At 45.7% G+C, this 576,716-nt stretch overlaps 6 protein-coding genes and 1 non-coding gene across 32 annotated transcripts in view; 2 read left to right on the forward strand and 5 right to left on the reverse strand.

The window, feature by feature from the left end:
• The window catches only part of MYL4 (myosin light chain 4), a 13,288-nt gene extending 2,852 nt beyond the window's left edge, over positions 1–10,436 (reverse strand). Inside the window, exons 1-4 of one of the 2 annotated variants that reach the window (XM_036268779.1) lie at positions 10,307–10,436; positions 9,901–10,063; positions 6,582–6,609; positions 870–1,019 (exon numbers count right to left, since the gene is read on the reverse strand). In XM_036268779.1, coding sequence (XP_036124672.1) covers positions 870–1,019; positions 6,582–6,609; positions 9,901–10,029 — 307 coding nt within the window. In that variant the 5' untranslated portion in view covers positions 10,030–10,063; positions 10,307–10,436. Of the gene's footprint in view, positions 1–869; positions 1,020–6,581; positions 6,610–9,059; positions 9,113–9,900; positions 10,064–10,306 lie in introns of those variants that run through there. The other variant, XM_036268780.1, reaches the window with a different exon arrangement.
• A 16,882-nt stretch (positions 10,437–27,318) lies between these two features.
• On the forward strand, positions 27,319–101,276 carry CDC27 (cell division cycle 27). 11 transcript variants are annotated; one of them, XM_036268249.1, is made up of 19 exons: positions 27,319–27,434; positions 44,032–44,107; positions 50,738–50,885; positions 52,965–53,090; positions 55,602–55,699; positions 57,017–57,171; positions 57,277–57,488; positions 58,742–58,856; positions 62,208–62,323; positions 74,250–74,349; positions 75,312–75,519; positions 75,726–75,898; positions 79,133–79,285; positions 81,930–82,138; positions 90,304–90,421; positions 93,104–93,232; positions 97,628–97,702; positions 98,299–98,455; positions 100,304–101,276. In XM_036268249.1, the coding sequence occupies exons 1-19, from the start codon at positions 27,408–27,410 to the stop codon at positions 100,384–100,386; spliced, it is 2,478 nt and encodes an 825-aa protein (XP_036124142.1). In that variant the 5' UTR covers positions 27,319–27,407; the 3' UTR covers positions 100,387–101,276. The 11 variants fall into 11 exon arrangements, with proteins under 11 accessions (XP_036124142.1, XP_036124143.1, XP_036124140.1 ...); XM_036268250.1 differs by having other exon boundaries at positions 27,361–27,434; positions 75,729–75,898; positions 100,304–100,532; XM_036268247.1 differs by having other exon boundaries at positions 27,381–27,434; positions 62,190–62,323; positions 100,304–101,056.
• LOC118635200 lies at positions 38,960–39,066 on the reverse strand. The gene has a single exon (XR_004960523.1). It is a non-coding gene; the product is annotated as a U6 spliceosomal RNA (small nuclear RNA).
• Positions 101,277–117,099: 15,823 nt separating the features above from the next.
• On the forward strand, positions 117,100–313,268 carry KANSL1 (KAT8 regulatory NSL complex subunit 1). 2 transcript variants are annotated; one of them, XM_036268959.1, is made up of 16 exons: positions 117,100–117,126; positions 118,710–118,849; positions 172,692–174,054; positions 252,184–252,325; positions 262,349–262,453; positions 269,744–269,856; positions 270,911–271,106; positions 292,158–292,329; positions 302,793–302,975; positions 303,451–303,639; positions 303,939–304,087; positions 308,976–309,097; positions 309,712–309,769; positions 309,971–310,083; positions 310,966–311,218; positions 311,492–313,268. In XM_036268959.1, the coding sequence occupies exons 3-16, from the start codon at positions 172,775–172,777 to the stop codon at positions 311,717–311,719; spliced, it is 3,303 nt and encodes a 1,100-aa protein (XP_036124852.1). In that variant the 5' UTR covers positions 117,100–117,126; positions 118,710–118,849; positions 172,692–172,774; the 3' UTR covers positions 311,720–313,268. The 2 variants fall into 2 exon arrangements, with proteins under 2 accessions (XP_036124852.1, XP_036124853.1); XM_036268960.1 differs by lacking the exons at positions 117,100–117,126; positions 118,710–118,849 and adding an exon at positions 150,661–150,679 and having other exon boundaries at positions 311,492–311,734.
• Positions 313,269–317,740: 4,472 nt separating this feature from the next.
• On the reverse strand, positions 317,741–417,653 carry MAPT (microtubule associated protein tau). Of its 12 annotated transcripts, none has more exons than XM_036268406.1 (15): positions 417,552–417,653; positions 371,776–371,934; positions 368,613–368,699; positions 365,970–366,056; positions 362,243–362,308; positions 357,443–357,748; positions 354,862–354,917; positions 352,156–352,353; positions 350,981–351,107; positions 349,680–349,733; positions 346,850–347,115; positions 328,163–328,255; positions 324,932–325,013; positions 322,482–322,594; positions 317,741–318,380 (listed from the first exon to the last, which is right to left on the reverse strand). In XM_036268406.1, the coding sequence occupies exons 2-15, from the start codon at positions 371,915–371,917 to the stop codon at positions 318,165–318,167; spliced, it is 1,893 nt and encodes a 630-aa protein (XP_036124299.1). In that variant the 5' UTR covers positions 371,918–371,934; positions 417,552–417,653; the 3' UTR covers positions 317,741–318,164. The 12 variants fall into 12 exon arrangements, with proteins under 12 accessions (XP_036124299.1, XP_036124294.1, XP_036124300.1 ...); XM_036268401.1 differs by having other exon boundaries at positions 357,443–358,537; XM_036268407.1 differs by lacking the exon at positions 357,443–357,748.
• A 24,998-nt stretch (positions 417,654–442,651) lies between these two features.
• SPPL2C (signal peptide peptidase like 2C) lies at positions 442,652–444,670 on the reverse strand. The gene has a single exon (XM_036269976.1). The coding sequence runs from the start codon at positions 444,668–444,670 to the stop codon at positions 442,652–442,654; it is 2,019 nt and encodes a 672-aa protein (XP_036125869.1).
• An 8,315-nt stretch (positions 444,671–452,985) lies between these two features.
• Positions 452,986–493,345, reverse strand: CRHR1 (corticotropin releasing hormone receptor 1). 3 transcript variants are annotated; one of them, XM_036268365.1, is made up of 13 exons: positions 493,194–493,345; positions 473,768–473,855; positions 468,158–468,277; positions 463,649–463,734; positions 458,570–458,676; positions 457,978–458,098; positions 457,610–457,763; positions 457,253–457,313; positions 455,022–455,094; positions 454,718–454,803; positions 454,397–454,532; positions 454,183–454,224; positions 452,986–453,159 (listed from the first exon to the last, which is right to left on the reverse strand). In XM_036268365.1, the coding sequence occupies exons 1-13, from the start codon at positions 493,224–493,226 to the stop codon at positions 453,019–453,021; spliced, it is 1,248 nt and encodes a 415-aa protein (XP_036124258.1). In that variant the 5' UTR covers positions 493,227–493,345; the 3' UTR covers positions 452,986–453,018. The 3 variants fall into 3 exon arrangements, with proteins under 3 accessions (XP_036124258.1, XP_036124260.1, XP_036124259.1); XM_036268367.1 differs by lacking the exon at positions 468,158–468,277; XM_036268366.1 differs by lacking the exon at positions 454,183–454,224.
• Between the last annotated feature and the right edge of the window lie 83,371 nt (positions 493,346–576,716).

Consider the following 576,716-nt stretch of genomic DNA (forward strand, 5'->3'; position numbering starts at 1 on the left):
AATGTTGGCAATTGTTTCTTTTATAACAACACAGAAACCCCTCTGAAATGGAAGTGCCCAGGTATCTTTTGACCTGCAAGAAGCCCTGCTGACAGGAGCAAGCTCCTGGTCCTCTGGCCCTTTCCTGCCACATCCTTCACCCCGCCTGGTGTCTTCACCCGCTAGAGGAGGAGGGGAAGGGGTCAGAACAAGGAGGGGGGAGGGGACCAATATGAGGCTCAGGAAGCCTCCAGAGATGGCTCACTCTAGGTGGGGTGCTCCTGCCCAGGTCTGCCTGGCCCCACCTGGTGCCCACACTTCTGAGGAGTAGGACCTGGGTTAACAGGCAGCCGTTAAATTTACTGCCTCACATGAGGGATGGCATTCACCAGCACACTCCTTGCACCACTTTCTAAACTCCCATTGGTCGAGTGCAAATGAGTGCAAGAGGCATCATTCTAGAGCTTATCTTGAATCTGCTCTAAAATTATGAGTCATTGCAATCCTTGGTGCTTTAACCATTATCAGAAACAAATTGTTTGTGACAAAACTCACAAGGGTCACAGGATATCTCAATGCTGTGACACATGGACTAAGGGCTCCTGGGTGGGGAATGGGGGCGGGTGGTTAGTTATCAGATTCCCACCAAGCCTCCCTGCCCCAGTGTCCCTGGCACCCTTGCGTGTCAGAGGAAGATAGAATGTCGCTCCTACCCTCCAGGAGCAAACCCAGGTCACATTCTTCAAGGGTCAGCTAAGTGCTTTGGGATAGACTGTCCACATAAGAGGCATGTAACTTGGGGAGGGGAGGCTGGTCGTAAAGGGCTGAAGGGGGAGAGGGAGAGAGCGGCCGCCAGGAGGCAGATCTGGGCGAGAGCCCCAGAGGCTGACCTTCAGGCTTGGGCTTGCCCAGGACGCGCAGCACCTCGGCGTTGGTGGGGTTCTGGCCCAGCGCCCGCAGCACGTCCCCACACTGCCCGTAGGTGATCTTCATGTCTCCAGTCGGGGTCCGATCAAACAGCGAAAAAGCCTCTTTGAACTCTGCAGAGAGAAGACGCAGCTGCAACCCCCACCCCCGCCCCCCACCCTCCCCGCCGATGGCTGGGGACTGATCAGTCTCCATCCACCGGGGCTGAAGAGCAGGTCAATATGGCTTATAAAATATTTCAATATTTCCCTCCCAGGCTCTTCCTGGCGCCACACCCACCTTGTTTTCTGACAATTAAAGAGGCAGCCTAGTGCCTCCGTGGCTTGTTCTAATGCTGGGCCCAGGATCTCTGCTATCAGTTGGTTGTCACATAGTGAATGTCTCTCACCCACCCATCCTTCCCTGGTCTAGGTGAGAATCCTGACTATTGAAAATGGCAGGGAGGTGAAAACAGCACTTCAGGAGTCGGGATTCTCGGCTTCTCTTTTGGCTTTGCACAGTTTTGCAAGATAAAGCCTGCTATTCTGTTTTCTTGCGCACCCCGGGGAGCAACAGCGCCACCCATCGGGCCACCACTCTCAGTTACTGGGAGTGTCAAAGGAAGTAGCTAGCGTATGTGGAAGCAATCTACAAAGTGATACGACCTGTTAAAAAGTCAGTTAATTAATATCCTGTTCCAGGGTGAAAGGGGACTCGCAGGCCAGACAAGGTGACATGGTGGAAACGGTCAAACCACCCAGCTCTGCCGCTGACCAGCCGGTGGCCTTGGGCAAACTACTGACCTAGGAAGGCCCTCCTTTTCTTCGCTCTGAGTGGGGATACAATGTCCACCTGAGTGGGTTGCTGGGTGCCGGGAGGGGTTACAAATGGTGGTCACTACCGTATTTCCTGGTTCTCAAACCAGCTTAGACCTACATGGACTATACTCCCTGAAGGGACCAGGGCAGGTGTTCAGGGGGCAAGGCTGAATTAAGGCACTCGCAAAGAACTTTAATTCCTCACTAATTTGGTTCACGCAGTTTATTACTGGGGATGATTTGGACTGGGAATGGCATTGAAGTTACCTTATGCTATCTGCCAAGAAATGGTTTACTAAACAGATTAACTATATAAAGCAAAGAAGAATGTGTCAACAGCTTAGGAGAAAAGCCATGTTTAATCCTCTCTAAGTACTTTAGAAACAATTATTTACTTAGAGGCTGCATATGGATTATTTACAAATCATTCCACACATCAAAGCAGGTTCCCCAAAACTTCTACTTGCAACTCTTCATTAGGCTTCGGATGAGTTTAACAGATGTAAAACCGCATGTCTGTCACATTACTGAATAATTGAGTTCAAATCCCATTTCCATAGCTTACTAGCTGTGTGACTTTGGATAAGTAAATATTTAACCTCTATAAATCCTCTTCTATAGATGGCACCTATCTCACAGGGTTTTTTAATTATGTCCAAATTAAACACAATAATTTATGTAAAAAATCTTAACACAGCCCTGGCAGGTTTGGCTCAGCGGTTAGAGCGTCAGCCTGCAGTCCAGAGAGACCCAGGTTCGGTTCCCACTAGGGGCGCGTACCTCGGTTGCAGTTTGTCCCTGGCCCTGGTTGGTCATGCGGGTGGCAGCCACTCGATGTGTCCCTTTCACGTCGATGTTTCTCTCTCTCTCTCTCTCTTTTCCTCTCTCTCCCTCCCACTCTATCTGAACAAAAAATGGGAAAGTGTCCTTGGGTGAGGATAAAAAAAAAATCTTAACACGATGTACATAGTAAATTCTCAAACAATGCTATTAGTATTATTTTACTGAATTTAATCCCAATTTTACCACTTAACTACGTGACCTTGGCCAAGTCACTTAACCTCAATAAACCTTGGTTTTCCCGCAGTGATAAGGAAATAACATCGATCTCACAGCTTTGTTAGACGGTTTAATTTTTTTTTTTTTTTTTTTTACTTCTGAAGCAATTAGCTTGCCTCTGGCACAAATTCAGTGCTCAATAAATGCATATTTGTTCATTGAATCTGAACTCAGACTTTTCTATCTTATCCTGATTCATTCAAAAGAGTGAAGTCAGAGTTAATGAAAGAAGGAGTATCCTCATAAAAGAAGAATAGAATGATACCTAATAGGAGAATGGAACATAAGGAGGAAAAGAATACGAGCAACCTATGATTTGAGCTAATAATTTTGCATGGTTTACCTCATTAATTTTTATAAAAACCTAATGCGATAGGTATTATTATCCTCATGTTAGACCAATACAGATGTGACTTCTGACCAGCTATTAAGGAAACCAAGGAAATAGTGAGGAAGAAGGAGAAGGAGAAGACCTGCAGTACCTGCTAATGCTCCAGCCTGCTGGGAAACCTGGTACACACATAAAAACCGAACACTGGAGTTTAGGATTGCTACCAGAAAAAAACAAAGCCAGGGTGATCATCAGGTGTCTGAGAGGTGATACTAATGGGCTCAAAAGAAATCTTTTCTCAATAATCTGTAGTAGTCAGCTGTTTTCTGGAGCAATGAGCAATGGTAACCCTTTTCTAGAAGGACATGGAAATCTGGAGAGGGGCCAGAGAAGGAGGTCAAGGATTAAAAGCTAGTTTCCAGGAGAAAAAACAAAACAAAACATGCCTGGCCAGTGTGGCTCAGTGGATTGAGCATTGTCCCATGGAATGAGAGGTCCTGGTTTGATTCCCGTTCAGGGCACATGCCCAGGTTGTGGGCTTGATCCCCAGTGGGGGTCATGCAGGAGGCAGATCGATGTATCTCTCACATTGATGTTTCTATCTCTCTCTCCCTTCCTCTCTCTCTCTAAAAAATCAATAAAAACATATAAAAAAAATAAAAGAAATTTGGGCCATATCACTTGGAGAATATAAAGCTACAAAGAGATTTGATAACTATCTTCAAATAGATGGCGGGTATCTAGAGGAAGCTGAACAGAGTCACAGAATTTCTGAGTCAAAAAGCACCTTACTCTGAAGATAAGAAAATTATGGTTTAGAAAATGTCTTGCTCAAAGTTTCATGGTCATAGTGGCAGAATTTGGGCTAATACCAAAGTCTCCTAATTTCAAATAATGTTCTTTCCAGCATGAGAAAACCATCTTCAGCTTCATCAATAAGCAAATAAAGAGATAGCAGGGGTAATTAAAGCAGAAACAATTCTGACCCAACATAAGGAAGAATATCTTTTTTTTTTTTTTTTTTTTATCCTCACCCGAGGATATTTTTCCATTTTTTGTACAGATAGAGTGGGCGGGAGAGAGAGGAAGGGAGAGAGAGAGAGAAACATCGATGTGAAGGGACACATCGAGTGGCTGCCACCCACATGACCAACCAGGGCCAGGGACAAACTGCAACCGAAGTACGTGCCCTTAGCGGGAACCGAACCCGGGTCTCTCCGAACCGCAGGCCGACGCTCTAACCGCTGAGCCAAACTGGCCAGGGCAAGGAAGAATATCTTTAAAGTCAGAGTTAGGGCCCCAGCCCTGAAAATCTTCATGGAGAAAAGAAGCAACTGGCTGTCCAGTTGGCTTTGACCATGATTCCTATTTGAAAAATGAAATATTCTTATCATTACTTGATTTTCTAGTCCTCCTGAGTTGGATATACACAAAAGTATACATTTAACTAAAATGCATTAATATTCATCTTAAGAATTTTACAGCACCCCAAACTACTGACTGGAAGCAAGTGTCCACAGGGTATTGCAAAAACAGAGTCAGAGTCAATTCACTAGTTTCAAAATGCATCTGCCAGCTGTCATGCCCTATCCGTAGGCAAAAAGGGCATTAGGCAGTAACAATTACAGTTTAAAATGCACATATCCTTTGACCCACTGCTAGGAAGGTCCCTGGAGAAAGCAAGTTGATATTCCCCAACTGAAAACAACCTAGAGGTCTCTCAACATAGGCCTGATTAAATTAAAAGGGACATGAATGCCCTGGCCAATTTTGCTCAGTGGTTAGAGCATTGGCCTGTGGACCAAAGGGTCACAGGTTCAATTCCAGGTCAAGAGCATGTACCTGGGTTGCAGGTTCGATCCCAGGCCCTGGTCAGGGTTGTGCAGAAGGCAACCAATCGATGTGTCTGTCTCACATCAATGTTGCTCTCTCTCTCTCCCTCACTGCCTTCCACTCTATCTAGATAATCAATGAAAAAATATCCTCGGGTCAGGATTTTTAAAAAAAGGATGTGCATGAGTGAGAATCTATATAATTGCTTAAACAAATTAAAAAGTAGAACTGATTGTGTTAGCTATAAAATATATATCTAAATATATTATTAAATAATGTATTATATATTATTAAATCCAAGTACATATTAAATAAAAGATATGGAACAGTATGTATCATGTGATTTGATTTGTGTAAGCTTTATACATACGTACATACTGGTATATCACTATATATTTTTCTCAGAGAATGAGCATGAAAGGAAAGTAAGGACAAATATTTTTATTTTTCATTATTTACATTTAAGTGGTATATAATTTTTTTTACCATGTGCATATATTAGTTTAATTTTTAAAATATAGTATGTGCTTAAAATCAAGGGGTTGGATCAGGTGAACCTTCAAGGTCCTTTTCAAATCCTATGATTTTATGCCTGAAGGGCATTTGGTGGGGAAATGGAGATAAGTTGCAATGACAGTGAGCCCCAGCTGTGAAGTAGATACATATTATTAAACATTTAATTCTTAAAACACCAGAAGATGGGTTAAGGGACAACCATCAAGTTGAAGGGTGAATGGAGATCTTAAGCTTGTCTTGAAGCTACACTAAATAACACTTTATATAACACTGAGAAAAATAAATTGCTTTCATCAAAGATGGAGAAGCGTGGACTAGGGCGTCTCCAAGTCACTGTTGGCCCTGCCACCATTATTGAGTGACCATCCTGGCAGACTTCAGGAGGAGAGAAGAGGAAGCTGGTAATCTGAAGGAGGGCTTCCCATGAACAGGAACAGAAATGAGGGCTTCTAAATATGTTGAAAAGTAGACTTGGAGGAGTGGAGGGAATAAGAGGCATTTTTGCTGGGCATCTATTATGTTCCAGGTGGTCTGGCAGAGCAGCTGAGAACTCAGGTCTGGAATCAGACTGCCTGAGTTTGAATCTAGGCTACACCACCTACTGCCTGTGTGAGACTGGGCAAGCCACCCAACTTCTCTGTGCCTCAGTTTTGTCACCTGTAAAATGGGGTGGTAATAGTTCCTACCTCACAGGGTTGTTGTGAGAATTAAATGAGCTAATGCATGCTTAAGTAATAACATGTAGTAGGCAAAAGTGAGCAAATAGTAAATCTATAGCAAATATAAGTTTGCCATACGATGATGATGATTACTATTATGATGATGACAACTCCTCCTCCTCTTCCCTCTCCTTCTCCTCCTCCTCCTCCTCCCTGTCCTCCTTCTCCTCCTCCTCCTCCCCTTCCTCCTTCTCCTCCTCCTCCTACTCCTCCTCCAGGAAGTACAACAGAGAGGGTGTGGTAGGCCCTAGCCAGTTTGGCTCAGCGGTTGGAGCGTTGGCCTTTGAACCAGAGAGTCCGGGATTCGGTTCCCGCTAGGGGCACATACCAAAAAAAACTCCACAAAACTTCAGCTTGAAAAATAAAGAGCAGAAAATAAAAAAGAGAGGGTGTGGTGGAGTGGTGGGGTGTTACACTCACCTTCAATCTGGTCAGCAGTGAAGTCTATCTGTGGGGAGAGAAACACAGAGGGATGAGACTGCCAAAGACTTCCAAAGGGAAGCAGAATTGGCTTCCACCACAGTCAGGTCACCTCCAACAGCCCTGGCGAGGAGGGAAGGAGACTACGGGGTAAGAGTAAAACACCAGGCTCCTGACGAATGAGACACAACTGACAGGGTATAAAATAATTCAGCCTCCAAATCTTTCCCAATACTATTTGTTAAGTGATGACTCCCCCAAGTGAAATACCCTGGATAACTCCAGAACCCACACTCACTTCCTATTATAATACCTTTGGGTCAAGTGTACATTCCTTGTCCTCACTTTCATTCCTTCAGACTCTCCCTGCTCCACAAGCCACACTTCGTCTCCTTTTGGGTGTCCCCCACTCCTCATTCTTGGCCTCTCTTTTCTACCTTGTGTTGACTTTAAGTCACCTCGTTCAATGAAACCTTCCCTCACCCATTCCATCCAGCCTCTCCTTAGCACACTCCCTCTTAGGCACTCTGGGACAGCAAGAGTAGTTTGGGTGGACCCTCGATACTTTGTAACTGTTTTCCAGTCATGCCTGTGTGTGTATCCTGGCTCCATGAAGCCAGGGTTCCTGCAGGGCAGGAATATTTGTTATTGTTCATGGAAATTCCTGGCATGGAGTAGGCACTCAAAAAAAATATTTGTTGAGCAAAGGAATAAACTTTGGATCCCCCTTCCCAATGCATAATAATTTAAATCTGAGTGCAGAAGAGGAAGGTAGGAGGCTCTGAAAAGAATGACTGTGACTAAGCATGAGTCATCATTTCCATTTGGGATCTTGTATGTTTCTTCATTGTTCTTATGTACCACCACCACCCTGCTAAAATGCCTTCTCCGCTGTAACCAGTGGAGGTAACCAATCCTGGAGCACTTTCTTTATTTACCACCATTCCTAAGTCCTAATTTGAGCTGTGCTGTGCCCACCCCAGGCTGACCTCTGTTAATGAGGTCAGCAGGTGGCTGAAGTGAGCTGGGAGAGCAGAAGAGGGGTTACACTGAGTTGGGAAGGGAACTGGCTGGGAACAGGAAGGGACTCTGCCAAAGATGGGGGGTCAGGAAGTTAAAGGAACCCCCTAAATGGGCTAAAGGATGTTTTGCATGAACTCTCTGAGAAAAAGGTACAGTTTGCCTTACTTTGCAATTCTTTAAGTTTCAAGAGCATACCTGTAAGAAAAATTAGTAGAAAGACATAGCATTAGAATATATGATCAGAACCACACACTTTGGAGTTGTTACTTTTGCTCTTTCTTTGAGCAAAGAATCTGCTAAGCAAAGGAACTGAGAAGTACAAATAATAGACAAAATAGCCTTCATGAAAGACTCCTACTTTTTTTCCTGCTTTAAAGAAACTTTATAAACCTGCAGGAGTGGAAGATCCAGACATGGAAAAGAGGACTGAAACCAGGGGAAAGCAGGAGAGCTGGGTGGATGGAGGGAAGTGACAGGCCGAGGGGAAGCATTCATCTGATACCACCAGGCAGCTGTTGCCAGACACCAGGGACCGGGCCTGGCAGTGAGTACCCTGCAGGAGTGGTGTATTATCAGAACAAATCAGAAATAAAGCGTCTTGCCGCGAGATAGCTTTTCTTGCCAGGCTCTGCCAATAGAGGGACTGATGCTTGACCTACAATACCTGCAGATATTTTTAAGATCTTACACTATGCCTCGGTTTCCCCAGAGTGTGCCATAACCAAGTTCAGGGATGGGGCAACTGCCTCCAACTCCTGGTCAAGCCAGCTCTGTTTAACTCCTACCCCTTGGAGGCATTACCACAGGTCAATCCCAGAGTCCTTGGCATAATCGCAGGGTCTCTGGGACTGTGGGAGCTAGGGGGAATCCTGAGAGGGCCAGTGAAGGTCATCCAGTGAAAGCCCAGGGTTATAGTTTCAAACCTGCTTGTCACAGAACCTTCTCCTGAGCTCTTATTTTGCTCTGACTCCTCGCCACCCCCAGCCCTGACCTCATGCTGATATTCCCAGGGACCCACCACGCCCAACCTGCTATTAATAGCTCTTCATACCAGTGGCCACTTGCCCTCTTACATTCTGGTGCCAAGGCTTGAAACTGCTTCGCTCTCCAGAGGCCTCTGACCTGTTCCTTCCTAGGCCCATCCCCTCCCAGTTCCATTCCTTCCGCAGCTGGGACAGAGAGCTGGGAGGCCTGAAATGACTGAGTCAGCAGTAGGGCCTACACCAACTCCAGAAAGAGGAACCTTCCAGGGTCAGGGGAGCAGGGCAGGGCAGAGAGGGAGTAGGGCTAGGACAGCAGAGGAAACCAAGCCCAGCAGACTCGCCAGGTTGGAGAGAGGGTCTCAGCTGGGATGGGCCAATGCTCTGCATACGCCAGACAGGAGCCCAGGCTGAGGCCACAGAAGGAGAGGCCCACCTGGGTAGGGAAAAGAAGAGGAAACCAGGCTTTTCTCACCTTATCTAGAGCCTCGCTGCTCATGCCCACCCACTGCAAGAGTCTTTGGGAGTGAAACCTTCTCCTCACTACTGACATCACTGACTGCCAGTTCCACTGGCAGTTATCATTATGCGTCTTTTCTCCTATAGAAATCAGACCACCGCCCTGGCCGGTTTGGCTCAGCAGTTAGAGCGTCGGCCTGCGGTCCAGAGAGACCCGGGTTTGGTTCCCACTAAGGGCACATGCCTCGGTTGCAATTTGTCCCCGGCCCTGGTTGGGTCGTGCGGGTGGCAACCACTCGATGTATCCCTTTCACGTCGATGTTTCTCTCTCTCTCTCTCCCTCCCACTCTATCTGAACAAAAAAAAATGGAAAAATGTCCTCGGGTGGGGAGAAAGAAAGGAAGAAAGGAAGAAAGGAAGAAAGGAAGAAAGGAAGAAAGGAAGAAAGGAAGAAAGGAAGAAAGAAAGAAAGAAAGAAAGAAAGAAAGAAAGAAAGAAAGAAATCAGACCACCTCTGAGGAAAGGGTCAGTTTTTACTTCATTATGGTGGCCCCCAAAATGCCTTTAAAAAGTTTGAATGGTTGTACCTCCCTGCCATTCCCAACTCTGCTGGGCAAATCAGGGTGGCAGAGCAGCGCTTCCTCAGACAGAGCAGAAACCTGCTCTCAAGGGGCAAGGCTGACAACCAGAAACGCCCTTCACCAGCCCCAACACCTGCTCGCCCAGGACTGTGATCTGGGGCATGGACACCACAGCCTCACCCCAGTCCAGCCTCCTTGAAGTAGATCTTTAAGCTTCGGGCAAATAAGATCCTGAATGTCATCCCACCCCTATCCCAGTGGCCGAGGCTCACTCACCTTTACACTCTTGGGGTCAAAGGCAGGCTCCTTGGGAGGCTCAGGAGCTGGGGCAGGGGCAGGGGCTGGGGCAGGGGCTGGGGCTGCCTTGGCCGCTTCTTTCTTAGGCTCAGGCTTCTTCGGAGGCATGTTGCCTTGTTGGGATCTTCGGTGGAGGTGGTGCCTAGGAAGGAATCAAGAGATGCAGTGCCTCGGCAATGGGACAGGAGACTGGGCCGCCTCCCTCCCCTTTTATCCTGGGCAGGAGCCCCCACAGAGGGGCTGGGTGAGAGCAGGAGCAGCTGCTACTGACTATAAAAGGAAGAAACACCAGCAGGGGACAGCTGACAACTGTGTATTGTCACCAGGTTTGGTGCTACCAGCCCCCCTCCTTCTCCCCACACCTCACACCCCTCACTGCCTCTACCTCTGGAACAGGCTGACCCCTTCCTGCCAATGGGTGCAAACCCAGAGGGGCTGGGAAAACAGGCCCTCTCAAAAATGCCAGCATCCAGCCAGAGAGATGAGCTGCCTTGAGCAGTTGATAACCCTCACACAAAGCCCAGGGGAGGGTCAGGCTTTTTTTAGCCCCTCCTGAGCAGAGGCAGCCCACTGCACATTCCTTTTAAGTCAAGATCCTTTAAGCTGAGAGCCACTCTGGGGCCTCAGCTCTGTCCTGAGGCTCAACTCTCAGGCCCAGAGCCCTGCAGCAACAGCTGGTACGGCCAGTGCACACTGTCCCAGCCCCTCCCAACCCGCAGGGTGAACCCTCCATCTTCCAGAGCAGGCATCCTAGGAACTCCACAGACCTCAGATCCTTAGGTCCACCCCTACCAACCTTATTCATTCATTCGTTCAACAAGTATTGAGCACTTAACATGTGCCCAGGGAAACAGGATGAGAGGCAGAGAGGTGTGGCTGAAAGTTGATGAGACTGGAGGTCAGAAAACTCAGGTTGTATTTATGTATGTATGTATGTATGTTTTATTTATTTATTTATTTACTTACTTATTTATTTTGTTAATCCTCACTGGAGGATATTTTTCCAATGATTTTTTTTTAGATAGAGTGGAAGGGAGGGAAAGAGGGAGAGAAAGAAACATCGATGAGAGAGAGAGACACATGGATCGGTTGCCTCCCACATGACCCCAACCAAGGCCAGGGATTGAACCTGCAACCCAGGTACATGCCCTTGACCAAGAATTGAACCTCGGACCCTTCGGTCTGTGGGTCAACACTCTAACCACAGAGCCAAACCTGCGAGGTTTCAGGTCGGAGGTCTCATTTTTACTATACCTCTAACTTATTCTGTGCCCCTGAGATGTGTGTGTGTAGCGCTTACTGTGTACCAGACACTATTAAGTGCTGTTCATATAAAATCTCATTAAATCTTCATCGTAATCCTATAAAGCAGATATTATTATTGCTCCCTTATTACACATGGGGAAATTGAGACTAAAAGTGGTAACAACTAGCAAGATTACTCAGCTAATGAGCTGCATTAGAAGCCAGGAGTGTCTGATTCTAAAGCTTACGTTGAACGCTCCATAGTATAATCCAATTATGGGCATATGTTGTGTGTTCATCAGAAAGGTCAGGATGAATACACACTAAACTGTTAACAGGAGACATCCCTGGGGGCCTACGGGGTGAGGGTGGGAGAATGAAAGCAATTGGCAGTTTTTCACTTCCTGTATTCACAGAAATTTTTATAACGAGCGTATGCTGTTTTTGTAAAAAAAAAAAAAAAAATGTTGAAAGTCAATAAATGTTCAGAAAAACAACACAACAAAGCCTATCCACTGCACAGAATAGTTTTGAGCTGAATCTTGAGACTCTATAGTTCAGAGAATACTGAGAAATAACTCCAAGAAAGGCAGAAAAATCATTTTGCCTTTCTAGGCCCAGTTTCCTCACCTATAAAACCAGATTGCTAGACTACATAACACCTGGTCCCTGGAAGCTCCTAAACCTGCAATTACAGGTGACCTGGGACCCACATCTGCCCATCCCCAGTCTCTCAAAGCACAGGCTCCAAGTCTCAGATCTTTCGGAGCCCAAAGGGCACTTAGAGATCATCCCATTCCCACCTGGTTTTATAGGTGAGGAATCTAAGCTCGGGGAGACTTCTGAGCTACCTCAAGATGTACAGGCAGAGCTGACATCTAATCCTGGCCCTTTGTAAGGCTCTCTGACACCACCCTGCCCCTCCAGTAGCCTATACCTGCTCTCACTGCTGGTGGGCGGGAAAGCCTTCAAAAAACTGAGGCAGGGGCGGGGGTGGGGGTGGAGGCAGAGGGAGGGACCAGGATTTGCCCAAGGAGATACTAGAACAAGATCAGGGTGAAAACCATAGGCTAGTCCTGGTCCTGGGCTGGGGTAGAAGCTCATTTGCTCTTTTCCCCTCACATCTTTTCTTCTGCCTCCCCTTCTTTCTTCCTTCTGATTCTGTCACCTGCTCCTGGGTGTCTCTGCTTGGATCCTTCCCATTTCCCTGACCACTCACTGACTACCCTATTTCCCAGGAGGGCTGGGCACTCAGGTTGTTGATGAAGAAGGAAGAAAGAGGAAGCCTGGCCTCTCCCTCGTCTCTTCTCCCACTAGCATCCCTTCCTGGACCAGGTGTCCTGCAAGGCTTACAGAGATACACAAACTGAGGGGTCAGCAGGCCAGAAGCTGGACAACGCAGACACTAGTCCTGACTTTGCCAGGACTCCTCTCTGGACCTCAGCTTGCTTGTGTCTTCATTGAGAGATGATCAGGAGCTTTCAAATGGTGTTCAACAGACACCTAAGGCTCCCTGACTTGCTCCCATGGCAAGGGACACAGAGAGGCCAGGTTTTGGAGCCCCGCCCCCCGCTACTTCAACCAGCATCATTCCTGTGTGCTTTAAAGACTGGGAGGCGCCCTGGCCAGTTTGGCTCAGCGGTTGGAGCGACGGCCTGCGGTCCAGAGAGACCGGGGTTCGGTTCCCGCTAAGGGCACGTACCTCGGTTGCAGTTTGTCCCCGGCCCTGGTTGGGTCGTGAGGGTGGCAATTGCTCAATGTGTCCCTTTCACATTGATGTTTCTCTCTCTCTCTCTCTCTCTCTCTCTCTCTCTCTCTCTCTCCACTCTATCTGAACAAAATATCAAATAAATAAATAAAAAATAAAGACTGAGCGGCCCACAATCCTTTTCTAAGAAATGGTTCCATGGTTTAAAAGTTTTAAAATAACCACTGAATGAGATGCTCTCATATGTCCCCTTCCAGTTAAAAAACAAGTTATTCTAATCATTCTAGAAAGAAGTATGATCTTCAAAAGACATAGAGCTGGGAGGTGGTCCTTTCCTTTTCTTTATCTTCCTCTTCCCCTCCCTTTCCTTCCTTCCTCTCTCCCTCCTTCCCTCCCTTCCTCCCTTCTTTTTTCTTTCAATTCTAAGGCGAAGAAAAATCTCCAGTCTGCTTGGGAACAGAGCAATGAGGTTAGAAGGCTGGGAAGGCTGGATGGGGTGGGAGGGGCATCGGGAACACAGAAAGGATGTGGCCTTTAGCGCAGACAAGTATAGGTCTGAATCCTGGTTTTACCATCATTTCCTTGGGCCTGGTCCCCTCAGGACCTTTCATAGTAAACATTTCCTTCTTGAGTAGTTGTGAGAACCGTATGAAATAATGTCAGCAAGGCACCACAAACCATCTCTGGCACATAGAAAATATTCGTAGCTGTCATTTCTTCTCGCTTTCCCAGGCAGATGAAGCCGGAGGTATCCGATTTCCTGGAAAAAATTCCAGGAGAGGCGCCCACATGAGGGAGGAACAAGGTGTGGATTTAGGAATGAGGAAGGAGTGGAACGGAATGGAGGAGAGAGGAGGGCAGCAGCTGGGTACCCATGGTGCGAAATTTTTGTGGCTCAGAAAGCATGTAGCAGGCCCTGGCCGGTTTGGCTCAGCAGTTAGAGCATCGGCCTGCGGTCCACAGAGACCTGGATTTGGTTCCCGCTAAGGGCACGCACCTCGGTTGCAGTTTGTCCCTGGTCCTGGTTGGGTCATGCGGGAGGCAGCCACTCAATGTGTCCCTTTCACGTCGATGTTTCTCTCTCTCTCTCTCTCTCTCTCTCTCTCTCTCTCTTCCCACTCTATCTGAATAAAAAGTGGAAAAATGTCCTCGGGTGAGGATAAAAAAAAAAAAAGAAAGAAAGCATGTAGCAGGTCCCTGGGGCCAGGCAGACAAGGAGTCTGTCTGCCTGAAACCTTAGGTCACAGGCACTCCAGTGGGGGAGGATATGCTCCTCAAACCAGTTTCTAATTCTCTTTAAGGAAGCCCCGCTAAAAAATGTGGCACTTCAGAAGTGACCAGAGGAGAGCTGTGGTTTCCCAGAAAGAGCCACGTGGCAATAATCAAGACACCCGACACGAGCCTTGTTATTGCTAAAACGCATAATGCCCACAGTTCCTAAGAGCCCAGTAACCGGAGTCAGAGGTTTCACTTTCTCATGATCCTCATTCTGCTTCACGATCACTGACTTTCACCTTTAAATCTTATCCATCCAGAGTATCCTTCCCAGGGCTTATGACAGGGTCTTACCATCCATTGTATATTGACCAACCCAGAGCAAAGAAAAGGAAGAGAGAAGAAAGAGGCAGAAGTGTGGAGAGGCCAGTATGGTAGCAGGTACTGGCAGCCTAACAACTGCCCAGAGAGGCATCTACTGGTTCCCCAGCCAGAGTCAGTCCTGCCCACTCAAATGTTCCCACTGGCCTTGGCACGTGTGGCTCAGGTGGTTGAGCAAGTGTCTCATACACCAAAAGGTCACCTGTTCAATTCCCGGTCGGGGCACATGCCCAGGTTTTGAGTTTGGTTCCCGGTTAGGGTATATATAGGAGAAAATCGATCGATATTTCTCACATTGATGTTTCTCTCTCTCTCTCTCCCTCTCTCTCTTTCTGTCTCCCTTCCTCTCTCTCTAAAAATCAATAAAAAACATATTTTTAAAAATTTTCCCACCGGAAGGACTTCAAACTCAATGCATGGAAAACGCAAGCAGAATTTCACACCAACCAGTTTACACCTCATGCCAAATTCAGAGACAAATGCATAGAGGAGAAATGACATCAACCCTCACTTGGGCGGGGCTTGTGCACACTCACTCATCCCCCTCCCTTCACCTCTAACCATGTGGAGCCTGTGTTCTGCCCTGAGAGACATCCGTTAGAGTCTCCAGCCTGGGATCAAATGCTGCTGACAGCAGGTCTGGCCATTAATGCCTTGTCCTTGTCACCCTCCCTCCTCTCTTCTGACCAATGTCTCATTAGACACCACAGGGCAATGCCCTGGGCAATATAACATTAATCTGTCCATAGACGGTGCTGGGAAAATCAGACTCTGCTGCAAGGCAGGGGTTAAGAGGGCCCACTCAGGAGCCAGGCTGCCTGGGTTAGAGTCCTGACTAGGTTAGTTTGCTAGGCAAGCTAGTTAATTTCTTTATGTCTCAGTTTTCCCTTCTATCAAATGGGGCTGCTAATATAACCTCATAGGGCAGTTGTGAGAATTAAATGAGTTCATATTGGTGACATGCTTACAACAGTGTCTAGCACAGACCAAATGCTCAAAATCCTTAAGCTTGAGTCCCGATTGAACGAGTGTGACTGCTGCTCCCTCTTCCAAGATCAACCATGGAAGAACTATACAGAGAAAATACCAAGATATACCTATTTTGAACTGGTGTGTGTGGTAGAGGTTTGGCTTTGATTTCAGGCAGGAGGGGGCCAGGTATGGCTGTGGAAAAATAAATAAAAAAAAAAAGAAAAGGATCTCTGGGGATTCTGATCTCTCTTTTCATCCACCACTAATCTTAAAACAAACAGAGATGCCCCTTCACCTGCGTGACTCAAACCTGTGATCCAGGTGCTGGTGAGGGTAACATCAGGGCACTGAAGATGAGCTGTCTTGGTGAAAAGCTGATTAAAAAAAAAGTAGGGTGTGCCTGGCTGGTGTGGCTCAGTGGACTGAGCATCCTCCCATGGACTGAGAGGTCCCAGCTTGACTCCTGGTCAGGGCACATGCCCGGGTTGCTGGCTTGATCCCCAGTAGGGGGCGTGCAGGAGACAGCTGATGGATGTTTCTCACATCAATGTTTGTATCTCTCTCTCCCTTCCTCTATCTAAAAAGATCAATAAAAACACATTAAAAAACAACAACAAAAACAGGTAGAGGGCAACCACACTTTACCAGTTGTTTCCCCTCCCATCCCCTAAACTCTCAGGGCAAGTGAGTTGCAATCTAAGAAGTGCCTCCCACTAAGGCTAAAATTGAAGCTCCGAGGAAAGAAAATGCTTATTTCTGACTTAGCAAGATAGGTACAAGAATTTATGCTCGAATAGAAACTTCTCGTGATGCATGTTTCCTAATATAAATATGCAGAAGATTTTAATTTTAATAAACAGCATTACATAAATTGGCTACAAAAATGACAAGAAAAGTTTAAATATTTTGCTGATATGCCCAGCCGGTGTGGCTCAATGGCTGAGCATCAGCCCATGCACCAAGAGGTCGCCAGTTCGATTCCAGGTCAGGGCACATGCCCGGGTTGTTGGCCCAAACTTCAGTGGGGGGCATGCAGGAGGCAGCCAATCAATGGTCTTTCTCTCTCATCTATGTTTCTACCTCTCTTTCCCTCTCCTTTCCTCTCTCTCTAAAAATCAATAAAGAAAAAAAAAACTTTTAAATAAATAAATAAATGTTTTGCTGATAATAAATTTAAAGTTGCTTTTCCATTTGTGCGATATCATCTTGAATTTCATGTTGTTTCAAAGTCAAGTCAATTATTCTAAAATAGATGAAACAATTTTGTCAGTTTGGATGAGAATATTAAAGGAAAATAATTTTTGGTACTTGATATAATTATTGAACAGTTTTAAAGTATTTGAAACAACTTAGGTATGTGAATCTACTTTTTCAAATGTGAACTGTATAAACTCTAAATAAAGATCAAGTATTTCTGATAAAAATTTGACATCCAAATTGAGATATATTGTAAGAGCACAACACACAGATTTTGAAGGCAAAAAAAGAATGTAATACCTCATTAGTAAATGTTATACTGATTACATGTTGAAATGATAACATTTTGGATGTTCTGGGTTAAATAAAATATATTATTTAAAATTTTAAATACATGCATACTAGAAGCATTACCCATTATTGAAGAACACACACCAATAAAAATACACATTAAAAAGTATATATATGTATATATATACATATATATACACACACATATATATATTTGCATTTATCTTCAGATGGAGCAGGAGGGAGAGAGGGAGGAAGCGAGAGAGAGAGAAAGAAATATCGATGTGAGAGAGACACATCAAGTGGCTGCCACCCATACAACCCCAACTGGGGCCGGGGACAAGCTGCAGCTGAGGTACGTGCCCTTAGTGGGAACCGAACCCGGGACTCTGGTCCATGGGCCGACTCTCTAACTGCTGAGCCAAGACGACCAAGACAAAAATATTTGACGGTTGCCCAACATGAATGTAATTTGGATGGGATGAGGCAATGAGATCAAAACAAACAAACAAACAAACAAACAAACAAGAGAGGGCTTGCAATGACCATTGATGAAAGAAGGCTAGGAATCAAGAAGAATGATTAACCTGATATTCTATATCTAAGATTCTTTACTATCAAGGAAGAAGGGAAAAAGTAATAATCACCTGAAGTGTCATTGACCCCTAAGGCCCACAGCACCCAAGGTAAAGACAGAAAAAGAGTGGAAAGGTGTAAAATTTCAAGGACCGTGGTAGCACTGGCTCTCACTGCACTTTAATCACCGCTTAACTTTATTCCCACAGCTGCTTTAGCACAGGTGGAGGATGCTACAGGATGTTTGGCCTAATCACTTGTCAGCCAAAATGGTTGAAGTTAATTTCTGTGTTGCTATCAGGACAGTGCCACCTACTGACATATCTGTGAAATGAACCATTGGAGGAGGACACTGGGAGGGGTGCAACAACAGCAGTGGGGTTACAGTGGGCCTGAGGATGTAAAGCAGAGGGCAGGGCAGCTGGTGATTGGCAAAGAGATTTATAGTTGAAAAGCAGCAGAGAGCAAGTTGTAATCCACACCAATCATCCAAACTGTTCTCCCAGACATCCTGACAGCTGCAAGGGACTTTAGAGGCCCAGAGAGAAAGAGATGACTTGCCCAAGGTCACGCTACTCTAAGGCAACAGTGGGAGCTGGTATGTTGTAGACCAACGAGACAGACCAGACTCAGACTCCGAACTGGGTTCAAATTAAGAGAGCCTTATTAGCTGCGCGGCGACTGTCCCATCCAACGCAGAGGAGAGAGCAGCCCCGAGCTCAGGGGGAGGGTTGCTTATATAGTTGTCTTAGCCCCTGTTAAGGAATTTGGGCTTAAGGTGTGCGAGCAAGCAAGCATGTAGAGAAGCAGATATCTGCAATTAGCCTTTACGCCCGAGGGATGAATTAACTATACAATGGGTTAACTCTGGCTGATATATATCTCCTTCCTTGCTTAATGGAAAAATTTTTACTGTATGTTCACATAGCATGTGTTTGTCCTTCACAGGTGGAGCTGAGAAAGGTTCCCTCAGAGAGAGGGCAGACCCCCAGTGGGCATGGAAGCAAGAAGGCATCAATGACAGAGATGGCCTGGCACCCTCAGAGTAAACAGCTCTCAGTAAGGGAAAAGAAACTCAAGCCCTTTGCAGGAACTTTTTCTCAGCATTGGAGGATACACTTTTAATGCTAAAGATGATTCTCTTGTTGGTTTCCCTCTCCACCAACTTCTTCTTTTACTTCTTGAATTCTGACTTCCTCTCCATTGCTCCACCAGTGACTTGTCTGTGGCTAGCTATTGTAGTCTTCTCTCTAGGCCTTCTCTGCTATACTTATAACACCAAAGTTTTGCCACTAACCTTCCTCTCTTTTATCCAAATTACTCTCATTCATTTCACTCAACTAACACTTAGAGCACCTACAGTATGGAGGTACTTTTACTAAAGTGAATAGGAGGCCATCCCTGGCCCAAATGAGCCTACTGTCTCATGTGGAAGATGCATATATATAAATAGTTTTAATATAATGATAAATACTCTCACAGAAATATTTAAAAATATTACATAACCTAAAATAATGCATTTGGTTCTACCTAAAAAAATCTATATATCCAGTCCCAACCTCTTTCCTAAATTGTTCAAACCTCAAATTTTCCATCGACATTTGGACATTTCTCACCTGAGGCACTTCAAACTCAGTATATTTTAAACCCAGCTCATCACCTATCTCCCAAATTACATATTTGTGATACACAAAATAAAAAATAACAAAGTCTATTCAAGCCAACTACAGTGTATACTCAAGACTGGAATATAATCAAGTCTGTGTTTGATCCATTACTGTGCAACTTATTTAGAGAAAAACAAAAGTCTACCTAGAAAATGGAGAAACAATCTATTATTTGGTGGGCATTCTCTCCAGATGATATAGATCATTTTTATTTAGCAGTCATGCAGATATGTCCCTTCTGAGGAAAAAGAGATAACAGCCAGTAATATCATTCAACTTATTCTTTTTGTTTTGAGTATGTACTCACCAAGAGACCTTCTGGTTAGAATTCAAATGCTGCAAGGAGAAGGAATTGGATAAGAATATTTGTCATTGTAAATGAGTAACTTAAAACTATTTTCACTGTCCATCATTTTTCAGATTCAACCATCTAGGATCCTTGAATAAGAAAATGTAGGGCTGCCTAGACTCCCTAGCAGTCTCTTTGCTGCATTCCAGGCCCCTGCTTTGACTTCTAATTCACATAATCCTCAGCTGTCAACATAATCTTCCTCAAATTCCATTCTCATGAGGTCACTCCCTACCTCAATCACCACCATCAGCTCCCTAGGTCTATTTTATCAAATCTAAAGTCATCAGCCTGGAACCCAAAGGTTATCAACTGTCCTCAATACCATATTTCAACCAAGCTTATATAGCCTCCACCCCGGCAAGCTAATTTGCTTATAGTTTATCTTTTTCCCTGTGCTTTTGAAGGCAGCCTGCCCCTCCTAGTAACAGGCCATGTAGCACACTTCATAACTCACCTCAACCAAGATGCATTTTCTGATTAGTCTCAACACTGCAGATACTACCTTCACTTTAATTCCCTAAGGACTCATGTTCAAGGCCAGCATGTCCTCTAGATCCAGAAAGGGGTAGTCATAAAAGTATAATAGATAAAATTAAGTAGTCAAGTCATTTAATAATCAGATATATTTATAGTATTTTAATATTGCATATATTTGTGCAGGGCACTATGCGAGGTGATGAGGACATCATGGTGAGCTTTGCCTTTGTGGAACTTATATTAAACAAATATAATTAAAACTACCATACGTATCATGAAGGAAAAGAACAAAGAAGTGAGAGAGAATAATAGGGCTAATGATTTAGACCAGGTAGGACAGGGCATAGTCTGAGGGTATGATATTAAGGTTGAGGCCTGAAGGGTGAGTAAAACTTAGCTAGTTAAAAAGTAAGGGGAGCCCTGGCCAGTTTGGCTCAGCGGTTAGAGTGTCGGCCTGCGGTCCGGAGAGACCCGGGTTTGGTTCCCGCTAAGGGCATGTACTTCGGTTGCAGTTTGTCCCCGGCCCTGGTTGGTCGTGCGGGTGGCAGCCACTCGATGTGTCCCTTCACGTCGATGTTTCTCTCCCTTCCTCTCTCTCCCTCCCTCTCTGTCTGTACAAAAAATGGAAAAATATCCTCGGGTGAGGATAAAAAAAAAAAGTAAGGGGAATGTCGTCTGGCTGGTGTGGTTCAGTGGTTGAGTGTCTACCCATGCACCAAGAGGTCACAGGTTTAATTCCCGGTCAGGACACATGCCCAGGTTATGGGCTCGATCCCCAGTGGGGGGCTTGCAGGAAGTGGCCAAATGATGTATGTTTCTATCTCTCTCTCCCTCTCACTTCCTCTCTTTCTAAAATCAATAAGGGAAAAGAAAAATTAAAAAAAAAAAAGAGTAAGGGCAAAGCATTTTATTTTATTATTATTTTTTATCCTTACCTGAGGACATTTTTCCATTTTTTGTTCAGATAGAGGGGGAGGGAGAGAGGGAGAGAGAGAAACATCGACGTGAAAGGGACACATCAAGTGGCTGCCACCCACACGACCCAACCAGGGCCAGGGACAAACTGCAACAGAGTTACGTGCCCCTAGCGGGAGCCGAACCCAGGTCTCTCTGGACCGCAGGCCGACACTCTAACCACTTGAGCCAAACCGGCCAGGTCAGGGCAAAGTATTTTATGAAAAACTATTATGTGTAAAAACTTCCACTTTAATCACTCAGTCAATTTTTTAAAGCAGCTACCAAAAGTAATGTTTTTCAAAGAGCAATAAGAGAAATATGACTTGGCCTTCTCTTAAAAAGACAATACATAAATAGAATAATCAATTGTATCAGTCTGCTACAACAAAATACCACAGACTGGGTAGATTAAACAACAGAAATTTGTTTTCTCACAGTTTTGGACACTAGAAATCCAAGGTCAAGATGCTAGCAAATTTGGTTTCTGGTGAGAGCTCTCTTTCTGGCTTGTAGATGACCACTTTCTCACTATCTCTTCATATGACCCTTTCCTCAGGGCATGTGCATAGGGGAGGGTGGTAGATAAAGAGAGTGAGCTCTCTTGCCCTGGCCAGTTTGGCTCAGAGGTTGAGTGTCGGCCTGTGGACCAGAGAATCCTGGGTTTGGTTCCCGGTAGGGGCACGTACCACAAAAAAAAAAAAAAAAAGAGAGAGAGAGAGAGAGAGAGTAAGCTCTCTGGTGTCTCTTCTTATAAGAACACTAATCCTGTTGGATCAGGGCCCCACCCTTCTGACCTCATTAACTTTAATTATTTCCCTAGAAGATCCATATCCAAATACATCCACAATAGGGGTTAGGGCTTCAACATAAGATTTTTGAAGGGATACAAACATTGAGTATGTAATAGCAATGAATAAACAAAATATAGTTACAGGAACAGGAGGAATTTATTCCATTCATTCATTAAACAGTAAGAATACATCCTGGAACAAGCAAACGGGGCTTCTGTCCTCATGGAGCTTATGGGCTACATAGGAAGTGCACAATTAAGCAAGTAACTGCAGTGAAGAGTGATGAAAATAATGACAAATATGGTAGCTCTGGATCAATAGCAGGGATAGCCAACCTAACCTTGTATCCTAGTGGGTCAGAAAAAGTCTGAAGAAGTATATTTGGAGGATGGGCAGAGGTAGTCAGATGAAGAGTGGAATTAAGAGTGTTCTGGACAGAGAAAGTAGTACATACAAAGCTTCTGAGGCAAGAAAGGTGGGTCAAGAAGTTCCATGTCGCTAGTATAGGAAAGAGAAAAAACAAAACTTTTCCCTCCATACTCTTAGCTTCAGCATCTGGGACAAAAGACAGATTAACAGAATTTTAAAAATAAGAGTTTATTTATATATGCAACATAGACACACACAGCAAAATTCAGTGATAAGTAACTCAAACAGGTAGTTAGAATTTGGGGCAATAAACTTGTGGGCAAGTGATAAAACAAAGGGAAATGGGCTTGGGCTTCTTGGGGTAGTAAATTGTGAAAAGGTAAATAAATGGAGAAACTTTGAAAGATAAAGGTTATTTTAGTAAGGTTTGTTTGTGCAGACCCAATTTAGTGTCTCTGGTGATAATGGTTGTTTTCCTCCTTCTGGTGTAGGAGAGGGGAGAGAAACACCTTCACAAAGGTAAATTTATGACCTGCTTTTGGGCAGATAGGGGAGGGCAAGGATTTCTATGCTTGCTGTTTCTTAACTGCTTTCAGCTCAAAATAATCCTTACTCCAAAGTAGCATGTTCTGATCCCTTCATTGGAATATAGAGTATGAGAGGGAGACAGGTGAGATAAAGCTGAATAAGGAGGCAGGGACTAGATCTTGGAGGGCCTTATAAGACAAGTTAAAAGATTTGGACTATATCCTCAGAGCTGGGGGTGGGGATTTAGGGAGAGGAGTCCTGAGGCGATCAGACTTGTTTTTGGAGATAGGTAAAACTAGAGGCAGAAAGGGACATAAAGGTATATTTAGGAAGAAAAATTAGTAGGGCTTTGTGACTACCTGTTAAAGAGAGCAGTCTCAGATTTGGGCATTGGAAAAGATGACAATGCCTTCAACTGGGATAGGAAATATTGCAAGTGTGAAAAATGAGAAATGAGGAGTTCCATTCTGAACAAAGTACCTGTGAGACACCCAGACAGAGATGTCCAGTTGACAGCTAGGCATTTGGGTCTAGAGTTCTAACAGGCAGTCTGACTGGAGATACAGATTTGGGAACAATTTTAGATGAAACACTCAAGCCATGAGATTGGATGAGTTTGCCTGTGTTTTATGTAGGATAACAAGAAGGCCTCGAACAGACCCACAAAGCATTCTACTGTTAGAGGGGCTGCAAAGATAAAGAACAGAACGCTAGGAGGAAAACCAGGAGACTGTGTGCTCACACACAGAGATGCTGAAGAACAGGGATAATTTCACCAAGAGAGAAGAGCAAACATGGGGAGGAAAGAGCCTCAAGGTCAGGTAATATAAAAGGGATAAAAGGCATCATCCAACAGAGACAAATGAAGGGCACAGATAGAGAGGACTGAAAGAATTCAGAAGAGGAGTAAGCTTACTCTAGGTTGTGTTTCAGTGGTAACTGCATCTTGCCAAAGACACCTTGTCTAGCTTCTTGAATAGCTTCCTAATGCTGGCCTCCAAATCTGATTGAACATGAAACTGGCCAAGAGACAGGCTAAACAGAAGAGATAATTTACCATATTTGGAATAATGCTTATTGAAACACAACTGCACATCAAGCTAAACATATGTGGATAATGGATGGCAGCAGGATGCCCAAGTGCTTGCTGGATGATGTGTTTAAGTAGGTCAATCAGGAATAAAGAAGTAAAAATTCTCTAAATGATTGCATCAAAGCACAACTTCCAACAATGTGGCCTTGCTGTGGCTGAATAGAAAACTACAACAGATGTATTGACCCAGTGAACAACAGTCAGAAAAGAGATGCCTCTTTTTGGAGAAAAAAACTTTAGGCAAATTCTAAGCTTAAGAGCCAGAATGCCAAGCATCACAGACTCTTTACATGCTGACTCTAGATACATGTTTTCACACAAAAAAATATTGTCTTTATGTACCCTGTGTTGTAAGTTCCTACATTTAAGTTTATAAGAATCCATTGCACAAGTACAAGACTTGGCCTGGCAGCATGTTGTGTGGAAAAGAGCTGTGTTTGTAAAGTGAACAAAAGCTTAGCATGAGCAAAGTGCCATGTGACTGCTAAAAAATGCAAATACAATTTTAGTCTACTTTAACAGAAGCGGCCAGATAATAAAAGCAATAGCCCTACTGCATGCTGAATTAATTAGAATAAATCTGGAGTGTTGTGTTCAATTAAATGCATCAAATTTTAAGAGTAATATCTCTTATCCATCCATCCCTTCCTTTCTTTCTTTTTTCTTTTTTCCCCATATTTTGTTCAGACAGAGTGGGAGGGGGGGAGAGAGAGAAACATCGATATGAAAGGGACACATCGAGTGGCTGCCACCGCACGACCCAACCAGGGCCGGGGACAAACTGCAACCAAGGTACGTGCCCTTAGCGGGAACTGAACCCGGGTCTCTCTTGACCGCAGGCCGATGCTCTAAGCGCTGAGCCAAACCGGCCAGGGCCCATCCCTTCCTTTCCATTTCCAAACCCTACCAGATTCTCTCATCTCATACCTGGTAGATTATTTCCAAAGATGACCCAATGATCAATCTCTCCCTTTGTCAATGCCTTTTGCAGTGACATTTCACCACGCCTTCTATCAAGAGGTGCAGTCAATTTCTCTTCCTGTTGAATGCAGGCAGCCCCTGTGTCTTACTTTGACCAACAAGAAGTGATGGAGTTTGACTTATAGGCCTAGGCTTTAACAGGCCCCGCAGCTCTGTTTTCATCTAGTTGGTTGTCAGCCACCAAGTCAAGAAGATAGAGCTAAACTGCGGACCGATGAGAGGCCAAGAATGAAAGGGAGGTATGAAGAACTGAGGGGCTCAGTCAACAGCTAGCACCAAGTCCTCAAACATGTGAGTGAAGCTATCTGGGATATTCCAAGCCCTAGTCAGGCCAATGATGGTATTATTCTATATCTGCACTATTCAGTGTGGAAATCACTAGCCACACATGTCTATTGAGTCCTTGGAATGTGGTTAGGGCATCTGAAGAACTTCATTTTTTATTTCACTTGATTTTAACTAAACTTTAAATAGCTAATGGAGCCCGGCTGCTGTGGCTCAGTGGTTGAGCATTATCCTGTGCACTGAGAGGTCCCGGTTCAATTCCTGGTCAGGGCAGATGCCCAGGTTGCGGCTGACCCTCAGTGGGGGTTGTGCAGGAGGCAACCAATCCATGTTCTCTCCCATCAATGTTCTCTATCTCTCTCTCCCTCTTCCTTCCTCTATCTCTAAAATCAATAAAGAAAAAAAAAAAAAGACCTCTCTCTAACATCACCCAAAGGAAGGGAGTGACACTTCTAACTTGATTTCTTTTTTTTTTTAATTCTCACCTGAGGACATTTTTTGCATTTATCTTCAGATAGAGCAGGAGGGAGAGAGGGAGGAAGAGAGAGAGAGACACATTGACTGGTTGCCACCCACACGACCCCAACCAGGGCAGGGGACAAACCGAAACCGAGGTACGTGCCCTTAGCAGAAACTGAACCTGGGACTCTGGTCTGCGGGCCGACACTCTAACCACTGAGTCAAACCGGCCAGGGCATCTAACTTGATTTTATTTGCATAAAACATGTGAACCAGAAAGGGAAATTTCCACACAGTGAAATATACCATGAGTCTAGCCTATACCATCTAGTCTAGCGATGTTCTGACTAGAAAATTAACCTACAAAAACTGTTTGCCTCACTTATTGAAAAACAAAGTGTAATATGTGTCTTGTTCACACATTTTGGAGAAAAGGGAGCAGGAAGTAAATTTGAGAGAGCCTACTTACTATGTGAGTTAGATACAGCCACATACATTATGCACTTAATTCTCTTAATCATTTTTTCAGACTAAGGAAATAGAAATTCAGAAGCACTGTAAATTGTCTGAGAACCCAAAACTAGTTAGTGCCAGAGATTAAATTAAAAATCAAGCCTCTGGATTTCCTATACTCTTTCCAATACACCAGAATGCTTCTCCTATCAAGAATAAAAATTTCTGCTCTGGCTGGTTTGGCTCAGTAGTTAGAGCATCAGCCCACGGACCAAAGAGTCATGGGTTTGATTCTGGTCAAGGGCATGTATTTGGTTTCAGTTTGGTCCCCAGCCCCCCTGGTCCAGCTCACATGGGAGGCAACCAATCGATGTGTCTCTCTCACATTGATGTTTCTCTCCCTCTCTCTCTCTCTCTCTCTCTCTTTTCCCTCCCTCCCTCCCTCCCTCCTTCCGTCCCTTCCTTCCACTCTGTCTGAAAATAAATGAAAAAATATCCTCTGGTGAGGATTTTTAAAAAAGAATACAAATTTCTGCCTGCCACTGAGATTTTCCAAGATCTGGTCACCTAAGTAAATATTTCCAGTTAATGCCTTAACCCCTACCAGACTGATCTCATTTCTGCTCCCCTTCATGTACACTCTCTTTTCGCCTAATTTTAACCATCCTTCAAAGCCCAATTTGCCTCCCTCTTTCCTGCCATGGAACATTTCTCATCTTAAGCCCAATTAATTTCCCTTTTCTCTGAATTTTTACATTACTTATAATGGGTACCACGGAATGTAGCACTTTATTACACTGCTCTTCCCTAAACAGACTGTAATCTCTGAGGACAGGTGCCACACTAAATTTTTGGAGGGTGGCAATCCTTATTTCCTATTTCCCTCTGAGCCATGAATAACTACTTCCGGAATGAATGAATGAATGACCTAAACTCAACAGGCGAATACTTCGTGATTAATTAAAGTCAGCCCCAAACTCTCGAGTTTTACCCTTTGCTTAATCGACCGCGCACCAATTAAGACAGGTTGAGTGGTGAATCGAGACGGCAGTAAGGCCACGTAAGGCTCCCCGCCCGCTCCCGCACGTCACGCCCAGCCTGCTGGTTGCCGTTTGGGCGTGGCCCAGCCTAGGGTGGCCGATTGGGCGTGGCGTGCTTGAGTAAAGGCGTGGCCGACAAGAAGAACCTACGCTCTGGATCAGACTCGGTAGTCTCCGGTGATCCTCGACAATTTCCGGCAACGGTCTCCTCCTCCGCCGATTCACGTCGGGCATTTCCGGCCTCTTTCGGGCTTTTACGTCTGGCTCCCGCGCGGATCTCTCCACTTCGGGTATTTCCGTGTCCCGCTCGGAGGTGCTCGGCAATCGCTCGGCCGCCCCCATCCCCCGGTAACGGTCGCTGGTGAGTTTAAATGAGCCGGGGCTGGCCGGGCCGGAGCCGCTGCGGGGGGGGCCTGAGGCACTGCAGAAAGTGGGCCTGAGCCTCAAGGATGACGGTGCTGCAGGAACCCGTCCAGGTAATGATAACCCTCTTCTCTAAGGCTTGGCTCACAGCCCCAGTCGGGAAGCCGCGTATGGCCACTCCGCGGCCTGGTGCGGCCTAGGCCGGGCTGCTTCTCCCGCCTCCCCTTATGCCGGGTCCTGCCTGTCTTCTCGTCAGTTCAGAGGCCTTGCCCGCAACCTAAGCCAAGTTGCCTCTGGCCCTATGTTACTTCGGTCCCTAGTATGAGCGGCGTTCGGCGATAATACCTCCCTTCTCCTCGGAGCCGACGTCCGGCTACTAGCCCCTCCTGTCAGTCTAGGGGCCTGGCCCGGCCCGGGTGAGAGATTGGGGCGTGGGGGCCAGAGCTCGCCCCAGGTGCTCTGCTACCTAAAGGATGACTGAGAAACACATTTGATCAGAGCCTGTACGATCTTCATAATGGTGGGGCAAGTTTGCGGGGGGCGGGGGGGTTGGTTTTGTTTTTGTTTTACGTGAGAGGGTAGAGCGGTGGTAGGATCGGTATTTTAAATACGAATTTCTCATTTGGTGACAGACTTACTGGCCCATGTTGCTTTTCTCGCTCAGTGAATTTGCCACTGAACAATGATCTAAGAGAACTCCAAGGCCCAATGCTGAGGTGCAAGCACCTATACACGGGGAGGGGTTGGAAATGGCAAATCTGAGTTTTTTTCCATGGTCTCTGATGGAGATCGGGAGTGTTTTAGTGTATGTTTATACGGCGTTCAGGAAATGAAAGACAAAAAATGTCTTTTCCATGATTTCACTCTGCTTAGCACACCAAGGTAGGCTTTGACGCACAGTGCTCCGAGGGCATGGAAGAAACCCTACAGATTTTAAGTGTGAGATGCAATGCCAAGTCATTTCCCCCTGCCGTCTGGAGAAATGGGATCTTAGTCCCTTAGTGATGGACCAGGTCTGGGAGACTTTGAACCCACCACTTGATCTTTGACTTGATCAGACGAGTTGACCTCTATCAACTGCTGTCATTGAGTCATGGACTTTATTTATTTTCGGGTTATAAAGCAAACTGATTTTAGAAGTTAATTCTTATTACCCTTGATAGGCCTTTGATAGTAAATATTTTAATACATCACTATTTTCGTATTTCCTTTGTTTTTCTTCAAAGGATAAAATACCCATTTCTTCTAGTTGACTTCTTCTCCAGCTCTTTACATGTATCAGCTGGTATTGTTAGAATTAGTATAATGTGGTATTTTATCTTAGGAAATTTCTCTGTTTGTAAGTTGTACCAGTGTTTCCAAAACTATTTCTTTTTCTTTCCTTTTTTTTCTTAGTCCTCACCCAAGTATGTGTTTATTGATTTAAAATTTTTTTTGTATAGGAAGGGGGAGAGAGAGAGAGAGAGAGAGAGAGAGAGAGAGAGAATCAATCAGTTGCCTCTGGTATGCACCCTCACCAGTGATTGAACCTGCGACCTAGGTATGTGCCCTGACTGGGAATAGAACCAGCAACCTTTTTGGTGTACAAGATTGATGCTCCAACCAACTGAGCCACCCAGCCAGGGCCCAAAGCTATTTCTTTTCTTTTTTTTTTTTTAATCCTCACTCAAGGACATTTTTTCATATTTTGTTCAGATAGAGTGGTAGGGGGAAAGAGGAAGAGAGAGCGAGAGAAACATCTACATGAAAGGGACACGTCGAGTGGCTGCCTCCCACACGACCCCAACCAGGGCCGGGGACAAACTGCAACCGAGGTACGTGCCCTTAGTGGGAACCGAACCCGGGTCTCTCTGGACCGCAGGCCAACACTCTAACAGCTGAGCCAAACCAGCCAGGGCCCAAAGCTATTTCTTAACATCCAAATTCCTCTTACTAGTGAAAAGTCCCATTTAAGATTTTGTTAGGGGGGGCCTAACATGAAATTAGAAGTTGTTATCTGTACTTTAAATGGATAAGTAGAGCACTCAAGTTTAATATGTTTCATATTCGGGTAATTTTGTCTTAATAATTGATACATTTGACTCCCCTAACACCCAAAGTCTTCTAAAATGATAAAGTAGTTGTATTGCTAGCCTATAACAACTACTTAATAATTTCAACTTGTATAAAAGCATGGAGAATAAAAGAAATATGTAGCCTATTATTAGATAGTACCCCTCAGGTTTCCTCTTTTTCCTTAAAATACTCTTGGAAGAGAGAGGAGGAGAGAGAGAGAAACATTGATTGGTTGCCTCCTGCACTCCCCCCACACTGGCGACACTTTGGTGCACAAGACCACGCTCAACTAACTGAGCCATACTGGCCAGGGTTTTTTTTCTTTAAAGTTTTAACGTGGACTAGCCAGTCTGACAAACCCGAAAGCCTAAATAAAAGCTCCTCTTCCAAATTATTTCTCATACAAAAGTGTTAGTTGTGTTTTGGGCACAAAAAAAACAACATTGCCTCCACCTTTTAAATTCTTCTAGCTGGGCTAATAGTCAAATTAACATGAGGCAGATGAACAAGAAAATGTCCAAGATTGATTATGGATATATGTGGGGTAGTACCATCAGACTATGACCCAAAGTGCATTGGACAGTTGAGGTGTATATGCCATTTTGGTCAGAGATGAAGGGGGACAAGGGTCTGAGATTTCAAAAGAAAACCTGGCAATTAACAGATAGACAAGAAAGAGCAAACATGTGGGAAACATTCTTGCTGGCCCACCCAGAAACAATGGGTCACAGAAGGAAGCTCAACAGCCCTGGCCGGTTTGGCTCAGCGGTTAGAGCGTCGGCCTGCGGTCCAGAGAGACCCGGGTTCGGTTCCCGCTAGGGGTGCGTATCTTCGTTGCAGTTTGTCCCCGGCCCTGGTTGGCTGTGCGGGTGGCAGCCACTCGATGTGTCCCTTTCACGTCGATATTTCTCTCTCTCTCTCTCTCCCACTCTGTCTGAACAAAAAATGGAAAAATGTCCTCGGGTGAGGATAAAAAAAAAAAAAGAAGAAGAAGAAGGAAGCTCAACAAACAGGCTTTGCTGGGTTCCTCACTTTCTGCCACATTTAGTTTATATTGTAATGATAAGGTGAAGCTCCCTTTCTTTTTCTATCTTAATTCCTTTTGGAGGTAAGGAGGAGAGTTAAAGGCTCTGAGTCTTGTTTCTTTCTTTCTTTTTTCTTTTTTATCCTCACCTGAGGACATTTATTTATTTACTTATTTTTGTATTTATCTTCAGATAGAGCGGGAGGGAGAGAGGGAGGAACCAGGGCTGGGGATAAACTGCAACTGAAGTACATGCCCTTAGTGAGAACCAAACCTGGGCCTCTCTGGTCCACAGGCCAACACTCTAACCACTAAGCCAAACTGGCCAGGGCTGAGTCTTGTTTCTTAATAACCAGTTTAAAATCAATATCCCTAAAAGGCATATTTTGTGGTGGCAAAATTTTGGTCCTCCACAAGTCTTTACAAAAATCTCTCCTTGCCCTTGCTGGTTTGGCTCAGCAGTTAGAGTGTCAGCCCGCAGACCAGAGAATTCTGGGTTTGATTCCGGCCAAGGGCACGTACCTGGGTTATGGTTCGTCCCCAACCCCGGTCGGGGTCATGCAGGTGGCAACCAATCGATGTCCCTCTCTCACATCAATGTTTCTCTCTCTCTCTCTCCCCCTCCCACTCTGTCTGAAGATAAATGTAAAAATATTCTCAGTGAGGATTAAAAAAAAATCTCTCCTATTAATAAATTCTGTCATAATTTTTTTTTTAAATCCTCACCCGAGGACATTTTTCCATTTTTTGTTCAGATAGAGTGGGAGGAAGAGAGAGAGAGAGAGAGAGAGAGAGAGAGAGAGAGAAACATCGACATGAAAGGGACACGTTGAGTGGCTGCCACCCGCACGACCAACAAGGGTTGTGGACAAACTGCAACCGAGGTACACGCCCCTAGCAGGAACCGAACCTGGGTCTCTCTGAACTGTAGGCCTACGCTCCAATCGCTGAGCCAAACCGGCCAGGGCCATATTTTTTTTTTTTTTTCCTTGTATTTTTTTTTTATTATTAATTAATTTTTGTTACAGAAGTTTCTCCTTTTTCCCCCACTGATTCCCCCTCCTCCTCCCTCCCCAGGGCCATAATTTTTTAATATAACTTTGGGAAAGACACAGTAGCCTAAATCATTTCAATTGGTGCTAATTTGGATATTTATAAAATTTACCTGATGAAATTGATAAAAAAACAAAGACATTTTAATAGATTTATCAATTCACAGTTAGAAATATTGGATGAAGTTGTAAAAAAAAAAGCCTTTTAGCCTGGCTGGTTTGGCTCAGTGGACTGAGTGTCATCCCATGGACTGAGAGGTCCCAGTTTGATTCCCGGTCAGGGCACATGCTCAGGTTGCAGGCTCGGTCCCTGGCCCTGGTTGGTGTCATGCAGGAGGCAACTAATTGATGTGTCTCTCTCACATTGATGTTTTTCTCTCTCTCCCTTCCTCCCTTTCACTCAATGGGAAGATATCCTTGGGTGAGGACTAACAACAACAACAACTAAATAATGACAGCCTGGATGGTGTGGCTAGTGGATTGAGAATTGTCCAGTGGACTGAGGGGTCTCGGTTCAATTCCTGGTCAGGGCACATGCCTCAGTTGCAGGCTTGATCCCCAGTGGAAGACATGCAGGAGGCAGTGGTTAATGTTTTTCTCTCACATCGATGTTTCTCTCTTCCTTCCTCTCTCTCTAAAAAATAATAAAAATACATTAAAAAAAAAAAAAGCCTTGTAAAAATCTCCTTAATAAGCAGTTTAGTAAGTGGGTACTATATACCTAATACCATTTTATTTTATTTTATTTTTTTTAATCCTCATCCAAGGACATTTTTCCATTTTTTGTACAGACAGAGTGGGAGGGAGAGAGAGAGGGAAACATCGATGTGAAAGGGACACATCGAGTGGCTGCCACCCGCACGACCAACCAGGGCCGGGGACAAACTGCAACCGAGGTACATGCCCTTAGCAGGAACCAAACCCGGGTCTCTCTGGACCGCAGGCAGACGCTCTAACCGCTGAGCCAAACCGGCCAGGTCCCTAATACCATTTTAGAGGTCATTAGATAGTGAAGGAGTACTTTTGGCTTAATATAAGATGTAAAGAGACAGCAGCTAACATGGATTCAAAGAGTACTGTATTTCAAATAACTTAACATTGAAGATGGTGTATTCAGAAAAATTGTGTTAGATTTTAAAAGTATATATTTGTAACTAAATTGATAAATCAACTGACATTGCACTATTTGATCTTATTTCAAAAATTTTACATATTCAGGTTAGCTGAAATACATTTGTTTATGAATTTTTCTTTTGGAAAATAGATTACCTTATATTTAGGTATGTTGACGAAGAAACATTCAGACTTGTAGAGAATTTTTGAGTTTTTTTGAGCCAAACTGATAATTGCCTGAAAGCAAAATCTCAACAGATTGAGAAAATGTTCCAGAGAATGGCAGTTTTAAAGCTTATTTTATATGTTAGATTCAAAGGAAGAGCTGTGCCCTGGCCAGTTTGGCTCAGCGGTTGAGCGTCGGCCTGCGGACCAGAGAGTTCCGGGTTCAGTTCCCACTAGGGGCACATACCACCACCAAAAAAAAGAGAAGGAGTTGTATTGAGGGGGAGAGTTACATGAAATTAATTGGTGGTAGATTAAGGGGAAGGGAGAAAGCGAAGCAGGGAAATCTCTCAGATTGGGTAAAGAGTAAAACAGACAAACATACTTCTTTTATACTGGTGGGTATAGGAAAGTTAACAGTGAACATTTACAGCACATAGAGATGGTATTTGAGCAACAAAATAACGGTAAATGGGTTCTGTGGTCTCATGCTCTGGTGGGAGGTTGTAACCTGAAGGGTCTGGGAAAAGGGATTACTCTGACATTCATTCCAAGGGTATGTTATCTTAGATGCAAAAAGACAATAGACAGGCTTAATTAAGGTAAAGATTGACCTTTGTCAAGGAAGCAATAGGCCTAGGATGTGACTACCTGCCATGACTCACTTTTAGTTAGGAATTTTTATGTTCAGACCATCCTGTGTGGTTACTTTCAGTCTCTTGAGTTTGTAAGGCCTGCCATGCAAGTCTTCCCTGAGCCTGTCAGATTTCCTATGTGGCCCCTTATTTCTCCACAGGTACAACACTATCCTGAAGACAATGCTACATAGTACCTGGTTTGAGAGATTAAGCTTTGGAGACTGGGGGTGGAGGAAGAAGTTATTGTAAATACATCATAATTTAATTCCTTTATGAACTAGTGTCTTGATACAGTCCTTGTGCTTATGGTCTATTAAGAGAAAGCATTAGACAAGTAATCACAAATTAATAATTACAAACTGTGATAGAAGGACATTGAAAATAGGATGTTACGCCCAGCCGATGTGGCTCACTGGTTGAGCATCAATCCATTCACCAAGCAGTTGCTGGTTTTATTCCCAGTCAGGGCACATGCCCAGGTTGTAGGCCCAATCCCCAGTTGGGGGCATGCAGGAGGTGACCAATCAGTGTTCTCTCTCATCAATGTTTCTGTTTCTCCCTCTCCCTCTTCTCTCTCTAAAATCAATAAAGAAAAAAAAATGAAAATAGGATGTTAGGAGAAAGATCTAATAGCAGGGCCCTGACCCAAGTTCAAGGTGCCAGGTTTGCTATTGGACCACAAAAAGAAGTAATGAAAAAAAGTTAAGAAGCCGCCTCAATGAAAAATCATATTGGAGAGAATGTTGTGTACCTGCTATGTGTCAAACACAGAAGAATATAAAAGACATTTTAAAACCATCTTACAAAGGCTGTCAGGAAAGACCTTTTTGAGCAAATAACTGAAACTGAGATCTGAAGATTGAGAAGAAAAACAGTAATTTGAAGAGCATCAAGAGAAAACAGAGTGTGTAGGGTCCCTAAGACATAGCATAACTTGGCATTAGAAGACCTGAAAGAAGGCTGATGTGGCTGGAATTGCATAGTAATGGAAGGCCATTTTCATTGCGAGGATAATGGGAAATCATTGAAGGATTTTCAGCAGAGGGTTGATGTGATCTTATGTAGATGTTAAGACTTCTCGCCCTGGCCGGTTTGGCTCAGCGGTTAGAGCGTCGGCCTGCGGTCCGGAGAGACCCGGGTTCGGTTCCCGCTAAGGGCATGTACCTCGGTTGCAGTTTGTCCCCGGCCCTGGTTGGTCGTGCGGGTGGCAGCCACTCGATGTGTCCCTTTCACGTCGATGTTTCTCTCTCTCTCTCTTCCTCTCTCTCCCTCCCACTCTATCTGTACAAAAAATGGAAAAATGTCCTCGGGTGAGGATAAAAAAAAAAAAAAAAAAAAAAAAAAGACTTCTCTGACTACTATAAAAAATGTAATGGGAGGAGGGAGGCAAAAGTGAAAACAGTCTTAGGATGAAGGTAATGTAGAGTAAAATGGTGATAGTGCGGTAGGTAAGAGGTTGATGAATTCAAGAAATGTTTTGGAATTAGAACCAATTAGACATGGATATTGATTGGCTGGGGAAGGTTTAATGATGGCTGCCTGGATTTCATTTTGGTGGTGCCAGTTATAAATGGAGAATCCTTTGAGGAAGGGGACACATTTAAAGGAGGACATTTAAGAATTCTGTCTTGTACAAATTAAGTTGGAGATTTGTAAAACCAGCCAGTAGAAATGTGGAGATATAACCTCTGATTTTTTGGAGGGTTTAGTCTTGTTGGGAAGATAAGAATGCTTAGCAGGAACAATTGGATAATGTTGTAAGTCAGTATGTATTTGGTTGTACAGATAATAAAGAAATTCAGAAAAGAGATAACTTGCACACTGAAAAACGGGTAAGATTTCTCCAAGGAGTAGAACTTAAAGCTTTAAAGGATGGGAAAGGTTTGAATTGGTAGAGAAGAGGAAGAACATTCTTGGCATGGAATGGCATGAGCAAAAGCCCAAAGTTGAGAGTGATATTTAAGAACAAGTAAAATATAGCCTTGGCTAGAATGGAAATTGAGAGCAGCAAGAGATAAGATTTTGCTAGCCTGGTTGAATCAGGTTATAGGGGACTTAAAATCTAGGCTGAGGAGTTTAGATTTTAATTAATTAATTAATTAATTTTTGTTAATCCTTGCCCAAGGGTATTTTTCCATTGATTTTTTTTTTAGAGAGAGTGTGAGGAGGGAGGGAGAGAGAGAGGAAGAGAGAGAAACATTGATGTAAGAGAGACACATCAATTGGTTGCCTCCTGCATGACCCTGACAGGCAAGGATCAAACATGCAACTGAAATATGTGCCCTTGACCAGAATCAAACCCTCGACCCTTTGGTCCTTGCTCTAACTGCTGAGTCAAACTGGCCAGCACTGAGGAGTTTAGATATAATTTATTGTAATAAATAGCCATTGTAGGTTTTTGAACCGGAGATTTCTGTAATAAAAGCACTGCTTTGGGAGGATCAATCTGGTGCTATTGGGAAGGAGTGATGAGACAAGAGTTAGGAAGACATATAGGCTAGTAGAAACATCCAGTTACATGGTAATATACACCAGGGTTTCACATACTTGGCACTATTGATGTTTCGGGCAAGCTAATTCTTTGTTGTAGGGCACACTGTCTTGTGTATTATGGAGTGTTTCCGGCATCCCTGGCACTCACCAGATGCCCCCTCCATTTGTGACAACTAAAAATCTCCCTACCCCCACCCACATTGCTAAATGTCCTTTGGGGAGCAAAATTGCCCAGATTAAGAACCGCTGATGTAGACCTAAACTAAGGCAGAGTTCTAGAAATTAGATTGTAACATATAATAGGAAAATTCCACAGTGATTTTTCCCCCCCTTATACCTTCTTACATTGTCTAAAGCTTTTATTATCCATTTTGTTATGGTCTATAAAAGGCAGCTATTTTCTTTTTTGACAAGAACAAAACAAAACAATTTATGTGGTCACATTTAAGTCTGAGTTAATTGTATAGCTTATAGAGGCTTATTTATATTTTAAGTAATAAGGCATGCTTAAAAAGAGCAAGCAAGGAAGGAGCTTTGCCATTTAATTTTTTTTTTTTAATCCTCACTCGAGGTTATTTTTACATTTATCTTTAGACAGAGTGGGAGGGAGAGAGAGAGAGAAACATCGATGTGAGAGAGACACATTGATTGGTTGCCACCTGCACAATCCCAACCAAGGTTAGGGATGAACCACAACCAAGGTACATGCCCTTGGCTGAATTGAACCCAGGACTCTGGTCCACAGGCCAACGCTCTAACCACTGAGCAACTGACCAGCAACCGGCCAGGGCTGCCATTTAATTTTTATGTTGTTGATTTATCTTTTAAATTAATGCAACCTAGGACTGACCTATTAATTTAATCAGTAGGATTTCTCTTAAACTTTCTCTGTTTGGCTTCATAACTTTTTTTTTTTTTTTTTAATCCTCAAGGACATTTTTCCATTTTTTGTACAGACAGAGTGGGAGGGAGAGAGAGGAAGAGAGAGAGGGAAACATCGATGTGAAAGGGACACATCGAGTGGCTGCCACCCGCACGACCAACCAGGGCCGGGGACAAACTGCAACTGAGGTACATGCCCTTAGCGGGAACCGAACCCGGGTCTCTCCGGACCGCAGTCGGACGCTCTAATCGCTGGGCCAAACCGGCCAGGGCTGGCTTCATAACTTTTAGCAGCATTTTATCCATGTGGCTTTAATTTGTAGAGCTCCTGAGGTGATGTACTAAGTGATATTCTTTTCCTTTTTTTTATTTTTTTTATTTTTAATCCTCACCGGAGGACATTTTTTCCATTTTTTATTCAGATAGAGCGGGAGGGAGAGAGAGAGAAACATCAACGTGAAAGGGACACATTGAGTAGCCGCCACCCGCACAACCCAACCAGGGCTGGGGACAAACTGCAACCGAAGTACATGCCCTTAGCAGGAACCGAACCCGGGTCTCTCCAGACCACAGGCCGATGCTCTAACCACTGAGCAAAACCTGGCCAGGGCCTAAGTGATATTCTTTTAGGGGCAGACCAGTTGGGCAGAAGTAGATGAGTAACTAACTAGGGGACTAATCTTAGCCCTGCTCGTTATCAGCTACCAATTTGTATTGTGTTAGAGAATAATCCATTCCCCAAAAGAGACAACATTACTCAGGAACTGAGAAGTGCTTGAGCAGAGTGGTGAAGGAAACTGTATGTGGTGTTCTCTTAAGCGACAGGTTTTGCAACTAGGATATATGGGAGCTTGAGTCGGCTGTCCTAACTGTCTCTTTCTGACCCTCTTAAGAATTGGTGATAAAGAAATGTTGTTCTGCCCTGGCCGGTTTGGCTCAGCGGTTAAAGCGTCAGCCTGTGGTCCTGAGAGACCCGGGTTCGGTTCCCGCTAAGGGCGCGTACCTCGGTTGCAGTTTGTCCCCGGCCCTGGTTGGTCATGCGGGTGGCAGCCACTCGATGTGTCCCTTCACATCAATGTTTCTCTCTCTCTCTCTCTTCCTCTCTCTCCCTCCCGCTCTATCTGAACAAAAAATGGAAAAATGTCCTCGGGTGAGGATAAAAAAAAAAAAAAGAAATGTTGTTCTGAGCAAAGCTTGATTTTTACATCAGAAATGGGTAGAACTCTTGAATATGGTACTTTATTTCTCTTTCATTTCTTTAATTTTATTTATTCTTTTTATCCTCACCCGAGGACATTTTTGCTTTTATCTTCAAATAGAGAGAGAGAGAGAGAGAGAGAGAGAGAGAGAGAGAGCCATGGATGCGAGAGAGACACATCGACTGGTTGCCACCCGCACGACCCCAACTGGGGCCCAGGTCTGTCTGGCCCGCGGGCCAATGTTCTAACCGCTGAGCCAAACCGGCCAGGGCTCATTTCTTTAATTTTAAAATGAAAAAAATGTAAAGTTCTAGGACTTTGTGGCCATAGTATCAGTAGTACTAAGGTAGCTGGTAAATCATTTGTGTCTTTTGTGGCTTATGTGTCACAAAATAATTGTGGTAGATATGCTAGGAGATGTTATATAATAGAAAATATAAATTACATGTATGGATTTATTTATATTAAGACATGGGAAGCAAAACAGTTTTAAGTGCCTAATGTGTACTGCTCAGTATACTAGGAGCATTATATATGTATTATTTTATTTCACCCACACAAGTCTGAGAAATAGAGTTCCATTTTTCAGATGAGGAAATTGAGGCTGAGAAAAGTTAAATGATTCCCCCAAAGTCACACTACTGGAACTACTGGCACACAACTTTGAACAAAAGTCTCCAACATCAAATCCTGGGTATATTCTTTCCACTTACCATGTTCTTTCATTTACAACAAAATTAAACAAGTTCTTAAGAAATCCTCATATTTTATAAAGGAATAATTAGGTGGTGATTATTTGCATTACAAAATAATTCTTCTCTGTGCCACCAAGTTTCTTCTAATAGATATTTCCAGAGGACCTTAACAAATTGAATATTCGATAATACTGGAGAAACTGTAAGCTAAGACTAACATGTAAGACACTAACAATGGAAGGACTGCCTGTAGTCAAAGATCATTTGTTTATTAATTCAACTTACATTAGTTAAGCACTTGCTTTATTTATTTATTTATTTTTAAAATATGGAACGCTTCACGAATTTGCGTGTCATTCTTGCGCAGGGGCCATGCTAATCTTCTCTGTATCGTTCCAATTTTAGTATATGTGCTGCCAAAGCGAGCACAAGCACTTGCTTTAAAAATACATAATAGATGCTGGGATTATAATAATAAGCAAAAACAGATATCCCTACCTTTTTAGAGTTTGTATTATAGTGAGGAAGATGTTACTCAGTACTCTCCTAAATAAATGTAAATTACAACAGTGAGAATTATTATAAAGGAAAGGTGCTTGGTGCTATTAGACTATATAATATGGAAGCCTAACCTCATCCGGGGGTCCCTAAAAAGCCTTCCCTGAGAAAGAAGTCCTAAGAATGACTAGAATTTGCATGGTTTGGAGGAAAGGAGGAACATGACAGGTAAAGTGAATTGTATGTTTAATGGGCCTGCGGCTCCGGCAGGAGGGTAACATGACAGGTTTGAGGAGCTGAAAGAAAATCATTGTGCTAGCATCGAGAGCATAAGAAAACATGATACAAGATGAACTGGAGAGATAAGCGTGTACTGTACCACACTGCCTAATTTGGTGGCTTTGGTTTGGTGGATAGTTAGAAGCCACTGAAGGATTTTAGCAAAGGGGTAATATGATCAAATCTGATTTGTGAAAAGCTCACCGGGAGATAATGGATCATAGGGTAGAACAGAATTCAGATGCCAAATAAAGCATTATTAAAGTGCCCGGCTGGTGTGGCTCAGCGGTTGAGCGTTGACCCATGCACGAGGAGGTTGCTGGTTTGTTTCCTGGTCAGGGCACATGCCCAGGTTGTGGGCCAAATCCCCAGTGGAGGGCATGCAGGAGGCAGCCAATCGATGTTCTCTCTCTCCCTTACCCTCTCACTAAAATTCAATGAAGAAAAAAAAGTACTATTAAAGTAATCTAGGGAGCCCAAACCGGTTTGGCTCAGCGGTTAGAATGTCGGCTTGTGGACCAAAGAGTCCCAGGTTCGATTCCAGTGAAGGGCACATACCTCAGTTGTAGTTCAGTCCCCGGCCCTGGTCAGGGTGGTGCAGGAAGCAACCTGTCGATATGTCTCTCTCACATCGATGTTTTTCTCTCTCTGTATCTCTCCCTCCCACTCTGTTTGAAAATAAATGGAAAAATATCCTCAGGTAAGGATTTAAAAAAGAAAAAGTAATCTAGGAAGCCCTGGCCTGGTAGCTGGCTCAGTTGGTTGGTGCATCATCCAGTATACCAAAAGGTTCGGGTTCGATCCCTGGTCGGAGCACATATGGGATCATTCTCTCCCCTCTACCTCTTTCTGGAAAAAAAAAAAAAAAATCAATAAAAAATATAATCCAGGCAAAAAATGATCTGCCTTAAAAAGTAAATGTTTTTGAGTTTCTTCCTCAGTTGCATAATTTAAATGAATAACATTTTTTTTTTTTTTTTTTGTACAGATAGAATGGGAGGGAGAGAGAGGAAGAGAGAGAGAGAGAGAAACATCGACGTGAAGGGACACATCGAGTGGCTGCCACCCGCACGACCAACCAGGGCCGGGGACAAACTGCAACCGAAGTACGTGCCCTTAGCGGGAACCGAACCCGGGTCTCTCCGGACCGCAGGCCGACGCTCTAACCGCTGAGCCAAACTGGCCAGGGCTAAATGAATAACATTTTTAAAAATTATTTTTTAATTGATTATTTTGAGAGAGAGAAAGAGAGGAAGGGAGAGAGAATCATCAGTGTGAGAGGGAAACATCGGCTGCCTCCTGCACACCCCTTACCAGGATTGAGACCACAACTAGGGCATATGCCCTGACCAGGAATTGAACTGACAATCTTATAGTGCACAGACGATGCCCAGCAGCCAGGGCAAATGAGTATCATTTTGAAAAATACCTTTATGCATGGTTGCAGAACCCTAGGTTGTATATGGTCTGGTAGAACACCAGAAGGCCAGATCAATTCTTACGGGGTTTAAGAGACAGCCAAGCACTGTATTAGACTTATGTCGGAGGTAAGTGTTTTTATGCTTATTTTTTAGTTGATTAAAAATAAAGCTCAGAGAAGTGTCTTGGTCATTTTGATTAGTAAGTGTCAGAGGGATTGTTATTATGGAGTCCAAATGTTGAAATTCTCTGAAGAGAACACTGGTAGCTTATCACATTACCTTTTATCTGTCTCTTTGCTGTGTTGTAACATAGAGGAGATATAGGTTAGATAGCAGTGGTTCTGTAGTATATATAAAACCTGCTCTTAAATTCACCCCTTACTGCCCAGCCAGTGTGGCTCTGGATTGAGTGTTGTCCCATGTACCAAGAGGTCACCAGTTCAATTCTAGGTCAGGGCACATGCATTGGTTGTAGGCTCCATCCCTGGTAGGGGGTATGCGGGAGGCAGCTGACTCTCATATTGATGTTTCTATCTCTTTTTCCTTTCCTCTCTAAAAAATCAATAAAAACACATAGTTTTTAAAATTCACCCCTTACCAACACCACATATTTTTGTTCTGAGGTTCAGCTTCCCAATTGCTTAATTTAAAAAAAACAAAAGCAGCCCTGGCTGGTTTGGCTCAGTGAGTAGAGCATAGGCCCAAGGATGAAAGGATTGTGAGTTTGTTTCCCGGCTCCTATCAAGATTGTGTAGGAAGCAACCAATCGATTTGTCTCTCTTGAATTGAAGCTTGTCTCTCTCTCTCACTCTGTCTCCCTCCCTTCCACTCTATCTAAAAATCAATGGAAAAATATCCTTGGGTAAGGATTAACAACAAAAAAAAGCAGTGACCACAATGGCAGTGATCAAATAAGTGCCTATGGAATAATGATTACCTGGCTTATTCATAATTTCTTATTGTCAGTGATGATTTGAAAATACAAAAGGTTATGGCTTTGTACAGTCCATCTACAGAATTTGATTTTCTCAAGTTGGTTAAGTTTTTTACTGAAATCAGGAAAATAGCAAACAAAGTTGATGCTCAGTATATGTTTACTGAATGGAAGAATGATGTGTTTCAAAAGTGGTAGGCATATCAAGTAAGATGATAAGGCAAATGATCTGAGTAGAATGGAGGGAAGTATATGACATTATCTAGGCTGCTGTTAACCAGAAATATCTGGATATCTTCCAGGTATTTATAGATTATACCACTAAGAGATTTTATTACCCCCAAATCTGATCTGTTCCAACCCTTCTGTCAGACTGACCCATATCTCCTTACCAGATTCTTGCTTCTTTAGCCTTTTAATGTTTTGCTTATTGTGTCAAGAAGAAACAACTAGACGTTATTTTGTATTTTATGTTGTCAACATTAATACTCCCTTTTATTCATATTAGTACAAGTTAATTATAGTAGGAATGTCTTAACTTGTGTTTTACATCCAGATTGGGTTTCTAAAAGTTTGTAGATCAGTAATGAGAATGGATTCAGAGTTCCAAAACTCAACATTTATTGAACATTCATTATGTTTAAGGGCATTTATCTAGGATAACTAGGGAAATAACTTGTTAACCAGGGAATTCTAGAGAAAAATAGAATCTAGTTTTTGCCTTCAAGAAATTGCAACCTAATTAACCAAATAATATAACCAAATCTAATAAGCAACCTGATGTTTATTTGCTATTTCAGGCTTCCCCTGGGAGGTCTTAGAATATACCCTCCACAGATAAGTGGGAACTACTCTATCTAACTTTAATTGCATAAATATTTACTGAACACTTATTATATATCAGACTCTCATACTGTCTCCTATCACCTGGACCAGTGATTCTTAATGAACTAGGATATCTGTGAACCCCTAACACTGTATACAGATTTTTTGTATATATGTGTTTGTGCTTTTTTCTAGGGAGCCCTACTGCTTTCATAAGTTTTTCAAAAGAGTATGCTATAAAAGGAGGAGGAACGTTTTATCTAGAAATGGAGAATGGTTCTGAACCAATAAAAAGGTTTAAAAATAAGGCTATCTAAACTAAATTCCAACTTCCAGGGATTGTGATTCAGTGGATTTGAGGTAGAGCGCCATCAAGCAAGGGTTGATAGCCATTGATCTATACAGGCGTAACACTAAAATATACTTCATGAGAACAGGAACTATTTGTTATTTATTGTACTTCTGGGGTCTAGAAAGTGCCTGGCACTCAGTGAATATTTATCGAATGAATGAGCATTAGAACCTTCCAGTTCAGAAAAATTAAAAAAAGACACTCACCCCAACTGCTTTATCATTCATGGTAAGTCATGATGGAATCACTAAAAACATTTCCTTGGGTGGGTGAGAACAGGGAGGCATTAAAGATATTTGATGGGTCCTAGCTGGTTTGGCTCAGCGGTTGGAGTATCGGCCCGCAGACCAGAGAGACCCGGGTTCGTTTCCCGCTAAGGGCACACACCTCGGTTGCGGTTTGTCTCCAGTCGTGGTTGGGGTTGTGTGGGTGGCATCCAGTCGATGTTTCTCTCTCACATCGATGTTTCTCTCTTCCTCCCTCTCTCCCTCCCGCTCTGTCTGAAGATAAATACAAAAATGTCCTCAGGTGAGGATTTAAAAAAAAAAAAAGATATTTGATGGAGAAGTTTTGTTGGAGGAGGATGATATACATTTAAATGTCTCCCTTATGTGTATCATGAAAAATGGTTGGAAACCACTGCTTTAAGTTTGGAGCAATACAGTTTAGTGGGGTAGGCTGACCTACAAACAATAACTCTAATATAATATAAGTGCTCATACTAGAAAAGGTATATTTACCAAAAAAAATTGCTAGAGATCAGCCAGGAAAACTGTATGAAGTAGATGTTATTTAAGCTGGGTCTTTAGGAATGAGGGAGCTCACATTCCCTAGTGAAGGAAAAGGGTGTACAAAGACACAGAGGCCTAAAAGCCCATGGAGAATCCAGTGAGTGAATTCAGGTATGTTAGGAGCCATATTGTGAAAAACTTTATATAACACACTTTGGAGTTTGCACTGTGGGCATTGAGGTTTTGTCACTTAAATTAAGGATGTTGATTTGAGGATTACATGCAAGACTCTGTGCTAGGAGTTTCCTTGAAACTCTATGTTTATATACTTATGTTCTTTTCTTCTACTTGCAGGCTGCTATATGGCAAGCACTAAACCATTATGCTTATCGAGATGCAGTTTTCCTTGCAGAAAGACTGTATGCAGAAGGTTTGTAACATATTTATTTCTGTAAAATCATAACTAAACAAAATATATGAATGCCATCACTCTTTATGACTGTAACAAGATTCTAAGTATCGCTTTTGTTTTTCCTTTATGATAAACATTAGTTCATAAAAATGTTTCCCTGTATTTGTGTATCTCCCTTATATGCTACTTTTTTTTTATTTTTTTTATCCTCACCCGAGGACATTTTTCCATTTTTGGTTCAGGTAGAGTGGGAGGGAGAGAGAGGAACAGAGAGAGAGGGAAACATCGACGTGAAAGGGACACATTGAGTGGCTGCCACCCACACGACCAACCAGGGCCGGGGACAAACTGCAACCGAAGTACGTGCCCTTAGCGGGAACCGAACCCGGGTCTCTCCAGACCGCAGGCCGACGCTCTAACCACTGAGCCAAACCGGCCAGGGCCCTTATATGCTACTTTTAATAACTGTAGAGTTGCTTCAGGTTTCACACTATGGTTTACTTAATCTTTCCCAATCTTCAAGGCATTTTTCAGGTTTTGGATTAGAGTCTACTGCCTCTGTGCAAACCCTACCTCTGTCCCTTAAATATGAAGTTGTATATGTGGGCATGTTACTTAATGTCTGAGTATTACAGATTTCTCAGCTATAAACTAAAAAGAATAATAATAACCTTATAAAATTGAAGAATTAAATGTAATAAAATTAAATGAAATAATGTCACAGCCTTCTGACATGGTAATAAATGTTCAGTAAACATCTAGTAATGTATGTTTTGTTTCTGTCATTGATTATTGTAATTGTCTTTCTAATATGCTAATTTAGATAATTGGGTACAGCTTTTTTTTTTTTTAAGTCATTTCCTTGGATTATATACTCTAAAATGGAATTTACAAGTCATAGGGTCACTTCTACAACCAATTACTTTTTGCCCAGTTGATAACCCAACAGAGAGAGGTGTAATGATCTGGAGTGTCACCAACAGTGTAAAACTTCCTTCATAGGTCTATCAGTATTACATTTGACTATTTACGTGTGTGTGTGTGTGTGTGTGTATTTTTTTTCTCCTAATCCTCACCCAAGGACACTTTTGCATTTAGCTTCAGATAGAGCAGGAGGGAGAGAGGGAGGAAGAGAGAAATAGAGAAATATTGATGTGAGAGAGACACATTGACTGGTGGCCACCGGCAAAACCCCAGCCGGGGCCAGGGACCAACCGTAACTGAGGTGCGTGCCCTTAGTGAGAACTGAACCCAGGACTCTCTGGTCCACAAGCTGACGCTCTAACCGCTGAGCCCAACTGGCCAGGGCTCAATATATCTTTGCCTACTTGAAAATTATGAGGCATTTTGTCTTACTTTTTTTTTTCTTTATTGATTTTTAGAGAGAGGGGAAGGAAGAGGGAGAGAGAGAGAGAGAAACATCAATGAGAGAGAACACCGATTGGCCACCTCCTGCATGTCCCCCACTGGGGATCTGGCCTACAACCTGGGCATGTGCCCTGACCGGGAATCAAACCAACGAGCTCTTGGTACATGAGTCAGTGCTCAACCACTGAGCCATACTGGCCGGACTGTCTTACATTTGTTTAAAACTTATGTTTTCAATGATTTTTTAGAGAGAGGGGAAGGGAGAGAGAGATAGAAACATCGATGTGAGAGAGAAACATCCATCGGCTGCCTTCTGCACACTCCCTACTGGGGATTGAGCACGCAACTCAGGTATGTGTCCTGACCAGGAATCAAACCGGGACCTCTCAGTGCATGGGACAATGCTCAGTCCACTGAGCCACACTGGCTGGGCTTTTCTTACATTTTTAAAACTGAAGGATTGATGGGTATTTTCTCAAGTGTTTGTTTTAAATTTGTTCTTATTTTGTGATCTATATCTTTATTTATTACATATTTGCCCCAGATTGTTGCTTTTTAATCTTAATTCTGTTTATTTACATTATTCTAATATTTTAATTTTTTTGTAGTTGAACTCCATCAGCTTTGTCATTTATATTTTCTCCTATTGCTACAGTAGCTGGAAAATTGTCATCTTTCTATAACTACAATAAATATATGGTTCATGGTAGTTAAAAAAAATTCAAGAATGGGGACTCTGGTCAAGATGGCGGTGTAGGTAAATGCGGTATCACGTCCTCCCACAACCACCTCAAAGTTACAACTAAACTACAGAACAACCATCATTCAAACCAACCTGAGATCAAGCTGAATGGAAGTCCTACAACTATGGAATTAAAGAAGCAGCCACATTGAGACTGGTAGGATAGGCGGTGGTGGCGGGCTGGTCCCAAACCCACGTGTGGCGGATAAAATTCAGGAGGACACCTTGACTGGGAAGGTCCTCCCTGAGGACTGAGGGGTCCCTGTCCAACACCAGACGCCCCGCTCAGGGTTCTAGTGCCAGGAAGAGAAGTTCCCATAATTCTGGCTGGAAAAACCAGCAGGAACTTAGGCTCAGGGAGGCTGACACGGCTGGAGCCCCAGGTAGCTCCTTAAAGGGCCTGTGCATGGACTTATCAGACTCACTCCCTCTAAGCTTGGAAGGGAGGCAGCTCGAGGGGCGCCAGAGACATACAGGGAAGAACTGAGCTATTTGGTACTGGAGCGAGGGCTGGAGAGGGGGCTTTCTCCAGTACAAATGTGCTGTCGGAGGCCTTTATTCCTTTGGTGAGTCCTTTTCTGAAGCAGCAGACAGTCTCCATATCTGGGACTCCAGCAACCTGGCTCACACTGGTAGCTCCGCCCTGGTGATTCCCTGAGGCCCCGCCCCACCCAACTTTCAGGCCCACCCAGCTGTTGCCAGTTGCTTAACCATAGGATTGGCCTGTCTTGGATCTTGCTTCAAGTTTTCCTAAATTCTTTCAAACAAGCAGCATCTGGTCTCAGATAGCCCCATACCTCTCGTTAAGTAATACATAGAAACAAACACAGAGAGGCAGCCAAAATGAGACAAAGAAACAGGTCCCAAATGAAAGAACAGAACAAAACCCCAGGAAAAGAACTAAGTGAAATGGAGATAAGCAACCTAACAGATGCTGAGTTTAAAATATTGCTTATAAGGATGCTCAATGAACTTAGTGAGGGCCTGGAGAGCATTAAAAAGGACCAGTCAGAAATGAAGGATGCACAGTTAGAAATGAAGGAGGCACTAAATGAAATAAAGAATAATTTACACATATTCAATAGTAGAGTAGGTAAAACCAAGAAGCAAACCATCGATTTGGAATATAAGGAAGCAAAAAACACCCAATCAGAACAGCAAAAAGAAAAAAGAATCCAAAAAAATGAGGATAGTGTAAGGAGCCTCTGGGACAACTTCAAGCATGCCAACATTCGCATCTTGGGGGTGCCAGAAGGAGAAGAGAGAGAACAAGAAATCGAAAACCTATTTCAAACAATAATGGCAGAAAACTTCCCTAACTTGGTGAAGGAAACAGACATACAAATCCAGGAAGCACAGAGAGTTCCAAACAAGATGAACCCCAAAAGGCCCACACCAAGACACATCATCATCAAAATGCAAAAGATTCGAGACAAAGAAAGAATCTTAAAAGCAGCAAGACAAAAGCAGTTAGTTAGCTAAAAGCAGTTAGTCAAGGGAGTTCCCATAAGACTGTCAGCTGATTTCTCAAAAGAAACTTTACAGGCCAGAAGGGAATGGCAAGAAATATTCAGAGTGATGAAAAGCAAGAACCTACAACCAAGATTACTCTATCCTGCAAAGCTGTCATTTAGAATCGATGGCCATATAAAGACTTTTCCAGACAAGAAAAAGTTAAAGGAGTTCATCACCACCAAACCGTTATTATATGAAGGGTCTTTTTGAAGAAAAAGATAAAATATATGAACAAATAAAATGGCAATGAATACACATCTATCGGCAATGGAATCTACAAACAAAATGAACAGGCACAACAGAAACATTCTCATAGATACAGAGAACATTTTGTTGGTTGCCAGATGGGAGGGGGCCTGGGGAAATGGGTGAAAAAGGTGAAGGGATTAAGAAGAACAAACTGGTTGCTAGACTGACAAACCTCAAAGAGAAGGGGATTGGGGGGTGGGAAGAAATAAACCAAAGAACTTATATGCATAACCAATGGTCACAGACAACAAACAGTGTGGGAAAACACAGGAGGGAGGGCGGGAATGGGGACGAGGGGGTCAGTGGAGGAAAAATGAGGAACATCTGTAATACATTCAACAATAAAGATAAAAATAAAAAAAATTCAAGAATGGCCCTGGCTGGTTTGGCTCTGCGGTTAGAGCGTTGGCCTGCGGACCAGAAAGTCTGGGGTTCGGTTCCTGCTAAAGGCTTGTACCTCGGTTGCAGTTTATCCCTGGCCCCTGATGGTTGTGTGGGTGGCAGCCAGTCGATGTGTCTCTCTCATATCGATGTTTCTCTCTCTCTCTTCCTCCCTCTCTCCCTCCCACTCCATTCTATCTGAAGATAAATGCAAAAATGTCCTCGGGTGAGAATTAAAAAAAAAAAAAAAATTCAAGAATGTATCAGTATTATTACTTAATTTATTCAATATTATTTATTTGTTTATTTTCAATCTGGTTCATTTTAAAGAAATTTTATTTTTCAATTATAGTTTACAATCAATATTATTTTGTATTAGTTTCAGGTGTACAGCATAATGGTTAGATAATCACATACTTTGCAAATCGTTTCACCCAATATTTCTAGTACCCTCCTGGCATCATACATAGTTATTGCATTACTGACTATATTCCCTATGCTGTACTTTACATCCTCATGACTGTTTTGTAACTACCAATTTGTACATCTTAATCCCTTCACCTTTTTCATCTACCCCTTCTTCTCTGGCAACCATCTATCTATTCTCTGAATATTTGAATCTGTTTTGTTTGTTCATTTATTTTATTCTTTAGCTTCCACATATAAGTGGAATCATATGGTATTTGTCTGACTTAACATAATATCCTCTAGGTTCATCCATGCTGTCTCATGATAAGACTTACTCTTTTTTTATGGCCAAGTAATGTTCCATTGTGCATATGTACCACAACTTTTTAATCCACTCACCTGTTGATGGGCACTTGGGTTGCTTTGATATCTTGACTATTGTAAATAACACTGTAATGAACATAGGGGTGCATATATTCTTTCGATTAGTGTTTTGGATTTCTTCAGATATATACCCAGAAGCGGAATCGCTGGGTCATAAGGCAGTTTCATTTTTAATTTTTTGAGGAACCTCCATAATGTTTTCCATAGTGACTGTACCAATCTGCATTCCCACCCACAGAGGATTCCCTTTTCTCCACATCCTTGCCAACACTTGTTTATTGATTTGATGACAACCATTCTGACAGGTGTGAAGTGATATCTCATTTTGGTTTTAATTTTCATCTCTCTGATAATTAGTGATGCTGTACATTTTCTTGTATGTCTGTTGGCTGTTTGTATGTCCTCTTTAGAGAAGTATCTATTCAGGTCTTCTGCCCACTTTTTAATTGGATTGCTTTTTTTTTTTTTGGTGCTGAGTTGTATGAGCTCTTCTAAATTTTTGGTGTTAATGCCATATCATTGGTGAATATGTTCTTCCATTCATTGGGTTGTCTTTTTGTTTTGTTGGTTTCCTTTGTTGTGCAAAACTTTTTAGTTTTATGTAGTCTTGTTTGTTCATTTTTTCTTCTGTTTCTTTTGCCTAAGGAGTTATGACAGAAAAAATATTCCTAAGAGAAATATCACAGATTTTACTATGAGCATTATGGTTTCAAGTCTTACATTTAAGTTTTTAATCCATTTTCAATTTATTCTTATATATAGTGTAAGAAGGTGGTCTAAGTTTTTTTTTTTTTTTGCATGTTTCTGTCCAGTTTTCCCAATACTATTTATTGAAAAGACTGTCCATACTCCATTGTATGTTCTTGCCTCCTTTGCCATATATTAATTGAATCTTGCCCTTTTTGAATTTAGAAATCATTTCAGATTGGTAATGTATAACCCTGAGTTTTCCTCTGTAATGAAATTTGACTTCTATACTCTCAAAAGATCTATTAGGAAAAATATTACATAAAAACAAGATGCGTCTGGCTGGTGTGGCTCAATGGTTGAGTGTTGACCCATGCACCAGGAGGTTGCTGGTTTGATTACCAGTTGGGACACATGCCCAGGTTGTGGGCCCGATCCCGGGTGGGGGACGTGCAGGAGGTGGCCAATCGATGTTCTTGCTCATCGATGTTTCTGTCTCTCTCTAAAATCAATAAAGGAAAAAACAATTCAAAACAAAAAACAAGATGCTTTACTGGTGGTCTGTTTAAAGACAGAGAGGTGTGTGTGTGTGTGTGTGTGTGTGTGTGTGTGTGTGTGCGCGCGCGCGCGCACGCGTGCTTTTCTTAAGGATTTACAGAGAATACCATGGTTGTCTTCATTGTATTATCTCCTTGGTTCACTGTAGGAAGACAGTAATTAGGACTTGGGGAACTAACTTTTCTATCAGTAAAGTATTTCTCCTTAATTGGAATTTTGATTTATAAATTATTGTTTTATACTAAATGACATGCTTATGTTTTTTGTTGCTAAACTAGTTTATTGCCAGATAAGCAATGATTACCGTTTAACCTACTGAATAATGCCCCCCCCTTTTTTTGCATATGTGTTCTTAGTACACTCAGAAGAAGCCTTGTTTTTACTGGCAACCTGTTATTACCGCTCAGGAAAGGCATATAAAGCATATAGACTCTTGAAAGGACACAGTTGTACTACACCGCAATGTAAATACCTGCTTGCAAAATGTTGTGTTGATCTCAGCAAGTAAGTTTAAAAAATTTTTTTTCTATCTAATTTTGTTCCTACTTATACCGTAGAATTTGGGATAAAATTCTTTTGATGGATTAAACTATGATTGATTACCTTCTCCCCTCTTTTTTGGTAGTAGAGATTTGCCATTTCAGTAACTTTTCAAAATGTTTATACAATTTTCTGTAACATTATTATTTTTGTTATGGAAAGACTTCATTGTTATGGTAATAAGTAATTGAATTTAACTTTGGAGAAACTTAAGTTATAACTAATTTATATCATTGTCTAAAATCCCGAGTGCTCTTTCCTTTCCTTTGCTTTCATTGTTAGGCTAATTGGGATAAGCCTGAAACCTACTTACCACTTCATTTGCGATTAATGCTCTCTTGTGTCTAGGTAGTTGTGTAATTATTGGCCTTTCAAGATCATTCTGTTTGTGAACCACTACTCCTATCCCTTTGAAGCAATGGGGCAGATTCAGGAGAGTACTTCTTTTGCACATTACTGTTAAACCAAGTCAGTGTCCCAGTTCTGAATTTGGAAACAGCTAGGGGTATAGGTAGTTATGTCCTCTAAGAGATGGAATAAAAGTGACTAGACGTATAATTGTAAAAGCCTGTGTATATATTTTGTTTGTAGGTTTACAGATTTTATTTGATGGCTTTTAAATTAAAGCTAGCTACAATATGTATAACTTTCTGAGAAATTTGTTACTGAATTATTTTTACTCCAAGGATTCTAAATGTTAAATTCTTAAAGATCTATTTACTTAATTTACCAGTTTCTTAAGCCAGTTCTTATGTTAGACATTCTTACTCCATTTACAAATCATTATAGTTTTTTAAAAAAATTCACTGACAGTAAAAAAACTTTAGATATTACCTTTTTTTTTTTTTTTTTTTTTTAATCCTCACCCGAGGACATTTTTCCATTTTTTGCACAGATAGAGTGGGAGGGAGAGAGAGGAAGAGAGAGAGAGAGAGAGAAACATCGACGTGAAAGGGACACATCGAGTGGCTGCCACCCACACGACCAACCAGGGCCGGGGACAAACTGCAACCAAGGTACATGCCCTTAGCGGGAACCGAACCCGGGTCTCTCCAGACCGCAGGCCGATGCTCTAACCGCTGAGCCAAACCGGCCAGGGCTAGATATTACCTTTTATATGTAAACTTACTTGAGAGTTTTCTACATGATGATTTGGAAAAAACTTTAAAATACAAACCATTATAAACTCTGATATGCTGAAAATATATATACTGAAATCAGGCAAAAATTTTTCCTTTGGTTAAAGTTTATGATTTTCTATATCAAGAAAAGTTAATTGAAAAATAGAGTTGACGTGCTATTCAAGTTCCATTTATAAACCTAAAAATGACTGAGGCCATTAAGTATGCAATTTTTAATAAAGTATGTTAGTCTTATTTAATTTGCTTGCAAATTTCTGTTTCAAGTAATTATAGAATTAAGAAGGGTCACCATGTTTGTTAATGAAAAACCATGTATATTTTACCCCCTGTATAATGGTCTTTTCTTTTTTCTTTTTTTTAATCCTCACCCGAGGATATTTTTCTATTTATCTTCAGATAGAGTGGGAGGGAGGGAGAGAGAGGAAGAAAGGGAGAGAGAGAGAGAAACATCGATGTGAGAGAGACATATTGACCCTTTGCCTCCCTGGGGACTGCGACCAGGGCTGGGGACGCACTACAACCAAGGTTCGTGCCCTTGGCGGAACCAAACTTGAGACTCAATGGTCTGTGGGCCAATGCTCTAACCGCTAAGCCAAATTGGCCAGGGCCAGTCTTTTATTTCTTTTGACATGAGTATTGTATATGTTGTTCAGATGAGATTTGAACATACAAAGACTAAATTTAACTGGTTCTGTTTTTAAAGGCAAGATGGGAATTTTAAAATCACAAATTCTTAGTCTCCCAAATGACTCTAAATAAAAATTTATTGGAATTCTGAAAGTACCATGAGCTTTTTATTTTACCTATTTTTATATTAAGAGAGAACATTAGTAATGAAGAATGTATTTACACTGAGGACTTTTTATATTGACTTTTTAATATCTGTAAATTTGTTTTAAAGGCTTGCTGAAGGGGAACAGATCTTATCTGGTGGAGTGTTTAATAAACAGAAAAGCCATGATGATATTGTTACTGAGTTTGGTGATTCAGCTTGCTTTACTCTTTCATTGCTGGGACATGTATATTGGTAAGAATCTTTCGAATTATCAAAAAATTGTCTCCAATACTAGAATGCTCTGTGGTTTTAAATACCTGTGCTGATCTGAGTAGTACACAGTATTCTAGTTCCATGACCTAGATATCATCACCTGAGGATATGTTTTTATTGATTTGAGAGAGGGAGAGAAACATCCATGTGTGAGAGAAACATTGGTTGTCTCCTATATGCACTAGGACTGGGGATTGAACCCACAACCTTTTGGTGTACAGGACAGTGCTCCAACCAACTGAGCCACCCAGCCAGGGCTTGTTATCTTTTATCTCCAGTATTTTGATAGATACTTTATTAGTCTTTTTGTCTACAGTAGCACATGAGGCTTCTATGTTTAGGATACAACTGATAGTAAGGCTGGTTCTTAGATTAATCTGTTTCTTCCCAATACCATTTAAATAATTATTTTTACCCCAATTAGGGAAACTCCTTTCTGGGGTTTAGTAAAAAGTCCATCTAAAGTTTGAATACTCCAAGTTGTTTAATTTTCTTAAATCTTTTTTTCCTTTTTATCTCTCTATTGAATGAATAATTAGAGATTTATCTCCCAGATCGAATCATTATAGTTCCATATCTGTCTTCTTCCCCAGTTAGCTCTTCTATTATTTATACATCTATCTGTATCACTCTCTGTGTGTATATATACGTGGATCTAATCTCTTCTTAGCAGACACTAATTTTGTTTTAAATTTCTTCCATTTTATGATCTGGTAATCAGATCATGGCTTATAAAAATTAGCCTTGCCAACTTATTAAAAGTTTAAAAGAATTTTTCTTTTGCTAAAGTAAAAATAAATAAATAAATAATATTAGAGAAGAGGATTTTCATTACAAAGGATCACCTCTTACATTTCTAGAATATTTTTTCTCAACTAGATTATTCAATCTGTTCTTGAATTAGTTTGTCCACCACTTTTCTGGGCAATAAATAATTCTTACAAATAAAAACATCTGTTTTATGTTACATTGTACAAGCAAACAGGAAAGAGATAATATAAAAATGTGTTTATTGAATCAAATTAAGAAAGTATGGGAAGCTAGATATCCTTCAAATAGTGGTATTTATGTTTATTACTTGCAAAATTTGGAAGTAAGGCAAACTAATATTCTAGTTTCCCAAGGGGGCCTTCTTCACAGTTCTCTGAGATTATACTGACAGACAGCACTTATAACAAATTATATATTTTAGCTTATAGTTTTATTTGAAGACTCTCTTGAAAATCTTGGTTTGATGCCACTTGGCCCTTTATAGAGTTTTGGAAGAATTGCTGTATCTTAATTTTTTTCCCATTATATGTATAATGAAGAATTTCCACCTCAGACCAGGTAATTGTATTCTTTACTTGAAAGCTTCAATGAGTCTCACTAACCCTCAACCCCATCCACCCTCCCATTTAAAAGCTAGGGAGATAACAATACTAGTCTAGTAATTTCTAGATTGTTACAAGTATATTGTTTCAGGGATGTTGTTTACATTCTAAATGTAAGCCTTTATACACCTGACTTAGAAACATAAAATTTTCTTTTAAGAGCTATCACCTCTACATTGTTAGAAAATCTGATCACTTAGATATGCTATATTTAAAGCATTTAAGTCACTAACAAATTACCACAAGAATATTATTATTTTTTTTTTTATTCTCACCCGAGGACACTTTCCCATATTTTGTTCAGATAGAGTGGGAGGGAGAGAGAGAGAGAGAGAAACATCCACGTGAAAGGGACATCGAGTGGTTGCCACCCACACGACCCAACCAGGGCCGGGGACAGACTGCAACCGAGGTACGTGCCCTTAGTGGGAACTGAACCCTGGTCTTTCTGGACCACAGGCTGATGCTCTAACCGCTGAACAAAACTGGCCAGGGCTACCACAAGAATATTATATTAAAAATTAAGAAAATGAGACTGAAACATTTGGGTGTTTGTTTGTTTTTTATCCTCACCCGAGGACAGTTTATCATTTTTTATTTAGATAGAGTAGGAAGGAGAGAGAGGAAGAGAGAAACATCGACATGAAAGGGACATATTGAGTGGCTGCCACCCGCACGACCCAACCAGGGCCGGGGACAAACTGCAACCAAGTTACATGCCCTAGCGGGAACTGAACCCAGGTCTCTCTGGACCGCAGGCCAATGCTCTAACCACTGAGCAAAACCGGCCAGGGCTGGATGTTTTTTATATCTCCTTCAGTAATTCTAGTATCTGACAATAAATTTAAAGCATTATAATATTCAAGATGGCACTGATAGTTTATTTTGTTAGCATTCCTTTCCATTCATGTTCTGTTTGTTTTAGCTGACTTTTGGCTTGATCTGCCTAAATAATAGAGATTGGAGGATGATAATAAGAGGAAATTAGTGATTTAGGGAAGCATCAAGAAGAGTGTTCTCAGAACTTTTTATAGGATTTACCTAATTCCTGTACCAGAAATTTCTTTATAATATATGTTTCGGTTTTGTAATTTGTCTAATCTATTTGTCTTTACAGCAAAACAGATCGGCTTGCCAAAGGATCAGAATGTTACCAAAAGAGCCTTAGTTTAAATCCTTTCCTCTGGTCCCCCTTTGAATCATTATGTGAAATAGGTAGGTTTATAGAAGTGACTGTGGTTGGGTGGGAGGGGCGGTCCCCATTTCCTCTTCTTTATTTTTTTTCCTGCTTAATTTTTGGAATATGATACAAATTATCCAGAAAAACATATTTTTCAAAGTCTTAAGGGTTGTTAAAATTGAGAACAAGAAATAAGATAGAATTATATGTTTTTAGGAATAATGTGGCCTTTCTTTTGTCCTCTAGCATGAATTGTATTATGAGTATAGCACTCTCCAAAACAGCCTTCTGGATAAGAAAAGAAATAAATAGAATGTCCAGTGCAGAAACTGTAATATAAATAAGACGTGGAAAATATGTGGAGAGAGTGTCTAAATATATATATATATATATATGTATATATATATATATATAAAATTATATATATAATTTCACGCATATATATATGCGCTCTAGGATGCATGAAGGATCATTTTCTTTTTTATTATTTTTTTAAATGTTTTATTGATTGTAGAGAGGAAGGGAGAGAGGGATAGAAACATGGATGTGAGAGAGAAATATCGATGGGCTGTCTCCTATATGCCCCCTACTGGGGATTGAGTCCACAACCTGGGCATATGCCCTGACCTGGAATTGAACTGGTGATCTCTTGGTGCATGGGACAATGTTCAACCCACTGAGCCACACTGGCCAGGAATGAAGGATCATTTTAAAACATTGTGTTTATGCCCTGGCCGGTTTGGCTCCGCGGTTAGAGTGTTGACCCGCAGACCAGAGAGTCCCAGGTTCAGTTCCCACTAAGGGCACATACCTCTCGGTTGCAGTTTGTCCCTGGCCCTGGTTGGGGTTGTGTGTATGGCAGCCGGTCAATGTGTCTCTCTCCCATCGATGCCCCCCCCCCACCCGCTCTGTCTGAAGATAAATGGAAAAATTGTCTTCAGGTGAGGATAAAAAAAAAACATTGTGTTTATATACATGAAAGTGCTTAAAACTTTACTGTGATATCTAGTGGGTTTCAACTCTCCTCACTCCTTACCTTGAGCAAAATGAGAGATCTAGATCTTTCTGCTTTACAACAAACACAGAAACCTACATCTTCCTGTGGTTTATTATATTTAAAATCAACGTCATTGCTGTTTAGTTTATTTCCTAAATTTACAGCTTTATGTTAGGGGTAACTTTTGCAATAAATTGATGAATGGGCTTTTGGGAGGTTAATTTGAACAGCTGAAACAGACAGGAGAACTTTAAAACTCTGGAAAGGGGCCATTTCCACTGATTTATACATACCTGAAAAAAAAAAAATTAACCTTCATTTCTTCAGAGGCAAACTTTTTCTTTTTTTCCCACAGGTGAAAAGCCAGATCCTGACCAAACATTTAAATTAACCTCTTTACAGAACTTTAGCAACTGTCTGCCCAACTCTTGCACAACAGTAGTATCTAATCATAATTTATCTCACAGACAGCCTGAGACGGTTCTTACGGAAACACCCCAGGACACAATTGTAAGTGTATCATATTCTACTGTTCAAAATATTATGAAAATGAAAAATAATGTTCTGAACTAAATGATATATTGTAAATGACATGATAGAAATTTTCTGTTTCAGGAATTAAACAGACTGAATTTAGAATCTTCCAATTCAAAGTATTCCTTGAATACAGATTCCTCAGTGTCTTATATTGATTCAGCTGTAATTTCACCAGATACTGTCCCTCTTGGAACAGGAACTTCCATATTATCTAAACAGGTTCAAAATAAACCAAAAACTGGTCGAAGCTTATTAGGAGGACCAACTGCTCTTAGTCCATTAACCCCCAGGTAAGACAAACAAAAGATAGTTTTAAATATGCTGTAATATTAAATATTGTAATAATTCATATTATTAGTAATAGGAATTATTATGAACAACAACTTATAAATCATTATGGAAATAGAGGCATTTAATAAGTCAGTAATGGATTTATTCTGTTTTCAGAAAATGAAGTAAAAAAATAAAGTACCTGTGATAAAAATGTAATATTAAATATTGGAAAAAATTTTAAACTCTAAGTATGCCCTGTTGAGCTAGTGTATGCATTAATAGATGTTGTCTTGTCCTGGCCAGTCTGGCTCAGTGGTTAGTGCGTTGGCCTGCAGACCAAAGTTGCGGGTGAGATTCCTAGTCAAGGGCATGTACCTAGGTTCCAGGTTCCATCCCTGGCCCCCATCAGGGTCATGTGGGAGGCATCTAATCAATGTGTCTCTCTCACATTGATGTTTCTCTCACTCTCTCTCTCTCTCCCCCTCCCTCCCTCTCTCCCTCCTTTCCACTCTCTAAAAATCAGTGGAAAAAATATCCACGGGTGAGGATTAACAACAAAAAAAGACGTTGTCTTTAAGGTTGTACATCAGTGAATAGTAATGCACCTCTTGAAATATTGGAATGTTTATTATATAATCAGACAGTGGTTGTTGTTAAAGTGCTGTTTTCCAGAGATGGAGGAAGGAATGACACCTATTAATACGAAATATTTTTGTCAAAATTATTAGAAGTATATATGTATAAATACAGGAACCCAACCCAGTAGATACATATCCAAAAGTATCAAAATAAAAAATTATATGCTAGAATGGACTGTGAGTTGGATCCCAGGGCCAGGAAGCTATTAAAATAGTATAACCATGAGATGATAACTACTCATCCAATCCATAAATGGATTCATAAATGGATTCAATGATCTCTACAAACATTTTCTCTGTAATGGTGTCTAAATCCCATAAATTCCAAGAATTTGAAATAATTTGATCATTTGGAACTTAGCTTTTATAAAGCCACTCTTATTTCTAATAAATCTCCTGAGATCAATAGTTGCTGCTCAATTTAGTCTTGTTGGATTGGTTTTTTAAAATTTTAGTTATGGTGGGTGGAATAGTCTACATTCATAGCTTATTTTTAATCTGCCCCTTAGATCCTCACTGCCCCCAAGACTGATTTGCCATTCTCTTCCTTTTAGACCTTCTAATTTAAGTATACTGCTGCTTTATATATGCCTTGATGACTTTTTGACACCTTGATTTCAACCTCTTCTCAGTTTTGGGATTTTGCCATTAGAAACCCCAAGTCCTGGAGATGGATCCTATTTACAAAACTACACTAATACATCTTCTGTAATTGACGTGCCACCCACCGGAGCCCCTTCAAAAAAGGTATTTTCCACGTAAAATATCATTTTGGTACTGATGAAAGAAATTCATTTAAAATCCAGCCTGTTAAAAGCAATTTCATAGAGAATCTAACTTTATGTATTTGTTGTTGCCTTGGAGTTGTTGAACCAATTGTAAAAGTTGTCACTGTCATAGTCTCCTAGTTATAGTCGGAGACACAAAGCTGGTTTTTGTTTTTTACCACATTTGATTAAAACAAGTATAGTTTATTTCAACATTCAGCTAAATAAACATTTAGATTCTTTTAAATTCCTGGTTTTTATGAAATTAAGATTGTTTCTGTCACTTTAAATATAAATAAGAAATATATTTGCCGTAGTTTTTATTTGTCTCCACCACCATGTTGGTTTTTTAATTATACTAATATTAAAATGAAAAAAAAGATTGACTTAGTAAAGCCAGCTGCTTCTGATAATAAAATTGCTATAGTGGATCCTCATAGATGTATAGTAAAATTTATAATAAATTTGTAATAAAATGAAAAATATTTGACAGTATTCTTTTTTTTCCCTTGATATTTTGTTCAGATAGAGTGGGAGGGAAAGAGAGAGAGAGAGAAACATCGACGTGAAAGGGACACATTGAGTGGTTGCCACCCACATGACCCAACCAGGGCTGGGGACAAACTGCAACCAAGGTACGTGCCTTTAGCAGGAACCGAACCCGGTCTCTCCAGACCGCAGGCCAGTGCTCTAACTGCTTAGCCAAACTGGCCAGGGCGACGGTATTTTTATAGTAAATGCATACTGGAACAAGTTTTGAGACTCTCTTTATATTCTTTTATGAAGAGCTATAGTAGTAGAAGCCAAAGTGTCATTTGTTTAAAAGATATCTGTGGTGCAGGGTATCTTATGATAATTAAATTGGTTTATATGTGTGAAATGCCTATTTGCCGTGCTTAGTAGATGTTTAAGAAATGGAAGCAGCCCAGCCTGTGTTCAGTTGATTGAGCATAGTTGTCCCACGCACCAAGGAGGTCACTGGTTCGGTTCCTGGTCAGGGCACATACCCAGGTTGCCAGCTTGATCCCCAGAAGGGAGCGTGCAACAGGCAGCCAATTGATGATTCTCTCTCGTCAATGTTTCTATCTCTCTCTCCTTTCCCCTTCCTTTCCATAAAATCAATAAAAACATATTTTTTTTAAAAAGTAAAGAAATGGAACCTAATTGAGTAATACTACTATGTGAACTACCAATATAGCCCCCTTACCCTTCCAGAAACATGTTTTTTTTTATTGTTTTTACTCTTTCACTCCTGAACTTCCTGAGTCTAACAAAAACAAAACAAAACAAAATTTCTATATTAGCTCTAAGAGTGCTGAAAAGAGACTGCAAAGTAGTTGAAGTGTGGATTATTTTAAACGTGATCTCTAAAAGTTGGCAACTACCTGATATTGCATTGTTACGAGAGTGAAATATAATTGTGGAAATTAGTTTATTACAGTTATGAAAAGGCAGAGTAGCATGGTAGTTAGCATACCAGGTGAAATAGGCCAAAACCAGTCAAGCCACTGCAGTCAGGACAAGTTAAGCAGTGAAAGGTACATGATTTCAGTACCCAAATAATAAAAGCTACTTATTGTCTCATCCTCTTCTGCCTCTGTCCTCTTCTTACCCTATTACAAGATGTTCTTAGAAAAGCTGTACTTGTAGGTCTACATTTCAGTATCAACTAAAAATATCAAACTGAGTGCCTGACCAGTGTGGCTCAGTTAGTTGGTTGAGCATTGTCCTATAAACCAAGAGGTCTTTGTTTCGATTTCCTGTCAGGGCACATGCCCGGATTTGGGGCTCTATCCCCAATAGGGGGCATGCAGGGGACAGTCAATTGATGTTTTTCTCTCATCAATGTTTCTGTCTCTCCCTCTCCCTTCTGTCTCTCTAAAATCAATACAGACATTTAAAAAATAAAAATATTAAACCAAGTAGTGAGTGTAGTACATAGTTCTTAGTTAAATAAGGAAGGGCCAGAATTGACTTTAAGTTTTGCCCCTTGAGTGAATGTAGAAGGAAGAGGAGGAAGGAGTATAAAGTTTTATTTTGAAGTGGTGGCAGATTATGTGAAAACATTCAGTGGATAGTTAGTCATACAGGAAAGAATATGAGCTGGTGATATAAATAATAATTAAAGCTGTTAAGATGGCCAACCTTATCTAGGGAAAGAGAGTAGCTAAGGAGCACAGTTAGTGGTAGAAAGAGGGGCCAGCAAAATTAAGTGCTAAGAGAAATAATAAAGATTTTATACTATTTTGGAAATTATACAAAGTTTCACATAATCAGTGATGATGAGTGCAGGAAAGGCCAAAATAAGGCTTTCATATCTGATGAAAAAGTGGCTAAATTTAAAGTGCAGTTAGAGAATTATGTATAGTGACCATCAAAGAAACATAAGTTTTGAAGAAAATTATTTGGTAGTAAAAAAAATTGTACATATTCATTGACACAATAGTCATTGATCACTTTATAATGAAGCTAAGAGAGAAAATGAATAGAAATAAGGTGATAAATTAGAGAAGACAAAAGGGGGCAAGCAAAGGGTTTTATTCCACCCTCCAGGGAGCAGAGACTAATTAACGAAAGATTGAATTCACTAAAAAGAAATATTAATTCTAAGAGTGATATAATTAGATTATTTATTTTTTAATCTGCTTCTCTCACTGCTGTAGGTATCCCCCACTGTCCAAAAGTAGAGCATTCATGAAACCTTTTATAAGCTGGAATAGTTTAAAGCAAAGGTAGTCCATTACCATTAATTTATATGGAAAAATTTTGAGCATTCCCAGACCCCAAATTCAATGCATGCACACATTTATTTTGTTCACCAAAATTGAACCACTTAATTACATCCAGTTTTTCACTAAGCATAACATCCCTGTGAGCCCTCTTAAGCATTTCTGATACTTTAGGACATATCTTGCTAACGAGTGCACAAAATAAAGCACAGATGCTCACAGACATAGTTCCATACTCTGGCAGCTTGATGCTGAGATACTAAGTATAGTTGCCAGGAAAGGAGCTTAGTAGTGCCACTAACACTTAGACCCAACTGAAAAAGATATATAATAAATGGGTTCCAGGAATTTTGAGCTTTTCCTTAGCAACTAAAGTGAAAGATGACAGGATAGTATAAACATAAAAATACTAGGGTTTAAAATGTGGAAATAGGGTGATGTTCATTCTAATATGTCATTAGTAATGACAAATAATGACATTAATAGTTTTCAAATGACAGTAATATAAGATCTTTGGGAAAATGAAAATGAGAGCATCATGTCTTTCATTATTTACAATGCAATTTATAATTCACAAACCTTAGACTTTTTGTGTTTTACAGTCTGTTGCCAGAATCGGCCAAACTGGAACAAAGTCTGTCTTCTCACAGAGTGGAAATAGTCGAGAGGTAACTCCAGTTCTTGTTGCACAAACACAAAGTTCTGGCCCACAAACAAGGTATTTATTATAGTGTCATTATTTGATATTGTTCAGCTTTTCTTGCTATATTTCAATAGAGGCAAGTTTTGACTCACCCAAGAATTCTAGAATGACTGTTAATAAATTTTGAATATGTCAAATTTGAAATGTCTAACTTACCAAAAAGAATAGTGTATTTTCAGTTGAATACCATAATGCAAATCAAGACAAGAATTAGCTAAAATGTCATTTTAGTTTATTTTAATTGCCTCATGAATTTATTTAAACTAGATATTCCAAACATTCCTCGAAAGTAATTTTCCTCTTATTTACATGACCTTCTCTACTGGTCAAGTACAGATACGTTTCATTTTCCCCTTCTCCCTCTATTATGCATTTCTATAAACAGATAAATACAACCCTTTCTCCTCCTAAAATAGTAAACATGTACCATAAGTCTTAAAAGTCAACAAGTGCAGCCCTGACCAGTTTGGCTCAGCGGTTAGAGCGTCAGCCTGCAGTCCAGAGAGACCCGGGTTCGGTTCCTGCTAAGGGCATGTACCGCAGTTGCAGTTTGTCCCCGGCCCTGGTTGGGTCGTGCAGGTGGCAACCACTCGATGTGTCCCTTTCACGCCGATGTTTCTCTCTCTCTCTCTCTCTCCCTCCCACTCGATCTGAACAAAAAATGGAAAAATGTCCTCGGATGAGGATTAAAAAAAAAGTCAACAAGTGCATATACCTTGACTATATAAAAGGCCTCAATATTTCTTTTTTTTTTTTATTTAAACTTATCTTTATTGTTGAATGTATAAAAGATGTCCCTCCTTTTTCCCCTATTGACCCCCTCCTCCTGCTCCCACCCCGCTCCTGCCTTCCTCACACTATTGTCTGTGTCCATTGGTTATGCATATAAGTTCTTTGGTTTATCTCTTCCCAACCCCCCTGACCTCCTTCCCGTTGAGGTTTGTCAGTCTAACAACCAATTTGTACTTCTTAATCCCTTCACCTGTTTCACCCATTCCCACAACACACCTGGCAACTAACAAAAAGTTCTCTGTATGTTTCTGTTCTGCTTGCTCATTCTGTTTATAAATTCAATTGTTGATAGATAGGTATTTTTTGCCATTTTTTTGTTCATATTTTTTATCTTTTTTTCCTTCAAGAAGACCCTTCAACATTTTATATAATACTTGTTTGGTGATGAAGAACTCCTTTAGCTTTTTCTTGTCTGGGAAACTCTTTATATGTCCATTGATTCTAAATAATAGCTTTGCAGGACTGAGTAATCTTGGTTGTAGGTTCTTGCTTTTCATCACTCTGAATATTTATTGCCACTCCCTTCTGGCCTGCAAAGTTTCTTTGGGAAAATCAGCTGATAGTAGCTCCCTTGTAGGTAACTAACGGCTTTTTTCTTGCTGTTAAGATTCTCTTTGGCCCAGCCAGTGTGGCTTAGTGGTTGAGTGTTGACTCATGCACCAAGAAGTTGCCAGTTCAATTCCTGGTCAAGACACATGCCCAGGTTGTGGGCCAAATCCCCAGTGGGGGCATGCAGGAGGCGGCCAATTGATGTTCTCTCTCATCGATGTTTCTATCTCTCTCTCCCTCTCCCTTTCTCTCTCTCTAAAATCAATAAAGAAAAAAAGATTATCTCTTTGTCTTTAACCTTTTACATTTTGATGATGATGTGTCTTAGTGTGGGCCTCTTGGGGTTTATCTTGTTTGGAACTGTCTGTGCTTCCTGATCTTGTATGTCTGTTTCCTTCACCAAGTTAGGGATGTTTTCTGTCATTATTTTTTCAAATAGGTTTACATTGTCCTGCTCTCTCTCTTCTCCTTCTGGCACGCCCATGGTGCAAATGTTGGTACTCTTGAAGTTGTCCCAGAGGTTCCTTACACTGTACTTATTTTTTTTGGATTCTTTTTTCTTTTTCTTTTTGCTGTGATATTTTTATTTTTGCAATTTTAGAAGTTTGACATTACTCCCAAATAAAAAGTTTAAGTGTTCTGTGTTCTTTTTTTTTAAACTTTATTGTTGAATGTATTACAGATGTTCATTTTCCCCCCATTGACCCCCTCCACCCCATTCTTGCCCCCCTCTTTCCTTTCCCCACACTGTTGTCTGTATCCATTGGTTATGCATATATACATATAAGTTCTTTGGTTTATTTCTTCTCATCCCCCAACCCCCCTTCTCTTTGAGGTTTGTCAGTCTAACAACCAATTTGTACTTCTTAATCCCTTCACCTTTTTCCCATTCCCCCAACCCCCCTCCCATCTGACAACCAACAAAATTTCTCTGTATCTATGAGAATGTTTCTGTTCTGCTTGTTCATTTGGTTTGTAGATTCAATTGTCAATAGACATGTATTCATTGCCATTTTATTTGTTCATATTTTTTATCTTTTTCTTCAAGAAGACCCTTCAACATTTCATATAATAATGGTTTGGTGGTGAACTCCTTTAGCTTTTCCTTGTCTGGGAAACTCTTTATCTGGCCATTGATTCTAAATGACAGCTTTGCAGGATAGAGTAATCTTGGTTGTAGGTTCTTGCTTTTCATCACTCTGAATATTTCTTTCTACTCCCTTCTGGCCTGCAAATATTCTTTTGAGAAATCAGCTGACAGTCTTATGGGAACTCCCTTGACTAACTGCTTTTAGCTAACTAACTGCTTTTGTCTTGCTGCTTTTAAGATTCTCTCTTTGTCTTGAACCTTTTGCATTTTCATGATGATATATCTTGGTGTGGGCCTCTTGGAGTTTATCTTCTTTGGGACTCTCTATGTTTCCTGGACTTGTATGTCTGTTTCCTTCACTAAATTAGGGAAGTTTCCTGCCATTATTGTTTGAAATAGGTTTTCGATTTCTTGTTCTCTCTCTTCTCCTTCCGACACCCCCAAGATGTGAATGTTGATGCACTTGAAGTTTCCCACAGGCTCCTTACACTATCCTCATTTTTTTGGTTTCTTTTTTCTTTTTGCTGTTCTGATTGGGTGTTTTTTGCTTCCTTATATTCCAAATCGATGGTTTGCTTCTTGGTTTTACCTACTCTACTATTGAATCTGTATAAATTATTTTTTATTTTAGTTAGTGCCTCCTTCATTTCTGACTGGTCCTTTTTTATTCTCTTGAGGCCCTCACTAAGTTCGCCGAGGTTCTCACTAAGTTCATTGAGCATCCTTATAAGCAGTGTTTTGAACTCAGCATCTGTTAGGTTGCTTATCTCCATTTCACTTAGTTCTTTTTCTGAAGTTTTGTTCTGTTCTTTCATTTGGGACCTGTTTGTCTCCTCATTTTGGCTGCTTCCCTGTGTTTGTTTCTATGTATTACTTGATGAGAGATATGTGGCTATCTGAGACCAGATGCTGCTTGTTTGAAAGAATTTATGAAAACCTGAAGCAGGATCCAAGACAGGCCAATCCTATGGTAAAGCAACTGGCAACAGCTTGGGTGGGCCTGAAAGTTGGGTGGGGCGGGGCCTCAGGGAATCACCAGGGCGGGGCTACCAGTGTGAGCCAGGTTGCTGGAGTCCCAGATATATGGGGACTGTCTGCTGCCCCAGGGCAGAGCTCACCAAAGGAACAAAGGCCTCTGACAGCACATGTGTCCAGGAGAAAGCTGCCTCTCCAGCCCTCGCTCCAATGCCAAACAACTCAGTTCTTCCCCATATGACTCTGGTACCTTTCAAGCTGCCTCTTCCACACTGGAGCCTGGAGGGTGTGGATCTGACCAAGTAAGTCCGTGCGCAGGCCCAATAAGAGGAGCTGCCTGGGGCTCCAGCCGCGTCAGCCTCCCTGAGCCTCAGTTCCCACTGGTTTTTCCAGCCAGAAGTTATGGGGACTTCTCTTCCTGGCACTGGAACCCTGAGCTGGGCGCCTGGTGTGGGACGGGGACCGCCTTAGTCCTCAGAGAGGACCCTCCCAGCTGAAGTATCCTAATTTTTTTCTTTATCCTCACCTGAGGACATTTTTTTTTTTCCATTTTTTGTTCACATAGAGTGGGAGGGAGAGAGAGGAAGAGAGAGAGAAAAACATCGATGTGAAAGGGACACATCCTGTGGCTGCCACCCGCATGACCAACCAGTGCCGGGGACAAACTGCAACTGAGGTACGCACCCTTAGCGGAAACCGAACCCGGGTGTCTCTGGACCACAGGCTGACGCTCTAATCACTGAGCCAAACTGGCCAGGGCATATCCTCCTAATTTTTATCCACCATACGTGGGTATAGGGCCAGCCCCACCACCTTCGCCCCTTCTACCAGTCTTGATGTGGCTGCTTCTTTAATTTTGTAGTTGTAGGACTTCCATTCAGGTAGATTTCAGGCGGTTTTGTATGATGGTTGTTCTGTAGTTTAGTTGTAACTTTGATGTGGTTGTGGGAAGACGGGATACCACGTTTACCAACCCCGCCATCTTGACCATAAGTCCCGGATTCTTTTTTTTTTTTTGCAGTTCTGATTGGGTGTTTTTCTGCTTTCTTATATACCAAATTGATGGTTTGCTTCTTGGCTTTACCTCCTCTTCTATTGATTCTCTCTAAATTATTATTTATTTCAGTTAGTGCCTCTTTCATTTCTGCTTGTGCATCCTTCATTTCTGACTGGTCTTTTTTATGTTCTTGAGGCCCTCACTAAATTCTTTGAGCATCCTTATAAGCATTGTTTTCAACTCTGTATCTATTAGATTGCTTATCTCCATTTAATTTAGTTATTTTCCTTGAGTTTTGGGACTCTGTCTCCTCATTTTAGCTGCCTCCCTGTGTTTGTTTCTATGTATTATGTAGAATTGCTATGTGTCCTGGGCTTCCTAGGGTGGCCCATTGTTGTAGGTGCCCTGTAGGGTCCAGTGGCATAGCCTCCATTGTCACTCCAGCTGGGCCCTCGAGGTGCACCCCTCGTGTGGACTCTGTATCTTTCTGTTGTAATTGAGTCTTGATTCCTGTTGGCACATCAGTGGGAGGGATTTACTCAGGCTGATCAGCTGCAAGGACTGGCTGTGTCCACTGACAACTGACCTCTGACTACCTTAAAGAACCAGCGGTGCAGGGGCCCACCACACAGCAAGACTTACTTCAGCAGGGCTCTATTACCCACTGAGTCCACTCCTTGAGTTTGTTGCTTGTGGAGGAGGTTGGGTGGTGGTGCTTCAGCGTGGTCTGAAGCTGTCCACTAGGTGTACTGGCCTTGGGGCAAGATCAGCCACTGCCTATGTTCTACCCGAGGCCACCAGGCATAAGCTACAAAGTGATCTGCAAATGACTGCTTGTGCTGGGCTTGGGGGTGCCCAGGCAAAGCCAAGTTGTGAACCAAAGCTGGTTGCTCCTAGTGCCGGGCCTGAGGCCACTTAGTGAGAGGTATGGGGTTTGCTGAGACCAGATGCTGCTTTTTTTTTTTTTTTTCTCTTTATTGAATTTAGAGAGAGAGGAAGTGAGAGGGAGAGAGAGACAGAAACATTGATGAGAGAGAGCATCGATTGGCTACCTCCTACATGCCTTGCACTGGGGATCAGGCCTACAACCTGGGCATGTGCCCTGACCGGGAATCGAACCGGCAGCCTCTTGGTGAATGGGTTGACACTCAACCACTGAGCCATACTGGCCAGACCAGATGCTGCTTTTTTGAGAGAATTTAGGAAAATCTGAAACAGGAGCCACGACAGGCCATTTCTATGGTAAAGCCACTGGAAACGGCTTGGGTGGGCCTGAAAGTTGTGTGTGGCAGGACCTCAGAGAATTACCAGAGTGGGGCAAACAGTGTGAGCCAAGTTGCTGGAGTTCCAGAAATGGGACCCATCTGCTTGCCCAGTGGGAGAAGGGCTCACCAAAGGAACAACCACTTCCGCCAGCCAGCACGTCTGTCTGGGAGAAAGCTGCCTCTCTAGCTCTCGCCTGGATGCCAAACAACTCAGTTCTTCCCCTTATGTCTATGGTGCCTTTCAAGCTGCCTCACCCATGCTGGAGTCTAGAGGGTACAAGTCCGAATAAGTCTGTGCACAGGCCCTTTAAAAGGAACTGCCTGAGGCTCCAGCAGCCTCAGCCTAAATCCCCACTGGTTTTTACAGCCAGAAGTTTTGGGGACTTCTCTTCCTGGCACTGGAACCCTGAGCTTGGATCCTGGTGTGGGGCAGGAACCCCTCACTCCTCAGGGAGGACCTTCACAGCCGAGGTGTCCTTCCTGATTTTTATCCACCACATGTGGGTGTGGAACTAGCCCATCCACGCCTCCACCCTTCTTACCAGTCGATGTGGCTTTAATTTCATAGTTGTAGGACTTCCATTCAGCTTGATTTCAGGCTGTTTTGAATGATGGTTGTTCTGTAGTTTAGTTGTAATATTGATGTGGTTGTGGAATGAGGTGATATCATGTTTGCCTACACCATCATCTTGACCAGAATTCAAGGCCTCAACAATTTTTTTTTTTATCCTCACCCTAGGACATTTTTTCATTTTTGTTCAGATAGAGTTTCAGGGAGAGAGAGAGAGAGAACCATCAATGTGAAAGGGACACATCCAGTGGCTCTCCCTCCCCTCCCTTTCACTTTGCCTTAAAAAAATAGCCCTAGCCAGTTTCGCTCAGTGGTTAGAGCATTGGCCTGCGGTCCAGAGAGACCCGGGTTCGGTTCCTGCTAAGGGCACGTACCTCGGTTGCAGATTGTCGTGCAGGTGGCAGCCCCTCGATGTGTCCCTTTCATATCGATGTTTATCTTTCTCTCTCTCTCTCCCTTCTCTCTCTCTCCCTTCTCTCCCCTCTCTCTCCCTCCCACTGTATCTGAACAAAAAATGGGAAAATGTCCTCGGGTGAGGATAAAAAAATAAAATAAATAAATAAAAATACATATCCTTGTGAGAGGATTAACAACAACAACAAAAATGAGTGCCAGCTTGAAGACAGGTGACAGATTGCCTGGGGCTCAGTTCTGAGAAGGAGCCTGAGGTCTCCTGCAGAGTAACATTATATAGACTGAATATATGCTAATAATAAGATTATTTGAACAATTTTTTTAATCCTTGCCTGAGGACATTTTTCTGCATTTATTTTCAGATAGAGCGGGAGGGAGAGGGGGGTACACACACACATATCTACTGGCTGCCACTCACACGACCCCATCCGCGACCTGGGCCAAACTGCAACCGAGGTACAAGCCCTTAGCAGAAAATGAACCCAGGACTCTGGTCTATGGGCCGACGCTCTAACCATTGAGCTAAACTGGCCAGGGCAACAATTTATTGAATTATACATTTCACTTAAAACTAAACAAATAAATATACTAACTAATAAGCATCAACTATTAATAATTTTGTGTTTTTTGTATTATCTCATTTGTTGCCTATATTAATTTCCTACAGCTGCTGTAACGAAGTACCACAAACTGGATAGCCTTAAAACAACAGAAATTTATTCACTCACAGTTCTAGACACTGTAATCCAAAATTAAAGTGTTGACAGGACCATACAACCTCTGAAGCCTCTAGAATAGGATCCTTCCTTAACTCTTTCAGCTTCTGGTAGCCCCAGGCACTCCTTAGTTTGTGGGAGCCTAACTCAGTATCCGCGTCCATCCACCTCCATCGTCTCCACGTGGCCATCTTCCCTATATCTCTTTATCCAGATTTCCCTTTTCTTTTAAGGACATCAGTAATATGGACCCTAATGGCCTCATCTTAACGTGACTATAGCTACACCTACAAAGGTCCTTTTTTTTAATCCTCACCCAAGGACATCTTTGCATTTCAGATAGAGCAGGGGGGAGAAAGGGAGGAAGAGACAAAGAAACATCAATGTGAGAGAAACACATCCACTGGTTGCCACCCACACAACCCTAACCGGGGCCGAGGACAGACTGCAATTGCGTGCCCTTAGTGGGAACTGAACCCGGGTCTCTCTGGTCCGCAGGCCGAAGCTCTAACCGCTGAGACAAACCGGCCAGGGCAAATATCCTATTTTTAAGTAAGGTCACATTCATAGGTACTGGTGGTTAGGGGTTCAATATATCTTTTTAGGAGATACATTTCAGTCCATAGCATTGCTTTATTAATATTAGTCTTGTCTAGCTGGTGTGGCTCAGTGGTTGAGCATCGACCCATGCACCAAAAGGTCGCTGTGCCTGGTTGTGGGCCCGATCCCCAGTAGGAGGCATGCAGGTGGCAGCCAGTTGATGTTCTTTCTCATCGATAGTTCTATCTCTCTCTCTCCCTCTCCCTTGCTCTCTCTCTAAAATCAATAAAGGGAAAAAAATAGTATTTATTTTGTCTTTTTAGAGGTTGTGTAGAGTTTATAGTATGTATTTTAACTTATAAAAGGCTACCTTCAAGTAATAATATAGACCTTGTCACATATAGCATAAAACCTTATTACAGTATCTTTTTATGCTCCTCTCCTAGTCTTTATGCTGTTGTCATTGTTGTAGTTTCTGCCTTAGTTATCTTTATAGAAATTTTGTAAAAAATAAAAAGGAATCTATTTTATTTTTACTCACATATTTATAATTTCTGGTGCTCTTCATTTCTTTCTGTATATCCAAATTTCAATTTGGTATTCTTTTCCTTCATTTTGAAGGAATCCTTTTAACATTTCTTGTGGTTCAGGTCTACTGATCATGAATTTTTTCAGCTTTTGTATGTCAGAAGGAAATTTTTATTTCACCTTTGTTTTTGTATTTGAAAGAACTGTTCATGCCCTGGCTGATTTGGCTTAGCGGTTAGAGCATCGGCCTGTGGACCAAAGAGTTGCAGGTTCAATTCCGGTCAAGGGCACATACCTTGGTTGCGGTTCGGTCCCAGGCCCTGGTTGGAGTTATGAGGGAGACAACCAGTCGATAATGTTTCTTTCACTCTCCCTCCCCCCGACCCTACTTAATCTGAAAATGAATGGGAAAATATCCTCCGGTGAAGATTTTTTAAAAAGCCCTGGACGATTTGGCTCAGTGGTTAGATTGTCGGCCTGCGGTCCAGAGAGACCCGGGTTCAGTTCCCACTAAGGCATGTACCTTGGTTGCAGTTTGTCCCCGGCCCTGGTTGGGTTGTGTGGGTGGCCGCCACTCGATGTGTCCCTTTCACGTCGATGTTTCTCTCTCTCTCTCTCCCTCCCACTCTGTCTGAACAGAAAATGGGAAAATGTCGTCGGGCGAGGATTAAAAAAAAAAAAAAGAACTGGTTACTGCCCAGCCTGTGTGGCTCAGTGAACTGAGTGTTGTCCCATGGACTGAGGTATAGCTGAGAGGTGCTGGTTTAATTGCCAGTCAGGGCACATGTCCAGGTTTCGGGCTCAATCCCCTGTGGGGGGCATGCAGGAGGCAGCCAATTGATGTTTCTCTCTCACATCAATGTTTCTATCTGTCTCTCCCTTCTTCTCTCTCTAAAAAAACTCAATAAAAATATATTTTATAAAAAGAAAAAGAAAGAAATGTTCACTGTCAGATATTTAGTTTCTTTTTTTGTTTTCTTTTGTCAAATGACAAAAGAGCTTATAGAACCATAATAATCATTATAATATGGGAGGAGTTTGTCTTCTTTAACCCCCCAACTCCAGAACCCTCTTATTATTTTTACTTCTATCCCCACAAGATTTATGTTGCCTTCATGCAGGCTTCTGTCCATTTAAAGCAATCTTAGCATATTTCTCAGGCTTATTCTCCATATAAACTGCTCCATGCTGTGAAATTCCTTCCCACTTCTCAGACAAAACTTTTTCCTATAATTAGGCAATATTGACAAAATTTAATTTACATTTGTAGTATAAATTACACATAGTTGTTACTACCAAATAAAGGCAAATGAATTGGTTTCTAGGAAAGGCAAAATATAGAGACAGTAAAAATCAATGGTTGCAGGAGGGGAAGGAATGAATAGACAGAGCACAGAGGGTTTTTAGGGCAGTGAAAATATACTATGATACCATAATTACCTGTAATTATACATTTGCCCAAATTCATAGTATGTGCCAAACCAAGAATGAACTCTAATGTGAACTATGGACTTTGGATGGTTATGATGTGTTGATATAGGTTCATCAACTATAACAATTATACCACTCTGGTAGCAGATGTTGATTCATGGGAAAGGTATGCATGTGGGAAGTAAGAGAGTATATGGGAAATCTCTACTTTCCCCCTCAATATAGCTGTGAACCTTACACTACTGTTAAAAAATATATTAGTTAAACTTTTTATTTAAAAAAGTAATTGGTCAACACAAATGACCTTTCTTGCTGAAATCCCTACATTGAGATTATGTATTTTGAAAGGATTAAGGACAACCTGGATATTCTTACTCACTGGTCAACATCTCTTTCCAAAAACCTCTTTGACCCAAACTTATGTAACTAGTAGGATTTCTAATAAACTGAATAAATTTTAAACAGTTTACTTTCAATTAGATAATTTTAGGTCTTAAGGTTACTTTCTAAGAATGGAATTCTTATATTGTAGGGTTTGCTTTTAAAGTAAAAAATGTAGCCCTGGCTGGTTTTGCTCAGTGGTTAGAGCATTGGCTCTCAGACAGTTGAGTCATGGGGTCGATTCTGGTAAAGGGCATGTACCTTGGTTGCGGTTCATCCCCAGCCCTGGATTGGGTCATGCGGAACCCAGCCAGTTGATGTGGCTCTATCACATCGATGTTTCTCTGTCTCTCTCTCTCTCCCTCCCTCCCACTCTGTCTGATGATAAATAGAAAAGTATCCTTGGGTGAGGGATAAAAAATAATAATAAAAAATAAATAAAGTAAAAAATGTATCCAAAGGATTATTTGATTTCTTTCGCTCTATAAACCTTGATGTGATATTTGGATTTACAGGGAACTAACTTCTCAAATATCAGTTGTTCTGGTGGTATTTGTTGGCAAATATCACTACATTTAGCCTATTCATGTTCAACTATCTTTTTCTTTTTCTCTAATTTGCTATAGTTACAAATGAGGGCTAGAGATCGTCAGTTATAGATGTGTTTACCTTTTATTGACCCGTTTTTGTGTGTGTGTGTGTGTTTTTACATTTATCTTCAGGCAGAGTGGGGGAGAGAGAGAGAGAGAGAAACATCAATGTGAGGGAGACACTGGTTGCTACCCACACAACCCCAACTGGGGCCGGGCCAAACCACAACCAAAGTATGTGCCCTTGATTGGAATCGAACCCGGGACTCTTTGGTCGGTGGGCCGACGCTCTAACTGCTGAGCCACACAGGCCAGGGCCTGACCCAGAATCTTTATGTGGATTGTTTTAAGTTCAAATTAGCAATTTCAAATAGAGCAAAGATTGTGGTATAATCATTATTTTTTATGGTAACACAAATAGTATTTAAATCTGAGGGGTTTTTTGTTTTGTTTTTAATCCACATGGGAGGATATTTTTCTTTTCTTTTTTTTTTTTTATCCCCCCCCGAGGACATTTTCCCATATTTTGTTCAGATAGAGTGGGAGGGGGAGAGAGAGAGAGAAACATCAACATGAAAGGGACACATCGAGTGGTTGCCACCGGCACAACTCAACCTGGGCCGAGGTCAAGCTGCAACCGAAGTACATGCTCTTAGCAGGAACCGAACCCGGGTCTCTCTGGACCGCAGGCTGACGCTCTAACCGCTGAACCAAACAGGCCAGGGCGGAGGATATTTTTCTATTTATCTTCAGATAGAGTGGTGGGAGGGGGAACATTGATGAGAGAGGGATACATCAACAGGTTGCCTCTCACACGACCCTGACCAGGGCTGGGGATGAACCGCAATCGAGGTACGTGCTCTTGACTGGAATTGAACCTGCAACTCATTGGTCCACGGGCCTACGCTCTAACCGTGGAGCCAAACTGGCTAGGGCTAAATCTGAGTTTTCATAGAGGGATGAGAAAAAGACTGACCAAACCTATCAACTTTAGAGTGCAAATATGTTGAATGATTATTTTTTAGTATACCTGAATTGAAGCAATAGTTAATAGTCATAAACTGAGTTTTTTAAAATGTCTACTTTTATAAATTTTTTTTAGTACAACACCTCAGGTATTGAGCCCCACTATCACATCTCCCCCAAATGCACTGCCTCGAAGAAGTTCACGACTTTTTACTAGTGATAGCTCTACAACCAAGGTAAATGCTTTCCCCTCTATAATTTCTGTTCATTGATAGCTCAATCTCTAATAAATAAATTAGGTGACTATTTAAATTTTTTAATATGTTTTTTGGGGGGGCATCTATAATATTTGTAAATTTTCTTGGTCCTTTAATATTTTATAACATTGTTGAAATAACAAAATGGTAGTGGAGTACACATCAGTGGTTTTTAGGAGTAAGGACTGAGGGAGGTGTGACTATTAAAGCATAGCCCAAGGGAATTCCTTTGTGTTTGGTAGAACAGTTCTGTTTGTGTCTTTTTTTTTGTGGCAGTTGATTATACAAATCCATACATGTAGTAAATTCATAGAACTATGCACACCAAAAAAGGTGCATGTAAAAAACTGATGAAATTCAAATAAGATCTGTAGTTTAGTTGATAGTGTTATACCAACTCCAGTTTCCTGGATTTGATGATGTACTATGGTTATGTCAGATGTTATCATTGGTGAAAATTTGGGGAAGAGTAAATGGAAATTTCTGTTTTCTTTGCACATTTCTTTACACAACTTGGAGGATCTCATTATGCCTTCAGTAAATTTTCCTGGTCCACTGACAGATATTATGGGCAGTCTTTAACCTCGACATAGGCAGATCAACAGTTTTATGACATTAATTATGCTCTGAGATAACTAAGTAGTGTTACATCTACTTATTTTCTTATTTTTAAATAATAAATGAAAACTATACTTTTAGAAAAGAGCGACATTTAATGCTAATTTACCTTGAACACTAGTTAATACAAATGATTTACATTATCATTTAAAATTAAATGACTTTGAAGACTTTGTCTTTATAAAATTTCTTCTAAGAAATTTACATCAATCAGGATTGTACAAAAGATTGTACACTTACTTATATCTAATATTTAGAAAGGGTTGGGAGAATGTCTAAAATACATGAGTGTAACAAGTGTGGGGCTTCTCTCCTTTTTACAGGAGAATAGCAAAAAACTAAAAATGAAGTTTCCACCTAAAATCCCAAACAGAAAAACAAAAAGTAAAACTAATAAAGGAGGAATAACTCAACCTAACATAAATGATAGCCTGGAAATTACAAAATTGGACTCTTCCATCATTTCAGAAGGGAAAATCTCCACAATCACACCTCAGATCCAGGCATTTAATCTACAGAAGGCAGCAGCAGGTCTGTTTTAAATGCAAAATAATCTTCTTTGTATTTTATTTTACTCACTTATTTTTAAGTAAGTTTCTTTATGTTCGTTAAATGTCTTTCATATTTTCTAAGTAGATATTGGAATTTTTACTGAATTATTTTATAATTAGCCTTTCTAGAAAATCAAATTGTTTTATTGTCTTTTCTCCTTTGTTTACTACATTGTTTTCTCCTAGAAGGTTTGATGAGCCTTCTTCGTGAAATGGGGAAAGGTTATTTAGCTTTGTGTTCATACAACTGCAAAGAAGCTATAAATATCTTGAGCCACCTACCTTCTCATCACTACAATACTGGTTGGGTACTGTGCCAAATTGGAAGGGCCTATTTTGAACTTTCAGAGTACATGCAAGTAAGTATAGAAGACAGTTATATATGCCTTTCTATCCATAATTGAAATTTAATTAATACCTATGCTTGGCAAAGCTAGATCTAAAAGGTCAATATTTATTATGTAATGTCTATATTTATTTTCTTAGTATTTATAATTTATAAATACAGTTCTTGTGTTAAGGGGTGAGTGATTTAAATTCTTTAGGGTTACTTGAAATAGATTTGTAGAAAACCCAAATCATTCACACATTATTTTTTTTAATCCTCACCCAAGGATATGTTTATTGACTTAAGAGAGAGAGAGAGAAGCATGGATTGCTTGCTTCCCGTATGGTCCCTGACCGGGCCCTGAACAAACAACCTTGGTATACGCCGTGACCAGGAATTGGACCTGCAGCCTTTAGGTGTAGGAGACAATGCTCCTACCAACCAGGGCCTATATAGTCTTATGTGGAACTTTTATACTCTACTCAGTTGGATCTGAAAATATATTTATCATGTAATAGATTTTTTTGTAGCTTATTTATTTCTACTATAATCAGAGTTCTTATTGAGATGAACACTTGGCATTTAATACATTTTAAAAACTTGAGGGATGCTATGAAGAAAATTGTATGTAATTGAAGACACGGTGTCCTTATCACAAGGCTTTTATCCTTTTAATTGTAATTATAAATTAAACTTAAAGAAAAAAACTTAAGAAACCATTATATTAATACAATGTCTCTAATATAAATTGTTTAAGATAAACAATGTTACTTTTTCGCCTTATTTACTTTCAGTTGATTTTTCAGTATATATTTGAGTTCATGTTATGTCCTGGACTCTCTTCTAGACTGTAGTACAGGTAGACAGATTTACTTGCCTTCATAGAGCTTATATTCTAATTCTAATAAAAGAGACAGATTGTAAGCCAATAAATGTATAAGACAGAGACAATAAGTCATATGAAGAACAAAATGAAGCATGGTAAGGAAATTGGAAGACAGTAAAGTATGATGCTATTTTTTTTTTAAGTGTGCTCAGAGAAGGAAGTTTACTCCTCCCTTAATGAGCTGTATAAAGATCTAGGGGTGGAATGTTCTTCCAGATAGAGAATAAATGAAGAAGATGCATGTTCACGTAATTTTGTGACGTAAAGAGAAAAAAAACTGTAGATAGCCTTATTTCATTGCTAGAAAACCCATTTTGGATTATGGTCCTTTACTGGTACACAGGCAAAATCTGTGTTTGGCAAGCCCCTTTCAAAATTATTTCTAATTTCTTGTTTCACAGGTACTTTAAAATACATGAATTTTGTTGTTTCCCCTAATTATAGAGCAGATAATAGACCCAGATATTTAGCTGAAGAAAGCCTCTGTTTCACTTAATTTTATGATTTAAAAAAAAAATTGAACTGGAGAAACTAATTCCACATGATAATAGAACATTTGGAAGACAAATATTTTGAACATTACAACAGTTGGTTGCATTATTTCAAAAGTTACCATAATACACTAATAACTGTAAGAAAACACCTGTAAAAATAAATGGGCACTCTAAATATAAAAATTTTACATGTGAATTATTAGTTACTAAATATGTATTCAAACTATATTTAGAGTGTTGAATCAACACCCATCACTCTTATATTCACTCAAAATGATTTGGATTCTTTTGGGAGCTGAAAGAAATTTCTTAAAGAACAAAAGAGCTTTATAGAGATGTTGGTTTGCTACAGCTTTTATTACAGGCAAAACGTTGGAAATAGTTTAGATGAACAACATCTAAACTGTGGTATACCTATACAATAAACATTGTGCAGCTAGAAAAATATAAAGAGTTTGTAGTAGCATGGGAAAATACGTATATTAATTATATTATACAGAGTGTGATAGGTAGGAAAAAAAAGAAAAACATTTTTTCTTGTCTATGCCACAATTGTTTTCAGAAGTAATAGTAGATTCTGAAAAATTTGAAAATGAACATTTCCAAACCCTGTATTTGACTGGTGGTTAGGTCTGTCTGCTTGTAACCAATGCCTGTTTGAAAAACGTATCTGTATAACTTTTATTTTTAATCCTTTCCTGAGGATATTTTTTTCATTGATTTATTTTTATTTTTATTTTTTTTATTTTTATAGAGTGGAAGGAGAAGGGGGTGGAGAGAGAGAGAAACATTGATGTGGGAGAGACACATTGATTGGTTGCCTCCCACACAGCTCCTAACCAAGGCCGGGATTGAACCTGCCCTTGATTGGGAACCGAATCCTCAACCTTCCGGTGCATGGGCTCTGTATGAATTTTAAGGAATTTCAGGGAAGTTACAAGTTATTTAGCTATCCTACATAGTATATGTCCATTTTTTAGAATTAAGTTCCTGGTTTTATACTTACTATTTTCTTATTCTGTCATCTTCTTTTCATTTATTTATTTATTTTTTATCCTCACCCAAGGACATTTTTTCCATTTTTTTGTTCAGATAGAGTGGGAGGGAGAGAGAGAGAAACATCGACGTGAAAGGGACACTTCGAGTGGTTGCCACCCACACGACCCAACCAGGGCCGGGGACAAACTGCAACTGAGGTACGTGCCCTTAGCGGGAACCGAATCCGGGTCTCTCTGGACCACAGGCCAACACTCTAACCATTGAGTCAAACCGGCCAGTGCTGTCATCTTCATTTCATTAAGAACAGACCAGATATTCCTTAATTCTAAACTAAACTTGACGTTCAGAATTTTGAACTTACTGAATTGATAAATGAGGGAACTAATTGGTTTTATATAACCCAATATCTCAAACTTCATGGGGGAGAGAAGCATAGCTCTGGGAGCTATGAGCGTGGTGAGGAAATAATTTGATCTGATAGGTTTTGTGTTACAGAAGTCATTCTTCTCTCGCCTTTCCTAAAGCAATTATTCTGTAAAGCTATTATTGAAAATTTGAAATGTGATTTTATAGAATAAAATAATTGACTTGTCCTTTTTAAACTTAACTTTGAATAGATCTTTTGTGTATGTGTATGAACTTAAATTTTTTTCAGAATCATGTTTCTACTATGACTTATATATGAAAACTAAGTATGATTTTGATTACGTCAACATTTGACTTTCCATGAAAGGTTGTTCAATTTGGCCTTGTGTTATTACTAACTCATATACACATCATGAAACAAGGCAGCATTTAAGTCCTATGAGAAGAGTGCCCAGCACTCTCTCTCTATATATGTAAATTGTGTCAATTTGTTTTCCCCTCACTAGTTTTTGTATTTCAGGCTGAAAGAATATTCTCAGAGGTTAGAAGAATTGAAAATTACAGAGTTGAAGGCATGGAGATATACTCTACAACACTTTGGCATCTTCAAAAGGATGTTGCTCTTTCAGTTCTTTCAAAAGACTTAACAGACATGGATAAAAATTCACCAGAGGTATGTTAACTGAAACACTTTGCTTATGTAGCTATTTTTTTTTTATTACCCTTAACAAATTGAGATGAACCAAATAATTCAAATGCCATTTAATATCATCCACACCCTTCTCTATAGGCAGGACTCAGAAAAGAAGAGAGTCCTAAAGTAGATGGTGCAGATTCCCAAATAGAAAAGTCACAAAGTAGGTATTTCATTCAGGATTAATAGAGATTGGCTATGTTAAAATGATATAGAATAGAGTTCATTAAGCAGAAATTACATAGATTGAAAAATTGCTCATTTTAAATTGAAATAAAATAGTAAAGTTAATTGTCATTTTAAGACATAGGCACAATTCACCCTGGCTGGTTTGGCTCAGCGGTTAGAATGTCAGCCTGCGGTCCAGAGAGACGCGGGTTCAGTTCCCACTAACAGCATGTACCTCGGTTGCAGTTTGTCCCCGGCCCTGGTCGGGTCGTGAGGGTGGTAGCCACTTGATGTGTCCCTTTCACGTTGATGTTTCTCTCTCTCTCTCTCTTCCTCTCTGTCCTTCCCACTCTATCTGAACAAAAAATGGAAAAATGTCCTCAGGTGAGGGTTAAAAAAAAAAAAAAGACATAAGCACAATTCATTTATATGCTGCAATCCTGTAAGAATTGTATTTCAGTCCAGCCAGTGTTGCTCAGTGGATTGAGCATCATCCCATGGACTGAGAGGTCCTGGTTCCATTTTCAGTCCGGGCACATGCCCAGGTTTTGGGCTTGATCCCCAGTAGGGGGCGTGTAGGAGGCTGTAGATCAATGTATCTCTCATATTCATGGTTCTATCTCTCTCTCCCTAAAAAGTTTTTTAGAAACATATTTTTTTAAAAAAGAGACCTGGCCTGTTTGGCTTAGCAATTAGAGCATTGGCCCACAGACCAATGAGTTGCAGGTTCGATTCTGGTCAGGGGCACATACCTCGGTTTCGGTTCATCCCTGGCCCTGGTCAGGGTCATGCAGGAGGCAGCCAATGTGCCCTCTCACATCGATGTTTCTCTGTCTCCTTCCCTCCCTCCCTCCCTCTCTTCCTCTCCCACTCTGTCTGATGATAAATAGAAAAATATACTCAGGTGAGGATTAAAAAAAAAAGAATTACATTTCAGTGCATCTCAAGAATATTTAGTGGTAATTTTATAACATATTTAAAAGTCACCCCCGGATGGTTTGGCTCAGCGGTTGAAGCGCTGACCTGTGGACCAGAGAGTCCCGGGTTTGGTTTCCACTAGGGGCACGTACCAAAAGTGAATGAATGAATAAAATAAAAGTCAGTTCCTATTATACTTGGGAGTTATGTTCTGTAGTCTCCGATGAATTAGCATATACTGAATCATGGCTCCTTGGAGAAATAAACACAACACACACACACATCCTCATTATAGATTATCATCTTTTATCCTAAAAACAACTTGGCCTGGTACATTCTATTTATTTTACAAAAAAGAAAATGAGCTGCAGAAGGGTTAAGGTGTCTTCCTGAGGCCACCATACAAGCAGGTGCCAGAGATGGGATTCAAACTGTCCATCTGGCCCCAGAACCCAAGCACTCCATGCACTGGCCCCCTACAGTGTCTATCTTTTGGTCACTGACCTGCTAAAACAAGAAGGCCATTCTTTTTTTAAAAATCCTCACCTGAGGATATTTTTCCATTGACTTTCAGATAGAGTGGGAGGGGGGAAGGGAGAGAGACATAGATTGGTTGACTTAGGCATCAAACTTACAACCAAGGTGCCCTTGACTAGGAATGAAACCCAAGACTCCTGGGTGCAGGCAGATGCTCTAATTACTGAGCCACACCGTCCAGGGCATGAATTGTCCTTTTTTTAACTCAACTGATAATATTGAGGCAACCCATATTTTGGGTCCACTAAAGCACTGCAAGTATTGATTTGGGTTTTATTTTTATTTATTCTTACCCGAAGATATTTTTCCATTTTTTGTTCAGATAGAGTGGGAGGGAGAGAGAAGAAGAGACAGAGAGAGAGAAACATCAACGTGAAAGGGACACATCGAGTGGTTGCCGCCCGCATGACCCAACCAGGGCTGGGGACAAACTGCAACTGAAGTACGTGCCCTTAGCGGGAACCGAACCCAGGTCTCTCTGGACCGCAGGCTGACACTCTAACTGCTGAGCAAAACTGGTCAGGGCTAATTTGGGTTTTAAAATAAATTTTAGGAAGTAGGCAGTTTTGCAGATATGGAATCTGTGAATAATAAAGATTGACTATATCTATTAAAACTGTTCAGTTTTGCTCTGGCTGGTTTTGCTCAGTGGTTAGAGCATTGTCCCACAAACCAGAGAGTCATGGCTTTGATTCTGGTCAAGGGCACATACCTTAGTTCAGTCCCAGGCTCTGGTTGGGTTCTCGTGGTAGGCAACCAGTCCATGTTTCTCTCTCTCTCTCTCTCTTTCTCTCTCTCTCTCCCTCCCTCCCTCCCTCCCTCCCTCTCATTCTATCAAATGGGAAAATATCCTTGGGTGAGGATTAAAAAACAAAACAAAACAAAAAAAACTGTTCAGATTTTCTCTTTCTGTTTTAATTTTAGCCATAGATTTGTTGTTAGGAAAAAAATAAAACAAAAATTTAATTGTGCATTTGTTTTTTGTTTCCATTTTTTTAAGGCCTGGTGTGCTGCAGGGAACTGTTTCAGTTTGCAACGGGAACATGATATTGCAATTAAATTCTTCCAGAGAGCTATCCAGGTTGATCCAAATTATGCTTATGCCTATACTCTGTTAGGGCACGAGTTTGTCTTAACTGAAGAATTAGACAAAGCATTAGCTTGTTTTCGAAATGCTATCAGAGTCAATCCTAGACATTATAATGCATGGTAAGTGCTATTGCTGTGCAAAGACAGTGTCTTATTGATGGGGCCGATACTTAGTAATATTTCTTGTTAAATATCTCTTTATTGTCATGAATTTGATTACTAATACTTAAGATTGGTACATACTAGTTGATAACATCCAACCAAAATGTTTTTTATGTGAGGTTTATACCGTTAACAAACTCTTCAATTAACTAATGATAATAGAATACTAGATCATAGAATACCAGATCCTTATACTCAACAGTTTCAACCTTTTCTCCTACCAGACTTTTGCAAATAATTGGTTTTATAACTTTGATTTCTTTCTCTTAGAACACTAAAATGGTGATTATGATGGAAAGTGGAGAGAAGTAGTATGATTCACCATTGGATAATAGAATATAAACATTGAAAACCATCTACTAGTTGTTCTTTGACACTGTTCTAGTTTATAAGTACTGATTCTAGTTAATTAAGTTTATTAAGAACTCAGGTTTTACTTTTTGTACTTGTGCACAAGTAGACAGATAAGAAGGTACAACCTGGCTCATATTGTCATCAACTGAAGAAGACATGGGAAAGTTTGTTCTTATTCTGCCTCAACACTATATTTACTGCTGATGTTTTACTATATTTTTCTTGACTGGCTTAATAGTTAAAATATAAAGAGGTGTTATTTTGCCCTGGCCTATGTGGCTCAGTTGCTTGAGCATCATCCCATGCACCGGGAGGTCACTGATAGATGCCCAGGTTTCAGGCTCAATCCCCAGTAGGGGGTGTGCAAGAGGCGGTCAATCTGTGTTTTTCTCTCCCTTTCCCTTTCTCTCTCACCTTAAAATCATTAAAAACATTTTTTTTAAGTATTATTTTGGTATTTTGGGTAGTTTTTATGTCAGACTTTGTTTTTTTTGTTTTTGTTTTATCTTTTGAGTTAATCATTAAAGCAGTTGAATTTTATTCTGTTTCTCACTAAATCTGAGGCACTAGATTCCTAAAATAGTTTTTTTTCTTTTTTTTTTATTCTCTTCCCTCCCCCCACACTCCCTCTTCGGAGGGTTGTCACTCTGTACTCTACTTCCATGTCTCTGGGTCTACCCTATTCCTCAGACTGTTATGATCATTATATTACACAAGTAAGATCATGTGGTATTTGTCTTGTTCTGCTTGGCTTGTTTCGCTTAGAATAATACTTTCCAGGTTCCTCCACGTCGTCTCAAAGGATAAGAGATCTTTCTTTCTTACAGTTGCATAGTGCTCCATTTTGTATATGTACCATAACCACAGCTTTTTTATCCATTCGTCTACTGATGGACACTTGGGCTGTTTCCAGATCTTAGCTATTGTAAATAGTGCTGCTATGAACATGGGGGTACATATATTCTTTCTGATTGGTGTTTCAGACTTCTTAGGGTATATTCCTAGAAGTGGGGTCACTGAGTCAAATGGTAATTTAATTTTTAATGTTTTGAGTTAACACCATAGTGTTTTCCATAATGGCTACACCAGTCTGCATTCCCACCAGCAGTGTACTAGAGGCCCCTTTTCTCCACACTTTTGCCAACACTTGTTTGATGATTTGTTGATGGCAGCCATTCTGACAGGTGTGAGGTGATACCTCATTGTTGTTTTAATTTGCATCTCTCTGATGATTAGTGATGTTGAGCATTTCTTCATATGTCTATTGGCCATTTGTATGCCCTGTTTGGAGAGGTGTCTATCCAACTCCTTTGCTCATTTTTTAATTGGGTTCTTTGTCTTCCTTTTGTTGAGTTGTATGAGCACTCTATATATTTTGGAAATTAAACCCTTATCTGATGTATCATTGGCAATGATGCTCTCCCGTACAGTGGGTTGCCTTTCCATTGTGATGGTTATTTCTTTTGCTGTGCAGAAGCTTCTTAGTTTGATGTAGTCCCATGTGTTCATTTTTTCCTTTGTTTCTTTTGCCTTAGGTGATCTATCAGTGAAAATTCTGCTGTGTATGATGTCCGAAATTTTGTTGCCTACATTTTCTTCTAGGATTTTTATGGATTCACGGATCACATTTAAGTCTTTTATCCATTTTGAGGTTATTTTAGTGTATGGTGTAAGGTGATGGTCTAGTTTCATTTTTTTGCATGTAGCTGTCCAATTTTCCCAGCACCATTTATTAAAGAGGCTATCTTTACCCCATTGTATGCTCTTGCCTCCTTTGTCAAATATTAATTGTGCATAATGTCTTGGGTCCATTTCTGAGTTCTCTGTTCTGTTCCACTGGTCTGTATGCCTGTTCTTGTGCCAGTACCAGGCTGTTTTGATTACAGTAGCTCTGTAGTATAACCTGATATCCGGTATTGTGATCCCACCTACTTTGTCCTTCTTTTTCAAGATTGCTGTGGCTATTCGGGGTCTTTTTTGGTTCCATATGAACTTTTGAAGTATATGTTCTAGTTTTGTGAAATATGTCGTTGGTATTTTGATGGAGATTGCATTGAATCTATAGATTGCTTCGGGTAATATGGACATTTTAAGATGTTAATTCTTCCAATCCATGAACAAGGTGTGTGCTTCCACATTTTTATATCTTCCTCTATTTCTTTTTCCAATGTCCTGTAGTTTTCTGCAAATAGGTCCTTACTTCTTCTTTTTTTTTTTTTTTAATCCTCACCCGAGGATATTTTTCCATTTTTTTGTACAGATAGAGTGGGAGGGAGAGAGAGGAAGGGAGAGAGAGAGAGAAACATCGACGTGAAGGGACACATCGAGTGGCTGCCACCCGCACGACCAACCAGGGCCGGGGACAAACTGCAACCAAAGTATGTGCCCTTAGCAGGAACCGAACCCGGGTCTCTCCGGACCGCAGGCCGACGCTCTTACCGCTGAGCCAAACTGGCCAGGGCAGGTCCTTACTTCTTTGGTTAAGTTTATTCCTAGGTATCTTAATTTTTTTTGCCATGATGGTAAATGGGATTGTTTTTTCAGTTTCTCTTTCTGAAAATTCATCATTGGTATATAAGAATGCCGTTGATTTCTTGATGTTAATTTTGTATCCTGCTACTTTGCCAAATTCATTTATTAAGTCTAGTAGATTTTTGATGGAGTCTTTAGGGTTTTCTATGTATAATATCATGTCATCTGCAAATAATGACAGTTTCACTTCCTCCTTTGCAATTTGGATCCCTTTTATTTTTTCTGATTGCTGTGGCTAAGACTTCCAGTACTATGTTAAATAAGAGTGGTGAGCCCTGGCCAGTTTGGCTCAGAGGTTATTGCATTGGCCTGCGGTCTGGAGAGGTCCGGGTTCGGTTCCCACTAAGGGCACGTACCTCCGTTGCAGTTTGTCCCCGGCCCTGATTGGGTCCTATGGGTGGTGACCACTCGATGTGTCCCTTTCACATCGATGTTTCTCTCTCCCTCCCTCCCTCCCACTTTATCTGAACAAAATATCAAAAAATGTCCTCGAGTGAGGATAAAAAAAAAAGAGTGGTGAAAGTGGGCATCCCTGTCTTCTTCCTGTTCTTAAGGGAAATGCTTTTAGTTTCTGTCCATTGAGTATGATGTTGGCTGTAGGTCTTCGTATATGGCCTTTATTATGTCAAGATATGATCCCTCTATTCCCACATTGCTGAGCGTTTTTATCAGAAATGGATGCTGGATTTTGTCGAATGCTTTTTCAGCATGTATTGATATGATCGTGTGGTTTTTATTCTTCATTTTATTTATGTGGTGTATCACATTTATTGATTTGCAAATATTTTACCAGTCTTGCATTTCTGGGATGACTCCCACTTGGTCATGGTGAATAATTTTTTTGATGTATTGCTGGATTCGATTTGCTAGTATTTTGTTCAGGATTTTGGCGCCTATGTTCATCAGGGATATTGGCCTGTAGTTTTCTTTTTTTGGTAGTGTCTTTTTTTGGTTTTGGAATTAGAATTATGCTGGCCTCATAAAACAAGTTTGGAAGTCTTCCTTCTTCTTGAATTTTTTGAAATAGTTTGAGGAGAATGGGTGTTAGTTCTTTTTTGAATGTTCGATAAAACTCCCCCGTGAAGCCATCCAGGCCTAGGCTTTCATTTGCTGGGAATGTCTTGATTACCTCTTCAGTTTCCTTAGTTGTTATTGGTCTGTTCAAGTTTTCTATCTCTCCCCTGTCCAGTTTTGGGAGACTATGTGTTTCTAGAAATTTGTCCACTTTGCTTAGATTGTCGAATTTGTTGCCATATAATTGTTCATAATAGTTGTTAACGATCTTTTGTATTTCTGTGGTGTCAGTTGTTACTTCTCCTCTTTCATTTCTGATTTTGTGTATTTGGGTTCTCTTCTTTGTTTCTTGATGAGTCTAGCTAAGGGTCCATCAATATTGTTTATCTTTTCGAAAAACCAGGTCTTTGTTTCATTGATCCTTTGATTTGTTTTTTTGGTCTCTATGTCATTTATTTTTGCTCTGATCTTTACTATTTACTTCCTTCTACTTGCTCTGGGTTTTCTTTTTGCTTTCTAGTTCTTTAAGTTGTGAGGTTAGATAGTTTATTAGAAATTTTTCTTGTTTCTTGAGGTAGGCCTGTAGTGCTATGAACTTCCCTCTCAGAACTGCTTTTGCTGCATCCCATACATTTTGTGCTGTTGTGTGTTCATATTCATTGGTTTCCAGGAAGTTTTTAATTTCTTTCTTGATCTCCTCGATAACCCATTCATTGTTTAATAACATGCTATTTAGCCTCCATGTGTTCCAATGTCTTTGCATGTTCTTGTTGCAATTGATTTCTAGTTTCATGCCATTGTGATCTGAGAAGTTGCTTATTATGATTTCAATCTTCTTGAACTTGTAGAGATTTAGTTTGTGTCCTAACATGTGGTCTATCTTTGAGAATATCCCACGTGCACTTGAGAAGAATGTTAATTCTGTAGTTTTGGGGCATAATTCTCTGTAGATATCTATTAAATCCATTTGGCCTAGTGCTTCATTTAGAGTCTCTGTTTCCTTGCTAATTTTTTGTCTAGAGGATCTATCCATTGATGTCAGCAGGGTGTTGAAGTCCCATGCTATGATTGTATTGCTGTCAACTTCTCCTTTGAAGTCCTCCAGAAGATTTTTAATATATTTTGGTGCCCTTATATTGAGTGCATATATGTTTATCAAGGTTATATCTTCCTGTTGGATAGATCCTTTCAATATCATGTAGTGGCCTTCTTTGTCTCTAGTTATGGCCTTCATTTTGAAGTCTATTTCATCAGATATAAGTATTGCTAGCCAAGCTTTTTTTTCCTTTTCATTTGCTTGGAAGATTTTTTTTTCATCCCTTCTCTTCACTTTCAACCTATGTGAGTCTTTTGTTGTCAGGTGGGTCTCTTGTAAACAACATATAGATGAGTCATGCTTTCTTATCCAATCAGCTACTCTGTGTCTTTTTATGGGAGCATTCAATCCATTTACATTTAAGGTGATTACTGATATGTACTTATTTATTGCCATTTTTGTTTAGTGTGGTTATATTTTTCTTCCTATTTCCTCTACTAATTACAGCAGTCCTTTTAACATTTCTTGCAGTGCTTGTTTGGTGCTAATGTATTCCCTTAGCCTTTTTTTTGTCTGGGAAGCTTTTTATTTGACCGTCTATTTTGAATGATAGCCTTGCTGGGTAGAGTAGTCTTGGATTCAGATCTTTGTTTTTCATCACCTTGATTACTTCATGCCATTCCCTTCTGGCCTGTAGTGTTTCTGTTGAGAAGGAGAGCCTTGTGGGGGTTCCTTTGTAGGTAACCTGTTGCTTATCTCTTGCTGCTTGTAGGATTCTCTCTTTGTCTTTAACTTTTGACATTTTAATTACTAATGTGTCTTGGTGTGGGCCTGTTTGGGTTCTTCTTATTTGGGGCTCTCTATGCTTCTTGAACTTGAATGCCTTCTTCCTTCCCAAATTAGGGAAGTTTTCTGTCTCTATTTCTTCAAATATATTCTCTAACCCTTGCTTATTTTCTTCTTCTTCGGGGACTCCTATGATGTGAATATTATTATGTTTCCAGTTGTCCCACAGTTCTCTTAAACTGTCTTCCTGTTTTTTTCCTTTTGTTTTTCTGATTGGTTTATTTTTTTTCTAGCCTTTCTTCTAATTCACTGATCGGGTCCTCAGCTTCCTCTACTCTGCTGTTTAGACCTTCCAATGTGTTCTTTATTTCTGCTATGTCATTCTTCATTTCTTCTTGGTGGTTTTTCATTTCCAATTGGTTGATTTTCAACATTTCTTTGTCTTTACTCATGGTGTTGATGTCCGTACTCATGCTGTTGAACTTCCTCAAGATCATGGCTCTGAATTCTAGCTCTGTTAACTTGCTTAACTGCTCCTCATTTACCTCATCTTCAGTAGAGGTCTCTTGTTCTTTCATTTAGCATTTGTTTCTTTGTTTCACCATTTTGGCTATCACAACGGGCTTTGGAGCCTGCCAAATTTTCCCTGTGGGCATTGGTGTTCTGTTGTTTGTGGCTCCCTCTCCTGGGTTTGGATGAGCGAGGGAGGACCCACGTTAAACACCACTGTCGAGTCTTCCTAAAATAGTTTTTGATTTATGTATATTTTTAATGAATTTTATCTCATTTCTAAGTAGTTAACATTGCTTGTAAAATGGCCTGATGAGTGCTAGCTTCTGCTGTACATTAAACAGTCAGGCCGCCCTGGCCGGTTTGTTTCAGCGGTTGGAGCATCGGCCTGCAGACCAGAGAGTCCCGGGTTCAGTTTCCGCTAGGGGCACGCACCAAAAATTTTTTTAAAAATAAATAAATAAATAAAATAAATAAAAAGCAGCCAGGCCTTGTCAACACTGACTTCTCTTCACATAAATATAAAGTTCTCTGTAATATTTTAAGAATTCAGTTTGTAGCCCGGCTGGTGTGGCTCAGTGGTTGAGAGTCAACCCATACATGAAGAGGTCCTCAGTTTGATTCCAGTTCAGGGCACATGCTCAGGTGGCAGGCCATTCCCCAGTGGGGGCGCACAGGAGGCGATCGAGGTTCTCTCTCGTCGATGTTTCTCTCTCTCTGTCTCCCTCTCCCTTTCTCTCTCAAATCAATAAAGAAAAAAATGTTTTTTAAAAAATTCAGTCTATAATAGGACTTGTTTTCCTAGATGTGTAGTGTCTATTCTGTCTTTCATTCTTAAAAACTTTACTGTGTCAAAAATTATGTTGTAAAAATTATTGTTTCATTTGGGAAAAAGGAATATTCAGAGTGGCAGGCTTTTACTAGGAAGAATTTAAATATTAAGGTATTTAGTTAACTATAAGTATCTAACTAAACATTAAGTAAAGTTATTATTCCAGCTCCAAAGTAAATAGTCTTTCTTTTGTTAGCCCCACCTTCACCATCATTAGTAGAGCGTTTTATACCCTTTCTTCACCTCTGATACCATTATAATGATAAACAAAGCCACTCAAAGCAGATACAGTGTGTGTGTTTTTTCTTATTCATTTAGTGCTTATTTGATCATCATTATCTAGTTATAATCAAGAGAGGTCTCCTTAATGCAAGTCAGTCACACTGTATTCATTTGATGTTTTAAAAATTCAGGAGAAATACCTGTATATCAACCTAATATGCTATTATACAGCCTTTAAAATTTATAATTTTGAAGTCTATAGGAGCATGTTTTTGATATAGTAAGTGAGGAGAGGGGAAGAGGAACATGACACTTTGTGTATTGTAATTACATAAAATAGGTACACATTTGGACAAAGAATATGGAAATAGCATTGTTAGGAGTTTAGGGTTTTGGAATCATAAAGGAAGGATCTGGTTAGAGTGCTTATTAGCTATTAACTTTGGGCAAGTTAATTTAACTTCTCTAAGCCTCAGTTTTCTTATTTGAAAATGTGAATAATAACAGTACAATCTCCTTGGTTTCTCCTAGGATTAAATTAGGTAATTTATGTAAAGAATTTAACAAAGTTGTTAGCACATACATAACCACCACACAGTAAAAAGTAGCTGTTAAATCTTGATTGTAGTAGTGGGTTTAAGGATGTGGTTTCTTTTTTTCCACATTGTCAGTTTTATCTGATGGATTGATTTGACTTACTGTTTTTACATGTAAAAGTGACTTGTCTAAAATGCTTTGATGATTTTTCTACTGGTTTATTAGGTTCCACATATAATTCTTTTATTAGTTGAACAAATTAGCCACCATATCTCTAAAACTATACGTTTATACTTTCAGGTATGGTTTAGGAATGATTTATTACAAGCAAGAAAAATTCAGCCTTGCAGAAATGCATTTCCAGAAAGCACTTGATATTAACCCTCAAAGTTCAGTTTTACTTTGCCACATTGGAGTAGTAAGTAGCTTTGTAAACGTTCTATCTCCCATTTGAAATGTGTTTGTTATTGGCTTCATTGCTAGAATAAGAATTAGGGACTTTTTGTTACCATTGTTATTCTTGAAACAGTATCCTGGGTTCTTTTACAGCCAAAAACACCACCTTTTTTTGGCATAAAGAGAAATAACTGATGTAGCCTCATCTCTTGGGCAAGTCACTTAGTTTCTCTGAGCTTCTATTTTATGAATGACAAATAATACCACCTTGCCTACCTCATAGGGTTCTTATAAGACTCACATGAGATACTTTATTTTTTTTAAAAGTATTTTTCCACATTACTATTTAGCTCCTATATTAAGCAATTAATATTTTAAGGCAAGTGGTTTCCTGTGTTGTAGCCTCTTAAGTGATATAGGTATATTAGTGTTAATTATAATTATTATAAGGCAATGTAGATCACTAATTTTATGTTTAAAATTTTTTTTTTTTATCTTCTCCCGAGGATATTGTTTTTCATTTTTTTTCAGATAGAGTGTGGGAGGGGGAGAGAGAGAGAGAAAGAGAGAAACATCGATGTGAAAGGGACACATCGAGTGACTGCCACCTGCACGACCAACCAGGGCCGGGGACAAACTGCAACCAAGGTACGCGCCCTTAGCGGGAACCGAACCCAGGTCTCTCTGATCCTCAGGTCGACGCTCTAACCACTGGGCAAAACTGGCCAGGGCTTATGTTTAAAAATTTTTATATATCTGATAATAAGTTGTACTTTGATAGGAGGAAGGTATGTTTGCTTATTAAAATCTTATTTATTCGTTTATTTGTAAGCTCAGTAGCTTAAGTTTTTGTTCTTGCTCTCTCTCCTCTTTCTCTCCCCCACCCCTTTATCTTTCTCTCAACAAGTTTGTTTTATGGGAATCAGCATACAATATGGGGAAATGATGTTTTTTTTTAATTTTACTATTCATTTGGGGGGAAGAATTATAGTTCTTTATAATTTTTCTTAAAATTGACATGGTAAATTTTATGGTTAGATACTATGCAAAAAATAGAGAAAGCCCTGGCTGGTTTGCTTAGTGGTTAGAGCATCAGCCCATAGACCAAAAGAGTCACGGGTTCAATTCCAGTCAAGAATGCATGCTTCAGTTGTGGTTCGATCCCAGCCCTCGTTGGGGTTGAGCGGGAGGCAACTGATTGTGTCTCTCTCACATTGATGTTTCTCTCTCTCTCTGTCTCCCTCCCAGTCTGTCTGAAAATAAATGGAAAAATATCCTCGAGTGAGGATTTAAAAAAAAATATATATATATATAGAGAGAGAGAGAGAGAGAACATATGTTGACTTAAAAATTATTTTCATCACTTAAGATGAGGAAATCAAACGAGTATCTCTTGATAATTTTTAGGAAAGTTGGACATTTTTAAAAAATAAGCTTTCTTTTGAAGTTATTGTGGAAGAGATTGTTTTTAACATTTTGAGTGGTTTATTGGAGGACGTTGTCAGATAAGAGAGTATGCTTTTGCCCTGGCCGGTTTGGCTCAGTGGTTAGAGCGTCGGCCTGTGGTCCAGATAGACCCAGGTTCGGTTCCCGCTAAGGGCATGTACCTTGGTTGCAGTTTGTCCCCAGCCCTGGTTGGGTCATGCGGGTGGCAACCACTGAATGTGTCCCTTTCACATCGATATTTCTCTCTCTCTCCCTCCCACTCTATCTGAATAAAAAATGAAGAAATGTCTTCGGCTGAGGATAAAAAAAAAAAAAGAGTGTGCTTTTCTCTGTTAAGGAACCTAGAATTTAGGATTTCAGCCTTGTGGGCAGAGTATTTGGCCACATGTAGTAATAACCTTCTGCAAAGATCATTGCATAGATTAATTTAGCAACCAGATGTTGGCAGTACCAACTTTCACAGTGACATTGGTTAAAGTTCCACAGCCACATCCATCACTTTATTTCTAACATGTAACTCATCCAAGGAGGAACATAGCAGAATATAAGTATATACATATGAATGAATAGTGAGGCTTGGGTCTTTTTTAAAGTTACTTAAAATAAATAATTTATTTTCTGGTATTACATATTAATGGTTTTTGAATATGCAAGACAGAATAATTATTTTTATAATAAATTTCTAAAATAGGTAAAAGTGTAATAGTTCTTAGTGAAACAAGGTTTGTAACGTTTAGAGCCAAATCTAGGGGATTTTTAACACACTTTTAAAAAGCCTGTTACTTAAAGGACCATAATAGACCTTTTGAAATTTGAGTATTATCTAAGCTAAATAGTGCAGATTTTCTTGTGAAGGGAAAACCAAGGTTTTACTTGCCTTTTAGACTTAAAGGTAACCTAATGTCTTTTCTAAAGATAGGATCTTAATTATTATGGATACATAATGGTGAATTGGACACTAGAGGACCTAGGATCTGATCCCAGAGCAAGTTATTTAACATCTTTGGACTTAAGTATTGTTTTCTTTAAAGTGAAGCAGTTTAACTAGAGTAGGAAGAGATTTTAGAGATACTCTGTTAACAGTTTGGTAATCAGTTACTAAATTCACTTAACCTAGTGGACAATCCAGTGAGACCATACAACCTTATCTCTAGTAGTTTTATTATCTTTCTATTGGTTTTGAGTCACATTATTTGGTTCTCACCTTTCTTCAAAAATATTAAAAGGAAACATTAATAGAATCTTTTATTTTTTACAGGTTCAGCATGCACTGAAAAAATCTGAGAAGGCTTTGGATACCCTAAACAAAGCCATTGTTATTGATCCTAAGAACCCTCTATGCAAATTTCACAGAGCCTCAGTTTTATTTGCAAATGAAAAATATAAGGTAAGAGATATATGTCTTAATGGTCTTCAGGTTTGTATTGCTTAGGAAGTTTTGCCCCTTTTTGTAATAAACCAAAAGTTATTTGTACTTTAATTTTTATCTTGTTTATTTCATTTTCCCCATTTTTAAAAGCTATTAATTTCATTGTCTTTGTAATTTCATTCATGAAATATTCATAGGAAGGATGGTTGTGTAGATATTTAGGAATATGTGGTTATTCCCTGTAAAGATTTTGTAGAGAGAAAGGCAGTTTTCCATCAGGAAGTTACCTTAAATATAAGGCCTAGCCCAGCCTGTGTGGTTCAGTGGATTGAGCGGCCTCCCATGGACTGAGAGGTCTGGGTTCAATTCCCAGTCAGGGAACATGCCTAGGTTGCAGGCTTGATCCCCAGTGGGGGGCATGCAGGAGGCAGCTGATCGATGTTTCTTACATTGATGTTTTTGTCTCTCTCTCCGTTCCTCTCTCTAAAAAATCAATAAAACATATTTTTTTTTAAAAAGTAAGATTGGCCCTGGCCAGTTTGGCTCAGCGGTTAGAGTGTCGACCTGCGGTCCGGAGAGACCCGGGTTCGGTTCCCGCTAAGGGCACGTACTTCGGTTGCAGTTTGTCCCCGGCCCTGGTTGGTCGTGCGGGTGGCAGCCACTCGATGTGTCCCTTCACGTCGATGTTTCTCACTTTCTCTCCCTTCCTCTCTCTCCCTCCCACTCTATCTGTACAAAAAATGGAAAAATATCCTCGGGTGAGGATAAAAAAAAAACTAAAAAAGTAAGATTGCCCAGCCAGTGTGGCTCAGTGGTTGAGCATCAACCCACGCACCAAGAGGTCACCAATTTGATTCCCGGTCAGGGCACATCCCAGGTTGTGGGCTTGATCCCCAGTAAGGGTCATGCAGGAGGCAGCCAATCGATGTTTCTCTCTCTCTCTAAAAATCAATAAGGAGCCCTGGCCGGTTTGACTCAGCAGTTAGAGCATCGGTCTGCGGTCCAGAGAGAGCCAGGTTCGGTTCCCACTAAGGGCACGTACCTCGGTTGCAGTTTGTCCCCGGCCCTGGTTGGGTCATGCAGTTGGCAACCACTCAGTATGTCCCTTTCACATTGATCTCTCTCTCTCTCTCTCTCTCTCTCTCTCTCTCTCTCTCTTCCTCCCACTCTATCTGAACAAAAAATAGAAAAATGTCCTCGGGTGAGGATAAAAAAAAAAATCAATAAGGAAAAATATTTTTTAGCAAAATACACGGTGTACCCCCCCAAAAAAATATATACATGCTTAGAATAATTATAAAGGCAGTGTTTATTAAAATACATTTCATTTTGAAAATGTAATAGAATCTGCAATAGTGTATGTATATATTTTGGGGGGACAACCTGTATAAAAGGAATCAAATGTAGAATTTATTCTATGTCATTTATTCAATAATTCTAGTCTTAACTCTGTTTTTCTTTTTGAAGAAGTGAATATCTAGTCCTACTGTTTTTGCCCTTTTTTATTTATTTATTTATTTTTATTTTTTATCCTCACCCGAGGACTTTTTTTTGCATTCATCTTCAGATAGAGCAGGAGGGAGAAAAGGGGGAAAAGAGAGAGAAAAACATCAATGTGAGAGAGACACATCAACTTGTCGCCACCCACATGACCCCAACCAGGGCCGGGGACAAACTGCAACCGAGGTACGTGCCCTTAGCAGGAACCATACCTGAGAATGTCTGGTCTGCAGGCCAATGCTCTAACCGCTAAGCCAAACTGGCCAGGGTGTAGTTTTTATTTTATTTTTATTTTTTTAATCCTCACTCGAGGATACTTTTCCATTTATCTTCAGATAAAGTGGGAGTGAGCAGGGAGAGAGAGAGAGAGAGAGAGAAAGAGAAACATCGAGTGAGAAAGACACATTGACAAGTTGCTCCCGGCACGATCCTTACCAGGGCCGTGGACAATCCTGACCAGGGCCGTGGACGAACCACAACCAAGGTACCTGCCCTTGAACCCGCAACTAATTGAACCCGCAACTAATTGGTCCACAGGCCAACACTCTTAACAGCTGCACAGGCCAACACTCTTAACAGCTGAACCAAACCGGTCAGGGCTTTATTTATTTATTCATTCATTCATTCATTCATTCATTCATTTTTCTTTATTTATTTGAGATAGAGAGGAAGGAAGAGAGAGAGAGAGAAACATTGATGAGAGAGAGCATCGATTGGCCGCCTCCAGCATGCCCCCTACTGGGGATTCGGCCCACAACCTGGACATGTGCCCTGACTGGGAATTGAACCAATGACCTCTTGGTGCATGGGTTGATGTTCAACCACTGAGCCACACTGACCAGACCTTTTTTATTTTTTTAAATATTTTCATTTATTTTATTTTTATTTTATTTTTTTTTCATTTTTATCCTCACCTGAGGACATTTTTGCATTTATCTTCAGATAGAGCAGGAAGGAGAGAGGAAGAGAGCGAGCGAGAGAAACATCGATGTTAAAGGGACACATCGAGTGGCTGCCTCCCAACCAGGGCTGGGGACAAACTGCAACCGAGGTAGATGCCCTTAGCGGGAACCGAACCTGGGCCTCTCTGGTCAGCGGGCCGACGCTCTAACCGTTGAGCCAAACCTGCCAGGGCTGATTTTATTTTTTATTGTATTTTTTAAATTTGTTTCTATTGATTTTTTGTTTTGTTTTTAGGGAAAGAGAGATAGAAATATCTATCTGAGCCCCGCCAGTGTAGCTCAGTGGATTGAGTGTCCTCCAGTGGACTAATGGACTGAGAAGTCCTGGTTCCATTCCTGGTCAGGGCACATGCCAGGGTTGTGGGCTTGATCCCTAGTACGGGGTATGCAGGAGGCAGCCAGTTGATGTATTTCTCTCATCTGTCTCTCTAAAAAATCAATAAAAACGTATTTAAAAAGAAAAAGAAATATTGATGTGAGAAACATTGATTGGATGCTTCTTGCATGCCCCCTACTGAGGATCGAGCCTGCAATTGGGAGATGGAGCCCACAACCTGGGCACGTGCCCTGAATGGGAATTGAAACAGTGACATTTTGGTGCGTAGGATGACGTTCAATTAACTGAGCCACACTAGCTAGGGCTCATTATATAATTTCTTTAAATACAAATTTTATTTCTTCTTTTTCTCCTCAATCTCCCCAAGTCTCTAGCAATGGTCAAAAGATTATTAGACAGCCCTGGCTGGTTTGGCTCAGTGGTTAGAGTGTTGGCCCGAGGACCAAAGGGTCGCAAGTTTGAATCCCAGTCAAGGGCACCTACCTGGGTTGCAGGTTCAACCTTTAGCCCCATTCAGGGTTGTGCAAGAGGCATCCAATTGATGTCTCCCCTCTCCCTCTCCCTCTCCCCCTCTCTCCCCCTCTCCTTCTCCCTCTCCCTTTCTCTCCCTTCTACTCTTTTTTTTTTTTTTATCCCCACTCAAGGATATTTTTCTATTTATCATCAGAGTAAGAGGAAGGGAGAGAGAAAGAGAGAGAGGGAGAGATAGAAACATCAATGTGAGAGAGACACATCGATTGGTTGCCTCTCCCGTGACCCAACCAGGGCCAGGGATGAACTGCAGTCAAGGTATGTGCCCTTGACCAGAATTGAACCCACAACTCATTGGTCCACGGGCTGACACTCTTAACTGCTAAGCTGACTGGCCAGGGCCCTTCTACTCTATCTAAAAAAACAATGGCCCTGGCCAGTTTGGCTCAGCAGTTAGAGCGTCGGCCTGCAGTCCAGAGAGATCCGGGTTCAGTTCCCACTAGGGGGCACGTACCTCGGTTGCAGTTTGTCCTCGGCCCTGGTTGGTGGTGCAGGTGGCAGCCACTCAATGTGTCCCTTCACGTCGATGTTTCTCTCTCTCTCTCCCTCTCTCTCCCTCCCGCTCTACCTGAACAAAAAATGGAAAAGTGTCCTCTGGTGAGGATAAAAAAATAAAAATAAAAAAACAATGGAAAAATATCCTCGGGTGAGGATTAACAAAATAAAATGGAAGGAAGGAAGGGAGGGAGGGAGGGAGGGAAGGAAGAAAGATTACTAGACAGCTTTAATTCAATTCAGAGTGTTAAATTTGAGCCTCTTCATCATTAGTTAAAATGCAACATGATGCTTAGTGCTTATGTCAGGGAGGTCTATTAATGGAACTTTGGAATTGATTTTTTCTGCAACTATGTGATGGAGTATTGTTATTTTTAATAAAATAGTGACAAAAGCAAGGGTTGTCACTACCTGAATGAATGTGTGTTTTCAGTATACTCTGGTAAATTGCTGTCATTTCTTAGTTCCTGTTGTCATTCATTAAGATCTAGTAAGCTTTAGTTAAGATGATTTGGGAAATCAAATAATACCTGCTTAGTCGAAACTTTGTAAAAATTTGCTACTGTTGTTTTTCTCTGCTTCTTGCAGTCTGCTTTACAAGAACTTGAAGAATTGAAACAAATTGTTCCCAAAGAATCCCTCGTGTACTTCTTAATAGGAAAGGTAAAGATTGGGGCCATAGTCCTAAACTGTGGCTTTCATAACAAATGTAAACTTTTGGAGAATAAGTATAATGCTTATTGTGTAACACTTAGGGAGCAAATTCAACTAGAGTTCTGAACTAAATGCTCTGGGAATAAAGAATGGATTTAGTTTTAACATTTAAGAAAATACCAAAAGAAGAAAATGAATAGCAGTGCAGACTGGGCTTCCAGATGTCAGTTGGTTAAGGTAGTTGGTAACAGTGGACAGATGTTAAGAGTTTAAATAATTCCATTTAAGAACCATTGTAAATGAATGCTAAACAAGCAGTTTATAATCCATTTCTTTTCCATTGTCATTGTTCCATTCAGAGTGATATTTTATTGGAATCTCACTACCTGAGAGATGAAGGCAAGGAATTCTAAAAATAACATCTGAATATATTAAAAGGAACTCAAAAGTTGGCATGAGTTCTTCTATAGGATGAAAATGTCCTAGTCATCAGAATGGGTCTATAGCACATACATCAGGAGCCTAATTTAAATGATAAATGTTTAGGATTTTATAGTTGAAGCTCACAACTTAATGAAAAATGTAGTGCTGCTGTTTATTTTTAGGTTTACAAGAAGTTAGGTCAGACGCATCTCGCCCTGATGAATTTCTCTTGGGCTATGGATTTAGATCCTAAAGGAGCCAATAACCAGATTAAAGAGGCAATTGATAAGCGTTACCTTCCAGATGATGAGGAGCCAATAACCCAAGAAGAACAGATCAGTGAGTATTGTCAGTATGAATTAGGTTTTTTGTGGTTACTCAAACCTGAGAGCTGTGAAAAACCACATCAGAGTTAAGATGGACTAGATTTTTTAAAATTTTATTTCTCTAATCATGGTATATTCTTTATGCCAAATGGAATTTTAGGGAAATCGAATAGGGTGATAAAATAAGAAAGTACATATGGAGTCAGGTAATTAGTTTCAGTTCTGGTTCAAGTTTGCTATATGAGTCTGACAAACTCATTGCTGATTTTTACCTGGGCCTCAGTTTATATTTGAATATGTAACTGATGCCTGCTTTATCTGCTTTTTAGGAATTCAATGGGGGGAAAATTTGATAGATGTGATGGTATGTTAAAAACATTATAAGTGCTATGTGAATGAATAATAAATGTGTGCACATTTTAAGTTATTGACAGATATGCAATAGTTGCTAATTCAAAGAATTCAAAATCCAAATATATGTGCATATATATGTGTATACACACACACACACACACACACACACACACACACTCTAGCAGGGACCATATACGTATCTCAATTTCTAGGGGCCTGGCTGGTATGGCTCAGTGGATTGAGCGTCATTCCATGGACTAAGAGGTCCCTGTTTGATTCCTGGTCAGGGCACGTGCCTGGGTTGCAGATTCGATCCCCGGTGGGGGGCATGCAGGAGACAGCCAATCAATGTTTCTCTCAGACATCGATGTTTCTGTCTGTCTGTCCTTTCCTCTTTCTGAAGAATCAATAAAAACATGTTTTTTTTTAAAAAAGAATTATAGTTTAAGGCAATAAATACTCTATCCCTAAATTGAGTGTATATCTTAAAATAACTGGTGAGAACCAAGACTTAATGTGTCAGTATTTTTTTTAATCCTCACCTGAGGATACTCTTTCCATTTATCTTTTTTTTTTAATCCTCGAGGACATTTTTCCATTTTTGTTCAGATAGAGTGGGAGGGAGAGATAGAAACATCGATGTGAACATCAAGTGACTGCCTCCCACACAACCCCAACCATGGCGGGGGATAAACTGCAACCTAGGTACATGCCCTTAACAGGAACTGGACCCAGGTCTCTGGACCACGGGCCAACACTCTTACTGCTAAACCAAACCAACCAGGGCTCCATTTATCTTCCGATAGAGTGAGAGGGAAGAATGGAGAGAGAGAGAGAGAGAAGCATCGATGTGAGAGAAACATCGATTGATTGCCTCCTGCATGACTCCAACCAGGGCCAGGACTGAACCACAACCGAGGTACATACCCTTGATCAGAATCAAACTCACAACTTTGGTGTGCGGGCCGACACTGTAACCACTGAGCCAAACCAGCCAGGGCATTATTTTTTAATAAGAGATTTGAATAACTTCTGGTGAGATAAACTGAGATGCCTTCATTCCAGAAAACTTAGTTAAAGGCTTTAATTAAAATGATCATTTCCATAATCTCAATAACCCTTTCTAAACTGAATGTTAAATTCTATATTTCTGTGGACTAGCAGGGACTATCCCGAAAGTGGAGGAAATGTTCATCTTTTTTTTAATGCCTCAGAAAACTAGTTCTAATTCCTAGGGTAGAAATGAGGAATTCATTAGAGAGAGTCAGTTTTAGTAGTTAAAACTCTAATTAAAGGTTAAATACAGTAAATGAATATCAGACCTTGCTATAAAATAAAGAACTTGAATTGCATTTTATTAAAGGATATCAGAATTTTTTAAGGACCTTTATTTAAGGTCTCATTTCTTAAAGTACAGTAGTTGTCCTTACTTGTTTTCATGAACGGAAAAGAAATATTTGTCATACATCTTACTGTAGACTTTTTGATTTTTGTTTTTTTTTTCCAGTGGGAACAGATGAATCCCAGGAGAGCAGCATGACAGATGCAGACGACACACAACTTCATGCAGCTGAAAGTGATGAATTTTAACTTCTGCAAATCAGACTTTTACAACTGGATGTGTGACTAGTGCTGACATGTTTCTTGTCCTTCCATATACTGAGTCTTCACTCTTGAGCCGGCAGTGTCATCATCCATTACTTATACCATGAGTGTGCCACTTTCATTGGACCCTGACTGTACACAGAATGAAAGGCAGTGCAATATTTAGCTGCTAACAAGACTGGCTCTTTCACCAGTATGAATGACAATTTAGGGGGGTAGGGTGGGGTACTTTCTTTTTTCTTTAATCTCCCTTTGCTGGAAAACTATCATGGAAGGAAGAGTTATGTTTTATCTGAAGGAACCATTAGACATGGAAAATAGTGATGAACCAGAATTTCTTGGTCATTTTTTCAGAATTTTGTTTTTATTTGGTTCTGTTCCTGATAAACAGAGTGACTGACCTTCATTTCTAGGTTCTTCAAGAATGGTGTTAGCAAGTGCCAGATGGAACAATAAAAGACATTGCCTATAACAGAATAACTTGATTGCCAAGGAATGTAAATTACCTTTAAACTTGCAGTGTCTCTCATAAACAAATGTAATGGGCATATTGGGACTCATGTTTAGGAATCAAATATCCTCCATACAGTGTACACTTATTCTTGGCAAGAATGCTTTCATGTCTAACCAAGAATTTTAATTTATTCATCTTGCTTCAAAGTGTTGATCATTGTTGTCTTGGTATCCCAAGTTTTAAAGTTGGTCCTTACCATACTGCCCCTTCTCTGAGCTCTTTGGGATCACCTTTACTATTCAGAGATGATAGAGTGGTTGCCCACTGAGAAGCCAAAACAAGACCCTTAATAACCATTAAGTTCCCCATAGGAATCAAAATGAGAACACTAGAGAGACTTTAAGAGATCATAATAGTGAAAGCCTTAATACAATCAGAATTGTACCATGACCTTGAATCTATATTTGTTCAAGACAGTATCCCTTTTACTTTTCTAAGTGTTTAAGCAGGGTGCAAGAATGTGTACTCACCTTTGCTTGAGGTCATTTCCATTCTTTTCGGCTCTCTCTGCTTCAAATTATTTTCAGTAATGTGAATCGCTAAACATTTACTGAGAGTGATTGGTTTAGGATATTGGAAATTTTTAGCTGGGGGAAGGGAAAGTTCTTATGAAGAGATGTGTTCTCTCCTGAGTTTGTCATAACATAGGTTGGTGTATTTGGGCAATGGCCACAGTTTTAAAGATCTAATTATGTGTAATAAAATGGGAATTATTGGAATTTCACAGTAACAGATTTCAAGTCTTAAATTGTGTATCTCCTTTATTGTGATATATTGCAATTTTTAGAGAAACTTTAGTTGTTAACATTTTATTAAGTGCCAATGTCAGAATATAACAAATTATAGTTTCTTATGAATGACAGGTCTACAGTTATTATTTTGGATTATTTGATGAAGTACAAACTTATCTTCTGGTTATCTGTATTAGTCAAGCTGTGAAAATGAGGTGGATTACAGAAGATGTGAAAAAAATTTAGCCTGTAGACTCAGTAATTTCCTATCATTTACTATCAATCTACTCATTTAAATGTGGATTAGATACTATTATAAATTAATTCAAGTTAGAGTCTCAGATTAGGTATTAGGTGCCAGAGAGGTATTTAACAAAATTCCTTACCTAAATCTATGTATGTGTGCTGCCTAAAAAAACAATTTATAAGAAAAAGGAAAGGTTGGGAGTAAAAAATATCATTAAAAATTCCCAAAGGCCAGCACATGGATTCTAACAAATGTTCCATTTTATTATCCATTAGTTCTGTAATATTTAATTCTGTTATTTTATTTTTTAATTGGCAAATCATAAGCCAGCTATATAACAGAATCAAATATAGAGTTTCATAGAAAGTTTCAACCTGCTCCATGTTACACAGCCTAGAGAAAGGTAAGTTCAGAAAATAATTTGATGATATATAATTAGTTATCTTTTTGTAATAGGAATGTATGTCTTGTGCCAGAGGTGACTGAGAGACTCTGGTACTAATTTTGAGACCAAGGATAAAAGGATAGTTGTGGAAGGCACACCATGGTAATGGTGGACTGAGGGACACTCAGCCCAAGCTTGGCCTGATTTTATTTTTCCTCACACTTTCTTTCAAAGTCATTTAGGTATTTGAAGCCTTATTACCCATCTAGTAACTGTTTCTGGCTTTCTCTCTCTCTCTTTTTTTTAACCCCCGTGTGGAATGGGGATCAAACAACAGAAGAGGGCATACGTTTTGATCAAGCAAAATGTTTGCTTCAAATTTCAGAAGTTACTTTCAAGGAAATTAAAAATACTAAGTACTTTGACATATTTTTTATCTAAGCTTTTCACACACACACACACACACACACTTTTGTTCAGAAGTTAGGTTATGGCATTCAATATTTTTCATCCTTGGAAATGGTTCTTAACTCTGGGAGTTTAAAAGGTGGAAATATTTTTTCAAGAGAACAATGGTACTCAAAATAATGAAAGGTGGTCCCTACATTTTCTGTATTTCATTACTTTAAAATTTTTATTCTTTCCAAGAACTGCAAGTAACATTTGAACCATGCTGCTGTTGTACCTTAAACAAAAACTCAGTGATAACAGTATTTAGTCTATTAAAAATGCTCTTTTTGAAGAAAAAAGTTTGGAAGTCTCTGATTAGCCGGAGGATAGTGTGGGTCTTCACTGAGAAATATAGTGACCCATTTTCTTTGTGAAAACCTGGGAAAATGCAAGTGTGGGTGTGATGTGTGTGTTCTATTTGCATTGAAACAATGTAATTTTGTGTCTTTTTGCTTTTCCTGACTTATTTCAGAAATTGTACAGTCTTGGGGGGGAGTCTTTTGTTAATATATTTGCAATTCATTAAAGGATATGGAAAATCCAAATAAATTACTTTTGAAAGCAATTTATAATCAAGTTGTTAAGCTATATCAGAGCTGTGCCATCTGTATTTTTATAGTAAGGCACAGTAAAATAATGAAAGATCATAGTTTTATGTTCCACAAAAGTCTAGGGCAACATATATATATATATTTTTTTTTTTTACTTACGCCCTATTTTATATATATATTTTAAAATACACATTATTTTTTAGTATTATTTGGAATTTCAAAATAAATATTGTGACAAAAAATGGTAAGTTTTGGAATATATATTTTTCAAATTTTAGAAGCTTTTTGACAGCAGATGCTACTTTGCAAGTCACCTGCTTATTCTTTAATCATGTGATTTCTGAAATTCCTTTAAAAGGGACACAAAGCTTTTTTGTTCCAACTAGAAGCTATTTTAAAAATCCAGATCTGAAAGAATTAGAATATAGAAACTAAATCTTACTCTAGTCTGATGTCTTGGAGAAACTGGAGAGAGCTGTTCAGACTTGAAGAAAGGGTTAGCAACAGAGAGAAACACATGAAATGGGATGAGCTAGGCAGATCAAACGGAACCAGAGTTCATGACCTTCCACCTGCCATTTACTGTCAAGTGGACGGGTAACCGGAAGTGTAGACAGGAATTAATCTTTGGCTCATTTAGCTACTAATTAATTATTCATGAAGGTTTGGTATAGGTTTTCTTTGTAAGTGCAAATTTTGCTAAGTAGCTATGTTTAATGAGATTATGATGTGTGATTTGCTTTTGTGCAATATTTTCAATCCTCAACTCTATAAGGTAGATATTTCCCTTTTACAAAAGAGAAAACAGAGGCTCAGCTATTAGATATAGAGCTGAGCACTTGGCAGAGTATGTTCAAACCCTTTTATTAGTTTAGGACTTACTCTGAAAGTTTCAAATCATCTCTAATATTAACTGTTAGGTATTCTTTCTGTCATTTTGAAATTGTCTACTACAGAATATCATAGAAGTTAAGGTTTTACAAAGAAAACTATTATTATTTTTAATTGATTTTTAGAGAGAGAAAAACATCCATGTGAAAGCAAAACATCAGTTGGCTGCCTCCTGCACGCCCCCTACTGGGGATCGAGCTCACAACCTGGGCATGTGCCCTGACCCAGAATTGAAAATCATAGATTCAGATTTATCATATGCATAGTCCATTGATGAGGCTTTGATCTGTATCCTTCCTCTGTTATAAAAAAAAATATATTTTTAATTGATTTTTTTAGAGAGAGAGGGAGAAAGAGATAGAAACATGCGTGTGATAAAGAAATATCGATCAGCCCTGGCCAGTTTGGCTCAGCTGTTAGAGCTTTGGCCTGCGGTTCGGAGAGATCCGGGTTTGGTTCCCGCTAAGAGCGCGTACCTCAGTTGCAGTTTGTCCCTGGCCCTGGTTGGGTTGTGTGGGTGGCAGCCACTCATCGTGTCCCTTTCATGTTGATGTTTCTCTCTCTCTCTTCCTCTCCCTCCCTCCCACTCTGTCTGAGCAAAAAAAAGGAAAAATGCCCTCAGGTGAGGATAAAAAAAAAAAAAAAGAAATATTGATCAGCTGTCTCCTGCACGCCCCCTCTGGGGATCAAGCCCACAACCCCGGGCATGTGCCCTGTCATGGAATTGAACCAGGACCTCTCAGTCCATGGGATGACGCTCAGTCCACTGAGCCACACTGGCTGGGCATGTATCCTGCCTCTTTACTTCTCACATTGAAATTGAAAGTATATTATCCCCTCCTTAAGTGACTAAAGTTTGCTTTGAAAAAGACAAATTTAAATCTTCAGTATTCTTTTAGTTCTTATGTTTTTTATTACCAATTTCCCCTATCATAAACATTCTTTTTATATTCAACACCCCCCAAAATAGAATTTGCAATCTGGGGCTAAGAGATGTATTTGAGAAAATTCAAATTCTTGAAAATGCATACATAATATTTCACTGGACTTCAAATAAGGAAAGGAGTAACACGCTAAGAACAACAACGAAGTAAAATTAAGGTTTCTGATCATGTATTTTTTTACAAAACAGGAAATGTAGATTTTGCCCCTTAGTATCTGTGTGGCCCTGAACAGTTTACTGAAACCTTTTTCTCATCAATACAAAAAAGATTAGATGGATCCTTATTAGCTGACGGGACTGAGGATCAAATGTGTTAAATCATCATGGAAGTTCTTTGTAAAACTAAAGCACTGTACAAATGTACAGTGGTATAAATAGGGTGATGAGGTTTTGGAAAACTGATAGGGTTGATCCCAAAACATGATCCTGAGAGAGGTATTTCCTGTAGAACAGTAAGCTTTTAATGTGGAACAGGGATTATTTATGGCCTACAGGCCAAATCAGCCCATTGCCTGTTTTATTTTATTGGGACACAGCCACATCAGTTTGTTTATATATGTCTATGGTTGCTTTCTTCAGTTACAGTTGAGTAGTTGCACAAAGACTATATTGGCCTACAAAGCTTTAATATTTACTATCTGATATTTGAATATATATTTATTTGAATATATGTATATACATATATATGCACACCACATATAATATAGGTTATATTATACATATAATCTGACATTTATATTTTGCAACCCTTGATCTAGAAATTATAGCTGTATTGGTATAACCATCTGAGCCACCCAAATAATATGTTGTCTGAGGTGCTAGGTTGTTCTCAATACTTTGTGAGTTATATCACTGAACAAGGTGCTAAACAAGAAAAATCTGTCAGTAGTTCTTAGTTTCTTAATGAAAAGATTTGATTGGGTAAAGGGATTTTCCGATATATATAATGGCACTCCTTAAACTTATTGCCATTTTGTAGTACTTAAAGCAATTCATGCTACATCTGTGCCCATAATCATTTGCATATCTTGAATAATAATAGCATTTATTTGTGTGTTTTTTTACCTAGCATTTATGGATCACTTTGATATGAGAATAATCTCATTTCATCTTTACAATCTTATAAGGTAGGGCATGTATTACCTGCTTTATACAAGAGGAAACTAAGGCTTAGTGAAACCAAAGCATTTGCAAAAAGTGGAAAATCCCAGAAACAACTTGGCAGACTTTTGCTAACATATCAGCCAGGACTGGGTCATATAATCATTCCTAGCCACCAGGGATGCTAGTAAATTTAGAATCTGGTAAAAGAGAGTGGGTTTGCCATGACTGATTTAGGTAAATCATGACTTATCTCTGCAGTGGGACACAAGGAAACAGATTTTGTTAGCAAAGACAAAGAGGAGAATGGCTGTTATTTCAGCAGCCAACAGCACCTACCACACTGCTGTAGAGGAGTTATTGCTTTTTGTCAGTTGACCTTGTATTCAACTTAGTGAACTTTCTTATTCTAAGAGTTTGTAGGGTTTCTATTTAAGATTATATTATCTGCAAATAATACCATTAATTCCTTTTTAATCCTTGTATAAAATACTTCATTTTTTCTCTTTAAATTGCTGTGGCTGAGATCACCAATTGAGAGCAGTAGCAGCTATAATAGCAAGCACTCATTGCCTTATTTCCAATCTTAAAATGCTTATTTTTCTCAAGCTTTTAACTCAATGATACAATCTAAAACCACTAATATGCTGTATGTTCCCTTTGCTAGTCTCGTCAATCCCAACACTTAACTCCCACTTCAACTACCATTTATAACACTGATACTCAGTTAAGATACCTCATTTCTATTGCCACTTTTCAATGGCTTTTATGATCATTAGGTGCTGCTGAAATGTATCTGTCTGTCTACTTATTTGTTTGTTTATTTATTTATTTTTAATACGTGCCCCTACAGGAACCGAACCCGGGACTCTGGTCCGCAGGCCGATGCTCCAACCACTGAGCCAAACTGGCCAGGGCTGTATCTGTCTATTTTAAAAAGCATACATTATTGAGACTTCTGGGGCTGGGAAACTATGGCAGTAGCTTGAGTACAAATGTGCCCCTCACTCTCCCAAAACAACCATAAAATCAAGTAGAAAAAATGAAAACTACACAGGATCCACCTGGCCAGTGTGGCTCAGTGAATGGAGTGTCCTCCCATGGACTGGAGACCTGGTTCGATTCCTGGTCAGGGCACATGCCAAGTTGCAGGCTCAATCCCCAGTAGGGGGCGTGCAGGAGGCAGCCAATTGAAGTTTCTCTCATTGATGTTTCTATCTCTTACTTCCTTTCTCAAAATCAATAAAAACATTTAAAAGAACTACACAGGATTCATGCCTTCATTACTAGAATACTAAGTAGAAAACAGCATTTCTAGTAGGGACCTTGTTACCACCGTAGGCCTGTGGAATGTGGAACAAGGTTAAATCACTACATGGGACAACAGAATGGAGTAGAAGACTTAGAGGGAGCACAGGCAGAATCTTCAGGAAAGAAAAAGTGAAGTAAATGCAAACTACTAATCACAGGTTGGGACTTGGTAGATCATAGCCCTCACTTCAGGAAAAGGTTTGAAAATGTGTGGGACCTATAACAGCAGTCTCATAGAAGCAGTGTTTCTGAGGGAGAATCAGGAGTGTCAGATATGAAGAAGAGTTGGTGAAAGGAAAAGGGAGGAATGTAAGACTGGTAGAAAAGAAAAACAAGATATATCAGCCTTCCCATCCTCACCAACGAATGCTTAAACTGCACAGAAGAGATGAAACAAAGACTCTAAAACAGAATTCTTGTTTATGAAATTATTTAGAATAGCGTATAGCAGTCCATATACATTCAAAACTATTGCAAAAAATCAAAATGTAAATTAAAGCCTCTCTGATAAAATGTCACCCCAAAAAACAACCACAAAGCTAGAGAAAAATAATTACTTTAAAAGAATGAGATGCCCTAGCTGGTTTGGTTTAGCAGTTAGAGTGTCGGCCCATGGACTGAAGGGTCTCAGGTTTGAATCCCAGTGAAGGGCATGTACCTGGGTTGCAGGTTCGATCCCCAGCCCTGGTTGTCATGAGGAAAGCAACCAATCAATGTTTCTCTCTCCCTCTCTCCCTCCCTTCCACTCTATCTAAAAATCAATGGAAAAATATCCTTGAGTGAGGATTAACAACAACAAAAAACTTGAATGAGAAAGTGAAAAACTACCTTAAATTAGTAAAAAGAAAAGCACTGATAAATTAGACTACACTAAAAACCCTTTACATGGCTAAATAAATAAATAAAGACAAATGACAACCTGGGAGGAAATGTTTGCCCATATAACAGATAAAGGGCTAATACTCCTAAGATAGACCTTTTTATTTTTTTATTTTTTTGAGAAAAAAGACATGAACAGACAATTCGCAGAAAGATGTATAAATGGCCCTTAAACATGAAAAGTTGTTCAACTTCATTCAATAAGAGATGCAAATAAAAACTACATTGAGATACAATTCCTCACCAACAGATTAGCAAAAATTCAAAACTTGAGTCTATACTCAGTTCGCAAAGCTGTGAAAAACAGGCACTCTCCTACACTGGTGGTGGGAATGCAAACTGGTACAACCCTGTGAAACAATTTGGCAGTATACAGCAAAACACCATATGTATCTACTCTTTACCAGCAATCCCATCTCTAGGAATTTACCTAGAAGATATACCTCAAAAATACACTTGCTTAAGTTTATTCATTATAGTATTATTTGTCATTGCAAAAACATTAGAAACTAAATGCCCAAGCATAGAAAATTGGTTGGATAAACTGATACACAATAGAATACTATGCAGCTGAAAAAAAAAATGACAATCTCTACGAACTATTATAAAATGATTTTCAGGAGATGTTAAGTGAAAAGTAAAGTGTAAAAGATCATACATTTTTTTTGTGTGTAAGAAAAAAAGGGAAGTAAAAACATGTATCTGCTTCTCAAAAACGAAACACTGGAAAGATAAACCAGTAAATAGTGACATTGGTTACCTATAACAGGTGAGGAGGAATGGAGTGGAAGGGATTTGGGGAGGAAGTGACATGTCTCTGATTATACTTTTAAAAAAAATTAATTTATTTATATTTTTATTTTATTTTTTTGTGGTACATGCCCCTAGTGGGAACCGAACCCGGGACTCTCTGGTCCACAGACCGATGCTCAACCGCTGAGCCAAACTGGCCAGGGTTCTGATTATACTTTTTAAATAATATTTTTACTTTGGAGAACATATTAATGTGCTACATATTTTTTAAAACAATAAGAATTGAAAAGGGAAAAAACTAAAATGGAAACAAAGCTGAAACAAATGAACCTAATTGTAGCATTTCAAATGGATAAGCATCCTGGAGAAAGGGGAGTGGAGGGGAGGGCTAAGAAGAACAAACTAAAGTAACTTCAGAACATATTTCACTATGTACACTCAGTCTTGGGCAGTATAAAAGGTGTGTGCTGGGGCAGTGATGGGAGATAGAAGTGCAAACAAACTCTGAACTCTTTAGTAGGTTTGCTTATTTTAGTAGTATAAATGAAGCAACGGAAAACTAAAATATATCACAGGATTGAGCAAATGACTAAATATTTTGATATCATTGAGGATGGAGTTCTTACTGTGGAAGAAGGTACATGGAAATACGGAGAGGAAAAAACAAGCAAGCAAGAAACAACCCTGTGGGGATTAATTGGAATTGAAATTATTTTGAATCCAAGATTTCTAAAATATGTATATGTGTATATACATACATGATGCATGTATGTTATGTGCAAAGGCATATGCCTATCATACATTACATACAGGTGTATTTATGTATTACATGTACATTTGTAGGTATGTACCTGTATTTGTATATATACATGCATGTATTTTCAACTCTGTCCACTGAAAGGACTCAGAAGCAAAGACATCCCAGTAGCAATGAACAACTTAGTGCCCAAATATTGGGCTGGAACAGGGAAAGGACACATCTTGCTATGCCAGAAAGTAAGGAAGTGCTTTAAAAAAAAAAAAAAAGAAAAAAAGATGGTGTCAGGCTGGTGTGGCTCAGTGGCTGAGCATTGACCCATGCACTAAGAGGTCGCAGGTTCGATTCCCGGTCAGGGCACATGCCCAGGTTGTGGGCCAAATCCCTAATGTGGGGCATGCAGGAGGCGGCCAATCTATATTTCTCTCTCTCTCTCTCTCTCTCCCCACCCCCCTTCTTTCCTCTCTAAAATCAATACAGGAAAAAATTTTTTTTAAGAAATAAATAAGACAGATGTATGTTACAGGGACACAGGAGCTAACTTAAAGGGGTTCCCACTGCCCAAACCTGAGACATTTGATCAATAAGTACAATAACAAATTATAAGCAATTGGAGAAAAATAGGAATTCATGAGCCTGTACTAACAGTAAATAAATGAATGGAGAAAGAAGGGAAGAAGAAAAAAGGAAAGATTTTCAAGTTGCTGTAATGAAAGTGCCGTAGACTGGATGGAACAGCATTCTCACAGTTCAGGGGCTATAAGATCAAGGTGCCAGCAGATTCGGCATCTGATGAGAGTCTCCTTCCTTGTTCATGTCCTCATGTGGTGGAAGTGGGAAGGAAGCTCTCTGGGGTTTCTTTTATATGGACACTAATCCCATTCACGAGGGCTCCACTCTCATGATCCAATCACCCCCAAGGCCCCACCTCCTAATACCACCATACTGGGGGGTTCGGATTTCAACATATGAATTTGGGGAGGAGCTAAGTATTCTGTCCATTGCATTCTCCCTCTGCACCCCCCAAATTCATGTCCTTTGTACATGCAAACAACATTTATCCCATCCCAACAGCCCAAAAGTCTTATCTCATTCCTACATCAACTCAAAAGTGCTTTTTTTTTTTTTCATCTTTTGCTATTAGAATGTTTGTTAAAAAAACAAACCAAGCCCTGGCCAGTTTGGCTCAGCGGTTAGAGCGTCGGCCTGCGGTCCGGAGAGACCCGGGTTCGGTTCCCGCTAAGGGCACGTACTTCGGTTGCAGTTTGTCCCCGGCCCTGGTTGGTCGTGCGGGTGGCAGCCACTCGATGTGTCCCTTCACGTCGATGTTTTGCTCTCTCTCTCCCTTCCTCTCTATCTGTACAAAAAATGGAAACATATCCTCGGGTGAGGATAAAAAACAAACAAACAAACAAACAAAAACAAACAAAAACAAACCAATAACCGTGTATATACAGATTATCTCAAAATTTGGAAGTAGTGGAATATTTATTATATATATTTTTTTGTTGTTAATACTTACTCAAGGATATTTTTCCATTGATTTTTAGATAGAATAGAAGAGAGGGAGGGCAGGAGAGAGAAACATTGATTGGTTGCCTCCTGGCACAACCCTGACCGGGGTCGGGGATCAAACCTGCAACCCAGGTATGTGCCCTTGACAGGGAGTCAAACCTGAGACCTTTCAGTCTGCAGGCTAACGCTCTAACCACTGAGCAAAATTGGCCAGGGCTATTATGCTTTTTTCATTTTATTTAATGTGCTCTGATAGAATCTTACTTATATTCTTAGGTTGAGATTCAAGGTTTCTTCCTCATTAGCAACTCTATGATGATAATGAAATAAACAACCTCATATCTCCAGACTTTTCAGAGAATATATCAATAAGATAAATTCTAGAGCATAAAATACTGCCTGCCACATAGTAAGGTGCTCAATAAATATTTAGGGAATTAATTAATAAATTTCTAGAATTTGAATTGCTGAATTAAAGAGTATTTGCATTTGTAATTTTGATGGCGATCGCCTAAGTACTCTCCATATATCTCTATGGATATTGAAACAACTTATATTTTCACCAGTGATGTAAAAAAATGATTTCCCCCTCTCCACTGGCAACACAATGTGTTAGCAAATGTTTATCTTCATGACTTGTTAGATGAAAATAGTATCTCAGTGGAGCTTTCAATGCGTGTCTTTCAGTGAAGTTGAGCATCTTTTCATTTGTTTAAGAGCCATTTCTATTTCCATACTTGTAAATTTCTGTCATAGCTTTTGTTCCTTTTTCTAGAGATACTGTTTTAAAATAGTTTCATTGTGAAATACATCATACACATAGAAAAATATCTAAAAAAGTAGAACACTGCTTGTCCCTAAGAACAACCTCCACCCCAATCAAACAAAACTCACTCTACCCCATTAGTTTGCCTTTCATTTATTTATTTATTTATTTATTTATTTATTTATTTTTATTATTTTAATCCTCACCCGAGGACATTTTTCCATATTTTGTTCAAATAGAGTGGAGGGAGAGTGAGAGAGAGAGAAAGAAAGAGAGAGAGAGAGAGAGAGAGAAACATCAATGTGAAAGGGACACATCGAGTGGTTGCCACCCACACAACCCAACCAGGGCCGGGGACAAACTGCAACTGAGGTACGTACCCTTAGTGGGAACTGAATCTGGGTCTCTCTGGACTGCAGGCCGACGCTCTAACCCTGAGCCAAACCGGCCAGGGCTAGTTTGCCTTTTAAAAAAATTGTTTTAATAATTTTTTTTATTGATTTTAGAGAGGAAGGGAGAGGGAAAGAGAGATAGAAACATCAATGAGAGAGAACATCGATTGGCCACCTCCTGCATGCCCCCAACTGGGGATTGGGCCCACAACCTGGGCATGTGCTCTGACCAGGAATCCAACTGGCGACCTCTTGGTGCATGGGTCAATGCTCAACCACTGAGCCATACGAGCTAGGCTAGTTTGCCTCTTATTGTGTTCATTTTCTTTCCAATCCTACCACCTATCTATGCATCCCTAAGCAATATAATTCAGTTTTGCCTACTTTCAAATTTTAAATAAATGGAATCATACTATATATGTTTTATGCATCTTGCTTTTGTGTGTGTGTTCAATATTACCTTTGTAAAAATTTATATGTTGTTGAATATAACCATAGTTTATTAGTTTTCATGGTATGAATATACCACAATTTAAACATTTTATTCTTGGTAAACATTTGGGATGTTTCCAGTCTGGGGCACTGAGGAACAGTGCTGTTATGACTATTCTTGTACAGTAATACTGATGCTTAAAATTCTGCATTTCCTTATAATATATATCCAGTAGTGGAACTGCTAGGACATAGAGTATGCATATCATCAATTTTATTAGATTATATCAGTCTTTTCCAAAGTGGCTGTGCCAGTTTACACTCCCACCCGCAGTGTATGAGGATTGCTAATCTTCACTGATTTGTAGGTCTTCGTATACAGCATTATGGAAACTGCCCCTTTGTAATAGGAGTAGCAACATTTTCTTTCCAAGTTGATAATCTCTTTATTTACAATCTCTTTATTTATTTATCCTCACCCCAGGACATTTTTGCATTTATCTTCAGATAGAGCAGGAGGGAGGGAGGGAGGTAAGGAGGGGGAGAGAGAGAGAGAGAGAGAGAGAGAGAGAGAGAGAGAGAGACATTGAGTGGTCACCACCCACACGACTTCAACCGGGGGCACTGGGGACAAACTGCAACCGAGGTACATGCCCTTAGTGGAAACCGAATCCTGGACTCTCTGGTCCGCAGGTAGATGCTGTAACCGCTGAGCCAAACTGGCCAGGGCGCAAGTTTACAATCTCTTTAAAGAGTCTCTGATATTCTTCTAACTACCCCTAGAGGAATGAAAATGTAAGTGGAAGAATTGGAGTACAGTATTCTAGTTTTGAAGAATTAAATGAAAAGTTAATGCTTGGGGTTAATCACCTTATCACTCTTAATTTGTTATTATTTGTGTCATTAATACAAATATTTATTTATTTTTTATTTATTTTTATCCTCACTCGAGGACATTTTTCCATCTTTTGTTTAGACAGAATGGGAGGGAGAGAGAGGAAGAGAGAGAGAGAGACAGAGAGAAACATCGACTCGAAAGAGACACATGGAGTGACTGTCTCCTGCACAACCCCAACCAGGGCTGGGGATGAACTGCAACCAAGGTATGTGCCCTGGCTGGAATCGAACCCGCGATTCACTGGTCCACAGGCCAACGCTGTAACCGCTGAGCAAAACCGGCCAGGGCATTACAAATATTTATACCAGAAATTTTCTTGGAATGCTCTGGAATACAAGATGCCAAATATAATAATAATGGTAGTTTAAAAATCCAGTGTTAAATCTCTTATATGTATTAACTAATTTAATCCTCACCAAAACTCTAGGAGGTAGGGTTTTTTGTTTTTTGCCCCATTTTACAGATATATGAAATAAAAAGCTAGATTAAAGTTGTTTTCTAGGGCTGATTTAAGTAAAATTAAACTCAGAAAAGATTCCTTTTCTCTTTCTCTCTCTGTCTCTCTTCTTCTTCTTTCTCCTCATCTGAGGACACTTTTGCATTTATCTTCAGATAGAGCAGGAGGGAGAGAAGGAGGAAGGGAGAAACATCGATGTGAGAGACACATCTACTGGTTGCCAGTCGCACAACCCCAACCAGGGCCAGAGAGGAACTGCAACTGAGGTATGTGCCCTTTGTGGGAACAGAATTCGGGACTCTCTAGTCTAGGGGCTGACACGCTAACTGTTGAGCCAAACTGGCCAGGGGCCTTTCTTCTTTCTTTTTCTTTTTCTTTTTCTTTTTCTTTTTCTTTTCTTTTCTTTTCTTTTCTTTTCTTTTCTTTTCTTTTCTTTTCTTTTCTTTTCTTTTCTTTTCTTTTCTTTTCTTTTCTTTTCTTTTCTTCTTTCTTTTTTTATCCTCACCTGAGGATATTTTTCCATTCATCCTTAGACAGATTAGGAGTGAAAGAGAGAGGGTGAGAGAGAGACAGAGATAAAAACATTGATGTGGGAGACTGGCTGCCTCTCCCACGACCCTGACCAGGGCCGGGGATGAATCACAACCGAGGTACGCGCCCTTGGCTGGAATCGAACTCGGGTGTCATTGGCCTGCGCGCCAATGCTCTAACTGCTGAATCAAACCAGTGAGGGCAGGAAAGATTCTTTCTTAACTGATAAAGATTTCTTTTTATTATTTGTTTTTCCTCTTGGGAATTAATACCTCATCCTGGGTTCCTTTTCCCCATCTTCTCAGATCTGCTATATACTGCCTAGCTTTCTCTTTTTCCTTTGAAGACAAAAATGTATATATCTTTCTTCCAACTGTCACTCATAGTCCCTTGTTCTTTTAGTCACAGGGACATCAGAAATCTGCAGGTAAAGAGTGCTTGGAGCAAATGGGGAAGGGGTAGAGAGAGCCAGAGATAGGGAATGCAGGGAAGGGTCACAACCTGGCATGGGTATGTGGAAAGTGGAAAGGATGCTATCTTAAAGATATGATTTCTTAACCTGTGGTCCACAGATTAGGAAATCTATGAACTTAGATCAGGAAAAGAAATATGCCTTTATTTTTGCTAAAGTGTAACCAAAAATTTGTATTTCCTTCCAGTACAAGTAGAGACAACACACCAAGTAGTACTAGCAGTACCTGTGATCTTGTCACCAATAGAAATCAGATATTTTTCAAATATATTACAGTTGTTGCAGAAATCTTGAAATACTTATGCTCATTTACTGCCTCAAAATTATGGTGGTTATTAGACCTGTTATTAGATCTTATTATTTCATACATTAATATAATTGAAAATTGTAGTTTAATATCATTGCTTTTTTTTTGAATTCCTATGTATGTTTGTTATGGATTTGAAAACATTCTGAGAAGAAGACCATATGATTCACCAGACTGCCAAAGGGTCTGTGGTATGAAAAAAGTAAGAACTTGGATTTATGGATATTATCTTGGCTTTTATTCTTATTGAATGAGCCTAAAGAGGGTCCCTGAAGTGAATCTTAAGACAGGTGAGGCTCTTAGAGTTTTATTATTCTGTTTTTGCAGACACTCTTTCCCCCTTAACTTTCATGCTTCTTCAACATTGTTTTACTTACCTTACTGGCCCTCTTTCTGTTTCTTTTCATCCTCCTATGTGGGTTTTTTTTTTTTTTTTTTACTCTTCTAAGTGGAGTTTATCCTTTAGCATGTCATCATTCACCATATTTAGGTGGAGACCCCCAGATCTCCCCCAGTCCAGATTGTCTACTCTCTCCCAAGTTTCATAACTCCAGCTGCCTTTGAGACACATCCACTTGGTTTTATCACTTGTATTTGGATCTGAGAATATTAAAAACTAAAATTCCTCCCTAAATTTGCACATTGTCCCACTTTGCCTGGACGACCATCTTGTCTGTCCCCTTGGTTTTCCAACCTTAGAATTATTTTTAAATGTAAGTCAATTACTTAAACACAACAACAGCCAGGAATCTTTGTGAGTGGTACAAAAGATACAAAAGGATGTTCGGTGAAATGTTAAGTCTTCCTCCCACCTGGTCCCCTAGGCACTCAGTTGTCCTACTCAGGAGAAAACCACTGTTATTAGCATTTTGAGTAATTTTGATTCCTTCTTATATTGGCTATATCTTCCCTGTTTGTGAGATGTGTGCCCTTTCCTCCCAGGCTCTGGTGACCTTCTATCTGGTTGACTTCATATATAAGTATTTGTGTGTGTATATTTCATATACATATATAAAATCTCCCTATGGCCTTCCGGCCTCGAGTTGCTTCCTGGATGAAGAACCTACAAGGGTGAGGGGCCGGGGCTGGGGGTGATGGAGAAGAGGCTCTAAAGGGGACTTAGGTAGAGGGTTAGGAGTGGCCGACTGGCGGGAAGCTCTGTCAGGATGCCTATTTCTGTCTTTCCCACCTATGGCCTCCTTTCAGTCCTCTCATTCAAATGTCTCTCGTTTCCAAACGCCGAGACAGAGACAGAGAGATACACAGAGACAGAGACGCCGGGGCACCAGCATCCCTCTCCCCCTTCTGTCCCGCCCCACCACTCTGACGGACATCCAACATCAGCCAATGCCATTCACGATATGCCCCGGAAGGGCCAATGAGAGACAGAGGAGGGCGGAAGATTCCCCGCCCCCACTTCTAGGCTTGGTTGATCCGTGCAGGTAGGTCCGGGGCCCGGGGAGCCGCCGTTGGCACTGGTGCCCCGGGGGGTGGGTGCACGAGTCGGTAGGGGTGATGGTGGGGAAGGGGAGACAGTCCTGTCCGCGGGAGTCCGAGGGGGCGGCCCGGCCGGGAGGCTGGGGACCGACGGACCTGGGGAGCGGGCGCCGCCGAGGGCCCTGGAAGCGGCTGGGTTGGGGGAGCGGGGACGCGTGTGGGGCACTGGGACCCCCGCCCCGCTCCCACTCGCAGGCCTGGGCCGCAGGCTGCTGGCTGAGCGGTCCGGGGCCTGGTGCCTGGGGGCGGGCCGGGGCCAGGCCTGGGGCCAGGGGCGCCGAGCAGAGCCCGGGGCGCAAGGCCGAGCCGAGGTGGGACGGACCGACGCGGAGAGGAAGGGAAGCTGCATCCCGCGGGCCGCCCCTCCTGAAGCGAGCCGGGGCAACGGCCGCGGGCGCCCCTGCCCTGAACCCACTTCCCCATTCGCCCCCTCTCTAACAATGGGGATGGGGCAGAAGGAGTCACCTCATTGCGGGAAGGTGAGGCGGATAGGTTTGGGACCAGGGTCCAAGGTGGGGGGAGGGGTGGGAACTCGGGCTGCCCCCTTTCTCTTCTCTTCTTGCCTTTTGCAGTCGGGATCCTGGAGGGGCTCCCAAATCCTCCTTGAGACTTGGGTCAAGAGAGTCAAACTCCTTCCTCCCCACCCTCACCCCCTCAAAAAAAATCCGATGAGCGTTAAGGAAAGTGATGCCAAGTATTCTAAGCCAAAGTGACATGCATAGAAGGAACAAATGTGTATCAGAGGATTTTGTTTTTAATTTTTCTTTTAAAAAAATGAATGTATTGTAGTTTTTGATTTTTCAAAATGTATTTTACAGAGGTGGGTGCTGTTATTTTTGTCCCTACTCGGGCAAGCCTCCATTTTAAGCAAAGCAGTAACTGGTTAAGCTGGAATTTTCATTCAGGCCTAGGACTTGAACAAGGATTCTACGAGAGAGGTCATTTAATCCATCCTCCTGCCTCCAAGCAAACTTGCATCCCTCCTGGTCCTCAAAATTAAGTTGTTTGGTTTGCTTTTAAAGATCTCTAGTAAAGAAGCGTCTTTTATTTGCTTGTAACACTTTAGTCAAGAATAGATTTTTATGTAGAATGGGTTCTGAAACTTAATAAAATTTAGGACAGTGAGAATGATCAGGGAGGTTTTTCATTAAATAAAATTAAACATGGTAAGGGTCTTTTTTAGATAATCAGTTAACAAATCACTTTCCAGTAGTGTTCATGAAGTACTCTGGATGGTTAATCATTTTTCTATCTGGGGTTTTAGTTTTCTAACTATTTGATAGGCAGTTTATATTATCTAAAATAAAATATGTATTTCACATTTAATATACTTTTTAATATAAAATATGTTTCTGCCTACATATGGATATACACATGCCCACAGTTTCCCTTTTTCAAAGAGGACTGTGTTTTGTACTTCTTTTTAGAATGGTGAGGCAATAGTACTTTAAATCTTTGTCCAGATAGCTTAAACTATTTGCTTATTCTTGATTTTTTTTTAAGGCTAAATGTAAGTCTTCTCTTTCAGATACCTTCTTGAAACAAAAAAATTTTCCTACCTGCTCATACTTGGTGACTGAGGAATTACTAGGACTCTCTTCTTGCTCATTTTTGAGTATTGTCTGAACTATTCCTGACACTATGAATGCTGTTTGGATGCCTCTTAAGGTAAGATGCATTATTTTTAAAATTAAAGGCCTCATTTTATTTTTTAGAATTGAAAATATTCTAATTCTCAGATTTGCAATTCTTTAACCCTCTTACCTGACACTCCTTTCCCCTCGAAAACTACTATTGTGTTTGCTTCTTAGGACTGATTGGTTATTCCCTACATTGTATTGCTATTTTTCTTGATTGTTGGAGTTAAAATATTAACGTTCTCTAACTTGCATTACATACATGTGTGTTAATTTTTTTTTTATCCTCACCTGAGGACATTTTTCCATTTTTTGTTCAGATAGAGTGGGAGGGAGAGAGAGGAAGAGAAAGGGAGAGAGAAACATCGACATGAAAGGGACACATCGAGTGGCTGCCACCCACACAACCCAACTAGGCTGAGGACAAACTGCAACTGAGGTATGTGCCCTTAGCGGGAACTGAACCCGGGTCTCTCCGGACCGCAGGCCGACGCTCTAACCGCTGAGCCAAACCGGTCAGGGCCATGTGTGTTAATTTTTTAACTTAAAATTTTTTTTTCTTTATTGATTTTTAGAGAGAAAGGAAGGGAGAGGGAGAGAGACATAGAAACATCTGTGAGAGAGAACATCGATTGACCGCCTCCTTTATGCCCCACCACTGGGGATTGGGCCCACAACTTGGGCATGTGCCCTAACCAGGAACTGAACCTCTTGGTACATGGGTTGACACTCAACCACTGAGCTACAATTTTTTGTTTTTTTTTTAATATTTTTCTATTGATTTTAAAGAGAGAGGAAGTGAGAGGGAGATAGAAACATCGATGAGAGAGAACATTGATTGGCCGCCTCCTGCATGCCCCCCTATGAGGATCTGGCCCACAACCTGGGCATGTGTCCCGACTGGGAATTGAACCGGCGACCTCTTGGTGCATGGGTCGACACTCAACCACTGAGCCACACCAACCGGACTGAGCAACAATTTTTTAACTTTAAAGTACAACAACCCACATAGTTGTAAAATTCTGTTCCTATCTCAGTAGGATGGATTGGCAATTCAGACATCCAGGTCCACTTTCAAACAAGTATTTTAGAGTCATGGGTACTAGGGTGTGTCCCATTCTTGCAAATCTGTAGCTGATTCATGTGTTACAAAAGATGTGTCATTAACCATTTGTTTACTCTGAAACTTCACATGGGTCAAAGTGTCACAGTTTTTCCAGCCATTCTTCCTGTAGAATTGGAGGGGTTGCATGGAGAACCCAGCCAGAACTCCTGAACCCTTAGGAATTGGAGGATCTTGTGCAAGAATATTTCTCTTTGGTACTGAGTATTTAGCACCAGGACCTTGTGGCCTTTGTTATTTTTTGGAAGCAGGCAAAGGAACATCAACAGGTACTAGTTCCCTAGAAACCCAAGAAAATTGGGATCAATATATTGGGTTTTATTTGACAGTCACCTTGCTTTTAACTAATGTATATATGCTGTTTAAGATTTTACCTCTAAAACTCTGAACCTGGGGTGTTAAACAGTTGATCCTTTAACAACTCAGAGGGTTGGGGTACTGACCCCCCCATTCGAAAAACAAACAACTTTTGACTCTTCCGAAACTTAACTACTCGTAGCCTGCTGTTGACAATCTTACTGATAACAGTAGATTAGCACATTTTTTTGCGTTATATGTATTATATACTTACAGTAAAGTAAGTCAGAGAAAAGAAAATTTATTAAGAAATCATATGGAAGAGAAAATATATTTATAGTATTTATGGAAAAAAACTGCACAGTTCCAGCTCATATTGTTCAGGGGTCAACTGTAGTTTCACAGTAACCCCTGAAGTTGTACCAAAAACCTCTGGCTTGGCAGGAATAAAGAATGGAAGCCAGAGCTCCAATACTGTATGACTTACCACCTGTTAAACTACTTAAGAATGTAGTTATGTGGCTGCCTTAATTTTATGTTTCCTGCTAGTGGAAAACCTCTTCTAAATTTAAACAAAATTTTTATTTGCTAATGTTTTCCTCTTTTTATCACTAAAAAATAAAAAAATAAAAAAATATTATAGTGTTTGATCTAGGCAGGGGAAAAAAGACACTTTTTATGGAGACGAGGATAGTACTGAATTTGCAGGATGGAAAATAAAATGCGAGAGAGAACTTTATTCTCTTTTTTAGTTGTAAATATCCTTAAAATGTTTCTGAAATGTATTTTCAGGTTATAGCTATTTATTTTTTAAGTAAAAAAAAAGGTATTCTAATGAAAATATATACTTTGGAGACAAAATGTTCATTTTCTATAGTTATTTTGCTTTGTTTTTGATTATCTTATTTCAGAATGAACTCCAGTTTTTAATCAAGCATTTCTTAAATGTTAGGCCTGAGTATGTGCTTGTTTCCATGCTTCTAGAAAGTAATGCCAATGCTCACCCTTTTCTTTTTCTTTCTTTTTTTTTTTGGTTAATCCTCACCTGAGGATATTTTCCATTGATTGATTTTTTTAGAGTGGAAGGGAGGGAGGGAGAGAGAGAGAGAGAGAGAGAAAGACATCTATGTGAAGAGAGACACATTGAATGGCTGCCTCCCACATGACCCTGACCAGGGCCAGGGATCCAACCTGCAGCCTGGGTATGTGCCCTTGATTGGGAATCACACTCAGGACCCTGTCGTCTGAGAGCCGACACTCTAACCACTGAGCCAAACTAGCCAGGGCAATACTCACCCATTTCACAAACTAAAGTACCAAAGGAAATGTATGTAACAAAGGAAAAATAACTCCAAACAGAAACTCCTCAATTGAAGGCACTCTTGTTAATTAGAAGTTCCCATGGGAATTATTTACCACTTTCTGTCTATAACAGGGGTCTCCAGCTTTTTTATTGGTAGCTGTGACTAAGCAATATAAAAAATGTTTGCTGTTTCTAGTTCCCGTTGTCAATGATAGGGTATGGGTGAGATGGGAGAGGAACATGGAGAAGGAGAAGAATTGGATGAGTTGGAGAAAAGAGCAAGTGAAGATGAGGTAGAGAGAAGAGATGGATGGTCTTTGGTGTGTGATATGGTGCCACCATCAGTTGTCTCAGATAGCTCTTAGGGACTGCTGGTTGCTTGGTGTGTTAGACTGAATTGTGATGATAGCAAGTAAAAAGTATTCTTGAAAAATGAAAGGAAATAATTAAAATACAATTCTATATGATATGGAAAGGTCCCCAAGATATACAGTTAGGTGATAAAAGCAAGATGCAGAACAGTGTATATTATGTGTTACCTTTTGTGTGTTTTTTTAATCCTCACCTGAGGACATTTTTCCATTTTTTGTTCAGATAGAGTGGGAGGGAGGGAGAGAGAGAAACATTGACGTGAAAGGGATACATCGAGTGGCTGCTACCCGCACAACCCAACCAGGGCCAGGGACAAACTGCAACCGAGGTACGCGCCCTTAGCGGGAACCGAACCTGGGTCTCTCTGGACCGCAGACCGACGCTCTAACCGCTGAGCCAAACTGGCCAGGGCACCTTTTGTGTTTTTTGAAAAAAGAAATGGAGAAAAGAAAATTTGTATTGGCTTGTTTTATATGAATTAAAAAAACTTTAGAAGAATAAACAAGTGGTGACACTGGTTACCTGTTAAGGGTAGCAACTGCACAGGCAGAGGACATTGTGGGAAGGAGATGTCTCACTGCATTATATTTTTTATACTTTTTTGTGTGTATCAAAATAAAAAAATACAAAATTAAAAAAAAAACTTAAAAAGACAGTATCTCAATCCTTACATCTTTTCTTCTGTGTCTGGAAGTCAAAGAAACAGTAAGGGGCCACAAGTGAGCACAAACATCTCTTGAACAATGGCTGAAGAGATACATACACATACTCTCCTGGGATCTTGAAGAATTTTGAATTTATAGATGTATATTTCTAGTATTGAATTATAGGGTCAAACATTTAAAAATTTCACTTGCTCTTCAAGTTTTAGTATAAAAAGATTTTATTGTTTATTTCTTCAAGTTGGCAATTAGATACACTATCATGGTTCTTGGTTGTGAGAATTTGGGCAATTTCTTTAAATTTTTTTTTTCTTCTTTATTGATTTTTAGAGAGAGAGGAAGGGAGAGGGAGAGAGAGACAGAACATTGATGAGAGAGAACATCAACTGGCCACCTCCTGCATGCCCCCCAGTGGGGATTGAGCCCACAACCTAGGCATGTGCCCTGACTGGGAATCGAACTGGCGACCTCTTGGTGCATGGATTGACACTCAACCGCTGAGACACTCTGGCTGGGCAATTTGGGCAATTTCTTAATCTCTCTGACAGGGCTCTCCTTTGTATTGCTAATAATATGAACATTATTTCAGAGGATTGTTGTGTTATACCTGTAAAGGACCTAGTGTCTGGCTTAGTGACTATTATTAATAATAGTCCCTTATGCCTAGTGGTAAGAGTGGGGGCTCTGGCCGATTTGGGGCAAGTTCCTTAACCTCTTAGAGCCTTGGTGTCCTCATCTGTAAAAAGGGTATATTTATAGTACCTAGATCCTAGGGTAAACTTTGAAAGGACTAAGTGAGTTTCTTGATGCCCAGTACGTAGATTAACACTTGGTACGTGCTCAATAAACACGAGCTGCTGATTTGCTTTATGACACCTGTTTGCTAGGGCTCTTATAACAAAGTGCCACAAACTGAGTGGCTTATACAACAGAAATTTATTGTCCTTCAGATCTGGAGACAGAATTCTAAGGGCAGTGGCATGTCCCCTCTTGAAGGTGCTAGGGAAGGATCAGTTCCAGGCCTCTCGTCTAGCCTCTGGCAGTTTCTTGCAGCATAACTCCAGTCTTTACATAGAGTTCTCCTTGTGTGTGTCTTTGTATTAAAAAATTATCCTTTTTAAAATGATAGCAGTCATATTGGATCAGTGCCCACCCTAATGACTTCATTTTAACTTGATTACCTCTGTAAAAACACTATCTCCAGCTAAGATCACATTCTGAGGTACTGGATATTAGGAGTCCAAACTAACTTTTCTTTTGCAGGGGGGAAATACAATTTAACCCATAATAACAACATCCAGTAGCTTTGTCAGCCCCACCTGGGTGGCAGACCCTCAACACCTATACATAGAAAATGAAAATTTTGTGCAAATTGGTAACATGATTTAAAGGAGATCATTTCTTTACGTTTCTCATGCATTTATGTTTAATTGTATATAGATTTTTGTTATTGAAACTATAGATTTATATAAAATTGAAACTTCAGAAGGTAAGGTTATTCTCTTTTTTGATATTAGTAAAATTCTGATTTGAAAAATTGGGATCAAGATTATAGTCTTGCTCTCTATGTCTCATCCTTTGTAGAAATTAATGGAACCTTAGGATTATCTTAGTCTGTAAGAATTAGGTCGAGGTATCTGTCTCTTGGGGATTGGGAGTTAAGGATATCAATAATGTGGAATTAACACCTCCTTCCCTGTATGAATAAAAAGACAAATCAGATGCCGTATTTCAAAAAGCTCAGCATGGTGATCTTCAAACATTTGGTTTCAAACTGACATTGGGGTAGGCAGTATGGGTCACCCAGAAATAATGAGGCCTTAAGGAAGTTCCTTTGTCCTGACTGATTTGCCAGTCCTCTGTTTCTGTTCCCCTCCTATTTGTGTTTAGGATAAAACTCAAACTTTTAAACATAGAACATAGACTCCTGATTTGGCTGCTGATGACCTTTCTGTTCTGTTTGAAATATGTTTTCATTGATTTTTTAAAGAGAGAGGAAGAGAGAGATAGAAACATTGATGATAGGGAAACATCGATCAGCTTCTGCACATCCCCCACCAGGAATGGAATCCTCAACCTGAGCGTATGCCCTGACTAGGAATTGAACCGGTGACCTCTTGGTCCATGGAGTGACTCTCCACCACTGAGCCACATTGGGTGGGCTCTGTTCTGTTTTTAAACCATACCTTTTACCACTGACCTGTATGCACCTCTGTTTGATGGCTTTCTCTCCTGAAACTTCTAGTGTTAAGACTTTAAAAAGTTATTATTTAGGAGAAAATCTTTTCCAGAGGTATCACATGCTTATCTGCCTTAAAGAAAGCACCTTGAACAAAATTTTATCTTTCAGTAGTAATTCAGAATTATTGAAGATCCTCACTATGTCCATCAGTTACTGTACTGTGCGGAAATATAATGTCTTTGGAGACGATAGAATATGCTGTATTAGTGGACTAGTATGTACATATTATATACTCTTGGGCTATTGTTTATTATTTAAAAAAATTTTTTTTTCTTTATTGATTTTAGAGAGAGAAGAAGGGAGAGGGACAAAGAGATAGAAACATCGATGAGAGAGAACATCGACTGGCCGCCTCCTGCATGCCCCCCACTGGGGATTCCACCCACAACCTGGGCATGTGCCCTGACTGGGAATTGAACTGGTGACCTCTTGGCACATGGGTTGACGCCCAACCACTGAACCACACTGGCTGGGCTCTTGGGCTATTCTTTATATTATTTTGTCTGTTATTATCTATTTTCATTATCTCCTACCTTTTTGTATCAGGCTGTTACTGTCCTTGTTCCAGTCTCCAGCAGCTCTTCCCTCTTTTTTTTTTTTTTTATCCTCCCCTGAGGATACTTTTTCCATTGGTTTTTTTCAGATAGAGTGGGAGGAAGAGAGGGGGGAGAGAGAGACATCAATGTGAGAGAGACACATCAATTGGCTGCCTCCCACACGACTCCCGCTGGTGATCGAACATGCAACTGAGGAGTGTGCCCGTGACTGGGAATCGAACCCAAGACTCTTTGGTCTGAGGGTTGACACTCCAACCACTGAGCCAGATCAGCCAGGGCTCTTCCCTCTATTTTAATGCTTTTTTTCTGTGGTAGGCTAGGATATCAGCAAACTAAGCTTGTATAAATTATTTGCCAAGGAAGAGTAAATAGATCCTATTTATTTATTTATTTTTTTGTTAATCCTTACTGGAGGATATTTTTTTCCATCGATATTTATTTATTTTTTAAATCCTCACCTGAGCATATTTTTTCCATTGATTTTTTTTTTTTTTAGAGAGAGTGGAAGAGAGGGGGAATGAGGGGGAAGAGAGAGAGAGAGAGAGAGAGAGAGAGGAACATCGATGTGAGAGAAACACCTAGATTGGTTGCTTCCTGTATGTGCCCTGACCAGGGCTGGGAATAGAACCTGCAATCCAGTTCGATGCTCTTGATCAGGAATCGAACCTGAGACCCTTTGGTGCGTGAGCTGACTCTCTAACCACTGACCCACACTAGCAGGGGTGAGTAAATAGATCTTTAGTGATGGTGAAAGTGACTTTTTTATGGATAAAATTCATGAAGAATGACAGGTTTTTGGCAGCTTTATGCAAAATGATGTGGTTTTACCTATGTGCATTTTATGGAGAGGAAGAGTTCGTTACTCTCATCAGATTTTTCCAGTGGTCTGGGACTGCTCTAGATAAATACTTTATAAAATTGTTTTGTCAGTTGTCATCAGAGATTCCCAAATTTTTCTCCTATTTTTCAATCCCAGAGTGAAGGAGTTTATAGTATTAGGTAATTGTTTGGACTGTGTGAAGAAGGGCCATTTGACCATTTCTGAGACAGTGCTGACCAGGCTGAGGCAGAGTATAGTTGGTAGGGGCTGGAGTGAGGAAGGGAGGTTAGGTAGTTGGCAGGAGAGCAGCTCTGGGCATTGTTGGCTGGTTTGCTCCAGAAGACAAAGGGAATAGCCATAGTAAGTTCTGGAAGCTCAGAGAATATATATTCAGGTACTTGATTTGTAGAAATTAAAAATATTATCTTATTTATTTTTGATACGTGCCCCTAGCAGGAACTGAACCCAGGACTCTTTGGTCCATAGGCTGATGCTCCAATTGCTGAGCCAAACAGGCCAGGGCTAAAAATACTATCTTTTTTTATAAATCATCTTTTTATTTTGAACAGCATAGTGATTTTAGTTCTTGCTAGATTTTTTTTTTTTTAGAAATCATCTTGTGAAATGTTTGCAACCTAGATCATACGGTAGTAAATGAGAGCCAGATCAGAGTGAAAACAAGAGTAAAAGAATCAAATAAAAAGTATAAATTGCACTGGCTGGTTTGCTTCGTAGTTAGAGTGTTGGACTGCAGATTCAAGAGTCGTGGGTTCAATTCCAGTCAAAGGCACATACCTCGGTTGTAGTTCAGTCCCTGGCCCTGGTTGAGATTGTGTGAGAGACAACCAATCGATGTTTCTCTCCTTCCCCTCTCCCTCCCTTCTTCCCTCCCACTGTAACTGAAGATACATGTAAAAATATTCTTGGGTGAGGATTTAAAAAATATATCTATATCTATATCTATATCTATATCTATATCTATATCTATATCTATATATCTCTATCTATCTATCTATCTATCTATCTATCTATCTATCTATCTATCTATCTATCTATCTATCATCTATCTATCTATCAATGTTATAATTCTAAAAGCATCTTACTGTGAGGGCTTCTTCAGAAGTTAAACACTTGCCCTGGCTGGTTTGGCTCAGCGGTTAGAGCGTCCGCCTGCGGTACAGAGAAACCCGGGTTCGGTTCCCGCTAAGGGCATGTACCTCGGTTGCAGTTTGTCCCCGGCCCTGGTTGGTCGTGTGGGTGGCAGCCACTTGATGTGTCCCTTCACGTCGATGTTTCTCTCTCTCTCTTCCTCTCTCTCCCTCCTGCTCTATCTGAACAAAAAATGGAAAAGTGTCCTCGGGTGAGGATTAAAAAAACAACAACAATTGCCTTGATTATAAAGGACCTGCCCTCCCCCCATTGTCTCTCTGTTCATAGAGCACACAAAACCTTATCGGAAAGATTATCTTCTTGGGCCTCTCCCTGCCCCTGTTTTTGTCTATTCCCATACTAGGCCCACCCTGGTCTCTTGAGCTATTTTCTTCCTCCTTGTAGAGACGTTTGGCAGACAATTGTCTTTTCCCAACAAATTTTCAACCTCCCATTCCCTGTTGGCTCTTGTTCCTTAGCTTATAAACACACTGTAGTCTTTTTCCCTTTTTTAAAAATATGTTTTTATTAATTTTAGAGAAAGGAAGGAAGAGAGAGAGAAACATCGATTTTCTGCCTCTTGCATGCCCCCTACTGGGGATTGAGCCTGCAATCCGGGAACCCCGGGCACGTGCCCTCATTGGGAATCCAGCCAGGGACCTTCTGGTGCATAAGTCCATGCTCAACCCCTGAGCTACACTGGCTGGGCCTTTTTTACTTTTTAAGTATACAAAACCCTTAAACCATATCCCCTTGTCCCTGTCTAGCTTCTGCCTATGTGTTCTGTTGAAACTGCCCTTACAGATTCATCCCTGTTGCTCAAATTCAGAGGATCTTTTTTTGTTCTTATCTTCTGAGGCCTCCTTATATTTCTCACACTGTGGACCATTCCCTCTGGCCGTGGTGGTGGTGGCCCCTCCTGGCCTCTTGTCTTCATTTCTGGGAGGCATTGTAGTACAGTGATATAGAACATGGAATCTGAAGCCAGGCTCCTAGATTCAAATTTCAGCTCTTCTACTTACTGTATGACCTTGCAGAAGTAATTTAACATGTCTGTGCCTCAGTTACCTCATCTGAAAACTGGGAAAAATAATGAAATAAGACTAATAACACCTACCTCACAGGACTGTTATGAGGAGGAAATGAGTTAATACATGAAAAGCATATGGGCCTGGCCGGTGTTGCTCAGTGGTTGAACGTCAACTCATGCACCAAGAGGTCGCTGGTTTGATTCCCGGTCAGGGCACATGCCCAGGTTGTGGGCCCAACCCCCAGTGGGGGGCATGCAGGAGGTGGCCCATCAGTGTCCTCTCTCATCTATGTTTCTCTCCCTCTCCCTTCCTCTCTCTCAAAAATCAATAAAGAAAAAAAAAAGAAAAAAGCACATGGAAGAGTGCCTGGCACACAGTAAAGTACAAATGATGTGAATGCTGGCTCTTTCTATCATTATTATCATTTCTGGCTTCTCTTTCTCATTTTCTTTGCAGACTTTTTTCTCTTTCACATCAGTGTCTTACTTTGGCACTCTGTCTACCCTGTTCAGTTCCTCGGGGACATCTTAGATATGTTTGTGTCTTCTTGCCATCCATATACTGAAGATTTGCAAATGTGTTTTTTCCAGCTCTAATCCCATACACACAGCTGCTTCCTGGACATCTCCACTTGGATAGCCTTTGTTCATTTTAAAATGACCTCATTAGCTACTTCCCCAAGTTCAACCTCTTCCTATCTTCCTATCTTCAAGTAAGTGGTACCATCACCCATCCAGTCACTTAATTCTTTCTTATGGCATATTAGTCACCACGTTCTTGAGATCCTACCTTGTAATGTTTCCTTTGTTACCTCCACTTCTCCCTTCTGAGTTCAGACCTTCGTCACCCTTTGCCTGCATGACCTTCAGTCATCTTTTGATCATTCTCCTTGACTGCCTTCCAAGTTGCTGTCATTGTAAAATGTAGATCTTATCATAAGATTTTTTTTTTTATCCTCACCCGAGGACATTTTTCCATTTTTTGTTCAGATAGAGTGGGAGGGAGAGAGAGAGAAACATTGACGTGAAAGGGATACATCGAGTGGCTGCTACCCACACAACCCAACCAGGGCCGGGGACAAACTGCAACCGAGGTACGCGCCCTTAGCGGGAACCGAACCTGGGTCTCTCTGGACCGCAGGCCGATGCTCTAACTGCTGAGCAAAACCAGTCAGGGTTTATCAAATGATTATGTGCCTCCTCCCCCATGGCTTACCTGGCTTTCAAGATAAAGGTTAAATGCTTTTGCCAAGCACCCAGGCCCTGCCAGATCACCTGCCTTTACTCCTGCCGGAGCAATCTGCACTTACTGCTGAATTGCTTGAAGTTCTTCTGTGCACCTTGTTGCTCCTTCTCTCTGGGCCTTTACACAAGCAATTGCCTCTGTTAAAATGGCCTCGGCCCTGTTCTAGAAAGTAGCAGTGATGATCATAACAGTAGCAACAACAGTAGCTGACACAGAACTTCGTATGTTCCCAGGCATGGCCTTTGAGTGTGAGTGCATTTTAGCATTTCTCTTAAACAGTGATTGCAGTTTTTCTTCTCTCACCCAGCTAGCTAGTCTTTTTAGTTCCTTGAGAGGAAGGGCTGTGTCTTGTCTTTTATCATCATTGCTTGCTGTGTGATAGCATTTAGTAAATGTGTGTTTAATGAATAGTCTGAGGACTGCATTGCCCAACCTGTGGAGTCCATCTTTAGGAGGGTTTCATTGGAAGAGCTGAGTTAGTCACCCATTCATCAATCCTAGCTTTACCCTTTGAAACTATAGGATTCAGTCTGTTGAGTGTGAGCAGCTTTGTAGCTTTGACACAAGACAAAGAAGTGTTTGTATTTTACTAATCTTCCATTGAATAGTGAAAGGGCATAGGTGTTTTTGTTTTCTTAGTGAGAACCTGCTTGCTGACAACCCAGTGTCATCTGTTAGCTAGAATGTTTTCACATTAGTTAGAATAAAGTATAGGGAAATGGATATTATTTAGGCTTATGATGTTTCAACCAGGTAGTATATTTGGCAGTAAACTGATGGTAGTTTTAGAATTCCTTGTGAAATTAGTTTTTACACATTAATGATCATGTGTTCTCTCTCTCCTTCTCCATCACAGATCTGTTAAGTATGAGTTTAGACACATAACATTTTATCTTTTATCACTGTGTCTAAATTGTGTTTGTAGCAACAGCCCAGAAAATGGACAAGCTTGTAATTATAGGCATTTTTTTTTTTCAGTCTAGGTCTTGCTCATGGTAGCAAGTTATTGGCCAGCAGGGGGAGCTGAAGTCATTAATATGAGACTGTATTTCAACTGGTTTTCAGTTTGTCAGCCCAAAGAAAGAAAAGCCTTACTGACAAAGAATATGATCAGAGTTCACAAAGAAGAAATACAGTCTTTTCCTTATTGTTGCTAATAGAATTTGCAATCCCCTCCTTTTTATATATATATATATATATATATATATATATATGTTTTTTTTTTAATAAATGTTTAAAAAATAAATTCTCCTGTTAATCTGTCTCATGTCGATTTGATTATTAGACCAGTTAGAACTAAGAGGGAAATTTGCCCCTCCCTTTTATTTTATTTTATTTTTTTGAAATTTTTTTTTCTTTATTGATTCTGAAGCCCACAACCCAGGTATGTGCCCTGACCGGGAATCGAACCAAGACCTCTCAGTCCATGGGACAATGCTCAATCCACTGAGCCACACCAGTCCTACCCCCCCCCCCCTTTTTTTTTTTGCATAGAACATCACATTGTCTTTAGGGAACATTCTATAATTATTCAAAAATTCTTTTTTGCCTGGAAGCTATAAACCCTTTAGGTACAATTTAGATTTTTTTCCCCTGTAAATGCTTACTTTTCATTTGTCCATGCTGTAACACCTATTTTCCTGCCTGCAGTATTTTAGCTTCTTGTATCTCAGTGTGTCTTCAAGGTAATATAGGGTAAGAATCACCTTTTTAGTTAGGAATGATGGTTAGAAAGCTCGACCTTATGTTGGGTTGAAATGTACCCCTCTGCATTTTCCACTTTGGGCCTAATTTGTCTACACAGGAACTGCTTAGAGCAACTGCTCTAGTTTCTCTTTTGCTCAACAGCCCTTCAGCTATTTAGACAACTGTCATACTTGCCAAAGTATTCTATTTTTTTTTTTTTTTTTTGCATTTATCTTCAGATAGAGTGGGAGAGAGGGAGGGAGGAAGAGGGAGAGAAACATCGATGTGAGAGAGACACACTGATTGGCCACACCCACACAACCCCAACTGTGGCTGGGGACAAACTGCAACCGTGGTATGTGCCCCTAGTGGGAACCGAACCCAGGACTCTCTGATCTGCCGGCCGACGCTCTAACTGCTGAGCCAAACTGGCCAGGGCGCCAAAGTATTCTTTAAACTGAAAATAAATCCTGGTTTTTGCAAATATTTTTCATTTGATACACTTAACAATTCTTTTCACATGATTTCTCTTATTTTTCACTATCAGGAAGCTCATTATTCTATCTGAAAAATGGGGAATTCTCTATATCTCTCTCATGTAATTTATTGAATTTTTAAATACAGCATTTCCAAAATATTACCTAAGATCAATCTTCTGCTTATAGTTCTTTATTTGGGGAAATGCCTATTAATTTTCTGTGTCTAAATCATGCCTTATCTATGGTAAATGTTTTCAATTTTGTGGTCACTCAAGTTTTTTTAAAAAAAAGTCTTATTTATTTATTATTTTTTTTAATCCTCACCTGAGGACATTATTTCATATTCTGTTCAGATAGACTGGGAGGGGGAGAGAGAGAGAGAAACATCGACGTGTAAGGGACACATTGAGTGGTTGCCACCCGCATGACCCAACCAGGGCCGGGGACAAACCGCAACTGAGGTACATGCCCTCAGCGGGAACTGAACCCGGGTCTCTCTGGACCGCAGGCCGATGTTCTAACCGCTGAGCCAAACCGGCCAGGGCAAAAAGTCTTTTATTTAGAATCTTATCAAGACTTTTATAAAAGCCCACATAAATTATATGCATATACTTTCTCCTCAGATAATTTGGGTATACTGCTGTGGTGGGATTTCCTCTTTTAGAGGCCACATTGTCTTTTCCTCAGAAGATTATTCATGCTGCTATGTCTTCTGATCCCATTTTCTACTAGAAATTTGCCAGTTTGGCCAATTTGAAGCTTGCAGCTAGAGCCCTTCTCTTGAATTGGTGGGAGTTATATTGATGATATGTTTTTGTTCCTTTTTACCAGCAGATACTTATTGAGTGCCTAGGTATGCCAGGAGTAAAGCAAGGAGTTGGGTAAATGTTGATAAAGGACACAGATCCTGATTCCATCCTCCTAGGGCTTATAGGAGGTCACTCCCCATATGACTGTCAGCCTGTAGGTTCTTCCCTGTGATTTTATAATGTTATACTTAAATTCTTTAAAAATGCATAGAATGCTTTGGGACTCCATGACTACCTATCATCTAATATATTAGTTTGGAAGTATCTTCTTTGTTGAATGATGAATTTGATTCACGGTCCCAGATTTGTATACTTTATTTATTTATTTATTATTTCCTCACCTGAGGACATTTTTCCATTTTTGCTCAGATAAAGTGGGAGGGAGAGAGAGGAAGAGAGAGAGAGAGAGAGAGAGAGAGAGAGAGAGAGAGAGAGAGAGAGAGAAACATTGATGTGAAAGGGGCACATCGAGTGGTTGCCACCCGCACAACCCACGCAGGGGACAAACTGCAACCGTGGTACATGTTCTTAGCAGGAACCTAACCTGGGTCTCTCTGGACCTCCAGCCAAGACTCTAACTGCTGAGCCAAACCGGCCAGGGCTGATTTGTATACTTTAATGAGTAATTTAGAAATAGGTTTTTCTTCCTATTGTCTTCCTCAATAAATATTCAAGCAAATTAAAGTTAAGCCTATCAGCTGTCTTACTTTTATTTCTGTTTATACCCTACTTATCAAGTGACTCATCCAGTCATTACTTAGCATCTGGCTTTTTTTTTTGGTGCTGAAACGGGAGCTTCTGGCTTTTTATATATTGAAGCCACCTCTTTGTGGCTTTGCATTTTCTTGCAATATTTTAATTGTTTTGCCTATATAAGTCTTAGTGCTCTTGATCAGCTATTTATGATCTTTTATTACTTTTCCTAATTTTATTTTATTTTTATTGTTGAAAGTATTATAGATGTTCCCCCCTTTTCCCCAATTGACCCCCTCCTCCTCGCTCCAACCCCTTCTTGCTTTCCCCAAATTAATGTCTGTTCCCATTGGTTATGCATATATGCAAATAAGTTATTTGTTTTATCTCTTTCCATCCTCCCACTCCCCATCCCTCTGAGGTTTGTACTTCTTTTTATTTTTTATTTTTTTTTTTGGTACGTGCCCCTAGTGGTAACCGAACCTGGGACTCTGGTCCGCAGGCCAATGCTTCAACCGCTGAGCCAAACTGTCTAGGGCCACTTTTCCTTATTTTTGTTATCTATTTGGAGAAAAGTTATTTTCCTCCTACTCTCCTGACCAACCCCCCCCACCTGCCTCCCCTACCCCCACACTATTTAGCAATTCAAAATTTATGGTTCAGTACCTGATTTTTTTTAATCTTTTGCATGGAGTCCGTCTCTAGGCTTTCTATTTACACATTTGCTTTTTAAACATAGTTTTAATTTCATCTAACTAAAGTCTAGATTTTCTTTCCTAAAATTGGGTAACCATGTAATACATATTTAGCTTAACCTAACTTACAGAATGTTGGTTGTGTTTTCTTATATCTATTACTAGTGGGTCATATATGTCAGTTTCTGATTATAATTTAGAACCAAGTTCTGTTATATGTGTATGTCTTAGTAGGTTCTAATTTTTTTTTTTTAGAAAGCATTTATTATGTTATTTAAAATTTTATATCAACTCCTTCCCAAAAATGTTTTGGGTTATTAAATACATAGGTTGTAGAACCGTTCGTTATTGTGATTGTGGTTTTCAGGTTTCTGAATTGATGAGCTTTAGAGTCGAAAAGAAACCTTGATTTAAGTTAATCAAGCTCTCTTGGGTTCTAATGAAGAAACTAAGAGCAGTAAGGTCATTTGCCCAAAGTCACATAGCTACTTAGTGATAGACAATACTTGAATGCAGGTCCAGCATTATTTTATCAGTCTGATGATTACTGGGTGATAGACTTATATGCTAATCACATTTATATGGAACCATATACAAGTAAGAATTATTGATTTATGGGGGAGAAATAAAATGAACAATCTGGCTTGGAAATGAGTTGATTGATCATCATATTCTTTCTGTTCAGCACATATTCTTCCTCTCAGATCCTGTATTTGTGGATCAGGGTGCCATCTTTATGCTCCGGATAGTACTGGGGATGACAATGCCAAATTCTTCCTCTTTGAACTATCCTTTTATAGAAGGCTTGCCAACCATCTGTTATAATATTCTTCAGGGAGAGTATCATATTATTGCTTTTGTTGAAGATAACCCTTCCAGTAATAGGATTTTGTGTTCCTTAAACTCTTCATTTACTGATGTCGTAGTTTGTATTATTTCTATAGATGATTGATTGTATCAATGACATGTTGGGTCTTCCTCATTTCATTCTCACTGTGTAATCTAGAGTAACTCGAGTTTGATGGAAATGTAATAATTTTTTTTTAAGTTAGAAAATATTTTTTTTCTTTTCTTTTCTCTATTGATTTTAGAAAGAGAAGAAGGGAGAGGGAGAGAAATAGAAACATCTATGAGAGAGAACATCAGTCAATTGGCCACCTCCTGCAGGCCCCCCCACTGGGGATTCAGCCCACAACCTGGGCATGTGCCCTGACTGGGAATTGAACTGGCGACCTCTTGGTGCATGGGTCAGCGTTCAACCAGTGAGCAACACCGGCCGGGCTCAAGTTTATCCATTTAAAATATATATGTTTTTAGTATATTCACAGAGTTGTGCATTCATCACCACAATCTAATTTTAGAACATTTTTAACATCCAAAAAGAAACCTTATATATATTAGCAGTCACTCCCTATTCCCTTTTGTCTCCCAGCTTCTGGCAACCAATAACCTACTTTCTGTCTATGATTTGCCTATGCTGGACGTTTCAAATAAATGGAGCCATACAATATGTGCTCCCTCATGACTGGCTTCTTAGCATGTATTCAAGGTTCATCTGTGTTGTAGCATATATATCAGTACTTCATTCCTTTTTATGCCAGATAATATTCCATTGTATGGATATACCTCATTTTTGCTTATCCATTAATCAGTTGGTGGACATTTGGGTTGTTTCCATTCTTTGGCTATTATGAATAATGTTGCTGTAAATATTCTTGTACAAGTTTTTGTTTGGACACCTTTTAAAAAAATAAATTAAAAAAATTGATTTTAGAAAGGGAAGAAGGGAAAGAGACAGAGACAGAGAGAAACATTGACGTGAGAGAGATACATCGATAGGTTGCCTCCTGTATGCACCCCAACCTGGGATCAAAACCTTCAACTTAGGTATTGAACCCACGACCTTCTGAATGACGCTCCAACCAATTGAGCTACACTGGCCAGGGCTGGAAGCTTTTTTTCTGTTCTCTTGAGGTATAGAATTGCTAGTAACCCTGTTTAACTTTTTTATTTTTTAATATGTTTCTATTGATTTTTTTTTTTTTTTTAGAGAGAGAGAAAGGGAGAGAGAGATAGAAACATCAATGTGAGAGAAAAACATCGATTGGCTGCCTCCTGCATACCCCCCACTGGGGATTGAGCCTGAAACCTGGGCATGTTCCCTGACTGGGAATTGAACCAGGACTTCTCAGTCCATGGGACAATGGTCCATCCACTGAGCCACATCAGCCGACTATTTAACTTTTTTAGAAACCACCAAACTGTTTCCTAAAGCAGCTACACCATTTTACCTTCCCACCATCGGTGTATGAGGATTCTCATTTTTCCACATTCTTGCTGACACTTGTGATTGTCCATCATTTTGATTATAGCCATGCTAGTGGAGGTATGGAGTGGTATCTCATTGTGGTTTGGAATTAATTTTCCTGTTAACTAATGATGATGAGATCTTTCCATATGTTTATTAGCCATTTGTATATCTTTGGAGAAATTTCTATTTCTGTCAAATTCTTTGCCCACTTTTTTTAACTGGATTGTCTCTCTTTTTTTTATTAATTTATTTTTGTTACAGATGTTTCTCCTTTTCCCCCCACTGATTCCCCCCTTTCCCTCCCTCCCCGCCCTGTCCCCAGCTTTGTTGTCCATATCCATTGTTCATACATACATGCATATAAGTTCTGTGGTTTATCTCTCCCCCAACACCTCCTCTGGATTGTCTTTTTATTATTGAGTTATAAGAGTTATTTAGATATTCTGGATAAAAGTCCTTCATCACATATGATTTTCAAATATTTTCTCCCATACTGTGGGTTAGGTTTTCACTTTCTTAATGGAGCACTTTAATGCATACAATTTTATCCCCGGCCGTTTGGCTCAGCAGTTGGAGCGTTGGCCTGCGGACCAGAGAATCCCAGGTTCGGTTCCTGCTAGGGGCACGTACCAAAAAAAAAATAATAATAATAATGCGTACAATTTTATTTTGATGATGTGTTTTTTTTTTAATCCTCACCCGAGGACATTTTTCCATTTTTTGTACAGACAGAGTGGGAGGGAGAGAGAGGAAGAGAGAGAGAGAGAAACATTGATGTGAAAGGAACACATCGAGTGGCTGCCACCCGCACGACCAACCAGGGCCGGGGACAAACTGCAACCAAGGTACATGCCCTTAGCGGGAACCGAACCCAGGTCTCTCCGGACTGCAGGCGGACGCTCTAACCGCTGAGCCAAACCAGCCAGGGCTATTTTGATGATGTTTAATCTACCTATTTTTTTCCTTGTCACTTGTGCTCTTAGTGCCATAGCTAAAAACTATCGCCTAACCTGAGATTTACTTTGTTTTCTTCTAGGAATTTTATGGTTTCAGGTTATACATTTAGGTTTGTGATCTGTTTGGATTAATTTTTATGTTTGGCCCTGGCCAGTTTGGCTCAGCGGATAGAACATTGGGGTCAAAGGGTCTTGGGTTTGATTCCCTGTCAAGGACACCTACCTGGGTTGCAGTTTTGATCCCCAGCCCCAGTCAGGGTCATGGGGGAGGCAACCAATTGATGTGTCTCTCTCATATCGATGTTTCTCTTTCTCTCTCCCTCTCCCTCCCTTCCACTCTATCAAAAAAAAATTAATAGAAAAATACCCTTGGGTGAGGATTAACCACAGGAAAGAATTTTTGTGTATGGTGTGACATAGGAATCCAACTTCATTCTACTGCATGTGAAAAATCAATTGTCCCAGTATCCTTTGCTGAAAAGACTACCCCCACCCCACATCCTCATTGAATTGTTTTGGCAACCTTGTCAAAATTAAATTGACTATAAATGTGACAGTTCATTTATTTCTGGACTCTCAACTATATTCCATTCACATAATGTGTATCCTGATGCCAGTACCATAGTATCTTTTTAAAATTTTATTTTTTATTGCCTGGCCCATGTGGCTGAGTGGTTGAGCATCAACCCATGTACTAGGAGGTCACTGATTTGATTCCCAGTCAGGGCACATGCCCAGGTTGTGGGCCAAATCCCCAGTCTGGGGGCATGCTGGAGGCCACCAATCAATATTCTCTCTCATCGTTGTTTCTATTTCTCTCTCCCTCTTAGTTCCTCTCTCTCTAAAAATCAATAAAGAAAAAAAAATTATTTTTCATTGATTTTTAGAGTGCGAGAAAGGGAGGAGAGAGAGAGAGAAACATCAATAAGAGAGAAACATCAGTATTGATCAGCTGCCTCCTGCATGCCTCCTGCTGGTTATCAAGCCTGAAATCCAGGCATGTGTCCTGTCTGGGAACTGAACCAGTAACCTTTTGGTGCGTGGGATGATGCTTAACCACTGACCCACACGGCCAGGCTTGAATAATTTTTTATAATGTCTTGATTTCTGTAGCTTGGAATTAGGTTTTGAACTCAGGAAGTTTGAGTCCTTCAACTTTGTTCGTCATTTCTAAGATTGTTTTGGATATTCTGGGATTGAATTGAATCTTTAGATTAATTTAGGGAATATTCTTATCTTAATGTTACATCTTCTAATCTATGAATATGAGATGTCTTTCCTCTTTTTTTTTATCCTCACACGAGGACATTTCTCTATTTTTTGTTCAGATAGAGTGGGAGGTAGAGAGAGGAAGAGGGAGAGAGAGAGAGACATCAACGTGAAAGGGACACATTGAGTAACTGCTACCCGCCCGACCAACCAGGGCTGGGGACAAACTGCAACCAAGGTACACGCCCTTAGAGGGAACTGAACCCGGGTCTCTCTGGACCGCAGGCCGACGTGCTAACCGCTGAACCAAACTGGCCAGGGCTGTCTTTCCTCTTAATTGGGACTTCCTTAACTTCTATTTTAAAACTATGTTTTTATTGATTTTAGAGAGAGGAAGGGAGAAGGAAAGAGATACAGGAACATGAATTTGCTGCCTCCCACACACCCCCTACTGGGAATTGTGCCGGAAATCCAGCCATGTCCCCTGATTAGGAATAGAACTGGTGACCTCTTGATGCTTGGGATGATGCTCATTTAGCTGAGCCACACCAGCCAGGCACTTCCTTAATTTCTTTTGACAATTTTTGTAGTTTTATTTATTTATCTATTTATTTATTTATTTAAATCTTCACTGAGGATAATTTCCCCATTGATTTTTATTAAAAAATTTGTTTTCTTTATTGATTTTAGAGAGAGAGGAAGGGAGAGGAAGAGAGAGAAACATTGATGAGAGAGAACATCGATTGGCTGCCTCCTGTATGCCCCTCACTGGGGATTGGGCCCACAATCTGGGCATGTGCCCTGACTGGGAATTGAACCAGCAACCTCCTGGTGCATGGGTTGGCGCTCAACCAGTGAGCCACACTGGCTGGGCTGCTTTTTTATATTTACATGATTATGTAGTTTTTTGTTTGTTTTTTGTTTTTGTTTTTGCTTTTTAAATATGTTTTTATTGCCCTGGACGGTTTGGCTCAGCGGTTAGAGCGTCGGCCTGCGGTCCAGAGAGACCCAGGTTCGGTTCCCGCTAAGGGCACGTACCTCGGTTGCAGTTTGTCCCCGGCCCTGGTTGGGTTGTGCGGGTGGCAACCACTCGATGTGTGCCTTTCACGTCGCTGTTTCTCTCTCTCTCTCTCTTCTTCCCTCCCTCCCTCCCTCCCTCCCTCTGACTCTATCTGAAGAAAATAATGGAAAAATGTCCTCGGGTGAGGATTAAAAAAAATAAATAAAACATGTTTTTATTGATTTTTTTCTTAGGGAGAGAGAGATAGAAATATTGATGTGAGAGAGAAACATCGATTGGCTACCTCCTGCACACTCCCTACCAGGGATCGAGCCTGCAACCTGGGCATGTACACTGACTGGGAATCAAACTGGGACCTCTCAGTCCATGGGATGATGATCAGTCCACTGAGCCACACTGGTTGGGCTGATTATGTCGTATTTATCCTTTGTTAATATAATGTCTTACATTAATTGGCTTTCAGATATTAAAACAACCTTGAATTCCTAGGATTATGAACCACTTACCAAAGGTGTACAATCCTTTTTATATATGGCTGGATTCATTTGTTGGTGTTTTGTTGAGGTTTTATATCTGTATCCATAAAGCATATTGGTCTGTAGTTTTCTCGTGATATCTTTGTCTGGTTTTGCTATCAGGGTAATAATGTGATCTTGCCACCATATTCTGTGAAGTGTGAGTAGTTTTTCCCCTCTCCTACATAGAAGAATTTTTTTCTTCTTTATACCACAGAGGATACAGTTTTATTTAGCAATTTTATTATTTTTTTGTTCTGCTAGTTGAAATTAAATTAATTCATTTGCATCTACATTTGATTGTGGGACTTAATCTGGAAACTAGTTGAAAGTACTGAATATTGTGTTCCATTATTTTTGTCATTGTCATTCAGAAGTGAAAAAAGATTGGTGTTAAGAAAATTTTATATGATTTCTTAGTAAATGAGTGACAGAGATAACACAGGGACTTTAGCATTTCCTGAATTCCATCATGTTCTCAGTACCTTGTGGTCTCATTTATAAAATACCCATGACAATTTTTACATTAAATCTTTTCAGATTTCATTATCTGTATAAAGGTACTTGGTTCAGGGTTTTTTGGCATACATATTTATCTATAAATGATCTAAAGCAGCGCTTCTCCACCTTTTCCTTTAACATACTCTCGAGGTCTGGGATTGGCCAGAGCAGTTTGTCACAAAAAGGACATTTCTCTGAAGACTCCCTATTGATCTTGAAAAAATTAGAATTTTGCATTTTGCTCTGTAATATATTTGTGTTTATTTTAACAAAAGTATATCTGATTTTACTATCATCTTTAAATTGACATCCCAGCAAGATCTCTCCTATTTATTGAATGGCTTCAGTTATTCCCTAGTCCATAGCTGTATGCTCCAGAGTGTACCTGAGAACCCAATTCAAGAATACAGGAATTAGTGGGTTAAACTGTAAGTTCCTTTCCAGGAATGGTTTGCCTTGCCCTTGGATGGAACAGATGTGGTCGCTCCAAAATGCCTAGGTTTGCTTTGCCATCAGAGCAAGATTTTAGAACTTGCAACTTCCTTTGGACTCAGCAACTGACTTAAGAAACATTTTTTAAAGTGCTTTTTGCCTTGCCCAGCCAGTGTTGCTCAGTGGTTAAGCGTTGACCCATGCACCAAGAGGTTGCCGGTTCGATTCCCGGTCAGGGCACATTCTCAGGTTGTGGGCCCAATTCCCAGTGGGGGGCATGGCAGGAGGCGGCCAATCAGTGTTCTCTCTCATCAATGTTTCTCTCTCTCCCTCTTCCTTCCTCTCTCTCTAAAAATCAATACAGAAAAAAAAATGCTTTTTGCCTTATGCACCTGTTGCCTTCTTTTCTTTTTGAATGTTTTTTTCCCCCTCTGACTCTTCTTTTTTTTTATCCTCACCGAGGACATTTTTCCATTTTTTATTCAGATAGAGTGGGAGGGAGAGAGAGGAATATCAACGTGAAAGGGACACATCCAGTGGCTGCCTCCTGCACGACCCAACCAGAGCTGGGGACAAACTGCAACCGAGGTATGTGCCCTTAGCGGAAACTGAACCCGGGTCTCTCTGGACTGCAGGCTGATGCTCTAACCGCTGAGCCAAACCGGCCAGGGCTCACCTCTGACTCTCTTTATGAGGCCCTCCTCAACTTGGCTGCTTATAGCTGTCTTAAAATTCTTCTGCATGTTTACCTTTACATTTCATTTGGAAAAGAAGTCAGGTAGTTTTTTTGGTAAATTTTGGGCAAATTCTGACATTCAAGTTTATTATCTGATACGGTGTTTAGGTCCTAGGCAGACTGCTTCATTTGATACTGCCTCATCTGCAAAATCAGTATATTAAAGCACTTCTTTTATGTTTGGTCAGTAACTTTTTTTTTTTTCCTTTGGTTCATCTTCACCCAAGGATATTTTTCTCTTGGTTTTTATTTATTTATTATTTATTTTTATTAACTTTTTAATTTATCCTCACCCAAGGACATTTTTCCATTTTTTGTTCAGATAGAGTGGGAGGGAGAGAGAGGAAGAGAGAGAGAGAAACATCGATGTGAAAGGGACACATCGAGTGGCTGCCACCTGCACGACCAACCAGGGCCAGGGGACAAACTGCAACCGAGGTACATGCCCCTAGTGGGAACCGAACCTGGGTCTCTCTGGACCGCAGGCTGATGCTCTAACTGCTGAGCCAAACCAGCCAGGGCCAACACTCTAACCACTGAGCAAAACTGTCCAGGCCAAGGGTTTTCTTCCCTTGGTTTTTAAATAAAGTTGAAAGAAGAGAGGAAGAGAGAGAGAGACATCAGTCGGTTGCCCCTGAACGGCCCTGACCTATAACCCAGGTATGTCCCCTTTACTCAAAATTGAACTCAAGACCCTTCGGTCTTTGGGCCGATGCTCTAACTGCTGAGCCAAGTTGGCCAGGGCCAAATTAATAACTTTTTAAAAAATTAATTCTGATTATTTGAGAATTTTAAAATGTTCTATACTATGGTCCAAAGCTTTAGAAATAAAGTCTACATAATCACTGTAGGTTTTCTTTTCTTTGTTTAACTCCTTGAGAAACTTAAAATATTCATATAAAGTACTGGCTAAACTGCATGCATTTGAAGTCATTGATGTGTAGCTACTTTGAAATCTGGGACTACAGAGGAGAAAATCATCAATCTTGGATATTAGATCTTAACATAGCTGATACCTCAGAGAACCTGACTTGTTTAAGTGATATAGTTATGTTCAGTTGAATTTCCGTGCTATCTTTTGAATTATCCCAAAATAATTACTAGATTTAGGAGTGTTTTCAGGGTTAACCTTAAGTTATTCTCATAACTAACACGTTAAATCATGAGGCTGTCTTAGTTTTTCTTCTTATTGAGTTATTGGACTACTTCTATGGCGAGATAGTAAGATAGTATCTTTATGTAAATTCTTAAGTCTGTATGTCTAGTACGTGGAAGAAAATCATTTAGGCGGGATTGAAACTAAGGAATATCATGCATTCTTTTTTTTTCTTTTCATTTTTCTATATTTTATTTCTACATATATTATAAACCCCACTTCTACACAATTAGTTTTAAGGAATTATGAAATTAGGGAACAAAATTCTTATATTTACCCACATATGTATATGATTCTCTTTGTGAATGCAATTTGCCTTCAGCTTGAAGGACTTCCTTTAACATTTCTTACAGTGCAGGTCTGGTAGTAATAAATTAGCTCAGCCCTGGCTGGTTTTGCTCAATGGGTAGAGTGTCGGCCTGTGGACTGAAGGGTCTTGGGTTCGATTGCTGGTCAGGGGCATGTACCTGGTTGCAGGTTTGATCCCTGGCCCTGGTCAGAGTGTGGGTGGTGGCTGGCTGATGTGTCTCTCTCACATTGATGTTTCTCTCTCTCTCTCCCTCTTTGCCTTCCGCTCTATTTAAAACTCAGTGGGAAAATATCCTTGGGTGAAGATTATCAGCAACAACAAAATTAGCCTAGCTTTTGTTGTCATGCATTCTTATAATAGTTTGCTTTTTACAGAAATTTTTCAAATGACTTAAACTTTAATCTTACTAAAAGTTTGTTGCTAGTGGACTGAGTACATAAGAATATATATTTTAGCCTGGCCCGTGTTGCTCAGTGGATTGAGCATCATCCCATGAACTGAGAGGTCCTGGCTCGATTCCTGGTCAGGGCAAATGCCTGAGTTGTGGGCTGATCCCCAGTGAGGGGCGTGCAGGAGGCAGCTGATCAATGTTTCTATCTCACATCTATGTATCTATCTCTCTCTAAAAGGTCAATAAAAAATAAAAACATTTTTAAAAAAGAATTATATTTTGAATCAGTTGAGACCTCCATTTAGTGACAAAAACTAATTTCTGAGCTTTGTAGTCATTGTAATCAGTTTGAGGTTTTTTGTGTTTTTTTTATCCTCACCTGAGGACATTTTTCCATTTTTAATTCAGATGGAGCAGGAGGGAGAGAGAGGAAGAGAGAGAGAGAGAAACATCGATGTGAAAGAAACACATCGAATGGTTGCCACCCGCACAACCCAACCAGGGCCGGGGACTAACTGCAACCGAGGTACATGCCCTTAGCGGGAACCGAACCCGGGTCTCTCTGAACTGCAGGCCAACATTCTAACCACTGAGCAAAACTGTCCAGGCCAAGGGTTTTCTTTTTTTAATCCTCACCTGAGGATATTTTTCCATTGATTTTTTAGAGAGTGGAGGGGGTGGGGAGAGAGAAACATCAATTTGAGAGATAACATTGATTAGTCGCCTCCTACACATGCCCCAACCAGTTCCAGAGATGAGCCTGCAACTCAGGTACATGCCCTTGCCCAGCAATTGAACCCGCGACCCTTTGGTCCTTGGGCTAACGTTCTAACCGCTGAGCCAAACTGGCCAGGACAGTGTGAGGGTTTTCTTTTATTTATATTTTGCTAAATCTTGATATTTGTGAAACTGTGAAATAGTACTGTTTGGGTTTAATACCTTTATCAAGTTTGTACTTATTTGCCATGTAACATGTTTCTTTTTGGAGGATATAACTCAGAAAGGTAGGCGATGCATTTGGAAAAGTGAGAATTGGAGACTGCACTCTGATCCCAGTGTGTGTTTCAGCTTTGAGGCTTTGGGCAGTCTCCTAACTGTCCTCTCTTCGCCTCATTTTCTCACTAATAAAATTTTGGGGATTGAACTGGATGGCCTTTCATATTCCTTGTACATCTAAATTTCTTTGATTTAAATTTTTTAACTTTGATTCAGTTTTTTCTGGCTATTTAATATTTAGCTGGTTAAATATTAACAAAAGAACATGTATCAACTTCAGTTTAAAGATGTTTCTTTCATGATACAAGTTTAATATTGTCTTAAATAGGTTGATGTGTTTATTCTGTGATACCTGGAACAGTCTTGAGCTTAACAGGTGCTCACTAAATTTTTTTGAATAAATGCATTTTAACTTTTGTTTTGTTTTGTTTTGTTTATCCTCACCTGAGGACATTTTTCGATATTTTGTTCAGATAGAGTGGGAGGGAGAGAGAGAGAAACATCACGTGAAAGTGACACATCGAGTGGTTGCCACCCAGATGACCCAACCAGGGCTGGGGACAAACTGCAACCAAGGTACGTGCCCTTAGCGGGAACCGAACCCGGGTCTCTCCGGACCGCAGGCCGACGCTCTAACCGCTGAGCAAAACCGGCCAGGGCTTAACTTTTTTTTATGTGGCTTTTGAGTTATGATTGTAAACAATCCTCTCAGAATTCGAATGTTTTTAGGGAACTCAAAGTTTATGTATAGTGCTATCTGAGTTTATGAATGAACACATTGCTGGAGTCTAGTGTAGGATTTGAAGTTTGAGTTAGGAAAGATGTACTGACCTTTACTTAAACTAATTTATTTTTTTTTTTATTTTTTATTTTATTTTTTTTTTTATTTTTTTTTTATCCTCACCCGAGAACATTTTTCCATTGTTTTGTTCAGATAGAGTAGGAGAGAGAGAGAGGAAGGGGGAGAGAGAAAAAAACATCAATGTGAAAGGGACACATCGAGTGGCTGCCTCCCGCATGACCCAACCAGGGCCGGGAACAAACTGCAACCGAGGTACACGCCCTTAGTGGGAACCGAACCCAGATCTCTCCAGACTGCAGGCTGACGCTCTGCCAAACCGGCCAGGGCTAAACTAATTTAGTTTTAACCTTTCAATTATTAAACTTTGGAAAATAGGTTCATTTATTTTTATTTATTTATTAATCTTCACCTCAGGATATGTCTTTTATTGATTTGTTTTTTAGAGAGAGAGAGAAACATTAATTGGCTGCCTCCTGCACATGCCTCGACTGGGGGATTGATCCCGTAACCTGGGCATGTGCCCTGACCCAGAATCGAACTGGGACCTCTCAGTCCATGGGATGCTGCTTAGTCCACTGAGCTACACTGGCTGGGCAATAATTGCTTATTTAAAAAGTGCAAAACAGAATAATCCCTTATTCTTGTAAGATTAGTTTGGACGTGTGAAGTACTGAATGTGTCATAAAATATTATGCTCAGGAATTTCTTCCTGGCTTGTTAGAAGATATATGGTGGGGAAGTTAGAGTGCCTTTTTGAAATATGTTTATTGTATAGATGAGAATAATAAATCTGAAATTGGAATATCCATAGTTACTGCCTTTAAGGGCTTTCAGACCAGTGCCAGGAGGTGAAAATGATATATGAAAACATCCTCAGAGGAATTACAGAGAGCATTTAATCAACAGCAGGGTAATGTAGTACCAGTTACCTACATGATTGTTAAGTGAAGTGAGTAAATGATAATGGTTGTGTAGTGGAACATATCTTGAAAGAAAAATAAGTTGGAGGTGGATTGGGGAGAGGAATAAACAAGGAATGGTGGTGAGGAGTGGATGGTCCTCTTCTAGACAGAAAGACCACAGATAAAGACATGGATGGGCCCTGGCCGGTTTGGCTCAGCGGTTAAAGCGTCGGCATGCAGTTCAGAGAGACCTGGGTTCGGTTCCTGCTAAGGGCACGTACCTCGGTTGCTGTTTGTCCCCGGCCCTGGTTGGGTTGTAAAGGTGGCAACAACTTGATGTGTCCCTTTCACATCGATGTTTCTCTCTCCTCCTCCCACTCTATCTGATCAAAAGGTAAAAAATGTCCTCGGGTGAGGATTAAAAAAAAAAAAGACATGGATGGGCTTGGTGTGGCTCAGTGGTTGAGCATCAACCCATGCACCAAGAGGTCGTGGGTTCAATTCCCAGTCAGGGCACATGTCCAGGTTGTTGGCCCGATCCCCAGTGGGGGGCATGTAGGAGGGGGCCAATTGATGTTCTCTCTCATAGATGTTTCTCTCTCTCCCTTTCCCTTTCTCTCTCTCTCTCTAAAATCAACAAAGAAAAAAAAAAAGAGAGACATAGATGGGTGTAGAGTTGTGTACAGGAAAGAAATATAAAATAAATGTTATATAAAATAAATGTTGGTTGTTACCTTGTTCTTATGTAGCTGCAAGTCCAGAAGTCTTGCAGATATCAGGATTGTTTGATATAAAGGCTTAATATTGTAATCACAGACCAAGGTTCTTGCCAACTCTCTGCCATCTTTAGATGTTGGTGGCATCTTCACGCTTGCTGTAAGGTAAAGGTAACTAGTGGTTTGAGGTGTCATGTTTAGCACTGTTTGAGGAAGAGGGAGTGTTTCTTCTTCTTTAGGATTGAAGAAGCTTTTCTCACAATTCTCTTTTGGAGATCTTCCAGTGGGCTTCTACTCATGTCTCATTGGTCAGGATTAGGTTCCAATCCCATGCCCAACCAATCACTGGCGAAGAGAATGGGTTAAAATTAATCCATTAGGATAGAGTGGATATTGGAGAGTCAATCACAAAACTATGTCTGTTTCAACAGTGATTTGAAAAGTGAGTCCTATGTGAGTGTGTTTGTAATCAGTCTTGACATGCACTGTATTTCTGGGGAAATTTTTAAGAAATGTATTTCTCTCCCTAAGATTTTTATGTCTATACTGGCTCACCTTTGAATGTCCTTATTTGTAAAAATCGGTGCCTTAGCAGAATGACAACTGATTTGAGACGAGTATAAAACAGGCTGACTGTTTTAAGTGCCATAAACACTGTGAACTCCTGACTCTTGAGTTAAGCAATGAGAGAAAGGGAAAGTTGGAATTTATTTTTTCCTAAATGCATGATTTGAAATGAGCATTTCTACCTTTTTTTCTAATCCACTGAAGAAATGAATTTCATAACCTTGGCTATTTGGTGCCTAATTAATTCTGGTAGTTGAATTTTAATGGTTGAAGCAGTAGTAAGATTATTTTGTGGTGAGTGTCTTTGAACATAATATTTAAGTATACACTGCAAACTGCTTTGCCTTATTTGGTGTTTTTCATTCTGCTCATTTAGATTTCAGAAGCCTCAGATTAGGGCTCTAGTTCGCCATCTATTGGTCTTGGGATTGTATGTTTAACACCCTTATGCTATACTGGGTGTAATTACTATTATATGGAATATGTTTGTGTACATTTTTTAACCAACCTAATATTCTTCCTCAGGATTATACATTAAAAAGCCAAGACTAGGATCTCTTTTACACGTGTATACAAATAGTGTATACATATATTAGTTTATTCTTTGTGTAATTTGTGACTTTCTTAGCTGGCTGCTTTTGATATTTGAGAACCACGACTATGATTGAGAGAGTGATTTTAAGAGTACATATGGAAACTCATGGAAATATAGGTGCAGATACTGTAGGAACTGTTGAGTTAGTGTAACTTCGTGGGAGGATTAAAACTTTTTTATTTTTTAAAGTAGAAGTGAGGCATACCACCGGATATTGGTTCTGGTAAGCCACACAACAGAATTGAGTATTTGTCATCTTCCTTTTTGGTAGCAGAGTATACTCTTCTCTTCTGCTGAATTTGATGATTGAACCGTTGGAAACATTTTTCTTTCTTTTTTTTTTTATCCTCACCTGAGGACATTTTCCCATTTTTTGTTCAGGTAGAGTGGGAGGGAGAGAGAGGAACAGAGAGAGAGAGAGAGAGAAACATCGATGCGAAAGGAACACATCGAGTGGCTGCCACCCGCACAACCGACCAGGGCCGGGGACAAACTGCAACCGAGGTACTTGCTCTTAGCGGGAACCGAACGCGGGTCTCTCCGGACCGCAGGCCGACGCTCTAACCGCTGAGCCAAACCGGCCAGGGCGGAAACATTTTTTATTCAGTCATTTTTTTTTTCTTTCTCCTCACCCGAGGACATTCTTCCATTTTTTGTTCAGGTAGAGTGGGAGGATGAGAGAGAAAGAGAAACATCTAAGTGAGACACATCTACTGGTTGCCTCCCACAGACCCTGACCAGGGCCAGGGACCAAACCGCAACCAAGGTACCTGCCCTGGACTGGAATCGAACCCCAAGAGTCTTTGGTCCTCCCGCCCAGCTCTAACCGCTAAGCCGAACGGGCCAGGGTTGTGTTACTGATTTTTTTTAATCTAAAAAAATGTTCCATTATTTTAAGATCCTATTTTGGGAAATGAATAAAATACTGTACTGACAGACTGGTCATGAAAAATGATAAGGTGCCACTACTTTAAACTAATTCCGGTATGAAGGTGGGAAGTTTGCTTTTTGTTGTGAGATTTGGGTTTCTCTATGGAGTTCTTTGTTAAACTTTTAGCATAGCAGTGAACTTCCTTTTGGGGGCGACAGGAAGCATAAATAACTCATTGTGTAATGCCATTTACTTGTTTTGGCGGATCTGCCAAGCCATGACACCCAAAACAAGACGCGTGCTTCTCAACGAAAACTACAGTTCCCAGCGGGCCCGGCGCTGGTGGGCCATCACTTCCCCTCTCGCTCCAGCTTCTTCCCGGGCTGGCCCGGCGCGGGCCGTAGCCCGCGCCTGCGCGATGAGGACGTGCGCCTCATTTATTTATTTATTTATTTATTTATTTTTTACCCTGGCGGCTGCGGAGCGCGGCGCTGGGGCTAGTGCCCCGGCGTGCTGCAGTGAACGGAGGAAGGCTGCTAGGACAAAGGGCGGCAGGAAGCGCTTCACTGGGCAAGGAGCGTCCTACCCACTCGGCGCACGTTAGCCCTGGAATAGTGTGGCAACGTCGGCATTAGCCTACGTGCATTACTACACAGTGCAAACAGTTCCTTGCTCACGTCCTCTCGCTCCGCCGCGCCAGCCTGCCCTGCCCCTCATAGCCGGCGCGCGGCCCCACCAGCCCCAGCGCGGAGGGAATGTGACCGCGTCAGTGCCTCAGGTTAGCCTCACCTTGGAGCAAGGGCCCGCTCCCGACTGCCGCAGTGCCGCGTGCCGCCGCCGCCGCCGCACGTCTGAAAGCATATGAGCCCTGCGCCGCGGCCTCCACAGATGGAGGTGCAGAAACAGCGGCCGTGGCGAGGAGCCATGACTGAGGCGGCGGCGGCGGCGGCCGCGCCTCCTGGCGGCCCGTGGGGGCGGCGCGGCGGGCGCCCCCTGGCGGCGCGCCGGGGCGGAGCGGCCCTTCGCCGCCGCAGCCGCAGCCGGCGGAGGCGCTGCTGTCCCTCCTCCCCGTGTCCCCGGCGCTCGCCCGCTCGCTCGCTCGCTCCATTCTCCCTCCGCTTCAGATTAAAGGGGGGGAGGGAAAAGGAGCTCGGCCGCCATTTTCCCAGTGCCGCCGCCACCGCCGCCACCGCTCGCCGAACCGGCGGGAGAACCCAGCACGGTAGCGAAGCCGACTCGTCTCGCCGCGGAGGCGCGGGGGCGGCCGGAGCGCGCTCCCCGGCCAGGAAGAGACGTCCGGGAGTGGCGGCCGGGGTGCGGGTTCGGGCTGCAGACGGCGGCGCTTGTTTGTGCGGGGCGGGGGGGGGCGGCTTCACCCTCTGCCCCCGCCCGCCCGTCCTCCCGGCCGGGCTGCGGTCCTCGGTCGTGCCCAGGCTCCGCCGGAGCCGAGGAAGGCCGGAGAAAGGGCCCTAAAGAGAAGAAAAAGCGGCCGCTCCCCGCCGCCTTCCCCTCCCCCTCTGCCTCGCCCCCCCGCCCGGAAAGTCAGGGCGGCTCCGGGCGCCGGGGGGGAGGAGAGCGGGGGCCCGGGCCGGAGCTGCCGCCGCGCGCCCCCGCCCGCCGCCGGCCCTCGGCGCCCAGGCCGGGGGCTGTTTGCAAACTGCGCCCATTTTGTGGGGCCGAATCCGCCCGGGCTACGCTCCTCCATCACGTGGTAGGTGCTGCTGCTGCTGCTCCTTTCCTCCACCTCCTCCCGCTGCCCTTTCTCCTTCTCCTCGCTCTCCCTATGGCTCCCATTTCTCCCTCTCTTTGTTAGTTGTAACTAGAAAGGCAGGGCAGGGCAGGAAAAATCCCCGGAACTTTAAATGGCCTCTCCGGGCTTCCCCGCTGCGGGTCTGGGGCTGGGAGTCGCCCCAAGGGCGGGGGTGTGCGGGGGCCCTTTTCCACCAGCTGCCGCCTCGTTCGCCAGCTTTTCCTTTGGCGTTCTATTTAAAAATGAGGCCTTAAGAGCACGATTTATTCCCGTAAAAATATTAAAAAACCCAAACAAACTCTGGCTGGCTTTGAACTTCTCGACTGCAAAAGGCCTTTCTCTGCTTTAAACACACATTGCGCGTTTCACGGTGTATATCACAACTCTTGATTGTTTAGTGAGATGGTTATTTGTTTCATTTATTTATTGTTTTTGTTGCCTGTAAATTGAGGTCACTTAGGCTTTCAGATCTAGTTTCCCTCAGGCGGACGTGTTTTTTTTTTTTTTTTGGTTTTTTTTTTTTTTTTAACTGAAGAGGAAGAGGCATTTATTTGCTTTTAAGTGAGTTTGGGGGGCCTGTTTTCCGGCTGACGGTCTTTTGATTCTCAGAATATAGTTTGGATGTCCTTCCATACGATAAACAGTACCCTGATGTTTTTCATAAAAATCCTTTTGTTTTCCATTTTTGGGATCCCAGTGTGATATTTTTGAGAAACACATTACTTAACTATTGCTTATTGGATTGCCTTAGGGGAGAAGGGGTGACATGATGGCGCCACTTTAAATTGCTCTTTCCTCCTCCGTTTTTCCCCTTTATTCTAGAGGTCACTGGGGTATTTTTCGTGACCTATTAATAAAACTGTACTTGAGAATATTAACAGTACGACTCGTAGGGCTAGAGTTTGGTCCCTTAAGGATCGGGAGACTCGAATCCCGAGGTCCCCAAAGTTCCGAGAAATCTCCCTAGTCCTGCCTCGCCTCTCTCCCCTCCATTCACAATCCTGGTGTTGCCATCTCCTTTGTCACGTGGCTAGCAATCATTGTGTTTTTTTGTTTGTTTTGGGATGTGTTTATATTTTTAAATTGTAACCCAGAAGAACCTACCTCCTCTTCACTGAAGAGAGCAAGACGTTTTAGTTGTTTTAGTTTTAGAGTTGGAGAACATTTGTAAAAAGATAAAATTACATAATCTTTGCCTTGCATAATCATGATATAGTTATGGATTGTTACTGAACTTCGTTTCTAAAGCACTTGCAAGTATGAAAAAGTAGTACATGGGAATATGTTTTTCATATTTCAGAATAGTATAGTTTCTATTTTTTCTACTTTTGGAGTCATTTAAAGTACTACTATTTACAAAGGCTTAAGTGGGTGTGTTTTCCCTTCCCCCTTTCTGTAGGATATACTTGGTTCCTTTTCTAACAAACTGACCAATTTAGAAATTTTCAATTGTCTGCAGGTTTGTCAGATGAAACTATTTTTCTTATCTCCTAACAACAGTAAATACTTTTGAGTAATAATTGTGCTTTACCTATTTCACTTTAGGTATTTCATTACGTTTCTGTTGCGCTTTTGATCTGGAGATTTTTTGCTTTTAATCCTAAAGGTTTCAATGAATATTTGGTTGTCTGTTTCTTCATATCAGTTTTCCTAATAATTGGGTAAATTCCTATTTTGTAAAATACCAAATATTTCTCTGTTTTCCTACATAGGGTAGTAGCCACTTTTACAGTTTAAAAAAATATTGTGATTTAAGAAACTTTTTGAAGTAAAGATGAAATGTAGTGATTCTTAAGGATGCATTGATTCTTGTCCTCTTACTATGTATATTTTCAGTGGTTTGGGCCATTTTTGTTGCTAACAGTTACATCACATCATGTGATATGTGCAGTGTGATGTGTAGTTCTAAAAATAAGGCAAGGTAAAAATGCTCATCCCTTGAGGAATTTAAAAAATGTATTATGAATGTGGGGTAACTGATTTATATTTCTGATTTTGGTCATGGCATTCTGATTTCAATTTATTTACACTAGGTTTCTCCAACAAAGTATGCAATTCCTTTTACTTTTAGCATATTTAATATATTTGTTAGTGATCTCATGTTTGGAGGTGTTTAATTTTTTATTTATCCAGTGTGCACTAGTTGGAGAGAAACATTAGGTGTAACAAAGATTCTTAACATCTGAATTATGGTTGATCTCTGATGACTTGCCTCATTGAAGTGTATGTAAGATAAGAATTTATTTGTGTCTGTAGAGAGTTAAAAGAGTGATCAGTTAAATATTGATGGAACCTTGAAGCGGGGTGGGATTTTGGGTCCTTTTACCTATATGAATCTATTGAAGTGAAGTATGTATTTAGAAGTGTTCCTGCATCTTTTCTGAAAGCCTCATTTGAACATTAGTATATGACTTTCGTACTTTACCAAAGCCAGGTGTTAACTTTTGTCTGATTTTCTTTTTTCTTGCCTATGCATGTAATTTCTATGGCTAAATCTGCAGAGCATTCTTTGATTGTTGACACTTATCATTATCTTGTTGAGGAAATTTTTGGAAGCTAGAAAATGAGTAAGCCTTAGTTCACTTTTGAACTTTTATCAAGGTGAGAAGAAAGGAAAATAACTGTAGTACTCCATTTTTTTTCTTCAAACCCTGCCAATACTCTTCCATTCCTAGTAATGTTACATTGTAACCTACATCCTCTGAATTTTATTGGATTGGCCACAGATTTTAATTGTATTTTAAAGTGAAAACAAGTTTTAGATTTGTTCTGGTGATAAAACTTGACTCATGTAACCTGTAAATATAGGGTCATGTGGTTGATGATGTTGGTTTGAGAAAGTCTTTTAATATTTGGTTCTAGTTAGGAACTTTTGTGACTAAAGCCTAGTTACATTGTTATATTAGAAATACAATTTTTAAATATTGTAAAAACATCATACTAATCCATGTTGTATTTTCTAAACAATAGCCATTGAAAATCCTGTGTTTAAAGAGTAATGCTTATTCCTCTTATATTTAGTCAGGTTGCTTGGGGGGCTTCGTAGGGGTTATTTTTTTTTCTTCTTGGTGAGAACATTAAGACAAATTTATTTAAGTAATTTCCTTCCTGGAGAGAAAGAGAGAGAGAAAGATTGATTTTTAAAATCAAATGTAACCCTCGCCCTCCCTCCCCCAAGATCTCTCTCTATTTCCTTGAATTTGGAAAGGAGCGAATAGTGCAGACTAAGTATGTGGTCTTCAGTTGATTGCCCCAGAGCAAATTTCATCACTGAGTGGTTTATTTAGAGGTTTTAAAGCACCTTTTCTTTGTCCTTTTTCTCTATTTTAAGTAGGTTTCTGCCTTTATTGGTTAGGCTGTTTTAGGACTCAGGAAGTCTCTCTTACATTAGTGTACCCTTTTGCTTGATCACTTTATGAAGAAGTACAGTGCAGGTGTCTTAAATAAAAATGGTCCCAAACACCTGGCCTGCCTACTGTCTCAGTGCAAAGAGTATTTGGACCATGTTCTTTACCTAAAATAGGACTTAATTTCTTGGAAATTTATCTTTTTTTTTAATCCTCACCTGAGGACATTTTTCTATTTTTTGTTCAGAGAGAGTGGAAGGGAGAGAGAGGAAGAGAGAGAGATAGAAACATCGACGTGAAAGGGACACATCGAGTGGCTGCCACCTGCACAACCAACCAGGGCCGGGGACAAACTGCAACCGATGTATGTGCCCTTAGCGGGAACCAAACCCCGGTCTCTCTGGACCACAGGCCGACGCTTTAACCGCTGAGCCAAACCAACCAGGGCCATTTCTTGGAAATTTATATTAAGACTGGTTTTCCAGTCTTCATGTTGATTCTGAAGATGTATGTTTAAATTATAATTTCTAGCCAAATAAATTGTATATTAGCCTCTAGGCGTACTAAAAGTTTTGTAAAAATATTCTTATCAGCCCTGGTTGGTTTGGCTCAGCAATTAGCGTGTTGGCCCATGGACTAAAGGGTCGAGGGTTCGATTCCCAGGGCACGTACCTGGGTTGCAGGTTTGATTCCCGGCCCCAGTTGGGGTCATTCAGGAGGCAACTGATCGATGTGTCTCTCTCACATTGATGTTTCTCTCCTTCTCTCCCTCCCTCCCTTCTACTCTATCTAAAAAATCAATGGAAAAATATCTTTGGGAGAAAAATCAATGGAAAAATATCTTTGGGTGAGGATTAACAACAGCAACAAAAATATACACACACACTTTTTTTTTTTTTTTTTGCCAGAGTGTAATAATTTATGACACAAAGTTAAGACTCTTTCAGCAATACTTCCCATTCTCTAAAATGTAAAATCAAAAACCAGTGAATCACAGTAATGGTTAGGAAAGACTATGAATTGGAAAAGACACCTCACTATACTAGAGGTCTCCAACATTTGATGGCCACAAGAAGAGGTATAGGAGGTAAGTGGTATCTGTGTGTGTCACTTGCAGATGGTGGGGAGAATTGTGGGTCATAGGAAAAGATCAGTTGGGAGGGTCACTATTAATTACTGTTACCATTTGTTTCTACATTATGCCATGTGCCTGTCTTTTAGGATGTAGGGTAAAATGTATAGGAGAAAATAAGCCAGTAGGTATAATTTACCAAAAAGTATGGACTCAAAACAAGAGTGAAATTGACATTTTTTTCTGTCACTGTTAAGCTTTTTCTTGTCTTTGCTTACAGTAGTGGTAAAGCTAAAATGCAGGGTATGAGGAAACTGACTTCAAAGTTTAAAGCACAGCTCATATTTACGAATGAAAAGCAAACAAACTTGGATAATCTGAAAGAAAAACTTAAAGATTTGTACATGAAGGTTTATTTATTTATTTATTTATTTTTAAAATTTTTTTATTACTATTTTTTTTTATCCTCACCCGAGGACATTTTTCCATTTTCTGTTCAGGTAGAGTGGGAGGGAGAGAGAGGAACAGAGAGAGAGAGAGAAACATCGACGTGAAAGGGACACATCGAGTGGGTGCCACCCGCACAACCGACCAGGGCCGGGGACAAACTGCAACCGAGGTACGTGCCCTTAGCGGGAACCGAACGCAGGTCTCTCCGGACCGCAGGCGGACGCTCTAACCGCTGAACCAAACAGGCCAGGGCTGTACATGAAGGTTTTAAACCTTTATGCCAAAGAGGTCCTCATGCTGGAGAACTTTTGTTTTTAAGTACTTTTTAAAAAAATATTTTTTCTTTATTGATTTTAGAGAGGGAGAGTGGGATAGAGACATCCATGAGAGAGAACATCGATTGGCCGCCTCCTGCATGCTCCCCCACTGGGGATTGGGCCCACAACCTGGGCATGTGCCCTGACTGGGAATCGAACTTGCGACCTCTTGGTGCATGGGTTGATGCTCAACCACTGAGCCACACCCGCCAGATCCTATTTCTAATTTTTTAAGAATTACAGTTTCTTCCACAAGCTTTGTAGAATCAGGAAATGTAAGGTGGAGGTAAATTCAGTGCAGTTTTATCTCTCAATGTTATCAAAAACTCAAGTTCTTGTTACTTGAACCAGGAATCCCAAATGAGATCTCACTCTGAATTTTAAGTACAGCAGATTCTGCCCTTGTTTGGGAAAAGGTGCGTAAGTGGCATCAAACTTCATAATGAAGTCCTTCACCTTTTAATTTCTTTTTTAAAAAGATCAACGTAAGATCAGACCTGGTTAATCTCAGTTGGAGGGGAAACATTGGGGAATAAAAAAGATGAATAACAATTTTGTTGTTAGAACGTTAAACCAAAAATTGCTAAAAACTTATATCTAGGCTTCCTTTTGCTATTTGTTATTTGGCCTTTGTGACTACTTATTAGCACCTCCGCCAGAGGGTGTGAAGGGATAGAGGTGAAAAGCTAATTGGTTTACTTTCTGATGTTTGCTACTGTAGAGGCTTTGTAGAAATACTAGTTTGATAAGTTGAACTGTTGGGAAAGTTTCATTAAGGTGTTCATACATTACCATGGAGAACTGAGGATTTTTTTTTATTCTATTTTTTAATCCTCATCCGAGGACATTTTTTGCATTTATCTTCAGATAGAGCGGGGGGGGTGTGGGGGGGGGCGGGCGGGCATTGATATGAGAGACACACCCCAACTGGGGCCAGGAACAAACTGCAACCTAGGTACGTGCCCTTAGCGGGAACCGACCTGGAACTCTTTGGTTCATGTGCCGACGCTCTAACTGTTAAGCCAAACTGGCCAGGGCAGAACTGAGGATTTTGAAGACCTTAAACACATAAAAAAAAACCTGGGCATCCCTGGCTGGCCGTTGCTTAGTGGTTAGTGCGTTGGCCTGAGCATCTGAGGATCTTGGGTTTGATTTCCAGTCAAGGGCATGTACCTGGGTTGCACATTCGATCCCCGGCCCTGGTCAGGGTAGGCGTGTGCAGGAGGCAACCAGTCAATGCTTCTCTCCTCTCCCCCATTTTCCACTCTCTAAAAAATCAATGGAAAAAATATCCTCTGGTGAGGATTAACAACAACAACAACAAAATCAGGCAGCTGTTTTTGCAGTTACTGGTTTACTGCATATCTCCTAGTTTTCCCTTTGGCCTCCCAAGGGAATGAAAGAAGGATGTTATTATTATAATTTAACATTTCCCTGGCATTGGAAAATTAGCTTTTATTTATCATGAATTCAGTACTCTAAAGGGATAAGGTAGGTTTCAGTGAGATCCCTGCAGTTTGATCAAGGATCCCCACCAAGAATAATCTTTTTGCTTTTGAATTGCTTGGACCCTTCAAGAAGTCTCTGATTTTAGGATTGTTCAAACACTTGTATTTTTAGAGTTTGTTAGAAAGAGACAAGATTCAAAAGTACATTTTTTCTTTTGTCTTTTTGTGAACTAGCCTGGTAGGAAATTTGAATTTAGTGGTAGTATAGAAATAGGATAAATACTAATAAATATTTTAATAGGTAGTCATCCTTTTCTTCAAACATTTTTTTCTGTTTTTATATATATATATTTTTTTTAATTTTTTTTTCTTTATTGATTCCAGAGAGAACGGAAGGGAGAGGGAAAGATAGAAACATCGACGAGAGAGAACATTGCCTGGTTGCCTCCTGCATGCCCCCCACTAGGGATTAGGCCCACAACCTGGGCATGTGCCCCAACCGGGAACTGAACCGGCGACCTCTTGGCGCATGGGTCGATGCTAAACCACTGAGCCATACCAGCCTGGCTCTGTTTATACATACATATTTTTTTATCCTCATCCGAGGACATTTTCTTGCATTTATCTTCAAATAGAGTGGGAGGGAGAGAGGGGGGAAGAGAGAGAGAGAAACACCGATGTGAGAGAGATAAATCGACTGTTTGCCACCCACACAATCCCAACCAGGGCCAGGACGAACTGCAACCAAGGTCCGTGCGCTTAGTGGGAACCGAACCCAGGACTCTTCGGTCCGCAGGCCGACACTCTTAACTGCTGAGCCAAACTGGCCAGGGCTCTGTTTATATATTTTTAAACACACGTGGGATCATACTTATGTGGCTTGATATTTTCCCCTTCATTTAGCTATATATCAGAGGTTTTTCACTGAAAACATACACAGTTTTCTTTTAAATAGCTGCCTAATTTTTTATTGTGTCTTTTTTAAAATTTAGGGCTTTTTGTATTATAGTTCTTCAGTGAAAGAATTGTGCATACATCTTTATGTATCTATAATAATACTTCTCTTGGATAGGTTCCTAGAACTACTGGGTAAAAGTTTGGCTAATTGCATTTAAGTTTTTGATAGATTTTGCCTTCAAAAGGCTTATGTAACCAAATTTAATAGTTTAAAAGGTACAATTAAAAAATTTGTAGTCTGAGTGCAGGTTCTTGGCAGTATAAATGACTGGAACTTGAATTGAGGTAGATGAAGTTTCCTGTCCTAGATTTAGGTGGTGCCAGCTTCTTGTTAGGTCCTTATAACTTTATGATCAGACATCCCCTTTAACTTTATAATGGATCTCCAGCTGATGTATTCAATATTGAATCCTCAGTTTAACTAACATATATTGGTCCACTGTCTACCAGGCCCAGTGCTACCTGTAGGGGATAAAGATAAAACAAACCATAACCCCTTTTTAAGGAAGTATACAGTCTAGGGAAGGAAGAGAAAAACAAAATTGAGAGTTGACATTACATTATGAGCTGTTGCCCAAGGTGTCATGGGGGTGCAGGTAAGAACCTGGAGAGAGAGGGACCCCTAACTCAACTTGGAATGAATGAGGAATACTAGAAAGATGTGATCTTGGAGAAGAAAGAGTAGCATGAGCAAAGGTGCAAGGGCATAGAAGAGCTTGGAACTATATGATTCGGGAAGCTTCGAGTGGGGACAGGTTGGAAATGAAGTTGAGTATAAAAAAGGGGTCTATATGCTGTATGGGGAGCATGGATTCATCCTTACCCTAAGTGTCACTGAAGAATTTTAAGCAGGAGGAGAATATGGTCAGATTTATGTTCCCTCCCTGCTCCCCTCTTTCCCTCCCCCTCCTTTTTTTCTAATAGTCATTTTGTTAGTGAATGCTAGACTGAAAGCTTGCCGAGATAGGAAGAAAGAAAGGTTAGCAGATCATTACTGCCTGGATTACTGTAGTACATAATTAGGTTCTGAATTAAGGCAGTGGCATTAAGGATGGAGTGAATGTGCCTATCCTACTTATTTTGAACTCTCCCTACTCAGCCTTAAAAATTAAGCCAGAATGTCATCTTTCTGGAAGCCTTCCTTGATCTCTTCAGGCAAAACACAGTGCTTTATTATCTGAGTTTTCCTTTGCACCTATTTTCTATCTTTGCATTAATGAAACTGTTATACTTCTTAGTGCCTTCACATTAGATCAAGAACTGCAGTCTTTCTGTTATTTGTGTCTGGCATTAGTCTATGTTTAAATGAGGTATCTGTGATTAGGACATCAATGATTGGGATTAGGAATCATTCACATAGGGATTGAAATCACATAGGGCAGGGATTGGTTTTGAATTTGGTGTTGGGGGCATGGAATGGGTTTTGGATATGGGATAGTTGAAGTAGCAGTATGGATGATGCTGGACCTTACATCTTCTTTAGGTTTCAACTTAGGTGTTGTTCCCTCTGGGAAGCCTTCTATGACTTCACCCACTCTCAACCTGTTCACCCTAAAATGGCCCCCAGGATTTCCTGATCACATAATAGTATCTGTCTTTATTGGTCTTTGTCATCATTGTAGACACTTAGTTGGGTGCTTTTATTGTTATAGGCATTTTAGCCCAGCTGGTGTGGCTCAGTGGTTTAGCGTCAACCCATGCACCAAGAGGTCGCTGGTTCGATTCCCAGTCAGGGCACATGCCCTGGTTGTGGGCCAAATCCCCAGTTGTGGGGGGCATGCAGGAGGCGGCCAGTCGATGTTCCCTCTCATCGATGTTTCTCTCTCTCCCTTTCTCTCTCTCTCTAACAAATCAATAAAGAAAAAAATGTTATAGGCATTTTAATAAAATCTTTATTGGAGATAATCAGTTGGTATTCTCTCATCAACTTTCCTCTAAAGACTAAAATTTGGAATCTAGTGTCTAGCAGTTAAGGCCCTTTCAATTTAAACCTAGCCTTAAATTACTTAGTATAATTCTTAAATTACTTAGAATTAGGGATTTAAATTGGAATCCTGCTTCCACAGCTTAGGAGTGATGTGATCTTGGACACATCACTTCTGAATGTCAAGTTTCCTCACCTATAAAATGAGAATAAGAGTACTTGCCTACAGTGTTATTGTGAAGATAAATGAGAACACGTGTAAAACACTTAGCATAGTAACTGACATAGTGAAAGGTCAGTTAGTGTTAGTGAGCAGCAATTACAATAATAATCTCCAGTCAGAGCTATGATTTCCTTATTAATTATAAAACTTTTTCAGTTAAGCCCTGTTGGCATAGGGAAGTGTTAGGGACTGGAGTGGTGAGGTCTACATTATTTCTTTGTTTTGTAATAAAAATTATGCCTCCCATTCCCAATTATATTTCATAACATACCTACATTTGTCTCCATGTAAAAGAAATGCTTTCCCCGCCATCAACAAATCATCAAACAACAAGTGTTGGTGAGGGTGTGGAGAAAAGGGGACTCTAGTACACTGCTGGTAGGAATGCAGACTGGTGCATCCACTATGGAAAACACTACGGTGTTATCTCAGAAAATTAAAAATTGAATTGCCTTTTGACCCAGTGATCCCACTTCTAGGAATATACCCTAAGAAGCCTGAAACATTAATCAGAAAGAATATATGTACCCCCATGTTCATAGCAGCACTATTTACAATAGCTAAGATCTGGAAACAGCCCAAGTGTCCATCAGTAGACGAATAGATAAGAAAGCTGTGGTACATACACACAATAGAGTACTATACAGCTGTAAGAAAGAAAGATCTCTTATCCTTTGAGACGATATGGAGGGACCTGGAAAGTATTGTCCTAAGCGAAACAAGCCAAGCAGTAAAAGACAAATACCACGTGATCTCACTTATTTGTGGAATATAATGAACATAACAGTCTGAGGAATAGGGTAGACCCAGAGACGTGGAAGTAGGGTACAGACTGACAACCCTCAGAAGAGGGGGTAGAGGGGGAAGGGAAGAGATAAACCACAGAATTTATATGCATGTATGAATAACCAATGGACGTGGGCAACAAAGCCGGGGACAGGGTTGGGGAATGGGGAGGAGGGTGTCAATGGGGTAAAAAAGGAGAAACATCTGCAACAAAAACACAAAACAAAAAAATACTTTCCAGCCCTGGCCGGTTTGGCTCAGCGGTTAGAGCGTCGGCCTGCGGTCCTGAGAGACCCGGGTTCGGTTCCCGCTAAGGGCGTGTACCTCGGTTGCAGTTTGTCCCCGGCCCTGGTCTGTTGTGCGGGTGGCAGCCACTCGATGTGTTTCTTTCACATCGATGTTTCTCTCTCTCTCTCTGTTCCTCTCTCTCCCTCCCACTCTACCTGAACAAAAAATGGAAAAATGTCCTCGGGTGAGGATAAAAATAAATAAATAAATATAATAAAATAAAATTTAAAAACTATCACCCAATATTTAAAAAAAAAAAAATACTTTCCAGTGTGTCCCGTAATGTAGTTTTTAGTGCTTTATCACAAATCACTGTAAACATAGCTGCTTTCCTCCTTTCTCTTGAGAAGCTGTACATTTTACCTTTTGGCTCATCCAAATTGTTCTGTGGATCATCTCTCATTTCCTTTCCCATTATTTTGATTGTTGGTTTCTTGATTGGACTTCCCTTATCTTTCTCTGCTTAGCAAAATTTTTAAAATTTGAAGTCCTGCCTCACCAAGAGTGTTTTGACTACTTCAGTTCAGTCAATAAGTGGCTACAGTGCTTAGAGTGTACTAAGCTCTAGATAGTTAGTGAGCATTCAAGAGAAGGATGCTAAAGAACACTGCCTATTTTGGAAATAGAATTAATAAATTGACAATTAGGGAACATTCAAATAATTTGAATTGAGTGATGGTGACTTGAAGTCCATTGTACAATTTAAGCAGGAAGAAAACAATGTGAATCTGAATAGTATGGAAAGGTTTCTGTGGAGATGTTATGTACTGAAAGATTAATTAAGTTCTGGGCCTAAATGGTAGAAGGGCCTTCCAGGTAGAAGCAGTACCCTAGGCAGAGATTGTGGTGCTTGAATTTGGAGGAAGTTCTAGGTCCATGCTACCTGACGAACTTGCTCTGATAATTGTTTTCAGTTTCGTCTTGGAGAATTTTGGCTTGTGAAAAAGGCACTAGAAGCTGTTCTGGAGTAGAGAGGTGAGGTGATAAAAAGATACGGAATGGATTGGAGGACTGAACTATCAGCCAGGAAGCTGCTATGATTTAGGTGTGAGCTGATGAGCTCCTGGCTGTGTTTGGGTTGTAGTGTTAAGAATGGAGAGGATAGCCCTGGCCGGTTTGGCTCAGCGATTAGAGCATCGGCCTGTGGTCCAGAGAGACCTGGGTTCGGTTCCCGTTAGGGACATGTACCTTGGTTGCAGTTTGTCCCCGGCCCTGGTTGGGTCCTGTGGGTGGCAGCCACTCGATGTGTCCCTTTCACGTCCATGTTTCTCTCTCTCTCTCCCTCCCTCCCTCCCTCCCTCTCTCCCCCTCCCTCCCGCTCTATCTGAACAAAAAATGGAAAAATGTCCTCGGGTGAGGATAAAAAAAATAAATAAAATTAAAAAAAAAGAAAAAAGAATAGAGAGGATATACCACACCCGAACAGCTTTATATGAGCAGTAAATGGAAGGATTTCATCATAAAAAAGACAAAGTTATGAAGAAAAAGAACGCTTTTTCTCCTGTCCTTAAGAGCCTTTAAGTTAATGTTTGTGTCAATTATTTGGCCCTTATGCAAACTCTAGCCCCTTCCAATTTCTCGATTGAAACTTGGAGGAGACTTTGACCATACTACTGTGGTGACCACTTTAGTTGAAGTTCCTGTTGCATCCTGTTTGGATTATTGCAGTAGCTTCTTCATTGCATTCCTCTTTCCCTTTTTAAGTATTTATTTTTAAATATGGTTTTACTGATTTTTTTTTTTTAAGAGAGATAGAAACATTTCTGTGAGAGAGAAGCATCAATTGGCACAACCCCCTACTGGGGATTGAGCCCGCAACCCTGGCATGTTCCCCTAAGGGGAATTGAACTGGGATCTCTCAGTCCATGGATGGTGCTCGATCCACTGAGCCACGATTGAGCCACGATTGAGCCACACCAGCTGGACTCTTCTTTGCCTTTTTTTGTTTATCCTCACCTGAGGATATTTTCTCAAATATCTTCAGATAGAGTGGGGATTGCGGGGAGAGAAACATTGATGTGAAAGGAGCACATCAATTGGTTGCCTCCCGCACGACCCCGATCAGGGCCGAGGTACGTGCCCTTGACAGAAATCAAAACTGCGCTCTTTAGTCCACCAGCTGATGCTCCAAACTGGCCAGGACTCTTCTTTGCCTTTTTATTTTCTTTGAATACATCCTACCCAAGTGGTCTGGGTAAAGCACAGTTATGGGGTGTCACTCCCCATTTGAAAAACCTGTAATGACATTCTGCTGCCTTTAAGTCTGAGTAAAGGCTGACTATTTAAGGTTATCTGTTAATGATCTGGCTTCAAACTGCTTTTCCACCTTTTTGTGTACTGTTTCCTATGTTAACTTTATATTTCAAGCAAATTAATCATTTCTTTTAACCTCCAGGATGTCCTGTTTTCCCATAGCCTTGCCTTTTCCCATACTATTTCCTCTCACTAGAATGTCATGTTACCATTCTCTTGCCCTAGACTTTTACATAATGACATTTTAGCTAATTTTCAAATTTTAGCTGACATTTGACAACTTCATGGATACTTCCCTAACCATCCTTCCTCCTTCTCTTTTGTTCCTTTGTGCAGAGTAGTGAGGTAATGGGGAAAGAGGTTAGTAGAAGCCACATTATGGACACACTTTTCTTCCCCATCTGATTTTTGCTTCTGTTTCCAGTGAAAGTGTGGTGATTGGCCAGCCAACTGACCAAACCCTTCCCCTTGGGTTTCTGCAGCTTATCAACATTTTTACAAGGTGGACGCTGCCAGTTTATTTTTGTGTAATTGGGAGTCCTGTCTTGGAAACTAATGAGGAATAAGGCAAAGTTTTCATTTGTAGGTGTGGAATTAGTTCTGTCTTGCAGTATTTGAAACAGCCAGGTGTTTTGCTTTCTGGAAAGAAGATATCTTTATGTTTATCTATAGAGATAGACATAAAGATATAGATATAGACACTGTGTCTCTAGGCAGTACTTTTCAATTGGGAGGTGTGATATTTTCCCCCTGTGGAACATTTGACATGTTTGGAGGCATTTTTGGTTGTCATAATTTGTAGAAGGGTGTTAACTGGCATCTAGTGGATGGAAACCAGGGATCCTGCTAAACGTCCTACAGTGCACAGGAGAGACCTTCCTCCCCTACAGCAGAAGGTTATTAAGCACAAGATGTCAATAGTGCTGAAGTTGACAAACTCTGCCCTAGGGTTATGTTTTTGCTTCCCAAGTGCTACTTGTGTTAGGTAGATGTTTGTCCTTGAACCTATACTGTAATTTAAAATAATAGAATCATAAACCTAGAAGTCACATATTTGATTTCATTCCAACTTGTATCCCTCAAAACAGTGTTCTGCAAGATATTATTAATAGGTGTAATGGGAAAAAAGTGTTTATTTGTTAAATAAGTTTGGTAAAGGCAAATATTTGCGTATTCAGTATGGTGGAGTACATTGTGGATCTCCATCTCCATCAGGGAAGTTTTTCCCAAATGTGTTTGCCTGCTGAACCCATTTGACATTTTCCAGTCCCCAAAAATACTTCCTTGGAAATGGTAGGGAAACCATTAATTACCTAGCCCAACCTTTTTATAGCAGATAGATCCTTTCTTTCGTCTCTTTAAATTTACTGGAGAATTTTAACTTATATCAGTGACAGCAACTATATTAGTTTCATCTGCATTTGTCAGATTGTAGTATATTAGATGAACTAAAAATTGGGATATTTTAGGTTTCTAATTTTGAGTGTACACTATAACTTTATTGTCTGTCCCCACCAGTAAATTGGAAATTATAATCCCAGCCTGAAACCTACTGCTCAGATTGCTATCTGGATTAACAAACTAATTATAGTTTTTAATACTTTGTATTCTTTGGAGAAAGGTGATTTATTATAAGCCATTGTGTTGTTTTTGTAAAACTGCTTAAGTTTGACAGTCTTTCTTTGCTTTAAATTGTTGGAGAGTGAAGCTTTTGGGATTCAAGTGGTATGGGAATAATTGTTTTAATCAACATTTTTGCTGAGTATGTTAAATTTTAACAGTTACTATGACATTTTGCCTTACTCAGATTTTTGGCTATTTAAAAATTTGCATTATTTTCTTTTTGTTTCCTTCTCTTTTATTATATAAGTAATAACATGTTTATGGTAGCGACATTACATAAGCCAGAAAACACAAGACAGAGAATCTTACCACCTACTTTTTAAATAAAAATGGGGTCATAGTTCTTATTTTGTTGTGACACCTTTGTTTTTTTTGTTTTAGTCCTCACCCGAGGATACTTCTCCATTTATCTCAGACAGAGTGGGAGAGAGGAAGAGAAGGAGAGAGAAACATCGATGTGAGAGAGACACATCGACTGGTTGTATCCAGCAGGACCCTGACCAGGGCCTGGGTTGAACCACTATTGAAGTACATGCCCTTGACTGGAATCGAACTTGCGACTCATTGGTCCGCAGGCTGACGCTTTAAATGCTGAGCCAAATGGGCCAGGGCTTGTTTTAAAAAAATTAACAGTGAAGCACAGGAGCTTTTTCATGTCAGTAGATGTAGCTCTGCATTGTTATTTATGGTTGCATAATATTCCATTGTATGGATATTTCATAATTTAAATTGTTGGGCATTTGGTTTGCTCTCTTTATCACAAACGTGAAATATTAAAAGTAAATCTAGCCCTGGCCGGTTTGGCTCAGCGGTTAGAGCGTCGGCCTGCGGTCCGGAGAGACCCGGGTTCGGTTCCCGCTAAGGGCATGTACCTCGGTTGCAGTTTGTCCCCGGCCCTGGTTGGGTCGTGTGGGTGGCAACCACTCGATGTGTCCCTTGATGTGTCCCTTTCGCGTCGATGTTTCTCTCTCTCTCTCTCCCTCTCCCTCTATCTGAACAAAATATCGAAAAATGTCCTCAGGTGAGGATAAAAAAAAAAAAAAAAAGTAAATCTAGACATACAGCAAAAATATATATACATATACATATGTATATATATTTTTATTCTCACCTGAGGACATTTTTCCATATTTTGTTCAGATAGCGTGGGAGGGGAGGAGAGAGAGAGAGAGAGAGAAACTTTGACGTGAAAGGGACACATTGAGTGTTTGCCGCCCGCACAACCCAACCAGGGCCAGGGACAAACTGCAACTGAGGTACGTGCCCTTAGCGGGAACCAAACCTGGGTCTCTCTGGACCGCAGACCGATGCTCTTAACTGCTGAGCCAGACTGGCCGGGGCCAGCAAAAATACTTTTAAAATTCCTAAGCTTAGGTGATGATTTATGGCAATTAAAACTAATATTGAGCCCTGGCCAGTTAGAGCATCTGCCTGCGGTTCGGAGAGACCCGGGTTCAGTTCCCGCTGGGGACATGTACCTCGGTTGCAGTTTGTCCCTGGCCCTGGTTGGTTGTGCGGGTGGCAGTCACTCGATGTGTCCCTTTCACGTCGATGTTTCTCTCTGTTCCTCTCTCTCCCTCCCACTCTACCTGAACAAAAAAATGGGGGAAAAAACCCCAAAAACAACTAATATTGAGTGCTAGCTAACTAGATTTGACACGTCATTTATGTGCTTTTTTCCCCTAAGTGAAAAGTCTTCAAGTACAGTGACATTTTATAGAAATATTTACTTTATATTTCACTTGTGCATTGAGAAGTCTCATAGAAATTTATTTTTATATTTGCTTTTAGTCTAAAGGTTATTATAATAGTGCAAATAATGGGTGTTTGTGTCAGGCACTAGATGAGGAAATGGAGGGAACAGAATAGTTAATTTAAATGAGTATGGACCTCTGGACCTGTTCCTCTAGTCTGTGAATGCCTTTGGTGGTAATACTGAATCTTAGCGTGGCATTACAAGTCAACTAAGGAAGATGATTTAAAAAAGATTTAGGAGTAAGGGATGGAATTCCTTCTGAAGAGGTTGCTTTTACCCCTCTCTACATATTTAGATGATTGTTTTAGTAACTACTCTTTGCAGTGCATCCTGTGGGGATATTGAGAGCACGGAGAGAATGTGTAAACAAAATAAACTCATTGCCTTTGAGATATGTGTGATTAATGTCTAGTTCACAGATGTACTTTCACAGGGTAAGCGAAATCTTGAAAGATATGGGATTTGAGCCAGCAAATTTTCCTTTAAGTTGTGAACTTGAAAGAATTGAATAATTCTAAAATAGTGATGGAATATTTACTGCTTAAGTATTTCTGTAGTGTGATATTAATTATGACCCTCTTTTATGTGTGCTGGGTGAGCCTGGGTTTTCCTGAGTAAGTTTTGTGTAAGCTGTGTAACATCTGTGTCCTTGCTTGGGTCCCCAGAGTGAGACTGTTTCCTGCCATTGCTGCGACTTACTATATAGTGCTTTTGAGTAGTAGGCTACAACTACTCTTCTCACATCTTGTATTATTCATCTGGCACTGATAATGTTCCTCCTTGCATTGCTAGTATCAATAATGTATTGCTATCAGTTCAAAAGAGGAGAGATTGGATTGATGGGAAAGATCTGATAATGATTTTTGTTTATGGGAGAAAATGCTTTGTACTATAAAACTGACAACATATTTTGCATTGGTTGATCTCTCTATTGGTCTATAGCACTGCCATTTATACTACATTAGGAATTATTTATATTTAAATTTATTTATTTATTTTTTGGTTACCTAGATATTGTATTAAGTGTTAGAAAAGAATTATACTATACTTCTATATTTTCTTCATTAATTAGCTGGAATTACATTAGGAATTATTATTAACTTTAAAATCAGAAATAGAAAAAGCGGACATAGAACAGTTCATATTATATAGAATGCCATATGCCAGAAAGTCGATAAGGATAAAACTCATAAGCTCCTGCCCTGGCCAGTTTGGTTCAGCAGTTAGAGCTTTAGCCCGTGGACCAATGAGTCATGGGTTCAGTTCCGGTCAAGGGCCACGTACCTTGGTTGCTGTTGGTCCCCAGCCCTGGTCGGGGTCACGCAGGAGGCAACTGATTGATGTCTCTCTCTCACATCGATGCCCCTCCTACCCCAATCTGAAAATAAACGGAAAAAAGACATCCTATGTTGGTATTAATCTAAAGATTAAAAAGTTCGACGAAATTGGAAGTTGTCCTCTTTTTTTTTAAAGGAGGGAAGAGGTTGCTTTTAGTTCCTTGGTTTACAAGTTTTTTGGTCTTAAGGCCCCCTTTCACTCTTAGAACGTGTTGAGACAACCACAAAGAGCTTTTATAGGGTATGGGAGATTATCAATAATTGATGTATTAGAAACTTAAAGAATTTAAAAAATATTTACTAATTCATTCTGAAATAAACCCATTACATATTATGAAAAATAACTTTTTTTTTGAGTAACAATTGTTTTACATTTTTGCAAATCTTTTTAATGTTTGGCTTAACAGAGAACACCTGGGTTCTCATGTGCTTTTGTATTCATTCTCTTGTGTTATGTTTTGGTTGTTGTATATAAAGAAAATCTGGCTTTACACAGCTACATAGTTGTAAAAGAGGAGTGTTTTAATAGTTTTTTCAGAAAAAGTGTGGTATTTTTTGACATTGCACCCAAACTTGACAAGTAGTAGTTTCATTAAGGTTAGCTGCAATATAGAATCTAAAAACATATCAATGAACTTTTTGTACTCTGTTAGAGCAGCGATTTTCAACTGGTGTTCTGCGGCACACTGGTGTGCCATCAAAATTTTAAAACATGAATACCTGACTATTTAGTCAGAAGCACTGACTGTTTTTCTCTTTGATTGCCCCCCCCAAAAGAAACAACAGCCAACAATAGCTGTCCAGTGTCACTGAATCAAAATTATACCTGTTGTGTGTGTGTGTTTGAGCGTGTACATGCGCGTACACGTGTGAGAGAGAGAGATTGGCACAAAATATATTTTCCAATGTACTGTAGAATTTTAGTGCTAATTAGCTTGTGTGTGCCATGAGAGGAAAAGGGTTGAAAATGGCTGTTGGATTAAAATCTGTTGGTCTGTCTTGAGCTTGCTTTTACCTGTGCATAAGTTTCTCACATGCATCAGTCATTTGGTCATTTACTGAGTTACACAGATCTTCCAAATGTTGACATTTCATGATATGGTATCAAAAAATCACATTCATTAATATCAGCAGTAGTATATTTAATTAGAAATGACATTTTTAAGGAAGGGGAAAATGTTAAGTTCATGATAATGGATACAAGTTACCAAAATACTTACTTTTGCTTGAAATTTCAGATTTTATAATTGGCAATAAACATTGTCAGTGGTTTTTCTTGAAGTGACAGGTTCACTTTGTTCATTTTCAAGAAAATGTCTGCTAACTATTTAAGTCTGAATAACCATAGTTATGCCCAGTAAAAAATAGTGTTAGATGAGAAGAGCTGGTAGTTCATCTTGCAACACAGTCGTATAGGTGTTTTTTCTCAGATGTAATGCAGTAGATGTACTTAATGCATACTTTCCCTTTCATCACAGAATATTTTTTAAAAAGTAGAGATTTAATAAAATTCATAACTTAATCAAGGACTTTATTAAATGGAACTTTAAAAAATCCTTACCCAAGGACATGTTTATTGATTTTAGAGAGAAGGGAAGGTGGGGAGAGAAAAAGAAAAACAGCGATGTGAGAAAGAAACATCAATCAGTTGCCTCCCATACACACCCCTATCAGGGATCCAACCTGTAACCTAGGTATATGCCCTGACTGGGAATTGAACCCATGACCTTTCTGGTGCACTGATGCTCAGCTTTGTTTTTGTACCCTCTTTGCCAATGTCAACACAGTTAAAAAAAAAACATACAAATTAAAACAGGCAGATACTTTTTAGTATTACTATGAAAATGACTTTGATCTTGTGGACTCCTGAAAATGGTCTTTGAGCTCTCAAGAAGTCTATAGACCACACTTTTATTTTTAATTTTTTTTTTTTCTTATTCTTACCCGAGGACATTTTTGCATTCATCTTTAGATTGAGCGGGAGGGAGAGGAGGGAGAGAGAAACATCAGTGTGAGAGAGACATATCGACTGGCTGCCACCCACAAGACCCCAACTGGGGTCAAGGATGAACCGCAACCGAGGTACGTGCCCTTAGCGGGAACCAAACCCGGGACTCTCTGGTCTTCGGGCCAACGCTCTAACCACTGAGCAAGACGGGCCAGGGCTAGACTACACTTTTAAGAACAACTGGCTTAGTTTTTTACAGATTTCCTTTTACTCTCAAACCAAATAAAGGGGATGAAGAGGCAAATGACTGAGTCTTTTAGCTTAGGTTACTAAATGAAAACCAATACCATTATCAGAGATAATAAATCTGGGTGAGGAGTAAGTGTATTGGAAGAAGAAAGTGCATCTTGAGTTGTAGGGAGCTTGAGGAACATAGAGGTGGGAATGTTGATTAGTGCAGCTCAGCAAGTTTTTCTGAGTGGTAAGAGGCCTCACCATACATAACTAGTGGTTGTGGCCAAGGAGGTGAGCTCAGAGAGGAGAGGACAGAATAAGGAACCTTGGTATCAAGGACATCGGGAAAGGAGAATTTCAAGAATGGATTGGTCAGTACTACCTAATACTTCAGAGAAGTCAAATAGATTGGGGACTGAGACCTGACTATTGGGTTTTGATTAAGAGATTACTGGTGACTTTTGCCAGAGCAGTAGGAGTCAGATTAGAGAAAAGTGCAAGGCAGCTGTTTATATTATTTTATTTTATATAAAAAATAATTTTTTTCTTTATTGATTTTAGAGAAAGAGGAAGGGAGAGGGAGAGAGAGCTATAGAAACCTCAATGAGAGAGAACATCGATTGGCCATCTCCTGCATGCCCTTCACTTGGGATTTGGCCCACAACCTGAGCATGTGCCTTGACCGGGAATCAAACCAGCAAGCCACCTCTCGGTGCATGGGTCGGTGCTGAACCATTGAGTCACACTGGCCAGGCTATGTAATTTTTTTTTTAGTTGTTAATCCTCACCTGAGGATATTTTTCCATTGATCTTTTTTAGATAGAGTGGAAGGAGAGCTGACACTCTAACTGCTGAGCCAAACTGGCCAGGGCTAAAGCTTACTAGTCTTTTATTTTTTATTTATTTATTTATTTATTTTTTTATCCTCACCCGAGGACACTTTTCCATTTTTGGTTCAGGTAGAGTGGGAGGGAGAGAGAGGAACAGAGAGAGAGAGAGAAACATCGATGTGAAAGGAACACATCGAGTGGCTGCCACCCGCACAACCGACCAGGGCCGGGGACAAACTGCAACCGAGGTACGCGCCCTTAGCGGGAACCGAACCCGGGTCTCTCAGGACCGCAGGCCGACGCTCTAACCGCTGAACCAAACAGGCCAGGGCTTTACTAGTCTTTTAAAGCCTGAATGGTCTGCTGTGGGCCCCAGGGGTGGCTAGACCTGCGTTGTTGCTTATGGAGAAAACTCACTAATGAATAGGGCCAATGTGGGTCTTGGGTAGTAGAAAGAGAAAGAGAGAGAGAGACACTATAGTATACTTTTTTTTTTAATCCTCACCTGAGTTTCTGTTTATCTTCAGATAGAGTGGGAGGGAGGGAGAGAGAGGGAAAGAGAAACTCTCTATTCTTTTAGGGAGTATTGGGGTAGCAATTAATTTGGGAGATGGGCTGTACTGAAGACAGTGAAAGGAAGTTGATTATAGGTATGATACCTATAAGTTAAGCTTGTAGTATGAGCTATCTTGCAGAGAAATGAGAAGCTGCTAAACACTGACTTTGGTCAGAAAAATACACAGACTTAAGACATTTGGCATACTAACTTTTTGGTAGGAATGGGGAGTTCCTTACTAATTATTTTCCATTTAATTGCCAGGTGTTTAGTTTGCTTCATTTGCTTTAAATCCACCAATTTTAAGAAATTTAAAGAGATTTTTTTTTTTTAAATGCAGGTGATTTGACTTTAATAATTTGTGATTCTCTCAGAATGGAACTTCTGTTTTAGCTACTTTTCAGTCTGTGGTAACAAGTGACAAAAAAGGGTGGAATTCTTTCTTTTGTGCCAGAGAGTGTGTGCATGTGTGCTCCCCTTTCCCCCAAAGGATATTCAAGTCTCCAGAAAATGACTTGGGAAGCAGAGTTTGGATTATAGCCTCAAGTAGTATTTGTATTAAAAATGTGTGTTGTTTCCTAATGTACTTGTATTTCTAACTTCCTTTTCTTCTTTTTCTTTTAGTCTGTTCTCTGGGGAGGCAGTAAGGGGCCGTGGAACTGGCCTCGGCACAGGGAGAGGCTGGACTTCCTGTCTCTCTGTGCTGAATGGCTGCGATGGCGCCCGCTCTCACTGACGCAGCAGCTGAAGCACACCATATCCGATTCAAACTGGCTCCCCCGTCCTCCACTTTGTCTCCTGGCAGTGCCGAAAATAACGGCAACGCCAACATCCTTATTGCTGCCAACGGAACCAAAAGAAAAGCCATTGCTGCAGAGGATCCCAGTCTAGACTTCCGGAATAATCCTAAGGAAGACTTGGGAAAGCTGCAACCACTGGTGGCGTCTTATCTCTGCTCCGATGTAACACCTGTTTCCTCGAAGGAGTCGTTGAAATTGCAAGGTGTCTTCAGCAAGCAGACAGTCCTTAAATCTCATCCTTTCTTATCTCAGTCCTATGAACTCCGAGCTGAGCTGTTGGGGAGACAGCCAGTTTTGGAGTTTTCTTTAGAAAATCTTAGAACCATGAATACGAGTGGTCAGACAGCTCTGCCACAAGCACCTGTAAATGGGTTGGCTAAGAAATTGACTAAAAGTTCAACACATTCTGATCATGACAATTCCAGTCCCCTCAATGGTGGAAAACGAACTCTCACTTCATCTTCTCAAGGGGGTGAAGTGGTGGCATCTGAATCTGGGGACTTGAAGGGGGGTATGACCAATTGCACTCTTCCACATAGAAGCCTTGATGTAGAACACACGACTATATTTAGCAATAATAGCACTGCAAACAAATCTTCTGTAAATTCCATGGAACAGCCAGCACTTCAAGGAAGTTGTAGGTTATCATCTGGCACAGACTCCAGTTCTAACTTGGGTGTCAAGTTAGAGGGTAAAAAGTCTCCCCTGTCTTCCATTCTTTTCAGTGCTTTAGATTCTGACACAAGGATAACAGCTTTACTGCGGCGACAGGCTGATATTGAGAATCGTGCCCGCAGGTTACAGAAGCGCTTACAGGTTGTGCAAGCCAAGCAGGTGGAAAGACATATACAGCATCAGCTGGGTGGATTTTTAGAGAAAACTTGGAGTAAACTGCCAAACTTGGAATCCTTGAGGCCCCGAAGCCAGTTGATGCTAACTCGAAAGGCTGAAGCTGCACTGAGGAAAGCTGCCAGTGAGACCACCACTTCAGAAGGACTTAGCAACTTCCTGAAAAGCGATTCAATTTCAGAAGAATTGGAGAGATTTACAGCTAGTGGTATAGCCAACTTGAGGTGCAGTGAACAAGCATTTGATTCAGATGTCACTGACAGTAGTTCAGGAGGAGAGTCTGATATTGAAGAGGAAGAACTGACCAGAGCTGATCCTGAGCAGCGCCATGTATCCCTGTGAGTAGAACCCCTTGCATAATGTCACTCTTGAGAAATAGGACAAGGGAGAAAGACTTGGTGAATTCCCAACATATGAGAATGGGGTTTTTTGTATATAAGTACCTAGGTTCCACTTGTCTTTTTTCTGATTTTAGGTAGGTAGGTGCATATACCTGTTTGTGAAGAAATGGAAGATATTTCTGGTATATTGTGTTGCTGTAGGCTAAAAGCTGCTAATTTCTTTTAAAAATCTAATTTAAGAAAAAATAGAAGACATCCTATTTGTAAAACTGTACCTGTACTGTGAGTGAATAGATTTTTTTTTTTTGAAACTACGTAAGATATTTTTGTAAGTTTTTTACTTGACTTCAGAGTTTGTTGTTTCTAATGGGTGGGGACAAAAATTTAGTTGACCTAGTTAACTTTGCTGGAGTTTGTAGTTGGTTTAATTGAGCTTTCAGCGAGAATGTATCCAGTCTTCACTTTTAACACTTGAGATTTCCTTGCCTTTTTAGGGACTAATAATCAGAGAATGTCTCTGTGTATTTTATAGGTTACCTCTAAATGTCATCTAGTTTTTCACAACTTGATTCCTTGCCAAAAAGAGCCCACCTTTATCAGATCTGGGCTTTATTTTCTCTCAGCTAAGTTAAATGTATTGACTAGTTTGGAATAAATTCTCACTGACTTTTCCAAATCTGTTGGTTTGAGGATAATTCTGTATAGGCTTTGGGTGGCACTCAATGGGTAGAACCAGAGGTTCTTTTTTTGGTTTGATTTTTGTTTTTGTTAATCCTTACTTGAGGATATTTTTCCATTGGTATTTTTTTGAAAGGGAGAGAGAGAGGAACATTGATGTGAGAGAGACACATCAATTGGTTACCTCTTACATGACTACAACTAGGGGTTGGGCATCGAACCTGCAACCCAGGTATGTGCCCTTGAATGGGAATTGAACCCACAACCCTTCTGTCTAAGAGTTGATGCTCTCTCTAACTGCTAAGCCAAACTGGCTAGGTCACCAGATTGACTCCTAATACAAGAATTTAATTTAGCCAGGTGTTTTTTTGTTTTTGTTGTTGTTTTTATTTGGAAGAGAGATCAATTTGTTGTTCCACTTATTTATGCATTGTTTGGTTGGTCCTTGTATGTGTCTTGACTGGGACTTGAACCCACAACCTTCGTGTATTGGGACGACGCTCTAACCAACTGAGCTACCCAGCCAGGGCAGCAGGCAGATGTTTGTTGACCTTCTGAATATTTTAAAGAGTTTTTGGCAGTTGGCCAGACAATATTAGTGGAGGCATTGCTTTGATTAAAAAAAATGATAAAAGGAAAATTGTTTTTTGGATGCTTAGAAGTCTTTTCTTTGTGTTTTAATAGTCCCTTCCAAATCTCATAACCACGTTTAGAATTCTTGAGTCGTAGAATAAGTAATTAACTCTCTATTAGCTTGACGCAGTGGTGAGTGTCAGCTTGTTTTTTCCCCTTCCAGTAGCTTGTTTAATGTTTTACTCCTTTGCTGAAGTACTTCTGCCAGAGATAAAGTCACTAGATTTTTTCTGGGCTTCCATGATGAAAATATTTAGTACAAGTGACTTAAAATGAATTGTTTTGAAATGAAGTTGCTTAAATTATAAGTGGATGATTCTGTAAAAATTTCAAGCCTTCACTAAGAACTCATTTGTTTTTTCTTTTCTAATTCTAAGAGGAAAAACATTGTAAGTCCTAGGCACACACTATCAGTAGCAGAATGATTGGTTTTTATATGTTGAGTTTTGGCAAATTGTTTACATTGTATTGTACTTTACAAATAGTAAATTACATATCATTTGACATCACATGTTAGAAAAGTTCTTTTTTTGTTTTTCTTGATTAATGTTTTTGGTTAACTGATTTTATGTTTAGTTGAAAATCCTCTTTTTATATTAAGCTCTTTTTGGAAAATCTTTCTAAAATGTTCTGTGTATTTTCCTGTCTTGGTACATGTTATTACTAGTTTGAAACTTCTGTACTATATTGAGTCTTATGTATATCATTGTTTCTCTTTAGAAGATCACTGGAAGGAGCAGGAATTTAAACATCTCCTTGGTCAAGGGACTAGCAAGAAAGCTGTGTTTCAATAAATACCTTAATGTTTAACTCTTTTTTCTTTAATCCTCACCTGAGGATATGTTTATTGATTTTAGAGAGAGGGGGAGGGAGAGACAGAAAGACAAGAGACAGACATCGTCTGGTGGCCTCCCATACATTCCCCGATCATGGATTGAACTCACAACCTGTGTCCCCTGAACAGGAATCGAACCTGCAACCTTTTGGTGTACGGTACAATGCTCCAACCAACGGAGCCACCCAGCCAGGGCTAATGTTTAATTATTTTTTTAAAAAATTTTTCTTTATTGATGTTAGAGAAAGAGACAGAGAAAGGGAGAGATAGAAACATTGATTTGAGAGAACATGTATTGGCCGCCTCCTCCATCCCCCCTACTGGAGATCCAGGCCCACAACCTGGGCATGTGCCCTGACCTGGAATTGAACCTGTGACCTCTTGGTGCATGGGGTGATGCTCAACCACTGAGCCACACTGGCTGGGCTAATGTTTAATTCTTAATTGTAGAAATAGAAATAAAAGTGTTTATTTATCTCATATGTATGTAATACAACTCTTGAATGTGTGCTTGTGCGTGCGCTCTCTTCTAAATTTTATTTAATCTTATGTTCTTCCTTTTTTTTCCTTCTAATAGTTTTGTTCTGTTTTGTTATGAATTTCTGAATTTGGTTTTTATTTTCTTGGTTCTTGTGCTTATAAACTTCTATACTAAGTACTTGCTGTTAAGAAAATATTTTTTCCAGGTATTTTCTTAAATGTGCTCTGAGGTCAGCAGTATTCTGGGTATCTGGACATTAATGTAGATCTCTCTTCCCTAAAAAAATATTTTTCTTACTGAAATGTTACAATAGGCTTATCTTGGTGGTTAGTATAAAAATAATCCCACAAAACATTTTATTGTGACTATTGAAATGTGTTTTATATATTAAATACATACTATACAATGCTTTCTTTATAAGGACTGCAGGGAGAAAGATATGCAACCAAGAGTTTTCCCTAAGCTTTTAAGTCTGTTTTTATTACTTGGATGCTGTGATTTGTGTTCATAAAGTTTCTATTTTCCTGTTGGCTTTTAGAAGTTTAGAGTCAAGCTTATAAGGTGTTATTTTTGTACTTTTTAAAAAAATCTTCACCCGAGGATATTTTTCCATTTATCTTCCATAGAGGGGGGTGGGGTGGGGAGAGAGAGGTAGAGAGGGAGAGGGAGAAGAAGAGGGAAACACATCATTTGGTTGCCTCCTGCAAGACCCTGACCAGGGCCGGTAGGTAGACTGAACCACAAACTGGGTACATGTCTTTGATCGGAATTGAGCCCACGACTTATTGGTCCTCGGGCCTACGCTCTAACTGATGAGTCAAACCAGCCAGGGCCATACTTTTTTTTTTTTTATCCTCGCTCGAGGACATTTTTCCATTTTTTGTTCAGATAGAGGGGAAGAGAGATAGAAACATCGACATGAAAGGGACACATCGAGTGGCTGCCACCCGCACGACCAACCAGGGCCAGGGACAAACTGCAACCGAGGGACGCACCCTTAGTGGGAACCGAACCCGGGTCTCTTCTGGACCGCAGGCCGACGCTCTAACCACTGAGGCAAACCAGCCAGGGCTGTGCTTTTTTTTTTAAGCCTCATTCTTGGCTCTGTTCTCCCAGTTCTTGTTTTATTTTCATGTTTTTATTTCTGCTTTAATTCTGTCCTGTGTTTTATTTGTCAGGTACCCTTCTGAAGTCTGTTCCACATCAGGGTTGGGTAAAAATAAACTAAATGCTCAGTTTAGTGACACAAAATAAGTTAATTTGAATTTTGGGTTGTCTTGATTGCAGTGACTCTCCTTTACTTTTGAGAAATTTCACACCCTTGGAGTTGTTAATGAAGACTTCCCGATACAATGAATTACTAGTATGTTTGTAGATGTTGCATTTTAGGTACTCTGGAATGTGTTGAGTTGTAGTTCCTACTTGAATTTATTAAGTATATACACAGATGATATTGCCGAAGGCAAGTTGATTTGTGCTTATTTTCATATTACTTTTACAGAATGATCGAGTGAGAGGAATATTAGCCAGAGACCTAAGAGCTAACCTTTTTCTGCTACACACTGGCTGTAGGGCTAACTATATAACATTTAGCTATAAAAATGAGGGAAATGACATAGATGATCTCTAGAGTCAAACTACTTTGAATTGTGCTACTCTCTCTTTAAATAACATCGATGGCAAAAGTCTCTAAGTCATTGGTGTAACGAAACAAAATAGCTTTCTTGACTTGTGACTTAGAACTTTGATTCTTTTCATGCCTTAGGTTTTTGTTGTTGTCCATTAAAGTGATTATTCTATTTCTTAGTGTGTGGGATACATATGTGGGAATAATTCCACTGTGTTCTGATAGAAGTTACTTCAGAGCTGAGTAAACTTTCATTTTGTGAAAACCTTTGACTTAATGCCCTTTGTTTTTCTGTTAGCCTACCTATGACATCCAGTGGCAGAAATAGGAACTTTTGTATATACTCTCTTTTCCCTGTCTCCTTTTTTTCATGAGACTATATCAGTAGTAAGAATTATTCTTAGTGCTGCTTTTGTGATTCGGAAGGAAGGAAGTCAGGCAACAGGAATTTGGGTTACCCATTTGCTGCAGATCTAGTTGCTACAAATGTTTTCTGTTGTCTTGTGACTGGTGTTTTTATTCTCTAAAGTTGAGTTTAAGTATTCTTTTATTATAGTGTTTAAGTGATAATGTAAGTACTTGCCGAATGAGCAAATGTGTGAGACAAGAGATGCCATAGGTAAATAAACTGAGTTCCTGTCCTCAAGAATTTTTAAGTTTTGATGTGGAGTGGAGATATGATAAAACAAAAGTGAATACTTAGTGCCCGGCACATAGTAATATGAAGTAAATGCTGGGTAATACAAATGAAATAGGAAGAGATCACAACTGGTTGGTGGCATTTGAAAGAAAGGATATTAGAAATGAGCTTTGAAGAGTGGCTATATTTGTCCTGGCCGGTTTGGCTCAGCGGTTAGAGCGTCCGTCCGCCTGCGGTCTGGAGAGACCCGGGTTCGGTTCCCGCTAAGGGCATGTACCTTGGTTGCAGTTTGTCCCCGGCCCTGGTTGGTCGTGCGGGTGGCAGCCACTCGATGTGTCCCTTTCACATCGATGTTTCCCTCTCTCTCTCTTCCTCTCTCTCCCTCCCACTCTGTCTGTACAAAAAAAAAGGAAAAATGTCCTCGGATGAGGATTAAAAAAAAAAAAAAAGAGTGGCTATATTTTCAATAGAAAGTTTTCTTTTGGTTGTGGCCTACTGAGATAGGTCAGTACAGGTATGAGGCACAGCATAAATAGAGGACAGAGGCTAAAAGGCTTCTGGTGGCTAAAGTGGGGCTATTTTAGAGACCTAGAATAAGGGTGATAAATCTAGTGTAAAAAGGAAAAGAGAAAATTCCAAAGATGATGCAGAAGTAGATTTAATAGGACTTAACAGTAGATATATGGGGGCAGTGACAGAGGGATCATCATAGATGATTGAAGTTTCAGTCTTGGGTGACTATAAGAATACAGTTTATAAAATCATCCTAATGGCTCATGAGGGTCTGGGTTCTTTACTAGTGTCTTAAAAATGAAGGTTTCTGTATTCCTTACAAGTTCCAACAAGTTAAAAATCAGGAAATTGACTTCCAAGTAATCCTTTCTAAACAGAGGGAGGAGTCAGTCGACTTGTACAGAGGCCTCAAAGACACACAGTGGATACTTTGGAATTAATTCATTTATTAGATGTATTGAGTGTTTACAATGAGCTGAGGTGCTGGGGATATACAGTGGTGAAGAGAGACAATCTCTGCCCTGCCCTCATGGGAGAATATAGGGTAGAAAGAAATTATTTAAGCAAGTAATCACATAATTAATGATATATTTACGAAGGCTGTAGGTACCAGAGTGCTACGCGAATGCATATAGGGAACATCTAATTAAAATGGGTGGGGATATCATAGCAAGTATCCTGAAGAAGTAACGTGTAAACTGAGACCTGAATGATGAGAAGGAATTGGTGATGAAGAAGAGTGTATTACAGATTGAAGAAACAGCCCTGGCTGGTTTGGCTCAACAGTTATAACATAGGCCCAAGGTTCGAAGGTTGGCAGGTTCAATTCCCAGTCAGGGGCCTGTACTGGGTTACAGGTTTGATCCTAGACCCAGGTTGGGCTGGTGCAGGAGGCAACCAAATTGATGTGTCTCTGCATGGATATTTCTCTCTATCCCCTCCTCCCTTCCACTCTATCTAAAAAATCAATGGAAAAATATCTTCAGGTAAAGATTAACAATAACAACAAAGAAAAGCCAGCATGTGCTCAGGGCTTGGGAATGGGAGGTGCTTGATACTTTTGAGAACAGAGCAAAGTGTAAGAAGAGTGGTAAGAAATAAGGCCAGGGAGGGGGCTTGAGGAACCAGGTCATATGGGTGGCTTTGTAGATCATCTCAGGTTAAAAAATTTTTTTAAATCTTCACTAGAGGATATGCTTACTGATTTTTAGAGAAGAAGGGAGAGACAGAAACTGAGACATAAAGCAGTTGCCTTTGGTTTGTGCCCCAACCTGGGATGGAACCTGCAACCTTTTGGAGTACTGGATGATGCTCCAACCAACTGACCTACCCTGCCAGGGTTCAGGTTTACATTTTTATTGTGAAGCTATTGACAGGGTTTATACATCATTGGATTTTTAAAAGACTCCTCTCATTGTATGAAGAAAGGAATGGATGTAGGCTTTTGGGAGACCAGGTAGGCTGTTGCGGTAAGCCAGGTAAGAGAGAATAGTGGACTCAGCCTTTGGGAGGGAAGTGAGAGAATTGGACATTGGAGGTGGGGTCAATAGGACCTGTGATTGATTTGATGCAGTGAGAAAGAAGGAAAGAGATATTATGTGTGATTCCCAGATTTTTGGCAGGAGTAACTGGATTGGATGGACATATTGAGATGGAGAAGGAGCAGATGGGGGAGGTTATTGAATGCAGTGAGAGAGAATTCACTAATTTTCATTTACATATTCTTGGCTGTTTGGTATACCCAGAGATTTCAGTGTCATTTGCAGAGCACCCTGTTAGATTCTATCAGCATTGTAAAATAAATTGTTTTACTAGGAAAGGAAAAGCATGGGGCCACATTCTATTTCAAGTGAATAACACTTGCATTAGTTTCTCTTTTCTCTCCCTAAACAAAGGCCAAAATGGACTAGATTATTTGCAAGCTAGGCAGAAATGTATGTCTAAGGTTATGTCCTTTCATTGTCTTTATTTCCCATTTTGTATTAGGAAAATTATATGCATATATTCAATGCAAAGAGAGCATTTAGTTTCTATAACAAAGGGACTCAGTATATAATAAATATAAATAATAAATCTTACTAATTCTGATTCCCATTAATTAAGGCTTTGTGACAACTTTAACTTGTTTGATTTGTATCTTCGTAATTATGAAGAAAGGTTTTTGCACCATAGTAGTAAACAAAATTGCTTTGGAATCACTTTCAGTCTGATAAAAGTATCTGGAGAGTCTGTTCCTCAAACAGACTATAGTGAAAAGTTGTTAAATTGTAAATGTTTGTATGTTGCTTTGGCAATCTACTTGATAGCATTGTAGCAACTATATAGATTATATTCAGAACTCAGGAGAATTTGTAGAGAAAATTATTTTCAGGGGAATGTGGAGATTGAAGAATGGCAACCAGGAGGAGGGGTTATATTTTGTTCTAAATGATTCTCTTATATGTTGTTTTTCTTTTGCCTAACAGAATACAGAAAGTGCAGTGACCATTTTCTTGCTCACCCTTTAATTGCTGTTTCCTATTTGTGCTTCTGGTACTTGAGCGATACATCCTGAGGAAATAGAAATTGAGGGAGACAGAGCTTAGGACCTTTGGAACTAAATGAGTCTGAAACATGGGAGATGAGAGTCCTAGGAGAATTTTGATTGAACTGATTTGGTTGAGGTAGGAAACAACATTTTAACCAACTTTGCCTAATCAGACAATAGAGTTGAGACATATTGATAGGGTAAAAATAATATCTTGCATTTATTGAATATTTTGAGGTAGGCAGTGTTATGAATGCTTTACACACATTATCTTATTCTCACAATACAGAGAGGTAGATGTTATATTAGTTTTCCGGACTCAGACTGAAGAATGAAAGTTTAACTTGCTAAATGTCACACAGCTAATAATAAATCAAAATATTAATCTTTACCTAGGCATAGACACTAGCTATATTAGTGGAAACAATGAAATTATCCTTTATACTTGGTTGATGAAAAGAAACCTAAACGTGAAATATGTTATTTCACTTCATATTCAAGAGACTTTATAATAATATTAGGCAATCTGGTAATGTATTTTGAGGAAAGGTACATGGTCTGTATCCTTTAGCCTGCAGTACCCTGCTACTTGTTTCTTTAATGAAATAGAACTTAGGTTGGGAAGGGGCTAAAGTGATTTTTATAAAAGAGAAGAAAACAAGGGAATTTTTATGTATTGATCAAACCTTCTATGTTAGGTAATTTACATTATTTAATCTTTAAAGTATGAAGAAGGCCCTGACTGGTTTGGCTCAGCTGTTAGAGCATCAGCCTGAGGACTGAAGAGTCTCGGGTTCGATTTCCGGTCAAGGGCATGTACCTCGGTTGCAGGTTTGATCCCTCGTTCTGGTTGGGGTGCTTCTAGAGACAACCAGTCTATCTCCTCCCTCCCACCCCCTTTGTTTCCAGTGTCTAAAAGTCAGTGGAAAAGTATCCTTGGGTGAGGATTAACAGGAACAACAAAAATATGATGAAGTGCTATCCAAGACTGTAGGTATGTTAAAAAATTTGCTTGAGGTCAAGGTGAAAATAAAAACTACTACTTTCTTCTTGCTCTTCCTGTTTTACTTTGGGAACTTTTTGGGACAGAGCCAGAAGGTTGGTTCTGTTTTGAGAAATGGAGCACCATGAACATATATAGCTCTTCAGAAACCTCTTTGACAGCATTTTACACTGATGGACATGGCATTGACCATGAAAGATACTGGGAAGGTTAAACAGATTTTCTCTACTTTAATCTAGAGAAGTGACCTATTTTGTAATTTTTCCCCCATCAAATGGGTGAAATAAACATTTGACAGTCTAAAAGGATGATTTATATTTTAACTTATGTGGAAAAGTTCTTTTATTTCCCCAGTTGCTGGCAAAAGAAATATTTTAAGATGTGGAAGTATTTATGTTCTTACTTTTTAAAAATTTTTTTTATCCTCACCCAAGGATATTTTTCCATTTTTTATTCAGATAGAGCTGGAGGGAGAGAGAGGAAGAGAGAGAGAAACATCGACGTGAAAGGGACACATCGAGTGGCTGCCACCTGCATAACCCAATCAGGGCTGGGGACAAGCTGCAACCGAGATACATGCCCTTAGTGGGAACCGAACCTGGGTCTCTCTGGACCGCAGGCCGATGCTCTAACTGCTGAGCCAAACTGGCCAGGGCTATGATCTTATCTTCTTTAGTCTTCCCTTGTGCTTTTAGCTCATACATGAATTGTAAGCATGTACTGAGCTTTTTTCTTTTAAATTCATTTTATTGTTTTTTATTTGTTTTTTTTTAGAGAGAGAGAGAGAGAGAGGAAGGGAGAGGGAGAGAGATAGAAATATCAATGAGATACATCAGTTGGCTGCCTCCTGCATACCCCCTATTGGGGATGGAGCCTACAACCTTGGCATGTGCCCTGATGGGGAATCTGAACTGGTGAACTCTTGGTCCATGGGTCTATGCTCAACCACTGGGCCACACTGGCTGGGCCTGAGTGTTTATTAAATTTTCATTAAGAAATCTCTTTCTGGTAAATGTAGTTACTGTAAAAACTTAAAAGGTATGAAATAGCAATTAAAGACTATCCTGAGTGGTTTTCCACCCACTTAAATGAATTTGTGTCATTTCAGTGTCTGAGTAGTATGAGGTTCACAATTAACATTAGGTTATCTTATTTTTATTGATTTGATCATCACTAGACAAACTTGAAGGATGAACTCGAGATGATTTTTTTTTTAGCATTTGTGTGATGAGTACTAATTGAGAGCAACAAATTCTGGACTACTATTGAATTGTTAATTTTAGTTTTGTTTTTTAATTTTCCTAGGCTTAAAGTTCTCATTTAAAAAACCTGGTTTATACATTTTTGAATAATGATGAGACTCAGGTCAGAATGGAAAAGGCTTTTGTCACTGTTAGGCATACTGTCTGTTTTGCTGAGGTATGCGGAGTGGCCAGGTGACTGGAGCTCACACTACCTGGATACTGGGTCCCTCAGGGAGTTAGTGGCAGAACTGCCGCAGTGTGCTTGCTTGTTTCTTTCTTGAGGCAGCTTGGTGCCAGTGTGTGAGCCTCTATGTGGTAACTGTTGTTTTATTTTTTTAATTGTGTTACACTTATGGGAATGAAGAAATCTGAAAGTAAGATTACAGAGTATATAGGCCCTGAGGCTGGGGTGTAGTGAGAGAATGAAGACAAAGGCCTTTACCAGATCTGTGTCTTATTCTGTTAATGAAGCTCTTGTTAGAATGTTATGCTTTGAAAAGATATCTGCAATGAAAAACAATTATCTAACCTCTCTCCTCCCTCTAAATAAGCAAAACAATACAAAATTTCATTAAAATAAAAGGCTTTTTCTTAATACTGTTTCTCAGAAACAACTGAGTAAAAACTATTATAGATTGTAAAGTTCATTTACAAAGAACAAATAAGGGACCAGCTGCTTTTTGACACTGACAGATATCAAAGCAGAATTTCAGTCATTGCTTTTTAGATATATAAAGTTGTCATAGTTTAGTTCTTCACTGATTCATTTAGTTGCCTTTTATGGGATTTTACTCAGAACGAAAAGACCTGGAGTTTTTCTTTAATAATTTTCTTCAGATCTTGAGTTTCCTTAAGTAAGTTGTTTCAGCCACTATTTCTGCATTTCCAACTGGGTGAAAATGTTTTTCTTTTGGAACTGGCACTCCCCCAGCAGATTTTTTTTTTTTTTTTTTTAAATCCTCACCCGAGGACATTTCTCCATTTTTTTTGTACAGATAGAGTGGGAGGGAGAGAGAGGGAGAGAAACATCGATGTGAAAGGGACACATCGAGTGGCTGCCACCCGCACGACCAACCAGGGCCGGGGACAAACTGCAACCGAAGTACGTGCCCTTAGCGGGAACCGAACCCGGGTCTCTCCGGACCGCAGGCCAACGCTCTAACCGCTGAGCCAAACCGGCCAGGGCCCCCAGCAGATTTTTTTCTGCAAGTATTCTTTGGGCATACCCTATGCATAGTAGATGAAAACAGAGTGAGGCTTGCTTAAGACTCGTTTTGCTTTTACCCAGCTGTATTTGAAATTTATCTCTTACGCAAATACATTCAAGCATTCACAGAAGTAAGTGGAAAGGCTAATTTTGTATTTACAAGAAGTTTGCTTTGTACAATGATTGTCTTCCCAGTTTGTTCTTAATGATAACTTGATATAATAAGTAAGTAGGTCTTAGACCGACCCAAGAGTTGAAACTGAAATGACTTTGATATTGCTAGTGTATATGTGGTTTTAGTTTTACATTTTATTAGGCATGGGAGGTTATTATTTTTATTGCTCTCCAAAGCAATGCTAGATTATTTACATTTCTATAGTTTAAACACACAGTATTACTTGATTAATTAAATTTCCTTAATTTCATCCATGAACATTAAGATTGGCTGACAAATTTGGGTGTTTCCTAGTAGGGCAGCATTCAGAGAGCTTACATTCCTTTAATAGTCTTTCAACAGTGATCATGTTGTAAGGTGTCAGTGACATAACCAGAGACGCACAGCTGAATTGTAAAGGAGCACTGTATTACACTAGTGGGCTGAAGGGGCTCTCCCCAAATCGACAGCCCTAAGCCTTCTTTGTTGCCCGCTTTTATTTATTTTTTTTTATTTTTAGTTTTTTATCCTCACCCGAGGACATTTTTCCATTTTTTGTTCAGGTAGAGTGGGAGGGAGAGAGAGGAACAGAGAGAGAGAGAGAAACATCGACGTGAAAGGGACACATCAAGTGGCTGCCACCCGCACAACCGACCAGGGCCGGGAACAAACTGCAACCGAAGCACGCGCCCTTAGCGGAACCGAACCCGGGTCTCTCAGGACCGCAGGCCGACACTCTAACCGCTGAGCCAAACCGGCCAGGGCGTTTGTTGCCTGCTTTTAAAGGCACAAACTACAGAAAAAAAAAACCTACATTCTCTTGGCGCCGCTTTTGGTACCGTTAAGGGGGGGAACTGTTAGAAGGGGGCGAGAGGAGCTGTTAGGTCAGGGCAATCGTTAATCTCTTTTTTTCTCAGGGTTCCTCTGAGTTTCCCGAGGCCTTCATTAACCCCTTATCTTTATAGTTTTCTTTGGGTTTCTCAAGGCCCTTTTGTCTACAAAAAAGAAACTTCCAGGGTGTGTACATGCAGTAACTGGGGGTCAGAATGGAGTTATTACAATCAGAGGAGATACGATAGTTGATAATCTGAGTAGAAGCTAAGATATGTCATCATTGAGGGTAGTCAAAAGTGCTCCTGTGGAAGTTCCAGAAAATGAGATCCAGAATTCTCTTGAGCAAAGAATAATAAATATAAATATAAAAAGTGTCAGGGTAGTCCGGCCACTGTGGCTCAGTGATTGAGCTTCGACCCATGCACCAAGAGGTTGTTGGTTTGATATCTGGTCAGGGCACATGCCAGGGTTGTGGGCCTGATCCCCAGTGGGGGGGCATGGAGGAGGCTCCCCAGAGGGGGGCATGCAAGAGGCAGCCAATCCATGTTCTCTCTCATTGATATTTCTATCTTTCTCTCCCTGCCACTTCTTCTCTAAAATCAATAAAGGAAAAATAAAATAAAGTTTCTTTTTTTTTTTTATCCTCACCCGAGGACATTTTTTGATATTTTGTTTAGATAGAGTGGGAGGGAGGGAGAGAGGGAGAGAGAGAGAGAGAGAGAGAGAAACATCGACGTGAAAGCGACACATCGAGTGGTTGCCACCCACACGACCCAACCAGGGCTGGGGACAAACTGCAACCAAGGTACGTGCCCTTAGCGGGAACCGAACCCGGGTCTCTCCAGACCGCAGGCTGATGCTCTAACCGCTGAGCCAAACCGGCCAGGGCAATAAAGTTTCAAGGTAACTCCTAATTATTTGGATTCTAGCCTTTCAGGATCATCTACGGTCAAGATTAACCTTGCCCCCAAAGGGCAAGGAAATACTTCTGAAAAGTAAAATAAGAAATGATGAAAACAAATAAAAAGAATTGAGAACTTGGTTCTTGCATTCAAGGAATAATTTATGTGACTGATCTCTCTCCACTACCATGTTCAAGAAGAAAAAGAAGCAGTGTAATCTTAGTACATAGTAGAGGCATTAATTGCTGACATTTAGGAGGATGGAGTGATTACTATGGGCTACGGTGATCCTAAGACCTGAGAAGAGATGGAACTTTAGTTTGGATCACTGATGACACTTTTCTAAAAGGAAATAGGATGTTTCAGGTCCGAGGATGAAGGACCTCAGGTGAGGATGTTGTGTTGGTAACAGAAGAGAGCTATCTACCAGAGAGAAAACTTTCAATTAGGTGGAAGAAGAGATTGGAGAATGGTAAGTTGGGGTCACAATTGTTTTTGAATGCCATTTGGTGCATTTGGATTTTATCCTGAGAATAGTAGACAATCATTAACACAGAAAGCATGATTAAAGTGCCCATAAGAGTCTTTGATAGTGATGTGGGTTGGATGATCTGGAGGTTTAAGATTGTTTAGAGCAGGGCAAGACTTAAGAGCAATAGTCTAGCTGTAAGTAAAAATCTTGAATCATGGTGATGGACATGGAATGGAAAGAAAGGTTCAGATACAAGATTGATGTAATAGAGAATTTTAGAGTTCACTTATGGACATAAGGGCACATTTGTCATTTACAGATGAGAAATGTAGGGACAGAGGTCAAGCAACTGCTAAAGCTTATTAGGATAAGAGTAAAGGTTGTACTAGATTTTTTATTCCAAATCTAACATATTTCATTGATAACGCACTTTACGAAACATTGATGGGACTGGATTTTGATCCTAGAAAATTGGTGGAATACTGATGGAACTAGGAGACGTAAGAAGAGATGTCAGTGTATAGGAAGGGGAAAAATGGAATGAAAGTATTTGGGAGTTAAAAGCTTTTTGTTGGGCCCTGGCCGGTTTGGTTCAGTGGTTGGAGTGTAGGCCTGCTGTCTGGAGAGACCCGGGTTCAGTTCCCGCTAAGGGCACGTACCTCGTTTGCAGTTTGTCCCCGGCCCTGATTGGGTAGTGTGGGTGGCGACCACTCGATGTGTCCCTTTCACATCGATGTTTCTCTCTCTCTCTCTCTCTCTCTCTCTCTCTCTCCATCTGAGCAAAATATCAAAAACAATGTCCTCAGGTGAGGATAAAAAAAAAAAAAAAAAAAAGCTTTTTGTTGGAGAAGAGTTTCCCTAAGAGGAGTGACTATGCTTAGCAATTATGTTTAGCTCTTAAAGATTTAAACTTTTTTTTTTTTTTTTCAGATTGAAGTATAATTGACATATATTAGTTTTAGGTGCACAACATAATGTGTTGATATTTGGTATATACTGCTAAATGAGCTAGCACAATAAGTCTAATTATCATCTATCACCATAAATAGAGAATTTTATTTTCTTGTGATGAGAACTTTTAAGATTTACTTTGTTTACAACTCTTACATATGTAGCACAGTTTTATTAACTATAATTACTGTGTTGTATGTTACATTCCCAGGACTTATGTATTCTATAACTGGAAGTTTGTACCTTTTTACTTGCTTCACCTGTTTTGTCCACCCCCTAATTTCTGCCTCTGGCAACTACCAATCTGTTCTGTGTAGTTCTTAAAGTTTTTGTGTGTGTGTGTGTGGTTTAAGGTAAGGTTTTTTTGTTGTTGTTGTTGTTTTTTATCCTCACCCGAGGACATTTTTCCATTTTTTGTTCAGATAAAGTGGGAGGGAGAGAGAGGAACAGAGAGAGAGAGAGAGAGAGAAACATCGATGTGAAAGGAACACATCGAGTGGCTGCCACCCGCACGACCAACCAGGGCCGGAGACAAACTGCAACCGAGGTACGTGCCCTTAGCGGGAACCGAACCCGGGTCTCTCAGGACCGCAGGCCGTCACTCTAACCGCTGAGCCAAACCGGCCAGGGCAAGGTAAGGTTTTTAACTCCACTCCCCGCATCCCACCCATGGATAACCAGTTGTGCCTAAACAATAAATTGAGTAGACCATTCTAAACTATGATGAGAAATGCCACTTTGATTGTAAACTGAATCCATGTACATGCCTATTAATGTGTCTTCTGTTTTGTTTATCAGATGTCAATTTCTGTATCAATATTATACTGTTTGAAAGCTTTAGATGATATATATTATACATACTATCTATAATATATGCTGTTTGTCATAGCTTTAAATATCTAATAGAGTAACAGCACTCTCCTTTTACTTAAAATTATATAGGCGCGCGCGCACATGTGTTTGTGAGGGTATTATTCTTGCTCATTATCTCCTTCCATATGAATTTTAGAGTCGGTTTATAACAGCTTCCATTAAATCATGTTGGGATTGGGATTGTTTTGTGACTGTGCATTGGGATATATGACATCTTGACAACATTAGGTCTTCCAAAGTGGTGATGTTTCTCTCTGTTGAGGTACTTTATATCTAGAGTAAAATTTATATTTCTCTTTTCTATATAGGCCTTGTACATTTTCAGTTAGGGTTATTTCTGTATATTTTACAGAATTTCCTGCTATTAAGAATGAGGTCATTTCTTGTTGGTCTGTGGGAAAATTACTGGTTTTTAGCTCTTGATTTTGTTTGTTTGTTTGTGGAGGCGGCACAGCCCCTCCACCAGCAAGCAACTACCAGCTCTACGGCCACCCTTATTATTTTCTTAAAATAACTTTGAGTTAAATCTTTGGCCAGACTCTAAGAATTTGGTGTCATATCTTCATTTGTTGTTCATTTCTAAATAGGAGAGCAAGTTTAGTTTCTCTTCAGCATAATTATTTAGAAAGAGGTTTTAAATTTTCCAGTCTAATTTTTTATTCTGTTACCCTTTTTAAAAATTGTTGATTTCTAGGCTGGCTGGTATGGCTCAGTGGATTGAGCGTCGTCCCATGGACTGAGAAAGCCCCTCCCCCCCCCATTTGATTCTTGGTCAGGGCACACGCCTGGGTTGTGGGCTGGTCCACAGTAGGGGGCATGCAGAAGGCAGCCCATCAATGTTTCTCCCTCAGGTCATTGTTTCTCTTTCTCTCCCCCTTCCTCTCTAAAAAACATCAATAAAAATATGTATTAAAAAATAAAAATTGTTGGTTTCTATATTTTTTAAAATCCTCACCCAGGGACATTTTTGCATTTATCTTCAGATAGAGCAGGAAGGAGAGAGGGGGGAAGAGAGAGACATCGATGTGAGAGAGACACATCAAGTGGTTACCACCCACACAACCCCAACTGGGGCTGGGGGGAAAATGCAACTGAGGTATGTGCCCTTAGCGGGAACCAAACCCAGTCTGTGGACCGACACTCTAACCACTGAGCAAGACTGTTTTTAGTTTTGGTTTTGTTTTTTTTCTTTATTGATTTTAAAGAGAGAGAACGTGAGAAGGAGAGAGAGAGAAACTTTGATAAGAGAGAACATCGATTGGCCGCCTCCTGCATGCTCCCCACTGGGGATCTGGCCCACAACCTGGGCATGTGTCCTGACTGGGAATCAAACCGGTGACATCTTGGTGCATGGGTCGATGCTCAACCACTGAGCCACACCGGCCGGACGGTTTCTATTAAAAAATTTTTTTTTCCTTTATTGATTTTAGAGGGAGAGGAAAAGAGAGGTAGAAACATCAATGAGAGAGAATCGATTGGCTGCCTCCTGCATGCGCCCCGCTGAGGATCCGGTCCACAACCTGGGCATGTGCCCTGACTGAGAATCAAATCAGCGACCTCTTGATGCTGGTTCGATGGGTTGACGCTCAGCCATTGAGCCACACTGGTTGGTCATGTTGGTTTCTAGTTTTGTTGCATTGTGTTAAAAGAACGTGGCCTAGCCCTGGCCAGTTGGGTTCTGCAGTTAGAGCATCAGCCTGCGGCCAGATGAGTCACGATTTCGATTCTGGTCAAGGGGCATGTACTTTGGTTGCAGTTCGTCCCTGGCCCTATCTGGGGTCATGTGGGAGGCAACCAGTCAATGTCCCTCTCACGTTAATGTTTCTTTCTCTTTCTCCCTCCCTCCTCCTCTATCTGAAGATAAATAGAAAAATATCCTCGGGTGAGGATTGAAGAAAAAATAGATTGTGGCCTATATACTTTCTAATGTTTGGAATTTGAGTTATGTCCTTGACCCATTACATGGACATTTGTTAAACCTTCTGTGAGTGTTTGAAAAGTTTATGTTCTCAGTTTACATATAAAATTCTATATGTATATAATAAATAGTTATGTTATTTTTACTAGATTTATAATATTCCGAAGTTTTTATTTACTTCCGTTACTAATTGCATTAATTTGAAGCAAGCTTTAGGAGTCTGGTCCATCTGGATTTGAATCTAGGTTCTCTGACTTGCTAGCTCTATGATTTTTGCACTTTCCTTTTTTCTGTAACATGGGACTTAAAACATTTGCCTTACGGGGTTTTGTTAGGGTAGAGGAGATAATATATGTAAAATGCCAATATCCTATTTCAGCGTCTATCACGTTAATAGTAATGATATTTAGAGTTTGAGTGTATATCCATTGTTGAACATTATTGTCAGTTTTTCATAAATGTACCTTAGTGAGTACTACTGTACATTGTGTTCTTTTAAATTGAGTTCTGAGGTCAAAGGAGGATATCATTTTGATGGCTATTTTTATCCCCATATTGCTTTCTGAACCAGTTGTGTAATTCTTTATTCTGCTTTCAATGACAATAGGAGTGTAACTTGCAAGTTTGAATGTTACTACTGTTATTTAGAAAAAGAGTTTAATAGGTTCTCAGTGATCCTTTATATGTATTTGTTTTAATATTGTTTGGGAGGACAAACTACGTTTCTAACATTTACAAACTTTTCTGACATTTGTAATATATTTGTCATTTGAGTAATAAATAGCTACCATAAGATAGAATTGTTGCTTTTAGACTACCTTTTAAAAAGGTTTTTTATAGGCTGTAGGAACTATGTATACTGTTTTTCTGCTCTTCCATGTTTGTGTGGTTTTTTCAGACATGAATTGGTTTAGGCAAGGTTTCCCAACATAGGTACTATTGACGTTTGGGGGACAGATAGCCTTTGTGGGGGATGTCCTGTGCATTGTAGGATGTTGAAGAGCATTTAAGTGCTTTTCACAATTTGGTCTCATAATCATGAGTGCTTACTGAGGGGTTATATTTTTAGCTATCTAGAATGGAGAAAAAGGGGCTTTAGAGAAGCTAAAATGAACGTAGTACCTCCATGCTCATCATTTCACTTGAAGCTTTTATGTTATTTTAGAGACACTTTAGGTAAGTTTTATAGTTTGACTTCTTAGTTCATAATAGGGTTTTGTGACATGTACTAGCTTGACAGTTTATGTCTTTTTAATTAAAAAAAAAAATTATGGAGCTATTTATTTCATGCACATTCTGACCTAAGTATTTGCTTAGTCCTGAGGATAAGGCTTGTGTTTCATCATAGCACAGTAGTGTTCTTTAGGAAGATAACTTTTCTGGATAGCTATTATCTTTTCAAAATTCCTAATGGAGGTTTAGGGAATTTAGACCTATTTGCAGATACTACATTATCTAATTGATTAAGTAGGAATAGAAAATTTGTTGGCAGATTTATCTTTGCAAGAGTCTTAGGAGATAGGAAAGGCCAGGTGGTGGTGTCTATACTTGAAATAAGGGATGGGCCTATAGAGGGTGAGTTGGAACATGACATTAAGTGAAAGTGGACTCTTGAGTTTACAAGAGTCATATTAAGAAAAGACCTTTAGCCCTGGCCGGTTTGGCTCAGCGGTTAGAGCGTCCGCCTGCGGTCCGGAGAGACCCGGGTTCAGTTCCCGCTAAGGGCATGTACCTCAGTTGCAGTTTGTCCCCGGCCCTGGTTGGTCGTGCGCGTGGCAGCCACTCGATGTGTCCCTTTCACATCGATGTTTCCCTCTCTCTCTCTCTTCCTCTCTCTCCCTCCCACTCTGTCTGTACAAAAAATGGAAAAATGTCCTCGAATGAGGATAGAAAGAAAGAAAGAAAGAAAGAAAGAAAGAAAGAAAGAAAAGACCTTTACTTTCCGTCAAAACCACTCCACCATGGCTTTTCATTGTGTAGAATGGATTTAAAGCAGATTATAAGAAGCAGGTTTGTGGATGGGGTGATGGAATTTGTGTAGTACCTGTCAGTCCTAAAAGATTTAACCAGATTCTCTCTTTTGATCACCTTATAGGTGTTCCCACTGTTAAGATTTGGAAATGCAGTTGAGAATATCCAGCTCCTAGTGAACTTTTAAACCAATTAGTATATATTTCAATACTTTACTTATTTATTATTATGTGCCATACATGTATACTGTAATTTTAAATAATTTGGGGAGTTAGAAGTGCCATGTATCCTATATGGAAAACAACACAAGTTTGCAGTAAATTTGGCCTCGGAGGATTTATATTCTCTTTTCAGATAGAAAGTTAAGCACAGTGTCGTTATCATTTCTTCGTTGGAGAGAGGGGGTCTGAAGAAACCAAATTATCATTACCAGCTACTCTAAAGGGTATTAATTCCATTCTTGGGATTTATTTTTTTGCTGTGCTATGTCCCGCTGGCTATATTATTGGGGGCAGGGACTCTTGCTTTCTAGATGGTGTTCCCAATAAAACAAATTGTGGTATATGTGTTATGTACCTGCAAATCAGGACTTTTTATAAAGGCTCATGAGAGCATGCCCCTATGTGATTTTATTTTCATAAATGATTAGAAAGAATGCTGAGTCTACATAAGTATTTTTATATTAGTTCATTTAGAGAACCACAGGAATTGGGAGACTTGGTTCCACTTGTCTTTGGTTTAAATTTGAACATACAGTTAGTATACTGACATTTCAGAAGTTGTTATAAGTCTCTTGTACAGAGGTGGAAACCTGGGATTTCTTGTTCTGTTTTAAATTACTGTTTGTTCGTTCATTCATTCATTCAGCAAACATTTCCTAATTATCCCTAGTTTTGACACACCATGGGAACTCTAGAATTGTACAGTCTGTACCTGGTATTGTAAATAATAGGGATTTTGAAAGGACTTTGAAAGTAAGTGAGTCTTTCCTTCAAAATGATAGTTCTATAATTTCATCCTTCCTTGGGCTAATTTTTTTTTTTCTTTATTGATTTAGAGAGAGAAAGGAAGGGAGAGAGAGATAGAAACATTGAAGAGTTAGAGAACATCAATTGGCCACCTCCTGCATGCCCCCTACGTGGGATCGGGCCCACAACCTGGGCACGTGGCCTGACTGGAACTCGAACCAGTGACTTTTTGGTGCATGGGTCGAAGCTCGACCATTGAGCCACATGAGCCGGGCATTTGGGCTAGTTTTTTAAAAAGTATTGCCTTTTCCCCTGATGACAAAGTAATAAAATTTCTTATAAAAAACAATCTATGGATATGTAAAACACATTTCTAATGTTACTTGGTCTGTTGTGATGTCTTTGTAAAAACATTCCTTTTTTAGGGGTTAGTGGAGAGGGCACATGATTTGGAATCTGATAGACTTCCAGGTTCCAGGTTCAAGTCCCAACTTATGGTCCTCAGGACATCACTCACCTATTCTGAACCTTAAGTATTCCCATCTCTTCTGGGAAGATAACATATCTCACAGAATTACTGTGAAAATATTAATGTATGATCACATAATATGATATTTGACTCATGCGAATATTCTCACCCTACTTTTACTTGTCACCTCATTTTATCTTAAGGTCCCATAATTTTAATTTGTCTCATGGCCTTTGAGGACTTTTTAGTTTAGGTATGTTATAGCTGTATGCACATGTTTGTCTTTGTGTAGCGTACTTAATGCAGATGGATTTTTATAAGCTTGTGATTTTAGGTATCTATTGAATTGAACATAGTATGAAAAAGGAAGGTGTAAAAGATTTCCTTTACTACATACTTGTTTTACTATTGTATTGATGGACTTTTCTAATGTTTGCTGTTTCTGCGAAGCTCTTTCTTTTTGGCCCTGACCCGTTTTGCTCAGTGGTTAGAGCGTTGGCCCGTGGCCCAAAGAGTCACGGGTTTGATTCCAGTCAAGGGCACTTGACTCTCGTGGTTAGATCCCCCGCCCTGGTTGGGGTTGTGCAGGAGGCAACCAATCGATGTCTGTCTCTCACTTCGATGTCCCCCCCCCAAAGAAAAAGCTCTTGCTTTTGTTGTTACTCAAGTTCTCAAAACTGATAAGAGAGTGTTTGAACAGTTCAAAAGATGGAAAGTATATCTTATTTGGCTGCTTAACAAAAAGATTCTCTCAGTTGTATTCATTTATACCAGCAGTGCAATCATTGTTGTTTGTTTAACCATACTCCAATTAGCATTCTTCTTCTTCTTTTTTTTTTATCCTCACCCAAAGACACTTTTCCATTTTTTTGTTCAGACAGAGTGGGAGGGAGGGAGGGAGGGAGGGAGGGAGAAAGAGAGAGAGAGAGAGAGAAAGAGAAACATCAACATGAAAGGGACACATTGAGTGGCTGCCACGCGCATGACCCAACCAGGGTCGGGGACTAACTGCAACCGAGGTACGTGCCCTTAGCGGGAACCGAACCCAGGTCTCTCTGGACCACAGGCCGATGCTCTAACCGCTGAGCCAAACTGGCCAGGTCCAATTAGCATTCTTAATCCAACAATTCTTTAATGTTTTCAAAAGTCTTGCCCTGGCCGATTTGGCTCAGCGGTTGGAGCGTTGGCCTGCGGTCCAGAGAGACCCGGGTTCGCTTTTTTCGCTAAGGGCGCGTACCTTGGTTGCAGTTAGTCCCCGGCCCTGGTTGGTTGTGCAGGTGGCGGCCACTCGATGTGTCCCTTTCACGTCGATGTCTCTCTCTCTCTCTCTCTCTCCCACTCTATCTGAACAAAAAATGGAAAAATGTCCTCGGGTGAGGATAAAAAAAAAAGTCTTTTATACCTGGGTGGTGTGGTTCAGTGGTTGAGCGTCAACTCATGCACCCAGAAGTCACTGGTTTGATTCCTAGTCAGAGCACGTGCCCAAGTTGTGGGCCAAATCCCCAATGTGGGGCATGCAGGAGGCGGCCAGTCGATGTTCTCTCTCATTCATGTTTCTCTCTTTCTCCTCTCTCTGTCTCTCTGTCTCCCTCTTCCTTCCTCTTTCTCTCAAAATCAATAAAGAAAAAAACATTTTTTGAAGTCTTTTTTAAATCCTTTTTTTAATGATTCTTTAATATAGTAGAGATATTAACCCTTTGTTGAAAATATTGAAAATCACACTTGGATAAGATACAGATTATAGTTTACATTTTTGTCTATTGACTTTTTCCCCCCCAACCTGAAATAGTGGAAATCCTTCATTTTTCCAGATGTTGATAAAATTTTTTCCTAGCTATTTTTTATTGGTTTTGTTTTTAGAAATTAGCCCTTTAATGCATCAAAGCTTTTTTTTTTTTTCTGTTACATGCTGAGGATCTAAGTAAGTTCTCTTCACCTTGTTTCCCAAATAGCTAACTAATATCTCAAAACCACTTATTTATTTTTATTTTTAAATTGATTTTAGAGAGGTGAGGAGAGAGAGAGAACATCGATTGGCCACCTCCTGCATGCCCCCACTGGGGATTGGGCCCACAACTTGGGTATGTGCTCTGACCAGGAATTGAACCGGCGACCTCTTGGTGCATGGGTCGACGCTCAACCAGTGAGCCACACTGGCTGGGCAAAACCACTTATTTTTATATATTACTTCCCTTTGGGACTTTTGAAGTTGAATTAAACCTACATGTTAATTTGAAAATGTCTCCATTCAAAATAAGGGTTGTCCATTTTTCTTTATATTCTTTTTTAAAAAATTGATTTGAGAGAGAGAGAGAGCGAGAAACATCAATTCCACTTATTCATTCATTGGTTGATTCTTGTATGTGCCCTCACCGGGGATCAAACCCTCAACCTTGGTGAATCAGGATGACACTTGAACCAACTGAGCTACCTGGCCAAGGCCTCTTTAAATTCATTTAGTCTGTTTTATAAGGGTATTGAGCATCAACCAGGAAAATGGAATGTGACGAGAAAGTGCAAGATTTCTCTCTTTCATACCTAATAACCCACCTATTTGACTTAGCTTCGTTTTAGCCAGGAAATAAAAATATTCTTACAGTGTAGAACTATAGCTTGATTTTTGCTGGCCCAAGTATGTGCTGTTGGTGATCAGTGGCATTGACCCTTGGTATGGCACACTAATGTTAATGGCTGGATTACAGAGTCACCATGACCATTATTTTATTGTGGTTAGGGCAGTAGGAAGGTTACTTGAAACACTAGAGTTGGAACAATTGTGGAGCGTCTGAAAGGCTTGGGAGAAGTTTAGAATGCTTTCATTGACGCGACAACAGGAACACTTTTGCTTGGGGCTGTGACATAAGGATGCTTTTAAGTTGAATACTCTGCATTTATTAAAACAAAAAAAGAGGTAGAAGACAAGCAGTTAAAAACAATTTTGTAAATATGGTAACATGCAAAACAATAGCTTAACTCCAGGACTATCTGAAATTACCAGTGTCCCTTGACGTTTGGGCGCCCTTATTTTCCTCTTTGCTTTTCTGTGAAATACTTGTATAATGAGGAGTGTTTGTATCACTTGCTAATTTCATCCACAACTTTAAATTTGCCTTTAGCCTCGACTTTATTTATTTTATTTATTTTTTTTTATTTTTATTTTTTATCCTCACCCGAGGACATTTTTCCATTTTTTGTACAGATAGAGTGGGAGGGAGAGAGAGAAACAGAGAAACATCGACGTGAAGGGACACATAGAGTGGCTGCCACCCGCACGACCAACCAGGGCCGGGGACAAACTGCAACCGAAGTACGTGCCCTTAGCGGGAACCGAACCCGGGTCTCTCTGGACCGCAGGCCGACGCTCTAACCGCTGAGCCAAACCGGCTTTAACAGTGGTTCTGATTCTCAGACTAGAATAGTGAACATGACCCAGGAACTTAAGTTCCTGGTTAGGAATTCTTGACTTGGGTTAGGAATGCAAATTCTCAAGCCCATATCCTAGACCTACTTACCAGGAACTCTGGGGATGCTGTCTAACAATCTCTTTTAACAAGCAGCCCCTCCAGGTGATTCTGATGCAAGACCAAGTGTTGAGAATCAAAGAAAGGATGTCATTTATTTTATTGGAATTACTTAATCTGAAATTCACAAGGAAAGGGATGAGATGTAGGATAATTTAATTAATGGAAAATCATGACTTTTGTGGATCTCTTCCATTGCTAATGTAAAGGCTGCGATTGTCTTTATTTCTCTTGAACTACAAAAATAGGTCACGAAAAACAATTTACTGTTAGTATTAATGAAGGAAGATGAAGTTTTGGGTGATTTTTGTCACCTCAGTGGCCCTTCCTTACTTAATGGAATCTCTAGCTAGATCATTTGTTAAAAGATTTTTATTCCTAATCCAGTTCAGAATACAGTAAATCTTCACTTAATGGGATAGGTTCTTGGAAACCAGGACTGTAAGTGAAACAACATGTACTGAAACCAATTTTATCATAGGCTAACTGATATAAAGAAGAGTTAAATTCCTAAGCATATTTCTGGTCACAAAATATCACCAAACTTATAAATAAAGGCCCCAAACATTCTAGTATTAAGCACTGAAATAAATGTGAGCTTTACATACATTTAAGAAAGAGTAATTAAAAACGAGTAAGATCATTATTTTCTAACCTGCTTATTCCAGTTCCAGGTTACAGGTGGATGGTGTCCATCCCAGCAGCTCTGGACAGGACATCCTTCTGTTGCAGGGTACACTCACACATACCCACACACTCACTCACTCAGACTGGGGCAGTTTAGACAAGCACATTGAACCTAATGTAAACATCTTTGAGATGTGAAAGAAAACCCACACAGACATCACAGACATGGGGAGAATGTGCCAACTCCACACAGACAGTGACCGCCAAGTGGGAATAATTTTTTCCCCCTCATCAATGTTATAGCAAACCAACCTTCAATGAAAAGGTGTTATTTGGACCTGCTCTACTGGTAAGGGGAAGTGCATAGAAAATATTTCTAGTGTTTTGGCAATGGAAATATTTCACACTGATTATGTGGGTAGGGAAATAGCACTTTTCATATAAAGTGCAGTTCTTTGGCTTTTAGTGTATACACAGAGTCATGTAAATATTAGCACAAGTTATCTTTTTCCTAATAAATTGATTTAATCCAAATTTTTATTGATTACAAAAATTAAGGCAGTGGAAGCAACGCAAGTGTCCTTTAACAGATGAATAGATAAAATGTGGCATAAACATAAAATGGAATGTTATTCAGCCTTAGAAAAGGAAGGCAGTTATGACACATGCTACAACATAAATGAACTTTGACATTTTGCTAGGTGAAATAAACCAATCACAAAAAGGTAAATATGGTATGATTCTGCTTATGAGGTATGTAGAATAGTTAAATTCATACATACAGAAAGTAGCTTGGTGTTTGCCAGGGGTGAAGAGAGGAGAGGAGTCAGGAATTACTGGTTAATAGGTATAGAGTTTTGATTTTGCAAGATGAAAGGAATTCTGGAAGATGGATGGTGGTGATGGTTGCACAACAAGGCCAGTGTACTTAACACCACTGAATTGTACACTAAAAATTAGTTTATGTAGTAAATTTTATGTTTATTTTACCACAGTTAAAATCTGGAAAAGAAAAAGTCACAAAACATGCTACATTTTCAGTTACTTTAAATGTCTTACTAGATTCTTATTTTTTATAAACCCGAAGATTTCAGTGTTAAAGCATTTTATAAATAGTCAGGTAACAATTCACATTTAGTGTGACACATTGTGGAGTCAGTAAATTTTTGAAGAATTATTTAATTCCATATACCATAAAATTCATCTTTTAACAGTATACAGTTAAGTGTGTTTTTAGTATATTAACAGAATGTTCAGTATCACCACTGTCTTAATTCTGGAACATTTTCATTATCTCGTAAAGAAGCGCTGTATGCTGTAGCAATCATTACCCTCATCCCTTTGTTCCCTGAAGCCCCTAGGAACTATTAATCTTTCTGTCTATGGATTTGCCTCTGCTGGACATTTCATAGAAATGAATCATACAGTATGTGGCCTTTAGCATCCAGCTTTTTCATTCAGCACAATATTTTCAAGGTTTATACATGATACAGCATCTGTCAGCACTTGTCTCTTTTTAATCCTCACCTGAGGATTTTTTTCTCTATTTTCAGATAGAGTTGGTAGGAGGGGGGAGAGGGAGAGAGTGACACCCCGACTGGAGAGAGAGACACCGACTGGTTGCCTCCAGCATGACCGCAACCAGGGCCGGGGATGAACCGCAACCGAGGTATGTGCCCTTGACTGGAATCAAACCTGCAACTCACTGGTCCATGGGCTGACGCTCCATCCACTGAGCCAAACTGGCCAGGGCAACACTTTACTCTTTTTTATGGTCAAATAATATTACATTGTATGGCTGTACCACATTTTGTTTATTTATTCATCCAGTGATGGGCTTTGGGTTGTTTCTACCTTACCTGTTTTTTGAATGTAGTCATGTTAGTGGGAGTGAGGTAGTATCTCATTGTGTTTTGATGTACATTTCTCTAGTAACTAATGATGTTGATTATATTAGTATGTTAATTTGTATATCTCTGGTGCTTAACAAAAGTTTGAAATTTTTGATGTAGTCCATTTTATCTTTGTGTAGATGTGTTCCTTTTGCTTTTTGTGGCATAGCATAAGACACTGTTGCCTAATCCAAGGTCATGAAGAACTCACTCCTATGCTTCCCTCTAGGAGTTTTATAGTTTTAGCTCTTAGGTTAATCCTCAGTCAAGGATATTTTTCTATTGATTTTTAGAGAGAGAGGGAGGAAGAGGGGTGAGGGGAGAAAGAAAGAGAAACATTGCTGTGAGAGAGGCATTATCTATTGGTGTCAGGGATTGAACCTGCAACTCTTTGATCTGTGGGCCAGTGTTCCAACCATTGTGCAACACCACCCAGGGCTCTTAGGTCCTTTTTGAGTATTTTTATATATGGTGTGAAGTAGGGGTCAAAATTCATTCTTTTGTATATTATCCCAGCATCATTAATTGAAACTACTATTTTACCCCCTTATGTCTTTTAAAATGGAAATGAATATAATTATAAAATGGAAATGTACCTGTTTTAGAATTTTTATGGTGGTTGTATAGGTGATACTTTCTTTGTGCTATTTTTTTTTTTCAAATATCTATACTAGAACTTTGTTACTTACACACCAGAGAATTACAGTGATTAGAGAAAGGGGAAGTGATAATGTTCATTCATTACTTTGATACCTTAAAACTTTATTATGAGGATGCCCTGGCTGATTTTGCTCAATGGTTAGAGCATCGGCCTACGGACCAGTGAATTGCAGGTTCAATTCAAGGGGGGGGGGGTGGTGGCATGTACCTTGGTTGTGGTTTGTCCCTGGCCCTGGTTGGGTTGTGTGGGAGGCAACTGGTCGATGTGGCTCTATCACATTGATGTTGCTCTCTGTCTCTTGTCTCTGTCCTTCCCTTCCACTCTATCTGATGATAAATGGAAAAATGCCCTTGGATGAGGAATTTAAAAAAAAAAAAAAATTTATTATGAGGGTTTTTTAGTAATTAAAACAAGTAGAGCCCGACTGGAGTGGTTCAGTTGGTTGAGTGTTGTTCTGTGCTCCAAAAGGTTGTGGGTTTGATTCCCAGAGTTGCAGGTTACTGATCAATGTTTTTTTTCTCTCTCTGCCCCCACTGCCCTTTCTCTCTTTAAGCATGCCCTTGGGTGAGGGTTAAAAAAAAGAGAGAAAAAAATAAAACAAGTAGAAAATCATTGTTGTGTCTCTCTCTTTTTTTTTTTTATCCTCATCCGAGGACATTTTTCCATTTTTTGTACAGACAGAGAGGAAGAGAGAGAGAGGGAAACATTGATGTGAAAGGGACACATCGAGTGGCTGCCACCCGCACGACCAACCAGGGCTGGGGACAAACTGCAACCGAGGTACGTGCCCTTAGTGGGAACCGAACCCGGGTCTCTCCGGACCGCAGGCGGACGCTCTAACCGCTGAGCCAAACCAGCCAGGGCTTGTCACTCTTGATTATGCTGATTTACTTAAATTATGTCAGCTTTTAGACCAGGGCCAAAAGTACTTGTTTCATTTTAGGACAGTGTTTTCTAAGAATGTTTTCTGTTCCTGGAGTGATAGTTTTCAAAGTCAGAGTGTGCTATATTATAGGAGAGGGAAGAAGAAAGGAAACACTCACTGAGTGCCTATTATGCTGTATGTATATTATTAATCCCTGACGTTTTTGCAGATAGGAAAAAATGAGTTCTAGACACAGGTGATTTACCACCATTCACATAGCTTAGTAATTGGTTAAAAGCAAGAGGTAGAATCAGGGTTGTATTACTCCAATGCTTGGTATTCTCTGTGCTAACTAGTGCATAATAAGCAATTCATTGAATTTGTGGATGGGTATGTGTTTTTATATAGATGGATGAATGATATTGTGGGTGGGGGAATCCTGATGAAGATATAGATGTTGCCCTGGCTGGTTTAGCTCAGTGGTTAGAGTGTCAGCCCATGGACCGAAGGATTTTGGGTTCGATTTTGGTCAAGGCACGAGCCTGGGTTGCAGGTTCAATCCTCAGCCCTGGTAGGGGTCATTTGGGAGGCAACCAATTGAGATGTCTCTCTCACATCAATGTTTCTGTCCCTCCCTTCCTCCCTCCTTTCCACTCTATCTAAAAACCAATGGAAAAATATCCTTGGGTGAAGATTAAAAAAAAAAGAAAAGAAAGAAATGTTAAAAAGTAAAGGTTAATATTGTAAGTTGTAAAATTACTTGAAGGAACTTTTGAACTTGATGAAAACAAGTATTTCATTGTATTTTTCATGGTATCCAAAGCATGTTAGGTATTATACATTTCTTTGCCTATGAAAGAGTTAAAACTTGTTTCCATAAATTTGGCCAAGTGTGGTAAGAAGACAAAATAATAGGAATACTGTGACTTTACTTCATAAAGATGACGAGGTTTTCTTTCATTTATTTATTAAGTAGAAATTGCATTTTTTTTGATGTTTGAAGTTTTATTGCTCTAGGTTTGGGGATAGAGCAGTAAAGAAAGCCTTCTAGCCCGGCTGGTGTGGCTCAGTGTTTGAGCATTGACCCATGCGCCAAGAGATCGCTGATTCGATTCTTGTTCAGGGCACATGTCCAGGTTGTAGGCCAGATCCCTGTTGGGGGTTGTGCAGGAGGCGGCCAATTGATGTATCTCTCTCTCATTGATGTTTCTGTCTCTCTCTCCCTTCCTATCTCTCTACAATCAATAAAGAGTTTTTAAAGAAAAAAAAAGGAAAGAAAGATTTCTTGTTTTCCTTTTTACTGAATTGACACTAGTCCTTACTCAAAATTTAAGACTTCATAGCAAATTAGAAATTTTTAATAGTAATACTGTGTCTGGTACCTTTAGGATTAATTTTAACCCACTGGGGGCAGTTGAGTGTGAATAGGTTAAATGAATTTTATCACAGGATTCCTAATTAGAGTTAAGATTTGTGTGGGTCCTGTAATTGTGTTATTTATTGAATTCTAACCTTATGAGTTGTTATGATGATCCTTTGACTCCAGTCCTTGCTGTCAGGTGAATTCTTTGGAACAGGTCAAAAATACTACCTCATCCTTGTATTTGACTTAATATTTTAAAAGATATTTGAACCTTTAGACAAATCTATATTCAAACAGCCAGGCTTGCTCTTGATTTAGGGACTTTAAGGTCAGTGTTTTCTTTGCAGTGTGGGAGCAGTGTTCTTCTGAAGTCAAATCTCAGGAGTCAGGAAATGTGAATTCTATTCCTGGATAGCTTGCTATACCTAGGGCAGATCACTTAACTAACTTTAGCAGCATTTAGCCACTGTTCATGTCCAAGGGTAGCTAGAGAGGCTTGGGAGCTGATTGTAACACACTTTAGCCACTTTTACATCTGGATTTTTCCACTGAAGGATGAGTCATTCTTGTGAAACAGTTTTCAAAACAGGAAGATGGAAGATACATTGTTATATTACGTGCACACTGAAAACTGTTATGACAGATGTTTGCATCTAGAGGGGGGAATTCATCTTCTTTTCCAATAAATATTGTCTGCTATATTATAAGGAATTGGAGGAGGGGACTCTGAGAATAACATGCTATAGTTAGAATTTGAGAATGCAAAGTGAGATGTATAAATACAGTTGACCCTTGAACAACACAAGTTTGAACAGCGTGGGTCCACTTACACATGGGTTTTATTTTTCAATAAATACTGTAAATACATCTTACTTTTTTTTTTTTTTAAATCCTTACCCGAGGACATTTTTTGTTGTTGTTGTTGTTCAGATAGAGTGATAGGGAGAGAAAGGAGGGGAGAGAGAGAGAAACATCAACGTGAAAGGGACACATCGAATGGCTGCCACCTGCACGACCCAACCAGTGCCAGGGACAAACTGCATCTGAGGTACATGCCATTAACGGGAACCCAACCTGGGCCTTTCTGGACCGCAGGTCGACGCTTCAACCGCTGAGCTAAACCGGCCAGGGCTCTTATGATTTTCTTAATAACATTCTCCTTTCTCTAGTTTATTTTGTTATACAAATACAGTATAATTCATATAACAAAATATATATTGCCCTGGCTGGTTTGTCTCAGTGGTTAGAGCGTCGGCCTGTGGTCCAGAGACCCGGGTTCGGTTCCCACTAAGGGCGCATACATCAGTTGCCGTTTGTCCCCGGCCCTGGTTGGTTGTGCAGGTGGCAGCCACTCGATGTGTCCCTGTCACGTCCATGTCTCTGTCTCTGTCTCTGTCTCTGTCTCTCTCTCTCTCTTCCTCTCTCTCCCTCACACTGTCTGAACAAAAAATGGAAGAATGTCCTCGGGTGAAGATAAAATAAATAAATAAATAAAAATATGTATTAATTGACTTTATGTTATCAGTAAAACTATGTTATTGGTCATCAATAGACTATTAAGTTTTTGAGGAGTTATAAGTTATATGTGGGGTATAGATATGCAACTCTAAAAATGTAATAAGTTTCTAAGGTTTGTAGAAAGGAGGAGGTGATATCTGGTTGTAATATCTGGCAGTATTTCAGAGAATGCTTTAGCATGAAATATTATTTTAAGTATCAGATATTAGAGAGAATGGGGCTGGGTAGAAAATAAGTAACTAAAGGAAAAGAGGGATGAAGAAGGGCCAGGGGACAGAAGTGAGCCAAGTGTAAATCATGAATAGAAATTCAGAAGAAGAGATTAGCTCAGTGTTTTGGGAGAAGGGTTGAACAGTCTACTGTGTAGCATCTGCTTTCTGTTCTTGCTGTACTCCACCTCTGCTGTACTCCACAATCCAAATAACAAAACCAAGTGTTCAGGAGAAGTATTTTAATGTGGAAATAGTTGAAGAATTATGATTTTTTTCTTTATACTTAAGGTTTCTACTGTTAGTGAGACTTGACTCCTAGCCCAGAAAATAAAAGTAACCTTGACAAACTAAACCTTGAACATTTTGCTTTGTTTTTAATTTACACAGGTTTAGGAAATACTGTGTTTTGGCATAATTTGGTCCATAATGGTAGTTAAATTGCACTTGTGTTTTGCCTTCTAGGTCATTAATGCTTTGACCTTCTGGTTTTCTTCTCTTGGTTTTATTAATTTTGAAGCCTGAGAGGACAGGTACTATATGTAAGTTTAATAACAGATTCCCCCCCTTCCTTTTTTGGTTCTTTCTGAATCTTCTTGGAACTTTCTCGGAACAGAGAACCCAAGTCAGCTGGGCAATAGGAAGGGCCTTTGGATTTGGTTGATAAATGCCAAGAAGAAATGATGATTGACCTTTGGGCAACCAGTCTATTTAGTACATTTATGTCATGCATTTTACCATTGAAGATTTCAATATAAATCTGATGTTGATGCTGCCAAAGTTTTACTTTTTGTGAATCATTTCAGTCCTCAGCATTTCTAGGGGGAAATTTTTTATTTTAGTAGAAGAGGGTAGAGAGACTTGGTTTGTCTCTATTCACTCTACTAAGAAGGATGATTATGAGTATGTGAATATGTACATGTATATGTAATATAAGACTTACTCTAAACTTTATGTTGAATTCATAATAACTGTCAGGTTTTAGGAAAGAAAACTTTGATCAAGAAGTACATTAGCCTTGGTTGAATGGCTCATTTGGTTGGAGCATCATACACCAAAAGGTTGCGGGTCTGATCCCTGGTGGAGGTGCTTACAGGAGGCAACCCATCAATGTTTCTCTCTTACCTTTCCCTCTCTCCCTCTCTCCCCATCTCCTCATTTTCCTGCTCTGTCCCCTTTTCTCTCAAATCAATTAAAAAGGAAAAGGTGTACATTAACTTATATAATGTTTAGAGGAAAGTAATATTTTATTGAAATAATATGTAGATTAGAAATTCTCATCTTGAAATTGAGGTCTTTTATGTGAAGATTACTGTTGGTTAAATACAGTGTCCTAATTGACTAATGTATAGGGTTACGACCCAGAGAGAGCATGCAGTGCCCAACTTCTCACTTGTTAACAGCTGTAGAGGCTAGTGTATCTCACAGAACGTATGTGATGAGTGGTTTTTTAACTAGTGTAGGAACACTGGATGCCTACTCAGTTATGTGTGACTGTTTTTGTAGCCTCCCAAGCTTCAAGTAAGAAATTCTCAAAATTATGAAATTTTTTCAACTCAAATATATATCTTAAGAAATGAAAGCACTGCCCAGCCAGTGTGGCTCAGTGGATTGAGTGTTGTCCTATGGACTGAGAAGTCCCGGTTTGATTCCCAGTCAGGGCACATGCCCAGGTTTCGGGCTTAATCCCCGATAAGGAACATGCAAGAAACCGCTAATAGATGTTTTTCTCTCACATTGATGTTTCTCTCTCTATCTGCCTCTCCCTTCCTCTCTTTCTGAAAGGCAATAAAAACATATTAAAAAAAAAAAGAAAGAAAAGAAATGAAAGCATCGAGTAGAGCTTAGTTTGCCATGGCCCTGTGGAATTGTGAATTATTTTTTAAAAATAATATGTAGTTTAGGAAAAAAATATTTTCACCCTTAAAGTGCTTTGGTGTGCCTTTAAACTTCTAGAATGTCTGGGTCAACCCTGTAAATCCTTGGTTGTATCTCATTATTCTGGGTAAAATTGAGAGGTTACGCTTGTGCTGGTGTCAACTCTCCTTTTCCTTTTATGTTTTATTGTAGGAAAATTCAAGCTTACATACAAGTGGAGAGAACAGTGCAGTTAAACCCCCATGTGTGTATCATCCAGCTATAGAAGGCATCAATTCATAGCTATTCTGGTTTTATCTAGACACTTCATAACACCACTACCATGACACACACGCATACGCTTTGATTATTCTGAAGCCAAGTCTATACAACATATTTTTCATATGTAAATATTTCTGAATCTGTCTCTAAAAGATAAAAGCCTCATCTTTTTCTTTTTAAAAAGCATTCCTTGCCCTGGCCAGTTTCGCTCAGTGGTTAGAACGTTGGCCTGTGGTCTAGAGAGACTCGGGTTCGGTTCCCACTAAGGGCATGTACCTCGGTTGCAGTTTGTCCCTGGCCCTGTTTGGGTCATGCAGGAGGCAGCCACTCAATGTGTCCCTTTCATATCAATGTTTCTCTTTCTCTCTCTCTCCCCATCCCTCTCTCCCTCCCTCCCTCTCTATCGGAACAAAAGATGGAAAAATGTCCTCGGATGAGGATTAAAAAAAAATACGTTCCTTTGTTTGTTGAAAAAGATGTGAAGGAATGAGGTATACACTATATAGATGGGGCAGAAAGTAGAAGTTAGGTCCAACTAGATATTAGACTTTCTGAAGAAGAGGATTGGGTAGAGTAGTTGCTCTAAAGGGGCTATCAACTGGAATTTAAGTATCATTCATGCACTAATAATTCCAAATTTATATATTTAGCCCAGCTATATATACTTTCTGAAGTTCAGATTTACATCCCATTGCCTGTCTTGTAGGTATTTCAAATTCAGTATGTTTAAAATGGAATTCTTGACTCCCCTTCCTAAAATCCAGTTTATTTCATTGTGCGCCCCCCCCCCCCCAACACTTCCTCCACATCCCCACCTCACCCTCATTACAGTATGTAATAAAGGTTGGGAGTCGACCTTTGTCTTAGTTTAGGCTGCTGTAACAAAGTACCATAGACTGGGTGGCTTATAAACAATAGAAATTTATTTCTCACAGTTCTGGAGGCTGGACATCAGAGATCAGGATGCCATTATGGTCAGCTTCTGTATAGGCTCCATTCTGGGTTGCACACTTCATACTTATTATAGGAAAGAAGAGAGAGCTCCATGAGGTCTCTTATAAGGACACTAATCCCCTTCATAAGAGCTCCACCCTCATTCCATGAGGACCTTGATTCCTGTTTGATCACTCCTAGTACCAGTCTTCTGTAAGACTTTCTGGTTCTCTCTCTAAAATATATCTTAATCGCCTGGCTGGTGTGGCTCAGTGGATTGAGCATCGTCCCATGGACTGAGAGGCCCTGGTTCAATTCCTGGTCAGGGCACATGCCCTGGTTGCAGGCTTGATCCCCAGTGGGAGGCCTGCAGGAGGCAGCTGATTTATGTTTCTCTCACATCTATGTGCCTATCTCTCCCTTCCTCTCTCTCTAAAAAAATCAATAAAAAACATTTTAAAAATTAAAAAATACATATATGTCTTCATCTGTTGACATCTCCACAACTATCATTATCTCTCTTTGAACCACTGCAATAATCTCCTAACTGGTTTCCTTGTATTTACTTTTTCTTCCCAAGTCTGTTCTTCATATTGCAGCAAAGTAGTCATTTTAAATTTAATGTTGCTTCTTTAAAAAACCTTTCATGAGTTTCTAGTTGCTTTCAGAATAAAACCTTAACTTTCCTTCTTAAGTTAGAGCTCTTGTACTTACTGTACTGTTCCCCTCTAACATCTTTTCCTTACCTCTTATTTAGCATGGCTAGCTTAGTCTCTTTCTCATAAAACAGTTTAAAGTATGCCAATGCTGCCCGCCCAGCCGGTGTGGCTCAGTGGATTGTGCTTTGTCTCATGGACTGAGAGGTTTCGGTTTGATTCCTGGTCAGGGCACATGCCCAGGTTGCAGGCTCCATCTCCTGTAAAGTGCATATAGGAGGCAGCCGATCAAGGTCTCTCTCTCACATCGATGTTTCTTTCTCCCGTCCTCTCTGTCTAAAATAAATAAAATACGCCACCACTGCCTTTTTTTTTTTTAACTACCTTTTCCAAGATGGCTTTCTTCAATTATTTTGTCCCATCACCCAGTTTCCATCAGAGCACTAATCATAAGCTGTAGTTTATTATTTATATATTAGTTTTACTTTTTTTTCTCTTACCTATACAGTGTAAGCTATATTGTGGTTCTTACTCTGTAGCCCGCTGACTAACACAAGGTTGCCAAACAGTATGTATTGTATGAATGAAGATAATAGAGAAGGTAGAAATTAAATAATAAATTTTGGTTGATCTGTTTTGTTTCTTTTTACCACTGGCAGTGGAGTATGCAGAAGAAGGAATACTGTTCAATTTAGGTAAATGAGTTTAGGATTGAAGGGTGAAGAAGAGAATTACCTGATATGTTTACTTAAAATTTTTAGAATTCAGACATTTCTAACAGTTATTTTAGAATAACAGCACCTTTTTATTGTCGTTGGGCTTTTCTAAATCTGTAGCCACTTTAATGAGTTGATGACTCACTGTCTTAAAATACTAGGCACTTAGGAATAGGGAGAACAGGAAGATTGAATAGCAATTTTTTTTCTTATGCTTTTCTTCTGTTTACGCTGCAAAATTATGCCGTATTCATTTCTCCATGCCCTGACTTCTGCTTCTTTCTATCTCATAATTTGTTTTTGTAGTATGTCTTTGGAGTGAAGAACAAATTATCACCCCTCTTCTGAGAGTGCTTAAAGTAGTGGTAATTTCTAGTATATGTTTCATAGTGAAATTGCAGCTAAAATGCTGTTACAGAGTGAAAAAACCAGTGTCCTTGAGTGAAGTCTTAGGGTGTTATCAATATTACTCTCTCACACCAGTCTATAGTCATAGTTCCACTAAGGATTTGGGGATCAAATACTTGGGTTTAAATGTTGACTTCAATTTACCCTCTGAGCCTCTGTTTTTATTCTGTTTAATGGGGACCTGACTGTGTTATGAGGACCTGAGATAACAAATGCAAAGTAGCCAGCATAGTATCTGGCATATAATGGACCCTAAACATATGGTCTCCATTGCTGTTATTTTGGCCAAGTCACTAAATCCCTTTAGGTTTCTGTTTATGTGTGAAATTAGGAGATTTGACTAGAATCTCCAACTTTAAAGTTCTCCAACTTTAGTGCTCATCAGAATCACTTGGTGAGCCCAAAATTCAATTTATTATTTGGTTTCTAAAATGTTACCAGGTGGGGTGCAAGCCACATATTGAGAACCACTAGACTTGACAATCAAATAATCCTGCCAGCACTAGCATTAATAGCCGGTATTTGAGACTAGGCTTGTACTGTATTGACTTGACCCGTCCCGCAGGTCGAGCAATGACTCTAGAGGGGGAGTGAGGATGAGGAGGCACAAGAGACACGAGAAATGGAGACAAGACAGGGCTCTGATCAAGTCTCGTTTATTCTGGGGAGATCCACACAATATATAGGCCAAGAAGCACCTGTTGCCAAGCACCAGGCTTGCCCGAAGCAATTTCAGGAAATACCACAAAAGGAACAAAAGGTCAGCAAAGACTGGCTTGTTGAGTAAATGGTTACTTAAAGAAATGCAAAATGCAGAGATAAAGAAATGCAGAATGCAGAGATATCCTGCCTTGGTGCAAGCGGTGGCAGAGCAGATTCTAACAAAATTGATGCCATGCAAAAAGTCTCCCACACTGTATTGTTTGGTTCTTGTTGTGACTGGTAGGTATTATCCTTTTGGTGGTGGTTGTTAATTCTTACCCAAGGATGTTTTTTCAATTGATGATGATGATTATTATAAACATTGTTACTTCTCGACCAAAGCTATTTTTCCATTTATCTTCTGATAGAGTGGGATGAAGTGGGGAGGGGAATCAATGAGAGAGAGACGACACATCGCCTGGTTGCCTCTTTCACCACTCCTAGGTCTGTGGGCTGATGCTCTAACCGCTGAACCAAATCGGCCAGGGCTCCATTGATTTTTAGATAGAGTGGGAAGAAGGGAGTGAAACATTGATGTGAGAGAGAGACATCGATTGGTTGTCTCCCACATCACCCTGACCCAGGCCAGGGCTTGAACCCACAACCCAGGTGCGTGCCCTTGACCAGAAATCGAACCCATAACCCTTCAGTCTGTAGGCTAATGCTCTAACTGCTGAGCCAAAGTGATCAGGGCAATATCCTCATTTATTTATTTATTTATTTATTTATTTATTTATTTATTTTATTTTTTATCCTCACCCGAGGACATTTTTTGTTCAGATAGAGCGGGAGGGAGAGAGAGGAAGAGAGAGAGAGAGAAACATCGATGTGAAGGGACACATCGAGTGGCTGCCACCCGCACGACCAACCAGGGCCGGGGACAAACTGCAACCGAGGTACGTACCCTTAGCGGGAACCGAACCCAGGTCTCTCTGTACCGCAGGCCGACGCTCCAACCGCTGAGCCAAACCTGCCAGGGCGCAATATCCTCTTTTAAAGGGTTAAGTAAGCCCTGGCCGGTTTGGTTCAGTGGTTAGAGCTTCGGCCTGCGGTCCAGAGAGACCCGGGTTCGGTTTCCGCTAAGGGCACGTACCTCGGTTGCAGTTTGTCCCCGGCCCCGGTTGGGTTGTGCGGGTGGCAACCACTCGATGCGTCCCTTTCACGTTGATGTTTCTCTCTCTCTCCCTCCCACTCTGTCTGAACAAAATATGGAAAAGTGTCCTCAGGTGAGGATTAAAAAAAAAATAAAGGATTAAGTAAATTGTTGAAGTTCACACAACTAGCAAATGGCAAAGTTGAAATTGCCCTGGTGTGCATGCATAGAAACAAACCACCTTTTTCTTGACCAAATAAGTGGCTTCCAACCTTGGCTTCTCCAGTGTTTAGGACTACCACATAAGTTTAGCTTCTTAATTATTTGCCTTATCAACAACACATTTTTGTTGTTGTTGGCGGTCTCTGAAACTCCAGGCTAGGAACTGCTACTCAAAACTTAGTTTCTACTGCCTGATTTAAGCCCTTACTGTTTTATACTATCTTGCTTATTGGCTTTATCTCCTAGTCAAATTTATAAACTTTTTGACGATATGGACACATTGTAATGATTCATATGGTGAAGATGGTGGATTGTCATTATAATGTTGTCAGGTATCTATTAGGCATTTAGGTATAATGCACAGGGTGGGGTGGGGAGGCACCAGTTAATTTTGAATATTCATGTAATGGTGTTCAGCTTCCTTACAACTTTGCTAATTAAAATAAGACAACATTGAATAATTTTATAGAGGATAATATTTAATTGGTTAGCTGATTTTAAATATAAATCTGAAAGGAAAGAGCCTATGCTTTGATTTTCTATTTCCAGAAACTGGATGTTTAAGGAAAATTATTTAGATTCTTTTAGCCTAATACTATGTCTTAAAATGCTTTCTATATTTTCTTTGTATTCCTGTCCACCTGTCAATATGAATAGTTAATTCATTGTGGAAGGGTCTAAATCAGTGTAAAAACAGACTAAATTTTCCTTCTCTTTTATCATTGACCATAGGTGGGTATTTTGTCACTTCTCTGACATTTAAAAATAACACAATTTGAACATCTATAATGAGGTAAAGATCAACTTGTGATTTAAAATGAGGACTGAGGGTTTTAGAGTGTAATTAAGAAACTATGACAGCCTTCCTGTGTTCAAGAAGCTGGGAAGGTTGTGTCAGTTTGCTAAGGTTTCTCTTTACTTTTGTGCTCTGTAGAATTTCTTCAAGAAATGTGTTTATTTTGCAGCTGAGGACTGGGAATTTTACTGTACTCCTGTAATGCTATGATGAATTTATAGACTTCATTCAAAGTTAACTGTTGATGAATGGTAAGGGAGGGATAAATTGGGGTTTTGCATTCTATATTCTAGGTAAAGATTTATTTGGCTAAAGACATATCTCTTTCTCCTCCCTTCCTCTCTCTCTCAAAATCAGTAAAAAAATAATTTTAGAAAAAAGGCAAGCCTTGCCTGTTCAGGTGTCTTGGTTGGTTGGAGTGTCGTCCCATTTACCAAAAATGTTGTGGGTTCCATTCCCAGTCAGAGCATATACTTAGGTTGCAGGTTTGATTCTTGATCAGGGCATGTACATGTATGGGAGGCAACCAATTAAAGTCTGTCTCACATGGATGTGTCTCTCTCTCCCGCTTCAACCCCCTCCCAATCAATAAGCATATCCTCGGGTGAGGATTTAAAAAACAAAAACAAAAATTAAGACAAGCCCTGGAAAGAATGTGGGTGGGGTTAACCAGGGTTTTAAAATATTTTTATTTTTAATGTGTTTTTATTGATTTCAGTGAGAGAGAAGAGGGGGAGAGGGAGTGTGAGAGAGTAACATCAATTGGCCGCCTCCTGCATGCCTCTTACTGGGGGTTGAACTCAAAACCTGGGCATGTGCCCTGATGGGAAATTGAACCCGTAACCTCTCCATGCATGGGAAGTTGCTCAACCAACCACACTGGCCAGCACAGCCAGAGCTTTTAAAAAAAATTTGCTCTGTTTATACCTGAGCCATTTGACTATGTATGAAACAGAACCTTTTACCATTCCAAGCCAAGTCCTTTTATCTCTTCCAAAATGCCCATTATGAGCCACATGTTACTATGAGGGCCTACCTTTGTTGACTTAGAAAAAGTTGAGTTTCTTTTAAGTTTTTTTCTTAAATTTTTCTATTTGAATCTTTATTGCTATAGGTTGGTGACTTGCAATCTGGGCTGCTAAATGGAATCACCTGGGAAGCATTTAGGGAAAAATTTCAAGTCATAGCCCCAATTAGATTTTTATTAATTGATCTGAGTTTGGTCTCCAGTACATGTTTTTAAAACCTTTGCAGATTATTTTAATGTATGACTAGTGTTAAGGAATACTGTCCTAAGTTCTGTTTTTAGAGATGCCAATAAGTTGGTGTTTTTTGCAAAATATATCCTCACATACAATCCTCTATAGCTCCTACAGATGAGTTAAGAATGTCAAATCTGAATCTTACTTAAAAGCATAGAAATTTAGTCCTATAGGCTTTGAGTTATTTAAAAAATAACTTCCAATCTCCCCTTTAACCGACTTTGCTTGCTAGCTATACTTACTTTAAATCTTGTTATTAAAACATTTGATATTTTGATTTATGACTAATTTGCCAGATTTCTGATAAAACAGAATTCCAAGGACCTCTAGCTCTACTCACTGCATGAAGCAAGTCTGTTAATTTAAGTAATCCAGTCTTATAACTTTCTCTTTCTCTCTCACACACACACACACACACCCCCAAACCTGTTGCTCAGATACTATGATTTATTTTCCTAAATGAGCCGTTTTTATATATATTCCATTTCCAGAGAGGTGGTGCTTTGAAGTGAATTTGCAGTTCAGTGAAACATGGGTCTCTGATATCTTTTATTTGGGAATCTTCTTAACTCTCCTTTCTTTTCCTAAGGTGCTGAATTTTCATGCTTGACACTAGTCTTTGTCAGAGAAAGTAAATGCTTATATTTTAATTCTTTTGAGACATATAAGAGGCCATTCATTAATTTATTCAACTAGCACATAGTACACTGTTGCTGTAATCAAGGTCCTGAATAAATCAAAGATAGCTCTGCTTAAGTAACGGTTTGTTATATTCTCATAGGGGAGACATTGATACCAGATTTTTCTCTGTCATCTCCACATTCTGTTTCGTTGGTAAATCTCATTGGATCCACCTTTATATTATACCCTGAATATAAATAACCACTTCCCATTTCAAATGCTATCACCCTAGTTCAAGCTATTACTACATTTTGCCTGAACAACCTCAGCGGCCTTCTAATGTGCCTCTCTGCTTTTGTTATTGAGTACCTGCAATGTGCTCACACAGCCAGAGTGAGCTTTAAAATGTAAATGATAGCACATTGTGTCTCTCCTCTACTTTCTTCAAAGGCTTTATGTCATACTTAAACTACAAGTCAACTCCTTATCCTGAGCTACAAGGCCCTATAAGGATCCAGATTCTGTCTGCTTTTGTTTACCTCTTTGGTATCATCTTACTACTTTTCCCTTGGCTCACTGTGCTCCAACCACACTGGTCTTACTCTATAAGCCAAGTACATTCCTGTTTGTACACTTACTAGTCCTTCTACCTGGAGAGCTTTTCTGCTGATCTCCTGTCAGCTCAGTTTGGTTTTTCATTCTGCCGTGTGTCTGCCACTTTTAAAGATATGTTCTTGACCACCAACTGTAGAAAGATAACTTAAACATCACAAATGACATTAACATTTTTAAAAATTGATTTTGGAGAGAGGGGAGAGGGAGAGGGAATCAACCTGCTGTTCCATCCATCTATGCATTCATTGGTTGATTCTTGTACGTGCCTTGACCAGGGATTGAGCCTGCAACCTTGGTACATATGGACAATGCTCAAACCACTTGAGCTGTACCCAGCAAGGGCACAAATGACATTTTTTCCCCCCTCCAATTTGTATTCATTTTTGTTACAGATGTTTCTCCTTTTTCTCTCCTAAACTCCCTCCTCCCCACAAATGACATTTTTATACACACACAAAAATAAAGAATTCTCTGTAATTAGTTCTTAAGACTGAGTGGTTATTTCAACTACTAACTGGCTTGGGAAATGCCTTACTATATGGAAAATTGACAGAGGTGTGTTCAGTCATCAGCATTTTACTTTTTCTTATTATTTTGTGTTGTTTTGAAGATGAGCATGATTTTCCAGCTCATTTTGTATTTTCTTTTTTCTCAATTTGATTCATACATGAAATCTAGTATCCCTATTATTGGGAAAAGAAGATTCTGAAGAGAACACAGAATTGAATGGCTTTTCAGGAAATCTGGTTACACTATGTCATTATTGGCCCTTTGATCCTTGGTATGACTGAGGAGTGAAAATAATCTTTTGAACTCTCTTATAAGGAAAGTGGTGGTGGTCTTCTGTAAACGACGTTTTATTAGATACGATTGTTGCTGACTTCCTTAATCCTACCATGTCACCAAACTTCTGATTAGACCTAGTCTATGAGTCAAAGCCAGTTATAAATTACCTCTTAGGTTTCCTGTGGCTTTCCTCTTCTTCTTTTTCTTAAATCCTTACCCAAGGATATTTTTCCATTTATCTTCAGATAGAGTGTGAGAGGGAGAGAGAGAGAGAGAAACATCGACGTGAGAGAGACACCTCAGTTGGTTACCTCCTGCACAACCCTGACCAGGACCAGGGACTGGGACGGGGACTGGGACTGAACTGCAACAGAGGTACGTAACCTTGACTGGAATTGAACCCACAACTCTTTGGTTCGAGGGCTGATGCTCCAACCACTGAGCCAGACTGGCCAGGGCTCTTCTTCTTCTTTTTTTTTTTTTATCCTCACCCGAGGATATTTTTCCATTTTTTTGTACAGATAGAGAGGGAGGGAGAGAGAGGAAGGGAGAGAGAGAGAAACATCGAAGGGACACGATGTGAAGGGACACATCGAGTGGCTGCCACCCACACGACCAACCAGGGCCGGGGACAAACTGCAACTGAAGTACGTGCCCTTAGCGGGAACCGAACCCGGGTGTCTCCGGACCGCAGGCTGACGCTCTAACCACTGAGCCAAACCGGCCAGGGCGGGCTCCTCTTCTTTATTAGCATAATATATTGGATATATTGCTTAGAGGTTGGGTAATAACCGTGACCAGTTTTTGAAGGAAAAATTCCATATTGGTGGGCAATTTTTGTTGAGTACTAGAGCCAGAAACATTTTCACGTTATTTTTTTCTACTTACCAAAGGAGATAAATATCCAAGCTATTTATGTATTTGTTTTTAGGCTACTCGAATGTCTTGGAGGAAGGGACTTTGGAAAACTGAGACCTAAAACTCATTTAATTTGAAGTTGAAGAAAAGTTATTACAGTTCTTATTAGGTAAACATTTTCAGATTTTAAGTCCCCTTTTCTTTAATTTATTTAGCTAAAATTTTCTACTGATAGGAGGACTTCTTGATATTGTCCAGAACCCAATATGCTGTTTATATCAGTCATAAGAATTTCAGTTGTTGACTAAGAAAGGCAGTGTGGTCTAGTGGAAAGAATGCAGACGACTTCTTTTTAAAACAGCTTTATTGAGGTATATTTTAGAATGCAGACTTTTGAGTCAGACCTGAGTTTGAATTCCTACTGGTACTGATCAGCTCTGTGACTTTGTCCAAATTGCTCAGTCTGAATAGCCTTAGAATGCAATATTTACTTTGTTAGGTTGTTACTGAGATTAGAAAACTATGTATGTTAAGTACCAGGCCCTTCAGGTTTCAGAAAGTGTCAGATATTTTTAATATTACTAGTACTAGCATGTAGTAGACTTATCTCTTCTCTGTCCTTTGGGATTTTAAAGCCTGGGAACTGAAATGAAATGGACAATAGTGATGGTAAAACATGATATTACTGAACATAACCACACAAACTGGTCTGAGAGGTTGAAGTTGTTGGTTCAACTACATTGTTCTTTAACTCATCCTTTCCTAGTTAGGGCACCCTTACATAAGAGTTAGTTTTATTGCATTAATGAGCACGGTTTTCTTATTCCTCTCATTTTATAAGACGTTTCCACTGAATGTAGCTATCTTGCAGAGAATAAAGAGTAACCAGATGTGTTACTTTATATATGGTATTGTATAGCTTTGCTTTCCCCACTCTTACCTATCCCTACCCCAACACTTGCTTTGGGTTGGTGGTACCTCTATATAGGCAGATGTATTTGAGATGTGGAATTCTGTATATTCTAAATAAGTACTTTCATTCACGTTAAAGCTTGATACTTAGTATAAATTGTTTGAGCAGGATGGATTAATTCACTGTGGTTTTTTTTGTTGTTTTAATCCTCACCTGAAGATATTTTTTCCATTGATTTTTAGAGAGAGTAGAAGGGGAAGGAGATGGAGAGAGAGAAACATCAATGAGGGAGAGACACATTGATTGGTTGCCTCCTGCATGAGACCCAACCAGGGCCAAGGATTGAAACTGCAACACAGGTACATGCCCTCGACCAGGAATCAAACCCAAGACCCTTCAGTCCTCTTGCCAATGTTCTAACCACTTAGCAACACTGACCAGGACTAATTCACTGTTTCTAATCATCCTTATAATTGATCTAACCATCCTTATAGTTGATAGAAGATCCCTCCTCCCATTTTGTAAAAAAAATTCTCACCTGAGGATATGTTTTTCATTAATTCGAGATTGGGGGGGGGGGGGTAGGACAAGAGAGGGAGAGGGAGGAGAAGCATTGATCCATCGTCTCCATATGCATCCTGACTGGGGATTGAATCTGCAACTTGGGTATATGCCTTGACTGGGAATTGAACCCATGAGCCTTGGGTGCATGGGATGACAATGCTTTAACCAGCTGAACCACACCATCCAGGGCACTCCTCCCCATTTTAATTTTTTATTATTTTTTAATTTTTTATAAATTAATTTTTGTTACAGATGGGCTCCCCTCCCAGCCCCCATTTTTTTAGAAATGTTCTGTATTTTACAATGAGAATACTTGTTTATCTTTAAACACTATGGCTAAATTCATCTCTCTCCCCTCTTTGTTTTTTTTTAATCTTCACCCGAGGACATTTTTCGATATTTTGTTCAGATAGAGTGGGAGGATGAGAGAGAGAGAGACATTGATGTGAAAAGGACACATCAAGTGGTTGCCACCCGCACGACCCAACCAGGGCCGGGGAGAAACTGCAACCGAGGTGTGCGCCCCTAGCAGGAACTGAACCCGAGTATCTCTGGACTGCAGGCCGACGCTGTAACCACTGTGCCAAACCAGCCAGGGCTCTCCCCTCTTGTTTAAAAATACATTTTTACTGATTTTAAAGAGGAGAGTGCAGAGGTAAGAAGGAGAGAGAGAGAGACAGACATTGATGTGAAAGAGAAACATCAGTTGGTTGCCTTTCATACATGCCCTGACTTGGGACTGAACCTGCAAATTCAACATATGCCCTAACTGGGAATTGAACCAGCAACCTTTTGGTGCACAGGACAACACTCAACCCAACTGAGCCACTCTGGCCGGGCTTATCTTTGTCTTTATGATAGCAGCCTAAATATGTTTGTGTCCATTATCCATGAATCTTTTCTTGTCTTGGTATACTTAGTGGCTATGGATGAGACTAGAAAATAGATGGGAAGTGCCATGAGGGCAGAAGCCTATCCTCTCAGATCAGACCAGGACATTTTTTCTAATAGAGGAACTTGAAGTCTTTAAGAGAATAAAGAAACTGTTGTTTCCAGAATGAGTCACTGCATTGTTGAGAATTGGGACTTTGTTCAGACTGTAGGTGCTAGCAGCTATATTTTGGTTTTAATTTCCTACCAGTATTTAGTTATATCACCTTCAGCACCCATTACTTGTTGTTGAGAGCCAGGTGCATTGTAGTTGCTGCAGAAAACAGAATTCATCTGGATTCCTGCCCCAATTTTCTAGTTGGAGGTCAGGACAGTAAATAAATAGAATATGTATTATTTTGAATAGTGATAAATGCTGTGGAGAAAAAATAAAGCAGGTGAAGGATAAGGAATGTATAGAAGGAGAGAATGCAACATTAAATAGCGTAGTTACGCATATCTGTGGGGAAGACATTTTGGGCGGGGTGGGGGGTGACAGCAGGTGCAAAAAACCCACAAACAAAAGGACAAACCTGCCTGGAGTATTAATAGTGAAGATGCCAGTGTAACTTCATCAGGGAGAGGGAACTAGTAGGAGGTAAAGTCAGAGGGGTAAAGGGAGGCTGGAGTAAGTAGGTGGAGATAATAGGTCATGTAGTAGATTATTATAAGGATTGTAATTTTTACTCTGAGGTGAAAAGCCTCATTTGAGCAGAGGAATGATATAATCTGACCTAGTTTGAATGAAACATTGACTGCTATATGGACAGAAGCAGGGTAATAAGATAAACTTGGGGCTGTTGTAATATCCTAGTGAATGAGGATGGTAGCTTTTGTCAGGGTGGTGGTGGTAGAGTTTGTGAGAAGTAATGTGTGATTCTGGATATCGATGTATTTTTCCCCCCACCAATTTTTTAAAATTTTATTTATTTTTTGTTGATAGTATTACCGATGTCCCCCAGTACTCCCGCACCCTTCCACCTAGCCTCTGCCCCACCCCAGGCCTTCACCATGATATTGTCTGTAACCATGGGCTATGCATATATGTATATAAGTTCTTTGGTTAATCTCTTTCTGTCCCACCCCTGTCTGTCATTCTGTTCCATGAATCTGGGCCCATTGTTCATTAGAGTCCACATATAAGTGAGATTGTATGATATTTATCTTTTTCTGATTAGTTTATGTCGCTTAGCATAATAGTCTCTAGGTCAATCCATGCTGTTGCAAAGGGTAAGAGATCCTCTTTTATTACAGCCACATAATATTTTATTGTGTAAATGCACCACAACTTTTTTATCCACTCATCTACTTAACGGGCATTTGGGCTGTTTCCAGATGTTAGCTGTTGTAAATAACACACCAGATCTCATCTGGATATATTTTTTAAGTAAAATAGGTAGGATTTGCTGATGAGCTAGATGTGTGGGTTGTAAAAGGACCTTCTTTGGTCTTAGCCAATAGAAGGAAGTTGTTGTTTTGTACTGAGATGGGAGTGTGTGGGAAAAGTAGGTGAAGAACAGGGAAGAGAGGAATTCAGTTTATGTTACTATGATAAAGATGCTAGAACATCTCTGAATTGGTATTACATATCGAAAATGTAATAGTGGTAGTGGTGAATACATGGTATTGTACATTTGTCAAAACGCAAAATGAAGAGTGAACTCTAATATGTAAACTATGAACTTTAATAATAATGTATCAATTGGCTCATCAATTATAACAAATGTACTACACGAATGCAATATGTTAATTCTAGAGGAAACTAGCAGGGGGTGTGTTATGTGGGAACTCTGTACTTTCTGCTCCAGTTATCTTAAACCTAAAACTACTCTAAAAAAATAAAGCCTATTAATTTTTAAAAAACAATCATGCCAATATGTTATGTTTTCTCTGATTTGGTCTTTGGTTCCTTGTCAAGAACTGTCTTTTTTTTTTTCTTTTGCATTAGCTTATCAAATTACCTTTCCCCCAAATTCAGACTTGTTTCTAACATATTTTCATGCCAGATGCTCAGAGTAGGCCTCTTTTTTTTCTTAGTTGTTCAGTTACTTTTGAATTATTTCCTTAAGCAAAGTAAATAGTCTTTTCATAGCATTCTTGCCATAATTTTTTGTCTTGGACATTGCCAGTATATTGTAGCTCAGTGAGTGGTTTTGTTTTGTTTTTTTATCCTCACCCGAGGACATTTTTCCATTTTTTGTTCAGGTAGAGTGGGAGGGAGAGAGAGGAACAGAGAGAGAGAGAGAAAAACATCGATGTGAAAGGAACACATCGAGTGGCTGCCACCCGCACAACCGACCAGGGCCGGGGACAAACTGCAACCGAGGTACATGCCCTTAGCGAGGTACATGCCCTTAGCGGGAACCAAACCCTGGTCTCTCAGGACCGCAGGCCGACGCTCTAACTGCTGAACCAAACCGGCCAGGGCAGTAAGTGGTTTTTAATAGTAAATAACATATATAGGAAATAGCAGAATCATAGGTGGTAACTGGCATAAAAACATGATTTCTGTTCTTTAGTTGGTTATCTGCTCCTTCCTTTTGCATTGCAGTGTCTATTGATTACACATTGATTGCTAGGATCTCTACTGGGTTGTTTCTATGATCCCTTCAAGGAATTATAGCCAGGAGGTTCTTTAATTTTGCATCTTAGTCCTTTTTCGGTGGACATTGAGTTGAGAGTGAATCGAACATTTGTTTTGAAAGCTGTATCTTTTTGTTTGTTTTTGTTTTTAACTCATCTTTATTGTTGAATGTATTACAGATGTTCCCCTCTTTTTCCCCCATTGACCCTCTCCTCCCCTATCCCACCCTGCTTCTGCCTTCCCCACACTATTGTTGGTGTCCATTGGTTATGCATATATGCATAGAAGTTCATTGGTTTATCTCATCCCGCCCTCCTTCCCCCCTTCCCTTTGCGGTTCATCAGTCTAACAGCCAATTTGTACTTCTTGATTCCTTCATCTTTTCACCCATCCCCCCCAACCCCCACCCATCTGACAAGCAACAAAAAGTGCTCTGTGTCTATGAGTCTGTTTCTGTTCTGCTTGCTCATTTTGTTTCTAGATTCAGTTGTCGATACATATATATTAATTGCTATTTGATTGTTCATATTTTTGTTGTTCTCCTTTAAGAAGGCCCTTCAACGTTTCATATAATACTGGTTTGGTGGTGATGAATCTTAAGGGCAGGAAATAATGAATGTGTTTTTATTTTGTCTGTCTCACACAAAGTCGCACAGTGTTATTTATGCTATTATAGTGGTTCCTTCTCCAATCGAGAAATAGCATGCTCCAAGAATTTCAGGATTTCTTATATTAAATGTGTTGCTTTCAGAAAAGTGATTTTTAGCTTTGGGGACAGTGTGTTGGGAGTAGAAAAAGTGGCAGTATTGGGAATATATAGTTTGTCTGTAATTGAAAGTTGTTTTTTTGTGATGAGAGATTTAAGTCGTGAGTTAATTATGTGTGTGCATGTTGCAGAGGCATGAAAAATGTTACGAAACAAAACCCTAGCCCTGGCCGGTTTGGTTCAGCGGTTAGAGCGTCGGCCTGCGGTCCTGAGAGACCTGGGTTCGGTTCCCGCTAAGGGCACGTACCTCGGTTGCAGTTTGTCCCCGGCCCTGGTCGGTTGTGCGGGTGGCAGCCACTTGATGTGTCCCTTCACGTTGATGTTTCTCTCTCTCTCTGTTCCTCTCTCTCCCTCCCACTCTACCTGAACAAAAAATGGAAAAATGTCCTCAGATGAGGATTAAAAAAAAAAAAAAAAATGTTACGAAACAAAACCCTAGATCATTTTGGGTTGTCTTTTCCCCCCCCAATACATTTTTTTAAATAAATTTTTGTTTACAAAATATTATTAAATAATTTTTTAAAACACAGGAAACAAAACAATAAATCACTGGTGATCCCATTACCCATTTGACACTGACACATCAGAGGAGGGTGTTAATGCTCTTAGAGTTAGTTGCCTCTATTCTTATGCTAAGGGCATTAAACACATGATGTTATTAAATCACCATAACAGCCTTGGCCAGTTTGGCTCAGTGGTTAGAGCATCTGCCTGCGGACCAGAGAGACCTGGTTCGGTTCCCACTAAGGGCTCGTACCTCAGTTGCAGTTTGTCCCCGGCCTCAGTTGGGGTTGTATGGGTGGCAACCAGTCTATGTGTCTCTCTCACATCGATGTTTCTCTCTCTCTCTGCCTCCCACTCTGTCTCTGTCTGAAATGCCAAAATGTCCTCAGGTGAGGATTAAAAACACAAAACAAAACAAAAATCACCATAACAACTTTTTGAAGTTAAGTAGTTTCTTGTATATTGAAGGAACTGAGGCTGAGGAGGTGGGGTTTTGCCCAGGGTCACAGGTAAGTATTAGAGCAGAGATTCAAATCTAGTTGTTTAGTTTCATCTCTGCTTTTTCTTCTTTCTCTCACATTTTATCTGTGTAAGATGCACACAGCCAGCCCCACCAGTGTGGCTCAGTGGATTGAGCATTGTCCCATGGACTGAGAGGTCCTGGTTTGATTCCCAGTCAGGGCACATGCCTGGATTGCTGGCTCGTTCCCCAGTAGAGGGTGTGTAGAAGGCAGCCCATTGATATTTCTCTCTCACATCTATGTTTCTCTCTCTCTCTCTCTCTTTAAAATCCAATAATATGCCCTGGCCAGTTTGGCTCAGCGGTTGGAGCATCGGCTTGCGGTCCGGAGAGACCCGGGTTTGGTTCCCACTAAGGGCATGTACTTCGGTTGCAGTTTGTTCCCGGCCCTGGTTGGTCGTGCGGGTGGCAGCCACTCGATGTGTCCCTTCACGTCGATGTTTCTCTCACTCTCTCCCTTCCTCTCTCTCCCTCCCACTCTGTCTGTACAAAAAATGGAAAAATATCCTCGGGTGAGGATATAAAAAAACAAAAAAAAACAAAAAAAAACCAAAGCAAAACCAATAATATGAACCAATAATATGCCCTGGCTGGTTTGACTTCGCGGTAGAGCATCAGCCTGCGGTCCAGAGAGACCCGGGTTCAGTTTCCGCTAAGGGCATGTACCTTGGTTGCAGTTTGTCCCCGGCCCTGTTTGGGTCGTGCGGGTGGCAACCACTCGATGTGTCCCTTTCACGTCGATGTTTGTCTCTCTCTCTCTCTCTCTCTCCCCCCCTCCCCACTCTATCTGGACAAAAAATGGGAAAATGTCCTCGGGTGAAGATAACAAAAAACAACAACAAACAAACAAAAGAACCCCAATAATATTAATAATAAAGATATACACCTCTGTTACCCTTAAAGACAGCTATGGGTGGGGGAGATAAACCACAGAACTTATATGCAAGTATGCATGGACAACAAAGCTGGGGACAGGGCAGGGAGGGAGGGGGAGGGGGGAATCAGTGGGGGGAAAAGATCTGTAACAAAAATAAATAAATTAAATTAAAAAATAAATTAAAAAAAAAAAAAAAAGACAGCTGTTGGGGCCTGGCCAGTGTGACTCGGTTGAGTGTGTCCTTCCATACACCAAGAGGTCACGGATTCAAGTCCTGGTCAGGGCACATGCTCAGGTTTCTAGCTCAATCCCCAGTAAGGGGGTATATAGGAGACAGCTGATTGATGTACTCTAACTTTGATGTTTCTCTCTCTCCTTCTCTCTAAAAATCAATAAACAATAAAAACATTATTTTTAAAAGATAGCTGTTGATATCTGACTAGTCAGATGTGAGTCCTGAAAATCATTATGGTGTAGACTATTATATTCTGAGAAACTATGTGGCTTGCTTATTTGTCTGTCTGTCTGTCTGTGTCTGTCTATCCATCCTCACCCAAGGACATTTTTCCATTTTTTGTTCAGATAGAGTGGGAGGGAGAGAGAGGAAGAGAGAGAGAGAGAAACATCGATGAGAGAGAGACACATTGAGTGGCTGCCTCCTGCACAACCCCAACCAGGGCCGGGGACAGACTGCAACTGAGGTACGTGCCCTTAGCGGGAACCAAACCCAGGTCTTTCTGGACCGCAGGCTGAGGTACTAACCGCTGAACCAAACCGGCCAGGGCTACGTGGCTTATTTAAATATACTTTAGAAAATTGTGCTGCCTTCATTCAGGCTAAAATATTCCCCTAGCAAACAGTTTGAAGTTCTTTAATTTCAAACAGGAGGTTTGTAGAGAGTCTCTAAAACTTGGTTCTGTTTCAACAGCTGCAGCTCATACCTGACCCTAGTGTGAAACTTGCTTGTGGTATTCATATTTTGTTAGACCTCAACTAAGTGTTCCTCTCCCCCTCCTCCAGCTTTATTGAAATATAATTGGCATATAACACTGTATAAGTTTAAGGTATACTTTAAGATGATGATGTTTTTGTTAATCCTCACCTGAGGATATTTTTCCATTGATTTTTAGAGAGAATGGAAGGGGGTGGGGGTGGGGGCATGGATGTGAAAGAGATGTTGGATTGGTTGCCTCCCAAACGCAGGATTGAACCTGGAACCCAGATACTTGCCTTTGACCTGGAGTATAACCAGAAACCCTTTGGTGTTCCAGTCAAATCTTTAACCACTGCTCAGGGCTTACAATTCTTTTTAAAACTTGAGTGGCTCCATGAAAGAGATCTGATGTTTGAATGTTCTGATTTTAAAGCTTGTAGCTTTACATTTAGAAATGATACTTTTTTTTAGGCTGAACATTGTTTCTTCTTGTTTTTTTTTTGTCTTCCCATCTCTTCTTTTCGTCTCTCAGAAATAAGGCAAGTTCTGCCTGTGTGTTGGTGTGTTTTAAGTATTCTTCCTATATGCGCAAACAGTGAGAGAAATTGGTTCAAAAGGTAGGTAAAGACCTTGAATTGAATTCTCTGATAACTAAGCTGGTCTTTGACCCAAAGGCAATGAGGGAGGATCACAGTAGCCTTAGTTGGGGAAAAACTACGATTAGAAAGACTAGTTAGCCCTCACCGGTTTGGCTCAGTGGTTGGAGCGTCGGCCTGCGGACCAGAAAGTCCCGGATTCGGTTCCTGCTAGGGGCATGTACCAAAAAAAAAAAAAGACTAGTTATTTTGGAGACCAAATAAGTGAAGGATGACTAAAGGACGTTTAGGTCAATTGAAATAAAAGGAAACAAAAAAGAGAGATATGAAATGTAATAGCACTTATAATTACTGCAGGAACTTTATGATTTTTAGCCTGAAAACCTGAGTAGGAAGGTGAGATATCAACAGTAAACAAGTTTAAAGGAAGACCTTGGGTTTGGATGAAAGTTGAAATTTGGGTGTTGAAGGCAGGAATAGTGTGCAGTGGTTAAAATTAAGGACTCTGGAGCCAGATTGCCTGGGTCCAGGTGTAGACCTTTTGTATTCTTTGGTGCTACAGATCCTCCATCTGCAATATGGGGATAAGTAGGCACTGCCTCATTGGGTTGTTATGGTGATAAAATGATGACATTCATGTAAAGTGTGTAGCAATACTCAGAGCACAAAGGAAACATTCAACAAATGTTAATTTCTATATGTATTTTCTAACTGCAGAAAGAAATCAAAATTCAGTAGGAAATATTAGGACTGGTAATACACATTTGTTGGCCCTGGAATATTGGAGGTATAAAGTATCTTTTGCAACAGTGTTTATTTGTAAACCCTATTATTTTATACCTCAAGTGTAGAAGAGATATGGTTAAAACTGAGATCCGATAAAAACCCACTAGGAAAAATGTACAATTAAATAAATGTACAATTAAATAAATAGGACTGCCCTGGCCGGTTTGGCTCAGCGGTTAGAGCGTCGGCCTGCGGTCCTGAGAGACCCGGGTTCGGTTCCCGCTAAGGGCATGTACCTCGGTTGCAGTTTGTCCCCGGCCCTGGTCGGTTGTGCAGGTGGCAGCCACTCGATGTGTCCCTTTCACATCGATGTTTCTCTCTCTCTCTCTCTGTTCCTCTCCCCCCCACTCTACCTGAACAAAAAGTGGAAAAATATCCTCGGGTGAGGATTAAAAAAAAAAAAAAAAGGACTAAATTTAATTTAGGATTATTACAAAATTTAGTATAGGGCAATGGTTTTCTACCTCTGATAATAAGGGGAGGCAGTGCTGTGAGATCTGCAGTGACTGTTGGTTGTTTATCCTTCTACTTTGCTACACACAGACACGTACACATCCCGCCTTGTTAATGGAATTCCCAATATTGTGCAAGTATCTCATAATTGTGTAATTCATGGGAGGCTAAACCCTTTTCTGGCTTCAGTGAGGAAGCTTCATCAGTCTAAGGCAGCAATTTTCAACCATGTTCATCTCGTGGTATATATAAACTAATTACTAAAATTCTGCAGCATACCAAAAAATATATATTTTGCTGATCTGACAAAAAATAGATATAATTTGATTCATTCACACCAGATGTCTTGTGTTGGCTGTTGCCATTTTTTTATTTGACAGGGAAAATAGGTCAGTGCCCCTGACTAAATAGTAATAGTCAGATATTTCATGGTTTAAAATTTTTTTGAGGCTCACTGGTTGAAAATCCCTGGTCAAAGGTTCCTCTGTGTGGTCCCTGGACCAGCATTATTAACATCTCCTAGGAACTTGTTAGAAATGTAAATTCTGGGACTCTACTTCAAACTTCCTGAATCAGAAAACTTGGCAGGAGATCAGGCATACATTATAAATAAATTAAGCCTTTTCAGGATGGGGATGATTTTGAACTGTGGGCCATGTGCCACACATTTACTGTTTAGTCATTGAGAGACTTGCTGGCCCACCATTGGCAGATCTTGTCTTTGTATATAATAGATTTTAAAGTGCCAACAACAAATTGAAAAAATGTTGATACCCTTATGGAGGCCAGAGAAAATTCAACTACAACTTCAGGAATGCTACCTGAGTTTGTGATCTTTTATGTAGGAGTTTAAAAAACATTATCGTGATTAAACCTTGCTTCATTTCATAGATTGTTATCATAGGTTAAATTTCTAGGTGTGGACATTTTTTTTGGTCATGGGATAAGGACAGTTTTACAGTTTTTTGACAAATCCTGTTATATTGTTCTCCAGAAAAACTGCTGTTTTGTCTGCAGTGTTTCCCTGAAACCCAGCAGATATTAGATAAAATCTTAAGACTTCTTCAGTTTGATAGGCAAAAAGGTATCCTGTAAATTGTTTATTGCTTTGAATTACTAATGTAGTTTATTTAACCCTTGCTTTGTATTTATTGGCCATCTATTTTTTGTATAAATCTATGATCATTTGCTTAAATGTCTCTTTGAATTGATTTGTAAGTACAAATTTATTTTTTTAATTTTAATTTTTTTTTGTATTTATCTTGAGACAGAGCGGGAGGGAGAGAGGGAAGAAGAGAGAGAGAGAAACATTGATGTGAGAGAGACACATCGAGTGGTCGCCACCCACACAACCCCAACCCGGCCAGGGACAAACTGCAACTGAGGTTCATGCCCTTAGTGGGAACTGAACCCAGGACTCTCTGGTCCACAGGCTGAAGCTCCAACCACTGAGCCAAACCAGCCAGGGCAGTACAAATTGTTTTTACTTCACTTTTTATTTGCCTTCTAATTTGTATGTTTTTAAAAATTATAGCAGTTTTAAATTTGTGTAGTCAAATCTATTTGTCTTTGTCCCTCAAAAAATCCCACTGGGATTTTAATTGGAATTAGATCGAATAACTAATAACCCTCAAGAAAGATTTTTGGCTGACTTCCCAGGCATGCACATCATTGCTGTTATGAACCAGTCCCCTTTTCATCTGCACCATCATCAATATTCATTCATTTAATGTACATTTATTGAATGCTTTCTTCATATGAAAAGATTGTTTGTGGGGATACATTAGTGAGTAAAATAAGAATTCCTGCTCTCTTGGAACTTAAACTGCTTGAGGAACAGGCAATAAACAAATATGTCAAGTGGTAAGTGTTGTGGGAAACAAAGTGAGGATGGTAAGGTCAGGGAAGGATGGTGGCAACAATAGCAGCAACTTTACTTTTTGTTGTTGTTAGCCCTCACCCGAGGATATTTTTTTCCATTAATTTTTAGAGAGATTGGGGGTGGGGGATGGAGATCAATGTGAGAGAGACACATTGATTGGTTGCCTCCCACACATGCCTCAACCAGGGTCGGGAATTGAACCTGCAACTACAGGTATCCTTGACTGGGAATTGAACCCAAGACCCTTTGGACTGTGGGCTAACACACCAGTGAGCCATACCAGCCAGGGCAGCAGCTTTACTATTTTGTGTTGGTCAAAGAAGATTTCTTTGTAAGGTGTGACCTCAAGGAAATAAACATTGCCCATGGATATCTGGAAGAAGAAAGTGTTCCAAGATAAATCAGTTTGTGTCAAGAGAGGAGATGAGAAATGGCCAGAAACCTTATAGAAACTTCTCTTATACTCTGGGTTCGATGGGAACATTGAGGAATGACAAGTAGGTCTGAGGCAGGAGGACCACAAGAGGCTAATGCCATTTCCAGGTGAGAAATGATGGTTGCTTGGTTGAAGTGGTCAGGAGTGGTCTGAGATGTTTTTTTTTTTTTTTTAATCCTCACCCGAGGACATTTTTTCATGTTTTGTTCAGATAGAGTGGGAGGGAGAGAGAGAGAGAAAAAGAAAGAGAGAGAGAAACATAGACATGAAAGAGACACAACGAGTGGCCGCATGACCCAACTAGGGCCGGGGACAAACTGCAACCGAGGTACATGCCCTTAGCGGGAACCGAGCCCGGGTCTCTCTGGACCCACAGGCTGACGCTCTAACCGCTGAGCCAAACCGGCCAGGGCTGAGATGTATTTTGAAGGTAGAGCCCAAAGAGTGTCTGGGGAATTAAATATGGTTGTGAGAGAAAGAAAGGAGTTGAAGATAAGTTTTTTATCTTAGAGAAAGAGGAAAGGAGAAAAGAGAGAAGCATCAATTTGTTGTTCCACTTATTTATGCATTTATTGGTTGATTCTTGTATGTTCCCTGACCGGATTGAACCCACAACCTTGGTATATAGAGGCGACCCTCTAACCAACTGAGCCACCTGGCCAGGGCTTAAATAACAAGTTGTTAGCTTGAGGGCACTGGAAGACTTTTGTGGGTGTGTTTTGTTTTTTATAAAGGAGGGGAGACTATCAAAAACAGATTTTTGGAAGGGTGTAAGAATTTTACTTTCAAAATGTTTATATTTTTATCTGGCCACTTTTGTAGCCTCTAGTGTTAACTCTACCCCTATTTTTTTCCTCTTGGGATTTTTAGACAACTACATTGCCTGGGAGGAAAGGGGCTTGGTGTTTGCAGGTAATCGCTTAAGGGATGATTCTTTTCAGTGTCCTTATTGACTTTAAATGCCTACTTTTAGCTTTTTAAGTATTACCGAGTGCAACCCCTGACCAGCTTGCTGATACCTAATGGTGTTCAGATGTGCTGGTCTGAGAAGGGTTCTTCTGCCTGATTATCGCCCTCCTATTATGAGTAATGTTGCTTCTTGGATAACCTAATGCAGTCTGTCGTTCTTTTCCTTTCAAGAAACCGTCAGTGAACACCACTTCCAGTCATTTTTTCAGCTTGAGCCTCTTCTCATTGCCAACTAAATATCCTTAGATATCAAATACAATTCTCTATCTTTTTTTTTTAGAGAGAGAGAGGAAAGGGAGAGATCAAAACATCGATCTGCCACCTCCTACACACCCCCTCTGGGGACTGAGCCCATGTCCCAGGCACATGCCCTGACCAAGAATCGAACCAGGACCTCTCAGTCCATGGTGCAATGCTCAATCCACTGAACCACACTGGCTGTGTTCTATTTTTGTCTTGGTTTCTTTACCTACTTTTGTCTCGCTTTTATTTAATTGAAATTTATTGAAGGAAAGAAATGAGCATCATTTTTTAAAAAATTGTTTGCTGCAGGAGTTCTCAGTAAATGCCCTCACTGTCTTTAGCCTTTGAAGGTTCTGTATGTGATATAGTAGTTGAAACTCACTTTCCTCATATGTCCCTATGTTTTTTGTTGTTGTTACTTTGGACTTAATGCTTACTTCTAAGTTTTGGTTATTGGAAATATCTTTGGGTAATCAGAGATTAACCAGTATTCTTAGTTTCTAGCTCTGTGAAAACTTAAAATTCTTATTTTCTTGAATATTTAAAGAGAAGTTGGTGGAGTGCAAAGTTGATTTCAGTAACTGTCTGCTATCTTAAACTAAGAACAGCAGCAGCAGCAGCACCCCACCAGTACCCCGTCATAGCTTATCCTTCCATTTTATTTAGTCCCATGTGTATTTTTTTTAATCCTCACCCGAGGACACTTTTTGTTCAGATAGAGTAGGAGGGAGAGAGAGAGAGAGAGAGAAACATCTTTGTGAAAGGGACACATCTAGTGGCTGCCACCCGCACGACCAACCAGGGCCGGGGACAAACTGCAACCAAGGTACATGCCCTTAGCGGGAACCGAACCCGGGTCTCTCGGGACCGCAGGCTGATGCTCTAACCGCTGAGCCAAACCGGCCAGGGCCCATATGTATTTTTTTCTTTTTTACAGTTGACCCTTGAACAACTTGGAGGTTAGGAGCTTGATTCACATACAGTTGAAAATCCACAAATAACTTTAAACTCCTTTAAAGCTTAACTTTTAATAGTCTTACCAATAACATAAGCAGTGGATTAATAGGTTTTGTATGTTGTATGTCCAGATGACTCTTGAACAACACAGGAGTTAGGGGTGCTGACCTCCCTCCTGTGCAGTAGACAAATTTGAGTAAAACCCTTTGTGTATGCAGGTTCCCAAGAGGAAATACACTTACGGTATTTATTGGGGGGAAAATCAGCATGAGTGGACCCACACAGTTTGTGAAACCATGTTGTTCAGGGGTCAACTGTAATTGGACTTCTGGGCTCACACCACTATTGTTATTGATCCATGCGTGGCTTTATTTTTAAAATAGTATGTATCTATGACAGTACTGACAACTCAACTGCTATTACCAAAAACTTATCTATAAGATATACTTCTATTTTCTATTCTAAATTCTCTCTTCTTTCTTTTTCTTTTTTCATTGTATTATGTACCTGTGTTCGCCTAACAAATTAGAGGGAAACCAACAGATAAAATGTTTGTTGGAGGTGCAGAAATGCTAAATTATAAAATATACAGGCACAGATTTTAAAGTTTCCCTTGGGTTACTCTTGCTTATTTTTATAAAGGAGTGTTGCTACATTATTCCCAAAATTCATCTGTGTTTTTTTATGTAGCTGTAGTTCATTTTTTGCTGCCTCATTGAGCAAATATACCATAATTTAGTCTTCTCTTGGTGTACATTTGGATTTTCCATCAGGTTATTTCCCCTCAGGTTATTTTATAAATAATGTCCAGTGCTGCTATTCTGAACATTCTTGAACATGCCTCCTTTTTTTCTCTCCTTTTTTTTTTTTTTTGGTATGTGCCACTGGCAGGAACCAAACCCGGGACTCTCTGGTCTGCAGGCCAATACTCCAACTGCTGAGCCAAACCAGCCAGGGCTTGAACATGCCTCTTGTTTATAGGTGTGCTAAAGAGTTTTTTGGGTCTGTATCCATGAATAGAATTGCTGGGTGGTAAAGGATGCAAATTTCAAATTTATTGGATAATGACTTTTCCTGTTAGGTATTGCAGCTTATCAAGCCACCTCAGACTGAATGGCATAAGACAAAATTAATTTTTTCATAGATTTTGTGGGTTAGAATTCAGTATAGAGTTGGAGTGGCTTATCTCTGTTTCAGGATGTCTAGGACCTCAGCTTGGGAAAATGCAAATACTGGGGCCAGAACAGTTGGGACTAGAGGGTCACTTCTAAAATGGCTTCTTCCCTTATGTGTGTGGCACCTTGTTGGGGATGCCTAGAAGACTTTGCTCAGCTGGGTAACCTTGGCAAAGTGTGCCTACACCTGGCCTCTTCAGCATAACAGCCTCAGGGCTATCAGACTGTGTATTTAGCAAAACAAGGGTAGAAGCTGTTCATTTATAAACTGGGAAGTCACCTAGTGTCACTTCCACCATATTCCATTGACTGAAGTGGTCACAAAGCTCTCTCAGATTCAAGGGGGAAGAGACAGAGAACACCACCTTTCAGTGGGAGGAGTGTCAAGGAATTTGCAGCCATCTTTTATATTATTTTTTTAAATACCTTGCTTTTGTTATGTATTTATTAATTTATTGATTTTTTTGAGAGAGAGGAAGACGGGGGGGGGGGGGGAGAGAGAGAGAGAGACATCGTGATCAGTTGCCTCCTGTATGTGTCCCAACCAGAGATTGAACCCACAACCTGGGCATGTACCTTGTTTGGGACAATGCTCCAACCATCTGAGTCACACTGGCCAGGGCTACAGCATCTTTTTTTTTTTAATTAATTAATTTGATTTTTTCTTTTATTGATTTTAGGGAGAGAGGGATAGAAACATTATTGCTACTTCCTGCACAACCTCCTCTGGGAATTTGGCCCACAAGGTGGGCTGTAGCCATCTTCTAAAACCACCATAATACAGCTCAGCTGGTGTGGCTCAGTGGTTGAGCATTGATCCATGCACCAAGAGGTTGCCAGTTCGATTACCGGTCAGGTCACATGCCCAAGTTATGGGCCCAATCCTCAGTGGGGAACGTGCAGGAGGCGGCCAGTCCATGTTCTTTCTCATCAATGTTTCTATCTCTCCCTCTCCAATCATCTCTCTCTAAAATCAGTAAAGAAAAAAAATATTTAAAGTCTTTAAGAAAATAAAATAAATGCAAATAAAATAAAACCACCACAATGCATTTTTTTTCACAGTTGGATGTACCTGTTTACATTTTTTTAAAATGTAATTTGAAACATTGCAGCATTACTTTTGGTTAGAGTATTTTGCCATTTAAAAAATACTTTCAAGCACTCTTAGGCTCTCTGATAGGCCTATTTTTGTTTTGTGTATAAAATAATTTCCTGATACCAAGCTGTAAAAGAGAAAAATGATGGAACTTTTACTTGCTGTTTGAAAAAATTTTGGGCTCTATTAGAGAATACAAGTTGTTGGAGGGCTATTAATGAAGAATTTTAAATGGTAAAGTTGAGATTGCATTATATTTAGGTGTGAAGAAAGCCATAAATAGAGGCAGAACAGAGGAATCACAAGATGAAAATTGAGTTACTGTTCCTTCTTGATCTACTTTTAATGTTTTGTGTCTTAATAGAAAAGATCCTAGTACAGTAGTTGAATAGGTTATTCGACTTTATCTGTGTTTCCTTTGACAAATATGTATAACCTGACTATTTCTAACAAAATCTAAATTACTAAATATTTAATTTTTCTGTGGTAAAAAGTTTTGGTTGGAATTTGGGTCTAGTTCTCACTCTGCTGTAAGTTGCCTTATCTGTAAGAGACTTGGTTCCTGGGGTCCTGTCTTTTCTTTTATGATTCTGTAATTAGTATTGTGAGCTCTAAAAGTAATCAGAAATCTGAAGTGAACCAAACTGTTCCTGTAATGTTTTTCTTCTTTAAAAAATATATTTTTTTTCTTTATTGATTTTTAGAGTGAGAGGAAGGGAGAGGGAGAGAGAGAGAGAGAGATGGAAACATCCATGAGAGAGAACATTGATCTCCTGCATGCCCCTACTGGGGATTGGGCCCACAACCTGGGCGTGTGCCCTGACTGGGAATCGAATTGGTGACTTCTTGATACATGGGTTGACACTAAACCACTGAGCCACACTGGCCAGGCAGTGGTCTAGTTTTACATGTTGAGTTGCTTAGGGTCAGAGCTCTTTGCAGAAAACAAATTGTTAATTATGTAGTTTGTAGTTCAGGAAATTCTTGACTTAAATGTAAGTAACTTCATAAAAGTTAACTAGAGAGACAAAGCGTACTTTGACACACCAGTTGTCTTTGTGCTTTATTAATTAGTAGGCACCTTGTTTGCAGGAACATACCTTATAAACTTTTGTTTCCTGTTTATAATGTGACACTTAGGTGCAAAGATAGATAGAATTTTAGACCGGGAAGGATCCTAGCAACTAATTTTGCAAGTGAAGAAACTTGAGGGCCATGTAAGTATAGAATAAATTGGGGCCTTGATTTCCTTTAATGGTGAAACTCTTTATTAGTTCAGTATAGTTGTTGCTATTGGATGATCCATGTATGTTTTTCTATTTATATGGTTCCTGCTTATTTCTAAGAATAGATCATAGGCTTAATTTTCTATATTAGGGAATTGTCAAACGTAGTACTGATCAAGCAGTCTTATTTCTGAGTCAGTAAAATAGTTAAATTTTTAAAAGACATTTAAGTCACAGTTACCTGTGCCAGTTAGTTAAAGAAATCAAAGTAATTTTTAAAATTTGAATGTAAATTTTAGCTGATATCACCAGGCCAGACTCTCAAATCTTTTTCTGATGTTTTCTTTTAAGAGCTTGGCTACTGAACTGACTTAGGACTCTGGGAAAGTAATTTATTCTTGGGTCCCCTTTTGATCTCTTAAAAATTGAGATGCTTAGAGAAAATCTCAGATGTTTCTTCTGGTTTTAAAAGTTTTTGGCATGTTTTGGGAGGGTGATTTGGATTTAGATTTGGCATCAAGATCCTAGTTTATGTGAGTCTAATAACTAAGGGGAAGAATTTTATTGAAGCATCTGGCGTGAATTGAATCTTGCAGGTATCTGTCTAGTTAGTCCTCATACCCCAGTATAAGGTATAGCTGAACATATAGGACGTATTTCATGCTGATGGTTATAGGTTCATCATATCTTATAAAGAAAGAGCCTTGTAGATTTTTTTAGTCCAACTTACTAATTTTGTAGATGAGAGAACTGAGCAGTGGCTTTAAGGTCTGTCTTAAGCATGATTTACAGTAATTTACACAGTTTATGTGACTCCTTGTACTTGCAAGTGAATCTGAAGATCCACTGGCTTACATATGCCTAACTGAAAGATTACTTACCCTTACTACATATATACTTACCCTAATATTTTCTACTGTGTTTTATTTTTTAAATATTTTATTGATTTTTTTTTAAGAGAGAGAGGAAGGAAGAGAGATAGTAACATTGATGCGAGAAACATATATACCTTGCTGGCAGTTTTCATTTTATAATACAGCTTTATTTTTCCCTAGTTAATGTACATTTGCACTAAGTGTAGAATATAATTTTGTGTATCCCTCTTTGGGCAAAAGAGGCCAGAGTGGTTTATGAGATCAGTTGACACTAAATGACAAAGGGGTTAGCTTCACTGTAGGATTACCTTGGTGTTTATCTATTGCAAGAAAGAGTTAGGATCATAGTTATAACTTCTATCCTCCCCTTTTTCTCTTCCTTTCAACAAATATTTGAGCACCTACCACATGCCAGGCATTGTTCACAACACCAGAAATGGGATAATAACAAGACAAAAATCCCTGCCACTCTCATAAGAGAGTTCTAGTGTGGGAAACAGAATAAGTAAGATAGATAATTGAAATATTTTACATGTAAGTTTTAATTATAAAACCAGGAGGAGGGAGAAAGAGGAAGGGGGGGGAATGAATGAATGTGTATGTGTTTGGGGGAGGGAGAGGCTTGCAATTTTAAGAAGGGTAGTCAAGGGAAGTCCTCATCGAAATTACTTTTTTAAAATGTTGTTTATTTTTAGAGAAGGAGGAAGGGAGAGGGAGAGATGGAAACATAGATGAGAGAGAAACATTGGTTGCCTCCTGCACGCCCCTCACTGGGGATTGAGCCTGCAACCTGGGCATGTGCCCTGACCGGGAATTGAACTGATGACCTATTGGTGCATGGGTTGTTACTCAGCCAGTGAGCCACACCAGCCAGGCTGAAAATACTTTTGAGGAAAAGACCTGAAGAAAGTGAGGATGTCCATCTTGGGAATACCAAGTAAAAGGCCTGTGGACAATAGCTGGCCTGGCATATCAGTGAAAGCAGTGACTAAATGGAATGAGCCAGGAAGAGAATAGAAGATACAACTTGGATTTTAGAGGTAACGGAAGGAGAGAGAATAAGATATAGAGTATTTGTTATAAAAAGGAAAGTGAAAAATGGGGTAAGAGTTTTTCCCCTGGCCTCTTATTTCTAATGGTTAGCTGACACCCCCCCTCCCACCCTACACCCCACCCCACCCCCCACCCCAATCCATCTCCTTTGCTGTTGCTGCAGGGCTTGCCTGTTATTGTAGGAGCCATGTGCCTGTCCTGGCCACTTTCTGTTGCTAGGTTGGATATCAGGAAATGCCAGGCCCCGGGTTACCTTCTGTTTCATGGGATTAAAAAACAAAAAATTCGGTCCCTATCATGTTTGCCTTCCTCTTTTCACCTTTCAGAGTTTTTATTTGATTGCCTCTTGCAATATTTCTAGGATTTATAGTTGTGTTTCACTGGTATGAGCTGGGAGAAAGGAGTCTACACTATCTTGCCTGGACCAGAAGTTCCTATTTTTATTTTTATGGAGTAATAAATTAACTAACATTGATTTTTTTTTATTAGACTTCATTTTCTCAAGATGTGTCCTTTGTATTTAAACTTCAGTAGTTCTGAGTAATATTTTAGGTATAGTCTTACATATTTCTTACATAAGAACTATCTAAGAGGCTTATGTATGCAGGTCCCCAGGACTCTAATTCTCTGATATTTCATATACACACTAAAGTTGGAACATCACTCCTGGAGGTTGAGCATTGATAAGAACTTTTGTTCTTTAATCTTTCACTAGCTGCCTAAGTGATAGGTCGTAACTAAGTGGCAGGCCAGGATTTGGAGTTTATTGGTTACTGACTCCAAACACTATACTCTTTACAGCAACCTATATTTTATTTTTAAAGTGAGGAGAAAATGTTTCTTTATAGGAATTCTATTAATAAACAGTTAATCTATTGAGTTAAATACAAAGATTTCTTTGTTCTAGAGATAACCAGGAACAAGTTCTCATGGAATAAGATGAGCTGACATCCTCCCTCCCCCTTCGTCCTCCCTGTGAATACTATACATTGTACTTTTCTATTCTTTCATTCTCCTTTAAGGAGCCCAGAGCTGGGAGTTGGGGAACAGTGACGAGAGGAGGATTGTTTTTCTTTCAATCTAAGTTGTGATATTTGTGAGAAGCTTTAAGTTACAAGATGTATTCCTTGTCAGTCTCTTGCTTAGGTGAGTGAGCTAGATCAAATAATAGGTACTCTTTAATGTATGTCTATTTAGTGAATGGGATTGTTTAAGTATTTAGGATTTGCAAAGGAGAAATTAGTGTCACATACCGAATTTCAGTGTTCTAGCCTCAGTTTGTTTGTTTGTTTTAAGGTTCTAGAGTGGAATCCACTCTAAAAAGATGAACTCTCCAGGCAGAAAGGTAGACAGAAAACTCTGGAGGAGCCACTCTGGAGTATCAGTTCTTTGAATAACAGAGAGCCTTTCAGTATTAACTTTGTCATTTTACTTTATTCTTGAAACATAACAGAGTCCTATTCTCTAAAAAAAAAAACAAAAAAACGACACAGTAACTAGGCCAGTTTTTGTTCTAAATCTTCATGCTCAGATTCCACGTCCAGTCCTGTAGACAACCAAGAAGAACTAGAAGCCACTTCCATCTTTTTTGTCATACTGTGTTTTTCTCCAGCAGAACACTTCAGTGTGTTTTCTTAACAGTTTTAAATTTTAAGCAGAACAAGCAGCTAAATACATCTTAGATTTTTTTCATATTTCTTGGGAATTACATCTTTAAGATACCATGGAAAATTGCTTTACAGTTAAAACACATGGCAGATAGTGTCAATAAGAAGGCATGGGTAATTTAAAGACCAGTCAGATGTGTATGGCCTGACTTGGAAATATACAACATGTAAATAATAAAATAAGAGGATCACATTAAGCTTGAAAAATACAAAGGAATTGTGAAGTACAATTAACCAGGAGAGACTTTCCCAGAGGGAGATGGGTTTTAGGGATAAAATTGCTTCTGAATATTTTCAAGTTAGAAGCTTGCATAGTGTATGACAAACAGATTGGCCTGAGTATTGCTGAGGGGCCCTGTTGGATAATTATTACATTTCTCACTTTTATTGTGCTTGGTAGATTATATATTATGTATATATTACTATGTTTAATAAAAAAGTGACAGGTGGTCATTAAGAAGAGTTTTGAATTGAAGTACCTTAAATAATTCTTAAAAAGTTGGGTGTGTTTTAGTACATACATCAGTCTTAAACATGTAAAAATTGAGTGTACAAAAGTACAAGTAATGCAACCAGCTGGTGTGGCTCCATGTCGATCCATGCACCAAGGTCACCAGTTTGATTTCCATTCAGGGCACATACCCAATTCACAGGCCAATCCCCAGTGGGGGCATGCAGGAAGCAGCCGATGAATGTTCTCTCTCATCAATGTTTCTCTCTCTCTCTCTCTCTCTCTCTCTAAAGTCAGTAAAGAAAAAAATTTTTTTAAGTACAATGTATCAGCTGATACACAGAACACTAAATAACAAACTAAGGGTAATTTATAAGTGTCTTTTTATAAAGTTCAAATGTGTGGACTTTGTGACAAAGCTTCAGTTGGCAAAATCCACAATGTGAGGAATTCTAAAGGACAGATTGCTCTGTTTTCTTACACAAATAAATTGCAAGGGAAAAGGGGGGAAATCTGTTACAAATTTGAGATGTTATTAACCAAATGCAGTGTGTGGATCTTACTTAACTCTAATTTGGACAAACCAGTTGAGATAGTCAGGACATTTGACCAGTATTTGACATTAAGGGATTAGTGGTTTTTGTTTTTTATTTTTATTTTTTTTATCCTCACCCGAGGACATTTTTGCATTTATCTTCAGAAGGGGGGGGGGGCATCGATGTGAGAGAGAGACATCAACTGGTTGCCACCCACACGACCCCAACTGGGGCTGGGGCAAACTGCAACCGAGGTACGTGGCTGTAGGGAAAACGAACCCAGGACTCTCTGGTCCGCAGGCCAATGCTCTAACCGCTGAGCAAAACCGGCCAGGGCAGGGATTAGTGTTTTTTAAATTATGAAAGTATGTTGATGGACAACAAAGCTGAGGACAGGGCGGGGAGGGAGAGGAAGGGGGAGTCAGTGGGGAAAAAGGAGAAACATCTGTAAGAAAAATTAATTAATTTAAAAAAAGATTTAAAAAGTTAAAAGAATTGGAAAATGGTATAGAGAATAGGACAAGAGTTCTGAAAAATGTCTTCATGGCACAAGTGTCCTCAGAATTTTTTCAAAAAGCAAAAGGAAAAAAACCAATGTAGTGGCACAAGAGGAATAGTGACAGAAAAAGGATGTGTTGAATATAATGGTTCCAATGCAATAAATTTAAATACATAAAAAAAAGTATGTCGACGTTTCCAGTGAACTTACTTTTCAGAGATACATAGGGAAATATGTATAGATGTAATGATCTGGTGATAGGGATTGGCTTCAAAATTAATTCATGGGGATAGGGGATAGATGTTATAGATGAGATTTGATTGGTGAAGAGTTGATAGTTGTTGAAGTTAGTTGATGGCTATGTGAGAGTTTGTTATCCTTTAATGTGTATCTGAATTTTTTATTTATAAAGAGTCCAAGATAATGGAAAGAATATAGGCCAAGACCAGGACAGTTTATATTGTTTCATAAAGTTAACCTGTATTACAGATTCTATATGATCTGGCCCTGTCTACCTATATCCAGTGTCAAATTCAGTGTATTCTTTACCTTGTTTATTGTCTGAACTTCAGCTATATAACTGTATATGTATCACTTCTTTTTCCTAAAACACACCACAATCCCCCATATTTTCTACGCCGTTCCATATTCCCTACCCCTCATCCCAGGCAAGTTTGCCTATCCGAGTCCTAATTTATTCCTTGGGGCTCAGATTAAATGTTTATACCTCAGAGAAGTCTTCCAGATTCTTCCTTCTAAATCTGATGTCATAGTTATAATCTCTTACCTCACATTTTGCATGATTATTTATTAACTGTTGCCTTCCGCATTAAACTCTAAGATTAATGAGTCACAGTTCTTGTTTGTTGGTATTGTATCCCCAACACTTAATACAGTTTCTGATAAGTAATAGGTACTTAAATATTTGTTGAATGGGTCTCCTCACCACCCACTAGTCACAGAATTATCTCACCTGGATATCACAGTAATTTCCTGGTTTGGGGCCTCCCTTAATATTCTTTTTTTTTTTTTATCCTCACCTGAGGACTTTTTTCCATTTTTTTGTTCAGGTAGAGTGGGAGGGAGAGAGAGGAACAGAGAGAGAGAGATACATCGATGTGAAAGGAACACATCGAGTGGCTGCCACCTGCACGACCGACCAGGGCCGGGGACAAACCGCAACCAAGGTATGTGCCCTTAGCGGGAAACGAACTCGGGTCTCGCTGGACCACAGGCCGACGACGCTCTAACCGCTGAGCCAAACCGGCCAGGGCTCCCTTAATATTCTTAAACACCCTCCCCCCCATGTTTTTATCATAACTAATAAGATCATGCTACTCTCTTGCTTAAAAATTTCACAGTGCCATTTACTTGTTCCCAGAATCCAGTTAAACATATTTTATGTGATAAGAGATCACAAATGATAAGGCCTCTACCTACCTACCTCTTGGGTCTTTTGTGAGACTCTGGCTTTCTCTTAGTCCCTAGAATTGACAAGCGTCTTTCTGGTCAGCACTTTCATAGATTGTGTTTCTTCTGCTTGAACTACTCATTTTTAACTTCTTTGCCTGGTATACTTCTTTTAAAAATATTTTATTGATTTTTTAGAGAGAGAGAGTGCGAGCGAGAGAAACGTCAATCAGCTACCGCCTGCATGCCATCTACCAGGGGTTAAGCCCTCAACACATAACAGACATGTGCCCTGACCATGTAGCTTACTGCTGAATTCACAGATCTCAGCTCAGTGACTTTTTTTTTTTTAATGAATAAAAAAAAGTGATTGGAAAAAAATATATTTGTTAAATGGAAGGGAGAGGGGGGAGAGTTCATGAGTTCATGGTAGAATGAAAGCCTGGCTGGAATAATCTGCCAAAATGCACAAATCTTATTTCAATTTCATAGATAATCTGGTTTAAGTAGTAACTCAAAAAGGGTTAAGTGTTCAACCCCCAGAGTCTTTATTGGAATGAATTGGCAGCTTAGAATTGGCTCTTGTACGTTTGTTTCCTGTTACTACAAACCTCTAAAAAGCTGATGTAACCTAGTTAGAGTGGCAAGTACAAACTGTTTCTTAACCCATTCTTATCTGAGTTTTGTTTTGCAGTTGAAACATATGGGATATATAATGCTAAACAACTTGTTTTCCCCCTGTACTTTATATTTCCGCCATCTCTGTAAATTTTGGGGGAGGGGAGACAATGTCATTGAGGTTGTGGCTGAACACAATATCTATTCTAATGTAACTACTTTGGTTTTAATGTTTAGAGTGGAACTTCCTTTCAGTTGACTATGAAACCCAATGCTCAAGAAACTCAGGGTTCTGTTGCTAACTAAAAACACCTATTTCCTGAATTTGTTTGCCTCGTAGAGATTTTTATCTCTTTATTTCTCTTTTTTCATCCCCTTTATATCTTTTATGATACGGAATTGAAACCCAAGGTTATATTTATTTAATAGTTGTTCCTTTCTGATACACAGATTATACTTTGCAGTTAGGATTACATCATTTTATGAATATCATAGTCTTGTGGGCAGACGTTGCTGTCATTTCCAGAAGTCAGTTTATACTTAATCCAGGATCATAATACTTTTTTAAAAAAGTGAGAACTTGGTTTCAGCCTGTCTTCCTGTTCTTTCATGTATTTATATCACACTGCTCTTGAGCTAGGTAGTGAATATCTGTATATGTATTTTTTTAATGTGACTTTCAGTAATGTCAAGATTCTCTATTCCTGTTCCATAGTGACCCTAACTCTTACCCTGGATGCTGTGAATCTAGCAAGTGTGTGCTCTGGATGTTCAGGATGATCTCAGTTTTACTGACTTTATTTGTTTTATAAGTCATCTAAAGAACCTGGAAATTTCAGAATTTAGGTGCTTCTGATTTTTGCACACTTGGAAGAAGTAGTACATAGCTCTGTCATATAATTTATCAGTTTTTGGTTGAATATAGTAATGTGTAACTTGCCATGGACAGTTATTTCAGTTTGTTAACAGACTCTTTGTTTTAATTAAAGGAAAGAACTGTATAGGAATGAAATAAGAATCAAAGATGGAACTACCACCATTAATGTCTTTCCAGCATATTTGTTGTTACTTTAATGAGATCTTTAAAAAATTTCTGGATCAGGGAAAAGTATAACCCACCAGCATTGTTCTAGTGGATTTACAGATTATCTATCTTGGAATAGAACTAAGTAGACTTAAAGGTAGTGTTAGGTCAGGTGTGTGATGTGGTCCAATGCCTATCTTTAGTGCTACTTTTAGGTAAACTTCAACTATTGAAGTTTTTTTCTTTGAGAAAAAGGAAGGTACCTATCATTGCTATCTGTTGCTCTGCTCTATGTGGCAGTGTTTTAGGCACTGCAGATACTATTTATCATAATCTCTTTTGTTGAGCTCATTGATAAGAGGTTGGCACTAAGGGGTATAGTGTTGCAAATCTTCTCTCTGATAACAGAAATTATTGTTGCTTTTATTTTTGCAAAATTATTGGTACCACCTCTGAATTAAGTGGTTCATATCATTACCTCATATGGTGCAATAGAAAAGGTTTTATTACCCTGGCCTATTTGGCTCAGCGGTTGGAGCGTTGGCCTGTGGACCAGAGGTCCCTGGTTCGGTTCCCGCTAGGGGCACGTACCAAAAAAGAAAGAAAGGAAAGGTTTTATCAATGACATCTTTGAAGAGTCAGTATATAATTTGTAATAAAAACAGAAGGAGCTTGCTCAGCTGGTGTGGCTCAGTGGTTGAGCAGCAATCCATGCACCAAGAGGTCGAGGGTTCAATTCCCAGTCAGGGCATATGCCCAGGTTGTGGGCCCGATCCCTGGTGGGGGGCATGCAGGAGGTAGCCAATCGATGTTTCTATCTCTCTCTCTCTCCCCCTTTCCCTTCCTCTCTAAAATCAGTAAAGGAAAAAAAATAAAGGGACCTTGGTCTCTACATTTATAAGAGCTTAAATCTTTTCATATAAAAGTCCCTGTATTGATCTGTTTGTCCTCTTCTAATGAAACATTCTGTTAACAAAATCATTCAAGATGATTTTTTTTGTTGTTGTTGTTTTTATCCTCACCGAGGACATTTTTCCACTTTTTGTTCAGGTAGAGTGGGAGGGAGAGAGAGGAAGAGAGAGAGAGAGAAACATCGATGTGAAGGGACACATCGAGTGGCTGCCACCCACACGACCAACCAGGACCGGGGACAAACTGCAACCGAGGTACGTGCCCTTAGCGGGAACCGAACCCAGGTCTCTCTGTACCACAGGCCGACGCTCCAACCGCTGAGCCAAACCGGCCAGGGCTCAAGATGATTTTTAAGAATTAAAAGCAAAAATTCTTTTTATCCTTTTTTTTCTACGTTGGCCAACATGTAAGCTGAACCCTAAATTTTCTAGTACTTTTCACTACATAGTTTCAAAGTGTTTATAAGAGTTGGTTTTTTTGTGTGTGTGTGTGTGGAGGAATACTTGTCTGTTCAAGTAAATACAATAGATTTTCTATATTCTTGGATTCCGTGGAACATCCTAAATTCTAGGTATGTGGTAATACTCTAGTAACACTGTAAAGAGAGTTGTTAAAGTTCACATAACTAAAAGAGAAATCTATACAACATACACTGTTTTATACAAATGAACATTTGTGCATGGCTGGCAACATAAAAATTTGCCTTTTATGTGATATTATCAAAGCAGATATTGGTACTGTATCTTCCTGCATTTAGGTAATCAGAAAGCAATTTATAGTGTAAGATTTTAATGGATTTTTATATAACAGATGCAGACAAAGCAAATACACCAATAAAGTGTTTATAAAAGCAAAATATGAGTTAAAATGAATTCCCTGCTCAGTCAGTAGCCCGGTATATGTAAACAACTAGTTTGGCACAAACTGGGATCAAGTATATAGGAGAATTAATTACCTTGGAATTTATTCTAGTGTCCTGCACAGACACACAGTTAAAGCAATTATTTCACTACTTATTAGCAAACAGTAAGTAACATGAAAGAGGTGAAAGACTCATCACTGTTGGAGTCCACATCTCTTTCTTCACCATTGATAATGACTGTGACTGAATTAGAAACCAGTTCATCATTATATTTATGTATCACTGCAACCTTAGTCATGTGTTCCTTTTTAAAGTCTATATTTAAGCATGACCCTAATGTTAAATCAGTGTCTCTTGTTTTTGAGCTGGAAGTTATATGTAATAAATTTACATTTTGAAAATTAGGGGGGCAATCCTCCCCTGCCTCTATCTAGGTAAACTGAGTTTCTGTGGCATGTTGGGGTTTTAGTTGTTATACTGTTGTTAAGGAAAAACAAACTAAGATATGAAGCTCTTATTATTCATACAACAATGATTTGTGGTGGTGTTCTCTGCCATTGGAGTATGGTAACATTGTCACAGTTCATTTCAGACTTGCTAACTATATACCTAGCTTTTGCTGACAGTTAAGTTTTTTTGCCCATATTGCTACTGTTTTGAACACATTGTACTTTTTGGACAGTTGGGGGGGTACCCTCCATTAATTATATTACAATGTTGTGGCAACTTGACTGAAACTCAATTTCAGTTCTAAACTGTCATATGACACATGTATTTGTAGAATAAAACCTGTTCATGAGTTAGGGATTGCTAGTATTCTCTTAATGCTGCCTTTAATTAGTTTATTTGCCAATCTCGAAAAAATATCTAGAGCTCAGTTTTATATTTAGTAGATTATCTTTATTTAGTGTTGCAAATCTTCTCTCTGTTAACAGAAATTGCGTTCCTGGTGCATTTATTTTAATATTTGGGCCTGCTAGTTTTGACTAGGAAAATTGAAAAGAGCTGTTCCTTAATATCAAAGAGAAAAGATATTTATTCATCAAAGTTCTTGTAGACTGAAATGTTTTAAGTAATTATTTTGGTTCCCTTTTTTTGACATCATTCAAGAAAGGAAAAGGAAAAAATTATTTTGGTTAGGATGTGTCTAAATTCAGAGATAACATAGGTTTCATCATTCCCACCAATTTAGAGTGGTTGGTGTCTGGGAACATTGAGAAGACTTATGAGCTAGGTTCAGAATCATTGGGACAGACTGCCAGGATTCATTGTCCACAAAAGGTGACTAAAGGAGGAAGTGTGGTAATTTTCCAAGAAATCATCTTACCCTTGCTTTGCTTTGGTTTTCAACATTAGGGTTTTATTTTGGCTAGCCACTGTTGGTTGTTACAGCAAACTTGTCTGTGAATAAACTGTTAAATGGGTATTTCCTTAATTTTATTAGTCACTATTTGGCTACAAATTGCTGTCTTTTACAATATTTGATTTCCCTTATACTTGACCATTTCCTTGAAGACTTAGGATTTGAAAAGAACCAGAGGAGCCTGTGTAGTTCCTTATGCATAAGAGTGATAGGAAGAAATAAGGTTTGAAGGGAGTTTATGTAGGAAAAGTAATGACTTATGCTAGGAGTAGTAACTAGGAGGTTATGGGAATTCCCCTAGTGGTAATAGATGGGGACTTGATATTGTGGTAGCTTCAGAAATGAAATGAACTTGCAGGAAGGGAAGATGGTGAACCTTGAAGAGTAATGACAGTTGGAAATAGGATATGAGGGTTAACTAACTTTCCTCTTGTAGAAAAAAAGGTCATTTTTATAAATGATATTCAGAGTTTATACTTGAGTTTTTGAGGTTTTTTTCCTGAATTTGGACTAAAACTAGACCTGTAGCCAACATTGAAACAGATAATTGTACTTAAAAATGAAAGTATAAAAGGAGAAACATCTATAACAAAAAAAAAAAAAAATTAAAAAAAAAAAAAGAAACTAGTATAGCCTGGCTGGTATGGCTCAGCAATTGAGCATCACTCCATGCACCAAGTGGTCACTGGTTTGATTCCCAGTCAGGGCACATGCCCAGGTTGTGGGCTTGATCCCCAGTGGGAGGCATGCAGGAGACAGCCAGTCGATGTTCTCTCTCATTGGTGTTTCTCTCTCTCTCTCACTCTCCTTCCTCTCTTTCTGAAATCAATAAAGAAAAAAAATTTTTTAAATGAAAGTTTTTAAAAGTATTTTTATGTCTTATGCTGATTCCATCAAGATTATCGAACTGTAAAATGCCTTGTTTCTAAAAGAGAAATAATTGAATAATACTTTATCACAATGGTTGACTTGATTGGCTTATATTTGGACCATATAAAAGTTAGTAAAATACGATTTTTACTCTTGGTCTTAATTATAATGTTATGATTAAGTTTTAAGTCACTTCTAACCCTACTGTGGTTGGATTTGTTTTCCTTTATTGACAATGTAACACCTTATCGGTGGACTATGTTAAAGTTTACTTATAGTCACTTAAATTTTTAGGAGTGAGTATGTATATCTTTTTTATCCTCACTCGAGGATATTTTTCCATTTTTTGTACAGATAGAGTGGGAGGGAGAGAGAGAGAGAAACATCAACGTGAAAGGACACATCGAGTGGCTGCCACCCGCACGACCAACCAGGGCCGGGGACAAACTGCAACCGAAGCACGTGCCCTTAGCAGGAACCGAACCTGGGTCTCTCCGGACCGCAGGCTGAAGCTCTAACCGCTGAGCCAAACTGGCCAGGGCAGTATGTATATCTTGATTGGAGGTGGGCTAAGGACAGTGTGACTGTTGCTTCTTTCTTGAAAAAGAATTTTGTGGAAAAATATGAAATAACATTGATTACAGAATACACCTTATGCCACACTACCCCTCTAATATTTAAGAAATTTAAAGATGCTGCCATGTTTCTATTTGTTATTTATTTTTAACCCTCACCCAAAGATATTTTTCTATTTATTTTCAGATAGAGTGGGAGGGAGAGAGAGTGGGGGATGAAAGAAACATTGACGTGAAAGAGACACATCAGTTGGTTTGCCTCGTGCATGACCCCAACCAGGGCCAGGGACTGAACTGCAACCGAGGTACATGCCCTTGACCAGAATCAAACCCGTGACTTTTTGGTTTGCAGGCTGATGCTCTAACCACTGAGCAAAACCAGGCAGGGTTCTTTTTGTTATTTAAAGAGAAGTCATCTTGCTTGCTTCAGCAGCACAGACATTAAAGAGAAGTCAAGCATATAAGCGGTAGAGCTAAAATCCAATTTATCCATTCCCAGAGGTAATGAGGACCCTTATCCTGAATTTGTTGTATATCAGTTCTGTGCATGTTTTTATAATACATTTACTATTTATGTATTGGTAACAATCTTTATTATTGTGTGTTTATTTTTTTCTTAGTTTTTATATAAAGTTTTCTCATTTCATGTTGCTGAGATTTAGTCATGTTGATACATGTAGTAGTAATTAAATTATATAAACAATATATTTCAGCAAATCAGGTTAACTGATTTTTTACTGTAGCAAATTCTGTTGCAATGAACCTGTTTGTTCATACAGATATGCAGGTTATGTTCTCTGAAATAAAATTTCATGATGGATGGGGATGCAATTTTTTCACCTACCCAAGTATTTCCAAATTAGTCTTCAAACATGCTCATGCCACTTTTTGTTGTTACCAGCAATGCATGAATTGCTGTTCTCCACATCTTGCCGACACTTGATTTTTCCAATCTGAGTTTGAAACAACTTTTTAATATTTGACCTAATACTAATATTTTAACCAAAATCTAACGAAACGTGGCATATTTTTATGTATTTATTAGCTGTTTGGTATTCTCTTATGTGAATTTTCTCTTTGTTCATCTTATATTAGATTGTCTTTTTTTAAAAAACTATTGTAGCTATATATTTTGATATTTAATCTTTAGTTATGTGTGTTGTTTTATTTAAATATTTTCTGGCTTTGTGAAATTCCAAAGATACTCTTTTTTTTGTTTTAAGTTTGGCTTTTCAGATTGAGGAATTCTAAAATTGTGTAATTATATCACAAAGAAGGGATCTAATTTTACTTTTTTTCATCTAAAGAACTGGCTGATTTCAGACTATTTGTTGAATAGTTAGTTCAGTATTCCCCCACTGATATGAATGCCATTTTTGTCTATCCAGTTTTAAGTTTTTGGCCCTGTATTTTATCTGGTTGTTGGTTTAGTGTTTTTTGTTTTTTTTTTGTCTTTTTAGACTGCCTTACTTATTGTAGTTTTACACTAAGTCTCTAAGATTTTTTTCTTTTCATCACACTTTATTTAGCATTTTTCTACTCTTGGTCCTTTTTTCCATGTAGGGTTTTTGGTTCTGTTTGTCAACTTCCATTAAAAAACCCTGTAGGGGCCCTGGCCAGGTAGCTCAGTTGGTTTGAGCATCATCCTGATACACCAAGATTGCAGCAGGTTCAATCTCCAGTCAGGAAACATACAAATATATTCCTCCCTGGCCATTGTGGCACATGGGAGTTGCCAGTTCAATTCTCTGTCAGGACACAGGCTGGGGTTGTGAACTCAGTCCTCGGTGGGGGGCATGCAGGAGGTAGCTGATCGGTGTGTGTGTGTGTGTGTGTGTGTCTCTCTCAAAAATCAATAAAAATATAAAAAAATTATTCAGTGAATGCATAAATAAATAGAACAACAAATTGATGTTTCTCTTTCTCCCCTCCCTCCCTCTCTCTAAAATCAATAAATAATATTTATTTTTAAAAAACCCTGTAGGGATGCCCTGGCCGGTTTTGCTCAGTGGTTAGAGCATTGGCCCACAGACCAGTGAGTCACGGGTTTGATTCTGGCCAAGGGCACATACCTCGGTTGCTATTCATCCTTGGCCCTGGTTGGGGTCGTGCCAGAGGCAGCCACTCCCTTTCACATGGAAGATTCTTTCAATCTGTCTTTTCCTCTCTCTCCCTCCCACTCTATCTGAACAATAAATGGAAAAGTCCTTGGGTGAGCATTAAAAAAAAAAATTCTGTAGGGAATTGGAACTTACTAGAATTTATGTATACATGTGAAATTGCCATCTTTAAAAAACTCACTATTTATGTGGGCCTTACATAATTTTTAGGTTTTATTGTTTTCTCTGAAGATCTTTTGTGTATAATATTAGCATTTGTTGGTGTTGTGAATAGTTCTGTTTTGTTGTTTTTTTAAATAAGTATTTTATACTTGTTAGCACATACAAACACAATTTTAATATGTTAATCTTTACTTGGCAACCTTGCTGGATTCTTGATTATATGTCTTATGTTGAAGCAGAAAATATTTCTATTTCCTGAGAAATTAAAGCAATTTCAGAGAAATTGTTTGCCACAAGATTGGCATATTAGAAGGCAGTTTCAATTAGTTAATTTGGGGAGTATCTATATGTGAAGAGTTTTTTTCCATGTGTATCCTGTGACAGACAGGGAGGCAGACAGACAAAAGCTTTGATTTTTCTTGGCAGTAGAGTTTGTCTATGTAAGGGCCTTTAGATGTGAAAAACTTTGCATCCCCATTTAGTATAAATGTTGTTACTGCTATACGCACGCACACACACAAGCATGGAAGACAATGTGAAGCCACAGAGGGAGAACCCCCATGTGACCACAGAGGCAGACACTGGGGTGGTGCATCTATAAGCTAAGAAACACCAACGATTGCCAACCACACCATAAGCTGAGAGAAAGGCATGGAACAGGTCCTCCAGAGGGAGAATGGCATTGCTGACACCTGAATTTAAATCTTCTAGCTTCTACAACTGTGAGAAAAAATGCATTTGTTGTTTTAAGTCACCCAGTTAGGGTTACCTTGTTGTGGCAACCCTGGGAAAATAATACAGACTCCATAAAAATGAAAACATTAGCTCAGAAAAAAAAATGAACTCAAGTAAAAATGAAATGATCAAGGTCTAGTGATGGGTGAAAACACTGGCAAATCCTCTTCCCCCCAAAACAACTATAAAACTATACAAAATTCTTACGCAAAATAATTATTTCAGGGCTTTGGAATAGACGGAAGGCATACAACAAATTGAGAAGCATTTATTTAGTAAAAATTGCTGAACTTTGAGTAAGAATAGTTGGATCTAGTTTTACTTTAACATGATGGCCTACAGTTATTATCATTCTAAAAGTTCTCATTTCAAAAATTTAAACAAACAAATGATACAAGAGGATAGTATTTTCATTGCAGAAGAGCAAAACAAGTCAAATAAAACTGCATTGATTCTCTTATCCTGCAGTTTCATCTCTCTCCTTTGGCATTACTGTAGCTATATAAAAACAAATAATTTGGTTTTGTGATTGTTTTGGTATTTAAATAAAGTCATACTGCACTATTTAAAAAATGTTGCTGCTGCTGCTCTTGAATTTCACTCAGTTTATTTCCTTTTAGGAGACGCAGGTCAGAGTGGAGATGGGCTGCAGACCGAGCATCTATTGTCAGCCGCTGGAACTGGCTTCAGGCACATGTTTCAGACTTGGAATATCGAATTCGGCAGCAAACAGATATTTACAAACAGATACGTGCTAATAAGGTAAGGGATAAGTGTCTGGTCTTTTTCAACCTAGCTAAAAACTACCATTATCTGTTTTTTTCTATCCCTCAATAACTCTTAACTATGTCAAAGTGATTGGTTTAATATGATCTGATAATAGTGGTTTAATTTGTTTAAGAGCCTGATGTTGCTTAGTGGAATACAGACAACACTGCTAGGATATAATAAATTGTACATCTGTTTAGAACAAAACAGTTTGTATACCTGGGCTAACAGGAAACATAAGAAAAAGACTGAATAATGTATGTCATTGACTATAACTGTCATTTGTTATATTTATGGAAAAGTGGTGATGAGTAAGGATTTTCATCTTGCCTTTTTACATAGACGCATTGTTTTACCTGGTAACTAAGCTTCCCTTGCTTTCTTGAGGCAAAATAGGGTTTTCTTGAAAGGTTGTTCAGGCAAAATTAAGACATTGATGATTGTCCGGCTGGTGTGGCTCAGTGGTTGAGCATCGACACATGCACCAAGAGGTCGCCCGATCGATTCCCAGTGGGGGCATGCAGGAGGCAACCAGTCGATGTTCTCTCTCATCAATGTTTCTATCTCTCTCTCCCTTCCTCTCTCTCTCAAATCAATAAAGGAAAAAAAAATTGATGATTAAGATTTTTCTTTTTCTGTGTCCTATCTGCAGAGGTCTGATTCTTAGTACATAGCTTTTATCTTTGACAGTGACGCTTTGTATAGGTTTTCTTCTTAAAAATCAACGTAGAGTCCTCTGCTTAGTTTGGGTTTGACTGAGGGATAAACGTGCATGGAAAAGAAATTCATTCAGCAAATATGTTGAATGCCTACTGTGTGCCAAGCACTGTTCTCCTTAAAGGATGACCAATTGAGAAGATGAGCAAAATGGTGAGAGTTTGAAGTAAAACTTTTGTAGCCCCCCTCCCCCAAGCTTTTATTCCAAAAATTCCACTGCTTCCAGCTTCTTTTCAAAATGGTGTATGTATAATTCTCCAAAAGTTCAGTAGAGTGTGTGGTAATTGAGGAGAAAGTCCAAAGGATTTACTTTTTTTTTTTTTCCAAAAAATTGTTCCCTTAGAATAAAGAACAAATTAAATCCTGACAAACTACTTTAAAAATTAGCTAGAGCAAATGAGAAGTTAAAACTAAAAATATTCACCAACGGTGGCGAATATTTTGTTTTCTTTTGCTCTTTTCCACAAGGGGAATTTGGTGAGATTTGTAGAGCGAGAGTTGGAATGGTGATAGGAATAGGTAGGAGATAACTGGATATGCCTATTCTGGGTGAATAAAAAGTCTTGTTCTGTCAGGGACACCTCTTCAGTGTCTGTTTCTAGGTTATTATAGCCAGTAGTTAAGTGGGAATTTTCATATTTGAGAACAAGAGTCTCTTAGTAACAACTGAGATTAGTACAGTGGTCGTCCTATTTGTTACTTTTTTTATATATTCATAAACGTGTGTTTATATGTGTGTATATGTTTTTTTAGTTCCCCATTATAAAATTACTTCATAGATTTGAAGATGCTTTCGTTTGTAAGATGCACCATTTTTTTATGTGCCACTAAGAAATGATTTCCGTTAAACTGAGATGTCATCAGTTGTTAAGATGCATTCTGAGTTAAAAGATGTTGAGATGTGAAGTATGCCTTAGAATTGATGAAAAACTGTGTTATCAATTCTTAGGGAACTCGGAAAATACAGGGAATTATAAAAGAAAATACAAGGAATTATAAAAGGAAAAATAAAAAAATATCCAGTTTGGCTCAGTGGTTGGAGCATTGGCCTGCAGACCAGAGAGTCCCCGGTTCGATTCCCGCTAGGGGCACATACACAAACAAAGAAAAAAAGAATATTCTTATAAAAGGAAAAATACCTTTCTCTTTACATTTTTATTTTTATTTTATTTTTATTTTTTTTATCCTCACCCGAGGACATTTTTCTATTTTTTGTTCAGGTAGAGTGGGAGGGAGGGAGAGGAACAGAGAGAGAGAGAAACATCGATGTGAAAGGAACACATTGAGTGGCTGCCACCCGCACGACCGACCAGGGCCGGGGACAAACTGCAACCGAGGTACACACCCTTAGCGGGAACCCAACCCGGGTATCTCAGGACTGCAGGCTGACGCTCTAACTGCTGAGCCAAACCGGCCAGGGCTCTCTTTACATTTTTAAAGCCAGAATTTGTTTCTTTTTAAAAATGCTTGAGACTTGAAAAAGGCCCAAAGGCATCCAGATACAATATAAGATCATACTGAGGTGGTGTCTATTGGTTTCTCCATTATTAAGGTACCAATTTGATTCTTGTTAATGAAACACCCTGCTAATTCTTCTAGTTGGGTCGTGGTGATTTCCTCTGACTCTCAGTATCTTTCATTAATGGTCATCAGCTCACAAATGATGAAATAACCACGAACTTCTGCAGATTTTACTTGCATGTCCTTTCTGCATTACTCTTCAAAACCAGGTCCAATGATTGTCAGTTTGAGTAGCGGAGATCATGATGAGTATCACCTGAAATGACTGGTATTAAATACAGCTCTTTCAAAACAGAAACCAGTGAACATCCTTCAAGATGAAACACTCCTTTCTCTCAGTTTTGCTGTGAACCTAAAACTACTCTTAAAAAAACAAAAAACAAAACCCAGCCCTGGCCAGTTTGGCTCAGCGGTTAGAGCGTCGACCTGCAGTCCCGAGAGGCCCAGGTTCGGTTCCTGCTAAGGGCGCGTACCTCGGTTGCAGTTTGTCCCCGGCCCTGGTTGGTCGTGCGGGTGGCAGCCACACGATGTGTCCCTTTCACATCGGTGTTTCTCTCTCTCTCTGATCCTGTCTGTCCCTCCCACTCTACCTGAACAAAAAAGGAAAAATGTCCTCGGGTGAGGATTTAAAAAAAAAAAAAAACCCAAACTCAACATTTGGGCATACTTTCTTCCAGTATTTTCTTTTTTTTTTATCCTCACCTGAGGACATTTTTCCATTTTTGTTCAGATAGAGTGGGAGGAAGAGGGAGAGAGAAACATCGATATGAAAGGGACACACTGAATGGCTGCCTCCCATGTGACCCCGACCAGGGCCAGGGATGAACTGCAACCAAGGTATGTACCCTTGACTGGAATCGAACCCACGACTCATTGGTCCACAAGCTGATGCTCTAACCGCTGAGCCAAATGGGCCAGGGCGGGCCTTGGTTGATTTTTTTAATTGTGCTTTATTAAAATGATACAGGCATGCGTTAGAGATATTGCAGGTTCGGTTCACCACAGTCAAGTTGGAGGGTCTTCTTGCCTTCGCTTTTTAAAAGCATGCTATAATAAACATTCTTACCTAAATCACAGCATGAATACTTTATGTTCTTGATGCATACTTGAAACAAGTTTTTTGACAGTATGCCTCAGTTTACAGCCTCACTAGCTGTGTGAGAAGATAGTCTTATTTTATTTTTGGTTCCTGATTTATTCTTTAGTTTATAACTCAGCAGTGATGACAGAGCAGTTTTGGAAACTTTCAAAAATCTTAGGTATTTCTAAATATCTGGAAAATAGTCATTCTGGAAATTTATGTATATATTGATTATCCAGGAGTTCTATCATGTAGGGCATAATGCATTAAAGAAGCACTACACTTGAACTTGGTAATCTCTGGTTCTAGTTCTGGCTTTGCTGCCATATAGCTATATATTTTTGGGAAAAAAGTTACTGAACATTGCTGATTCTCATTTTCATGGTCTCTAAAATAAGGCATTCTAGATTTTAATATTTTTTTCTTTGTCTGTAGTCTGAATTTACAATATGTTATAAAATTCTGACAGGAAGAGTGAAAGTAGAATGATAATCTTAATAAATAATATATCAAGAAAACTCACAACTTTATTGAATACATGCATTTATACAATGTCTATGTATACAAATATATTAGTTACCTGGGGCTGCCATAATGACATTGCACACATTGGGTGGTAAACATTACACAACAGAAATTTATTTTCTCATAGTTATGGAGGCTAGAATTCTGAAATGAAGGTGTAGGCAGGACCATGCTACTTTGGAAGATTATGGGGAGGAATCCTTCCTTGTCTTTTCCTAAGCTTCTGGTGGTGCTGGTAATCCTTGGTGTTCCTTGGTTTATAGCTCCATCACTCCAGTTTCTGCTTACATCTTCACATGACCATCTTCTCTCTCACTGTGTCTATGTCCAAATTTCCCTCTTATGAGGACAATTGGTCATGTTGGGATTTAGATCCCCCACTAAAGGGTTCTTAAATTGATTACATCCGCAAAGACCTTGCTTCCAAATAAAGTCACATAGGTTCTGGGTGACATAAGTTTTGGGGAGATATATACTGTTCCACCCAATATAACATAAACAATGGGCTTTCCCCCAAAGATATATTTATGCATTTTGTTTTTATGTATCACTACAATAATAACAGTCTGAGCATAACTGTATTAAACATTTTACTGTTATTCTCAAATTTAAAGATAAACAAATGGAGAGTCAAAGAGGTCAAGTAGTTTGTTCATGGTCATAAAGCCAAGTGAGTGCAGACCTGAGATTTGAGTATCTGACTCTTGTTATGCAAGTTTGTTGCTTTAAGTGCTTGACTATTTGAATTGTAGAAACAGGAGGTTTTTTACTACTTGTATTTTAGAAAAGTGGATTGGTGTTCCCAATTCCCATTCTGCTCCAAGATTTTCTAGAGTTGCCTCGGTTGTGCATTTCTTTCATGAGATGAATTTAGGTTTGGCTATAAATGATTTGTCTTTGGATAGGGAATTGGAGGGTAAGGCTTTCTTTTTTTTTTTTTTTAAGGATTATTCTCTTGAATATTAAGGTTAATTTTCTTGAAGGGATGTATTCCAAAAAAGAAAGTATTTAAGAACTGCTAAGTCATTACCAATTTTTGTTGTGGCAAGTTTGGTATTACCTCCCAGGCTAAGTGAGTCCTTTGAGTACTTTTGGGAATGATAATTCCTGTTGCTCTTAGAGAAGGAATGCATTTTCTAGGAGTTCCTCTGTACTCTTCTCCATACTATTGTGATATTTTCACAATATTTTGATATTTTTACAATTTTATATTTAGCCTATTTTTTTTAAAAAAAGATTCCCCTTGCTTTAGAATGAGAAAGGAAAACCTTTTTTTGTATGTGTACTGTTATACAGGTACATTCATGCAATTTGATGCACAGAGCAAATCTGACAAGTCAAAAGGTTTGTTAGAGGCAGAGCTAAATTGGAACTCAGGGATGATTATCTGACTCCAAAGCATTTTTTGTCTGATACACTGTGCTGTTATATCCTTTTCATCATTTCTCTTAAGCATATTTTTTTCTTTATTTTTATGGTCTTTTTTTTTTTTTTTTAATCCTCACCCAAGGACATTTTTTGATATTTTGTTCAGATAGAGTGGGAGGGAGAGAGAGGAAGAGAGAGATAGAAACATCGATGTGAAAGGGACACATTGAATGGTCGCCACCCACACGACCCTGACCAGGGCCGGGGACAAACTGCAACCGAGGTAACCGAACCCGGGTCTCTCCAGACCACAGGCCAACACTCTAACTGCTGAGCCAAACCGGCCAGGGCTCTTTATTTATTTTTAGAGAGGAAGGGAGAGGGTGAGAGATAGAAACATCAATGAGAGAGAACATCAAGTGCATACCCCCCACTAGGGGTTTGGCCTACAACTTGGGCATGTGCTCTGACCAGGAATTGAACCAGCTACCTCTTGGTGCATGGGTTGACACTCAATCACTGAGCCACACCAGCCAGGCTCTCTTAAGCATAGTTATTGAAATTTTACAGCTGGTAAATAAAATTGAGGGTGAAAGCACAAGGGACCAAGTGAATCCTGTTACTTGAGACTCCTTTCTCTTAACACACAGTCTTTATCCGTGTCTAGTACAAAGCATATCCCCCCCCCCCTTTTTTTTTTTTGGTTAACCCTCACCTGAGGATATTTTTCCATTGGTTTTTAGATAAAGTAGAAGGGAGGAGAGGGAGAGAAAGGGAAACATTGATGTGAGACACATTGATTGGTTGTCTTCCTGGTGACCTTGACCAGGGTTGGGGATTACACTTGCAACCCAGGTACATGCCCTTGACCAGGAATCGAACTGGTGACCCTCCAGCCTGTGGGACTCTCTAACTGCTGAACCAAACCAGCCAGGGCTGTATCTCCTTTTTTAATCCATGTTTTTTATCCCTCCTTCTGACTGATCTATGAAATGACAACAATTATAAACTAAGGATGGAAATATTAGGAATGAGAGGTGAAAGAGCATTGGAACTTCCGGGTAGAAAAGGAGCAGAATGGGAATAGCAAAAGTCTGGAACACCTTTGTCTTCAGAATTGATGCAGAATTCCCATCTTGATAGAGTTATAAGGCATGGTGGACAACTATATTTTTTCTAGGTAGACCAGGATGATGGTCTACTGTGAGGTCACTGACATCATCATTAAAATGAGTAGGGAAGATTGACCAATGAAATAGGGGTGTGAATATGTGAAATTTTATTTTAATTCTATTTCACAAATTAAGAGGTGCTTTTTTTTTTTAAATCTTGTACTTCGACTCCATATAGTATCTGAAATTGGTTAAGGGGGAAGCAGTAAACTCATGTATACAACTTAGTTTTTTCTTTTGTTTCTCTTTTGGTTGGTTTGGCACTGTTTTTGTAATCAAGCTTATTATAATTCTCTCTTCCATTTCTTTTGTTTTCAGTTTTGTCTCCCCCTTCCCCCCGCCTTTTTTTTTTTACTTAATGTAGAACAGCTTTGTGTTTTCATAAGAATAATTTATTAAGGATATATTATAACACATGTAACTGTGAAACCCAGCTTGGGGTTGACATATCAGGTGTGGAGCAGAACTTTATGAAGTTTTCTTTGCTAATAGTAACCTTTGCTTTCATGTCTATTAAATACATTAAGTATAAGGGATCTTAAGTAATCATATAGACCTCTTCTGTAAAGCCCTTCTTCCATCAGCCTCTTCACTTAGGTTCTACGTCTTTTGTGCTCTTACATCATCCTCTCTAAACTTTTGCTATAGTACTATCATTGTACTACTTTGCCTACCTGTCTGTCCAAGGTAGATGAAGATAAACTCCTTATGAGTGGAATGTAATTTATTTTCTTAAGGTTTCACATCATGAAGCACATGGTAGACACTCAGTAAATGTCCCCTGAATTAATGAAATTTGGTTATTTGGATGCTTTTTATTTGCTCATCCTCTTTTTAGTGCTTCCATCCTTTTTGATATGAGGTACAATATAAGGAATTTATTGGTTGGTTTTGTGTGCTATAGTGAACTTACAAATTTGAGCAGGGTGGGGGGCTGGGGGGCATCAAAGTATAGAACAGTGTTAGCTGCATCAGTGTAGCACTTGAGCACATATTTGCAAAAATATATTTGATTAAAACTAATGGGCATTGAAAAGACCTCTGAACAGATCAATGGGAGCTCCATTCTTGTTGCAGAGGCCAGAAACCTTGGCTAGTTCTGACTTCCTTCCCTCACATCCCAAGAAGCACACTTGCATAGCTGATTGATTCTGTCTGCAAACATATATATACAGAATGAAATCACTTTGGTCCAGGCAAGTACAGGGTGTTACAAAAGTAGGTTTACAGTTGTGAGCATGTAAAACACAGTTTATTCATATTATTTATTAAGTATTGTATTTCCATACAAACAACTATAAACTTGCTGTTGCCCCACCTTGTATTTTCTGCTTTTCTGTTTACCACTCACTCATGTGTTTTTACTTTTATCTTCAGACACAGTGGTGGTGGGGGGCATTGATGTGAGAGAGATACATCTATTGGTTGCCACCCTCACGACCCCAATCAAGGCTAGGGACAAACTACAGCCAAGGTAAGTGCCCTTGGCCGGAATTGAACCTGGGACTCCCTGCTCCGCAGGCCAATGCTCTAACCCTCTAACCACTGAGCCAAACCCGCCAGGGCTGGGTTTTTTTTGTTTTGTTTTTTTGTTTTGTTTTGTTTTTTAACTTTTAAAGTTTATTATCGCCGTTGTTCACCCAAGGATATTTTTCCATTGATATTTAGATAGAGTGGAAGGGGCGGGGAGGGGAGGGGGGATATCATTGTGAGGAGACACATCAATTGGTTGCCTCCCGCATGACCCAGACCAGGGTTGAGTATTGAACCTGCAACCCAGGTATGGTCTCTTGACCAGAAATTGAACCCAAGACCCTTTAGTGTGAGGGCTGTCACTGTTAATGCTAAGCCAAACCAGCCAGGTTGAGAAACCTCATTTTGAAGGCTAGGCCAAATGTTTCTTGCTTAATTAATGACAGAGGAGTCTGTACATCATTTTCTGTGCAGGTTAAGTACGATCTTATTCCAAATTAGTTAAGTGTTGTTTCTCTTGCTTTCAGGGGGCAGGACATTTTCTTTAAAAACAAACAAACAAACAAAAAACAGGTATATTTCATTGTCCTTTCTTAATGCTGACTCCCGCCATTTCAACCCTTTTCATCTCTTTGCATGCCCTATTTCAGAGATTTTTGAGTTAGAAAAGATCGCAGGAGTGGATCATTTTGTTCATTGGTTCATAAGAGCCTAGGGAGCCCAAACAGATGGTCAAAATCTCTAGTCCCTGAAATCTTTATTTTAAGATGTTATCTGGAGGATTCTGATATTGCATCAAGACTGATTGAGTTATTTTTTCAGTTTAGACCTTATGTTACTCCCCCTAGGTATTCTGAGTAAACTTGGTGTTGGACCTGGGTAGATATCATTTGATAAGTTTCCCCAGGTGATTCTAATACAAAATTTCTGTTAAGAGCGTCTTATCAATCAGATTTTAAATTTTTTCTAGACCAGAGATAGAGAACCAAAGACAAAAAGCCCTGGTCACTTGCAAACCAGTCTTTCTTTTACACAACATTGTAACCTGATTTTGGTCACCTTTACTTGGGATTCATGTGTGTGGTTTTTTGTGTTTTATTTGTTTGTTTTTCATAGTAAGCTAACTTCTGCCTTTACCAAGCTGGTAAATAAAACTGAGGGTGAAGGCACAAGGGACCAAGTGAATTCTGTTACATGAGACTTCTTTCTCTTAACACACAGTCTTCATCCGTGTCTAGTACAAAACTCAGCAAGTTGGGCCCATGCTGATAATAGAGCGGATTTGTGGAGTCACATAAATTTCTTTTCACGCTGTTTAAATTTCCTGGATTGGATATAAGATCTAAATATGAATTGTCAAGCAGGAAACGAATCTGGGGTAATATTAGTGAGTATGAGAAACAGGTACCTTTGGAACACTTTTTTAAAAATATATATGGTTCTTGGTTTCTTATATATTATAGGACCTGTTTCACCTTTGTTTCCACCCAGTAATTTTGGTTGTTCATCATTTTAGCGCATCATTTATCATTGTAGCATTTCCCGTTTGGTAATCCTTAAGCCACATTTTTGGTCAAGTAAGCTAAAAAGGCTACATTGCTGTTGTTATTATAGTATAGTCTGGTTGGTAACATAGTGTAAAATACCATATACTGTGATAAAGATTCCAGATATAAAAGAAGCTAAATGGTAATAAGCCGTGTAGGTCAAAACATTCAATGGAAGAAAGTGGAAGCTTGGATCTGAGTCTTAGACTTTACTCATGGCCATTTTTGTTGAAGTAATTCTTGGGAAAAGCATAGCATGAGGGAAAATGCCTCTGGTAAGCCACTCCCCTTCCCCTAACCCTGTTTTAAAAAGTCCTCACCTGAGGATATTTTTCCATTTATCTTCAGATAGAGTGGGTGGGAGGGAGGGAGGGACAGACACAGCAATTGGTTGCCTCCTGCATGACCCCAACCAGAGCTGGGGACCAAACCGCAACTGAGGTACATGCCCTTGACCTGAATTGAACCTGAGACTCTAAGGTCCGCGTAACGACCCTATAACCGCTGAGCCTAACAGGCCAGGGCTCCCCTAACCCTTTTGGTATTAACTTCTAATTTAAATTTGTAACTTATAATATCACTCACTTGTGCTGTTTTTCTCTGTGTCTTGTAGGGGTTGATAGTTCTTGGAGAGGCGCCTCCTCCAGAGCATACAACAACAGACTTATTTCTTCCACTTAGTTCCGAGGTGAAGACAGATCATGGGAATGATAAATTGGTAAGTATAAACACCAGTAAGGATATGAGTGCAAATTCAGGGTTTAGGAGCACACAGTTTATTCTCTGTTAGAAGGGTCCTTACATTGGCTGGAAGAAGGGCGCTCTATCCCTTTTTATTACTTTTGGCATTTAAAGATCTGAATTCCTGAGGAGGGGCAGTATACAACTCCTAATTTTCAAGACAACGCAGCTAGAGCATTGTGACATTATGGAGTGTTAATGGGAATCAGGAGAACCCAGGGCTCTGGTACCTCTGACAAGTAAGGTAACCTTTCTGGGCCACTGTAAAATCAAAAGGTTGAACTAGAGCCCTGGCCAGTTTGGCTCAGCGGTTAGAGCGTCGGCCTGCGGTCCGGAGAGACCTGGGTTCGGTTCCCGCTAAGGGCACGTACTTCGGTTGCAGTTTGTCCCCGGCCCTGGTTGGTCGTGTGGGTGGCAGCCACTCGATGTGTCCCTTCACGTCGATGTTTCTCTCTCTCTCTCTCTCTCCCTTCCGCTCTCTCCCTCCCACTCTATCTGTACAAAAAATGGAAAAATATCCTCGGGTGAGGATAAAAAAATAAAAAAAAAGGTTGAACTAGAGGTTTAACTCACAGAGATGCTGAAAATACTCTCTGTGAGTTATCCCCTTTAATTTTATAATGAGGGTGACGCTGTCATTTTCTGTAATCTTCTGAAACCTATTTCTCTCAAAACCAATGTTAATTTCTTTTCCTTCTGATATCCAAGAGCACTTTTTGTTTCTTTTACTTTTTTTTCCCCCAGAAGGCCACTAGTTTTTACGAATATTTGCATTTCTAGATTTAAGTAGTTTGTTAGAAGTTTCAAAGTCCCATGACAGTTGTTCAGGAGGCTAGTAAGTAGTGCTAATTCTTTAAATTATAGCTTGTCTCCTTTGCATCTGCAAATCAGCAAAGTTTATTATTCTTTTTCATTACCATTGTTAGCAGGAACTCATATGATATAGAAACTAACTTTCCTAATGAGACTGCTTAAAGAAAGCCAGCCACTGCTGCTAGGAGTAAATGCAAAGACATTAAGAGACTGATGGTTTTAACTGGAAAGTAATTTTAAATAAATTAAAGAGCAGAATGACGAATTTTGCCACTATTCAATCTATAGAATTGTTTTTAAGTCATTTGTGCAACTGTTCTAGTGATTGCTCTAGCCAGGATAAAATTTGTTTAAAATGAGAGACAACAGCCGGGACCTGTGTGGCTCAATGGTGAGCATCAACCTATGCACCAGTCAACCATTTGATTCCCGATCCTGGCATATGGGCATATCCCCAGTGGGGGGCATGCAGGAGGTGGCCAGTCGATGTTCTCATTGATGTTTCTATTGCTCTCTCTCTTCCTCTCTCTAAAATTTTTTAAAAAATGAGAGACAACACATTATTAGAAAGTTGGAAGGTCAGTTGGTGGTATGATAATTATAGGAAACATGAGACTTGAAGCATATGTGATTGGGAGTGAGTTTTCTAGACATTTATATATTTGTGTACAGTATTTAAGGATTCCAAAATTTTTCTGGTAATCTCCTATACTCAGCACTTGTGGAGGATAGGACATAACAGTCTCATTGTATTATTCATTCTCATCGTTATATTTGTACACATTCACATATGTGTGCATGCATAATCCACCTATGGACTTTCCCTTTTCCACACCCACCATTCACTTGCATATGTATAACCCATATTCGATTGTAAGATTGATTTTTGAAGATCAAGACCATCTTCTTGCCCTGGCCGGTTTGGCTCAGCGGTTATAGCATCTGCCCTCAGACAAAGGGCCTTGGGTTTGATTCCACGTCCACCAAGTGACTTGGTGGTTTAGGTAAAAATGAGACTATGTGCCTCACTTTCCTATGTCTGTTATGTTGAGGTTAAACAAAAAAATCTATAAATTTATATAAAAACAATTTTGATTTTTCATTTTAAAATATTTCAGTCTGACCAGTGTGGCTCAGTAGTTGAGCATCGACCCATGCACTAGGAGGTCGCTGGTTCATTTACTAGTCAGGAATTTTCAGAGCACTCCCAATTTAGCAAGATTTCCTGGCCATGGTCATGGCCAGTGACTGGTATACCGTTCGTGGGCCAGCAGTATTTTGGTGATTTTATTTATTTTTCTATTTTTCTTCAGATGATGGTGGGGGGGATCTCTACTGCTTGCCTCTGGCACAACTGAACCACAACTGAGGTACACGCCCTTGACCAGAATCAAACCCGAGATTCTCTGGTCCGTGGGCCAACAGTGCTGAGCCAAACCAGCCAGGGCTATTTTGGTGATTTTAAACAGAACTATGTATGCTGAGTATTATTGACCTGGGGAGCTTTTATATAAAGTTTAAAACTAGTTTATTTTGATACAGGAATAAAAGTTTAATTTTTTACATCCAGTTAGCCTTTCCTTCCATTTTAATGTTTATCAGAAAGGCAGTAATTAAATGAAATGGAACTGTTAATTTTTCTAGACTGACAAATCTGTGGTGCATTTAAGAAAATGATAAGCACTGGATGGGTAGCTCAGTTGGTTAGAACATCTTCCTGAATTGTCAATGTGTGGGTTTATCCCTGGTCAGTGCACATACAAGAATCAACCAGTGAATGCGTAAATAAGTAGAACAACGAAGGGATTGCCCCCCCCCACTCCCTCTCTTCCTCTCTCTAAAAATCAATAAATAAAGTAAAATGATATTTCAAACATTGAATGACTTAAGTAAAGATACATACATATCTTGTAGGTAGAGTTAATTTTATTGTGTGCTTTTAAGTATGTACCTTTGGGTTTTTACCTTATGATTTTCTCTCTTTTTAATCCTCACTCGAGGACATTTTTCCATTTTTTTTGTTCAGATAGAGTGGGAGGGAGGGGGAGAGAGAGAGAGAGTGAGAGAGACATCGACGTGAAAGGGGACACACAGAGTGGTCGCTACCCACTCGACCCAACCAGGGCCGGGAACAAATTGCATTTGAGGTTATGTGCCTTTAGCGGGAACTGAACCCAGGTCCCTCTGGACCGCAGGTCAACTAACCACTGAGCCAAACTAGCCCGGGCTATTTTCCCTATTTTTTGCTAAAATAAATCTAGTGGACATTGGTTCTTAGACCCCAGAAAAATTTACCCCATAAAACCTTAATTTATTATCTAGCTTTTCTTTAAGGGCTCTTTGTCACACTTAATTTGTCTGGCCAAGAGGGTGGAGTAATGAGTCAGATGCCTGCCCTACATGAAGAACAAAGTTGAATCTCAGTGCTGCGTTAAACCATTTTAATTCCGTACATCAGCACCTTCCAAATTGGGGGGAAAAATCACTTCAGTAACTTTCTGGGGATCGGGGGTGTGTGTGTGTGCGCACGTGTGCGTGCGGGCAGGGTACCAAAGCACTCTGTACTATCACTTCAGCTTTTTTGCTCTTTTCTTGGGGTGCTTGTACCCTCATTCATGTATCTGAACATCATATAAAATTAAAGAGAAGCTCTGTATAACTCTTTCTAGATGGGAGAGTCTTAAATTTTTTCATCCTTTTACATTTTCCATTATGGCAAATATCTGAGTCATACTTTAGTTTTCTGAAAATACTCATGCTTTAAAACACTGCAGTAGTAGTGATTCAGCTTAAATTAGTGTGTGGATTAAATATTTGTTAATGTTTCTCTGCTCTCTGTCTTTGCAGCCTTTTGGACTGAGAAGGGAGTGTTGTTCACTTTGTTTTAAGGCAGTGTGATTGCATTTAAGAGCTCTAAGTAAACTTACATGTGTTTGTGAGTTGTATTTTTCTTTTCTCTATCAAACACTATTGGAAGATTGGGGTTAATATTTTAAGCTCTTTGTATTTGAGAATGAGTGATGAATGCAGGTGCCCCAGTGCCTTGCTTTTGGACCTCTTGTGATAACAGGATATCCCAAGGTCTCTGAGCAGATAGATTCCTCCTGAATATTCAGTGCTTCCATTTGTGGTAGGAACTGGAATTTAGGCACATTCCCTCTCTGACGTTCATGCTCTTGATTGCTGTGTGCTTCTGCTAAACAGTGTTTTACCTTTTGACTTTAATTTTAATTTGGAGGCTGAATTACCCCCAGAAAAGTTTGAATTTCTCTAAGAAAATCCACAGAATTCATATTGAAGATCGGTGGCATTTAAATATATCTATATATTGGCATGAAAAACAGGATAGGTTCTTAGTAGTAGTTATCTGTAGATGGTGAGATTACTGGTGATTTGTGTTCTTTTTTCTCTTCAGACTTTCTATAAGAAAGACAAATTTGTTTAGAAATACAACTTTATTAAAGAATGGCAACATTTTTGTCTTGGCAGGTGTCTTTACAGTTAATTGCCCCATCATTCTTACAAAATAAATCTCAAATAGAGTCAATCTGTTACTTAAACAGGGGCCCATGTAGACAGTGTAAATCAGATCTGCCACAATTTAGTGCTAAAAGCTGTTAAGTGAATGTAAAATTGATAGAAGTTCTTAAGATTCATATACCAGCAAAAATTTCATAGTTGTAGCATTTTCATGTTCAAAGAAAATTTTTCATCTTAACCAGAACTTCTGAAATCTAGGAAAGCTGTAAAATGCCTGGAATCATACATCCGCTACTTATTGCCAACCTGAATCTTAAATCCTTCAGATTTTCCAGTCCTTTGTCATATTATAATAATTGTGCTTTTTGGGGTTCCCCCTGAATAGTAAATTCTCATTAACATTATTTGGGTTTATCTTTTTTTTCTTTTTTTTTTTCCTTAAACAATTTTTTTTTTTCAAAGACAAAGGAAGGGAGAGAGAAACATTGATGTGAGAAACATGTATCAGCTGCCTCCTATACACCCTCTACTGGGGATCAAGCCCACAACCCAGGCATGTGCCCTGACCGGGAATCTAACTGGAACCTATCAGTCCATGAGACAACGCCCAATGCACTGAGTCACAATGACCAGGCTATCTGGTTTTTTTGTTTGTTTTTTAATGTAAAAAATATTATCTAAATATAAAGAAAATTTCAGCCCTGGCCTGTTTGGCTCAGCAGTTAGAGCATCGGCCTGCGGTCCCGAGAGACCTGGTTTCGGTTCCTGCTAAGGGCATGTACCTTGGTTGCAGTTTGTCCCCGGCCCTGGTTGGTCGTGCAGGTGGCAGCCACTCGATGTGTCCCTTTCATATCGATGTTTCTTTCTCTCTCTCTCTCTCTCTCTCTCTCTCTCTCCTCTTTTCCTCTCTTTCTCTCCCACTCTACCTGAACAAAAAAAAATGGAAAAAATGTCCTCGGGTGAGGATAAAAAAAAATTTTTTTTAAAGAAAATTTTAGAATAGTTTTACCTCTATAACACTATTTTTGTCTTGTCATTATCTATGTGTGTATATTTTTAGTCACCACAAGTTATGTTTAAAATATTTGAATTTAGCTCTTTTCCAAAATCATTAGAGTACTATTTTTTAAAAAATATTTAGATATTTTTCTGGCACAAAGAAGCAAATGTCCTTTATGATTATTTTTAATATTTTGATTTGGTCACAACTTATAACTATGCCTCAGATGTTGAACATTTGGGATATTAATATCAATTGCAGTGACTACCTTTGTGCATAAGATTCTAGGGGATGTGTTGGTTGAGTTATTTATTTATTTATTTATTTATTATTAATTTATTATTAGAGATTGGGGAAGGAAGAGGGAGAGAGTGATAGAAACATTGATGAGAGAGAACACTGATTGGCTGCCTTCTGCATGCCCCCCACTGGGGATTGGGTCCACAACCTGGGCATGTGCCCTGTCTAGTAATTGAACCAGTGAAGTGACCTCTTGGTGCATGGGTCAACGATCAACCACTGAGCCACACTGGCCAGGCTGGTTGAGTTGTTTCTTTAAGATAGATTTTTACTATCGAGTAAAATACTTTATCATTGGATATCAACATCTTTATAACTCTTGCTATTTAATATCATATTACTTTCCAAGAGGAAATCTGTATAGCATTTAAGGTAATGAATATGTGGGCCAGTTTATCATAATTTTGGCATTATTAACTAATGTAATTGTTCAAAATGTGTGTGATACCTTAATGTACAGAGTATCCGAGAAATAAGACAGGACTGTTTCTCAGTGTTCACTCATTGTAATATACTGGTATGTCTCACCTGTGTATACACTACTTTGAGCTAATGTTTTGGATTATTTGTATTAAAACTTTTGAATTAGCTTCCCAATCCTCTTTTCTTTTCTTGATACTTGTTTGTGACTGCTCTCAGGAATACAGAGCCTGTTTTTGTTTTTATTTTTTTCCTCCTTTGGGTGAAAGGATCAAAAAGAAATTGAGCAATATCTAATAGAATTTTAGCATCAGGATATTGGCTTTGATGTGCGTTGGTAGCAGGAAGAAGAACTTCAGAACATCCCCCAAGTCATTCTGAGTGAAAGGTGACAAGGACCACAGCCTTTGTGTGGTATTTCAACAACTCCCAGAGCTGAGGGATAACTGCATCTGTGGCTTTAGTGACTATACAGTGACTCCATATGATTGACATCTCATGGCTGACCCTATTCCTTCTGAGCCTAGTAAATATATAATTTGTTTTGAAATGTTGAATGAAAACTTTCCAGATTCTTTCCATCTTCCTTTTTTCATGTTACTGTATTCTAAGCATATATTTGTTTTGTATAGTCCAAAGACAATAGTTACTACCTGATAGCATTAGGTAATTAGTTATTAATTGAGATTTTATTAAACTTTTTCTATTTTTTAAAAATTATTTTTATTTTTGTTGCAGATGTTTCTTCTTTTTTCCCCCATTGACACCCTCCTCCCGATCCCCTCCAAACTTTTTCTACTTTTAACACAGAAGTATAAGTGTATTTTTGAACAAATTATGATTTCCTGGAAACAGACTTCCAGCAAACTCTGTGAAGTTAAGCCAAATTAAGTACGTTTAAATTTCCTCTTATTTGTCTTGAATACTGAACCTTATATATTCTTCGTGACCCTTGGTTGAAGATTATGTAATTGTTTTACTAAGCTTCTGTTCCATTGAATCATTTAGATCATTTCTCTCTCAGTAGGCACTTAATTACTTTTAGTCTGCTTGGTATTTTGGTTCCACACACCCCCTTTTCCCCAAAGCAAAAGCTAATTAATTTTTTTTTTCTTCAGTCATACAAATTTTGTTTTTCAAGTTGGTCATCAGAAATTTTAGGGTTTTATTTAAATGAAATGATGCTGTTTTTCAGTCTGGGCGATATTGGTTAAATAATGATAGTGTATTTTTATCTTTCTTCTCCTTATTCAGACCGAGTCTATTTCTCAGCCACTGGAAAACCATGGTGCCTCTGGTCATCCTTCAGAGTCATTATCTACCAAATCGTATGGAGCATTGAGACCTGTCAATGGAGTTATTAACACGTAGGTTTTCTCTTGTACTTCTTACATTCAATATGCTTGTAAAAGAACTCTTAGTTAGCCCTAGCCGGTTTGGCTCAGCGGTTAGAGCATCTACCTGCGGTCCGGAGAGACCCGGGTTCGGTTCCCGCTAAGGGCATGTACATCGGTTGCAGTTTGTCCCCGGCCCTGGTTGGTCGTGCGGGTGGCAGCCACTCGATGTGTCCCTTTCACATCGATGTTTCCCTCTCTCTCTCTTCCTCTCTCTCTCTTCCCACTCTATCTGTACAAAAAATGGAAAAATGTCCTCAGGCGAGGATAAAAAAAAAAAAGAACTCTTAGTTATTCCTAGCCAGGACTAGCCCTGGTTTAAAGAAGCAGAAACCTCATCACTTAATAATATTATGCATGTCTCCTACTATAGCAAGTATGTTTTAATTAGCATGCTAATGTAGTTCCCTTTTACTTACTGGGGCCTAAAATTGACTCATCATGGAGAAACATGAAAGGTTCTCCAATTATTGTGAATCATTGTGATTGGTCATAGTGTTGGTAGAATTCCTCAGTAGTGTTTACATAAATCTTTCACTCTAGAACAAATTAAATCCTTAATGGCTGTGTTTGGAGATCTGTATTTATGAAAGTTCAAGGAATCAGTCTACAAGTGAAAAACATGTACATATCCCTAAAAGTAGAGTTTCATAGGAGAACTGATTCTTAATTAGGCAGTCGTTAACATTTGCAAAAGTCTTTTTTCTTTAACAGTTGCAATTTTCTAGACTATTCATGTTTTCTGTTGTGAATAAAATTTGATCAGCTAGAGTCTGAGTTCCTTACTGACTTTTGCACTTTTCAGATATGACAGAGGTAATGTCCACCAAGAGCCTTACAAATAAGTACAGGCACTGCACACACAATTAGATCAGCAGACATTAACATCAGGAGACGTACTCCTTCTGCTCCAGAATACTTATTTGTGTTTGTGGACATTTGCAAGTACAGGAGGTTGAACCAGTATTAGAGGTTTTGTTTCCTTCCTTGAGTCTTCTGAAAAGTGAATATTATTTCTTTTGTGTAGTCTTCAGCCTGCCTTGGCAGACCACATTCCAGTTGACAACTCTGATGCTGAGGAACAATTACATAAAAAACAACGACTGAATCTAGTGTCTTCATCAACTGATGGCACCTGTGTGGCAGCCCGAACACGTCCTGTGCTGAGCTGTAAGAAACGGAGGCTTGTTCGACCCAACAGCATCGTTCCTCTTTCCAAGAAGGTCAGTGCTAGTGAGACTTGTTCATTGTTAAACCATGAGCCAGATGCTCAGATTAGAGGTATTAGTTTTTTTGCCAACTTTGGTTCATTTAACTAGTGTTTTCCAAACTTGGTGAACCACCAAGGTTTCCTGGGGCATTTTTAAAAATACTAGGCTTCTTAACCCTGTTTCCCAGAGATTCTGATTTACTTGGTTTGGGGTCAGGCCTGAAAATCTTATTTTAAAAAAACAAAAAACTCCTAGGTGACTCTTCAGCCAGGTTTGGAAACCGTTGGCTTGAGCTTTTTAATAGAAATGGTATTGAGGAAGTGGAAATGCTGCCATCAACATTTTGAAGTCTTCTCAGTGGTGTGCCTTCTCATTTGTACTGTTACTACTAAAAGTGGCTGAGTGCAGTGCTTTTCTTTTAAATAAGAATCTCCATTAAAATTTCTAAATTGATGTTGCTAAATGAATGTCTTCACAGAGAAAACGGAGATTAATTCACAACTACGGGAAACTTGATTGCTGACTTTTCAAATAGTAGAGTTGGATTTATTCCAAAACTAATGAAATAATACTCCAGTAAAATTAATGTCATGTAATGATTAAGAGCATTAACTTTGAAGAGGATAAACTCGGGTTTGCATCATGGCACTGCCACTTAGTAGTTTTGTGATTTAAAGCAAATTAACCCCTCCAACACTCCCAGATCTCATAGGGTTGTTTGAGGGTTAAGTGAAATGTATATTACTTGCTTATTAAGGTATATGGTTCATAAGTTACTAGTACAAAGTGTCTGTTACAGTTATCACATGTTTTTGTTCGTTCATTCACTCATCCAAAAATATTTGTGGAGGTCCTGCGATGAGCTAGTAGATCTGTTCTGTGTAGGGGGAATACGCTAAACAAAAACAGGCAAAAATCTTTAATCTCATGAAAAAACAATAAATGACGTTTACATCATGTTCTGTAATGTTAAGTGCTGGGGAGAAAATATGCACCAGAAGAAAGGAATGAAGAACATCTGGTTGTTCAGATAGAATTAAGCCTTGAGCATTCCAAGGCTTTTAGATAAGAAAGATAAGGAAGAGACTAGGACGAAGGAGTGGAGTGACTAGTGACATGGAAGGAAAACGTGTGTGGTATGTGGAAAGCAAGTGAAGAAAGTTTTTCAGAGAGGAAGGAATGATAACCTGTTAGATGCTGCAGACAGATCAAGTTAGATAAAGATTGAGAATTGGCTTTTGGAGACCATTATGAACAGTTCTGTTCGAGGGAGAAGACTGAAATTCCTATTGGAGTAGGTTCAGGAGAGAATGAGAGAAGGAACTGAGAAACCATTATAGATAACACTATCAAAGAATGTTTCTGAAAAGGTGAGCAGAGAAATAACCTGTTTGAAGGGGAATCTTTCTTAAGATAGAGCTATTACAATATATTTGCTGATGAGAAAAACTAATGACAAAGGAGAGAGAGGGGAGAGGAGAGAATTGTTGGAGCCATTAATATTTGGACAGTGAATTTTCAGTGCTTGGCTTATTTTGTTATAGTAAGCATTTAGACTATATAGTGATGTTGCCATGGTTTTTGTTTTTTTTTTTTTTAAGGAAAAGTATTATAAGTGAAAATTAACTGTTAGGCTATACCATTTCTTTCTTGTTTATTCCTTAGACTGCTTGAACTACCAAAATACCAGGTGATGGGGATATTTGGCGAGTTTCTCATTGATATTTGATGGTACATATATATTTTTAAAAGATAATTGAGGCAAGGAGGAGACATAAAGAGCATACTAAGACCTTTTGATTTCAATACCAGTTTCTAAACAATCATCCTGCCTTGGCCAGGTAGCTCAGTTAGTTGGAGCATCATCCTGTACACCAAAAGGTTCTGGGTTTAATTTCTGGTTAGGACACATACGTAGATTGTGGGTTCGTACTGGAGACAACCAATTGATGTTTGTCTTTCACATTGATGTTTCTCTCTCCTTCCCTTCCTCCCATCCTCCTTCCCTCCTCTCTTTAAAATCAATATAAACATCCCTGGCTGGTTTGGCTCAGCAGTTAGAGCGTCGGCCCGTGGACTGATGAGTCGCAGGTTTGATTCTGGTCAAGGGCACGTACCTCTGTTGTGGTTCGTCCCCGGCCCTGGTTGGGGTCATGCTGGAGGCAGCCGGTTGATGTGTCTCTCTCACATTGATGTTTCTCTCTCTTCCTCTCCTTCTCTCCCTTTCACTCTATCTGAATTAAAAAAAGAAAACAAAGTCAATAAAAACATAACCCAATTTTTAAAAATAAATAAAATAAAATCAATATAAACATATCCTCATATGAAGATTAAAAAAAATAATCATTCTAACATATGCAAAAGCAAACTGCATGTAAAGTAAGACAAAGAAATAAATTGAGTTTGGGAAATAAACCATTTGCCAGTTATAGCAGCAATACTGGACCTCTGCCAAAGTTGGAGACAAAGACCATTCTCTCTATCTTGTTTATGAATATCAGTGATATTTGCTATTGAGCAAAAGCATCTTGCTTTCTATCATCATTTATTATGTATTTCATCACTTTAAGGGTCTAGTATGTTAGATGTTAGTAATTAACTAAGCCAGTAAAGAAACACTCAAGTGGGAAGTTTTTAAATATATGTTATGTTTATTTCATGCCCTCCTGCTTCTGTAAAGTAGATGTTTATGACTTAATTTAAAACATTAACTTCTAGATAGTGAGATTTTAGATCAATGGAATTTTTTAAATAAATTTGGGACCACTATCAGGTTGCTTTTTATTCTGTCAAGTGAAGTTCTTTTAGGAATTAGATAAATCATAGTATAGATGGTATTTTAAAAAGAAAAAAATAATATGTCTTGAAATTTGGGGATTGGATTTATGAGCACCTCTTTTTTATTTTTTTAAAATAGCATTTCTTTTTTTTTAATTCTCACCCGAGGATATTATTTCATTTTTATCTTCAGATAGCATGGGAGGGGGAGAGTAAGAGAAAAATCGATGTGAGAGAGACACATCGACTAGTTGCCTTCCACAGGACCCCAACCAGGGCCGAGGACCAAACCACAACCAAGGTACGTTCCCTTGATTGGAATCAAACCTGAGACTCTTTGGTCCGCAGGCCAACACTCTAACCACTGAGCCAAACAAATCAGGGCTAAAATCAAATTTCTTATCGAATAGTTTGTCAGTATTCTGGCATGGTTTTCGAATTTTACAGTCTGTTGGAGGAATATAATTATATAGGAGGATTGCTTTGGGTTAAATTTTAGTTAGCTTTTAATAGAATTCCCAGTGGTCCTCCACTTTTTCCTCTTGTATCACACTTGAGGACATATAGGACATTCTCTTAATGCCTTATTGCCATATCTGTGCTTGAAGCCTAAAGAACCAAAATGATTATGAGTTAGTATTAAAATGAATAATTTGATATCAAGTGGGACATGTTCTTTGTTGATGGGGGATTCTTGTGATAGACTTTGGAGGCCCAACTTTTCAGTACTAGTCTTTTGGGAATGAGCAAGAGTAGCACATGGAGAATTGTAGTTCCTTAGGAATTAAAGCTACTAAGAACACTCAGAAATCTCCCAGTACTTAGAACACTGATGTCTAAAGTTTTATGAGAGGGTTTTATATATGCACTATAAACCACATACTATTTGAAAGGCTGAGATTAAATAAATAGAAGTAGAAGCTCTAATGAACTATCCTCAAGCCAAAATAAATTTTTTTTAAATATATTTTATTCAGATAGAGTGGGAGGGGGAGAGAGAGAGAGAGAGAAACATCGATGTGAAAGGGACACATCGAGAGGTTGCCACCCACACGACCCAACCAGGGCCGGGGACAAACTGCAACCAAAGTACGTGCCCCTAGCGGGAGCAGAACCCAGGTCTCTCTGGACCGCAAACCAACGCTCTAACCGCTGAGCCAAACCGGCCAGGGCAAGCCAAAATAATTTTTAATGTGCCCTAGCCGGTTTGACTCTGCGGTTGGAGGATCAGTCCATGAACCAGTGGACCAAAGGGTTGTGGGTTCAATTCTCGGTCAAGGGCACGTACTTGGGTTGCAGGTTTGGTCCCCAGCCCTGGTGAGGGTCGTTTAGGAGGCAGCCAGTCGATGGGTCTCTCTTACATCGATGTTTCTTTCTCTCTCTTCCTCTCTCCTTTCCACTCTATCTAAAAAGCAATAGAAGAATATCCTTAGGTGGAGATTAAAAACGTAATAATAGTAATAATTTTTAATGTTTTGAACTAACATTTTGTGATTAGCAGAGAATGAAGATGAATAGAGAGCCTTACTTTGATAGAATTTTTGTATAAAGCATTGCATTGGATTTTTTTTTTTTTAATACTGACCCAAAGATATTTTTCCATTTATCTTCAGATAGAGCAGGAGGGAGGGGGACAGAGAAAGAGAAACATCATGTGAGACACATCGATTGGTTGCCACCCACACGACCCCAACCAGAGCCTGGATGAACTGCAACCAAGGTACATGCCCTTGGCTGGAATCAAACCTGGGACTCCTTGGTCCTTGGGCCAATGTTCTAACTGCTGGACCAAACCAGCCAGGGCTGCACTGGATTTTTAACGGGAATTCCTTCAGAGAGAATGAATGTCATTATAATATTAAGTAAGGGAACATAGAATTTCTCCATGTATCCAAGTATTTTATATTTTTATTCTTACGTTTTCTTTTTAATTCTCACCCGAGGACATTTTTCCATTTTTTTTGTTCAGATAGAGTGGGAGGGAGAGAGAGAGAAACATCGATGTGAAAGGGACACATCGAGTGGTTGCCACCTGCACAACCCAACCAAGGCTGGGGACAAACTACAACTGAGATAGCGGGAACCAAACCCAGGTCTCTCTGGACTGCAGGTCGACGCTCTAACTGCTGAGCCAAACCGGCCAGGGCCATTCTTACATGTTTTCTACATTCTTGATATTTTTGTGATGTGAAGGAGATTTTTTTCTGTTAGTGTTATACGTACTGTTGATTTTCAGATTTTGTAATTTTGAACACTTTTCTGAAATCTTAAAAGTATTTGGTTGATGTTGATGATGATGATGATGATGATGATTATTGTTGTTGTTATTTTTTTAATCCTCACCCAAAGATATTTTTTCATTTATCTTCAGATAGAGTGGGAGGGAGGGAGCAAGAGGGGGAGAGAGAGATTTGGATGTAAAGAGACACACACATCAACTGGCTACCTCCCACACGACTCTGACCAGGGCCTCTGACCAGGGCCGGGGAAGAACTGCAACCGAGGTAGGTGCCCTTGACTAGAATCAAACTTGCGACTCATTGGTTCACGGGCCAGTGATCTAACCACCATGCAAAACCGTCCAGAGCTGGTTGATTATTTTTAATATTCTAGGTATGCCATCTGTCATTACCAAACAATTTGATACCTTGTTCCTTTTCTTTATAGATTCACTTTCAGTACAGTGATATGTAGAATAACTTATAAAAATGAATTGGGACACTATTTATCACTTGCTGTGGTCCGGAAAAGTTGAAAGATTTTTGAGGAAGTAATCAGTTTTTAAAATTTATTGGAACTTTAAGTAAGGTCAAGCCATCTGAGACCATCATTTATTATATAGAAAACTGACCATTGGTTAGATATTTTCAAATTTACTCATACAGAATTACAGAAAGCATTCTTAATAGTTAAATTCCTGTATTAGTAGTTATATCCATGTCTTTTTTTTCCCCTTAAATATATTTTTATTGATTTTAGAGAGAGGAAGGGAGAGAGAAACATTGATTGGCCACAGGCAGTTGGGGATTGAACCCAAAACCTGGGTATGTGCCCTGACTAAGAATTGAACCAGTGACTCTATGGTACACAGGATGATACTCAACCAACTGAGCCACACTGGCCAGGGCTGTATCCATTTCTTAGTCTTAATTATATTTGTCTTTTCTTTGTTGGTTAATTTTGTCAGTAGTTTTTCTATTTTAGTGGTCATTTGAAAGATCAGTTCTTTGCTGTTAATTTCTTCCTGTGGTCTTGCCCCCTGCGCCATCCCACCCCCACCCCCGCCTTTATTCAGATGGCTTAATTTTTCTGTTATTTCTTTTATAATAATAAAAGCATTTAACTTTAAAATTTTTCTTCTGAATGTAGTTTTGGATGGCATTCCACAGCCTCTGGTGTATGAAGTGTTCCTTTTGCTATTTGTAGATTGCCTTTGATTTGAGTTCTTTTCTTAAGAGTTAAGAATAGAGTTTCCAAATTCTAAATAGTAAGTTTTTCTTTTTAACCCTTTGTTATTACTAATTTTTATAGCACTTTGGTCAATTACTTCTCAGCCTTTTGGCTAAGATCAAGTGTATAGCATTTTGGTCAAAATTATGCCTTAGTAGTTTTTGCTAATAATAGTTCATTATGTGTGTGGGGTTTTTTTTGTTTTTGTTTTTTTTTAATCCTCACCCGAGGACATTTTTCCATTTTTTGTTCAGATGGGGGGGGGGCGGGGGGGGGGACAGGCAGACAGACAGACATCGACATGAGAGGGACACATCGAGTGGCAGCCACCCACACAACCTAACCAGGGCCGGGGACAAACTGCAACCAAGGTACATGCCCTTAGCGGGAACTGAACCCAGGTCTCTCTGGACCGCAGGCCGACGCTCTAACCGCTGAGCCAAACTGGCCAGGGCAGTGTGTGTGTGTGTGTGTGTGTGTGTATGTTTTTAACATTTTAATTGTCTGGTATAGAGTTCTATATAATTACATACTCATAGTAATTTCAGCTCCTTTTCCCAGTAGTTGTTTTTGTCTTAACACTCAACTTTTCTTAATACTATTATTACATAGTGTATAAGCATTTCCTCATTAATTTACTTTTAGGATTTTGTTTTCTACGTGGGTTTTGAAACATTATCAAAGCATATTTAGGGTTTTTATTTTTATTTAAAAATTTTTTTTCTTGATGGATTTTAGAGACAGAGGAAGGGAGAGGGAGAGAAAGATAGAAACATCAATGAGAGAGAACATTGATTGTCTGCCTCCTGCATGCTCCTCACTAGGGATTGGGCCCACAACCTGGGCATATGCCCTGACCAGGAATAGAACTAGAAACCTCTTGGTGCTTGAAGGGTCGACCCTCAACCACTGAGCCACACCAGCCAGGCAGATTTAGGTTTTTTATTTAAAAATCACTTAAGATAACCTGTTTTATTAAATAGAGAGTAGTTTTTAATTTTGTATTCACTTTTGAAACTAAACTTAAAGGCTTTTTTTGATTGTAATATTTTATTGTTTATTGACAGTCCTTTTTTTTTTTAAGATTTTTAAAAAATTGATATTTAGAGAGAGAGGAAGGAAGAGGGAGAGAAAGAGCTAGAAACATGGATGTGAGAGTGAAACATCCATCAGCTGCCTCCTGCACATTCCATGTCCTGGTGATTGAACCTGAAACCTGGGCATGTGCCCTAATGGGAATCGAACTGGCAACTTTATGGTGCAAGGGATGATGCCCAGCCAACTGATGCACATAGGCCAGAGCCTCAAGTACTTTTTATACCTTCATTTGCCCATTTATTGAGTTCCTAATTTGGATTTTTAATTTTTCAGTGATTAGAGCAACATTTTGATTATGTTTCAAGTTCTCAGACCATAACCTTTGTCCCTGAAAACTTGGTTCCACTGTCTTTTAGTGAGGGAAGAGTGCGATTGTTTAAGTCTGACATAGAATTAGAATGATGCCAATCTTACCTTCATTCCTTTATATTGGTAATTGATTCTACTCTGTGCTGTCCAGCATGATGGCCACTATCCACATTGTAGCTATTTAAAATTAAGATTAAAAATTCAGTACCTTATCCTACCCAGACACATTTCCAGGGTTCAGTTAGTAGTCATAGAAGCTACTATATTTAGTCACACAAATATAGATCATTTCCATCATTGCAAACTATAGCTCTATCCAGTTTTCTTCTGCAGTAACTTTTGGGGTTTTTGTGGTTTTTTATTTTATTTTTTTATAACTTTGGTTTTTGATTCCCTTAAGTTTGTAGTTATCTCTCTAAGTATACCAGTTATGTACGTAATTTTTCTGTTCTTTTTATCTAGCTCTTACTACCTGCTCCACATTACTGTGATCTTTAAATTAGATATGGCACAATTTGGCCTCGCATAATAAGTATTCAGAATGTTAGCTGTTAACTTTTATCATTGTTTCTATTTCTTTGTTTCTCACATAATGTAAAGGAAAAAGACAAGTTTGTTGCCTGCATCCTATTTTAATTTTCTGTATCATCAGTTCTGATTTATAGTTGCTCTTAGGTAAGTTTTAATTCTGCTACTGGGGGTTAAGTTTTTTTTTTTTCTTTTCAGATTTTCTATTTCCTTTTTATGTCATTTATTGCCCTTTCATCTTGCCCTGTTACTTTATAATAGAGGCTATGTTATCTCTTATCTTACTCTGTTGAAGTTGCCAAAAGTTTCATTGATAGAGGTATATTCTTTTTGAATTTCTCAGATTTGCATTCTTTTTCTTTTTTCTGCAGTGTTCTACCATGAGGATTTTTTCCTTTGACCTTTCTTTAAAAATAACTTAATCTATCCAGACTTTGTGTTTATCACTAGAAAAATTGAGTAACTGACTATATTAGTTTCCTATCACAGTTTTGGAAGCTAGAAGTCTGAAATCAAGTTGTCAGTCCTTGCTGCCTCTGACGACTCTAGAGAAGAATTTTTTCTTGCCACTTCCTGCTTCTAGTGGTCCCTGGCAATTCTTAGCATTTCTTGGCTTGTGGTAGCATAACTCTTATCTCTGCCTCTGTCTTCACATGATCATCTTCCTGTGTGTCTGTGTCTCTGCTTCTCGGCATTTTCACATGGTCTTATAAGGACACCATTCCTCAGATTCAAGGCCCACCTGAATCCAATGTTATTTCCTAGTTAATTACATCTGCAGAGACCCTATCGACAAATAAGGCCACATTCTGTGAGCTTGAATTTTGGGGCAGGGTCTTGAGAAGGAACACTCACTATTCTACTCGGTATACTGGCTTTTGGCCTGGCCGGTGTGGTTCAATGGTTGAGTATCAACCCATGCACTAGTAGGTCACTGGTTTGATTCCCGGTCAGGGCACATGCCTTAGGTTATAGGCCAAATCCCCAGTGGGGAGCATATAGGAGGCAGCCCATCGATGTTCTCTCTCATCAATGTTTCTTTCTCTCTCCCCCCCCATCCTTCTCCCTCTCCCTCCACCTCATATCAATAAGGAAAACATTTTAAATACATACACTGGCCTTTGTACATTGTTTATTCTCTCTCCTATATGATAGTTGAATCATTTTCTCAATTCTAAATCTGAAAGACGGATTGAGAGGTACTATTCCCAATATAATTCTTGGGTTTACTCTAAAATAGTTGGGCTCCCTTTACTCCCACTGCCAGTTTCCTGGGGCTCTTGTGCACCATTGAATTTGTCATGTGAAGAACTTTAGGTTCCTATGTATAAGAAAACTTAACCAAGTTTACCTGCCTCCTTCACTAATTAATTTTAATTCTGTAAAGTATAAAGAATGAAGTAACAAATATCTGTGTATATACCACCTTAAATGTTAATACCTTCACTTTTTTTTAACTTCATGTATTTTTTTAATATTTAAAAGGAAATTACAGAGAGTATTTCTTTTATTTTCTATCTCCTTTACCTGCTTTCTTCCCCATAGGCAACCACTATCATGAATTTGATATGTATACTACCAGTTTGGGTTCTTACTTGTACTACATACATGTATCCATGAGCAGAATGCAGTATTGTTTTGTTTGAAGTTTATATAGAAGAGTGTGTGTGTGTGAGTGTGTGTGAGTGTTTGTGATAATGGTGTATATACTCTGCTACTCACTTGGTGGATTTTTGTTGTTGTTGTTTTAATTCACTGTTTTCGGTATTTCTGTGTTGATACATGTAGTTTTCATTCAGTTTCTTCTTTTTTTTAATCCTCACCCAAGGATACGTTTCCATTGATTTGAGAGAGACATCGGTCGGTTGCCTCCTATACATGTCCCAACTGGGGATTGAACCCACAACCTAGGTCTGTATGTGCCCTGACCAGGAATTGAACCCGTAGCCCTTTCGTGGATGGGATGATGCTACAACCAGTTGATCCACCTGGCCAGGGCTAGTTCAGCTTTTGTATGTAGTCCACATTTCCCTAAAAAAAGACACTATGTGGGTGTGAGTATATCTATATCCTGTTTGTTGACTTCAAGGTTCTAAATTTAACTCATATCTTGGGCTTATTAATTGTATTCCTATCTTCTGGTCCTTTGGTCTGCTTTCTGTTTTTGAAATAGATTTGATATGTAGATTTGATGTGTAAGTTTAAGGTATACAACATGTTGATTTGATATCTGGATTATAATATGATTGCCATTGTAGTCTTAGTTAACATCTCTATCATGTCACATAATTATTTCTTTTTTGTGATGAAACAATGAAAAGAGAATAATTAAGATCTAGTTTTTTTTTTTTAATCACATGTGATGTTTATAATACAGTTGTATTGTCTATAATCACTATACTGTGTATTAGATCTCCAGGACGTATATATCCAGTAGTTGCAAGTTTGTACCTTTATTCAACATTTCTCTTCCTCAGAACTCCTCCATTTTTTTTTTTTAATTCATACATATTCATATAATTCCATATGACTGTTGGATACACACAAGTCTATGATTGTTATTTCCTTTTTTTTATCCTCACCCGAGGACATTTTTCCATATTTTGTTCAGATAGAGTGGGAGGGGGAGAGAGAGAGAGAGAAACATCAACGTGAAAGGGACACATTGATTGGTTGCCACCCGCACGACCCAACCAGGGCCGGGGACAAACTGCAACTGAGGTATGAGTCCTTACGGGAACCGAACCCAGGTCTCTCTGGACTGCAGGCCGACGCTCTAACCACTGAGCCAAACCTGCCAGGGTAATTATTTCTTTTTCTTTGTTGTTTGAAACAACATCATTGTATTGTTTCCCTTTAGATATCTATTAATGCTTTTTTACTTTAAACAGATTTCTTTGGTAAGTAACTTGCTAAATAAATCTTTAGTTTTTTGCATCAGTTTGTTTTAGGTGTGTTTTTAAGGGGTGAGTTAAATCTATTATTTACTTATTTTTACTTTTGTTAATCTTCACTCAAAGATATTTTTTCTTTTCTTTTTTTTTTTTAAGAGAGACTTCGTAGGAGCCATCGATGTGCGAGAGACACATCAATTGTTTGTCTCCCATACAACCCCAACTGGGGTCAGGGATCAAACCCACAACCCTTCAGTCCACTGGCCAACGCTCTAACCACAGAGCAAAATGGACCAGGGCTTTAATTTTTTTTTTAAGTTAAATCTATTTACATTTACTCTGATTACTATTATATTTGGAATCATTTCTACCATAAGTTTTTAAACCTTGCCTTTACTTTGTTTTTTATTCCTTTTCTGATGTCTGTTGGGTTAGTTGAATGTTCTTTTCAAAGCAGTTAGCTGCTTTGGGAACAATAGGATTTTGGAATGCCCCTTTTAAGAACTCTGGTCTTTCCTTCCTGTTATGTATAATTTATCTTTATTTTTCAGTTAACCTTGTTTTTAAATCCCTCCCAGTTAATCATTTTTAGGTTCATACTTAATATTTACTGACACTTTTGCCATTTTTGTTCACGGTTGCTTCTTGCATTCTACTCCATCCTTCTCGCCCAATGTATTCTTTAATAGCCCTCCAGCAATGGACATAGAGTTATATTTTGTGTGTGAATGTGTATATATGTATATTTTTTAATATGACAACAGTTATAGATTAACTTTATTCTTGAATGATGGCTTAACTAGCATGTAAAATTTTATATTCAGGACTTGGACGGTATTTCATTGCCTCTGGTATTTGTTATTATTGATGAAAATTCTGATGTTCCATTAAATGTTTCTTTGTAGATTCTCTATATCTTCTCTCTGATAACTTAAATGCTCAAACCCATACTTTTGTTGTGGGTTTTGTTTGTTTGTTTGTTTGTTTTTTAATGTTTTGCTATATCAAGGGACATAGAGAATGAACTGATTTTTAGCCACGTGGTGTGCACCTTCATTCTGACAGTTCTTGTCTGTCTTGAGGTTTGAAATTTTTCCTCTCTTTCATTCTCTCTTTTAAAATGTAGAATATCTAGCCCTGACCGGTTTAGCTCAGCAGTTAGAGCATCTGCCTGTGGACCAGAGAGTCCCGGGTTCGGTTGCCGCTAAGGGCATGTACCTTGGTTGCAGTTTGTCCCCGCCCAGGTTGGGGTTGTGTGGGTGGCGACCACTCAATGTGTCTCTTTCACATTGATGTTTTTCTCTCTCTCTCTTCCCCCCTTCTCTCCTGCTCTATCTGGAGATAAATGCAAAATGTCCTCAGGTGAGGATTTTTTAAAAAAAAGTAGAATATCTATTAGATTATTATGGATCTTCTCATTCTCCCATATGTCTTAATTTTAAAAAATATTTTTCAATTTTATCTGTCGTGTGCCTTATGTACTCTTCTGACTGTTCTGTTCCTCCTATTTATCAGATTTTTCTCCAGCCATGTTTACTGTTAAACTTGTCAGTTGAGTTTTTTACTTCATGTGCTTTTTAAAAATATATATCTATATAAATTTTTTTTCTTTATTGATTTTAGAGAGGAAGGGAGAGAGATAGAAACATCAGTGAGAAAGAACATTGATTGGCTGTCTCCTGCATGTCCCCCACTGGGGATTTGGCCCACAACCTGGGCATGCGTCAGCACTCAAACCACTGAGCTACACCAGCCAGACACTTCGTGTGCTTTTAATTCAGAATTTGTTCATGGTTAGTTTTAGAAACATCCTTTTTTCATCCTTTCCTGTTCTTGTTTTATTACTTCCATTCTTTCCTTTACCTCTTTGAACAATTTAATATAATTATTTTCAAATTGTTCTATTTCTAGCTTGTTGGGGCCAAATTCTTCCCATTTTTGTATCTTCTGACTGCCTTATATCAGTCTGTGTTCTTGTGTAATCTTTCACAGTGATCTCATCTGGGGCAGGGGTGAGGGAGTCATGTTTTCTGTAGGAGTCTTATGATCTCTGGGCTGTGGAAGTGTCCTTACAGCACAGTTTTCTATCAGATCTTCTGAAAAAGCCTCAGGAATGTAGGTGGGATTTGAATGTCAGATTTTTTAGCTTGAGGTCTCTGCATATACACAGGTAATATGAATTTGGATCTCCTACCTGAAATTGAGTTGGGACAGGGCTTTCTCTCCTATAACTTATTCCACTAAAGTTCTGGGGTAGGTGTTCAACTTTCTTGCCACTTCCCTTCATAATTGACTAAGACTTTTTCATCACTGCCGTCACTTTAAGAATTCTTCTTCTGTTTCTTGCACCTTGGAATCTCCTACTGTGATTCAAGCTATAGATGCTTTGGTGTTGTGATAAAGTATGTGGACTTTTCAGAATAAATTTTTAAAGCATAAAATAAAATATGGATTATTGGGAAACTAAGTATGTTGAAATGGTCATTAGAATATAAATTTGTGGTATAGTGACATGTATTTCTTTAGTAATACATTAAATAATAAGATTTAGCTGCAGGTACAATAACTATCGTGATTTCAAAGTACAGTTCGCCCTTGAACAACGTGGGGGTTAGGGACACTGACCCCCTACACAGTTGAAATCCATGGATAACATTGACTCCCCCAAAACTTAATCACTAATAGTGGACTGTTGACCAGAAGCCTTACCAATAACATAAACAGTTGATTAGCACATATTTCATATGTTATATGTATTTTATATTTTTACAATAAGCTAAGCTAGAGAAAAGAAAATCATAAGGAAGAGGAAATACATTTACTGTATTTATTGAAAGAAAATGTGTATAAATGAACCCTCGTGGTTCAAACTCGTGTTGTTCAAAGTTAAACTGTGGTGACAAGCATGAAGATACTTCAGGATCTCTGCCACCACCACAGTGTGATGTGGGTGAATCAATTTGGAGAGCACTTCATGCCATATCCTCTGCTCAAAGATTCATAAAAAGATGTTAAAATCTTTTGTTAAAAGAAGAAATGCTTTCATTTGTTTCCCTAACTTATTTGACAAGGGAACCTTTGTAAAGTAATACTGATTAAATATGCTCATGAATTACTTTGATTCCAAGAGAAACATTTCAGGACATCTTTCTGCTCTGTAATCTCTTTGTAGATGATTATTGTACACGTGGCAGTACTGAAATAAAAAGTTTAAAAATGAAACCTTTACCTACCAACGTTTTTCATTTCTTAAAATCTTTCTTAAATTATGACCTGACGCAGATGTTTTAAAATATCCTAAAGTAGCCCTGGCTGTTTTCTCAGTGGTTAGAGCATTGGCCCGTGGAACAAAAGAGTCACGGGTTTGATTCCCAGTCAAGAGCACATACCTTGGTTGGGGGTTCGATCCTAGTCGGGGTTATGCTGGAGGCAACCAATCTATCTCTCTCACATTGATGTTTCTCTCCCTCCCACTCTAAAAACAATCAATGGAAAAATACCATTTGGTGAGGATTTTAAAAAAATAATAAAAAATTAAAATAAAATATCCTAAAGTAAATATAAAATACAGAAACTTTATTTGCAATATTAACTTAGTTATTGTGATCCCATTTTATTTTCTAATATAATCTAAGTTTGTAGAAAAACTAATAAGATCAAGTGATTGCACATTTTCTATCAGTATTTGATACACTTATGTTTGTTTTTTGTTTCTTTTTGTTGTGGTTTTATCCTCAACTGCGGACATTTTCCATTGATTTTCAGATAGAGAGGGAGAAAGAGAGAGAGAGAGATGTGAGAGGAATACATTGATTGGTTGGTTGCCTCCTGCATGACCCTGACTGGAGCCAGAGATCAAACCTGCAACATACCCTTGAGTGGGAATCAAACCTTTCCCTCTGGTCCGCGGTCTGACGCTCCAACCACTGAGCCAAATTGGCCAGGGCCACTTATATTTGTTTTAATTGCTGTGTGTGTGTACTTTAGATTTTTGAGTTGCATATACATATTTTTTAATATCAGTAGTACTTGGCATTTTAGATGCCATACATGAGGTGATGCCATGGTTTGTTTAACCATTCCACAGTTTATTTTTCACTATTGTATACCAGGTGAGCCATGAGCATGTTGGCACGAATTTCAAAATCTTTCCTATTTCATTGTCATCTTGGTTCTTTGGTTGCATCATCATCTAGTTCCTTGGGAATCTAGTTTCTAAGAAATAGTTACCAAAGTAAAAGAGTCTACTACTGTTATTACTTCTGTATTTTGCAAATTTAGGCTGTAATAAGATTGAATCAGGCAGTGTCATTTCCAGCATTATTGGTGATTACTGCCACCAGTAACACTTAAATTTTAACAGTGTTTTTTGTTTTTGTTTTTTTTACACACTGTTATCAGAGACTGTTTTGTTCTACCAAGATTCTCTAAAAATGATTTTTAAAGTTTGTTTGAATCAAGATTCAGATAAGGTCTATATATTGCAGTGAGTCTTTTAACTCTAACTTTACAGGTTTCCTCTTTATCTATTTTCCCCTGGCAATTTAAATAGTTTTATGATATGCTTAGATGTGATTTTCTTTGGGTTTTGCGGTTTTAAGTCTGTGGATTGGTGTCTTGAATAAGTTTTAGCACAAACTGGGCCATTCTTTCTTCAAATACTGCTTTTTCCCCATTCTGTCTTCTCCACCTGGGCCACCAACAATAAGTATATTGGGCTTTGTCACAGTGCCCTGCATGGCCTTTATTCTCTTATGTATTTTCCCTTTTCCCTCTGTTTCTTAATTTATCTAGTTCCTATTAACCTGTCTGCCATTTCTCTTATTCTTTCTTCCATTATGTCTCATGTGAAATTTATCTATTGTGTTCTTAAGTTTCCATCTGGTTGTGTGTGTACACACACACACACACACACACGGTCTTTCTTGATCTTTTCCTTATTTTCCATATTTTCCTGAACATGTTAATCATTTATATTTAAATCTGAATCACTGGGCACTCTGTTTCTGTTGTTTTTAAAGATTTTGGCTATTCTGATGCTCTCTTCAGAGCAGATTCACCTTTTTTTTTCTAGGCATATAGAATGGGGGCTTAAAACTTTAGTGTGCAAATTGGGACTGAGCTGAGTTGCAGCTGGGTTACAGTTTTGGTAAGGCTTTGTCCCTCTCTGATTCATTCTTAGGGTATGGCCTTATTTCTTAATCCCCTCTGAGAAAGCTTGGTATGTTACCCAGAGCCCTGCTCCCTGTACTCTAATTCTAGTTTCCTCATCAAAGTGAAATCATCCCAAACCTCTTCTATTTTTCAGAGGCTTTCTGCTTTGTTTCTTAGCCTCCTAACCCTCACAGCTTCAGAATTTGCTAAATGCCTGGGAAGGGTGAGTACCTGACACATGCCATCCTGGGAATTTTGACAGTTCAAATATCTATGTTGTCTCTTCCTCCCTATAAAACCATCAAAAGCTCTGCTCGTTTCTTTCCCTCAGAAGTGTCCCTCTATTAAGCAACCAAATTCTAAGCATCTTTTCCAAAATCACCCATTGTCCTCAAGAAGTACCTCCACACTTCCATGGTTCTTTCCTCTCTGAATCTTGGCTCCTCAGTATTGTCATTGTTTTAGCATTTTTCTTAATAGCTTAAAGTTTGTTTTTTTTTTTTTTTTTTTTTTTTCATCCTCACCCGAGGACATTTTTCCATTTTTTGTTCAGGTAGAGTGGCGGGGAGAGAGAGGAACAGAGAGAGAGAGAAACATCGATGTGAAAGGGACACATCGAGTGGCTGCCACCCGCACAACCGACCAGGGCCGGGGACAAACTGCAACCGAGGTACGTGCCCCTAGCGGGAACCGAACCCGGGTCTCTCAGGACCGCAGGCCGACGCTCTAACCGCTGAGCCAAACCGGCCAGGGCTAAAGTTTGTTTTTTTAATCTGGCCTTTCTTGTTCTCAGAGTTCTGACTTGCTGTAAGCTACCCCTTTTCCTTATAATTTATTTGTTGTGAAAACTCAATTATTTATCCCTTCATATCTGTGGCTTGCTTTTTTCTTGATTGTCTCCCTGTCGTGTAACTTTCTTGCCTCTTGGTACATCTACAGTATTTTATTGGATGCTGGACATTTATTTATTTATTGTGTATTGATTTTAGAGAGAGAAGCGGGGAGAGGGAGAGAGATAGAAACACTGATGAGAGAGAGCATCAGTTGGCTGCCTCCTGCATGCCCCCCACTGGGGATCAGGCCCACAACCTGGGCATGTGCCCTGATAGGGAATGGAACCAACAACCTCTTGGTGCATGGGTCTATGCTCAACCACTGAGCCACACTGGCCAGGCAGGATGCTGGACATTTAATGTTATGTTTTTGAAGTATGTGGCTGGTATTGTCTTTCTTTAAAGAGGAGGCTTATTTTGTTGGCAAGTAAGTTACTTGAGATTCGGTTTTTCCTTTATTATGGGGGATGTAAAGTAGCTTATTTAATAGTTAACTCCACTAATAAATAGGGATGTTTTGGGCTCTTGAATGCTCCATGCTACTTTGCTGGTCACAGTTTAAAAGCCTCTCACCTGTGTGAACTCCGGAAATCATTTAGTTCACAGCTCCTCGTTTGTTCCTTGCCTTACCTGATGGAGTTTTACCCTGTTTGGGGCTTTGAATTGAGCAAACACTTAAGAGGATGTCATGAAGATTTCTGCAGTGTGTCTCCATGCAGAAAGCTGGGGCCATCACAGAGCCTGCCTCATGCGTTTCTCAGTCGTTAGTTACGTGTTGTCCATTTTTCTAGTTTATGCATCAAAGATAAATCTGATCACTGTTATTCCTTAATGGCTTGAAGTAGTCCTATGATGTAATAATTTTCTTTTCCAAAATTTTATTATGAATTTATTCAAACATGGTAAAGTTGAATGATTTTACAGTGAACAGCTATGAGCTGTATATTTACCTGCTAGAGTCTACCATTAATATTTCATTACATATCCATTAATTAATTTTATGATTTTTAGTTCATTAAAAGTCAGTGAAGTTCCTCTGCTACATTTCCTGAAAACTGGTAGTTGAACATAGAGACTTGAACACATTTAATTTTGAGCTTTGTCAAGGGAGGGCGTAGGTGTCTTGGGAACTTGCATCAGAAGACACATAATGTCTTGTCTCTTTCTTTGTGTTATTAGCCACTGGTGGTCATTGCCTGGGCATACTATTTCATGAGGAATTAAAGAATAGGGGTATTCTACTTGTATCATTTCCATTTTATTTCTTAGCTGGGCTATATCTATAAAGAGAAAATTGCCTTTTTCAATTATTGGTTTATCCAGAGTTATAGTTTATACAGAAAGAAAGCATGATTAGTGTTTATTTTCTTTTTTCTACTAGTTTTCAAAATAATAAGTTGGTTTCCTACTATCTTCCACGGACAATCAATGAAGTAAGTGGAGGAGGGAGTATGTATAGATTATGAGTTATTGGTTTAAACATATTTGGGTTATTCAAACCACTGAAACATTTTTGATGTTCATACTGTAATTTTTTATTAGTAGATAGAATTTGAGGGTTGCTCTTGACTCCTTTTGCCTTAGCTGCAGTAGTCTTGAGAGCTTTCTTATTTCTTACTGCTAATATTTAATGGAACCTTTGCTTTGAGATTTTCTAGGCAGCCTGAACATAATTTGAGCCCCATGGTTCTCAGCGATTTTGCTCTCCCAGGAAATATTTGTTAGTGTTTATAGTCATTTTTGATTGTCACAAAGGGGGAAGAAGGTGGGTGCTACTTGCACAATGGGCAGAGGCCAGGGATGCTGCTACTTATCTGCAGTGCACAGGGACAGCCCTCACAACAAAGAATTATTCAGCCCAAAATGTCAGTAGGTGCTGTTTTTTGTTTGTTTTTTAATCCTCATCCAAGGACATTTTTCCATTTTTGTTCAGATAGAGTGGGAGGGAGAGAGAGAGAAAAACATCGATGTGAAAGGGACACATTGAGTGGTTGCCACTCACACAACCCAAACTGCAACCGAGGCACGTGCCCTTAGCGGGAACCAAACCCAGGTTTCTCTGGACCGCAGGCCGACGCTCCAACCACTGAGCCAAACCGGCCAGGGCTTGTGTGGCTTTTTAACAGTTTATAAAATCATATTACCTTTCCCACAATCCATGAAAATGGCATTGCCAGGCCTTTATTAACAGATGAGTAAATTTGAGGAGGTCATATGACTTACCAAAGATCAAACCTTCACAGGACCTTCTTTTTTTTTTTTTTTAATCCTTACCCGAGGACATTTTTTCCATTTTTTTGTACAGACAGAGTGAGAGAGAGAGAGAGGGAAACATCGATGTGAAAGGGACACATCGAGTGGCTGCCACCCGCACGACCAACCAGGGCCGGGGACAAACTGTAACCGAGGTACATGCCCTTAGTGGGAACCGAACCCGGGTCTCTCTGGACCTCAGGCTGACGCTCTAACCGCTGAGCCAAACCAGCCAGGGCTTTTTTTTCTTCGTCTTTTTTTTTCCTCACCCGAGGATATTTTTCCATTTTTTTTGTACAGATAGAGTGGGAGGGGGAGAGAGAGAGAAACATCGACGTGAAGGGACACATCGAGTGGCTGCCACCCGCACGACCAACCAGGGCCGGGGACAAACTGCAACCGAAGTACATGCCCTTAGCGGGAACCGAACCCGGGTCTCTCCAGACCGCAGGCTGACGCTCTAACCGCTGAGCCAAACTGGCCAGGCACAGGACCTTCTTTACATGCCACCCATCTATGTGGTTGCAAGAAGTAGGCAGTTGAGGAATGTTAGAAAAAGACCACATTGTTCTCATATGTATCTTTCTTTTCCTATACATGACCAAAAGGCAAACAGCTTTAAAGAGATGTCTGTACTAAAACTAAATGTAGCTCTTGCAGTTGTACAGTTTTTGCTAGCAGTTTTGATGCTCTCCTTCTGTCTTTGTTATGATGTTACCCTTACTCCTAGCATCCCTTCTCATAGTGCCCTTCCACATGCAAATTTTTCCTTCTAGGACTATATGCTACCCAGTTAATTTTGGGGATCATGATTTGGCAAATGTTAGACTTGTTCTAAAGAGTAGCTGATGAGTTAGTAGTCCAGGAAAACTTGCCACCTTATTTGAAATCACCTGAAAGTCTTTTTAGGAGATGTCAGGTGTGTTGTTTATTAAGGTTCTTAGTGGATGAAGTTGCCGGAGAGAGCTAGTCGTGTCCCACCAGGGAATCAGGAAGCCAACTAACTATTCACCTTAGCAGATGGTTGAAAACCATGAAGGTGATAGAAACATGTAGGTTTTGTAAAGTATTCTTAGACAGCACAGTTTCAACCTGGCCAGTGTGTCTCAGTGGATTGAGCATCCTCCCATGGACTGGGAGATGCCAACCAGTTTGATTCCGGGTCAGGGCACATGCCCAGGTTTGGGTTCGGATTCAGGTTTGATCCCCCCACAATGGTGGGGCGAGCAGGAGGGAGCTGATCAATGTATCTCTCTCACATCGATGATGTTTCTGTCTCTCTCTCTCCCTTCCTCTCTCTCTAAAAATCAATAAAAATATATTTTAAAAAGAAAAAAAAGCACAGTTTCAGTAGCTTTAAAGTATCACAAGTTCAATACCTGGGTAAGCACTTAGGGCTTCAAGTAACTGGATTTCATCACTAAAGAAGAAGCAAGTTTGCCTGGCTGGTGGCTCAGTGAATTGATTGAGCATTGTCCCATGGACTGAGGTGCCAGTTTGATTCCCAGTCAGGGCATGTGCCCAGGTTGCAGGCTCAATCCCCAGTAGGGGGCGTGCAGGAGGCAGCCAATCGATGTTTCTCGTACTGATATTTCTATCTTCCTCTCTCCTGTGTGTTAGAGAAATAAGTGTGTTAACAAACTAATCAGACTTTTGTTAGTGTCATATAGATATCTAGAAAGGACCATTTGAATCTTTGGGATAATGAGTGGGGAGTTGGGTTTTTATCAGACACTGAATTGTTACTTTTGTCTGGCTCTTCACAGGTTCACCGCAATAGCCCAATGCGCTCTGGCTGTGATGTGAATCCCTTCTGTGCACTGTGTGGTTCGGGCAGTGCCAACACCATGCCTCCAGAAATCCACTACGAAGCCCCTCTGTTGGAACGCCTTTCCCAGTTGGACTCTTGTGTTCACCCAGTTCTGGCGTTTCCAGATGGTAAGAAAGGCCACAGAATATAGTCTAATAAATGAGACTTAAAGGGTTGAAAGTGAGAGAAAGTCCGCCAAGATCCTGGTACAACTCAGATATTATGATGGTATCGCTTTCTGTCAACAGAGTCTTCTCTTAGAATTTTACAGATAGGATATAACAGATCCACCAGACCACAATGTGCCAATAAACGATTGCAACTTGCTAAGAGATTTCCCCCAGCCCTTCAAGTGGTTAGGTGGGGCCTGGGTACAGTTGCCTCCAGCCACAAGCAAAGTAATCTCTCATACCCCAGTATATCTTTAAAAATGTATTGTCTGCCCTGGCCATTTTTGTTCATTGGTTAGAGCTTTGGCCTGAGGACCGAAGGGTTGCAGGTTCGATCCCTGGCCCCAGTCATGGTCATGTGGGAGGCAACAAATGGATGTGTCTCTCTCACATTGATGTGTGTGTGTGTGTCTCCCTCCCTCTTCCCTTCCTGCTCCCCTCTCTTCCTCCCTCTTTCCTCCTCTTCCACCCTATCTAAAAAGCAATAACCTCGGGTGAGGAGTAACAATAACAAAAAATGTATAGTCTATGTGCCTGTGATGTAAATAGGGTGGGCAGCACTGTTCTGAGAAAATGTCTTCATATTGGGGGTGTACGTATTACTGGGAGTGGTTACATGACAGTTTTCCAAGGTGTACGGAAGCATAGATCTTAATTGTTAGTGTGTGCTATTTTTCTAAACCTCTGTGTCTGCCAGTTCTCTTTTTCTACCTTTTTCATAGTTGCTCTTCTTCCATTTCACAAAAGAAAGTCATTCCTCTTACCCATAGTGAGTCTCTTTTCTGTATTGTTTTATTTTTCCATATTGAGTCTCAATGTGGGTCTTGCCCCAGAGTATAAAAACTTTAGGCAGTAGGGACACCAAAAAAGGGACCATTTCCAAGAATTCATGGCTTTTGAAGGAGAATCTTGTTGGGGGTTAAGTAAAAAAGAATTTGAACCCTGGCTGGTTTGGCTCAGCAGTTGGAGTGTTGGCCTGCGGACCAAAAAGCCGCGGGTTTGATTGTGATCAGGGGCACTACCTCAGTTGCAGGAGGCAACCAATTGATCTCTCTCTCTCTCTCTCTCTCATTCTCTCTCTCCTTCCCCCCTTTTCTCTTCCTCTCCCACTGTGTCTGAAGATAAGTGGAAAAGTATGCCCTTGGGTGAGGATTTGAAAAATAATAATTTGAATAAAAAATTTAATGAATATGGAAGTACATTATTTTGTTTAGATTTCGTGCCTTATCTGTCATTTTAGACTAAATATTAAAGAGAATAACAAGTTAGTCTTTACTCTAAAAGTCTGGTTGACTAAGGAATTTTTTTTTTTAATATTTTATTTCATTTCATTTTTATTATTATTATTTTTAATGTGTTTTTAATTGATTTTGGGGGGGAGAGAGAGAAACATCAATCAGCTGCCTCCTGCATTCCCCCTACTGGGGATCAAGCCTGCAACCTGGGCATGTACCCCAGACTGGGAATCGAACCGGGACCTCTCAGTCCATGGGACCGATGTTCAGTCCACTGAGCCACACCAGCCGAGTAAGGATTTTAAAAGAAAGATTTTTCCTTCAGCTAATTAAGCTAAATACATTTACATGTCAAGGTGTTGATAAAAATATTTTTAAAGTATATGTAGTATTAGAAAATACCACCTTCACAACTGAGTTTTTGTTTTTTTTTTATTGCATTTCAGATGGTGGGGATACATGAGCAAAAATGTTGAAACCATTGCTCTAGATGTAGTCTGCAGGAAGTCAGTGCTTTCATAATCTGGATTTATTTATTTTCAAATCTCAGGATCGGGCTCTAACCTATGGGATGTAATAAGCATTTCCTCTGAATCACTGTGATATTTTATCTATTATGTCATAGCTATTTTTGGATTTACTTTCCATTACTTAAATTGTAAGCTTCTTGAGGGTAAGGGACCATGTTTTTCTTCCTATTCTGACCTTTATAACACCTTAGATATCTGATAGTCTGTACAGGTTTTTGCAAGGAGGATAAATGAGAAGGGAGTACTTAAAACAATAACAGAAATAAGGGTCTGAGGAATGAGGATTATTTGAGATGTAAGATTTACTTCGTTGTAGGAGGGAAAACAATGTTTTAGCATGAGTGGTATGTAAACTTTCCCTTAAAGGTACAGATGCTCAGTAATTTAGATTTTGCAAGCTGTACTGTGTTTAGTCTGGTGCACAACTATACAACTCTGCCACTGTAGCAGAAAATCAGCCATAGATAATATGTAAACAAATGATGTGGCTGTGTTTCAATAAAACTTTTATTTATAGCTCAGCCAGTGTGGCTCAGTGGTTGAGCATTGACCAAGAGGTCGCCAGTTTGATTCCCGGTCTGGACACATGCCCAGGTTGTGGGCAAAATCCCCAGTGGGGGGCATGCAGGAGGCAGCCAATAGATGTTCTCTCTCATCGATGTTTGTATCTCTCTCTCCCTCTCCCTTCCTCTCTCTGTAAAATCAATAAAGAAAAAAAAAGTAGAAATATTAGAAAATTTGGAGCATATGGATAGTAAGCTAGGCAGGGATTTTAGGTCAAGAATGGTACAGCAGTAAATTAACATAACATAATGAATGGAAGACACTAAAATACTTTTCTCTGTGCTTCAAATTCCAGGGTCGTGCCCTGGCTGGTTTGGCTCAGCGGTTAGAGCGTGGGCCTGCGGTCCGGAGAGACCCGGGTTCAGTTCCCGCTAAGGGCGCGTGCCTCGGTTGCAGTTTGTCCCCGGCCCTGGTTGGGTCATGTGGGTGGCAGCCACTCGATGTGTCCCTTTCACGTCGATGGTTTTCTCTCTCTCTCTCTCCCTCTCCCTCTCCCTCTCCCTCTACCTCTCCCTCTCCCTCTCCCTCTCCCTCTCCCTCCCCTCCCCCTCCCCCTCCCCCTCTATCTGAACAAAACATTGGAAAAATGTCCTCAGGGTGAGGATTAAAAAAAAAAAAAATTCCAGAGTCGTTGATTTCCACCTTCTCTTGCCATTTGGGTTATAGCTTATATACCTATTATTTGTATAGCATTTTGTGATTTAAAAGCATTTTTCTCACAACTTGTCCTACTTGCTTCTCAGTAATCTTATAAGGTGTTGCTTCAGCTTTTCATATCAACAAACAGGCTAAGAGAGATGTGGTTTTATCGCAGGCTAAATGGCTAAAGAGTTTAGATTCTAGAATTCACACTTGGGTCACCTGATGCCTGTCCTTCATTTTTCTCTAGTCTGTGTTCCTTCCTAGACAGGTTTGTACTCAATTCCACACTCTAGCTGGAGATGAAGCCACCAGGAAGACTTAGAAACATTTCTTGGATTACTCTTTCAGGTTTACCTTGTTGAATTGTATAGTTTCATATTTGAAAAAGAAGCCTGAAGCCTATAGTTATATTCTGATTGTGATTAGACCTCTTCTACACTCATTGAATATCAGCTGATAAACATATGTTATCATTCCTTTGGCAACAGTATTACCATGCACAGTTGTGAATTGTTTCCCTCATCCTCCAATCAGATAACACTCAGACCACCTGCCTGACATCCCTCATTCCACCATTCAACATTTCTACTAGGAAGTACCTGTTCCTTATTAACACTCTGTTCTGACTGCATCATATCTGTAGATCTGACCACTGCCCTTACACTTTCCCACTCCATCCCATTCCAAGCACCTATAGGTAGGAATGAGAGAGAATAGAAAGAAAAAAGGTCATTTTCTTTCCTGCCTCTAAATACTGTTTCTTACTTTGTCTGTCTCTCTTACATACACACACAGCTCCTAACCATGACACTGCAATTTGGACAAGAGTTCGTCATTAAATTCTCCTTATGAGACTGTAAAGGAGAATATTTATGTATCTTTTACTATACTAAGTTGGATGTATGAACATATTTGCCTATGGGTAAATTAGACTTTCTCTGAGTTGACCCTGGTATCTTAGTTACCACATCTAATACTGTTCTTATTTGGGTAATTTTGCTTTGTCAGACAGCTGCCACATTCAGAATGCATTCTTTTTGTAAACTGGAAGATTTTGCAGGGCCACAACTCCACAGGGTACCATTCTATGTGAATAATGCTCCATAAAGTATTGCAATTCCCCATGTATCATTGTGTAGAATAATTAATAACAGTGAAGACTAGCAGCCAGTTTAATACTTTGTGGGTCAAATGTGTGCATCAGACCTGACCTCTGGGCCACCTTTTTGCAACCTCTTCATTTTCAAGTAGAACCAGTTGTGTAGTTTGTGAGGATAGGAACTGACTGCAGCTTGTAATCTTGGAGTTCTGTCTCCTATCTTGACCACACCTCATTTACTCCGATTAAGTGTGGCTAGAGATGATAGAATTTGAGGAGCTGTAAGCCAGACAGGAAGGTGGCATTAGGGTGGGATAACCCTTTAGTACTCCAGAAGGAGGGGCTTGTTTCCCAATCATCTTACTTAATCAAGCCAGGTTCATCTTCAGCTAGAAATGTAGGATATATATAACCTAGGTTTAGGTTTAATAAGAGCACCACCTGCTGGCCTTGAAGATCTGTGCTGTTTTGAAAAAGCTTGCCAAGACAACTAGCTGTAATAGGAGGCTACCACAACTTGCCAGTAGGAGGAGGAAGTGAGCATTACAAAACACCCCAAGAGAGTGTGTTCGAGAAAATGGTGGAGAGTATGAACAACACAGTCAAGTGAATTGTGGAATGTCAGACCCTGGTGAGCCTGAAGTAAAGGTTTTTTCATTTTGTTTCCAGAAATAGTAACTTAAGATAATGTTTGTAATTACTTCTGTTTTCCTGTTACTGACCTGATCAAGCATCTGCAATCTTTATTCTTTAATAATAGCACTTTAATGCTATTGCCTCTGAAGGTATAGAATGTATTAAGTCCTATAGCTGAATGGATCCCTATTGTTTTCATATTTCTTTCTTTCTTTATTCTCAGTTTCTCTATATCCATTCCATTCCAGAGTTTTAGCTCTTGTAGATCCTAGGTGTTATTCCTTCCTTGGGTAGAGTGTGAACTCACATCAGTAATTCCTAAGAGATCATTTTTGTTCATTAGGGGATTTACCTATTCACTCTTACATGAAAGCAGTTTTAAGCACAACAAACTAATAGCAAAGTCTCTTAGACATGTTTATTTTTATCACTAACTACTTATTCAGTGGGTTTGTAGGAGAAAGAGTTCTTGATTCTGCTTAATACCTCAACTCCAAAGGTGTCCTTTCTTGTGCTTACTCAAATTGTTTGATAGTGGCTGTCTGGATTTAATTAATTTTTTGAGAAGAATCTGAGGTCTTGGGGTCCAAAAAAAAAGGTGTGATTGCTTAACTTGTGCTCCAGTAGACAGAGGAGGGGAGAGCTCGAGCACGTGTGCTAGGATGTCACCATCCCTGATCTAGTCCTCCTGCCTTTTCTACAGATGGAGAAGCTAAAGCCCAGTTAAGTGACTTGTTCTTGTTTTCTCTTTCTATTCCGTGATGGAACTGGGACCCAAATCCAGGTCTACTTTCAGTCCATTGGTTTTCCCACTGTCTCCTTATTTCCCTGGCTTAATTTTTAGTTTGGGGAGAGCAATGACTGGTAAAAATAAAAGGAAAAAATTGAATCTCTATGCTTTTGTAGCCCCATTACATAGCCTTTGCCAAGTGGCAGTAACTCTTCCGGTGACAAAAGGGTATCCTAAGATATAGAGGAAGTATTCTCTTTCTTAAACCTTCTGCGTACATTCCAGCTCAGCCCATCTTTCAGAATGCCTCTAGACGATGCTTTATTTCTTACACATCTTTTTCCCCAACCCCTTTGAAGGAGAGCAAATAATTTTTATTATTAATACCTCTATATTCAATTCTCAATTGTTGATGAATAGGAAATCCTTTTTTGGTTAATCTTCACCTGAGGATATTTTTTCCACTGATTTGCAGAGAGAGAGAAAGGGGTTGGTTGCCTGCTACACATGCCACAACTGGGCCAGGAATTGAACCTGCAACCCAGATACATGCCCTTTCCTGGGAATCAAACCCATGACTCTCCAGTGTGTGGGTCAATGCTCTAACCACTGAACTTACCAGCTAGGGTAGGAAATCCTTTTTCTTATGTTTGACTTTGGGGGAGCAGAGAGGAAACAAAAACAAACCATTTTATTGGGGGACTTGCAGGGGAGGGATCAAAAGGATGGGAGCCCAGTGCTTTGAGATCACGTAATGCTGACATATTTTAAGAATTGGTTTAGGTAAATTGGTTTTTAAGTGTGGAAAATAAAGAATAATTATAGAAAAAAAATTTCAGAAGACAGCACTGTCCTCACAGAATGTAACTCAGTACTTGGACATGTAGTAAATATTTATTGCCATGAAAACTTTAGTAGTTTTTGCCCTGGCTGGTTTTGCTCAGCGGTTAGAGCATCGGCCTGCGGTCCCTAGAGACCCAGGTTCGGTTCCCATTAAGGGTGCGTACCTCGGTTGCAGTTTGTCCCCAGCCCCGGTTGGTCATGCGGGTGGCAGCCACTCGATGTGTCCCTTTCACGTCGATGTTCTCTCTCTCTCTCTCTCTCCCCCCCTCCTACTCTACCTGAACAAAAAGTGAAAAAATGTCCTCGGGTGAGGATTTAAAAAACAACAAAAAAAAAAATTAGTTTTGTAATTTCCTTTACTGCCTTCAGGGCCAGTGGTCTACTCTCAGAACTAGAAAATAATATCTGGTTTTAAGACTGCTTGCCCATTAGGGACAACCATCTCTGAGAATGGAACTATTTAAAGTGTCACGAAATCCATGGCCTGTACTATAGGAAAGAGTGGTTAAATTCTTTTAAACTGCAGAACTCCCTTCAAAAATATTCTGTACTCTCCATTCTCTTGGCCAAAGAATAATCTCATAGTGTAGTGGCTAAGAGTATGGGCTTTAGGATTATGCAAACTTGAGTGTGAGTGTTGATTGTTACTCACTAAACTCTGTAACCTGGGATAGTTAATTCACCTCTGTGAACCTATTTTTTATCTTTAAAAGGAGCTTAATTATGCTTATATCATGGATTTGTTATGAAGATTGAATGTTATACACACACAATGCCAGCCACATAATAATTGGGTTTAGTAAATGATCATTTATTTCTCACCCCCTACCCAATTCTCGTTCAGCTTGAGCACATCTACCCTCCCTGGGAGCCAAAGCCATGAATAGAAAATACATGTTTAGAAAATAAGTTAAATAGAATGTATTTGTAATAGTTCTTAAAAAAAAAAGAAAGCATGCCACCCTGACCGCTTTAGCTCAGAGGTTAGAGCGTTGGCCTGTGGACCAGAGAGTCCTGGGTTCAGTTCCCACTAAAGGCACATATCTTGGTTGCGGTTTGTCCCCGCCCCAGTTGGAGTCATGTGGGGTGGCAGCCACTCGATGTGTCTCCCTCACATTGATGTCTTTCCCTCCCTCCCTCCCTCCCTCCTGCTCTATCTGAAAATGAATGCAAAAATGTCCTCAGGTGAGGATTTTTTTTAAAAAAGCATGCCATCAGTGACTAGAGTTTAGAGTGGTATATTTTTTTTTTCCTTTATTGATTTTAAAGAGAGAAAGAGGAGAGAGATAGAAACATTGATGAGAGAGAACATCAATTGGTCGCCTTCTGCATGCCCCTCACTGGGGATTGGGCCCACAACCTGGGCATGTGCCCTGACCAGGAACTGAACCGGCGACCTCTTGGTGCATGGGTCAACTCTCAACCACTGAGCCACACCAGCCAGGCTAGAGTGAATTTTGAATGATGGAAAACAGAATAACTGGAGAAATAAAATTAGAAAAAAGGTAACCCAAAGCACATGTTGGGAGTAAACGCCTGTGATGTAGGAGCTGTCATAGAGAGGTTATTCACCAATAAAGAAGGACACCCAGGCACTTGTCTGGGTGCTGAATTTGGACTTGTTTTGGAGTAACTAGGTTGGATTTTTTTTTTTTTTTTAATCCTTACCTGAGGGCATTTTTCCATTTTTTGTTCAGGTAGAGTAGGAGGGAGAGAGAGGAACAGAGAGAGAAACACTGACATGAAAGGGACACATTGAGTTGCTGCCACCCACACGACCAACCAGGGCCGGGGACAAACTGCAACCGAGGTATGTGCCCTTAGCGGGAACCGAACCTGGGTCTCGGGATTGCAGGCTGATGCTCTAACCGCTGAACCAAACTGGCCAAGGCTGGACTCTAGAACTTTTGAGTATGTCCCAGGTGCTTAATGGTTCCCAGGAGGAACTGGGAGCTAAGGAGAAATGTGCTGATCTTCAGATTAAAAAGAACCTTGGGAAGCCTTTCAGAACTCTGGGAAAAAACTCACACCTGTGTCTATTGTGGTGAGATTTCAACTTGAGACTATAAAAAGGAAAATCTAAATTTCACACAAGATCAGGAACATTCAGGGTGATAGGGCTATAGACAGAAAATATGAGTTTCAGATTGCCACTAGAGGAATCTAACCAGAATAATAAGGCAAGAAATAGAAATGAAAGGCATACAGATCGAAAAGAAGTAGAACAGCCTCTTTTTGAAAATGATATACTGTGTACATAGAAAATCCTAAGGAATCCACAACAAACTATTAATGAGTTTAGTAAGATCATAGAGTCTAAAGTCAGTATATATTTTTAAATTACTGTATTTTTATTTATTTAAAGTTTTTTTTTTTGCCCTGGCTGGTTTGGTTCAGCAGTTAGAGCATCAGCCTGTGGTCCAGAGAGACCTGGGTTTGGTTCCTGCTAAGGGCATGTACTTTGGTTGCAGTTTGTCCCAGCACTGGTTGGGTTGTGCAGGTGGCAGCCACTCGATGTGTCACTTTCATATCGATGTTTCTCTCTTTCTCTCTCTCTCTCTCTCTCTCTCTCTCTCTCCCTCTCTCTCCCCCCTTCCTCCCTCCCTCCCTCCCTCCCGCTCTGTCCAAATAAAGAATGGAAAAATGTCCTCGGGTGAGGATTAAAAATAATAATAATAGTAAATTTTTTCTTTTCTATATTGATTTTAGAGGGGGAGAGAGAGAGAAACATCAATGGAGAGGGAACATCGATTGGCTGCCTCCTGCATGCCCCCCCACTAAGAATTTGGCCCACAACTTGGGCATGTGCCCTGACCAGGAATCAAACCAGCAGCAACCTTTTGGTACAGGGATCGATGCTCAATCACTGAGCCACACCGGCTGGGCAAATTACTGTGTTTTTATATACTGCCAATGAATATAAGTCAAACTTTTTAAAAGTGCTGTCAAGAAACATGAAATTCTGTCCTGGCTGGTTTGGCTCAGCGGTTAGAGCGTCAACCCATGGACCAATGAGAAATGTCCTTGGGTGAGGTAAAAACAAACATGAAATGCTTAAGAATAAACTTAGAGTGTTAGCCTGCGGACCCGAGTCCAGGGTTTGATTCCTGCCAAGGGCACATACCTCAGTTGCCATTAGTCCCTGGCCCCAGTTGGGGTCACATCACTGTTTCTCTCTCTCTCTCTCTCTCTCTCTCTCTCTCTCTCTCTCTCGTCTTTCTTTTTCTTTCTTCCTCTTTCCCTTCCTTCCTCCCTTTCTCCCTCCCACCACTCTGTCTGAAGATAAATGTAAAAATATCCTTGGGTGAGGATTTTAAAAAAATATGGAGAGATACACCATGTTCATGGATTCAAAGACTCAGTATTGATGGCAGAACAGATGGCAGTTCTTCCTACATGGAGTTACTAGAGTCGGTTTAATACCACAACAAGCTTTTGTTTGTTTGCTGTTTTTTTTCAAAAACTTAAAAGAGGAAACACAACTGGCAGGTGAACAAGAATCAGTTTGCCTTATCTGCAGTACTGGATTTTAGAATACAATGGAGTAAAACTTTAAAAGTTCGAGATAAGTCTGTAAAGATTAATTTGTGATGTTGAATATTAACTAATCAACTAAAAAACCTAGATAATCTCAAGGTGGGGGTGATGGGGGAAGAATGTTTAGTTCTTATTTGCCTGATACACAGTAGAGTGAATATTTGTTGAATGGATATATCCTGATTAGATCTGTATTGATGGAAGTGGGTTTAAATGTGTTAGTCTCTAGAAGTATAAAAACAGGTTATCAGTCTTTCAAACCGGTAAAGTTAAACTTAGCAGAATACATGAACAAAGAAAACTCCATCAGTCTAACAAAAGTTATTTTAGATGTGTTTTGTTTTTGAGTTTGAAAAATAAAAGGCAAAAGTAACTTGCTTGTGAGTAGGAAACTGACCTTTGGTAAAGTTCAGATAAACAAATATTCCATATGATAGTGCTTGCCCTGCCAGGTCATCATGCCACTGGGCAAGTAAAAGAAGAGTGTGATGTAGATCTTGCCCACTGGAAAGCCAGAGTTACTGGTGAACTCACCTCACTTCATGAGATAGGAGCCCACAGACCGGGTGTTTGGACTAACCTTAGATATTTTGTGTTTCTTGCAGATGTTCCCACAAGCCTGCACTTCCAGAGTATGCTGAAGTCTCAGTGGCAGAATAAACCTTTTGACAAAATCAAACCTCCCAAAAAATTTTCACTTAAGCACAGAGCACCCATGCCAGGCAGTCTGCCAGATCCAACTCGTAAAGACAGGCACAAGTTGGTCAACTCCTTCCTAACAGCAGCCAGTAAGTTTCAGAGGACCATGGAGTTCCTCCAGTTATTTTTTCTATTCCTTTTATAGTCTCAAGTTACTGGTTTGCTATGGCAGTATGTTGGGGTTGGGAATTGACTGATACCAAGTCAGCTTATAGTCTACTTCTACTTGTCTTGGATTCTCTCAGATGGACTTGGAAAACTATTCCAGACATCATTCATCTTGGGGCAAGACCCAAAATGCTCACTGAACAGCCAACATTGACATGGCATTGGGTCCACCTGTGGGCAGACTATCTTCTGTAGCCTGGTATCACATCTCTCTGGTTGAGGACCCTATGGGCTCCCTGGCCATTGTGCTATTTGCTAGAAGCGTCAGGCCCAGAGGACTGTTCTGCTGCCCTAGGTGTCCATCATTGGCTTAGAGAGAACTCAGGAGCTTGGAACTCAAATAAGAAAAGATTGAGAGAAGATATTTCACAGCTCTTTTTCTGTTCCCCTCTTCAGAGCTGTCCCATCACCAAACCCGGCCTGACAGGACCCACAGGCAGCACTTAGACGATGTGGGGTCCGTGCCTATGGTGGAGCGAGTGACAGCGCCAAAAGCAGAGCGCTTGCCCAACCCACCACCACTCGTGCATGACCCAAACCACAGCAAAATGAGATTGCGAGACCATTCATCTGAGAGAAGTGAAGGTAGGGTCAGGCCCGGCACCTCTACCTGCATTTGCACCTGCTCGGGGCTTTCTGGGGCAGCTTGCGCTTCTCTTAATTGCCCCCAGCTTTGTCCTTCATGCTAGGAAGGCAGAGTAGAGGGACCTTACTGCTTATAAATGCCCCCTTAACCTCCCATCAACCAGTTTGCTTTATCTTTTTATCCTCTAGGTTTAGAAAGCATTTTTGCCTTTACTATGTATTGCTGGCATTCCTAGTTTTGTTAGAAGTAGAGCTAGTTGAGGTAGCCACATGTTCCTCTTTTCTGTTGACTTCTGCAGTGCTGAAGCATCACACAGACTTGAGCAGTTCGAGCTACTTGGCAGCCTCCCACCATTCACCGCACAGTCCCTTGGTGCGACAGCTCTCCACCTCATCAGACACCTCTGCATCCACCAGCTCCAGCCCACAGGTTACAGCCAGCACATCTGTAAGTACTTGTGTGGAGTTGGCCGGACAGCCTCTCTGCAGTTACAGCGTATGCAAGTGTCTCTGGGGGACTGTGTAGAGAGTGGATTGTGAAGCCCAGGGCAGTTATGGGGACACAAGTCATCGTGATGTTGTGTCTTTTTCAAGTTAGAATGGTGGTATTTGACTTTCTGTTGTTTTCCTTGAGTTGTTTTTCATAGTAGAGAGGGATCTATGCTGAGTTATCCATAGAAAGCTTGATGCAGGGAAAAACCCTTAAAGTGGTCTATGACTATTCAGGATCTGTGGGACTAAGTTTCACACAGCCCTCAACAATACCGTGGCTCTAACCATCTTAGTCTAAGAAGTTGAGAGAAGGGATAGAGGAGTGATACCTATTTGCATTGAAGACATTTGATTTCCCTGTTTTCACTCTACTGGTGAGTAGAGCTACAGCACTAAGAATAAACAGAGCTGGGGTACTGGAACGGAGGGAGAAGGCCGAGCCCATGCATTTTAGGTGTACAGAGCAGGATTGAAGATCCAGCAGGCCACCCTGGCAGTGCTTACATGTGGACACTCACAGTGACTTCATAGTATCACATTCTATCCAGGGAGCTGTTCTCACAGCCATTTCAGACAAGACACATATGAGAATTTTGTTCCAATACTTTAGTTCTTCAAGGTGGGCCTCCTTGAATGCACATACCTGTAGCTGCTTTGTGCCACTAAAGTGTCCTTTATGTAGTAATTATCATAATAATGGTAATAATAATAATAATGTCTGCCACTGTAATGTTTGTGTTGGTGCTAAGTGCTCGCCACATGTTCTCTCATTCAGTCCTATAACAAACACCCTTTGAGATGTAGTTGGTGTTCAGAATTCCCATTTTGTAAATAGGGAAACTAAGGTTTTCCAAGGTTAAAGAAATGGCATAAGGCAAGGCAACTTGTGATGGTTATAATTGTAGCTCAAACGCAGGCTGTCTGTGTCAGCCATGGGGGGGCCCCATTGCAGCGGCACCTCAAGTAGGAATTCATGTTGTTTTGTCTTTGCTCTTAAAAATCAGTCATTTCCAAAAAAACTTCTTGTTCCTTCCTCTTCTTCACCTGCATCCACAAATTTTAAATAGGTGTGTAGTATGTATCACAAACTTAGTTACTCATCAGCAAAGGGTAGATAACCAAAGGACCACAGGATTTCAAAGAGAGTCTGATTCTGATAGAAAATTGAATTCTGAGATTCAGGACTTGGTGATAATTTAGTATTTTCTCACCTGCCAACCCTCCTGTGTCTGGAGAACGTTAATTTATACCTGGATCACTTGACGTTTTTACTTGTTTTTGTTGTTGTTTTTATCCTCACCTGAGGACATTCTTTCCACTTTTTGTTCAGATAGAGTGGGAGGGGGAGAGAGGAAGAGAGAGAGAGAAACATCAATGTGAAAGGGACACATCGAGTGGCCGCCACCTGCACGACCCAGTCAGGGCTGGGGACAAACCGCAACCAGACAAACCGCAACCAAGGCACGTGCCCTTAGTGGGAACCGAACCCGGGACTCTCTGGACCACAGGCCGACGCTCTAATTGCTGAGCCAAACCGTCCAGGGCAATTGTTATTTGCTGAGTGTAAATTTTGGATATAGCTCTGTGTTCATACTTAAGGCTCTTGCTGCCAGTTTTTTTGTTTTCTCTTTTTTAAGAATCTGAATTTATTTACTAGAGCGAAAGGCCAGATACTTAAGGTAGAGAAGCTAGAGGACACAGAGAGACGGTAGGGGTTGGGAAGCGGGAGGGGCTGTGAATGCTAGTCCTTCGCAGGAGGTTGTAGATTCATCGAAATCACCTCAGTGGCTTCCCTCCCACCCCCAGTATGTTTTTATTGATTTTTGAGAGAGAGGGGAAAGGAGAGGGAGAGATAGAAACATCAGTCAGCTGCCTCTTGCTCACCCCCTATTGATGATTGAGCCTGAAACCCGGGGATGTACCCTGACCAGGAATCAAACTGACGACCTCTTGGTCCATGGGTTGACGCTCAACCATTGAGCCACATGGCTAGGAACCTCAGAGGCTTTTTTTTTTTTTTTTTTTTTTAATCCCTTAGGCCTGGCCAGTGTGGCTGGGTGGTTGAACGTCAACCTATGCACCAAGATGTCCCTGGATCGATTCCCAGTAAAGGCACATGCCCAGGTTGTGGGGCAGGCAGGCTTCAGCCAATCAGTGTTCTCTGTCATCGATATTTCTATCTCTTCCTCTTCCTTCCTCTCTCTCTCTCTCAAAACAATTAAAAAATTCTGGATGATCCTGACTTGATATTTTCAAGGAAGGATAGAGAAAATATTTTTAAGCTTACCCTCCTCATACTGCTGATGTGCAGCCAGTTTTGGAAACCACTTTCCGTTTCTATCACCTGCTCTTTACCTCTGATTCTAAATAGGAGAGAGTAGTTAGGTTAGACCAAATTAGTACCTGGTGGAATGTGGTGTAGGGTCTAGGTGTTCAGTGGATGCTCGAGCCTATTGAACAATCTCACAACTCAGTCATGGCTCTCAGTGGTTGAGTGTTAGCCCATGCACGCAGGAGGTCACCAGTTTGATTCCCAGTCGGGGCACATGCCCAGGTTGTGGGCCAAATCCCCAGTGAGGGGCATGCAGGAGGCGGCCAGTCATGTTCTCTTTCATCGATGTTTCTCTTTCTCTCTCCCTCTCCATTACTCTCTTTCTAAAATCAATAAAGAAAAAAAGAAAGAAACATCGATCAGCTTCCTCCTGCATGCCTCCTACTGGGGATCAAGTCCACAGCCCAGACATATGCCCTGACCAGGAATCGAACCAGGACCTCTCACTCAGTTCATGGGATGACACTCAACCCACTGAGCCATACCAGCTGGGCAATATAATTTCATCAGAGATGTGGCAGTGGCAGAGGCCTTTGGATATGAGGTCACTAATCCTCAGCTGCAGAACTTAGCTATGAAAGATTTGCAAAAGTTTCTTCATCCATTGTGGTTAACCAGTTACTCTAAATTTGTGAGGTCAATGACAACCTTTTCCAGTGATTTTTCAACCATGGTGCCACAAGAATTTTTAAAACGTGCAATACCTGAGGTCTGGGGCACTGACCTCTTTTCCCTTAGATTGTCAAAGAAAAGAAAATGACAAGAGCCAACCCAACAATAGCTGTCTGGTGTGAATGAATCAGAATTATACCCTTTTTTTTTTTTTTTGTCAGATTGGCAAAAAATAATATATTTTGGTGTGCCACAGAAATTTAGTGATTAGTTTATGTGTGCCATGAAATGAAAAAGGTTGACAGTTACTGATCTAGCATGGCTAGTGTGGCTCAGTGGTTGAGCATCGACCCATACACTAAGAGGTTTCCAGTTCTCCTGATCAGGGCGCATGCCCAGGTTATGGGCCTGATCCCCATTTGGGGGCATGCAGGAGGCAGCCAGTCGATGTTCTCTCTCATTGATGTTTCTATCTCTCCCTCTACTTTCCACTCTCTCTAAAATCCATAAAGAAAAATTATTTATTTTTTAAAAATTGCTGATCTGTTTTCACTTGATAGAGAAGGAAGTTGAGGCGAGAAAGATATTTTGATAACCTGAAGTTACAGGTAGTAAAGCAGCTGAAATCCTGGCCGAGGAAGCACACTGCTTTTCAGCATTCTCTGAAAATGTTCTGAAATGATGGGATGAATTGATTATATGTTGCCCACCAACAACAGAATAGAGTGGTTAGTTGTAGGGAACAACCTCTTCCTCATTTTCCTTCACTAACCCCTGCTGGGTCAACCACATGTGGTGGTTTGGGTTTGAATGCAGTCTCTTAGGTGTTTCTAACTGTATTGTCGCCATGACAGCATGTTTGTCATCCACTGTTTCCCTCTGGCCTCTCTCAGCTCAATTGCCAGTCTCTGTGGCAAGGTAGGGTGTTTGCTATCTGGGCACAAGCAGCTTGTGGACTTTTTCCTCCATCTGAGAAACAAAGCTCTTTGGCTCCCTACTTCATTTTTTCTATGGTCTCCCAGCTGCTGTAGATGCCCAACTCCTCCTCAGATATTGGATCCTCATTAGTCTTCTTTCCCAAGAGTTTGATTTTCTCAACTTCTTATAGAAGTTCATCTCTTGCCCTGGCTGGTTTGGCTCAGCGGTTGGAGCATCAGCCTGCAGACCAGAGAGTCTCGGGTTCAGTTCCCGCTAGGGGCATGTACCAAAAACAACAACAAAAAAAGAAGTTAATCTTTTTTCAGGAGTGTGAGCTATAGAGCCTGGTTTTCTTCAGTTTCCCTCCACTCACCTAGAAAACTCTAAGCTCTTCCCCCAAGAATAATAGTCACAACGAGGGGAAATCACATAGTGGCTGAGCAGATGGTGGGTACAGATTTAGCTGAAGAGTTCAGATCTATAAGAAGGAGGTGCTTTCATGACATCCAAGGTTAGACGATGTACTGACCTGGACCTATTCTTGGGGCATCTTTCAGGATAAGGGAAATCATTTTTATAATCTGAAGAGTCACCACTAGGTTTAAGTATTGCTTTTAGAAGCTACTATGGATCAGAGTCATAGATGGGGATAAAATTGGCAAACAGGAGGATTTAAAGGGGATGGACTAGTAAAGGTGTGTATGGAGGAGTAGGAACCCCCAACAATTGACTGAAGGCCCCAGAATACTCACTCCTGTAATATTCACATAAGTCTCTTTTTGTGTGAGCCCATGAAGGGGGAGGGTGGACAGTGAGACTTGTTTATGGGAGACTATCTCCCAGATGTGCAAGCAGCTGCTGCCCAGCCCCCACTCTAGGGGCCCAGATGCCTGTTTATTGGTGATCCTGTTTTAAGTCTGTGGTGTATGCTTTGATGTTTGTAGAATTGTGCCTCTCTTTTAAATTTACCTTTGTTTTACAGCAGCCAGTAAGGAGGAGAAGGGGAGAGAGCTCATTTGATATTAACAACATTGTCATCCCAATGTCTGTTGCTGCAACAACCCGTGTAGAAAAACTGCAATACAAGGAAATCCTTACTCCCAGGTAGAGGCCCTAAATAAATCCACTTCTCTCCCCATTCTTTCTGTTATTGCTCTTTTTCCTTTGTCTTTTGTCACCAAGCTTTGGATTTTATCTTTTCTTTAAGAGGAAGTCAGTCGTATGTAATAAAAGTGAAATTAGTTCTCATTAGTTCTCTCTCATTCCATTATATAAGTCTAACCAGACCACAGGCTACAAAGTGGCACATACAATGTGTTTTAAAATACTGAATTTGTTGCCAGCATCAAAACAGGACTTCATTTATTTTATGATTCTTTATTTCACCTTTTGATGACAAGTCAGAAGATTGGGTGACCCTGTATATGCGTTTCCATATGGTAGCAATCAGCTGGTGCTGAATAGTGGTGGTCCCTTTAAAGATGTTCCTTTGTTTTTGTCAGTCTCCCAGCCTGCATCCAGTTTCTGGCCCTTGTGAATATTTGAGTGTGGGGCCTCTTTTAAAGGCCTCCAGGGCCAAGGAGGCCAAGCTGAGAGGGCAGAGCCCACTGGTAGAAAGCAGTGTCACTCATAGACAAAGGGCTGTCATTCTTGCAGGACACATTTCCCCTGCCCCAGGCTACCTGCCATCTCACAAGTGTCCTTTCTTGGTTTTGCAGCTGGCGGGAGGTTGATCTTCGGTCTCTGAAGGGGAATCCTGACGAGGAGAATGAGGAGGTAATGGCATGTCATTCTCTCTTAGAGAAGATACACACAGGTGCACACATCCGGACCTTTAATGTCAAATGCAAACTTGTATTCCTGTTTTGACTGGGAAGAGCCTGGTGTTGGGAGGGGATGTCTCTAGGATTGATCTACCTGTACTTAAACTCAGCTTTCTGGAGGAAAGAAGTGATCATTGAAGCTGCTCTATTGCAGATCGAGGACCTATCTGATGCAGCCTTCGCTGCCCTGCATGCCAAATGTGAGGAGATGGAGAGGGCTCGGTGGCTGTGGACCACGAGTGTGCCGCCCCAGCGGCGGGGCAGCAGGTGATGGGAAAGGGAGTTTGGGCTCTAACTGTGTCCATGGAATTGCCACTGCCTCTCAGTCACTCTTCATATTCATTCACTGGCAGTAGTCGAGAATACAGAAGTTCCTTGGTGTTTGTTGGAACCAACAAGGTATAAGCAGTCAAATGCTGGGTCCTTGTTGAGTGGGAAGTGATCTCCTGGGTTCTAAGAGCAGGCTGTCTGTGAATTTGGAGGCCACTTGGGGGTTGTAGTGATTTACCAGAGGAGCTTTGGAGGCCTCACCACAAACTGTCTTTTCTTTGGACAGTGGAGTGGGGTTTTGTGGTCCTGCTTGAAAGAACTGCCTCCTCACCTTATCTCCAGTTACTGTTAACAGTGGCAGAAGCCTTCAGGATTCTCAAATAGAAGGCGTTAGACTGATTATAATTATAATTGATTATAATTTTCAAAGTCTGGACTAATTTTCCTGCCCCTGTGAATTCTAGGCATTGAGCAGGGCTTAGTCCTGGTTTTCTCTTGGGATAGTCATGCTCAGTTTTTTTGGTACATGCCCCTAGCAGGAACCAAACCCAGGACTCTCTGGTCCGCGGACTGACACTCCAACTGCTGAACCAAACCAGCGCTCATGCACAGTTCTTCCTTTTTTTTTTTTTGAAATTTTTAATTTATTTTCACATGCACAGTTCCTAGATGTCATGTTGTGTGGCCATCTCTGTGCACGGTAGTGGGAGGAAATGAGAGGATTGCGGTTCCTAAGAAAGAACTGTTGTCAGTCTACCTTGGCGCCTCTGTTTGGGATGCTTTCTTTCATATTCTCCAGCACCGCCCCCCCCCCCCAAGTAAACATACTAGAAATCCCCTATTACTCGGGCACCCAGATTTACACTCCTTGCTGTACAGGTCTTACAGGTCATCAGACGGCCGGACAACCCCCCAGCTGGGCAGTGCCAACCCCTCCACCCCCCAGCCCGCCTCTCCTGATGTCAGTAGTAGCCACTCTTTGTCGGAGTTCTCCCATGGTCAGTCCCCTAGGAGCCCCATCAGCCCAGAACTGCACTCGGCCCCCCTCACCCCTGTGGCGCGGGACACTGTACGACACCTAGCCAGTGAAGACACCCGTTGTTCCACGCCAGAACTGGGGCTGGATGAACAGGTGAGGGATGCTGCCTCTGCATGGGGTTGGGGGGGTGGATTGGGAAGGGATAACACCTGCTGAAGATGGATCTTTATGTCATGACTCTTCTTCCCCACTTTGAAGGGGACGAGGGGCTGCACTTGAAATTGACCTTCTGAAGGTACTATGGAATTGGCCATTGTCAAAAATCCACTCTGTGAGGTGTCTCCAGTCCACACATTTTGGGCCAGGGCCTTGGGGCAGGAGGCATCTGGAACTGGGTTCTCACCAAGGCACCTTGTCTGCCCGTAGTCCATCCAGCCATGGGAGCGGCGAACCTTCCCCCTGGCGTACAGTCCCCAGACAGAGTGTGAGGACCAACTGGATGCGCAGGAACGGGCAGCCCGCTGCACTCGGCGCACCTCAGGCAGCAAGACTGGTCGGGAGACAGAGGTAGCACCCACTTCACCTCCTGTTGTCCCTCTCAAGAGTCGGCATCTGGCAGCAACAGTCACAGCTCAGCGCCCAACTCACAGATGAGCGGGATACAAGAATCTAAACAGACTCACTAACTATTGGCATTAAAGCTTCAGAAATCTCTGCGTTTGATATTCAAACATCATATGCTGGAAATTTTCACAGTTTTTAGTGAATTTAAGGAATTTAGATTCTACTTTGGTTTTTTTTTTTTTTTTCCCTCGTTTTGATTTTTGTTTTGTTTTGGTTTTGGTTTCCATGTTTTATTGTCACACACCTGAGCACTTCCTCCAGTTGGCAAACAGAAGTTCAGGATAAGACCCTGCCGGCCTGGTCCTGGCACATCCTCTGCACTGTTGAATCACTGGACTTAGCGGTTTGATGATCACCTCTCCCTTGCACCTGTGGGCAGGGTGGAGCAGCCAGGTGGGCAGAGGGAAGGGAACTCTCCAGCTCCGTATTGCCACCTTAGGTCAGGGCAGGAAAGGGCAGCTCACTCTGGGCTCTCACTCCCTCCCTCCCATCTGTGGCTTGGCTCAGCTCTGGCCCTTGTGGCTGGGTCTCCCTTCGACATCTGTGTTGGAGCACCCCCACCAGAGCCTCTTGGCCATGCCAGCTAGAATGGCTTCCCCTTGCCATCCAGATCTTGGAGACTAATGTTTCCTCTGCATTTGGTCATCTCTGTTCTGACTCCTTAATTGCAGTTAACCTGGCTGCAGCTGCTCAGGTCCCCATCCTGCCCTTTTGTGCCCTCTCATCTGCTCCCCATGTCATATACATACCCACACACACCTTCCACTCAGTCCTTCCACTCAGATATTTTTTACCCTATCTTGGTCTGTGAAGGTAGAGTTAGGACTACTTAACCTCTATTCCCACTCCTCTGCAAACTCTCGGAGTCTGGGAAGTGAGCAGCCATTTCTTCTGTGGGTTCTGTTTTCCCTGCTGATTTGTTGCCATGCTTCCCTGTCAGTTCCCTGTCAGCTCGGCCCCTTCCTCTACCAAGTTTCCCTTTCCTGTGGAACATTGTCTCGTCCTCACTGTGATTCCCTCACTCCCGTGATCACCCCCTGGTTGTTAACCTTGTGCCTGTCTCATGTATGATCACATTACCAAAAAGAGGGCAATAACTTTTTTTTTTTTTTTTTTTTTTTGCCATTTTGTAATCATATAAAAATAGTAGACAAGCTGCTTAATGGTTGGGGTTTTTTCACAATTTTCAACATTAGTGATTTTTTTTTTTTTTTTTTTGATTCTGTTTGCAAGTTAAAGGGTTTGTCATTGTTTCTTTAAAAAACAATAATGCACCATATCCCTATGCATAAAGTGCTTCTTCTATTTATAAGGTTGAAAATTCTGAATAACCCTTTTAGCATTGTAAAAAAAAAAAACAAAAATGGAAAAAAACGTATTTTGTAAATATTTTCTTTTTCTGCTTTGAGCTGTGTATTGGCAGCAAAACATGTAGCTGTCTTTGTTCTATAGAAATGCTTTTCTTCAGAGAAGCTGATCTTTGTTAATGTCTTGATTCTGTTCGCAAAGCACAGACTAGTGCTTGAAAAAAAAAAAAGGAAGGAAAAAGTGAAAAAAATAATAAAAAAAAGTTACAGAATGTTGCGTGCTGGGCTTTTCTTGACAATTGGACATGGTAATGGTGGCAACTTAGAAACTGGCCCTGCTGGCACAGTTTTCTGGTGTCATCCCACTTAATCTGAACCTTGTGACCTCTCCATTCTGTCTTATGGGCACCTCAAAGGGTCATCTTATGGTCACCAGGAAGGAGGAGATGTGGCTGCTTCTATGAGTGGGAAGAGGAAAGGGTGCCGAGGGCAGAGGGGTTCTATGGAGATCATCTACTTTTTCTTTCTGTTGGATAAGCAATAGACCATTGCCTCTCGATGTTCCTTTCTCTAGTGAGGCCAGCAGAATGACATTTATTTCTGTTCCAAACTGCTCTTTAGTGGAGAGTTCACTTTTCACTATTGACCTTTTCTGGGGTTGGAGCCAGTGAGAAGACACTTCTCACCACTACCTGAGACTGTAGTAGCTTGTGAGGAGGCCAGGTGCCGGATTTACAAGATGAGTGAGTGAGTGGGCCTGGTTCTTGAATCTTTTTTTTTTCCTTTTCATGGCAGTCAAGTTGAAACAGCCAATGGGGCTGCCTATCCTGGCCATGAAAGCGGCAGTTCTGAGGTAGTGTTTCTCTGGCTACCCTGTTGCTGTTCCTGTGGTTAGTTAGGATCTCTACTTAAGCTTCAGTCTGCAGTGGCCAAGGAAAAGCTGAGAAAAGTCATACTTTGAAACTTGGAAAATCTAAGGGTTCAGTGTTAAGACCTTGAACTGATTATTAAGGAATAATATGTTGTTTTATTGTTTCCCTTTGTGACACTGCTAGGGGGTGGCCAGTGTCCCTGTCTTGATTTAGCAGACCTGTTCCCCCATACTGCTCCCGAGGACAGGAAGGCAGCTGTGTGAGCCTGGAAGGGAGCCTCCCCATTCCTTCAGCTGACTGTGTTCTTCAGCCCCAGGCCTCGGGGCTCCTTTCCAGGAGTGAGAAGATCTGCACCAAACCTCAGTCTTCTCAGGTTTTAAAATACGGTACAGGTATTGCCCAGAACTGTTTGCAAGTAAGCACCAGAATGAGACGGTCTGCTGAAAATGAGAAGCTGAGAGTCCCAGAGAGAGCTGGTAAATCCTCATGTCCCAGTTGTAGCTATATGTGCCCTGTTCTGAGCTAAGTTCTCCAAGATTGGGAAAGGACTTGAAAATCACGCATCCCATGTCATTTTCTTGTCTTTTGAATTCATGCAGAGACCTTATTTAATCAGTAATAACTTTATTTCCAAATTCACTTTTACAGCAACAGTCAGTGTAAATCATTTGTTAAAACACACAATACACCATATGGACATTCACAGACAGGAAGCTAAGCTAAGATGGTTTCATGTCCCTCCCCCCACCCTCAAAATTACTGAAAAAAATCACGGGACTTGCAAGTGCCAGAAATTGTCCTGCCAGACACTGCAAATTCATGGGCTTAAGTCCATTAGGAGGTGAGACCGGGTCAGTAACCAGGATAACCCTTTTCGAAACAGGAGCAACCAGAAGTCCCATGAAGCCATGGATCTGTAGATGGGACCCAGTGATCTCCACCTCTGCCCTCATCCCCACCTCTTGGCTTTATCTGGGGGTCAAAGATAAAAGAGGGTAAAGGAAAAAGATCTTAGCGGCTGCTAGATACAGACTGCGTGTCCAGAGTCGGTGGGAAAGTGACACACGGCTTAGAGGAAAGGTTGCCAGGGTCTATGGGAGGCATGATTGTGGGCTTGGGACCTGGCAAGAGACCAGAGCAGCCATCTCCAGATTCTTCCACCAGCCTCATCACCTGCACCTGGCTGGGAAGGCCATGGGAAGCAGCTGGCAGGCAGCCTGCTGCACTGGGAATCTTGTCTGAGAAGGCAACGCCCAAGAACCTCTATCAAATGTGGTTGAAACCGTGAAGAAAAGGGTTACGAGGTGGTTTAACTGCTGCACTCCAAGACGTCCCTTTGCCCATGGTAACTATCTTACAGGTTCCTCCCTCCCCAACCCCTACAGCACAACAAGCAATCGCAAACAGGTTACAGTCTCACCACTGAAGTCAGGTTAAATGGAACTACTGATAGAGTGGACAGCTTGAGGGAACCAGGCGTAGAGCATAACTAGTCCACCCGAGGGACAGTGACTGGAGAGGGGAATGGGGGTGGGGAGAACCCAGTCCTGCGGGGATTGTCCTCATTTAAGGTCACAAGCCAGCATCCCTTTGCCTCTCACGGCCAGCACTGACCCTAAACCGTGACTCTGAGGCTGACCCCAGTAGCCCACCCTGCCAGGGAGATTCCAGGGCCCTTGGAGTCAGGTATCAGAGAACAGGCCACGGGAACTGCAGGAAGAGGACGTCAGAAGAGATGGAGGAAGAAATGCAGCCACAACTGGTGGTGACAATGAGAGGCCACGTCTCTAACAGCTACCAGATCTTTAAACCACATTTCCTTTTTCTTTCTCAGAACTCTAAGAACAGCTGGGACTCAGGACAGTGGGAAGCCTCCAAGTGGAGAATTTGGGGCCAAAAACTGACTGCAAATGAAGCCTCCAGCCCTAGAGGAAAGGCCCTGGTCTCCTACCCCCACCCCCACCCCTGGGTTGCCTTCAACTATCTAAACCGGAAGTGGCAGAACTGGGCATGAGGCTGCTGAATTTCTTTAAGCATAAACTTTCCACAAAGGCTGCTTCCCTTTCTCCGAGACAGCAGAGGGATTTGTGCAAGGTCAGCGGGGGCTCTGGCCAAGGCTTTGGGAACAGTGTCTTCTGACTAGTCGTTCTTCCTCAGGCAGCTGTGGCTGCCGGGCCCTTGGGGAGGCCTGAGCTGCCCTTCCCGAGGGAGAGTTGGAGGGGGACCTCCCCCTGTGGGCACTGGCTCCATCTTGCTCATGATGCAGGGCTGCTGTGGGGCTTCTCCAGGCCCTGGCCAGAGGGCATTTTCATGCTGCAAGCCAAGCCAGCCCAAGACACAGCTCTGCCCTGACCAAGGGGAGCCCCGGGAGTGGAGGGGGCACCCAGCTTTCTTCATCCTCGTCCTGTGCGTCGGGCCTTCTTCCAGCGAGGTGTCAGATGAAGAAGCAAGCCTTTCAAACGTTGGGAGGTCCCAACAGGATAGAGCCACACTGGCCTGGAGCGAGTCCCCGCGTGGGGGTGAGAGAGATCTAGGACCCCCATGAGGGTGGGTTAGAAACCTCTTCACAAGCATTTCAAGATACATGCGTCCTTATTTTTTCTTCTTTTCATTATCATAGTCACTCTGGTGAATCCAAGCATAAACACAAATCTGACGACAACGAGACAGGGTGCAGAGGGCAGGGAAGGTGACGTCTATGTATATGTCCAGCTGCTCCAGCGGGACAGACCATGTTGCTTCCGGCTGGGATGGGGAGAACCATTTCCGAGCGGGCGTGTCCCCCTTGTGGGGGTGTGGAGGGCTGATTATATGCACATGGGGCTCTCTGAGAGGCTGGCAGTCACAGGCTGGGGCAGAAGTGGGGGACAGAGGGAATGTGGTCCCTCCCCAGGGCCCAGCTACCCTGGTGCCATCTCCAGCAATCAGGACACCCAACCTGCTGCCGGCTCGACACAGGCAGGGGCCAGGCCTTCTGGGAGGAAAAGGCTCTCCAGTCAACATCCAGGGTCACTGCGAGCCCCACATCTGGATAGGAGGTCAGGTCATCGGGTTCAGCGGGAGGGACACATGCCAGTTGGATGAGTGTAACTTACACCTAGTGACTGAGGTCCCACCTTGTGCCCAGACTTTGCCTTCCCTTGATTTCACCCCTTAGTTTAGAGTAGGTGCCTCCAACATCCAAACAATGTGAATTAACTGAGGGTGAGGCTGGGGACAGTGGGACGTAATGAGGGGTACAGGCAGTGACTGGGCTCCACACAGCAGACATAGGGTGTGGCAGGGGCAGACAGGTGGCTGCAGTGGGGTGGGAGGAACAGGAGGCTCAGAACCCCCTCCCAGACCCCCCGCACACTCTAGAGATGCCAGCGGCCCAGGCTTGGGAACAGGCGGGTGTCCCCCAAGAGGCACAAGTCCTTACAAGAGAACTGGTTAGCCCTAAAGTCCCAGATCAGTGAGGTGGCCAAAATCGTGGCTGCACTTCCAATCTTCAGAACTCAACAGACAGGGTTGGCATGGGGTGGGCGGCCCCTCAGGTCAGGACATGCTCCTGGGTGGGGGAGAGGCCAGCACTCTGGACTTCAAGGTCGCTCTCCTCTGAGGAAGTAACCCACAGGCTGCCACCCTCCCCCCAGCCAACCTTCCCCTGCCCTTCTCCCACAGGCTGCCCTCAAGGTGTCCCGCTGCAGCAGACCCGGGCCACCAACCACAGGAGGCCACTTGGTCCGAGGGGAGGCTGCCCGCCCTCCCTCTGCCCTTCCATGCAGGGAGCAGCTCTCCTCCCCTCCAAGTTCTTCCCCCAGCCCCCCCTCCCACCCCCAGCCTCGGCCTCTCCCGTCTCCCCCCCCCACCTGCCCCGCTCACACCAGCACACCAGGTACCCAATCCTGTTTTGTTGCCACAGCCTCTGTGACATCCCCAGTCCCTTGAAACTCCCCAGAAGCACCTTTCAGAGCCTGTCCGTCTCCCTCTTCTCCTCAGAGGGGAAAAAAAAAGAATCAAACGTAACTGCCCAAGGAAATGTTGGGTGTGGCCATCTTTACGTGTTTTAAAAATATTTTATTATTTCTGGCCCACCCGTCAATTTGGAAGGAGGAAATTTGCTCGTATCCCCATCACTGATTTTGAAGTCCCGAGCCAGAGCCCAGCGACAGAAGCAGGTTAAGTGATGACCCGATTCCGATCTGTGAGGAGCAGCTGGGGAGGGCGGAGGGCGAGGGGCCAGGTCATTATTCTTTTTTTTTCCACACTCTCACTCTCTTCTCTCCACGATTATTGACCGCCCCGGGGGCCTGATCACAAACCCTGCTTGGCCAGGGAGGCGGACACCTCGTCGGCGAGCGTGGCCAGCTGGGGCGAGTCCACCATGTCGATGCTGCCCGTCGAGGACACGTTGCTGAGGTGCCGCGGAGACGTGTCCCCGGACACCACGGGCGACTTGTACACGATCTCCGCCCCGTGGTCCGTCTTGGCTTTGGCGTTCTCACGGAAGGTCAGCTTGTGGGTTTCGATCTGAGAGAGGAGGGAGGGAGGCTGAGGTGAAGAGCGGGGAACCGAGGAGAAGTCCTGCCTACCTGGGGGGGAGGGGCCGGGGCAGTGTGGGAACCGAGGAGAAGTCCTGCCTACCTGGGGGGGAGGGGCCGGGGCAGTGTGGGAACGGAGGGCAGGCCCCGCCTACCTGGCCCGGGGGGAGGAGCCGGTGCAGTGTGGGAACGGAGGGCAGGCCCTGCCTACCTGGCCCGGGGGGAGGAGCCGGTGCAGTGTGGGAACGGAGGGCAGGCCCTGCCTACCTGGCCCGGGGGGAGGGGCCGGGGCAGTGTGGGAACAGAGGGCAGGCCCTGCCTACCTGGGGGGGAGGGGCCGGGGCAGTGTGGGAACGGAGGGCAGGCCCCGCCTACCTGGCCCAGGGGGAGGAGCCGGTGCAGTGTGGGAACGGAGGGCAGGCCCTGCCTACCTGGGGGGAGGGGCCGGGGCAGTGTGGGAACAGAGGGCAGGCCCTGCCTACCGGGGGGGGAGGGGCCGGGGCAGTGTGGGAACGGAGGGCAGGCCCCGCCTACCTGGCCCGGGGGGAGGAGCCGGTGCAGTGTGGGAACGGAGGGCAGGCCCTGCCTACCTGGGGGGAGGGGCCGGGGCAGTGTGGGAACAGAGGGCAGGCCCTGCCTACCTGGGGGGGAGGGGCCGGGGCAGTGTGGGAACGGAAGGCAGGCCCTGCCTACCTGGGGGGGGAGGGGCCGGGGCAGTGTGGGAACGGAGGGCAGGCCCCGCCTACCTGGCCCAGGGGGAGGAGCCGGTGCAGTATGGGAACGGAGGGCAGGCCCTGCCTACCTGGGGGGAGGGGCCGGGGCAGTGTGGGAACAGAGGGCAGGCCCTGCCTACCTGGGGGGGAGGGGCCAGGGCAGTGTGGGAAGGGAAGGCAGGCCCTGCCTACCTGGGGGGGAGGGGCGGGGGCAGTGTGGGAACGGAGGGCAGACCCTGCCTACCTGGGGGGGAGGGGCCGGGGCAGTGTGGGAACGGAGGGCAGGCCCCGCCTACCTTGCGGGGGGGGGGGGTCTGGTGCAGTGTAGGGACGTGGTTCTCACCGCTTTCCAACAGCGAACCCTTGTGCAGGGTTGTCTCTCACAGGCGCCCTACCCTGGCTCCCTCTCCAGGGGCAGTGACCACTGGAAGTTTCTTGTGGACCCTTACGGAGATACTCCGCACTAGGGTGTGAGTGAGGATATGAGAACTATATGGCCTGGCCAGTGTGGTCCGTGGTTGAGCAGATGTACCAGGCACCAAAGGTCACTGGCTCAATTCCCGGTCAGGACACATGCCCAGGTTGTGGGCCCCATCTCCCATGGGGGACATGCAGGTTGCGGCCAATCAATGTTCTCTCTCATCGATGTTTCTATCTCTTTTTCCCCTCCACCCTCTCTAAAATCAATAAAGGAAAAAAAAATTTTTTTTTTTTGGTATGTGCCCCTAGCAGGAACCGAACACAGGACTATCTGGTCCATAGGAGGATGCTCCAACCGCTGAACCAAACTGGCCAGGGTGAAAAAAATTTTTTAAAGAAATAAAAGTAGAGAAACAATGAGAGTCTGGAGCCTTGGAGGGCTGATCGCTAAAGGGTACCAGGGAAACTCAGAAGGCAAATACTACAAAGTAATCTCTCCTGGTAAGCCCTGAAGTGCTGGACACAGTAATTCTCAGCCTTTGGGGGTCCTGAGACCTCTCTGAGTGTCTGGTGAAACCATAAAACACACACACACAGTTTTTCAATTCAATTTTAGGAGTCCGTGGACTGCCTCTACCGCAGTGGGCTGGTGTGTGCCATAGAGAAAAACCAGGCTTTCATTTAAGACATAGACATAGAGACATAGACATAGACATTCACATTCACATAGACATTCACATTCACATAGACATTCACATAGACATTCACATAGACATAGATAGACATAGACATAGACATAGACATAGACATAGACAGACATAGACATAGGCATAGACATAGACATCACATAGACATAGACATAGACATCACAGACATAGACATCACAGACATAGACATAGACATAGACATAGACATAGACATAGACATAGACATAGACATCACAGACATAGACATAGACATAGACATATGGCTTAAGTGCCCCACAATGTATACAGGGTGTAGATTCTAATACATTTTGAAAATGAAAGTATTTTCATAAACACTGGCTTTATAAATATTCCAAGTTGTATATACATTTTTGGGTACACCCTGTATATGCTTATTTTGTTCATTTGCCATTGCTTTGACAAAAGGACTCTTCCTTATTTCGGTATTTGAAAGGCATTTTTGACATAAACTTTGATAAGAACATTCATGTTGATGTTTTTTAAAACCTTTAAAAAATTTTTTTTCTTTATTGATTTTAGAGAAAGAGGAAGGGAGACGGAGATAGAAATATCGATGAGAGAGAACATCGACTGGCTGCCTCCTGCATGCCCCCCCCCGGGGATCTGGCCCACAACCTGGGCATGTGCCCTGACTGGGAATCGAACTGACGACCTTTTGGTGCATGGGTCGACATTCAACCACTGAGTCACACCGACCAGGCTAAAAGTTTTGTTTTTAAGAAAAAAAGTGACAGGGTCCTGGGAATGTCCCCTATACCCCCAAACTAAAGGAACTTAGCAGGGATGCAAGCTGTCCTGTGCTCTCATGCTTGTTAGCAATTTTGCTCATCGCAGGAGGAAATGGGGGACTGACTACGAGGGGACCCACTGGGACCAGGACAGGGTAGTCTTCTGAGTGTGGTCTGGGCAGGGCAAGGCCTACTCCGAGCCATCTCGGAGCGATTAGTTAAAACAGAAGCTCAGCCTCAGACTGGACTCCCACGCGTGCTCTTAGATGACCATGAGGTCCAGGCACCTTCCAGAGCACCGTCCCACTGGGCCTCTGACACCTGGGGTGCGGGTCTTTCCATCCATGTTGCTGAAGGAGACACAGGCTGAGCTGGCCCAGGCCACACCTCCAGGCAGAGCCCAGCCCAGAGCTCGTCTTAGAACACAAGCTTCCAAAACAAGAGCCGAGACCTTCCTTCACCAAGGCCCAGGCTCTGTCCTCCCCTCAGCCTTTGAGGGTCTCTGTCTGGGGATTAGCTCTGCCCCCAGGTCTCAGGTCTTCACCTCAGCTTTCAGACCATCCATCAAGTGCTTCTCGGGTCAGAATCTGAGGTGGTGAGCAGGCTGCCTGCTGGAGGGGTTGGGGAGGCACAGTGGTTTGCCAGGGGACTCCCGGCTGCTGCCACCAAGGGGTGTGACAGAAAGACGGCCCTGCCGCCACTCCCAACCAGCTGGGCCACCTTGGGCAGGGCCCTTTTACACTGGGTTGGGTCTCCGATTCTGTGCCCATTCTGGGATCTCCTCTGTCCTCTGCCACTCCTCAGGCAGTCACAGGAGACGAGAGACTGAAGGGTGAGCCGCTCAGAACCTCAGGGCTGGCCTGGCTGAGAAACCCCACTGATACAGAGAGGAAAGGACAGTCACATGACCACATCCTGCTCAGGGCCACACACCCTGGTGCCCCTACCCCATGCTTACAGACACCCACAGCGAGACCCAGAGACTGGACACTGCCGGGAGCACCAAGGCCCGTGGTCCAGTAGCCTCCTTGTGGACACTCAGGCGAGGCTCTGCTGAAGTCTGCATTTCAGCCTCACTGTGCTCTAACTGCCTGGTGACCCATTTAGAAATGAGGTTATGTTCCCGTGACTGGTTCTCGGGCAGGCTTTGGGAGGGCTGCTTCCTTTCGTGGGTGTCTGCCAACCATGGGACCGAGGGCCGTGGCTCTCACCTTTGCACTAAAGAACCACCTGGCCTTTAAAAACTCCAGGTGTCCAGACCACACCTGAGACCAGTCGGAATTTCCAGGGTGGGGCGTGGGCATGGAAGCTGTTCTAGCTCCCAGGTGGCTGCAGGGCAGCTAAGGCGGAGCCCCCCAGTCCTGGAGGCTGCTGGGAACCCACATCAAGCCAGTCCCTGCGGGGCCTTCTGCTTTCCTCCCCTGGAAACCTGGACCAGCCTCGTCCACCCGACTCAGTGCGCAGCCACCCAGACGCGGCCTCCTCCGGGCCCTGCCCCTACCTTTTTATTCCCTCCGCCAGGGACGTGGGTGATATTATCCAGGGACCCAATCTTCGACTGGACTCTGTCCTTGAAGTCCAGCTTCTCAGATTTGACTTCCACCTGGCCGCCGCCTGGAACACAGCACAGAGCCTCAGTGCGGCCCGAGAGGGGTCCGGGCAGACCCTGCCTTGGGCACAGTGAGGACGCCCCTTTGCTCAGAATGTGGCTTGGGCACAGTCAGTCCAAAAGGGCTTGAGAACAGTTGGCTTCATCTCTCGAATCAAGGTATGCATCCAATATTTACTCAGAAAACTCTTCCTCCTTGGATAACGCAAAGGTAAACGGCAGCCCTGTCTGGGCGAAAATACTCTCAATGCCAAATCGGTTGCTTCCAGAGAGTGAGGTCTCCGTGTCAACAGCCTGTAAGCGGCAGCCCCATTGGGCCTTGGAGTTAAACTAAAGGGCAACATGCAACCTGATAAAGAAGGCCCTGCCCCCTCTGCCCCCTCAGAGCTCAGTGCCCCCGGAGGTCAGAGGGAGGAAGAGCCAACAGCTGACCTTGAACAACACAGGTTTGAGCTGCGCAGGTCCGCAGACTCTTCAGTAAACATTGTATCTATTCCTTATTATTTCCTTAGTAACATTTTCTTTTCTCTTGTTCACTTTATTGTAATAATACAGTATTTAACACATAACATACAAAATGGGTGTTAATCAACTAACTGTTACCGGCAACGTTTCCGGGCAATCGTGGGCCATTAGTGACTAAGTTCTGGGGGAGTCAGAGTCACACACAGCTTTCTGACTGCACAGGGGCCAGCACCTGAACCCCGTGTTGTTCGAGGGCCAACCGTATGTTACTTTTTTGGGTAGGACAAAGCCCCCTAAGAAAGCTGCTCACAGTGGGGTAGGATGGCAACGCCAGTGGAGGGTGGTTTTCCCCGGGAGACTAAACTCCCACAACACTCCCACGGAGCCGAAAATACTGAGACATTCCGGACGAGGCCTCTGACGGCCTTGTTTTTCCAGTAATGGTCCAGTGACAACCTCTGCCCCAGGGCCTGACGAGGCCAGGAGTCCCTGCCGGACTCCCAGGCGGGAGTGGGAATCTAGATCTACGTTGTCCAACGTGGTCACCACCAGCCACATGTGGCCACTTACATTTTTTAAAAACTTTTTAAAAATTGAATTTATTGGGGGTGACATTGGTTCATAAAACCTTGAAGTTTTCAAGAGCACAACGGAATAAAACATGTGCACACTGCACCGTGTGCTCCTCGCCTGAAGTCAAGTCTCTTTCCAACCCCATTTGCCCCCCGTCCACTTCTGCCTCCCCCACTCCTTCCCTCTGCTGTCGCTATACTGTTGTCTGTGTATTAAATATATTACGTGAGCCCTGGCCGGTTTGGCTCAGCGGTTAGAGCATCCGCCTGCGGTTCGGAGAGACCCGGGTTCGGTTCCCGCTAAGGGCATGTACCTCGGTTGCAGTTTGTCCCCGGCCCTGGTTGGTCGTGCGGGTGGCAGCCACTCGATGTGTCCCTTTCACATCGATGTTTCCCTCTCTCTCTCTCTCTTCCTCTCTCTCCCTCCCACTCTATCTGTGCAAAAAAATAAATAAATAAATAAATAAATAAATAAATAAATAAATAAATTACGTGATTCCTTCGCCTTTTCCATCCAGCCCCCAACCCCTCCCCTCCGACAGCTGTCAGTCTGTTCTCTGTATCTGTGAGCTTTTCTATTTTGTTAGTTTATTTTGTTCATTAGATTCCACGTATAAGTGAAATCATTCGGTACTTGTCTTTCTCTGACGGGCTTGTTTCACTGAGCATAATGCTCTCCAGGTCCCTCCATGCTGCCACAAAGGGTAAGATTTCCTCCTATTTTACGGCTGAGTAGTATTCCACTGTGTAATTGTACTCCTAAATTTTAATTAAATAAAATTAGTTTAGCCTCTCAACTGTACTAGCCGCATTCCACGTGCTCGATGGCCACACGTGGTCAGCGGCCACCACGCTGGGCACCACAGATGGCACTGGTTTCTGCATGGGGAGGGAACAGGAGCGGGGAAGGATGGAGCGCCAACAGCATCCTTTTCTGTTCAGGCCAAGTCACAGAGGGGACGCAGCCGTGGCCCGTGTTGCAGTTTGTGCCCCCATGCTGGCTGGAGACCAGCTGAGACATCCATACCGCCAGCCTTTGGGGCCAGATCAGGCCCTTCCCCAGCTGTAGTGGCCCAGGCCATGTGCAGCCTGCTTGGAGAAGCAGGGTTACGGTTCAGGACCAGAACCGGCCCTCCCTGAGGGCTGAGACAGGACAGCCCCACCTCCCAGGCCCCGGCACGGTCCACCCTCAGCACTCTCCTCGGCCCATCCCATCAGTGCGTCCCAGCACCCCCGCACCCCCGCACCCCCGCACCCCCGCACTCCCGCACCCCCGGCCTCCGCCCCACCACCTGCAAAGGCTACCTGGCTTATGATGGATGTTGCCTAAGGAGCCACACTTGGAAGTCACTTTGCTCAGGTCCACTGGTTTGTAGACTATTTGCACCTGGAGGTGAGGGGACGGACAGAGAATAGAGGCGGGTTATTGTATCATGGGTGCAGCACAATGAGGAGCAGCTGTGCGGGCCCAGGCCTTGCTGTCTGCCCGAGGCACACCTGGTCCTGGTGGAAACACCTGCAGTTGGCATTCTGCCCACCCTGTCCCCAGGAGCCGGGTCTCCACAGAAAGACTGTGGGACTGAAGACGCGCTGGTCCCACAGGGTCCTTTGTCATGGTGCAGGGCCATGCCATCTGCTTAGACACACACGCAGAACAGTCACGTCCTGACACGACACACAGACCACGCTCAGTGAGGACAGGAGGAAGGTCGCAGCGTTTGAAAAGTCTGTTAGAGAAGCAAGAGACCATATCTGCTGGGCCTCAGAGAGGAGAGGGTGGCGGGGTTGAGAAGTGGGCTTTCTTCTTCTCCCAGGAAAAGCTTCCGGAAACCCCAGCACACCCACGGCAAGAGCAACGGCGGCCAGCAAGCAGCACCCAGAGCAGCTGGCGCTGAGTGTCCTGGAAAGTGACCGCAGGACGGCAGGTGGCCCAGAGAACCCACAGGCTAGTGCTCCAGAGCCGGGCTCGGACACACACATGCCGAAGGCCTGTGGCCCCAGGGCTCAGACTTGGCTGAGGGTCCACCATGTGCCCGGCCACACTGTCCATGCTCTTGAGGGGGACGGCAGCCCTGTGCAGCCTGCTGAGCTCAGTCCAAGAGCCAGCTCCCTGGAGGGGGCGCCCGCCAGGGGCTCTGCGTGCCAGATGGGCCTCCTGGAGGAAGTCTCTACAAGCCCTGGCTGAGGGTCCCCAGAGGGTCACTGAGGGACACTTCCCAGGTCACCAGAGGGTGCAGGAGGCCGGTCACCCAGTAGATTCTGCTCCTGCCCTGGAGATATTTACCCAGAAGAGAGGTGGCCTCGTGCCTGAGAACGGGTTTAACACGGACACCAGAAAAGACGGAGGGGTTTCTCCGTGGGTGAGAGTCATCTGGAACAACCCCCTTTATTTCAGTCCATCGGAATCACCCTGGCACGTGCCTTAGTTGACGAAGAGTGGACAGGCCGACAGGTGGACATGGCTGTGTGTGCCGGGCACAGCGCGCGGTGAGGTGGGAGTGCACAGGTTGGCAGCCTGCACCCGAGGGCGGTGGGTAGGACCCACTCTGAGAACAGTCTGGGAGGGTGCTGTGCTGGGGTGGGTGCCCAGGAGGTGGGGGAGGTGGGCAGAGCTTGGGGACTCCTCCCGGCAGGAGGGAGAGGGGTGTGGTGTGACCCTGGCTTCCTAGTCTTCCCTGCAGCCTGGAAGGGGCAGCTCCTGGGAGGGGGGAGGGGGGATCTCAGAGGGGAAAGGCAAGGGTGAGGGTGGGATCCAGGGCGGGAGGGGATCGGTCAGGCGGACTGCAGGCCAGGGTTGGGAGGGAGCCCAGAGCCAGATGGAGGGCAGAGGGGGAAGGAGCAAGGCCTGCCAGCTGGGAGGGCAGCCAGAGGCTGAAGCCCAGGCTGGGCGTCCAGTGCCCCGAAACATCTGAGGCTGACACTGTGCAGGGGCTGTAACCTCCCACCCCTACCCCCAGCCTCCTTCCTCCAGAAGCATTTTCTGCAAAGGCCTCCCCTGCAAACAAGCCTCGGCCAAGGACCAAGTGCAGTGCTGGGGGCCAGCCCTGGACAGCCTGTGGTTCTCTGCTAGGTCACAGGCTAACCCACAGGCCAGCGGGGAGTGCAGGACAGACAGGAGGTGCCTCAGGAAGTCCACTGATGTCCTGTAACTGCCACCAGCTCCCTCCTCCCAATTCCTCCTGAAGGAGCCAGCTGCCCTCTGCGGCTGCTGGGCCCTGCGCAGCCTCCCGGCAGCTGAGCAGACCGGAGTTCACCAGGAAAGCACATGCCTTCCCCTGCGGCTGGAGCCCCGTCTGCAGCAGAGCCCGAGAACCAGGAGGCAAAGCTACAGCAGCCCCGTGATCACAGGCTGGGGCGGGGTGAGCAGTGGGTGCTCCCCGCACCTTCTCTTCCCTTCTCTGGGCAGAAGACAAAGTGGCAGCGGTAAGAGAGCAGGGACTGGGGGACAGAGGCGACACAGCGGACACTGGTGAGGAAGCGTCGCGAAGCGCCATGCAGAGCCCGTGGTGAGTGCTCACTTCCCAGGGACCAGTGAGGGCTCAGAGCAGGAGGCAGCAGCACATTGCAAGAATAAACCCTCAGGCTGGATGCAGATGATGGGTGGCCCAGGCTGGGCATTTTCTGGGGAGACAGCCCCTCGGGGGCCATCACCACCATGCCCGGCGACCAGCCAGGAGTGAGAGGCCTGCTCTCAGAAACCCTCATCTCCCCAGGGGTGGGCCTCACGGGATCGTGGACCTCCTGCTCCCCGGTGTGTTAGGCTGGGGCGTGAGGGGACTGTGGAGAAAGGGGAGCCTCGGGATGAGTTTGCACCCACTGGTGAAAAAGGAGAGCCGGGAGGAGGGCAGCAGAGCTGATCAAGTGGGGACGTGTGGATGCCAGCCCCAAATCTCAGGGACACATGCACGGGGGTGGGTGGGGGGGGGGGTGGGAGTCCCCAGGGACATTTGGAGGAAGCCACATTTAAAAGGTCCCAAAGCAGCATTCTCCTGCCAACCCCTGGCTGCAGGCGGGTCCCCTGGTGCCCTTCTGTTGGGCTCTTTTGCCTCTGAGTCTCTGCCAGGGGGTGGAGCCCGGGGCTTGGGGATCGGCTCGCCCTCTGCAAATGCAGAAGACACACTGAGCAGGGACTGGACTTCTCTTGCTCTGAGGGAGAACAAGCTGGCCGGCTGGCCACAGTGGAGCCAGGCAAAGTGACCTGCCCAGGGCAGGAGATGACAGAGCCAGTCCCAGATGCTGCCACCCCAGCCCAACCGCACATGGACTGTGGGGCTCCTGGGAGCCTATGCTGAGCCGTGAGAGGGGTCAGGATGGGCCTTAATGCTGTGAGGACCCCACCTCCAGGTGTGGGCGCGAGGGCACCAGCCGTATTCCCCACGCTGCCCGTGCAGGTCACCCCTCGAGAACAGTGGGCGCGGGTGTGGGGACACACGACCCAGAGCTCAGGACGGTTTATTCTGTGCAATGTCTCGCAGGGATACACACTCATGCCACTTCTTCAGAACCAGAACCGCAGGGAAAGTGTGAGGTACTCACACTGCCGCCTCCTGGCACGTGTTTGATATTGTCCTTTGAGCCACACTTGGACTGGACGTTGCTAAGATCCAGCTTCTTATTAATTATCTGCACCTTTGACAGCCAGAAAAAAGGATGAGTGACGCACCCCACCTGCTTCGCACTGAGGGCAGCGCCCCAGGCAGCCATTCCACACCTGTGGCTGACCTGAGGGGACCCCACCTTACCGCTCGGGTTACAGACTCCGCCTGACAGGTGAGCCGTGGCGGCCCCTCAGCGAGCACCTCTGAGGTCAGGATGGAATCACGTGTGCTCACTTAGGTTATTTATTTAAATCCTCCCCCAGGCCCTGGCTGGTTTGGCTCAGCGGTTAGAGCGTCCGCCTGCGGTCCAGAGAGGCCCGGGTTCGGTTCCCGCTAAGGGCATGTACCTCGGTTGCAGTTTGTCCCCGGCCCTGGTTGGTCGTGCGGGTGGCAGCCACTCGATGTGTCCCTTTCACATCGATGTTTCCCTCTCTCTCTCTTCCTCTCTCTCCCTCCCACTCTGTCTGTACAAAAAATGGAAAAATGTCCTCGGATGAGGATTAAAAAAAAAAAAAAAAAAAAAGAAAAAAAAAAAAAATAATAATAAATCCTCCCCCAGGACATGCTTAGAGACAAAGGGAGCGAGAGAGAAACATCGATCTGATCAGGAATTGAACCAGCAACCTTTTGGTGCACAAGACGAGACTCAACCAACAGACCCACCCTGGCTGAGCTCACTTATGTCATTAAGTGAACAAACAAGAGTCCCACCTGGGCCCTCGTTGACACCCCCTACAGGACCCATCAGAACGCGTTCCCACGCCTGTCGGGCAATGGAATCCCCTGCAGGTGTTTTCAAACATCCCAGACCCAACCTGGCCTAGAATTGGAGACTCGGGCTCTGCTTCTGAAAGGCGCCTGGCGCTTTGACGGCACCGCTGGGTTCAAGGGTCACTGCCGGCTGGAGGAGGGCATGGTGGCTTCACGGAGAAGACAGGGCGGGCCCCTTCCGTGTGAGGACTTGGCCCTTCCAGCCATCGGCTCGCCCTCGTCCACAACCCACCAGGTGCCTAAAGGGAACTGGGCAAAGGGCCGAGGTGTCTCCTCCCGGTTTCCTGGGCAGGTGTGGCCCAGATGGCGGTGACCCCACGGTAGCGCCGCGAGGCTCCTCTTTCTTCAGGCGCCAGGGCGAAGGGGCGTGGACAGCGACATCTCCGTGGGGATGACTGTGACTGTCTAAGAACTGGGAACACAGTCTCCGGCCCAGGGAGAGTCGACACACTCTTCACTGTGCTAGAGTGGGCACAGCCTCCTCACCAGGCGTCTCCTCAGGAGCTCAGAGATTGGAAACCGAGCCACAGGCTCTATTAACCGCAGATGTCAGTGACTAGACGGGATCCCCAGGGAAGAAGCAGCACCGCTCTCCAAAGTTCTGGAAACGGTACCGAGACCTCCTCCGTCTGCTTGTGGACGGTGGGGGCCCCCGCCTCAGACGCCCAGGGCCTGTTGGGACAGCTGGGGCTGGGGCTCCTGGCCCTGGCCTGGCTCATCTGGGCACAAGGGCCCGAACTCTGGCAGCCAGAGCTGGCCACCACGGGGTCCCAGGTCCTCAGCAAAACGAAGAACTGGGAACATGACAGCAAAACTGGTCCATCCTACTTTTTGGTGTTAAAATGGCCTTTCCTTTATTACATTATTAATTATTATTTGTAGATGTCCCGAACCTGGCAAAATGAAAAGACAGCAATCTTCTCTTGGACACCCCCTCCCTCTCTTTCCTTCAGCCTGACCCTGAACACCTGGGAGACACATATCTAATCCACCTCTCACTTTCTTGTATGTTCCTTTAAAGTAAAAGCTATGACCCTGGCCAGTATGGCTCAGCGGTTAGAGCATCAGCCCGTGGACCAGAGAGTCCTGGGTTCGGTTCCCGCTAAGGGCACGTACCTTGGTTGCAGTTTGTCCCCGGCCCCGGTTGGGGTCATGCGGTGGCAACCAGTCGATGTGTCTCTCTCTCTTCCTTCCTCTCTCCCTCCTGCTCTTCCTGAAAGTAAATGCAAAAATGTCCTCAGGTGAGGATAAAAAAATAAAATAAAAGCTATGTATTTTTTTTCATTAGAAAAAGAACATAACATTCTGATTTTGAAACTAGAGGTTAAAAAGCACAAAACAAATTTCCTTGCTGTCTGAACACACCCACTATTGCATTTCACTGTTTCCCTTGAAGCCTCAGAAATGTAAACCACCATCACAGTCATAGAAACGGTAATCACCGCGGCCACGCATTTTACATCTGGCTTTACCAAGTAACATACCCTAGGCATCTGCCATGTTCTGCAGTCATCGGAAGCGTTATTTTTAAATACTATGTCATATTCCATTTTGGGGTATCTATACTATCAGGTATTAATATTGAATCCATTTTGCTTAATTATTTATTTATTTATTTTTTATCCTCACCTGAGGACATTTTTCCAATTTTTTGTTCAGATAGAGTGGGAGGGAGAGAGAGGAAGAGAGAGAGAAACATCGACATGAAAAGGACATGTCGAGTGGCTGCCTCCCACACGACCCCAACCAGGGCAGCGGACAAACTACAACCCAGGTACGTGCCCTTAGCGGGAACCGAACCCGGGTCTTTCTGGACTGTAGGCCGACACTCTAACCGCTGAGCCAAACCTGTCAGGGTGATTTCATTTTATTTTTATTTTATTTATTTAAACTTTATTATTGAATGTATTGCAGATGTCCCCCCTTTTTTCCCCATTGACCCCCTCCTCCCTGCTCCCGCCCCCTCTCTGGCCTTTCCCACACTATTGTCTGTGCCCATTGGTTATGCAAATATGCATATAAGTCCTTTGGTCTATCTCTTCCCAACCCCTCCAACCTCCTTCCTTTTGAGGTTCATCAGTCTAACAACCAATTAGGACTTCTTAATTCCTTCACCTCCAACCCCCAACAACCCCTCCTCCCATCTAGCAACCAACAAAAAGTTCTCTGTATCTATGAGTCCGTTTCTGTTCTGCTTGTTCATTTTGTTTGTGGAGTCAATTTTTTTTTTTTAATCCTCACCCGAGGATATTTTTCCATTTTTTGTACAGATAGAGTGGGAGGGAGAGAGAGGAAGAGAGAGAGAGAGAGAGAGAAACATCGACGTGAAGGGACACATCGAGTGGCTGCCACCCGCACGACCAACCGGGGCCGGGGACAAACTGCAACCGAAGTACGTGCCCTTAGCGGGAACCGAACCCGGGTCTCTCCGGACCGCAGGCCGACGCTCTAACCGCTGAGCCAAACCGGCCAGGGCTCAATTGTTGATAGATATGTATTTATTGCCATGTTTTTTGTTCATATTTTTGATCTTCATCTTCAAGAAGACCCTTCAACATTTCATATAATACTGTTTTGATGGTGATGAACTCCCTTAGCTTTTTCTTGTCTGGGAAACTCTATATGTCCATTGATTCTAAATGACAGCTTTGCAGGGTAGAGTAATCTTGGTTGTAGGTTCTTGCCTTTCATCACCTTGAATATTCATTGCCACTCCCTCTGGCCTGCAAAGTTTCTTTTGAGAGATCAGCTGACAGTCTTATGGGAACTTCCTTGTAGGTAACTAACTGCTTTTCTCTTGCTGCTTTTAGGATTTTCTCTTTATTTTTAACCTTTTGCATTTTGATGATGATGTGTCTTGGTGTGGGCCTTGTGGGGTTCATATTGTTTGGGACTCTGTGCTTCCTGGACTTGTATGTGTTTCCTTCACCAAGTTAGGGAAGTTTTCTGTCATTATTTTTTTCAAATATGTTTTCAATTTCTTGCTCTCTCTCTCTTCTCCTTCTGGCACCCCCATGATGCAAATATTGCTACCCTTGAAGTTGTCCCAGAGGTTCCTTACACTGTCCTCATTAAAAAAAATTTTTTTTTCCTTTTTGCTGTTCTGATTGGGCTTTTTTTTTAAATCCTCATCTGAGGATTTTTTCTCATCTATCATCAGGTAGAGTGGGAGGGAGGAAGGAGGGAGGGAGAGAGAGAGAGGGTGGGGGTAGGGCAAGAGAAACATCGATGCGAGAGAGACACATCAACTGGTTGCCTCCCGCATGACCCAACCAGGGCTGGGGCTGAACTGCAACTGAAGTACATGCCTCTGACCAGAATTGAACCCGAGACTCATTGGTCCGCAGGCTGACACTCTAACTGCTAAGCCAAACTAGCCAGGGCCTGATTGTATTCCAAATAGATGATTTGCTTCTTGGCTTTACCTACTCTACTATTGATTCCCTGTAAATTTTTTCTTTTAATCCTCATCGAGAATATTTTTCTATTTATCTTCAGATAGAGTGGTGGGAGGGAGAGAAACATTGATGTGAAAGGGACACATTGGCTGCCTCCCGCACAACACCGACCAGGGCCGGGGATGAACAGCAACCAAGATATGTGCCCAAGACTCATTGGTCCACGGGACATCGCTGTAAGCACTGAGCCAAACAGGCCAGGGCTGTAAATTATTATTTTTTAATTAATTATTTAATTAATTAATTAAATAAATTAATTATTTTATCCTCGCCCGAGGACATTTTCCCTTTTTTTTTTGGTTCAGGTAGAGTGGGAGGGAGAGAGAGGAACAGAGAGAGAGAGAGAAACATCGATGTGAAAGGAACACTTCGAGTGGCTGCGCACGACCGACCAGGGCTGGGGACAAACTGCAACCGAGGCACATGCCCTCAGCGGGAACCGAACCCGGGTCTCTCCGGACCGCAGGCCGACACTCTAACCGCTGAGCCAAACCGGCCAGGGCTGTAAATTATTTTTTATTTCAGTTAGTGCCTCCTTCATTTCAGACTGGTCCTTTTTTATGCTCTTGAGGCCCTTACTAAGTTCATTGAGTGTCCTTATAACTAGTGTTTTGAACACTGTATCTGATTGATTGCTTATCTCCATTTTAGTTAGTGTTTTTCCTGGAGTTTTGTTCCGTTCTTTCATCTGGGACATGTTTCTCTGACTCCTAATTTTGGCTGCCTCCCTGTATTTGTTTCTATGTATTAGGTAGAGTTGCTGTGTCTCCTGGGCTTCCTAGGGTGGCCTATTGTTGTAGGTGTCCTGTAGGGTCCAGTGGCACAGCCTCCCTGGTCACCCCAGCTGGGCCCTCAAGGTGCACCCCTAGCGTGGACTATACACTCTTCTGTTGTAATTGAGTCTTGATTGCAGTTGGCACATCAATGGGAGGGATTTCCTCAGGCTGATCAGCTGCAAGGACTGGCTGTGCCCACTGACCACTGACCTCTGACTACCTTGGAGGGTCAGCTGTGCAGGGGCCCACCACACAGTGCAAGACTTACTTCATAGGGCTCTGGTACCCACTGTGTCCACTCCTTGAGTGTGTCACTTGTGGAGGTGGTTAGGTGGTGGGGCTTTGCTGTGGTCTGAAGCTGTCCACTGGGTGCACTGGCTCTGGGGCCAGGTCAGCCACTGCCTGTGTTCTAGCCGGGGCCACCTGGCATAAGCTACAAAGTGATCTGCCGACAGCTGCTTCTTGTGCTGGGCTTGGAGGTGCCCAGGCAAAGCCAAGCTGCAAACCAAGGCTGGCTGCTTCTAGTGCCAGGCCTGGGCCACTTAGTGAGAAGTATGGGGCTTGCTGAGGCCAGATGCGGCTTGTTTGAGAGAATTTAGGAAAATCTGAAGCAGGATCCAAGACAGGCCAATCCTATGGTAAAGCCACTGGAAACAGCTTGGGTGGCCCAAAAGTTGGGTGGGGCGGGGCCTCAGGGGATCACCAGGGCGGGGCAAACAGTGTGAGCCAGGTTGATGGAGTCCCAGATATGGCACATGTGGGAAGGACTCACCAAAGGAACAACAGCCTTCACCAGCACCTTTGTCCGGGAGAAAGCTGCCCCTCCAGCTCTCGCCCAGATGCCAAACAACTCAGTGTGTCTCTGGTACCTTTCAAGCTGCCTCTCCCAAGTGAGAGCCTGGACTGAGCAAGTCTGAGTAAGTCTGTGCATGGGCCCTTTTTTTAATCCTCACCTGAGGATACTTTTTTGCATTTATCTTCAGATAGAGTAGGAGGGAGGAAGAGAGAGAGAAAGAGAAACATCAGTGTGAGAGAGACACATCGAGTGGTTGCCACCCACACGACCCCAACCGAGGCTAGGGACAAACTGCAACTGAGGTACATGCCCCCAGGACTCTCTGGTCTGCGGGCCGACGCTCTAACTGCTGAGCCAAGCTGGCCAGGGCTGTGCACAGGACCTTTAAGAGGAACTGCCTGGGGCTCCAGCAGCCTCAGCCAAAAACCAGCAGGGACTTCTCTTCCTGAGACTGGAACCCTGAGCTAGGGCCCTGGTGTGGGACGGGGACCCCTCAGTCCTCAGGGAGGAACTTCCCAGCCAAGGTATCCCTCCTGATGTTTTTTTTTTATAAATTTTTTTTCTTTTAGAGAGAGGAAGGGAGAGAGAGATAGAAACATCGATGAGAGAGAACATCGACTGGCTGCCTCCTGCATGCCCCCCACTGGGGATTTGGCTCACAACCTGGGCATGTGCCATGACTGGGAATTGAACCAGTGACCTCTTGGTGCATGGGTCGACACTCAACCACTGAGCCACAACTGCCGGGGTGTGGGGCCATCCCATCCGTGCCTCCACCTTTCCTACCAGTCTCAATGTGGCTTCTTTAATTTTGTAGTTGTAGGACTTCCATTCAGCTTGATTTCAGGCGGTTCTGAATGAATAATGGTTGTTCTGTAGGTATAATTTTGGTGTGGTTGTGGGAGGAGGTGATACCGTGTTACCTACGCCACCATCTTGACCGAAGTTTCTATAGGTTTCATTTTATTTATTTATTTTTTTTGTACGTGCCCCTAGCGGGAACTGAACCCAGTACTCTCTGGTCCGCAGGCCGATGCTCCAACTGCTGAGCCAAACCAGCCAGGACTATGGGTTTCATTTTAATTTAATTTTTATTTAAAAAAATGTTTTGTTTTGTTTTTTAATGTATCCTCACCCGAGGACACTTTTTGATATTTTGTTCAAATAGAGTGGAAGGGGGGAGAGAGAGAGAGAGAGAAACATCAATGTGAAAGGGACACATTGAGTGGTCACCACCCACACGACCCAACCAGGGCCGGGGACAAACTGCAACCGAGGTACATGCCCTTAGCGGGAACTGAACCCAGGTCTCTCCAGACCGCAGGCCAACACTCCAACCGCTGAGCCAAACCGGCCAGGACTATGGGTTTCATTTTAAATAAGGTCAACAAGTGGATGCCTCGGGCTGGGCTGGAAGCCGCGGAGATGAACCCTTTAAAGTGAAGCTGATCAACAAGCTGAACGAGCGTGAGGTCCAGCTTCCCGGGAGGACTTCCTTATGAACTGACCGGAGGGGATATCATCTGTGTGCTCTCACAGTGAGGGGAGATTGTTAACATCAATCTGGTGCGGGATAAGTAGACGGAAATCCAAACGATTCTGTTTCCTCTGCTATGAAGACCAGAGGAGCACAATTCTGGCTGTTGACAACTGTAATGGGATCTAGGTCAGAGGAAGAACGGCCCGAGTGGTCACGTGTGTAACTGTCGGGCTCCTAAGGCCTCAGAAGGGATGGGTATTGTGACCAAAGAGCTCCAGCATACGGGCTGTGGGTCTCAAACGCTCTCACCGAGGGCTCTGAAGATGCAAACCCACCAAAAAGCCCAAAAAAGACGAAAAGAGGAAAAGAAAGACAGAGAGTGATGGGGAGGACTCCCAGGGCAGAGAGCCTCCTCTTCAACTCCCAGGAGCAAGACGATGAAGCAAAAGGATGACCCTGGGTCCAAAGGGCACAGCAGCAGGAACTCAGGGGTCAGAAGCCAGAGTCCAGGGAGGTGTGGAAGCAGCACCCCAGCTCCCCCGAGGTCAAGACAACCTTTCAAGGGGGGAGCTGAGAACTGGGACGGGGAGCTGAAGGAGAAGCCCAGGCACGAGCACAGGTCCTCAGGCAGGAGGGGAGAGAAGAAAACAGGGACAGGGACAGAGGTCGAAGCTCAGACACACATTCTGGCTGGGTGAGGGGCCTTCTGAGGGACACAGCCATAGAAGTAGAAGTAGGAGCCAAGATAACTCCCACAGGCCTAAAAAGGCCCAGCACCCTGGAGACCTGGACCCCTCGAATGCCAGGGACCGCAGGCACCGCTCGGTAGAATTGGGAATTAACTACATTTAAAAAATGCGGTAAAACTCAGTTATGCTTTTACCGTTGCCATATGTAAAATCTCTGAGGCTGCACTCTCTAATCCCTTGAGTATTGAGTCATTGAAAGGGCAGTAGTTTCAACAGCCAAATGTCCTGGAGTTTTAAGCAAAATCCATTGTCCCTGGGAGTATGCTTGGTATTTATCAGAGTCTGTAAGCCTAAAATTGGGTTCGTAAGTATGGCCCTTGACTCCAGGACCTCAGTCAATGATGGAGTGTGCAGGAAAGGGGCGACGCCAGGCCCTCCTGGAATTCTAGTCTTGTGACGGGCGTTTCGAACCCTGGCCGTGCCCTTTCTAGGCGGCAGGTGGACCCGTCGAGGAGAGAAGTGGGGCTTCACGAGGGTTAGACGGCGTGGTGTGAATGTGATAGTGATGAAGCGAAATTCACATAACATAAAGGGAAACATTTCGCAGGGAGCAGTGCAGTGGCGTGAAGTGCATTCACAGCAAAACATTTTTATCACCCATGGAACCCTGCACCCATTAAGCAGTCATTCCCATTTCTTCCTCTTCCTTGTCCCTGGCAACCACCGATTTGCTATCAATTTCTATGGATTTACCTGTTGTGGACATTTCCTAGAAGTGGAATCATACAATAAACATAAAACATAAGGTCCACAGCCTCACCCTAACATCTTTCTGCAAGGAGCTTCTCCACATTGTGGATTATTTTCATAGCACAGAACTGCAGACGTAGAATTTCTGGGTCAAAGTTACAAATATTCTAAAAACACACAACTCCCTAGAAAGATCGGATGCATGTACCAAAAGCACTGCTCAGAAGGTCGGTTCCACTGTGCTGCCGCCAGTATTGGGCGTTTAAAGATGTGTTCCGCTTATTCCTTTGACATAAATAGCACTGCATTGTTGGCTTATTCTGCCTTTCTTTCACGACTAAAATTGCTCCTTTGCCCCCTTTTTGCTAGTAGGTGTATTTCTTTCTTTCATTTATTTATTTTTTTGGTACGTGGCCCTAGTGGGAACCGAACCCGGGACTCTCTGGTCCGCAGGCCGACGCTCCAACTGCTGAGCCAAACCTGCCAGGGCTGTGTTTCTTTCTAACACGCTCACGTGTGTGTGTATAAAACCTTTGGTTTTTAAATGTAAAAATCACCCCTCCTTGCCCAGCCGGAGTGGCTCAGTGGTTGAGCATCAACCCATGCACCAAGAGGTCACCGGTTCGATTCCCGGTCAGGGCACATGCCCAGGTTGTGGGCCAGATCCCCAGTGGGGGGTGTGCAGGAGGCAGCCAATCGATGTTCTTTCTCATGGATGTTTCTATCTCTCCCTTCCTCTCTCTCTCTAAAATCAATAAAGAAAAAAACCCCAAAAAAACAAAAAACAAAAAACCTTTAGGCAATAGTTCTCAACCTTCCTAATGCCGTGACCCCCCCTTTTTTTTATCCTCATCCGAGGACTTTTTTCCACTTTTTTTGTTCAGATAGACTGGGAGGGAGAGAGAGATAGAGAGAAATATCGATGTGAAAGGGACACATCGAGTGGTTGCCACCCGCATGACCAACCAGGGCCGGGGACAAACTGCAACCGAGGTACGTGCCCTTAGCAGGAATCAAACCCAGGACTCTGTGGTCCACAGGCCAACACTCTAACCGCTGAGCCAAACTGGCCCACGCCCCTTTCATACAGTTCCTCATGTTGTGGTGACCCTCAATCATAAAATTATTTTCGTTGCTACTTCATAACTGTAATTTTACTACTGTTATGAATCACCATTGGAAATATGTGTTTTCCCATGGTTTTAGGCGACCCCTGTGAAAGGGTCGTTCAACCCCCAGGTCGAGAACCGCTGCCCTAGAGGATGGATAAATATCTAGTTCCATGTCACCTTTCTCACCCGCCTTCCGATGAGGAGGCCCCTGGAGGCGCAGTCAGTGCCAGAACCCACACGGGAATCTGGATCTGGGCGTTTCTGTGGCTGCAGACAACGGATGTGACAAGAGTGTTTTGCCTGAGCTGTCAGTCCTCAAGGCTGCTGTGTCATAAGTTAAAGAAAACAACCTCCCCTTGGAGAACACTGAAGTTCTCTCCTGCCCCCGGAGAGGCCATGACAGTGCCCTAGCCAGGCCTGAGCTCAGAGCAGCCAGAGGACCGGACTCACCCTGCTTCTCCAGGAGGGGCTGTCACTCTGTGCCCTGTCTGTCAATCAGCTTGTGCCACTCTCAGATTTTAAGGAGTCCCACATGAACTTCTTCTTTGGGGATCATTTTTTATTTACAACTTTCAACTGAGTGAGTCCCAGAGGAGGACTTGCCTACTTTCACAAAGAGAAGTTTAGAATTCGAACAGGGACACACACACACACACACACACACACACGCATGCACATGCGCGTAATAAAACAAGAAAATTTAAAGGATAATGGTAAAAGAATGGGAGGTCATTAGCACTGACAATTTCAAGACGAATTATTACACCCTGGCTGGGTAGCTCAGTTGGTTAGATAGAGCATTGTTCTGATATGCCAAGGTTGTGGGTCTGATCCCTGGTCAGGGCACATACAAGAAGCAAACAATGAACTCATCAAAAAGTGTGACAACAAATTGATCTCTTTCTCTTTTCAAAATCAACCCATCAATAAATAAAAATATTAAACACACACAAGATGGATCATTACATATAACTGAGCTTCCTGGAAGCCAAGGCAAAAAGGAAAACAGGATGAGTTCCATAACTCCTCTTATCGGACAAAGAAAACTTACCAGTTTTTCAAGGAAAATAACCTATTGTACAAAACCATACAAGAAATTCATCAAACGAAATCAAGAGACATTAAGCAATAACAAAAGCTACAACCTACATTTTCCCCCCAATGTGGCTTTTTCTTGTTCCAACCCCACAAAAAAGACAACAAGCTTTTGTGGGATTTGGTAATCGAGAATAGGATATTTACAAAGCAGACACGAATCACTGCTAGTGGTCAGATTAAGCCAACACCCTTTCCAGAATGTCAGAATTACAGAAAGGAGAAAAGGGGTAATGGTTGGCATCAAACTGGAACCTGAAACAACACGTGATATTGAGCCTCAGCTTTGGCCAGACACTGAGAATACCCATCTGAGAAGGAATAATGTTTTGGAAGCTCCAAATTGTGATCTGGAGACTCCTCCTCAGGGGAGAAATTCCTGTGGTCAGGGTTTGGCCTTGAAGGGAAGGGTGGGGTGAGGTGGGGTGGATCCACTTTGGTTTAATCTACTCCCTGGAGGACCCAAAGCAGTCCCAAACCCTCAGTAGGCCCGAACTTGTTCCATTGGGCTCAGCTCTCTCCAGGGGCTCCAGACGACCCAGCCCTCCCCTGATGAGCTCCCGGGCTGTCCCTGGTGAGGTCTGTCTCCAGCACTGAGGCCCAGGCTGAGACTGGGAGTGATCAGCCTGAAAACTGTCACAGGAAAGCTTACCTAGGTCCTGTTAAGTAAACCAGCCACAGCAGAGATCAAATAATAGGGGAGTCACCTGTCGAATTATTGACATTGTTCCTTTAAATGGCGACTTCCCCAAGCGTCCTTAAAATAATTTGGCACCAGAACTTTTCAGAAACACACAGCTGCTGTGTACAGGGAGAGATGCTGGAGGGTCTGGAAGTCACAGGGCTTTCCCAGAGAGGGTCCCAGCCTGGCTCTGCCCTCCACTCACCACCCGCCTGACACCTCAGTCCAGGTTCACCCGAGCCCAGGACAGGCAAACTATCCCAGGTAAAAATTCACTTTATTTACACCACATAAATGTTCTTCCGCTGGGCTCTTAAAAAGGAGAACTGGGACTTTGTCAATAAATATAATGAATTTAAAAATACTTCAGTTCTGCCCTGGCCGGTTTGGCTCATTGGTTAGTGTCAGCCCCTGGACCAAAGAGTCTTGGGTTCGATTCCGGTCAAGGGCATGTACCTGGGTTGTGGTTTGCCCTTGGCCCTGGTCAGTCATGCGGGAGGCAACCAGAGGCAACCAGTTGATTTGACCCTCTCACGTTGATATTTCTCTCTCTCTCCCTTCTTCCCACTCTGTCTGAAGATAAACAGTAAAATAGGAAAACAAAAAAAAAGTCAAAGAAAAAAAAATCTGGAAAAAAAAATTCAGTTCTCCTTAATGGGGACGGACGCTTACAGCGTTCTACCGCCATCTTGTGGCCACTGGGAATATTACAGACCAAGTCAGCTCTGGTAGGTTTCTGCCCTTCCTGGGCTCCTTAGGTCCTGTCCAGCCTGGGGTCTTCACATTCCAGCTACTGGCCTGGACATCCTCAGAGGAAGTGACTTTAGATCTATCTGCTCAGAGCCAATCCGAGCTCCCCCATGCTCAGGCTGCTGGGCCCTTTTCTGGTTATGACTGTACATCCTTCTCACCCTTGGCAGCCACAGGGATCCCCAGTTCTCCTGACCAGGCAGCCCTGGCCTCAAGTGAGCACCTTATCTCTGACCCTGGATGGCACTAGGACCCCTGCACTTCCTCCTATGCTCTCCACTGACCACACAGAGGATTACTGAGGTTGGTGTCGCCCTCACTTGGCCTCTTATTCACTCTTTTTTGTTTTTTTGTACGTGCCCCTAGCGGGAACCGAACCTGGGACTCTGGTCTGCAGGCTGATGCTCCAACCGCTGAGCCAAATCGGCCAGGGCTCTTATTCAACTTTTTTTTTTTTTTTGTCTTATTCAACTCTTAACGGCCTCCCAAGCTCACCTCCCATGACCACTGACAACTGAGCCTGGGCTCTCTGTGGTTGGTGCCCTCCAACACCCCCTTTCTTCACCATCCTTGCTAGAGGATAGTGTCCTGTCTGGTCAGGGCAAACACCCAGCTGGTTCACAGCAGACCCAGCAGGACCTCCTCTGTCTGTTGTTAACTCTCCTTAGCGTTCGTGTAAATGAACAAAGGCCCAGCCTAACCCCACTCCACTGGCTATCCCAGTGCTAACCTGGTGTTTGCTCTGAAAATCTCCTGCGTGCAGTTTCCCACTGTCTTGTGTGCCCAGCACTTTATGTGGGGGACTGTCCTGTCAAAGGCCAATGATGGTCCCAAACAAGGGTCTGTCCCAGCTTCTCTGAACTGTTGGTAACACGAGATTGTGGGTGACACACCATGTGGATGGCACTCCACAACACAGATGACGCTCAGTGTGGGGGACCCTCCATGGTGTGGGCTGCTTCCCCCTGCACCTCCTTCCCTGGCCAACCTCTCCTCGCCCTTTGTATCTCTGTCCACTGGCCTGGGCCCCGGGGCAGGAACTCTCAGCACAGGGCCCCAGGAAGTGTTGGGTGAACGAATACAGGATGGTAGTGTTGTTCTGCATTACTGGTTGTGTTTTCTAACATTTCTGCTCTTATCTGTTTCTATATTCTTATTTCTTGTATTTTTCTTTCCCCTCCACTAAAAACATAATTTGCATGTGGCAGTCATTTAATTTTTTAAATAACAAAAGCATTTACAATTATGAATTCCTTCTCAGTACAGTTTGGGGCACCTCCACCTAATGGGTGGTGCTTGTTAGCAATGCACTCAAAAAAAGGTTTCGTCATTTCCAGACTGAACACGCTGTGACAGAGGACAGGTTTTAACTCCCAGGTAACTGCGGTGATGTTGGTGACAAGGATGCAGGTGAATTCTGGTGTAGCACACTGAGGTCGGACAGCAAACAGCACGGTTTCTGTTCTCATACTCACAGATATTTTTGTGGACTAAATGGATTACTGGCATAATCTCTGAACTCTTAATAGCTAAACCCTCTGTCATACAATTTAATTCCTGATATTTGTTCATTTCTCCTTCCAATTTCATGAACTTTCTTTTTTATTTATTTATTTATTTATTTATTTATTATTTATTTATTTATTTATTTAATTTTTATCCTCACCCGAGGACATTTTTTTTTTTTTTGTTCAGGTAGAGTGGGAGGGAGAGAGAGGAAGAGAGAGAGAGAGAGAGAGAGAGAGAAACATCAATGTGAAAGGGACACATCGAGCGGCTGCCACCTGCACGACCAACCAGGGCCGGGGACAAACTGCAACCAAGGTACATGCCCTTAGCGGGAACCGAACCCGGGTCTCTCGGGACCGAAGGCCGACGCTCCAACCGCTGAGCCAAACCAACCAGGGCCAATTTCATGAACTTTCAATGTCCTTTTATCTTTTGAAAATTTCCTTTAAATTTTTCAATTACAGCCTGGCCGGTGTGGCTTAGTGCTTGAGTGTGACCCATGCATGCGAGAGGTCACCGATTCGATTCCCGGTCAGGGCACATGCCCAGGTTGTGGGCCCGATCCCCAGTGGGGGGCGTGCAGGAGGTGGCCAGTTGATGTTCTCTCTCATTGATGTTTCTGTCTCTCCTTCTCCCTTCCTCTCTCTCTCTCTAACATCAGTAAAGAAAAAATTTTTTTTCAATTACACTTGACATACAATATTCTTTTAGTTTCAGGTATACAGTATAGTGGTTAGACAATCAAAACTTTACAAAGTGGTTCTCCAATATTTCAAGTACCCATCTGGAACTATTACAATATTATTGACTGTACTCCTTCCCTATGCTGTACTTTATATCCCTGTGGATATTTTTAACTACCAATCTGCACTTCTTTTTTTTCTTTTTTTTATCCTCACCCGAGGACATTTTTTGTTCAGATAGAGAGGGAGGGAGAGAGAGGAAGAGAGAGAGAGTGAAGGGACACATCGAGTGGCTGCCACCCACACGACCAAGCAGGGCCGGGGACAAACTGCAACAGAGGTACATGCCCTTAGCGGGAACCGAACCCGGGTCTCTCGGGACCGCAGGCCGACGACACTCTAACCTCTGAGCCAAACTGGCCAGGGCCAATCTGCACTTCTTAATCCCTTCACCTTTTCCACCCAGCCCCCACCCCTTGCCCCCCTCCCCTCTGGCATCCTGTGCTTTTATCTTTTGTTGTTGTTGTTAATCTTCACCAGAGATATTTTTCCATTGATTTTTAGATAGAGTGAAAGGGAGGGAGGGAGAGAGAGAGAGAGACATCAATGTGAGAGACACATCGAATGGTTGCCTCCCACAGGACCCTGACTAGGGCCTGGGGCTGGGGATTGAACCTGCAACCCAGGAAAGTGCCCTTGACTGGGAACTGAACCTGAGACTCTTTGGTCCTCAGCCTGACATTCTAACCGTTGAGCCAAACCAGCCAGGGCTTTCTTTTCTCTTTTTATCTTTTACTTTACTATCATCTAACACCTTGGGTTACACTGTATTTCTATCCTTTTGTTTTTTTCTGATTAGAAATGTTTCCATTGTAGGAAATTTGGGAAGAAAGGGAAAATAGAGAAAAAGAATCACAATTTCTATGAGTCACTGTTAGCATTCTGTCATATTTTCTTTGTTTTCTATGCATACTTTTTTTTTTTTAAATCCTCACCCAAGGATATTTTTCCATTTATCTTCAGGTAGAGAGGGAGGGAGGGAGGGAAGAGGAGAGAGAGAGAGAGAGAGAGAGAAACATCGATGTGAGAGAGATACAAGGACTCCGACATCCCACATGACTCCGACCAGGGCCAGGGATGAACTGCATCCGAGGTACATGCCCTTGACCGGAATCGAACCCACGACTCATTGGCCTGCAGCCGATGCTCTCATCGCTGAGCCAAACCAGCCAGGGCAATGATTGTAGAACTTTTAAAAGAATCCTACCCCATCCCCAGGTGATTCTCCTTTGCAGCTGGGGAGGAGAACCGGGTCCCAGGGCTCCCAAGAGCAGGCTCCCCAGCCTGCAGTGATCTGGGGCCCGCTGGGGCCTCCTCCCCTGGGTTCCGTCTTTGATGGACCCAGCTAGTTCCGTGGAGTGGTCAAGTGATTCTTCCGCATTTTCCTTTTAAAATTAAGAATTTCGTTTTGGATTCTTCAAGCCATACATGTTCAGTGGCGCAGATGATGAAAACAGAAAAGTACAAAGCAGAAAACAGATGTTTTGCGTTGTTTCTCAACCAATGACTTAATCGGCCGGCTGAGGGTTTCAGAGTACAGGCTGCCAAGCGGACTGACTCCTCCTGTCTTCTATGTGGCCCTCTACGGAGGGACAGTCGCTCCTCAGACAGAATGCTTTCCTTGTGTAGCGAACAGACACTGCCAGCACTGACTACGTGGGCCCTGAGCGAGCCACAGGGACCCAAAGCTCTCGAGGAACCGTCAGCCCCGTCCAGGCGGAGGGCCACGAGGTGCTTCCACAGCACTTTGAAAGCCTTCTCCACGGATCCCAAGTGCCTTTTTATTCCCTTTCCAATTTCCCTGGAGAACGATGTGCTGCTATTTGTTGTTACGGATGAGGTTTCCTTGGTTCACACAATTGTCTGGGTTTTCCACGGAACTGAAGAGGCGGCTATTACTCTTCCCTCTGCTGCTTTCCCACAGCTCCTGCCCCAGTGTGAGTCCCAAGAAGAGTCACCTTCCGCCTTGAGCCCTTCAGTAGACGGGGCGTATGTCTGCACCCAGCACCCAGCGTGGGGAAGCGCTGACCTGGGAGCACATTCCCCTCCCGCTGAGCATCGTGTCACTGGCCCTGGTTCCCCAGACTCCGCTCCCTGCGCAGCGGGGGGCAGGGCAGCCCCGGGAAAGTCCCCCCTCCACTCAGCCCTGTCACTCAGCAGAGCTGCGAGAACTGGGCCAAAGGTGCTCAGACCTTCCAAGCCAACCTCAGATGCCCCCTAGACTGGCAGAAGGACACTGGGTGTTTGCTGGGAGCTCCAAAGGCTGGGAGACGCTCATGGCTACGGTTTCCCTCTGATGAGTCATTGTGGGTGCCCTGGTCACAGCTGCATAGACTTCTCAATGGTGCAGAATTGGCCGGGTGGGTTTTGTTTCTCATTTTTCAAAACAGGGCAAATGGTCACAACGTGCTATGAAAACAAGCACCCGAGGGACACGTGGCACTGAGGGAAGGGTGCCACCACTGTGGGAAACATCCCAACACCTTGCAAAACAGCTCCCTGGAGGTCCCTCTGCCCCCAGAGCTTCACAGAAGCGTGAACCTCAAGCCAACGCCCCCCACAGCCGCCTCGGAGCCCCTTCTGAAAGGACACAGGCATCTTGACCGAGAGGAACGCAGGCCGACATTGCAGTAAGTAAACTAGGGCTCAGGGCTTCCCTGTGGTCCAAAGACAGCTCCACCCTGAGAGGTACCTGGACCCCCACCCCAGCTCCCCGATGGGTAGGACCAAGGATAGGAAAGATCAGCGGGAGGTCCTGAGGCTCCGCAAGGGGCAAAGTGCAGACACCCACGTGGATGCTCTGAGATGCCCTCCTTCCAGGGACACTCAGTCCCCAGTCAAGAGTAATAAACAAAAGCAACAGTGTGCAGGGTGCCCGCTGAGGAGTCAAGCTGTCCCAGCTGATAGGGAAACGCTGGCTCAGGGTTCTGTAAAGATCCCCCAGCCCACCAGGAGGCCCTGAAGTGGCCCAGACTGAAGACCCAACACATCTGTGGTTTCAAGAGCAGCCTTGGTCCTCCGTACCCCCCACACACCTCCTCTTCCGGGTGGGGAGGGCTGTGATGGGCTGATTTGTGTACCCAGAATTCACATGCTGAAGTCCTAACTCCCAGTACCTCACGAAGGGGCTGTACTAGGAGATATGGCCTTTTAAGAGGTTAAAACGAGCTCATTGGAGTGAACCCTAATCCAGTAGGACTGGTATCCTTACAAGAAGGGGAGATGGAGACACAGACACCCAGAGAAAACCACGTGGACACAGGGAGAAGGCGCCGTCTAAAGCCAAGGAGAGACCTTGGAGGAAGCCAACCCTTCACCCTCGATCTTGGACTTCTGGCTCAGGACTGTGAGGACATACATTTCTGCTGTCTAAGCCCCAGGCTGTGCCATTTCATGTGTCAGCCCCAGGAAACTCACACTGGGGGGCAGGGGCACGAAGAGGAGGAAGGCCAGGCTCCAGCTCTCTCCACCTCAGACCCTGGGACGCTCATGTGCCTCCACCTTTAGGAGACCCGCATGTTTCACGAACACCACTTGCCCCTGGAAGAATCAGTTCAAAACGGACCCCCAAATTTCCCCAGAACTGAAGTTAGAGAGAAACCTAACCTAAACAAATGTCCAACAAACACCAGAAACACCCACCTACAGATCTGTTGTGTCATGTTCTAAAGACCAGGCAGGCCTGGGTACCTCTGTGGTACCCCCACTTCGAGAACCCCAGGGTCACAGAACAACCTTGTCATCTCTGACACCGTTTGATCAGCAGGGGCTGACATGGGGCGGAAAAGAACCGGAACTTTCTCTCTCCCAAGCAGGCACCCATGGCTTCGTGTGACCCCAGTAGAGATCCACAACCCCACTGTCTCCTTGAAGAGGTCGGGAAGGGGCCTGGGGTGCTGTGTGAGGGGTGGGAGCCCAGTCTCGCCCGCCGCTGCCCCGGGTGTGGGGGACCCGCTCGCCCCCTCCTGGCGTTCTGGGGCCGGCACACGCACAGCCCGCCCCCGCACCCCTTACCTTCCCGCCTCCCGGCTGGTGCTTCAGGTTTTCGGTGGAGCCGATCTTGGACCTGACGTTCTTCAGGTCTGGCATGGGCACCGGGGCAGTCTGCAGGCGGCTCTTGGCTGAAGACGGCGACTTGGGTGGAGTGCGGACCACTGCCACCTTCTTGGGCTCCCGGGTGGGCGGGGTTGGCAGGGATGGGGTGCGGGAGCGGCTGCCAGGAGTGCCCGGGGAGCCAGGGCTGCTGTAGCCACTTCGATCCCCAGATTTCCCAGATTCACCTAGAAAGGAGGAGGGGGTGAGGCCAGAGTTGGAACGGGTGCCAGTCAGCAAAGGCCCGGGGGCTGCCTGTCCTGAGGGTCCGTTTCTAGGCTCAGGGCTGGATTAGGCCGGTGGGAATAGGCTGGGAGCTCAGGAGGCTGACCTTGAGCACATCCTACAGAAATCTTTTCTTCCTGGCCTTGTCGCTTAGGGAAAGAGAGACCCCATTTCCCAGGGAAGCAAGAGTGTTCACCAAGGACCACCCAGTACCCTTTCCCAGAGAGGGAACCGACTCTACCCCAGGGCCCTGGGGTCAGGAGATGGGATCCAACTAGCTGTGTGGTCTCTGACAAGTCACTTGTCCGGTCAGCTCAGGGGCCTCAGCTCAAAAATGAAAGTCATTATCCAGCCAGCAGAGAGGGAGGCCAGGTGGAGATGAGTGTACACGTGTTTCAGAAAACTCTAGCGCAATCCCAGGGGTCCTTTTCCCTGAACAAGGGCGATGCAAGGACAGGGCCCAGGGGCCACCCTTGTCTGGATCCCTTACACCTTGACCCACAGGGTGAGTTGTAGCTGTTCAGCACGTTCAGGGCCCCTGTCCCACCAGACCCCTATGCAGCCTCCCCGACTCCTTTGTGGTACCTGGGGTCCAGGACACTATACTTGCTTCATGTTCACCTGTCCCCAGCTCTCCAAACAAGCCATGCTCATGCCCCGTGCCCTGCCCTGCCCCGCCATTCCGCCCCAAGAATGCCCACCCTTCCCCCACGATGCATGGCAAACACCAGTGCACCTGTCTGCCCCCTCAGGAAGGCTGCTGGAACCAGTCCTCTCCCAGCAGCCTGTGCTGTGCTCACTGGGTGCCCCACTGCCCTTCAGCAGTTTACTGTTCCATCCACCGGTGGATCGTGCTTCTCCAAGTGTGGCCCGGGACCCCTGTGTCAGTCTCTAGAGCTGTGAGGGGGAGTGGCACGTGTCACATGCAGACTCCTGGGCCCCACCCACACCTGATGAGACAGAATTTCTGGGGGCGGGGCCTGTGAACTGGTTCCTCCCACAGACTCACTGTGGGCGGGGCCTGCACGCTGTTCCCTCCCACAGACTCTAGGGGCGGGGCCTGCACACTGGTTCCTCCCACAGACTCTCTGGGGGCGGGGCTGCACACTGGTTCCTCCCACAGAACCTCTGGGGGCGGGGCCTGCACACTTCCCTCCCACAGAACTTCTGGGGGCGGGGCCGGCAAACTGGTTCCTCCCACAGACTCTCTGGGGGCGGGGCTGCACACTGGTTCCTCCCACAGACTCTCTGGGGGCGGGGCTGCACACTGGTTCCTCCCACAGAACCTCTGGGGGCGGGGCCTGCACACTTCCCTCCCACAGAACTTCTGGGGGCGGGGCCGGCAAACTGGTTCCTCCCACAGACTCTCTGGGGGCGGGGCTGCACACTGGTTCCTCCCACAGACTCTCTGGGGGCGGGGCTGCACACTGGTTCCTCCCACAGTCTCTGGGGGCGGGGCTGCACACTGGTTCCTCCCACAGTCTCTGGGGGCGGGGCTGCACACTAGTTCCTCCCACAGACTCTCTGGGGGCGGGGCTGCCCACTGGTTCCTCCCACAGACTCTCTGGGGGCGGGGCTGCACACTGGTTCGTCCCACAGACTCTCTGGGGGCGGGGCCTGCACACTGGTTCCTCCCACAGACTCTCTGGGGGCGGGGCTGCACACTAGTTCCTCCCAAGCTCCCCTGGGATTCTTGAGCAGACTGGAGTCTGACAGCCACTGGGTTGGATGTTGTGCCCAGGGGACTGAGGCTTCACTTCCCTCAGCTCTGAGGGCGACTTGTCAAGGGGAGAAGAAGCATAGTCCTTCTTCGAGTTTGAATTTCCATGCCTGCTGTCATCCCTAAAGTTGTCCAGGTCTGTGGCAAGAGGACAAATAAAACCTTTTCTCCTTTTCTGCTGATCAAGTCTCTGCCTCTAGGCTCAGCCCCACCCCCACCCTGCCCCACCCTGGTGGTGGCTTCAAATCCTTTCTGTGTCACCTCATTGCAGAATGACACCTGAGCCTGTATCCTCATCTGAAAAATGGGGAGTGTGGCCACAGCCCCCAGTGCTGTTTTCTTTTTAGTGTTGAAAGTATTACAGATGTCCCCCCATTGACCTCTTCCTCCCCGTCCCCCCCCCTCCTGCTTTCCCCAACCTAATGTCAGTGTCCATTGATTGTGCATACCCCAGTGCTGGTTTTGGAAACTGGATGTAGTAACAGGTAAAAGTGTCCTGAGTAGCAGTAGGCTAGGGAATTTCACACCCAAACCTGGGTTAGGAACAGTCCACACCTCCAGCAACCAGACACCTCGTGCTCCCCTGCCCCGCCCACAGGCCTCAGGCAAGGGAATGAGGACACAGGATTGGAAAGCTCCATCAGACAGACACATCTAAACAAACCACACGCAAGAGGAGCAGGAATTCAGGCTCAGCGTGTAAAACCACTGTTTCAGAAGCAGGTCTCCAATTCCGAAAACCTAAGCCAACAAACAGCGACACATGCCAAGGGGGGTGACCCCTGGGCGGAGCAGGCTCAGAGTTACCTCTCTCAGATTTTGCCCCAGCAGGGGGTGGTTTTCTCTGCACTTGCTTGGTAGCTTAAAAAGAAAAATCCATAGAAAACCTCATTATAATCAAGCTTCAACAAGCTCTTCTCCAGGCTGTGGGCACCCTGACAGACCACGGGACAAAGGTGAGCGAGGCAGGGAAGGCACTCAGAGAGCAGGGGCCTGTCTGTCAGGAAACAAGGCCAAGGGGGCCTCTGGGGTGTTCTGTCCATCTGCAGGCTGCCACCCGAGAGCAAGTGAGATCCAAAGAGAAACGCATGTTCTTGTCTCCAGTTACGGCTCCAGTTTTGTGAGCCAACTGGCATCGTGTTAAGTGAAAAAGAGCAGGATCAAAATCATATATAAAATCCAATCACAATTTCTTAATTACCCCATAGCCCATGCATTATATACATGAGAAAAACATTACACGGAAAACCAAACCAAAAGGCCTTACTGCTGGGCCGCGCTTGTAGGCACCACCCTATGGCAAACGGGCTAAATGCCACAGCAAAAGCATGCAGCAGACGAAGGGCTCTGTGCTGCCACCCTGGGCCAGCAGCAGAAATGCCACTGAACCAGCCCAGGTTCGTGCACAGCCTTACAAGATGCACAGGTCCCTGAGCACTACCCCGGAGCCAGCGCAGGCCAGACACTCCGAGTTGTGCAGAATCTAAACCCAGTTGCCTGGGACATGTCTCCCAGGCAGTGGGAGAGGGGAGCCAAGCCTGGCTGTCCCCACCCCACAGAGGGCTACTCTTAATAGCACCACTAGAGGCACAATCGCTCTAATCAAGACCCACTGGGTTTTACTCACAGGAGCACAGGACAGACACAGCCTGCAACTGCTCAGCTGGACCCTCAGCTCTGGCAGAGGGTCCTTGACAAGCCAGCAAGCTAAGCTGGGCAGGGGCCCCGCTCTGAGAGGTCATGCATCCTGACATATCCAGGCTGCTCTCGGTCGGGGGCTGAGAAACACCTCCCAGGGGTTCTAGATTTGGGGTCAGAAAAGCTCAGAGGAGCCCCCTTCCTGCCACTTGTTAGTCACGTGGCTGCATTTTCCTCCTGCTTTGAATGAGCTGGTTAGACTTAGCTGCGCAAACTCCCAGAGCCTTGATTTCTTCATCGAGAAAAGGGGGGATTCAATATCTACCTCAGAAAACTGTCAAGAGGGTTAAAAAGAATGAACATTTGGTGCTTAGTAAACTGTAGGCATTGATTAGCTATCAGGGGCTAAGACCTGTCAGGGCCTTTAGAGACCAGGACTGGGTTCCAGAGAACATTCTTCGTACCCGTACCTGGCGGGGTCTTCGGGGACGGTGTGGTTTTTGCTGGAATCCTGGTGGCATTGGCCGGGCCTTTCTGGCCTGGAGGGGCTGCTCCCCGGGGTGTGGCTATCTTCGTTCCGGTTTTAGTATCCGCCCCCTGTGAACGGAAGCATGGGAGTGGTTTTTATAATCGGGAAAGGTCATTGTCATCTGGAGTTGATGCCAGCCTCACTTAACCACTTTGATTCAAAATGAGGCTAAGAGTGGGGTGACCCTTTGCCCACAAGATGCAACAAATGTCTCCCACAATCACAAGGGTTTGCTGGGCACACAAACCCACAGCCCCCCACACACCAAGTGCTCTGAATACCGTTCCACCTAGAGGAGCTGTTCACAGGAGTTATCAGCAGGAGTTGTGCTCAAGTATTTTACAAAAGGCAATACAGCTTATAGTGACCATCAGGCTCATCATCCACCAGGGCTGGTCAATAGGCAGGGCGTCAGTAGGCCATTCCTAGGTGCACACCCATTTTCTGACTCTCCTCAAGGATCTGACCGATGGTGGTTGCTTTCACCAGAGGCCCTTGAGGACACTGTTGAACCTGACCTAGAGTGCTAGCAGAGCTAGGTCACATTCTTTTGTTCCCTCCAAGCAACTCTTAATGACTCCTTAGGTGCTCGAAGAGCCCCTGGTGGGTGAACACCGGCATCAATTAGCAAGCCGGCCCAAGGCTCAGCAGGTGCACAAGCATGGCCAGCCGGCCAGCCCTAGTACCTAACACACTCAAAAACAACAACAACAACAAAACTGACATTATCCAAGGACCTAAAGATGGTTCGGGAGGGAGTATACTAGAGGGACAGGTGTTGCTGCTCAGTGATGCTGGCGTCCAACCCGAGAGAGGACAATAGGGACGCACTCCAGCTACCGAAGCCAGGAGTGGACACAGGAACCCAATTAGAGAAGCGGTTCCACAGCAGGGTCCCCTCAGGTGCCCCAGGGGCGGCTGCCACGAGGCACTAAGGGAGCTCAGAAGGATGGCGCCCGATCCCCATCCCCATTTCAACCAGAATTTTAACTGTCCTACGATGTGCTTCTAGGTAAGAGCTCAGCTGAAGAAAGGTCTTTTCGGCTAAAAACCAACAATATACATTTGAAAACCGCATTCGAGCAGCCTGGTTCTTTTCCAAGGTGTTTTCCTTACCTTGACTTTCATCTCCTTTGCTCCAGAACCGCCAGTTCGGGGTGTGACAGGAGAGACGTGTTCTGGAGAGGAGGGTGGCTCTGGGCACACGGCAGGGCTGGAGGGTTTGATCAAAGGGTCTGAGCTACCAGGGCTGGGGCGTTTGGGGCTAAGGCAAGGCCTACTGTTCAGGGTTCTAGCAGAGGAAGGTGTGGACGTCTTAAACATAAACATAAATAAAATCAAAATAAAAGTCAGCACAGGAGGGAGGGGAACAAACTGAAAAAGGACAGTAACTAAAAACAACTAAGGCAGGTAACGGTGTACAGCAGTGCCCTCCTCACTGTGGATCAGCACCCTTAGCAGCCCTTAGCAGCCAGATCGGAAAGACCCTGTACCCCACGTCCTTGCACTCCGTCGTCAGCGTGATACCAGGATGCCAATATGTGCCGTACATTACAGAACTTCCACGCGACAGAACTTCCACCAGACACAAAAATGGATACAAGTTCTGGAATGTTCTTTCTGAAGCCGGTTGGATATTACTGTACCCCCCTCCCCATCTTGGAGAACACCGATTTATAGGTGCTTCATGACCAAAACGTTGATGGAGACAAAGTCGATGGTTCTAGGATGTTTCTCAGTAAAGCATGTCCAGCGTGTCGTGGGTGTCGCGCCCCGCTGTCCCTGCAGCCCAGGTGTGGTGCGCCCACGGGCCCGCTCACCTCGGCCTCTCCCACCTCCCTGACAGTAAGCGTTGCTAAAATCAGGATTGTGCTGGTTCTAAGTTTTAAAGATTCTGCCTGACACCACTTAGGTTACACACACACACACACACACACACACACACACACACTTTCTGATTAAAATCTCGAGTAAAAGGAAACACAATCTGGTGAATCCTAAACTGGCCAATCTTTACCCTGGAACGCGTCCCACTTAAGGAAATAGCCTGAGTGGGGCGGGTGGCCAATGGGACATGCGTCTGTGGGCTGGATGACCTCACAGAGGCAGCTGCACTTGTCGGGTGGTGTGGCTGGCACCTGTGGTTTGTCCCAACTGTCTCTGGGGGACTTTGACCGGGATGTGTGGCCCTGGTGGAGGAGGGGCTGCACCTTCAGGATCTAAACTGAGAGGACCAGTTTAGGAAGGTTTGAGCGACAGGGCAGGTCCTGACCAGAGACTTGATCAGGTTTCTCAGGTTAGTTCCTCATCGCCCCTGAATTCCTGTGGCCAGCCTCGGCGAGGAGATGGCCCAAGAGGTGGAGAGGAGTGTAAGGGGAGGGGTGCAAGCTGGGGCCCTGGGGCTGATGGAAAGGAAGATGGATGGGGTGGGTACCGGCAACCCCATCCTTCCCCAGATGCACAAGGCAGCGCTCCCTACCTGGCCAAGGTTTCTGAGAGACCTGGCCCCTCACTGTGAGCCTGTGAGCAACTCCAGGGCAGGGACATTGTACCATGTGTGGGAATGAATGACTGAACAAATGCATGCGTGAGGCCTGTGTTCCCCTAAATGTGCATCAAGATTGACAGGCAGCTATTGTTACTGCTTCAAGCACCTAGGGCAGAGCCCCCCACCCCAAGTCTCTGCAGGACCCGCAGCTGCCTCTCAGAGTCTCATGGTGGCAAACCCCACTTTCCTACGCGCAGGCCCTTCGGGGAGCAGCCCTCAATGTGCTACCAAATGCCTAGAGCTACGTTCTGCACTTGGGGCTCCAGCAGGGCTCCAGGACTGATGAAGAACCAGACCTTTCAGGCAGAACCAACGATGGAAATTTTAGGTACGTTTAAGAAAAACAGGTCTTCATCTAGGGCCACAGTGGGATTTTCCTGGAAAAACACTGCTGTGCAGTTACAGGAGCTTTTCCAAGAAGCCAAGACACTGAGGGGGGTGAACTCCAGACGACAGGAAGCACTGAGCACGGGCGTGGCCCTGGGTGCCGTGCTGGTGGTCAGCAGGCTGCTTCACTTACTGTTCCTGGGCTCATTTCTGAAGGCCCACGAAAGCCTGACATCAAATCGCCACCTTGGCGAGATCTGAAGCTGGCCTCTACTGCACCATCACTGCCACACTTGCCCACGTAGCATTCAAGGTGTGTGCCAGTCCCCTCCCCAACCCCTGCAGCAACCAAGCCAATCTGCTTAGAGTTCTGGAAGGCATGTGGTCTCTCTCCCGGGCCTCTGCTCGCGCTGTTCCGACTGCTCGGAATGCCTTTCCCACCCGCCTCAGCGACCCTCCGTCACAGGTCCTCTCTTCCAGGCCTTTTCCAGAACCCTCCACCTTAGGCTGGAGGTCACTTCCTCGCTCAAGACTCTCTCAACAACATCTGAGGAAATGGTACTTTCTATCTATCTTAAACGTGTGTGTGTATATTCGCTGAGCCCAGACCTGCAGTGGGAGGTGGAAGATGTGCAAACTTCAAACTCCGTTGCAGAAAATTCAAGCCCACCTGCATTTACCGTGAATACCTCATTTAGACCAGGCTCGTGTGCCTGCACCCGGGAGCACACATTCATTCATCTGCTGGCTGCCCTCCCCGGCACGGGGTCCAAATGGGCAAATGCTGGACTTTTAAGTTTGCACAAAAACACAAAGCACTTTGAATGACAGCTGTACTCCAGTGACATGTATATATACACATTACGTGTAGACATTAATTCAGCTATAAAACACGGCTTCTCGATCAACGCGACGGCGGCAGCAGTTCCGTGGGTCTGGCAGCTTACCTTGGTCTTCTTGTCATCGTTTCCGGCCCCATCTCTGCCTTTACTGACCATGCGAGCTGATAAAATACGAAAGGAGAATGTACGTTACACCCATTTGCGCGGCTCCCGGTAAGAGCTGAATGTCATTAGGCTGGTTTCTCAGGACAGTGCGACGTGCTTAGTTCAGCTGGGCTTAGTGGAAACCCACCGATTTCCTTCCCCCTGAATCTGTAAGGTCTCTCACTGTTAGTATCTACACAGCACGCTGGGGTCATTGCTGGGAGCGCCCTGAGGGGGCAGCAGGCTGGCTGAGGGTGGGGACATGCAGAGGGGACACAGAGGAGACTGCTGTGGGTACACCTTGGCACAGGAAGGGCAGGCCCCACCTCTCTCAGGCTCCCTTCCTGCCTCTGCCTGGCTCAGCTGACTCCCCAGCGGGGGCCACCTCCTCTCCAAGGAGGGGGCTGCTCAGACAGGCTCTGGCCCCCTGCAGGGCCCCCTGCTCATGCTGTCACCCAAGGTCAGGGTGGGTTGTCTTCCCAGAGTTGGCCCCTCACTACTGGGGGCTTTGGGCACCAGCCCCAGCTGTTCTCTAACAAGCGCTCTCACCCGTGACCCAGCCCCGGAGGGTCTTCTCACCACCTGAGGCCTTCCCAAGGGGCTAATCCTTGCCATTGCCCCAAATTAGCTATAAACTGGTTACCATCAAACATCCTACAGATAACCTCTGGAATTTAGGACTAAACTAATGACCGATTTTGTGTTTAGAAAGCCACACCCCTTGGTGTAACCAATCCACGTGTCTACCAATGCTCCTCTGCCTCCCCCTCTCCTTCTACTGACATTCACTGCTGAAGACTGATTACAGATTTGTCTTTGGTTTCAATATAGTGTTCCCCATCTCACTGGCTACCCCGGAGAACGGATTTTTAGAGTGACCAGCATTGATGATCTAGCCCAGAGGTTTTTAGACTTGACTGTGAAAAATTACCAGGAGAAGTTATTAAAACACATAGATTCCTGAACCCACCCCGAGACTCTGTAAACCTGAGGTGAGACCCAGGAATCTGCATTTGAATAAGAGCCCCAGGTGGACCTGATTCACATCCTTTGCCCAAATCAACCACCATCATGCACGTCAAAACCAAAGCATCTGCTAGATCAGCATTTCCCCAATTGGAGAACTACTGAAGAGGTCCTCTTCCAGGAGACATGAGCAGGTGAGATCAAGTAACTTTGGGAAATTCATACTATGGATTCTTTTCAGAGGATCAAAATGTGCTTTAGAATATTAAAGGCTCTGACAAGTCCTGCACCAGCAAACCCTGTTTAACTTTGTGTTGTCTGTTTTTCCTAAACTTATTGGACCATGGGATTCTTTTTTCTCTGGACACACTTATCAATATCCAGTAGATCAGGATTCAATAAACCACCATTTTCAGGAAACAACGTTGTAATCTGTCAAGCCACAGTTATTTGTCCCCTACCATTTTGAGACTTAGGATATTTTAAAATAGGACATAGGATTTTTTTCCCTGTTTTAAAATTTAAATACAGCTTCCTTAATGTAACAACATTTTCAAGCTTTTTTTGACAAGTAGGATTGAATCAAAATTTAACAGATGTTTGCAACTGACAGCTTAAGTAGCATCAATTTCTGAGCCCTGAAAATAATTCTATGATGCTAAGCGTCCTAAATGTATGGCTGCACCTGACTTGTGGCCATGAAGCCTCCTCTGGGATGTAAACTGTCCCCTCAACACTTGGGAACTGCCCCTCCCACCTCTCCAGCCCCTAAAAGGGCTACTGTGGTCTTGCTTCCCAGGGCTTGAAGGAGGGATTCTGTTCCTGCTCACTGTCCCTCGTGCCACAGGCAGGGCTGGTGGGGGTGGGGCTGTTGGGCCAAGGCTCAGCGTGTCCACCTCCAGATGCTTGTGTGTGTCAGCTGCTGTGTGTGATGCGTTCGTTGTCCACTGACAAGAGCACCAGAAGACAGGCTTGTGCCCTCTATGTCTCTGGGCTAGGAGGGTACGCTACAGAACCTTCTGGAAGTCACTGTGGTGTACAAGGGAAGAGGGCCATTTCAGAGCAGACCTACCTGGATTCTGAACCTGGCTTGGCCACTTGGGACTCAGAACTTTCAGTGAGTTAGTTACTTTACCTCTCTGAGCCTCAGTTTCCTCATCTGTAAAATGGGGCTAATGACGCCCACTTGGGAGGGTTGGGAGGGTTCTAGGCAATGAATTTAAGGCACATAATAGGCCCTCAAAAGTAGGAGTAGCTCTTATTCTCTCTGCAGTGCGCCTGATGGACCGCTGTGGACCAACTACGTGGCTGGAGGAGTGACAAGCAGAAAGCACTGGGTGGGGTGTTGGTGGCATGCAGATGGCGGGCAAGCGTGAGGAGCACGTGCGCCCAGAGCCTGCGGGCAGGAGCTGCGGGGGGGTGAGCAGCAGAACCCAGGTGGTCGGTTTAGTGGCTGTCCCTAGGCACCTTGGAAGCGGCAGGAGTCAAGGGGGGGCCGGAAGCTCAGTGACAGTGCCCGCAGCCTGGGTGGCACATGGGGTCACCGGGAAGGAGTGAAGGAGTTCTAGACACCGACCTCTGAGTTGAGGGACCCGGCTGACGGGCTTCCCTGGCAGACCAGGTGCAGGCTGCTTTTCAGATGGTTCTGGAAGGTCAGTCTTTTTTGTGTCCTCTCTCTCAGAGGGGCTCCGGGGCTCTTGATCCTCTCCAGGGGCCCTTGGAAGTACATCCCCTTCCAAATCCGCCTCTGAATCTCCCTGTTCCTTCTGCACATTGGCTTTGATTTCCACGTGGAACGTGAACTCGGGGGGCCCGTCGCGCCCTTCCGCCGTGGGCCCTGTGCTGGGCCCGTCTGGCTCTGAGACCTGGGGCTCTGTGTACACTTTGGAGAGGAAATCGACAGGGAGGGGGATGGCACCCTCAGCTGGGAAACCGGGGGTGCCAGTCGCTTCTCTGGAAACTGTCTGGGGGGATGGCCCACCTTGGGTTGGGGAGCTCTGCAGACTTAGGGAGACCTGGGAGGGAGGGGAGTCCTGGGGTGAGGACTCATCGATGTCTCGGTCTTCATCGACCTCCTCACCCCCCAGCCTCTCTTTGCCCTGGTCCCCCTTCAGAAGGCACCCCTCCTGGTGCAGGTTTCCCCAAAGTTGGTGCTCCAGCAGCCCCGGGCTATGGTGACGTCCCTTTGTGTCCTCAGGTTCTGTCCCCAGAGGCTGGTACGTGGCTTCTCTGGGGTCTTCAGGCGGCGTGGGAGCCCCAGGCATGTCGGACCTGTACTGACGGGTCAGACCCGGGGTCCTCAGGTCCATGGCCGCGTCTCCATGATGCTGCGGCTCTCTGAGGACGCTTTCCTGGACCACATCTGTCTGCAGATATCCAGGGGGCGTGGGCTTTGGGAGAGCCAGCTCCTCCTCGGCCCGGTCCCCTTGTTCTGGTCCCCACTCCTGGTGGGGCTCCTGAAGGCCTCCAGTTGGAGGGGGCGGTTGGCAGATGGGATGATGCTGAGAACGGTGAGAGACTAGGACAGGACCTTCTGGCTGTTTCTCTCCCAGAGGCAGCGTGGAGACCCCAGAAGCTTCTCTGCCGTGCCCAGGCCGAACCTGAGAGCTAAGCCCCGAGACCAGCGGCCTCTCCGGCACCTCCCTCTGCTGACCGGGAACTCTCAGCTCCTCTGGGTTTGAAGAGGCAGCGGGGGAAAAGGTTAGCAAGGGCTCAATGACTGTTTAAGAGGGAACACACTTATTTCTTGAAATAAGAAAAGGACATTTAAATGACATCACAAGCCTCGTTGATTTTGTTTGCTCTGAATGCAATCTGTCTCAGTCTACCTGCCACCAACCCTGGGTGACCCTGGGTGAGCACCCCCTCTCTGTGGGCCTGTTTTCTCGTCTTGGATCTGGTAACCTCCAAGGCCCTGCCTAGCGCTGGCGTTACTCCTCTGCTTACAGTGGGAGGTTGGCTCAGAGCATGTCAGCATGTCCAGGGCTGCTGGCCCGCTGCGGGCTGCCTCGTGCTCAGCCCATAGGCTGCGGAAGCTTCTCCGGCTCCCCAGGGACACAGCACCCTGAAGGGCTGGCTTGGGTGCAGTGAGGGCCCCTTTTCCCTCCCTCTCACTCTGTTCCCCATTTTGCCAAATGAAACCAGCAGGGGCCCACAAACCAAGCCTGCTTCAAGCCCGTGCTCTGATAGATACAGAAAACCCAGGATGTATCATCGTCAGGGCTCGAGTCTTTACTAACAGACCTGCTGTCAGTGTCCTGTGAACAGAACCCCGGCTCAGATTTATCCAGGTCAGGCAGCACGGACGGGCCTGTTGCATGAGGGGAGGCAGACCACTGTGCAGCAATGGACACGGCCAGTCACCAGCCCACAGGGACTTCTGCTTTCACCTGTCACACATGTGGCTGATGAAGGGCACACTTTGTTTTTTGTCTGGTTCACTTATGTGAATGCTTAAAGTATCTGACTATATATTAAGGACAGGAAAGTTATGCTCTTGGTTCTTCTAATAAACTTTTTGTTTTTAACTCCCAACTCTTTGACAATCCTACCTAGTGCCAACAGAATAACCCACACAGATCTCCTCTCAACAAAACCTAGAACCCCAGCGAGTTCAGGAGGAGGAAGAGATGATCAGATCAGGGGAGGGAAGGAAGGTACGAGAAGGCATGTGTTTACACACGTGTACAGTTGTGGACATACATGGGTAACATGTGACTATCCCCCTCTCCCCACTCAGTTGGAGTCCGTATAGCTGCTGCCCCAAGAGGCCTGGCCATGGCTCACCTTCACCTCCTGCCTTTAGGCTGGGCCTCAAGCTCACGATCCCATTCATTTTGTGTTCCTAGCATCCACCACAGTGTCTGCACATAGCAGGTGATCAATAAATGAATCCTGCACAGATGACCTGAAGTCAGGAAAAGGTGCTGACTTCTGATTGCTCAGGGTCTGGGGCCCTTGGTCAGTGCCTGGGAAGAAGCACTTCAACAACAGAGATGTAGGAAACAGGTTGGCAGGAAGTCAGCTCATGACTTCCTAGCCACCCACCAACGCACCCAGCAGGCCAGCGGCAGCGGTGGCTGCCGGTCATTACATCCCTCCCCACAACAGACCAGGTCTCCAGCGCCTTCCAGAATAAGCTTCCCTCCCGAATCTTCCTAGAAATTGCTCTTGATTAGGGTGTTACTACACTCTGATAAATGCAAGACTTTAAACAATCCTCATTAAGAGAGACAAGGGCCCCAAATGTGAATAGTGAACATACCTTGAAAAGTCCTCAGCATATGACTGTACAGTGCGTGTGTGTGTGTGTTGACGGAGGAGGGCTCTAACAAGGTGATTATACTCGTGGAGGAAGGAGCCAGACTGGGAGAATATTCTAGTCAATTCCCAGGATACTATGAATGCTCGGTCAATGTTAACCGTAACAATCACCAGGGGTGGGGGTCCAAGGTCAACAATACCTGGGTAAGCAGTGTGATTGCTTTGGAGTCCAGATAAACTGTTCTCCCCCAGAAGGCCTATTCCTTTGACACTTAGAGAAGAGAGGCCCCCTCCTCAGGGTGAGTAGGACAGGCTGAGGCCTTCCCACATCCTCTCTCAGCTCGTCCCAGCCCCATCCTGAAACATCTTTCTCTGTCTTAGTACTTCCTGGACACTGGCTGCCAGAGGTGTTCCTCCTGCCGCAGGAAAGAGCGCGAGATCTAATTACTGTGCTTTTGTTTACATGGCTCTTCTTCTTTTAAATCCTCACCCAAGGACATTTTTCCATTTTTTGTTCAGATAGAGTGGGAGGGAGAGAGAGGAAGAGAGAGAGAGAAACATCGACGTGAAAGGGACACATCGAGTGGCTGCCACCTGCACGACCAACCAGGGCCAGGGACAAACTGCAACCGAGGTACATGCCCTTAGCGGGAACCGAACCCGGGTCTCTCTGGACTGCAGGCCAAAGCTCTAACCGCTGAGCCAAACCGGCCAGGGCTACATGGCTCTTCTTAAATGGAGTGTGTTTGTGGATCCCCAGTGTGTTGGAATTTCACAGGGTTTCACTGGCTGGAACTAGCAGCCCCGATCAAGGTGTTTAATATTAGTCTTGGGAATAGAGATAGAAACTCCACGTATTCCCAGGTTTGGTGCCGATTTTCCTTTGCAGGTGTTCCCCGGTGCTCACCTGTCTACCTGTGTGATTCTAGACCACTGTCAGAAAAATGTAAACATTCAGTTATCACAGCGGTCAAGTTTCCAGAACAGCTGTTGGCTTGATACCTTCATCACATGGGATATGTTTTAGAGGCAATAAAAATTCGTAGAAAAAAACCCTCAAATTCACTTCTTTTCATGAAAAGAAAAGAAGTGAAATTCAGTTATTTTCATGGAAATAAAAGAGGTAATGGAACCCTCTAATATTGGCCAACCTGAAAAATCGTGACCTGAGAGAAACCGAAGGCGGGATTCTAGTTATTTACCACACAGACCGAGTTCCCCTGACACTGATTAGCCCTTCTAATATTTTTTAAAACTCTTTGTAAGAATGAAAAGGCTTTTCTGTGCCATGTGGTATGAGAAACATCAGCCCACTGGGGGGCAGTGACCCCTCTGGGAGCGGGAATGCGTAGCTGGGCCTCGACATGCCGTCAATGAGACACTTCCTCAGGCCCAGACACTTCCTACAGCCAGATGGCCTGGTGCTGCTAAACACTGGATAAGCCCCGTATCGCTTTCAGGAGGAAAGAACAGCATCTTCCCAGCTCTTTTGCAACCTAGAAGCTTCCATTTACACCGTAGACTCTGAAGTTCATTTACACAGCAAATGAGAGGAAGCAAACCCAGCCCACACTGTGTCAGAGGTCTCCATTCCCTAAGACGAAGAAGCTCTAGGATTTAAAAAACTAAGGTCTTAAAGCATTCGTGCTAAATAATTGTAGAAAGCTGTTTTTCTCGACCACAGCAGTTCTGGTCCCTGAGAAGAAAACCGCAGGGTTTGAAGTCTGCACAGAGAAAGCTGAGGAGAGGGCCCGGCGGTGGCATAGCCGGGGCCTTGCTTCCGGGCAGACCAAAGGCCCAGCGCAGGGAGAGCCGCTGTCACATGTATTTGTGTTTCTGTTGGATGTTCATTCTCTACCCCCCACGCTGCACAAGGCCAGCTTTTTTCCACAACACTAACCACCTTAGGAATGACTCAGAAATAGTGTTGGGAAAAGAGTGTTGGGGCTGTTCTCTACCCGAACAGCCCAGCTTAAACGAGTACCACCTCCTAAACCCTCCCGGACCTGGGGATTAGGGCTCAGGTCCAAACTGTTTTCAGGGCAGAGTCCACCTGCGTGTGGCATCTCCCCCCGCCAACCCCCAGGCCTTGGCGACCATTCCAGCCACTGACCTTGAGTCACATGTCCAGCAGCTTGGTCTTCCAGGCTGGGGGTGTCTCCGACGCCTGCTTCTTCAGCTGGTTGATGTGTCGGCAAATGAAGGAGATAAAGCACAGTTACTGTGGGCTAAAAACAAAGCTCTCTGCGTCGTCCATATTTTTCTGAAAACATTAGAAGAAGCGCCGCTTACGAGTACCACGGGGCCGCACCCCTGACTCCCTGAAGACGTTATTGCTGGGGACGTTGAGGAAACAGTTCATTGCACAAACCCCACACACCCACACACTTCACAGGGGACCACAGTCCGGTAGGAAAGACCTTCCTCACAGTGGGCCCAGGGTCCCAAGGACCCCACTTGACAAAGACACACAGAATAGGCGAGGTCAGAGGAGCAATTTGCTGCTAGTCACTGCACGGACCCGTGTCCAGGTGTCGGCAAACGTCCCGGCCCCAGCGTGGGACAGAGCTGGAGGGAAGGACTAGGCATGGGCTGGGGAGTCGGACTGGGATCACACCCAGGTGTCATTATTTACCTAACCCCCTGAGCCTCGCCTCCTCATCTAGCACCCCAAGGTGCTGGCAGCGGTCCGCCTTGTAGGAGGGCGCTGAGGATGAACACAGGAATTTGTGTGAGTGTTTGGCAAAACGCCTGGCTATGGTAGGTGCCCCAAAGCTGTTCGGTTTCTCTTCTCCAACCTACTGGGAAACCCTTTAACTGCACGTCCAGAATAGGTGCTGCCTGGTCGAGGGGGGCCAGCGGCCCCAGTGAGTGGCTTAGGGAACCACAGCTCACCCCAACAGAGAAGACTGAGGACAGTCCCTATGCACCATCTGTGGTACCGAAATCAATGCGCTTTACCATGGAGCCAATTTCGGCAACCTGGTAAACCAAGATGCTGCCACAGGCCGGCGAACAGCACTGTCCGGAAGCAGAGATGAGAAGGCCAGTCAGCCCACGTTCACACGCGCCGGCCTCAGGAGCCGCACCCCTGAGAAAGGCCTGTAAGTTGTCGGCTGGGCCACCAGTGTCCTCCCAGCCCTGCCATGACCCAGGCTCTGCACCTAAGGCAGAAGTGGCCGCCACTGGCCGGCACAGGCTCACCACGGAGCCAGGAGGGGAAAGAGACTCCCCGGGGCCCTGGACAGCTCCAGGAGGCACAGCTCGCGGCACAGGTTCGGTCTGAGTCTCTGACGAGGTTACAGAAGGAAAGCGCAGATGACAGCAAGTCCAGCCGAGTGGCACGGAGCCCTGGAGACAGAGAACGTGCGCGGGCATGCCAGGATGAGGTCACAATGGTGGCACCAGCAAGCTGGCAGCTTTCACATGCCAGTGCAGAGCTGTGATACCCTGGCCCTGGTGCCAGTCTGAAGTCAGAGGCTGCCGGTCGCTCTGACGACCCCCAAGGCCAGCAAGGGGGAGGGCTCCGAGGAGTCCCGGGGAGGAAGGGTGTGTGGCCGTGGCTGGGCCAGCATGTCACCACACGGCCTCTCTCTGTCCCTGAAGCCCCAAGAGGCAGGGCACCCACCCCTGTGGCCACACCACACCCCAACAGGACCTCAGATGAGAAGTTTTCTTTCTTTTTTTTAAAAAAGAGTTTTTCTTTATTGATTTGTAGAGAGAGGAAAGGAGGGAGAGAGACAGAAACATCGATGAGAGAGAACATCAACTGGCTGCCTCCTGCATGCCCCCCACTGGGAATCGGGTCCACAACCCGGGCATGTGCCCTGACCAGGAATCAAACCAGTGACCTCTTGGTACATGGGTTGATGTTCAAACACTGAGCCACACCGGCCGGGCCAGATGAGAAGTTTTCACTCGAACACCAAGATACAGCAAACAGGACACGCCAGACTGAGGCGCTAAACCAAGGTACATGTTGTCAAAGTCAACAGCTGAGGCCATAGAACCCCCCACCTCACCAAGGAGGTAAAGGGTGGAGGGGGTGGAGGAGAAGGGCTTTTTCAGGAGGATTTCTTTGGAGAGAACAGATTGGGGGGTTGGCCATGTAGCCACTAGCCACCTCCATCTGAGTCCCAGTGCAAGGAGTTCAAGGCACCACTTGTAGACACTGGTGTGTGTCCTCTGTGGTTAGCGACATGGCAGACCGCTGTCAGAAGCCTACCTGGGAACTAGAGGAGGGAGGCTGGCCCTGCTTTGGTGGGGGAGCAGGGGAGCATGGTGGTGGCCCCGCCGTCATTCCGCAAAGCAGTTTGGGCAAAGAATGTCCGTGTGTTTCCCACAGACCTGACGTGGGCACAGGGCAGTGGCCGTGTGGGGGTGCTTTAGACCGCACCCGGGAGGTCACCGACAGGGCAAGCAGGGGTCAGGCTGGAGGCCAATCCTAAGCCCCCAACGAGCAGAGGAGAGAGGAAATGTCTGCTTGAATCGAGCACACAGGGAGGAACCTTCAAGGGGGACAAGAGCGTGGGAAGAGTCTGGAATAATTTCTAAAAGTTCCCACAGAGAAAGAGTCCCTTTTCAACCCTGTGGAGAGGACGGAGCCAACAGCTCTCTGCAGTGCAGCCTAGTGAGACTCATCCCGCCCCCCGCCCTCCTCACGGTCCTCCCGGCCCCCCGCCCAGAGTGGGGGGCTGCAACCGGAATGAGCTTTGACCTTTACAGGGAGTGGCCATTCGAATCAGCACCTGCAGACTGTGTTCTGTGACTAAGGAGACTACGAGCAGTGGAAAGTGGGCTGGAGTTTCCATCGCAGGCGGAGGGGGCCCCACTGGATACATAGTAAAGGACAAAAACCAAGTGATTCATGATCTTGTCCCATGAGTTGGGCTTTGACCTTCAAATGACCTTCACTGTCAAGGACGAGGCCCGCTGGGCTTCAAGAACATGCCCCTCCACCCCTCGCAAAGACCACCTCGCAAAGCCTGGAGGGGTCGGGCGGCGCTGCCCAGCCGCGGAGGGCACTCAGCACTGTGTTTAGGAAGGAGAGACCTCCTGCCTGGGGACATCGCCCCCTGTGCTTTGCTGGTGAAATCCTGTCCAGAATCCTCCTGCATTTCTTGTCACACACCCTCCAATCGCCAAGCCGAGGCGGGAGCCTGTCACGTCAGCCCAGTGGAGGGGACGTGAAGGACACGACAGGAGGAGCTCCGGGCTGTGCTAGCCACTTCCTCAGGCCTGGGCTGCTCGTGGTGACTCTGGTGGCCCCGAGTCCAACGCTATTTCTGGCCGGTGCCTAGATGTCTGAGTTACTCCCCCTCATCCGTGTTGACAGGACGGCCTCGTCATGCCTGCTCTGTGCACATACGTTTGAGAAGACAGTCGCAGGACTGGATGTTGGACTAGATGGCTGAGCTCCTCAGGGGATCCTCCAAAGGTGTGGGCCAGCATCCGGACCCTGCGGCACACTCGGTGCTTCTGGTGGCAAATGCCCCCTGGGAGGTGACCCTGTCGCCGGGCAGTCTGAGCAGGAGGGTGGACTGCCCTCAGGGACGAAGGCCGGATCTGCCAGCAGCCCGCCTCGGGAGCCCCGTGGAGCCGGTGTACTGACTGAGACAGGAAGGAGGCTGGAAGGGATGCGACGGGTCCTCTCTCCCCTGGGAGGCTGGGAGGTGGCCACGGAAGCAACAGGACCCCCGGGCATCAAGCTCAGAACCACCCAGGAGTCCTAGGAGCTGGCGTCTACCCACATGTCTGCCTCACTCTGAGATGAGCACAGCCCCACGCACACCCTCTCCTCCAGCAGGTGAGCCGAGCACCCAGCCCCGGGTCACCCTCACCTGTGGTTCCTTCTGGGATCTCCATGTGGGGCTGAGCGGCCACCTGCTTGCTGGGGGCTCCCTCATCCACTAAGGGCGCTGTCACATCTGGAAACCACTGAAAATCACCTTCGGGGCGCCCGGGATGAGCTGTGCAAGCCCCTCGCCTTTCGTGGTGTGCAGCCGCAGTGCAGGCGGGGAGGGGAGGGAACAGCCACATGCAAGAGAGCCAACCACAGAGCAGGCCCAGAGCCACCCTCCCCAGGAGGAGCCTGACACCTCCCCAGGAGGCACATTAATATTCTACTTGAGTGGCACCAGCCCATGAGCCGTCCAGGCCCTCTGCCAGGAAAGCCAGGGACAGCCCCTAGGTAACACGGCAGGGAAAGAGACCGCTGGGGACGGTTCCAGGGGTATTTAGAGAAGAAATGTTGAAAACCAGATGACTGTTTGCAGATGTTTGATCCTTAAGGCAGTGAAGGGGAGGAACTGGGTGTAAGGCAGGGCAGGAACTCTGGGGTTAGGGATGGGATCTATGGCTTTGCTGCGAGGCCTTGGGCAAGTCCCTTGTCCTCTTTGGGCCTCAGTTTCCTCATCTGCAAAATGGAAGTATCGGCTCCAAGTGACTTCCAAGGTTTCCTCCAGCGTGCCCTGTCCCCCTGGGCCCATGACCCATGGTCAAGCAGCACAGAATCCCCTGGGTAGTGATGAAAGGCCCAGGGCTGTCCAGGGTCAGGGCTGCGGAGACCAGAGCTGAAGATCCACCAGCAGGAGTTGCTGTCAGTGTCTCTTCAAGGGGAACCCTTCCACACCGGCCTTCGTCCCCGAGCAGTGCCCTGGCACACTCCCAGGCCGTTCTGGGTGAACATAAGGAGTTGTCGGCGCTGAAAGCTGTCCAAGAGCCTGAGTCAGTTTAGACAAACGGAGTCCATTTTAATTATGGTCTCAGGAGCAGGTGGAGCAGCCCGGCCCCGCCCGGCCCCTTCCGTGTGGGGTGGGAGCTACAGTGCTTGTGACCCACACACATACAGGGTCCAGAGTGCAGGGAGACTTGGTGGGAAACTTCTTCCAGAATGACGTTGATGAGATGCTGGAAACCACGAGTTGGAAGGCTGGCATGGATTCGGGCATCGGTGTTTCAGGGCTTTCTCAGGGCGGCAGGCAACGTGTACGACTGTCCTAACTAGATCAGCAGGATGTCTTGCATCACTGACTCCAAGGAGAGCAAAGGCATTTGGCCGAGTATTCTCCGCATAAGCTGAGAACCCCGTGGGTGGGGGAAGGGCCATACCCACTATATCCTCCACAGAAGCACCCTTAGACCAAGAAATTGGCAAGCACCTGACAGTCACTTTCTGAACTCATCCAAAGGTAGACGTGAGAGGTGATGCTGGGGCCAGGTTCTCATGCTGTGACACAGAAGCTAAAGGACTGGGCAGGGCCCAGAGGAGGGCTGACAGCAGAAGCTCAAACCTCCTTGGGAAGAATGAAGAGATGGAGGAGCAGATACCACAGACCGGTTACTTAAAAGCCATTCTCAATTCCCTTCTCTCTTAATTTCTCCTACTAAAGAAGCTGAAAAGCAACATGCGTGGTGTCCGAGCCTCCCTTACAGCCAGGAGTGTCCCCGAGGCTCAGGCCCGACAAATGGGACGTAAGCGGGAGTGGGCCAGGTGGGGCTTGCAGGAAAACTCTCACTTTCCTAACTCAGAAGAGAACACCTTTGGTTTCAGGGCCCTTTTGGCCACTTGCTTTGCTACTTTCTGCTTTGAAGGCAGATGTGATGCCTGGAAGTGCAGTAGCCACCTTGTAACCATGAGGTAACAATCCAACCGTTAAGGATGGCAGAAGAAAAAGACAGAAGAGCATTGATGACTCCGGGGACTGGCTAAGTCCAGACAGCTTATTATGTGAGACATATAAACCTCTTCACAGACATGCCACAGTTCGTTGAGTTTTCCTTTACCGCAATCAAACTCGCTCTTGACTGACATAGATGAGAAGCAAGAGAAGGTGGTCAAAATCGGGACCAGGGAGCACTTCGGGACATACACGAGGAGCTTCCTAATAACCTAGATACCGAATGTTTAGAGAGAACAGGTTGGAAGGTGGGTTGGAACTAACGCAGTGGCCAATGTCCAGAGCCCAAGGCCAAGACCAGTGCTAAAAAAATGAAAGATACTAAACCAAGACAAGTCCCAGAGTGTGAGCTCGGAGACACGCATTGACCTGCTTCTTCTCTCAGCCACACGGCTGCTCTGGGACCTGGTGGCTCAGGAAAGAGCGAGGTGGGTGGGAGCTTCGGAAGGAGCTGGGAGAGGCGATCGACATGGAGCAGGGGTTTTGAGGAGTTGCGCTTGGGCCCTGCTTTGCCACAGATCCCAGCCTCTCCGAGTGCGGCCGCCTCAAAGCACACGCGTGAAGAAGGTGCCTGTGCCTGGCACTGGTGAGCAAGGCACCGAAGCAGGGCTTGGCTCCCCCCGCAGTCCTGAGCCAAACCGGAGCCATCTTGCAAAGCACTGAGCGAGCACATCCTAGCCAGAGGCAGAGGCAGCAGCAATGCAGCCAGGGAGGGTGGCACACGTGGGCTCAAAGCGTGGCTACAGGCAGGCTGGCGCACGGAAGGAGCGGGCTGAATGAGCAACGAGAGGAAGGAGGCCCCACCTTCGGCCGTCGGAGTGCTCTTAGCATCAGGGGTTTCAGAGCCCGGTTCCTCGGATCGGTCATCCGCGGGGGTCCGCAGGGGAGATTCTGGAACATACACAGTGAGCCCCTTAGAATGGCCGCCTCTCCCCACCCCTCCTTGGACCTCAGGAGGAACTCAGGAGCAGTATCTTTTGGAGCCAAAAATCACTCAGCGTGGAACCCAGATGGATGGAATGTGACTGTGTGATAAAATCACAAAGGGGACCGATCCCACCCCCCAACACAACGCTGCCCGCACACCAGGGTCATCAGGCAAAGACACAGGTGATGAGTAGTTGTTCTTGGTGAGAGGAGACAACACCTTTTAATCTGCTTGTGGTTCTAGTTGAGACAAGGCTTTTGTATTGACAAATGGCAGCACATACCAGAAAGCTAAGCCACGTGAAGCTGGGGACTCGTCTGTCCTCACTGGAGAGATTCATGCAAGATCGATACCAGTAATTGAGGGCAGGTGGAAAATACTCAGAGCTCCAACTCCTTCCTCTGAAAAGGAATGAGCTCAGGACAGACACGGGGCCTACTTCTCACTGAACAGTGGTGTCTAGACTTCACCCAAGTCCTCTCAGGGGAGGGTGTCCAAGTACTCACTAACCAGCCTTGAGTGACACCGGAAATGTCAGCCACGGTTACTTATAAGAAAACCGTCCTTTGCGAATCGGAAGCCAGGAAGCTCTGGTGCACTGTGAGGGCCACTCCTCCTGGGGCGGGGGCGGCCTTGGGGCCAGTTTCAGTGCGCGGAGCAGAACCCCGAGATGAGAAAAGGCAAGTGGTGTGCAAGAGCCCTGTCCCCGGACACCCGGCCCTGGCTGCACCCTCCAGCCAAATAAGGGCCGATTCTAAACAAGCTGCCTGCGCATACAGCTCCCTGGAGCCCGAGCAAAGACCTGAGAACCGCCTCAGACAAGCTGTGGGCAGATGATGGGGCCGTTGGGTCTGGTCATCCCGAACCAACCTTGACTGTCAGAGCACAGGTGAATACAGGCCGCACGGGGCCTCTGGCACACTTGCCCCCCAAAGCCCCCGCCCCCAATCTGTCCCAGCCTGCAATCCTTATCATTTGCATTACACCTGTTGAATGTCTTGGAGGTCGGAAGGAAGGAGAAGCCTCTTCTGAATGTCTTATCTAGAAGGTATAACAGGTTAACCCTTTAGCACATTTTTTTTTCTTAATTCTCAGCTGAGGATATTTTTCTATTGATTTTCAGATAGAATGGGAGGGAGGGAGGGAGGGAGAGAGAAACATCGATTAGCTGCCTCCCGCACAACCCCGACTAGGGCCAGGGATTGAACCCCAGACTCTGGTCCACAGGGCGACGCTCTGATTGCTGAGCCAACCTGCCAGGGTTTTCCTGGACTTTCAAAAGTACAAGTTTTTTATTTGACAACAGTTTTAGATTTACAGTAAAATTGCAAAGATAGTACAGAGAGTGTACCCCAAACCCAGTGTTCCCAATTATTAACATCCTTCATTATTATGGTATATTTGTTGCAACATAATCTATCTATCTATCTATCTATCTATCTATCTATCTATCTATCTATCTATTTTTTTAAAATTCTCACCAGAGGATATTTTCCATTATTTTCAGATAGAGTGGGAGTGAGGGAGGGAGGGAGGGAGGGAGAGAGAGAAACATCGAGTGGCTGCCTCCCGCACAACCCCCACCAGGGCCAGAGAATCAAACCACAACGGAGTTACCTGCCCTTGACTGGAATTGAACCCACGACTCTTCAGTCTGTGGGCCGACGCTCTAACTGCTGAGCCAAACTGGCCAGGGCATAATCTATATTTTTAACTTAATTTTTAAACCAGGCAACCCTAAATAGAGCGTCATTTTTCACTGGCAGAATTCAGTATGCTGTGATTCTAAGTTGGATTCCATCCACGAGAGTTTAATAATGAAGTTCCATGGCGACCTGACAGTGACGAGAGGCGTGTGGGGGGAGGACACATGTGGGCTCAGGTCCTCAGACGAGGCAGCTCTTAGGACCCAGCTGCCCACTGTGGGGAGCTGAAACTTAGCAGCTCAGGCTGGAGCCAGGCTGTCGCCTGGAGGAAGTCAGAATGCACATTTCTTGTTACCATGACACCAGGCAGGAAGTTTTGGGCCAACTAGGAACCCCTTCTCCCCTAGGGCTTCTGGCTGGGCAGCCTCGAGCCCAGGGTCAGCATGCCCACTCTTCCTCCACGTCCTCCACCTGGGAGCGCACTTGCCTAAGCTCCACTGCTCCACTGTGTCTGCTGCTTAGACACAGAGAGAAGCCAGCCTTTGAAACAAGGCCCCCAACGAGTCCTGAAACCTTTCCAAGGCCGGGATCCTTGCTTCTCATGTTCCCACACCCAGGACACCTCTTGGTGACCTGCTTCCTCCAGGGAACCCTCCCGGATAGATGTGCCCAGAAAAGGTCCTACACCACTTCCATTCACTTTCCCACACCCCAGGCTGCAAAGTGTTTTTTAAAATTATTTTTAGCATTAAAAGAGCAAGTAGACTGTGCCATTTTGTCTCCTTGGAAGTGGGTCTGGAGGACAGGGACAGAGTCCTTAAACTGAGGCCAGCTTGGTGCTCCGGGCGGGGATCAGAGGCCTACATTTGGAGCAGAAGAGGGGGCTGTGTGCTCCCTGAACTCGGTAGTCAGACAGTGAAATGAAACGTGTTCGTTTCATTTAGAAGTTGATGCAATGAATTAATGTAGGTACAGTGAGAATCCCAGAGCTAACCAACTTGCCGAATGGGGCCCAGACAGGTCGTGAGGAAGAGATGAAGATAATGTGTAAGGCCACGCATTCTGCATGCTAACGAGTGCTGCTGGTTTACAGGTTACCCGGAGCGGCTAAGGTCTCAGAGAGAGCACTCCGTTGCAATCAGAATGACCAGCCAGGCATCTCGGTCACATGCCATCCATTCACGGGGCAAACTCTCCTCTGAAAGGTACATTTTCAAAGGGGGTCACGTTTTGAGTTTTCTTGGCTCAAATGATGAGGCTTCTCTTCATTAACAATCTAACCCAATAAAACATTTAAAACTTCCTTAAAAATCTGGCTGCAAACCCTTCCTGCTAGTCTTTTCCAGAGCCAGCGGGTTGGCTGCGATTCCTCTGCGCAGGGCTGTGCACTAACCTTTCAGGCTGTGGTCCGCGTCACCCTCGTGGTCTTGCAGCAGGGTGTAGCCCCCCTGAGAGGGGAGCTCTTTCCTGTCCCCGAGCCCGTAGGTCCCAGCATGATCTTCCATCATGTTGAACTCCTGGCGGGGCTCAGCCATCCTGGTTCAAGACCCACCTGGGGAAGAAAGATGGGAAGTTAAGGCTGGGGTGCTGAGGTGAAGCTTAGTGCTTGTGAGGTGGGTGGGGGCAGGGAGAGTACAGTGCCATCTCCCCAGTTCACGGTAGACATGTCCCCACCTGCCCCTTCCCTCTCCAGCAACGTCATCCTGAGCTGGATCTCTCTCTCTCTCCCTTCCTCAAATCAATAAATACACACTTAAAAATGTATCTATTGCCCTGGCCGGTTTGGCTCAGCGGTTAGAGCGTTGGCCTGTGGTCTGGAGAGACCCGGGTTCGGTTCCCGCTAAGGGCATGTACCTTGGTTGCAGTTTGTCCTGGCCCTGGTCGGTCGTGCAGGTGGCAGCCACTCGATGTGTCCCTTTCACATCAATGTCTCTCTCTCTCTCTCTTCCTCTCTCTCCCTCCCACTCTACCTGAACAAAAAATGTCCTCGGGTGAGGATAAAAAAAAAAAAATGTATCTATTTCTCTCATAGTATTTATTTTCTACTTATCTTGGAAACTCCCCTGTTCTAGTAGCTTTCGATTCCTCCCTTTAAACTTTCATATGTTTGGTCTTCATTTTCAATGAGCTATAATCACACCTCAGATCAACCTCATTGGCTACAGTACTGCCAGTGGGCAAAACTTTTGGTCTTCTTATTTCTTACCCTTTAAAGATCTCAGCTATGTTTTTATTTATTTTGAAATGTCTTTAAAATTTTTTCCCGATGTTATCTTCTCTCTTTTTATCCTTTTAGGCTGCTTTTTTCTTTCATTCTCTCCTTTTTATATTTGTAACTTTAATAATTTTTCATAATTTTAATCTATTAGTCTTTCATTTTCCTTTATAATTTGGTAATAGCTGTCTCCTCTGTTTCTGTTTTCATTTCATAACTTCTCTCCCTGGCACCCAGGAGCCCCGAAGTGGGTCAGTTGTTAGGGAAGAGCTGATAACACAAACCGGAGTGGGCGGGGCCTTTCTCTTTCCTGCCCCGGGGCCTCTAGCTCTCAGTTTCGGTGATCAATTAATAATGTCTCCATGGGAAAGGCGTGAAGGGCACACCCGATGCTATGCATCCTCTAAACGAGTTGAGTTGCAGAATGTTTTAAAATCCACAGTGTCATCTCTATCGGTGTTAGGCAACTCACATAATGGTGAACTAAAAGGTGGAGGGTACCCCTGGGGCAGACCCTCCACATAACTCTTCCAAGACCAGCGTTGGTGGTGGGACAGCCATCTCTGGCACTGTTTATACCAGCTGGCCACTGGCATACTCATGCCAGCTTCATTCTTCCAGGCAGGCCACGCTGCTGTGGGTGCCTGAGCTCTCTTCTCCATGCACCGTGCAGGGTAAGAAGCTGGCGAGAGCTGGGATGGTGGAGGAAGGTTTTCAGAATGAGGTCAGCAGGACTCTGCTGGGTGAGGCAGAAGGTGGGGCCTGACCCCTTTTGGGCAGCCCAGCTTGCAGAGAAGGGGCGCCTTTTCATGCTGACTGAGGCCCTTGTCCCTCGGAGAGCTCTTGGGAAAGGCATCTGAGACTGAGCTTCTCTGAAGCTTTGCCATCTTCCCAAGGATGAGCAGGACTTTTTTTTGGGAAGATAAAAGTCCCCATTCAAACTTTCAGGGTTAGGATTTGGTGGTGACATTCTTTACCCTTGGTCTGTTTCCCTTAGAAAGCCCCCAAACATAAGAACCCCTCTTCTGAAAGGCACCAGTTCCATTATCTGAGGACTCAACCACTGCCTCCCGCCCCTCCAGGAAGTAACACCTGCCTCATTCTTCCCGATGGAGCCTCTCTCAGGACGTCCGGGGTTCACTGCCCAACTGCTCATCCCGGGGACTGGTCCATGAGTCACCTCATCTGGCTGACTCACCAGGAGCCCCACCCTGCAGGGGTGGAATTAGTCCAGAAGCTTGAGGCGTCCCTAACTTGCTTGAGACACGACACCTGGCCCAGGTGAGGCGGGCCAGTCAACTGAGCTAAGGTTTTAGTGAACACTAAGAAGTTTAAGGAGCCCCATGGTTTTGTCTTGAGATTTGACTGACTCCTTTCAATGACTCAGTTTGCCTCCTGCAACATGTGGATGAAGGTGTAAAAGTAAAAATCTGATGGGTTGGCTTCCTCTTTCATAAAATGCCCATTTATATCCTTTGCTTCTCTGTTCAGGTCTTGGTGTGCATTGTAATGACTTGAGTGGGCTCTTATTTTATGAATAACATTAACCCTTTATCCTATTTGTGACAAATAGTTTCTCCAGTTGGTTGCCTCTTATTTTGGTTTCTTGTGGCTTCTGACTGACAGGTTTTAATTTTCATACAGTCAAATCTATTTTCTTTTGTGATTTATGCCACTGCTCCATGATACATAAATATCATCAATATTTTCTGCTATGTTTTTTCTTTTCTTTTTTTTTTTATCTTCACCCGAGGACATTTTTGCATTTATCTTCAGATAGAGCAAGAGGGAGAGAGGGAGGAATAGGGAGAGATAAGTATCGCTGTGAGAGAGATGCATTGACTGGTTGCCACCCACACGACCCCAACCGAGGCCAGGGACAAACTGCAACCGAGGTACGTGTCCTTGGTGGGAACCGAACCCGGGTCTCTCTGGTCCACGGGCTGACGCTCTAACCACTGAGCAACCGGCCAGGGCTCTGCTATGTTTTTAGTGATCGAATTCTTTGTATCTAATTGAACTGCAGTGGGAAAGCAGACATCCACAGGTACCTAAGTGAGTGGGCACGGATGGCTGTGCTCCAATTAACTTTATATCTGGATACTGAAGTTTGAAAGGCATATAATTTTCATGTGTTATGAAATAGCATTTTTCTTTTCTTTTTTTTCCAGCCATGTGAAAAATGTAAAAGCCATTCTTCACTCACAGCGGGTTTGGCCTGTGGGCCGTACCTCACGGACTCCTGCGTTCAGCCTTTCTAGCGTTTCTTCTCTCTCAATCGTAAAAACAACCTGTAACGTAAGTCTTAGCAAGAATCACTGCGCACTTTGGTCGCTGCCTATATTCGCACTGTGGTGTTTTGCATTGGATGTTGTGTTTTCTTCAGCTGCTCCTAGAGTTTTCCATAAGGTTTTAAGTCAGGAGCAGGAGAACTAAGGGTCATTCCTGGGGCCCGAGGCAGCAGCCCATTTTTCCGGGGACCTGCAGCCAGAGTGTACGCCCTTCAGCTGCCAGGCTGCCTAGCTCGGGCCCACGGAGCAGATAACAGGGTGGCGGGTGGTGGTGCCCTGGCGTCTAATGATCCCCCTCCCACCAGCACCACCCCTGCAGGGCTGGAGAAAGTCAGATGCACCAATAGGAAGCTGAATGAGTTACATGGGCTGCTGGAGAAATTAAATCATCCTTGAAAACACAGGCAGCTATTCACTATGCAAAATAAATGAACTGTGTGCTTCTCAAGGGCCACTATTTTCCTTTGGGGAAAAAAGTGAAATGCAAGGGAAGAACTCCTAATCAGGGAGGCTCACCACGCCACCCCGCCCCACCATTCCCGACAGCAACGCCCTTGGGTTCACGGATCTTCTGAGGCAACGAGGCTGCAGCCCCAGGGCCTGGCACAGTCAGTGCCACACGGCCCCTGTCGAAGAAGGAACTTGTTCCATGTGGGCACCTCACAGGCGTGTCACTGGACCCTCACAGCAATCCTGTGAGGTAGTTATCATCATTGTCATCAGCACAGATATTAAGATTTCTATTGGACAGATGAGGAATCTGGGACGTGACCTGCCCAGGGTCACACAGCCAGTAGGAGACGATGCCGGATACAAAGCCTGTGTCCTGTCCCTCACGGCCTGTTCTTCCATCCTGGACCATGTGATGTTCCTCAGCTTTCTGTCGGGCACAGGTCTGGGTGTGGAAGGACCGTGGTCCAGGATTTATACCCTGAAGCTGTGTGACCAAGTCACTTTTCTCAACTGTCTTCATGCACAAAGTGTCACTCATTGACCTCTGAGGTCCCTTCTTGCTCTGACAGTTTATTCTAAGTGGGTTCGCTGGGCCTGTTTCCTCTTGCTCCGGAGCCCCGTGGCCATTCACCGGACAGCAGGGCTCTAGCCCAGGCCTGGGGGAGAGGCAGGAGCCCTGGCATCTCCGCACCTCCCTCCTTTCCCATTCCTCTCTGACCCCTGCCACCTTCCTCCTTGAGAACCAGGGCAGGATGATTTCTCTGCAAGAACTGGACAAAGAACATGTAAACCAACTGACCACTGGCACGGCGCACATCCCGGCTCTAAGACTCTCATGCAGAGGCAGCAGACTATAAACACACAAATAGGCTTGGCCCTGAGGTGGGTACACAGCCCAGACTAGACATGGTCATCACCTCCCGGACCCCTGTAATCTAAGAGAGACACACAGACGGGAAAATAAACACACCAAGAGCTTTCTTTGTTTTCTTATTCTTCCGAATCAACCAGCCTCTCCCTCTCCCTCCCCGTCTCCCTCTCTCTTTCTCTCTGATTTCCTACCTCCTGTCTTCCCAGGCAGTGACTTAGAGGCAGCAGGATGGGAGGGAAGGAAGAAATTTTAGGAGAGGAACATAAGTTGAGTGAAACCTGGGAACTAAAATGAGCCACTCTTTAGGGACCCTGGGAAAAGTACTGCATCTCGACCAGAGAAAGCGTGAACCCAAGGCTACTGGCGTCTGTCCCTGTCATTTAGTAACTGCGTAAATGGAGGCCCCTGAGGGGAAGGAGCCTGTGGAGTTGTTCTGGGGCCTTGTCCCAGAGGGGCACACCCCAGTCCAGCGCTGCTTGCATGGGCACAGTGGGGGTGGGGCAAAGAAAGGGAGAAAAGTGTCCATAGGGTTGAGGGGGACAGAGGAACCAAGAACACAGTCTAGTCCAGCTGGTGTGGCTCAGTGCTTGAGCATCGACCCATGCACAAACAGGTCGCCAGTTCGATTCCCAGTCAGGGCACATGCCCAGGTTGTGGGTCAAATCCCCAGTGGGGGGCATGCAGGAGGCGGCCAATCGATGTTCTCTCTCATCAATGTTTCTCTCTCTTTCACCTCTTACTTCCTCTCTCTCTAAAATCAATAAAGGAAAAAAAAAAAAAAAAGAGCAGAGTACAGGTGGAGAGAGGATGAGGGAAGCTGCAGGGATTACAGCTCCCCTGGCCCTGCTGCCCTCTGGGACACGGGAACAGTTCCGGTGCCCGTGTGCCCCCCCCCCCCCCGGCCCTCTGCTCCTGCACAGCTCTCCAGGGTCCGCAGGTATCACCTGACCTGGGGCCGCTCCGCTCAAGGAGGGGAAGACCAAACAGCCTTCCTGCGCCTACCACCACCCTCCCTATTCCTTCTGCTTTTCTCACCCACAGCAGTGCATTTTGGTAATGAGTAATTCAGGTTCTAGAAAGCTCCTTGGCAGCACTGGACACACTCTGGGCAGTTTTGGAATATTAATGGTATCTGTTCATTTGAGCCCTGACTCTGACTACAAGCCAGTCACGGGGCTTCAGAGAGAGTATCTCTGTACTACAACAGCCCCATGAGAGGGATGATTGTTCTCCCTTTCTGGATGAGGAAACAGGCTCAGAGAGGCTCAGTCACCTGTTGAGGGTCATACAGCTTAGCCACAGAGCAGAGTTTGAACTCTGAGATATATATATATATATATATATATTTTATCCTCACCCGAGGACATTTTTCCATTTCCATTTTTTGTTCAGATAGAGTGGGAGGGAGAGCGAGAAAAAGATGAAAGGGACACATCGAGTGGTTGCTAGGGCCGGGGACAAACTGCAACAGGGGTACGTGCCCTTAGCGGGAACTGAACCCGGGTCTCTCTGGACCGCAGGCTGATGCTCTAACCGCTGAGCCAAACCGGACAGGGCTGATATATTTTTTAATACTCCCTAGAGGATATGCTTTTATTGATTTTTTTTTTTTGAGAGAGAGAGAGGGAGAGAGAGAGAGAGAGAGAGAGAGAGAGAGTGAGAGAGACACACTGACATGAGAGAGAATCATCAATTGGTTGCTTCCCATCCACCCTAACAGGGGACCAGGAAACCCAGGCATGTGCCCTCACTGGGAATTGAACCCGCAACCTGTTGGTGGACAGTACAATGCTCCATCCAACTGAGCCACCCCGGCAGGGCTGAACTCTGATCTTCCGACGCTAAAACTCATCTCTACCCTGCGGTACCCACCAGTATCTTCCCAGGAGAAAGTTAGACACCGCCCCTCTCCTCACCCAGGCCTGGTGCACCGACCCTGTGCGGGCTGGAGGTGGAGGAAAGGCAAAGGCAGGTCGGTGCCCTGGCTCTCCGGCTCCGCAGTCCGCGCTCCGCCCGCGCCTTGGGGCTGGAACAACCGCAGCCCAGCCCACTCGGGTGCGGCGCCAGGTGGGGCGCTGCGGGGCTGAGCGGCAGCCCTCGCTAGGGGGCAGCAGACACCCGGCCGGTGCCCACTGCCGCCGCCCCGCCGCCCCGCCGCCCACTCCGGGGAAGGACAGCAGGCTGCCCGCCCGCCCGCGGTGACTCAGCGGAATCACCGCCACCAGGCCCGGGGACTCTGTCCAGATAAAGGGAGATCGCCCTTAGAACCCCCCCCCCCCCCAGTTAAAAACCCAAACGAGTGGAGAGTAACGATACTGCACAACTGGGTGAACAGGCTGAAAACACGGAATTATACACATTAAAGGGTGAGTTTGATGACATGTGATATACCTCAATAAAGCTGCCATTAAAAAAACCAAGCACCCTCAGTGGATCTCTTTCAGATAGCTGAAGATCAAGTAGAATACAGAAATAACCGTAACATGAACTTTGTTCTCCGAGATGATTGCTGGCTCCCGCATCCCACCTGCATTGCTGAGGTCCCTGTTTTTGCACCCCCGTGAATTTCACAGTGAGTGCACCAGGGTGGCAAACAGGATTCCCCAGCGATGGGAACCATGTTTCAAGCATCTCCAGGTATTGACTCATTGAATTCACACAACTGCCTTTCTTATTATGCATACTTCCTTAGATGGGGAAACAGAAGCACAGGAACGTTGCGTTGGTCGCCCAAAGTTGCACAGTAGGCATGTAATGGATTCAGGGTTCAAGGCCCAGGCAGCCTGGCACCAGAATCCCACCTCCAAGCCAGCCGATTAAATCGAGCGGTGACGGGGATACCGTTAACGAATGTCAGGACATCTGTTCAAATGAACTAAAGCTTCAGGCTCCTTTGAAAACGTTCTCTTTGTATTTACACTCTATTCTTGAATGCTTATGGTTCAACTGCTTTGCTTTAAGACATAAAAGTTAGTGAAAGGGCAGGCATATTAGTCTCCTGAGCTGAGGTGAAGTCTAGGGCCAAGATCAATAGGAAATCCCTGTGCTCAGGGGACAGGGAGCCAACTTGTACCTAAAGGAAGAGAATGCACCTGGAGGGCGTCAATCAACACCCCCTTGAGGCTGGACCTTGGCCAGCTGTTGCTCCAGACGCTTGTCACTAACAGCTGCTCCCACTGTGAGTGCCTGAGGAGACACTCCTTTGAACCTGTCCTCTCCGCCGCCCCCACAGCTGGCACCCAGCACAGGGAAGTCCTCAGTGAGACCTGCTGGAAGGAAGCCAGCACGGGAAACCTCAGAGGAGTCTCAAGTGTGAGCTTGTGGTCACATCACGTCTCGGTGCACCACAGAATGTTCTAGAACCAAGTCTGAAAAAGAAGAACACCCAGATTTTAAGCAGAACCGCCAGATTAAGTGGAGAGCAGATAAAGGAGCTCATATAGAGGAAAGACTTATGCTGGCGAGAAGAAACGGGAATAATCCTAGGCTCCCGTCCAGAGAACAATGAACAACTGTAAGGAGCATGAATGAAGGTTGCTCGGGGGAGGTGGTGAGGCTGTGCACACACGATGTGCCGTGGCTGATGTCAGTGGCGAATGTCCCCCTTCCTAAGGAAACTCAGACTGTAGCTGAGGGGACACTCTGGTTTTAAGCCGAAGGTTTCTGTTTTGATTTTTGCAGTGAAGGTTTCTCTCCTCCTTTGTAACCACTGGTATAGCCAAATAGGGCTATGACATCTGTTAGGGTGACAGATCATGCTTGGGTGGCCTTTGTTTTCAGAACTCCAACTCCCTTCTTGGTAAGTATTTGATGTCAGTCTTCATGGAGGGCAACGCTCTCATGTGACCATCCTGATGGGCCTCTGTCCTGTTCAGGGGCCACCTATGTCCCTGGCCACCACGTGAACTCTACCTGAGATAAATTCCCTGAACTCAGAGCACTAAATGGATAAGAAGGAGTCTCTTCTGATGTCAAATCCAAAACCAGAGCAAAAAATTGCTTTTCTTGGGCAAACCAGTGTTAGTCCTGAAAAATGTAGAGTGTGTGGACAGAATTTGTTCTTTTACAAAAGTAATTCATAGTCATTATTTAAAAGTTCAAAAATGTGCCCTGGCCAGTTTGGCTCAGCGGTTGGAGCGTCGGTCTGCGGTCCGGAGAGACCCGGGTTCGGTTCCCGCTAAGGGCACGTACCTCGGTTGCAGTTTGTCCCCAGACCTGGTTGGTTGTGCGGGTGGCAGCCACTCGATGTGTCCCTTCACGTCGATGTTTCTCTCTCTCTCTCCCTTCCTCTCTCTCCCTCCCACTCTATCTGTACAAAAAAAAAAAGGAAAAATATCCTCGGGTGAGGATAAAAAAAAATAAAATAAAATAAAATAAAAGTTCAAAAATGTGAAAGAGGAAAGCGAAATAACCACTATTAACATTGCAGGGAACTTCCTTGCAGACACCTCTCTCATGCTCACATAGAATTCTCCCTACACCAGGTGTTCGGTAGCCTACTTTATTCACTTAATAACATGCTGGTATTAATCAGCCTTAATTTCTGGCTGATCTTCAGTGGCTATTATTTGTTGTGTCTCTGCCTTCCAGATCTAACAAGCAGCCAATGGTCTACAAACCAAGATTACACTTAAAATGTGCTGGGGTGGGGACCTCTTAAAGTCTTCCCATCCCTGTGTTTAGCTATCCGTGATTTCCTCTTAATAGGAAAAATTACTTCTATTGCTTGGCACTGTATGCACATTATATCTCATTTAATCCTCACAACAACCTATGTGAAGGAAAGAATATTATTATCCCCACCTTATGCATTGATGCTGCTGCCCAGGCTGAGGGGAGAAGCACAGGCTTTGCATCTGCAGTCCTAGCCTTTAGTTTGACACTGGGTGGGTCTCTGGACCTCCACCACCAAGTCACGAAGCCCTGCCCGGAGCCCTAATGTAGGAGGAGCCACCCCAACTACACCTTTGCGAAGTGCACGGGCATCTCAACACCACTGTGCAGCTGGGGAAACTGAAGCCCAGAAAGGCCGGGGGACCTCACCTGGATGTCGAGAGTGGCGGAGCTGCGGACAGTCTGGTGTTTGGTGATTTGCTGGACAGCTCAGCTTAGGAATGGGAAGTGTTCTGGGTGCAAGGCCTGGCTGTTATGGAACTGATTGCGAGCCAGGCGGAGCAATGTCAGGGACATGAAGACATTGTGTGGAGTGAAGAAACTATCTTGAAAAAAACAAAAACAAAAAAGAATTTCAGTACAACTTTGGAACCAGGTCCAGTCCAGGTGTACAACTACCTGGATCAGTTAAAATGGACACATCAGACATTCAGGTCAGAGAGGCAGGACATCAAAGCCAAGGGCACCCGTTTGGTTTCTGGGCCTCAAGGGCATATTTCAGGAGAAGCCCCGCAGCCTCTGTTCGGTGCTCAGTGTCCATTATCCAGAGAAAGGCCTGGACAACATTTACGTTCAGAAACAAATCACAGTCAGGGAAGGAAGGAAGAAAAGGAGACGGGCAGAGGAAAGAGTAAAGGCTGTCAAGAAAGAAGTAGGAAGAACTTAGACACTTGACACTTGGGAAATGCGGCTTTTCCTTTTCCCCAGCTCTGGATGGATACTCCACTTGGTCCAGACATCTGATGACGGATGGGCCTCCTCCGTCGGGCTCCGGCCTCAGCAGCTCCGTGGGTGCTGGGAGGCCTCTCAAATGCACCCTTGGGCCCCTTGCAAAGAGCATTATGGGTTCTCAGAAGCACCTGCTCCTGCTCCTCCATTAGCTGTTATGGGCTGATGAATAGCACTTAGGCTGCTTCCTTCTCAAGGCACTTTGAGGTCTGGCCCTCAGAACAGGGGTTGGGGTCAACCTCCGTTCTGCCCCCACCACCCTGGGTTCGCTTCCCCTTGGACCTGGGGCTCTCCCATGAAGCAGGGTCCCATGCGCTGGAGATGCCATATTTGTGTCTACCCCACAGGTGCACCGAGAGACCTCTCACCCCCTCCTTCTGGGGACTGCACCAAGTCCGCCTAGTTAGTTGGGTGAATGGCCAGACTCCCTGAGCCCTTGGCTTCCAAGGTGCAGGCTCGGCTCCAAATCCTTCTGAGGGACCCTGCTCCTGATCGCGATCTCTCCATGCCTTTGGGTGGCGAGACGCCTGGTGTGGAGTCAAGAGCCCTGGGTTTGAGTCTTAGTGTGGACTGCTCATGGCCAATGCTGGGCCAGTCACTGGAACCTCGGAGTCGTCATTTGTAACATGGGTACGATGACCTGTCTCACAGTGTCTGTGAGGGTCACTGAAAAATGCACACGAAGCAGCACTGTGGTGAGCTCTGACGTTCTAGATTGACGTAGGGCACTGCTGTCATAACGTGGGTTAGGAGCAAGGAGAAGATGTGTGATGGGGATGAGGAGGCTCCTCCTGAAGGGTTAACTTAGGGGCCAACACAAGAGCCTTCGTGCCTCTGTCCCGGAGGGGGCGGGGTGAGAGCAGGAAGGAGAGACAGGCAGCTTTGGGGCAGCGGGTGGAGAGGAGGGAAGGAGGGGTCCCCTGGGAAGGTCTTGGAAGTGCTGGCGCCCACACAAAGCGATGGGCAAGCCGAGAGGATGTGTCAGGTGATTTGGGGCGGGACAGAGGGCCCGAGCGTTCAGCACACAGTCAGCCTGCTGACAACGTGCCCGGGGCAGGGGGAGAGGGGCTTGAGGGGCCACGAGGAACGGCCAGAAACCGGCCCTTTCTGTCATACCATTTCATTAGATGGGAACAACAGAAAGAAATGCAGGGAAGAGGAGAATTAGGAAGAAAAGTCGGCAGCTTTTAAGATGTTTTCATTTCTATTTTGTCAGTCTGAGGACATCCTCTGGAGGATATGGGGGAGGAGGACGGTGGGAGTTGACCGCTAATCAGCACTTGTCCCTCAGTAATGAGCGGCCCGAATGCAGCATGGGCTCGGGAGAACGGAAAATAGTGTCCTCTGAGCACACGCAAGAAATGCCATACCAGATCAAGCACACCGTCCCCAAATCTCTCTTTAACAGAGGTGCGTGGGTACTGCTGCCTGGTGGCATCAGGGCCGAAGATAACAACAGGGCAGCCTGGGGGCGTGTCCCACTCCAGATTCACTGCTTACTCGCTGGGTGGCCTTGGGCGAGTCCCTCAACCTCTCAGAGTCTCCATTGCCTTGTCTGTAAAATGTGGGGATTACATGAATCAAGATATGTCAAGTGCTTAGAACCATCACTGGCTCCCAGTAAACACTACGTAAGTGTCAGCTGCGGTTACTATCACCATGACCGTATCACCCATTCATTTAGCCAAACCTCTGTGTATCCTGTTTGCATTTTCAGACTAAACAGCTTCTCAGGGCACAGAGCCCCACCCCACTTTGGATCCAACGACATGTGGTGCCCGTTGGCCCTCCTGCTGCAGCCTCTGGCCAGGCGGGGCAGATGGTGTACCCAGTGAGATCATGCCCCGATCCCGTGACGCCTGGAGACAGGGCCAAAACCGTGTCCTGGAGCACCCTGCGAGAAGCCGAGCTCTCTGGAAGGAGACGAGGCAGAGACACGCTGGCAGAGCCCACCTGTACCAGGTCTCCGTGGCAGTTTTAGAAGTGTGCACGCACAGAATTTGCACAGAAAGAAAGTAACATATATGTGGGTCTGTGCAGAGCAGAGGCTTTCTCTGGGAGGGAAGTAGAATTATGGAGACTTTCTTTTGTTGGTGTCTATTTTTTGTTTTATTAAACTGTTTTATAAACATGGATTATGTTTATAATCTGATAAATAGCAATACGTCCATTTCCATTTTGGCAAAACAAAATGCCGTTGTAACAAAGTCACAGATTTGTCCCACAGCAAGATGCTCCTTTTATTCACATTATGAATTGCCTGCGGCCACTGGTGTGGCTGACGGGACAAGGTGGCCAAGACACTTAACCTTGATTCTAGGCATCAGGGCCACTCTGTGATCAATCACAGAGACAGCGGTGGCTTGGGGTGACAATGTGTACATGTGTGATTCTTACCTGGAACCATGGGAACCCCACCAGAGGTACCTGACAGGGGTGATGCCTACGGAGCCAGTGAGGGCCCCTGGATGGGAAAGGTAACACACGCGAAGACAAGTGATGAGACAAAGGGGCTGGGCTTGCTAACAGCTGGTGTGCAGCCTTTCGGGCTCACATTTAATGCAGAGAGCCACGAAGACCTGGCCACGGAGACCTGGCCACGGAGACCTGGCCACGGCACTCTGATGCCACAAACCACTCTGCAATGTGATTCTCTAAGATCTAGTGGGGGCTGGGGGTGTCTGAACACTATAGAGAGCTGCAGTTGTTCGGTATTTGTATCCACTTTGTTCCAAAAGGGATTTAGAGAAGCAGGGATGTGAGAAGCCCCTCTGTGCTGAAGGTATAGCCTACAGGGCTCCAGAAAACTTACCTTCTAAAATGAAATGTGTGCAGCAAGGGTCCATAAAATATAAAAATAGAGGCTCTTTAACATGTTCTTTGCTTTCTTAATTTTTAGAGTGAGAGGAAGGGAGAGGGAGAGAGAGATAGAAACGTTGATGAGAGAGAACATCAATTGGCTGCCTCCTGCATGCCTCCCACTGGGGATAGGGCCCATAACCTGGGCATGTGCCCTGACTGGGAATCGAACCGGTGACCTCTTGGTACATGGGTTGATGCTCAACCACTGAGCCATACCAGCCGGGCAAAAATAGAGGTTCTTTAGATAAAGGGGAAACCAGACAATTCTGTCACATCTACTGAGGTTAGCACAATAGTTTTGGTATTTATCAATAAGGCCTCTTATTGAAATTGGAATAAAGAAATGAAAATATTATCCAGCATGGTGTCCCTGGGTCATGCCCCTCTGATTTGGATAAAATAATCATGCTTGACAAAGTGGAATATCTAGTGAGAGCTGGGAAAATGGAAAACTGCATGGAGTTAAGAAACTATCTTGAAAAAAAAAAATTCAACATAACTTTGGAAGCAGGTCCAATCTAGGTGTACAGCTATCTGGATCAATTACAACTGACCATCAGAAATCTGGCCCAGCGAGAGACAGGACAGTGAAGCCAAGGGCACACATTTGGTTTCTGGGCCCCACGGGCGTATTTCAGGAAAAGCCCAGCAGCCTCTCTTCAGTGCACAGTGTCTAGTACCCAGAGAAAACCCAGAGAAAAGTCCAGAAACAGAAATCACAGTTATGGGAAGAAGGAAGATCAAAGAGAAAAAGCTGTCAAGTAAGAAGTAAGAAGAACTTAGAAGCACAGTAGGAAACGAAGTTCTCCTTGGAAAACGACAGAACACTACACGCTGTGGGTGGCAGCCAAGGGAAACCCCGAATGCCTGTCCGTCACTAAGAGGGGAGCAGGAAGGAGAAGCGTGACCTGTGGTGTCTCCTCGTCGGGTCTCAGAGGCTTCTGGGTCTCCCTAGTGACTCAGGAATAAACATGAAAATTGAAATGGTAAAGAAGTATTAAAAACCAATGACTTGTAACTTTAAATGGGTGAATCCTATGATATGTCAATTATAATCTTAACAAAGGTGTTTTTAAAACATTGCAAAAAAGACTTAAAATGACATTTTTTTTCTAAATCTAAAAGTATGGATTCCCTTCAATCCCGGAGGCAAGGAGTTGGGGGTCTCCCAAAGCTCAGTGCGTGCAGAGGCCGGAGAGACTCATACACACGGCAGGTGTCTCAGGGAAACGGGAACCACAACCCCCCCAGTTCCAAAGAATCCACCCCAGTCCCCCTGCCTGCACCTGCACGGCACTAGGCTGGAAACTCCGGCCTTCCGGGGACATGAGTAGGAATCATATTTCCTCCCTCTTCCCTCCACTCCGCATTTGGTCCAGTCTATACTGCTGTACCTGTCACGTCCTAGTCTAATGGAACCCCATTAGTCTCCCTATTAGACTGCAAGCTCCTTGAGGGTGATGGGGCTTAGCTTTAACCACTGTAAACAACTCGGCACTAGTGCAGTGCTTGGAATGGGCTCGGTGCTCAATACACCTTCACGAATAAATGAATGAAAGAACGAATGTTAACGAAAGACACTCCTCATACTCCATCAAATGACAAATGCTAACTGCCACATTCTTTCTCACGTCAGACACTCTGGTTCCCCCGCCAGGAAAGCCCTCTCCTCCGCTCCACCCCTCCTCCTCTTTGTCTGGCTAACTCCTACTCAAGCTTCAGGCTTTACCGAAGCAGTCACTGCTTCTAGAAGCCTTTCCCAACTGCCAAGCTCCCTCGCGTGCGCCTCCGCGAACACTGCTGCCCGGCGCTCTGATTCCTGCTACTTGTCTCGGGGAGTGATGACGCCCTGAGGCGGAGGACAACACCGGGTCCAGCACCTGGCCCCACACCTGGCCCGAGGAAGGCCTCCGGTCCGCGCTGCTGAACCAGGGAGTGTGTGGGGCAGGGAGACGGGTTTTGGTGGGATGGAAGAGACGTGACTGCATTAATCACTAACACTTCCCAAGCTCAGAGCTCACAGTCTGTTTCCAGTCCGACAGCCACCCCCGGCCCCTGTGTACTCAGGCGGCACACGTGGCTCTGGCAGCCTCCTGGGCCTTCAGGACACACCTGGGATGAGCCTGAAACAGGAGCCGGCTTTGGGAGCTGTCCAGAGGTGGGTAGTTAGTGATGCCCTGGAGGGAGGGCCTTCTTCCAATCAAAAGATAGCATCTGGTTAATGAAGAGCAATGCTTTGTGCTTAACAGGCACAAATTCAGACCCATGCATTAGTCTCTTCGGTTAAGATCACTTTTCTTTATTTATTTTTATTTATTTATTGTTTTTATCCTTACCTGAGGACATTTGCCCTTTTTTTGTTCAGACAGAGTAGGAGGGAGAGAGAGGAAGAGAGAGAGAGAGTGAGAGAGAGAAACATCGATGTGAAAGGGACACATCAAATGGCTGCCACCCACACAACCCAACCAGGGCCGGGGACAAACTGCAACCGAGGTACATGCCCTTAGCAGGAACCGAACCCGGGTCTCTCTGGACCATAGGCCGATGCTCTAAATGCTGAGCTAAACTGGCCAGGGCTAAGATCACTTTTAAATCAAAGCTGCCAAAGGCTGTATCTAGGAAGCATCTATTATTTTATTTTTTTAAAATAAAATTTTTCCATCTATCTTCAGAAAGAGTGGGAGAGAGAGTGGGGGGGGGGGAGAGAGTGAGAAACATTGATACGAGAGAGACATTAACTAGTTGCCTCCTATGTTACCCCGACCAGGGCCAGGGACCCAATTGCAACCGAGGTATGTGTCCTTGACTAAAGTCGAACCCAAGGCTCTTTGGTCCGAGGGCCGACGCTCTAACCACTGAGCCATTCTGGCCAGGGCAGAAGTGTCTGTTATTAACAGGAGAGAAAAGTGGACTCCTAAGTGAGAGGCTCGCCAGTCACCACGCGGGGAGGTGAATTTGGGAGCTGATTCAGAGGTGTCAGCTGTGTGACAAAGTCCCGAGCAGCGTTCTGTGCACAACGTGCATTCTTGGTGCTGCGCTCAGGGGTCGTGTGTATGCACTGTGCCCATGCATGTGCATATGTGCCCTCCAGTCCCGAAGGCTGCCCCAGGACACCTGTGGGCAGAAGCACGGGCCAGGCAAGGAGAGGATGATATAAATGGGATAGAGCCATCGCACTGGCCCAGCCCTGGCTGAGCAGCTGGGGAGACCTCAGGGACCAGGGCAGTGAACAGATTATGAGGAAGGCATGTACCAGCCCCCACTAGGAACCCAGAAAAAGGAGCAGATGTGGCCACTGCCCTTGGATCTATTCAGTCTGGCCAGGGAGATACATACAAATACTGAATGGCAGAGGGATGATTTCCGAGCAAAGTGACCCTGGGGTCGACTCCATTTGTGGAATGCTGCCCACCACACGCCTGGGCTCCAGGCTGGACAAGGGGCTGGAAGCTCCCTGCCCTCTCGGGGTCTGGTTTGGAAGGGGAGACAAAGAGATAAATACATCCCAAGGCCACAGGTCAGAAGAGAGAAAGCAGATTGGTTTGTGCCCCAAGAGTATGATTCAGAGAGCTAAGTATGGAATAGGAGCTAGAGTCAAGGCTGCAGCTGCTGAAAGGAGGTGGGGTAGAGTAGGTAGGAGGGGGCTCTGGGGAGAAGGTGGACTTGAGCTAAGCCTGGAAGGGAGGGCAGACTTGGATGGACCAATTTTCCTCGGGGCTGGAGAGGGGCTATGACAAGGTCATTAACAGGCCAAGGGATCATCACTGGTTAAAGGGGCGATGGTTGAGAGACCAGACATTTTAGAGGAACCCAGATCAGAGAGATGTTAGGCCAGGTGGCCAGCTAAAAGCCCCGAGCTAAGGTCAGGGGAACAACTCCCTAATGAGCCAGAGCGGCCAAGAGGCTCTCTCCGTGACAGTCCCGTTTGCTGGAAATTAACGAAGAATTGAAGAGCATGCAGCCTACAGGTTTGGCTCTGGGGCTGGTGGTGGACCTGTTCATTCTTGCAGAGTTCAAATTTCTGCACCACCTCTGAGTTCCGGGGATGGGGGGGTGGACGTTTAGTAGGCTGGCTCTGGCTGTGTGCCCACCTCTGACCGCCTTTCCACGGTGATCCTTGGACCAGAAGCAGCGGCAGGTTACATAATTAAGCTGCAGAGAGGCCCTGGCCAGAACTCCCTCAGAAAATGTTGCAGCAGCATAAAGCCTTGGAAGATGAATGAGGGGGATGGGAAGGAAGGAGGGGATGGGTGGAGTAAGGGGGTTGAGGGAGGAGACAGCACCACAGCCCCAGGAGGGGACACCCTGTCTCCCGAGGGAATGGCAAAGCCTCTCTGGAGGGACAATTATCAGCACACATTTTGCTGTCCAAATCAGCTGACCCCACCACAACCAATTTTCAAATTCTAGTGATGGGCTGTTGGATGCAGCAGCCTCCCCAGAGAGGTCTGCCCTGAAGTTATGCTTACATTTTTCCAGCCAGAGAAAGACAAAAACAAGTATAATTATCTAAAAACAGAAGAGTTCCCTTTGCTTTTCCCATTATTAACCTGTGGTTATTAACTAGTGTGTAGAAGCACAGGTCCTTTTAAGAGGGAAAAATCTCAAAAAGGCCTTAGGCTAAGGGTCCACCTACTGTCTGGTAAGGAAAAGGTTATTCCACCGTGTAGATGATGCAACAGAGAGGCTAAGCAAGTTGTCCAAAGTCACCAGCTAGTCAATAGCAACGCAAGATGAGAAATTAGCTTCCACCTCCTAGAGAGCTCCTTAGGCTGTACCACGGTCTCAGAAAGCAGGTTTCTGTTTTCCAGAGAATGGGTGACTTTACATCAGCCTGGTTATGTGCTCCAGTCCATGCCTGCTCATGGGCTGACCACAGTTTCTAGCCAGGGGACATCAGTAAGCAAAAGTCTAGTGACCAAGGAGCCGGCAGGATGCACACTCTCAACCGGATGATTTCATTTGAGCAACTGTCCAAGAAAAGTTTCTTTAAAGTTAAATTAAAACCCACAATATAAACCAGGCTCTGAAAAAACAAAACAAAACAAAAAAAACCCAGAATAAACACATACATCATTTAGATCCAAAATATCCGAATGACCACTAATGATCATAGTTGAAAGAGACACAGCATCAATGCAAAGTATAAACTATATATGGAAGCCTCTTTCCGAATTCAGAGTCAATCGATTGGAAATGGCTGGAGGTGATATCATCCCTCCTGAGAAAAACCTGCTGGAATTTAGTTCAAACCAGTTGCTCACTTACCTGTTATTTTTTTTTAAAGGAAGAAACATAACAGCACAAAAATTCCATCAGAAAACATGATAAGGTGCAGAGACAGTTGGGAGCTGTTGGTCCCTGAACACAGAGCTTCTGCTTTCTGCCCAGGAAGGTCAAGGGACCTGGGACCTAGCAAGTGGCCTGGTCTCCCCTGAGCAAACAGGCCCTGCTTCCGTTTCCTCAGACCTGGGAGGATTGCAGACAGTCCTACGATCTCCCTCAAGCTCCCTGAGGACAAGGGCTGGAGTACGACGTGGGGACGAAGAGTGGCGAGGAGGGAGCCCCATGATGAGCAGCAAAGGGGTGAACTGTCTGTAGAGACCCAACAAGAATAATAAAGAACAAAAAAGTCTGCCTGCTTTTTAGGAGCCCCACAGGCTGGCGATCCTAAACAAAGCCAGTGCTAACACACTCCTTCCTGAGAAGTACTTTCTTGGTCTCAGTTATGAACAATTGGTGCCATTGCTGTCGAGTGTTACGAGTACACATGTGAGGTTAGCGCTTTGTTGGCGTGTCCTCTACGTAAACTAGCACCTGCCAAAAAAGGTGCCCTGCAGTAACCCTCGCTTCCTCCGTGGAGGTTGTTTGAGAACTCCCGATGACACAGTCAGCCCATCATCGTGGGTCAGCTACACACGGTCATCTCAAGAGAAAGTTCTTAAGAGTTCAGGACTTCGAGCTTCCTTCGGGGCCGTGTGCACCTCCAGCCTCTGAGACTGCACATCCCTGCGTTTCCGCAGTGGATCCGAGCGTGAGCAGTGGCGGTGCAGTGACCCGAAAGAAGCTGTTGCTTCAGCGTCGTCATTCTGAGTGGCCACTTGGCGTCTTCCTCTGCGTTTAAAATGTCAAACAGTGACACTGAGTGTAATATTTTTGCGAGGTAAATACAACTTCTACTCAAACAAGATATATGTTTGAATGCTATTTTGAGCATGGAAAATTTTTTTTTTTATATGTTTATTCTTTTTATATGTTATCGTGTTTAAAACAAAAGAATGAAACAAGAAAATAAAGCGGTCCATCAGTGGGACAATTTAGTAGTGGCCAAATTATAGGCAACCTTTGCAGGTGTCTGTCTTTTATTAAAGTTCACTTATCAGTGACTGAACAACGATTTACATCAAATATTATCTCAGACTGCAAACCATGGGTCAAAACTCAGTAGATGTAAAAACTATTTAGTAGATAGTTGTGCTGTTTTGGGTACTATAATATTTACTCTTATATTTTGAAAAGTCATGGCGTAATTACATTAGAGTTTGAGTAAAGAAACATTTTATGATCCATGTTTCTTTTCTAGCCATTATTATGACCCTTTCATTTCATGATTATTTCTGAAAGTAATTTTGTCACATGTAGACAGGACTGCTAAATGACCGGTGTCGAATGGCTTGGCACCACTATCCTGCAACGTGGCACGTGAGCCAAACCCTTCAGTGATTCGCTAGTCTCGAGCATGCACAGATCTGTAAGAGAACGAAGAGGAATTTCCCCCAGACCAGCAGTCTCCCTGCTGATGCCCAATGGTCCTTTCTCCATCGACCACCTCACACAGCCACCATGACCATGAATTCCAGAACGTAAAGCTCAGAGATGTAAGGTTCGTGATGCCTTCTCAGAGCCAAGGATGAGACATCCTCGCAGGGCAGGCAGAGGGCGGTGCTCCTGGCAGGGTTTGGCCCCTGCCCAGCCTGGAACCCCGAAGATGGCCCTCACAGCAGCCTTGACCTACTTCCCAGTCTTCCGGTTGGGGATCTGGGCAACCAGGACAAAGCAAAATTAAGCAAATTTGGAGCGAGCCTACGCTAGAAAATCCGAACAGTGTTGACCTTTCTCTAGGGTGAGGAGGCAGGTCTCATAAATAGAGGAAGAGTTTAATCTTAGAAATTTAAAAAATAACCAGGGGTAGTGGAAAGAACATAGGCTTTGGAGCTGAAATCTGGGTTCAAGTTTGATTCTGCAACTACTGGCTGTGTGATCTTGGGCAAGTGACTTAACCATTCTGAGCCTGAGTTTCCTCTGTAAAGACACCTAGTGAGGGACACAGTCGACAAGCAAGTGAGACAAGTGTCACAAGGAGAGAACGGTGGGTCATAGGAGTGAGATGGGCACTTGTGTAGTCTGCGGTTGGAGAAAACTTCCCAGAGGAAGGGATGCTTATGCTGACACCTGAAGGATGAGGCGACTTGGCAAGGTGAAAGGGAGGGGATAGGAAAGAACATTCCACCCACAGGGGATAGAATACACAAAGGCCCTGAGCCCAGACACTGCAGTGTTTCCAGGGCACTCAAAGCTGACCCCCTAAGGCTGGAAGATTAGGGAAACTGCGGTGCAGGATGTATGAAGCCACTGGCATTTGGGGCTTGTTTATTACTGCAGCATAGACCTGACCTTGCTGACTAACACAAGTAGTTATAGTAGAAAAACAGGGGGCTGAGTCCGGCCTGGATTTAGCTGAAGAGAGTGGGCACATTGGGAGACAATAGAGGTTTTAAAAGTGTTGACGATGCTTTAAACACATCAGGCTGGAAGACGAGGAGCGAGCTGGGTGGTGGACGGAAGGGGGGCATTTATTTTGTTTTAAAGAGGGGAATCATTTAAACCTAAATGCTGCCAGGAAGGAGTCAGGAGAGGAGAAGACAGAAACAGATGGGAGAAACAGATGAGCTTCCGGAATGGTGGGAGAGGTGGAGGGAGGGAATCCGGACCACGGGGCAGGGAGGGCCTGGCCTTAGCAGGGTCTCCCGAGAGCTGCCAGGCGAGGTGCAGGAGCGCACTGGGCCGGACAGAACAGTGCTGAATTAGCACGGGAGGCCGGCCACCCGGAGCCAGCCGAGCAGCGCTCCTTCCTTCCTGACCCCCAAATCTCAATAACAACAGAAAACAAATTAAATTGTCCGATCACCTTGGCTCTATTACCAGCATTCCAACGGAGCTCAGGGGTGGCCTGGTCCTCCCCCTCCTCCATGTTTTATTTTCATATTTTTCGAAGCTACAGAAAGGTTGCGTGAATAATACAATCACACCTATATAATCTTCTAGATTAATCAATCATTCATACGTGGAACATTTGTTTTTCTCTCTGTCACTCTCTATATGTATATGTGTAACTATATATATAATTTAATTTTAAACGTAACTTTTTTTTATTATAAAAGCAATATGTGTACATGTAATTAAGTACAGGAAAGTATAAAGAAGTACTTACCTATAATCCTATTACCAGAGACATCACTATTAACATTCTCATACATGCATTTCCTTTTTGGTTTTTCCTATGCATTTTTATTATTTTTTATTTTATTTATTTATTTATTTATTTATCCTCACCCGAGGACATTTTTCCATTTTTTTGTTCAGATAGAGTGGGAGGGAGAGAGAGAGAGAGAAACATCGACGTGAAAGGGACACATCAAGTGGCTGCCACCCGCATGACTCAACCAGGGCCGGGGACAAACTGCAACCGAGGTACATGCCCTTAGCGGGAACCGAACCGGGTCTTTTGGGACCGCAGGCCGACGCTCTAACCGCTGAGCCAAACCGGCCAGAGCTTCCTATGCATTTTTAAACTCAGTCAAGATGACAGTGAATATACAATTTGTACCGTGCTCTATTATTACGTCAGGTGTTTTCTCAAGTCACTGAAATCCACAGACATCATTTTCTAATGGCTACATACCCGTCTACATAACCATCACCAGAGACGGGCCCTGCGGACGGCCTGAGATTTCCTGTTACAACACCAACAAACACCACTTCGATGCACGTCCTCGTGCACCTGTCCTTCTCATGCTCCCAATTATTTCCTTTGAACAGATTTCTAGAAGTAAAATTTTGGGTTGAAGGGTACCAACATTTTTAAGTCTTTCTATATATCCTGCTAAACTGCTGCCTGAAAATTTGTCCAAACTTTTAGTCCCATGAGCCTCGTATGGCCGCAGACTTGTGCAAATACTACGGCTGGACTGGGGAGGGACCGAGGACAGACGGTGGCGGTGGCTCTGGAGGGGAGAACCCATCACAAATCACTTTCACAGTGACATCAAGGGATAAAATGTGCCAATGGAGCGCGCAGGAGTCAAAACTAAATGCACCCTCTGTTCAATGGGGCAAGTTTTCTTAGGATAGTCAGAGCACTGCCTACGCTGGTCACCTGCAGACCCGACCCAACCTAACTCAGCTCCCGAATGCAGGCAGTTAAGAAGCGGCAGGTGTATTAAATACCACTCCCCCAGTTTTGCCCAGGAGCGGGGGGCAGCATTACCTAAGGAAACAGCAGGGCTCCTCACGCTGCTTCTTTGCCAGGAGCCAGCTGACAGCGTGGACCTCAGCTACAGAGATGAAAGGCAGTTCCTGCCCCAGGGGTTCGGCTGAGATGGGCTGAGAGGGTGGCAGGGAGGCTGTGGGCACACACAGGTGGGCATGTGTGATGGAATCGATGCGTCAGGCCCCGCAGGCCCCAGCATCTGCTGGGCCAGGGAGGGCAGGCACGACATCCCAGTTACCCAGGAAGAAAGCGAGTTTGTGAAGTCGCAGAATTGGGGGCTTTCTCCTCCTGAGTTTGGCAGTATTTTTCGGTCTTCTGTGCCTTCAAAGAAGAAGTGATGGATAGGGAGGCAAGAAAACAGAGGAGGCTGGGAAGGCAATATGCACCCTCCGCTCCCCAATATGCACGCCTCACCCCTGCTAATGGCGATGAGCCACCCAAAGGAGACTTCAGAGCCACCGGTGACCTAAGCTCACTTGCATTTGAAGTGGGCTTTGGAGGCTCCAGACTTGGACACCTGAGGGGGTGTTGAGGAGGAGGCTGGGCTTCCCCATCTGGGTCTGGGGGTTGCTTTCTCTTCTCTTGGTGCAGATCTGCCGGGGCCTGTCTCACGCTTGGGAAGCAGAGCTATGGTTAGATTCCAAGGGCGACAGGGCTTGGTTGTGAAATGCAAAATGAAGGGCTTGTGAAATCCACCAAGAAGGTACTTAAGGTTCTTTCCTTTTAAATCCACACACTTACCCAGCACTTGGTACATACTGGGCTCTTTTCTAAACATTTAAAAATGTTAATTCACTTAGTTCTCTCTACAACTCTATGAAGTTGGGATTATCATTGTTCTAGTTTACGGATGAGGAAACTCATGCCCAGAGAAGCCGAGGCCTTGCCCAGGTTCCCATCCGAGGTCACAGCCGAGCTGGATTTGAAATTAGGCACCTGGCCGGAGTGTGTGCGTGAGACCTCACTGCCAATGAAACTGTACGACCAGTTGCCTCGAGGCAAATAACCCTCACAGAGGTGAGAGTTACGAGGTCTACTTCCCACTGGTTTGTATTATTCATTACTAAAGACGAACATAGGTGGGTCCAGGTCCGTGCAAAGGCTACTGGCTGCGTCCGTGAACAGCTGCAGTCTCGTCCTGTGCTGCAGAGTGAGAAAGACTCTGCGGACCTTTCATGGGGAGGACCCAGAAGCACACAGAACCGGAAGGGCTGGCCGGCTCCAGGCCTTCCCGAGGGCCCCCGTGAAATCTGGGATGGCCAGATCACTTCCAGCCGCACTCCCTGAGCATGCCTTGCGCCCTTGAATCCGGCATCAACTCTGTGGGGCTTCTGGGCTAAACCAGCCACGAAGCAGCCACTGTTGACCTGGCCAGACTGAGGTGGGGGAGCTCCCTGCCCTGTGCTCGCCCCAAACCTCATCCAGACCCTGCATCCCCCTTTCCTGCTACCACATCTGGTTTTCTGATTCTCAAGGGCTCTCAGAAGGTGGTGGTTTGTCTTCTTCACGTCTGAATTCTTAGGGTCTGGCCACCCCGCATGCAGGAGGGAGAGGGAGAGACTTAGCATTTATTCTGTGCCTACCCCCAGCCAGGACTCCCACACGTGCCGCCTCACCTGGTCTTCACAGCACCCTTTCCAGGAAGACATGCTACCCCTCATTTTATAGGCAGGGACACACAGGGGCTCCTAGAGGATGAGGGACTGGGCTCAAGGTCGCCTCGTTGAGTGGCAGAATGGGATATGGGACGCATCCTCGCTCCAGGTTCCATCACGCGCCACACGGCTCCCTGGAAGATGCTGGTTTAGCCACAGTCTCTCTGACTCGCCCTTTGCTGACTCCTTTGATCATACTGCCTGGCTTGAGTCCAATTCAAGATTAGTTAACCCTCTTCTTTGTTTCTGGCCCCAGAAGTGTTTCCTCATGGTTCTGGGGACCTGCCCTAGCCAGTCCCAACATCATTCTGTCATCAGCCTACGTCCCCATTCCATTCTCAGTGCAAAACCCTGACTCGTGCTAGAAGACAACTGATGCTGGAGCGAAGGCTTCAGGTAACGCCTGTTCTAGGTGTCCTCTCTTCTGAGAGAATCTTTGCATGTTAGGATGCCTCAACATAACATAATACCTTTACTGTACATATAAAACTAACTTATAAAACCACTGTGCGAGTGTGCATGTTTCTCCCCGAGCTAGACTCTGAGCCTCTCAGGCCCAGGGCTGGGTGGGCCCCAAGCACCTTGATGCCTGGCACACAGCAGCATTCAGCTGGACATACCGGACCTTTTCAAACTTTGAGGCCTAACATGTTTGAACACTTTGGCTGGGATTTTTCATAGAACATCCCTAGTTAAAAGATGGTGGCAACAGCCCGGCCGGTGTGGCCCTGGTTGAGCGTTGACCCTGAACCAAGAGGTCACCAGTTCGATTCCCGGTCAGGGCACATGCCCAGGTCGTGGGCCAAATCCCCGGTGGGCGGCATGCAGGAGGCAGCCAATTGATGTTCTTTCATTGATGTTTCTATTTCTCTCTCTCCCTTCCTCTCTGAAAAATCAATAAAAAGAAAGAAAAAGGTGACAACAGCGTCAGACCACACCCTCAAAGAGCAAAGTCTAAGGACTCCTTTGGAACACATGTCAGAGTCGCCCCGAGTCAGCCGTTACACAGCCAGCGAGAAGGCTCCAGGAGTGTCAGGCAGCTGATAATATTTGCTGAGGGTCATGGGCTTACGTGCTTTGAACCCCCCAGTGGGAAGCTTCTAGTCCCTGCTCCTTTCTTCCAGCAGAATGGCACCAGAATACCCTAAAGACACACCATGCCCCTTTCCCCAAGGTCGCAAAATCCCCACCTCAGGAAGTTCTTCCTGCTGTCTAGCTTGACTTCCTCCAGGTGGAATTTAAACCAGACACATGGTCCATGAGCATATTACAGAGTCTTAAAGTTTCTAAATAAGCAACCCACACTTGAAAATAGGGATGTCTAAACAAAGTACAATTTTTAACCGCTGAGTCAAACCGGCCAGGGCAACAAAGTACAACTTTTGATTCATCTTGAAAGTTGGGATGATCTGGCCACGCCGGGCCCACATTCCCACAGATACTCCCGGTGCCACTGCTTTGTGGGCCTCTGGTGACATGATGCTCGTTTGGGCTCTCTGCCCCTTGTCCCTTGGGGTAACAAGCAATTTGTGGTCACCTGTTTAAGCAATCTGAGAACCCCTCAGCTTTCCCTCCAGCCTGGTGACCCCGGCCAGGTGCCTGCCCCCCCAGGCATGCTGTCCGGACGAACGGGGCTCTGAAGGCAAGGAGGGGCCGCGTCCTGCGCGCCAGCGGCCCGTGTGCATCCGGAACGCTAAGCAGCCTCCAGGCCCTGACCCACTTTGCCTTTTAGGATATACTCCCACCATGGCTGCCAGGGCTCCGGTTCTGGTCTGGAGAAGAGGGTTCTGCAAGGGATGCTGACTGCCCCTTCTGGAAGAGAAAGCGTCCCATGGCCTGTTCTGTACCAGCTCTCACCAAGTGAGAACTACTCTACGCTTACGCCCAGATCGAGAGGGAGAAGCACATGAAGGTTCCTGTCCCAGTTCTTTCATTGTAAGCCCTGGTATGAAGACAAGTGAAGGGAAATTATCCCTCAACTTTCAGTTAAAAGTCTGGGGAGAGAAGGAAGGCGTAAAAATCATTGCAATCAGATTTGTCCCACATTCAGACTTATTCCTTATTAACGATTAACTGTTCATCATGCTGTTCACAACTGTGCAGAGATGCACACATTTATCATGCAATGGCCTTTCTGACGTTCCTCACGAATTGAACTATTATTAAGTACCCACATGTGCCAGGTGCTAAGCAGCAGACGAAGGGCAGGGTGGGATGGGATGAAGGCTCCGTGTCCATAGCCAGCTGTTTATATAACTGCTCGGTTCTGCGGCTAGTGCTCCCAGGCCCGCAGCTGGGTCCTGCAGGGCCACCCCACTGTGTCGGGGACTTCAGACATGTCCTCTGTGGGACAGGAGCTGGCTGAGGAGGGCATGTCTGCGGACGCCCAGGCACTGGAGAGTGTTTGGAGGTGTCGGGGTCTGTGCAGTCACCCTAACCTTGCCAGAGTGCTCCAATGTGGTGTCCCTGGAGGATGGGAGGGGCAAGGGGCAGAGGTGACCACCGAAAGTCAGCATGGTGTTGGAGCCACCAGGCAGGAGGCCCACAGTTTGGGGAGAGGAGAGCCCCTTCAAGGCAGCAATGCTCGGCTGGAGAGTTCTCCAGGCCAAGATGGGGAGTGTGGCCCCTAAAAGCGGAGGGGCTATGGGAAGATGACTTAACTGCTCTGAGCCTCAGTTTCTCCAGGTGAAATAAATGTAGATAGATCTGCAAACCCAAAGGGGTGATATGGCGATGAATGGAGATGAACCAGGAACTCATATTAGCCATAACCAATTTGTCACCGTCGTCACCGCCAACTCCAGACCTTCACCACAGGTTGGCCCCTTGCCAGGTGAATCTGAGGGTCCCTCTCCATGTACCCAGCCATTGGAGGGAGGCCCAAGCATGTGAGATCCCAAGAAATGAAGATGATGTGGGCCCAGGAGGGGGTCTGAGTGGGGAGGAGGACACCTGTGCCGCCCAGCTTTGCCATGAACTTGCTGTGTGACTCTGGGGAGGTCACTTTACCTCTCTGGGCTATTACCTCCCTTCTCAAGCGGCTCTGGCATCTGTTAACACGCCAAAGTCATCCTTGTGCTGGCACCTCTGTGGACTTCTCTCGGAATAACCTCAGAAAGCAGGGGAGGTGGGGGAGAAGGGTCCTGCCTGGAGGAGAAAAGGCAGCTGAAGGGAAAGTGGGTGATTCATTCTAAGGATGTCACATGATTAGGGGCCACTCCCAACACTTTCATTTTCCTCTTCTGGCCGCGCCTTTCTCTTCCCTCCCGTCCCCTTGTCAGAGGGTTGATGAGCCTGTGACCCGCCATCACAGAGAAGTGGGGGTAACTCTGTAAGGAAGAGGAGGTTTGGGCAGGGCGTGGGACCAGCTTGACCTCTGGGGGTTCTACCTCCGTGGTTCTGGGAGTTCTGGGTCCTACAGGCCAAGCACAGTGGCCCTTAACTAACGAACAGTGGAGATACTCTGGCCTCGGGGTCAGGAAGCCTACATCCCTGCCATGCGGTGCCTGTCAGCCCTCTGGAGGGAGCCCACAGGACAGCCCCATAACTGGAACTGAGACGAGGCCCTCAGAGGATTGGCTGGAACCTCCCTGATCCTTAGAGGGAACCGAACCCGGGTCTCTCTGGACCGCAGGCCGACGCTCTAACTGCTGAGCCGAACCAGCCAGGGCGGGTTCTCTCTTGAAATGCAGGTTACCAGGCACTCAGGGGACCAGGGTGGCTCATGGGGTTGGTCTGGGTTGTCACAAACTGCGACAAGGATCAGACATTTAAATAACACAGTAGCCGCCTCCCTTTGGCCTCCGACCCCACGCACCTCTACTTCCCCGGGAGCACGCCAAAAGGGAGCCGTGTCCCATAGGTCCTGTGTACAGGCTTCACACACAGCGTGTGACGCCTCACGTTCTATTCCTGCAGTTTGTCCCGAAGGTTCCCTTGTCTAAGGGGGCGAAGTGCCGGGGCTAGCCCACAAAGGCCTCAACAGACCCATGGTCCCCTGTGAAATGAGAGGGTGAGGCCAGGTCGCAGCTTCTCCAGCAGGCGGTGACAGGCGCACCTGCATCGCCCTCTGAAAGAACCTTCTTCCAGATACTTCAATCCTTTTCGAGTCAGCTGGGGCCTGAGCATATATATGAATGTATCTTTTATTTTAAGAAAGGCAATATATACCTGGTAAAATAAATTACGTAGAACAGAGTGTAGACTAAGAATGATGTCTCCCGCCCCCGCCCACCCAGCCCAGCCGCAGCCTACTGCCCCTCCGGACCTGGCCACCTGGTTTACCAACAGCGGCCTCGCACTGGTTTCATCCGCCACCTTCCCTTATGTGTGAGGTTAAGGGTCTTTTCATGTTTAGTACCCCCCACCTTTCCCTGGAAACTACCCGTTTTTCTATTGTCCTAGGAATAGGTATTTTGGTTAAGTATCTGAAACAATTCTGGGGTGTCTTAGGACCCAAGGCCCCTTAAAGCTCGAACACTGTACATTCTGTGAGCATCTTTAAAAGTCCGAGAGTCTGGGGACTGTCCAGATTTCATTACGCCCAACGATAACTGAGAGGGACCCTCAGCAGGACAGCAGCAGAAGCTGCAACTGAGCCCTCCGCCTGGAGCCTGAGTCTGAGCCTCAGAAGAGTGATGTCCCGGGGAGGGTGGGGCAGCCCGTTTCGCAGGGGAGAAGGGCCACGTTCATCTTTAACATTTGCTGTTTGTCCCACTCATTTCAGAGTGCCAGTTGATAGGAATGATGGAGACATTTCACATCTACTTCCTGGGGATCCAAAGCCAGCACGTTCTGCCATACCTGCGCCCCCCCCTCCACTTCAGGTCTGCGGCAAAGTCCTCCCATTCAGCCACCAGGATGACCAGGCTGCTTGGCTTGGGCCCCACCATCCCGCAGGGAAAGGGTACGAGATTCCCAGGGGCAGCTCAGGTATCAGAAACGCACCGCAGAATCACCCGAGCTCTGTTAAGGGCAATATTTCACGTGATTTATCTGGCGTGGCTTGTAACTTAGCCTAGACATACCAGATTAATGCCTAACTCCTCTGTCCTTACCCAGAGCTTCTGTTTTGTAGGAAGTACTCAAATGACTGTTGAAAGAATAAATCATTAACACCTGTCTAATCACCCCCCTTTTTGTCCAGAGGGTAGCTATTAAAGTTCACATCGGTTCAGTTGCCTGGGCTTACAAAGACTCCGAGCGTAAGGAAGTCCGCTTCCTGACAGCCTCAACCAGCTTTCTTGCAAATTTCAAAAGTCCATTTCTTTGGCCCTGGGAATTAGGGTGGCCAGAAAAAAAATACAGGATGCCTAGTTAAATGTGAATTTCAGATAAACAACAAATACTTTTTTTGGTGTAAGTATGTCCCGAAGATGGCATGGGACGTACTTATTGTATTAGTTTCCTGTGGCTGCTGTAACAAATTGCCGCACGCTTTGTGGCTGGAAACAACAGATATTTATTCTCTTGCAGTTCTGGAGGCCAGAAGCCCAAAACTGGTATTCCCGGGCCGAAATCAAGGTGTTGGCAGGGCCCCACTCCCTCGGAACCTCTAGGAGAACCCTCTGCGTGTCTCTCCCAGCTTCTGGTGGCTGTGGGCCTCCACTCCTCACCCATGTCCACCTGCCTCTGTCATCACAGTCTTCTCTTCTGTGTGGCTATTTTTATTTATTTATTTATTGTTTGGTGGCTTAAACAACGGGAATGTATCGTCTCACAGTTCTGTAGGCTAGAGTTCAAGATCAAATTGTCCGCAGGGTGGCCTTCCTCTTTCGGGCTGTGAGAGAGAACTCGGTCCCTGCCTCCTGCCCAGGTCTAGTGGTTAACTGGCAATCTTTTTTTTTTTTATCCTCACCTGAGGACATTTTTCCTTTTTTTGTACAGATAGAGTGGGAGGGAGAGAGAGGAAGAGAGAGAGAGAGAGAAACATCGATGCGAAAGGGTCACATCGAGTGGCTGCCACCCGCACGACCAACCAGGGCCAGGGACAAACTGCAACCGAGGTACGTGTCCTTAGCGGGAACCGAACCCGGGTCTCTCCGGACCGCAGGCCAACGCTCTAACCGCTGAGCCAAACCGGCCAGGGCTTAACTGGCAATCTTTGATGGCCCTTGGCTTACAGGAGCATCACCCCGATCTCTGCCTTTATCTTCACATGGTGTTCTTCCCGTGTGTGTATCTACCTCCAGCTTCCCCCATTTTATAAGGACACCTCTTCTGGGTTTTTAATCTTGCTCTTATAAGGACACGTGATAACAGTTAGGATCTGCCCAGATACCACAGTACAATCTCATCTCAAGATCCTTAATTTAATCACATTGGCAAAGATCCTTTTCCCCAGTAAGGTCATAGTCACAGGTTCTGGGGACTCGGACCTGATATCTTTGGGGGGACATTAAGTAGGCTACTACATTTACACTAAAAAATATTTGTTGCTCATCTGAAATCCAAATTTAACTAGGCATCCCATGTCTTCATTTGCTAAATCTGACAGCCCTCCCCGGGCTGAGCTGGCAGGGACTTGGGTGCTTGGCCTCCCACTGCTCACCGCCCTTCCTAGTATGAGCGTGGGGACCAGACCACAGGCCCAACCCTGCTCATCAAGGTCTTTTGTCTTTGAAGTAGGGCTCATGGTTTATAGTGTCCTTCTGGTTTTCAGAATCTGAAGGATTGGATTAACCTGAAGCATTAACTTTTTATATTTTATTATTTATTTTCTTATCCTCACCCGAGGATATTTTTGCATTTATCTTCAGACAGAGAGGGAGGGAGAGAGAGGGGAGGAGAGAGAAACATCAATGTGAGAGACACACATCGAGTGGTTGCCACCCACACGACCCCAACCGGGGCCGGGGACAAACTGCAACCGAGGTACGTGCCCTTAGCGGGAACTGAACTCGGGACTCGCTGGTCCGCAGGCCGATGCTGTACCCGCTGAGCCAAACCGGCCAGGGCTGAAGCATTAACTTTTTAAATGATTATGGCAAATAGTGAGTGTGTTTCCATTTTTAGCACTCCAAGAAAGTAGGAGGAGGAACAAATATGCAATGTACCTGTTTCTCTTTCTGTTCTCAGGTCTCTTTAGGAAAGTCCTTAATTTTTAATCAGCATTGAATTCACTCATTCATTCATCCATTCACTAAACAATTACTGAGCGTTTATTCTGCGCCATGTGTTGTGCCAGGCACTGAGGATAATAGATGAATAAAACACTGCCCCACAGATGACTGCTTTGGGGAGCCTGGTTTCCTGGGAAAGCCCAAAAAAGTGGAATGAGACAAAACTGTGCAAATGAAACACAAAATAATGGGTGCCAGTAGTGTGAAAGTAGAACATTTTAATCAGTTTGCTTTAAAACCGGTAGTATAGCAAGAAACCCAATTAATTTTCTAATTATCTTTAAATTTTAGCAACGATTTTTAGCCTTTAATTATGAAAAAATAACTTGTATTACAAGATATGTTACTTAGCCAGGTCTGCCTTAACAAAATGCAGGTTTTTCCTCTTCCCGTGTCTCCCGGATCCCTGAAAATGGGGCGATGGTGAGGCAGGTCCTCTGTCCCCAGTCACACTTCAGAGCCTCTACCTTCCCCTAGACGTGGCAGGGCAAGCCCACCGGTCCAGCCCAGGACACGGCTGCTCACTCAGTGCTTTCTCTCTTCCCTGTGGCTACCTGCTGCTCCCCCTTAGGGTGCAAGGAACACGTTTTGGCACAAATGATGCCCATTCCCCGTACACATCGTATGCCAAATATAATTTTGTTTCTAAGGAGTAAAAGCAATCTATTTATTTATGTATCCTAACATAGAAGTCCTCCAGCTGAAGTTCCAGGTCTCTGCTCTATCCCCCCTGACCCCCCCCCCCCAAAAAAAAATCCAGCAACTGTTTTCTTCATCCTTGCAGGGGAGAAGCAGCATCTCCTCTTTCTCCTGTACAGGTACTGGCAGTTTAACCAGGGGTAGGACCCCTCAGGCTAAAGCAATGAATGACAAAGCCAGGGTGACACTGGTTTAGCAGCTCAGGCTTGAGAAGCAGAAATCCTGGGTTCAAATCCTCCATCAGCCTCAATGTAGCTATGTGCTTTCAGGTGCCCTTCAACTTTCCTGACCCCTGCTTAATCTCCCCAAACCTCAGTTCCTAGTCTGCAAAAGGAAAAAGAATTCTTAACTCACAGGCTCATAGCAAGAATTAAATGAGATAATATAAACAGTAAAGCGCTATCTGCTTAATAATTTGGGGAATGGGGAGACCTCCCAGCACCCTGAAATCACATCACGTAGGCCACCCAAATGTGAGGCCATCTCTGTGCTTATGTGTTTAAAGTGTTCCCACACTGCCCCCCTCTCCCAAACACCTAGCGGTTGATGTCCAGGTAAATATAAAAACGGCTCACATATTTAATGGACTATTCTTAATTAGTCCCAATTAGAACAATATTAGTATATCCAGAAAGCCAGGTTGTCCCCAAGTGTTCTTTGCAAACTTTGGGCCCATTGGGGACAGGATTTGTTCCTCTAAGGTGGCAATCCCAGCAGCCTCAGTCACGAAGTCTCGGTGACATAGGGTCTGGTGTCTATGTGGCCACAGCCTTTGATGATGAGGCCCTGCACCCAAGAGCACGGAGGTGACCAGCGTGTCCCTGGCTGTCCATCTGACGAAACTGAGAGCTGCCCCGGCCCAGCGTCCCTGTGCTCCTCACTTTGCATCCAGGGCTGTGTGCCAAGGGGCTCACTCCCTGCAGCTTCTGCCCAGACTCAAGGAGCTAATCAGGCCTGTGCCCAGTGCCAAGAACAACGGCGTTCCTCTGGGTGGCCCCATCGTTCAGTTTGGGGTGCTTTTAAGAATTTTCTTAAAGAAATACTTACTACTTACCCTGAATAAAATGTATAGACTAAAATGATCCCTGCCCACCCTCACCCCCCCAAAAAAAACCCCAACAAAACAAATCGGGTGGGATCTCACATATGGTATCCTGACTTTAAAGCTAGAAGAGTTCTTTACATGCTGGGGAGAAGGTGACAGTGACAACTGAGAAATGACTGTTGTTTCAGTGTGACGAAGGCTGGCCGTGGGAAACGATCCTAATACCACACAGGAGCCGGGTGAAGTTTTCACGGTGTACGTGACCCCAGCCTCCTCTGTGTGAGTGTTTCTGTTCACCTTCACTCCTCTTTTCCTGGTCCCGCAGCGTGGCCGTGCTGCTGTAGACACGCGGAAAATAAAGCGCATGTTGGGGGGGTGGGGCAGTGACCCAGGAGGCTGGGTGATGCAGGCTCAGCCCCCACCCCCTCACTCTGTGGCCCTTTTCCCTAACAGCAAGGAGCTTGCTTTGTCCGCCATGCCCAAGGAAACCAGCCTCCGTGAATGAACTTTCTTCCTGTGCACACTGGCTGGGAACCTGAACGTCATCTTCCTGGAGTTTACGTTCTGGGCTCCTCTCGGCCACATTTTCCAGCCTTCACGGAGGTGCAGAGGGTATGAACATCTGCCGTGCTTTGTGTGAGCGGGAAGAAAATGCACTTCTCTATTTGATAAGTGTGGACCTGTCCCGGCACTAAATTTGGTTCTGCCGTCACTGGTGACATGCAGCGGTGGCCCAGTTTAGAGGCTAGCTTTCGGTTTGAATACTTTCTCCAGGCTCAGGTTACATATGACCCGTTCATGGGGGCTGGAGGGCACAGCTTCCATGGTCATCAGCACTGAGGACGTGTCTGTCTGCTGGCGTGGAGGGTGCGACCAGAGAGGAGGCTCTGAGCCTGTGGAAGCAGCAAGGCGAGGTCCTGGCAGAGGTGTCATGAGGCTCCCTCCACAGCTGTGACAGTTCGCTCCTCTGCACAAGGAGGATGAGAATCCTTGCCTTGTGGGGGAGTGAGGGTCATATGAGGCCATGTTTTTAATAAAATAAATGCAACCGGCTACCACCATTATGATCAGCAGCTTCTTACAGCAAAACTAATTTGGACCAACAGGGAGTCTGAAGTAGGGCAAAGCAACAATTATAGAATATTGTAAAGGAAATGTTTCAGGCATATAGAGCAACAGAACCATGGACTCGAAGGTGGAGAACTTGCTTTATTTAAACAGGTAAAACTCAGCTAACATCACCTATTTGATTTATTAGCATCCAATTGCATGGATTGAGGGGGATTATTTTGAGCTGCATATGTGCCCAGCTCTGTGACAGGCAAGACACTTGGGAGCAGGCAAGCAGCGCCCTCAAAGGACCTAGAGCCAGTGGGGAGTTGAGACCTGCACTCTAGGCAGGAGGGAAAATAATTAAGCATTAACCACTGCGGTGCCTTTGGCTGGTGAGAGGTGAGAAGTGGAGAGACTCCGGAGCTTGTTGCTGTAACAGCTGGAGATGGCTTTAGGCAGGACAGAGACTGGGGAAGGTCAGGGGGACTTAAAAGGGGGAGGGACAGAGAGGTCATGATGTCTATAAAGGGGCCAAGAGGCAGACTGGCCATCCGTGGGACTGGACCAGTCGGATTGGACAGGAAGTCCTAGCCCAGGCATGGGGACCTGGGCGGGCAGCGCAAGGTGGGTCTTGACTTAGCATGGCACAGAGGACACAGTGGTGGATTCATGCCTGGATGGGGCAGGGCAAATGACAGGGCTGCTCTGGGAAGAACAGTTTGGCAACAGTCTGTAAAATGGATTGAATGTGAATTTTGGAATTGAAATTTGGAACAATTCATTATCACCCATGATGATTGAGGGTGACATAATAAGGCCTATGCTCCTTTAAGAACTGGTAAAGATGGAACTGGAAAGGGAAGGGCCATGTCTAGGATGAAGAAACTCTTCTAAGGCTGTTCTAAGCTGTAGATGGAGAAGAGTTTAAGACTCCAAGATTTGCCACATGGGGATGGGTAGATGGCAGGTTCCGGTGACCAAAGTGGAGGGGACCAGGGTGTAATTAGGGCAGCTTTGGGGACATCAGGGTAAGTGGGGGTCAATGATATGGGGCCACTAGACACCCAGGATCGGTGCTCAAGTCAGCCATGCAGTAGAGCAGCTGTGGTCAGGGTGGGGTGACCCACAGGCCCTGAAACACTTCCCACCATCCATGTGCAGAGGCAGACTGCAGCCCTGCTCCAGCTCAATCAAATTCCAGTGCAAGCGGTTCAGTTAATGAGCCTTTACATGCCTCTCACCACCAAAAGGCCATCAGAATATTATACCATCAAAGTCAACTCCGGCCTTTAATTTAATCACGCTTGCTTTAATCGATTCTGTTCACATGCTAAGCACTGAGTGGCAGGAAGAGGCTGCCCCAGGGGCATAATTAGAATATGAGATTCTGTACCAAGTCCCTGTCTGATTAGGAGGAAGCCGAACCTCCACCCTTCCTGAGAAGACAGAAAGGCTCCCAGGAAATTCCGTGGAGAGTCACAACACAAGCCAAGGATGTCCCAGCCCTTCTCTGAAGAAGTCGGCATTGGCATGGGCTGGGCATCGCTTGAAGTGACACTAAGAGCACCCCGTCCACTGTCCTGCACCCTGACTTTGGGACTCTTTCCAAAAACAGGGACAGACAAGGCCAGTACAGGCTGGACCAGGCTGCCTGTCCATCCATCCCTGGCATGGATCCTGCTGACGGGCGCTCACCCCTGGGACCTGGTCGGCACCGTCTGGCTGGTGCTAAGGGAGGGAGATGATGGCAGCTGTCTTTTTTCAGACGTCAGGCTCCAATCACCCCTTGAAAGACTCAGATCAGGCATCTGACTGTGGCTCCCAGGAGGCACACCCCCTCCCTGTGGCACTTGTCTTCTCAGAAGCTCAAAGGAATCCTCAGATTGTTTTATTTCGGTGACTGTCTCGTGAGACCACATTATTGTCTATTCTGAGGAGACTGCATAATCCTCATTTTACAAATGGAAAAATGGAGGCACAGGAAATCTTATATTTTGCTCATCAATAGGATAATTTATTTTTATTGTGGTATAACTGACATACAACATCATACCGGGAGATCTTAATCTCTGCCACAAGTCTCTCGGTTGGTAAATAGGAAGGGAAGGTTGCAATCAAATTCAGGGCTTGGCAAGTCCAAGCAGTGGTGATAACAGAAGCCCACAACACGAGGGGGTGGCCAACTTCTGGAAGTCAGTCTTGCCAGCATTAAACAATAAGGAGATTTTTTTTTTTAAAGTTGGCCCAGATTGTCAATTTATAACATGAATCCTGCCAGTTAAAAACTTTTTTCCCTGCATTTCCCATCGGACATCAAACACTGGTTTATAATTATTTATAGCACGTTAGTGACTTTGGAAGGGATTGATTTCCATTTATTCAGTCTTTATTAACACTGCAGGGAACAGAGTGCAGACACCACTCCCTGGGTCTGCTAAGAAGGGACCTACAGGGAAGAACTGAACCCAGTGGAGAGACACCAGGAGGCATGTTATCCCCACAGGATTAACCCTAAGGAAAAGATTAAATAGGTTTAAAGAAGGTTCAGGTGAGTTTGCGCGTAATCAGTCCATTATTCAAGCGGATTTAGGGATGTTCTGTGAAATCCTTCATTTCTAAGCTGGCCTCATGGCGACAGCAGAGGCAGAATCTGCTTGGTGGCAAGTTGGGTGGGGCCAGTGTGACACTTCCCTGGTATCCGGGAAGAGACAAGACAGAAAGTGATGGCAGAAGGGCTGGTGACTCTCCCAAACGGCTCTTCCCGGTGATTCTCCACAATGGGCAACTTTGAAAGCGACACGTTCATATGAGTCTGCACCACAACTATTACTGTACCCCAGCCTAGCAGGTTATATGTTACTGTTTTATTTGTATATACAACCCCTGCTTGGCTTATTAACATATGTTAATTTAAATTCTGATGCGTTATCAGAATTTGAACTTTCACCAAAGTTGAAAGCTGTTCAGGTTTTCAGCCAATCCAATATAAAAAATCAGATATACAGCAAATATAAGGTAGTAAAATGTTTACATTTAGATATATATTTATATAAATATACACAATATGTAATTGTATTATTTATGTGCACTTATATTTTAAACCAAAGAGATTCTTTAAACTTCCCTTGGGCATTTAAGTATTTGGCTTTAGATTATGAATTATCCAATAAGCCTCTTTTTGAGGGGGAAGCCATGGGAGGGGGTGAGGTAAGACAATGGTTTGGTGTCACTGTCCAATTAAGAACAATTAAAAATAAGCACCTCCAAAATGACCTATAAATAACGGGAGAATTGGATTTGATTTAGGACAATTCTGTTGACACAATTTAGAATAGTGGTTCTAATTCAGGGGGAAGAGCTGGCCTTTGTCCTGGGGGAGGGGCACGGTTCCACGGTCTCATGAATTGCTCCCTCCTTCTCAGCACTTCCTTGGGCTGAAGATCACATGACAGGTGATTATGGACCCGGGCTCCTCTAATATCCTTGGTGTCCTGGGGAGGAGGACATAAGGATGAAAGTCCATCCCTGGCCTTTCTGCAGTGCAACATAGACTTAGGTCCCAACACGACATCACCTAGCCTTCCTGGGAAACCAGAAAACTGAGCCGTAGGCCAGAGGAAAACTAACAGCTGGGACCAGAGCTAACTAGGTTGATGCCTGATTTAGCAGTGGAGCTTAGGACCACAGGAGGGCCATGAATGAAACATCATTATCAATGGCTTCAGATTGAATTCTAAGTTGCTGATTTAAAATAGTTTTTTCAGTGTTAGACCTGATCTAAAACTTTTTCACTTAGGGGCGTTAATTTACTAAGGGAATTAAACTTATTTGGAGTCTTATGGTGGAACTTTTGCAATGCCCCTTAAGTTGGGATTCTACGGGAATGAACTGGAAGTGCGGAGCCAGTCCCGGAAGACAGGACCAGAGCGCCTGGAGGGTCTCCACACCAGGCTGTCTCCTGACTGACACCATGGAAGCAGCAGAAATGAAGGACTGGAAATGTTCAGGGCCAGGTCCACAGGGCCTGACCCCCGCAGCCACGGTCTCCTCCTATCACGGCCAGCCTAGGTCCATAATCCTTCTTACGATAATCATATAACTTAAGTGAGGTGCAAGATGATGAAACATAAATATTAAATACAAGATGAATTCTTCAAATAATTGATTTTTACTGTCAGATGGGATGTTCAAGACTATAAAAAATAGTAAGACTCTAGAGGGATTCTGCATTCAGATCACTCAAGTCCTCCTTCCAACTAGTACAGTCGGCAGTCCTAGCCAATGCACTACGAGTGTGGCTTAGGCAGAAACAAGGAATTTCAACCATCGAGAGAAGGCTGGGCCTGTACCAAAAGATGGGGGGATAAATGTGCTTTTACCTGGTTTAAGTTAAAGTGTATGAAATGTATATGCCCTTTTGAAATGATTTCCTGGTTTAATGATTTTTAAAAAACTGATGTGATGACTCTTAGTCTTCATTTCATGCGTAAGAGGGTTCTCAAGCTGAACTGATTAGTCAGATATGACTATCCTTATCGAATACGTGAAGTTCTCTGTAGAGTTTGCTTTATTTAACATTTTCTGTTTACTCTCAACGGTCCACCATGAAGCCTGCTTGCCAGTTTACCAACTTCAAGACTCTGCTTAATTATTTCATTTGTAAAAATCTCTCCTCCACTGCCTTCTGTTACTTCCATCATTTCTCAGGTCCCGTCAGTGCTCACTTGGTAGCCAGTGGGTGGACTAGTAAGATCTCTAAGCCTGAGATGCTGAGCCAGGTCGCCCAGGAGGGTGGAAGGGAGAGTGGCTCGGCTCCTGCTGGCGCAGAGAGTACACGGTCTATTCCTGGCGGGGAGCGGATTTCAGGAAGGAAGAGGACCGAAGCAGGGACAACAGATGATAAGTCACTCTGCTTGCCTGTGGCCAGAGTTCTGTGTGTACATTTAAACATGGGTGTGTGTGATTTCCCGGGGTCCACTTCCACCCACACAACAATGCCTGGTTCAGGGGAGCTGGGCAGCGCCTGCTTCGCCCCTCTCCATCCCAACTCAGTGTAAGAATTTGTCTGATACAGCTGGGTCAGTAGACGCCTTTGCAAACTTGTCCAATCACAGGTGTTGCTCCAGAGGTCGCTGCTGATAAGGCCATTTACTGAATCGTTACTATGCACCAGGCCCTGGGCTAAGCACTGCATCCACCCCTGTTTACAGCCCACAGCAACCCGGAGAGAGGTACTACCATACCTCAAGTTACAGAAACAAAAAGGAACTCTCCAAAATGTTAAACAACATGGCTTAGGTCCCACAGTGAGGCAGGAAACCAGGATTTGCACCCAGGAGGTCTGATCTGAGTCAACACACTTAACCACTAGGTCAAACCTAATGCCTCTCTCTAAGCAGAACACTGCCCTGCACTGGGGGCCCAGGGAAACACCAGCTGCCCTCGAAGCGCTCTCACACCTTCCTGCACAGCTGAGGCACAAAATACATTTCTTGGGGTTAATTCTATAGTGTTCCTGATTGGGGCATGCACAGAGGCGCTGAAATATCAACAAAGCAAAAAAAAAAAAAAAATTAAGATAATCCACCTGGAAGTCATTCAAGTTTGCATTTTGTGGAAGCCGATTCTAGCTGCACACTTAGAGAATGTTTCCTAATCCAAGAACCCAAAAAGCTCAAAACCCGTCCTGGCCTGGCCTCCCACTGCCTCCCACACTCAGGTGGGAGCCATCTGTGTAGAAAAGGAAGCTGGCAGAGGTGGCAAGAGTATGGCACCTGGAGACAGGGAAATAATTCTTGGACAGCAACCCCTCTGGCAAGGGGAGAGGGGCAGGACCGCTGTGCATAGAACATGTCTCACCACCTACACAGGTGGTGCGGAACGCACCTGTGCCTGGGAGGAGTGGCCGCGAGTCCTGCACGTGGAGGATCCCAGGCAGTCCCTCAACACCAAAGTATAAAGGAATATTTTCAACAGGGTCTGGGACCCAGGAGGTGAGAAAAGCCGCCAGGCCCACCTTTGCCAAGGGCGACTTGAGGTCATGCATGAGTCCTTCCTCTGCCCACCCAACTCATCTACCCCCACCCCCCCGCTCAGAGCTGGGTCCCATTGGTGGGTGCCAATGCTTCAACCTTTTTGAGGTGCAGAACCTACGATGAGAATCTGATGTCCCTAGAGCTTCAGCGACTTGACCCTGACCATAGCTGAGTTGATGTCTTGATCCCCCAATCTTGATTTTCTCTGAGCCAATCAAACCCAGCTGCTCCTTTGTGACAGAGCCATCTTGAAATCCTGGATTTTTAAGGGAAGAGGTTTAAGGTTCTGGGATAGTTTCTCTGTTTTATAAACAAAGGCACAGAGGTTAAGTGAAATTCCTTGCTCCATGTGTCAAGGCCAGATCAGAAACTGTGAGCTTTGGGCTGTGCTCCAATTACAAACTTGTGCAAAAACTTGCGAGTCAGTGGTTTTTGAATGAGAATATTCCACTGAGTCAATGTTATAGGCTCTTCTTGGGTTCTAAGACTAGCCCACATAGGCCTATTAAGCCCACGTGTTAGCTGTGAGGGGGCAGGGCTAATGTCAGACACCCAATGCCAACACTCACTGGCTGTGTGACCTTTAGTGAGTCACTAAACTCTCTGTACTTCAGTTTCTCCACAGGTTAACACAGTGGTAATAACAGCACCTGCTACATAAGGAGGTTGTTGTGAGGATTAAATAAAATAATTTCTGGGGAGCACTTAGAACAGTGCCTCTTAGAAGACACTCAAGAAATGTAAGCCACCATTAAGATAACAGTGCCAGGGTAAGAATGTTTCTATAGCAGGGCTTCTCAGCTCTGGCGCTAGTGACATTTAGGGCTGGCTCATTCTTTGATGTGGGGGCTGTCCTGTGCCTTGTAGCTTGTTTAGCAGCATCCCTGGCCTCTACCCACTAGATGCCAGTTGCATCCTCCCCCTGTTGTGAAAATAAAAATGTTTCTAGACATCTCACTTTCCTGTGTTACAGGAAAACAGCTGAAGAGTCCCAGCTGGAACACTGGGTTCCTCTCCCCGTGGCAGCCCAGTTGGTCAGGTTGGGGCCTTCACCCCACCTGCTGAGGTGCCCCCTCCCTGAGCCAGCTCCAAGTCACCAGTGGAAGCACCTAGGGTGGCAAGTGAGGAGTCATCAGTCAGGTGGGCATTTCTGGGAGAGGTTGGCGGTCTCTGAAGTGGGAAGATGAAAGAAGTGGGGTGGGAGGAAGTGGAAAGAACAGAGGCAAATGGGCTTTCCCACCTCTGACCTCCTGGCAGAAGGAGCACTTGCAGTTCCAAAGGGGGCAGGGTCCTCCTTCCCCTGGGGTCAAGTGCATTCTCTCCCTTTTCCTCTCTTCACCCCGAGGCAACGAGAGGGTCCAGGCTGTGGAGTCAGAAGGGGCAAGTTCTGCAGTGGGAAGGTCGAAGTTTTGGGGAAGCAGGGGAGGGAAGGCGTGGAGGTGCACAGGCAACTTTCTTTAAAAAAAATCTTTTTTTTCTTTATTGATTTTTAGAGAGAGAGGAAGGGAGAGGGAGTGAGAGATAGAAACATCAATGAGAGAGAACATCGATTGGTTGCCTCCTGCATGCCCCCCTACTGGATATTTGGCCTGCAACCTGGGCATGTACCCTGACTGGGAATCGAACTGCAACCTCTTGGTGAATGGGTCAACACTCAACCACTGAGCCACACCAACTGGGCTGCAGAGGCAGCTTTCAGAGGATACAGAGTAGGGGACAAACTGGATTGGATTTGTCCCCAAACCTTCCTGATGCCATGACATTGAATAAAACCCTCCTCCCATTCTGCTTTTTCTTCTCTACCTATTGACCTGCATTTTCCCATTTTATCCATTTGTTAAAAGAGTATGGGCCAAAATACCTTTTGTATGTCTAGCGCTGTATTAAGCCCCTAAGGGTTTTTTTAAAATTTGTTTTTGAGTGATTATTTTTCAGAGTGGGAGTAAGAAAGATACTAATTAAATAGAAGGCACAATCTAGTTGGAAAACTATCATGTGTTCAATTAGAAAATGAACACATGTTCATATACACTGCTAAAGGGGCCACTCAAACCGTAGACAAATGCTGAGGGAAGGTGGAATAAAACACAATTTCTAAAATTTTCAACAAGTGTGCTTCATGAACTGATGTTAAAAGGGCAGAAGAAAATTTCAGCCGAAACAAAGGGCAACACAATCCTATTACAACTGCAGGCTGGCACTGACTTCAAAGGGCATGTGGGTCAAATGACATGTTCAATAAAAGGGGCTCTTTTCCAAATGGAATAAATCTGACCCTTCCTCAAGGAAATGGATTCTGTGTTTTCTTCTTGCAATTTGTGGGAATAATCCATTTCTTTTGTTACTGTCAGGGGAGCCGGGCTTGATACTGGAAACCACTTAAAAACCACACCCTTCCATGATGGGCATGTGTAGCTGAGGTCCATGTGGGGCTAGGGGACATAGTCATAGACTGTCACTCATTCAAAACAAAACAGCAAAGCCAACAAACCCCTCCCCCAAATTGTCCAAAGGCTCACCCCAAAGAGTCAAGCCAGGTTACTGAATTAAACACAACCTGTTACAGAAGCCAACCTTGGTCAAGGAATTGATTAACTTCAAGAGTCACTGGGACAGGGCGCTTGGGGTGGAGGTGTGTGTGATTATTCGTTCAGAGGAAGGGTTTGGAGATGGGGGAATGGATAAACAATTCTGATGTGGTAAACATAAGTAGCATCATAAAAAGTAAAATAATACCCTAATTAATTGTGGTAGGAAAGGCATTTCTCGCTGTGTTGTAGGGCGGGTCAACTGGAGAGGCTGGGATCAGAAAAAACTCAAAGCCATCCTGCTGAGCCTATGCACGCACGAGGTGGCAGGTCTGGCAGTCGCTGTCCCAGGTGCCATCATCCGGACCAACCCGGGGTGGATTTACAGGTTCCTGAGCGCCAGAGGCCAAGTGGAGTCTCCCAGGCGGTAAAATAGCCTCCGCCCGCTGGGGATTCCAAGAGAGGACGCAGCTGCTGGCTGAGCGTGGGCGCAAACGCTACACCCTCCAGATCCTCCCGCGCAGAGCCAGGGTTGTAGTTTACACCGCCACCCCAGCCGGGGGGGGGGGGGGTTTCCACTATTAACAGCCCCCAAGCCTTGCGAACCCCAGCGTTGCATCAAACCGCCAACAGATTCCAAAATCTAGCGAAATCGCGGACCGGTGGCCTGCGCTTTGTTCCCGGCATTGGGCTAAATACTATGCCCCAACGGACAGGCCGCAGGCCGCCCCAAGATCCTCTCTCTGTCTGGAACCACAATCTCACGCCCAGCTGGGGGTCAGGGGTGGGGTGGCGAGAGAAGGGAGAAGATGCCTGAATCGATCCTTGTGTCTGCCACTCGCACCGGCGGGTCCAGCTCTGCGGGGAGCGGGGGAGGAGGCGTCGCAGGTCCGCGGCTTCCATCCCTGACACCATTGTCGGGAAGGTTCCGCCTGATCCCGAGCCAAGCCATCCCCAGATATTCAGTTCAACCTGTGCGGCTGGCGTGGATGATTCGGCCCCTAAGACGCTCTGCTCAGAACTGCGCCCCCCGCACCAGTTTTCAGTGATAGAATTAACCAGAAAGCCGCGCGTACCCGGCTCAGCACAGGACGACTAGCCTCCGCCTTGTTCGCCAGGGGTCGTCAGTTGCCACCTTCTCCCCCCATTCCCCGTTTCAAGGGCGGCAGTGCATTCGGGCTCAAGTGAAAATCCGCACGTGTTTAAAATAGTGCCTGTCCACAAATACCTCAGGGACGCCTATCCGCCTGTCTGTGGCCGCCGGAAGCCAATTAGGAAGAGCCATGGATCAAGGTTGGGGGCCTCCCTCGAGAGCCCCCCGAGGGGGCGCGGCTCCGCGCACCCCATGATTCTTGATCTCTGTTTAGAAGCGGCTGGGCTACGCCCAAAGGCAGCTCTCAAGACGCTTGTGGTTTCCAAGGCAACCACCCCCTTGGCGCCCCCCTCCAAGTCGCCTGGGGTAAAATGGGTGTGGCTGTCAGCACCAAAGGAAACCTCATGTCCCCTCCTCACATTTTCCCGCCTGGAGAAGCAACGGGGCACGAAGCAGAGTGGTGCCCCGCTTGCAGGCCTCCCCCAGGCCCCCCGCGGTCACCGATGCCATTCGGTGGGCAGCCTGGTGAGGCGTGGCTACCAGACCGTTCCAGGTGTGGGGTGGGGCGTCGCCCCTCGGCGAACACCCTCACAGCGCGCGAGCACCTGGAATCCCACCCCTTCAGTCCGTGGATGCTTCCCGGCTCCGGGAGGGGGCTACTCAGTGTCACGCCCGTTATACGCGTGACCGCGGGGCGGTGATTTGAGTTCATCGACCCTAGCAAGCCCCGAGATCTAACAAAGGGCTCGGAAATGAGGGGCGAAACACAGAGTGAGGGGGGGACCTTGGTTAAACACTCTTATAAAATAAAAGGCAAAAACCCAGGCTGACAACACTGATCACGTTACCCCACAAACAAAGCAGCGCGCTCCCAGGAAGATCCCAGGTGAACCCCCCAGTGCTCAACCTCGCAACAGCAAAATGCAAAGATTTCAGCGCCGATTGCTGCCTCCCGCCTTGTCCTCTGAAGCCCAGCCACCCGGCTTGGCATGGTACCGTAAAGACGTGACAAGCCGCAAAAAGATGGCACCTCGCGTTCGGAGGGGGAAAAGAGCGGGGGTGGAAGTGGAAGGAGGCGTAGCCTACCCTCCCCCTCCTCGCCCACCCGGGTCCACACCCACTGCCGCAGTGAGGGGCGAGCCCTGCGCGCCAGCACCGCGCCTCCGGTAGGGAGCGCACACGCCAGACGCCCGGCACAGAGCGCAGAGAAAGGGGCCCACCCCGAAGTGCACCTGCGGGTGTGAGCGCCGGGGAGCCAGGATGGGCTGCTGCCGAGACCTTCCATTTCGCAAGGCCAGGTGACACCTGCCATTCCGAGCCTCCACAGTGGCATCCTCGAACCACCTTCTCTAGGGCACCGCGCCGCTCGCGTCTCGGTGCCAGGCGCGCGCAGGGGGAAGGGCATACTAAAGTGACAGCCCCTGGACCCCTCTCCATCTACTCGATTCTCCAAATGTCCCCTGTGGGTTTCTGAAGGAGGAAAACGCGGAGGGGGTGAGCCGCCGCCTTAAATCAGGGGCAGCGAAAACCTCATTGGAATCGCAGCCGAAAGGTGAAGGGAGGGGCAGGCGGGGAATCATCTTTTCTAGAACCCAATCCAAACCTTCCTTAAAGCTGATGGCAATCGAGACAGAGAAAACGGACTACAGGTTCGGTTTCGGGGGTCGTCATTGCCTACCCCACCCCCATATACACATATAGACACACGCCCATTGCGGCAAAAGGCGGCGATCGAGAGTGCATAGCAGCCCCCTCCCCCAGGTCACCGCCATCCGCGCCCCACCCTGCGGGCACAACCTCTGCCTGGGTCCGCGCGAAGCAGGTGTTGTGGAACCTCCAGCATACACACTCGCACACGCACACGCACATACACTCACACGCGCGTGTGCATCCCTTGCATGGCTCCCTTTCCAAGCCGCCCCAGACCTAGCCCTGGAACGCAGAGGGCGCAAGGAATGGCCCCCGCCACTGGCCCCCACCAATGCCCACCTATTGAAACCCATCTCCGAGGCGGAGGGGACAGTATGCGGGCGCAGGGGACATATGGGGAGGCACATTTCAGAGCCTTGCGCTTACCTGATAGTCGACAGAGGGCGAGGACAGTAGAGGAAAGCAGAAGAGAAAGTGTCTGTGGTCTCGGCGGCAGAAGGTGGGCGGTGGCGGCGGTGCTGCTGCTGGTGCCGGAGCTGGTGGGTGGTGGAGACTGTGAGCGCGCGCACCAGCGAGAGGGCGCGCTCTCGAGACCGGAGAGCGGCGCAGGCGCGAGCAGCGGGAGCGCGAGCCTTCCCAGGGGAGGGGCTGGCAGAGAGGCCTCCGCGGGCTTCTTCTCCTCCGGCCACCAGTGGGCGCGCGCGAGCTCCCTGCCGCTCCGCTGTCTCACGCCTACTGGCTCGCTCCTCCCGGTGCTTCCCTTCCCGGTCTTCTTTTTCCCACCCTCCGCCACTGGCCGGGGAACTGGCCTTCAAGCGCACGCGCGTTCCGTGGCGCACGCGCATTCTAGGTCTCCTCCCGCGGCGACCCTTTGTCTTATCTGAGAGTTCTGCCTGCGGAGGGAGGCTCAGTTGTCGCCTGGGGTCGGGAAGAGGCTGGGTGCCTCCCCCCCACTCCCGCCCCGATCTGCTGTTCCCTTCCTTCTCGTCCTCCTGGATGATACCCTATCTCGGAAAGATCCTGGGCGAGTTTCCGCGTGGCAGGCTCCTCAGTCCGTCTACCCTGGATTGACCTCAAGGCCACCCCCAGGTTCGGCCTGCTTGTGACCCGCGGGCATCCTGGCCCACTCGAGTCTCCTGAAATGGTCCCCCTTGTTGGAGATCAGTTTCCCTGGGTCTGCTTTCTTTCAACCTGCTTTCTCTCCACCTTTTTTGTTACTGACCAAGGTTATTGCTTTCCTTAGCAAATCCTCTTAAAACAGGCTAATTCAGTTGTAATACAGTAGTACAGTTAAAAAAAAAAATCAAGGCACATTCGAATCTATTATTTATCCAACTGACCTGAGAATAAAATCTTAAATTACACGAAAGTTCAAATGGTGCTAATCACATTGTAAAGCCTTTTCACACATAGTTACTTTTATCTCATTTGTTGACACACTATTATACTGTAAGTAGAACTTGAGACTTGAATTTCTTTTCCTTTCTTTTTTTTGACCCGGGCAGGAATCGAACCTGCAACCCAGGTACGTGCCCTTGACTGGGAATCGAACCCATAACCCTCTGTCAGAGGGTCAACGCTGTAACTGCTGAGCCAAACAGGCCAGGGTGAGACTTGAATTTCTAAGTGCCGGCTGGAGATTCTCACCTGGATGACACACCTCAGACCCAGCTTTGGCCTGTTAAGAAAGAGACCACAGTCCCAAAATGAAGTCACTTTTGCTAAGCTGCTTCACCAAAACTAAAACTTAATACCTAACCTAATTGTAGTTTCATCTTCTCCTAGGAGTAGAATTTTAAACCACCAACCAGTCTGGAATTTCCTGATCAACACTAATAAGGTAATCTACCTAATAAGACCCTTGCCACCCTCCCCCCAAAGAAAGGTGTCCTTGCCTGAAAGAATCCTTTCTTTTCTTTTCATAATCACTTTCTTATCCTGCCCAGTTTCGGCATATAAGCACCTTCAATTTTGTACAAGTTCTCCGTGCTCCTCTCCACTTGCTAGATGGGATGCTGACTGATTTATGAATTGCTCAATAAAGCCAATTAGATCTTTAAAATTGACTCCATGGAATTTTGCCCTTTCACAAGCTTTAGCTTGGTCTCCCCAATATCTAATTTAAGCCCTGGCCTGGGAGGCTTTGTATGTATGAGGATTTGGGGCCCTGGCCGGTTTGGCTCAGTGGTTAGAGCGTCGGCCTGTGGTACAGAGGATTTGGGAACAACCATCTTGTCCTAGGGGGATGGGAGCTTGTCTTGAAGCTTTAATTTGTCTAGCTATTATTTAAAAAAAAAATCAATATTGTATGTTATAGATTAATACAAAAAGCAGGTTATTAAACTGTTTTATTCATACAGGTTTAATAAATATATTATTATTGGAGCACTGAGTGGATGATGGAGATGGGACAGATATCTTAAGCCATGGGTTCTGAGTCCCTGAAAGTGGAGAGGGGAGTGGAATTAATATCAATCTGGTTTTATTGTTTTAAATTTCATTGTTCCCAATTGTTTCCTTCCCCCTTTCCTGTTTGGGGATTATATGTCCGCTCCTGTTACCATGTGATCTAGACTGCCCTCCCTCTCCACTCCTCCACTGATATTTGGCCTGGCCATGTGATAGTCGTTGGCAACTAGAACTAATCAGTGTGATACAGACATGTCTGAGCATAAGCTTTAAGAGGCATTGCGAGTTTCTACCACTGTTACTTGTCTCCTCCGCCACCAGAATGGCATGCTTTTTCAGCTGAGGCCCCAGAATGGAAAAAACACAGAGAAGTACATATAACATATATATAACATGAGCAATAAATAGACATTTATGAGTGAGTAACTGAGATTTTGAAGGTTGTTGGTTATCACAACAAAGATGATTGATAAAGGGGATTAAGTGATATATATATTTCTTTTTTAAAATAAATTTCTTATACAGTATATGTTGGTGAAGTTTCTTACACAGTACCCCACAAACAGTGAGCATTCATGAAATGATAAATAATAGTTACTTATTTCATCATCACCATCAATGCTTTTGCTACACATTATTTTATTTCTATATGTGAAATAAACTTTAGTCGTCCAATTAACACTCCTCCCCATTGAAATTGCTCATTTTCTTTCCTTTTAGATATAGGATAATTGAGAACTGACTGGAACCTGATGTCACTGTGGTCTCCTGATACTGAATGATTGCATTTGCCTACATTAAATTGAGGTAGTGAATGCTAGCAGCAATCTTAAGCAGATCTGTCATTTAACTGTAATGTAGAGTTGAGTGTTCATTGCAGATAATTTAATCACTGGAGGTGGCTAATGGCTCACAAATTCATGCCAAGAAAATGCATCCCCTCCCTTTCTCCCTGCCACTCCCTCTTGCTGAGATAGAGGTCTCCTGACTGGTTCAGCACACCGTGCCCGCTATACAGAAGCATAGAAGGTAGAATGGCATAAGAAAAAAGAACTAGTCCTGCCTGGTTTGGCTCAGCGGTTAGAGCGTCGGCCCGCAGTCCAGAGAGACCCAGGTTCCGTTCCTGCTAAGGGTGCGTACCTCGGTTGCAGTTTGTCCCTGGCCCCAGTTGGGGTCGTGCAGGAGGCAACCACTCAATGTGTCCCTTTTATGTGGATGTTTCTCTCTTCCTCTCTTCCTCTCTCTCCCTCCCATTCTATCTGAACAAAAATGGAAAAATGTCCTCGGGTGAGAATAAAAAAAAAATTTAAAAGAAAAAAGAACTTGATGAGGTTTCAGAAGAGGGGGGGCCTAATCTTAGCCAACCTGTGTGACCTTAGACAAATTCATTAACTTCTCTGGACTTCAGTTTTTTATGTAACATTGTCCCAAGCAGTATTGGAAATAAGATCCAGATACCTACCGAATGTATACAAGTCCAAACAGGGAAAGAATACATAGGTCTGGGAACCAAGGGTTGGAAGCGGAAGCGGCCCCACTTCCCAGCATTCCCAGTGACTCCTGAGGGGAGTCTGAGCGAACATCCTCACAACTGCAGGCTCTGCAGGAGTAGAGGTCCTGGTTCTCCAAAGGGAAAACTTCCACCAGGGTACACAGCAAGAGTGTCATTAGACTGTAAGCTATGGCTGCTACCGTTTTGCTCAGCAGTTAGAGCATCAGCCTGCAGACCAATGAGTTGCGGGTTCTATTCCTGGTCAAGGGCAGGTACCTTGATTGGGTTTGATTGGCACCCGGTCAATGTGTCTCTCTCACATGGATGTTTCTCTCTCTCCCTCACTCCTTCCCTCCTCCTCTATCTAAAAAAAAAAAAAAAAAAAAAAAAGACGGGGCATCAACCCTAGCCTGAGAAATTATATTAGTTTCCTATTGTTGCTATAACAAATGACCACAAACTTTGTGACATAAAACAGCAAACTTATTATGTAACAAACAGTTCTGGAGGTCAGAAGTCCAAAATGAATCTCATCAAGCTAAACTCATGGGGCGTTAGCAGGGCTGCATTCCTTCAGAAGGGTCTGCTTCCTTGCCTTTTCCAGCTCCTGGGTGATGCTGTGTTCCTTGGTTTGTGGCCCCCGGCCAGCAATCACTGTACTCCGATCTCTGCTTCAATTGTCACATCTTCTCTGACTCTGACACTACTGCCCCCCTGTTTTAGTTACAATCCTGTGATTCTACTGGGCCCACCCAGATAATCCAGGATAATCTCCCCATTTCAAGATTCTTCTTTAAAAAATATGTTTTTATTGAGTTTTTAGAGAGAGAGGAAGGGAGAGAGAGATAGAAACATCGATGAGAGAGAGAAACATCAACCAGCTGCCTCCTGCATGCCCCCTGCTGGGAATCTAGTCTGCAGCCCTGGGCATGTGCCCTGACCAGGAAACTAACTGGGACCTCTCAGTCTGTGGGACAACGCTCAATCCATTGAACCACACTGGCTGGGCCATCTCAATATTCTTAATTTAATTACAGCTTCCAAATTCATTTTGCCATGTATGCACAGGTTCCCAGGATTAGGGCATGGCCATCTTTGGTGTGGGCATTACTGTGCTTATCAGAAAAGGACATGGTGACCAGGGCACAGAACCCTCAGGGAAGATAGCCTAGTGGAATCCCACTTGTAACGGCTGACCCAGAGGGGCAGATAAACATTCTACATGGGGAAACTCTGATGGTCCATTTTGGCTCCAGAGACCCCCATGTGGTCAGTGGAGGCTGTTGTTGGCCTGCATCACAGTTTGACTTCTCCTTTTGCTCAGTCCTGCTTTCTTTCTCTCCCTTGCACAGCTATCCATCCCAAGGACACTACCTAAATATCTCCCATGCCAAACTCTGCCTCAGAATCTGCTTCTCAGAGAACCCACCTATATCTTCATGAATGCATTAAATAATAAAATCTAGCAGTAGGTGTAATAACTTTCCTAATTTCAAATAGGGGTAAATATAAATGATATTTTGAGATATCTGTAGCACATGCACTATGACATGAAAATACCTACTAATGACAAAGTCACAGGTACTGTTAATTCTACATTCATTACCGAAATGCTAAATTCTAGTAGAGGTTGTAAAAATAAAGGTGAATTTTTCTCTAAGTTTGTGGACCCTCAGGTTTAGAGCCCTTATCTTCTTTCTCTATATTGCAGGGGTTTAGTAAGTCTGTTAACTTGAATAAAATAAAGGCTACAGTGAAATGAAATGAATGTTTTCTTAATACTGGATCAGTTAGTCTTAGATTCAGTTCTGGGTGACAGAAATGCAAAGTGGCCATGGTTTAAACAAGACTTGAAATAGGAATCAAGGGCTGTTTTAGGAACTCTGAGACCTTCTTGGAGCTCGTATCCATCTACTTGATTTCTCCATCATCCGTAGCTTGCTGCTTCGTAGTCCAGAGTGGCTGCTTGAACTCCTGGCAACACATCCCCAGAAAGGAATAAGAGATAATGAAGTCCTTTAAGGACAATTCCTGGAAGTCACCCTTGACATTCTTGATAACATCCTATTGGCCAGAATTTGCACATGGCCACGCATAGTTGCCAGCAAGACTGGGAAATGTAATCTTTATTCCAGAGGGCCTTACAACTAGCTAAATACCAGCTACAGGGGGAGAAGATGATGTCTAGTAGTAGCCACAATAATGCAAAGAAGCCATCCCCCTAGGTAATTTCTCCCAGCTACAAATGAGCAACCCATTCTTTCTCTTTGAAATACTTTCCTGAAAACACTTTTCATAACTATGCATTTACTGGTGAGACAGGTGACTGCCTTGCCGACCAGTATTTCTTTGTTTTCCGTTATAAAGTCCGAGGTCCAGATTCACAGCATATTTAGTCAGCCTCAGAAGTATTTGTTCTGCCTCCTTGTCTGCTCGGTAGGGTGCTGTGATGAGATGCCTAGAATCCTCTCAAAGCCAACATAGAGAAATATCAATACAAATAAATTAGAAAGTGAGAATTAACATTACAGACAAATGCTTCACTACACAAAAGAAACCATCACCAGATGCCCCTAAATGTCCTGTTGCAGTTGAAATGTGAGTTGATTTACCTGCAAGTTTATGAATGCCTTAATTCTATAAAGCGACGCAGATCCATGCCTTAAATTTCTCTGGTCTTAACTTTCCTGATTATTGTTTAGGCTCAAGTTTTTCTTTCTGTCTTTATATTCCCTGAATGCCTTTTACCCAGCTCTACTTCCCTCTATTGCCTGGTGATGCCATCACCCCTGGTCTAGGTGTCCTGGGTTCTAGCAAGAAGCAGGATGAACTGCAGATGAAGGTTTTAGTTACACATGACTCAGCGGCATAACTCTATTGTCAAAAGGGAAGGATGATTGTGGGCCCCAGAAATAGGAACAGGGCGTAATGGATCCATGAAGTCATCCTCTCCTTATATTTGGCTTTGCCCAAACTCCATGGATATCCCCACCTAGGGAAGTGTCAGATAATTTGGGAAATGCTCACAGGGGAGCCCTAAATACAAAACTTGGAAAAGTTGAGCAGAAATTGTTTTACCTATCCATGCCATCAGTTGCGAAACTCCACTTTATGGAAAATGTGGTCAGAATTCTAAAAGTAGATGCAAAGTGCAACATGGTGACTATAGTTAAATCCTAAAAGTTCTCATCACAATAAAAATATTGTAACCGTATGAGGTGATGGATGTTAACTATATTTATTGTGGTAATCAGTTCACAATATATGTATGTCAAGTCCAGGACTTTATTTTTTTCAAGCTGCTCCTTATTCAGAGTAAATGTCATGATCATTTCTTTTTCTAGATAATACTAAGTTCTAATGACTGATACTAGTGTTCTGTTTTGTTTTGTTTTTAAATCAGAGAAGGCGGTTGTTTATACTTTCAACAAGCATGTAAGTGCTTTTTCTATTCAGGGAACACAGTGATGACCAAGACCTCAAGTTGCATACAGGGTAGTGATTTGCAGGCGACTTATTAATTTATATTGATCTTATCTATTCGGGGTTAGTCAATCTGGAAAGGCTACATAGTATGTGATTTTAACTATATGACATTCTGGAAAAGGCAAAACTATGGAGTAAAAAGGTCAGTGGTTGTCAGTTTTGAGGGGAAGGGGTAGCGCAGAAGATTTTTGGGGCAGTGAAACTATTTTATTATGTTATATACATTCTGTATCATGGTAGATATGTGCCGTTATATATTTGTCAGAACCCATGGAATGTACAGCATAAAGAATGAACTCTGGCCCTGGCTGGTTTGGTTCAGTGGTTAGAGCGTCGGCCTGCGGTCCTGAGAGACCCGGGTTCGGTTCCCGCTAAGGGCACGTACCTCGGTTGCAGTTTGTCCTCGGCCCTGGTCGGTTGTGCGGGTGGCAGCCACTCGATGTGTTCTTTTCACATCGATGTTTCTCTCTCTCTCTCTGTTCCTCTCTCTCTCCCTCCCACTCTACCTGAACAAAAAATGGAAAAATGTCCTCGGGTGAGGATAAAAAAAAAAAAAAAGGAATGAACTCTGTAAACTATGGACTGACGATGATGTGTTGTGTAGGTTCGTGGATTGTAACAGAGATAGTGGGTGAAGCTGTGAGTGGGAGTGGGTGGGGGAATTCGGGAACTCTCTGGACTTTCTACATAGTTTTGCCGTGAACCTAAAACTATTCTGAAAAGTAAAGTCCATCTTTTGGGAGGTAGGTTCAGGGGATGGGTGAAAAAAGTGAAGGGATTAAGAAGTACAAATTGATTCTTACAGAACAGTCATGGGGATGTAAATTACAGCACAGGGAACATAGTCAAAAATATTGTAATAACTATGTATGATGTCAGATGGGTATGAGATTTATTGGGAGGATCACTTAGTAAGTTAGATAATGTCTAATCACTGGGGTGTACACCTGAAACTAATATAATGTAGTCAATTGTAATTGAAAAATAAAAAGATTTTTAAAGTAAAAAACTAAAAAATTAAAATCTACCTTTAAAAAGTTAAATTTAAAAAAATTGGGAAAAATGCAAAAAAATATTTGGCATTAGATATCACTTGGGAAGTAGCAAATTATGCTCTTTAAAAAAAAACATTTAAAAAATATGTTTTAACTGAGAGAGATCAGAACATGGATGTGAGGGAGAAACATCAATTGGCTGCCTCCTGCACGCCCCCTAGTGGGGATCAAGCCCACAACCTGGGCATATGCCCTGACCAGGAATCGAACCAGGACCTCTCAGTCCATGAGATGACGCTCAATCCACTGAGCCACACTGGCCTATGCTCTTTAATGATAAAGGAAAGTCCCTGATGAGGTCAGTGGGTCAGCTAGGAGATTACATTTTGAGGGAACTGTGTTCTATAACTTCTTTTCCTATATCAGAGTCTAGCTATGTTTTTAAATATTAAATAAAGCCTATCAGTTCCATGTCTACATTCTAAATAAATAATTGCCCTAAAAGAGTCCCTGGGATTTAGCAGCTCAAGGAGTTTATCACTTTGTCCTGGAAGATTCTGAAGCACCAGGCTGCCCAGACTGCTCTGGTAACACACCGTTGGGCAGAACTCGCCGCATTTGTGTCAGCAGCTGGCAGGCCGAGACCCTGCGCTCTCCTGCTGCTGCTCCGTGAACCAGCACAGACAGTGCCCGTGCTGGCGGCTGACCCCACAGAGGTGCTCCCGGGCTCTGGGTGCTTTGCTGCAGTGGGAACGCTCGCTGTGCAGTCTGGCTCCCCTGCCGTCAGGGAACGAGCTGTAAGTCACCCTCTGACAGGCTGTCCTGATGACGCAGGGTGGTCTGATGTAGACACTGCTGTAGTACGAGGTAGTTTCACAGGAGCTGCCAGTCCTTAGTCCCAACCCGTAGATAGCTCTAAATCCACTCATGCTTCTGCATTCCAGGAGAAATCAAAACATTGATTATAGTGGTCGTCGGCAGTACCGAGAATTTAGGGGTTCGTACTTAATGTTTTTGAAATACAGATGATCCTTGTTTTTCATGATTTTATACTCGTGAATTTGCTTACTTCCTAGAGTGTATTCGTAACCCCAAATCAATACTCACGGTCTTCTGCGATTTGGTGGGCATGAGCAGAGTAGCAGAAAAACTCGACTGGTCCAAGTGCGCACCTTTCCAGCCGACGTCAGACCAGGCATCCCCCCGTCTGCTCGTTTCAGTTCACCTCCCGTGAACAAGTGTCCTTTTTTGTAGTCTATTTAGTGCCACACGTTTTGCATTTGGGGGTTCTTTGTTGGTAATTTCATTGTTTCAAATGGCTGTGTGACATTTCTAGGCACAAGCAGGCTTGCTGTGCCTCCCAGAGAAAATGTGTGTGCTGGATAAGCATCCCTCAGGCACAAGCTACAGGGCCGCTGGCCTTGAGCTCAACCTTAATGAATCAATGGTATATGCTAAATAAGGTGTTTTAAAATAGAAACACACACATAGAACAGGGTTATACATTATCTGGTTGTTGAAAATGTCAGAGGCTTGCAGGAATGTAAGCCTGTGTTTCCCCTGGGAGCATTGGTGTACTGTTCTCTAGTTCGTGTTCGTGGGACCTTACAGAACAGAATGAATGTGAATGATGGGACTGTGAGTAATGGGAGCCACAATTTGGTAGTGAGGGACAGAGGCCTAGGGCAGAGATCCTTGGCATGGCAGACGTGGCCCAGGTCAACCACTTGGTCTTATTCCTCACCCTCTCCTCTTTGAACACCAATGCCCAATCACATTGTATTCTTTATAGGTCAATGAATCTTCAAACTCTCTCTCACTTTTACGCCTTTTGTAAGCCTGGGTCATTCTCTTATCTCTACCTGAAAAACTCCTACTTGTCCTTCAAGACTTAGCTCTGATGCCCCCTTCTCAGAAGGCCTCCCCTGGGGCCTCCCTGTCAGGGCCAGGTGTTGTCCCGGAGGCCCCACTGGCCACAGTGGAGTGTGATCGCTGGTGGGCATGCCGAGCAGGATGCCCTGGAAGGCCTAGGCTGTCTTTTATTCACTTCTGTAATCTCAGCCCAAATATAGTACTTGACACATGGTAGGTGCTTGCTTCATGAACAGCCGATGAGTGGCTGGCAGACTGGATAGATAAAAGAACAACCAGGTGACTATTTCTGAGAAACAGGTGCTAACTGGAATATAGCATAGCCTGGGAGCTCAGATTATGAGCAACTCAGAAAAGTATTTGTTTTGTTGACAAAACTACAAAACAAGTACAAACCTAAGACAAATAAAAGATATTGCGGTCCTGGCCAGGTGGCTCAGTCGGAGCATCATCTCGTACACCTAAAAGGTTGTGGGTTCGATTCCTAGTCAAGGTACATACCTAGGTTGTGGGTTTGTTCCCCAGTTAGGGAGCATACTGGAGGCAACCGATTGATGTTTCTCCCTCACATCCATGTTTCTCTCTCTCTCTTTCTCCATCTCTCTCTCCCCCTCACTCTCTCTAAAATTCAATAATAATAATAATAAAAACATATCCTCGGGTAAGAATTAAAATTAAAACCCACAAGATACTGCATAAAACGTTTTTAGGGGACCTAGAATGGAAAAGGCCATTCAGCCTGTCTCCTCCGGCTTTCAAAAAGTCCTGAATCATTGTGTAGCCTGAACAGCCTTTTATTAAATACCACTCACTCCCGTTTAATCTCACTGTCCAGCTTTATTGGATTCTGAGAGCCAGGAGGAAATGTGGGTGGTGAGCAGCGGGAGGCATCTCACTCTCGCTTCCTCTTGCCCCTGTCTTTTGATTACAGCCGATCAAAAGTCAAGAGGCCAATAAGAGACCAGCAGCCCTAAGAATCCTACGGTAAAGGTTCTTTACAGCTTACAGACATAGTCAAGCTGAATCGAAATTGTTCAGTTTCTCTTGCCATTAGCAAGTGTACAGCAGAGGAACACACACACACACACCACACACACTCTTCCCTCTCATTCTCGGCTACATTGCTCTTTTCTCTGTGTTAAGTTGCTTGCAATTTTTCCTCTTAACTTCTCCCAAAACCCTTTACCCGCCCCTTGTGCACCTCTTCTTATTGCTCAGGTCACAGATGACTTTTAAATGGGCAGGCACAGGGTCGGCTCAGGAAACGCCTTTCGGTGCATTCAGGGTCCCGGCTGCTCATGCTTTCCCCCACCCTCCTCCTTCCTCCCCGGGCCCCCCGGCTGCCGGCCCTCCAGGCTCTGTGGTCCCCTCATCGGCCCCTCCTGTCACCTGGACGGTGCTGCTGTGCAGCTGAAATCCTCACTCCATCCTTTCTTTCGGGGAGAGGGTGAGGCTGAGACCGAAACGGTGTTAGAGTGAAAGGTTCCAGAACGGGGCCCGGGAGCCTCAGAAGCTCCACACTGACTATCGGACTCGTGCTGCTCAATGGTCTCACCTGACAGACGGGGAAACTGAGGCTACAGAGGAAGGCGCGGAGTTTAATGATTTATACTCAGATCTTACGCTCCCAGTTCAGGGGGTTTCTCTGCAGCACAGCTGAAATGGTGCCCCCCGCAAACTGGAACGTTTGATGAGAACAGGGCTCTGAACTGGGGCAGATTTTGACACGGGACACATTTTTGGTTGTCAGTGCTGAGGAGTGAGTGCGACGGTATTTGGAGACTCGAGGTCACCCGTGAGCGGTCATCAGAAGTGGCTCTGGTCACTGCCCTGTGCGGGGCCCAGCAGCCCACCTCATGGACGCCCCTGTGCGGCTGCTGCATCTGGGGCTGTGGCCTCATGGTGACACGCAGCGTTGGAACTTAAGGTGGACCTCTTGTTTTGGCTTGGGGATTGTTTTAGTGTTCAGAATGTGAACGTTGCATTACTTGAACATAGGGTTGCTCAGCCATGGCACGATTCGGGACCACAGTTTGTGTTGTGGGGCCCGTCCTGTACCTGCAGGGTGTGTGGCAGCATCCTTGGCCTCCGCCCAGTGGATGTCAGTGGCACCTGTAGGACTTTTTTCCCCACGGAGGAACAGGTGAACTTTTCTTTTGAAAATGTTTTTATTGCTTTTTAGGGAGAGAGAGAGAGAAAAAAAACCATCAATGTGAGAGAGAAACATCGATCAGTTCCCTCCTGCATGCACCCTTACTGGGGATCAAGCCTGAAACCTGTGCACGTGTCCTGACAGGGAATCGAACCAGCGACCTTTCCATGTGCAGGACGACACCCAGCCAACTGAGCCACACCAGCCAGGGCATGAACTTTGTGTTTTTTTTTTTTTTTTTTTTTGAGATATAACTCATATTCCAATAAAATTAGGTAAAAAATTTCTATAACTTGGGTTGTCTAAACACCTACTCCGTACTCCTCAGCCCCATCTAGGCCTCCCTCAACATTGGTACTTACATGTTTGACCAATTGATTTGGCTCTGAGCTCCCCTCCGAGAGACTTTTAGCAGGACCCAGCATGAAGGTGGGATTCTTGCAAGGTATGTGTGTGCTGAGGTCCGTGCAGGCTTCTCTCCTCCTGGGAGCACACAGAGCCCTGGACTCCCTGGGCCCTGCAATCGCCTGGGGTCGTGTTACCAGCTCGGACTAATGAGCTGTGAAGGGAAGTGTCACTTCGGGGCTAGAGTGTGTGATTGCTTGTCCCTCCGGAGGTCTCTCCCTCTTCTGAGACCAGTGTGGGAGATGTCAGAATGGAGCCTCCTTCAGTCAGGTCCCTGAGTGGTTACAATAAGCTCCAAGCTCCCTTCTGATCCTCACAGGACATGTAACATGAGTGGAAAACAAACTTTTGTCAGACCATTGAGGTTTGGGTATTATTTGTTATTGCACTATAATCTGACCTATCCTGACTGGTACAATGCATACACGGAAATCAGCCTGTATCCATAGGAAACATCCAATTCAAACCAGCCAGTGGAGTCCATTCAAAGGCAGAGATGATAATCAGGGGTTAAAAAAAATCAAAGCTCATGAAGTTAATTAACAAACATTGTATTGAGTTAAAAACACCAACAAGCTGAAAAAAAACAAAACTTGTTTGTGTTATGCTTCAGTTGTTTACAAATTCAGGCGGGTGAGCCGGAGCATGAGCACAGTGTGTGCCCTTTTTCTGTGCTGAGTGACGGGGGATTGGCTGTCATAAAGTCACAGAAGGGTCTTTGTGTCCAACAATAGCATCCCGGGCCCACGTGCTTTGCTTGCTCACCCACAATGACTGCTTTCTCCGGCATGTGAGGGCAGTTGGGTTTGGGATATGAAATCAAAACTATGACCAGACTAAAAGAAGAAAAATTGTACTAAACATGTTTAATATGGGGCGTCTGCCTCTTTGAGGGAGACAATGTGAAGATCCAAACTAGATTTACCAGAAAGAGTGACCAACGACTGAAGCAAAACTCATCCGAATTCCCTTGGTGCCTTGAAGTGTTTGCTCCCAGGTCCCTAAAAGCCTGGCATAGGGGTGACGGGTGAGAGACGTAAAGCTAAGGCCTATTGGCCATTGAAGATCACAGACGTGGAGAGAGAAAGCATTTTGTAGATAAACGCACAAAAGAGAAAAATGAGATTTAATATTCACGTCATTAAAAAAATTAATGGCTTAGAATTTAAGCCTTAGAAACAGAACTGAGGCATACCTGCGCAGGATAACTTTTCATTACATTTTTTCTTAAATAGCTTGCGAACATCAGATGGAAACTCGGAGTGTTGATACATTTTTAGGATTCCTTATTGCCAGTGCTCCTAAGTAGCTGATACAATTGGCAAAACGCTCAGCTTCTCTGTGCCTGTTGCCTCGTTTGTAAAATGAGGAGGGTTAGAATGGAAGGCATCCCGGGGTCTCTTAGCTCTAAAAACATCCGATTCTTGGAAAAGTAGCATCCTATAGAAAAACGCTGGGTCTATAATTTTTATACAAACGATGCCTTTTCTGAGACAACTGACCTTCCAAATCTGACATTTGAAAATCTAAACTAACTTTCTTCCAGATAGGCTGGTTGCTGGGAAAAAGTCAGATTTGGCAGCATCCAGAGTTTTCGGTGCCTTGGAAGTGAGCACCTTGATGGAGTGGGAAGCTGGTGTGCCCTGGGCACGTGCTGTGGATGGCAGCAGCTAGTGGAGGAGATAAAGCAAGTGGAAGTCCCCTTTGGCACCACCCCACCCACCCTGCCTGCCCCAGTCCCCCATCCCACTGTCCCGTCCAGAAGGAACTTTGGTCAGGAGCGAGGGTTATCTTTCCTGACTTGGGTTGGCGTTTACATCTATATACATCCTGACTTGGGTTGGCGTTTACATCTATATACATACATTTAAAATTTATGGCTTTTTCTTCATGCTTTATCTTTATATCAGTGAGATTATACTTTTTGCATGGAAACCTCATTTTTCTTCACGTGGCTCTGTTGCATTCTCTTGACCTGCCGCGTAGCATGTCATGTTAGATGCACTGTGATGTCACTCAGCCTTTCCTGTGTCGGTGCGTTTCCTGTTTGGACAGCTAGGTTGCTGCTGGTTATTGCAATGGCGTGAACACCCCCGGATGCAAGGGCAAGGATTTGGGCTGGGTGGATACCAAGCTGTGGAATTCAGGTCAGGGGGCATGCACTATACAGTTGTAATTAGTACTGCTACAGTGCTCTCCAAAAACATGGCTTCAGATCACCCTCCCTCCTCCTCCGCAGCAGCACCTCCAATGCCGGAGCTCATTAATCTTTATACTTCTTGCCACTCTATTGGCAAGTGGTATCTCTTTGCTGTGCTCTGTTATGACTGTTGTAGTGGTTGTTTACCTTTTTATTTTGTAATAAGTTTAGGCTAGCAGAAAAGTTGTGAAAATACTAACTTCTCATAGACCTTCACCCAGCTCCTCCTAATATGAGCATTTCCCCAAACCACAACAGGGCTCAAAACTAAGACATTGACCTTGGCACAGTGCTGTTAACTCAACTGCAGACTTTATTCAGATGTCACCCATTTTCCCATTTGTGTTCTGGTTGTTTCAACTTTTGTTTCTCTAATTATTAGAGAGATTGAACATCTTCTCGTAAGTTTTCTGGCCATCTGTGTCTCTTCTGGAAAACGCCTGTTCAGATTCTTTGCCCATTTTTTCCCCCTTCTTGGGTTATTTGTCCTTTTCTGATGATTTGCAGAGGTTCTTTATTTTAGGATGTTTCCAATCTCACACAGCTAATTAGTGGCTGAGCTGGGACAGAGCGCGCGTCTAACCTCTTTGTCTGTTCCTACTACAAATGCCCTGTCCTGTGTTCTCCAGCCTCTCGGTTGCCTCCGTTTCCCTTGGCCCATGCTTGTGGGCGCAGCTGGCAGAGCCCACGTTCTGATCAGCACCCGTCAGAGCAGCACAGTGGGCCAGGGCTGCTCCTTCTTGTTTCACTCGTCATCGCTGGGCTGGCGGTATCAGAGGCCATCCGGAATGGGCCTTCTGGACACCAGCTTGCTTTCTGGAAAGTCTCATCTCCCTTGGCCCTGAGACAGGCTGCACAGAAAACTGGCTGCTGGGCCCAGGAATGCACCATTTGGCTGACTGTCCCTCCTTAATGGCTGTCCTGGCAACCACAGCCTCCTCCCTGGCAGAACGGAAGCTGCTGAGGGAAGGCAGGTGCACGGCGGGAGCTGCTGGGGGCGCCGCGATTCCCAGGACGCCGTCCAGGGTGCTCAGACCCTCCCGGCGCTCTCTTCCTCCAGGGGCAGCTCCAGAAGTTGAGCAGGGCGGGCGCTGCCATGGGGGTGGGGAGCAAAGGAGCGCCCTTCTCGGCTGCTCTGGGCTCGCTCGACCGTCAGTTCATTGAGGGAGGGGCTGTGTCTTGTTTCTCTGATGTTCTTCTGTTGGCTTTAATAGTCTTGTCATTTGTAGTTACTCTAGACAAGGATGAAGATGAGGCGGGGAAACCGTTTGTCCCTAGTGTGGTCCCAAACACTTGGTGGAGAGGGCGGTGAAGTGTGTTGCATGGGGGTGCCCCTCCAAGAATAGATGTCCACCCAGAGCCTGTGAATGTGACCTTATTTGGAGAAAGGATCTCTGCAGATGTAATCAGTTAAGAACCTCAAAGTGAGATCAGCCTGGGTTGTCAAGGTGGTCCCTACGCCCAGTGACAAGCGTATGTACACGACAAAGGCAGGGAGGTTTGAGACCCAGAGAAGAGAAGGCTGAGTGAAGATGGAGGTGGGGAGAGGCGTTAGGAAGCCACGGCCCCGGAGCGCCGGAGTCACCAGCAGCTGGAAGAGGAAAAGAAGTCTCCTCCCCTTGAGCCTTCAGAGGGACCACGGCCCTGCTGACACCTGGATTCCACACTTCTGGCCTCCAGACTCAGAAAACAAACTCTGGCCCTGGCCAGTTTGGTTCAGCGGTTAGAGCGTCGGCCTGCGGTCCCGAGAGACCTGGGTTCGGTTCCCGCTAAGGGCACGTACCTCGGTCGCAGTTTGTCCCCGGCCCTGGTTGGTTGTGCAGGTGGCAGCCACTCGATGTGTCACTTCACGTCGATGTTTCTCTCTCTCTCTCCCTTCCTCTCTCTCCCTCCCACTCTATCTGTACAAAAAATGGAAAAATATCCTCGGGTGAGGATAAAAAAAAAAAGAAAACAAACTTCTGTGTTTTTTTGTTTTAGTTTTCTTTCTTTATTGATTTTAGAAAGAGAGGCAGGGAGAAGGAGAGAGAGAGATAGAAACATCGTTGAGGGAGAACATTGATGGGCCGCCTCCTGTGTGGCCCCCACTGGGGATCAGGCCCACAACCCAGGCATGTGCCCTGACCGGGAATTGAACTGGCGACCTCTTGGTACATGGGTTGGTGCTCAACCACTGAGCCACACCGGCCGGGCCAAACTTCCATTGTTTTAAGCCATCTGGTTTGTGGCAGTTTGTTACAACCACCACAGGAGACTAATACAGGTGGGAACCAACCAGACACTAACACCCACCGTCCTTGCAGGGAACAGACGGGTCATCTCCCCGCTGTTGCTTGCGTGGGGAACGAGGGCACAGAGAGAGCTGACATGACTCTGAGCAGCACACGCCGACCTCCACGAGTTGCCTTTGTACGTGGCAGCTTGCGTGGCAGTGTCTCTTTGCCAGCTCCACTGGTGGTCAGTGGACAGCAAGACCCTGGCTCTTCCTCATGGGAAGAAGATCGGATTTTCTCTGTGGAAAGCAGAGTGCAGAAGGTGGGGGCACCTGGGTGAGGTGTCTAACTCCTCTCAGCACCCCCCAGGGCCCTCAAAATGTGCATTTCTGACAAGTTCCTGGGTGAGGCTGCTGCTGGGCGAGGAGTCACTCCGAGACCCGCTGCTCGTGGCAGTGCTTCTTAAACATCCCTGCGCACACGAGTCACCGAGAAATTCTGACCTGGCTCTCCTGGCCCTCCATCTCCAGGCTCAGCTGGTCGAACCCAGGGTAGGAGCCTGAGTCCGGGGCCCATGGGCTCACCGACAGCCAGTGGCAGTGCCCTGAACAAAGAGTACATCTAAGCCAAGCAGATTCTCTCTGGAGATTCTTAGTGGTGTCTGCGGAGACCATTGCCCGTTGGTGGTGATCGCGGGCGGAGGGGCCATGATGGAGTTGGAGCCAGGAGCACAGTGAGTGCAGAGAGGCAGCTGACTGGGGAGGGGAAGGGGAAGCAGATGCAGGCTGCAGGCCGGAGAGGCAGAGGGCGGCTTTGCTTTCTGACAACTAATTCCCAGTTCCCATGAGCCCCAACTGGGCTGTTTGCCCTTGTGTTCTGAGAAATCCCATCTCCTTTCAGTAAGCTCCTCTTTTTGCTTGAGCCACTTCTAGCAGGTTCTTGTACTTTGAAGCCAAAAGGGCCTGATGAATACATCTGTGCCCTCCTCCACCCTCTCCCTACTGTGAGATCCTCCGAGTCAGGAAGGAGGCCTTGTTTACTGTTCGTCTCCAGGACCTTGGACAGGGCCCTGCAATGTGGCTGAAGAGTGAGGCCTGAAGCTGGGTGGGTACAATGTGCTTAGGAATTAGGGGGCCGTGGAGGAGGCACCTTCCACGTCAGTGGATCAGAGGCATGGAGCGGCGGGCGTGTGTGGAGGGCTACACACACACAGCTGGTCAGAGGCAGAGTCGGCTGGTAGGGAAGGCTGGTCATGGGCGGCCTAGAACACCAGGCTGAGCAGTGGGGGTTGGTTTGACAGGCAGTGGGAAGCGTCGAGGTCTTTCAGCTGGAGGAACGTGACCAAGAACAGTTGTATTCTTTTCTTTAGCAAGGGGTTAATGGCTCAGGTGAGAGAGATCCTGAGATAAGTCTGTAAAGATGGGAAGGATAAAATGGACCCCAGAGATTTTCCTGGTGTAGAATTGATGGGAAATGGTAACTGGTTGGACATTGTGTTAAGCCCTGGAATGGAGACTATTCCATTAATAAGCCAATATATGCAAAGAAAAATTCAACCTCATTATTAATCAGAAATGTGCAAGTTGAAAGAGATGCTGCTTTTTATCCTATCATATTAGCAAAGATGTTGGTGAGGGCGTGGTAAACAGTCACTTTCGTATTTTACAGCATACGCAGAGGGTGAATTACACAAACATGATTTGGGAAATAACTTAGCAAAATAAATTACTGCCTTTAAAGGTTTTCATATCCCTAGTTTCTAAGAAGTAAAATGACCAGATCTATCTTAACAGAAATCTTCTAAAACATGTAGTTTACAGCCAATGATATGTTTTGCTGTGCTGTAGGAAACAGACCAAATGTACTCTAAGACAGTATTAAATTTACGTAGTTATATCTTCTTTAAAAAATTTTTTTTTCTTGATTGCTTTTTAGAGAGAGGGAGAAAGGGAGAGAGAGAGAAACATCAATGAGAGAACATCAATTGGCCGCCTCCTGCATGCCCCCCACTGGGGATTTGGCCCACAACCTGGGCATGTGCCCTGACCGGGAATCGAACTGGGACCTCTTGGTGCCTGGGTCGCTGCTCAGCCACTGAGCCGCACCGGCCGGGCAGTAGTTGTATCTTCCGCGGACTAACACCGGCTCTCCCCAGCAGGAAGGAGCACTCGGGCAGGCTGGGAGTTTGGCTGTGTCTGTCTCGTCTGCTCTGTGGGGTGTTTAATTCTCATTCACGGTGCTGGGCACCTAGGCAGTCTGTACCAGGGGTGTGTGTCGACCTGTGTCTTAGTTCCCTGTTTTAGCTGCTCTATACAAATTACCACAAACTTGGTGGCTTAAAACAACAGACACTTACTCTCTCACAGGTCACAGGCCAGAAGTCCGAAATCAGTGTCTCTGAGCCGAAGTCGGGGGTCAGCAGGCCAGTGCTCTTTCTGGAAGCTGTGGAGGAGAGTCCGTCCTTGGGCTCCCCCGGCTTCTGGTGGCTGCTGGCATTCCTGGGCTTGTGGCCCCTCACTCCAGGCTCCGCTTCCTTCATCACATTGCCTCCCCCATTTCTCTCTGCGTGTCTCCTCTCTGCCTCCCTCTTCAAAGGACCCTTGTAATCACATTTAGAACTTCCTTGAATAATACAGGATAATTTCCCCATCTCCAGATCTTTAACTTAATCACATCTGCAAAGTCCTTTGCCCCCTTTCATATACGGTAACATTCACAGGTTCCAGGGACTAGGATGTGGACATCTTTCAGGTGGGGGACATTACTCAATTTACCAAAACCAGCTTGAGGGGTTGAGCAAGGTGGGTGGAGACCGGGTCCACCATTGGTTCACACTGTCGTGGCTGCAGCCGGTGGAGGGTGGCCTGGAAGGGGACCTGGGCTGTGACGGGCGAGGACTTTCAGGAGGGCTGCCTCTCCTGCCCGAGTTCACTTTATTGTCTGGGTCAGAAACTGTAGGCAGTGGCGAGACTTTGCCCAGGATGGGTTTTGAGAGGCCAAGGATTTTGCCCAGAGTTCTTTTCTCTCTGGACTTAGCAGCCTTCTACTTTAAGATCAAGTATGTGGGGGGAAATCGGGACCTTATGAAACAATCCCATTAACCACAAGCATTTGCATTCTAGAAAGAGTCTCTTGTTTATGAGGATTCTCAGGTTAGGTTCCTGGATCTTGGTTGCCTTGGCTTTGTCACTGGCTTGCTGTGTGACCTCAGGCAGGCTGCTTTCCCTCTCTGTCCTCAGTGCTGGAGAGTTCTTAAAGGTTTCTAGAGGCTCAGACCTCACACACTGCCCACCCTACCCCCAAATTTCTCTGCCATTCAAGACCTTAAGAAGCTGGAGGAAGCTGCTTAAAGGCATTTCTCAGAACAACTCATGATTTTAGCAGCCCAGGGTTCTCCCAGCAGCAGCCAGTTGCCCTTCCTAGCCACCCTTCTGGGGGTCCCCTCCTAGAAGGGCCCAGGAGTGAGCCATGAAGCCTGAACGCAGGCGGATGTGCCTGGGAGAGCCCTAGCAGCTGCAGGGAGGGTCTCGGAAGAGTTACTCCTGAACACAAACACAGCATTTGGGCAGTAAAGCAGCGGTGGGCAGGGGTTTGTTCACACATGAAATGAGTAACGGCTGCTGTGTGTGGGAAGGGGCATCTGTGGTCCTACACGGACGAAAACATTGGGGTGGAGGACGATATGGGCGACACCCGTCCTAGGAATGGGCCATGTGCTGGGGATCTGTGGGCTGTTACTCATGGTGGCCTGATTCTACAGGGTGGGATAAAGTCAGGGCATGGACCATCTTCAAACATCGACACTCAGTAGCCTGTTGGGGCTACATTTCATAAAATATCAAAATTCTCTCAGACTTTTCTCAGGACACCTCTTCCTCCTCACAATCAGCTTCTGAAGCATTAACCCTGGGGCCAGGAAGGGATTCAGAACTCTGCTGATTGTTAGGTCATTATATATTTTTTTAAATATCACCCTGATTGTAATTATTCCCAAGTTGTCTAATGGAATGCTCCTGGGTGTGAGCTTGCCTGCTCTTATCTTACTGACCAGCAGGTGGCAGCATAGGAGCACTCAAACTTCAGCGTTCCAGGGAAACACAGGTACAAAACCTGGGACCCCTCTTCCTGACTTTGCAGTGGTAGTGAGCCCGGTTAGCTGCTAGGCACTGCCTCCCCCTGCAAAACACATACACCACATCCCAGTGGGCATGGGCAGGGAAGACCAAGGGAAGAGGATGAATCCACCTCTGGATTAAAGAGCAAATGTTGGCTCTTTATACACATAACTCACCTCATTTCAGCCTTCCCACAAACCCCCAGGTACGTCTCAGCAGCCCATTACAGACCAGGATATTGTCCATTGTCAAGTGAATAGCAACACAGGGCATTGAATCCAGGTCTCAGTGTCTCAGAGTCCAGCTGGGTCTCCTGAGCGAGCTGAGGAGATGCTTGATGCTGAATCACAAACTTTCCTTATCAAACAACACACACAACTACTCTGTGAGAATGGAGGGCTATACCGACTAAGGAGCAGAGGCAGAGGAGTGGGGAGACGCAGAGTTTTCCTGGGGAGACATGTTTTGCAGACCAGGGTGCGTGGAGGAGGTTGAAGCCGGGAGCTGACCTAGCCGCTGGGCTGGGAGGCTGAAGAGTAGAGTTGTTCTAGTTCTGCTGTCTCAGTGCTGTGTGACGGCGGGCAGGTTCTGACCCTCTCTGGTTTTCCTCTCCTCTTTGTGGATTAGAGCAACTCACAGGTCCTTGCTGTTTCTCAGTGTCTAGGGAATCCAGACTACCAAATTCTTCATTAACCAAATCACCCTCCAAAAAACAACAAAAAACAAGCCTGCGACTATTCTGCTCATGGGGTTCTTGCTGAGATTAAACAAGGCCACAGAGAATTACTGGGCAGCCTGAGCAAAGCACAGCCCCAGGGCTGGGGCTGGGCCACGTGGAGCTTGGGGAGTCTGTTCCTGTCCAGCCTCATCTTAGGTTTCACCTGTCACAGGTCGGGCTCTTCAGGAAGCAGGCACTGAGATGGAGCTCAGAGTGCAAACGGAGAGGGGGAAGCCGGTGAGCGCAGGGGAGCCCTCCGACTGGGGGGCAGGCCTGCCACCGTCTCTGGCAGCCCAGGGGGCTGGGAGCAAAGACTGGATGTGACAGGAGGCGCCGAGGGAGCTGCCTGGTCCTGGTACTGCAATCTGGCTTCAGCATTAGCTGGCCGTCCGTGTCCCCACCTCCCCGAGAGCGACTTGGGCTGGAAAGCTGAGGCAGCCATCCTCCCCGCGGGGGCTCTGAACGCTGTCTCAGTGTCTGCCCCACCCGGACGGCTGTCCTGCCTCTGCATAGGAAGTCCAGGTGTCAGCACCCCCTCCCACAGACACAGGACAGACCTGGGCGGGAAGGGCGGGGTCTGAAGAGAACAGCAGAAAATGTTGGAGCCCTGGTGTACGTGCGTGTGCACAGGTATGTGGGTGTGTTCAGTATATGTATGCTGGGGTGTGAGTGTGTGCAGGGTGTGAAAGTGCATGTGTGTATGTGCATGTATGATGCACTGTGGTTGTGGACACGTTTACCTGTGTACATGGGTGTACATACACATGTGCAGTACCCTGTGATCCTCTGGCATTCAGGGGGAGCTGCCAGTTCTCGGCACCTCTGACTGGGCACCCCCTGGGTTTGGCTAGTCCCTGGGGAGGGGACTGGCAAGGTGAAGCTGAGCCTGAAGCTAAGAGGGCATGGCTCAGGCCGGGGCCGGGGACCCGGGGCCGTCACAGCGCAGCAGCAGCAAGGAAGGACTCGGAATCTGGAGCCCAGGCTCAGCTCCTTGCCCAGTGGTTTCACACTGGCCACACCCCCACGATCCTTCTCCCCATTTTAGAGATAAAATGTTCTCTGAGTGTTTGCGCTGTTGGGTAGAGCAGTGGGGCAGAGTGGTACTTGCCCTCTCCTCCATCTGTGCTGTTCAGAAGTGGGCAGGGCAGACCCTCCCCTGGAGAACCCCCTCTTGGTGGCAGGCACCTCCCCGTGCAGGGAGCTGGAGCCCAGCATCCTCAGAGCCACCCGGCTGCCGGCTTCAGGGAGAGAGGAGTTCCTTTGTCCCCCCAGTCTGGGGGTCAGGGAGCAGGAGAGGCTTGGCTCTGTCCAGCCCTCCCCCGTGGGCCTGGCAGAGGGGTGGAGTCCAGTGACGCAAATTAGCAGTGGGGAGGCTGCCTGGGCTGGGGAAGAGCCAGGGCCTGCGGAGGCCCCTCTGTCCCGGCCAGATGGCCTCTGGCTCCAGAAGGAGGGCTGCCAACCCCTTCGGTCAGGGGCCTGGCCCCGGTTCCTCACACTGCCCTTGTCTAGCCCAAGCCTGCAGGTGCTGTTTGCGGAGGGGACCAGCCAGTGGGGCTTTTGTTAAGATGCCTGTTACCACGGGCCACCTAACTCCCCACCCCCAGTGCCCAACCAGTTCCCTTAGAGTCACATCTCCACACTGACCAAGGCCCTGCAGGAACCCAGGGGGCAGCCTGGGCACCTCACCTCACTGTGTCCCTCCTTCCTCTAGGTTCAAGATAGATTAATTCCTCATTCATTCATTCATTCATTCATTCATTCATTCGTTTCTCCAGCAAACAAAACCAAGCATCTATTCCACACCAGGACTTGTTCTAGGCCCTGGAACTACTCATCTGAACAAGACAGGGCGGTCTCTGCCCTCATGAAGCTGACAGTCGGCTGAAGGAGACAAGAAACTAACGAACAGAGTGTACAGTCACATGCTTGGGACTGAGGGCTAGAAACGGTCATCAGGGAAGGCCTCCTGTGGAGGGGGCTTTCTAGGGGTGGGAGGAGGGCCTAGCGCCAGGGAAAGGAGCCAGCTTGTGTGAGGGCTCTGGGGGGGACGACAGCTGGGTGGGGTCTGCTGCCCTCGCCCTCGTGATAGTGGGGGCGGGAATGCCAGGCGGGAGGGGCGCGGGGCCTGTAGGAGTCGGATTTGATTCGAAAGGCTTTCCTGAAGGGAAACAGTACGCAGTTAACATGCACAGAGCTCGTCCCACGTGCAGGCACGGTGTCAATCACCTTACACAGACAGACACATTCAAACCGCACCGAAAGCCTGTGGTGGGGCCTTGTCACCCCACGTCACAGATGCGTTGACTAAGGCACTGAGAGCTTACGTCATTTGCTCAGTGACGCAGTGCAGGTCAGTAGCAGAGCAGGAATTTCCCGTGGGCAGCTGACTCTCGACCCTAACTACTGTACCACACGCTGCCCCCAGGCTGGGTTCCCTCACCTCCAGCATGGCCTCCTGCAGGAGGCCTTCCCCCAGCCCAGAGTTTGTTCGCTCTGCTGAAGCAACATGTAAACACGCCAGGTGGCCTGAAAAACTGGAATCCTCAAGAGGTCGTCTTGTCCGTGCCCCTGTCTTCAGGTGGACATGGCACTGTAAGCCCCATTGTGAAGATGAGACTCCTGAGACCAGAGGGTTAAGAGACTCGTCTTTTATCCACAGTCAAGGAAGGAAGCATGGGGAATAGATCCATGGCCTCCTAAATTCTCCCGCTCCAGCTCCAACCCTTCTATCCTCGACCTGAAGCCAATTCTCAGGTTGTTTCTTGTGTCTTCCCCTTCCCGCCCATCCCCCACAGCGGCCTCCCTTGTGCCCGGCACAGGGAGATGCACGCGGCAGGTGCACCGTCTGTGCAGAAGCACCTGGGTGTGGCCCTGCTGTCCTGGGTGCGCTGGGCAGGGATGTTTGGCAGAAAGGATGGATGTGAACATGCAGATGCCTGGAGGATGCTGAGGAATGTTCCAGTGAGCCAGGGAGATGGGTTGGGGAATTTGTCTGGAATGGGAAGGGCATCCCAGACAGGGGACAGTATGTGCAAAAAGAGAGGGAGAGGACATGGTGTGATCAAGGAACAGTAATGGTTCAGTTGGACCTGAGCATGAAGCTGGGCAATGAAGCTGGGTGGGGCTGCAGGGACAGGAGGGGCCTGTCCACCAGGCTAAGGGGCTGGCGCTCTGGCTTGGTGGGTGTTGGCGAGGCAGGGAGAGCGGAGGCAAGGCCTGGGAGAAAATCTTGACCTTGCTGAGTAACTTTATGTAAGTTGTGTGCCCTCTGAGCCTGTCTTCCCCGTCTGCACAATTCTGGGCCTTGCATGGACTTCCCATGGCTGCTGCTTTCTTATCATCCTAACAAGCAAAGAGGCTCTGCTGGGTCGGTCTGGAATTTCTTTAATGCCGGTTTCTTTTTGCCACATATGCCTTTGCTTCGCGCTATTCCTTTGACTCTCTGGAGGCACATGTCCCGGGGCCTGGTTCACAAGGGAGCCTGGGTTGACATGCTCTTCTTCACCCTCAAGCTCTTCCTTTTGTACGGCCTCCTCCAGGGCAGGTCAGCGCCCTGGGCCTGGGCCTGGGCCTGGCGCAGCTCTGAGGGTGATGGCGTCTGTGGTGTCAGCTCCTCTGAGGCCCTGGGGGAGGCACGGGGCAGCTCCTCGGGGTCCAGGTTGGCATCACTCCAGCCCTCGGAGCTATCGCTGTAGCCAACCAGACCCGTGGCTTCATCCTCAGGTACGGTGACAATCCTGGCTGTGGCCTCCCCGAGGCCGCTGTCTAAGTCCCCTGACAAGTGGTTGGTGACCCCCTCAGACTTGCTGGCTATGGGGACGTCTACTGTGTCCTCCTGCTTCTGCTTGGAGCCAGCGGAATGGGTGTCACAGAGCCCTGCCACGGGCTGGGTAGGGGTCTTGGCTCTGTCCTGGCCAGTCCAGAAGAGGGTGAGCTCTTGGCGGCAGGCGGCCACGGCCAGGCTAGTGAGCAGGGTGCTGGACACCAGGTAGAGCAGGGCGGGCTGACCCACCTGCGTGAGCACCATGGCGGCGAAAGTGAGCAGCAGACCCGCCGCGTAGGCCGCGGTGCAGGCCGTGAAGTAGACCTGGCCCGAGCGCGTCTGCACATCGAAGCGATGGCAGTAGGCCACCAAGAAGCCTGGGACCACGATGTCACCGAAGCCGAGGATGGTGAAGGGCTGGTCACACAGGGTCAAGGCCGAGAAGCTCAGCTGGGGCACTTTGAGCACCATGGGCAGCCTCTCGTGGCTCAAGGAATCTGCCGGGCCCGAGGCCACCTCCACCATGATGCTCTCACCCGTCCTGGTGAAGAGGGGCGTGACGAAGACAAAGAAGACGTCAAAGGCCAGCAGGGCCAGCAGGAAGCAGGTGCAGTGCTTGAGCCTGGGCAGCCGCACGCGCCGCAGGACGAACAGGCAGTAGGCGATGCCCAGCGCGTCCTGCAGGAGCCACGCCCAGCGGTCCTCGTTGCGGTAGGCGACCCAGAGGACGGTCACCAGCGCGCACAGGCCGGCCAGCAGCAGCAGGGGCAGCTGCAGACGGGCCCGGCGGCCCGGCAGGGACCACTGGTATTGCTGCAGGGGCAGGTGCCGCACCAGGGGGGCCGTGCAGCTGTAGAGGCCGGTGCCCGCGCCCAGGCCGAAGATGGCGATCATGACGTAGACGAAGCAGTCGTAGAAGAAGTAGAGGAGCAGCATGATGCAGCAGGACATGGTGATCACTGCGCCCGTCGTGGCCAGTGTGAAGTCCACGGGGGTGTCCTCGTCGTCTTCCTCCTGGCTCCCCTGGGCGGCCGCTGCTTCCTGCGGATCGAGATCCCCGGGTCCCCCCCCTCCTCGGGCCCGGCGCCGCCGCAGCCGATCGGCCTCGGTTAGGCCGGCCCAGTAGCCGCCCATGGCCACGGTGCCGATGGCCAGGATGAAGATGACCACCATGTTGTAGTCGAGGATGGGCTCTGGGGGCGCGTACAAGGCCACGCGGGCCGTGGAGTCGCCGTGGGTGTGGCTGAGGATGTCGAGCATGTCGGTGTATTGGAGCATGGCCACAGGGATGGTGAGGTCGGGCAGGGGCTGGGGGGGGTCCTGGGCTGCCAGGGTGGTGTCTGAGCACTGTTGGCCGCTGACCCGGCTCACGATGAGCAGCCCGTGGGCACCTCGGCCCTGAGCCAGCCAGCCCTTAGCGTAGAAGCTGCAGTTGCCCCTCATGACCATGGCGGTGGTCTGGCGGAGGGGCCGCTGGCTGGGGGAGCCGGGCGGGGCCTGGTGGGAGGAGTCCTCGCCAGGGCACCAGGGTGCCGAGGTGCCATCGTACAGGCGCAGCAGTGGGGCGTGGCGCAGGTCCCGGGGCAGGGTGACATAGTCTGAGTTGAACAGCACACAGTAGTCCTTGCTCCAGTTCTGTGACACCACGTGGACCACGCCGTACTCCCCCTGGGCCACTGCACTGGCGAGAAGGAGGAGGAGGAGGAGAAAACCCAGGCACGCCATCCTCCTCGGCCACCCAACCTGGCAGGTGCCCCCGGCCCAGTGCCCTCTCCCAGGGGTGGGTGTGGCCCTCTGTCACAGAGCAGCATGGCTCCCATCCCAGAAACCAGGGCCACACCTACCGAGTCATAAAGCTGTGCCACCAGGCTCCAGGACACTGCCTCTGTGTAGAGGGCCATTTGGGTCCCTGCTTTCTGCCCAGCCGCAGGTGGGCTGAGCCAGGTAATTTGAAATCAGATGTAGGACGGTGGGGTGAGGATCTGACAGGATCTGACCAACATTGGCCCCTTACCCGATGGCTGACCCAGGCAGAGGCCTCTCTCTGCACCTGTGCCTTTAGCTGTAAGGAGACGAGGACCTTGGATCAGAGACTTTCCGAGGTCCCGGGAGCCCTGACCCCATGATACTGTGCACTTCTTTTGAGCTCATACTAAGTGCCACATACTTGATCTGTCCTCATGGTGTCCCTGCAAGGAGATGTGACTAGAGGCTGTGAGCCGTCCTTCAAATCCGTGCCCCTTTCTACTGGTGAGTGACCAGAACTTCCCTGCCCGCCCCCCTTGGAGTTAGGGATGGCCACGTGGCCACTTCTGGCCAATGGAATTGAGCAGAAGTAATGTGAGCCCTTCAGAAGCCTGCGCAGAGACCGTGGGCTCCTTGGCCATCGCTTTCCCTCTCTCGTTAGTCAGTCCTGGACAAGTATGGGTCACGGGCTGTGGACAGGAGGACATGTCCTAGGGATGGGAAGAAGAAAGCGGGAGGACTGGGCCCTGGATGTCTGCATGGAGCAGTGGCATTGGATGCTCACCGTGGACGGTGATACTTGGCCCTCGAGCCATTGGCTTACTGTGGGTCTCTGTTACACTAACTTAACCTCACTGGACACCCCACATCACAGGTGGGTAAGCCCGAGGCTCGGAGAAGCCCTGCCCTGGGCCCCAGCCCCTGTCCCCAGATCCAGCTCCCACACTGGACACCCCTCAGGCCTCGCTCTGTCTAGAGAACTGCCCGGGGCCTGCCTGGCCCCCTGACTGCCTGAGGGCTCCTGGCCCTGCCGCCCTGCCCCCTGCCGCTCTGCTCCCTGAATGTCTGAGGGCTCCTGGCCCTGCCGCCCTGCGCCCTGAATGTCTGAGGGCTCCTGGCCCTGCCGCCCTGCCGCCCTGAATGTCTGAGGGCTCCTGGCACTGCCGCCCTGCCGCCCTGAATGCCTGAGGGCTCCTGGCCCTGCCGCTTGTCCTTGTCCTTCGGGCCTTAACTCCAGTGATATCTCTACCACTGTGGCCAGGAGAAAATAGCCCTTCTTAGCATGTCATGATCACAACTCAGGGCCTACTTCCTTCAATGCGCTTATCACAGTCCCAGGTGTTTGCTTGTTTATGTGTTTCCTTGTGTGTTTTCTGTCTCCTGCAGGTGGATCCTCAAGGAACCATAGCCCTCCGCGCCCACGGCTCTCGGACTCTGGCATGCCGGTGACACTCAGGAAGTGTGTGGGATGTGTGAGTGAGTGACCCTGTTTTACAGTAGAAGGGACAGCGGCACAGGCCGGTGAAGACACTTTTCCAAGGTGCCACGCCAATGGTAGAGACGAGGTTCACACCCCGGCTGTCGGGCAGGGGCCTCTGGCTCGCCCGCTGCGCTCTGGGCCGTGTGCTCAGGGCTGTGTGGCCCGCCCACTGGTTCCAGGAGAGGCACTGGGTGGCAGATGGGTTATTAAAAAAGCAGATTCCAGAGGGGTATCATTAAAACGTTACCTGCATACTTCATACATCGTGTTGGTTCCTTGGGGTTGCCTTAACAAACGATCGAAACTGGGTGGCTCAGAACAGTTGTTTATTCTCTCTCAGTCTGGAGGCTGGAAGTCTGCTATGGACCAAGTGTCTTTGTGCCCCCTCCCCCCAGTTCATATGTTTAACTTCTAATCCCCGCTGTGAGACCTTTGGGAGGTAACTCTGTCATGAATGGGATTGGTGTCCTTATAGGAAGAGACAAGACAGGGATGATCGCGCGCCCCATCCTGAGAGGACACAGGTGGCCCTCTGCAAAGCAGGGTGCGAGCTCTCAGCAGGAACTGAGTCCGACGGCACCCCGACCTTGGGGTTCCAGAACCGTGAGAAAGAAACGCGGTGTTTAAGCCACTGGTCTGCAGCGGTGGGGCTAGCAGCCTGAGCACGCTAGGAGAAGTCCAAACTCAGGTGTGAGCAGGGCCTCGCTCCCGGGGACCCGGGGCAGAATCCTTCCCGGGTCCTCCTGATGTGGGTGGTGGCCGGCAGTCCTTTGGCTTGTAGCTGCATCGCCCTGATCTCTGCCTCTGTTTCAGCATCCTTCCTGTGTGTCTGCGTCTCCTGGCTTCTTAGAAGGACATTAGTCATATTGGATTAGGCCCATCCAATGACCTCATCTTAACTTGATTACATCTGCAAAGACCCTATTTCTAAATAAGGTCATATTTACAGGCCCTGGGGTTAGGACTCCAACATGTCAAGTTTTGGGAACACAATTCAACCCATAAAACACATTTTATTTTAGCTTCCAGGAAGTCAGCGTACAGTCACTGACCTTCCTCAGGGCCTCTCCTTGTGAAACCCACACCGGTGGACATGTCCGCCGTTCCGCCGTGGGCTCTGAGGTGGAGGGCGAGCGCAGAGGACCTTGCAAAGTGGTCGACAGTCTCCTCCCTCCCAAGTATTTACATGTGTCTCACCCACACCTAATTCGACAGCTGTTTATTGTCAGACTCGGATTGTGTCTTTCAAAACATCCAGCGGAGTTTTCATAAGGAGCAACACTGCTCATTGTTTGTGCACTTCTGATTCCTCCGTTAATATAACATTTAATTAGATTACAAAGCAATAATTACAATGACAAGTTAATCGTCAGAAATGTGTTAGGGAACAAAGACAACAGCCTGGTGAGTGTACCCCGGCTGGTGCTGGAGAAGGTGCAGGGGTGCCAGCTGCCCTTTGCTGGGCTCCCGTTGCAGAGGGAGGAGGCGCGGGGTCGGCGGCTGACACGGTTCTTACCCGACGTGGTGGAGCCAGACTGGGTGCCCCTCTGCATCCGAGCACCCGGATGCTGGCACAGCAGGCCAGGCCAGCCCCTTACTGAGCTCTGTGACAATAAAACTCCTTCTGGCCCCCAGCTACGGATGCCCAGTCTATTCCCTCACCGGGGGCCCCACTGTCCACTTGGGGAGTCTCCGATCTCTTAAAAACCAAGGAGCAACATGCCCGCCAGGATGCTGTTATCAAAAACACGATCACAACAAGTTTTGACAAAAAACTGGAGAAACGAATGCTCCCACGTTGCTGTTGGGAGTGTGAAAGGGTGCGGCCACAGCAGAGGACAGTTGGGTGGCTCCTCAAGAAGCTGAACATGGAGTCGCCACCTGACCCAGCCGTTGCCCCTCCTGGACGTGTGCCCGAGAGGAAACGGACGCGAATGTGCCCAGCAGCACTTTGCAGTCACGGAACCGGGGGAAGGGCCCAGATGCCCGTCCCTGCCGGGAGGGAGAGTAAGCAGCAGTCTGTCCACTTAGTGCAGCTTCCTCCAGGCGTCCAAGGACGAGCTCTGAGAGGCTCCTGCAGGGTGGGCGAACCTCGCCAGCATCGTCCAGGTGAAGGAGCCAGTCACAGAAGGACAAGTATTGCATGATTCCACTTTTATGAAATATCGAAAGTAGGCAAAACTGTAGGGACAGAAAGCCGGTTTGTGGTGGCCAGAGGATGGGGGAGGGATGGGGAGCGAGTGCGTAAGGATTGAGGTTTCCACTAGGGAGACAACAGGTTCTGGAGGGAGATAGTGGTGACGACTGCCCACCGTGTTGAGTGTACTGACGCCCTGAACTGTGCGCTTGAACATGGTAGAGACGGCAGATTGTGTTCTGTGTGTGTTACCACAACTGGAAAGAGAACAAAGCAGGACCAACTGCAGACCCCTGGTCCCGTGGTCTCTGGAGTTCTCTCTAAATGGTGATCTTGCTGGTGTTTCCAACACACCGAGAACTTCGACAAATATGCGTGGCCCAGGCCTCTCTGGCCCCTGAGCCTGCCCAGCAGGTGCTGCAGGGCTCGGTGGGATGCAGAGGACAGGAACGGGAGCGATGCTTGGAGATGGAGCAGGGGCTGTGGACGCGGGAGGCCGGGCTGGGTTCAGACAGGCTCATGCTTTGCAGACACCAACCCCTACATCTGTCTGGCTTTGTCTCTATGCTGTTTGTCCACAAACTGGGAGAACTGAAGAATTCCCTAAGGAGGGCATTGGAGGGGGCAGTAGGGCAGGGAGGGGTACCCTACAAAGAATTCCTGCTGCATAGGAGTTAAACACAGAGGAGGTTAAGTGAGGCCAGCCACGCCACAGCTGGGTGCCCTTGGGCAGCTCACTTAACCTCTCTGGGCTTCACTTTCCCCATCTGTTAAACGGGGATAACAGCGCCTGCCTCACAGGGTGGGGGGAAGAGCGGATGAAGTCAGCATGTGAGGGGCTCAGCGGTGCTCGGTGCCCCGTAAGCACTCAATGATAGTGTTGTTGTCGGTGAAATGCAGGAAGCACCCCTCTGTTTGGACCACGGATGGGCTGTTGAGTGTGCAGTCAGGCTGAATGAGATGATCCAGAGGCCAGTGGCACCCTGCATGGGCTGGGCAGAGCCTGGGTGGGTGCAGAAGGACCCCCAGAGGCCTCTGGTGGCCTGGGCTGCGCTGTTTGCTGTTAAGCATTATTTTAAGCAGTGGAGGGGTGGAGGGTTTGGGAAGAAGGGGAAAGGGGGGCTGGGAGCCAGGGTGGACAACAGCTGCCACCCAGCTGGACTCAGCAGCTGGACACATTTGGGCTGGTCCCATCTTCGCCTGGGACTTATCCTCAATCAATCTGAAATGCTGAGGCCTCCTTGCTGCCCCCGCCCAGACCTGCTCTATCAGTCCTGGTCTCCCCAAATTTAAACATAGTGACTTTAGTCAATTGAGGAGAAAGATCCCTGGACTTGGAGCCGGAGGACTGTTGATCTCAGGGGACTCGCCAGGCCTCAGTTTCCTCGGCTGTGAAATGGGCTGGCTCCCACCTCCATCAGCGAGTTGAGGATTAGATAATAAATGTTATAAAGGATTCTGTGGGTTGCAAAGAGATCTACACATGCCTACAATGAAGGAATTATTGTCCAGGTTTCAAAACCTCCCTCCCTTTCTAATAAGTGTATTTCCCAGATCTGACTCCCTCCCCAGTCTGGGTCCTAGGGGTCTGATTCAGCAGCAACAGGGGACTGAGGAATCTGGGGGGGGGGGGGAACCGAGGCCCTCAGGGCAGGATTCTATTGCAACACTCAGGGAAGTGGGGGGGGGAGCTTGAAATGGAAAATCAAAACACTACACGTGGTTTTTCCTCCACTGCTGATCATTGCCCATGAAGGAGGGTCCCCGGGAGAAATGGACTCAGGTAGGGCAGTTTGAGGGGACTGTGCTACAGTGACCCCCACCCTGCAGCTTCCCAGCCCCTCCCCAAAAGAGTAATTACTTGTGCTGCCTGTTGGTCCACAGATCCACACTCATCCCCAAGGGACCTCTCTTCTGCTCCACCCACAGGCCGACCCTCAGGGCAGAATGACCGTCATAAACCACATCTGGGGCCTGCCTTCACCCAGCCCTGGAGCCCAGAACACGTACCGGCTGCGGAAGGGTTAGACCTGGGCCCTGCCCCTGGCACAGAAGCTGCAGTTCTTTGAGCCCAGATGTCCCCAGCTGTGCTTGACGCAGCCCCTGGCCCTTACAGTCTCCGGGTGGGAGGGGTCCCGAGGCTTGTCTGGCCCAGCCCCTGCCCACCCAGGGACCCCTCTGCAGCTGACCTGATGACGGCCAGCCTTGGAGGTGGCCTCCAATAACCTTCCAGGCCGGCAGCTGGTTGCTGGCGTTGCGAGTGCTGCTCCTCTGTCCCTCACACAGGGCCCGGCACACAGGCGCTCGGGGGAGCCCATCAGTACAGCCACCAGGGGGCACAAGCAGGAAAGGGGCCCTGCCCCACCTTACCTGTGCAACCCTCCAGGCTCCGGCGTCCTTGGGAGGCCCCTTCCCCCACATCCCACCCCCACATCCCACCCCCACATCCGAGGAAAGCCTCCTTCTCCCTCTCCTCCTCCACTGAGTGGAATGCAGATGGAGAAAGATGCCTCCGCTGAGGCCATTCGAGACCCATCCATCACTTCTAGTCCCTCCTGCCAGCCTGGACTCTGTGGGCCGTCTCCCCCAGCAGCCCTGGAAACTGTCAGCCTGTCTGTGTCCTGATAGCCCCACATCTTCTGTTCAGCTGGTCCCTCTCCCCATCTCTACTTAAGGGGACAGAGCTGGAGTGGGCAGAGCAGGGTGCCCCCCGTGGCCTTCAGGGACACCCCAGCTTCTCCCTGGGGCCAGACCCTCAGCCACAGCACCTCCTTCCCCTCCAAGGGACAGATCAGCCTGTCCCTTGTGTCCTGACGCTGCACACCCCTGGGTGCATGTGTGGTCAGAGGCCAGAGGCAAGGCCCAGGTTGCCCAGGCCCTGTGTGTGCTGGGGGGAGAGTTCGGTCCCCCACCCAGGACACAGCTCACACCGGCTTCCACCACATGCTGCTGGGCTGGGGGCTCTCTTGGCCTCTTTGTAGCCAAAGGGCCATGGAAATGCAGGGGTTAGTGACCCCTGGTGGCAGCCTTCACCCAGTGACTGGGGGAGCTGGTGGATAAATATCCCTCCGGGTGGGATGGGAGGCGTATGTCCCACTCCGGCTCCCCAAGTGTCCACAGCAGGGTTGAGCTCTGCTGTGGGCTGTGGGGTGATGGCCTGTGTGCACTCAGGGTCCTGCCACCTCCTTCCCTGGCCTCACCCTCCCTGCTGGATTCCACCTGAGCTCCGCCCCTGGGGCTGGGACACTCCTCTCTGGGCCCATTGCCGCACCTCCGCTCAAGCTGCGCCCCTGCCCACCGTGTCCTTTGCTGCACGGCTCACCCTTGGGCTCTCTGCCTCCAACTAACCCTTCCGAGCTGTCCTCCCGCCTGGGCTCAGCAGGACCCACCTGTCCTCAGTCCTCAACCCGCCTCGGGGCTCACGGAGCGCCCCGTCCTCAATGGGTGTGTGAGTGCTAGGGTTTCCCAGACACACAGCGGCCCTGGACACTCCCCCCGGCCTCCATTCCTCTGCAGGGCCCTTTCCACCCAGCTCCAGCCCAGTCCAGAACCACAGATGCTGGTTGAAAAGATAAATATTGTTATTTACATCGGCCACCCCCATGTCCCAGCCCTGCACCCCAAAGCCCTGCTCTGGCTGTCCAGGACCCCTGGACGTGTGTGGGTCCAGTGAGGGCTGGGCCGGTCAACGCCTGGCGTGTAAGTGATCAGCTGACCCCAGGCCACTTGTCCTGTTCCAGGGCACTGGGGCAGAGAGGGGTAGAGGGTCCTGCCCCTTCTCCTGTCTTTGCTGAGCTAACAGCGCTGCCCCGAGGCCATTGGGGCAACAGGCTTTCTGTGAGCAGTAGGGGGGTTGCCAGAGGCCAGGCCACAGTTAGCAGGTTGGAATCTCCCGTGTTCTCTGCTCCTCCAAAGGCAGACTGGCTGGGCTGGGGCACACCTGGCTTTTGTTCTCAGGCCACTTCTCCCCCCTTCTCACGAAGGGGGTGATACGGGGCAGGAGTTAGGGAGAAGGAGCCCACGTGGCCGGCAGGGCAGAGAAAGCCCAAGGGTGCAGCGCAGCGGGGCAGGGCATTTCTGGTGGCAGTGCCACAGGGCCAGGTGAAGCTCTGGTGGCTTGGGAGGATTCCGGGTAACAGCCTGATGTCTGACGATGCCACTGATTTCTAATGTCTCCAGGGCTCTGGCAGTGTGGCCTTGGTTCCCACTTGTTGGAAAGTATAGCTAAGGCCCGGAGCCATGATCACAGTGGCTGGGATGCTGTCGCACGAGTTTCCCATGATGCCCCTGGGGCAGCGAACGGCCCCCACAGTTGCAGAGGAAGCCCCAGGTCTCCAGTGTGCTGGCCACCTTGTGCTCTGGGAGGACACCTCCTGGAGGGACCCATGGACTGCTGTGGGCTTCCCAGCTCCCCATTCCCACTCCATTCGCCAGGGAGGACTGGGGTAAGGGGGGGCTGAGGCCCTGGGCCCAGCCCAGTCCTATAGGTTATTTTCCAATCGCCCCATGGCCCAGAGTGTGGCTGCTGTCACTGGCCAGAACTCCTGCTCAGCTGGGGTCAGGAAGGGGCCTCCCAGGTCTCAGTGCCAGCGCTTCCGGAGGTGCAGGGTGTGGGAAGGGGCTGGTCCCCTCCACAGGCACGGCAACCGGCTGAGCCTGGCAGCCACCTCTCCCTCCACAGATGCAGGGGCTGCTCCACGGCCTTCCAGCTCAGACCCCTGTGGACTGCTTGATGCTGTGAAAGCTGACACGGGTTGGGGAGGTGGGGATGGACATGGCGCGGGCCACCCGGGCACGGATCGAGTGCTTGTCCTGCCATCGGTGCCACCTCTTGCGGATGGCAGAGCGGACCTGTGGGCAGACAGCAGACCATAACGTTTGAGCCCAGTCACAGGATGGCCCTCCCTCCCTGAGGGCTGCCGCAAGCAGTTGTACCAGCAAGCAGCTATACAGGTGTGCGGTGCACAGGTGAGCAGTGCACAGGTGTGTGGTGGACAGGTGAGCAGTGTACAGGTGTGCGGTACACAGGTGAGCAGTGCACAGGTGTGGTGCACAGGTGAACGGTGCACAGGTATGTGGTGCACAGGTGAAGTGCACAGGTGAGCGGTGCACAGGTGTGTGGTGCACAGGTGAGCAGTGCACAGGTGTACGGTGCACAGGTGAGCAGTGCACAGGTGTGCGGTGCACAGGTGAGCAGTGTACAGGTGTGCGGTACACAGGTGAGCAGTGCACAGGTGTGCGGTACACAGGTGAGCGGTGCACAGGTATGTGGTGCACAGGTGAAGTGCACAGGTGAGCGGTGCACAGGTGAGCGGTGCACAGGTGTGTGGTACACAGGTGAGTGGTGCACAGGTGTATGGTGCACAGGTGAGGTGCACAGGGAAGTAGTAACAGGTGTGTAGTACACAGGTGTGAGGTGTACAGGGGGCCACATAGGAACACTGTTGTTACATTGTTTATTTGCATATTTGTTGGGACAGTTTTCTCAAGTGTCCGGAGGCAGGGGTGCCTTTTCAAAATGTACTCCAACAGTGTCTTTGCCACGAAGAACCCCTATTCTCAACCCACACACATCCCCTGCCCCAGGGCTCAGCTTCCTGGTTTTCAACAACCCATTTCACAGACTCATTGATGAGACTGAAGCCCCAGCTCTTCCCCCTCCTGGTGTCAACTGCCCGAGAGAGCACAGGAGCAGGCTCGCCACCGCAGGAGCAGTGTGGGCAGGTGGCACGAAACCTCTGGAGGCTCCCAGCGAACCCCTAGAGGAACCTGGGGGCAGGGGAGGGCCAGCGTGTGGAGGGCAGAGGGAGGCTGCAGACCATCTCTGGTCCCAACAGGCCTCCTGCCCCCCTGAGTCCCAGCCCGGGTCCTTACCTCGCTGTTGAGGAAACAGTAGAACACAGACACGAAGAAACCCTAGTGTGGAGGGAGAAGGCTGTCAAGGGACCGGGCCACGTGGCCCCACCCAGTTTCTGGGCAGCCCCCTTGCCTCCCCAGTCTCCTGCCCCTCCAGGCCCTGCCTGGGAGAATGCCCACCCCTGGAGGTGCCGCGGGCAGCCAAGGCTGAGTGAGGGGGGGGCTTCGGTACCTGGAAGGACTCGAGGAAGGAGTTGAAGTAGATGAAGACGACCCGGGAGACCTCATCCTCTCCAGGGTTCACGAAGAACAGCATGTACGTGATGCCCAGGAGGGGCAGCAGCACCAGAGTGGCCTTCACAGCTTTCCTGGGGTGGGGGGTGCCCAGAGTCACAGCCCACCCCAGCAGGGGCTGGGAGAGGGGGTGGCAGGTCCTGAATGCCTGAGAAGGGGGAGCTGGGGTTTCAGGAGGGACTGCCAGGCCTGGGGGAAGACTCTAGGTCAGAGACTGGGATCTCGGAGCCCCCGGGGGTGGAGGGGCGGAACCAGCTACCTGTACTGAATGGTCTCAGATGTGGTGGATGCTCGAAGTTTGGTCATGAGGATGCGGACGATGTTGAAAAGGAAGATAAAGTTGATCTGCAATCGAGCACACAGTAGGGTGGTGTGGGCACGTGTGTGCGCAAGATGTGGGGGGTGAGTGGGCAGGTCAGGGACTTAGCCATCCAGGGCTGATCTTGGCCCCCGCTGCTCCCCCCGCCTTCATTAGCCCTCGAATACTCTAGGCAGGGGGTCCTTTGGGTCCATGGTAGGCACTGATGGTGCCCCTCTCTCCTGCCCCGCACCCTGGTTCTTACCAGCAGGACCAGGATCATGGGGCCCTGGTAGATGTAGTCGGTGTAAACCCCAGGCCTTTTGCCAAACCAGCACCTAGAAGGCCACAGACAGGAGGGGAGAGCAGGGGGAGGGGTGGTGCTTAGCCAGGGCAGGACTGGGGCCAGAAAACACGCTCTGGGTGCCCCAATTCCAACCTGGCAAAAGGTCAAGCCACTCGACCCCACCACAGTGCCTCAGTTATCCCATCTGCAGAACGGACAGCGTCCTCTACTAGCTGGAAGCAGGCAGTATGGCGGGAGGTCATGGAAAAGACCACTGAGTGGAACAGGCACGGGCCCAGCACACCACTGCTCCCTCGTCCCCACGGCGGCTCTAGCCCATGCCCACTGGTGGTGCCTCGCCCTGCCCAGCACCACCTGAATCTGTTCAATTGCAGCGTGAAGTGAACAGCCTTGAGGCAGAGATTCCAGAGGTTCCACCTGTCACAGGAGACAGACCTGCTTTGCCTTTTCCTGGGCTCCCTCCAGCAAGCTGTAGGAAGGTCTGGGGAGTGGCCAGGGACTGGGCACAAGGAAGTCCCGCCTGTTTGCATGCAGACCCGAAGTGCCTAGATCTCATGATGCTCCCACAAACCAGAACTGAGATTTTTAGGTGGAAAACTTTGACTTTTTAAAGACTGACAACAAAGTCAAGTTTTCAAAAAACACTGTGCAGACCAAACGTGAGCTCTCTGGGGTCATCTCCAGTCGGTGGCCTTGAGTCTGAATCCCTTCTGCTGCAGTGTCAGCATCTCACCACAAGGTGGGGCTGCAGAGCCTCTCAGACCAACTTCTGTTCAGGCATCCTTTTCCTCCAAGATGCACACAGGGCAGCTTTGGAAAACCTGTCCTTTCTCTTCTTCCCTGTACTCACCCCTACACCTGCACACCCACCCAGGTTTACAGTGCTCCTGCTTAGGGACTCAGACCCACAGTGGTGTCTGTCAATTGCCCCCGATGGGGCCTCTACCCCACTGGCTGTGCAAACACAGTCAGGAAGGATCACCCTGAGTCAGGATCGCCCTGAGAAATATGAAAATAATTTTCTAGGCTCCTTGTCCATCCCAGTGAGGTTATGGTGATGGAAAGGGAGGAAGTGTCACTGATGGAGGCTGCCTGGAACCCCAGACGGGGGTTTCCGCAACCACGTTGGTGGAGAAGATCCTGGCATATCCCTTGGCTTTGTCTCCTTTTCTGCCTCTGTCTCAGGGGTTCTCCATCTCAGTTGCACAGTAGGATCACCTGGGCAGTTCCAAAACATGCCGGTGCCCAGGCCGCACTCTGGGTCAATTACATCCAAGCCTGGAGGTCAAGCCAAGGCACTGGTACTTTTTTTTTTTTTTTTTTTGGTACGTGCCCCTAGCGGGAACCAAACCCGGGACTCTCTAGTCCGCAGGCCGACGCTCCAACCGCTGAGCCAAACTGGCCAGGGCGGCACTGGTACTTTTTAAAGCTTCCTGAGTCCTGGTCAGTTTGGCTCAGCGGTTGGAGCGTCGGCCTGCGGACCAGAGAGTCCCGGGTTGGGTTCCTACTAGGGGCACATACCAAAAAAAAATAAATAAATAAAAAATAAAGCTTCCTGGGTGATTCTCACGTGAGCCAAGGCTGAGAAGCGCTGCAGCGGAGTCTCGCTGCAGGGGCAGCTGGGAACACCTGTATCCATTTAATACGGCATCTCAGGCCTTCAGAGCCGAAAGGAGTCTCTGAGATTGTCTGGATCAGTTTCTCTTAAGTCCATGGACCCTAAAGCACGTCTTGAAATCAATAGAAAACATGTGTACAGCATATACTATGTGCCAGGCACTATTCTAAATGCTTAATATATATTGACTCATGTCATCCTCACCACAACCCTGGGAGGGAGGCACCATTATTAGGACGCCCATTTTACAAACGAGGAAACAGAGGCACGCTGTAGTAAGCAGCCCAAGGTCATACAGTTACTTAGTGACGGAGCCACGACTCAGACCCCGGACAGTGTGGCGCTGCAGACAGCTGGTAACCCTTGTGTGGTTCTGCCTGTGAGAGCCCAAGACACAGAAAATTGCCTGGGTCACCTCTCCAGCCCCGGCTCAGGCAGAGCGCTGCCAGGGAGCCTCGGGCTGGGCCCAGCCCCAAGCACCCCCTCTTTACAGATGAAGAAACTGCGGCCCTGACAAGGAAGGTGACATGGCTGAAGGCCCTGGGGGCGATGAAAGGCAGGGGTGACTTACTTCTCATTGTCGTAGTACAGCTTGCCAATGGCCCAGGCCACGATGATGGGGAAAGGCACACCTGGGGAAGAGACCAGCTGTCATAGAGCCAGGCAGTGGGGCCTGGGGACAGGGCCTGGAGGACTCCAGTGCAGCCCAAGGCCCAGAGGGGGCTAGGAGGTCCTCAGGGTAGAGCTGGGACCCACTCACCCAACATGCCTCCTTCAAGAGGCTCCCACCGCCCCCACCCCCAAGGAGGGGCAGAGGGAGCTGTGACGCACTCGGCCGCCCTGCCCTGGCCCTGCAGCCAGCAGCCTGTGGCTGTGTCTGGTGAGAGAGCAGCCGGTGGGTGGGGGCCGGGGGGCGGGGCCGGCTCACCCCAGCCAATGCAGATGAACATCCACTTGCGCAGCCGGTCAGTGGAGTACGTGAGCACGATGGCCGTGTGCAGGTAGCAGCCCTCCCCAAACATCCAGAAGAAGTTGGTCACATGGAAGTAGTTGTAGGCGGCTGTCACCAACCTGCACCAGCCCTGCCGCCCCACCCCCACCAGAGATGACAATGAGCAGGGTGGGGGTGGGGGGCCGCAGCACCCCACCCCGGGCCTGGGGCCTCCCCTCCGCAGGATGGGGCACTCCCCAGGATCCATTCTTGTTCTGTGGGCCCCAAGGCCTGGCCCTGGACCCAGCCCCTCCAGGGTAGCACCACCAGACCCTCTGAGCCTGGGCCTGCCCCGCAGGACACACCACGTTGCTCTGGTGGACTTCGGGGCTCATGGTGAGCTGGACCACGAACCACGTGGCATTGCGCAGGATGAAGGCCGAGATGAGGTTCCAGTGGATGATGTTTCTGAGGCACCGGATGCTCCTGGGGGCGGCAGGGCAGGTGGAGTCGGGAGCAGAGGGAGGAGAGGGGGGCGGTAGGCTTCCAGCACCACTCCAGCCCAGATGTGTGGCTGGGGAGACAGCCTGGTGGGGCTGGCTGACCATGACCGCCAGGCCTGAGCTCTGGGGCAGAACCTGCCGCGGCCAATGCTCCAGGACCGGGGGCTGCCCCCTCCCCTCCCTGCGGTTCCAGGTTGAGGGCCGGAAAACACACAAGGCCTCCAGGGGGACAGCTCCCTCCAGCTTTCAGTCCTGATACTTTGGTCACCTCCCATCCCCCTCCCGCCCCATCCCCAGCAGGTCCTAGACAGAGGGACAGAAGGGACCCTGCCAGAGGTATCAAGAGGCCTGGGACTCTACAGCTGTCACCCCTCCCACCCCCTTCCCAGCAGCCCCCTGCCTCGGACTTCCCCACCCTGTTCAAGGCCCAGGGACAGTGCAGGGGACATCTCACCTGAGCCGCAAAAAAAGGACAAAGGCCACCAGGAGGGCCACCAGGGAGACACAGTGGCCCAGGTAGTTGATGATGACAGCAACATGGTAGTGCACCTTGTTCTTCTTCTGAGGTCAGAGAGAGAGGCGGAGGTGAGGCTCCCGCACAGCTCCAGCCCACGCCCACTGGCCAGAGGAGGACAGCCCCGTGGGTAGCCGGACAGAGTGGCACTACCACCAAGAGTTACCCCTGTCAGCCCCCAGTGTCACACACTGTCTGTGGGTCCCTGACTCCCACTTGTTGTCCACTGTCCTGTGCTGCCGGACAAATGTCAGTTAACTTGACTCTGCACAGCACTCAGAGCTGCTTTCTGCGAGCACAAACGCGTGCACAAACGCGTGCACAAACGCGTGCACAAACGCGTGCACAAACGTGTGCACAAACGCGCGCATGGCGCACAGGTGTGCCCTCACACTCACATTTCCATTCAGCTCAAACAGTAGCCCTGGGGGTGCAGACACCAACCTTCTTTCCTTCCTCCCCCCATTTCTGGGTGAAGCCACCAACTTCTCGACCACCCCTAAATCCCTCCTGCTGTAGCTTAGGCCTGCGGTCGTCCTCAGGGAAGAGCTGCTATGGCTTAGCATCCGCAGACTCCTCCGAAACCGCAGAACACCTCTCAGGTTCTATAATTCCCTTTCTAGGCCCTCCCCCTGCCGGAAGTGAAGGGGACCCTGTCCTGGGACTACAACAAAGTCCCCAGCGCTATCACTGAATTCATTTCGTGTATCAATGGTAAGGGATCAGTCCAGCCCTATCCATCTTCTAGATGAGAAAACTGAGACCCAAACTCACTCACCCACGGGAAGTGCCCCTGCAGTAGGACATGGAGCAGGCATCCGAGCCAGGCCCTCCGTCCCCTGCTGTCGCTGCCCGCCCCCCTCCTGAAGGGGCGTCCTCACTGCAGGACCCCTGCGGTCCGAGGCCCAGGACCTCAGAGGCTCTGCTCTGGGGGCTGATTTTCCTGGCAGAGGCTTCCTTTCAGGAACTCGGCAGGAAATCACATTAGCAACTCGGCCTGGAGGAGCTGAGACCCAGGGAGAGACAGAGAGGGAGGGGCCTGCAAAAGGGGTGGGTCTCTGAGCACCTGGCGCAGATCCCAAATCTGGAGACTCCAGGCGCACATCCAGCCTGGCTAGAGCTGGCCCGTATCACCCTTCATTAAGTGTCCACAGGCCCACCCTGTGAAGCCCCTGGGTGCTAACGACGTGTGGGAGCTCCGATCACAGGCCCAGGTGAGCGCAGTGCGCAGGGAGCCCCGACCCCACGCAGGCCATGCCAGAGAGGTTTGGTTTGGGGTGAGACGAGTCGTTTATTGAGCACCTACTGTATGCTGGGCACGGCGCCAGGAGCTTTAAAAATGCCACTGCTTTTCCTTCTCACAACTGCCCTCCGCGACTGTCCTTCTGTCCCTGTTTCTCCGGTTGAAGAGGCTGCATAATCGTCCCAAGCCACCCAGCCGGGACTGCTTGGTCTTAAAGTCCCTCCCTCCCTGTCCCCATTCCTGTGTCACCAAGGCGTGCCCTCGGGGATGTGCAGAGGCCCAGCCTCCCTGTGCCCAGCAGCGTGGGGAGGGGAGCAGGGTGTGTGCGAGTGTCATGCGAGGTGGGGGACAGTCTGGGCAGTGGGGGTGTCACTACAGTGGAAGGAGACAGTGTGTGTGGGGGTGCTGATATGGGGACTGGGCCAGTGGGGGTGGCGCTGGGGGTCAGTGCCCTCCTGGACGGCGGGGCCATGCGTGAGCCAGGCTCCTCGGTGGGGGGCTTGCTTCCTGGTGGCCATGGCTGTGGGCAGGGCTCCTCCTCAGCTGGCCTCTGGGCGTCCTCACACGTCCCATTTGACAGGCGGCTGGCACCAGCCCGTTATCTGCCATCCCCCTGGGCGCTAGTGCTTAATTAGGGCTCAGCCAGGGCTGAGAAACCACACTGGGCGCTTGGCTATCAGGAGACTCCTCCGCAGACGCAGACGCTCTGAGAGGAAACGGGGTCCTGGGAGTGGGGCGGGCCTGGCAAGGCTGGGCTGGCAAAGGGCATGCCGTGTTCATTAGTTAAATCAATGGATTACGCAGAGTGCTAGGCAGCTGGGGAAAGGGGTGGGTGACAGAGCCAGGCAGGGCAGGCCGGGGTGCGGGAGGTGTGGGTGGCAGCCCCCAATGCATCGGTGCCCATGGTGCCTGTGGTCTCCTCATCAACGGCCCCTCCCCAGGTGTGTGCTGCAACCTCCCATGACTTCGAGTGAATGACAGACAGGGGTGGCACCTCCCCAGGCCAGGGCACACCCTCAACCAGGGGACTGTAACTTTCAGCCCCTTTACAGACAGACCAGGAAGCTGGGACCTGCCCAGGGTCAGGGTCACACAGCACGTGTCGGAACAGAATTCAAACCCCAAAGCCCGTGTGGTTCCCATTGTCAAGCCAAAGAGGGGACTGATGAGAAGCCAGCACTCCCTAACCCTCCTCACCCAAAGCCCCTGGCAGAGAGGGAGAGACCCTGCCCCAAAGGGAGAGACCCTGTCCCAGAGAGAGACTCCTGTCCCAAAGGGAGAGACCCTGTCCCAAAGGGAGAGACCCTGTCCCAAAGAGAGAGACTCCTGTCCCAAAGGGAGAGACCCTGTCCCAAAGAGAGAGACTCCTGTCCCAAAGGGAGAGACCCTGTCCCAAAGAGAGAGACTCCTGTCCCAAAGGGAGAGACCCTGTCCCAAAGGGGAGAGACCCTGCCCCAAAGGGAGAGACCCTGTCCCAAAGAGAGAGACTCCTGTCCCAAAGGGAGAGACCCTGTCCCAAAAGGAGAGACTCCTGTCCCAAAGGGAGAGACCCTGTCCCAAAGGGAGAGACCCTGCCCCAAAGGGAGAGACCCTGCCCCAAAAGGAGAGACTCCTGTCCCAAAGGGAGAGACCCTGTCCCAAAAGGAGAGACTCCTGTCCCAAAGGGAGAGACCCTGTCCCAAAGGGAGAGACCCTGCCCCAAAGGGAGAGACCCTGCCCCAAAGGGAGAGACCCTGTCCCAAAAGGAGGAGGAGAGACAGGGTGGGGAGAAGAGAAGACTTGAGGTTTGAAGGTCATTGGGGGGGGGCTGCTGAGTGTCCCCCATCAGCCAACTAGAAGGAAGGGGCTTATTAAAGCAGGAGAGATCTGGGTGAACCATGAACTTCCAGTGACATTCAGGAGGCTCCAGTGCAGGCAGGGAGGCGGGGAGCCGCTGTGTCCAGCTTTGCTGGTGTCCACGAAGGGGACGGACACCTGCTCCTCTGGGGCGGGGGAGGGCTGTCTGTCCTAGGGCGGGAGGCCGGCACCTGACCTCCAGTTGGAGGTACATTGATACATCGTTTGCCTCAGGCTCGGCACACCCAGCAGGATGGTCAGAGCACAGGTGGGTGTGATGGGGCAGGGGCTGGAGACTTCTTGCCTTAGCCATGCAGCCCCCATGCCACCCCTATACCACCCCTCTCTGGGCATCCCCTGTGGTCCTAAGAGTTGCCCACCTGCCTCCCTGAGTATGAGCCCGGTTCCCAGCCCTCCCACCCCAGTGATTGGACTACTTGCCCGCCCCACCCCCACCCAAGCCCATCTCTGTAGGTTCTGAAAAGGAACAACAGAACCCACTATCCCAGTGATGTGAGGCCAGGCAGCCTGGGGGAGGGGCTAACCAAGCACTCAGGGCCGGTGAGGTGCTAGGTGGGGAGAGCTGTTCTTCCCCATGGATATTGCCTCACAGAGTCCTTGGGGTGTGTAAAGGAGCCGGGATTGCAAAGCCCGGGTTCCAAGCTCTGACTCACTCTGGTCACGCATGTAACCTTGTGTGAGTCCCTCCCCCTTGCTGGGCTTCAGTGTCTCCATCTGCAAGCTGAATGTGTTGCATTGGGTCAGAGTTTCTCATTCTCTCCCCATCAGAAGCCCCCCTCCCCCGGGGCAGAGTCTCAGGTCCTCCTTGGAGAATTTCATCTACTGGGTGTGGGTATAGCCCTAGGACCTGTATTTGAAGAAGTGCTCTGGGACCCGTATTTGAAGAAGATTCTTATTCCCAGGCAGATCAAGATAGGATGGAGGGTCTCTGAGGTCCCACCCAACTCAGATCCTTTAGGTGCAAGAATTTCCAGGACCGCCTGGACCAGCCCCTCTCTCTTCTGCACACCGGGAGACTGACACTCCTCAGACAGTTCGGGGCATCCTCCCGTCCGCCCTAGGCTTCCAGCTCCATGACCCCCACCTTCCTCGGCGCCCACTGAAGGGGTGGATGGAAATGTAGGGGGCAAGGGGGTGCAGGGCAGTAACACCAGGAAGATAGATATACCCGCGCACCTGCCAAATGTCAACCTTGAAAGACTATTCATTGCAGCACTGTTGGTAACAACCAAAGACTGAGAATAAAAATTGGGTAAATAAATGAGGGTCCATCTGCACAATGTGATTTTATGCAAATGTAAAAAAGAATGAAGCTGCTCTTTATGTACTAATACGAAACCATCGCCAAGATGGGTAATTATGTGGAAAAAGCAAGGTGTCGAACAGGGTGTGTAGTGTGCAGCATTTGGGTAAAGAGAGAAAAGAATATATGCACCTAATTACTGAATATGCAGAGAATGTAAGAAACTGTCAAAATGGTTGACTGTGGGGAGGGAGCCCGGCGGCTGGGTTGAGAGGGAGACATTCTGCATATGCCCGTCTGTACCTTTAAATTCTGTACTATGTGTAAGCAATATCTTCTCAAAAACATTTGTCTATTTAGAAGGCTCTCTAAGAGGGGTTTTTTGAATTGCACTGCCCCCACCCCACCCCCAATTCTGATATAGCCCCCTGGCTGGACCTGGGTATGTTGCTCAGGTGGGTGACCCAGAACATGGATGAGCACCTGTCCCGGTGAGCGCGAGGGGGGAGGGGGAGGAAGGAAGGAACGCGGCCCAGCTCATCGCTGCCAGCCTGCCCGTCACCCACGTGGCGCACCTTCCCTGTGCGTACGCGAGCCCGTGGCTCCGACCCGTCGGCCACCGGCCCTGCAGCAGGCTGACCTCGGGCCCACCCCCCCGGCAGCGTGGCAGCCTCACCTCCTCGCTGAGGATTTCCTGGCACTCCGAGTAGTTCACGCGGGCGGCCCAGCTGCCGTTGGCCAGGCACTGCCGGTAGCCGTTGTCTGGAAGAAGGGAGAGGCTGAGTGACCCTCGTTCCTCTCCCAAATAGCAACCTCGGCACGTCTGTCCACTTGTCTGTCCATCTATCCCTCCACCTGGGCCAGCGCAGGGGCCTGAGTGCGGGGTGAAGCTGGGGATGGGGCTGCCCTACTGTCCCATTTCCTGCCTCTTTCTGCCCACTGGTTCCAACAGGGCTTCAGTGTCCATGCCGATGCTTGACCGGGGGGCCACGGCTCTGCCCACTTGTGCTGGCACAGCTGTGCCCACGAGACTGGCCCTTGGGCGGTCTCGACCAGCTCACTGGCTGTTTCCTTGCACGCCCTTATTGGAGGCAGGTTGAGTGGTGGGTGCCCTTCCGAGGACTCTCCCGTTTGGGGGTCTCATGTGATAGGAAAGGATGGCGAGGTCTGATGAGTCAGTTCTCACTCCGAGTCTGGGCGTGAGGCGGTGGAAGGGCCTGTGGGGACAGCTCCCGTGGCCCAGTGAAAAGACAGGGTCTCACGTGGTGGCTCTGTGGCGAGGGTCTCGTGGGGGTCGCATGTGGCGGTGTTCCACATGGCGTGACCCACAGTGCCAGCGCTGGGGGAGGGCTCACGGCGGCATTTCCCCACAGCGGCTCCTGTGTTGGGGACATGCATGGTGGAGGTCTCTCGGGACACAAAATGACAAGTAGCAGGAGTGTGCTGGGGGACACTGGGGGTGCGGGGTCGCACGTAACAATATCTCATTATTGGGACCTCTGCCTGGCACTTGGCACCTGGAAATAAAGACAGAAGAGTGGCCCGAGGAGGGGTCTGTGCAGCCCCTGCTTGACTGCAGCCCAGAACCTTCACCTTCTGGGGAGGGGCAGGAGCCCTGTGGCCTGGCTTCAGGCTCTGGGAGGACTGGAGCTGCACAAAGGGTCCCCCTGGGTGTGTCACCAAAGCTCTGAAACCCAGCAGGGAAGGGACAAGGGAGAGCCCAACCTTGAGTCTTTCCTCCTTGGCTGGTGAAGGTCGTCCTGCCCCAGCCGGTACCCTGCGCGGCGGCTCTAGAGTTCTTTGACTTCGTTCTGGCCCCGACTGCAGGCAGAACAGGCTGGCCGAGAACTGAGTCCTGGGCCACGTCCACTGGGGCCTCTGTCCTGCTGCAGGCTTCCCGTGGTCCCACTGACCCTCCTGTCACAGGGGCAGGAGGAGGGCTGGGAACACTGCCTGAGCCCAGTCCTGAGCCCGGGGCGCACAGGGGCAGAGAGTGTGGGAGACAGAGGCGGGCCCAGGGCCAGCTCGGTGCTGCTATGCTGTGTGAGTGATGGGCCTAGGCTTCTGGGCCCCTCTCCTGTGCGCCAGGGACGGCTGGGCCAGCCGGGCCCCTGGGGGGCGTCCAGCCTGGGAGCTGTCTCCTCAATGGCAGCATGAGGATCCGAGGGAGATGGTGGAGTGGGCGGTGGGGAGACGCTGCTGCGTCCCTGGGACAGGGCTCCCAGCCCTCTGCTGGAGGCTGCTCCCGGTGCCGGAGGGGAAAGGGAGCTACTGGACTTGAAAGCTCCTCTCAGCTTCCTCCTAGTGGACCGGCGGCAGAGTCTAGCCCTTGGGCAGAGTTGGCTAAGATGCTGCTGATGCTCTCCTAGTTGCTAAATGAGAGATAAGGGGGCTGAGGGCTCAGTGACAAGGTTTTCAGGGAGGTCTGGGGGGAGGCAAGGACCAGGGGGTGCAGGGTCTCAGCTGTGGACCGGAGGAGCCTGAGACCAGCGGCTGCTCCAGAATGTCTGCAGAGAAAGGCACTCGGGCCAGTTCTTGCCTCACGAGAGGCGGAGCTAAGCCGTGTGGAGCCTGGCTCTCCACCCAGACAGCCTGGGTTCAAAAGCTGGCACCACCCCTCACCAGCCGTGTGACCTTGGGCAAGTCACGAAACCTCCCAGCTTCCGTATCTGCAAGAAGGCGAATGATCCTCACAAGGGCTCCTGCCTGCTGGTTGAGTGAGCGTTTTTACTTAACATATGCAGAGTGCTCGGAGCTCCACCTGGCATGTGGTGTGAGCTGTTATAGTTATTATTATTGTCTTGGAGCTGTATTTATAGAACCTTACATAAGATTCAGAACACATCCTTTGTCCCTATCAAAGGGGGCACTGGTGGGGATGACGAGAGCCACCCCCTTGACCCGAGCTCTCCTTTCACACTCCAAGTGTGGGGCTGGGAGCTGGAGTCCCTCCGGGGCCGGGCCATCCAGAGGGAGGAGGCCCTGGATGGTCGGGAGGCAGGAAGCGATCCTGCAAGGAAACAGGCCCGACGAGCAGGGAGTCGTTGCCAGGGAGGATGCGACCTCCTTGTCTTTGATTGCTGAGCTGAGCAGTCCTCCCAGAGAATCATGGGAAAATAGATATTTTTGGAAATGCTTCCCATCCCTTTGAAGATCAGATACAGCGGGAAGGAGGACATTGCAGAGAAGGCCAGGAAGTCCCAGCAGCTCCTCATCAGTAAATGAATTAATTAGTGCTTAATGATTAGGTGCAACTCTGCGTTTTCACTCACTGCTGATTGCACGGGCGTGTTCCTCATTGTTCGAGCATTGGGGGACCTGGAAAGGGGATCTGCCAGCCCTGCCCCCACATCTAGGGGGTATCACCCCCAGCTCCTCTCCTGGGGTTGCAGAGGGAAGAGAGAAGCCAAAGAGCACCAGTTGCAGATGGAGCTGGGCTGGAACCCAGGACTCCTGGCGTCCACTTCAGGCAGGGCTGGCAAATCAAGTAGCCATGCCCGGGCACTATGTTCTGAAATGTTCACCCTTTTGGACAAGGGTGGAGGGAGCTCATGGGGGTGGCCAGGGCTGGCTAGAATTAGGTGGGGCTGTAGCCACTTGCCAGCCCCACTCAGGAGTGTGGACTTGACCACGGAGGCATCGCGATGGGGAGCCATAGAAGGGACGATTCCAAGCAAGGGTGTGACAGGGTCAGATGCAAAACAAGGGTTAGAGATCTGGTGCCTTGGACAGGGACAGTGGCATTGGGATGGAGGGCAGGTAGGGCTAGACATGAGAAGCGCTTTGGAGGTGAAGGGCAGGACCTGGTGTCAGCGAGGGAGAGGCTCCTCCCTCCAAGCCCCCATCACATGCCAGCCCGGGGCTGCCCCCTCCCTGCAGGCAAGGGACTGGGAGTGGAGGAGCGGGAGGGCTCTGACCCCCAGAGTGGCCCTGCTTCCAAGCTCGTGTCCCTGGGCCCTTAACAGCCTCTGCCTCCATTTCCTAACTGTAAAACAGTCCTACTAACCGGGGGGCTGGCTGGCTGTGCACCCCAAGCTTTCCTCTTTGGTCCTCCTGCCCTTCCTCCTACATCCCTCCTAGTCTTTCTTCTTCTGTGGGTTTCCGACACATGAAGCTGCTAGTCTGGCTGTTCCAGCCTCTTGTCCAGGCCCAGTGCCTCCCCAGGGCCCTCTGACCCTTTCTTGGCTGCAGCCCCCAACCCGTAAGTCCAGCTGGTAAAGGAGGGAGGGGTAAGAGAAGGAACTTGGGAGCTTTGAGCTAAATGAACGTAGTCTTAGAAGCCATGTCATCCAGCCCCCTCCATCCTCAGACAGGGTCGGAGGGCCACAGACGGGGAAAATGTGCTTAAGGTCTAACAGCAGGTCTCGGAGTAAACCACCTGGTGTCTGTGGTGGTCACCCTTGGTACCCTCTTGGGGCACTGAGCTCAGGCCCACCAGGCCCCCAAGGGTCCACCGGGACCCCCACCTTCCCCTTGGACAGGTCAGGGACCCTGGCCTGCAGCTGTTGCTGTCTTGATAGGCAGGGGCTGTGAAGCATTGACAGGGGAGAGCAAATTAATTCTGAGGGTGACAGGTGACATAGCGAGGATCTGCAAAGCCTGCAGGTGGAGGCTCAGGGCCTCAGGGGAGCGAGGTGTTTACACGGGGATCAAATATCTGAACACTGGGTTGGTCCTCCCCAACCCCCGCCCTGCCTGTGGGCCTGCTTACAAGGCCAAGCCCCCTGGCTTCCAGGCCGCTTACCAGCCCCCTGGCTCCGGCTCCAGTCCTGGCTGGAGGCCTCAGACATCTCTGAGCTCAGGATTCTCATCCCAAAGTTGGGGCTTTTCTGATGGTTCCTGCCCTACCTAGTGGGGTTGTTGCCGGCTCAGGTCGACTTTGCCAGCTGCGGAAGAAAGTGTCAGACAGAACCACATACAAGTCCAGCTTCACCACTTACCAGCCTGTGACCTTGGGCCAATTCCCTAACCTCTCTGAGGCCTGGAGGCCTTAGTTACACAGTGAACACTAGAGTTATATACAGTGTCTTCCAGGGTACTGTGAGGATCGGCAGCATGAGCAGAGTGCCCAGGAGAACAGAGCTGGCCTTTGGTAAATCGTATCCGCGGGAGGTCTTGTCATCACTGTTATTGTCATGACTATTTCCCCACTTCCAACAAGTCCGCCCTCCACTCGCTCCCTTACTTGTGGTGTTGTAGCGGACACCGTAGAAATAGGCGGGACAGGGTCGAACCACCAGCTGCCCTGCGGGGCTCTGGGGCCAGCAGGTGCCAATGAGGTCCACGGATGCATTGCACTGCAGTCCTGGGGGCAGAGACAGCTGGTGAGTCAGAGCACGATCCCCACTCCAGTGTCCTCCCCACCTCCCCAAAGGCCCACACACACCCACTGGGGACAGGACAGGAGCGATGACCCTAGTGCAGAGAGAGCTCATCCGATGCAGGGGAAGACATCAGGCGAAGGGTTCTGAATTTGATGCTATGGCACTAGGGAGCCAGAGTGGATTCCAGAGCAAAGAGGAACAGAGATGGCAGAAGGTGGTATTAAAAGCTGAGGTCCTGGCTGGCATTTAGAGGAAAGCTGGGTATGCTTCAGGTCCCCAGCTCTGTAGCCCTGGACACTTCTCTCGGCACATCACTTGGTGCAGCCAGGGAGAGCTCTCAGACTCCACGGCATGGGAAAGACCCAGCCAACCTCTGGCCCAGGCCCCCTCACACATCTTTGGAACCAAACCATATTTGCTCCAGCCCTGCAGGGAGGAACCAGCTAAACGGAGTTGGTCCACCTTCCAGCCGGCCTGATGACCACGTTTACCGAACCTACAGTGTCTGTGCTCTGGTCTGCGCTGTGCTCTGAGAGAGGACTGACTGTGAAGGGGGCCAGGGGGAAAAGGGAGGGAGACACCATCCAGGGGAGTAGAAGGGCACTGAACCAGGAATCTGGAACCCTGGCTTCAGACTGGGCTGTGTTATTAATTTGCTGTGTGACCATAGGCAAGTCACTTGCCCTCTCTGGGCCTTAGTGTCTTTTTTTAAATCCTCACCTGAGGTCATTTTTGCATTTATCTTCAGACAGAGCAGGAGGGAGAGAGGGAGGGAGGGTGAGAGAGAGAGAGAAACATCAATGTGAGAGAGACACATCAACTGGCTGCCACCCATGCGACCCCCACTGGGAATGGGGACAAACTGCAACCGAGGTACCTGCCCTTAGCGAAAACCGAACCTGCGTCTCTCTGGTCCGCAGGCCAATGCTCTAACCGCTGAGCAAAACCGGCCAGGGCTGGGTGTTACAGTCTTTATAATAAAATGAAGTGGTTGACTCTGATGGGAAATTCTAAACCTCAGTTCATGTAAGCTTTAAGGGGTCACAGAGACTCTGAGGGTAAATGAAAACCTTGGTCTCTGTGCCTTGGACTTAGAAGAGGGACTTTGGCTTTCATGATTCTCAAAGGGGCCTGTGACTTTAAAAAGGATGTAAAAGCCAAATTAGAAAGTGGATGTCGCCTGGCAATGTGGCTCACTGGTTGAGCATCGACCCATGCACCAAGAGGTCGCGGGTTCGATTCCCGGTCAGGGCGCATGCCCAGGTTGTGGGCCCAGTCCCAGTGGGGAGCACGCCAGAGGTGGCCCATCGATGCTCTCTCTCATCGATATTTCTCTCTCTCTCTCTCAAAAAAAAAAATCAATAAAGAACAAAAAAGAAAGTGGATATCAAATTCCCCTTCCAAATATTTGCCCTTAATTAAGGAGCATTTGGAGCGGAGTGTCGGAGCAGAGTTGAAGACAGTAATACTTCTGGAGGGTGGAGGGGCTGGGCTGAGGGCAGCCCTGGCACCCCTCCTGAAGCTTACCCTTCTTCGTCTGCTTTTTGATGCCTCTCTCCTGCATAAGACTGGCACCGTGGTCTTATCGAGACCCAGTGTGCCCCGCACTACGGGAAGAGAATGCACGGAAGAGCCAGGGAGAGCCATGAACCATGTGGGGGCGGTCTCTTTAGATCTGGGCATCAGCAGCTGCCAGGCCCTGGCTGGGGCCCACCTGCCATCTCCTCCCCAGCGTAGTTGTCCCCAGCCTCTCAGGAAACAGCCCTGGGTTAGTCTGGCGTCCTTTCCCCGCTGGACACAGGGCAGCGCCAGCAGCACACCATGTGCTGACTTCCTTCTAATCAAAGCTATTCCTAGGGTGTTCATGAAAACCAGGGCTCGGGCAGAGGCCTTGAAGCCAAGTGGCTTAATCGAAAGAGAAAGAAATCTGGACTGGGGCTTAATGGCTGTGAAGAGAGGGCAGGCCAGGCGTCTGGGGCGAGCCAAGCCCTGGCGCGGTGCCGCCGCCAACACCCGTGAATTGCTGCACAGGGTGGAGGTGGGGTCAGGGGAGTGAGGAGAGCAGGCTGCGATTTCAGTCTGTCGTGGGCAAGATCACCGCCGAGCCTGGAAGAGAGGGTCGCTGGAGGCATGTGGCCATGGGAAGGGAGGGGTAATATTATGAACCATGTTCTGCTTTTTCCGAGCTTTTCTTCATATATTTTGTTTGAGCCCCATCCACCCTGCAATGCCATTATCCCCTTTTAACAGATGAGAAAACTGAGGCCCATGGAAGTGACTTGCCCAAGGTCGTGAGTCAATGAGTGAAAGAACCAAGACACATAGTCCTGTGTTTTTTACTCTAAACCCAGGGCTCTTTCTATTCCACCACATTTTGTGCCAATAAAGGGAGTGGGGGCAGCCAAAGAGGCAGTGGGAAGCAAGTAACGTTTACTGAGGGCTGACCGTGTGATGGGTACTTTACATATATCTAATTTAAAGATACCATCATACCTTCCTCAGTAGGTTGTCCGTTTATTCACTCATTCATTCCCAATACCTCCTGAGCTAGCTACTGGGAAGATGAAATGGTGGGCTCCTGTCCTGTGGGTCTGTGGGCTCTGCATTTGTGCATTCTCCATTCCTAGCACAGTGCCAGGCACACAGAAGGTCTGGAGGAAAATTAGGGGCCACGTGCAAACCTAGTACGGGTCTGGGAAGTTGCAGGGGAGACTCTGCACCCCAGGATGATTGACCATGCTGGGCCTGGGCACCATAGCTCTCTGGGCAGCCACACAACACAGTGGTGGTAAAGTCTAGAATCAGGCCCACTTGCTTCAAGCCTTAGAGTCTCCGGTTAGTAACTGTACGTGCTTGGGCAAGTTACTACACCTCTCTGAGCCCTAGGCTCCCCTTCTGTAAAATGAGGGTACACGTGCTTCCTGACTATACCGTTGTGAGGATGAAATGAGGTTAGAGCACTTAGAATGGTGTCTACACTTAGTGGGCACAAAATAAACATTCGCTCTCATTAATTATTATCATTCATGGCCTTCAGATGGGGGATGGGAACTGATAGTCTTAGGTTCTTGTCAAGAGTATGATTCCATTTGTCTCTGATGTCATTAGTCAATAATTCTATTACTTTCTGGCATTGTCATATTCATGACATGATTTTATGAGTTGCTATGTCTGCCACATGATGGCCTTGGGGACCCACCCTCTCCATGTTCCTGGCATGTGAGAAGCCCCCCAAAGGCCCTGGCTCAGTGCCAGCTGCCCGGCCAGACATCCATCCATCTGTCCCAGTCCCTCCACCCACCCTCACCATCTGTCTACCAGTGCCCATTGGTCTGAGTAGGTCTTGGCGTTGGAAGACAAATGGTGCATTATCAGAGGCCATTGTAGAGGGTGATGGATTGTGTGCCATGAAGCCAGGCAGGCTGGGCCAAGCTGGGGGTAATGGCACAGAGTACAAATCATCGGGGAATGAATGACATTCATCACGGCCTGTTGCCTCCAAGGACAGGTGATACCTGCAATGGCTCAGGGAGGTCCCTCACTCCTGAACACAAGCAAATTAATGGAGCCTGACCTGGCCCCAGCGCATGGGCGGCTGCGGCAGGGCCTTTCATGCTGGGCTCAGCCTCTGAGCAAGGTGCTCCTTCCCCGTGTCTCTCCGTTAGCACTCTAGACTCTTGCTCAAGAACTTGCCTGTTCCCAGTCACCTAGCTTAGCCAACTTTGCAGCCAGGAGCTCCCAGCTCCCAGCACCCCTCCAGACTTACTGCTCTTCCTTCCGTACTCCTCCCCGAACTTCCACCAAAGCCACCTGCTTGTCCTCAGTCAACTCTGGCTTTGGCTCAGAGCATGGGGTCTTCTCAGCCAGTCTATGCTCGGAGTCTCTCAGAGACTCACCTTGAAACCTCCTCCTTCAGGAAGCCTTCCTGGAGCCATAGAGTCCTGATGTAACGCCCCTGCCACCTGCACTGCGGTGAGCACTGCTCTCCCCTCAGCCCAGCTGCACGCTAAGCACTTAAAAGCCCACGGATGTCACCAACAATAAGAAAACACTCGGTAGCGGCGTGGCGCTCCAGTTTGCGGGATATCACCGTAAAACTCAGTGCGTGTAATCAAAATGGATCCTGGAGGCAGATGTCATCCTCCCTAACTTCACCCCTGAGCAAAGTGGGGCTCACAGGCATGCCCATCCCTGTGCTCCACCCCCAGCCAGGACAAGACCGAGCAGCACTGCGGGCTTGGAGACCAATCAACCGTCTCCGGGTCCAGTGCCCATTCCCTTCCCCAGCCCAGGCCCTCCTGCGAAGACAGCAGGCCAGGGCAGTGGCTCTGAGCTGTGGAAGCCTCCTCTCGCCACGGGCCCAGCTTCAGAAGCGGAGGCCTGGCCTTCCTGCTAGCACCCTGGGTCTGCTTCTCCTCCAGCACACGCCTGGTGCTCTGCCTCATCGTACATGTGCCGGTGGACTGGACTCCTGGGTCAGACTGTACTCCCCCAGTGCCTTGCTTAGGGCCTGGCGCCCAGTAGGTGCTCAATTAATGAGTTGGATTGAATTGAGGAGAGACCTGAAGAGGAAAATAAATCACCAAAGACCGAGCCTCTTAAGACCAGGTACAAGGGCCCTCCCTCCTGGCTAGCAGGAGCATCCCCAGGACCCTGATTAAAGGGGCCATGGTGAGGGCTCAGGGGTCACCCCCGAAGTTAAAAGGGCACAGCCTTGACATGGCAAAGCCAAAGACCTAAATTTCCCACATAATTCTCCTGTGCCTTAGTTCCCTCATCTGTACAAATGGATCTTGAACTCTCCTGAACGTGAAATAAGACCATTATTCAAAAGCCCTTTGTAAACAAAGGAAGTGATACAAGTATCAGTCACATTTGCAGCCAGGCAGCATCTTCACTGAGGCGGGGTCGAGCTTGATACTGAAGACGTACCTGGAAGCCAGGCTGCCCGGGCTCAAATCCTGGCTCCAGGACTCACTAGCTTTGCTCTGTGCTCCGTGTCCCTATGTGTAAAATGAGGGTGCAGCACCCACCTCAGAAGTCATTGTGAAAACCGGGTTCACACATCTCAGGTACCTCTGACAGCACCTGGCAGCCAGCTCCCTCCGCTAGAACAGCAGCCTTTCTCCACCTGACGCCGGAGCAGCTCAGCCCCGGCTCTGGTGACTGTCGCAGCAGCAAGGGCTGGGGTGGCTTCCCCTGTTGCCCACCCCAAAACAGGGCAGGTAACTACTCAGCACACTTGCCACATGCCCCCCTTGTGCCCATGGCAGGCCTTTTACCTGTGCACAGCTCTTTCCCACCACAATTCCAGGGTCCTCAACACCGCCTCTGTCCACGGAGAGGAACTGCTTCGACCCTGGAGAGGGCTCTGCGGTCCCTGCCTCAGGGCGTGGCTCTGTGTGAGAATCCTGACACCTCGTGGGGGTGTGGTGACCTGGACCCTTGCAGGAGCAGAGCAGGGTACTCACCAGAGATGTTGTTGGCTGGGGACTGGCTGTCACAGTGCTGGTTCTGGAGGAAGGCAGAGATGGGGTTCAGCCCCAGGAGGAGAAGGGCCTGTGGGCACAGGGGGCGAGGGACACGGTTAGCCTGCCATGAGCAGTCTGGCCTGCAGCTTCTTGCTTCCCTCCCTTCCCCTCTTCCCTGTCTCTGCCCAGACCCCCACCGCCACCTTCAACCTCCCCTCCGCCCCTGCCCTGTCCCTCGCTCTTGAGAGGCCTGGAGAGGGGGCTAGAAGAGCAGGGGCCCAGATTCTCGGGACAGGCGAATTTTCTCCCTGAGGACTGGGGGCCCCCAATGAGAAGAAAGACCCCCAAATAAACGATCTGTCTAAGGAAGGTGCCTCCATCTACATGGGATCCCAAGCATGGCCCAGCGGTGTCCCAGCACCCTGAGTACTGACCCTCCCTCCCTCCCACCTTCCTTCCCTCGCACCCTCCCTGCCAAGGAGGCTGCTTGGCCCTCAGCCCAGCCCAGCTAATGAGCGAGCCCCACCACGCTTGCGCCTCCCCCTTCATCAGGCCTTTTCACAGCCGCGATGGCATTTACTTCTCCCTGGGGCTGGTGGGGCTGCCCCTTTTAGCAGATGAGAAAATTAGGGCCCGGAGAGGTGAGGAATAAATGTGTCTGGAAAGACAGCTGCCCAGTTCCAGGGAGAACCTCTACCCTTGCATTCCCCAGGGGGCCGTGCCTCTGACTCCAGTTCAGCCCACTGGAGAGGAGTGAGGCCCCACACCCGCAGGGCTGCCCCTGCTGCAGCAACCCCCTCAATCACCCGTCTCCTTCCTTGAGGTCACCTCCCTGGATTTAGAGTCATAGAGACCTGGCGCCCGACCCGTTTCACTGTGTTGTCATGGACAGGGTGCTTGACTGCTCTCTGCCTCAGTTTCCTCTCCGGTTTTTATTGAAGTCATGAGGTGTCAGGCCCTGTGATTTTCACAGGGAAAATGAGACTTGGGGAGAGGTAGGAGCTTGTGTGAGTCCTGCCTGAGCACAGGGCTAGTGTGAAGAGCCTGGGCAGGGTCTGGCTGCACACAGGCCTCACCCTAGTCCCAGCCCTGCCCTGCTCAGGTGCCTTCTGCCCAAGCTGGACCCTACCATCCCCCGTCCACCGGCCCCAAGGCTGTACGTCCTCCCCTTCCTCCAGACTCCTCCCCACTCACCCCTCTGGACCTCAGGACCTTCCCCGTCCTTAGATGCAAACCGATGTGCCCTCTTCCAGAGGCGAACTTTCTACTCTCACCTGTCTCAAATGTCCTCTCCTACCTGTCCCCCTCTGCCCTCCCCAGGGCCACCCACTTTTCCTGGCACCTGCTCCTTCCCACACAGGCAGGCTCTGCTCCCCTCTCTCCTCTCCTGCATTGCCAGGTGGAATCCAGTGCTCCCCACTCTGGTCAGAGCCTGTCCTGCCCCCACCTCCTTCAGGAAGCCCCCCTTGACCCTGACAATTCGTGTACATTGTCCCCTCGGTGCCCTGCCTGAGTCCTTTGTGGACTTGTTGATTATCCACTCTCTGACACACTCCTTCTGTCACATCATGGGTCTCCCCGCTGCCTGGGCCAAGCTCCCGAGCACACCCCACCCCTGCACCCCACTCTGTGCCCAGTACTCCGGAAGCTCAGCAGATGGCGCTGGGGTTAGCCTTCTCGCTCCTCAACAAACCCATTCAACTCTCTGGCCCCACAGAGCTTCCAACTCTTTACTAATCAGTAATTAAACTTCGCAGTCACCAGAGAGAAGGCGAAATATATTTACCCTCATTTTCCAAATGAAAACGCAGAAGCGGAGAGAAGAGGAGGCCACTAAGCCAGCCTGTGGCTCTTGCTAGCAAAGCAGAGAGCAAATCCCCGCGGACAAACCTGCACTGCTCAGCTCAGCAGTTAGCAGGGACCTCGCTCTGCCCTGTCCCCAGAGAGGAGCTGCTCAGCTGCGATGGCCAGAGGCTCCTTCTAGAAGGAGACTAGGACTCCCTGCCCCCAGCTTGTCGCCCCACCCCGCCTCTGCCACCTCCTAACACACGCACACACGCACAGAGGATGGAAGTGGGGCACCAAGAGCCAGCTCAGTCACAGGCAAATGAAAGAAACTGGAAACGCCCTGTTCCAAAATGTCAGTCGTGCTGCCTACCCTCCCACCACTAGCCTTCTGATCACGCTTCAGTCTTCAGACCCCCGTTGGAGGCACACCACCTTCTGTTCCCGTTGCCTTGTTTATCAGGACGTGGATCCGGCTGGTGTCTGCGCACCTGTGCTCTGAGGTGCTTTGCCCCGCCTCACCCTGGCCCGCCCTGCACCTGGTGAACAATGCAGGCCTCAGAAGCCAGTTCCATTGCCCTTCCCCTTGACCCTCCAAAGCAGAGCGATTCAGTCACCCCATCAATGTGCCCACGTCCCTTCTGTACATGCGTTGGACCCTGGTGCTCATGACACCAGCAAACAGAGACCCGAAACTAGTCCGAGATGCATGAAACAGCCTCAGTACTATGCACTTACACCCCAGGGTTCTAATTAGACGGCAAATACCCCAGCCACAATGCCTTCGCCTCACATCTTAACATCCTGGGGTTCATTGAGGAAAAGAGCAACCCAGATTCATCAAGAAACCAAACCAAATGCCACGGAGCAGAGGGCCAGCCTGTCCCTGACCCTCATGTCTCCTTGGATATGATGGTTCACAAAGTCATTTTCGACCAAGAGAGGGCTGGCTTTGCATTATGCAAAGAAAAAGGCTTCTTAAAATTCCTGAACCAACCTTTCCTCTCGGGAAAGGTCAGCTCTGGGCAGAATCTGTGTCTGTGCCGCCTCTTGCTCTGCGGAAGCTTTGAAAGGCTCTGGCTTATCCCTGAATCACTCCCGTGCAAACCCTGGCGTTTTCCTGGGCATCTCCTCCCACCGCACGTTCATCTCCTTTTCAACATCAACTGCAATTTTCAATCTCCATCAAGAGGCAATTACAGCACTGTGGGGGAACGCCCCGAAGTTTCAAGGATGCTGTCTGTCTCCTTCCAAAGCTGAGCTTTCTTACTGGAGGTGGGGGGTGGGGTGGGGGTGGGGTGGGGGTGGGGATGGCACGAAACCCTGTAGTAAATGCACAAGTTGTGTGTAATGACAGCCACTTTCCTGCGGACGGCGCACAGCATCATCCTCCACTTCTCTCTTTTTTTTCTTTTTTTTTCTTATCCTCACCCGAGGACATTTTCCCATTTTTTTGTTCAGGTAGAGTGGGAAGGAGAGAGAGGAACAGAGAGAGAGAGAGAGGGAAACATCGATGTGAAAGGAACACATCGAGTGGCTGCCACCCGCACGACCGACCAGGGCCGGGGACAAACTGCAACCGAGGTACGTGCCCTTAGTGGGAACCGAACCCGGGTCTCTCCGGACCGCAGGTCGACGCTCTAACCGCTGAGCCAAACCGGCCAGGGCCATCCTCCACTTCTCAAAGAGGCCTACCGCCCCCAAAATATGGCCGGAGCATATGGCAAGTGGGGTCCCATCAAGGCCTGGGCCTCACCAAACCGGACCCTTCAGCCTCTCTGACAGCAAACCAGGTTTGACCTGGGACTGCCACCTTCTTGGATCCCTCCACCTGCTCCTCCCCTCCAACATCAGTCCTTTCAGAACACTTTCCGACAAACCAAGTCTTCGGGACTTTGTCAGGTTTCCCGGGTCCCAGCAATGGCATCGGGGACCTGAAGCTGGTGCAGGGCTGGGCTCACTCACTGGGTAATGCCTCCCTCTGCATGCCGGCCTGGCAGCCCCAGGCCCAGAATAAAGCCTTCACCAAGGGGCACTGCAGAGGGCGCATGGGGTACGTCTCATGCTCCCCGTTTTATAGGGTTTATAGTTGAATTGCTCAAGGTCATGGAACTGTTTTTAGCTGCTGAGTGAGGACTAGCGTCCAGTAAGCAGGCAATCCAGGCTTGAAAGATGGAGAAGGGGGATGGCCCAGGTCGAGACAGGACATGGGAAGAAGGGGTGGGCAGAGGTGGGTGCGGGAGCCCACCCAGAAGGTGAGGTGGGAGGGCCACCGTCTGTCAGCGCCTGCTCCAGCTGCTGCCCTTGCTCCCACCCCTAGGCCGGCGCAGAGCGTGGCTGGAATTGAAGCTGCCATCCCAAATCCCTGTGTGACTTTGGCGTAAAGGTTAATCACATCCAGAAAATGCTTATTAGAGACCATAAATAACTACATTGCTGAAGCTCAGTTTGGTCTTTAAGGCACAAAGTGCAATTTCCCTTGATGGGATGATTTGCTAATTAACCTTTCAGGGAGGGTTCTGAAGGGAAAAGAGGGGTGGCCCGGAGGCACGGGAGTTGGGGGGTAGGGGGCTTCCCCCACCTCCTGGAAGTTCACGAGGAGCCAGGAGAAGGGGGCCTGCTCTCCCCTCCCCTTCACAACTGCTCCGATGCTCAGTTTAGGAGAACCCGGGGCCCCGGGAAAACCTCTGGGGCCAGGGAAGGAGCTGGTCCTCCGAGCCGCAGCTGCAAGATTTGAGAGTAATTCCTCAGCGAGATTCCTGCCCCTTGGCCAGTTCTGAGTCCAGTGCTGCCACTGACCGTGACTTCGGGGGAGTTAACTGGCCCTTCTGGGCAATGAGGTCTTTCTCCCCTGTATCACAGGGACAGGGGACACTGGCGGGAAAACGGGAGTAACATGCTTTCTGAAATTTAAGTCCCCTATAAGTGTCCATGTGGTGGTTACAGCTTGGTCACTGTGGGCCTCAGAATCGTCCTCAGTTACGGAGGTTCGAAGCACAGCAGGCTTCCCACAGGTGGGGGAGGGGCTGCAGGCTGCACCCAGCCCTCCCCATCCCCCATCCAGTGACTGTTCTGCCTTCTCTGTAAGCTTTCCAGAGTCCAGTGGGAAGGAATTTTTTTTTTTTTCCAGCTTAAAAGGAAAGTTGTTTTGTTTTTTAAACCATTCGATTTAGTGATTTCAATCAAGACTCTTGCTAGACTGGGATTCTACATTCAAGGAGCAATATTTACTCTTAGCGACTTTCAAATATGGAACACAGTATTGTCAACTGCAGTCACTGTGGTGTACAGACCTCCCCCAAACGTCTTCCTCTGACAACGGAAAGACTGCTTTCCCACCACTTCCGCCCATTCCCGCCTGCCCTCCCCTCCACCTGCAGTGCCCAGTCTGTTCTCTGCTTCTGAGTTCACTTTTTTAGATTCCACATATAAGAGATCATACATATAGGGCTTGTCTTTCTCTGTTTGCCTTATTTCACTTAGCATAATGCCCTAAAGGTCCATCCATGTTGTTGCAAATGGCAAGATTCCATTTTTTTTTTATGGCTGAGTAATATTCCATTGTATATATACCACATTTTCCTTACCCATCCATCCACCAGTGGACACAGGTTATTTCCATGTCTTGGCTAATGTATATAATGCTGCAATAAATATGGGTATATAGACATCTCTTCGAGATAGTGATTTTGTTTCCTTTGGATACATACCCAGAAGTAGAATTGCTGGATTATAGGAAAGTTTTATTTTTAATTTTCTTTTTATCCCCATCCGAGGACATTTTTCCATTTTTGTCCAGAGAGAGTGGAAGGAAGGGAGAGAGGGAGGAGAGAGCGAGAAAAACATCAACGTGAAAGGGACACATCGAGTGGTTGCCTCCCGCATGACCTCAACCAGGGCCGGGGACAAATCGCAACCCAGGTACATGCCCTTGACCGGAATCGAACCTGAGACTCATTGGTTTGAGGGCTGATGCTCTTCCGCTGAGCCAAACTGGCCAGGGCTATTTTTAACTTTTTTGAGGAACCTCTATACTGTTTTCCATACTGTCTGCACCAGTTTACATCCCCACCCACAGCGCACAAGGGTTTTCATTTCTCCACATCCTCGCCAGCACTTATCACTTGGATTTTTTATAACAGTCATCCTAACAGATGATATCTCACAGTGGTGTGGATTTGCATTTTCCCGATGGTTAGTGACGTGCACCTGTCCACGGCCCTGTGGGCCGTTTGAATGTCTTCTTTGGAAAAATGTCTACTCAGGTCCTTTGTTCGTTTTTCAATTGGATTATTTGGGGTATTGGGGGGAGGGTATTCAATTGTGTGAGTTCCTTCTATATTTTGGATATTAACCCCTTATTAGATATGTGGCTTGCAAGGTATAGCCTGTTTTCAGCAAAGCCAAGAGAAGAAAATCTGAATATGAAAAAGAGGAGGGGTCATAAATCATGATTTCTTCAAAAACACGAGCAATCAATTCTCTGAAACCTGTCTGTGCCTACAGAGGATATATCTGAGTTACGAATGACGACATGGGGAGGGCAGGGCCCACAAGTCATTGTTCAGTTTCTGCCCTGCACAGAGGTGACAGGCGGAGGTGTCACTGGGCGCTAGAAGTACAGGCTGTGTCACAGCAGAGCTGGGACCCTTGGGAAGGGGTGCCGCCTCACTAGCCAGGATGAACCTAGACTGGGACAGAGGACAATGATGCCGGGTGCCTCTTCTCCGCCCTCTTGCCAGCCGGCCCAGGACACCTGCCCGCTGAGTACCCTCTTCCTGTCCATCCTGCCCGGCCGGCCAGCTCCTCCCCGACAGCTTCTTTCCATGACAGCCACAACCTGACCTCATCTCAAGGCAAAGAGCCTGTGCTTTTCCCCCCAGTGGGTGAGCAGTAAAAGATTATTCTAGGCAGATGAGAAATAATTTGTTACATTTAATTAACTTAAATTACTGTTGTGCAGAGAGGAAAAAATGGGAATGAAAATCTCCTGCCTACAGTTCAGGGAGGGGGGCATGTCTAGGTTATCGCTCCTCCAGGCCTTCTCGCTGGGCCCTGCCCCCTCCCCACCCCCTCTCCCTGCTACTTCACCCCTCTGCTCCCTGGCAGAGCTGAAGGCAGCAGGCTGCCCGCTTCACCCTGAGGAGCAGGAGGACCTGGGGACCCCAGCGCCGGGCTGTACACACACCCCTGCCAGGGTCCCAGATATACTATATGGTTGGGTTATAAGCTCCCTAAGGGCAGGGTCTGTGTTTGACAATCTTTGTACGCTCACTGGGGCCTGGCATAGAGTAGGCCCCATGCATGTTTGTTGAATGGATAAACAAATGGCTGACCCAGTAATGAACGGCTTTTCACTTCTGCCCGCTTTGACCAAGGGGTCCCATCATGACTCCCACCCGGACATTTGATGGGCTCACTTCCTAGCCCCATTTTCCTGCACCCCCCGCCCCCCGCCCCGTCCCGACCACCAGGAGCTCTCTCTTGCCCTGGGCCCCACCTTGGACTCCAGAAGGCTGTGGCGAAGGGAAAAGTGTTCGGAGGTTCGAAGTACAGGGCTGAGACCCCGTTCTGACTCCCACAAACTTGCTCTGTGACCCCGGACAAGTCACTCCTCTGCCCTCTCCTGCCGTGGTTTCCTCATTTGTAAAACGAGGAGGGCAGTATGTTCCCTACGCTCCTTTCCAGGTCTGACCATGTTCTGCGCCAAGGCTGACGGGAGGGTAGAAATTCAGGCTAACTTTGGGGCCAGAGAGACCCACACTGGAATCTTTTATCTGCCTTCCTCCCTGTGCGATCTTGGGCAAATCATATAACATCGCTGAGCCTCAATTTCCCCATCTGTAAATGGGGCTAATAGGCATGAAGTATTTACATCTTAAAGCGCTTAGAGAGATTCAACAACATGGTGCAGCTAAAGCAGCCTGGGGGCCAACACAGAGCAAGCCGGTGACAAGTGGTGGGGATCACTGCTATGTGCCAGCGGCTTCCCTCTCGGCTGGGCCTTCTCCCCAGAAGCGCTCGTGACTGGTCCCCTCCCCACCCAGGCACCCACTTTCCACCACCACTCTGTCTCCAGGGGCCAGCAGCCAGCAGCAGAGATGGCGCGGGCATGACAGGCAGTGATACAGACTTGCTGGGCTGGGAGGGGTGGGCAGTACCCGGGGGCACTGCCGACCGCCTGCCCCAGGCGAGCCTCCCTTCCTTCCCCTCGCCCATGCACCTTCTCCCCCTCTCGTTAGGATTCGCTCACATTTACTCATTAAGATGTTCTCATAGTGTGTGCGTCCTTGGCCTCCCTGACTCTTTCCTGCTTACCTTTCTCTCTCCTGGTCTTCATCTCTCCGCCTCTCCATTTCCCCTCTTTCTCTTCTTTTCATTTCTTTCCCTCCCTCCTCCCTCCTTCCATCCTTCCTTCCTTCCCTAAATTCCAGCTTTTACTGAAGACTGGCCACAGAGCCGGACCCCGTGGTTTTCTCGTTGCATTTTTCTCAGCCCCAAGAAGCCGGAGCCTTCCTGTTTCCCCACTGTGCGGATGTTCCAGTCCTGCGAGCTGCCCGGCTCCTTTCCACCCCACCCAGCGCGGAGCCTCCCAAAGAGGGGGTGCAGCTCTCTCTTCCCCTTGGCCTCTAGCTCAGGGCTGCAGCCTGGCTCCCCAACAGCTGGCAGCGGAATTAGGGGGTGGGCAGAATTCGGGCAGGGGACGCAGGAAGGGCTGAGTGTGGTTTTCGAAGAGGAGTGGAGCCCGGCTGGGACTGATCCTGTCCCCTGCCCTGGGAGCTGCTCCGCTGGGGGCTGGGTATGAGACTGGGGAGCCATCCCTGAGGGGGCATCGGCTGCTCTGCGAGACAGAGCTGAGGTGTGTGGAGACAGCTCAAGGGGACACCAGCCCCGTGGGTGCCACGTTCACCTCAGCCGGCCCTCTGACAGGTGTAAGTGGGGGGACTTGGGTGCAGGCAGAACAGGGCCGCCCTCTGGAAGCTGCAGTTGAAGGGGATGCAAAGCGGCCGGGAAGGCAGAGTGATCACCTGTGGCTGAGGGTTTTGAGGCTGCTTCTCCTGGAGGAGCGATTCCCTTCCAGGGCCACGAGGGGACTGCTGGACCACCCAACCCGCCGAGCAGGGAGATTTAGGGCAGAGACTAGAAATAGCCGTGTAATTGTCCACAAGCCCTGGCTGTTTCTTTGCCTGTAAAAGTAGTGAATTGGATGAAATTAGAAGTTTCCAGATAGCGCTTGGCATCTGGGAGACAGAAAATGCCATGTCCCAGGCTTCCCCTTAGAGATTTGGGTTAAGAAGCGCGGGACTCTGTTTTTTAATGCTCTCCAGGTGATTCTAAAGAGTCACCAGAACGGAGGGTAACTGAAGCAGCCCGTGGTTGTCGACCAGGGGCAGTTTTGTCCCCCAGGGGACGTGTGGCAACGCCTGGAGATGTTTCGGTTGCCGTGCCTGCGGCGGTGCTCAGCACCCTGCAATGATGGCCCAGCCCCACCCGAAGAGCCGCCCAGCCCCTGACGGCAATAGTGCTGAGACTGGGGGAGCCTGGGCTGGGGGGCTTTGCAGCTTCCTCCCAGCTCTGGAGACACCGCCACCTGCCCATGGTGGAAACTGGAGAGGAAGAAGGAAGGTGGTAAGAGGAGGGGAACCCTGGAAAGAATGGGGAGAACAGAGAGAGGGGCCTTCACGGCAGGATCTCACTGCCTAGCAAAGCCCTGTTGGCCTTGAGCCAGCCATGTGGCCACCCCGTGGCCTCGGTCTGAGGGTGGGGGGCTGACTGGTGGGGATGATGTCTCCTGGCCAGCTGAGCTCCCCTGGGGTACACATGGCAGCCTTTTCCCTAGAGCCAGCAAGCGGGGCTCAGCCAGCCTGTCCCCAGGGCAGGAGGCAGAGCTGGTCTGGGAGCACCGAAGAAGACGGGGTCCCTTATCTCTGGCGAGGACAAGAGCTAGAACCAATGCAGGGCTGAGTCCTGTGAGTCTTGGGGTGAGCCCACCTTTGTCTCACCTGAGCCTTGGGACCACTGAGTGTCCTGAGTCTTCTCCAACCTCAGTGACCAGGTGCAGGGTGATGAGTGAGAAGGAGGGTGTGGAAAGGGCCCACCCAGAACTGCCGGGGGGGGGGGGGGGGGCTCTAGGAAAACCAAGGATGCTGCCCTCCTGGCCCCGGTTCCTCCTGCTTCAGCCCAGCCCAGGCCCCGGGGCCAGAAAGAGCCTCTCCATCGCTGAGTCCTCACAGCAGGAGGTGCAGAGCATGGCCTGCAGCCAGACCTCCTGGGAACAGTGAACCAAGAAGGATCCCGGCCATGAATTCTGGTCTCAAGAGAGGGCTTTAGCCCTGGCCGGTTTTCTCAGTGGTTAGAGCATCAGCCTGTGGTCCAGAGAGACCCGGGTTCGGTTCCTGCTAAGGGTATGTACCTCGGTTGCAGTTTCTCTCCGGCCCTGGTTGGTCGTGCGGGTGGCAGCCACTCAATGTGTCACTTTCATGTCGATGTTTCTCTCTCTCTCTCCCTCCCACTATATCCGAACAAAAAATGGAAAAATGTCCTTGGGTGAGGATAAAAAAAAAGAGAGAGAGAGAGAGAGAGGGCTTTAGGCTTATGCTGCTCAAAGAGTGGTCAGCGGGGCAGGCTGCAAACTGTTGGTTACTGCGAGTAAGCTCTTGGAGACGTCGATATGGATTTGTCCTTGCCGGGACATCCACGCGTGTTGTTAATAGACTCATCTCGTTGAACAGGGTCTAGACCAGTTCAGAGGTTGCCCAGCGCTCCAGGTGTGTCCTGTGGTGCAGGCTGTGTCATCACCTGCAGTAGGGCCACCTGTCAATTTGCCACAGATTGGAAGAATCCACGAGAGCCTTCCCCACAGCGGGTTTGCGGGGCCCTACTTCAGCTGGAGAGTCAGGGAAGGCCCCACGGGGGAGGAGGGCTGGAGTGCAAGCTGGGCCCAGAGTCAAGGGGAGGAGTGTGAGGGGGCAGTGAGCCGGCGGGAGACCTCACCAGTGAAAGCAGCAGGGCCCACTCTCCGAGCTTCAGGGGGGCCGGCCCCTCGCCAGCGGGCATTTCCTCGCCTTTATTCTCCATCGCGTCAAGGGAAGGAGCAAGGCCAGAGAGGCTGTGGGACTTGCCCAAGGTCACCTCGCCAGGAAGTGGCAGAGCCGGCTCCAGTCCCAGGTGTCCTACCTACTCGGCTTTTTAAGGACAGTGCTCCTTCCTCAGGGGCCCCTGCTGCTCAGGCGTGCACACGCGACCCGCCACTGCGCGGCCCGAGTGACAGCCTGGCAGCAGTGGCCGGGGAGGCCTTTGGAGCCAGCACTCTGGATGGAAGGACACCAAAGGCTGCCCCTCCCAGCCCATAGGTAGCTGGAGGGCTGGATGTGGATTGAGAGACAGGATCCCACGGAGGGAGCCAGAAATGAGACCGCCTCTGCCTTGCCTGGCTCGCCTGCCCCACAGGCAGGGCAGCGGTGGGAACCCGGCTGCCACCAGCCCTCTCCCCAGCCCCTGCTTGGAGCCCACTGTGCCCTCGACCTGCTTTCTGAAGACCCCAGGTTCTGAGAAGGTTCTTGCACTTTGTCCTCAGCCCAACTCCAAGCCTCCCTCTGGGGCAACGTCTCCCACCAGCCCTCTGACCATTATGAAGCAAAATGCTGCCCTTGGTTTTACAAGCCCCCAGTACTGGGGGGGCTGGGGGTGGAACATGGGGCCGGACTGGAATCACTAAACGTTACTAAGCGTGTGGACAGCGCGACAGAGAAGCCATTGAGTCAGAAATGCACTCGCAGAGGCAGAGGAATCTATCCGTCTGGCTGGTCATCGCTGTGTCCCCTGCCGCCGCAGCACCTCCACGCACAGACAGATGCTCGCAGCGAGCTGGAGCGGGGAGAGGCCCCCTGCTGCGTTCAGCATCTACTGCCCCCTCTGTGGAGCACTGGACCGGGTGCTGGGACACAGGCTCCTGTTTCAGTTGTTAAGGGAATCTTCCTGGCCCAGGGGATGGTGGGAGAATGTGGGCTCAGGGGGCGCTCCTCCCCACAGACATGCATCAGCAGCCCCCACGCCAGCTCCGTGTGGGGTCTGGTTAGTAAATGTCTCCATGGAGGGCTGAGCCAGTCATGGGCCCACTCTCTCCTCTCTGACAGCCCAGGAAGGCCCCAGGCAGCAGGTTAGGGATGGGGAAGGTGTTTCGTTTTTTCTTTCTTTCTTTTTTTTAAATCCTCACCCCAGGGCATTTTGGCATTTATCTTCAGATAGAGCAGGAGGGAGAGAGGGAGGAAGAGAGAGAGAGAGAGAGAGAGAGAGAGAGAGAGATCAATGCGAGAGAGACACATCGAGTGGTTGCCACCCACACCACCCCAACCAGGGCCGGGGACAAACTGCAACCGAGATACATGCCCTTAGCGGGAACCGAACCAGGTCTCTCTGGACCGGGGCCGACGCTCTAACTGCTGAGCCAAACTGGCCAGCGCAGGAAAGGTGATTCTTGTAAGAAATGGAGAGGGAGGCGGTTCTAGGAAATGCCATCTTGGGCTTCAGAACCAGGAACACACGTCTCCTGGGTGCTAGGAAGAAATTTCAAAGTAAGAATGAACAAAAAAGACACACAGGTCTTTTTCTTGCTCTCACTTTTCTCCCTCCCTCCTGCTCTCTTTTTCACTCCAGAACTTCCTGTCCTGGTCCATTTCTCTCTCTCTCTCTCTCTCTCTCTCTCTCTCTCTCTCTCTCTCTCTCTCTTTCTCTCCCCCCCCCCCTTGCACCCTCCACCCCCCCCTCCAACCTTAGCCAGTGGTTTCCATCTCGGCATCACCTTTAGTTTCTCTCTCGGTGTGTCTGCCTCGCACTGTCTGTCTGTCTGCCCACCTCTTACATAATAAAATCTTCCACACTGAGCAGACCCATGGACACTCTGCTGGGCATTTGCTTCTGACAATGGGGTCAGGGGCTCCCAGTGCAGGGGCCTGGACCTGTGACAGCTGGGTTGTATACAGCCCAGGACTTTCCCTCAACCCTTCTCCAGGGTAGCCAAACCCCTCCTGAACCCGGTTTCCTCCTGAGCCTCACAGCCGGGACCCTCACCCCCAGGCTTCCTTCCTTCTCCCGACCTAGCTCTGTCCCCACAGTGGTGGGGCTGCTGTTCTTCTAGGAACAGGTGGTAACCCTGGAAACCACCCCTGCCGAGGAGGCTGGGGAAACATGGATCAAGGGGTTAGGGGAGAATCCCTACTGTACATGGGAAAAAAAAAATTCCTGCACCCATCTGTCACTCTAGCTGGTCACCCAGGTAGGCTCCTTCCATCTCTGGCTCCCTGGACCCACCAGGGATACTGAGCAACACCTTGTCCCAACCCTCCCAAAGGCTGTGACCTCCCAGCGCTTAAAGGTTCAGCTGCATCCCACTGTGCCTCACCACGGGTGGATTCCAAATTGTAGTAGGTCAGCCTAGAACAACCCCACCCCCCATTCTGCAGCCTGGGAAGCAGATGGACCAGTCTGGCCAGTTTCTGTCCTGGGCTCTGACCTAGGTGCCCTGGCTCATGGCCAGATTGGCAGGAGGTTGGGAATGATGGTAACAGGTGGAAGGTGGCAGATGCCACAACCCTCGCCTCTAAACAGCTCCCTGGGGCTGCTCCCGGAGGTCCAGCAGGGCAAGGGGTGGGATCGTGAAATTGCCTGTGTTTATAGGGGGGAAAGAGTACCCACAAACATCCCAGAAATGGTTTCATGGCTGCTGGGTGACAGTCGCCAAAAAAAGTATTTGGCTACAGCATTTGAGCTGGGTGTTCCGTGTACAGGGATCCATCTCCTAGAACTGCATCTCGACACGCCCACTCCACAGAAAACCAAGTGCATCCGTATCCCCGAGTCCCCTCCCTCCCCTCCTGCCTTCCAGCCTCTCAGTTTTGTTGAAGCAGACACCACTTACTCTGAAACAAAATGGTTAGTAATCTGTTGCTCACACAGACAACTGTATGGTGATTACCAGAGGGGAAGGGGGTGGGGGAGGGGGGAGAGGGTAAAGGGGGGGTAAATGGTGATGGAAGGAGACCTGACTTGGGGTGGTGAACACACAATACAGTGTACAGATGATGTGTTATAGAATTGTACACCTGAAACCTACATAACTTTATGAACCAATGTCACCCCAATAAATTCAATAAAAAATAATAATCTGTTGCTTAATAGAATCCAGCTAGTTGTTTTCAAAATAATTATTTGCATCAGTCTTGTATTATCCTCCCTACATGTCTCTCTTTTATTGTCAAACGTTCACACGTGTTAGAGATGTTCAGAGGGCCAACTGCAGGCATTTCAATCCTTTGACCTTTGAACTCAGCTGAGAGCATGGGGCTCTATCCTTTCTCCCCAGGGACTGTCAAAGGGCCTGAGGCAGGAGATTCTACACTTCCTATCCCCTCACAACTCCTCTTCAGATGGTTTTCCTTGGATTGATAAAACTTGGTAAGATTTATTATGTGACTACTACAGCTAATATTTATTAAGCAGTTACTATGTGCCGGACACAGTGTAGTTGTGCTTAATTTCACACCTGACACCTCATGAAGTCAATCTGATTATTCCTTAAAGTAGGTCCTATCACCCCCACTTTTACAGATGACGAAACTGAGGTTCAGAGTGATAACTTAATTTGCCCAGAGCTTCATAGCAGAGTCAGGATTCAAGCCACATCTGCTGCACCTGATGTTTACATCTGTACAAGAAGATGCCGACTGTCACATTGGGTGGGGTGAGGGGTGGCCGGCCAAAAGGACAAGCCCAAAGATGAGCATTTAAAAAAGATCTGACGGTGTTATTTCCAAGGGACTCTGCTGATAGGAGCCCCCGAGAATCTAAGTATACAGGAGTCATTTGTCACTAACAAAGTCATTCTTTGAATATAACATGGTAGCTAAAATCACGACTTGGCCTTAGCTCCAAAATGGTCTCACTCTTCCTTTTGTTGGTACTAGGAGCAGTTGGGGCAGAGTCAGAGATGGGAGACATCACTCATCCCCTCTTTTCACTGAGGAGGAAACACAAAAGGCTCCAGGTCAACAGCCACCAACCTGCTCTCCTGCAGACAAAGGGGTTGGAATTTCACCAGCCAAGCTCCACCCTCAGGGAATTCTCCAATCACCGGTGCTACATTGGCTCTTTCTTTTCTTTCCTTCTTTTCTTTTCTTTTTTTTTCTTTCTTCTATTCTTTTCCTTCCTTCCTTCCTTCCTTCCTTCCTTCCTTCCTTCCTTCCTTCCTTCCTTCCTTCCTTCCTTCTTTCCTTCCCTCCCTCCCTCCCTCCCTCCTTCCCTCCCTCCCTCCCTCCTTCTCTTTTCCTCCTTCCTTCCATAACCACAGTGGACTTAAGGGGCAATGCTAGTCTTTCCTGCATCAGAGATGACATTTCTGCTAGGGTGGTTTTAGCATCTCAGCCTTCTCTGTTTGGCATGACACCTGCTTTTCTTGGGAACAGCAGTGAGCCTGCTCCGACTGCACAATAAACACTAAACTGGAGGGAGCAACAGCAATGCCATCCATCTAGTCAACAAACACTTGCTGTGAAGGGTGAAAGCTGAAAATGCTGTAGACCGAGTGACCAGGAGCTGCCGGTTGCTTTTTCTGCTTTATCTCATTTCCTCTGAAGATCAGCCACCTTGCGACTTTTCTGAAAGCAAACTCAGTACCGGGCACTGTTCCCCAGCGTTTTCCATGTATTAATTCATTTCATCCTAACCTCAACTTTATGAATTAGGTGTTGCCCCCATTTCATAGCCGAGAGCACTAAAGCTCAGAGGGGGTATGTAGGTCCAAATGCCAAGTCCCAAGGTCCCCCAGCTGGGAAGGAACAGGGCTGGGAATTGAATCTGTTGCCCCCAACTCTTCCCACGTGGGGTCATGGCTCTAAGGAGTGTTTGGAAACAGACCTTTCACAGAGATGGAAAGGTAATAGGTCTAATATCCCTGTTTACAAACTGTGGCTTGGACAGAGAAAGAGACCTACCTGAAGTCACAGCCCACTGGAGGCATAACGGACCAAAGTCAGGTTTGCCATCTCCCGGCTGTTAGTCTTCCCACTCCAATAGCTGCACCAATCAACCCTGTGCCTAACACCTTCCTTCTAGGCCACACCATGGCCAGGGCTCAGGCCCTTGACTTGAGCAGGTGGGGTGCTGCCAAGGGGCACCTTGGACCCTCCAAACTCCTTCTTCTTTGCAGCTGAACCCTGCTGGCTGCTGCTGCTCTCCAAGGAGCCAAATGTTAGAGAGAGTGAGGCATGGATTTTCCCCTTGAGCTTGTCCTCACTGGCCCTGGGCCAGTGTCCTGCTTTTCCATAAATCTATACCCTCCTTGAGAGCTGGACCGACCCAAGTCATGCCCTTCCCAGGGCTGCCCATACCAAAGTGGAACAGCTTGGCTTGGCTGTCAGGTCCCCTTTCCTACTTTGCTTCTGCTGGTAGCCAGGCCAGTTGTCGCTGAAGCCCATGGCCCCACCCTAGGCTCACGTATTTCCCCTCGGCATCCCTCCTGCCAATGCTCCCCTCACAACCCAGCTTGTCAAAGAAACAGTTTGGAAATGGCCCAAATGTGCACGGATAATAGAGATGCAAAGAACAGCCATTCACAGGGAATACACAGATGTTGACAATCTCCCTCTGGGAGCTCAGGAATAACATGAGACAGACTTGGGCTGTGACACAGTAAGTGAGAGGGCATGTCCAATGGGCATAGCTGTGTCCAAACCTGCACTTGAAAAAGGGCCTGCAAGGATTATTTTTTAAATGGTAACATCGCTGTGTTAGGAGGGTGAGGTTGCAATAATTTTCTCCCCTGGATTCCAAATTTTGTATAATGTAGCTGGATTGCTTTTATAATAATGACAACAGTTGTCCAGCCAGTGTGGTTCAGTGGTTGAGCATCAACCTATGCACTAAGAGGTTGCCAGTTCGATTCCCAGTCGGGGCACATACCCAGGTTGTGGGCCCGATCCCCAGTGGGGGGCATGCAGGAGGCAGCCAATCAATGCTCTCTCTCATCAGTGTTTCTATCTCTCCCTCTCCCTTCCTCTGTCTCTCTAAAATCAATAAAAAAAAAAAAAAATGACAACAGCAATAAAACCAGCTTCTTCCTCAAAACTCACTCTCTTTTAATAACCCACCCTTCTGAACCCTTCACACTCACCAGAACTCACATTTTTTGAGCTACACTGGGGTCTCCCTTTGAGGAGCTTCAGCTGGAGGGTAGGTGACTCAGAGGTGCTCCATGGCCCCTCTCCTGGGGGTAGAGACAATATTTCACCTGTCTTCTCCTTCGCATCCACAAACACACATCATCTCTCCCTCATTCACGCACACAACCACCTCTCATGCACATACACACATTCTCTCATGCATACTCACACCCACACACACTTTTCCCACTTATGTGCTCTCGCCCCAACACTCTCCCCCAGTTCTGTAACCAGCTCAGTGCTAGGCCCACAATCAGGGCCCCAGAGTGGATTCTTTCCCAACACTGGTTGACTTGGTGGGGACAGAGCTGGATTTTGGATTAACTCCCCTAGATTCATACTTTCATACTGATGAAACTACCTGAGTTCTCATCTGGCAGAGGTCGAGGATGATACTTAAGTAGCTTATAATATTTTCTGATAAAAGCTAGCAAAACAAAACCTTAGAGCCACAGTGCCTGGGTTTGAATTCTGGCTCCATCACTCACTGGTTGTGTGACCTTTACCAAGTTACTTAGCCTCTCTGTGCCACAGTAATAATTCCTGCTTCCTAGGGCTGTAATAAAGACTAAATGAGTAATTTTTGCAAAGCAGGTTAGACAACATCCAGTAAGTTGTACATGGCACATACATTTTCAAAAAAGTGATTATTTAACTAGTTGCTCATTCATTACTGCCTCTCACGCATTCTGTATTTATTGAGCACTTACTGAGTTCATTACCATCATCTCACCACTAGTAGGAAAAACACACAGGCAACAACAGAAAAAAAATATTTTTTTCTTTTAGGAAAACGTGATAATTCTTAGCAGAGATTTGCACAGGATTCTAAGAAAGGCCAAAGAAAGAACATTTACCTATTACCAAGTAAACTTAAAAAAACAAAACAAAAACAAAAAACCACAACCAACCAAAAAACCTCACCAGTTTAATCTTTTGAATCCATTTAAACATCGAATTTAATCTAACTGATTTGTGAATTTAGACCAAAGCTCCGTACACACTAGCATTTTGGAAAATATTCCCCTTCAATGCCGTCTCTTGGCCCTCTCTGGATGTTTTTCTTCCTATCTCCCTCTCCCTGTCCTTGGACATAAGGGGGTATGGAGTCCATTGAACCAACCCTCAGTCATGAAACACACACACACACACACACACACACACACACACACTTATAAATATTTGGGAGGAGGAAGATGATGGAGATGCCCATAACTCCTAACATCTCAATTGATGAAATAGCAGCAGTTAAATTTAAAAATCTTGGTGGTTTCACTCAAACCACTGTATGAGTTGGTATACATACAATTGGTTTAATAACTGACGGAAAATGAAATTAAGTCAACTCCTCCCCTCCCCATTCAATTCTTATGAATGTAATCGCTTTTCAATGCACTGAACTCAGTCAAGCTGGCTCAGAACGTCGACCCTGCGAAGTCCGGATGTTGGGGCCAGAGCCTTGGAATCTTCCTGGCGGCGGCGCGGAGGCCCACCCGCCTGTCCCTCTGTCTGCTGCTTACGTGCCCACACCCCGCAATCGGAACCACTTTGGAAAGCGCTGGGCAATGGGAGGTGGCGGCTGACACTGGCCGTGGGCCCGACTGTGGACCCTTAGCCCTTCCCCTGCGCTCACCGCCCGCAGGCAGCCCCCCATCGTCCCCGAACTTCAGCCGGCAGGCGCCGGACTAGCGTCTGGCGACTTTCCTCAACTCCGGGCGCCAGAATCGCGTCGACAGACCCGGGGAAGGAGCAAGCCGGGGCGGGCGACTGCGCAGCTCGGGTACCGCGAGTGCACAGCCTCGGAGAGCGAGCCTGCGGTGGGCCCGCGCGGCGGAGGAACTGTACCCACCGCCGGAGGCACCGGCTCCTCCCCAGAGGCTGCGATATTGCTCAAAGGCTCGTAGGCACAGGGGACAGTTATTTCCTCGGACTTGTGGCTTTCCGCGGAGGGGAAGGGGCGGGAAAGAGCTCCCTGGAGCTGGGCGGGAGCGGGCGGCGTGGAGGAGTGGATGAGAAGGTGCTGGGGCGGGAGGGCTGCTGGAGAGCCCATCTCCTGAGCCTCCAGTGCCGGCGCCTGGGTCTGCGCGGGAGGGGTAGGAGGTGGACTCGAGCTTAGACTCCCAAAGCCGAGAGCGATTTCTCCGCACAGAGCTCTTACCCAGGTGGGCGGACCCCCGCCTCCGACAGCATCCCGGCAGCTTCGCCACTACGATTTCTGGTTTCACCTGGGTTCTCCACCCCCCACCCAACGCCGGCTCCAAAGATCCGGGGAGAGGGATCTGGGCTGCCCCTCAAACCTTGGCCGTACCCGGACCTGCGCTCAGCTCTGCCCAGTGATCCCCACATCACACCTACAGCCCACTCCTGTCCCGCACCGGCCCCAGGCTGGGGGCGCAGCGCTCGAGGGCTGGCCGGCTCGCTCTTACCTTGACGAGCAGGAGCTGCGGACGCCGTCTCATCCTCGGGCTCGCTCGGTCACCGTCCAGGACGCCTGGGTCCTCCGGACATCCCAGAGGAGCGGGCGGCGGTGCGGGCTCGGGCGGGCGGGCGCAGTGAGCGGCCGGGCTCCTCTGTCGCTGCCCGGCCCGGCCTGGCGGGCTCTCCTCTCCGCTTCCTAGGACAGTCCCGCCGCCGTTCAGCTCTCGCCCGCCGGGAGCCCGCTTTGCCTCCGCCGGCTCCCCCTCGGTGCGCGCTGCCACTCCGCCTTGGCTCCCCGCCCCCTCGCCGCGGCGTCCCCTCCCCTCCGGTCTCCCTCTCCCCCTCCTCTTCAGTCCCTCCTCCACCCCGCCTCCTCGTCCTCTCCCCTTTCCTGGGCCGCTCCCCGCGCCCTCGCCGCGCTGACCCCCTTTCCCTGCGCCGGGTGTGCGGCGGTCGGCGGGACGAGCTGGCAGCGCTGGCGGCCGCCGCAGTCCGAGGAGAAGCCGGGGACTGGAGTAAGGGGACAGGAGAGGAGGCAGCCTCCCGCCTCCCGCCTCCGCCTCCCACCTCCCACCGGCGTGCGGTCAGGGCCTGGGGAATCTTAGGAGTCTGGGGGAGGCTTGGGAGACTCAGGTGACTCTGAGAGCGAAGCTATGGGAGACTGAAGAATAGGGCAGCCCCGACCCAGCAGCGGCGCCGCGGAAACCCGGCGAAGAAATAGGAACTGCGTTTGGGCAGTTGCCGCCCAGCAACCGGCCAGGACAGGGTCCCCGGCAGCAGGGCAGAGGTTTGGGCCCGACCCCCAGTGCCTTTGGCACTGACACTTCAGGTGCGCGCAGAGATGCAAAAGCATCTCTCATTCGTTTAAATTCATTCGTTTTCTCGTTTATCCATTCAATCATTCTACAAACTACGCGCCTGCCCAGGGGCTGAACCTGGGAACCCCAAGAGATGGGGAGACGGCGGCGCCCTGGAAGTCTAGCCGGCATCTGAACGCCGCGGAGGGGAAAGTGGGGGCGCATTGCGTTACAGCTGGGGAAAGGAGCTAGGAATCCAGCGGACAGGGCGCGGAGGAGGCCACAGCGCCCCCTCTCGGCGGAGCCTTCAGGGTAGGGTCAGACACCCGGCCAGACCTCCGAGTTTTCACCAGCCTGGGCTCCTAGTTCCCCAGTGCACCCCCAAGTCAGGAATGTAGCTCCTGCCTCCTCTAGCCCCTTAAATTTTCCTCTCCAGTGCTTCCAGTTGAGCAGAACTTCTGACTTCTCCTACCCCGTTTTTCCTTTCGTAGCCTGCCCCGGTGGAGCAAGGTCCCAGAGTGGTGGCTTTGAAATCAAACTCTGAACCTAACTGCCCTGGATTCTGTGCCCTACGGTTCCCCCCCTCCTCTTCCCTTCTACCCACTTCTCAGCACATTGGGCAAAGAGCCAGTGTGTTCAGTGGGTCCAACTGATACTCCATTTAGAAAGGGGTTTGCGCCACTATGCAATTTACTCATGAGGAAATTGAGGCCCATAGACTGTGGTGACCTGTCCAAAGTCACATAGCTGGTAAGCCTAGTCCTCAGCCTCCTGATTCCCAGCTCAAACTGCCTGTAGGGGTGGGCCCTGATAAGGTTTGGGGCTCTGAAGTGGGGAGGGCCATTGTCCTGGAACCTGCTGGTCACACTGGCTTAGCCACACAGGGTGCCAATCTACATGAAGCACTCAGTCTAGAGTCTTGCAAAACCTTCATTTGGTTAGTGCCCCAGAGCTGGTCTTGCAGACTCACCCCAACCAATCCCAGAAGAGATGGGTGCACCAAGCAGATTGCCAATTTATTGTCCTCAATGAGAGTGGCTGGGTGGTCTAGTGTAGTGCAGGTTCTGAGGCAGAGAGCCTGAGTTTAGCCTGGACTCTTCTGCTTACAAGCTGTATGAACAGTGCTTCAATGTTCTCATCTTTAAAATGGGGTTAGGAATACCTACCTCATAGGTATGTTTAAATAAATTATTGTTTTTAAATGGCTTAGAATGGTGCCTGGTCCATAACAAGGGCTTGAAGAAGGTTAGCTATAGTCACCATCACAATTATCGTCATCATTGAGGGGACCAGATACTCAAATGGATAGGTAGCATGGCCCCTCCCTCTAGGCAGTTCTTTGTGGAAAGCAGAATTCTTGATGAGAAGGTCACAGCAGTGGGAGATTGTGGAATCAGAGAGAAAGCTGGCGGGTCTTCAGGGAGGTTTGCCCAGACGCTGCAGAGGCATTGCTCCCTAGCCCTGCCGGAGACCTTGGGGCAGACTCTCCTGGGACCAGATAGCTCCAGATTTCCAGATCCCATGTTTCCCTCTGCTTATTAAACACCATCAAATTTTGCTTTTCGGAGCCCTCTAGTCTTCCCCTTGACTTGATCTTTAAATATGCTAATGCCATCGATCAGGCTGTAATCAAGTCTTGCTCTTGCTGCCTTTTCGGCCTGGGATTCAGACCTTCTCTTTCTAAAGGGGCAGCTACTATGGCACATTTTATCCCCCCTCTTCCTCCTGAGCTGAGAGGAGGAAGGCTACTTCATTACCTACTTATTTATGGTTTTGGCCTTGACCGCCTCAGGGAGTTTATAAGAGCCTTGCATTTACCACCCTCTGTAAAAGGATGCCATATCCACTTTCCTGTGTCCTGAAACTTCTTCCTTCCACCTTCAAGATCCTGGCTCTCATCTGCTCAGATGATACTGCGGAGGCCTTCCATGCTCACCCCCCTTCAACACCCCCACCCAGTCTCACCTCTTCAGCCTGAGGATTCAGGGTAGTCTCCTTAGACAGCCTCTCCACACCCTTCTCAGGACAGCCTTCTGCTCCATTTCTGCATTCTCCTCCTGACCCTTCCCAAACTCTTCTCTCCCAGCCTGACCCTTCCCAAACTCTTCTCTCCCAGCCTGACCCTTCCCAAACTCTTGCAACCCCTCTCTGGCCTTCTCCTCTTCCTGTCTAGGCCCAGACCACAGGCAGCTTTCATTCATTTAACCTGCCAGATTTGGAAGAAAGGGAAAATATGAGGAATCCAAACAGGAATAGAAGACAACTCCATGTCCTTCCAGATGTGATAACAAGTAATGATGGGTGGGACCCGGCAAGGAAGGGCTAAGTCTTCAGGATTCTGTTGGCTTGACAGTGAGGTCGATGGTCTGGAACCATACTTCTTAGCCTACTTGTGCCAAAGAACAGGTTCTTGATTATTAAATTTCTAATGTGTTGTAGAATACTATTGCAAAATACAATGGGAATGAATTATTAGTAAAAAATAAAGACACAAAATAAAAGTTTAATTTTTAAAACTATTTGATCCAATGGACATAAAACACTGTTAAATTGCTTAAAAAATTCTAAATGCTCACTTTCCATTTCTGCACTTACCTTGTCACGAGGGACAGCAAATAATTTGTAGACGGATCGTGCTTGGACTAGCACTGGTCTAGAATGCTTCTGAAGTATGAGGTCAGGAAAATGGCAGCTTATAAAATGGCATGAACATCAGGGGACATGGTGTTAATTACTCTATTCATCTGTGCACTCATTCAACAAACACTTAATGAGCAGCAACTATGTACCAGTCACACTGGATGCTAAGGCTAATAAAAATTAATATAACAGGGCCCTAGCCCTCAAGATGTTCACAGACTGGAAGTGGAGACAGCCACTTTAATGAATAATTAAAAGCCAGTAAAATTAGGTCAATAATAGACTATGGGCATGGAAGCAGAAATGTTACTTCTGCCCAGGGTCAACGGAAAAGGCTCTACCTTTCATGCCGGGGCTGGAGGCAGATCTTCAATCCCATATGGCCAGCTGGCGCTCAAAAAATCTGTTAACTTGTATAAAATGCTTAACATGGTGCCTGGCACAGAGTGAGCGCTTGCGAAGTGTTAGCTGCATTTTAAAAAATTAAATCTTATACATCATCATCATCATCATCTACCTAGATCTACCAACCATTGTGTTTAACTTTGGCTTGCGGCTGTGGGGTTATAGGTAACTCAGTTGAGGGAAGAGGGCAAACGGGTCTTAACCCATGCCCTGTATCAGAGGGAACATCTTCTAGAGGAGGTGGGTTGGGAGTGGGTATTGAAGGAAGTGGATGTGAACAGCTGAAGAAAGAGGGAGGCCTGCAAGGCAGGAGGGTCCCTTAGAGATACACAGCCAGAGGAACAAGTATGGTGCCAGGGGAGGAGGCTCGCCTGATGGGAACAAGTGATGGGGTGCAGTGACTGGGTAAGGCTCGGCAGATTTGGGGGCAGACAGTGCCAGGCTGAGGATCTCCCTGAGTGAGGGGCTTGAAATTGTTCATTTTCTCATTTAGAACAACAGATAATAACAATACCAATTAGGATTTGTATGACAGTTGGTAACACGCAAAGCTCTTTCACAAACATTTTCTCATTTAATCCTTATAACCACCCTGTGAAGGAGGTATTAATAACCTCACTTTACAGATGAGAAAGCTGAGCTCAGAGGTTGATCCTTTGCCCAAGGTCACACGGCTGGCTTTGGCACAGGAAGGGTTCCAACCTGATGCCCCCAGCTCCGCTCCGGGTATTTTCCAGTGTACCACAGAGAGGTGAACTGAGCCTAGGCTCCCAGGGAACTGGGTTACCATCATAGGGGGCGTGACTCCAGGAAAATGATGTTCTAGGACCAGTCTTTCCCTTTCCCTTTTCCCAGTGGGTAGACAAAGGGAGGAGCAGAGACAAACCCCAGGACAGAGTTTGGTCGTGACAGCAGGCAGGGCCACCCAGCCACAGAGGGCTCCTCGGGTGACCTACCAGCTTCACCTTCTCCTCTCCTCAAGTCTGAGTCTGTATCAATAGAGGGCAAGTGTGCTTACCCTGGGCAAAATTACCATATTTTTGCATTTATTAAGTGTAGCTGAGAGGGCCACTAAAGGTGTTTGTTTTTAAGAAAACTTTTGGAAAGTGCAGTGAAGTAAGAAAGGAACATCCTGGAAGTGAAAATAGATCAGAAGTTCTGGTCAGAAGTGCAGAGTCCGAAGGAAAGGCACACACTCATGTACTTCAGAGAGAAGTAGCATCCCTCTGGCCTAGACCAGCGGTTCGCAACCTGGGGAGCTTCTGCCCCTCACGAACATTTAGCAATGTCTAGAGACATTTTTGGTGGCAACAATGGCGGGGGGTGGGGGAGCTACTGGCATTTAGTGGGTAAAGGTTTGGAATGCCACAAAACATCCCGTAATGCACAGGACAGCCTCCACAGCAAAGAGGTATCCGGTTCAACATGTCCATAGTGCCGAGATTGAGGCACCGTGACCTAGGCGATGTATTGGTACCATGGACAGCAGAAACCCCGGATTTCAATGGAGTTATGATGCAAACCTAGATATTCTATTCTGTCTAAAAATCACCGAAAGGCAAGGGTTCTCCACTCTATATGTCCTGAACGCCATCATTTCCAAAGCCCGAAGGCCCTGGGGAAGGCCCTGGGGTAACATCAATGGTGTGGGTGTCCTGCTTAAGGCCACCCTGCTGGTAGTTGGTAGAGCCAGGACTTGAGGACTCTGGGGTCTTTTGTTCCTCCTGCCCCTCCACCTTTGTATGGTATAGCGTGTCCCTTTTCTGCTGGTCTAATAGGTAAGGTGCTGTTGGTTCCCTTCTCCAGATGAGTGCACTGAAGTTTAGAGGTTAAATATACAATGAGCCCGTCTGTTTCCCTGAAGAGCTGTGAGCTTCTCCTGGAGGGCAGAGACGGCTTCCCATTCCTCAGCAGTCCCAGCCTCTGGCACAGTCCCGTTCTGAGCACGTGCGGAGGAAACGTTTGCAGTTCATTTCCCAGTGGAAATGACCCCAGGCTCCTGCCTCCCGGGCAGTGCGCGCTGCGGGCACCCATCCTCTCTGGATCCTTCTCACCACCAATGAACTCTGCTTCTGAGGTTTGGCCTCCCCCAGCCCTGGATGGGCCCCCCCCCCCGCCCCCGAAGTAAGCAGTTATAGCTTCCTGGTGGGAAACCAGGGCACTGAGCCTCAGCCCAGCCTTCTCACCCCTTCCCTCCTCTTCCCTCTGGCCTTCAACAAGGCTCAGGGCAGAATAGATTCTTCCTCTGAGGTCCTGGGAATGTCTTCACTGCCCCCAGAGAAGCCCCTGTAAACTGACCACCCTGAGCTTCACTGGCCACTTACAATTCACAGATCAAGACAAGGAGGGACTGAGAGACGTATCAACCAGTGGTAATATGTGGACCTCATTTGGACCTGATTCTAACAAATTGTAAAAACAAACAAACAACAACAAAACCATACCAATAAATCCAAACCTATAAATAAACTATTGGAAATATGAATTCAGATTAGATATTTAAAAGTGTGAGAATAGCATTCTGGTTACGTATTTAAAATGAGTCCTTACCTTGTAGAGACACAAACAGAAATGTTTACAGGTGAAATGACATGGTGTCTGGGATTTGCTTTGATGTAATATGGGAAGGGAGGAAGTGAGTGGGGATATCAATAAAACAAGATCGGCCATGACTTGTTAGTTGAATCTGGGTGATGGGTATGTGGGGGTGTATGTTAACATTTTGTCTATTATTATGCATTAAAAAAATCACAACATATGGCCCTGGCTGGTTTGGCTCAATGGTTAGAGCATTGGCCTGCCGTCCAGAGAGACCTGGGTTCGGTTACCGCTAAGGGCGTGTACCTCGGTTGCAGTTTGTCCCAGACCCTGGTTGGGTCATGTGAGTGGCAACCACTCGATGTGTTCCTTTCACGTTGATGTCTCTCTCTCTCTCTCTCTCTCTCTCCCTCTCTCTCCCCCCCCTCCCACTCTATCTGAACAAAAAATGGAAAAAGTCCTCGGGTGAGGATAAAAAATAAAATTTAAAAAAATCACAACATATGAATGCTGCCTGGGACCACTTAGGGAGCACATAGGCCAGGGGTTCATTTTATGTGAAACCCAAGGTTCCAAAGAGATGTCTCAGGGACTGAAGCTAGGGGTGGGGTGGAGGAGGAAGCAGTAGTGAGGAGGCTGAGGAGGGTGCTCTGAGGCTGCACCTTTGTTTGGACCAGTTTTACATATTGGAGTTCTAGGGGAGATCTCATTTTGGGAAAAGGAAGCAATTTTTCCAAGAGCAAGTGTGTTTGGGGCACAGCTGAACAGACTGTGCACTGTACCACACTGCCTGCCTCAGGCCTGGTGAGGCCCTGCAGCCCCTGCAAGATTCAGTGGACCTAAGGCCTAGGTCCGGTGAGCCAGAGCCGGGTTGGGGGCTGGGCTGGGCCATCCCTGCCTGAGGTGCCTCTGGGTTGCTGCCTCGCATGGGCCACTCATTGCCTGATTTCCAAAGCCAGGCCTGTGGCTCAGAGCCAGCCTTAGAGCCAGCCTCAGCTTTGCCCGCTGCCATCTGGCCAGGCCCCAGGGGCTCGGCTGGAGGGGGGCCAGCACCTCCAGGCATGCCTGAGCCGTAGGAGTGCTGACCGGGGCTCAGCCCACTGGCCACAGCAGCAGCTCACTTCAGAGGAGGAAAGCCTCATGCTTGTCCCTTCCTGAGTCTCTTCTGCATGGCAGGACTGAGGCTGACCACATGGTTCCACCCCCGTGTGTTCAGGGCAAGAGGGTGACAAGGACTGACGTTATTGAATCGCACCTGCAGGCCCAGTCGGGGGGGAGCACAGAGGGCTCCTGAGCCATGGGGCAGAGGAGGGGAGAGAGGGGGAAACTACCTGTGAGACAGGTGGGGGGGGTCCACCCGCAGGAAGTAGGGCCTGGTAAGACCCACGGGCACCGAGGGAGAATGGCATGTCGGTAATGAAGGCGGTCATTACGCTGTGTAGGGGACCTCCCATGTGCCCCTCCACATCTACCCTCCACCTTTCCTACCTGCTGTGTGCCCCAGGGTGACCTGTGTGATTACAGAGATGGGCTTCCTCACCCTCCCGCTTCCTGATGGGTTCAGCCAAGAGGAAGCCCCAGCTGTAGATGAACAGAAGGGAGGAGAGTGAACTGGGGGCCTTATCCCACCTGCTCTGTCCCCGTGGGCTGGCTGTGTCCCTAATGCTCTCATGGCAGCCTCTCTCCAAGACTGTACTTCAGGATTCTGGTAACTTCCTTCTCCCTCCTCCCTTTGGATCTAAGAATGGTTAGTTCTCACTGGTCTCAGAACACTGCATGACACCTCGTGGTTTCCTCAGTCTGCATAAACCTTTATAAACAGTCCCTTTAGTAAACCCTTCTCAAATTATTGGATTCCAGTGCACCGTGTGTTTTCTGTTAAGACCTGCACTGATGCAGGCTGCTCAGGGCTGAGTTTGCAAATGTGAGTACACAATGAATCTTTTCTTCCATGTGACCCCAGTGAACTGGAGGAATGGGGAGGCCTCCCCAGGGAGCCTGGCTGAACAGACAGGACAAGGGGTGAAGGCAGCATGTGAGGCAACCCAATACAAATGAGCAGAGACCCCAGTGGAGGGCAGCCGACTTAGACACGTGGTTGGTAGAGGTGTCAGGAGGAGACCTGGGGGCCATTATTATGGGGCGGGGCAGAGCAGGAGGCAGGGGCTTCAACACAAAGCAGCTATGCCAGGCTCCACCTGGGCCTCTCCAGCTGCAAACTGCACAACTCCAGGGGTTCCTGGTGCCTGGACCTGTGGCTGCTAACTCCCAATGATGGACCCCATTGGCTGGACAAGACTCTCCTGCCAACATACCTTCTCTGTCTTGCTCTGGGTCCTCCCTGTAAACATCCTGTGGAAACCAGAATGAATCCTGGGACACCCCCAACTCCCTGCTATGGTGCCCTCCTCCAGCTATGCCGGCTACCTGGGTGCCCCAACCGTCTCCAAAACAGCTAGACTCTCTCTCCGGACTGCACTCCAGGCCCCCTTCTCCCTGCATCAGGCTCCATCTTATATTAGGGCTGCGTCCCCAGACCTGCCTTCGGGTGCTGGCCCAGCTGTCCTCTTCCTGTGTGGCTTCAGCAAGTTATATCTTCTCTCTGTCACAGTTTCCTTGTCTGTGAAATGGTAGTGACGGTGGGTGGTATATTAGGGAACTCTCCTGTCCCTTTCAGACTTGCATAAATTCATGGATCTTTGTCCTTTGTCCCACAAATAGATGATGCAAAAGAAGATAGCATGCTTCACTCATTCACTTTGTATTCCCCTCAGCACCTGGCAGAGGGCCCGGCCATAAGGGTGGGGTGGGTGGGTGGGTGGGTGGATGGTAAATCTCCCTGGAGTGGAGAAAGGCAATTCATCCCATGGCCTTAAGTTGATAGAAATGTCCCCTGGGAACTGCCCAGCATCACTGCCCACTTCCTGGCCAATCCTGCGTGTCTTCATTTATAGCCTGGCCTCCTGAGCAGACTATCCCCCGAAAGGTGCATCCGGAGCAATGGTGGTTCTCCTTTAAAGGGATGCGAGAAACCATCGACCGCAGTGACCTCTGGCTGAGAGCCGGGGGCTCGGGAGAAAGAAAAAGTGCTCATTGTATTTCCTTTTGTTGCTTTTGGATACATATTTTTAAGCACAAGTTACTTGTATAATATAAAGAAGTCTTTTGGGAAAAAAGTCATACTTCTTTTATAACTTAAATTTTTTCCCCTAAAGTCACGGTATTTGTTTATTTATTACAAGAAAGGGAACATAAAGGAGACTCACTTGTCAACTTAAATCCTTTGATGCCTTTGGAGTTTTGTACCATGCATGTTCAACATCTGTTACAAAAATAAATGCAAACGTAAGACATCACTAACAGGTAGATAGATATTATAGAGAAATGAGGCACATTTACATGCAATAGCTCACTTAATCCTCATCACGACCCCCAGGAGCCATTATAATCCCTATTTTCAGAAAAGGAAACCAAGACTCACAGGCAATTAAAGTTTTGCTCCAAGTCCCTTTGCTGGTGTGATGTGGCACTGAGATCCCCACTCAGGGTTTTTAATCCTAAAGCAGGCTACCAGTGAGCTTGCCAAATATGCTTCCATTAGAGAAAAACAAATTGGCATTTTGATGTATGACTCAGTCTCTGGAAGGTTTGTTTATTGTGAGTCAGCGTTGCTGAGCTCCATCCCATTGGAGGCAGCTGGAATAACCAAGTTCCCGATGCTGCAAAGCTGAGGTTGAGACACAGGGCTGAGGAGACCCCACCAAACTACACACATGAGGGGCTCCCCAGGCCACTTGCCTATCCCGGTTCCTCACCTGGATTCTAGATGCCTCAACTTTGTCTTTGGAAATTTTACTCCCTCTAGGAAGCCTTCACCAGTGTCCCAGGTGGCTCTGTGGGCTTCCCCTTGCCACTCGGAAGACCCCGTCCAAAGTTTGCTTTGCCTGCTACACGCTGAGCACTTGCTATGTCTTGCTCACCACTACAGTCCAGCACACCTGGCCCTGGGCCCAGCACAGAGCAGGAACTCGATAGATACTTACCAAATGAATGAATAAACCAATGGCCAGGCCCCTGGACCTTGCCAGGCCATGCTGCTCGTCCCTTCTGACATCCTGCATCTGTGCCAATTGCCGATGCAGAGGAGGTGTAGGGGTGCCTGCAGGGGATGCTCACCTGAGGTGTCGGTGCTTGTCAGCTGCAGTCACTCTCCATCTGAAGACATGGTGTGGGCAAAGTAGCTGCTCATCTTACCAATGAATGAGCCTTTGTCCCTCCCAGGCTGCCCACCCCCCGTTCTGATTTCCCACAGGGGGCTCTAGTGGATGAATGAGCCACTGTCTCTCTCGGAGGTGCTGCTCCCAGAGGGGCTGAGCTCTGATGGTGGAGTGGAGGTGGCCGTGGTCAGGGAGCGGGTGTGGAGGCTTCTAGTGGCTTCTGGCCCCCACTGAGCAGCACTGTATCTGGTATTGACTCAGCAGAGCAACGTCCACATTGCCCGTTTCTACATCTCCACCATCTCTCAGCTCTCCCTGTGCACGTCTCTGCCTCGCCTCGCCCACCTCCTCAGCTGCTTCTCCCAAAATGACAGGAGACCAAAGAACACCCCGTTCCACTCTCTCTGGAGCTTGTTGGATTTTCAATGAGCCACTGCCCCTGCCCACCTTCCCTCCAACTCCCCGTGACAGCCCTACCTCTCTTCATCCTCCCCTCGCTCTCCCTCTCCCACTCAGCAGCAGGATTTCTGCTCCCCTGACAATTTCAGCATCGAAACCCTGGGAAAGCCCAGCTCATGAAAGAGCTAAAGCCGGCTGGTCTACAGGTGTGGCACTGCTCATATGAACCCTTCACGCCGGCAGGCCCATCCTTGACTTCCCGAACCCTTTCTCATCATCATTTCTGTAATCCAACGGAGCAGGTTGATTGGGCCCATACGGGCCAGGCTTCTCGCGAGGGGTGGTGTGGAGCCAGCAGAACTGGAATCTGGTCTGGGCATGCTCCAGCCAGCTGAGTGACCTTGGGCTAGTCCCTTCATCTCTCTGGGTCTTGGCACTTCTATTTGTAAAATAAGGACTTGACGAGGTCAATGTTTTCCAAACTGCAGTTAGTAACACATTACTAGATGGTGAAATGAATTTAGTAAGTCAGACCAGCATTCAAAACAAAGGAAGCCACCGATCAGAATCAGATCACTGCACATAGTAGAGGTAAGAAAGTATGACACAGACGATCTTCTTTCAGTTGTGGGTATGCGTGTACATGTGTGGTTTGTATCCATGTGTGCACAGACTCCTCAGGGGACCATCCCCTGTAGGCACCCCCACACACACCTCCTCTGCATCGGTGATTGGCACAGATGCAGGATGTCAAAAAGGGGACAAGCAGTGTGGCCTGGTAAGGTCCAGGGGCCTGGCCATTGGTTTATTCATTCATTTGGTAAGTATCCATTGAGTTTGTGTGTGGGTGCACATGTGTATCTATTCATGTGTGGTTGAGTGTGTATATGTATGCATTGTGGGCATGTGTGTTTTATGAATGTGTGTGTGTCTCTTTGTGTGTGTGTTGGGTCATAATATAGAGTGGATTTCTTACCATGGGTCATAATCAAAGTATTTGGGGAAACACCAGTATGGATGGTTTCTAAGGTTCTTCTGGTTTGAACACTACCTGCTTCCAAATGCTGTTAGAGAGGAGAGGGACCCCGAGGGCCTCATCCTAGCCATGGGATAGGAAAAGCTTCACAAAAGAGATGGTGGGATTTGCACTTTCAAAGATGAGTAGAATTTCCATCAACAGAAAACTGTGGTGCTGGGACACAGGGGAGAAGGGAAATGGCATTCCAGTTGGAGGCCCCACTGAGCAAAGTCCCAGAGATGAGACTGTGCTTGGTCTGTTTGGCGAACAAGAAGTCCTGTGAGCCCTGGCCGGTTTGGCTCAGCGGTTAGAGCATCGGCCTGCGGACCAGAGAGACCCGGGTTCAGTTACCACTAAGGGCACGTACCTTGGTTGCAGTTTGTCCCCGGCCCTGGTTGGTTGTGCGGGTGGCAGCCACTCGATGTGTCTGTCCCTTTCACATCGACGTTTGTGTCTCTCTCTCTCTCTCTCTCTCTCTCTCTCTCTCTCTCTCTCTCTCCCCCCCCTCCCAGTCTACCTGAACAAAAAAATGGAAAAATGTCCTCGGGTGAGGATGATAAAAAAAAAAAAAGAAGTCCTGTGAACCTTGGAGCAGGACGTGCCTGGGAGGTTCTGAGGTTGGAAAGGTAGGCTGGGGCCACAGTTTGCAGAGGCCCTTGACTTCCAGGTGGGGGTTTCTCATAGGAGTGGTAGGAAGTTAGGTGAGGCTTCCAATACTTAACATGATGGGCCCCCCATGAGGGACCCCAAGACTCTATGTTCCTCCTCCTATTCCAGGAAAGGGTTTTATAGCTCATTTATACTAAGATGTGACTGACTGACAAGACTTCATGAATGACCCATTTTACAGGAATGGTTGGTGTTTTACTGTTGACAAGTGGCTCTAAATAAGGAATTTTGGAATTTTTAGAGCTGGACAGGACTCTAAAAATAACTTTAAAGGGGAAAAAATTAGCACGCAGGGTCTAATTGGGATGTCACTCTGGATGTGTCCCCTGGTGGTCTGTGAAGGGGGGGTTGTGCATTGATGTGTCAGCATTTCAGGGGCCTTGATGTATGTGAGGACATTTGGGACAAAATACTGGAAATTGAGTTCACGTGTCTGAGAATCTAATATATAAACAGATGAACTCATTGAATCATTCCTTCTGCAGATGAGGACACTGCAAACCAGAGAGAGGTGGCCGGCCCCAGGTGACAAGTTGGCTGAAACCCATTCCTAGCCAGTTGTACTCCCGAATGATGGCATGCGGGGGGTGGGGGGGGTGGGGTGGAGTCGGGGGGTGGGGTGGGGGAGCGGGTGGAGAAGAGGTAGATTTCCGGGAGACCAACCTGGGAGATCTCTGGAAGGTGGCTTCCTACTCAAAAAGCCTGTAGGATTAAAATAAAACAGCTCACCCTGGCCAGTTTGGCTCAGCGGTTAGAGCGTCGGCCTGCGGACCAGAGAGACCCATGTTCGGTTCCTGCTAAGGACATGTACCTCGGTTGCAGTTTGTCCCTGGTCCTGGTTGGGGTTGTGTGGGTGGCAACCACTCGATGTGTCTCTCTCACATCGATGTTTCTCTCTCTCTCTCTTCCTCCCTCTTTCCCTCCTGCTCTATCTGAAGATAAATGCAAAAATGTCCTCGGGTGAGGATAATAAATAAATAAATAAAATAAAACAGCTCAGCCTGGCTCCCCTCCCCACAGAAGGCGGCCCCACCTCACCCTGCTGGATAATTCCTTGACAGTCTCATTCGTTAAAGCTGGGTTAACCGTGATGCCTGCCCCCAGCACCCAGCACCCAGGCAGGGCCTGGACCTTAGACTCATGTCTTCCCGGCACCTGCAGAGATGGGATGTTGAGCAGGGGAAGGTGAACCCTCAAGCCAACTATTTTTAGCCCAAGAATCGGTTGCTAGGGACATGGCTAATTCCCTGCCTTATATCAGGGACCCGACAGAGGTACTGTTTGCAGGGTTTAATCACGGGATTTGTTGTAAAAGGCAACTTGTCGGTGCTGCAGTGCAGGGGTTCAATCTCCCTGTCATGGGAATCTGAGCTCTCTGCCAATTCCTTGGGGGAGGGGAAGGGAGTGGGGTGGGGAGGGGAAGGGAGTGGGGTGGAGAGGGGCAGGCCCGGTACCTGAGGACCATGGGCTGCTCTCACTGACCTTGCACTGAACGTCCTTGAGCCCAGGAGGGGGCAGAGAGAATAAAGGGATGGAGGCTGGACTGGGGACCAAGCAGAGGGGCTGGGGCTGCTGGGCCCACAGTTGACAAGACGCGACCTTGACTTTCTTTATACATTCAGATCGGGAGGAGGCTCCTGCGGAACTGTGCTGACAGCTTTTCCTCTCGCCTAGGGACAAATAGCACAGGAGACCATGGCCTTGGGTAACAGCAGGAGGGCTTTCAGTTAGACAGAAGGAGGACTTTCTTGTGTGATTGATGGAGGCAAAAGGGACAATGTCTGGTCTCAGTAGTGGTCATTCTTCTGCTCAAAGGAGGGGTGGGGGTGAGCAGACACCTAGCAGAGCCCACTATGTACCAGGCACACGTATTAAGTAAGATGGGATCTTATTTAATACTCTGCACGGGGGGTGGGGGTGGGGGTGGGGTCTCTGTACCCATTGCATGAATGAGAAAACCAAAGTTCAGGTGAAGAGACTCACCTAAGGTCACCGGAAGTCCGGAGAGTCGAGCTGGGGTTCAAGGCAGAAGTCTGCTCACCACATCTCACTGACCTGAGGTCCCAGGAGCCGGAAAGAGGGGAGGTGGTCCTGTCCCCCTTTGTTCCTCTATGCCTGAAGTTCTGGGGCAAAAAGACACCCATCCATTGATATATCCATTCGTGTACCCATTCAACAGATGTGCCAGGGGCTGAACCAGGTTCTGGAACATAGGAAGAGAGCATGATGCCCACCCACAGGTGCTCATGCAGAGAGGTCATTCCGTCTAGCCCCCGTCTGACCTCATCCAGCAATTTGCATTTCATATCGCCCAGTAAAGGAAGGGCTGTAGATCTCCTGTGTCAGGAAGCTTCTGGTATCCCAGGAAAGGTGTTGAGGAAGAATAGTTTGGACTCTAGCATCCTGGGGGAAGGCTGGACTCAGGCCTACTTTCCTTATTTAGAAACCTGGGGTAACGATGCAGAACCACCTTATGGGAGTGCTAAATGAGAAAAGGAAGGCTGAATGCCGCTGGCCATGGGTTCAACTTTCCCCAGACCAGCTAAAATTGGCTTGATCATTATTGCAAAACTCTGATCAGGCACCCAGGTCAACGGTTATTCTTTATAATTACTTTTAAAGTGTTATGTATGTAGTTTAATAGATACCACAGAACTTGCACGTGAGGAAACATCAAAAAGTGCTCAGCATATATCCTGAAAATGTCCCTTTTCCCTGCCCTCAGCCTTCTCTCCACAGGCTCCAAGGTTACCCGCTTCTTGGTGCCCTCCCAGAGGGCCTGTTTGTTCACATAAACAAGCACTTCTGGCTGTAGATTCCTCTTGTTTCATACAAGCACGCTTATATAATTGGTGGCTACTCTCCTCGCAAGGACACTAGTAGTCAGCCTCAAACGCAGAAGAATAAGAGGAAACACAATCCTCTACCTCCAGGCTCAGGGCAGGACCATGTCAGGGGCATCAGTGACATCAACAAGGTGTTAAGGTGGGAATAGAAATGACCACCCTGGCCTCTGCTGAACCCAAAGAATGAATTCGCTACGGCCTCTCCCTCCCTGAATCCTTTTCCTGCTTAACTGTGAACAGAAATGCAGAGAGAAAACCCAGCAGTCATGCCAAGGAGGGGACAGGGCAGGTTCAGGGGAACCTGGAAAGCTGATGACACCCTCCCACCCTGATAAGCCCAACTGGTGAACACTGGGCAGGACCCGTTTCCTCCACAGATCCCAGCTTACTCCTTTGTAAAATAAGAACACGGCACTAACTTCCTCTGGTGAGTGTGCATTGAGCACCTATGACTTGCCAGGTGGTAGAGAAACGAACTTGAGCAACACACGGTCCCTGCCCTCCTGGAGCTACCTGGCCAGCGGGACACGGGCACAACCAACCAGCTCCACGCAAAAGGAGCAGAATAAAGTGGTGTGTGCGGTCCACGGGGCACAGACAAACAACTGGTTAATTCTCCCTGAGGACGGAGTAGGGAAACATCACAGAGAGTTTGAGGGCATCTGAAATGGGCTTCAAAGGTTGGGTAAGAGTTCTCCAGAGGGAATTCAGTACTAAAATTCGATTCCTTTATCCACCTCAGCATTTCCAAACTGCATCCTACCCAAAACTCGAGTATCTTCAAGATGTGCATTAAGTGCCCTTGAGAAAAAGAAGTTTCTATGATGGAAAAAGTTCGGGAGCAATGAGTTCAAATTAAACAGTTTTCCTTGCTGCAGGACTCGTCAGAGCCTTCCCTGTGCTCATCGCATTGTGAACGGCTAGGAAGGGGCCAGAGGCTAAGGGTTTCCTTCCTCCCCCTCCTCGTCTTGAGGACTTCCAAGGAGCCTCGCTGAGGAAGGCTCCCTGGAGGCAGGTCTAAGTGAGTGTGGCTCTGCAGCTCCACCAAGGCCCGGCCGGCTCCCCGCCCCCCGCCTGCCTGGCAGCTGCGGCGCCATCGGTCCACCAGGCAGGACTTTCAGAGCCCCGAGATCCCAGCGGCTCTTGTCCTGCTTCCCTCCCACTGACAGCCAAGCTGGAGGCCCGGCGCATGCTGAACAGGCTGCCCCTCAGCAAGGCCCCGCTGAAGTGCTGGGAGCTCGAGGGAAGCAGAGGAAGCGAGTATCTTTCACCAGCCAGGCACCCACATCTGGCTGCCTGGGGCAGGACAGGCTGCTGCAGCTGCCGGGCCCCCATGCTGCACCTGGCCAGGGAGCATTCCTGAGTCTACCGGGCAGCACCTGGCCTCTGGAGCCAACGCTCTGACCTGGAAGCCCTAACTCACCTCAAGAGAGCAGAGCTGGGCAGGAAGGGGAGCCCAGGCCAAGGGAACACAGAATGATGCCTCTTTTCTCTCCCTCTCTCCCTCCTTTGCTCGCTCCCTCTCCTCTCCCTGGCCCTTCTCCCTCCTTCTTCTCTCTGCCTTTCTGGTCCCACCTCCCTTGGGCAGGCACTGGGTGCTCATGACACACAGAATTCTGCTCTGTCCATCCAGGCGGGAGCTTGGTGCCCAACACACTGGGTGCACCTAGCAGAGGAGAGGAGTGTAAGTTGCTCTGTTCCTGGGATAAGCTAGCCGGCGTTTAGGTGCCCAGAGAGGTGCAAGGAAGGAGCAGGACCCAGGTGGGCCCAGAGAAAGGAATCAAACATACTGAGAGCTGACTGGCTCTGAGCATGTGCTAAGGGCTGTGAACTACGTGAACTAGGTAATGTCCTTGGCCCCAAAATGCAGTGAACATTGTGCCATTGTCCACATTTTTACCCATGAGGGACCCGAGGCTCAGAGATGTTGTGCAGTGTGTCCAGGTCACACCGGAGTGAGAGGAGACCAGAGGCTTTTGACTCCAGAGTGCCTGCTTCTTGGAGGAGGTCACGTGGAAGCAGGTGTTGGAGGACTGATGCCTGACTGCTGCAGAAGCTGGTAAACTGAGGCTGAGGAGCAAGAGTGAGTCTGTGGGATGCTGCCTGGCTGGAGCTGAGGGGAACCAGTGAGGCGGGGATCAGAGGTGAGGTGGGAGGAGAGAGGGGCTGCTGAGCAAAGCCGCTGGAGAGGGTGGGACTGTCTTCCCAGGAGTGGCTCATTAACGACCCCATGACAGAAGACTGCTGGCCGAGGGCGTGGAAGGGACACTGAGGACTCCTCGCAGAAGGCATGGAGACCGTAGCTTCTCTGATTTTTCCGCTGCAGGTTATGTAGTGGGTACTGATTTTCTTTTACTAAAATTTCATTCTGATGTTTGATCAAAGAAAGATGAGAGCAGATGTATGTGGAGACAGGGAGCTCGGCAGCAAAGGTTCTTCACAGGAACTCAGCCACAGCTCCGGGGGGGGGGGTCCCTCCACCGGGCGCAGGCGGGTGCTGGGCGTGAGGAAGACACAGGTGTCAGAAAGTCCCCAGACTTCAGTCCCTGCTGCCTCCACCCCTCCCCCCACTCAGTCCACTCTGAGTCGGAGCCGATCACTTCCGTGAGTCATGCTTCTGCTCGGACACCTGCACCCGCGGTCCGCCTGTCCCAGGAGGCCTTTCCACCACCACCTGGTCACTGGGTGCCTGCGTCCCCACTTCCTCTGTGAGGCTCCCCTCTGCTGCACATCGGGATAATGCCACTTTGTGAGCTGCCTGCTCCACCGGGCCAGACAAAAGCACTTTGCGGAACCTACAAGTCCCCCCCCACCCTGGGGCAAGGGAGAGGGCAGGTGTCCGTTCCCGGCCCTCTGCAGGGCAGGCCTTCTCTGCAGTCAGATGCCTCCCTCACACACACCTCCTTTCCCTGCCCACATCTCACCGGTTTCTGTTCCTGAAATGGAGGTGGCACCTGGAGACAGGACTGTGCCCTGGAGATTATTCCTCTTTGACCCCCTGTCCCCAAGTCACATAGCTGTCCCCACAGAACATGAGTCAGAAAGGTAGTTTATTTCTCAGGACCTGCCACACTCATACATTTCTGCTAAAAAAAAAAGTTAATTGTGGTAAAATACGCATAACAGAATTGGCCATCTTCACCATCGTCAAGTGTGCAGTCCAGTGGTATTAAATCATTCACATTGTTGTGCCACCATCCCCGCCATCCACTCTAGAACCCTTCTTCGTCTTGCAAAGCTGAAACTCTGTCCCCATGAAGCAATAGCTCCCCACTCCTCTCCCCCGACCACCCCCCTGGCCTGGCAACCACCCTTCTGCTCTCTGTCCTTATGAAGTTGACTACTCTGTGTAGCTCTTAGGAGTTGACTCATACAGTCTTTGTTTTTGTGTTCCTGGTTTATTTCACTTAGCGCATTGTCCTCGAGGTCCATTCGTGCTATCGCACGTGTCGACGTTTGATTTTGTGTAGTGCCAACAGTCCTTGATTTTGGGCTGGTCCTTCTCAGAGTTGAAGGTCTTCATTCATTCAACAAAATTGTGTGGCAGGATTAACACGTGCTGACGAGAATGTCAGGCGCTGGGATGGGGGCTTGGGGCAAGGACACAGTTTATGCTTCTCTCTGCGCTACACCCCCTTTCCAGGGCCATCGTAGTTCATATTCTGTTTAACAAATATTGATTCAGTGATTGAAGCATCATGCCAGTCTACCGTCACTGGGGTTCTTCAATGATTTAATTTGGGGACACCCCACAGATCACCTAACCCACCTGCTCTCATGCCTTTTACCTGGCTGGCTTGCAGCTGTCGACCTTTCCCCCAAGCCCCTCCTGTGTTCCCTGAAAGCTCTTTCACGCAGTCTGTTCTCAACCTTGCTGGAGGAGGAGCTGGAGAAGGGGGTCAGGGTTCGGCTTCTGGCTTGATGGGGGGGGTGGGGTCAGAGTCAGATGTGCTCTTCCGGGAGACCTCCTCTCTGCCAAGCCCTTCCTCCCTGCCTTCGGCTCCTGAAGATGAAGTGTACACTTATAGGAAGTGTACCTGTATACACCTGGCCCTGTACCTAAATACATCTGGCCTTGTCCCTGAATCTCCTAAGGGAATCTGTTAAAATAGAAACAAACTTAAAAAAAATAATAACCACAGATTCCTGGGCCCCCTTCCAAATCTAGAGTAAGAATTTCTGAGAATGAGGAAGCAGAAATCTTCATTTCCAACAGGCTGCCCTGATAATTCAGATGTCGCCAGCTTGAAGCTGGGAACCACTAGTATACAGAGGAAAGAGTCTGCGGAAGTGGACAGCCCTAGGTCTAACGTCAGTTCTAGCACTGATTTACTGTGCAAACCTGGCAAGTTACTCTGCCTCTCTGAGCCTCACATCAACACCTGCCGTAGAAGATGGTAGTAAGAAACACATAAAATGGTGCACTGTGCCCAATTCCCAGAACCCTAATAAATGGGGAGCGGATTTTACAGTTGTTACATAATTAATTGGTTATTGCTGTTATTATTATTACTACTCGAACACCTGGCAAGCCCACTCTGTAGCTCTAAAGAGTGCTATTGCCAGGAAAGGCCCCTGGAGAGAGTGTCTCAAGTTGAAAGCCAAACAGATAAAAGGCAGCAATGGAGCTATTTGCTAGATGCTGGGCTCAATGTCAGTAAAAGCTCCAGGGAGACCAGGGAGATAAAAGGAAGGGACTCGCCATGTTGGTGATATCACCCCATGTACTGACATCTGCCAACCGCGCTCACCCCGGGTAACTGTAGACGCTGCCACCCTGCAGCTTTTGTAGCCGCAGTAGAGGCTTCGAGAAGCTTCAGGGCAGGGAAATCGTCTGGGGGAAGTCCTCCGGGCTGGAGCAGGGTGTAGCTGGCACCACGCTGAGCCCCTGCTCCTGGCAGGGAAAGGGAGGGGACCTTGTAACAAGGTCCATGGTGACAGAAGGACAGAAGGCCACACCTGACCGGGGAGAGATTTTTCAGTGCAGTCTCAAGACTGGGCCAGAGTAGCCCCTTCCAGGATGGGCGGAGGGCCTCCCCGCGTTTCCGCCTCAGGTAGCGTTTGCCACTCTGCCCTGACGGTTGGCGTGTCCACCTCTCCCGCGGGATGGGAGTGTCTTGTCAAACCTCATCTCACGCTGTTGTCGCCTCAGTCCTGCACTCCTGCTACACTGACCTCCTTTCCGGTCCTCAGGCACACTGAGCTGTTTCTAGCCTCAGGGCCTTTGCAGCTGCTATGATGTCTCTTGGCTCCTGGCCCCGGCTCCTGGCTCTCTCTCTACAGTGACCAGGTCCTAGCGGCCCTCCATAGCCGCCCTTTTCCAAAGTAGGCCACTCAACTGCTCACTACACGACGTCTGTAGTTTCCTTTATAGCACCTATAGCACTCATCTTCCTTATTAATTATGCACTCGATTATTGTCTGTCTCCTGTGGAGGGGAACATGTAGCTCTGCGGAGGTAGGAATATCTGTCCTATTTGCCTCTTGATGTCCAGAACCCAGAACCCAGTGCCTGGTGCAGAGCAGGAGCTCAGTGCATGTTGCTGAACAGTCTCATTGTGTAGTTGAACAGTTTCACCACAGGCCTGGACACCTAGCTCAGTGCCAGGAACCAAGGGCTGCCCAACACATGCTCACAGGATGAACAGAGGACACCCTCAGCCATGCCTGGGTTGGTTTGTTACTGAGAAATCTTCTTGGAGTGATCCTAGGGCTAGAAATCCATTTATTCAACAATGTTTATTGAAAAATGACTCTCTCCAGGCACTGAGCTCAGGGGACACAGCAGAAATCCGAGCCCCTTCATGGCCTGCATCATAGAGCAGAGGAGGAAGCTGGGGGAGGGATTTCCTTAGAGGTGCGCAGAGACGCTCTCAATATCCACTTCTCCTCACACCCTGCTTCCTGAATTCTGGGATGTTCCAACATGCCATCATCACTGTGGTTTGGTCCGCAGGCTTGGGGTTTGCTGGATTTAAATGCCCGGGAAGCCAAAGGAAATCGCTCTTTGTAGGCAGCATCCAAGCAGCCAAAGCTCGGCTGCAGAGATGCTCCCCTCTCCCTGTCCCTGTCTCCCTGCCCCTGCCCATCTACAACCCACACAGCCTGCAATCAGGCACCTTTATTACGAAGACTGATGCTACAGGGCGGGGATCTGAGAAAGCTTCTGCTGTGTCTGACTTCTGTGGCAGGAATTCAGAGCCCTCAGCAACCAGATCAGCACAGCTCCGCTGCTCTGCGCCCAGCAGCCAGGCTGAGGGGAAGGCTCCTGTTGGGGGTCTGGGAAAGCCAGCTGGGGGAGGTGCCCCAGAGCCCCCGGGGTGGGCTTTGCGGCCAATGGGGTGCTGAGAAGCAGATGCAGACACAAGGGCAGCCAGGTGGAAGGGGAGCAGCGGGGCAGGAAGGCCGGGCCAGGCAATGCTGAGAGCACGTTTGGTGCAAGGGAGAGGACCTGGAATTGCCGGAAGACATGCTGCCTGTGGGGACGGCTAGGAACCAGAAAGGGCTCCCAGCGACCTGCAGGGGCTGAGGGACGCCACAAATCAAGCCATAGCATCCGAACTACAAATGCCAGATTCTACTTGCTGTAGACTGGATGTCTGTGCCCCACTTCCCCCCAAATCCATATGTTGAAATATAGTCCCCAGTGTGATGATGTTTGGGGTTGGGGCCTCCGGGAGTCCTGATGAATGGGATTGGTGCCCTTATCAAAGAGACCCCAGACAGCTCCCTCACCCCTTCCCCCAGGTGAGGACACAGCAAAAACACAGCTATGTATAATGTAAAGTTTGCTGGTACCTTGATCCTGGGCTTCCGGCTGCCAGAACCATGGGAAATATAGCTTTGCTGTTTAAGTACCCAGTTCGTGGTAGTTTTGTTGTAGAAGCTCAAATGGACTAAGATCCTGCTGATCAGCCTGGTCCCCCCCAAATCTCTAGGTACAGTACACAGATAACCACTTAACCTGACCCTCTGTATTTCACGGTCGCCTCATTCCTGTAAATTAGCCTGTGGAGTGAGTGATGCCCGGGACCCTGGGGCCCTGTGTGTCCCTCATCCCGCTGTATTGCCCAAGCGGCCCCTGGGATCGGGGAGAGGACCGCTGCCCGGAAATGAGACATCTCTGCCCGGAAAACCAGCCGCACCCTGAGGTGTGAGAGTGGAAGGGGCTGTGAGATCTTTAGTCCCATCCCTTATTTTCACAGAGAGGAACTGAGGCCCGAGAGAGCAGAGAGCTGCTCAAAGCTGGGGTTGGAATCAATTTTTCCAGACTCTCACCTTTTATTCTACACACTGCCCAGCACATGGGAGGTGCTCAGTATAGACTGGCTAAAAGACTGAATGACTCAGTGGAGGGATGGGTAGATGGATGGATAGATGGACGGACGGATGGATGGACGGACGGACGGATGGATTGCTTTATATCTTTAGGAAAAAGCATGGACATCCTCCTGATTTCCTGTGGTGTGGTTAGCGCCACAGGCCAGCCCTCGTTTGGTACCAAATGATCGATTAGACACCACCCAGAAGGGCATCACAAACCGCAGCAGCGACCACACTGACTTTGGGAACAGCAAACTGTGCCAGACCAATTTAATTTCCTCTCCAGTGATAGTGACAGTCCTCATCAGCAAGAGGTGAGGAGGAGTTGTCATCTATCTTGATTTCAGGGCGGCTGCTGGTTCAGTCTTACATGACATTCTCATCAACTTGCCAGGGAAACACTGCCCGTTCCAGCATCCTCTGGGGGTGGACAAGTAGCCTGAGGCTTCTTGCCGAAGGCCCTGTCCCCATGTCAACTCCCCATGGGCTCTGGGGTGTGCATGCCTTCACACAGGGGACCCTCCTGGGTGCTCACACACTGAAAACATAGAGAGGTACAGATGCAGACATGCATGCATACACATATGGGTCGGGACCTACGTACACAAGGTCACACGAATACACACATGTACTTGTGAACATGCATGTGTCATATAGAGATCATCATGCCAGGTTTGGGTCACATGTAAGCCCAAGGGGGCCAGCATTTGAGCCTGAGCATGTGGGGCAGGGGAGAACAGGGTGGGCTGAATTGTCAATCATGTGCTGGATGAGTGGTCTACATAAGTGCTATCTGACAGAAACAGAATTCAAGACACACATAAAATTTAAAATTTTCGTTAAAAAAATATTTTTTTCTTTATTGATTTTAGAGAGAGAGAAAGTGAGAGGGAGAGAGAGAGACAGAAACATCGATGAGAGAGAACATCGATTGGCCACCTCCTGCATGCCCCCTACTGGGGATCAGGCCTGCAACCTGGGCATGTGCCCTGACTGGGAATCGAACCGGCGTTGCTGCTCAACCACTGAACCACACTGGCCGGGCTAATTTAAAATTTTCTAGCAGCCATATTTAAAAAGTAAAAGAAACAGATGAAACTAATTTTAAGATATATTTTTGCTCTTTGCTCTCTGTATTAACTCAATATATCCTAAATATGATCATTTCATGTAACCAATAGTAACTTACTGAGATATTTTATCCTTTCTTTAATTTTGTACAGTCTTCAAAATCCATGTGTATGTAACATGCCACATCTCAGCGTGGACGCTAAATTCAGACACGTGTTTTTCATTGAGTATGTTGGATCTGCATCTGGACTTCATTGAATGTACATTTGAAAAGATAGGTCCGCACACCTGAATTGTCCCAAACATATTTAAGAGTTTTCAGAAGTTAAGTTGCGTATCAGTGCCACATTCGAAGCCCTGGGGACACTGGCTTCCAGACTGGATGGCGGTCTGAAGCCCTCGCAGGCTTAGGAGTGGCAAAAGCAGGGCAGGGCGGGGGCGAGGGCTCCACAGAGGAGGCAGGAGCCCTAAGGGGAGGCCAGAGTAGCAGGAGCCAGGAGCTCTTGCCGCGGCCTCCTTGGAGGGATGGGCAGGGGTCAAGGGTCTGGGGCTGCAGGGCCATGGAGGCGCTGCATCCCTCAGGCAACGGGAAGCCACTGGAGGTCTTTGGGCAGATGGGTGCTATGGTCAGAGGGAACGTCAGAAGAATGACATGTGTGGGAGCAGAAGGGGGAGGGGAGGAGGGGACCAGATGAGGCCAGAACAAGGGAGGAGGCGATGGCACGCTGGGCCGGAGTCTGACAAAGGAATGGGAAGGAAAAGAGGGGTGTGAGGAACCTGGGAAAAAGGAAGCTCCAGGGTTTCCTGATGGCTGCTCCAGGACCAGGGTGGGGATGCGGCTGAGGGAAGAGGAGTAAAGAGGCAGAGAAGATTCTGGACATCTCCCAGCCCCAGGGCACAGCCTCAGGATCCCTTTCCTCTCCAGGAGCAACCCTGCGGTTATCTATGACCGTGGCTGGGTTCTGCCCAGCTCCTTAGCCACAGTCTTTCCCTCTCAGCCCCTACCCAGAAGTCCCTCCACCCACCCCACCTTGGCCTCCCTAGAACCAACCTCCAGCCATTCGGGCAAGCTATTGCTGGCTCCGGCTCCAGCTGGGCAGGTTCTGTTCCCAGGGGGCTGGCTGCCCACACCGGGATGGGCCTGGGGACCCCTGCACCCCTCGGGGAGGGCAGGACATTGCCTTACGTGTGGGTTTAGAGAAGGCTCTGGTTTGGGATGTGCTGGATTTGAGGAACCTGATGGAGATTCCAAGGACAGTCCAGCAGATGACTGGAGACACTGGACATTACTTCTGGACGGAAGGCAGTCCATGGAGACCTTCCGCAGACAGGCTACACATTGTCTGCCCTTCTCTCAGTGTTCCCTAACTCTTCTCAAGGTCTCGGGGTGGGGGTGCCAGGGCTTCGGAGGGCCGTGGCGAAGGAGGTCTAGGGAGCAGAGATGCTGGGTATTGTCTTAAAGGGGGTGGTTTGGGTAAACCGAGACCCTTGGCACTCACACATGCCTCTTCCCTAGTTATTGTCATTTATTGATGCGTGCGTGACACATAACCCAAAACTTAATGGCTTAAAAAACAATCTACTGTTATCACGTCTCACGATTTTGTGGGTCAGGGATTTGGACAGGGCGTGGAGGGAACGTAAACGGAGACTGCAGCCAAATCAAGGGAAGGCCGAGACCCAGAGCACAGCAAGGATTAGGAAAGGTCACCAAGAGCAAAGATGTGTCATTGGAGACCCAGGCTAAGGTCACCCACACTCTCGTATTCCCAATCACTGTGTACCGATGCGGAAGTGGGACAGTGAAGAAGGCTGACAGGAAGGAAACTATTCCTTTGAAATATGGTTCTGGAGGAGAGCTGTCCAGACCCCGGGACCGCCAGAAGGACGAGCAAGTGGGCCCTAGAGCAAATGGAACCTGAAACCTCGCTGGAGGCAAGATGACAAAACGGACGCTGTCCTACTTTGGGCTCATCATGAGGAGGCAGAGTTCTTTGGGAAAGACAATAATTTAGGGAAAAATAGAAGGCAGCAGGAAAAGAGGAAGATCAAATATGAGATGCATTGACTCCATAAAAGAAGCCATAGTCAGCCCTGCCAGGGTGGCTTAGTGGTCGAGCCTCGCCGGTTCGATTCCCGGTCCGGACACATGCCCAGGTTGTGGGCCCCATCCCCAGTGGGGGCAGGCAGGGGGCGGCCAGTCGATGTTCTGTCTCATCGATGTTTCTATCTATCTCTCTCCCTCTCCCTTCCTCTATCTCTCATCAATAAAGAAAAAGAAATTTATTTTTATTATTTTTAAAGAAGCCATAGGCATGCATCCCCAGGAGCTGAGCGGGTTTTTGAAGACAGGACATGGCAGACATCACTCATTCATAGGGTCACCGGGAGCTGGAGCAAATTCAATGACACGTAACACAGAGGGAACGGCTCATCTCTGCAGGGTGTTTGTGGCCGCAGTCCAGATGACTACAATGGCAGGGAGCTGACACCAACTGGAGGGTGTCCTGACGCATCACTCTACTCGGTCTCTCCACCTGGCCCCTTGGGCTTCCTCGCCGCATGGAGCCCTGGGTAGCTGGTTTAACTTGGCAGCTCAAGGTCCCAAGTCCCTAGAGGCTCAGGAACTGCAAGGTTCTTGTGATCTTGTCTTAGAAATCCCACGCATCGCTTCCGTCAGGTCAAGCGAATTACTGAGGAAAGCCCAGATTCAAGGGGAGGGAAGGAAAGAGTTGACCTCTCTATGGGAGAATGGCATGCGTTCATGGGAAAGGAGGGCATGGACAACAGTCATCTCGAGGACAGACTGACCCTGCCTGAGGCCAGCGGCTGGGTTTCATTAGCTCTCCCACATTCGTCAGCCCAACAACCTTCCCTTACCATCACTGCCTTCCGCACAGGGGCCACAGCCTCAGTGACATATTGATGCGGCTTAGCCAGAACTAAAACCCCTCAAGAGTTGAGACCATGTCTTCTATGCCTCATTGCCCTGGCCTTGATATTTTGGGTGCTTTCCTTCCTGAATCAGTTCTCCTCACCTGGTTCCATTGGCCTTCTGTTGCCGACCACCCACTGCTCCTAGAAACATCTTTGTTGAGTAGCCTGGTCCCCTAGGGTGGAAAGATGTCTCATGGACTCGCCATCACAGCTCAAGTGCTGAGACTGATGGAGAATAGAGGTGTGCGGTGGACATCGGGGGAGGAGAGTGACCATGGGGACCGAGACCATGGTAGACTTGATCTGGAGGAGCCGTAGGTGCTGGTAGCCATCTAGATTTCCACTCTTGTCCTGGACACATGCCGTCTCTGTCTACAAGGCCCCCGCTCCTGTATTTCAATTCAGTGTTGCCCTTGCCTTGCATTGCCAACTGCGTTAGAGAATTACATTGTTTCCTGGAGGGGAGGGGGGAAAAGAAACAACAAAAGGAGGGGAGGGAAAGAGTAGTATCTTTAAAGAAACTATTTGTCAGAATATTTCTAAATAATGACGGCTGGAATAGATCTACACTCAGGTCCTTGTGTAGAAATACGTGCACTTGCGCCGAGAAGGTGATGTTTCCCGATGTCTTCTTTGGCCCCTGGCGGAATGCAGAGGCACAATGAGACCGGGCCATGCAGAGCAGAAACTGCTGATGGAAAAGTCGATTTCTGCTCAGGAGGGCAGGGTCTTGCCTCTATCTGAATCTCTTTCATTGCTCCACAAAGGGCCCTTTCTTCTTCCCAGGCTGTACTAAATAATCACAACCGGGGACTTTTTCTCACCCCATTTCTGAGCCTCTTCAAGTGTCACCTGGTTAGCAATAAAATTCATACCTGGAATAGTGTCTTTGACCTTGGGTGCGTCTGCACGTTGCTTGGCCTTTTCGTGGAAGTCTGGGAGAAATAGCTTGGTTTGGAAACGTGGTGAAGACAGGGCTCCCTAAAATGTTGGCGGGCCAGGCCTAGATGTTGGATTTTTGCAGAGTGCATACTTTTTCCTATCAGGCGCTATTAGATTGGGAAAGTGTGTTGTCCGGAGGGGATTGCATAACTCCCCTCCCTGCCTACCCACTGGCCACGGTGGCCCAGGTTTCTCTGGCATTTCTCACTCCCAACATCAGAGCTGTGCCCTGGGTGCCATTTTGCTTGGGTTTCTGCCTGCCTGTCTTCCTACCCGGCAGGTCTTGGGTCCCCAGTGCTGTTTGCCTTGTTCTTGGTCTCTGTGTTCATCTGAGCATGCCCTGGCCTTGACGTTTTGGGTACTTTGCTTCTAGAATTAGTGCTCCACCCTTGGTCCCATCAGCCTTTGGCCACCCATTGCCTGAGTGATGCCATCCCTCACGGAGTGGGCGGTAAAGAGATTCCAGGCAGCTTTGGGATGGGGCCTGGATTCAAATTCAGACTCCACCACTTACTAGCTGTGAGACCGGGCAGAGTATTTAGAACCTGTGTCTCCTCATCTCTGAAACAGGGATAAGAAAACCCTCCTTGCAAGGTCGAAGTGAGGATGACAACTTTTGCAGGCCAAGGGTCTGGCCTTCGGAAAGCATCAATAAATGACAGCTCCATCGCCCTCACCTGCACTGCTGGTGGCGGCAGTCGGGAATCGCTCTGTGCGCCGTAGCTGTGGGCTGCGGGGCCAAAGCCTCGTAAACAAGCTCGCTCAGCTGCACAACCCACGGGAGCCGATCAAGAGGGGTCCGGGAGAAGCCATCTAACAGCCATGGAGCTCCGACCACATTCGGGAATTTGGCTGGGAGCTCACTGAATCTTCAAAGAGGCCTGGGAGGGAGGTATGATTACTGTACTCACTTTATGGAAGACTGAATAGGACTCAGGGCAGAAGGAAGGTGTAGATCCAAGGCTGCAGACCTGGGATCCGAACCCATGGCTGGACCTGGGCCCAGGGTAAAGGCTGGATTCCCACAGAACCAAGAAGATAACAGATGACTTGGTGCTGAATCTGTGGGCCCCTTGAATCCTCAGCCTGGGAACAGGATCAGAAGCAGAGCCTGGGGAGGGGGCGACCCAGCAGCCCCCACTGTGGGGTGGGGACGCGCCAGAGGGGCAGAGAGATGGGCAGGCCTTTGGAAGCTGTGGGTCTATTTCATTGTGGTTGGCACAATTCCACATACACAGCAACATGCTACCCTGCCTGCCAATTCAGCACAGGTCCCCAGAACACAGGCATAGGCAGGAGGAGGGACGGAGACAGTGGTGCTAGCCGGTGGAAACACGCCCTGGGCCTCTGTGGACAGCACACTCGAGCCTGTCCAGTCTCCCCCACCATCTACTTCCCACCCCTCCTTCTTCCTTCTTCCTTCCTCTCACAGGTACCTCCCCAATCACTCAGACTTCTCTCATTGACACTCTGCACCCTCATCTTCTGAAATCACTCCTTCCCTCCTTCCACTGGGACCCAAGACCAGAGGTGGCTCACTGGCCTGGACACACACAGCGAGTCCACTGCTGGGACCTGTCTCCCAGCATCCAGAGATTCTGTGCCCTGCCCCATTGTGCTGGTCGGGCTGCTGTCTTGTCCTAGGGCAGTAGTCAAAGACTATTCTTCCTCCTCCCCCACAGAGAAGATGGTACAGCCCCTTAAATGACAATGTTTGTCCTCCCCTGTATAGGCAAGAGTCCCATGACTGGCTTTCACAGAACCTTTCACAGCCTGTCCACTCAGGGGAATGCGCACTATCTCCAATCTCCCCAAGCTGTGAAACCAAAAGACAGAAACAAAGGCCCGTCCTCAGGGGCCCTTAATCTCTCGGCCAATCATGGTCAAAGAGCCCTCTTTCCCTGGTCACACATGCCAGGCTCAGGTTTAAAGCTGAGGGCACGGAGGACAAAGAGGGCAGCGGAGCAGGTGGAGACGGAGCTATTGTGTTGCCTGTTTAGTCTTGTGGTACCAGCCCGGCCAGCTGGGAGGGGCAGGGGATTTATTTCACTGTGGTTGGCACAAGTCCTACACATTTAGACTTGTGAATCCACCTGACATCTCAACCTGGGTTTCCCGGGCCAGGGGCACCCATGATGCTAGGAGGAAGGAACAGGAGACTGGAAAACAGCAGGAGGGCAACATAACAGAGTAACAGAGGGGTAACCATCCGGGTTTAACAGCAAATGATACCCACCCACCCTCCATATCCCCAGGTGACGACGGGGCTCGGGGATGGAGAGTAGAGATGCCGTAGTCTCTGCCCCCACTACACAAAGCAGACCTCAAACCCTGCCTCTTTCTCCCACCCCGCTGCCCCACCACTGGGCAAGCTGTTCCAGGAGACTCCTGGGATTCTCGAGTGAGCACCTGGTCTTCTGGTTTGGGACGAGGTGTTCTGCTCTGGCATTTTCTGTTGACAAGGAGGTCACCACAGGAGACCCATCCTTGGTGCTGAGTAACTCCCAGATTTGATGACACTCATTCATCATCCTCATTAACCAATGGTGCCTGGTCTTATGCAGCTGCATGTGACAAATAGGCTGGCTACACCCACCCACAACCTGTACAAGGAGGTTCCCGTAGGGAAGAGAAGAAGGACAGGCAAGACTTCTAACAGAACGAGGTCCCATCCAGACCTGCCATCCTTCTGGGCCAGCGTCTGCTCCTGGAAGAACATGGAGAGAGACAATATGACCAAGAGGTTAACAGTGGGCTTTGGTATTGGGCGACTTTGGGTTTCAGTCCTGGCTCTGCCACTTGCTCCGGATAACCTGACCTCTGAGCTGCCGTGTCTCTACCTGTAGGAAGGTGGGAATAAGAGCAGGTTCATACATTTTCTATAGATCAAGTGAGGTCAGGCTGAAAAGCCATCACGCAGGGATGTACACAGGGCCATCAGAGTACATCGGTGGGGATTGCTAAGTGGATGTTTTACTAAGAAGTCGCATGGGGCAGAGCACAGATAGTGTCAGACAAATTGCCTAGTGAGGATGAGAAAATTCCAGGCTGATGGCACAGCTTCTGACAACCGCCTCTCCCTTCATCACTGTCCTTGGAAAGACCCTCTGATTGTCTCTGGAACTGCAGCATACCTCGCCTGCCAGCAGAGAGAGGGAGACAGGGAAGGGACTACTAGCTCATGCACCCCCAAACCTGGGCTCCCAGCAGGCCCCCAACAGTAGCAGTGCAGTCCCTTGAGGTGCCCAAGGCAGGACACATGTTCCTTCCAAGGAGCTGGAATCTGCTGGGTTCGTCTCCCAGACGCTGTAATGATGTCTGGAGCAGATGGCAGGGGTGGGTGTTCCCGGCTGAGCTGACAGAGCCTGTTTCCCTGGAAACTCCCTCCGCTTCCAGGGAATCCCTTCCAGATGTTCTCACCCACAGCCTCACTGAACAGGAGCAGTGGGGAGGTGAAGAGTCAGAGGTGGAAAGCGGAGCCAGCCTTATACATAGATGAAGAAATAAGTCACCGTGAGGCTGGTGCAATAGCCTTACTGTGCTCACGTACCCACTCACCACCACTTACTTGATCCATGGCCCCACTATTAGATAGTCACTCCTTTGAATGAGTCATTCTGTCTCAGGGAGTTCTCTTTCAGACTTCCCTGCAAGGAATAAACACTTAAATCCTTGCACCCAGACTGTGTTCCAGCGACACTGGCATCACTTGTTAGATTCTCAGGCCCTGGGCAGATCTAACAAATGAGAACCTGCATTTTAACAAGATGTTACGCTCAATCACTATGGCCCCTTAATTTCTAGAATGAGCTCCAAGAGGGCAGGGGTTTGTGTTGCTTGATTCACTGCTCTGTCATCAGTGCTTACATCGTTCCTGGCACAGAACTCATGAAAAGCTTTTTGAATAAATGAATTCACACGATTTAGAGCCTGGTTCCCCACAGCCCCGAGGAAAAGAAAGGTGCACAGGAGAGCCAGAGTTTTGATATGGGAGGAGGGAGAAGGAGTTAGAAAGGGACACTACCGGGGCCCAAGGTGGTCCGAGGAGATGGGGGATGGAAAGGAGCAGAGTGTGTGCTAAGGTGTGGTGGCCCCAGTGTAAACTTAGAGTTACTCCTTGAACTAGAAGTGAAAACGGGACTTGGGGGGAGATGAGAAAGGCCCTCTGTCTAGAGGTCCTCCTTCCCTCTCTTCACTTCCAATCTGACCCCCTGGAGCACTTCTCCAGGTGGGCTCCTCCTTCAGCAGCCCCCTCACAGTCCCTGGCGCCCTGGACTCCTGCAGGTCCCTGAGCAGCTGCAGCTGCTCTCGCGTGAAGCTGTTTGGCCCCTCTGCCCCGAGGTGCCGGCTGCTCCCTCCATCCCCCTCGAGGGGGCATGGCTAATGCAGGTGAGTCCTTGGAGGTGGCAGGCCCTGGCACTGCCCATGGTTCCTTCCCAGACCACTTGGGCTTCTGGCCAGCCCCAGTCCCAGCCGAGCATTCAGGCAGGCAGGCCAGGCCACGGTCACTGTGAGTCAGGTCACCTGCAGCCACAGGTGGCTGCCGTAGGTGCACCCCAGTCCTACCCCGCAGCTCAGCAGGAGAATCACCTAGCAATTGCCAAGCTGATCCCTCCATCAAGAGTTGGGGAAACTAAGGCCCAAGGAGATGAAGCAGCATGGCCAAGGCCACACAGGTGGGAATGGCAGACCAATGCCCAGGGCTCTGCCTGGCACTGGTGTTCTCTGCCCACCTTTGGACGGCTCAGGTGCTCCTCCGCGGGTACCCTAGCGTCCAGTGCCTGGCGACGAACAGGTGGAATAATTGTAGAATGAGTGAGTGAGAAGCAAAGAATACCACGGGGCCCCGAGAGAATGACAAGGGCAGTGAAGGCCACCGTTTATCAACTCTTCCTCCCCGCTAGGCCCTGTGCTACGCACGTTACACTGGCTGTTTCTTTGACTCTTTCCATCCACCTTACGGGAAAGGCACTAACCTCATCCCCGTTCACAGACAAAGAGGCCGGGGCACAGGGTGATTAAGAAATAAACCTTAATCCTGCTGGAGCTGGGATTTCAACACATCTCTGCCGAAAGCCCTCAAGCCCCGAGTCTGCGGCGGGTGCTACGCTGCTCTCTCCTCTGAAAGGGGCCACGGCTGCCCAGATGACTCTGGCACAGGCCCTGAGCCAAGTGAGCTTTTAATTCACTTTGATGGCAAGCGGAGTGTCCCCACTGGCTCACTGAGGAGCCTGAGACTTCAAGGAATTCTCTGTGAATCCTGCTTCCAACCTGGGATGCCCCAAATCCCCCGATTCGCTCTCCGTGGCGGCTTCCACTCAAATACCAGCTGTCCTGCGGGGCTCCAAGGACCCTTCAGTCTGAAATAGCACCCCACTCACCCCACCTCTCTCCATCCTCTCGCCTGCGTTATTTTTCTCTGTAGCAGAAAGCATTGCCGGATGTTACTGTATAGCTGTGAGCTGTGTTTGCTCTTTCACTGTCTCCCCGCCAGGATGTGACCCTCAGGAGGGCAGGGACACTGGCTAGGTTCTGGCTCTATCCCGGGGGCCCGGCACGGGGTAGGTGCTCAATGCATGTTGATAGAATGATTGGATCTTCATAGTGCGGTACATGAAACAGTATTTTTCTAAATCACTACGTACAAGTTCATAGTGTTCCGGTGACAGATGTGCTTCTAGGACTTTGTTAACGAGAGGAATACATCAACATTTGCCAGAGGTTTACTTTAAAGAAATCACAGTGGATCCGTTGCTCACCCACGGACCACTCACTAAGCCCCTCCCTATGCCAGGCAACATGCTAGGTCCCAGGCTTGCACCGAACAAGCCACGCCCGCCCCAGTCCAGGCGTTGTATTTGGGGGCGGGGGGGAGATAGACACTGAATAACCCCCACAAATAAATACTGAAACTGCATTGCAGTAGCGCTAGAGTCGTGACCTGGTCTGCTGGGACGAGCACAGATTTGAGGATTGTCCCCTGACAGGGTCACTCGCACTTGTCTGCATTCTCATGGGTCTTCCTGGGTGGCAGTGAGGAGGCAGGCCCAGGGCTGTGGATGCGCAAGGGGGTGTGCTTAGCAGGGACAACATCCAGCATGTCAGCTCTGGGGAGAGCAGGTTGGTAAGTGCTGAGGGAACGACTTCCTCTGGGGAAGGACGGACCCCACAGGACTGGGAGCTCAGCCTCACAGCATTAGGGGGGTCTTTAAGTCACTTACAAAGGCCCTTCTCAGCCCCTGCCCCAGGAGCCAGCTTCTCCGACTGTAAGCATGATAACAAGATCTGCTTCCCTACGGGCAAAGGATTGAATAAGACGACGTGTCCAGGACACTGCTCAGCACCTGGCTCTCAGGAGTGACCTGGGAGGGTCTCTAAATGTGGGACAAGACAGAGATTCCTGGAGGAGGGGGTACGATGACCAGCCATCAAAAGGAGATAACACAGCTAGAGGCTCGGATTGCTCCATCTGAGGGCAGATGGCTCAGGTGCCTCCGTTTCTGATCTGTAAAATGGGTCACTGGCCGGTCACACGAAGGGCAGGACAAGGAGAAATGGACTTCAAATAAAGCAGAGAGATTTGCAGTCAGATAGGAGGAAGAACTTACTGAGTTTCAGGACAAATAAGTAATTGAATAAGCCAGTGAGAGGGAGGGGTAGATTGTTTTAGAAGCAGAATTATAAAGCTGGAAGCAACAAGTCACCACCCACCCCACCCCCTGCCATGGACACACAGCCCTCGGACTGTAGAAGGGAGGCTCCGAAGGGAGGGTGGCCTGCCTTTGGTCTCCCTGGGGTCAGTAGCAGAGCTGAGCTAGGACCCGGGGCTGCTGACTCTCCATCCAGTCCTCTCTCCATCTTTGCCTGCCCCACCCCCGGTTCGATTTTTCTAGGAAAGAATACCTAACATTGACTAAATACTCACCCCATGCCGGACATCCTTCTAAGCTTCTCCGCAGAATTTTTAAATTAACCCTCAAAGCAATCCTGTGAAGCAGGCACCTTCTTGCAGATAGGGAAACGGAGGCACAGACAAGCTAAGCAACAATCTCATGGTCATCCAGCTCAGCAGGGTCAGAGGGAGGATCTGGGCCTGAGCCTTCGACTTACCTGCTGGTTCTATAGCCTCTCGGCTCCCCGCCTCCATCCTTGTTTGTCCAGACAAATCCGACCTTCCCAGCGTGTCCAGGGCAGTGACCTCTGAGGCTCAGGGGTCAGTGCTCAAAGGCTCCAGGCACTTCACAAACGACAGCAATTTCCCTTGGCGGAGCTTTGCAGTCTCCCGCATACATCTTCCCCCACCAAACTCCTCCTGGGGGACGTCCCCTCAGTGCCAGCTTCCTGGGCACACCCCCGTGCAGTCACAGGGCCCCACACTGAGAAGGAGCCCGCCTTCAGCTCAGTGCAGTCTTGATACTCTTTCAAGTGCCCTTGCAAACCATGCAGCCTGTCCTGATTTTGGACAAAAGTCCTTGACTTTCATCTGAAGGGTTGGGGTGGGGGCAGAGCTACTACATGGAGACCAACTGCCCAAGGTTTCTCTGGGAGAAGGAACCTCAGCTCCCTTCCCTGGGATGAGAGGGATTCCACCCCCTTCTTTCACCCAGTTTCCCCAGACAGAGGTGTACTGTCAGCTCCAGCAGCACTCTCATAATACGCACCCCCCCTCCTGGGTGTGGATGAACCCGTGGGGCCAGACAGAGAGGATGCTCCCTCCAGCCTCGGAGATGTGACTCACCCTAGAGGACTCACGCTCAGGCTTCCTCCATGGCCTCTTGCTTCTTAATGACTCCGCAGGACTTGTGGTTGAAGGCAGCCCCTTGGCCACCCTAGGACAAAAAAGGCACAAGGACCCTCAGCAATGATATTAACATCAGGCAACACAGACGACTGTGAGAGATGCATTGGAATGCTACACTGCAGATAAAAAGGTGACCTCATTAGGTCTCTAATAGAAAATCTTGAGTTTAGCCCTGGATGGTGTTGCTCAGTGGATAGAGCGTTGGCCCATGCACCAAAGGGTCATGGGTTCAATTCCCGGTCAAGGGCATGTAACTGGGTTGCAGGTTCAATCCCTGGCCCTGGTCAGGACACATGCAGGAGGCAACCAATCGATGTGTCTCTCTCACACTGATGTCTCTCTTTCTGTCTCTCTCTCTCCCTGCCTCCTTCAGTGGAAAAAATATTCTCAGGTGAGGATTAACAACAACAACAACAAAAATTAATAATCTTGCTGAATGTCAAAGTACTGTGACATCCTTCATGTAAAATGAGCCACACACATATATACACACACAAAATATTGCATATTTCCCAAAGGCCCATGCATATATGTGAAAACAGATAAGTATGAACAGATTACATCCAATTCACATAATAGTTGTTACTTCTGAAAGTGAAGTGGGGTGTCAAAGGGGAGATTATCTATGGCTGTGTAACAATTTAAGAGGAGAATAGCCTGTGTGGTTTTATTTTAAGCACAGGCACTCCAACTATGGGGCAGAAAATCCGGGTTGATCTTTTCTTCCTGGGATCCCACCAGTGCCCGCTCCCCCTGACTGCACAGCATGCTGCAGGCGGCGAGCAGGTCACCTCCCTCATCTTGGTGATGGCTGCAGCGACGCCGTGAGCCACGGGCAGGTGCGATTATTATCCCCTTTTGCAGGTGAGGCAACAGAGCCAGAAAGGTTGAGGGACTTGCCCACGGTCACAAAACCAAGAAAGCGCAAACCGGGACTCTTGGGTATTCCAAGCTGAGTCAGGTACAGTGGGGTGGACTGGCCAGTGGCCGTTTATTCCCCAGGAGCTATTCGGAGATTGCAGGGTTTGCTTATGGTGCCCTTCCAGGCTGAGGCAGCTTCTCCTAGACCTGCTCTGAGTGTCCCAACAGAATGGGATGTGCTCCTCATTCCCTTCCCTTGCCCCCACCCTCTCCTCCTGAACCCCAAAGGCGATGCCTTTCTAACTGTCTCATGGTACTAGGAGCCGCAGCCAGACAGCAGTAACCAAAATACTCAGGCTTCTCTTCTCGAGACTCTTCCTGGGCTGCCAGCCCAGCTCTCTCCCTGCCCAGCCTAAATCTTCCTTTCCCCCCACCAGACAGACTATCCCAGTCCTGCCACATCTGCTGCTCCTGACTGGTCTCCCCTCTGGCTCCTCCTCCTTCCCCATCACTGATTGGCTCCCCTTTTTTGACTCCTCCCACCTCCCTGGACCCTCTGTCTGCTTCTGCCAGAGGCTGCCTCAGCTGTCCTTAGCACGCTTCTAGGTCGTGGTTCTCCAGATGTCAGCGCTCTGCTGAGCACACAAAACCCTCCCGAGGAGCCTGTTAGACACCCAGATGCCGGCCCGGGCCCAGAGATGCTGATTCAGCAGGTCTGTGGTGGGGCCCGGGAATTGGTAGTTGATAAAAACAAATTCCAGGTGATGCTAATATTCTGTGAAATATGAAAATCACTGAGTCCAAACCTTGGAGTCCAAAATCAGGCAAACCAAGACCTACAGTGGCTAAGTTACACGTCCAAGGTCACAGTTAATCAACTGAAAGCAACTGGGAAGCGACTGGTCTCCCCACGACACTCTCCTTACGCTGCAGACACACAGGACACAGACGCACCTTCACACCCTGCATGCTCCTCCTGAGCTCACTCTAGGCTCCATCCTGGGGCTGACGGAAACCTGGCCCCTTTGCTTCTAGGCCACAGAACCCAAAGCCTGGGACAGAGCAGGGCCTGTGGAGGGGGAAAGGACGGCTGTGTTTTGATGAAAGCCATCACCTCGCAGGGGCCAGGGCCTGGCATCATTGTGCTGCCCACTCAGAGCCCAGGTCACACACCAAGAGGTGATGAAACTTAAGCTGCCGCTCCCTGTTCCAGCTGTCCCAGGAGGTTCCAGGGGCCGGGCCTCACAGCCACCTTCCCCAAGATTCATGTGTCACACAACTGGGCCCCAAGCCAGGCTTCTGGTTCCCAGGCCCCTCTCACTCCCTTGAGCCTGTTGGAATCCCAGGAGACTACAGTTGTTTCTCTTGGAAATGGCTAGAAGGCTTGGGATGGCCGTGAAAAGGTGCTGAGGCAGTGGGGTCTCCTCCTGGGCCCCAGGAGACCTTTTCTCACTACCAGCAAACCCTGAGTGGACAGGCCAGGTCTTGCAGATCCTGACCTTCTGGGTTGCTGTCCCCAGGCTCTTTGCTGCCAGCCCTGTGCCCTCCTGCCTTTACCCTCGCCCCGATTCACCCAGACACACTTGCTGACAGTCACTCCTTCCTAAAAACTGCAGTTCTGAAGTTTTAGAGTCTCGGGGAATTCTGAGAGCCAGTCCCTCTGCTTCTCCTGACTGTGACTATATCCCCACGTCACCGGTGCTCACAGCGGGAGGGGAAGCAGAAATAGAAAGGAGGGCTATAAAATTCTGAAACTCACACCAAGAAGAATGGCTAAAGTAACAACATCAGCAATCACAGGACAATACCGAGTACTGGCTGAGGGAGACGACTGGAGCTCACAGGCATTGCTTGTTGGGAATGCAGAAGGGTGTAGCTGCTTTAGAAAACAACTTGGCAGTTTCTTATGAAGTTCAACATACACTCCCCATACAACCCAGCAATCCTACTCATAGGTATTCACCCGGGAGAAATGAAAACGATGTACATACAAAAACCCGTGTATGAATGTTATTCACAGTCATCAAAAAGTTGAAACACCACCCCCACCAAATGCCTTTCAACTGGTAAATAGATGAGCAAACTGATATATCCATACAGGGGACTACTACTCAGCAATAAAAAGAAATGAAGTACTGATCCAAGCAATGGCGTGATGAGTCTCAAATGCATTTTACTAAGTGAAAGAAGCCAGACGTTGAAAAACTACAGATCGTATGATTCTATTTATATGACTTTCTGAAAAAGACAAAACTATAGGGATGGATCGGTGATTGAATGGGCTGAAAATGGGGGAAGGGTTGACTACCGAGGAGCAGATGGGATTTTTTTGGTGGAGGGAATGATGGAAATGTTCTAAATCATGATTGTGGTGGTGGTTACATGACTGTGTACATTTATAAAAACTCACAGACCTGTACACCGTCAAGGCTGAATTTCACTGTATGGAAATTACACCACAGTTTTTTTAAAGCCTCTCTCAGCTCTGCATCTCACCTCCACAGCCGTTTCCTGCCACATCCCTGAGGCCTTAGCGCAAACCCCACAAAACTAAACCATGACGAAATACGATCCAAGATTGTCTCTTGGAGCAGAAGAAAGGACATGAGTGGAAAATCATGAAATCCAAATAAATTCTGGAGCTTAATTAACAGTAGTGTATCAATGTCATATTTCAGTTGTGACAAACGTACCATGGTAATGAAAGACGTTAACGTAAGGGGAAACTTGATGGGCACAAGGGAATTGTGCAATTTATCCTTGCAATATTTTTGTAAATCTAAAATTAGTCCCAGCTCCTTTGCATAGAAAAATGAAGACTTACATTTACACAAAAACCTGTACACAGGTTTATAGCAGCTTTATTCATAATATTCCCCAAATTGAAAACCACACAGTTGTCCTTCAATAGAATAATGATTAAATAAACTGTGGCATATCCCACTATGAAATACTACTCAGTAATGAAAAAGAATGAGCTATTGATACACAACCACCTGGATGATTCTCCAGAGAATTGTGAGTGAAAAAGCCAGCCCCCAAAGGTTATATACTGTATGATTCCATTTATATAACATTCTTTTTTAAAATATGTTTTTATTGATTCTTGAGAGAGAGAGGAAGGGAGAAAGAGATAGAAACATTGATGTGAGAGAGAAACGTCAATGGGCTGCCTTCTGCACGCCCCCTACTGGGGATCAAGTCCACAATCCAAGCGTGTGCCCTGATCAGGAATCGAACCAGGACCTCTCAGTCCATGGGACAACGCTCAATCCACTGAGCCACACAGCCGGGCTATACATCATTCTTAAAATGACAAAATTACAGGAATGGAAAACATTAGTTGTTGCCACCAGTTAAGAGAAGGTAGGGTTGAGAGGGAAGTAGGTGTGGTTATAAAATGTCAACACAACTCTGGCCAGTTTGGTTCAGCGGTTAGAGGGTGGACCTTTGGACCAAAGAGTCTCGGGTTTGATTCCAGTCAAGGGCATGTGTTTCGGTTCAGTCCCCAGCCCTGGTTGGGGTCGTGTGGGAGGCAACCAATTGATGTGTCTCTCTCATGTCAATGTGTTTTTCTCTCTCTCTTTCCCTCACACTCTCTGACGATAAATGGAAGAATATCCTCAGGTGAGGATTTTTTTTTTTAATGTCAACGTGAAGATCCTTATGAAGGTGAAGGAAACATTCTATGTCTGGCTGTAGCAATGTCGATGTCCTGGTTGTGATGTTCTAGTCCAGTTTTGCAAGATGTTACTTCCCATTTGGGAGACCTGGGGAAAGGACACGCGAGATTTCTCTGTATTATTTCGTACGACTGCATGTGAAACTACAATTCTCTGCAAATTTAAAAGTTTAAATAAATAAATTTAAACTTGGGAGAAAAAGGGAGAAACAGCTGCTGTTGTCCACGATGAAATATGAAATAAAAATGCACAAGGCCTCCAGACAGGCACTTGGACTTGCCTAGAACAGGCTGATTGAATCAGGAGGAGGGTCGGCTGCCAGGTTTGGCACCCAGTCTCTTCCTCTCTCCAATACAGACTCAAGGAAGTCCTCTTGCATCACCCCCCCTTTTCCTGCCAAAACGGGGGGAAAGCTGATAAAGCCTCTAGTACCAAATCATAAATAGTTTTTCAGACAGTGAGAACCTGCTCACAAAAGGGAACAAGTCTGGTTAAGCGAAAAAGCGAATCTCCCACAGTGAAATTGCTGACACGGGACAGGAGGGAAGATGAAGCTAGCTGGAGGAAGGGAGCCTGCCTTGCCTACGGGAAAACCCTGCGGCCTGTAAGCCCAGGGATTCATCAGGCTAGCTGTGCCCAGCAGACAGAGACAAAGGCCTAAGCACCAGGGTAGGGGTCAGAGGGTAGCAGACTGTCAATTTCAGTCGTGGCACTTTGGTATTAGATGGGAACTCCAGAGAAAACTGGGATTTGAAAAATAAAAGTTATTTATTTATTTTTTAATCCTCACCCGAGGACATTTTCCCATTTTTTGTTGTTGTTGTTCAGATGGGGGGGGGGGGGGAGAGTGAGAGAGAGAGAGAGAGAGAGAGAAACATCGATGTGAAAGGGACACATCGAGTGGCTGCCACCCGCACAGCCAACCAGGGCCGGGGACAAACTGCAACCAAGGTACGTGCCCTTAGCGGGAACCGAACCTGGGTCCCTCTGGACCGCAGGCCGACGCTCAAACCGCTGAGCCAAACTGGCCAGGGTGATATTTATTAATTTACCCAGAACCGTTCACCCCCTTTTATCTGGGCAAAGCACTGCCCATTCCCACTCTAATTAGGGGAATAAATGGGAGCAGCCATCTTGCTAAAAGTGATTGGTGTAGGCATGATCACCTGATCCAAGCCTGGCCAATCAGGGTATTTTTCTTACCTCTGGCTCTCAGTAATTGGTGGAGAAGGGCATGGGTAACCCAAGCCTAGCCCATTGGCATCTTACCTTATGTGTTTAGTGTATTTGTAACTGGTATTGGAGAGAAGAGTTTTGCTCATCAGTGGTGAAGCTGGGAGTAGTAAACTGTGGAACAGCAGCACGGGAGAAGCTGCCTGAGCAGGAGCAGACACCCAGAGGATCAGAGACGAGAGTAAGAGGGACGTCTGGTGGCCCCAGAGGCCCTGGTTCTAGTCATCCCTGAGGCTGGCTACATTCCTGCCCAGCCAGTGGTTTGGAGACTTGAGCCATTAAGTGATCTCCCTCCCCTTGTCCAGAGCTGGAGCAAAGTTGTCTCTGTATGGGTGGGGGTGGAGGGGCTTGTGTAGGTTTGCAGCTTGTTCCCCATCAGAAAGTCTGTCCCCTGCAATGAGCCCTGGCTGTGCTGAAGTTCTGAAACCCTGCCTGCTAGAGAAGATGCAGAGAAAGCAACAGGGACAGCTACGGAGGCGGTACTATTAGTCCAGGTACAGACAGGCACTGAGGTGGCCAGAAGTTGCTCAAGGAGCACAGTGGTAAGAGACAAAGCCTGGGTTGGGACTCAAGTATTTCGGAGTTGCAAGTAGTGTCTTTCTAGTGTGCCCCACTATTCTACAGGAGCACAAGGATTTTTCTCTTAGCAAGTCTCATCTGCTTAGATAAAGCTTTTTACTCTCTCAGACATCACAGTTGCTCTGAACCTCAAAACCATAGGGGTACTGGTAGCCCAGCTAGCCTTAGTGGTTAAACTTTGGTGTCAGATGGATGCGGGACAGTGTCCAGGATGGATAGGGGACCCAGGGAATGTTACTTTACCTCCCTGAACCTCAGTTTCCCCATCTTCCATTTGAGTTAATAATAGTAATGACCTCTTGGGTTGTTCTGTGGATTAAATGGGACAATGAACAGAAGGTGTTTGGTGCAGAGCAAACGCTCTGTAGAGCTCAGTGAGCAACCCCTGGTCTTTCTGAAAGACGAACCCAGGGCCAGATACCTGTCACCATGTCAGCCGTCTGACGTCCCTAATCTCCCAGGCCCTGACCTTCTCCCTCTTCCCAAGCTCAGCTCTGCCCAGGCCATTCTTGTCTAAACTTTCCAAAATGTCACTCTTTGGTTTTTTTCTTTTTTAGGCTCTGTGTCTTTATCTAGGTGACATTTTTTTCTTTCCTTCCACAGGGACTGCTATGAGAACAGGAATGAAAATAACAACAGGGCCTCTGGTCAGGCTTCTCCCCAAAACAGGAGGGTATTTTGGCCTAGAGACGCCCAGAGGGAGTCCTAAGGGAGTGGAGGGCGGGGAGGGTGAGAGATTGAGCCGAGGGGGTTCTGTGGCCAGTTCTGCAGCTAAGCCAAAGGAGGCTTCCCTCTCCAGGAAAAACTCAACTGAGTGTTTGAATCTCACAGGCGATGGGTCAATGAAATCCAGCTCTGGAATTCTCGGCAAATCTGAAGCCTTCCACATAGGAACTTGGGGAGCAGGTTAAAACACCTTCTAGCACTTTTTGTCCACCTGTGACTGTGCTGCCTGGTTCAGGGAGATGAATCCGAAGCATCCCCTGGCCGGGTGAGGAGACCAACTACACAGCTGGCCGCAAAGGGCCCGCCACAGCCAGGCTGTCCCGAGGCTCCGGGCCCGCGGCCTTGCACTGCTGTGGTTGGTGGACTCGCTCGTCTTCACAAGAAGTGTGAGGATTTTCTCCATGGCGCCTGGTGTCCGAGATCCATCAATTAGAGCCCCAGTGAGGGACAAAGGAGGTGACAGAGACCACTGCTCTGTGGAAAAACGAAGAGTGGGACTTCTGAGAGCAGGCGAGTCGGCGGCAGAAGACATCTCCATTTACAAACTTGGCCCCCGAGTCTGCCCAGCCCCCCACGCCCTCCCCATTCTCCAGGGACCGGCCAGCACCGGGCAGGTGCGCCAGCGTGCTCCCTGCTTCCCTGGATTAAATGGAGCAAAGAGCCCCTGACTGGCGTAGCCAGTCAGTCTTCCTGCCAGGACTTTGAACGTTGTAGCTGAGAGAATAGCAGGTGAGAGGCAAAAGTGGTGACCCTGCCTTTCTACAGCCTGTCCACAGTGAGTCCACCGGGGCTCAGCCGCAGTCATCCTCACCCCAGGGCCTGGGACGACAGATCGGCCACGCTCGGGACACGGCCAGTGGGTTGGTCAGGGGTTTGTCATGACGGCGGGGAAGGGGAGCGTGGCCGTCCAGAAGCAGTGGAGCAAGTGCAAGAGTTTGCCTGGGCGCTGCGAGGAAACCGGGAAGGAGTGAGGGAATCAACAGGGAGAGGAAGGTGCGACCACTGTGGGTGGGTGAACTTAACCCCCCGGGAGGTCCCAGGGAACTGGTGAGCCCCCCTGAGGGGCGAGAGAGCTGGGGCATCCATATCTAGACTCCCCAGTTATTGGTGAGGGCGGACGGGAGTGCGGTGTGCACTCCCTGGCACGCCCAGCCTCTTGTGCAGCAGAACCATCTGGAAGACGTGCTCGGGCAGAGAGGCAGACTCTGCAGGTAGAAATCAGCCCGGAAGAGCCAAGGGGATGGGTGGGCACTGACGGAGTCTGCCCCGTGGTGGGTCACACTGGCTCTTCCAGCTTCCACCTGGAAGTGACTCACTTCCACTCACGTGTCATTGGCCAAAGCAAGTCACGTAGCCATGCAGAGCTTCAGAGACATGGAGGAGGGAGTCCTGCCATGTGCCTAGGTGGGGAGACGGTAGAATACTTGGGCACGGCCCACTGACTGCCACAGGGACCCAGTCTGGACTCTCGCTGCTCATGTAGAAAGCAGCTGAACCGAACCCGCCATGAGACACCAAAATTCTTGTCCACTGGCCACATCTGGTCTCCTATGGAACCGCTCCCAACACCCCCCCTCCTGTGGTCATTTTGGGTTTCCTCTCTCTCTTCTCAGTAAGTCACTTCCCAGTGTACTGTCAGCCCTCCCATCACAGATGCCCAGGGGAATTTCTTAGCTATTCCTGTTCACCTCTCAAACTAAAGAACGAAACGCTTCGCAGTTTGCAAATTACACAGGGGTCCACTGGTTCTTCTCGACTCATGTGATGGGCACCGTCTTCAGTTCCACAGATGAGGAAACTGAGGCACGGAGGAAGTAGATGGCCTGCTCACGGATACACAGTTCATGGCAGACCTGGGATTCGAAAGTCAGGTCCCCTGGCTCCTGGTCCAGTGCGCGACCTTCCCCTACCTATGGCTTTTCTGAGGTCAGCTCCCAACTCCACCCGCTATCCGAGGGCCGCCAGGGCCACCTCCCTGTCACCGGCTTCCCTGGAAAGCACTCTGCTATTCCATTATTTCACAACTCCATGCCTTTGCACCTGCTGTGCTCTCCCTGAAAGGCCTCTTCCATCTCCACCCGCCAGAGAACCCCCCAGAAGTTGTCCATCTTCACCAGGCAGGAAGTGTTGGCAGGTGAACTTCCTTCACCTGTGGCTACAGTCACTCAGATGCCAATTCCACGGCTCACCACCTGAAACGCAGCCTAAACCTCCTTCCTCCTTCCTGTCGGCTCACTCCATTAGTTCAATTACTTGCACGCTGGTGAAGCTCCACACAGCTGTCAGCGTCGGCAGCTGGCAGCCAGCCCAAGGAGGCAAAGTTCTCACTGGCACCCCACATCTAGCTGGCAGATGGGGAAAGAGTAGGGAGAAGGCACAACCCTCTCAGCTGCCTCCGTTGGCAAGAAGCAGTAGCATGTCCTCGCCTCCCCACCCTCCCATGCGAGAACGCTGCAGCAGGGAACCTGGGACCCAGAGGAGGTTTTAGGAAGTGCTCTGCAATGGTCTCAGTGAGACACTTGGATTTTATTCTGGACGTGATGAGAAGCTACTGAGAAGGTTGAGCGTTTGGAGCTATTTGAGCTCAGCCAGTCTGACACCACAGCATCACCCCTGGGTCCGATGCCTCCTGAAGGCATCAGGGATGTCAGCTCTGGCCCGATGATGGCAGTGGTCAGTCTGCCCACCCATCTTCTGGCACCATAGGCAGAGGACAGGTTTCAGAGTGAGGCGGGCCTGGGGTCGCACCCTGACTCTGCACTTAGAAGTTGTAGGATCTCTGTTGTCTCTCTCAGCCTCAGTTTCCTACAAAATGGTGATAATAGTGTCATGTGGCTCACTGGGTGATTGTGAGCATTAAATGAGACCCTGCGTATGAAGTGTGGGGTTGTGGCACAGTGACTCTGCATGGAGAAGGCAGGGGCAACCTTCCAGGTGTCCTCCTAGTAGCGCTGAGAAGGGGATCCCTGATCCCTAATGTTTGGCTTTCCTTTTCCTAGAAGTGGACCCTGTCTCCTGGGCTGAAGGCTTTGCTCCCTCTTACCATGCCAAGTCCCCTGAGAGCACAGCACATTTCCAGCCCCTGCCAATTCCCTCTGGGGAAAGAGCTCCCTGAACCCTCCCCAGAAGCCTGCCTGAATGAGGCTCTCAGGGCCCAGTCCATGGGGAGAGGGCCAACAGGAAGAAAAATCACTCTCCAATTAGGACCAAGAGCCTCTTCCCCTCTTGGGCAGTGTTGCCTGCTCTCCCACCCCAGAACCTCCTCACATTCCTTAAGTCCATTTGGGAAGGAAAAGTTGGCCGCATTCGGGCCCCTCCGAGCTCACAGGCTAGGACCTTGCCACTGTGAAGATTTGACTATCTGAGGATGAAAGCATTGAGTTTCTCTGATGCCTGATGTCCACATTCATTCAAAGGTGGAAAAGCCCCAACGCGACTGGACAACACTCTGACCTAAACCTGCTCCCGGCTGAGCACGTTTTAACACATTGACCAGGGAGGGGCTGAAGGGCTCTGGAGGAATAAAGAGGGATTCTGACAAGTCTGTGCAGAAGATAAAGCCCGAGGGTGCAGACCAAAGGCAAGAGTGTCTGGGCTTGTTCTCCGGCCACACAAAGGGCTTGAGCTAGAGAACCAAAGGAAGGAGCTGGGGAGGGTCAACGGGGAGCATTGCAGTAAGCCTGACGGACGGTCCCTTAGGACATGCAAAGCTAACCGTCGAGATCTAGTAGACAAGTGTGGCTTCATGTGGAGAGAGGTGAATTAGGGGGAAGACAAGAGAGAAAAGGGGAAGGAGGGGAGAAGGGGTTAAAAAAGATGCAAAAGGCATGGATTTCAGAGTGCACTGGCCACCCGGAGTGCACTGCCACTGCACTACACCAGGAACTACTGGGCAATACACCAAACACCCTTACCACGAAGCACTGAATTCCGTCAGGCCAGGGCAGGCGTCAGGGGCCCCGTGAAGGAACAACAGGAGGTAAGAATGCTAAGATGACATTGAACGGGGCAGCTTCCCTCTCGGTATTAGCCTACCTCCTTAACATAGGGTCTTACATTTTTAAATCCACATAAGGACCCAGATGGGAAGTTGGAATTGAGAACCAAGCATAAAACCTAGACCCTTGAAAGACTAAATCTGGAGTGAAAAGATGGCCCCATGAGCTAAGAGAGACCGAAGAAAACCCATCTGTCTTGGCCTGGGCTCTGTGTTGAAAAAATTCAGTCTCTCCTAAGAATTTGAAACCACAGGCTCCTCCCCTTTGCTAGTTGGGGTTCAAATGTACACAGCTTATGTTGTTTGGAAAACCTCAAACCAAGAAGTGTACTTAAAGCAGGGCCAGATTATCAGCGCCTCTGGGTACTAATGCTAATCTTCTTTGGAGCTGACACTCTTTTTTTTATCCTTACCTGAGGACATTTTTGCTTTTGTCTTCAGATAGAGCAAGAGGGAGGAAGAAAGAGAGAGAAATATCAATGTGAGAGAAACACATCGACTGGCTGCCGCCCACACAACCCCAGCCGGGGGCCGGAGACAAACTGCATCCGAGTGAGGTACGTGCCCTTAGCGGGAACCAAACCAGGGTCTCTCTGGTCCACGGGCTGATGCTCCAATTGCTGAGCCAAACCAGCCAGGCTGGAGCTGACCCTTAACCCAGGCCTCGCAGGCTTCCCACAGATAAGGAGAGCCCCGGTGAACATGAGCTCACAACCTGCAATTACAAGATACACAGGAAAATTAGCCACCATGAGTAAAAATCAGCAGATAAAACCAACAGCAGAATTAAACCTCCAGAGGACCTCAGATGTTGGAATTATCAAATTCAGACTATAAAGAAGCATTTTAAAGTTATTTAAAGAAAAATACTTGAAAAGATACAAAGCTCTTAGCCAAACATTATTTTGTTTCAGCCTCACAAAATTTCTTTGGGGTATGCAGGTGAAGTTGCATTCGCTTAATTTTTTTTTTTTTTTTTAAATAGAGAGAGACTCAGAGCAGAGGCAGGAGACCTTCCTGGAATCAAATTACTAACTGGAAGAATCAGGACGTGAGACCTCGGTATCCAGCCTGCAAAATTCAGTGCTTGTTTCTTGAGTAGTCGATCTGTGTCTCAAATGCATCCTCAAGGGCCCCCTGGACTGGGACTGGCTTAGCACAGGTGAAGCGGCCATGAGCTTGTGTAAGGAAAAGAGAAAGGGACACACATCACTACCCTTAGTTCTGACCATCTGGAGCATGATAGTGTGCCCTGACCTTGGAACCTGGAAACTCCATCCCGCTTATCCTAAGAGTCCTGTACTAGGTGAAGGAGGGTGAGGGGTGTGGCAAGGAAGAAAGAGGGGAAGGAAGAACAAGGAAGAAGGAAGGATAGTAATAAATGGCTGGATAATACCAAAAAGGCATAATCACATGAAGGGACTGTCAGAGGGGGAAAATCAACTTTTGGGTTCACAGCTGTCTAAGACTGCTCGCGATTTACCAAACTGTATATGCCCCTCCTTTCTCAGTAGTAGTAAAATTGAGTCTGAGCACATGAGAGCCTAGCTTGGGAGCACGTTAACCAGCTTCCCTCGCCGTGAGGTGTGACCTTAGGGCTGTTTTCACACATAGAATGTGAGCAAAAAGGGACGCGTTTCCAGGACGGAGCGTAAGACAGGAAGGAGTGTGCCTCTGCAGAAACCCAGCTTTGATCCTGGACCCCAGGCTGTGGCCAACAGGGCCATGCCACAGACAAATGAGTGCAGAGCTCGGCGAAACTTGAACATGGACCCAAAGTGCATGCAGGTGGCTGCAAGGCCTGGCAGAGATGATATACTTGAAATGCCATTGTCACCTGTGTTACGCTGTAGGGCTCATGGCTTTTTCTTGATTTTATTTTTAACCTATTGCATCACAAATGGAACTTTGGCTTTTGTTTTGGAAGTTATATTATCAATTTCATGTATTCTGACAATGCTCATGCTTCTGACCCGAAGCATGCTTTTCCCTTTGAGGAGTTGAGAGGACAACTGCTCTTTCTGGGGGCTCCCCATGTGGCGCCCATGGAGGGAAGTATTTGGGGCTCACCAGGTTGTCTCCCCCAGCTGCACTGTGGCCTCAGGTTGGGTCCCTGGGAGCCTCTCCAGCAGCTACTTTGCTTCTAAAAATGAAATGTGTGTGAAGTACCTGGAGGGGGGACCCCCACCGACCTGTTGAGCAGAAGGTCCAGTGGGTCCCCCCCGCCAGGGAAGCCTGAGAGTGTTTCATGCAAATCATGCCAACCCCTCACCCCTGTCCCCACCGGGGAGCCTGGGACATAGTGTCATGGGCCTCCAGCCCTTTCAGAAAATCAGAGCAGATCAGAGCTGAAGGGCCTTTAGGGGCTCCTTAATCCAACCCCCTCAATTTACAGATTAGGAAACTGAGATCTGGAGAGAGGAAATGACCCAGATAAAGCTTAGGGCTCAGCTAGCTTCTGAGCAAGAACATTTTCTAATAAAACCCCACTAGCTCCCTATAGGTTTGCACTGATGCAAACCTATCCATGTTAATTTTATATTAACAAAGCAAACCACTAACGAACGTTCCACCCACTCAATAAACACAGCCCCTCACAACACTGACCCACCGCAGGCCTCGTGCAGGCAGCTGCCTACAGGATGAGGATGGGATCCCAGGGCTGGGGCGCCAACTAGCCCACAGCACACGGGGAGCCCCGAGTAGGTGAAAACCCGGCAGCTAGAAGCCAGCACCCCAGATTCTGGTCACATCAATAACTGTTTGCTGCGGGGCTGTGGGGTCCTCGAGGCCCCTCTTTGAGACTCTGTCAGGTGAGACTTTTCAGAGGGCCTAGTCCTGATGACGTTCTGTGATGTGACCTGCCGAGGAAGGAAACTCTGAGATCCTCGGGCGGGCGGGCAGGTGGAAACCTGCTCCCAGGCCAGCCCAGCCCGGCCGGGCAGGGGGCAGAGAGAAGAGCGAGCTTTCGGGTAGGAAAAGGGAGAGGAGAGTCCAACCACCCTGGACAGGGGCTCTGAAGGTGGGTGCGGGCCGGGGCCAAAGCAGCTCCCTGCACAGGGGCTGAGGGGGTCCACTCGCGGGACCTCTTCCTGGGCTGAGAACTTCCTGACAGGGGGGTAGTAACGCCCTGGGCAGACAGAGAACACTCTGGGCTCATTTTCACCCATGCGCTCATTTCCGTCGTCACCCACACTTTCCTGGAATCGGCCAAGGTTGTGAGTGCAGCCCAAGATCGGGCTCACATAGCCCTCCCCTCTTTCTCCTGGACCTGCCACCTCCGTGGGGCATTCCCTGCCTCCGCACTCACTGTTCCCAGACTGAGCTCCTGCCGCCTCTGGTCTGGAGAATTTACAACTTCTAATAAAACCGCAACACCCCCTCGATGTGCCTCCGTAGCCCAGGGTGCACAGCCGCAGCGCGAGCTCCCGGCCAGGCGCTGAGTCCTGCCCACGAGTCTATCACTGATCACAGCAGCTACGTCAAAGCCCTGCCATGGTTCCCTGGAAGGAGGGACCCTTTCTCCCCAAAAGGAACGGGAGGTGGGCTCATGAGCACCAGCTGGCCCTGGAGAGGCTGCTCGGAGTTTCTGGCTTTGGTTCTATTTCTGTCCTCCTTCCACTCGGCTGGGCGTCTCCTCACTGAAGCCCCGTGGACATGACTCAGAGCCGACCGCCTCTCTAACCACGTTGTCTTTCCCAATTCCAGGCTGCCCCTGACCTGGCCAGGCTCAGGCCTCCCCACTGGCACCCACCTCCTCACCCACCCACTCCTTTCCAGTCCCTGTAAGGAAACCTCCCTGCAGCTTTGATTTCGGCTTCTCTTCTGAAAAGCCTCGTCTGGCTCCGTCTTTTCTCCCCTGGAGAGTAGTGTCTTTAATCCTCGCTGCCAGGAGAACTATTCTTCCTTGTTCCAGGATTCTCGTCCACCTCTCCTTCTCCTCCTGCTCCTTCTCCCCCTTCCCTGCCTTCTTCGCCTCCTCGTCCCTTGGTTAAAGGGGAGCAGAGAGAACATCCGAGTCACCTGTAGCTGTCCAGCACCGCCTGACCTTCTCACCTTCTCTGCCGGCCCCGAGGACGTGGGCAGTGTGTCCTGCCCATGCACGCCACCCCCAGTACAGCTTCCTTTTGGGAATTAGCCAAGCTCTTTCCAAAGTTAACACAGAAAAATAACCAAGCAAGAAGAGGCAGAAACCTAAAAAGGAATAGTGAGGGGTCCTGGAGCTACCAGATATTTAAAATAGTATAAAGTGATTGTATAAAGTATGTAGTGATTAAAACTACATAAATAGATCAATGGAACAGAGGGAAAAAAATCCCCTGGAATAAAAACAGAGCAGCAGCCATTTGGTATGTGGTAATTATGGTGTCTCAAATCACTGGTGATAAGATAGATTATTTATTAAATGGTATGGCACAACTGGAAAACAAAGTTGGAGCCATGTCTCACAACTTATACAAAAATGAATCTCATAAGCATCAAACATGAAACCATACAAATACAATGAAGATATTTTTTAAGTTAATTTGGTGGTAGGAGGACCTTTTAAAACATGGTGCAAAACTGTGGGAGACCATTTGCATGGTATCCATCTTGTTAAAGTCTGCTCTGCTGTCTCCGGCCCCAGGGCGGGGTCTCTCTGCGTGCAGTGCCTCTCTGCGTGCAGTGCCTGCATTCCTCTAGATAATTGTTTACTCCATTCTTTGCTTATCATTTGTTCCACCTGGGGTATTTGCTGGAGTTGGCTTCAGGTGGGATACTCATTAACTGTCTCACCTGTTTTCCCCCTATATATTGCGTGAACTCCCCCTGAATAAACGAGACTTGATCAGAATCCTGTCTTGTCTCCATTTCTCATGTCTTTTGTCCCACCTCATCCTCACTTCCCCTCTAGAGTCCTCGTTGATTGACCTGCGGGCCGGGTCACAAAACCTAGAAGCCATAAAGAAAAGGTTAATAAATGTGACTACATAAACGTCAGGATTTCCTCCATGGGAAACATCCTAAGCAAACAGTACACCGGCACGCCTTAGCACGGGCAAAGGGATTGTTTTCTTAACGTGTAAAGGTTCCTTCAAATGCATAAGAAACAGGAGCAATACAGATACAAAGCCAGCGAGTAAAGGAGATGAACAGACAGTTCCGGCAGGAAGAACAAATGATTCCCAGACACGTGAAAAGACGCTCCACCTCACTCATAAAAGAAATGCAAATTAGGCTACAAGGAGATAGCATTTTTTTCACCTATCAAGCAAGCCAGCAAAAATAAAAGAACATTTGCTAACAACTTTTATATATTGTTGGTGAGAGTGTAAATTGGTCCCATCTCTGAAGAAAGCAATTTGGTCCTATCAAAATATCAAAATGCATACATCCTCTGATCCAGAACTGTTACTCCTAGACATTTATCCCACAGATTAAGCAGAAAACCATATACTTACAGGCCCATTGTATTGTAGCAACTCTTGTAAAACCAAAGATTGGGCCCAGCTGGTGTGGCTCGGTGGTTGAGCATTGCCCCATGCACCAAGAGGCCGCCGGTTCGATTCCCAGTCAGAGCACATGCCCAGGTTGTGGGCCTGATCCACAGCGGGGAGCATGCAGGAGGCGGCCAATTTATGTTCTCTCTCATCGATGTTTCCATCTCTTTCTCCCTCTCCCTTCCTCTCTCTCTCTCTAAAAATCAGTAAAGGAAAAAAAAAAATTAAAAACCAAAGATTGGGAAATGACCTTACTGGCTAACAGAGGAGTAACTAAATGAATTGTTCAGAAAATGGAATACCAACAACTGTTTTAAAAATGGGCCTACTCTTTTTGTGCCGATATACGGATCTTCAAGTAAGAAAAGTGGAAAAATCCAGGAGCAAAAGAGTGTGTGTAGTATGTTATCTTTCCGGGGAAAACAAAGGTAATTTTCCCATGTTTGTATTTATCGACAGACTGTCCCTGGAAGGGTCTGGACGGAAGCGGAGGGGTGTTGCCTGTGGGGTGGGACTGAGTGTGTGACGTGAAGGGGGCACTTTTCACAGGCTACCTCTTTGTAAATTTTGTATTTTGTTCTGATTCTAACAAATGAAATTAATTAAAAACAAACAAACAAACAGAACCCCAGTTCTTCCCACAGTCTAACTGAACCTTTTTGTCGTGGTCAGCCCTTATTTCTTGCTGATCATGTGTTGCTCTTCTTATTTCAAAGCCTAGTCTGGTAGCCATGCCCAGCACTCAAACAAAGCCCACGTTTCTCATAGCAACCCCCTCCCCACACATACCCACAGCAGGTCCACGGAGCCACGTGCCACTGGAAACAAAGGAAAGTCTAGCTCTCACCTTCACCCACCCCATCCCAGCAATTTCCATAAACCCGGCTGTTCCAAAATGTGGGCAAAGCCAAGGCCTGGACAACACCTCAGATTACATTCCTTGGGGGGGGAGAGAGAGAGAGAGAGAGAGAGAGAGAGTGTGTGTGTGTGTGTGTTGGGAGGATGAGAAAAAATTCAGGGTGAATCTTCCCAGCTGAGAAGTACCTAGTTCCCAACAGAAATGGGAACCGTCCCCATGAAGCTTGTGATTGTCCCAAGGCACCTGGCAAGGTTGCTGCATGACTTGGAAGTCATTTCCCCTCCCACCCAGTATGACCTAACTCCTTGCTGCAACCACCCAGCCCTGGCTGGGGTGCAGGGTGGCCCGAGGGAGAGAGCCACACAGACAGGCAGCATGTCCCCACTTGGAGCAGAAGTCCAGGGAATTGCGAGGAGCTCAGCCACCAGGCTGATGGTTCCCAGGCCTGGCTGGGCTTCAGCATCTCCTGGGGAAACACTTGAAATTCAGATTCCCAGGCCCCAGCCCATCTACAGAGGCGAATCTTCCAGAGGGTGGGGCCAGGGATCTGTACTTTAAAATCTTCTTTAGACGATTCTGGTGCCACCCATCCAAGAGTTGCTGTCTGGGGCTCCTGATCTTGGCCAAACCACTTATGGGACAGGTGGGGAAACTGAGTCCCATAGAGAACAAGGGATTCATCAAGGTCACCCAGAGAGCTAGAGAGGAGTTGGGAGTGTGTCACCTGCAGTGGAGCCAGGGCTGTATGTGCTGGAGTCGCACTAGGACCAGCCCATGTGTCAGCAGAATGGGAGGTGGCTCGGGTGGCTGGTGACTGGCGGGACCCCCAACTCCAAAACCTTAAATGGAGAAGAAAGAAGAGTCCCCTTTCTTCAGCATGTGCTTGGTGCTACGAACCATGCTGCACTGTTTGCACCCCAGCATTCATGTAATTCTTGATATAGGTAAGCACCCTCCACACCCATTGTACAGAGGAGAAAACGGAGGCTGAGTAGCCAACAACTTGCAAAGGCCCAAAGTCAGGAGGTGTGGAATGTCAACCCCAAGGGGTGTGGCTCTGAACCCAATCTTGTCACTATTTCCTCACGAGTCTCATGCCACACTGGGACTCACCTGAGGCAACAGGTATCAGATGGGGCTCTCCCCTAGACACCCAGGAGGCAGACGTTGCTTCATTTGACAGAGTGGCTTCCCACAACTGTGAGCAAGGGCTTTGGAGCCTCACAGAGCTGGGCTCAAGGCCTATTTGCTATGTGACCTTAGGCAAGTAACTTAACTTCCCTGAGTCTCCATTCTTCGTCTGTAAAGGAGAATAAGGACAGCTACTTCATAGGGTTGTTGGGAAAAGTCATCTCATCACCAAAGTGATTGTACTTGTATATACTGATAATTCTTCAACTCTTCTGAGGTACCAGCTACTGCACTGAGCACTCTGCAGGCATTGTCTCCTTTAGCCCCCACGGCAGCCCTCACAGCCAGGACTGTCACAGCCCCATTTTACAGATGAGAAAACTGAGACGGAGAGGTTAAGCAATTTGTCCAAGGTCACATAGACATGCTGGGACCTCAACCCAGAACTGGAGCTCTTAACCACCATCCTTAGAACTACCTTTCAGTGTCATGCCCGGCACAAGTGAATGTCCAGCCAGTCCTACAAGATGCTCTCAGAAGTATCTTGTCGCTGTCCTCAGAACAGAGAGCGAAGTCCAGCCAAGAGGATACCAGCGAGGCAGGTGGGAGAGGAGAGCATGTTCAGGGCCCAGGAGTCATGCAGGTCACTGTGGCCCAGTTACTGATATAAAAACAGGAGATCTGTGCTTTAAAAAAAAATGGCATGGTCCCTGCTGCAGCCAAATGCTCCTCCTGCATTGTTTTTTTCTCTGCCTAGTGGGGTTTTGTTTCCAGTTCCATTATGAAGAGTAATCAAGGCACTTAGGTGAGAGCCTGGCCACGTTATGGACACCAGGTGTGGACAGGCTGACCAGCCTGGCCTCGGGTGGCGCAGGCAAGTGTGGAAGTGGCAGAGGCCTGAGAAATCCAGCCTGTCACTCAATACCGTGCACTAACGGCTTTAATTAAGGTGCAGGACTGTAGGTCACAGGAGCACATGATCACATCTGAGCCGTTGTAAACAGCATCTTAAATGAATTTGTGATTAGGTCTTCTCTGCCACTGACATCGGCTGTCAGGTCTTTAGCTTGTGATAAATACATTCCTGGCCAAGAGCTTTGTCCTAAAGGGGGCTCCTGAGCGGAGTGGGGGCCTTGGGAAAGCCGTCTGGAGAAGATGTGGCTTGTGTATGGTCATGAAAAAAGATCAATGGGGATAGTGGAGAAGAAAGGAAAAATGATTTTAGTACCTACTGTGCACTAGGTTCATTCACATTCAGAACGCTGGATCATCCCCCACAATACTCTGAGATACAGATTGCGCTCCCATTCTGCAGATGAGGAAGCTGAGGCCAAGAGTCAGCTCTAAATCAAGGCTAAGGTCACAGAGATAAGTAAGCAGCAAAGACAGAGCAGAAAGAAGGCTAAGATTAGTCAAACTCTCCCATGTGTGGCAAGTGCTGACCATTCATGTTTTTACTTTGATACTTATGAAAATCAGTATCAAAACCAGTAAATTAAGTGTGCTTACCCCCATTTTACAGAAGAGGAAACTGAGGTCCAGAGAGCTTAAGTGGCTTGCTGGTAAGTGGTCTGTCTTACAACACGATTCCCTCTCTTTCTCCCCAGTACCTCAGAGTCTCAAATTGTAAGGAATCCACAAATCGGCCGTGAATCAAACAAACAATAACAACATAAATACCGCACTTTTTATGTTTGTAGGCTGCTTTCCAAATGTTTGTCAGCTGCTGCTATATTGGTTAAAATATAATCAATTTTAAAGGGCAACCTTCATAGATGCTTTTTAAAGTATTGTGTCTCTCCCCCTAACCTGGTCCCAGTCCATGGCTACAAAATACAACTGTTGAACTTGGGGGCCCGAGGCATGGGTGGATGCTATCGCAGGGCCTTCATCATGAAAAATGTTGGGAGCTTGCTCTGCCTTCCCCGGTGGGAGCAGGTCTGGGAGGAAAGCGGGTACTCTTCAAAGGAAATGAATTTGACAACGGGGGCATCTGGCTGAAGGGCAAGGGGATGCTTCTCCAATAGGATGCAGAGGCCAGGAAGCAGTAGTCCTTTTCTGTGATGATGCTTCATGGCAAACAGCCCCCGCCCCCGACCTCGGTGTCTTCTGACAATGAGCTCAAAGTCTGCATCTGGCTGAGGTGCCTGCTCCTGGCTGCGGGTGGGGTTTTCAGCTCTGCCCCACGTGTCTCTCATCCCGGGACCCAGGTTGAAGGAGCAGTGGCTACATGAGGCATGATCTTCTCAGGGTGCAAGGCTGGAGCCCAAGGGGCCACGCCATCACACAAGCACATTTAAGCCCCTGCTTGGATGGGCTGTAGTCATGTCTACCTCCACCCCACTGGCAAAGCCCAAGTCAGCAGGCCGAGCCCAGACTCGGCTGCACAGCAAGCAGAGAATGCATCCTTGCTGAACAGGAACACCTCTACCACCGCGGTGGGTCTGCCTACAGCCACCTGGGCAGAAGGCCTGGAGGACCATTCTAGGGCAGTAGGTTCCAAGAAGCCAACATTTAAAACCCACAGTAGCCTTGGACCTGGGCACACGTGACCATCACCTAACAAGCGTCAGGGATGGAGGCCTTCAAAGTCCTTCGGTGAGTCTGGTTCTGCACCCGCTCTGCCCAGGGCACATCCCCTTTGAGCTATGGTGGCTCCAGGCTTGACGCTTTGGGACAGTTGAGCCAACCCCATGCGAGGCTCTCTCCTGCCTCCCCTGCTGCCCCCTGCCCATCTCCGGGGATTGCTGCCCCACTAGCTCGTAAAACATTCATTTCTCCTAATTCAAATATTTTTACTCTTTAGAAGACTTGTTAATACTGTATTTTAAAAAGCATTTTAAAAATCGTTCTCTGCTCTGGCTGGAACAGTAGCTCATAAATGATTGATTTCTGCTGGCAGGAGATGAGGACTCTCTTCCTTTTGAATCAGAAAAGACATCGCCCTGGCTGGGCTATCAGAAGGACAGGCAAGTCGGGGGGCACTGCGTAGGAAGAGGGTCTTCACCCACTCAGGGCAAGGAGAGGAAGAGACAAGGCCCCCTTTTGTCCATCGCTAAATGGGGTTCCAGTTCCTGGCTTTCCTAACCCTGGTTTAAGCAACGGGCCTGTTGGAATTCCTGCCCTGCCTCCCGCCAGCTGTGTTACCCTGGGCCAGCTGCTTGACCTCTCTGAGCTGCAGTCTGTGAGCCTACAAATTGAGTAGCGCTGTTGGGAAGTGAAGAGTACACGAGATGATGCCCGAAGAACCGTCATCCACCATCATCTACCAGGTCCTAATAAGTGGTCATTGTTTTCCTTCTTCCTCCAGCTTCAAATTCCATCAGAATGGGGCACCTTGAACTTGCAGCCCCCACATTCAGACTCTGAACTCAGTGCTGGGATGGCCTAGGGCAAGAACTTCCAACCTGAGCTCCCAGGGAGGCCCTCCGTGCTGCCTAGAGGTCCCTGCAAGGCAATCCAGCAGTGCCCTTGAGCCTGGCGTGTCCCCTGGAGGCAGGAGTGACCTTGATCAGAGCGTCTCAGCAGCGTCTCCGAGCCACCGTGGGCCACAGCGCTCAGTGCTCTGGCAGGAGCTGCCAATGCAATCTGCCCTCCCTGTGCCAGCCGCAGCCCCAGGGGATCTATTAGCATCTCACACTTGTGCAAGGCTTGGTAAGTCAGCCTTCTGTGTGGGTATTCTGTGTGGCAGTGTTCACTGGAGACGCAGAGAAAGGGGCATGGGGGTGTGGAAACAGGCTGCTCAGAGCCCTGGGGAGAGCACCAAGCTGGAGCTGCCTACGCCCAGTGGGCATTTGACCCCCTTTCCCAGCCATCATCTGGTGTCCGTGTGAGGGGAGGTGGTGAGAGAGGACACAGTGAAGGGCATGGAGGCTAGACACCCTGCCCTGACCTAGCTTTGCCTCCCACCGTGCCTGAGTTCTTAGGCACAACCAGAAACCCAGAATCAGGGTGGTTTAGCCCCCGAGTGGAAGGACATGGGAAGGCTGGAGTTTCTCAGGACAGTGAACCAGGTGCTGGACAGATCATTCATTCTGAAGCATCAAGTGCAAGGCTTAATGTTGTTATATAACTTAGGACAGGTGCAAGGGTATGCCTGCAATCTCCTTCTTGGTCATTATTCTAGTGAACTTTTTGGAGAGCGAGGATAAGGGTTTGCATTGTTACAGCCCCTGGAGTGGTCCTGAAGTAGTCTGTGGGAGGGGCAAACATGTGCAGCCATGAATGGAGAAAATAGTCTGAGAGTCTCTGATCGGGTCCAACCGCCACCACTGGGTAAAGAAATTCAGAAGAGGTAAAAACTTTGGACAAAATAAAAAAGCCAGTTAAGTTGATGCCTGAACCAGGGCTCAAATCCCAATTTAATTCCTTTTCTGCTTCCACAGTCTCTCCACAGCCACTTAGCCACTGTGGGTCTCACTCTTCCCACCTGCAAAATGGGGATAATCACACATCCCTCCCCACCTGCAAGGTCTTCCTGGGAGCTCTCCGCAGGGAGCGGGCGAAGCAGGGTGAGAGCAAACAGGATCGCTGCTGGGTCCTTGCCTCCAGGCGGAAATTACCAGGCCCTGAAGCGCAGCCCTCCCAGGGCCTGCGGAAAGCTCACCGCTACTCAGGCTGTATTTGTCGACTTAACTTTCTTCTGCCTCATAAATCACTTGTCAGTCAGGAAACACACGCCACAGCCATGGCCAGCGCAGGTGAAGAAACGGTGACGTCGTGAGGTTTCCTTGCAAGGAGGACCCAGCCAGAGCTCTCTGCCAGCCTGTGTCCTCCGCCCAGCCCTCAGGGGTCTGCACTTTTAGAAAGGAAATGGGGAGATGCCTGTCCCCAAAGGTACAAAGGGCTCCTGGGAGGATATCAGGCTCTTGGTTCCTGGAGGAAGAAGGGGGATTCGGGTGTCTCTGTCAACGCAGGGGGCAGCCACTTACCCCTGATGCATGAGGCCCTCCTGACTGCCACTGGCCACCTTGGCTTTGCAGCCTTGTGATGCCAACTTCACAGCCGAAGCCCCTTCCTTCTCATCCTTCTCTCCGGGGCAAAGAGCGAAGAGACCTGAATTCCCATCCTAGCTCTGACCCTGACCGTGCGATTCGGAGCACAACATTCTTATTCTCTGGACTTCAGTTTCCTCCTCTCGAAAACGGGGAGCTTTGACCTGGGTTCAAACCCTTCCAGCCCTGAAGGTTAATGACTGCAGTTCTGTGAGGATCTGCGTGCCCAGCAGCGGGGGTCGGCTGATGTTTGTGCTGTCGGCTGGTTGGGAAGACAAGGCATGAAGAGAACCTAACAGTGATACAAGACAACCTTCCAAAGTCTGTCTGTCACCGGAAAGTTCACACGAAAGGCCAACGGAGCTGGGAATGACCTTGAAGAGACGGAAGAAAGAGAGGAGAGGAGGAGGGGGAGATCAAGGGACTGAGGTGGTTAAGGGATATTTGGTGGTAATGGGACAGAGCTGAGCTCAGAAGGTCAGGTAGCTTTGAGCCAAAGGAGAAGCACCAGGCGGGAGACAGCACGGGCAGAGGTGGGTGTTGGGGGTTGGTGAGTGAGTGAAGGGATACTGCGGGTGAAGTTTAAAGTTTAGGCAGAGTGACTGTGGGATTCTTTCTAGGAATCCACCCAGGGAGCCCCAGCCTGCTAGATGGTATTGAACACTTGAACTCAACCCCAACCCATTTGGCTTTCCCAATTGACTTTCCAGATCAATCCTCCCTGCCCCCCACCCAGGCCTAAAGGGCAAATCCATGTACCCCCCTACCATGTGCTGTATAATTTTGTCCCCCTCCAGACCACAGGGGCCTGGATGAGACGTGGGCAATGACTGCTCCACTCAGACTGGTTCAAGGGCCTCAGAGTGCTCTCTTGAGAATGTCACTAAGCCACACAGAAACTAGTCAGGAATGGAAACTGAAACCAAAAAGCTGTACCATGGAGAAGTGGGGGCAGCTAAGTTGGCCCCTGTGCAAAGTGAGTAGGCTACAGGACCCCAGGGGAAGGGCCAGGGTCCCTGAGGCCCCCTGCACTGCCCTGAGGCCAGCCAGCAGCACGCCAGGCTGTGCAGCGGATCAGTTTTTTGTGACAGGCCTTGAGTAGAACACAGCATAGCCAGGGCCACCAGCCTGAGAAAGTGTGGCCTCAGCACCCCTGGTCCCTTGTGTCTTGAGTTAACATCAGAAATGATCTCCACGGAGGCCCTGGTCTCTCCTCTCCCAATTCCTCGTTTCCCCAGGCCTTTGCCAGTGTGGTCCCTGCTCATTTGGAGATCAGCTCACACTTGCTTTCTCCAGGAGATCTCTAATTACCCAGCCTCACCTGACCACACCGGCACTCAGGTCAGCCTGACCTGGATCAGAGTCAAAACGAGGAGGCCCATGAGGGGCAGCCCTTTATAATTACAATGCGCCTTAACTCCCACTACCTCGCCGGAGTTTCAGAGCTGCCTGGAGGGAACCAGAGTGGGCTACCCTATCTCTACTTTACTGCTGCTGAGGGGCAGGGCTGGTGAGCCCAGCCCCCTGCCCCATCCCAGTGAGACCTTCTCCACTTCATCCCCTACAGTGGGTAGCCCATTCCTGGACATAGCACCTGTCAGCAACCAGCATTGTCTTCGTTCATTCACTAATTCAACTAAGATTTATTGAGCACCTTCTTTATGCCAGGTGCTTTTCTAGATGTAGGAGATACTGCAGCAAATAAAACAGACAGAAATCCCTACCCTGATGAGCCTGCCTTCTAGTGGAAGGAGGTATTCAATAAACATAGTAAATAAGTAAAAGATACAGTATGTTAGATGACGATAAGTAGTATGGAAACAAAGCAGTATGGGAAGATAGAAAATGCTAGCGGTGGGGTAACATTTTTAAATGGTGTGGTCAAAGAGGCCTCACTGAGAAAGTGATGTGTAAACAAAGACCTAAAAGAGGTGAGGGAATTGGCCAACTAGATATGTGGGGAGGAGTCCTCATGTGATGGGAACAGTATGTGCAAAGGCCCTGAGGCAAGTGATTGCCAGTCCTGTGTGGCTTGGGCAGCAACCCCCTGCTGTTTGTCCTTATATAGTCTGTTCTCCTCAGACTAACCGCCCCTCTGCCCCTTTCGAGGTGCTGGCCAGAGAAGGAATGCAGCAGTCCATAGCAGCCAGGATAATATCCCTCTCTCCATTTTCCAAAAAGAGAGGGCCACACAGGCCATTGTCATATCTAGTGACTACAACAGACCCTTAAGAGTCTTTCCCCATGGCAGACTCTGCTTCAAAACTGGCCACTAGCTCCATCCCCCTCTGACAGACATGAACTTGTGGCTGGGGAGCCATTGGCTGAAGATCCTCTGAAACTTCCATTCACCAACCCCACTGGCTAAGAAGGGCTAAAAGGACCAATGCAAAATATACAGGAAGCACTGAAGAATGCAGACGGGACGAGATCAGGAAGCAACACCATACACATAGGTGACCCAAAGAGGGACCTGAGGATGGCGGTGCCATCAGGCTAGCATGGCCTCGGTGAGCACCGGCTCCTCCCACTCCCAGGCCCCGGGTCTCCATCTTTCCTTGGGCAGGTAAAGAAGTGCACACCCCTCGCCTTCACCCACATTGTATTCCCTTCACTGAGTCATATTCTCTCTGTTATCTACTCCCACTCAGAGTGACTCACTCATGTCAACAGACCCAACATCTTTCCCTACCCTTCCCGAAGCTCCCGAGACTGACTCCTGGTGCAGGTGGGGCTGCTGGGGGCAGGGAGTGGTGAACTCCAGCATCTGCTCCAGTTTTAATGCTGCTGGGGAGGGAGCGAGGCGGGGGGAGACCTTGAAAGAAAAGGGACTTGGATTCTGCTAAAGGCAATCTAACGTCTGAAAAGTAGGGAGGAAATGGGACTGGAGACAAAGGATGAGAGATGTCTGGATCTGCACGGCTGGTGCAGTCTCACTGCTCATCCAGAGATGGCTGAACACTCCTCTAAGGAGGGCCCCGGACTCTCCTCTCGATGCCCCCCTCCAGAATGTCCTCTCCTGTCCCCAGCCAGATGTGACAGAATTTCAGGGATGTGCGGGGGATGCCGGATCCACAGGGACAGCAACTGAGAATAACAAAATTGATGGACTGAAGAGAAAAAAATCCATTTCCCTTCCCCAACCCAGTACATAGCACACATCAAAGCCCCATTCCCTCTCTCTTGGCAGGGAAGCAACCGCACAACCTAACAGCCAGTCCTTGGGGCCTGGGCTGACTTGGAGCTAATTACCAATTACTAATAAACATCAAATTAATACTAATTTGGATCAAACTATAATGACCAAAACAAATTTTATTTCTATTGTTTTCTCCATACATATTCACAGACTCCCACCAATTTATGTCTGAGCCTAACGTCTCCCCATGTATGGGAGTCCCAGGACAAACACCTAACCCACAGAGACCCGACATCAGGACCAACAACTCTCTTGTTCATACTGAGGCAACTCTAGACTCCAGCGTGCAAGGCCCTGGTCACCTACCCACCCAACAGTCCAACATCTCGCCAAACACACCTCACACTCCCTTCACCTGACCCCTAGGAGCCCACTGAGCTCTCCTGCTCCCCCCGCACATTCAACTTGCCACTTACTGCTTCTGTCTTCACAACACGTGATTACTCCCATCTCTGCAAATTCAGATTCGATGCCCCTTCTAAAAGCTTCTCTGGAGAAATCTTCTTGAGCAGGCTTTATCACACAGAATTGGGGGTTATGTTTTATCCCCATCTTCCCATTTGCACCAGACCCCTCTAAGGATCACACAGTCCCTTCCCGAAGCCTTGAGAGCGAAGCCTTTGTCTGGAGGGGAAAATCTTCTTCCTTCTCTCTTTTTATTTCTCCTTCCAAGGTGCTGAGGCTTTGAGGCTGGTCATGCCCCCTGCCTTTTCTCTTGAGAGTTCATGGAAATTAAAGAAGGATCTTGCTAGTGAAGTGGACTCTGGTTAAAGTCTCAGGGGAGAGATGAATGAAGGGTTTCTTTAGGGTCCATGTGGTTTAGTCCAGCTCCATTAGCAGGAAACCAAATAAAATTGAAAGCAACTGTCTCACATTAAAATGAAGAATGTGCCCACAATGGAGACTTCCCCAAGTATTAGCTCTCAGGGAATTCAGACCAGGAAGTGAGGTGAGTGGTTGGGGTGCACATATGTCTAAGGTAAGTAAGGACCCAGCCGACACCTTCTGATTCAAACAGAAGGAACCCAGCTCGACCATCTACCCAACTCCTCTTGTTTTAAAGGAGACACTGAGATAAATAGATATGTGACCTGCCCCTCACACAGCAAGTTAGTCAGGGATCAGTGTATTGGTCTGATGAAATATTCATTTTCCAGTTCCAATGACAGAGCTGAAGAAGTTCCTTTCCTCTATGAGCAGTGGACCTTCACAAAGGTACAGTTGAAACAAAGGCGCAGGCAAGCTGCAGTTAGATCCACTAGTTTTATATCCAAGACTGTGAGGCTTTAGGGGGCCAATGGGGAAAAGGGGAGGCATCTGTAATACTTTCAACAATAAAGATAAATTTTAAAAAATAGGGAGTGGTATGGTGACTAAAGAAAGAAGATTTTTTAATAAAGTGGTTTTTATTTCTTTGAAGGGCATAGACACTAAAATGTGGCTTGACTTAGGGTCCCTTTCTCAAGATAGTTAGAACTTTTACCTCCGTGCTGTTTTCTAAGAGCCATCATGATATGAACTGCTTAGGGATATTTCTGTGTTTCCACGTGGGTGTTTTACTGTCTCCAAATTTATTAAAAAACCTTTTATGACAGAAACTGGGTTCCCTGTGTCCTTTGAGTTCTTCTAAGTGCTCGGCTGAGTGCAGAGCCCCAATTGGAAGTACAGCAACTGATTAATTTGGAGATTGTTGTTCAGCACCATGGACAAAACCTCTCCTCCCCTTTCTCCTCCTCCCAGGCTGTTTTCTATTCTCCCTGTCCCCCTTCTCATTTCCTTCAAGGAGAAGCTCCCAGCTGCATCCCTTAGGGTACAGAGCCACTCAAATATGTCTTTTTTTGGGAATACTGTGCTGGGAGCCAGACGCCACACCATGCCAGGTGGGAGTGGAGATGAAGAACCCTGGAAAGGAGGGGAACTCACAGTTTTTCTTGCTGCGTTTAGACCATCTTATTCATATGCCCCAGCCAGAATTGCAGTCCCCAACTTGCCCAAGAGCTGCAGATATCCTTCCCAATACTGCTGAACTTGGTCTGTGGTCAGGGGGTTAAGGCTAGCAGAACACATGGCCACCTGGGGCAACGCTGAGATAGAGCCTGTGCTGGGCTGGGAAGACCCCTGGCATGGCAGGAGACAGATGGGAGAACCACCTAGACTGTAAGTGGGGGGGAGCCCTACACCCCTCAACTGAGGTACAACCTCAGTCATCAGAGTGAAGGAAAGCCTGCAAAGCCCTGGGCAGGGGGCAGGGCAAGGTACCAGCCGCTGAGGCCTTCAGGGACAATTCAGAGAAGATTCAAAGTGGGATGAGGTGGCAGATATTTGATGTTGGTCATGTGGTAGATGTTGGTCACACTTTAAAGATGGGGGGGCGGTGCCAATGGGACACAAAATAGAAACAAGAGAATTTTTAATGGGCAATAATCCAGCACCCATTCGGAGTCAGACAATGCCACATCAGAGCTGGAATCAGCATACTAATTAATCCACAATCAATTAAATAATCCACTCACTTGCTGTGGCTCCACTCTGGTGGATGCTACACAAGCTGAGATAAAACAATAACGACCACCACAACACATCACAATTCCATTAAATGCATTGCCTCTCCTCCTCCTTCCATATTCTGCCTGCCCGTCAAGGCTCACTTGGAAGTCTCTCTCATTCAGGGAGAGTTCTACATCTGGAGTTATCAAAATGTTTGTTTTTTGAATGGATGGACGGCCCGGGTGATCATCAGATCTGGTGGTCCTCCTTGGTTCTTTGTATTGCCTTACATTACGTTACCAGAGGAACAGACTCTGAAATATAGATCTGCATGTAGAATATTCTTGAGGGTGATTTTGGCATCAACAACTGGGGAGGGGGTGGGGGTGGGGAAAGTGAAGAAAGTGGGATTGGGCAAAGAGGGGAGCTGGATGTGGATAAAATTTCAGCAGAGGTTTCAGCCAGTCCTACAGGGAGCTCTGAAGCTGAGTTGCCCTATCCTGAGGCAAAAGGGATGGATGTTAGATGTCTATAGTTAGATGCAGACTATCCCCAGGATGGCGGTGTGACCTTGGGTGAGATGGCTATTTTGGCTGAGGCCAGTTCCTGGAGTGGGACTCAGCTGAGAGTCATCATCTGCCAACACTCCCAGCAGCTGGGAGAATGAAGACCTCGGTCCTGAAAGGGGGATCAGGGTGACACTCCATAGCATCTATTACATGTACCGACAAACTTAGATGACACTGGATGGAAGGGACACATCAGAATCCCTGAAGTAGGCACAGTTTAAAGAGTTGTCCAGCCCCGGCTGGTTTGGCTCAGCGGTTGGAGCGTCCCGGGTTTGGTTCCCGCTAGGGGCGTGTACCAAAAAAAAAAGAGAGTTGTCCAAGATGGCTTTTTTATAACCCCACCTGCAGATCATCATGATAAAGAATTACTCATCTACTCCTACTTACCCTGACACAAAGGTGATTTGCCCTGGGACACATGGAAGGCAAGTGGCTAGTGGGAAGGAGCCCATGCTCCATGGTGGTGGGAGCCCCATTCTCCAAGTGACCACCCAAAACATCGGTACCCATGCCTCACCTGCTTCCCTGTTCCCTGTAACAAGCAAAGCCTAGCACCTACCTGGTCCAGAGAAGAAGGGGACATGGTAGGGGGTGGAGGTTGGGGAGGAGGCATGTGCGCCCCTACGTGCATACAGAATTGAATTGGTTGTTTAAAGCAGTTAGCATGTACAGACACGGACTTTGTGCTGAGTACACATGACTTAACCCGATGAGCAAATCCCCTGATTCTTAATTAAACTTTTCATTTGAACCCCTTGACCAAGCAGCAAATGGGCTGGTGAATTGGAAATGACAGCCTTACCTTCCCCATGCCCCGACCTGGCTGGCCACCTAGGCTGGTAATTACCTTGGTCACAGCGGGGAACCCTTTACAGGCTGATGGACAAATAATCTCCCCCTAACAGCTGTGATAACCACGGAGCCCAGTTCACCCCTCAGCTCCTTCCTGATTACCTTCCGTGGAACCAGAGGGCAGGGTGGAATAACATTCTTCTCTCTCCCTCCTTTAGATAAAAAGGAGAGCATTGGGACTGAGGATCAGGAGAATCGGCATAAAGAGCAAGAGACATTTGCTCACAGAAGCTTCTCCCCGCAGGGTAAGCCGATGCTCCGGCCATGCCCTTCAGCAGATCTGCAGAACAGCTGATATTTCTGAACGTGCTCCTTGGCGGATGTCAACGCAACTTAGAAGGCTGGCCCTTGGCCCACAGTCACACGGAGGAGGTGGGGAGGTGTGGGCAAAGTCTTTAGCCCCCAGAGCTCCCAGCTGAACTTAATAAGGAGCAGCAAAAAAAGGGGGGGGGGTGGAAATGATGGGACAAAGAGAGGGAGAGGAGGACGGGGAAGGATGCAGGAGAAGAAACAAAGACTAGATTTAGGGTACTACGGGGGGTCTGGGCATTCGAAGAAGGTTCTAACAGTGGCTGGGTCTCTGACATCCCCCCCCACCCCCCGAGGTAGCTCATTGTTTCTGCCTGGAGTGTCCTCCCTGTCCCAACTACCTCAAAATATGGTGATAGCAGAGTCACTCCTACAGCCTGAGCCAGGTCTGCGCTGAGTACTTTGCATGCAGTGAGCACCTTGTGTGAGCTTCACGCAACCCTAGGAGGTAGGCACTATTCTTCCTATTTTACAGATGAAGAAGCTAAAGCACAGAGAGGCTAAGAAAGTTGCCCTAGGTGCACACAGCCAGTTTGAGATAGAGCCAGGCAATCTGACTCCAGAACCCAGCCCTTACCCATTCTGCCCAATCCCGCACCCCCCAGAGCTCTGGGTACCTTTCCTGTGTGCACGTGACGCAGCAAAGAAAGCTCTGGATGTGAGTCCCAGTCCCCTGCCACCCCCCCCCCAGCTGTATAACTGAGTAAGTTCATCTGCCTGTATCAGTTTCTCATCTATGAAATGGGCATGAGATTATCTGTCCTGCTTCCTTCTCAGAACAGGTGCAGGGATCAAGTGAGAACATCTTTGTGAAGGCCCTTATACGTCCTGAAGAGCCCTGCACAGTCCGTTGGCATCTCCTCCTCCCTTGCACTTTGTGAGCTCCTACAGGGGACTGAGGATGGTCCTTGCGTAGTTTATCAGAGCCCCACACATGCGGTGGGCACTAGGAATTGTAAGCCTCCTGTCCGCAAGTGAAGGCCCAGATCCTCTCTCCTCCCTTCCCCCTGTCCCTTCTCACCTTCCTCTCTTCCCCTTTACCATCCCTCCTCCTCTTTTGTCTTCTCCCCACACCCCAAACCCTCCCAGCACTCACACTCTGTCAGGAAGACATCGGCCCCTCTCTTTCCAATTCGTCCAACGCTTTACTTGAAATCAAGTTTTCAAAGCATAACAGACCACATCACGACCTGCTCAGAATCCCTCCGCAAACTCAGGAGTCCTAGAAGCTTGTTCTGAGCCCGGCACTAAAGCCTCAGACCCCTCTCCTTCCTGACTTCATTCTCATGACGTTTTCTTGGGATACTCCAGTCCTCACTCACCTGTCAGTTTCTTCACCTGTAAGCACCTCATCGGTAAGGGTTAGGGGTTTTTTGAGCCATGGTTTGTGGTCAATAATTGTAATACGCTCGTGAGATTTCATTCTTTTTTGTGGCCGAGTAACATTCATTGTATACACGTATCACCGCTTTTTTTAAATCAACTTTTCTATTAATGGGCACTTGAGCTGCTTCAATATCTTGACTATTGTAAATAATGTTGCAGTGAACATAGGGGTGCGTATATTTCTTCGAATTAGTGTTTTGGGTTTCTTTGGATATATTCCCAGACAGCAAGGATGGACCTAGAGGGTCTTATGCTCAGTGAAATTAGGGAAAGACCAGGACAGACCATATGATCTCACATGTGAATTTAAAGAATGATGTAAAGTAACAAACAAAACAGAAAGAGACTCACAGATTCACAACAGACTGCTGGTTGCCAGAGGGGAAGGCGGTGGGGGGCTGGGTGAAGAGGTGACGGGATTGAGAAGTACAGATGGGTAGTTACAGAGTAGTCGTGGGGACGTAAGGTACAGCACAGGGAATACGGGGTGGGCAAAAGTAGGTCTACAGTTGTGAGTTCGCCATTGTGGCATTCTTCATAATCATAATCTGCATGTCTTTTCCCACAGGAACAACTGTAAACATTCTTTCCCCCACTCTTGTATGCTCAATAATATTGTGGAAACTGTGTATGGTGTCAGGTGGAAGTACTGGGGGAGCACTTTGTAAAGTATAGGATTGTCTAACCACCATGCTGTACACCTGAGATGAATATAAGATAATATTGAATGTAAGCTATAATTAAAAAATAAAATAGAAGTAATTGTAGATGGAAATCAGTTGTTGTGTTTGGAAAAATAATAAATCAATATCTTTGATTCAGACAGAAATGCAATATGGTGGAAAGGACATTCAGTGAGGGCTCATCCTGCTGTTTCGGAAGCTCACCTGAGGTCTCAAGGCGGAGAGCTCCAGGTGTGAAGTCCTCACACGCTCTGAAGGGAGATGCCAGACCCTCCCTGGACTTGCTAAGTCTGGCCCCACGCGGGTTCTGCAGCCCCTGCCCCATTCCATCTATCTAGAAGGCAAGGCTAGACATTGACCGAGGCGATTGGAAGCAGGTGGCTTCTTTTAGACTTCTTAGCTAATGGTGAGGGCTGGGGTGACCCTACCCACCCATCTCCATCTCCCCAAGCAAAGTGAGGGCTCTCTGCTAGCCAGATGCCACCAAGGAGCTGGAACGAGAGACACCTTTGTAAAACTTGATGTTCAACCCTCAGAGCTGAGCGAACACAGAGTCTAGGGCCCAACTCAGCTCTGAAAACATCTAAAGTCAAGAGACCAACGGGAGCAGCAGCTGAGAGAACGGACAGCATTGAGCAGGGAGCAGTCTCCACGGCAGACTTTAGTGGGACAGAGATGCCAATGTCACCGAGGACTGGGCGGATGCAGGGGAAGGTGGACAGACTGGAGCTGTACTGAGAGGATACCCAAGAGGCCCAGAGGGCCATCTCCTGGGGGAGGAAGCCCTGGCCGAAGAAGGCTGTGTGGGTGACATATGAAGGGGAGGGAAGTACAAGGGCAGGAGCTTCTGAGGAGTCACAAAGAGGTCAAGTAGCGGTGCAGCACCCAAGGTGGTAGGGCCCCTGCCCAGTGAGTTTATTTTTATTATTGTTTCCAGCCCTAATTGTCAAACCTCCTCTGCTGGAGTGCTTGAGGCTAGACTAGTTTGCCCCTGTCTTCCCCCATACTGAGTGCATTGCCTTCTCCACTCGTGTCTACCACCTGAAACACGGTCTATTTCTTCCAGGCCAGGCTCCGTCTTGCTCCTGTGATGAAGTTCTCCCTGATCCGGCCACTCAGACGGCTGTGCTATCTGTGAATTTGCTATTGTGGTAGCCTAGCTAGTTACAAATCCCAATATTCTTTGTCCTCTTCTTTAAAAACAACTTCTTGGTTTTAGCTAGGCACATGGTCACTAAGATAAAGATTAATTTTTATAGCTTGTTTTGCTGCTAGGTATGGTCAATTAGACATAAACAGCAGTATTTGGAGTCGGCTCCTAAGAAACTTTTTGTGGTTGTTGTTAATCCTCACCAGAGGATATTTTTCCACTGATTTTTAGATAGAGTAAAAGAGAGGTAGGAAGGAGGAGGAGGAGGAGGAGGAGGAGGAGGAGGAGGAGGAGAGAGAGAGAGAGAGAGAGAGAGAGATGGATATAAGAGAAACACATTGATTGGTTGCCTCCCACACCAGGGATCAAACCTGCAACCCAGGTACGTGCCCTTGACCAGGAATCTAACCCACAACCCTTTGGTCTACAGGCCAGCACTCTAATTGCTGAGCCAAACCAGCCAGGGCTAAGAAACTTTCTTTCTCTCCCCCTACCTTGATTGATTTGAGAGAGAGAGAGGAAGGGAGAGGGAGAAAGAGAGAGAAACATCGATGAGTGAGAACATCGATTGGCTACCTCCTGCATGCCCCCCACTGGGGATCTGGCCTACAATCTGGGCATGTGTCCTGACTGGAAATTGAATGGCAACCTCTTGGTGCATGGGTCAATGCTCAACCACTGAGTCACACCGGCCGGACTAAGAAACTTTCTTAAACCACTGCTGGTGTGTGTCCTTTAACCTTCTTCTTCTTTGCTCCTTTCTCCTTTCACATGCATGGAATGCAGATATAATGGCTGGAGGTTTAGCAGTCATTTTGGACCATGAAATGACCCTGTGGAATAAGAGTTACTTGCAAGGATGGTGGAGCAAAAAAAGAAGTATCCTGGATTCTTGACTTGTAAGACTACCCTGCAAGTTCTGGATTGTCTAGCTCTGCATTTTGAATGAGAGAGAGAGACATACTTCTATCTTGTTTAGGCCACTATCACTTTGGATTTCCTGTAGGAAGCAGATAAAGCCCAATCCTAATTGATACACCACCTAAATGGTTCACAGGCTAACTAAGACTGGTGAAAGCATCCGGCATGGTAAATCCCATAGGATAGCATCTCCATCAATCTCTTCTCTCTCCTAACATGTGACATGCTCCTAACAAGCTCTGGTATTATAGTTTTATACAGTCTTTATTCTCAGTTAACTATTCATGGTTATGTATAAACCCAACTCTCTAAATATAGCTCCTATTATATATGCTTTTCAAAATTATTTTAATCCTAAGCTTATTTAATTCTGAAAAAAAAAAAAAAAAAAAAAAGCATTATTGTCCCCATTTTATAGATGTGGTTCTGCAGGCTCCTAGGAGACCAGTGCTCCAGGTCCATACTATTCCTCCTACCTCACACCCCAGCAGCTAGAACTAAGCTTCTTGGTTTCTCTTCATGTTCTTTCTGTTGCAAACAACACGAATGGTCTTTGGTTGAAGGCATGCACACAGTAGGTGTTCAATGAATACATTATATGAAGTTAAACATTTATCCAAGCTACTCTTCGAGATCCATCTAAATCGGAGTTTGACAAACTATGGCCCACAGTCTGTTTTCACAACCCATGAGCATAGAATGGTTTTTATATTTTTATATTTTCAAATGGTTATGGAAGGAGGAGAAAAAGAAGAGAGAAGAGAAGGGGGTGGGGAGGACAAGAAGCTGTGACAGAAGCCTAAATTTATCTGTCCCTTCACAGGGAGAGTTGGCTAGACCCTCCTCATGCAGCTGCTATCACCAGCTGCTGTCCCCCCGAGAGACATGAGTCCCCAGAGACCTTGGAGATCCTGCTCCTGGAGGCCTGCTGGCTTGATCTGCCCTCTTGCATGGACCCTGGAGGGCGTCCCTGGACACTCACTCCCTGCAGACCTTCTTCTGCGCAGATGGGGGTGAATTTTTCTATCCCCACAACCGCCACCACTCTATGACTTCGAAGCCTTTCTGAGTCACTGGTCAAATAATCAAGCTCAATTTCATTAAAAATTCATTGGCTTTTTTTTTCTGTAAAAGAGAATGAATAAGTGAGCAAACCTCAGCGGCTGAGGCTATAAACTGAAGTGTGAAAGCCCAAACAGGCTGAAACCATGACAAGGAAATGCATCAGCTCCAGAGCATTTTATTTCCCAAAATGCCAGCCTTCCAGGGGGGAGGCTAAATGGATTCCCATTTCCAGCACCCTTGACAGCAGCTTCCCCCATAGGGTCCTCAGTGATTGACTCAGTAGGGATTTGAGTGATTATGAGAATGAAGTTTGAGGGCAGACTGCATTTTACCAGCTGTGTGTCCTTAGCTGAAGCACCTAAACTCGCTGAGCCTCAGCTTCCCCATATGTAAAATAAACACATTAAGATTTACCTTGTAGGATGTGCACAGGCTCAGCACAGTGCCCAGCCCTGACGTGCTCACTAAAGGAAAGGTATACATTTGGTATCATTATACTGACCAGCCCTCTTTCTCCCCCCCTCCTTCTGACTTATTTTTTCCTCCCTCTTTTTTTATCCTCATCCTGAGGATATTTTTGCATCTATGTTTCAGATAGAGCATGAGAGGGAGAAGGAGGAAGAGAGAGAGAGAGAGAGACATTGATGTGAGAGAGACACATTGACTGGTTGCCACCCACACCGAGCCCAACAGGGGCCGGGGACAAACTGCAACCAAGGTACGTGCCCTTAGTGGGAACCGAACCCGAGTCTCTCTGGACTGCAGGCCGACGCTCTAACTGCTGAGTCAAACCAGCCAGGGCTTTTTTCCTCCCTCTTAATCGCTCCTCAGTTGCTTGCTAAACTCCATCCTTGAAGCAGTCCAATCCACCCCTAACTGGGTTCCTCCTTTCTGGCCAATCCACTCAGCATTTCCACCATATCTCCCTTAAACTATTTCAGACCACCATCTCTAAGCCTCCTGCCAGGGGACCCTTCTTCTTTTCCTGTCTCTCCCTCAGGGCAGCTTGTTGCCCTTTGTTGACACATTGTAAACCTAAAGGCTAAAAAAACCCACCTTTCATTTGGTGATGACTCGAGAAATCAGTCCATTCTGAGAGCAGGGATTGTGCCTTCCTTATGCTATTTACACCTCCTGATCTGGGCCCATAGCAGGTGTTCAATGAGCACTGGCCAGTAGCCTGGCCAGGAGAGTGAACAATGACCAGCTCATGGCCAGAGTTTCCCTTCCTGTGACCGATGTGAACCCCAAGAACCACCTGGTCTCAGGGACTGAACCGGCCCAAAGTCAGCCAGACTGCTGTCAAATAAAGTGGATTTAGAAGTGAGAAATGCGTGGTATGAATTTTGGCATCACCTTTGTCTGTCTGAATGTACTTAGCTATAAAGTGACATGAGACTGCAATAAGATACCAATTCAAACCCACTAGGATGACTATAATAAAAAAGACGGATAAAAACAAGTGTTGGCGAGGATGTGGAGAAATTGGAGCCCTTAGACACTTTGGTGAGAATGTAAAATGGTACAGACCCTGGGAAAACAATTTGGCAATTGATCAGAAGTCTAAATGTAGAATTACCATATGACCCAGCAATTCTATTCCCAAGTATGTACCCACAGAAATAAAAACATATGTTCACACAGAAAAACTTGCACACACATGTTCATAGCAGTGTTATTCACAATAACCAAAATATAGAGAATACCCAAAATATAGAGAAATCTGATGAACAGATAAACAAAATGTGGTATACCCATACAATGGAATATTATTTGGCATGAAAAGGAATGAAGTACTAATACAGGCTACAACGTGGATGAGCCTTGAAGACATTGTTAAGTGAAAGAAGCCAGTTATAAAAGACCACATATTGTATGATTCCATTTATATGAAATGTCCAAAACAGGCAAATCCATAGAGACAGAATAGATTAGTGGTTGCCAGGGGCTGGGAGGAGAGGGAAATGGGAGTGATAAAAATGTTCTTTTCAGGGGGTGATAAAATGTTCTAAAATTAGGTAGTGGTGATGAATGCATAACTCTGTGAATAAACTATAAACCATTGAGTCGTACACTTCAAAAGAGTGAATTGTATGGCATGTAAAGTTTATATTAATACAGCTTTGTTTTTTAAAAAGGGGTGGGCAAGGCTTCGAAGGGTCATTGCGAGGGTCAGAGGAGGGTGTGTGTGCCAGGGTTTTGGACACAGAGTCAAGCTACTTACTACAATCAGAGGGCTGGGACCACAGCCCCTCACACAGAGGGAGCCATTTTCTGCCCTCTGTTCTGGCTCTGGCTCAGGACCCCTCAAGGAGAGTTGCTGAGGGGTGAAGTGACTGCCATCTGGTGAGGGCAAGAGGAGGTTCTGGGCTGCCAGTATGTTGACCCCACAGCTTGGGAGGGGGCAAGTACCTCCTCTCAGGGCTGCAGACTACAGGAAACCCGGCCCTGCCAGGACACGCCTGTGCATCCCAGCACAGAGCCTGGGCTCTTCCTCCTGGAGGGAGGGGCCAGTTAAACTTCAGGTTGGGGAGTAACAGCAGGTAAGGCGAAGGGAGGAGAGCAGGCCTAGGGTGGCAGAGCATTTTTTAAAGAAAAGTGGTTTAGCCTTTTCAAACCTTCAATAAGCATCAAGTGCTAAAATGATAATGCTGCTGATGATGACTAATATTGATTGAGGGAGCATTTACTATCTGCCAGCCATCATACTAAGCATTTACATGTACTGACTTATTTCATCTTCACCAAGACCCTAGGAGGCAGGGACACTGTTGACCCCATTTTATAGATGAGAAGATTGAAGCACAGAGGTTTCAAGGAATTTGCCCAGGTTGCCTAGCTAGAAAAGACAGAACAGGATTTGAACCCTGGCAGTCTGGCTCTATTGCCTGTGTACTTATCTACTCGGTTAGACTGTGTAAACCCTACAGGCTGCACACAATGGAAGACCAAGGTTATAACTAAGACATTTCAATCCCCTTTGTCCTCACTAAGGAAGTGGGGACAACTTCACCAAGCACCAGAATCATTGGGAGACATAGGAAAAATACAGAGTCCCGGGCTCACCCCAGGGAAACAGATTCGCCCAGCCTGGACAGCCCAGGAACCTGAATTTGTGACCAGTATCCCAGGCTGCTCAGCACATACTTGGAGACACTTTGCCTCCCTGAATCAAGACCCAACTTTTTGGCCTGACTGGCTGAACCTGCCCCAGGAGGTGAACTCTCCCGGCTCAGTCCACACCACACTTACCCTGACTCCACTGTCCTCATCCAAGTACTCAGCAACTTTATTGTTTTCATTTCTTTTTAATCCTCACCTAAGGATATTTTTCCATTGATTTTTTTAAGATAGAGCAGGAAAAAGAGAGAGAGAGAGAGAGATATCAAGGTGAGAGAGACACATCGATTGGTTGCCTCCCACATGACCCCACTCGGACCAGGGATAGAACTTGCAACTGAGGTACGTGCCCTTGACCAGAAGTCAAGTCCGAGATTCTTCAGTCCCCTGGCCAACGCTCTAACCATTGAGCAAACCGGCCAGGGCAAGTGTCCCCCATCTTTCAAGGCCCAGGTCAAGTTCTATGTAGTCTCTTATGCCCTCCACAGGAATAGCCCACCCTGGTTTTCCCGCCTCTAAACCCTTAGAGAGGAGCCGCACTGCTTCGGGGCCTCATTGTAAGCTGCCTGGCATTCCTACCTCAGCGTCCGGAGGCTGCGGTCCTCTTCTGATAACCAGCTCATCGCAAGTGACCTAAATGTAGATGCTTTCTTTTCTATCCCTCATGCCTGTCCCCCAAAGCTCATGATAGGTTAGCATTCAATAGAGACCTCATGTGCCCACACACTCCTATTTCAGTGATCAACGTGGCCAATTCAATGTCTGTTGCCCAAGGGCACAGTCCAAGTGTCTAGATTCTTCCTCCACAGCATCCCGGTGCCTACCCTATGCTGGACACCATTCGAGTACTAAGGGTCCAGAGGGTGACCCTCTCTGAGGGCTGACACACCCAAGTAGCTCATTCTAATGCAACATCCTTGAGTGGGATTTTGCCCTCCAGGGGACATTTGACAACGACAGGAGACATTTTCAGTTGTCAGCTGGGGTGATGGGGCCACTGGCATCTAGAGGGTAGGGGCGAGGGCTGTGTTAAACCTCCTGCAATGCACAGGACAGCCCCTTCCCCAACAGCAAAACAGCACCGAGCCCCAAATAAGAGCTGCAAGGTTGAGAAAGCCTGCTCTAATGGAATATGCTAAGAACCACAGCGCAGCAACAACCGGTGACAGTGACAGTGATGGAGTGGTTAACCCCCAGGGAGTAGGGGCTTGTTGGAAAAGGTTTCACAGAGGAGATGCTTAATACACATAAACTGGTAGATGAATGACGGATGGGAAGGGTTTTCCCTGCAGAGGCGGGGTGGGGTGGGGAGGTATTCCTGGCACTAGGTGTGAGAGCTTGGCAGCTTTGGGGAGATATTGCTGGGTACCATTTGGCCGGGGTGCCTGGTGCTTGTTTCCTTCATTCATTCAACACATCTGCTGCCATCTTATTTTCATTACTCATTTATGATCAGCAAACTCTGTCACCAAGCAGAGTGGCCTCGTCAGCTCTGGCTCGGTTGAATCATCCCCGATTCCAAATTGAACAAACAAGGCTTACTTCGAGAGTCTACACGGGGTGGAGCTGAGCGTGATCATTTAGCTGCACGGAGAGGTGAGACCCCTCCCCCGCCCAGTACTGCAAAGGTTTCCAGTGGCACCGTCAGCAAAGCCACCACGCCAGGCGTGATGTCTTCCTTCCCGGCGCTAGACGGGGCGTCTTCGGCCATGGCAAACGAGGAGCGCGGGTTCCGCAGCATGTCTGTGCCTGTCCAAGTTCGACGGGAATGAACGCACTACGAAGTAATTCTGCAGAGAGAAATACTTCTGGAAATGTCTCTTGAAATAGAAACAACCAACCTCTGTGGCCCCACTGTCTATTTTAAATAGCTATCTTCCTGGATAAGCTCTGTCTCGCCTGTCTCCTTACACCCCTCTTTTGTGTCTCCCGCGTGCTCCAACCCCTCCACGTCTGTGTTGCCACGTGTGTGCTTCTCTTTCCGTGTCTCCTTTCCTGTGTCTCTTTGAAGGTGGATCTGTTGTTCACATTCTCTCTCTCTCTCCTCTCTCTCCCTCTGTTTTGATTTTTCCCCTTATTTCTAGTTACCTGTTTCTGTCTCTGATTTTCTCCCCCTCCCACCTCCACCCCAGCCTCAATAACTGGCCACAGTATATCAGTGAAGAGTATTTTTATTACTGGTTATCTTTCCCGGTCAGAGTTACATGCTCCCCATGCTTGATTTTTAAAAGCAAATAACTGAAACGTTTTCTATTTCTCTCGCCCTGCAGCTCCCTGAATTGAGCTGCATTTCATTTTCATCTTCTTCCATTGATTTATTCTGTGGGCCATGTCCTTGAAACAAAGCAAATAAGTCCTCCGCCCTCATTTTACTGTGTTTCAGAGAAGAGCTGGCCCCTGGGGTGCGTAGGGTGCCGGCAGCTGGTGCCGCCAGAGGCTGCCGCCCGGCTCTGGGTTGGGCGACCCCAGTGTTCTGCCGTTGAGGACTTTCCTTGATTAATCTGCAGCTCTGGAGGAATATCTATAGATTCTTAATTCATCACCACAGATTCCCTCCCTTGCAATGCTGCCTGTACTGGCTGGAGAGAAACAGAAAATGATTGAAAACACGTCTCAGGGAATAAATCTTTTACATCTTAAAAGGAGAGCGATGTCCAGCCTGCCAGGAACATCAAAGCAGATCCAGGAGCTCGCAAAGCTTTACACTCTCCTGTTTCTGCTTACGCCTCGCTATGCGGGATGCATTTTAACTTGGTCCGCAGGGCCCGTCTCTCAGCCTCTTGCTGGAGCTGACTCAGTCTTTTGGCCCTGGCCCTCATGTTGCCACTCTGGGCCCTGCCAGGTGTCATTATAAACTGAGTCCCAAGACCTGGAGCATCAGGGATGAAAGGTCCCATCCAACTGCCTCGCCTGATAGAGGAGGAAATGAATTTCAGAGGGTGGAAATGATTTGCCCAAAAAGCACAAAGCTACCTGGTAGAGGATGTCCCCAGTCCTCTACCAGGGCTGTCTGTGCATCTATTAAAGGTAACGTGCCCTGGCCAGGGTCTGTGGGCTCGATCCCCATCTCTGCTGACAGCTCTAGGACTGGGGCACAGGGCCAGCCTGGCAGCCCTCGGGGACCGTCCCAAGGCACCCATACACATATCTCCCGGATGCCAGAGCGAAAGGGAAGAAGGAGAAGCTACTAAGCAATCACACCTGTGTCTACATTCAGTCTCATTGAATTCAACATTATTTATTGGCCAACTAGTGTGAGCCGGGCCTTTTGCTAGAACTGGGAGTATAGCATCAACTTTAGAGCCTTAAGATTTAATCCTGAGGTATGCATAGAGTGACAAGGGCAGAGAACCAATCCTTCCTCGCAACGCAGCCTGGGGGAGGGTCCAGGAAGGCTTCCTGGAAGAGGTGACATCTCAAGAAATAACCAGACTAATGTTCCATTGGACCCTTTCTCAGCAAGCTCCCCGTCAAGAGCCTCTGAGGAGACCACAGAAATAAAAGGCATTTTAATACGTTAGCAATGCAGATCAAAGCACTTAGCGGTTCCATCTCAGTCTCTACACTCTCACCAGCTGCGTGACTCCAGGCAGGCCACAGGACCTCCGAGTCTCCCGCGCATGCCAGGGGTGAGTGTCCAGCAAAATGTGATCTGGGAGTGCATTTCACACGTTTAAAGTGCTCTGACATCATGGCCCATTATAACCCTTAGGGCTCCATTTAAATCTTCTGACTGTGGGGTGCAGCCGAAACCAAAGCCATACCCCTCCTTTGAGGGTGCAGCAAAGGAGCAAGGAAGTAGGGCCTCAGAATCTGTGTCCTTGGGCTCTCCCTGCGCCTCTCCGGGCTTCGGTTTCCTCACCTGAGAAATGAGTGATGGCCTGTTCCCCTAAGGTTCCTTCCTGCCTGTGATTACAGGACAGCGGCCGAGAGGCAGAGGCCGGGCCCTTGAAGAGCCAGTGCTCTGCCAGACCCGGAGGAGCCTTCGCCTGGCCCCAGTCAGGGGCCTGGCCACCTCAAGCTAAACCCCTAGCTCTGTCCCGCTGGGCCGCCACCTGCAAAGCAGGGGCCCGGCTCCACACAAGTACCCAGATGCTGGAAATGAGCTCCATCCCCAAAAAGAGGGAGCTGAGGGAAAAAAGATCTGCCATCTTCCTCAAAATAAAAACAGAAGCAGATGGCTGGGAGGGTTTCCATGGTTAATTAAACATGTTTTAAGTCTCTAAGTTAATTATGAAATGATTCTTGCAGGGGAAGCTCCGCCTTGCAGGAAGTGGGTTCAGGTGAATACCCCAGGGAGGTTGCAGGCCCCTCTGCATTGCCCCGTCGCTCCCCCGCATGAATCAAGATCCTCCAGCCAGGCCTCAGAGGCCGCGAGGCCACCCACTCGGGGTGGGGTGGGGTGGACAGGAGCCACCATCCCCCCCAGCAGCTCGGAGACTCTGTCATTTCCCTTCTGAGAATTTCTCCTGTGGAAATGATCAGAAACCCAGATAAAGATTTCCTGGACAAGAATATTCACCACAGCATCATTTATAATCATGAAAAATGGGAAACCGTTTAGATGCCTGCAAAAGGGAACTGGCTAAATAAATTCTGGTACAACCAGACAGTGAAATATTATAGAGTCATTAAAATGGTGTTCTGAAGACTAGCTAATGACCCAGGGATATGCTCTGGTTGTATAAAGTGAAAAAAGCAGGAAGCAGAATTGTATGTAAAGTACAACTAATTTTATAAATAGCGTGCACAGAATAAGGGGGGAGCACATTCAATGCTAATAATGGTTGTTTCTGAGAGGTAAGATTCTGGGAGATTTTATTTCCTTCCATGTACCTTTCTGTATTCTGTATTTTCTTAATTCTTTGCAATGAACATGTATTACTCTCATAATCAGGAAAATAGTAAAAAAAAAGTAAGATGCCAGAACCCCTCATAGAGGAGTTCTGAGTAGGCCTGGACAATTTTGTTATACCTTCTTTGATGTGTCTCTTTCAAGTCAATGTCTCTCTCTCTCTCTCCCCCTCCCCACCTTCCATGCTCTCTAAAAATCAATGGGAAAATATATTCAGGTAAGGATTAAGAAAACAAAACAAAAGTAATGGAGGTCTTAGTGCGAGTTATCAGCTATAATGCGAGACACTCTCCAGGAGAACGGAAGGGGGAGGGGTCCAGGCCACACTGAGGCGTCGGCCTTGAGTATCTGCTGTCCCCGGAGCATCTGAAGCAGAGTACAGACCAGAACTCCCGACAATTCCATTTGAGAATCTTCCCCTTGAAAGCTTCTGCTACAGGAAAAAACAGCAATTATTAAAAGGGCTCTCAGCCCTGGCCGGTTTGGCTCAGCGGTTAGAGCGACAGCCTGCGGACCAGAGAGTCCCGGGTTTGGTTCCTACTAAGGGCATGTACCTTGGTTGCAGTTTGTCCCCAGCCCTGGTTGGGGTCGTGTGGGTGGCGGCCACTCCATGTTTTTCTCTCTTCCTCCCTCTTTCCCTCCCGCTCTATCTGAAGATAAATGCAAAAATGTCCTAGGGTGAGGATAAAAAAAAAAAAGTGCTCTCAAATCCCTCTCACCACAATCCCAGCATGACACAGACTTGGCCCTATCACCATAGCTTTTCGAAGCCATTCATTTTCTTGTAGATCATCTTAATTTCATAACATAATTTTTAAAATATTGATGACTCAGGTCATAAAGGGCTGCTTTTTAACCAGCTTTCCTGGAATGGGTCTGCTATTAAAGTGAAGGGAGCCTGTCTCCAACTTCATGGTGACAAAATGTTCTTTCCACAGGCAGATCTTGACTTGAACCCAGGAATATGTCCCAGCCTCAATGGCCTTTGGCTTTTGAATCATTGCCACCATCATACATTGGTCTTTTACACCGTTAAACTGACTTTCCTCCGCCAGATTTGGACTGTTGCACATCCACTAGTGAACGTGGTTAGATGTCACAAGCCACCAGCCAACAATCCCATTCTTGAGACGCTGCCATTCCATTTGGCCTGTACCACGCAACATGTTGGTGCAATTGTTTGAATATATTGTTGCGTTTGTTGATGTAAACAAATGAGCAAACCCAGGAAGACAAACTTTCAGGTATTAGTAATAAGGAACGAACGTTTTTACAAACATAATACAACTGAAACTACGGTGAAAATCACTAGGATGCTAAAAGCAGCAAATCCTGGCTTCAGTCAATGTTCATTGGTCTTGAGCCAGGTGACCAGATTCATGAGGGAAAGAAAACAGTCTCAGAAATAGGTTTTCACTGATCGCGTCTTAGAGGCGGAATATAATTCGGGGGTCCATGATTCTCTTCAGCTCTTGAAGTCTAGAATCCACCTGATAACATACAATAGTCATTAACAAGTGGTTTAAACATATTAAATCACTTAATTTGCATGCAAACCCTATAAGGTAGTTACTGTAATCACTCCCATTTTCAAAGTCTTGAGGTACAGGGAGGCCTCTCAGCCACACACCAAGAAGTGGCAGATTGATGCCCATGCCACCAGGGTCATTGTCCATGCTCTTCACCACCCGGCTACACTGTCTCTTGTGTGGCGTAAGATCATCATCCAGCTTTGATACATTTGATAGTCGTAGACGTTTTCAGCAACGTATTTCATGTAGAAAAATAAGGTCCAGTTCTCCTGGGATGAGGCAATCCTTGAGGGAACCTGACTTGGCAGCTCTGGTCTTCACAGTGTGCTGTGGGCAGCTTTCAGACTCGGGGTAAAGCAGGCTGAGGAGGAATTGAGACACGACCAAGACAGAAGTCATTTTTGCCATGATCAAGGCCATTAGCATGTGAACAACCCTGTTTGTACCTCCCATTAAGAAGCTGAATTCAGCCCTGGTGGGTTTGGCTCAGCAGTTAGAGCGTCAACATGCGGTCCACAGAGACCCGGGTTCGGTTTCCGCTAAGGGCACGTACCTCGGTTGTAGTTTGTCCCTGGCCCTGGTTGGGTCGTGCGGTGGTGGCCACTCAATGTGTCCCTTTCACATCGATGTTTCTCTCTCTCTTCCTCTCTCTCCCTCCCGCTCTATCTGAATTTAAAAAAATAGAAAAATGTCTGAAAAATGTCCTCAGGTGAGGATTAAAATAAAAAAGAAGCTGAGTTCAGCCCTGGTGAGTTTGGTTCAGTGGTTAGATCGTCGGCCCGCGGACCAATGAGTCTCAGGTTCGATTCCTGTCAAGGGCATGTACCTCAGTTGCGGTTCTCCCCGGCCCCGGTTGGGTCGTGCGGGAAGCAGTCAGTCAATGTGGCTCCATCACATTGATGTTTCTCTCTGTCTCTCTCTCCCACTCTGTCTGATAATGAGTAGAAAAATGTCCTCTGGTGAGGAATTAAAACCAAAAACACAAAAAAAGAAGCTGAGTTCCGTTCCACATGTAGTGTGTAAGATTCACACATGAAAACTTTACAAGACAGAAGCCCATGCCTTTAAATTAAAATTTTAATTTAATTTAAAATTTTGGGAAGGGCTGCTGAAACACAGATGTCTGCATGGGGCAAATGACTTCCCTGTCACTGGGAACATTGCCTGTAGCCCAGGGTGTGGCTGTCACATGAGGCTGGTCCACTTTCAGGTGCAGGGAAGCTGAGGTCTGCCTGGGAGGAAGAGATGGATAGAGGACGCACTTGCAGGCAGGTCTGATCTCAAACCTCCCGAAGCAGGTTCAGTGTTAGGGTTTCCAAGTGAAGAGATGAGCACTTCTTCAGGGTGAATCCTCAAAGCCCTCAAATTTGGGAACCAGATTTTCTGGGAGTGAGCATCCATGTGAGCCCAGGCTGGATAGCCGGGTATCAAGTTATCCCCTTCATGGGTCACCTACCCCTTTGAGAAGCTGTAGACACTCAGGGAAAAATATAACGTACATATGCACATACCCATACGATTTAACATACACAGTGCATCTGAGAACCCCCTCCCCCAACAAATCCCTGTTCCCTCCCCGGATTACAGAGGGCCAGTGAGCGCAGGGCCATTTGGGATGGAAGCCAGAAGGCTAAAAGAGCAGAGCAACTTGGGTCACATGATTTGTCCTCTGGTTCAATGCCAGGTCCAGAAGGTTACCAAAGGTCTCTTCACCAGTGCCCATCCAAGCCCCCCGCAAGCTGTTCTCATTCACACTCTCAGCATCTCTGCGAGAGGCATGGGGCGGCGACCTTATTCCTCCTGTGGCCATTCAGGAAAGGGGAGAGCTGGATGTCTTGTCCATCTGTCCATCCTGGGGCCTGCCCTATTTGCCTGTCCCCACACCTTGCCCCTCAAGCTGTGCAGACACCCCGATTCCATCTGCCTCTATTTCTAGTGTGGGAGATGAGGCAGCGCAGTGGGGGTGTCTGCGGGAGGGGCTGTTGAAGGGGACAGTGCGCTCCACAGCCCAGGGAAGTTTGGAGGCCTTGAGTAGCAGGAGAAGAAGGCAGGCTCCTTCCTGCAAGCACCTGGGGTTCTTCAGGAAGAGGGAGGAGCGGGGTGAGGCTGGGGCTGCGGGAAGCTCCCAAGGGCAGCCTGGTTATTCGTGAGCAGGGATCTAATAGAGGCGGGCAGCAGTAAGTCCGTGAGCTGTGTGGCACTGCAGTGGGGCGGGGTCGTGGCGAGGATGGAGGCTGTGGATCAGAGATGTGGCTGA

Source organism: Molossus molossus, unplaced genomic scaffold (assembly GCF_014108415.1).
Source record: "Molossus molossus isolate mMolMol1 unplaced genomic scaffold, mMolMol1.p scaffold_m16_p_19, whole genome shotgun sequence".
Taxonomy (NCBI): Eukaryota; Metazoa; Chordata; class Mammalia; order Chiroptera; family Molossidae; genus Molossus; species Molossus molossus.

Coding starts and splice junctions, on each gene's coding strand:
- CDC27 (XM_036268247.1), top strand. CDS start 27,408: ATGACGGTGCTGCAGGAACCCGTCCAG. Junction 58,857..62,189: donor CCGGAGCCCCTTCAAAAAAG/GTATTTTCCACG, acceptor CACAAACCTTAG/ACTTTTTGTGTTTTACAGTC. Junction 98,456..100,303: donor AACCCAAGAAGAACAGATCA/GTGAGTATTGTC, acceptor TTTTTTTTCCAG/TGGGAACAGATGAATCCCAG.
- KANSL1 (XM_036268959.1), top strand. CDS start 172,775: ATGGCTGCGATGGCGCCCGCTCTCACTGACGCAGCAGCTGAAGCACAC. Junction 309,098..309,711: donor AAGGAAATCCTTACTCCCAG/GTAGAGGCCCTA, acceptor TTGGTTTTGCAG/CTGGCGGGAGGTTGATCTTC. Junction 310,084..310,965: donor CCCCAGCGGCGGGGCAGCAG/GTGATGGGAAAG, acceptor CTTGCTGTACAG/GTCTTACAGGTCATCAGACG.
- MAPT (XM_036268401.1), bottom strand. CDS start 371,917: ATGGCTGAGCCCCGCCAGGAGTTCAACATGATGGAAGATCATGCTGGG. Junction 354,918..357,442: donor CCGGGTCCCTCAACTCAGAG/GTCGGTGTCTAG, acceptor GTATTTTATCAG/CTCGCATGGTCAGTAAAGGC. Junction 325,014..328,162: donor ACGTGCCAGGAGGCGGCAGT/GTGAGTACCTCA, acceptor CCTCACCTCCAG/GTGCAAATAGTCTACAAACC.
- SPPL2C (XM_036269976.1), bottom strand. CDS start 444,670: ATGGCGTGCCTGGGTTTTCTCCTCCTCCTCCTCCTTCTCGCCAGTGCA.
- CRHR1 (XM_036268365.1), bottom strand. CDS start 493,226: ATGAGACGGCGTCCGCAGCTCCTGCTCGTCAAG. Junction 468,278..473,767: donor CCCAGCCAACAACATCTCTG/GTGAGTACCCTG, acceptor CTCTGCCCCCAG/GACTGCAGTGCAATGCATCC. Junction 458,677..463,648: donor AGGAAATCCTCAGCGAGGAG/GTGAGGCTGCCA, acceptor CTCTGACCTCAG/AAGAAGAACAAGGTGCACTA.